The 553309-nt window shown below is 49.2% G+C and overlaps 37 protein-coding genes and 2 long non-coding RNA genes across 83 annotated transcripts in view; 14 read left to right on the top strand and 25 right to left on the bottom strand.

The window, feature by feature from the left end:
• The window catches only part of LOC310828969 (mucin-3A-like), an 8907-nt gene extending 290 nt beyond the window's left edge, over nucleotides 1–8617 (bottom strand). The window contains exons 1-11 of the mRNA XM_083707090.1: nucleotides 8465–8617; nucleotides 7799–7924; nucleotides 5326–5444; nucleotides 4760–4818; nucleotides 4419–4549; nucleotides 3485–3541; nucleotides 2985–3162; nucleotides 2450–2623; nucleotides 2167–2288; nucleotides 1393–1490; nucleotides 1–771 (exon numbers count right to left, since the gene is read on the bottom strand). The exon at nucleotides 1–771 is cut by the window's left edge and continues 290 nt beyond it. Coding sequence (XP_083563216.1) covers nucleotides 736–771; nucleotides 1393–1490; nucleotides 2167–2288; nucleotides 2450–2623; nucleotides 2985–3162; nucleotides 3485–3541; nucleotides 4419–4549; nucleotides 4760–4818; nucleotides 5326–5382 — 912 coding nt within the window. The 5' untranslated portion in view covers nucleotides 5383–5444; nucleotides 7799–7924; nucleotides 8465–8617 and the 3' untranslated portion in view covers nucleotides 1–735. The remainder of the gene's footprint in view (nucleotides 772–1392; nucleotides 1491–2166; nucleotides 2289–2449; nucleotides 2624–2984; nucleotides 3163–3484; nucleotides 3542–4418; nucleotides 4550–4759; nucleotides 4819–5325; nucleotides 5445–7798; nucleotides 7925–8464) is intronic.
• Nucleotides 8618–30714: 22097 nt separating this feature from the next.
• On the bottom strand, nucleotides 30715–37050 carry LOC310830876 (uncharacterized protein; the record flags this gene model as incomplete). The annotated part of the gene is made up of 10 exons (XM_083710709.1): nucleotides 36681–37050; nucleotides 35846–35971; nucleotides 34575–34693; nucleotides 33639–33697; nucleotides 33292–33422; nucleotides 32453–32512; nucleotides 32102–32279; nucleotides 31896–31952; nucleotides 30988–31799; nucleotides 30715–30722 (listed from the first exon to the last, which is right to left on the bottom strand). Exons 1-10 carry the CDS (start codon nucleotides 36826–36828, stop codon nucleotides 30715–30717), a joined length of 1698 nt encoding a protein of 565 aa, XP_083566835.1. The 5' UTR covers nucleotides 36829–37050.
• Nucleotides 37051–71445: 34395 nt separating this feature from the next.
• On the bottom strand, nucleotides 71446–81140 carry LOC310828873 (mucin-12-like). 2 transcript variants are annotated; one of them, XM_083706837.1, is made up of 11 exons: nucleotides 80429–81140; nucleotides 79688–79813; nucleotides 77994–78112; nucleotides 77148–77206; nucleotides 76821–76951; nucleotides 75688–75747; nucleotides 74982–75159; nucleotides 74108–74281; nucleotides 73561–73667; nucleotides 72239–72309; nucleotides 71446–71512 (listed from the first exon to the last, which is right to left on the bottom strand). In XM_083706837.1, the coding sequence occupies exons 1-11, from the start codon at nucleotides 80772–80774 to the stop codon at nucleotides 71477–71479; spliced, it is 1407 nt and encodes a 468-aa protein (XP_083562963.1). In that variant the 5' UTR covers nucleotides 80775–81140; the 3' UTR covers nucleotides 71446–71476. The 2 variants fall into 2 exon arrangements, with proteins under 2 accessions (XP_083562963.1, XP_083562962.1); XM_083706836.1 differs by having other exon boundaries at nucleotides 71452–72309.
• A 22442-nt stretch (nucleotides 81141–103582) lies between these two features.
• Nucleotides 103583–130776, top strand: ACHE (acetylcholinesterase (Yt blood group)). 5 transcript variants are annotated; one of them, XM_083706712.1, is made up of 5 exons: nucleotides 103583–103700; nucleotides 121680–123202; nucleotides 124783–124949; nucleotides 125426–125571; nucleotides 129524–130776. In XM_083706712.1, exons 2-4 carry the CDS (start codon nucleotides 121704–121706, stop codon nucleotides 125536–125538), a joined length of 1779 nt encoding a protein of 592 aa, XP_083562838.1. In that variant the 5' UTR covers nucleotides 103583–103700; nucleotides 121680–121703; the 3' UTR covers nucleotides 125539–125571; nucleotides 129524–130776. The 5 variants fall into 5 exon arrangements, with proteins under 5 accessions (XP_083562838.1, XP_083562837.1, XP_083562835.1 ...); XM_083706713.1 differs by lacking the exon at nucleotides 103583–103700 and adding an exon at nucleotides 111975–112053 and having other exon boundaries at nucleotides 129524–129647; XM_083706711.1 differs by lacking the exon at nucleotides 125426–125571 and having other exon boundaries at nucleotides 103585–103700.
• Nucleotides 130777–145021: 14245 nt separating this feature from the next.
• Nucleotides 145022–146899, top strand: LOC310829064 (uncharacterized protein). The gene is made up of 7 exons (XM_083707235.1): nucleotides 145022–145253; nucleotides 145332–145410; nucleotides 145519–145571; nucleotides 145659–145713; nucleotides 145802–145851; nucleotides 145966–146024; nucleotides 146209–146899. Exons 1-7 carry the CDS (start codon nucleotides 145168–145170, stop codon nucleotides 146280–146282), a joined length of 456 nt encoding a protein of 151 aa, XP_083563361.1. The 5' UTR covers nucleotides 145022–145167; the 3' UTR covers nucleotides 146283–146899.
• Nucleotides 146900–151698: 4799 nt separating this feature from the next.
• BACC1 (BPTF associated chromatin complex component 1) lies at nucleotides 151699–155667 on the bottom strand. Of its 3 annotated transcripts, none has more exons than XM_083710381.1 (6): nucleotides 155537–155667; nucleotides 154381–154475; nucleotides 153137–153238; nucleotides 152711–152889; nucleotides 152485–152589; nucleotides 151699–152217 (listed from the first exon to the last, which is right to left on the bottom strand). In XM_083710381.1, exons 1-6 carry the CDS (start codon nucleotides 155555–155557, stop codon nucleotides 152150–152152), a joined length of 570 nt encoding a protein of 189 aa, XP_083566507.1. In that variant the 5' UTR covers nucleotides 155558–155667; the 3' UTR covers nucleotides 151699–152149. The 3 variants fall into 3 exon arrangements, with proteins under 3 accessions (XP_083566507.1, XP_083566505.1, XP_083566506.1); XM_083710379.1 differs by having other exon boundaries at nucleotides 151699–152213; nucleotides 155537–155651; XM_083710380.1 differs by lacking the exon at nucleotides 153137–153238 and having other exon boundaries at nucleotides 155537–155651.
• Nucleotides 155668–157188: 1521 nt separating this feature from the next.
• On the bottom strand, nucleotides 157189–160234 carry RNASEK (ribonuclease K). The gene is made up of 3 exons (XM_083710367.1): nucleotides 160055–160234; nucleotides 158657–158733; nucleotides 157189–158383 (listed from the first exon to the last, which is right to left on the bottom strand). The coding sequence occupies exons 1-3, from the start codon at nucleotides 160130–160132 to the stop codon at nucleotides 158242–158244; spliced, it is 297 nt and encodes a 98-aa protein (XP_083566493.1). The 5' UTR covers nucleotides 160133–160234; the 3' UTR covers nucleotides 157189–158241.
• Nucleotides 160235–168114: 7880 nt separating this feature from the next.
• Nucleotides 168115–220365, bottom strand: LOC310828788 (uncharacterized protein). Of its 2 annotated transcripts, XM_083706633.1 has the most exons (7): nucleotides 178606–178805; nucleotides 173698–174199; nucleotides 173446–173527; nucleotides 172762–172844; nucleotides 172035–172161; nucleotides 168608–170339; nucleotides 168115–168444 (listed from the first exon to the last, which is right to left on the bottom strand). In XM_083706633.1, the coding sequence occupies exons 2-7, from the start codon at nucleotides 174106–174108 to the stop codon at nucleotides 168333–168335; spliced, it is 2547 nt and encodes an 848-aa protein (XP_083562759.1). In that variant the 5' UTR covers nucleotides 174109–174199; nucleotides 178606–178805; the 3' UTR covers nucleotides 168115–168332. The 2 variants fall into 2 exon arrangements, with proteins under 2 accessions (XP_083562759.1, XP_083562760.1); XM_083706634.1 differs by lacking the exons at nucleotides 172762–172844; nucleotides 173446–173527; nucleotides 173698–174199; nucleotides 178606–178805 and adding exons at nucleotides 216019–216101; nucleotides 216322–216403; nucleotides 216578–217075; nucleotides 219785–220365 and having other exon boundaries at nucleotides 168115–170339.
• LOC310830718 (uncharacterized protein) lies at nucleotides 179630–185448 on the bottom strand (the record flags this gene model as incomplete). The annotated part of the gene is made up of 4 exons (XM_083710547.1): nucleotides 179630–182864; nucleotides 183539–183656; nucleotides 184216–184292; nucleotides 185304–185448. 4 exons carry the CDS (start codon nucleotides 185446–185448, stop codon nucleotides 181705–181707), a joined length of 1500 nt encoding a protein of 499 aa, XP_083566673.1. The 3' UTR covers nucleotides 179630–181704.
• Nucleotides 187025–191077, bottom strand: LOC310830717 (uncharacterized protein; the record flags this gene model as incomplete). Its single annotated transcript, XM_083710546.1, has 4 exons — nucleotides 187025–188523; nucleotides 189118–189235; nucleotides 189816–189892; nucleotides 190990–191077. 4 exons carry the CDS (start codon nucleotides 191075–191077, stop codon nucleotides 187691–187693), a joined length of 1116 nt encoding a protein of 371 aa, XP_083566672.1. The 3' UTR covers nucleotides 187025–187690.
• LOC310828883 (uncharacterized protein) lies at nucleotides 194337–209704 on the bottom strand. Of its 2 annotated transcripts, XM_083706885.1 has the most exons (3): nucleotides 209416–209704; nucleotides 199861–200000; nucleotides 194337–195965 (listed from the first exon to the last, which is right to left on the bottom strand). In XM_083706885.1, the coding sequence occupies exons 2-3, from the start codon at nucleotides 199871–199873 to the stop codon at nucleotides 194632–194634; spliced, it is 1347 nt and encodes a 448-aa protein (XP_083563011.1). In that variant the 5' UTR covers nucleotides 199874–200000; nucleotides 209416–209704; the 3' UTR covers nucleotides 194337–194631. The 2 variants fall into 2 exon arrangements, with proteins under 2 accessions (XP_083563011.1, XP_083563012.1); XM_083706886.1 differs by lacking the exons at nucleotides 199861–200000; nucleotides 209416–209704 and adding an exon at nucleotides 196088–197166.
• Nucleotides 203612–245896, bottom strand: LOC310828916 (uncharacterized protein). Of its 10 annotated transcripts, none has more exons than XM_083706971.1 (5): nucleotides 227376–227398; nucleotides 226178–226254; nucleotides 207763–207889; nucleotides 205230–206366; nucleotides 203612–205181 (listed from the first exon to the last, which is right to left on the bottom strand). In XM_083706971.1, the coding sequence occupies exons 3-4, from the start codon at nucleotides 207773–207775 to the stop codon at nucleotides 205279–205281; spliced, it is 1101 nt and encodes a 366-aa protein (XP_083563097.1). In that variant the 5' UTR covers nucleotides 207776–207889; nucleotides 226178–226254; nucleotides 227376–227398; the 3' UTR covers nucleotides 203612–205181; nucleotides 205230–205278. The 10 variants fall into 10 exon arrangements, with proteins under 10 accessions (XP_083563097.1, XP_083563099.1, XP_083563100.1 ...); XM_083706973.1 differs by lacking the exon at nucleotides 227376–227398 and adding an exon at nucleotides 227216–227227; XM_083706974.1 differs by lacking the exons at nucleotides 226178–226254; nucleotides 227376–227398 and adding exons at nucleotides 208747–208802; nucleotides 209389–209457.
• LOC310828991 (uncharacterized protein) lies at nucleotides 210134–214590 on the bottom strand. The gene is made up of 2 exons (XM_083707125.1): nucleotides 214129–214590; nucleotides 210134–212672 (listed from the first exon to the last, which is right to left on the bottom strand). The coding sequence occupies exon 2, from the start codon at nucleotides 212653–212655 to the stop codon at nucleotides 211849–211851; it is 807 nt and encodes a 268-aa protein (XP_083563251.1). The 5' UTR covers nucleotides 212656–212672; nucleotides 214129–214590; the 3' UTR covers nucleotides 210134–211848.
• LOC310829114 lies at nucleotides 220546–244188 on the top strand. The gene is made up of 3 exons (XR_014557154.1): nucleotides 220546–221887; nucleotides 241104–241645; nucleotides 244048–244188. It is a non-coding gene; the product is annotated as an uncharacterized lncRNA (long non-coding RNA).
• Nucleotides 229689–251740, bottom strand: LOC310828849 (uncharacterized protein). Of its 4 annotated transcripts, XM_083706801.1 has the most exons (6): nucleotides 239737–240228; nucleotides 237959–238453; nucleotides 237695–237776; nucleotides 237357–237439; nucleotides 236091–236217; nucleotides 229689–232295 (listed from the first exon to the last, which is right to left on the bottom strand). In XM_083706801.1, exons 2-6 carry the CDS (start codon nucleotides 238370–238372, stop codon nucleotides 231310–231312), a joined length of 1692 nt encoding a protein of 563 aa, XP_083562927.1. In that variant the 5' UTR covers nucleotides 238373–238453; nucleotides 239737–240228; the 3' UTR covers nucleotides 229689–231309. The 4 variants fall into 4 exon arrangements, with proteins under 4 accessions (XP_083562927.1, XP_083562925.1, XP_083562926.1 ...); XM_083706799.1 differs by lacking the exons at nucleotides 237959–238453; nucleotides 239737–240228 and adding an exon at nucleotides 251023–251740; XM_083706800.1 differs by lacking the exons at nucleotides 237959–238453; nucleotides 239737–240228 and adding an exon at nucleotides 251035–251740.
• Nucleotides 246807–249873, bottom strand: LOC310830716 (uncharacterized protein; the record flags this gene model as incomplete). The annotated part of the gene is made up of 3 exons (XM_083710545.1): nucleotides 246807–248958; nucleotides 249079–249202; nucleotides 249861–249873. 3 exons carry the CDS (start codon nucleotides 249871–249873, stop codon nucleotides 247620–247622), a joined length of 1476 nt encoding a protein of 491 aa, XP_083566671.1. The 3' UTR covers nucleotides 246807–247619.
• A 5855-nt stretch (nucleotides 251741–257595) lies between the features above and the next one.
• Nucleotides 257596–277673, bottom strand: LOC310828872 (zinc finger protein with KRAB and SCAN domains 3-like). The gene is made up of 6 exons (XM_083706835.1): nucleotides 277634–277673; nucleotides 275530–276011; nucleotides 275281–275362; nucleotides 274835–274917; nucleotides 260705–260831; nucleotides 257596–259247 (listed from the first exon to the last, which is right to left on the bottom strand). Exons 2-6 carry the CDS (start codon nucleotides 275941–275943, stop codon nucleotides 258520–258522), a joined length of 1434 nt encoding a protein of 477 aa, XP_083562961.1. The 5' UTR covers nucleotides 275944–276011; nucleotides 277634–277673; the 3' UTR covers nucleotides 257596–258519.
• On the top strand, nucleotides 263974–379090 carry LOC310828804 (uncharacterized protein). 3 transcript variants are annotated; one of them, XM_083706687.1, is made up of 6 exons: nucleotides 263974–264236; nucleotides 372236–372698; nucleotides 372868–372949; nucleotides 373231–373313; nucleotides 373883–374009; nucleotides 377420–379090. In XM_083706687.1, the coding sequence occupies exons 2-6, from the start codon at nucleotides 372327–372329 to the stop codon at nucleotides 379081–379083; spliced, it is 2328 nt and encodes a 775-aa protein (XP_083562813.1). In that variant the 5' UTR covers nucleotides 263974–264236; nucleotides 372236–372326; the 3' UTR covers nucleotides 379084–379090. The 3 variants fall into 3 exon arrangements, with proteins under 3 accessions (XP_083562813.1, XP_083562812.1, XP_083562811.1); XM_083706686.1 differs by lacking the exon at nucleotides 263974–264236 and adding an exon at nucleotides 370259–370515; XM_083706685.1 differs by lacking the exon at nucleotides 263974–264236 and adding an exon at nucleotides 370975–371018.
• On the bottom strand, nucleotides 265676–268479 carry LOC310828981 (uncharacterized protein). 2 transcript variants are annotated; one of them, XM_083707107.1, is made up of 3 exons: nucleotides 267979–268479; nucleotides 267540–267655; nucleotides 265676–267115 (listed from the first exon to the last, which is right to left on the bottom strand). In XM_083707107.1, the coding sequence occupies exons 2-3, from the start codon at nucleotides 267550–267552 to the stop codon at nucleotides 266280–266282; spliced, it is 849 nt and encodes a 282-aa protein (XP_083563233.1). In that variant the 5' UTR covers nucleotides 267553–267655; nucleotides 267979–268479; the 3' UTR covers nucleotides 265676–266279. The 2 variants fall into 2 exon arrangements, with proteins under 2 accessions (XP_083563233.1, XP_083563232.1); XM_083707106.1 differs by lacking the exon at nucleotides 267979–268479 and adding an exon at nucleotides 267236–267340 and having other exon boundaries at nucleotides 267540–267654.
• Nucleotides 278642–285470, bottom strand: LOC310828858 (uncharacterized protein). The gene is made up of 6 exons (XM_083706812.1): nucleotides 285211–285470; nucleotides 282496–282994; nucleotides 282240–282321; nucleotides 281921–282003; nucleotides 281460–281586; nucleotides 278642–280548 (listed from the first exon to the last, which is right to left on the bottom strand). The coding sequence occupies exons 2-6, from the start codon at nucleotides 282901–282903 to the stop codon at nucleotides 279644–279646; spliced, it is 1605 nt and encodes a 534-aa protein (XP_083562938.1). The 5' UTR covers nucleotides 282904–282994; nucleotides 285211–285470; the 3' UTR covers nucleotides 278642–279643.
• LOC310830875 (uncharacterized protein) lies at nucleotides 284573–293827 on the bottom strand (the record flags this gene model as incomplete). Its single annotated transcript, XM_083710708.1, has 7 exons — nucleotides 293751–293827; nucleotides 291702–292186; nucleotides 291442–291523; nucleotides 291135–291217; nucleotides 290712–290838; nucleotides 288955–290056; nucleotides 284573–284723 (listed from the first exon to the last, which is right to left on the bottom strand). Exons 2-7 carry the CDS (start codon nucleotides 292116–292118, stop codon nucleotides 284573–284575), a joined length of 1962 nt encoding a protein of 653 aa, XP_083566834.1. The 5' UTR covers nucleotides 292119–292186; nucleotides 293751–293827.
• Nucleotides 295997–304547, bottom strand: LOC310828847 (uncharacterized protein). Its single transcript, XM_083706796.1, has 6 exons — nucleotides 304444–304547; nucleotides 301832–302324; nucleotides 301550–301631; nucleotides 301257–301339; nucleotides 300285–300411; nucleotides 295997–297533 (listed from the first exon to the last, which is right to left on the bottom strand). Exons 2-6 carry the CDS (start codon nucleotides 302231–302233, stop codon nucleotides 296494–296496), a joined length of 1734 nt encoding a protein of 577 aa, XP_083562922.1. The 5' UTR covers nucleotides 302234–302324; nucleotides 304444–304547; the 3' UTR covers nucleotides 295997–296493.
• On the bottom strand, nucleotides 307152–320790 carry LOC310828805 (uncharacterized protein). The gene is made up of 6 exons (XM_083706688.1): nucleotides 320680–320790; nucleotides 316199–316668; nucleotides 315976–316057; nucleotides 315641–315732; nucleotides 314991–315117; nucleotides 307152–310105 (listed from the first exon to the last, which is right to left on the bottom strand). Exons 2-6 carry the CDS (start codon nucleotides 316598–316600, stop codon nucleotides 308523–308525), a joined length of 2286 nt encoding a protein of 761 aa, XP_083562814.1. The 5' UTR covers nucleotides 316601–316668; nucleotides 320680–320790; the 3' UTR covers nucleotides 307152–308522.
• On the bottom strand, nucleotides 322389–340215 carry PELP1 (proline, glutamate and leucine rich protein 1). The gene is made up of 18 exons (XM_083706619.1): nucleotides 340083–340215; nucleotides 339752–339816; nucleotides 339196–339301; nucleotides 338841–338990; nucleotides 338006–338077; nucleotides 337847–337906; nucleotides 337146–337296; nucleotides 334251–334380; nucleotides 334069–334156; nucleotides 331886–331974; nucleotides 331673–331789; nucleotides 330981–331131; nucleotides 330258–330399; nucleotides 330077–330132; nucleotides 329140–329346; nucleotides 326361–327161; nucleotides 324738–325448; nucleotides 322389–322714 (listed from the first exon to the last, which is right to left on the bottom strand). The coding sequence occupies exons 4-18, from the start codon at nucleotides 338967–338969 to the stop codon at nucleotides 322622–322624; spliced, it is 2997 nt and encodes a 998-aa protein (XP_083562745.1). The 5' UTR covers nucleotides 338970–338990; nucleotides 339196–339301; nucleotides 339752–339816; nucleotides 340083–340215; the 3' UTR covers nucleotides 322389–322621.
• On the top strand, nucleotides 340581–359085 carry ARRB2 (arrestin beta 2). 2 transcript variants are annotated; one of them, XM_083706910.1, is made up of 15 exons: nucleotides 340581–340726; nucleotides 343261–343291; nucleotides 345629–345689; nucleotides 346498–346542; nucleotides 350399–350595; nucleotides 351010–351069; nucleotides 351261–351328; nucleotides 351995–352130; nucleotides 353592–353676; nucleotides 353863–353935; nucleotides 354629–354766; nucleotides 355969–356052; nucleotides 356786–356868; nucleotides 356982–357036; nucleotides 358083–359085. In XM_083706910.1, the coding sequence occupies exons 1-15, from the start codon at nucleotides 340704–340706 to the stop codon at nucleotides 358177–358179; spliced, it is 1236 nt and encodes a 411-aa protein (XP_083563036.1). In that variant the 5' UTR covers nucleotides 340581–340703; the 3' UTR covers nucleotides 358180–359085. The 2 variants fall into 2 exon arrangements, with proteins under 2 accessions (XP_083563036.1, XP_083563037.1); XM_083706911.1 differs by lacking the exon at nucleotides 340581–340726 and adding an exon at nucleotides 343039–343115.
• On the bottom strand, nucleotides 359078–366215 carry LOC310828906 (uncharacterized protein). 7 transcript variants are annotated; one of them, XM_083706934.1, is made up of 9 exons: nucleotides 366030–366215; nucleotides 364499–364578; nucleotides 363594–363669; nucleotides 363285–363358; nucleotides 362789–363019; nucleotides 362200–362262; nucleotides 360721–360817; nucleotides 359676–359748; nucleotides 359078–359589 (listed from the first exon to the last, which is right to left on the bottom strand). In XM_083706934.1, exons 1-9 carry the CDS (start codon nucleotides 366177–366179, stop codon nucleotides 359558–359560), a joined length of 876 nt encoding a protein of 291 aa, XP_083563060.1. In that variant the 5' UTR covers nucleotides 366180–366215; the 3' UTR covers nucleotides 359078–359557. The 7 variants fall into 7 exon arrangements, with proteins under 7 accessions (XP_083563060.1, XP_083563055.1, XP_083563056.1 ...); XM_083706929.1 differs by having other exon boundaries at nucleotides 360721–360876; nucleotides 364485–364578; nucleotides 366030–366122; XM_083706930.1 differs by lacking the exon at nucleotides 366030–366215 and adding an exon at nucleotides 365496–365600 and having other exon boundaries at nucleotides 360721–360876; nucleotides 363594–363733; nucleotides 364485–364578.
• MED11 (mediator complex subunit 11) lies at nucleotides 366301–369073 on the top strand. The gene is made up of 3 exons (XM_083707249.1): nucleotides 366301–366461; nucleotides 366637–366767; nucleotides 368607–369073. The coding sequence occupies exons 1-3, from the start codon at nucleotides 366323–366325 to the stop codon at nucleotides 368742–368744; spliced, it is 408 nt and encodes a 135-aa protein (XP_083563375.1). The 5' UTR covers nucleotides 366301–366322; the 3' UTR covers nucleotides 368745–369073.
• A 3947-nt stretch (nucleotides 379091–383037) lies between the features above and the next one.
• On the top strand, nucleotides 383038–389278 carry LOC310830874 (uncharacterized protein; the record flags this gene model as incomplete). The annotated part of the gene is made up of 6 exons (XM_083710707.1): nucleotides 383038–383104; nucleotides 384324–384786; nucleotides 384956–385037; nucleotides 385320–385402; nucleotides 385972–386098; nucleotides 387615–389278. The coding sequence occupies exons 2-6, from the start codon at nucleotides 384415–384417 to the stop codon at nucleotides 389276–389278; spliced, it is 2328 nt and encodes a 775-aa protein (XP_083566833.1). The 5' UTR covers nucleotides 383038–383104; nucleotides 384324–384414.
• A 4460-nt stretch (nucleotides 389279–393738) lies between these two features.
• LOC310828851 (uncharacterized protein) lies at nucleotides 393739–401243 on the top strand. 2 transcript variants are annotated; one of them, XM_083706804.1, is made up of 6 exons: nucleotides 393739–393853; nucleotides 395418–395903; nucleotides 396103–396184; nucleotides 396395–396477; nucleotides 396702–396828; nucleotides 398309–401243. In XM_083706804.1, the coding sequence occupies exons 2-6, from the start codon at nucleotides 395502–395504 to the stop codon at nucleotides 399262–399264; spliced, it is 1650 nt and encodes a 549-aa protein (XP_083562930.1). In that variant the 5' UTR covers nucleotides 393739–393853; nucleotides 395418–395501; the 3' UTR covers nucleotides 399265–401243. The 2 variants fall into 2 exon arrangements, with proteins under 2 accessions (XP_083562930.1, XP_083562929.1); XM_083706803.1 differs by having other exon boundaries at nucleotides 395418–395915.
• An 8167-nt stretch (nucleotides 401244–409410) lies between these two features.
• Nucleotides 409411–416359, bottom strand: LOC310829116. The gene is made up of 3 exons (XR_014557156.1): nucleotides 415977–416359; nucleotides 411158–411251; nucleotides 409411–409521 (listed from the first exon to the last, which is right to left on the bottom strand). It is a non-coding gene; the product is annotated as an uncharacterized lncRNA (long non-coding RNA).
• Nucleotides 411677–435021, top strand: LOC310828809 (uncharacterized protein). 10 transcript variants are annotated; one of them, XM_083706694.1, is made up of 6 exons: nucleotides 411677–411715; nucleotides 430351–430836; nucleotides 431007–431088; nucleotides 431309–431391; nucleotides 431881–432007; nucleotides 433198–435021. In XM_083706694.1, the coding sequence occupies exons 2-6, from the start codon at nucleotides 430402–430404 to the stop codon at nucleotides 434610–434612; spliced, it is 2142 nt and encodes a 713-aa protein (XP_083562820.1). In that variant the 5' UTR covers nucleotides 411677–411715; nucleotides 430351–430401; the 3' UTR covers nucleotides 434613–435021. The 10 variants fall into 10 exon arrangements, with proteins under 10 accessions (XP_083562820.1, XP_083562823.1, XP_083562822.1 ...); XM_083706701.1 differs by lacking the exons at nucleotides 411677–411715; nucleotides 430351–430836; nucleotides 431007–431088; nucleotides 431309–431391; nucleotides 431881–432007 and adding exons at nucleotides 417036–418171; nucleotides 418355–418436; nucleotides 418662–418744; nucleotides 419208–419334; nucleotides 420317–421459 and having other exon boundaries at nucleotides 433838–434065; XM_083706699.1 differs by lacking the exons at nucleotides 411677–411715; nucleotides 430351–430836; nucleotides 431007–431088; nucleotides 431309–431391; nucleotides 431881–432007 and adding exons at nucleotides 417036–418186; nucleotides 418355–418436; nucleotides 418662–418744; nucleotides 419208–419334; nucleotides 420317–421459 and having other exon boundaries at nucleotides 433838–434065.
• LOC310828825 (uncharacterized protein) lies at nucleotides 418907–445094 on the top strand. Of its 2 annotated transcripts, XM_083706734.1 has the most exons (4): nucleotides 440781–440856; nucleotides 441079–441161; nucleotides 441459–441585; nucleotides 442913–445094. In XM_083706734.1, the coding sequence occupies exons 1-4, from the start codon at nucleotides 440796–440798 to the stop codon at nucleotides 444661–444663; spliced, it is 2022 nt and encodes a 673-aa protein (XP_083562860.1). In that variant the 5' UTR covers nucleotides 440781–440795; the 3' UTR covers nucleotides 444664–445094. The 2 variants fall into 2 exon arrangements, with proteins under 2 accessions (XP_083562861.1, XP_083562860.1); XM_083706735.1 differs by lacking the exons at nucleotides 440781–440856; nucleotides 441079–441161 and adding an exon at nucleotides 418907–419068 and having other exon boundaries at nucleotides 441339–441585.
• Nucleotides 438331–440699, top strand: LOC310830619 (zinc finger and SCAN domain-containing protein 31-like; the record flags this gene model as incomplete). The annotated part of the gene is made up of 2 exons (XM_083710416.1): nucleotides 438331–438423; nucleotides 440158–440699. The coding sequence occupies exon 2, from the start codon at nucleotides 440226–440228 to the stop codon at nucleotides 440697–440699; it is 474 nt and encodes a 157-aa protein (XP_083566542.1). The 5' UTR covers nucleotides 438331–438423; nucleotides 440158–440225.
• Nucleotides 445095–448903: 3809 nt separating the features above from the next.
• On the top strand, nucleotides 448904–456368 carry LOC310830910 (uncharacterized protein). Its single transcript, XM_083710740.1, has 6 exons — nucleotides 448904–449347; nucleotides 453834–453960; nucleotides 454111–454196; nucleotides 454961–455206; nucleotides 455309–455488; nucleotides 455628–456368. The coding sequence occupies exons 1-6, from the start codon at nucleotides 449299–449301 to the stop codon at nucleotides 455666–455668; spliced, it is 729 nt and encodes a 242-aa protein (XP_083566866.1). The 5' UTR covers nucleotides 448904–449298; the 3' UTR covers nucleotides 455669–456368.
• A 22390-nt stretch (nucleotides 456369–478758) lies between these two features.
• On the bottom strand, nucleotides 478759–483230 carry LOC310828949 (uncharacterized protein). 2 transcript variants are annotated; one of them, XM_083707063.1, is made up of 4 exons: nucleotides 482917–483230; nucleotides 479881–480374; nucleotides 479663–479735; nucleotides 478760–479162 (listed from the first exon to the last, which is right to left on the bottom strand). In XM_083707063.1, the coding sequence occupies exons 1-4, from the start codon at nucleotides 483113–483115 to the stop codon at nucleotides 478975–478977; spliced, it is 954 nt and encodes a 317-aa protein (XP_083563189.1). In that variant the 5' UTR covers nucleotides 483116–483230; the 3' UTR covers nucleotides 478760–478974. The 2 variants fall into 2 exon arrangements, with proteins under 2 accessions (XP_083563188.1, XP_083563189.1); XM_083707062.1 differs by lacking the exon at nucleotides 479663–479735 and having other exon boundaries at nucleotides 478759–479162.
• A 3605-nt stretch (nucleotides 483231–486835) lies between these two features.
• On the top strand, nucleotides 486836–497167 carry LOC310830621 (serine protease 55-like). Its single transcript, XM_083710418.1, has 5 exons — nucleotides 486836–486958; nucleotides 494206–494404; nucleotides 495112–495365; nucleotides 496440–496579; nucleotides 496760–497167. The coding sequence occupies exons 1-5, from the start codon at nucleotides 486895–486897 to the stop codon at nucleotides 497144–497146; spliced, it is 1044 nt and encodes a 347-aa protein (XP_083566544.1). The 5' UTR covers nucleotides 486836–486894; the 3' UTR covers nucleotides 497147–497167.
• Nucleotides 497168–503443: 6276 nt separating this feature from the next.
• Nucleotides 503444–529603, top strand: ZMYND15 (zinc finger MYND-type containing 15). Its single transcript, XM_083706752.1, has 14 exons — nucleotides 503444–503495; nucleotides 504679–505017; nucleotides 515753–515981; nucleotides 516508–516663; nucleotides 517476–517636; nucleotides 517779–517934; nucleotides 518729–518815; nucleotides 519623–519739; nucleotides 523986–524074; nucleotides 524662–524763; nucleotides 526375–526504; nucleotides 526693–526751; nucleotides 527860–528020; nucleotides 529356–529603. The coding sequence occupies exons 2-14, from the start codon at nucleotides 504681–504683 to the stop codon at nucleotides 529537–529539; spliced, it is 1968 nt and encodes a 655-aa protein (XP_083562878.1). The 5' UTR covers nucleotides 503444–503495; nucleotides 504679–504680; the 3' UTR covers nucleotides 529540–529603.
• LOC310828844 (uncharacterized protein) lies at nucleotides 528661–535703 on the bottom strand (the record flags this gene model as incomplete). The annotated part of the gene is made up of 6 exons (XM_083706784.1): nucleotides 528661–531519; nucleotides 532170–532296; nucleotides 533085–533167; nucleotides 533511–533592; nucleotides 533798–534285; nucleotides 535646–535703. The coding sequence occupies 6 exons, from the start codon at nucleotides 535701–535703 to the stop codon at nucleotides 530600–530602; spliced, it is 1758 nt and encodes a 585-aa protein (XP_083562910.1). The 3' UTR covers nucleotides 528661–530599.
• A 4904-nt stretch (nucleotides 535704–540607) lies between these two features.
• LOC310828840 (uncharacterized protein) overlaps nucleotides 540608–553309 on the bottom strand; it is a 57705-nt gene continuing 45003 nt past the window's right edge. The window contains exons 1-6 of one of the 2 annotated variants that reach the window (XM_083706775.1): nucleotides 550985–551060; nucleotides 548882–549392; nucleotides 548635–548716; nucleotides 547860–547942; nucleotides 547017–547143; nucleotides 540608–543397 (exon numbers count right to left, since the gene is read on the bottom strand). In XM_083706775.1, the coding sequence (XP_083562901.1) occupies nucleotides 542319–543397; nucleotides 547017–547143; nucleotides 547860–547942; nucleotides 548635–548716; nucleotides 548882–549298 (1788 nt within the window). In that variant the 5' untranslated portion in view covers nucleotides 549299–549392; nucleotides 550985–551060 and the 3' untranslated portion in view covers nucleotides 540608–542318. Of the gene's footprint in view, nucleotides 543398–547016; nucleotides 547144–547859; nucleotides 547943–548634; nucleotides 548717–548881; nucleotides 549393–550984; nucleotides 551061–553309 lie in introns of those variants that run through there. The other variant, XM_083706776.1, reaches the window with a different exon arrangement.

Below are 553309 nucleotides of genomic sequence, written 5' to 3'. Positions count from 1 at the left end.
TGCGCCCAGGGTGCATTGCTGTGGGCACAGATGCATGGCGTCATGGGGAATCAGTGTTGCTACAGGTGTATCTGGGACTGACCTGGGGGGTGGGGAGCACAGCCAGTCTGTAGAGAGGGGCAAACAGAACCACAGAGTTGGATGGGACCATGAGGGTCATCTAGTCGAACCCTCTGCAATGCAGGAATCTTTTGCCCAACGTGGGGCTCAAACCCCTGGCCCCGAGATTAAGAGTCTCATGCTCTACCGACTGAGCTGGAGATTAGATTGTGGGCTGGTGCAGAAAGGGAGAAAGCGATTTCTCCGAAAGTGCCAGCCGTGGTCCCCGACCTGCAGAGACGACGCAAGACCCTTGCAAGGCGGCCTCCTCTTGCACCAGATGGCCTTGGCATCCAGGCAGTGGTCAAAGGCTCCCCGCTGAGGGATGTGCTCCTGCAAGTTCAGCCTCGGTGGGCAACGCGAGTCCTCAGGGGCAGAAGCCCAAATACCCCCCCATGGGGCCCTGTTCCTCCTCCACGTCCTCCTATCAATGTCACCAAGGAGAGGCGCTGGTGTTCAAGGGGACAGCAGCACCCCAGTCCTAAAGTGCAAGAGTAAGGAAGAAGAAGGCAGCACTGTAGCCCCCCTGCAAGTCACTGCAGCTCCACTGCCTCTTCCTGGATCTGGGCCCCTGGGGACACATCCAGCGTGCGGCCAAACCCAGCGTCCTTCCTGTGGCCCCGTTTCCAGGCTTCTTCATGGCCGCTTCAACTGGGGCCGAGCGATCCGTCTCTGCAGCCGCAGTACGCAGGGAGAGAAGGAGAAAGCAGAAGAGTGAGGCAGGGTCAGTGGAAAAGACAAGCACATTTTGGAAAGAGCCCTGCCTGCTCTGGGTCAGAGCTAAGTCCACCTGCAGCAGCATCCGGATTCCAGCCAGGTGCCCAGAAGAAAAGCCCTGAGCAGCTGGCATCCAACGGTAGACTGCTTCTGACCCTGGAGGCCACATTTCACTACCCAAAGTAGTGAGAGATATTTGCAGTGCCAGGAATTTGGCCAACCCACCTGTGCCTCTAAGCCAGCGGCCTCCACCGCCTCTTGTGGCAGGGAGTTCCATACATTGATTTTGCCACCAAGGTGAAGACAGACTTCCTGTCTTCTATTCTGAACCTCCTGCCTTTTCATTTTGTGGAATGACCCTATATCACGAGATGCATACCTCTCGCACTCCATTTCCCCACGCCACCTAGAAACCTATCCTGTGCCCGCCGGAACCCCCTGCCTGTTGCTTCTCCCCCTAATCTGAAAGGCACGCAATCTTGTTATGTGTCCTTGCTTGGAACAGGCCTTGCAGCCCCCAGATTGTTCTGGCTGTGCTTTCTTGCACCCCACCCCAAGCACCCTCTTTCCTTGTACCGGCAGGGACGTGTCCACTTTGTCCAGGCGGGGTTGGAAGGAGCCCTGGTCTGCGGTGGAGCTGTCTTGCTCGCTGCTCATGCTGCTGTAAGGGTCGTCTTCTGTGCAAAGGGCGAAGGAGGGGGAGGGAGCATGTCAGTCATTTTTAAAGATTTGGTGCCCTCTTTCAAAAGGGCTTCCTCTTGTCCTTGTCCAGCCTCTCCACTTGCCCACCCAAACCTCTTCCGAGAAGGGAGGGACCTACAGAGCCAGCTAGAACCTGCTTTATTTTTACAAACCGCATCTTCAAAGCTCTGGCAAGCAAAGTGGTCGTCCCTGGTGTGATAATGCAGCCCGTAATCAGGGCTGACGCTCATCCTCTCCCTCAGGTGCCTGGCGCTCCCTCCCAGAGCACAGAGAACACGAGAACCCCCACATCTCATTCATTTATTTCTATTTCCTTCTCCTGGATCAGGGCGGGGTGGGGTGGCAGGGCATGGAAAGCCCTTCCGTCTGGTTGCAGTTTGGGGACGTGGCTGTGTTTGACCTCCCCTCTTGCTCTCCCCTTCCCTTTCTTATTTCCTTATTTCTGCATGTGGGGTGGAATGTTTCTGTGCAACTTGAACCCCTTCTGCAACCCCAGACCACCTGTAATCCAATTAACATGGTGCTTCCTTCCAGGGCAAGGTGAGGAGCATCCTCTGGGATGGAGTCTGGCAGCTGCCATGGAAACCCGGGCTTAACGCCACCACCTCCAAGACCTCCCCTTCCCGACCTAGGCCTTCTGCCACATACCACCTGCTGCAGCGCTGCTGCTTTCCATTGCTGGGGCACTCGGATCAAGGCCTTCAGGACGGGCCACCCACTCGGGCTCATTTTCGTACCACCTCTCTTCATCGGGAGGCAAGTGCGTCAGCCTGGAAGTGGGAGACCAAGAGAGGCCGTCAGGGCAAAGGCCTCTCCTTCAGCCCATTTCAAGGACAGCTTCCAGAGTCAGCGCCAGTTAAAACAGCAGAGACTGACCGGGACGCGGAGCTGACCGAGCTGACCGGACTCTGAGTGCCCAGCCTCCTCCTACCTGTGTCCTTTCTCCCTCGGGCAACAGCGCCTCCAGCAGAGAAGCACAACCAAGACCAGGATGATCAGCAGCAGCACCGCCAGGCCCAGGGCCACCCCCACGGCCACCCCCACCTTGCTGATGCCCTGCTCACAGCGCCGGCCCACGAACCAGTAGGAGTCCGACTGCTCACAGCTGTGGGAGGAAAGGCAGCGTCAAAAACCGGCAAGGAGGCAGGTAATAGGGGCCCAGGATGCCTGGGTTCTTTACAGGGTGGGGAGCAGGGGGTGTTTCTGATGCTGCAATTCGGGGGGGCTGGGGCTGGGTGGCATCCAGGGCCCTAATCCAAGGCAGGAGCAGTGGTGACTGGTGCCCACGGGGAATTGCAGCAAAAGACAACATGCACATGAATGACACTGTTTTCTTAAAAATGACATTTAAATGGTTCCTACTAGCACAGCTGGTAGGAACAGCCTACGGGCATGATTCCGCCCCCCTGTTCCACAGGCCCAGATCCTTTGCCACCACCCGCTTCACCCCCTGGCATGCTACTCACTAGCAACTGGGCCCCTCAGGGGTGACATAGCAGTTTCCGTTCACACAGCTGAAGGGGTCGGGGTGCCAAACGCTGCAGTTAGAGACACACTGAAGGTTGCCACTGACGTTTCGTGCCACATAAAATTGCTGGATGTTTTTTGCCACCACAGAGGTGTTCTTGCATTCCATTGACAGATCTGGAAAGGGAAAGGAAGGACTCAATACCTGAATACCTCCGTTGTTCTTCCTTATCCCACTTTCTTCCCCACCAACTATGACGACGACTGACGGCCCTAGGATTAGCCTCTGTGCATCTCGTATGTGACTGCACATGCATAATCCTGGCAACATCTGTACCATCCCATGGTGCCACAAGGTGTACGGGGGTTCATTGCATTTGTTTGCATGTGGTGGCCATGCTTTCTTCCTCATACAGCTCCACCGCCTCCATCCAGACAGCCCACTGCAACTCTTCAACATTAGGAGTGTGTTCAGCCTCTCTCACACCCCAGTCCTCACCTTCAGGGCTCAGGGGCACTTCTGTCACATAACGCTCTCCAGTAAACCAAAGTGAATCTGAAGGAGAGGGGGAAAGTATAGGTGAGGCTTATGTAAGGGAGAAATCATGGGGAGGGGGAGCATCCAAGGGGAGGGACCTGTTCCCCCACCCACCAGCCATGTCTCCCTGCCACCAGAGTGCTCAGCCATATGTCCAGCCAGCAACCTGACACTCATCTCTGTGTGGGCAAGGGTGAAGCAGTTGGGGCTGGTTGATGTTACAGGGGCAGCTGCTGGTAACAGAGATATGGGTCTGAACCCTCACCCCACAGCATGGATGGATAACACCAGGTTGCCTCAGATTAGGCATAAAAAGACGAAACTTGTTCTGTTCCATATGGCAGTGAAACGGGAAGACTAGGGAGACGTTGATTGGCTCCCTTTTGGAAAAGGTTCCTCTGTTCCTCACCATACAGGACAAACCCAGTAGGTAGCCTCAGATATGGCGCAGATGAAGTACATTCTATTCTTGATGACTCTGGGTGATTTCAAAGGGGTAGCTCTGTCCCTAGTATAACAGCGTACGGTACTTTTTTGGTTCAGGAGAGTGGGGGTGAGCTTGGACTCAGTGGAGCCGCTCAACACCGGCCATCTCACAGACGGTTTTTGGGTTACCACCTCGGGAGCCCAATCCGATGCATGTTGACTCAGGAGTACATGCAGTTGTGATGCTGGTGCAATTTACTCCCAAATAAGGAGGGACAGGATCACAACCCTTGGATGACTTCTGCTTCCTCATGACAGCCAATTTGAAGACATTTAATAAGAAGCCTTTCCTCCTACTCCATTAGACAGATGGGAATGTAGCATAAAAGTTTGCAACATTCATGCCATCTTTTGGCTCCTTCAGCTGCCAGCCAGACCTTCCCACAAGAAGTGGCAGGTGCCTCCTCACCGTTGCCATTGGAAGTGGAATTTTTTGTCAGGGTCTGTTTGAGGTCCTTCATGGATTCATCGTAGGAAGCATTGAAGTCTGAGAAGTGAAGCTGCAGGAGCACCTCGTGGTCCACGATAACACTACCATTGCTGAGAAGAGGCAGCAGGAAGGAAGAGAGAGAAATCACTTAGCCACAACCCCAAAGGTGCCCTCAGCCAGCCTGATGTGAGGTCAATGATGGTAGTGGGGGCTGTCGCTTAAAGGGGCGTGGCCACTCACAGCAGGGGGGCCAGGCATGGCACCAAGCAGCACCCTCCCTCCCATACTTGGTCCCCAGCTGTATCACTTCTGTGACTCACCTCAGCCGAATCACCTTTACACCATTGTACCCAGGAATGTCCGCATAGAAGATGTTCATCTGCAAAGAGAGAGAGGTCTCATCTCAGCTGCATAGACAGCAACAGTCGGAAGCACCAATCAACAGCAGGGCCGGCACATTGGCAGCAGAGCAGCTGTTGTCTGCAAGCATCACCAGCCCTCTGTATCTACCCAGACAGAGCTTGGCTTTGAGGTGTGTGTGAGCAGTCATAGAATCATAGAATTGTAGAGTTGGAAGGGACCTGAGGGTCATTTGATCCAATCCCTGTCATACAGGCATTTCCACGGCAGACCATCAGATCTCAGCTACATATTGCATATACTCATCTGATAGCTACATTTCCACATCTATATATCTAGGTGTTCCAAAGGAAGGAAATCTGACTGTGTTTCCAGATGTGCTAAGCGGACAAATCTCTGTTAATGAAGTTTACCACAAAGGAATGGCACGTTAACGGGACCCAGACTCAAAAGTAACAATAGGTCTGCCTGGAAGAGATCATTTTCCTGAGTGGGCGTCCTCTATGCACTCCCAGCCACTCCTCACCTGTTCCTCAAAGATCTTCACGAATGAATTGAAGGCAGACGAGTTGTAAATCGCCATCTCTGGGCTGAACTTCCAATTCTTCACTGTTACAGAGACATTGATTGTGGCCACAACAGTCACTGTGATCAGAAAGCACAGGAGTCATTAAACATGAAGGTACAGCCACAGTTTCAGATGTGAGGAGAAGCACTTCAGGTTTTCATTGAGTCACAGTGATCATGGAAACACCATGAATTACCTATGGATCCACACCAAAGTGTGCAGAGAAAGGGCGTTGGTACAGGTTATGAAATACACTGGAATGTGTGCATATCAGCTCAGTGTACTCTACTCTTGCTGACAGGAACTCTCCAGGTCCTGAGGCAGGTGACATTCTTGTCCAACTGCTGCTGCTCCCGCTGGTATCAGAAGTTTTTTAAACTGCAGGTGTCAGGGTGATGCCGCAGAAGCAACACACCACTTTGAATCAAGCAAGTTGGCCATCTTTCCTTGCGAACCAGTTGAGGGCTCATCCACACTTCCATTTGCCTCTGCACTTTCCTTTGGAAAGCAGTTTTGTGCTGAACAGGAACAAATGGCAATTGGTTTTTCCACAAAGAGCAGGTTTCCCAGGGGAAAACAGTGTGGCGAAGGCAGAACTGCTCAGACCCTTGTCTACTAAGCACAGGACAAGTGGAAAACCCCACAGACCCAGACTTCTTAGGCATGCGCATAAGCCTGAGTAGATTGTATATACACCTCCTAAAGATACAACCAGTTTTATACACGGTTGGTATGGAAATCATCTGCATCCCGAAAAGGTAACGTTCTATATCAAACCATGTCCATGCGTGGCTGGAATTTTCAAATCAGGCATTTTTCACAACCACAACTACACAACAGCCCAGTTGCATGGTGAAGGGAGCACAATGCTGCCATCCCCTTTATGTCTCTCCTGCCCCCCATCAAAAGGGGTTGCAGCACTTGGGTAGCCCATCAAGAAACCCATCCACAAGAGCATTGTTTTCTTCTCCCCAGTCCTGCAAGCTGGATACTTCTCCCAGTTAAGTTTGTACCTCAGGCAGCACTTGGGAAGTGTCTTCCCATTGACACCTCCTGTCTCTTTGGGGGTGAAAAGATACCTTGTGAGGATGAACCTGTCAGATGTCCAGGCAGTTGCAGTATAATTTGCAACATGGATTGCCTTTGGATCCACATCAAAGAGTTCAGAGAAAGGGTGCTAATACAGGTGTGAAATGCACTGGAACCTGCACCTCTCAACTCAGTGTAGTCTACTCTGAGTGGCAGTTACTCTCCAGGGCCTGAGGCAGACGAGGCTCTTGCTTGTTGGCATCTGTTTGTCTCCAGAGACAATGGCAAGCACCTCTGGGGTGAAGTCTAACTGTGCATTAGCAGCACCAAAGCAAGCCTGGGCAGTATGTATGGAGGCTCTGGGTTGGCCAGGCGACAAGATGCCCCGCCTCCCTCAGCCTCACTGATGTAGTCCAAAGGAAAGCAGGGCAGGACACTTGACAATAGCTTGGCTGCAGGAGTTGCCAGAAGGAGGCGTAAGACGCACCGTCCAACCCTCTTAAGGACTCCACTCTGTGTTTGCCTACGGTTTACTCCTCAGCCTTTTCTTCTTCCAAAGATCTCCCACAAGACAGCAGCATCCAGAAAAGCTGCCATTCTATCTCACCCCACATCCATGGGGGCTGCAAACCTTTCCCTTCTTTCTCAGTATTGAAATAAACTTTAAATCTCACCATGGACAGAATTCCCTTTGCAAAGTGAGAGTGCAGGTAGGGGGAGGTCAGAGTGGTCCCCCAACCTGTGTCCTCCAGATGTTGGGCCACAACTACTCATCCTCACCTGCCATTGGCCATGTTTGCTGGGGGAGCTGGGAGCCCAAGAGAACAACATCTGGAGGGCACCAGGCTACGGAAGGCTATCCTGGCCCTAGGCTTCCATGGAAAAATGGTCAGCATAACAGAGAAGCAAGATCACTCCCAAGAGTGGCAGGTGGTCATTGGACTAAGGGGGCTAGCCTAGTCCCCTAAATGGTCCCCTGGAGCCTCCTTTGCAAAGCCTGGGAAGCGTCTGCCCAGCTTAGGGAGGGAGGTGCAAGGCTCTGATGGGTCCAAGATCTGTTCTGTCATCTTCCCAATGCCCATCTCGCTTTTGGAAGGAGGCAAGTGGCTCCAGCGTCCTGGACCTCCTTAGGAAGATTCTACCTGGCTTAGGGAGGGAGGCGTGAAGCCCACGTCTGCAGTGTAGGATGCCACATGCGTTACATAGACCCCCCAGGCCCACCCCTCACAAGCTAGGGCCTCTGGCCCTAACTGTTCCCCTATGAAAAATTTCACTGCATGATACTGAGTCGTCCAACAACACAAAACAAAGTCTAGAGCCTCAGAGCCATAGATACTGCCCACTCTTTTCAAAGGAAAAACCAGCGAGCAGGAGGTTTTGTACTAATAATGCTCAGACTTACCCACTTGGACTTCATTCTCTGCCTCTTCGCAACGTCGCCCAGTATAGGGAGATGGGCAGTGACAACGACCCCCGACAAGCACTCCTCCATTAAGGCACTTAAGAGGGACAGCTGTGGTGGAAGGAGCTGAGCAAGAGGAAGACAACAGAGCATAACCAAAATTTAAGAACAAGTTTACAAAGGAGCCCTCATATATGACGATGATGTTGACGATCAAACCATTAATATGCTGTGTCGCTTAATGGTATTATTTCCAAGAAGTGTCCAGTGAGGGTTCAAGAGCGATACAAATGATTAATTAGGTTTCATCAGAAAATCAAAAAGTGTTGCTTAAACTGCTTGCTGAAAACAACAAAGCCTTCATGGGTGCCTGAAGTTCAGTCAAGAAGAGGTGTCAGCCAAGAGGGAGTTCCACAGAATTGGGCCACAATTCTGAACACGCAGCTCCTGGGGGAGGGGTGAGCTGTGTGCCTGAGTCATGGGGGACCACTTAGAGCCACTCCTACAAAGACGGGAGTGATCTAACAACGCATCAAACGGTATTGAAGAAATCCTGGACTTGTGTTAAGGCACCGAAACGTATGCACAGCACATGTAAACTGTTAAGCCCTGGAATACTGTGCTGGGAGAGAAACATCATTTCCATTTGAATATATAGATACCTACCAGAGGAGCTTGTAATCTGTGAATGAGTCGATGTTTCTCCACGAGTAGTGGTGGAAGGGGAAGATGTCTTTGTGGTGGTTATTTTCGTACTAGTATAAGCAGAAGGTGTTGTAGTTGCATTAGCAGAAGGTGTTGTAGTTGCATTAGCAGAAGGTGTTGAAGTTGCATTAGCAGAAGGTGTTGTAGTTGCATTAGCAGAAGGTGCTGAAGTTGCATTAGCAGAAGGTGTTGTAGTTGCATTAGCAGAAGGTGTTGTAGTTGCATTAGCAGAAGGTGTTGTAGTTGCATTAGCAGAAGGTGTTGAAGTTGCATTAGCAGAAGGTGTTGAAGTTGCATTAGCAGAAGGTGTTGTAGTTGCATTAGCAGAAGGTGTTGAAGTTGCATTAGCAGAAGGTGTTGAAGTTGCATTAGCAGAACGTGTTGTAGTTGCATTAGCAGAAGGTGTTGAAGTTGCATTAGCAGAAGGTGTTGAAGTTGCATTAGCAGAAGGTGTTGTAGTTGCATTAGCAGAAGGTGTTGTAGTTGCATTAGCAGAAGGTGTTGAAGTTGCATTAGCAGAAGGTGTTGTAGTTGCATTAGCAGAAGGTGTTGTAGTTGCATTAGCAGAAGGTGTTGAAGTTGCATTAGCAGAACGTGTTGTAGTTGCATTAGCAGAAGGTGTTGAAGTTGCATAAGTAGATGGTGTTGTTTTCAAATTTGTAGAAATGGATGTTTCACTTGTTGTGCTTGGCGTCTCCCTAGAAGGGATAGGAAATAAATTGTATTGGACTATTTTATAAAAATGCATATAACTATTCACCACTAGTAGTGCTTATTGGACCGCCTATGGGGAGGTGTTGACCCCACGTCTCCACTCCCTCCTTCACCTCCTGGCATGCTACTCACTGGCATTTGGGTCCCTCAGAGGTGATGTGGCACTTTCCATTCACACAGTGGAATGGGTGGGGGTTCCAAGCACTGCAATTAGAGACACAATGAAGTGTGTTGTTGATGACCCGCGCCACATAATATGGCTGGAGGTTTTGGGCCACCACTGAGGCATTCTTGCATTCGTCCGACAGATCTGGAAACGGAAAAGGAGAGAGTAGGGTCAGCAAAGGAAGAATGCAAATGTCTCACAACACTACATGCATGGGACTAGGAGAACAAAAGAGGAGCTGGGCTGCTGGATCATCATCATCAATAGGTAAAGGTAAAGGGACCCCTGACCATTAGGTCCAGTCATGACCGACTCTGGGGTTGCAGCGCTCATCTCGCTTTATTGGCTGAGGGAGCCAGTGTACAGCTTCCGGGTCATGTGGCCACCATGACTAAGACACTTCTGGCAAACCAGAGCAGCACATGGAAACACCGTTTACCTTCCCGCCGGAGCGGTACCTATTTATCTACTTGCACTTTGACGTGCTTTTGAACTGCTATGTTGGCAGGAGCAGGGACCGAGCAACAGGAGTTCACCCTGTCACGGGGATTCGAACAGCAAACCTTCTGATCGGCAAGTCCTAGGCTCTGTGGTTTAACCCACAGCGCCACCTGCGTCCCATCATCATATTATATATATATATATATATATGCTTTCGTAGATTTTCACGGGTACAGGAATGCAGGTTTTGGTGTCCTCGGGTGTCTTCCCGTGTAAAAGTTGGGGTGTCTAGGCGACGTTTCGACGAGGTCTCACTCGTCATCTTCAGGCTGGTGCTTTCGGCTTCTTGTTACTGGAACAGAGCGGGATCTCAATGTTTGAGTTCCTATAAATACTGTAGAGGGGGTGTGGTGTCTAGCCTCCAATGTTCTGGGCAGAGAGGAAGTTCCCAGGCTAGTGTGCCTTTTCTTCTTTTGTTCCTTAATTACTTGAGAGATACCTTGAGTGATTTCTTGAGTGATATCCTGAGTACCACTTAGGTGGGTCATTAGGTGTGGATTAGTTGCTAAAGTCTTTGTGTCTTGACCTCTTGAACTTTGTGAAGAGTTTTCCTGAGAAGATGGCTGTATTGCACTTAGTTGTGCTTTGGCTTGGCTTCGTGTATAGGGGCGAGCTGTGGTTTTGTGGCTTGTGTCAGCCAGATCTGTGTAGGGATTGCAGGGGGGTGCAGCATCCGGAGGTGCCACCATGGATTGGCTACTGGATGGTGTCAGTAATTCATCTGTGGAGAGGGTCTGGGTTTGGGTCTGGTGTGGTTGATTGGTGTTGGCGTTCTGTGTGCCTCTGGATCTGGTGTCAGTTTTTGTGGGGAGGGCTAATTTCCAGATGTCTGGCAAGCGGGATGTGTCGTCACGCTTGTTCATGTTGTGAGGGTGTTTCTCTATCTCGATGGCTTCCATGATTATTCTCTTGTGGTGATGTTCCGTGTTAAAGAAATTAATTTTGCAGATTCCAAATTGCTCTTTAACACGGAACATCACCACAAGAGAATAATCATGGAAGCCATCGAGATAGAGAAACACCCTCACAACATGAACAAGCGTGACGACACATCCCGCTTGCCAGACATCTGGAAATTAGCCCTCCCCACAAAAACTGACACCAGATCCAGAGGCACACAGAACGCCAACACCAATCAACCACACCAGACCCAAACCCAGACCCTCTCCACAGATGAATTACTGACACCATCCAGTAGCCAATCCATGGTGGCACCTCCGGATGCTGCACCCCCCTGCAATCCCTACACAGATCTGGCTGACACAAGCCACAAAACCACAGCTCGCCCTATACACGAAGCCAAGCCAAAGCACAACTAAGTGCAATACAGCCATCTTCTCAGGAAAACTCTTCACAAAGTTCAAGAGGTCAAGACACAAAGACTTTAGCAACTAATCCACACCTAATGACCCACCTAAGTGGTACTCAGGATATCACTCAAGAAATCACTCAAGGTATCTCTCAAGTAATTAAGGAACAAAAGAAGAAAAGGCACACTAGCCTGGGAACTTCCTCTCTGCCCAGAACATTGGAGGCTAGACACCACACCCCCTCTACAGTATTTATAGGAACTCAAACATTGAGATCCCGCTCTGTTCCAGTAACAAGAAGCCGAAAGCACCAGCCTGAAGATGACGAGTGAGACCTCGTCGAAACGTCGCCTAGACACCCCAACTTTTACACGGGAAGACACCCGAGGACACCAAAACCTGCATATATATATATATATATATTTGCTTTCGTGGGATATATATATCCCACCAATCCCCTCTCACACGCCAGTCCTCACCTTTAGGACTCAGGGGCACTGCAGTCACACGAGAGGCTCCTTCAGTAAAGCACAGCTTATCTAAAGGAGAGGGAGAAAGCAAAGGTGAAGCTTCTGAAAGGAAGAAATCGGGGGTGGGGGGGTGGAGCATCCGTCATGACTCCCTGCCACCAAGGCTGAAGGAAGCACACTTCTTCTGACAGGAAGCAACCTGATATTCATCTCCATGTGGGCCTGGGAAAATCAGCAGGGGTCGGTTGATGTTGCAGCACAGCTGCTGGGGTAACAGAGAAGGGTTTGCACCCTCACTCCTCAGCATGGATAGATAACACTAGGTGGCCTCAGATACGGCCTAACTGAGGCGCATTCTATTCTTGATTCCTGTTTTTCTCTGGAGTGAAATTGGCAGGCTGGGAAGACCTTGATTTCATACCATTTTGGACAATAAGCTTTCGTACAGTTTCGTGTTGCACAATTTCAGATGCCTCTGAAACAATGTAATTTTCTGGACCAGGAGAGTCAGGGCGGACTTGGACTCAGTGGAGCTGCTCAGGTTCTGCAGAGAGGTGGATCACCGGCCACCACACAGCCTGTCTTTGGGCTCCCAGTGTGGCTGGCAACCCCAGGCTTAACTCCTGGCTACCACCTTGGGATCCCCATGCTATGCATGTTGACTCAGAAGTACGTGCACTTGTGATGCTGGTGCAATTTGCTCCCAAATAAGGAGGGATAGGATCACAACCCTTGGATGACTTCTGCTTCCTCATGATTGCCAGACCTTCCCATGAGAAGTGGCAGGCGCCCCCTCACCTTTGTCATTGGAAGTGCAATTATTTTGCAAGGTCTTTGTGAGGTTCTTCATGGAAGCATCGTAGGAAGCATTGAAGTCTGAGAAGTGAAGCTGCAGGAGCACCTCGTGGTCCACGATAACACTACCATTGCTGAGAAGAGGCAGCAGGAAGGAAGAGAGAGAAATCACTCAGCCAAAACCCCAAAGGTGCCCTCAGCCAGCCTGATGTGAGGTCAATGATGGTAGTGGGGGCTGTCGCTTAAAGGGGTGTGGCCACTCACAGCAGGGGGGCCAGGCGTGGCACCAAGCAGACCCTCCCTCCCATACTTGGTCCCCAGCTGTATCACTTCTGTGACTCACCTCAGCCGAATCACCTTTACACCTGTGTACCCAGGAATGTCCGCATAGAAGATGTCCATCTGCAAGGAGAGAGAGGTCTCATCTCAGCTGCATAGACAGCAACAGTCAGAAGCACCAATCAACAGCAGGGTCTGCATAGAGGCAGCAGAGCAGCTGTTGTCTGCAAGCATCACCAGCCCCCCCCCAAAAAAAAAAATCAGACGGGGTGTGTCTTTGAGGTACAGGTCAGCAGTCCTAGAATCATAGAACTATAGAGTTGTAAGGGACCTGAGGGTTATTGGGTCCAATCCCTGCCATGCAGGAATTTCCACGGCAGCAGAAACAAAAACAAAAAACTCCACATGTAAACTAGTTTGTTGATCTGAGAAATACTAAACCCCCCATCCCAGCAGATTCTGGGTCCCTCCTGTGTGCTGAGTAGGGCCTCTCTATCCTGCTGTGCTCCTTTACCTCCTCCACCCTTCCGACACACCTTTGGGGTATCTCCTGTGCTGGGCATGGCTAGTCGGTGGCCCTCCCCCAGCTGTTCTTGGACTCCAGTTCCCAGCAGGCAGCCTGGCCAAAGGTATGGGATGATTATAAAGGCTGGAAGATGACCTTTGTCACTTTAAGATTGGTCTTTCAAAAGTGACAATTAGGAAGTCGGTTCCTCATGTGTGTATTAGGGTATGAACCATCAGTTCTGAGCTACAAGTTACAGAAACAGCTTTCTATATTCATCTGATAGCTTTCTATATTCATTTCTGAAGCTGGATATCCAGGTATTCCAAATGAGGGAAACCTGACTGTGTTTCCAGACTTGCTGTGAATGAGCTTCACTGCTGAGGTATGGAGTATGAATGGGGCCTGGACTGAGAAGTCGCCATAGGGTTTGGGTTTGGGTGTGAGTATTTTGCGGGGTGTCATCTCTCTGTGCACAACCAACCACCCCTCACCTGTTCCTCAAAGATCTTCACGAATGTCTGGAAGTCAGAAGAGCTGGAATTCGCCATCTCTGGGCTGAACTTCCAATTCTTCACTGTTACAGAGACATTGATTGTGGCCACAACAGTCACTGTGATCAGAAAGCACAGGAGTCATAAAACATGAAGGTACGGCCACAGTTTCAGATGTGAGGAGAAGCACTTCAGGTTTTCATTGAGTTGCAAGAGAATTGCAGTGACCATGGAAACAATATGAATCACTTCTGGATCCACACCAAGTGTGCAGAGAAAGGGTGCTGGTACAGGTTATGAAATACACGGTAATGTGCGCGTATCAGCTCAGTGTAGTCTACTCTTGCTGACATGAACTCTCCAGGCCCTGAGGCAGGTGACATGCTTGAGGTCAGATGGGTCCCCCAGCTTGGTGCCCTCAGATGTAGTTGGGCTGCAATTACAAGTTCTCCCTGGCCATTGGCCACACTCACTGAGACAGATGGGAGGACAGCCATGTCTGGAGAGCACAATGTTAGGGAAGGCTGGCTCGGGCACTCTAGTCTCAAGACTTCAACAGAGAAACACACAGGTCATCAAAGAAGCAAGATCACTCCCAACAATGCGAAACACAAAGTTTGAAGCCGCAGGACCAAAAATGTTGCCCGCCTAGGACTTCCGGGTTAAGCGCCATCGGTAATGGCGGTTTCCCTCTGATTTGGAGGGACTAGCTCCGCGGAAATTAAAAATCACAGGCAGGGGAAGCCTGTGAACGTGGGACAAGGCGGGCACCTTTAGCGCCCCCCCCAATTCGCAAGGGAACCCGATTACGGGCTCCGGGGTGAGTGGCGCGGTGCTGAGTGTTAACTGCTTCTTCCTCGGAGCGAAGCCGCACAGCCGTTACCGGAGAGCGCTGACTTTTTCCTGTGACAATTCGACTTCAAAACAACTACCCGTGAGTAGGATAAATTGAAAAAAGGGAAGAAAAAAAAGGTCTGTGTCAGGGGCTCAGGAGCAGAGGCAAAGGGAAGAGAGGAAATGGAGAGCGAAGGGGAAGAATCCGAGGGGAGCGTAGGAGAAGAGGACAGTGGCCCGAGGGATTCCATGAGCCTTTCCAGCGAATCGGAAGATTCACAGAAGGGGGCGCCAGGGGTAGGGGGTTCCCAAGGGGAACGCCCCAGGAGCAAGGGGGCAGCAGGGACTCCCAGAGCAGTAGTTGGAAATCAGGACCAGCTTCCCCACCAGAGCAGAGTGGGGGGGAAGAGTCCCAAGTATCGGGGCCAGTGCATTCCCCACCAGGGAGAGAAGACGAGGCAGGGCTGACCACGCCTCCATCGGAGAGTCGGACAACAGAGGGGAGGTCAGATCCGGCCAGTATCCCGGAAGAGGGAAGCAGTGACAGAAGTAGTGTAACGGTTAGGAGAAAGGTCACTGGGTTGGTGCGAGAGGCAAGTTCAAATGTACAGGAGCGCGGGACAGCAGAGAATGAGGATTGGGAACCGGGTCCTAAAGCCCGCCGGAGGCAGGGGGAGGAGCTAAGCGACTCAGCGTCGGAAGAGTCCAGAAAGGGCAATGCCCCAGCAGGCAGGAGGACCCAGAGGAGGAGAGAGCAGCGGAAAAGGTGGAGCAGGGCTAGGATCTTAAACTGGTGCCAGAGGGGAGGAGACTCAGACGGGACTTCGCCGATCTAGGGTTTAAGACGTAGGGCTGCACGCTGTGGCTTTGAAATGGAAACTGAACTTCAATAAAGACTTTTGTACATTACGACAGCCTAGCGTTGGTCCTCTGTGAGCTGGGACCTAGAGGCAGCTCTGACAGTGATTTGGCACCGAAGCGGGAAGGTATAAACAGGAAGTCCGCCTCCCGTTCTTTTTTGTAACTGGATTAAAGCAAAGAAGTCGCAAGTTAAAGCTTTGAAAGTCGATCAGAAAGGACTAAAAAAAAGAGGGAAGTAACTGAAGTATATGAAAAGTAACTGAAATTGAGGCTGTTTCTTTGTTACTTGGTGAAGTGGGGACTTAAAAAGGTAAAGGTAAAGGTACCCCTGCCCGTACGGGCCAGTCTTGCCAGACTCTGGGGTTGTGCGCCCATCTCACTCAAGAGGCCAGGGGCCAGCGCTGTCCGGAGACACTTCCTGGTCACGTGGCCAGCGTGACATCGCTGCTCTGGTGAGCCAGAGCCGCACACGGAAACGCCGTTTACCTTCCCGCTGGTAAGCGGTCCCTATTTATCTACTTGCACCCGGAGGTGCTTTTGAACTGCTAGGTTGGCAGGCGCTGGGACCGAGCAGCGGGAGCGCACCCCGCCACAGGGATTCGAACCGCCGACCTTTCGATCGGCAAGTCCTAGGCGCTGAGGCTTTAACCCACAGCGCCACCTGCGTCCCACTTAAAAGGTGTCATTTTTTAACAACAAGTATAGACGGTTACTGTGTCCCTCTAGAGAAAGTTTCTGAATTGGTTGTAACAATCAGGCCAGGGGAATTTTCCACTTCAAAACAATTGTGGCCGTGGGACTGACCTTGGGCTGAAGTGTTATGGCAGATGGGAAAGAAAAAACAGATCCACTCCAAGAGAAAACAACGAGGTCTGGGAAAACCTGGCAGCAGCGAAGACCATCAACGTCTGGTCCTTCTGCCTCATCTGCGGTTGCTTCTACACAACCTAAGTCAAAAGTTATGTCATCTGAAGAAGCTTTAGCACTGGCATTAGGTAAGATAAATGAATTATTGGAAAAGTTAAGTAAACAAGTGCTGGAAGCATCAGCTAAAATTATTCCAAAACACTACAAGCATTAATAATTTGGGACAGAAGGTGAACACTAACACAGAAACTATTGATAAATTGCTACAGGAATCTACTCTGACTCGACAGACTGCTGAAGAAGCTAAGGGAAAAGCAGCAGCAGAAGAGGAGAAGATACCAGGCATACAGAGGCAATTGGAGGATCACAAGTTGACTTTTTCTATGATTGAACTTAAGGAGAAACAAGTAAACTTGAGGATTAGAGCTGTGCCGGAACTAGAGAAGGACAGTTTGGCAGACTTCCTTACGCAGGAATTTGCAGACTTTTGGGACTTGGATTTGAAGAAAGAAGAATTTAAGATTGTGAGTGCCTTTAGGCTTGGAAGAGGAGGGAAGAAGAACAGAGTAAGAGATTGCCTGATTACCCTCCGATCTAAAGAAGAGAGAGATAAAATTTTGGGTTGGCACTATCAGAAGACCTTGGTAATATTGCAGTCAAGAGTGGAAATATTCAAAGATATCCCGAAACATCTCTTGGACCTTAGGTCCAACTATGGTGACCTGGTTGCCCTGCTGAGAAGGAACAGAATTATCTTTAGGTGGGAATTCCCTCAAGGCCTATCTCTTAGCTTTAAAGGAAGGAAAATAAAAATAAGATCAATTGAGGATAAAGAAAGGTTTTTGAGTAACTACAAAGAGGACCTACAGAAAGAACTTGGAAAAGAGCCAGGAGCATCGGATAGAAAATCACCAGATAGAGGACTAGAGCAAAGAGTATTGGATAAAAGATCACCAATTGTGGACATAGCAACGCTATCTTTTGGACTGGACTGCCCAGTGAAGGCGATACTAACACCACCGACAGAACAAGAGCAAGCTTTGGGAGCAGTTGGAGGAAAATCAGTGTAACCTCATCATGGCTTTGCAACTATTAAGTTGGAACATTAACTCCCCTCGAAAGAGGAAAAGGGTTTTTCACTTATTAAAAAAGGAACAACTGGATTTGATTTGCCTAGAGGAAACACATGTGATAAGGTTACATAGGAAAGTATTGATTAATAAAAGATTGGGCCAAGAGTTTATCTCATCGGATAAAGTTAAAAAAAGAGGAGTAGTAATCTACGCAAAGGAGAGCCTATCACCGAAATTCATATTTAAAGATGAGCAAGGAAGAATTGTGGCAATTGAAATTCAACTACAAGGAGAGAAATTTTTGATAGTAGGCGTTTATGCTCCGAATGAGGGAAAATCAGAATTTTTTAAAAAGTTGCATGAGACCTTGTTGGACTATCTCGACTACAATATAATTATGATGGGAGATATGAATGGAGTGGTATCTACAAATATGGACAAGGCACAGAGACAGGCAGTTACCAAGGATGGCAGACTACCAAAAACTTTTTTTGAGATGACTGACAATATGGATTTAGTTGATATTTGGAGAACAAAGAATCCCTTGGGTAGAGAGGGAACTTTCTTCTCTGAAGCCAAAATGACATGGACAAGAATTGACCAAATTTGGATAACTAGAGAACTGGCTCCAAAGACTAGGAAAATGGAAATTTGTCCTAAAACTTGCTCCGACCACAATGCTGTGAAAATGGAGATGAAACTAACACCAATTGGCTCCTTCACATGGAGGATGAATGACACCTTGTTTAGAGATGAAGAAGTGACCAAGAAGGCCCAAAAAACTTTGAGAGACTATTTTGAGATAAATATGAATACTACTGTTGAAAAAGGAGTAATCTGGGACGCAAGCAAAGCAGTTATGAGAGGGTTTCTGATTCAACAGAATGCAATAAAGAAGAGAACTCCAAATGAGAAAAAAGATAAAACTTTGGAGAAAATAAACGAAGGCGAGAAGAAACTGAGAGCGAAACCAAAGTTGCAAGAGATTCTGAGAGAAATAAAGTTATATCAAGTACAATATATGAAAATGATGAATCAGGAAATAGAGTGGAAAATTAAACAGATGAGACAAAAGACATTTGAATCGGCTAATAAATGTGGGAAATTGCTAGCTTGGCAAATGAAAAAAAACAAAAAACTTAACACTATTACAAATTTGGAAGTGGATGGAAAGAATATACAGAATCCAGTGGAGATTCGAAAATGTTTCCAGAGATACTTTAAACAATTATATACACAAGGGCCACAGAAAGAGACTGATATAGATCAATTTTTGAAAACAAATGGACTACAAAAAATCTCTCACATATTTGTGGTATGATAAGGTTAAAGCACATAAAGCATTTAAAAACTATATTGTCAGGAAAGCATTGTTCAATGTCTGGATAAGATATAAAGACTTACTTGAAAATAAAACTCCAAGGTGGTTATCACCGATGGAAGCGAAGGCCCAGAAAAAGCTCAATATGGAGGCCAAATGGTCTAAATATTGGGAGATTTTGGAACAAGAAGGAGACAAATTGAAATTGCAGAGCTTTGAGAAACTAAAAAACAGGGCCACCAGGTGGCGCGTTGGAAGATGGCTGACAATAACATCTCTCTGACCCACACGAGGTAATTTAGGGGCTGCTATGGGAAGTAGGCAGCCTTCCCTTTCCCCCAGGATGTGGTGGGTTCCTGTCTTGCCAGCGGTGTTCACAAGGCACCCCCTGATCCGAGAGATGGGGGTGCTGAACACTTGGCACGAGCCCTCGGTGAAGTCAGCTTTTCCTGATGCCAATTCCAATTAGCTTGTGCTGGTTGCTTCAGCTCGGAATTATAATTGGAAACAGATGATTGGAAATGAGGCTGAAGCACATATATCAAGCAAAGCTCGATGATAAGGCTGCTGAGTAATGGATCTCTGCGATCGGGAGCGACGGACGGATAAGTAAATCTTTTGATGTGTCACCACCAAGAGACTGTGTGTTGGAACGAGGGGGGGGGGTGGAGGAAAAAAACCTTTTTTCTTCTTTATATGATGTGACAAAATAATCCTCCACCCCAGAAAGAAACAAGATCGTTGCGTTTTTTAAGAATCATAAGCAGGATTTTTAAAAAACTGTGTGGGAACGTGGAATACAAAAGGTGAGAAGATTGGTGAACGGTGAGGAATTTTTATGACGCAGTTAAAAAATGGCGTCTCGCCAACACAGGCTGCTGGAGAAAGACTGCCAGAGAAAGACGGGGGAGGAGAATCAGGAATGTTGGAAGAGGAGGAGTGACGGAATTGAAAGTTTGACCTGACAGAGCCCCCTGATCTACTTGATTTATTTGGCTAGCCTGGAAAAATAAAGGACAAACCGAAGATTAATTTTATTTACGGAAGTGTCAAACAGAGGCTGTTCTGGGCTGATACAGCTTCCGAAGAGAACCCACACAGAGATGCCAGCTTTCAGCCTGCTTGTGAGAATCATCAGAGATCGCAAAGAAAGGAATGTACGACTACAACAAGATGAGGGGGGGAAAGTAATAAAGGACTATCCGGATTGAACTGGATAGAACTGATTAACTAATGCAGTAAAATAAGTGATGTCTGGACTTATCCAGAATTTTGGACTCGTACGGAGCTTGATATATGGGTACCTCTAAAAATTTAAAATTTGGCTGTATAATTTGGAACCAATGTGATTTGAATAATGTGATGTGATGTGATTGGCCTGTTAATAAAAATTATTTTTTTAAAAAAAAGAGAAAGAAACTAAAAAACAAAGTGCGAGATTGGCTTCATTATTTTCAAATAAGGGAGGCTTACAATATGGATAAGAAAATTGGCTTCCAGGTGGAAAAATCAAAATTGGAAACAGAACTGTTAGATCCCAAAACGAAGATTTTATCAAGAATGTATAACTTGCTGTTGAAATGGAACACTCAGGATGAAACAGTGAAATCTGCTATGATAAAATGGGCACAAGATGTTGGACATAACTTTATGTTGGCTGACTGGGAACAGTTATGGACCACAGGTATGAAATTTACGGCATGTAATGCCTTGAGAGAGAATATTATGAAAATGGTATACAGGTGGTACATGACACCAGTCAAGCTTGCAAAAATATATCATCTGCCCGATAATAAAAGTTGGAAATGTAAAGAAAATGAAGGTACATTCTTTCACCTTTGGTGGACGTGCCCAAGGATTAAGGGTTTCTGGAAGATGATTTATAATGAAATGAAAAAGGTATTTAAATATACCTTCCTGAAGAAACCAGAGGCTTTTCTCCTGGGCATGGTCGACCAATTGGTGCCAAAGAAGGATAGAACTTTCTTTATGTATGCAACAACAGCAGCAAGAATACTTATCGCGAAGTATTGGAAGACACAAGATCTACCCACCCGGGAGGAATGGCAGATGAAGCTGATGGACTACATGGAATTGGTGGAAATGACTGGCAGAATCCGAGATCAGGGAGAAGAGTCGGTAGAAGAAGATTGGAAGAAATTTAAAGACCATCTACAGAAATATTGTAAAATTAAGGAATGTTAGAGGGATGTTGGAATGAAGCTATGTGGTTTTAGCAGTAATCTTATAAAGGGATATGTAAAAATGGATTGTTAACAGGTGAGAATGTAAAGTTACAATATATTAAGATAAACTATTAAGATAAAGGAAAAAATGGTAAGGATTTCCTGAAACAACTACTGAACTAGAATACAAAAAAGGGAGGTGTGAGAAGGTCAGGGAAACAAGCAAACAAAAGATAAGATATTAAAGGATTGATTTGTTTTTAATTGACTTTATTTCTTTGTATTCTGTATTTTTTATTACTTTTTGTTTTGTTATTTTTTTCTTTTTTTTCTTTTTCATTTTTGTGATTTGTTTGAAACTCTAATAAATATTATTTTTTTAAAAAAAATGTTGCCCACCTAGAAAATTACTACACATACCCGGACATTCTTGAGGTTTTGTTTTCAAAGGAAGAACCACAGTGCAGAAGCCTTGTACTAATAATGCTCAGACTTACCCACTTGGATTTCATTCTTTGCCTCTTCACATCGCTGCCCAGTATAGGGAGATGGGCAGTGACAAAAACCATCAACAAGCTCTCCTCCATTAAGGCACCCGAGAGGGACAACTGTGGTGGAAGAAGCTGAGGAAGAGGAAGAGAACAGAACATTAACAATATTCAAGAACAAGCCGAAAAAGAGCCCTCCTATCAGGATCCAACAATATATATGCTGTAAAGCGATGATTTCTAAGAAGTGTCCAATGAGGGTTCAAGAGAAATACAAATGATAGAATCAATTAGATTGCATCAGAAAACCAAAAAGTGTTGCCTAAACTGCTTGCTGAAAACAACAAAGCCTTCATGGGTGCCTGAAGTTCAGTCAAGAAGAGGTCTCAGCCAAGAGGGAGTTCCACAGAATTGGGCCACAATTCTGAACACACAGTTCATTGGTGGCTGACGTCTGTGCCTGAGTCATGGGGAACCACTTAGAGCCACTCCCACAAAGACGGAAATGATCTAACAGGGATATAACGCATCAAACAGTATTGAAGATATCCTAGACTCAAGTTGTTAAAGTCCTTTTAAATTAATACAATAACTTTGTAGTTGGCCCAGTATGGACAGCATGTGTAAAGTGTTAAGCACTGGAATACTGTACTGTGAGATAAACATCATTTCCATATGATTACACAGATACTTACCAGATGAACTTGTAAGCTGTGAATTAATCGATGTGTGTCCATGAATAGTGGTGAAAGGTGAAGATGCCTCGGCGGTCGCTATATTTGTAGTAGTATAAGCAAAAGGCGTTAATGTAGTGGGCAACAGTGTTGGGGGTATTGTTGATATGCTAGTAGTAGGATGTGTGGTTATGGCCTCTGTGATAGACGTAGATGATAATGGTGTATTGGAAGTGCTTTGAGCTACAATAGTGGTGAAAGTCTCTCCACTTGTTTCAAGGGATGTCGATGAATGAGATGTTCCACTAGTGGAAATTTCTGTGCTAGCAGATCCATGATAGGCTGTGGAAGTTGTAAGCAGTGGTGTACGGGTGGTGTTGGTGCTAGCAGATAGGATGCCTGCAGTTGTCTCAGAATGCTCAGAACTGGAAGTAAAAGGGAAGATGGATGAAGTAGATGTTGTGGTCTCACTAGTTGTGGCTGTAATTTCAGAAGTCACCTCAATGGAGGTGAGGGACAATGTAGACTGAGAAGACAGCTGTTTTGTGAATGGTTGCTCAGTGGTGGAAGAACTAGACATCACTGTGTACTCAGATGAGGTCCCTTCTGAGGTAGTCTGCTTCACGTGCTCAGTGGGTGGGTGGGTGTTTGAAGACAGGGTAGGTGCAGTTGTCTCAGAAGGCTCAGAACTAGAAGTTAAAGTTGTCATGGAATGAGTAGGCGTTGTACTCTCACTTGTAGTGCTAGTAGTTTCAGAGGCCAACTCACTGGAGGAGACAGACAATGTTGTCTGAGAAGACAGCTGTTTTGTGGATGGTTGCTCAGTGGTGGAAGAACTAGACATCACTGTGTACTCAGATGAGGTTCCTTGGGGTGTAGTCTGCTCAACATGCTCAGTTGGTGTGTTTGTGCTTGAAGACAGGGTAGGTGCAGTTGTCTCAGAAGCCTCCGAACGAGAGGTAAAAGTTGTCATGGAAGGAGTAGGTGTTGTACTCTCACTTGTAGTGCTAGTAGTTTCAGAGGTCAACACACTGGAGGAGACAGACAATGTTGACTGAGAAGTCAGCTGTTTTGTGGATGGTTGCTCAGAGCTGGAAGAACTAGACATCACTGTGTACTCAGATGAGGTTCCTTGTGGAGTAGTCTGCTCCACATGCTCAGTTGGTGTGTTTGTCCTTGAAGACAGGGTAGGTGCAGTTGTCTCAGAAGCCTCAGAACGAGAAGTAAAAGTTGTCATGGATGGAGTAAGTGTTGTACTCTCACTAGTAGTGCTTGTAATTTCAGAGGTCAACTCACTGGAGGAGACAGACAATGTTGACTGAGAAACCAGCTGTTTTGTGGATGGTTGCTCAGAGGTAGAAGAACTAGACATCACTGTGTACTCAGATGAGGTTCCTTGGGGTGTAGTCTGCTCCACATGCTCAGTTGGTGTGTTTGTGCTTGAAGACAGGGTAGGTGCAGTTGTCTCAGAAGGCTCAGAACCAGAAGTTAAAGGAGTCATGGAAGAAGTAGGCATTGTACTCTCACTTGTAGTGCTAGTAGTTTCAGAGGTCAACACACTGGAGGAGACAGAGAGTGTTGACTGAGAAACCAGCTGTTTTGTGGATGGTTGCTCAGAGCTGGAAGAACTAGACATCACTGTGTACTCAGATGAGGTTCCTTGTGGAGTAGTCTGCTCCATATGCTCAGTGGGTGTGTTTGTGCTTGAAGACAAGGTAGGTGCAGTTGTCTCAGAAGCCTCAGAACGAGAGGTAAAAGTTGTCATGGATTGAGTAGGCGTTGTACTCTCACTAGTAGTGCTTGTAATTTCAGAGGTCAACTCACTGGAGGAGACAGACAATGTTGACTGAGAAACCAGCTGTTTTGTGGATGGTTGCTCAGAGGTGGAAGAACTAGACATCACTGTGTACTCAGATGAGGTTCCTTGGGGTGTAGTCTGCTTCAGGTGCTCAGTAGGTGGGTGGGTGTTTGAAGATAAGAAGGGTGAAGTTGTTTCAGAAAGCTCAGGACTGGATGTAAAAGGTGTCTTGGAAGGAGTAGGTGTTGCAGTCTCACTAGTTGTGGTTGTAGTTTCAGAAGTGAGCTCACCAGATGGGACTGACAATGTTGACTGATAGGAAAGCTGTTTTGTGGATGGTTGCTCAGTGGTGGAAGAACTAGACATCACTGTGTACTCAGATGAGGTCCCTTCTGAGGTAGTCTGCTTCACGTGCTCAGTGGGTGGGTGGGTGTTTGAAGACAGGGTAGGTGCAGTTGTCTCAGAAGGCTCAGAACTAGAAGTTACAGTTGTCATGGAATGAGTAGGCGTTTTACTCTCACTTGTAGTGCTAGTAGTTTCAGAGGTCAACTCACTGGAGGAGACAGACAATGTTGTCTGAGAAGACAGCTGTTTTGTGGATGGTTGCTCAGTGGTGGAAGAACTAGACATCACTGTGTACTCAGATGAGGTTCCTTGGGGTGTAGTCTGCTCAACATGCTCAGTTGGTGTGTTTGTGCTTGAAGACAGGGTAGGTGCAGTTGTCTCAGAAGCCTCCGAACGAGAGGTAAAAGTTGTCATGGAATGAGGAGGCGTTGTACTCTCACTTGTAGTGCTAGTAGTTTCAGAGGTCAACTCACTGGAGGAGACAGACAATGTTGACTGAGAAGTCAGCTGTTTTGTGGATGGTTGCTCAGAGCTGGAAGAACTAGACATCACTGTGTACTCAGATGAGGTTCCTTGTGGAGTAGTCTGCTCCACATGCTCAGTTGGTGTGTTTGTCCTTGAAGACAGGGTAGGTGCAGTTGTCTCAGAAGCCTCAGAACGAGAAGTAAAAGTTGTCATGGATGGAGTAAGTGTTGTACTCTCACTAGTAGTGCTTGTAATTTCAGAGGTCAACTCACTGGAGGAGACAGACAATGTTGACTGAGAAACCAGCTGTTTTGTGGATGGTTGCTCAGAGGTAGAAGAACTAGACATCACTGTGTACTCAGATGAGGTTCCTTGGGGTGTAGTCTGCTCCACATGCTCAGTTGGTGTGTTTGTGCTTGAAGACAGGGTAGGTGCAGTTGTCTCAGAAGGCTCAGAACCAGAAGTTAAAGGAGTCATGGAAGAAGTAGGCATTGTACTCTCACTTGTAGTGCTAGTAGTTTCAGAGGTCAACACACTGGAGGAGACAGAGAGTGTTGACTGAGAAACCAGCTGTTTTGTGGATGGTTGCTCATAGGTGGAAGAATTAGACATCACTGTGTACTCAGATGAGGTTCCTTGTGGAGTAGTCTGCTCCATATGCTCAGTGGGTGTGTTTGTGCTTGAAGACAAGGTAGGTGCAGTTGTCTCAGAAGCCTCAGAACGAGAGGTAAAAGTTGTCATGGATTGAGTAGGCGTTGTACTCTCACTAGTAGTGCTTGTAATTTCAGAGGTCAACTCACTGGAGGAGACAGACAATGTTGACTGAGAAACCAGCTGTTTTGTGGATGGTTGCTCAGAGGTGGAAGAACTAGACATCACTGTGTACTCAGATGAGGTTCCTTGGGGTGTAGTCTGCTTCAGGTGCTCAGTAGGTGGGTGGGTGTTTGAAGATAAGAAGGGTGAAGTTGTTTCAGAAAGCTCAGGACTGGATGTAAAAGGTGTCTTGGAAGGAGTAGGTGTTGCAGTCTCACTAGTTGTGGTTGTAGTTTCAGAAGTGAGCTCACCAGATGGGACTGACAATGTTGACTGATAGGAAAGCTGTTTTGTGGATGGTTGCTCAGTGGTGGAAGAACTAGACATCACTGTGTACTCAGATGAGGTCCCTTCTGAGGTAGTCTGCTTCACGTGCTCAGTGGGTGGGTGGGTGTTTGAAGACAGGGTAGGTGCAGTTGTCTCAGAAGGCTCAGAACTAGAAGTTACAGTTGTCATGGAATGAGTAGGCGTTTTACTCTCACTTGTAGTGCTAGTAGTTTCAGAGGTCAACTCACTGGAGGAGACAGACAATGTTGTCTGAGAAGACAGCTGTTTTGTGGATGGTTGCTCAGTGGTGGAAGAACTAGATATCTCTGTGTACTCAGATGAGGTTCCTTGGGGTGTAGTCTGCTCATCATGTTCAGTGTGTGTATGTATGCTTGAAGACAGGGTAGGTGCAGTTGTCTCAGAAGCCTCAGAACGAGAGGTAAAAGTTGTCATGGATGGAGTAGGCGTTGTAGTCTCACTAGTAACTGTAGTTTCCAAGGTCAACTCACTGGAGGAGACAGAGAGTGTTGACTGAGAAACCAGCTGTTTTGTGGATGCTTGCTCAGTGGTGGAAGAACTAGACATCTCTGTGTACTCAGATGAGGTTCCTTGGGGTGTAGTCTGCTCAACATGTTCAGTGTGTGTGTGTATGCTTGAAGACAGGGTAGGTGCAGTTGTCTCAGAAGCCTCAGAACCAGAGGTAAAAGTTGTCATGGATGGAGTAGGCGTTGTAGTCTCACTAGTAACTGTAGTTTCCGAGGTCAACTCACTGGAGGAGACAGAGAGTGTTGACTGAGAAACCAGCTGTTTTGTGGATGCTTGCTCAGTGGTGGAAAAACTAGACATCACTGTGTACTCAGATGAGGTTCCTTGTGGAGTAGTCTGCTCCACATGCTCAGTTGGTGTGTTTGTGCTTGATGACAGGGTAGGTGCAGTTGTCTCAGAAGCCTCAGAACGAGAGGTAAAAGTTGTCATGGATGGAGCAGGTGTTGTACTCTCACTAGTAGTGCTTGTAATTTCAGAGGTCAACTCACTGGAGGAGACAGACAATGTTGACTGAGAAACAAGCTGTTTTGTGGATGGTTGCTCAGAGGTGGTAGAACTAGACATCACTGTGTACTCAGATGAGGCCCCTTCTGAGGTAGTCTGCTTCACGTGCTCAGTGGGTGGGTGGGTGTTTGAAGACAGGGTAGGTGCAGTTGTCTCAGAAGGCTCTGAACTAGAAGTTAAAGTTGTCATGGAATGAGGAGGCGTTGTATTCTCACTTGTAGTGCTCGTAGTTTCAGAGGTCAACTCACTGGAGGAGACAGACAATGTTGACTGAGAAACCAGCTGTTTTGTGGATGGTTGCTCAGAGGTGGAAGAACTAGACATCACTGTGTACTCAGATGAGGTTCCTTGGGGTGTAGTCTGCTCAACATGTTCAGTGTGTGTGTGTATGCTTGAAGACAGGGTAGGTGCAGTTGTCTCAGAAGACTCAGAACTAGAAGTAAAAGTTGTCATGGAATGAGGAGGCGTTGTACTCTCACTTGTAGTGCTAGTAGTTTCAGAGGTCAACTCACTGGAGGAGACAGACAATGTTGACTGAGAAACTAGCTGTTTTGTGGATGGTTGCTCAGTGGTGGAAGAACTAGTCATCACTGTGTACTCAGATGAGGTTCCTTGGGGTGTAGTCTGCTCCACATGCTCAGTTGGTGTGTTTGTGCTTGAAGACAGGGTAGGTGCAGTTGTCTGAGAAGCCTCCGAACGAGAGGTAAAAGTTGTCATGGAATGAGGAGGCATTGTACTCTCACTTGTAGTGCTAGTAGTTTCAGAGGTCGACTCACTGGAGGAGACAGACAATGTTGACTGAGAAGACAGCTGTTTTGTGGATGGTTGCTCAGTGGTGGAAGAACTAGACATCACTGTGTACTCAGATGAGGTTCCTTGCGGTGTAGTCTCCTTCAAGTGCTCAGTAGGTGGGTGGGTGTTTGAAGATAAGAAGGGTGAAGTTGTTTCAGAAAGCTCAGGACTGGATGTAAAAGGTGTCATGGAAGGAGTAGGTGTTGCAGTCTCACTAGTAGTGGTTGTAGTTTCAGAAGTGACCTCACCAGATGGGACTGACAATGTTGACTGATAGGAAAGCTGTTTTGTGGATGGTTGCTCAGTGGTGGAAGAACTAGACATCACCGTGTACTCAGATGAGGTCCCTTCTGAGGTAGTCTGCTTCACGTGCTCAGTGGGTGGGTGGGTGTTTGAAGACAGGGTAGGTGCAGTTGTCTCAGAAGGCTCAGAACTAGAAGTAAAAGTTGTCATGGAATGAGGAGGCGTTGTATTCTCACTTGTAGTGCTCGTAGTTTCAGAGGTCAACTCACTGGAGGAGACAGACAATGTTGACTGAGAAACCAGCTGTTTTGTGGATGGTTGCTCAGTGGTGGAAGAACTAGTCATCACTGTGTACTCAGATGAGGTTCCTTGTGGAGTAGTCTGCTCCACATGCTCAGTTGGTGTGTTTGTGCTAGAAGACAGGGTAGGTGCAGTTGTCTCAGAAGCCTCAGAACGAGAGGTAAAAGTTGTCATGGATGGAGTAGGTGTTGTACTCTCACTAGTAGTGCTTGTAATTTCAGAGGTCACCTCACTGGAGGAGACAGACAATGTTGACTGAGAAACAAGCTGTTTTGTGGATGGTTGCTCAGAGGTGGAAGAACTAGACATCACTGTGTACTCAGATGAGGTTCCTTGGGGTGTAGTCTGCTTCAGGTGCTCAGTAGGTGGGTGTGTGTTTGAAGATAAGAAGGGTGAAGTTGTTTCAGAAAGCTCAGGACTGGATGTAAAAGGTGTCATGGAAGGAGTAGGTGTTGCAGTCTCACTAGTTGTGGTTGTAGTTTCAGAAGTGAGCTCACCAGATGGGACTGACAATGTTGACTGATAGGAAAGCTGTTTTGTGGATGGTTGCTCAGTGGTGGAAGAACTAGACATCACCGTGTACTCAGATGAGGTCCCTTCTGAGGTAGTCTGCTTCACGTGCTCAGTGGGTGGGTGGGTGTTTGAAGACAGGGTAGGTGCAGTTGTCTCAGAAGGCTCAGAACTAGAAGTAAAAGTTGTCATGGAATGAGGAGGCGTTGTATTCTCACTTGTAGTGCTCGTAGTTTCAGAGGTCAACTCACTGGAGGAGACAGACAATGTTGACTGAGAAGACAGCTGTTTTGTGGATGGTTGCTCAGTGGTGGAAGAACTAGTCATCACTGTGTACTCAGATGAGGTTCCTTGGGGTGTAGTCTGCTCCACATGCTCAGTTGGTGTGTTTGTGCTTGAAGACAGGGTAGGTGCAGTTGTCTCAGAAGCCTCAGAACGAGAGGTAAATGTTGTCATGGAAGGAGTAGGTGTTGTTCTCTCACTTGTAGTGCTAGTAGTTTCAGAGGTCAACTCACTGGAGGTGACAGACAATGTTGACTGAGAAGTCAGCTGTTTTGTGGATGGTTGCTCAGTGGTGGAAGAACTAGACATCACTGTGTACTCAGATGAGGTTCCTTGGGTTGTAGTCTGCTCCACATGCTCAGTTGGTGTGTTTGTGCTTGAAGACAGGGTAGGTGCAGTTGTCTTAGAAGCCTCCGAACGAGAGGTAAAAGTTGTCATGGAATGAGGAGGCGTTGTACTCTCACTTGTAGTGCTAGTAGTTTCAGAGGTCAACTCACTGGAGGTGACAGACAATGTTGACTGAGAAGTCAGCTGTTTTGTGGATGGTTGCTCAGTGCTGGAAGAACTAGACATCACTGTGTACTCAGATGAGGTTCCTTTTGGAGTAGTCGGCTCCACATGCTCAGTGGGTGTGTTTGTGCTTGAAGACAAGGTAGGTGCAGTTGTCTCAGAAGCCTCAGAACGAGAGGTAAAAGTTGTCATGGAAGGAGTAGGTGTTGTTCTCTCACTTGTAGTGCTAGTAGTTTCAGAGGTCAACTCACTGGAGGAGACAGACAATGTTGACTGAGAAGTCAGCTGTTTTGTGGATGGTTGCTCAGTGGTGGAAGAACTAGACATCACTGTGTACTCAGATGAGGTTCCTTGGGTTGTAGTCTGCTCCACATGCTCAGTTGGTGTGTTTGTGCTTGAAGACAGGGTAGGTGCAGTTGTCTCAGAAGCCTCAGAACGAGATGTAAAAGTTGTCATGGCTGGAGTAGGTGTTGTAGTCTCACTTGTAGTGCTAGTATTTTCAGAGGTCAACTCACTGGAGGAGACAGAGAGTGTTGACTGAGAAACCAGCTGTTTTGTGGATGGTTGCTCAGTGGTGGAAGAACTAGACATCACTGTGTATTCAGATGAGGTTCCTTGGGGTGTAGTCTGCTTCAAGTGCTCAGTAGGTGGGTGGGTGTTTGAAGATAAGAAGGGTGACGTTGTTTCAGAAAGCTCAGGACTGGATGTAAAAGGTGTCATGGAATGAGTAGGTGTTGCAGTCTCACCAGTTGTAGTTGTAGATTCAGAAGTGACCTCACCAGATGGGACTGACAATGTTGACTGATAGGAAAGCTGTTTTGTGGATGGTTGCTCAGTGGTGGAAGAACTAGACATCACTGTGTACTCAGATGAGGTCCCTTCTGAGGTAGTCTGCTTCACGTGCTCAGTGGGTGGGAGGGTGTTTGAAGACAGGGTAGGTGCAGTTGTCTCAGAAGGCTCAGAACTGGAAGTTAAAGTTGTCATGGAATGAGTAGGCGTTGTACTCTCACTTGTAGTGCTAGTAGTTTCAGAGGCCAACTCACTGGAGGAGACAGACAATGTTGTCTGAGAAGACAGCTGTTTTGTGGATGGTTGCTCAGTGGTGGAAGAACTAGACATCACTGTGTACTCAGATGAGGTTCCTTGGGGTGTAGTCTCCTTCAAGTGCTCAGTAGGTGTGTGTGTGTTTGAAGATAGGGTAGGTGCAGTTGTCTCAGAAGCCTCAGAACCAGAAGTTAACGGAGTCATGGAAGAAGTAGGCATTGTACTCTCACTTGTAGTGCTAGTAGTTTCAGAGGTCAACTCACTGGAGGAGACAGACAATGTTGATTGAGAAACCAGCTGTTTTGTGGATGGTTGCTCAGTGGTGGTAGAAGTAGACATCACTGTGTACTCAGATGAGGTTCCTTGGGGTGTAGTCTGCTCCACATGCTCAGTGGGTTTGTTTGTGCTTGAAGACAGGGTAGGTGCAGTTGTCTCAGAAGCCTCAGAACGAGAGGTAAAAGTTTTCATGGAAGGAGTAGGTGTTGTAGTCTCACTTGTAGTGCTAGTAGTTTCAGAGGTCAACTCACTGGATGAGACAGACAATGTTGACTGAGAAGTCAGCTGTTTTGCGGATGGTTGCTCAGTGGTGGAAGAACTAGACATCACTGTGTACTCAGATGAGGTTCCTTGTGGAGTAGTCTGCTCCACATTCTCAGTGGGTGTGTTTGTGCTTGAAGACATGGTAGGTGCAGTTGTCTCAGAAGCCTCAGAACGAGAAGTAAAAGTTGTCATGGATGGAGTAGGTGTTGTAGTCTCACTAGTAACTGCAGTTTCAGTACTATGCTCACTGGAGGAGACAGACAATGTTGACTGAGAAACCAGCTGTTTTGTGGATGGTTGATCAGAGGTGGAAGAACTAGACATCACTGTGTACTCAGATGAGGTTCCTTGGGGTGTAGTCTCCTTCAAGTGCTCAGTAGGTGGGTGGGTGTTTGAAGATAAGAAGGGTGAAGTTGTTTCAGAAAGCTCAGGACTGGATGTAAAAGGTGTCATGGAAGGAGTGGGTGTTGCAGTCTCACTAGTTGTGGTTGTAGTTTCAGAAGTGACCTCACCAGATGGGACTGACAATGTTGACTGAGAAGAAAGCTGTTTTGTGGATGGTTGCTCAGTGGTGGAAGAACTAGACATCACTGTGTACTCAGATGAGGTTCCTTGTGGAGTAGTCTGCTCCACGTGCTCAGTGGGTGTGTTTGTGCTTGAAGACAGGGTAGGTGCAGTTGTCTCAGAAGGCTCAGGACTGGATGTAGAAGGGGGCAGGGAAGGAGTAGGTGTTGTAGTCTCACTAGTTGTGGTTGTAGTTTCAGAAGTGATGGATATTTTCGTAGTAGTATAAGCAGAACGTGTTGTAGTTGCATTAGCAGAAGGTGTTGAAGTTGCATTAGCAGAACGTGTTGTAGTTGCATTAGCAGAAGGTGTTGAAGGTGCATAAGTAGATGGTGTTGTTTTCAAATTTGTAGAAATGGATGTTTCACTTGTTGTGCTTGGCGTCTCCCTAGAAGGGATAGGAAATAAATTGTTTTGGACTATTTTATAAAAATGCATATAACTATTCACCACTAGTAGTGCTTATTCAACCCGCCTATGGGGAGGTGTTGACCCCACGTCTCCACTCCCTCCTTCACCTCCTGGCATGCTACTCACTGGCATTTGGGTCCCTCAGAGGTGATGTGGCACTTTCCATTCACACAGTGGAATGGGTGGGGGTTCCAAGCACTGCAATTAGAGACACAATGAAGTGTGTTGTTGATGACCCGCGCCACATAATATGGCTGGAGGTTTTGGGCCACCACTGAGGCATTCTTGCATTCGTCCAACAGATCTGGGAACGGAAAAGGAGAGAGTAGGGTCAGCAAAGGAAGAATGCAAATGTCTCACAACACTACATGCATGGGACTAGGAGAACAAAAGAGGAGCTGGGCTGCTGGATCATCATCATCATCATTATATATTTATATCCCACACACCAATCCCCTCTCACACGCCAGTCCTCACCTTTAGGACTCAGGGGCACTGCAGTCACACGAGATGCTCCTTCAGTAAAGCACAGCTTATCTAAAGGAGAGGGGGAAAGAAAAGGTGAGGCTTCTGAAAGGAAGATGGGGGCGAGCATCAATGGGGAGGGACCTCTTCTTTTCCACACACACCCCACCCCCACTTGTCATAATCCCTGCCACCAAGGTTGAAGGTAGCACACCTCTTCTGACAGGAAGCAACCTGATATTCATCTCCATGTGGGTATGGGAAAATCAGCAGGGGTCAGTTGATGTTACAGCACTGCTGCTGGGGTAACAGAGAAGGGTTTGCACCCTCACTCCTCAGCATGGGTAAATAACACTAGGTGGCCTCAGATACGGCCTAACTGAGGCGCATTCTATTCTTGATTCCTGTTTTTCTCTAGAGTGAAATTGGCAGGCTGGGAAGACCTTGATTTCATTCCATTTTGGACAATAAGCTTTCGTACAGTTTCGTGTTGCACAATTTCAAAGGGATGCCTCTGTTCCTAGTGAAACAACATAATTGTTTGGACCAGGGGAGTCGGGGTGACCTTGGACGGTGGAGCTGCTCAGGTTCTGCACAGAGGTGGATCACCAGCCGCCTCACAACCTCCCTTTGGGCTCCCAGTCTGGCAGGAAACCCTGGACATAACTCCTGGCTACCACCTTGGGATCCCCATGCTACGCATGTTGACTCAGAGGTACATGCAGTTGTGATGCTGGTGCAATTTGCTCCCAAATAAGGAGGGACAGAATCAGAATCTGGATGACTTGGATGACTTCTGCTTCCTCATGATTGCCAGACCTTCCCATGAGAAATGGCAGGCGCCCCCTCACCTTTGTCATTGGAAGTGCAATTATTTTGCAAGGTCTTTGTGAGGTTCTTCATGGAAGCATCGTAGGAAGCATTGAAGTCTGAGAAGTGAAGCTGCAGGAGCACCTCATGGTCCACGATAACACTACCATTGCTGAGAAGAGACAGCAGGAAGGAAGAGAGAGAAATCACTTAGCCACAACCCCAAAGGTGCCCTCAGCCAGCCTGATGTGAGGTCAATGATGGTAGTGGGGGCTGTCGCTTAAAGGGGCGTGGCCACTCACAACAGGGGGCCCAGGAAATTGCGTGGCACCAAGCAGCACCCTCCCTCCCATACTTGGTCCCCAGCTGTATCACTTCTGTGACTCACCTCAGCCGAATCACCTTTACACCTGTGTACCCAGGAATGTCCGCATAGAAGATGTCCATCTGCAAGGAGAGAGAGGTCTCATCTCAGCTGCATAGACAGCAACAGTCAGAAGCACCAATCAACAGCAGGGTCTGCATAGAGGCAGCAGAGCAGCTGTTGTCTGCAAGCATCACCAGCCCCCCCCCCCAAAAAAAATATCAGACGGGGTGTGTCTTTGAGGTACAGGTCAGCAGTCCTAGAATCATAGAACTATAGAGTTGTAGGGGACCTGAGGGTTATTGGGTCCAATCCCTGCCATGCAGGAATTTCCACGGCAGCAGAAATAAAAACAAAAAACTCCACATGTAAACTAGTTTGTTGATCTGAGAAATACTAAACCCCCCATCCCAGCAGATTCTGGGTCCCTCCTGTGTGCTGAGTAGGGCCTCTCTATCCTGCTGTGCTCCTTTACCTCCTCCACCCTTCCGACACACCTTTGGGGTATCTCCTGTACTGGGCATGGCTAGTCGGTGGCCCTCCCCCAGCTGTTCTTGGACTCCAGTTCCCAGCAGGCAGCCTGGCCAAAGGTATGGGATGATTATAAAGGCTGGAAGATGACCTTTGTCACTTTAAGATTGGTCTTTCAAAAGTGGCAATTAGGAAGTCGGTTCCTCGTGTGTGTATTAGGGTATGAACCATCAGTTCTGAGCTACAAGTTACAGAAACAGCTTTCTATATTCATCTGATAGCTTTCTATATTCATTTCTGAAGCTGGATATCCAGGTATTCCAAATGAGGGAAACCTGACTGTGTTTCCAGACTTGCTGTGAATGAGCTTCACTGCTGAGGTATGGAGTATGAATGGGGCCTGGACTCAGAAGTCGCCATAGGGTTTGGGTTTGGGTGTGTGTATTTTGTGGGGTGTCATCTCTCTGTGCACAACCAACCACCCCTCACCTGTTCCTCAAAGATCTTCACGAATGTCTGGAAGTCAGAAGAGCTGGAATTCACCATCTCTGGGCTGAACTTCCAATTCTTCACTGTTACAGAGACATTGATTGTGGCCACAACAGTCACTGTGATCAGAAAGCACAGGAGTCATAAAACATGAAGGTACAGCCACAGTTTCAGATCTGAGGATAAGCACTTCAGGTGTCCATTGAATCACAGGAGAATTGCAGAGATCATGGTAATAACATGAATCACCTATGGATCCACACCAAGTGTGCAGAGAAAGGGCGCTGGTACAGGGTGTGAAATACACTGGAATGTGAGCGTATCAGCTCAGTGTAGTCTACTCTTTCTGACAGGAACTCTCCAGGTCCTGAGGCAGGTGACATTCTTGTCCAGCTGCTGCTGCTGGTATCAGAAGCTTTTTAAACTGCAGGTGTCAGGGTGATGCCGCAGAACTAACACACCACTTTGAATCAAGCAAGTTGGCCATCTTTCCTTGCAAACCATTTGCCTCTGCACTTTCCTGGGGAAATTGTTTTATGCTGAACAGGAAGAAATGGCAATTGGTTTTTCCACAAATTGATGTTTGTTCTGATGTAGTGCTAAAGAGCAGGTTTCCCAGGGGAAAACAGTGTAGCAAAGGCAGAACTGCTCAGACCTAGTAAGCATGCCTAGTAAGCACAGGACAAGCAGAAAACCCCACAGACCCAGACTTCCTAGGCATGCGCACAAGCCTGAGCAGATTGTATATACACCTCCTAAAGATACAACCAGTTTTACACACGGTTGGTATCCAGAAAAAGTAACGTTCTATATCAAACCATGTCCATGGGTGGCTGGAATTTTTCACTTCTTTCAGAGACACTTTCAGTCTCTTCATGGGCCAACTACCCTTCACAAGAGTGACAGTGCAAGCAAGTTGAGGTCAGAGGGGTCCCCCAACTTGGTGCCCTTCAGGTCTTGATGGGCCACAACTTCAAATCCTCCCTGGCCACGCTAACTGAGGCAGATGGGAGGACAGCCATGTCTGGAGAGCACAATGTTAGGGAAGGCTGGCGTGGGCACTCGTGTCTCAACACTTCAACGGAGAAACACACAGGTCATCAAAGAAGCAAGATTACTCCCAGCAATGTGAAACACACACTTTGAAGCTGCAGGACCAAAAATATTGCCCACCTAGAAAATTGCTACACATATCCAGACATTCTTGAGCTTTTGTTTTCAAAGGAAGAACCAGAGAGCAGGAGCCTTGTACTAATAATGCTCAGACTTACCCACTTGGATTTCATTCTTTGCCTCTTCGCAACGTCGCCCAGTATAGGGAGACGGGCAGTGACAAAGACCCTCACCAAGCACTCCACCATTAAGGCACCCGAGAGGGACAACTGTGGTGGAAGGAGCTGAGGAAGAGGACAAGAACAGAACAGAATATTAACAATATTTAAGAACAAGCCAACAAAAGAGCTCTCATTTTAGTGTATTTTTCATCTCTGTTGGAAGCCGCCCAGAGTGGCTGGGGAAACCCAGCCAGATGGGCGGGGTACAAATAATAAATTATTATTATTATTATTATTATTATTATTATTATTATTATTATTATTATTATTTCAGGATCCAAAAATATATATGCTGTACCGCTTAAAGCGATGATTTCTAAGAAAAGTCCAGTGAGGGTTCAAGAGAAATACAAATGATAGAATCAATTAGATTTCATCAGAAAACAAAAAAGAGTTGCCTAAATTTCTTCCTGAAAACAACAAAGCTTTCGTGGGTGAATGAACCTCAGTAAAGAAGAGGTCTCAGCCAAAAGGGAGTTCCACAGAATTGGGCCACAGTTCTGAACACACAGCTCATTGGGGGGGTGCCCTGTATCCCGGAGTCATGGGGCACCAGAAAGAGCCACTGCCACAAAGAAGGGAATGATCTAACAGGAATATAACACATCAAACAGTACTGAAGAAATCCTAGACTCAAGTTGTTAAAGGCCTTGTAAATTAATACAATAACTTTGTAGTTGGTCCAGTATGGGCAGCATATGTAAACTGTTAAACACTGGAATACTGTACTGTGAGATAAACATCATTTCCATATGAATACACAGATACCTACCAGACAAACTTGTAAGCTGTGAATTAGTCGATGTGTGTACACGGGTAGTGGAGGAAGGGGAAGATGCCTTGCTGGTGGAAAATGACAGTGTTGACTGAGAAGATGGGTGCTTTGTGGATGGTTGTTCAGTTGTGGAAGAACTAGACATCACTGTGTACTCAGATGAGGTTACTTGTGGTGAAGTCTGCTTCAGGTGCTCAGTGGGTGTGACAGTGCTTGTGGATAGACTGGGTGCAGTTGTCTCAGTAGGCTCAGGACTTGGTGTATAAGGGGTCTTGGAGGGAGTAGGTGTTGTAGCCTCACTAGGTGTGCTTGGAGATTCAGAAAACACTTCACTGGAGGAGGGAAAGAATGTTATCTGAGAAGACACCTCTTTTGTGGATGGTTGTTGAGTGCTGAAAGAACTAGACATCACTGTGTACTCAGATGAGGTCCCGTGTGGTGTAGTCTGCTTCAGGTGTTCAGCGGGTGTGTTTGTTGCTGTGGATAGGCTGGGTGCAGTTGTCTCAGTAGGCTCAGGACTGGGTGTAGAAGGGGTCTTGGAGGGAGTAGGTGTTGTAATCTCACTTGTTGTAAGTGTAGTTTCAGTATTATGCTCCCTGGAGGAGGTAGTGAATGTGGACTGAGAAGACACCTCTGTTGTGGATGGTTGTTGAGTGCTGAAAGAACTAGACATCACTGTGTACTCAGATGAGGTCCCGTGTGGTGTAGTCTGCTTCAGGTGTTCAGCGGGTGTGTTTGTTGCTGTGGATAGGCTGCGTGCAGTTGTCTCAGTAGGCTCAGGACTGGGTGTAGAAGGGGTCTTGGAGGGAGTAGGTGTTGTAATCTCACTTGTTGTAAGTGTAGTTTCAGGATTATGCTCCCTTGAGGAGGTAGTGAATGTGGACTGAGAAGACACCTCTGTTGTGGATGGTTGTTGAGTGCTGAAAGAACTAGACATCACTGTGTACTCAGATGAGGTCCCGTGTGGTGTAGTCTGCTTCAGGTGTTCAGCGGGTGTGTTTGTTGCTGTGGATAGGCTGGGTGCAGTTGTCTCAGTAGGCTCAGGACTGGGTGTAGAAGGGGTCTTGGAGGGAGTAGGTGTTGTAATCTCACTTGTTGTAAGTGTAGTTTCAGTATTATGCTCCCTTGAGGAGGTAGTGAATGTGGACTGAGAAGACACCTCTGTTGTGGATGGTTGTTGAGTGCTGAAAGAACTAGACATCACTGTGTACTCAGATGAGGTCCCGTGTGGTGTAGTCTGCTTCAGGTGTTCAGCGGGTGTGTTTGTTGCTGTGGATAGGCTGGGTGCAGTTGTCTCAGTAGGCTCAGGACTGGGTGTAGAAGGGGTCTTGGAGGGAGTAGGTGTTGTAATCTCATTTGTTGTAAGTGTAGTTTCAGTATTATGCTCCCTGGAGGAGGTAGTGAATGTGGACTGAGAAGACACCTCTGTTGTGGATGGTTGTTGAGTGCTGAAAGAACTAGACATCACTGTGTACTCAGATGAGGTCCCGTGTGGTGTAGTCTGCTTCAGGTGTTCAGCGGGTGTGTTTGTTGCTGTGGATAGGCTGGATGCAGGTGTCTCAGTAGGCTCAGGACTGGGTGTAGAAGGGGTCTTGGAGGGAGTAGGTGTTGTAATCTCACTTTTAGCAACTGTAGTTTCAGTATTATGCTCCCTGGAGGAGGTAGTGAATGTGGACTGAGAAGACACCTCTGTTGTGGATGGTTGTTGAGTGCTGAAAGAACTAGACATCACTGTGTACTCAGATGAGGTCCCGTGTGGTGTAGTCTGCTTCAGGTGTTCAGCGGGTGTGTTTGTTGCTGTGGATAGGCTGGGTGCAGTTGTCTCAGTAGGCTCAGGACTGGGTGTAGAAGGGGTCTTGGATGGGGTTGGTGTTGTAATCTCACTTGTTGTAAGTGTAGTTTCAGTATTATGCTCCCTGGAGGAGGTAGTGAATGTGGACTGAGAAGACACCTCTGTTGTGGATGGTTGTTGAGTGCTGAAAGAACTAGACATCACTGTGTACTCAGATGAGGTCCCGTGTGGTGTAGTCTGCTTCAGGTGTTCAGCGGGTGTGTTTGTTCCTCTGGATAGGCTGGGTGCAGTTGTCTCAGTAGGCTCAGGACTGGGTGTAGAAGGGGTCTTGGAGGGAGTAGGTGTTGTAATCTCACTTGTTGTAAGTGTAGTTTCAGTATTATGCTCCCTTGAGGAGGTAGTGAATGTGGACTGAGAAGACACCTCTGTTGTGGATGGTTGTTGAGTGCTGAAAGAACTAGACATCACTGTGTACTCAGATGAGGTCCCGTGTGGTGTAGTCTGCTTCAGGTGTTCAGCGGGTGTGTTTGTTGCTGTGGATAGGCTGGGTGCAGTTGTCTCAGTAGGCTCAGGACTGGGTGTAGAAGGGGTCTTGGAGGGAGTAGGTGTTGTAATCTCACTTGTTGTAAGTGTAGTTTCAGTATTATGCTCCCTTGAGGAGGTAGTGAATGTGGACTGAGAAGACACCTCTGTTGTGGATGGTTGTTGAGTGCTGAAAGAACTAGACATCACTGTGTACTCAGATGAGGTCCCATGTGGTGTAGTCTGCTTCAGGTGTTCAGCGGGTGTGTTTGTTGCTGTGGATAGGCTGGGTGCAGTTGTCTCAGTAGGCTCAGGACTGGGTGTAGAAGGGGTCTTGGAGGGAGTAGGTGTTGTAATCTCACTTGTTGTAAGTGTAGTTTCAGTATTATGCTCCCTTGAGGAGGTAGTGAATGTGGACTGAGAAGACACCTCTATTGTGGATGGTTGTTGAGTGCTGAAAGAACTAGACATCACTGTGTACTCAGATGAGGTCCCGTGTGGTGTAGTCTGCTTCAGGTGTTCAGCGGGTGTGTTTGTTGCTGTGGATAGGCTGGGTGCAGTTGTCTCAGTAGGCTCAGGACTGGGTGTAGAAGGGGTCTTGGAGGGAGTAGGTGTTGTAATCTCACTTGTTGTAAGTGTAGTTTCAGTATTATGCTCCCTGGAGGAGGTAGTGAATGTGGACTGAGAAGACACCTCTGTTGTGGATGGTTGTTGAGTGCTGAAAGAACTAGACATCACTGTGTACTCAGATGAGGTCCCGTGTGGTGTAGTCTGCTTCAGGTGTTCAGCGGGTGTGTTTGTTGCTGTGGATAGGCTGGGTGCAGTTGTCTCAGTAGGCTCAGGACTGGGTGTAGAAGGGGTCTTGGAGGGAGTAGGTGTTGTAATCTCACTTGTTGTAAGTGTAGTTTCAGGATTATGCTCCCTTGAGGAGGTAGTGAATGTGGACTGAGAAGACACCTCTGTTGTGGATGGTTGTTGAGTGCTGAAAGAACTAGACATCACTGTGTACTCAGATGAGGTCTCGTGTGGTGTAGTCTGCTTCAGGTGTTCAGCGGGTGTGTTTGTTGCTGTGGATAGGCTGGATGCAGGTGTCTCAGTAGGCTCAGGACTGGGTGTAGAAGGGGTCTTGGAGGGAGTAGGTGTTGTAATCTCACTTTTAGCAACTGTAGTTTCAGTACTATGCTCCCTGGAGGAGGTAGTGAATGTGGACTGAGAAGACACCTCTGTTGTGGATGGTTGTTGAGTGCTGAAAGAACTAGACATCACTGTGTACTCAGATGAGGTCCCGTGTGGTGTAGTCTGCTTCAGGTGTTCAGCGGGTGTGTTTGTTGCTGTGGATAGGCTGGGTGCAGTTGTCTCAGTAGGCTCAGGACTGGGTGTAGAAGGGGTCTTGGAGGGAGTAGGTGTTGTAATCTCACTTTTAGCAACTGTAGTTTCAGTATTATGCTCCCTGGAGGAGGTAGTGAATGTGGACTGAGAAGACACCTCTGTTGTGGATGGTTGTTGAGTGCTGAAAGAACTAGACATCACTGTGTACTCAGATGAGGTCTCGTGTGGTGTAGTCTGCTTCAGGTGTTCAGCGGGTGTGTTTGTTGCTGTGGATAGGCTGGGTGCAGTTGTCTCAGTAGGCTCAGGACTGGGTGTAGAAGGGGTCTTGGAGGGAGTAGGTGTTGTAATCTCACTTGTTGTAAGTGTAGTTTCAGTATTATGCTCCCTGGAGGAGGTAGTGAATGTGGACTGAGAAGACACCTCTGTTGTGGATGGTTGTTGAGTGCTGAAAGAACTAGACATCACTGTGTACTCAGATGAGGTCCCGTGTGGTGTAGTCTGCTTCAGGTGTTCAGCGGGTGTGTTTGTTGCTGTGGATAGGCTGGATGCAGGTGTCTCAGTAGGCTCAGGACTGGGTGTAGAAGGGGTCTTGGAGGGAGTAGGTGTTGTAATCTCACTTTTAGCAACTGTAGTTTCAGTATTATGCTCCCTGGAGGAGGTAGTGAATGTGGACTGAGAAGACACCTCTGTTGTGGATGGTTGTTGAGTGCTGAAAGAACTAGACATCACTGTGTACTCAGATGAGGTCCCGTGTGGTGTAGTCTGCTTCAGGTGTTCAGCGGGTGTGTTTGTTGCTGTGGATAGGCTGGGTGCAGTTGTCTCAGTAGGCTCAGGACTGGGTGTAGAAGGGGTCTTGGAGGGAGTAGGTGTTGTAATCTCACTTGTTGTAAGTGTAGTTTCAGTATTATGCTCCCTTGAGGAGGTAGTGAATGTGGACTGAGAAGACACCTCTGTTGTGGATGGTTGTTGAGTGCTGAAAGAACTAGACATCACTGTGTACTCAGATGAGGTCCCATGTGGTGTAGTCTGCTTCAGGTGTTCAGCGGGTGTGTTTGTTGCTGTGGATAGGCTGGGTGCAGTTGTCTCAGTAGGCTCAGGACTGGGTGTAGAAGGGGTCTTGGAGGGAGTAGGTGTTGTAATCTCACTTGTTGTAAGTGTAGTTTCAGTATTATGCTCCCTTGAGGAGGTAGTGAATGTGGACTGAGAAGACACCTCTGTTGTGGATGGTTGTTGAGTGCTGAAAGAACTAGACATCACTGTGTACTCAGATGAGGTCCCATGTGGTGTAGTCTGCTTCAGGTGTTCAGCGGGTGTGTTTGTTGCTGTGGATAGGCTGGGTGCAGTTGTCTCAGTAGGCTCAGGACTGGGTGTAGAAGGGGTCTTGGAGGGAGTAGGTGTTGTAATCTCACTTGTTGTAAGTGTAGTTTCAGTATTATGCTCCCTGGAGGAGGTAGTGAATGTGGACTGAGAAGACACCTCTGTTGTGGATGGTTGTTGAGTGCTGAAAGAACTAGACATCACTGTGTACTCAGATGAGGTCCCGTGTGGTGTAGTCTGCTTCAGGTGTTCAGCGGGTGTGTTTGTTGCTGTGGATAGGCTGGATGCAGGTGTCTCAGTAGGCTCAGGACTGGGTGTAGAAGGGGTCTTGGATGGGGTTGGTGTTGTAATCTCACTTGTTGTAAGTGTAGTTTCAGTATTATGCTCCCTGGAGGAGGTAGTGAATGTGGACTGAGAAGACACCTCTGTTGTGGATGGTTGTTGAGTGCTGAAAGAACTAGACATCACTGTGTACTCAGATGAGGTCCCGTGTGGTGTAGTCTGCTTCAGGTGTTCAGCGGGTGTGTTTGTTGCTGTGGATAGGCTGGGTGCAGTTGTCTCAGTAGGCTCAGGACTGGGTGTAGAAGGGGTCTTGGAGGGAGTAGGTGTTGTAATCTCACTTGTTGTAAGTGTAGTTTCAGTATTATGCTCCCTTGAGGAGGTAGTGAATGTGGACTGAGAAGACACCTCTGTTGTGGATGGTTGTTGAGTGCTGAAAGAACTAGACATCACTGTGTACTCAGATGAGGTCCCATGTGGTGTAGTCTGCTTCAGGTGTTCAGCGGGTGTGTTTGTTGCTGTGGATAGGCTGGGTGCAGTTGTCTCAGTAGGCTCAGGACTGGGTGTAGAAGGGGTCTTGGAGGGAGTAGGTGTTGTAATCTCACTTGTTGTAAGTGTAGTTTCAGTATTATGCTCCCTTGAGGAGGTAGTGAATGTGGACTGAGAAGACACCTCTATTGTGGATGGTTGTTGAGTGCTGAAAGAACTAGACATCACTGTGTACTCAGATGAGGTCCCGTGTGGTGTAGTCTGCTTCAGGTGTTCAGCGGGTGTGTTTGTTGCTGTGGATAGGCTGGGTGCAGTTGTCTCAGTAGGCTCAGGACTGGGTGTAGAAGGGGTCTTGGAGGGAGTAGGTGTTGTAATCTCACTTGTTGTAAGTGTAGTTTCAGTATTATGCTCCCTGGAGGAGGTAGTGAATGTGGACTGAGAAGACACCTCTGTTGTGGATGGTTGTTGAGTGCTGAAAGAACTAGACATCACTGTGTACTCAGATGAGGTCCCGTGTGGTGTAGTCTGCTTCAGGTGTTCAGCGGGTGTGTTTGTTGCTGTGGATAGGCTGGATGCAGGTGTCTCAGTAGGCTCAGGACTGGGTGTAGAAGGGGTCTTGGATGGGGTTGGTGTTGTAATCTCACTTGTTGTAAGTGTAGTTTCAGTATTATGCTCCCTGGAGGAGGTAGTGAATGTGGACTGAGAAGACACCTCTGTTGTGGATGGTTGTTGAGTGCTGAAAGAACTAGACATCACTGTGTACTCAGATGAGGTCCCGTGTGGTGTAGTCTGCTTCAGGTGTTCAGCGGGTGTGTTTGTTGCTGTGGATAGGCTGGGTGCAGTTGTCTCAGTAGGCTCAGGACTGGGTGTAGAAGGGGTCTTGGAGGGAGTAGGTGTTGTAATCTCACTTGTTGTAAGTGTAGTTTCAGGATTATGCTCCCTTGAGGAGGTAGTGAATGTGGACTGAGAAGACACCTCTGTTGTGGATGGTTGTTGAGTGCTGAAAGAACTAGACATCACTGTGTACTCAGATGAGGTCCCGTGTGGTGTAGTCTGCTTCAGGTGTTCAGCGGGTGTGTTTGTTGCTGTGGATAGGCTGGGTGCAGTTGTCTCAGTAGGCTCAGGACTGGGTGTAGAAGGGGTCTTGGAGGGAGTAGGTGTTGTAATCTCACTTGTTGTAAGTGTAGTTTCAGTATTATGCTCCCTTGAGGAGGTAGTGAATGTGGACTGAGAAGACACCTCTATTGTGGATGGTTGTTGAGTGCTGAAAGAACTAGACATCACTGTGTACTCAGATGAGGTCCCGTGTTGTGTAGTCTGCTTCAGGTGTTCAGCGGGTGTGTTTGTTGCTGTGGATAGGCTGGGTGCAGGTGTCTCAGTAGGCTCAGGACTGGGTGTAGAAGGGGTCTTGGAGGGAGTAGGTGTTGTAATCTCACTTGTTGTAAGTGTAGTTTCAGTATTATGCTCCCTGGAGGAGGTAGTGAATGTGGACTGAGAAGACACCTCTGTTGTGGATAGTTGTTCAGTGGTGGAAGAACTGGACTTCACTGTGTACTCAGATGAGGTCCCGTGTGGTGTAGTCTGCTTCAGGTGTTCAGCGGGTGTGTTTGTTGCTGTGGATAGGCTGGGTGCAGTTGTCTCAGTAGGCTCAGGACTGGGTGTAGAAGGGGTCTTGGAGGGAGTAGGTGTTGTAATCTCACTTGTTGTAAGTGTAGTTTCAGTATTATGCTCCCTGGAGGAGGTAGTGAATGTGGACTGAGAAGACACCTCTGTTGTGGATGGTTGTGGAGTGCTGAAAGAACTAGACATCACTGTGTACTCAGATGAGGTCCCGTGTGGTGTAGTCTGCTTCAGGTGTTCAGCGGGTGTGTTTGTTGCTGTGGATAGGCTGGGTGCAGGTGTCTCAGTATGCTCAGGACTGGGTGTAGAAGGGGTCTTGGATGGGGTCGGTGTTGTAATCTCACTTGTTGTAAGTGTAGTTTCAGTATTATGCTCCCTGGAGGAGGTAGTGAATGTGGACTGAGAAGACACCTCTGTTGTGGATAGTTGTTCAGTGGTGGAAGAACTAGACTTCACTGTGTACTCAGATGAGGTCCCGTGTGGTGTAGTCTGCTTCAGGTGTTCAGCGGGTGTGTTTGTTGCTGTGGATAGGCTGGATGCAGGTGTCTCAGTAGGCTCAGGACTGGGTGTAGAAGGGGTCTTGGAGGGGGTCGGTGTTGTAATCTCACTTGTCCTAACTCTAGTTTCAGTACTATGCTCCCTTGAGGAGGTAGTGAATGTGGACTGAGAAGACACCTCTGTTGTGGATGGTTGTTGAGTGCTGAAAGAACTAGACATCACTGTGTACTCAGATGAGGTCCCGTGTGGTGTAGTCTGCTTCAGGTGTTCAGCGGGTGTGTTTGTTGCTGTGGATAGGCTGGATGCAGGTGTCTCAGTAGGCTCAGGACTGGGTGTAGAAGGGGTCTTGGAGGGAGTAGGTGTTGTAATCTCACTTTTAGCAACTGTAGTTTCAGTATTATGCTCCCTGGAGGAGGTAGTGAATGTGGACTGAGAAGACACCTCTGTTGTGGATGGTTGTTGAGTGCTGAAAGAACTAGACATCACTGTGTACTCAGATGAGGTCCCGTGTGGTGTAGTCTGCTTCAGGTGTTCAGCGGGTGTGTTTGTTGCTGTGGATAGGCTGGGTGCAGGTGTCTCAGTAGGCTCAGGACTGGGTGTAGAAGGGGTCTTGGAGGGAGTAGGTGTTGTAATCTCACTTGTTGTAAGTGTAGTTTCAGTATTATGCTCCCTTGAGGAGGTAGTGAATGTGGACTGAGAAGACACCTCTGTTGTGGATGGTTGTTCAGTGGTGGAAGAACTAGACATCACTGTGTACTCAGATGAGGTCCCGTGTGGTGTAGTCTGCTTCAGGTGTTCAGCGGGTGTGTTTGTTGCTGTGGATAGGCTGGATGCAGGTGTCTCAGTAGGCTCAGGACTGGGTGTAGAAGGGGTCTTGGATGGGGTCGGTGTTGTAATCTCACTTTTAGCAACTGTAGTTTCAGTACTATGCTCCCTGGAGGAGGTAGTGAATGTGGACTGAGAAGACACCTCTGTTGTGGATGGTTGTTGAGTGCTGAAAGAACTAGACATCACTGTGTACTCAGATGAGGTCCCGTGTGGTGTAGTCTGCTTCAGGTGTTCAGCGGGTGTGTTTGTTGCTGTGGATAGGCTGGGTGCAGTTGTCTCAGTAGGCTCAGGACTGGGTGTAGAAGGGGTCTTGGAGGGAGTAGGTGTTGTAATCTCACTTGTTGTAAGTGTAGTTTCAGTATTATGCTCCCTGGAGGAGGTAGTGAATGTGGACTGAGAAGACACCTCTGTTGTGGATGGTTGTTGAGTGCTGAAAGAACTAGACATCACTGTGTACTCAGATGAGGTCCCGTGTGGTGTAGTCTGCTTCAGGTGTTCAGCGGGTGTGTTTGTTGCTGTGGATAGGCTGGATGCAGGTGTCTCAGTAGGCTCAGGACTGGGTGTAGAAGGGGTCTTGGAGGGAGTAGGTGTTGTAATCTCACTTTTAGCAACTGTAGTTTCAGTACTATGCTCTCTGGAGGTTGTAGTGAATGTGGACTGAGAAGACACCTCTGTTGTGGATGGTTGTTCAGTGGTCGAAGAACTAGACTTCACGGTGTACTCAGATGAGTTCCCATGTGGTGTAGTCTGCTTCAGGTGTTCAGCAGGTGTTTTTGTTGCTGTGGATAGGCTGGGTGCAATTGTCTCAGTAGGCTCAGGACTGGGTGTAGAAGGGGTCTTGGAGGGAGTAGGTATTGTAATCTCACTTGTAGCAACTGTAGTTTCAGTACTATGCTCCCTGGAGGAGGTAGTGAATGTGGACTGAGAAGACACCTCTGTTGTGGATGGTTGTTCAGTGGTGGAAGAACTAGACTTCACTGTGTACTCAGATGGGGTCCCGTGTTGTGTAGTCTGCTTCAGGTGTTCAGCGGGTGTGTTTGTTCCTCTGGATAGGCTGGGTGCAGTTGTCTCAGTAGGCTCAGGACTGGGTGTAGAAGGGGTCTTGGAGGGAGTAGGTGTTGTAATCTCACTTGTTGTAAGTGTAGTTTCAGTATTATGCTCCCTTGAGGAGGTAGTGAATGTGGACTGAGAAGACACCTCTGTTGTGGATGGTTGTTGAGTGCTGAAAGAACTAGACATCACTGTGTACTCAGATGAGGTCCCGTGTGGTGTAGTCTGCTTCAGGTGTTCAGCGGATGTGTTTGTTCCTATGGATAGGCTGGGTGCAGTTGTCTCAGTAGGCTCAGGACTGGGTGTAGAAGGGGTCTTGGAGGGAGTAGGTGTTGTAATCTCACTTGTTGTAAGTGTAGTTTCAGTATTATGCTCCCTTGAGGAGGTAGTGAATGTGGACTGAGAAGACACCTCTGTTGTGGATGGTTGTTGAGTGGTGGAAGAACTAGACATCACTGTGTACTCAGATGAGGTCCCGTGTGGTGTAGTCTGCTTCAGGTGTTCAGCGGGTGTGTTTGTTCCTCTGTATAGGCTGGGTGCAGTTGTCTCAGTAGGCTCAGGACTGGGTGTAGAAGGGGTCTTGGAGGGAGTAGGTGTTGTAATCTCACTTTTAGCAACTGTAGTTTCAGTACTATGCTCCCTGGAGGAGGTAGTGAATGTGGACTGAGAAGACACCTCTGTTGTGGATGGTTGTTGAGTGCTGAAAGAACTAGACATCACTGTGTACTCAGATGAGGTCCCGTGTGGTGTAGTCTGCTTCAGGTGTTCAGCGGGTGTGTTTGTTGCTGTGGATAGGCTGGATGCAGGTGTCTCAGTAGGCTCAGGACTGGGTGTAGAAGCGGTCTTGGAGGGAGTAGGTGTTGTAATCTCACTTGTAGCAACTGTAGTTTCAGTACTATGCTCTCTGGAGGTTGTAGTGAATGTGGACTGAGAAGACATCTCTGTTGCGGATGGTTGTTCAGTGGTGGAAGAACTAGACATCACTGTGTACTCAGATGAGGTCCCGTGTGGTGTAGTCTGCTTCAGATGTTCAGCGGGTGTGTTTGTTGCTGTGGATAGGCTGGGTGCAGTTGCTTCAGTAGGCTCAGGACTGGGTGTAGAAGGGGTCTTGGAGGGAGTAGGTGTTGTAATCTCACTTGTTGTAAGTGTAGTTTCAGTATTATGCTCCCTTGAGGAGGTAGTGAATGTGGACTGAGAAGACACCTCTGTTGTGGATGGTTGTTCAGTGGTCGAAGAACTAGACTTCACGGTGTACTCAGATGAGTTCCCATGTGGTGTAGTCAGCTTCAGGTGTTCAGCAGGTGTTTTTGTTGCTGTGGATAGGCTGGGTGCAATTGTCTCAGTAGGCTCAGGACTGGGTGTAGAAGGGGTCTTGGAGGGAGTAGGTGTTGTAATCTCACTTGTTGTAAGTGTAGTTTCAGTATTATGCTCCCTTGAGGAGGTAGTGAATGTGGACTGAGAAGACACCTCTGTTGTGGATGGTTGTTCAGTGGTGGAAGAACTAGACATCACTGTGTACTCAGATGAGGTCCCGTGTGGTGTAGTCTGCTTCAGGTGTTCAGCGGGTGTGTTTGTTCCTCTGGATAGGCTGGGTGCAGTTGTCTCAGTAGGCTCAGGACTGGGTGTAGAAGGGGTCTTGGAGGGAGTAGGTGTTGTAATCTCACTTTTAGCAACTTTAGTTTCAGTACTATGCTCCCTGGAGGAGGTAGTGAATGTGGACTGAGAAGACACCTCTGTTGTGGATGGTTGTTGAGTGCTGAAAGAACTAGACATCACTGTGTACTCAGATGAGGTCCCGTGTGGTGTAGTCTGCTTCAGGTGTTCAGCGGGTGTGTTTGTTGCTGTGGATAGGCTGGATGCAGGTGTCTCAGTAGGCTCAGGACTGGGTGTAGAAGGGGTCTTGGATGGGGTCGGTGTTGTAATCTCACTTGTTGTAAGTGTAGTTTCAGTATTATGCTCCCTGGAGGAGGTAGTGAATGTGGACTGAGAAGACACCTCTGTTGTGGATAGTTGTTCAGTGGTGGAAGAACTAGACTTCACTGTGTACTCAGATGAGGTCCCGTGTGGTGTAGTCTGCTTCAGGTGTTCAGCGGGTGTGTTTGTTGCTGTGGATAGGCTGGGTGCAGTTGTCTCAGTAGGCTCAGGACTGGGTGTAGAAGGGGTCTTGGAGGGAGTAGGTGTTGTAATCTCACTTGTAGCAACTGTAGTTTCAGTACTATGCTCTCTGGAGGTTGTAGTGAATGTGGACTGAGAAGACACCTCTGTTGTGGATGGTTGTTCAGTGGTCGAAGAACTAGACTTCACGGTGTACTCAGATGAGTTCCCATGTGGTGTAGTCTGCTTCAGGTGTTCAGCAGGTGTTTTTGTTGCTGTGGATAGGCTGGGTGCAATTGTCTCAGTAGGCTCAGGACTGGGTGTAGAAGGGGTCTTGGAGGGATTAGGTATTGTAATCTCACTTGTAGCAACTGTAGTTTCAGTACTATGCTCCCTGGAGGAGGTAGTGAATGTGGACTGAGAAGACACCTCTGTTGTGGATGGTTGTTCAGTGGTGGAAGAACTAGACTTCACTGTGTACTCAGATGGGGTCCCGTGTTGTGTAGTCTGCTTCAGGTGTTCAGCGGATGTGTTTGTTCCTGTGGATAGACTGGGTGCAGTTGTCTCAGTAGGCTCAGGACTGGGTGTAGAAGCGATGTTGGAGGGAGTAGGTGTTGTGATCTCACTTGTCCTAACTCTAGTTTCAGTACTATGCTCCCTGGAGGAGGTAGTGAATGTGGACTGAGAAGACACCTCTGTTGTGGATGGTTGTTCAGTGGTGGAAGAACTAGACTTCACGGTGTACTCAGATGAGTTCCCATGTGGTGTAGTCTGCTTCAGGTGTTCAGCGGGTGTGTTTGTTGCTGTGGATAGGCTGGGTGCAATTGACTCAGTAGGCTCAGGACTGGGTGTAGAAGCGATGTTGGAGGGAGTAGGTGTTGTGATCTCACTTGTCCTAACTCTAGTTTCAGTACTATGCTCCCTGGAGGAGGTAGTGAATGTGGACTGAGAAGACACCTCTTTTGTGGATGGTTGTTCAGTGGTGGAATAACTTGACTTCAAGCTGAACTCAGATGAGGTCCCATGTGGTGTAGTCTGCTTCAGGTGTTCAGCGGGTGTGTTTGTTGCTGTGGATAGGCTGGATGCAGGTGTCTCAGTAGGTTCAGGACTGGTTGTAGAAGGGGTCTTGGAGGGAGTAGGTGTTGTCATCTCTCTTGTAGCAACTGTAGTTTCAGTACTATGCTCCCTGGAGGCGGTAGTGAATGTGGACTGAGAAGACACCTCTGTTGTGGATGGTTGTTCAGTGGTGGAAGAACTAGACATCACTGTTGGCTCAATTGAATTCTCAATTGGTTTAGTATGCGACAAATGTTCAGTGTGTATGTTGTTACTTGAGGATAGGGTGGGTGTAGTTGTTAGAGAAGGCTGATGAATGGATGTAAAAGGAGTCGTACGTGAAGAACTCGTTGTCGTATTATTTGTTGTTTTTGGAGTTTCTGTAGTCAAGTCACTGGAGGAGACTGACATGCTTGACTGTGAAAACTCCTTTGTGGATGGTTGCTCAATGGTGGAAGAACTAGGCATCTGTGTGGACTCAGTTGAAGTATATTTTGGTGTAGCATGCGAGAAATGGTCAGTGGGTGTGTTGGTAATTGAGGATAGAGTCGGTGTAGTTGTTTCAGAAGGCTGATGACTGGATATAAAAGGAGTCGCAGATGGAGAGCTTGTTGGTGTATTACTTGTTGTGATTGAAGTCAAGTCACTGGAGACTGAATATACTGTCTCTGTGGATGTAAAATATTTCCATCAATTACTTCTCTTTGTGGATTAATTAATAAATGAATTGCCTAAATCAGTATATCCAACGCGCAGACTTGAACACACTCCCCAGTAGGAGATAGCCCCCAGCATAGTTTAAAACATAGAATCATGCAGCAGAATACAGGCTTCTATATCACTTCAGTATCTCATTTAGTTTGCTTATAGCACTGCACCATTCTACCCCTTTTGTAATAAATAGACCACAGTAAGTTTAAAATAGCTTTCCTAGAAATACTTCAAAAGGTCATCTTCACGCCTTCAGCCAAGGAGGAACAAGTAAACACAGGTAGAACATCTGGAGTTACACTATGTAGGAAAATGTTTATAAGGATGCCGTGTGAGCATGGAGCACCAGGTCAGACCTCCATTTGTTCATGAGCTCACATAGTAGACCGAGTGAAGAAAGAAGTTTCATATCCTCCTTCTCCGGAGGTAATGGGGCATGACCCAAACAAGTCTAAGGATACAATTCCGTGGCCGTATTAAATATTAGGTAGCCCAGACGTGCTTGTTATATTTAACTGCAATTTCCCACAGTCTCAACAGTTGTGTTTGGAGTCTCTGTAGTTAGCTTACGGGAAGGGACAGACAATGTTGACTGAGAAGACATCTTATTTGTGGATGGCTGCTCACTGGTGGAATAACTAGATATCTCTGTGGGCTCATTTGAGGTCTCTTCTTGTGTACTATGCCTCGAGGGAGGGAGGCTGAGGTAGGAGTTAGCGACCAGCAGCAGTCAAAGTTAGCCCAGTGCAGATCCTAGGAGCTTGGGACCAGAGCTTGCAACTAGACCTCTCAAACAGGGGTTTTTGCAAGGGCATTTAGCAGGGGAGTTTAAGGGGGAGGCCCAGAGTTCTGTCTCTTGAGGTACAGAGGACCAGAGACATGGAGGGTGAGGGAGCTGCTGCAGTGACCTGTTACACCTGTGCCACGTTTGCCATTCTGCCAGAGAACAAGCAACAGTACACTTGTAGCAAGTGCAAGCTGGTTGTCTTGCTGGAAGAGAAGTTGCAGCAACTTGAGGCCCTCCCAGCCACACCTCAAGCGACAACATGCAGAGTTACTTGATAGATCTGAGTTGGCTGAGATTGAGCACCAAGAGGGATGCAGTGTCCCCAAGGGGGAAAAGATTGTCCATTGCAAGAGTCAAACCCCTGCAGGAATGTGACGCACAGAAGTAGGACAGTCACAAACCACACTTGGTCTTAGAGTTGCAAAATCGCTTCCATGCTCTCACCTTGGACACTGATTCTGGGCCAGAGGAGCTAGGACAGCAGTTGCCAACCTCAGAAGACACGAAGGTAGCTGTGAAAGCTACAGCGCACAGAACGGTTATTGTCATCCCCCAGAGGAGAAAGAGACAGGAGGAGATGGATTTGTAGCAGTCTTTTTCCATTCTTAATCTAACCCCATCAGATCCAAGGCTACTGACCGTGGATGAGTATGCTAATGCCCTTGCTACCTTCCGTGGAGATGACAGTAGAGAAAGGGATTTGCAGCCTAGAGATGACAAGCTGGGAGGAAGGAGTAGGAAGTACTCAAACCATAAGATTCTGGCCTTGGTAACTCATCCCAGCAATTTCAAAATAAGCTCCAATAAACAAGAGGGGAAGACCCAAGAACAACAGAAGCAGACCCCAGAAGACTCCAAGCAGCCTTTGGAAGGCACAGCCCATATAACGATTCCTGCTACTTCCTACAGAAGGAGGAGACGAGTTGTGTATGTTTAGTCTGGAAAAGAGGAGATTGGGAGCAGATATGGTAGCCATCTTCAAATACCTAAAGCTCGTTTTCTGCTGCAGAGGGGAGGACCCAAATCCATGGATTAAAGTTACAAAAAAGGAGATTCCAATCAAACATTAGGAACAACTATTTGTTGGTAAGAGCTTGTCAGCTGTGGAATGGGCTCCCTTTCTTCAGAGGCTTTTAAGCAGAGGTTGGATGGCCATCTGTCATGGATGCTTTCATTGTGATTCCTGCCTTGCAGATGGTTGGACTAAACGAGTCCTAGGGTCCCATCCAATTATTTTATTATTTAACCCCTTTTGGACTACTGTGTACAGTTCTTATCACCTCAAATATGTAAATTTCATGCCACCGGCATGAAATTTACGGCATGTAACGCCTTGAGAGAAAATATTATGAAAATGATATATAGGTGGTACATGACCCCAGTCAAGCTTGCAAAAATTTACCACTTGTCAGATAACAAATGTTGGAAGTGTAAAGAAAATGAAGGCTCATTCTTTCACCTCTGGTGGACATGCCCAAGGATTAAGGCTTTCTGGGAAATGATATATAATGAAATGAAAAAGATGTTTAAATACACTTTCCTGAAGAAACCAGAGGCCTTTCTCCTGGGTATGGTCAGCCATGTGGTGCTAAAGAAGGATAGAACTTTGTTTTTGTATGCCACAACAGCAGCAAGGATCCTTATCGCAAAGTATTGGAAGACATCAGATCTACCCACTCTGGAAGAATGGCAGATGAAGATGACAGACTACATGGGACTTGCAGAGATGACGGGCAGAATCCGAGACCAGGAGAAAGAGACAGTGGAAGAAGATTGGAAGAAATTTAAGGACTATCTTAACAAATATTATAAGATTAAAGAATGCTAGATTGACATGGACTTAAAAATATTGGTTTTCAGAGACATTAGAGTAAGAAAAGGAATGGAATTAGTAAGAAACTTTTGGGAAATAAGGGAATGGAGTTGCTGATGGGATAATGAAACTAGAATACAAAACGGTGAGGTATGAGGAAGTCGGGGAAATAAGGTTGAGAAAATAAGTTTTGAAATTATACTTGTTGTTTTTTGTTTGTGTTTGTTTTTATTGTAGTTGTTTTGTATTTGTATGTTTTTATTGGAAAATTTAATAAATATTATTTTTTAAAAAATATATCACCTCAAATATGATATGGTAGATTTGGAAAAGGTTCAGACAAAGACAACTGAAACAATCAAAGGAATTTAGTGAAAAGTCCCTATGAAGAAAGGGACTTTTTAGTTTAGAAAAGGTGAGTAAGAGGCAACATAATAGAAGTTTGCACAAATCATGCGAAGCATGGAGAAATTGGATAGAGGAAAGTTTTTCTCCACCTCTCTTAATACTTGGACCCGTGGACATCCAAAGAAGCTGAATGTTGGAAGATTTAGGACAGATAAATTTTTTTATTATTATTATTTACACAGCACAGAGTTAAACTGTGGAACTCCCTCCCACAGGAGGCTGGGATGGCCACCAACTTGGATGGCTTTCAAAGAGGACAGGGCAAATTCATGAAGGAGAGGGTTATCAATGGCTACTAGCCAAGATGGCTTGGCTCTGCCTCCACGCTTCTGAATCAAGGACACAAGTATGGGATGGAGGGTGGACCTGGCTTGGCGGCAGAACAGGGGAAAGGGATCTAGGTGTCTCATTGGTTTCTCAGAAGCTAACTCTAAGCCAGCAATGTGAAGCAGCTGCGTAAAAAGCTAACACAATCAAAGGTGACATAAGCAGGCACACACAATATCAGAACAAGTCCAGACCGCAAGAAGCAATAGACCCACTCTATTCTATGCTTGTCAGGCTGTGTCTGGTTCTGGGCGCCACCTTTTAAGAAGGACAAAGTTGAGGGTGACCAGGATGGAAACAAAGACCGTAGAGCATGAGACTCTTCATCTCATGGTTATGGGTTCAAGCCCCATGTTGGGCAAAAGATTCCTGCATCGCAGGGGGTGGACTGGATGACTCTTGGGATCCCTTCCAACCCTATGAATTTATGATTCTACAGGGATGGACTGAAAGAACTGGTTAGGTTGGCCCCTGGCAAAGGGAAGGTGAAAGGGACTCATGGTGACAGCAGTCTCGTAATGCTTACAGGGGTACCATGGAAAAGATGGCGCAGACTCGTGTTTTCTGCCATTCCAGAAGGGCAGGGCTAGTACCAGTGGGTGGAATCAGCAGGGAAATGGCAGGTTCTGACTGAGCAAGAGCAGGAGCTTCCCAGTGGCATGAGCTGCTTGGCAGGGGAATATCGAGTGCCTCAGGCGGTGATGGTGGGCTCCCAGTCACTGGAGGGATGTCAGGCAAAGAATGGGCTGCCCACTTGTCAGGGACAAGAGACAGCTGCAGGACTCATGAATGGCAGGTCGCCCACTGTAGGGTTTCACTAGATGACCTCCTAGATCTCTTCCAATCCTAAAATTCAGTTATTCCGATTGCCAAGCTAAAAGAAACTATGGACACTTTACAGCTACTGTTTAAAGTGTGTCAGGGGAAAACTGAACACTCTGGTGTTCTGGTATCCTGTGGAGACCAAATGTGGAAATCGATGGCCTTGTCTGCCTGTTTCTGAGAACGTGCCTCCAGACCCAAGCGGCTCCTGGAGCTCTCGCTCTGCTTGATCTCTGTCTCTTGCCACCCTGGTCTCTTTCCAGAGGAAGTGCCAGAAACAAATCCAATAATTAAAGACCTCTTTAAGAACAAGCACAGGCCCCACTCCTTTCCCAGAGAAAACCCACTCTTTAGATCTAAATCGGAACAGACAGCAATCCATGGAAAACCCAAATTCATACCGTGCAACTGTCCCATGTTAAGCGGGGCATCCCAGGCTGACAGGAGCCTCACTGGCTTCCAATTCCAATCCTGGATGTCTTGTTTTGGCTCCCGCGTTCTGGCCACACCAGAGAACGGGACCAAAAAACAGAAGGAAAACTTACTTGACCCGCACGTCGCCACTCATGGCATATTTGTGGCACTGGTGGAGGAGGCTGTGCAGGCGGGCACAGCTTCTTCCAAGACGGAGGAGGAGGAGGAGGCCCCAGACGAAGGTACAAGGGGGACAGGGAGGAGGGGGAGCCGGTGGGCAGCAGCAAACGAGCAAGCAGGCGAGGGAGGGGTGGGCAGCAGCAAATTTCCATGTTATTATTGTCTTTACATCCCGTCTTTTCTCTAAATATAACGATATCTTTATTGTCATTGTCCCATGCGGAACAATGAAATTGGAGCTCAAGGTGATGACTCCACACCTCCCTCCTCTCCTTTTGGCCTTACAGACACACTCTGACGTAGGTTAGGCTGTGAGGGAATGTGGCTGGCCCAAGATCGCCCAGTGGACTACAAGGCTGAGCGAGGATTTGAATTCTGGTCTCTCCCAGGCCCTAGCCCGGCTTCCTGACCGCCTCCGCCACCACCGGCTGAGAGGTCCTGAGCCTTCAGCCTCCTGCAGCCATTCTTTCTGCCACAATGTCAGATATGTGGAGGATAAAACTAGGTGTGACTTGTGACAACACCCAGTCTGGGTCCTGCCAGTTGCCTATAAAGGCGGGGGGGAGGGGGCATGGACGGTGCAATGTGAGTCCCCCATGTCTTTTATCACCTGAAACCACCTTTAAATAAACAAATAAAGTTCTTGTTCTTTCCTGTGGTTACCGTACTCCAAGACTTGAAGGCCCACCAGGTGGAAACTGGCATTTGTAGAACAGAAGGACAGTGGCTGTGGCTGGATGGACTCAGGTAGGGTGAGCCTTAGTTTCCACCCACCCACCCTCATTGCACTGTCAGCCACCCCCACAAATTTGGCCCACAGGGACCTCCCCCCACCACACACACATTCAGGCAGAATGCAGGGCTTGCCCACACTTGCCCCATGCCTACAAAGCACGGGTCCGAGAGGTTTTCTGCTTGTTTCATGTTTTCTAGGAACGAGTCTGAGCAGTTTTCCATTTCATTGTCCTTACTGCTGAATCGGCACAAACCTCAATCTGAGGAAAACTCGATGGATGTTTGTTCCAACTGAGCAGTAAAGAGCAAGTTTTCCCGGGGGGGGGTGTGTGGGAGTGGTGGGGAAAGCAGAAGTGCGGACGATCCCTCAGCCGATCCCTCAGCCGTGCACCAGCAAGTCAAGTTTGCCTATTTACAGTTCATTGACAGCTCCTGTGCAGAAAACCCTCTTGCCCAGCAGATGGAAATGTTTGCAAGAAGGAAAGTGGCAGGGAACAAATGTGACAAAACATTCTTTGAGGATTGGAAAGCTTTTGTAGAATATCTAAAGAACTATTATAAATTGCATGGAAACATGGGCAGGATTTGAAATATGAGCAACAGCGGAAATACATTAAGGCTAATAATTTGGGATGTATAAATGGAGTGGTTATAAGTTAATATATGCAGCATTAAAGGATAAAGATTGAACATCATGGAGGGTGGGTGGGACGTCAACTGATACACATATTGTTGATGGTAAACTTTTGAAAACTAAATAAACAATTATTTGTTTTTTAGAAAAAGGAAAAAGAAAGTGGCAGGGAAATGCCCTGGAAAGTCTGGGGTGATAACGCTTGTTTTATAATCCTTAGAAAGCCAACACCTTCTAATCTCCCTGCAAACAAATCAGGGGAAATGCTCCATAAACCCATTGGCAGAAAGCTGCCTGGAACCCAGACGGGGCCATCAAATGAAGCTGAGGAGCAAGAGAAAGAAAAGCAAGTCCTTCTTCACACAGCACATGGTTAAACCATGGGACTCCTTCCCACAAGATATAGTGACAGCAATGAAGGTGGGTGGCTTTGGAAGAGGGTTGGACAAAATCATGGCTTTCCATATCTAATAGTCCTAATGGTCGTGTATGAGGATGAGAGGCGGTCTGCCGCAGGACACTCATCATCAGTGGGGATAAAATCATCGGGGGAGGGCAGCCGCCTTGTCTTGTGGGCTTCACACTGGGGCATCTAGTCAGCCATTGTGGGGAATGGGATGCTGGACTAGAGAGAACTTTGGTCCAATCGAAGTCTCTTTAAAAAAAATTAATTTAGGTATTTCGTGGGTGAGCGACAGCTTCTGGGCTTGGGCTGCCAGGAGCCTTGGCGTGCGTTGAGCCCTGGCAAGAGGGCTGGCGACTCTCCTGTGACTCCACCCCTTCCCCAAATGCACCCACCACGCAGCTGGTTGCCCAAGCGGCAGAGCTCCCACCCCGCCACACCCCCGCATCCAGAAGGCTCCCGTGCTCCCAAATACTTACCCTCTGTGGAGGAGGCCATGACCAGGCCCGTCCAGAGGCAGAGAGCAAAGAGGCTCACCCCCATTCTCCAGTCATTGGGTCTCATGGGTTGAGGCACCGGGGCCGCTGGCAAAGGGGAGGGCAGGTGCCAGAGGGTTTTCCAGGCAGAGGTCAAGCAGCGCACCTTCCTCCGATCAGCACCAAAGCTGGATTGAAGCTCCAAGCTCCAGAGAGAGATTTCTAGCGGGGAGGGGAGGAGGAGGAGGAGGAGGAGGAGGAGGAGGAAGAGGAGGAGGTGGCTGGCCACACCATCCCTCAAAATTCTTCTGATAAGGGCAGGGATGTGTCACCTTCAGGGAGAGGCGTCCAGCAGGAGGTGTCTCCTGGAGGAAACACCCTGGGAAGTGGTGGGTCAGTTGGGCATGGGGGGGATTTGACCCGCTGGCACGGAAAGGGCACTGGTAAGGAGAGAGGGCAGTCATTCTTGGCAGGTATGTTCCAAGTGTGTTGCTCAGCCCGCCCAGTGTAAATAGCGACTTTGACAAAGGACCTTGGGCAAATATTTGCAGGGGGGAAGCTGTGAGCCAGGCCGGCTCCTCCCTAGAGCAGGTAAGGGAGGGATTGAATGAGGGAAAGGCAAAAGGGGCAATGGCGAGACGGCAGAGGAGAGAAAGTGGGAGAGAGAGGGGAGCTGATTTGGAAGGGACCCCGAGGATCATCTCAGCTGAAGCATCCCTGGCGAATGGCCAGCCAACCTCTGCTTAAACACCTCCAGGGAAGGAGAGTCCAGACCATTCCAGGGGAGTCCATTCCGCTGTCCAACAGCATGGAATCATAGATTGGAAGGAATCCCAAGGAAGGAGGCTTGACAACCATATGTCAGGAGTGCTCTGATGGGGTTTCCTGCTTGGCAGGGGGTTGGACTCGATGGCCCTTGGGGTCTCTTCCAACTCTAGGATTCTAGGATTCTATGTAGGCAACCCCTCTGTGACGCAGGAATCACAGCTAAACATCCAGAGTGGTATTACCACCCCACACCCCAATATGGTGTAATGTGGAATGCATGAAATCCTTCATAATGGCTCCCCAGTATTTTTTTATACTTTTGATCAATTTTGACAACTCTCGGTGGTTTTTTTTCAGCGGGTCCTCAAGGGTATGCAGCGCTGGCACCTCCTCTTCTTGTTGTTGTTAAAAAGTGTGGCACTTACTGGAACAATTTCACGCTGAGTACCAGCACCCATTTTTCCAGAAAAAAAGCACTGATAACCTTGATAATCTTTTTAACAAGTCTGTTGAATTTTGAGAACTTTTAAACATCCTTTAACGTACTAAGGCTGTACCAGGGCCAAAGGGGGAGGAGTAGTTTGGTGGGAGAGTTTTGAGATGACATTTAGATTTATGATAACCCTAACAACTGTAAATTTTACTTATAAAACAATAAAAATCATCATCATCATTATTTTGTAACACACGGCTCGGGAAAAGCGCTCCCCCCTCCACCCCATGCAAGTTTCCTTTGCAAGAAATATCTAGCAAAAGGGTTGCTAAGGGTTTAAAATTCAAACTGTCCAAGGTGGCAAATATTACAGAAAAAGGACATATTCTAGAAGCTAAATGAAAATGACAGAGGAAAGGCGTGCAATGGACAGAAAAATCCAGCAATGAATTTTGGGTGACCCACTTTGGCCTCCCTGGCTTCAGGAGGTTGAGGATATCTGGCCTTCCATCTCAGACCAGTCTGGTCCTCGCTGCATCTCATGCTCCTCTGGTCTGCAAGACCTCCTGTGGCCTCCGTGTTCGCCTTCCACAATCACCGTGCAAGTGATGCTTCAGCATCGGCACACAACTGGACTTGTGAGCATGAGCCAGTTCCAGGGAGAGACTTTGCTGCTGAGTGCAGATCCAGTTTTACTGCGCTTTGTCATCCTGCGAGGCGCCTAGGAAAGTCTCCCTAGGAAAGCTTGAAGAGAACAATCTGAGCCCCAGAACCCACCGCTTGGCCCTTGAGGTGTGTGTGTCTGCATGAGAGAGAGGCTGAAAGAGAGACAGAGAGACTGCCTATCTCTGTACATGTTCTGTGAGAATGTTGTGGGTGGGTGAAACGTGGTTCCATGGGCTTACGTCTCTCTCCCTCTCTCTCCCCTCCTGAGGTTGTTCAATGGTGTGAATGTAGTTGGGTGAAGCATGAAAATAATGGTGCCTGTTGCCTGCATCTCAGCAGCGTCACAATCCTATCTGATTACATTTCTGTAGTCCTGGGAAAAGAGAACGAAAGAAGGCTGTGTATGAGTCCAGACGTTGTTGTTGCAAATATGTGCCCTGTTAACGATGGAGGGAAAACAAGACTTGTGTGTGGTACAAAGCTCTGGGGCACGACCCCGGGTGTCGGCTTGCCTTTGCGCCAGGAGCAAGCATGTGTTTATCTCGGCTGTATCGCTTTCTGATAAATCCAGATTGACGTCAGGCAGTGCCCATTTGGGCTCATTTGCCTGCCTTGAAGTGGGACGTGCTACCTGCCCAGGTGAAAGGGCTCTGAGCACCAACCATACCCAAGAAGCTGTTTATCTAATAGGAGCAGCCACAGAACAAGGGCTATAAATAGCATTCCTTGGGTTTCTGCCTTGTCACTTAATTGCCTCTTAGTAATGCCCCAAATAGACACCTCCTGGCCAAGACTCCACCTAGGCCACCTCTCCTCCTCCTCCTCCTCCTCCATCAGAGCAGCTCCACAACCTTTGCCCAACTTGGAGTTGCGGGGGGGGGGGCTCCAAAGCTGTAGTCTTGAAAGTACAGAAACTGAAAGGTGGGGGGCTGACCAGTGGTGCTGGCAGGATGCCAGGACTTGGGGGCTTCCGCAGTCCCCACTCCCTAGGAGTGTGGTGGCATTTGGGGGACAAGGACCCCCTTCCTCTTCAAGTGCAATGGATCCTGTTGAATATTGTGGTAGTATTGTGATTTCACTAAGGCATCTTTGTGTCACTTACGATTTTTGTAATCGTTATTGTAACTTACACCAAAAAGTCTGCCCTGAGTCTCCTTTGCCATTCAGCTTCATAAGATGATCCCAGATGGGTTCTTGCGTTCTGAGAGAGGAAAGCTTCTCTCTGTCCCCTTTCTCGATGCCTTGCCTAATTTTGCATACCTCTGTCACATCTCCCCTTACTCATCTCTTCTTCCCCCAAAGCAAAAAGGGGGAAAGAGAGGACCCAAATAATTACCGCCCAGTCAGTCTGACATCAATACCAGGGAAGATTCTGGAGCAGATCATTAAGCAAACAGTCTGTGAGCACCTAGAAAGGAATGCTGTGATCACCAATAGTCAGCATGGATTTCTGAAAAATAAGTCATGGCAGACGAACCTGATCTCGTTTTTTGACAGAATTACAAGCCTGGTAGATGAAGGGAATGCAGTGGATGTAGCCTACCTTGATTTCAGCAAGGCATTTGACAAGGTGCCCCATGATATTCTTGTAAAGAAGCTGGTAAAATGCGGTCTTGACTATGCTACCACTCAGTGGATTTGTAACTGGCTGACTGACCGAACCCAAAGGGTGCTCATCAATGGTTCCTCTTCATCCTGGAGAAGAGTGACTAGTGGGGTGCCACAGGGTTCTGTCTTGGGCCCGGTCTTATTCAGTATCTTTATCAACGACTTGGATGATGGACTCAAGGGCATCCTGATCAAATTTGCAGATGACACCAAACTGGGAGGGGTGGCTAACACCCCAGAGGACAGGATCACACTTCAAAACGACCTTGACAGATTAGAGAACTGGGCCCATACAAACAAGATGAATTTTAACAGGGAGAAATGTAAAGTATTGCACTTGGGCAAAAAATTGAGAGGCACAAATACAAGATGGGTGACACCTGGCTTGAGAGCAGTACATGTGAAAAGGATCTAGGAGTCACCAGTTAATAATTAAAGAAGATGGGAAATGGATTGTACGACCATACGACCAGGTTAAAGAATATGTCCATGACTGGTTACACCATCTCCAGGTGAACCAAATGTTCAGGAAGGATCTTAAAGAAAGAGGCTATGCAGAGAAGGAATCTAAGTTTCAGACGGAGATTATAAACAAAGAAGAAAAAATTGTTTCGAAAATGTATAGGATACTGTTGGATTGGAGTTTAGGGGATGAGGAGGTTAAGTGTGTAATGATTCGCTGGGCAAAGGATGTAGGACATAATATACTATTTGAAGATTGGGAAAAACTCTGGAAGGAAGGACTAAATTTCACGGCATGTGTAACGGTAAAGGAAAACATAATGAAGATGTTTTACAGATGGTATTTAACACCTATGAAATTATCGAAAATGTATAAGGTGGATAACAAGTGCTGGAAATGTAGGGTTAGTGAGGGTTCCTTCTATCACATGTGGTGGGAGTGTGGAAAAGTTAAACAGTTCTGGGAAAAAATCTATATAGAACTGAAGAAGATTTTAAAATATACGTTTCCAAAGAAAGCAGAATTTTTCCTACTAGGTATATTGGGTTATGAGATAAGAAAAGAAGATCATAGATTAGTATATTATGCAGTTACAGCAGCAAGAGTAATGCTGGCCCAGATGTGGAAAAAGCAGGAGACACCAACGGTGGAGGAATGGAGATTTAAGCTGTTGGATTATATGGAATTGGACAGACTTACAGGCAAAGTAAGATACATAAGAGACCAAAAGTTCACTGAGGATTGGGGAAAATATGTAGATTACTTGGAACTTATTAGTCAAGGGAAAATAACGCTAAAGGGATTTAGAGACGCACTGTGAAAGATTGTGAGTTATTGTTTAAAGAGAATAGGAGACTAAATAATATGTAAGGTCAATATACACTAAGAAACGTATATAAAAAGGTACAATGACAATATATACTAAGAAATGTGTAATTTAAAGTGTTACTTCGAATGATTTTCGGGAAAGCTAAAGGAAGTTTTGAAAATGAAGATTAAGAAATGTGACCAAAGTGAAAATTAAGTTTTTATATATTTCTCTTACTATTATCTCTTTCTTTATCTTTATTTGTCTGTGTAATACTTTTACTTTTGTATGTTTATATGTGTGTGTGTGTACATATTCTTTACTTCCATGAAATAAAAATTTAATGAGGAAAAAAAAAGAAAAGGATCTAGGAGTCTTGGTTGACCACAAACTTGACATGAGCCAACAGTGTGACGCGGCAGCTAAAAAAGCCGATGCAATTCTGGGCTGCATCAATAGGAGTATTGCATCTAGATCAAGGGAAGTAATAGTGCCACTGTATTCTGCTCTGGTCAGACCTCACCTGGAGTACTGTGTCCAGTTCTGGGCACCACAGTTCAAGAAGGACACTGACAAACTGGAACGTGTCCAGAGGAGGGCAACCCAAATGGTCAAAGGCCTGGAAACGATGCCTTATGAGGAACGGCTAAGGGAGCTGGGCATGTTTAGCCTGGAAAAGAGGAGGTTAAGGGGTGATATGATAGCCATGTTCAAATATATAAAAGGATGTCACACAGAGGAGGGAGAAAGGTTGTTTTCTGCTGCTCTGGAGACGTGGACATGGAGCAATGGTTCCAAACTACAAGAAAGAAGATTCCACCTAAACATTAGGAAGAACTTCCTGACAGTAAGAGCTGTTCGACAGTGGAATTTGCTGCCAAGGAGTGTGGTGGAGTCTCCTTCTTTGGAGGTCTTTAAGCAGAGGCTTGACAACCATATGTCAGGAGTGCTCTGATGGGGTTTCCTGCTTGGCAGGGGGTTGGACTCCATGGCCCTTGGGGTCTCTTCCAACTCTTCTATGATTCTATGATTCTATGAAAAGAAAGCCCCCTGTGGTGCATTCTGTCTTCTTAGGAGTGTTGCTCAAGCCCCTTCATCCTTCCGGATGCCTTTTCTGAACCTCTCCAAGCTCCAAAACACTCCTTTCGGAGGCCTGGCAACCAGAACTGCACACAGTACTTCAAGTGCGGTTACACAATAGATTTGCATAAAGGCCTTATAATATTGACACTTTCCCTTCCCTAGTGATCCCTAGTGATCTTCACGGCCATCCTCCACACACTGGTCTCATTTGCATGTAATGCTCAGGCAAACGATGAATTAGCAAGAATGAGCAGGTGTGCTTGGGGGCACAGTGAGAAATATGCGGCTGCTTTATTATCAATTGATGAATCAGTTTATATCCTGCCTTTTCCCCTTACGGGACTCAAGGCGATTTTGCTCTGCCCCAGCTCTTGCTGTGCAACCGGGAGTTAAGACACCGTTTGGCTTAGCGTCACATCCGAACACCCAGCGCATTGCGTCGCAGAGCAGATCCACGGGTTACTCCTGATTTATGGGCTGGTTCTTCCGTGGAGCTTACCCCTTAAACTTTGATTCACCATTGAGGCCTCAAGTTCATGCCACACAGTCTCTCTCTGTAGACTCTGTAGAGTCAAAGCAGGCTGCAGACGGATGACTTGTTTATTTCTCCACCAAATACACAGAAAGGTTGAGATCCCTTTTTTACTACAACTGCCACTTAGGAGGATGCAGAGGGCAGTTGGAAATCTGAACACAGCACTATTGCGCAGTTCCTTCCTCCCCAAAGATAAGACTCTGAACAGGTTTTACTGGACTCCAAATTGTTTATTTAAGGCTATCTTGAGCAGTTATGGTCAGTTGCATGGAGTATGGGGGGGGCTCTTTGCAAGGCCCGACCGTGGAAACACCAGCCTTGTGGAGGGCACAATGGACGCCTGAAATGGCTTTGCACCAGTCCAATCAGAGGGCCTTTTGTGCCAAGTAGGAATGCCAGAATATCTGAGATTACAGGGAGACGGGAAAGCCCCTCCTCCCCACCTCCACCGCCCTCTGTGCATAGGCAGAGACCCCTCGCCCTGCCATGCTCACACTCTTCTGCTGGAGCCACTCCCCCCCCCCCCAGAGGAAAACCCAGCTGCGCCTCCTGTTCTTGTTATTATTACTGACAAGAGTTTAGCATCGGAATTTAGAAAGAGAGTTAATGTTTACAACAATCCCATATGATAGGCTGGTGGAATTATCCCCACTCTGCAGAAAAGGGCAACTGAGGTTGGGAGGGGGCGTGGGGTGTCTCAGAACCCCTACTAAGTTTCTGGTGGGAGTTGGATTTGACCTGAAGGCTTGCAGACTCACCATGGCTCATGACCCACTAAGGACCCAGGGGCTCCGTCACAGGCTGGCAACAGGCTGGTGAGTGCCTGGAGGTGGTTGGAGGATGGATGGCAGCTAATGGACTGAGTTTGATTCCTGACAATATGGAAGTTCTGTTCTTGGGGGACAGGGGGTAGGCTGATGTAGAGGATTCCCTGGTCCTGAATGGGGCAACTGTGCCCCTGAAGGACCAGGTGCGCAGCCTGGGAGTCATTTTGGACTCACTGCTGTCCATGGAGGCACAGGTTAATTCTGTGTCCAGGGCAGCTGTCTACCAGCTCCATCTGGTGCGCAGGATGAGACCCTCCCTGCCCACAGTCTGTCTTGCCAGAGTGGTGCATGCTACCGCTTGAACTACTGCAATGCACTCTACATGGGGTTACCTTTGAAGATGACTCGGAAACTGCAATTAACCCAGAATGTGGCAGCTAGACTGGTGACTGGGAGTGGCCACCAGGACCACATAACACTGGTCCTGAGAAATCTTCATTGGCTCCCAGTACATTTCCAAGCTCAATTCAAAGTGTTGGTGCTGACCTTGAAAGCCCTAAACAGCCTCGGTCCAGTACCCCTGAAGGAGCGTCTCCACCTCCATCATTCTGCCCGGACACTGAGGTCCAGCTCCGAGGGCCTTCTGGGGGTTCCCTCCTTGCGAGAAGTGATGTTACAGGGAACCAGGCAGAGGGCCTTCTCGGTAGTGGCACCCACCCTGTGGGACGCCTTCCCATCAGATGTCAAGGCAATAAACAACTATTTTACTTTTAAAAGACACCTGTTTAGGGAAGTTTTTAATGTCTGACGCTGTATTGTTTTTGATATTTGGTTGGATGCTGCCCAGAGTGGCTAGGGAGACCCAGTCAGATGGGCGAGGTATAAATAATTTATTATTCTTATTCTTGTTGTTGTTGTTGTCACACAGACCCCTCCCCCGAGACTCTCCCACCCAGCAGAAGTTGCAGTCGCAACATGCACCCCCTCCCCCGGCTTGCAAAACAGAACCCACCTGAAGCTTCTGCCCAGGGGGATCTCACACCCCAAGAAGGGTTGTTGTGGGACAGACAGTGGGACAGACATGTTGTGGGACAGACAGTGCCAAGCACTGCAGAGGAGATAGCTGGCATTTATTACTTCCCATCCTCGAGGTTGCGGGACCATAAACAATAAGCAATTGCGCTGAATAAATAAAGGAGGGTTGGGTGCCACAGCTGGGCAGGGAAAGGGTGGGGGCCACAAACTATCTGATCCTCACTCCAAATGCTTCCTCCCATGGTGTCCAAAAAGGGATCTCAAGCTTCCTGTGATTGGTCTGGACAGAAGCCTTCCCCTCTCTCGCCTCCTTTGTTATTAATAACCCCACCACACTGGGTCTTTTATCAAATATTGGCCAAATTTGCCCCATGGCATCCAAGCAATTTCCCTGCACGTAGCCTCCTGCTATGCACTGAGCCTTTGTTCTTGCCACACCCTGAGCTGTGCTCAGCTCAAAAGGAGACAGGTTCAGAAAACAGCAAGCAGCATCCTACCGTGTCCAGTTCTGGGGACCCCAGTTTAAGAAGGATGCTGGCAAGCCTGAAATGGTCTGACAAATGTGGCGAAGAGGACCAAAGTTCTGGAAACCAAGCCTTAGGGAGTTTGGGATGCTTAGCCTGGAGAAGAAAAGATTGAGAGCACAAGAAAGCCATCTTCAGATATCTGAAGTGCCATCACAGGGAAGATGGGGTGAGCTTGCTTTCTGCCTCTCTGGAGGGGAGGACTCGGAGCAACGGATGACTCAAATGGCAAGAAAGGAGATTCTGACTAAACATTAGGAAGAACTTTCTGAGGAGCTGTTCAGTCGTGGAACTGACAGCCTCGGGTGGTAGACTCTCTTTCATTTTCGTTGTTGTGTTGTTGTTTAGTCGTTGAGTTGTGTCCGCCTCTTTGTGACCCCCTGGACCAGAGCACGCCAGGCCCTCCTGTCTTCCACTGCCTCCCGCAGTTTGGTCAAACTCATGCTGGTAGCTTTGAGAACACTGTCCCACCATCTCGTCCTCTCTCGTCCCCTTCTCCTTGTGCCCTCCATCCTTCCCAACATCAGGGTCTTTTCCAGGGAGTCTTCTCTTCTCCTGAGGAGGCCAAAGTCTTGGAGCCTCAGCTTCCATCTGTGTTCCATCAGCTGAAAGTCCTTACGTTGAAAGGACAACTTAGGGCTTGGCTTTTACGAGCTGCGTCAGGAAACAAGTTCACCTGATGTTTGAAGGCTACATTCCTAGTGGATGAAATGCTCCATGCATTGCTCACCCTTCTCCCTGCTGCTGTGCTGTGTACTTGGAGGCGTCCTCAGCAGGTGTTGTTTGCATTGGAACAGCAGTTGTGGATTGTGTTTGATTCCCGACTGATCATTTCATTTCACTCATTTCATTTGTATGCTGCTTTTCCACACACACAAAACCAAGCTCAAAGTGGCTTACAGCAAAGAAACAGGGGTGCAATTCAAACAAACGCTACAAAAGCCATTTCATAATAACATAGGAAAACAATAGCAAATATAACAACGTACCAAAAAACCCCAACCATTCCAGTATTAGAAGTATAACAAGATTGCCTGAACGCTATGTAGCATCCAAGATGCTGCAAGAGAGCATCACCGTTTCACCTTATTCCTGGAAACACCCCTGCCAGGATGTTGCTCACAGTCCCTCTCCTGCAACCACTTGCAAGGCTTCCAAGGGCAAAGGGTGGGGTAGCTGGAAACACCCCTTCCATGACAATATTCACTGATTGTGGACGTACCGCCTTTGCTGCTTGTAGTCTTGCTTGTTCACTGAACAGGCACATCATAAAGCGTACCTTAAGTCTTCAGTGTGCGTTCCTCGTCAGCTTTCCTTGTTGCAGTTGGAGGACCCGTGGTGTTTTCCATCCACACGTGACAAAGAAATGTAAGAGCCTTGCATCGCCGTACTTGCCAAGCTGCACTGAGGCAGCGCCTTGGGTCTGGCTCTTTCCCCCTGACCACATCTCTGGTACAATGTGGGCAGGGGGGACGGGTAGAGCAGGGATTCTGCTGCAAGCTCCATGTCCTCCTCGACACCTGGAGGCGATTCTTGTGGTGAGGTCAGTTGCCATCAGTTTGCCATACAGGAACGCCAACATCTTTATGGCAGTTTTCCTAAAGGAAACATGCTTAAGCATCCACGGCACTTGTGTTTGTTAAGGGAGTCCTGGATCTCATAAGAAGCATACTGCAAGTTTCCTCCTCAATGTACGCGCAAGGATTGCAGAACATCACGCCCAACAAACAAATGGATTTATGCTGCAGGCATGTCAATCCCCACCAAGGATAGGAAATGGATGCAATGCATGAAGCTGTTGTTCAGATCTAAAACTGAGTTTGAGAAGAGCAAGATTAGGAGTCTGGTACCAAAAAGCACTTCCCTAACACTTCAAAGCTCAATATGGTGGCTTGTCTGGACTCCCCATGGCTGGGATTACACTTCCAACCAAAAGGCAGCAAATACATAGGACCCTGATGGCAATGGCACAATGAGTGGCAAACATCACACAGACCCTGGTACCCAGTGGGGGACTTTGGGCTTTCAAATTTCACAGACCCAAATGCCAAAATTTAATCACACACCCCACCACCTGCCTCCCACCTTCCATTCTGCATTACTGTTGTGCAACCCCCTTGGATTGGTGCCCAGTGCAGGTGAACCGGTTGTGCTCCTCTAAATCTGCCTTTACTAGTAACCATATTATGGTACTGAGTTACCATCTGGTGGATCAGTTCCAACTAGAAAGCGAAATCCACACCATTTGTGATTCTCTGGTGTTGCAAGGTGTTGTCTGAACCCACCTGCACACACACCAGCCATGAGTGTCCCTCTGTGCGCTCTCCAGAGTTTCAGGTTCTTCTACTGGAGTTCAAAGCTGCATCTGTCATGGCTGTGTGTACCTTCCCTTGGCTTTGTGCCCACAATAAGTTCCCAGACAAGAGCAATAAAGGAAGATTGGTTTACAACTTGAAATAAAAGTGATGGCGTACATGGCTGCTGGCTCAAACCACAAAATTGCAATATAAGCTGGCAGCAAATCACAAAGTACATACACGTCTGAGCAGGATCCCTACATAACCGCCTCCAAAGCCAGAAGAGCAGGCACAGACCCACTCCAAGGCATGCCTTGCGCGGTTTCTGGTTGAAAGGGCATGACCTCAGTGGGAAATGTTGTTGTTGGCATCCGTCTGTCTCAAGAGACAATGGAGTGTGCCTCTGGGGGTGAAGTCAAACCGCTGCATTAGCAGCACCCAAGTTACCTCCCCGGGGGCCAGATGAGACCCTGGTCAGGGCCATTCGTCCACCATTTTGCTTTGCTGACCAGCAGCTCCACACACACAGCGCAGCATCCTTGAAGACACAGAAGTTTTTGCTTTTTCCTCCAATGTCCTTTTCCTGATCCAAATCCCCCCCTCCCAAATTCTACAAGGGGGCCAAACATTTAAAATGTCTTTTTTTTCCTTTGGGGAAAGAGGGATTAAGGTTGAGGAAAGTCCTTGCAAATGGGAACTTAAGTGCCCTTCCTCAGCCTTCCTCCAGATTGGTGCTGCTAATTAGCAAAACAATCTCCTTGGGGGCAGCTCGTTGCAGAACCTCTCTGGCCTCCCCCTTAGCCAAGGCTTCATTTCCAGAAAAAAGAGCAGCTGGGACCCAATTCTGCTCACGCAAAGCTATCTCATCTGTAAGCTCTGCCCCAGCTCCAGTTCTTGCTGTGGCTTCTCAGGGGTGCTGAGAGAAGTGCACTCTGCACTTGCTCAGGGGCCCTTGAATCTTATCACTGCATTTTAAAAAGTAAATAAATTGGAAGTGTGGGGGGTGAGGAACCATGAAGAAAGACCACAGTACAAAACAGGGAAAGTCAACAGGCATCTAAACAAACAGCACAAATCATTTTTATTTGATTTTACAAATATGAATTTATAACCATGCCAAATAGACATCCATGTTGAGAGATCACTCTGAATCTCAGGTCTCCCCCCCCCCCCCCATGTGTCCTCTTGTCAACATTTTCAACTGCATATTATTTCGTAATCTCTATTTTATATCTATCCATATTGTCCATAGTATTTGTTACATTACAAGTGAGATTATAATCCTGCTAATGTTTTCATCTTCTTACAGTGGTCTCCTAAATAAATTATAAACTTTCCCCATTCTTTCTTGAATTTCTTTTCTTCTTGGTGTCTGGGTTTTCAGGTCAATTTTGCCATTCCGGCGTAGTCTAACAGCTTGGTTTGCCATTCCTCTCTGGGACTCTTTCTTCTTTCCATCTCTGAGCTAGTAGCATCCATGATGCTATTGTCGCGTACATAAAGAGTCTTTTCTGTTCCTTTGAAATGTCGGTACCTCTAATTCCTAATAGAAATGCCTCTTGGTTGTTTTTTTTACAAAAGTTATTTTAAACATTTTTTTCAGTGCATTATATATCATTTCCCAGAAAGCCTTTATTACCTTACATGACCACCACAGGCATCTAAACAAAACAGCACCTCTAATTCTACAAATGGACAAAACAAAATAAAAAAATTCCTTCCAGTAGCACCTTAAAGACCAACTAAGTTGTTCTAGGTATGAGCTTTCGTGTGCATGCACACTTCTTCAGATGTGTGCATGCACACGAAAGCTCATACCTAGAACAACTTAGTTGGTCTTTAAGGTGCTACTGGAAGGAATTTTTTTATTTTGTTTTGACTATGGCAGACCAACATGGCTACCTATCTGTAACTGGATCTACAAATGGACACACACTCTGCAAGTGTCCCAATTTTCCAGGGACCGTCCAGAATTACGAAACCTATCCCAGCTTCTGATGTGATTCCAGAATGTCCCTATTTCCCTGCAATAGTCTCGCAAACAGAGACAGTAATCTAAACTTCAGTTAAATACCCCTCCAAGAAGACAGGACACTTTATTCTGATAGTTTTGGTTTCTCACTTGGTGAACTGAGAATAAATTTCATGACTTCCGGTTTGCTGCGGACCACATTGTAGCACGGATATAGTCCTCCAGGAAAGACCCAATCTTCTGAAGGGTATGGGCCGGGGAAACGCAAGGGCGCGGAGGAGAGGTGGGATCGAGTTGCGAGCGCTGGGATCAATTTGCTTCCCTCGGAAGAGAAACCTCAAGTTTCGAGTGGATTTTCCACAAAATATGTAAAAAAAGCTGAAGGAACTATTGGAAATTTGGATTACAATTTGGACTAAAATTGGCGTTGAAGGCGGGATGAATAAAGGAAGTCCATCCCGGCTGTGGTGAGCTTTATATTGCATGGGGAATTCTACAAGTGCTAAAGGTTCTTTTTTCCCCCTTTTGACTTTGCCTGCGCTGCCAAATAACTTATCCTATGCAAATTACATGGTGAGTTAAGGGGTGTGAACCCCTCACCTGTGCATTGGGGGGGAATCCCTTTGGAAATCAACCCACCAATTGCACTGTGCATCCAACCTGTGATCCATCTCAGGATCAGCCATGCTGTGGGTGCAGGTGTGTGTGGGGCATCGTGGGGCATCAGTGATGTTACAGGTGTATCTGGGGCTGGGGTGGAAGGGGGTGGGGGGGGGAGCAGTAAGTTTGTACCAAGAGAAGGAAAAGCTAAGTGGGAGCAGGTTGGGGCTGGAGGGAGGAATCCAGAGCCAAATTGGAGAGAGGCAAAGGGGAAATAAATAGGTTGGGATGGAAAGGGAGAAAGCGATTTCTCCAAAAGTGCCAGCCGTGGTCCCCGACCTGCAGAGACGACGCGAGACCCTTGCAAGGCGGCCTCCTCTTGCACCAGATGGCCTTGGCATCCAGGCAGTGGTCAAAGGCTCCCCGCTGAGGGATGTGCTCCTGCAAGTTGAGCCTCGGTGGGCAACGCGAGTCCTCGGGGGCAGGAGCCCAAATACCCCCCATGGGGCCCTGTTCCTCCCCCACGTCCTCCTTCCAGCATCACCACGAAGAGGCGCCGATATTCAAGGGGGCAGTAGCACCCCACTCCTGAAGTGCGAGAGGAAGCAGGAAGGCATCACCGGCGTGCTTCCCGTGGCCCCGGGGCTTCTTCACAGCCGGGCCAAGTGGGGCCGAGCGATCCGTGTCTGCAGGGCGCAGGGAGAGAAGGAGAAAGCAGGAGGGTGAGGCAGGGTCAGCGGAAATGACCAGCACCTTTCAGAAAGTGCCACACTACTCAGAGCTAAGGTCCACCTGCAGCAGCACCCGGATTCTGGCCAGATGCCCAGAAGAAAAGCCAACAAACAGGAAATGGAGCCAACAGCCCTTCCTTGCTGCTGACGCGGATCTCCTGCCTCTCCCTGAGCAACTGGCACCCAGTGGTAGACTGCTGCTGATCCTGGAGGCTCCATTTCACTATTCTAACTGGTAGCTTTTAACTGATGGACTTCAGGTCTGCCAGGAATTTGGTCTCATGCCACACACACACACAACCACACACCTTTAAAGCTCTCCAAGAGGTAGCAGCCTCTGCCACATCTTGTGGCAGGGCGTTCCCTATGTCAATTATGGCACCAGTGTGAAGAAAGACTTTCCCCCCATTCTGAACCTCCTGCCCTTTGGCTTTGTGGAGTGACCTCATATCATGAGAGATAACCCTCCTCTTGTCCACTGACTGCCTACAACCCATAATATTATAAACAGATCATATTCTTTTTTTCGTAATTCGAAAAGACCCTGTCCTTTTTGGGAAAGGGCTTGGCTCTGCCCCCGAATTGCTCTGGCTGTGCTTTTCTGCACCACTTCTAATCCCTGCCTGCTGCCTCTCAGCTGTGACACACACACCAAACCCCAAATGCCCTCGTTTCTTGTACCGGCAAGGTTGTATCCACCGTGTCCAGCCGTGGTCGGAAGGAGCTGTCTCTGTCACCAGCGAAAGGGTCTTCTGTGCAAAGGGCGAAGTAGGAGGGGGGCATGTCAGTCATTTTTTAGATTTGGGCTTCCCTTCTCCCCAGTCCAGCCTCTCCACTTGCCCACCCAAGAAGAAGAAGAAGAGTTTGGATTTGATATCCCGCCTTTCACTCCCTTTAAGGAGTCTCAAAGCGGCTAACAATCTCCTTTCCCTTCCTCCCCCACAACAAACACTCTGTGAGGTGAGTGGGGCTGAGAGACTTCAGAGAAGTGTGACTGGCCCAAGGTCACCCAGCAGCTGCAGGTGGAGGAGCAGGGAAGCGAACCCGGTTCACCAGATTACGAGTCCACAGCTCTTAACCACTACACCACACTGGCTCCCAAACCTCTTCCAAGAAGGGAGGGACCTATAGAGCCAGCTAGAACCTGCTTTATTTTTACAAACCGCATCTTCAAAGCTCTGGCAAGCAAAGTGGTCTTCCCTGGTGTGATAATGCAGCCCGTAATCAGGGCTGACGCTCATCCTCTCCCTCAGGTGCCTGGCGCTCCCTCCCAGAGCACAGAGAACATGAGAACCCCCACATCTCATTTATTTATTTCTATTTCCTTCCCCTGGATCAGGGCAGGGTGGGGTGGCAGGGCATGGAAAGCCCTTCCGTCTGGTTGCAGTTTGGGGACGTGGCTGTGTTTGACCTCCCCTCTTGCTCTCCCCTTCCCTTTCTTATTTCCTTATTTCTGCATGTGGGGTGGAATGTTTCTGTGCAACTTGAACCCCTTCTGCAACCCTAAAGGTAAAGGTAAAGGGGTCCCTGACCATTAGGTCCAGTCGTGACCATCTCTGGGGTTGCGGCGCTCATCTCGCTTTACTGGCCGAGGGAGCCGGCGTACAGGTCATGTGGCCAGCAGGACTAAGCTGCTTCTGGCGAACCAGAGCAGCGCATGGAAACGCCGTTTACCTTCCCGCCGGAGCGGTACCTATTTATCTACTTGCACTTTGACGTGCTTTCGAACTGCTAGGTTGGCAGGAGCAGGGACCGTCGCGGGGATTCAAACTGCCAACCTTCTGATCTGCAAGTCCTAGGCTCTGTGGTTTAACCCACAGCGCCACCCACATTTCTCTGCAACCCTAGACCATCTATAATTCCATTGACGTATTTTCTTTCATGCATTAACCCGCTGGCCAAGGGAAGAAGCATACTCTGGGGGCCATCAGTTGACATGGAGACCAAGGCATGCCACCCCCGCCATGGCCTCCCCTTCCTGGCCTAGACCTTGCCCCACATACCTCCTGTGGCAGTTGCTGGGGTACTCGGAGCAGGGCGTTCGGGATGGAACACCCAGTAGGGCTCATTTTCATAACGCTTCTCTTCATCGGGAGGCAAATGTGTCAGCCTGGGAGAGGGAGACCAAGAGAGGCCGTCAGGGCAAAGATCTGTCCTTCAGCCCATTTCTAGGGCAGCTTCCAGAGTCAGCGCCAGTTGAAAACAGCAGAGACTGGCCTATGGCGGGTGAGGGGGGTGCGCGAAACGTGTACCTGCAGCACCAGCAGCTGGAAATAGGGCAGAGAATGAGACAGGAAGGAGCCGGGCCTCTGAGGTGCTCCATCCAGACACAAGCAGCTTCGATATCCTTTCTGCATTGTGGTTATTATTTGTAGTAGTAGTATAATGCCCTTCATCCGTAGTTCCCAGGGCAATTCACAGGGAATGCCTTTCCAGTCCCAGTGCACTCCCCCCCCAAAGTGGTCATTGAGAGAAGATGCAAAGCAGAGACTGACCGGGACGCGGAGCTGACCGAGCTGACCGGACTCTGAGTGCCCAGCCTCCTCCTACCTGTGTCCTTTCTCCCTCGGGCAACAGCGCCTCCAGCAGAGAAGCACAACCAAGACCAGGATGATCAGCAGCAGCACCGCCAGGCCCAGGGCCACCCCCACGGCCACCCCCACCTTGCTGATGCCCTGCTCACAGCGCCGGCCCACGAACCAGTAGGAGTCCGACTGCTCACAGCTGTGGGAGGAAAGGCAGCGTCAAAAACCGGCAAGGAGGCAGGTAATAGGGGCCCAGGATGCCTGGGTTCTTTACAGGGTGGGGAGCAGGGGGTGTTTCTGATGCTGCAATTTGGGGGGGCTGGGGCTGGGTGGCATCCAGGGCCCTAATCCAAGGCAGGAGCAGTGGTGACTGGTGCCCACGGGGAATTGCAGCAAAAGACAACATGCACATGAATGACACTGTTTTCTTCAAAATGACATTTAAATGGTTCCTACTAGCACAGCTGCTTTTGAATTCTGGTGCTGGAGGAGACTCTTGAGAGTCCCATGGACTGCAAGAAGATCAAATGTATCCATTCTGAAGGAAATCAGCCCTGAGTGCTCCCTGGAAGGACAGATCCTGAAGCTGAGGCTCCAAGACTTTGGCCACCTCAGGAGAAGAGAAGACTCCCTGGAAAAGACCCTGATGTTGGGAAAGATGGAGGGCACAAGGAGAAGGGGACGACGGAGGACGAGATGGTGGGACAGTGTTCTGGAAGAGACCAGCATGAGTCTGACCAAACTGCGGGAAGCAGTGGAAGACAGGAGGGCCTGGCGTGCTCTGGTCCAGGGGTCACGAAAAGGCGGACATGACTAAACGACGAAACAACAACAACTAGCACAGCTGGTATGAACAGCCTACGGGCACCACCCACTTCACCCCCTGGCATGCTACTCACTAGCAACTGGGTCCCTCAGGGGTGATATAGCAGTTTCCGTTCACACATCTGTAGGGGTCGGGGTGCCAAATGCTGCAGTTAGAGACACACTGAAGGTTGCCACTGATGTTTCGTGCCACGTAAAATTGCTGGATATTTTGTGCCACCACAGAGGTGTTCTTGCATTCTTTTGACAGATCTGGAAAGGGAGAACACAAGTGCCTCTTAGAAAACCACCGCATGCTTGAGACCAGGAGATCAGAAGAGGAGCCTGCTGCAGGATTGGGTCCAAGGCCCCAAGAGTTCAGCATCCCAGAATGCTCAGCCACTTGTCTCTGGGAAAGGCACCAGCAGAAACACTGACTCTGCTTCTCCCAGCAACTTATACTCAGAGTTAGACTGACCCTGAATATGAAGCCGCAATACCATAAAACCCTTTTCTCTCATCCTCCTTTGAAGCCATCCAGGCTTGTGGCAGAGAATCCCACAGGTTAATTGCACTTGATGGGACAAGGATTAGCCTCTGTGCATCTCAGTTGTGACTGCACTTGCAGAATCCTGGCAACATCTGCAGTGTCCACACCAGCAATGCATTCGTTTGCACGTGGTGGCCATGTTCTCTTCCTCATACGGCTCCACCACCTCCATCCAGACAGCCCACTGTGACTCTTCAACATCAGGAGTGTGTTAAGCACACACCGACCCCCTCTCACACCCCAGTCCTCACCTTCAGGGCTCAGGGGCACTCGAGTCACACGAGATGCTCCTACAGTAAAGCAGAGCTGATCTAAAGGAGAGGAGGAAAGCAAAGGTGAGGCTTCTGAAAGGAAGAAATCGGGGGGGGGAGCATCCAAGGGGAGGGACATCTTCCCCCACCCACCCACCATGTCTCCCTGCCACCAGTTGAAGGAAACACACTTCCTCTGCCATCCCTCCTATGTGCAGCCAGCACCCTGACATCCGTCTCTGCTGGGGCTGGTTGATGTGAAAGGGGTCTGTCACTGGGCATCCCCTCAGCTTGCATGGATAACACTAGCTGGCCTCAGATCTGGCATAGATGAAGCTTGCTGCCTGTGAAATGGGCACACTAGGAAGACAACATTTTCCCCCAATAAGCTTCCGTACTTCTGTTCCTAGAGAAAGAGCATGATTGTTTGGATCAGGGGAGCGGGGGGTGGGCTTGGGCTCAGTGAAGCTGCTCAGATTCTGTAGAGAGTGGATCACTGGCTGTCTCACTGCTCCGACTGACAAGCAGAGAAATGGACAAGCTCTTAAGTGCCACTGATGCCGGCAGGATTTACCGTATTTTTCGCTCTATAAGACGCACCTAGTTTTTGGAGGAAGAAAACAAGGGGGAAAATATTCTGAATCCTAGAAGCCAGAACAGCAAGAGGGATTGCTTCAGCGAAAGCAACGCAAAGCCTCTTCAGGGCAGCAGGAGGAAGGCTCCCCCTGCCCTGAAGAGGCTTCGCGTGGCTATCCCAGAAGCCAGAACAGCAAGAGGGATTGCTGCGCAGCGACCCCTCTTGCTCTTCTGGCTTCTGGGATAGCTGTGTGGCCTACATTCACTCCATAAGACGCACACACATTTCCCTTTACTTTCTAGGAGGGAAAAAGTGTGTCTTATAGAGTGAAAAATACGGCACTCCCAAATAAAAAGGGGCAGGATTGCTGCCCTTGAATGGCATCTGCTTCCTCGTGGCTTCTGATCTGGAGACGACTTATAAGGAACCTTTTACTCGCACTCCACAAGCCAGATATGGGGCAGGAATGTAGTGGCAAGTACCCCGTGGCATGCAAGCAAATGAAGCCTTTTCGCTCATGAAGCCGCCAGCCAGCCAGTGGCAGCTGCCGCCTCACCTGTTTGGTTGAAAGTGCAATTATTTTGCAGGACCTGGATGACGTCCTTGATGGATGCCTCATAAGAACCACTGAAGTTCGAGAACGGCTCACGCAGACGCACCTCGTGCTCCACGATGACACTGCCTTGCCTGGAAGCAGGAAGCAAGAAGGATAAATCATTTAGCCCCCAGTTGGCCTGTTGTGAGGGAGGTTGACATGGCCTGTTCAGGCTTCTGTGTTCAAGGGAGGGTGGTGTTTTACATCAGGCGCCAAGGAATTTGGTGGAACCCAAAACCACACTCCCTCCAATGCCTGGTCACCAAGCTTATCTGTTCTGTGCCTCACCTCAGACGAATCACATGTACGCCCTGGTACCCCAAAACGCCCGCATAGAAGATGTTCATCTGCACAGAGAGAGAAAGAAAACCTTAGCTCCGCTGCAGTGACCACGGAATGTGAGGAGCAGCAATCAAGAGCCAGGAGCAGAGGAGTCACTGCCACTTGGCAGCATCAACAGCTTAGAAGGTGGGCATGTCAGCAGTCCTGCTGATGTTTACAACGTACCAAAGAGGCAATACCAAAAATCAGAAACAACAAAATACTCTACATGTACAAGATACTAGTTTGTTGATCTGAGAAATACTAAACCCCCCATCCCAGCAGATTCTGGGTCCCTCCTGTGTGCTGAGTAGGGCCTCTCTCTCCTGCTGTGCTCCTTGAACTCCTCCACCCTTCCGACACACCTTTGGGGTATCTCCTGTACTGGGCATGGCTAGTCGGTGGCCCTCCCCCAGCTGTTCTTGGACTCCAGTTCCCAGCAGGCAGCCTGGCCAAAGGGATGGGATGATTATAAAGGCTGGAAGATGACCTTTGTCACTTTAAGATTGGTCTTTCAATTAGGAAGACAGTTCCTGAGGGTATGAACCATCAGTTCTGAGCTACATATTACAGAAACAGCTTTCTATACTCATCTGATAGCTACATTTCCACATCTGGATATCTAGGTGTTCCAAAGGATGGAAATCGGCCTGTGTTTCCAGATGTGCTAAGCGGACAAATCTCTGTTAATGAAGTTTACCACAAAGGAATGGCACGTTAACAGGACCCAGACTCAAAAGTAACAATAGGTCTGCCTGGAAGTAATCATTTTCCTGAGTGGGCGTCCTCTATGCACTCCCAACCACCCCTCACCTGTTCCTCAAAGACATTCACGAATCTCTTGAAGTCACGTGAGCCGTAAATCGCCATCTCTGGTCTAAAGTCCCGATTCTTCACTGTTACAGAGACCTGGATTATGGCCACAACAGTCACTGTGATCAGAAAGCACAGGAGTCATTAAATATGAAGGTACAGCCACAGTTTCAGATGTGAGGATAAGCACTTCAGGTGTCCATTGAGTCACAGTGATCATGGAAACAACATGAATCACCTATGGAGCCACACATAGAATCATAGAATCATAGAGTTGGAAGAGACCACAAGGGCCATCGAGTCCAACCCCCTGCCAAGCAGGAAAGACCATCAGAGCACTCCTGACATATGGTTGTCAAGCCTCTGCTTAAAGACCTCCAAAGAAGGAGACTCCACCACACTCCTTGGCAGCAAATTCCACTGTCAAACAGCTCTTACTGTCAGGAAGTTCTTCCTAATGTTCAGGTGGAATCTTCTTTCTTGCAGTTTGGAACCATTGCTCCGTGTCCGCTTCTCTGGAGCAGCAGAAAACAACCTTTCTCCCGCCTCTATGTGACATCCTTTTATATATTTGAACATGGCTATCATATCACCCCTTAACCTCCTCTTCTCCAGGCTAAACATGCCCAGCTCCCTTAGCTGTTCCTCATAAGGCATCGCTTCCAGGCCTTTGACCATTTTGGTTGCCCTCCTCTGGACACGTTCCAGTTTGTCAGTGTCCTTCTTGAACTGTGGTGCCCAGAACTGGACACAGTACTCCAGGTGAGGTCTGACCAGAGCAGAATACAGTGGCACTATTACTTCCCTTGATCTAGATGCTATACTCCTATTGATGCAGCCCAGAATTGCATTGGCTTTTTTAGCTGCCGCGTCACACTCTTGGCTCATGTCAAGTTTGTGGTCAACCAAGACTCCTAGATCCTTTTCACATGTACTGCTCTCAAGCCAGGTGTCACCCATCTTGTATTTGTGCCTCTCATTTTTTTTGCCCGAGTGCAATACTTTACATTTCTCCCTGTTAAAATTCATCTTGTTTGTTTGGGCCCAGTTCTCTAATCTGTCAAGGTCGTTTTGAAGTGTGATCCTGTCCTCTGGGGTGTTAGCCACCCCTCCCAGTTTGGTGTCATCTGCAAATTTGATCAGGATGCCCTTGAGTCCATCATCCAAGTCGTTGATAAAGATGTTGAATAAGATGTTGAATAAGACAGAACCCTGTGGCAGCCCACAAGTCACTCTTCTCCAGGATGAAGAGGAACCATTGATGAGCACCCTTTGGGTTCGGTCAGTCAGCCAGTTACAAATCCACTGAGTGGTAGCATAGTCAAGACCGCATTTTACCAGGACACCAAAGTGTGCAGAGATAGGGCGCGTGTACAGGGTGTGAAATACATGGTAATGTGCGCGTATCAGCTCAGTGTAGTCTACTCTTGCTGACAGGAACTTTCCAGGTCCTGAGGCAGGTGACATTCTTGTCCAGCTGCTGCTGCTGGTATCAGAAGCTTTTTAAACTGCAGGTGTCAGGGTGATGCCACAGAACTAACACACCACTTTGAATCAAGCATGTTGGCTGCAAGACCATAAACATTGCCCACCTAGAAAATTACTACACATACCCGGACATTCCTGAGCTTTTCTTTACAAAGGAAGAGCCAGAGGGTGGGAGGATTGTACAAATAATTTGTACTAAGACTTACCCACTTGGATTTCATTCTTTGCCTCTTCGCAACGTCGCCCAGTATAGGGAGATGGGCAGTGACAACGACCCCCGACAAGCACTCCTCCATTAAGGCACCCGAGAGGGACAACTGTGGTGGAAGGAGCTGAGGAAGAGGAAGAGAACAGAACATTAACGATATTTAAGAACAAGCCGACAAAAGAGCCCTCATATATGATGATGATGATGACAATAATAATTTATATATTGTACAGCCTAATGCTATTATTTCTAAGTGTATAGTGAGGCTGAAAGAGCAATACATAAAATCAATTAGAATTAATCAGAACTTTAGCTGCTTGCTGAAATCAAGAAAGCCAAGGGCCTGGAGTTCAATAAAGAATGGTTCTCAGGCAGGAAGGAGTTACATGGTGGCTATAAGTCGTGTGCCTTGACTCATGAGGGACCACGTAGAAAACTCCCACAAAGACAGTACTGATCAAACAAGGATATAACACATTAATAGGTATTGAAGATATTCTGGACTCAAGTATATTAAGGGCCATGTAAACTGATGCAAGAACTTTGTAATTCGCCAAGAAGCATGATTGCAACAAGTGCAAACCATTAAGCACTGCAGTCATGTGCTAGGAGATAAACATCATTTCCAAATGAAAATATAGACCCCTAACAAATGAACTTTTAAGTTCAGAAGGAGTCAATGTGTGTGAACGGGCAATGGTGGAAGGGAAAGAGGCCCCAATGGTGGATATTTTCATACCGGTAGATGTAGATGCCGTTGACGTGCTTGTTTCAGGACGCTCTTCTGTGGAACTGGAGGAGGTGGTAGAGGGACTCAGCTTATCAGTCACACTACTTGTTCTTTGGATCGCTGTAGTACCCTCAATGGAAGGGGCAGGCAATGTTGACAGAGAAGATGTTCCTGCAGTGGATGGTTCCTCCAAGGTGGAAGAAGCAGAGGTCACTGCCAGCGTAGTAGTAGTGTCCCCTGCTGTACTCTGAGTTGAGGGTTCATCTGCAGTGGTGGTGCTTGGGGATAAGATAGATGTAATTGTTTCAGAACGCTGTTCGGTGGAACCGGAAGAGGTGGTAGGTGAACTGAGCATTTCAGTCACACTAGTTGTGCTTAGGATCGCTGTAGTACCATCACTGGAAGAGGCCGGAAACGTTGACAGAGGAGTTGTCTGTGGAGTGGATGGTTCCTCAGAGGTGGAAGAAATGGAGGTCACTTCCTGCGGAGTAGTAGTATCTCCTGCTGTACTCAGAGTTGAGGGTTCAGTTGCAGTGGTCACACTGGGAGCGGCAGGCAATGTTGACAGAGAAGATGTCCCTGTGGTGGACGGTTGCTCAGAGGTGGGAGAAGAGGAGGTCACTGCCTGTGTAGTACCAGTGTCTCCTGCTGTGCTCTGAATTGAGGGTTCAGTTGCAGTGGTCACACTGGAAGAGGTCGCCAACGTTGACAGAGAAGATGTCCCTGTGGTGGACGGTTGCTCAGAGGTGGGAGAAGAGGAGGTCACTGCCTGTGTAGTACCAGTGTCTCCTGCTGTGCCCTGAATTGAGGATTCAGTTGCAGTGGTCACACTGGAAGAGGTCCCCAACGTTGACAGAGAAGATGTCCCTGTGGTGGACGGTTGCTCAGAGGTGGGAGAAGAGGAGGTCACTGCCTGTTTTGTACCAGTGTCTCCTGCTGTACTCTGAATTGAGGGTTCAGTTGCAGTGGTCACGCTGGAAGAGGTCCCCAACGTTGACAGAGAAGATGTCCCTGTGGTGGACGGTTGCTCAGAGGTGGGAGAAGAGGAGGTCACTGCCTGTGTAGTACCAGTGTCTCCTGCTGTGCTCTGAATTGAGGCTTCAGTTGCAGTGGTCACACTGGAAGAGGTCCCCAACGTTGACAGAGAAGATGTCCCTGTGGTGGACGGTTGCTCAGAGGTGGGAGAAGAGGAGGTCACTGCCTGAGTAGTACCAGTGTCTCCTGCTGTGCTCTGAATTGAGGCTTCAGTTGCAGTGGTCACACTGGAAGAGGTCCCCAACTTTGACAGAGAAGATGTCCCTGTGGTGGACGGTTGCTCAGAGGTGGGAGAAGAGGAGGAAACTGCCTGTGTAGTACCAGTGTCTCCTGCTGTACTCTGAATTGAGGGTTCAGTTGCAGTGGTCACACTGGAAAAGGTCCCCAACGTTGACAGAGAAGATGTCCCTGTGGTGGACGGTTGCTCAGAGGTGGGAGAAGAGGAGGTCACTGCCTGTTTAGTACCAGTGTCTCCTGCTGTGCTCTGAATTGAGGCTTCAGTTGCAGTGGTCACACTGGAAGAGGTCACCAACGTTGACAGAGAAGATGTCCCTGTGGTGGATGGTTGCTCAGAGGTGGGAGAAGAGGAGGTCACTGCCTGTTTTGTACCAGTGTCTCCTGCTGTGCTCTGAATTGAGGGTTCAGTTGCAGTGTTCATACTGGAAGAGGTCCCCAACGTTGACAGAGAAGATGTCCCTGTGGTGGACGGTTGCTCAGAGGTGGGAGAAGAGGAGGTCACTGCCTGTGTAGTACCAGTGTCTCCTGCTGTGCTCTGAATTGAGGCTTCAGTTGCAGTGGTCACACTGGAAGAGGTCCCCAACGTTGACGGAGAAGATGTCCCTGTGGTGGACGGTTGCTCAGAGGTGGGAGAAGAGGAGGTCACTGCCTGTTTAGTACCAGTGTCTCCTGCTGTGCTCTGAATTGAGGGTTCAGTTGCAGTGGTCACACTGGAAGAGGTCGCCAACGTTGACAGAGAAGATGTCCCTGTGGTGGACGGTTGCTCAGAGGTGGGAGAAGAGGAGGTCACTGCCTGTGTAGTACCAGTGTCTCCTGCTGTGCTCTGAATTGAGGATTCAGTTGCAGTGGTCACACTGGAAGAGGTCCCCAACGTTGAGAGAGAAGATGTCCCTGTGGTGGACGGTTGCTCAGAGGTGGGAGAAGAGGAGGTCACTGCCTGTGTAGTACCAGTGTCTCCTGCTGTGCTCTGAATTGAGGCTTCAGTTGCAGTGGTCACACTGGAAAAGGTCCCCAACGTTGAGAGAGAAGATGTCCCTGTGGTGGATGGTTGCTCAGAGGTGGGAGAAGAGGAGGTCACTGCCTGTGTAGTACCAGTGTCTCCTGCTGTGCTCTGAATTGAGGCTTCAGTTGCAGTGGTCACACTGGAAGAGGTCCCCAACGTTGACAGAGAAGATGTCCCTGTGGTGGACGGTTGCTCAGAGGTGGGAGAAGAGGAGGAAACTGCCTGTGTAGTACCAGTGTCTCCTGCTGTGCTCTGAATTGAGGATTCAGTTGCAGTGGTCACACTGGAAGAGGTCCCCAACGTTGACAGAGAAGATGTCCCTGTGGTGGACGGTTGCTCAGAGGTGGGAGAAGAGGAGGTCACTGCCTGTTTAGTACCAGTGTCTCCTGCTGTGCTCTGAATTGAGGCTTCAGTTGCAGTGGTCACACTGGAAGAGGTCGCCAACGTTGACAGAGAAGATGTCCCTGTGGTGGACGGTTGCTCAGAGGTGGGAGAAGAGGAGGTCACTGCCTGTGTAGTACCAGTGTCTCCTGCTGTGCTCTGAATTGAGGATTCAGTTGCAGTGGTCACACTGGAAAAGGTCCCCAACGTTGAGAGAGAAGATGTCCCTGTGGTGGATGGTTGCTCAGAGGTGGGAGAAGAGGAGGTCACTGCCTGTGTAGTACCAGTGTCTCCTGCTGTGCTCTGAATTGAGGGTTCAGTTGCAGTGGTCATACTGGAAGAGGTTCCCAAGTTTGACAGAGAAGATGTCCCTGTGGTGGACGGTTGCTCAGAAGTGGGAGAAGAGGAGGTCACTGCCTGTTTTGTACCAGTGTCTCCTGCTGTACTCTGAATTGAGGCTTCAGTTGCAGTGGTCACATTGGAAGAGGTCCTCAACGTTGACAGAGTAGATGTCCCTGTGGTGGACAGTTGCTCAGAGGTGGGAGAAGAGGAGGTCACTGCCTGTTTAGTACCAGTGTCTCCTGCTGTGCTCTGAATTGAGGCTTCAGTTGCAGTGGTCACACTGGAAGAGGTCCCCAACGTTGACAGAGAAGATGTCCCTGTGGTGGACGGTTGCTCAGAGGTGGGAGAAGAGGAGGTCACTTCCTGTTTTGTACCAGTGTCTCCTGCTGTGCTCTGAATTGAGGGTTCAGTTGCAGTGGTCATACTGGAAGAGGTTCCCAAGTTTGACAGAGAAGATGTCCCTGTGGTGGACGGTTGCTCAGAGGTGGGAGAAGAGGAGGTCACTGCCTGTGTAGTACCAGTGTCTCCTGCTGTGCTCTGAATTGAGGCTTCAGTTGCAGTGGTCACACTGGAAGAGGTCCCCAACGTTGACGGAGAAGATGTCCCTGTGGTGGACGGTTGCTCAGAGGTGGGAGAAGAGGAGGTCACTGCCTGTTTAGTACCAGTGTCTCCTGCTGTGCTCTGAATTGAGGCTTCAGTTGCAGTGGTCACACTGGAAGAGGTCGCCAACGTTGACAGAGAAGATGTCCCTGTGGTGGACGGTTGCTCAGAGGTGGGAGAAGAGGAGGTCACTGCCTGTGTAGTACCAGTGTCTTCTGCTGTGCTCTGAATTGAGGCTTCAGTTGCAGTGGTCACACTGGAAGAGGTCCCCAACGTTGACAGAGAAGATGTCCCTGTGGTGGACGGTTGCTCAGAGGTGGGAGAAGAGGAGGTCACTGCCTGTGTAGTACCAGTGTCTCCTGCTGTGCTCTGAATTGAGGATTCAGTTGCAGTGGTCACACTGGAAGAGGTCGCCAACGTTGACAGAGAAGATGTCCCTGTGGTGGACGGTTGCTCAGAGGTGGGAGAAGAGGAGGTCACTGCCTGTGTAGTACCAGTGTCTCCTGCTGTGCTCTGAATTGAGGATTCAGTTGCAGTGGTCACACTGGAAGAGGTCCCCAACGTTGACAGAGAAGATGTCCCTGTGGTGGACGGTTGCTCAGAGGTGGGAGAAGAGGAGGTCACTGCCTGTGTAGTACCAGTGTCTCCTGCTGTGCTCTGAATTGAGGCTTCAGTTGCAGTGGTCACACTGGAAGAGGTCCCCAACGTTGAGAGAGAAGATGTCCCTGTGGTGGACGGTTGCTCAGAGGTGGGAGAAGAGGAGGAAACTGCCTGTGTAGTACCAGTGTCTCCTGCTGTACTCTGAATTGAGGGTTCAGTTGCAGTGGTCACACTGGAAGAGGTCCCCAACTTTGACAGGGAAGATGTCCCTATGGTGGATGGTTGCTCAGAGGTGGGAGAAGAGGAGGAAACTGCCTGTGTAGTACCAGTGTCTCCTGCTGTACTCTGAATTGAGGGTTCAGTTGCAGTGGTCACACTGGAAGAGGTCCCCAACGTTGACGGAGAAGATGTCCCTGTGGTGGACGGTTGCTCAGATGTGGGAGAAGAGGAGGAAACTGCCTGTGTAGTACCAGTGTCTCCTGCTGTGCTCTGAATTGAGGATTCAGTTGCAGTGGTCACACTGGAAGAGGTCCCCAACGTTGACAGAGAAGATGTCCCTGTGGTGGACGGTTGCTCAGAGGTGGGAGAAGAGGAGGTCACTGCCTGTTTTGTACCAGTGTCTCCTGCTGTGCTCTGAATTGAGGCTTCAGTTGCAGTGGTCACACTGGAAGAGGTCACCAACGTTGACAGAGAAGATGTCCCTGTGGTGGACGGTTGCTCAGAGGTGGGAGAAGAGGAGGTCACTGCCTGTGTAGTACCAGTGTCTCCTGCTGTGCTCTGAATTGAGGGTTCATTTGCAGTGGTCACACTGGAAAAGGTCCGCAACATTGAAAGAGAAGATGTCCCTGTGGTGGATGGTTGCTCAGAGGTGGGAGAAGAGGAGGTCACTGCCTGTGTAGTACCAGTGTCTCCTGCTGTGCTCTGAATTGAGGCTTCAGTTGCAGTGTTCATACTGGAAGAGGTCCCCAACGTTGACAGAGAAGATGTCCCTGTGGTGGACGGTTGCTCAGAGGTGGGAGAAGAGGAGGTCACTGCCTGTGTAGTACCAGTGTCTCCTGCTGTGCTCTGAATTGAGGCTTCAGTTGCAGTGGTCACACTGGAAAAGGTCCCCAACGTTGACAGAGAATATGTCCCTGTGGTGGATGGTTGCTCAGAGGTGGGAGAAGAGGAGGTCACTGCCTGTGTAGTACCAGTGTCTCCTGCTGTGCTCTGAATTGAGGCTTCAGTTGCAGTGGTCACACTGGAAGAGGTCGCCAACGTTGACAGAGAAGATGTCCCTGTGGTGGATGGTTGCTCAGAGGTGGGAGAAGAGGAGGTCACTGCCTGTTTTGTACCAGTGTCTCCTGCTGTGCTCTGAATTGAGGGTTCAGTTGCAGTGTTCATACTGGAAGAGGTCCCCAACGTTGACAGAGAAGATGTCCCTGTGGTGGACGGTTGCTCAGAGGTGGGAGAAGAGGAGGTCACTGCCTGTGTAGTACCAGTGTCTCCTGCTGTGCTCTGAATTGAGGCTTCAGTTGCAGTGGTCACACTGGAAAAGGTCCCCAACGTTGACAGAGAAGATGTCCCTGTGGTGGATGGTTGCTCAGAGGTGGGAGAAGAGGAGGTCACTGCCTGTGTAGTACCAGTGTCTCCTGCTGTGCTCTGAATTGAGGCTTCAGTTGCAGTGGTCACACTGGAAAAGGTCCCCAACGTTGACAGAGAAGATGTCCGTGTGGTGGATGGTTGCTCAGAGGTGGGAGAAGAGGAGGTCACTGCCTGTGTAGTACCAGTGTCTCCTGCTGTGCTCTGAATTGAGGCTTCAGTTGCAGTGGTCACACTGGAAGAGGTCCCCAACGTTGACAGAGAAGATGTCCCTGTTGTGGATGGTTGCTCAGAGGTGGGAGAAGAGGAGGTCACTGCCTGTTTTGTACCAGTGTCTCCTGCTGTACTCTGAATTGAGGGTTCAGTTGCAGTGGTCACACTGGAAAAGGTCCCCAACGTTGACAGAGAAGATGTCCCTGTGGTGGATGGTTGCTCAGAGGTGGGAGAAGAGGAGGTCACTGCCTGTTTTGTACCAGTGTCTCCTGCTGTGCTCTGAATTGAGGCTTCAGTTGCAGTGGTCACACTGGAAAAGGTCCCCAACGTTGACAGAGAAGATGTCCCTGTGGTGGATGGTTGCTCAGAGGTGGGAGAAGAGGAGGTCACTGCCTGTGTAGTACCAGTCTCTCCTGCTGTGCTCTGAATTGAGGCTTCAGTTGCAGTGGTCACACTGGAAAAGGTCCCCAACGTTGACAGAGAATATGTCGCTGTGGTGGATGGTTGCTCAGAGGTGGGAGAAGAGGAGGTCACTGCCTGTTTTGTACCAGTGTCTCCTGCTGTGCTCTGAATTGAGGCTTCAGTTGCAGTGGTCACACTGGAAAAGGTCCCCAACGTTGACAGAGAAGATGTCCCTGTGGTGGATGGTTGCTCAGAGGTGGGAGAAGAGGAGGTCACTGCCTGTGTAGTACCAGTGTCTCCTGCTGTGCTCTGAATTGAGGCTTCAGTTGCAGTGGTCACACTGGAAAAGGTCCCCAACGTTGACAGAGAAGATGTCCCTGTGGTGGACGGTTGCTCAGAGGTGGGAGAAGAGGAGGTCACTGCCTGTTTTGTACCAGTGTCTCCTGCTGTACTCTGAATTGAGGCTTCAGTTGCAGTGGAAGAACTAGTTATACTAGTTGGGCTTGCTTCTGTTGATTTGACTGCAATTTCAAAGCATTCAAATCGGTTACAGAAAGAACAAGCATTGAATCTATAAACAATATATTTTTTCATAAACACAATATCATCATAAGTATTTATTTTTCAGAACATGCAGTTTTGTGTTCTTTTATTCCAGTTAGGGGTTTAGAAACAGCAAGCATTTTATAAGTGCTTTAAGGAAAATATATATATAAAACACCCATGACCCATTTTTACTTTGCCAGCTTTCTCTTGCTGGCCCTCTTTAACCTTTCTAGATCCAGGTGATTCTCAGCAGGGCAGATCCTCTTTGGGTCTCATACATCTTCAGATTCAGTTCTAAAGCTTGAGCTGGTGCTGCATCAACAACGCAAACTTTAAAGGGAAGCATTTCAATCATTCAGCACATCACCTTTAGCATTTAAACAGGCCGCCTATTTTTCTTTGGCTTGTTCTTAATGTTCTGGCCTTAAAACAGTTGAGAGCACCTCAAGGAGTGACTATAGTCAAATGGACCTGAAGCTACAGAGCCTAGGGATTGCCGATCAGAAGGTCAGCCGATCGAATCCTTGCACTGGGCTGAGCTCCCGTTGCTCAGTCCCTGCTCCTACCAACCTAGCAGTTCGAAAGCACGTCAAAGTACAAGTAGAGAAATAGGTACCGCTCCGGCGGGAAGGTAAACGGCATTTCCGTGCGCTGCTCTGGTTCGCCAGAAGCGGCTTAGTCATGCTGGCCACATGACCCAGAAGCTGTACGCCAGCTCCCTGGGCCAGTAAAGTGAGACGAGCGCCGCAACCCCAGAGTCGGCCACGACTGGACCTAATGCTCAGGGGTCCCTTTATCTTTACACCAGTGAAAGTGTTTGGGAAGGTGAGTCTCTCTTCTATTATTATTTTCTCTTGTATCCATATACCACTGTATTCTCCAAGGAGCTCAAGGTGATATACATGCTTCTCTCCCCCTTTCCTCCTCACAACAACCCTGCAAGGTTGGTTTGTCTGAGAGGCAGCGAATGGTCACCCGGTGAGGTTCATCGCTGAGGGTGGAATGGAACTCTTGTGTCCCAGCTCCTTGCCCAAAAGTCTGACCACTACACTGGCATGGATGAGAAGTGAAAGTCATAATAATATTATAATATAATAATTTATTATTTCTACCCCGCCCATCTGGCTGGGCGGCTTCCAACAAAAGATTAAAAACACATTAAAACATCAGTCAGTAAAAACTTCCCTGAACAGGGCTGCTTTCAGATGTCTTCTAAATGCATTGTAAACCTGGCCTTCTTTAAGGCCTTCTTTGTTTGGAGTTTCTCTCTGAAAAGAGTCACAATGTATAGATGGATATTCTTTCAGATGCATCAGTATCAGTATCATCAGAATCAGTATCATCCCTAACTGCGTTCTGGTTTCATTGACAAGTGTGCATATTATGTATTTACTCTGCATTGGTAAAAATCCAGCACATTACATAGGGCAAGGATATCAGCACAGCCTGTGCCAGCACTGAAACAGTTACAGTGGTACCTTGGGTTAAGTACTTAATTCGTTCCGGAGGTCTGTTCTTAACCTGAAACTGTTCTTAACCTGAAGCACCACTTTAGCTAATGGGGCCTCCCGCTGCTTCCATGCCGCCGGAGCACGATTTCTGTTCTCTTCCTGAAGCAAAGTTCTTAACCTGAAGCACTATTTCTGGGTTAGCGGAGTCTGTAACCTGAAGAGTATGCAACCTGAAGCGTCTGTAACCTGAAGCGTCTGTACCCCAAGGTACCGCTGTATATTAATTTCTCCTTTAATGCTCTTCAACATGCATGCGTTCTTGGATTTTACAGGTTAACTTTTTTTTTTTTTGTAATTAGGATTGTGGCATATGTTGAGTAATTTCCCCCCAGAAGTAAGAATTCCAGGTGTCTTTAATGCAAACATGCGCTTTTTCACCCCTGTCTCTCTGAAGATGTTTAAAAGGGGATGGAGTCCCCTTTTATGCAGAATCCAAGAACACCCCAGAAATAGTAGAACATAAATATTTTACGCACACAAGTCTCTGGCTATATATGTACAGTGGGACCTCAGGTTACATACGCTTCAAGTTACAGACTCCGCTAACCCAGAAATATTACCTCGGGTTAAGAACTTTGCTTCAGGATGAGAACATTAATCGTGCTCCGGCAGCGCGGCAGCAGCTGGAGGCCCCATTAGCTAAAGTAGTGCTTCAGGTTAAGAAAAGTTTCAGGTTAAGAACGGACCTCCGGAACGAATTACTGTATTTTTCACTCCATAAGATGCACCTGACCATAAGACTCACCTAGTTTTTAGAGGAGGAAAGCAAGAAAAAAAAATATTCTGAATGAAACAGTGGATATATGATTTTTGTGGTTCATGCTGTGGCCACAGACATGATATGTGATTTGACGGTGAGTTTGGGGTTCAAAAATCTTGAGAATCCATGTGGATCCGTGCTTTGTAACCACATTTTTGCGCCATTTGCGGCCCCATGAAACAGTGGATGCGTGAATTTTTTGGTAGAGGCTGTAGCCATGGACATGCTATGTGATCTGATGGTGAATTTGGGGTGACCCAAAGCAAAAATCCTGAAGATCCATGTGCTTTTACCTCCTCGCTCCCAGGCAGCCTCCTTTATCTCTGGAGTCCCTTATCTCCCTCCCGATCGCTTGCCGATCAGCTGCTCAGGGGCTTTGTTTCAATACCCACTTCCTTCTTTCAAAAAAAAAAAAAGCACCACCTGTTTTTTGCCCCTGGCCAATTCAGCTCCAGGGAACACACATTCGCTGCATAAAACGCACAGACATTTCCCCTTACTTTTTAGGAGGAAAAAAGTGCATCTTATGGAGCGAAAAATACGGTAAGTTCTTAACCCGACGTACCACTTTACTAGTTCACAAATACAAGCTTAAAATACAAAAATTCCTTGGGAAATTATGAAAAAAGAGGCTTAATTGTATAAATTCCCAATACAGCCCTGTATTGGGAAGTCTGGAGAGCCACTACTGGTCAGTGTAGAGGACGCAGAGGCTATTGGACCAGCGGCCTGACTCAGTAGAAAGCAGCCTGGGATTCTAAACAAAGGTCTTCCTGGCCCAATGCAGCTAACAGCCCTTCACAAAGCCAAGGAGGCGGCAAACTATCTGAGCTGATCAAAACCCAGAGCAAGCAGCAAAAACAACATGGAAATGGGAATCTCCACTCCACAAAACATAAGAAGCAGAATCCGTTTTGAAAGTTGCAAGTTCATTCCCCAAACTTGGCAATAGGAGGAGGATAGAAAGCGCAGGGGAAAGAGAACAGAGGAAATGATGAGATGTGGGAATTACGAGATGTGCCTGAAAGGGGAGCCCAGCCAGAGGAGTGCAGCACCACCAAAGCAACTTGCCATGGCAGCTTGTGGATGGTACAGGAGTGATCCCAGCAGTGAATGGCTTTCCGGCTGATCCAGCTGCTAGACGCACATTAAGGAGGAACATGGCAGAGTTTTGTAGGTGGGAAAAGACCCTCCTAAAGAGTTCAGCCTTTCATTCTGACTGCAAGCTGCCCAGAACCCAAACGGGGCCGTCAAATCAGCTGAAGAGTGAGACACTCAGAACAGAGAAACAATCAGAATCATAGAGTTGGAAGGAAACCTGAGAATTGTCTAGTCTTCAGGAATATTCAGCTGTCCCTTACGGGGGATCGAACCTGCAACCTTGGCGTTATCAGCACCACACTCTAGCCAACTGAGCTTCATGCAGTGCTTGTGGAACTCACTCCCACAGGAGGCAGTGATGGCCTCCAATGTAGACGGCTTTTAAGGAAAATTAAATAGTTTCACGAGGGAGGATACTAATCACGATGGCCATGTATGAGGATGAGAGGCGGTCTGCCGCTAGGACACTCATCACTGGGGCGTCTAGTCAGCCACTGGGGCGAACGGAAAGCTGGACTAGAGAGAACTTTGGTCTGATCCAAGAGCAATCTGGCTCCCCTGACGTTGCTCATCTGACGGAGGTTTAAGTTTCTCTGTGAGGAGGGAATGGGACTCTGCACATGCTCCAGGGAAGTCTCTTTTAAAAAAAATAATTTAGGTATTTCGTGGATGAGCGACAGCTTCTGGGCTTGGGCTGCCGGGAGCCTTGGCGTGCGATGAGCCCTGGCAAGGGGGCTGGCAACTCTCCTGTGACTCCACCCCTTCCCCAAATGCACCCACCACACAGCTGGTTGCCCAAGCGGCAGAGCTCCCACCCCGCCACACCCACCGCATCCAGAAGGCTCCCGTGCTCCCAAATACTTACCCTCTGTAGAGGAGGCCATGACCAGCCCCATCAAGAGGCAGAGAGCAAAGAGGCTCACCCCCATTCTCCAGTCATTGGGTCTCATGGGTTGAGGCACCGGGGGCCGCTGGCAAAGGGGAGGGCAGGTGCCAGAGGGTTTTCCAGGCAGAGGTCAAGGAGCGCACCTTCCTCCGATCAGCACCAAAGCTGGATTGAAGCGCAAAGCTCCAGAGAGAGAGCTTTTAGAGGGAGGAGGAGGAAGGGGTGTCTAGCCACACCACCCTTCAAGATGCTTCTGATAAGGGCAGGGACAAGTCACATTTAGGGAGAGGCGTCCAGGCAGAAAGAGAGAATGAGGAAAAGGAAAGAAGGCCTGGGGAGTCTGAGGAGAAATAAAAGGTTTAGGGTGTGGGGAGATTAGAGGCAGAGAACAGCAGCAGTGATGCAGAGGCCACAAAAATCCAGCAATGAATTTTGGGTGACCCACTTTGGCCTCCCTGGCTTCAGGAGGTTGAGGACACCTGGCCTTCCATCTCAGACCAGTCTGGTCCTCGCTGCAGCTCTGATGCTCCTCTGGTCTGCAAGACCCCCTGGAGGCCTTTCTTCACTGTGGCCTCTATGTTCACCTTCCACAATCACCGTGCAAGTGATGCTTCAGTATCGGCACACAACTGGACTTGTGAGCATGAGCAGCTTCCAGGGAGAGACTTTGCTGCTGAGTGCAGATCCAATGTTACTGCGCTTTGTCATCCTGCAAGGCACCTAGAAAAGTTTCCCTAGGAAAGCTTGAGGAGAACAATCTGAGCCCCAGAACCCACCGCTTGGCCCTTGAGGTGTGTGTCTCTGCATGAGAGAGAGGCTGAAAGAGAGAGACTTCTGAAGGCAGCACTCTTTAGGGAAGTTATTAATGATTGATGTTTTAATGTATTTTTACTCTTGTTGGAAGCCGCCCAGAATGGCTGGGGAAACCTGTGGGTGAGTGGGTGAAACGTGGTTCCAACCGTGGGCTCACGCCTCTCTCCCTCTGTCTTCTTTAATTACCGTGTATGAGTAGCAGGAAACAGCCTAGTGAGGTGGTTGGACCCGTCAGTGACAAGGTGTGCTCCAGGAGGTCAAGGAGATGTGGCAGAGAAGCTGAATGAATTATTGGCCGTGGAAGATCTAGAGCAGAGCTCAGTACCTGAACTAACTTTTGCATGAGGAAGTGGGCCAGATAGTGGTGTTGAGAGCTGAGTTTCTAGGCCTGATAGGCAAAACAAAAACTGACAAATCACCGGATTGGGATGCCTGATCCAGATGGCCTTCTGTGCCAACGTTTAAGCGTCCGCTGAAAACCTTTATATTCCACAAGGCCCAAGTAGGCAATTAAGGATACATCCCCCACAACGCCCTATAAATGTTTGTTTTTAATTTATGTTTTTCAAACGTTTTTAACATTTTATGATTTTTTAAGATTGGTTTTATGTTCTTATATTGTTGTAAACCACTGTGGTATATTTTTTTATGACACACTGGTATAGAAATGTTTTTATAAACAAACAAACAAAAAAATATGTCACTTGTTCCTCAGCTCTGCCTCCACACCTGAGGACGGGAAAGTATCCTGTGTAACACCAATTTTTGAAAAGGTGTTTCCAAGGGCAATCCTGGTGGGAAGTATGGTTGAAGATAAAATAACCAGGCAGGTAGAAGAACAAGACTTAGGGCTCATCCACCCTTCATTTCGTGCCCTGCTTTCTAGGCACAGCCCCAGGATTTCCAGGTCCGTGTGTGTGTGTGTGTGTGTGTGTGTGTGTGTGTGTGTGTGTGATTTTATTATTACTTTTGCTCTCACGCTTTCCCTGGGAACACCTGCATTTTACTGCTGGATCAGAGCAAACAGCAATCTTTGGGAATCACAATTGACATTTCCTCCAATTCAGTGGTAAAAAGAACTGGCTCAGATACAGACCTGGAAATCCCAGACCTGTGCCTAGAAATGTGGCACAAAATAAGGGTTTGTCCACACTTCCCTTTACTCTGGGCTTTCTAGGTACTGTCCGTGCTTTAAAGCTCTGTGTCCCAGCTGAATCAGGGCAAACTGCAATCTGCAGGAAACCTGAATTGTCATTTGTTGCACTTTGCTTTAAGTGCGGAGAAAGCTCAGGCGCAGATAAACGGGCACTTGGAAGCGTTGACCTGTGCTCAAAAAGCAGGGGACAAAAGGTAAGTGTGGATAAGCCCATCTGAAGTAAAGCCAGCCTGGCTTCTGCAAGGACAAGTCCTGTCTCCGGAACCTATTTGGGTTCTATGAGAGTGTCAACAAGCATCTTGACGGAGCTGATCCAGTTGACATAGTACACCTGGGCTTCCCAAAAAGCTTTTGATAAGGTAGCGCACCAAATACTGTTGAGTAAACTTAGCTGACATGGAGTAAGATAATAACAGTAATAAACATAATTTATTTCTTATACCCTGCCCATCTGGCTGGGTTTCCCCAGCCACTTTGGGTGGCTTCCAACAGGTGATTAAAAATACATTAAAACATGAGTCATTAAAAAACTTCCCTAAAGAGGGCTGCCTTCAGATGTCTTCTAAAAGTCAGATAGTTATTCATTTCCTTGTCATCTGATGGGAGGGCGTTCCACAGGGTGGGTGCCACTACTGAGAAGGCCCTCTGCCTGTTCCCTGTAACTTTGCTTCTCGCAGTGAGGGAACCGCCAGAAGGCCCTCGGCGCTGGACCTCAGTGTCCGGGCTGAACGATGGGGGTGGAGACACTTCTTCTGGTATACAGGGCCAAGGATGTTTAGGGGACCTCTTGCGGATCAGGAATTGGTTAAGTAGTAGGAAGCGGAGAGCAGAAATAAGCGGACAGCTCTGTAGAAAGTCGAGTCCCCCAAGGATCCGTATTGGGAGCTGTGAGGTGGCCACATAATTGTTCAGTAGCGCTAAAACAAAAAGAGATTGCCAAGAGCCTCCAAAGGACCTTTCCAAACTGGATGAGTGGGCAGCAAAATGGCAAATGCAATTCAATGCAAACAAATGCATTGCAGGGGGTTGGACCAGATGATCCTCGGGGTCCCTTCCATCTCTATGACTCTATGATTCCAAGTATAAAGTGATGTCTGGTGATGCAAGAAATCTTCCTTTCACATATACGCTCCCGGGGTCTGAACTGGAGGTGATAGACCAGGAGTCATAACAGATTGCTTGATGAAGATGTCAACCCAGCGTGAAAGGGGCAATTTCCACTTGGGATCACTGGGAAAGGAACTGAAAATAAAACTGCTCCTATAATAAAGCCATTCTACACATCTATGATGTGATTGCATTTGGAATACTGTGTACAAGTCTGGTTGCTTCACCTTAAAATCTAGCCATAATAATAATAATAATAATTTTCATTTATACCCCGAAGTCGGGCTCAGAGCGACTAACAACAGTAAAAGTAACACAGTTTACATAAAATCACAATCAATTAATTGAAATACATTCTAAAATCAATTCATTCTAAAATCAATTCAGAGTCACATTAATGGCAACCATTGGGCTAAAGTTCTGTGAAGATTGCCAAAGGAGGGGGTCAGACTGTGCCTTGGCCAAAGGCCTGGTGGAAGAGCTGTGACTTGCAGGCCCTGTGGAAAGATGTCAAGTCCCGCAGGGCCCTAGTCTCTTGTGGCAGAGCGTTCCACCAGATTGGGGCCACGGCCGAAAAAGCCCTGCTTCTGGTTGAGGCCAGCCTAACCTCCCTGTGGCCCGAGACCTCCAAGATGTTTTTGTTTGAAGACCGAAAGGTCCTCCATGGGACGTACCAGGAGAGGCGGTCCCGCAGGTACGTGGGCTTTAAAGGTTAAAACCAGCACCTTGAACCTGACTCTGTGCTCCACCAGGAGCCAGTGCAGCTGACATAGCACCGGGTGAATGTGATGGCTCTGCTCTGCCTTCAACGGTTGGAGGCATCAATTCTTCTGAATACCAGTTGCTGGAAACCACAGGAGGGGAAAGTGCCAGTGGCGTAGCGTGGGGGGTGCAGGGGGGGCCGGCTGCACCGGGCGCAACATCTGGGGGTTAGGATTAGGGGGCGCAAATCCATGGGTTAGGGGGCGCAAATCCATGGGTTAGGGGGCGCAAATCCACGGGTTAGGGGGCGCAAATTACTTGCCTTGCCCCGGGTGCTGACAACCCACGCTACGCCACTGGAAAGTGCTGGTGCTCAAATCTTGCTTGCAGGGTTCCCACTGAGGCATCTGGAGGCCCACGGTGTGAACAGGATGCTGGACCAGATAGGCCGCTGGCCTGATCCAGCAGGCTCTTACGCTCCCACAATCCTATCTGATTATGTTTCTGGAGCCCCAGGAAAAGAAAGCAATCTCTGTTTGAGTCCAGGTGTTCTTGCAAATATCTCTCTAGTGCCCTGTTTGCACTGGAACGAAAGCAAAACTCGCCTGTGGGGTTTGGAGCTGTGGGGCACGACCCCAGGTGTTGGTTCCCCTTGTACCAGGAGCAAGCGTGTCTTTGTCTCCGCTGTATCGCTTCCTGATAAATTCAGGTTGTCGTCAGGCAGTGCCCATTTTGGCCGCTTGCCTACTCTGAGGTGGGGTGTGTTACCTGCCCAGGTGAAAGGGCTCTGAGCACCAACCTCCCCAAGGAGCTGTTTATCTAAGAGGAGCAGCCACAAAACAAGGGCTATAAATAGCATTCCTTGTTTAGGTCAACACAGCCCAAGGGGTGCCAAGTGCAAGGACCCAGCGCATGGCAGAAGGTTACCTGCAGGGCAAATTTGCCACGGGGCAAATTCAGCCAAAACTTGATTCAGCCATGGGGCAAATTCAACCCAAACCAGACGTGTTGGTGGTGGGGTTAATACCAGAGGAGAGAAAGTGCAGGTCTTCCTTCACGGGAAGTCTGAGATCCCCTTTTGGGGTGGCAGGAGGACTGCTGGGTATATGAGCACAGCGCTGTTCTGCAGTTCCCTCCCCAATCCCTAGATAAGACTCTAAGCAGGTTTTCTTCAACTCCAAATTGTTTATTTAAGATTACATTGATGTGCCATGATCGGTTGCACAGGGCGTGGCAAGGGGGACTCCTTGCTAGGCCGGATCGTGGCCACAGCGGTCTCAGCAGACATGAAACTGCTTGCTTTCCACCAAACCAATATGGGGGCCTTTTGTGCCAAGCAGGAATGCCATTTTCATCTGAGATTGCAGAGAGGGAGGTGGGGGGGGGACCCACCACCCCTGCACTCACCTCTGTGCATGAGCAGAAACGCAGAGGCCTCATCCTCCCATGTTCACACTCTTCCTCTGAGGCCACTTTCCCCCCAGAGGAAGAACCAGCTGGCCACGCAGCATAACCCTCAACCATCCCGATTTGAGTGGGACAGAATTGCAGAAGCCATCCCAGCTTTCGATTGGATGCTAGAATGTCCCATTTTTTGGTTTGCTGCTCTGGTGCAAGAAAGCTGACTCACGCCAGAGTGTCGACCAAAGGAGGCTCGTTTATTGATGCCGTGCTTTCATGCAAATCAGCTGGTTACCAAGAGAGCTCAGGACCAAAAAAACAAGCAACCCAATTTTGATCAGTGGGATTTTGGAGGGTATGTATTGGCCTGGAGAAGGTGGGGGGTCACAAAGATGGGGAGGGGGCAGCCTGAGTCCTCCAGGAAGAGTGGAGGGGACATGCAGCAGGCCGATCCACCACCCCCCCCAAGGGCACGACATTTGGGGTGAACAGCAGCCAGAGTCAGGAAGGGACCTGCCCTTAAATTGATCCAGGTTGTGAGTTAGAGTGCAAAGGAGACTCTTTCTCCATTGTTAAAGTAAGGGAGGGGTGGCATTCAGGAGTTTGGAAAGGGGACAGGACTCCTGGGTCCCTGAGAGCCACAATGGAGTGACTGAGCTGAGAGGGGGGCAGTCAGGGAAGAGGTGGAGGGCAGGGCAGGCTTGGCAGTGGGCCTCAGGCCTCACAGGGCAGGGTGCCAGCCAGGACTCCTGGGTTCTCAAGGAATTTGATGGCAGGGAGTGGCACTGAGTGAGTGAGGTCAGCACTTTGGCTTCCTAACGGTGCCGCTGAGTCATCCTGTGACCTCCGGGTCTGGCCCTTTCCCTCTGAGCCAGTAGCAACTGGCACGCACGGGGGGGGGGGAGGGGAGTGTGGGCATATGTGTTTGCCTTCTCTCCTTCCTGCTGCTGACATGGCATGACTGGCAGAAAGAACTGGATGGCCCTCACCTGGGCTCTTGTGGGGCTTGGAAGCTGGCAAGGGGCAGTGGAGGGCAGGGAGCAGCTTTTGCCCACCTGGTGCCTAAATTTGTTATTAGATTGGGAAACAAAAGACGAGCTTGTCAAAGCCTCTATGACACACTGGGCAATAGATAGAGGACATACCGTATAAGACTAGATTTCCCCCCTAAAAAATAAAGTCAAAAATTAGGGGGCGTCTTATACACTGATACATCTCCCGCTCCCATTTTTTAAAATCTGAGTCCCCCAAAATAGGGGACGTCTTATACATGGGGGCGTCTTAGAAAAATGCAACGATATAGATTTTAACCTCTAGGGAAAACTCTGGAGGAGCGATCTAAAGTTTACAGCATGTTATTTCCTGAAGGAGAAGTACTTGAAAATGATTTATAGGTGGTATTTAAGTGTGAGGAGACATGCTAAGATGCATAAGACTGAATCATTTAACTGCTGGAGATGCAAAGAGGTCAAGGGCACGTTCTTTCATGGGTGGTGGACCTGAAAAAGGGTAAAAGAGTATTGGGAAATAATTTATAATGAATTGAAAAAAATGTTTAAAAGTACTTTTCTTTAAAAACCAGATGGGGATAATTCAGATGGAAAGGTGTTAAAAAAAGATTATTTATGTATGCCACTATGGCAGCCCGTGTTTCATTCGCCCAAAAATAGAAAACAAGCGAGGTCCCAACCAAAGAAGAATGGCAACTTAAACTGATGGAATATGCGCAGCTTGTGGACCTAACATATAGAATAAGAGAACCAGTACATACATTTAAAGAAGATTGGAAAATGTTTATTGAATATATGGGGGGGGGGGATTGATACGGCAGCATTAAGATAAATTCAACATTGGAAATAAGTTCTGATGGAAGTAATAATGGGATGGTTTACACAACAGAACAGTGGCATAGCGTTGTGGGGGTGATGGGTGGTTGGCTGAGGCGCAAAATTGTTAGGGGCACAAAATTTCAGCACTGGGTGCTGCCTCAATGCAGCTGTGTGCTTCCATCACTGGGCTCCGTTGAAAACTGCTTCTCCATGCGAACCAGGGCGTGACCTTTCCAGACAACCGTTGAATGGGTGCCCCTGTGTGCTTCAGGGCTCGAGGCCTTGGGGTCTTGTGTTGCTCCTTGAATTGGTGGAGAAATTGGCAGAATGGGCACCGCTGCAGGTGCCACAGAATGCCTGTTTTCTGCATTTGTAAGAACTCGAACTTTTAGCCTGGAAGCGCCTGCACCTTTGGAACTCCCTGCCTCATGGCACCAGGCAGACACCTTCCCTGCACTCTTTATGGCACCTGCTAAAAACATTACTGTTTAGACAAGCCTGTCCGGAGGTTTAGAAATCTGGTGTGAATCTTAATCTGTGTTTAGTCTCTTGCCATTTCAACTTTTGGAACCGTCAGTTTGATTGCTTTATCTTTTGTGTAAACCACTTTGAGGGTTTTTTAAACTATCCCTAGTGGTGTACAAATTTTAAATTAAGCCCACTGGGGGCTGTTGCAAACCTAACAGCAGACAATTTTAGTGCACTCTCATGCAAAGCTTCAACCCTCCAGGTTTGCCATCTCCCTCCTTGCGGCAGCCACTCCTCATTCCCAACTAATCCTGGCTTGGCCTGGGTCTCTTTGTCTCGGCCCCGCTTCACTTCTTCTTGGCTCTCAGCGAGGCCCTCTCCTCCCACGTCACAAATATTTCCCACCGAAATTCAGATTTAAAAACTTCCCGCTTCCTCTTTCTGGTGAAACCTATCGCACAATGCTGCACTGTGTCGAGCAGAATTGGCTTGCGCTAGCCAGAGAGGGGCTACATTTGAGCTGAGGTTTAACTTGCGGGCCGTGCCTCAGCGCCAAAATATGTCAGGTAAACACTGAGAATTGCATCTGAGAGGAGGGCTGCTCCCTCACGGCTTCACACACAGCCAAGGCAAATAGGAAGAAGTGCTTTACTTTCTTCTCAAGACAAGAAAGGAAGGAGGTGAGAATAATTCCCCGTGGCCACCTGGGGAAACTGAGGCACACAACCCCTGCTTCACTTCCAGGTGGGTGCTGGGGCTCAGCAGCCTCCCTGCCCCCCAATCTCAGCGGGAGAGACTCTTCCTGACGACTTGTGTTGGTGCACTCTGCGCATGGTCTCAGGAACAGTGTGTGAACACCATGCTTTTCTTAAAGCACATTTCTCTCCCCCGTCAGAGAGTTCTGGGTGCTGTAGTTTGTTAGGGGCTGCTGTGGGAATTGTCATGGGGGAAAGCACAGGGCCCCGAATTATTTGAGGAGAGAAAGAATACGCCTTAAATGCACTGTGAGTGCACAGCCTTGGGGCTGTGTCCAAGCACCAAGAGGGTTGGGCTAGATGACCCTCTGGCTCCCGTCCGACTCTGCAATTCTATGATTCTGTAAGTAAGGAAGCAACTGTAGCAGGAACCCCCCCACCCCAATCATTCTGTTTGTATAAACTTCACACTCACACACTACATACGCCACATTTCTGTTATAAATTCATAACACCACATTTCTGTTATAAATTCATAGAAAGTCAACCATACATTGGATTTGCACTGTTCCATTTTTATTTTTACTCCATGTGACAAGAACTAACAAAGGGGGGTGACTTAGTCCTTGTCAGCCATAATCCCTTCACCGTCTCAGCACATCCACAGGAGCCCTGCCCATGCCAACCCTGATGATCCCAGACAGAAGACAATCAAGATCACAAAGAACTTGCATATGGGAGTGGATTCAGCATGGACTGAAACAAAGGACAATGATCAGATCTTCCCTCAGGGGGCAGGAAACTGCAAACTCCCCTCTGTCACCTGGAAAGTACTCATGGGGAGGGGGAAAGGAGGAACCAGCCAGGTGACAAGACACTCAGGTTACCACCAACTCCTCCCTCAGCCCCTCCTTTCTGTAATGTATGCATGATGTTTCTGGGGGTGGGCTAGACCTAGAGGAGGGGAATTTCAAAAGTTTTTATAAGGCCTTGCACACTATTCTTCTGGGTCTTTCCTCTCTCCTGCACGTGAGGGGAATACCCTGTTGCAACAGTTCAATAAAGGCCAAGCCTACAGGCTGCTGTTTTGCTCCAAGTTATCCTGGTTGGTGTCTTTGTTTTATCCAAGGGAGCCCTCGGATTTTTCCTGTAACACAACAAAGGCTTCTCTTCTATAACAAGCCTGAACAAGTGTTTTCGCAGCCTAGAAATTCCTCATTGCCACTTCCGACCTTTGTGCATGGGCTGAATCCTTCCGGCTGCCTTAAGACTTCCAGAGATACTCTGCATTAAATCCCTACATTCAGCTGCTCCTGAGCTTCACCCAGTGCTGCCCAGTCAGGAAACGGGCCCCCTCCCTGGCTCTGAAAGGGGGGGGGCACAAACAGCCTTTGCCTCTTCCTTATTTCCCCTGAGCTCTCAAAGCAAGACAAAGCCACATTCCCCTCCCTGCCCCAAAGGCCTTTGCAAAGATGCTCAGACAAACCTGCAAGAGGGACTTGGGGGCGCCAAAGACACCCACAAACAATTGGCGGTGCTGTGATGACTTTGTACGTTTTTATTTCCCTGACTCTTGAGTGAGCTGGGAGTGGCGGTGCTGTGATGACTTTGTACGTTTTTATTTCCCTGACTCTTGAGTGAGCTGGGAGTGGGAGTGTCCCAGCTGAAGACCAAGAGGTCTCCCTCTGCTCTTGGCCAAGGGGATGTGCAAAGTGGTGCAGCCCACTCAAGACCCCCTCCTCATTTTTTACAATGGGTGCTGATCCGGCCTCCTCCTCTCCCTCTTCTTGGTGGGATCCAGACAGGCCAGTTTCACACCTCAAAGGGGACATTGACTGCCTGCGCTAGGGAGTCCCCAGTGGACCAGCACCCCCAGATCTGGCCAGAGAGTTCACCCAGAAATGGAGCTGCAGAACTCTGCTTATTACACGCCTCAGCTGTGAATGCGGCCGGAGTGACAGCGCCACACGGAGGCAAAGTCTTCAGGCGCATTGCAGGGGGCTGGACTGGATGACCCTCCGAGCCCCTTCCAACTCTACAATTCCGATTCTATAATAATGGGAGGAGGAGGAGGCAGCCTTGGATGTGGTACTTTTAAAGCACATGCAATGCGTGGGCACACCAAAGAATTCTGGGCACGGTAGTTTGCCAACAGTGCGCAGCTGGTTGGACTAGATGACCCTACTGGGTCCCCCTTCAATTCAGTGATTTGAAGAGTTGCTGGGGATTGTAACCCTGTGAGGGGAAACCCCAGTGCCCATAATTCCTTGGGCGGGAGGGGGGTATGTGCTTCAAAGGCATTGTGTGAACTCAGCCTTAGAGTCACCTCCTTCTCTGCTCCGCCCCAAAAGAGGGTCTGCTCGTGTGGACGCTGCTGGCGCCCCGGGGGAACCGACGCGCTGCTGCCACCTGCTGGCCGTCGGGGGTACTGTTTGCAGATTCAGTCCCCTGGGACGTGTGAACTGGCCGGATGGTGGGGGTCGGGGAGAGAGACGTGGTTGTCGTTTGCGCGCGTGCACGTGCCGGCCGCGCGAGCCCGCTCTGCAAGCCCCGCGCCTCCCGTAACCGGATCTTGCTTCCTCCCTCCTGGCGGATTCCAGGCATCGCCGGCCAAAAATACCCTGGGGGTCCATCTCTGCCGCCTCCCGGCCCTTGGCGGGGCCCCGCTCGGCTCCCACGGCCAGCCGCGCTCCCCTCCGGGCGTCGCCGCCAAGGGGATCCCGGCCTTGCCAGGGGAGGGGGAGTGACGTCAGCGCAGCGCTGTCCAGCCGGCGGAGGTGCTGGAGAGAGAGAGCCGGAACTCCTGGGTTCTTTCCTGAGTAGATGGGGCGGGGGGGGGCGGAGATGTCTGGATGCGGGGACTCCAGGCAGGTGGCCTGAAGGCGCTTTGCACGCGCTCAGGGGCACGCTCTTCCTCCTCCCTGGAGCTGGCGCGAAGAAGGCCTTGCCGAGGGAGGGGGCCGAGGGGGTGTATGAGGTCGTGAGGAGGAGGATTGGGGTGCGTGGCTGGGCGGAATTTCGAGTGCCCGGACTGTCGCAGATAAAAATCGGGCCCCATCCCTGCGAGGAACTGTCAGCCCCCTCCCCTCTGGACCGGACCTTCGGGGCTTGTGGCGCACTTGGCGGGCGGCTGCCGAGCCCTCCTGGAATTCGCTTCCCAAAGAGGCCACGAGTCCCGGATTCTCGGGGTTCGCCGTCGGGGTCCCGGGGGTTCGCACGTGCTGTCTTTGTAAAACAAAACAAAACCATCGCGAGGCATCCTTTGCAATACGCCCCGGGAACTTTTACCGGGGTGGGAGAAGGTCGGTGATTCCCCTTCAAGGAACCCAAGGCTAAACGGGTGGTCCCAATTCTGAGACCTACAGAAGAGGAGGGTTTTGGGGGCCTCGGGCGAAGCTCCAGAAGGCTGGCGTTGCGCACAAGTTCTTCAGCCAGACGCACCTTTCGGGCGCTGGCCGGCCGGGGGTCTCCCGTCGGAAGCGGCGCCTGAGGGTCCCCGCACTCCGATCCCCGACGGGGAGGACCCGCAACTTGCCGACACGTGCCAGGCTGGGGCGGGCCTGAAGCCCCGCCCAGGCCCGCCTGCTTGGCTGGAGGGGCGGGAGGAAAATTGACGGGGCGTCTCCGAGGGGCCCCTGGACTTCTGCCCCTTCCCCAGCGTGGGGGCGCCCGGCTTAGCCGCTGCCCCTCCTCCTCCACGGGGAGCCCTGGGCTGGCGGGGGGGGGGTGAGGCTCGCGAGATCTGCTGCCTGTGGCCGCCGCCCGGCGGGGTGGGGAGGCTGGGCCAGCCGGGCGGGGCTGGGGGGGCGCCTCTGCTGCTGCTGCTGCTCCTCTCGCCCCCGCCAGCCCGGAGTCGGCAGAGGCAGCGGAGCCAGAACAGCGGCGCCCTCGTCCTCCTCCTCTTTGGCCCAGGTAAGGGGCAGCTGCTCCCCCCGCCCGGAGGGAGGGGGGTCAGTGGAGCGAAGGACACCCCCCCCCAAAGGGCTCCCTCCTCGGCCTCTGACGCAGCCGCCCCGGCATCCCTTCTCCACCCCCCACAAATCCTGTTTCCCCAAATCTGGTCATCTCTCTCTTCCGCAAAAAAAGGCTGGGGCTGGAAAATGGGAGGGGGCAGGCCTGGGAAATTACAGCACCCCTCTCCCCCCATGTGGAGGTCGGGGTGCCCGTGACAGGCTGGCGCGTGCCGGGGAGGGGGGCCCAGGTTCTGACTCTCCCTCCCGGGCCGCTGTTTTCCTAAATCCACCCCCCCTCCCACCCCGCAGGCTGTCCTCGAACGCGCAGCTCCCTCCGGCTCCAGCCCCATCTTTCCCGAGTCATCTCCTACCCCTACCCCGCCACCAGTTTCCTATTCCTTGTCCGCCCCCCCCCCCAGCGCCGCCCCCCAGTCCTCTATCCCTCTTTCTCCATCGCCCCTTCCCTGCTCCGGTTTCTCGGCACCTGGCCTATGTTTGTGGGGGCGATCGAGGACGTCCTGCCTGGGGGTTTTCCCAACCGGGGAGGCGGGGGGCTGAGCAAGGCCAGAATGTTTCGTTCGTGGGGGGGGGGGGCTCGTGCTTGGAGGAAACACCTCTGAGAGTGTGAAGAGTGCGCACCCCTACAAAGATGTAGAGCGCGGAGCTGGACATGCAGGGGAGGGGCATCTTCGGATGGAAAATCATTAGCTGGGGGGGCGGAATCCTGGCTTCTCCCAGGTGGGGTGAGGCTGTCGGGAGATCCGGCGGGGGTGGGGGCCTGGGAACCTCCGTTGGTGCAAAGAGAGAGAGCAAAGGAAGTCCTCTGCCTGTGCGCCTGCGCACCCACGCGGTGGGGGGGGGCGCTGTGAGGAGCAGCGGGTGGGTAGCAATCCAGCCAGGCGCTCATCTGGAGCCAGATGCGGCCCTTAATGCGCTCAGCTGCACTTGGCTGCTGCAGGAGGTGAGGGGGTCCGCCGGGCGCATCCCCCCCCAGGTCAAATCAAGGCTGTCTCTATGGCCACCTCCCCCTTGTTTGCAAACAGAGCAGCTGCAGGAATCAAAGGGAGGGAGGGGGAGGGGAGAGCTATTAAAAGCCTGGCCAGGCTGGGGGGGGGGCGCTGGGTGTCCCAGAAGCATCCAGGCTAAATCTGCCCCTCTCCCAAATGCTTGGAAGGAGCCACAGTGGTGGGGAGGGGGGCATGTGCTCCCCCACCCAGGAGCATCTAAACACTCACCAGACTTGCCACCCCCAGCCAGACATGCAGACTCGGTCTCCCACCCCCTCCCACCCCCCAGCGGTGGCCTGATCCCACCCCCTCCAACATTTCCCGGACGTCCTATTCCACACCCGGAAGCTTCTCCTGCGTTTGATCTCATTGCACACATAGATGTCATGTGCACACAGACCTCGGTCACCTTGAGCCAAGTGCAACCTCTCCACCTCACCTACCTCACAGGATCGTTGTAAGGAAAAATGTGTGAGGGGAAGGGATTGTGTGCAACACTTTCCACAGATAAATGGAAAGAAATAAAATGTTGGCGGTAAGCTTCCTTGAGTTCCTGTCAGGGAAAAAGGTGAAATAATATTAGTAGTAGAAATAAAATAGACTTGAAAGAGAAGTTGCTGAATTACAACATATTACTAAACTGAAAACCATGGAGAGGCCTGGTCGGAATAGAGATATTGGATTCTTCTCTCATTACATATGCTAAAGCTATTTTTGGTCATCTGCATACCATCCCTTGCTTTTTCCTGTAGGACTAATTACAGTCTTTAACATTCATCAACAGGTTTACAATACCCATTGAGTCAATCACCCATCTCCCTTCTGAGGAAAACCCTACCCGGCACCACCCTCCCACTATATAGAAGGGTCTGGTGACTTCTGTTTCACTGTATCTGAAGAAGTGTGCATGCACACAAAAGCTTATACCCAGAACAAACTTAGTCGGTCTCTAAGGTGCTACTGGACCTTTCTTTAGTAATAGCAATAAACATTGTTGTTTAGTCGTGTCCGTCTCTTCATGACCCCCTGGACCAGAGCATGGCAGGCCCTCCTGTCTTCCACTGCCTCCCACAGTTTGGTCAAACTCATGCTGGTAGCTTCGAGAACACTGTCCCACCATCTTGTCCTCCGTCGTCCCCTTCTCCTTGCGCCCTCCATCTTTCCCAACATCAGGGTCTTTTCCAGGGAGTCTTCTCATCTCATGAGGTGGCCAAAGTCTTGGAGCCTCAGCTTCAGGATCTGTCCTTCCAGTGAGCACTCAGGGCTGATTTCCTTAAGAATGGATAGGTTGGATCTTCTTGCACTCCATGGGACTCTCCAGAGTCTCCTCCAGCACCAGAATTCAAAAGCATCAATTCTTTGGCGATCAGCCTTCTTGATGGTCCAGCTCTCCCTTCCATACATCACTACTGGGAAAACCATGGCTTTAACTATACGGACCTTTGTCGGCAAGGTGATGTCTCTGCTTTTTAATATGCTGTCTAGGTTTGTCATCACTTTTCTCCCAGTAATAAACATACGAGAGAGTAAATCCTAATGAACTCAATGGGACTTACTTCTAAGTAAAAATGCTGAGGATTGCAGCATCAGGCTCAGTTTACAATAACGGAATAAACACTCCCTGTGTTTCCTAAGAAGTGGCTGGTTGCTTTTTTCTTTTTTTTAAGTAACATTTTAAGATCATGTGCAAGTTTTTAAAACCATATTCTTTTTAGCTGACTTCCCTCCCCTCCACTTCTTGGTTCCATTACATTAAGCTTATATTCTTAAGAATCCAATTTTAAAACCTTCTTCATCTTATTACAAGTTACTTTTAAAAGTTATACTAATGTAAATGTCTAAACACATGCTGAATAGATATTCTTTGAACATTTACCCCTTTTTAAAACTCAAAGTCCTTCTTTCTTTGGCTTCATATTAACTAAGTTGTCCTGCACTGTTCAATAGTTTATTCAATAGTACATCTTTATCTTCTTTGGCGTGGGTTCTTCCTTAGGTAGGAACTGGCTGGTCTTGGCCTGGAATTCTCAAGTACAGGAACAAAATCTTTCACTCATTGAGTCCTGTACATCTCAATATCATCACTTCGATTTTTTTTTAACATTAATCATTTCCCACATACTCTTCAAATCTTTATGCATCTTTTCCCAGGCCTTTTAAATAAATTACACATTGCCACCACAAATAGTAACCTCTTACGCATTTTGCCCTCCCTTCCTACTTCTTCTCTATCACAGTCAAAGCCTCTCAGATCTTTTCACATATAATACCATTTTTGTCTTGTACTATTCTTACTTTCCCTTGTATTTTCCTCGAACCTCCTCTCTCTACCATTTCCACCTTGGTGGTTTGTGTATTCGCCTCTCACAGCCTCTGCAAGTAAGTTATTATTTTTACAAATTTGAGAAGCTGCCTTATGGACATCTTCTTTTACCTGATCAAACAATTCTCTTTTCATGTCTGAAAGAAAACCATGCAATTCATCTCTTCTAAAAGAACATAAGAAGTGGCTGTCTGCCGAAGCATCACAATTAAAGAATTTATGGCAGGCTGGCAACATTTCCCTTCAAAATTATAGGAAAGGCTTCATACGCCAGCGTCACTATTTTTTAATCTGGTGCAGGAATTTTATTTTCAGTTCAAACAGGACTTTGCATCTACACACCACTTCTAATTGTCCTCTGAGACGAGGAGGGGAGGGGGAAAGGGACATTCCAGGACCAAATCCGTAACCGGGATGACTTCTGTCATTCTGGGACTGTTCCTGGAAAGTCAGGAAACTTGGAGGGTATGTGATCCTGTGCCTTGCGTAGGAAGTAAACACCTCCCATCCTTGAGCTTGACCCCTCTTGCAGCAGCACAACGTCCTCACCCCAGGGGCAGGCAGAGTCTCTTTCCTGTTTGCCCCCACCCCCGGAGAGAGAGGATTTCCCCGTTGTGTTTACAGAAAGCCCTTCCTCTTCCCCTCTTAGCCTGAGCTGAGATGGAGACGCTCCAGGGATGCTGTCCAGAATCTCAATGTCTGGAATATGTACAGCAGTGCCAGGCTGCCTCTGGGCATGTGCAGAGCGCTTTGCCCTCAAGGAACAGGAGCCAGCCCCCACTCCACACTCTTCTAGGCTGTGGGCAGGTTTCCAAAGCTAAACTCTGTAGGAGTTCATTGGCTGGAGTGAGCTAATTTAAGGGTTAGGCTGTTCTCTGGCAGACAAGTGGGTGGGTGGCTTTCTGTCAATCTCAAAGTAACTGAAACACTGCCTTGGTTGTAAGAAAGACCGTAAGCAGAGCTGGATCAGGCCAAAGGAGGCCCACCTAGTCCTGTTCTCACAGTGGGAATCTAGACAAACCACCTCTGGACCTGGAGCTTCCGCAGGAAGAGCTTGTTGGATCAGACCAAAAGGGACCCATCGTGTCCAGCATTCTGTCCTCACAGTGGCTGAAGGAGATGCCCCAAGACAACGCAGGACTTTGGCTGGGGCCCCATAGCAAATTTGGGTCATGGTGCCCCCAATAGGAGAGGCAGTACATAGCCCTTCCCTCCATGAATTTCCCCCATCCGCTCTGAAATTGGCAGACAACACTATATTAGGAAGAACTTTCTGACAGCAAGAGCAATTTGATGGCGGAACAGACTCCTTGGGAAGGAGCTGGACTTTCTCCTTCATCAGAAGTTCTTAAGCAAAGGTCAGGTGGTCGTTGATCGGAAATTGTTTAGCTGGGATTCCTGCATTGCAGGGGGTTGGGCTAGATGACCCTCGGGGTCCCTTCCAACCCTGCAGTCCTCTGATCTTCTGGAATTCCATCATTTTCATGACATGCTTCAGAGAGAAGGCCCTTCCTTTGATCTCTCCTCCATCTCCCAGATTCCGTGCAACCCACACATGAAAGGGCCTCTTTCACGCACCCGATTCTAAAAATTCCAGCCTCGTCAAGAATGCCAGCAAACACTTATGAAACTAAAGGAATGAGGGGAAGGCAAGCCTTGAGCATTCACATCCCAGCTCCCTTACCACATTTCACAAACACACATCCATGCTCCAAAGTCGGATCATTTTTCCCCTGTTGCCTTTTGATGCTGGGGCTTTGGTGAGGTCCCAGCGAGGGAGGAGCTGCAAACGAGTGAGACAGCGCCCAAGAAGGCCTCATCCTGAACACCAGGTGTCCTTAATGTGACCAAAATGGAACCCATCAGAGAACAGGCACGAGGAACAAGGAGGCGTTTGCTCGGCAATTCCAGTGTACAGTTACAGATATGGAGACATGGAGAGACCTGGTCTGAACAAAGACATTGGATTCTTATCTCATTATACATGACAAAGCCATTTTTCACCTTCTCACCCCTTGCTTTTTCCTGTAAGACCTATTGCAGTCGTTAAGAGTCATCAACAGGCTCATCACAGCTATCTGCCAATCACCCATTCCCACCACCCTTCTGAGTAATACCCCTCCCCACCTTCTCACTATATAGAAGGGTCTGGAAACTTCTGTTTCAGTGTATCTGAAGAAGTGTGCATGCACACGAAAGCTCATACCAAGAACTAACTTAGTTGGTCTTTAAGGTGCTACTGGAAGGAATTTTTTTTGAATTCCAGTGTAATGCTTGTGTTTTCCTGCTGTGCGAATCAAATGAAAGCAACACACTCTGGAACCTGCCTTGGGGCCAGGCGGCTTGGAAGAGCCTGTCTCCCTTTATGAACCTGTCCTGGGTGCTCAGACCCTCAGGGAACACCTTCTGTTGGTCCCACCAACATCAGAGTCACGGCTGGTGGTGGAAGGAGACAGGGAGAGGCTTTTCTGTCTGCTCCCAGATTGTGGCATTTCCTCCCAAGAAAGACCAGACTGGCTCCCTCCTTCATTTTCTTTGGAAACTAAGGTGCACTGCACTGTTAGTTGCTGGTTCTAAATGTACTTTGGTCTATTTTAAATCCAATTTTTAATTCCTATTGCTTTAGTCTTCCAGTCTCCTCTCCTTGCAACTTCGCTGTCTTTACCTCCCCCTCCCTCCCAGGCAGCCTCCTTTATCTCTACCGTCCCTTATTGCCGATTAGCAGCTTTGTTTCAACAAAGCTTTTTTCTTTCAAAAAAAAAAAAAGCATGGTCTGCTTTTTGCCCCTGGGCTATTCGGCTCCAGGGACCACACATTTGTTCCATAAGACACACAGACATTTCCCCTCACTTTTTAGGAAGAAAAAAATGTGTCTTGTTTTCACAACTTTGATCCCCCATTTGGAAAATAAAAAAAACTTTGGCAATACAGTCAAACCTTGGCTCCTGAACACCTCTGTTTTGGAACGTTTCAGCTTCCGAACACTGAAAACCCAGAAGTAAATGCTCCTGCTTTTGAAAGCCAAATGCCTTCTGGGGAGTTCTCCCCCCCCCCTTCCTCTATTGACTTTGCTGATCGTCCTTTGATCCTTGGTTGTTGAATGTTTTGGAAGTCGAACGGTCTTCCAGAATGGATTATATTCGACAACTAAGGTTTGACTGTATCAGGATCACAGTCCCAGTTTCTTTCAAACTAGGAGAGGATACACAAACACACACACACCCCTTTGTGGTCCTTTAGCTCCATACAGACCACAAACCAATTATCAAGAGTCTCTCGAAAACCCTCCAAAACTACTTTAAAGACAATGAGGTAGACAACATAACAACCCTCCTCCTTTGGGACGCCATGAAAGCAGTCACCAAAGGAGCTTGTATAAAAGGAAAGGCATCCCTTAAAAAACAAAACTCAAAAAGTAATGATGTCAGCCGCCTTGAATCCCACCTTGTAAGAAAAGCTGGATACAAATGCATGAAATCATTATCATTGACTCATAGAAATGCTGATGGTCAACAGTTGACTCTCTTTCCACTGGAGGCTCCCAACATGCGACCACGTCTCACAGTGGAAGGAGCGCATCAGCGAGGGCCATGTGCCCGGAACTGTGCCAAGACCAGCTTCTGGCCCTTATTTCTGAAGGTGCCATGAGCACCTTGCCTTCCCCTGCTGCTCCTGATCTCATCCTGTCCTCCCCGGAGTTTGCAGTCCCTCCTGTTTTTGTATCATCTGCAGTAATGTGTAAGAAGCAGACTTGCAGGCGAGAAGGCAGGCTACAAATTCTGAACCACGAAAAACCAGATTCCGTAATCACGTGCTTGCTGAGCTTTTGCTAGCCAGGGAAGTCGAGAGGGGCTCCTTTGCAAAGACCCGGAGAGCTCTGCATGCAGGAAAATGCTCTTCTTGAGCCCAGCCAAGGATAAGCCTCTAGTAAAGGCTTCCAAGAGCAAACCACAAATATCACCTCTTTGGCTCACTTCCTTTTGGTGGGCAGAGCTGAATAAGGTACAGAAAGGGAGTTGTGGAGAATCGAGAGGGAGCAGTGATCCTAAAACAGGGGTCAGCAAACCTTTTCAGCAGGGGGCCGGTCTACTGCCCCTCGGACCTTGTGGGGGGCCGGACTATATTTTGGGGGGTGGGGAAATGAACGAATCCCTATGCCCCATAAATAACCCAGAGATGCATTTTAAATAAAAGGGCACATTCTACACATGTAAAAACATGCTGATTCCCAGGGCTGGATTGAGGCGGCGATTGGGCCAGATCCGGCCCCCGGGCATTAGTTTGCCTACCCATGCCCTAAAACCTGACATTTTTAAGCCATGACTATTGGGAGGTGAGAACGACACGTTTCAGAAGCAGCGCCTCTAGTCCCCGGGAGCATTTTATTATATTCTTAGCAAAGGCTCTGGGGAAGCCAGCTGAGACCCCTGCAAGTGGCAGCTGGTGGATCTTGCAGAGTTGCCCAGTGCCTGCTCTAAGCACCACTCTCCTGTCTGTCTCTCTGCAGGCTACACGTGGCATTGGGCTGAAGGGTGCATGGAGGCCACAAGACGCAGGTTCCCCAGCCCAGGATTACTATGAAAATGCACCCATCTCTGCATGCCCCACATCCTTGGCCTGCAGCCTCCAAGTGCAGGTTCCTGGGAGGCAGTGGGCCTCCCACCCCCTGGCCCAGCCAGCTCCAGGGGTTGCACCAGAGACCTTCAGCCTGCAAGGCAAGTGCTGTTGCCACTCAGTGAGACGGCCCTTCTTCTCTTTTTGGCAAGGGGCCAAAGACCTGGGTGGTAATCTTGGGTGCCCCCTCCCCCACTTCTGCTGTTTATTTACTTATCAAGTCTGCAGATGACACAAAACAGGGAGGGGCTGCATGCACTTCTGGAGGACGGGATTAGAAGGAGAGCAACAAAGGAGAGCAGGACAGGGAGGTGTGACAATGAGGTTCGGGGAAGACAAACAGAAGTAGCAGAGCCAAGACAGGGCAGGTGAGAGGGGCAGGAGCGACTTCTGCCAAATTCCTTTGGGGTGCCTCATCAACAGGTGGCACCCTCCCGATGCTGCTGGGGGGCTGCAACTCCCACTATCCCTGGCCAGCCTGGGGACACCTGGGGTGTGTGTGTGTGTGTGTGGCATAACCCATAGCACCTGGAAGGCTTGAGGATGGCAGAGGTCAAGGCTGCAGTCCTCAAGAAAGTGTTACGGGCAGGGGGCAAGGAGCAGCACCCCCCTACCCAAAAGAGGCAGGGAAATGGGGAGGAGGGGAGGAAGAGAAAGACGGAAGCAGCGGGTTAGGCTAGATGACCCTTGGGGTCCCTTTCAATGCTGCCGTTCAATTATTCAATGTCTGACTGGCAGCCGAGATAGGAGGCACCTTTCTCCGGAAAGCAGGCGGGGAGCTCTCTCTGGGGCACAGGCAGGGTGAGGGGCCTCCAACTGCCCCTCATTCCAGCTCCTATTTCGACTTTGGGGTGGGAGTCACAGGAGGGGAGGGGGGGAAGTGTCTCCTTCCCTGCTGAACTGCAGGAGTGATTGGGGGGGGGGGTGCTGGCAGCATGAGCCCTGGCACTCGGATGGCGGGGTTTCAGTTTCCACTTGCTAATCCTTGGGCAGGGGACGCATTAGTTCCGGCCGGAGGGTTTCCTGACAGGCGCATGACGAGTGATGCAGATGGCACTGTCAGGGAGACTGACCCCCCCCCTTCAAAAGCCACGGCAGAGACATTCTGCTGCAGCAGATCAACACCCAAATGCAAAAACGGCTGTCATTGCAAACATGGTTTCATCCTGGCAGGAATACAGGGGTATTTTGCTCTGTGTCCCCCCCCCTCGTGCCCCTGCTGGGAGAAGGGGGAACAAGTGTCCATTTTATGTGCAATGCCCCCCCAAAAAACTCTAGGAACCAGACCAGCATTGTCTCCCCAGCAGCTACAGGAGGGCTGATTCTGCCCTCCGCCAAAGGGGGCACACATATGCCCTCGCCCCACCTGCCAGCGCATCAGGATACCTAATGGGTCAGAGCAAATGATTCCACCCCCCACCCCACCCCCATGTACACACTCCCCCCCCCCCGTCTCCCCATATCACACACAGCCAGCTGGTTTATTTTTGACCCGGGTTCTTTTAATAGCCGAGCAGCTGCTGGGAGGACATCCCAGAATAGAAACTGGACATCCGAATCCCACCCCACATAATGCACACTTGGGGTCTCCATTACACTCCTTCCCTGGCCCCACACGGAACAGTGACCCCACCTCTAAGGTCCACAGGGGAGAATTTGGGTGGTAATTATTTTTTTGAAAACCCTCTTCTGATCCCCAAGGAAGCACAGGGACTTCCAGTGAGTTCACAGAACTGCAGAGCCGGAAGGGGACCCTGAGGGTCATCCAGCCCAACCCCTGCAATGAAAGCTCTGCTTGAAGACCTCCAAGGAAGGAGAGTCTGCCACCTCCTGAGGGAGCCCATTTCACTCTCAAGCAGCTCTTGCCGCCAGAAAGATCTTCCTGAAGTTGAGTCGGAATCTCTTGTAACTTGAAGCTGTGGGTTCGAGTCCTCACACAGATTTGCATTAACATTGCGATATCAGCAGTTTTATTTCCAGCTCATTTCCTAATGATCCCTAGCATGGAATTCGCCTTTTTCTCCACACACAAAGTCAACATCTTCGTTGAGGGGAAAGGGGCTTGGCTCCGTGGTTAGGCCTGGGAGAGACCCACTGCCGCAGGGATCCATGGTCTGACTCTGTACAATGCAGCTGCCTATGAGAAATCCCCTCACATTATCTTCTTCTTCTTTGGCAATCACTCATTTCTCCCTTTCGTCCTGAGTTCGAGTGTCTTCCAAGCCCGGGACACCTTTGGTCAAGGCTATTCTCCAACTGAAGCGCTCGCAGGCCAGTGTTTCTCAATTGTCGGTGTTTATACTGCATTTTTTTACATTTGCCTTGAGAGAATCTTTAATCCTCTTTTGCTGACTACCAAAGGGAAAAGCGGGCTATACAATGAATATAGAATAATAATCAAAATTGTAATACTAATATGCTGAGGGGCTTGAGGCGTCTGGGGAAGAGGAACCTAAGGAGCGCCAGGACTGAAAGCTGAGGAAATCTTAATCTATTTTAGCATTTCAACTTTTGTATGTTTTGAAGTACACTTGTGAATCTCTCTCTGGTGTTTTTTTAAATATTTTTTATTAACCAACCAATCAAATCACATCACATCACATAAATTCCGAATTACAAAGCCGAATTTTAATATTTTTGTTGGGGGGGCCCATATTTGAAGTTCCGAAGGGGATTCCAATCATCTTCTTGCTGCTGCGTTAATATCCACAAATCTGTCCAAATAATGTTCATAATTCTATCCAGTCTTATCTTGCTGTTTCCACATCTCATCTTATTCGTATATTTTCTTCTTCTTTTCTTTATGATCTCTTCTGATAATCTCCTTAAGCAGACAAACACCAGTTATAATCCTGTGTGAATTTTTCCGTTCGTCCAATCATCATATCGAGATGGTTTCCATATATCATCACTTCCATAAATAAAAGCACTCTTTCCATCATTAATCTTCGCAAATCTGTCGCCTTCTTTAGTCCCTCTGAGGAGGCTCGCCCACAATATGAAAACAGATCCATTCCTCCTCCCAGACATAAGTCTTTCGACAGAACTTGCCAAAATGGCGACGCTATTTTTTACTGCGTCATCCCAAAGCTCTTAAACTTTCCACGATCTCCTTAAAACATGCTTTTGGTTAGAAAATTATCTCCACACAGTCTTAAATCATCAGCTTAGGTAATTTAAATGGCATTTATGACTTGTGACTTGGGGGGGGGGATTCTTGGTTAATCACATAGAGAAAAGAAAGGAAAGTTTTTCCCCCTCCCCCATCCAGTCCCGTTGCCGGACATACCGAGCCTTGGTGTGTCTTCTCATGATTTATTCCTGTTCCTCCGACCCGTCTTGTTTCTCAGAGATCTCTTCAGTTAGCAGTCTTTACTCCCCATTCTTCCTTGAAATATGTGCATTTGCTTCCTCCTAATTGTTTCTTTTGAAGTTGCTGCAGCTAGAGGCAACGTCCAGGAGCACCGAGATCCGCACAAGGGCTTTCTGCCTAGTGCCCCCACCCCCTCGAGTTCGGGGGTGGTATAGGGCACAGCAGGCAAGGGCAGTCCCCCCCACTCGCTTGGGGGGGCCGGGAGGCTGCTTACTCCCATCACAGCCTCTTAATTACCTCGTGTGGGTCGGAGAGATGTTATTGTCGGCCATCTTCCAATGCGCCCCTAGTGCCCCCCGAATCTCTCTCAGTTTTACTGCTTTCTCCTTTGTAAACTGCTTCGAGGGGTCTTGGTTTTTTTGTAATCAAAAGGTGTGTAGGTATAAATAAATAAAATAAATGGGTTGTTCCTGAGGAGATGCTTTTCCTCCTCAGAAAGGGGACCCTTTTTCTCCTCAGAAGAGGCCGGGATATGAAGAGAGTGAGCAGAGGCCAAGGAGGAGCCGGCCTCCCCCCTCCCTCCGCCTGAGGCCTTTTCCCGCCTTTTTCTTCCCCTCAGAAAGTGCTAGAAGATCTGCCCCTCCCCCTCTCTCCTCAGGCAACGGAGGCGACATTCGCTTGCTCCCTCAGGAGGATTTTCTTTCCTTCATGGGGATTCAAAAGGTTGTTTCTTGTCCTCAGGGGCAACTTATTTATTTCCTAACATTTATGTGCTCTTGATGGAGATGTGTGTGTGTGTGTGTGTGGCAGTTTGGGAAAAAGGAGGCCAGGCCCTCATAGCCGGAGGCCTCCCAAACAGCCACCATTTTATATCCATTAATTCATGTACTGTATTTTTCAGTGTACTGTATTTTTCCGCCCCCATGTATAAGACGCCCCCTACTTTTGGGGACCCCAAATTTAGAAAATGGGCATATGCACTATCCGTGTATAAGACACCCCCAGATTTTTAACCTTATTTTAAAGTAAAAAAACCTAGTCTCATACACGGAAAAGTACGGTAATTCCCTCAGGTACCCATGAGGAGTTTTAGGGGGTCGCTGGCCAGAGGATGCCTTGGGGTTCCCCTCTGGATTTGGCAAGCATGGCTTCCTCTCAGCACGTTTCTCCCTTGCGTCCTGAGTTCGAGCGCCTTCAAAGCCCAGGACCCCTTTGGTCAAGGCTGTTCTCCAACTGGAGCTCTCGCAGACCAGTGTTTCCCAGTTGTCAGTGTTTATACTCCATTTTTAAAGATTTGCCTTGAGAGAGTCTTTAAACCTCTTTTCTTGACCACCAGTATTATGCTTTCCATTTTTAAGTTCGGAACAGAGTAGTTGCTTTGGAAGACGATCATCAGGCATCCACACAACATGACCAGTCCAACAAAGTTGATGTTGAAGAATCATTGCTTTGACACTGTGCTTCTTCCAGTACACTGGAATTAGTTCGCCTTTTTTCCCAAGTGATGTGTAAAAAAATTTGGAGACAACGTTGATGGAATCTTTTGAGAAGCTGGAGATGGCATTTATAAGTGGTCCATGTTTCACAAGCAGACAGTAATGTTGGTAGTGCAATAGCTTTGTAAACAAGCATTTTGGTTTCCCTGCGAATGTTCTGGTACTCAATCGGAAGAAAGCTGCACTCGCAGAGCTCAAGCAATGCTGGATTTCGGCATCAATGTTGGCCCTTGTGGAAAGATAACTGCCCAGGTAGAAGTGATTGACATTTTCCAACGCTGCACCACTGAGTTGGATTTGTGGCGCTGCAGAGGGGTTCTTTTGTTCTTGTTGGTGCAGCACTTTGGGTTTTTTGGATGTTGAGTGACAGGCCAAGCTTTTTGTAAGCTTCTGCGAAAATATTTAGGATGCTTTGGAGGTCATCCTCTGAGCGCGCGCACACTACGTTGTCAGCGCATAGTGAAGCTCTGTGACGGAAGTTACGGTAACCTTACTCTTTGCTTTCAGCCTGCTTTCATCTGTTCAATATATAATTTCTACCCTGTTGTGGAGTTTCCCTTCAACGAAGTGTAGGATCATGGCAATGAAAATAATGAATAGAGTTGAGGTGATAACACATCCCTGTTTAATACCCAATCCCACTGTGAATTTTCACTCTGAGAGCCATATGTTATGGATTGTTTCTGTCATATTATCATGGAGGAGCCAAATGATATTCACAAATTTATCTGGGCAGCCAATTTTTAAAAGGACAGTTCACAGGGCAGTATGATTGACAGTGTCAAAGGCCTTAGTCAGATCAATAAATGCCATATACAGGGGCTGGTTTTGCTCTCTGCATTTTTCTTGAAGCTGTTTGAGCAGTGAAAATCATATCCACTGTCCCCCTAGAAGGTTGAAAGCCATTTTGGGATTCAGGAAAGGTGTCCTCAGATATAATTTGGAGACAGTTTGCTAAGATCCTTGCAAGAATTTTGCCATCCGTAGAGAATAAAGAGATGCCTCCACAATCCGTTCTGTCACCTTTTCTAAAGATTTTGATAATTTTGGCATCCCTAAATCTGCTGGGATCTCCTCCCAGATTTTTCCGATGAGCTTGTGAAGTTGCTGTGTAAGTTCAATTCCACCCACTTTGAAGACTTTGGCAGGAATCCCATCAGGCCCCCTGGTTTTGTTGTTTTTCATTTGGTTAATAGCTGTACACAACTCTCCCAGATTTGAGGATACCGGAGGGGCCACTAGGGGCACATCAGAAGATGGCTGACAATAACATCTCACGAGGTAATTTGGAGGCTGTGATGGGAGTAAATAGCCTCCCTTACCCCCCCCCCCAGGATTGTGGGGAGGCTGCCCTTGCCTGCTGTGCCCTATACCACCCCCAAATTTTGGGGGATGGGGGCACTAGGCAGAATGCCCTCCTGTGGGATCTCGGCGTTCCTCGACGCTGTCTCTGATCCGCGCCACTAGCTGCAAGAACTTCAAAAGAAACAATTAGGAGGAAGCAAATGCACATATTTCAAGGAAGGAGGGGGAGTAAAGACTGCTAACAGAAGAGATCTCTGATAAACAAGACGAGTCGGAGGAACAAGAATTAACCAGATGAAGACACACCAAGACTCGGTATGGCAAAAGGACTGGATGGGGGAGGGGGAAAAAACTTTCCTTTCTTTCCTCTATGTGATTAAACAAGAAACCCCCCCCCCCTTACAAGTCAGAAATGTCGTTTGAAGGACTTAAGCTGTGGATTTATGTCTGTGTGGAGATAAACTTTCTAACCAAAGCATGCTTTAAGAAGAGCGTGGAATGTATAAGGGCTTTGGAATGACGCAGTTAAAAATACCGTCGCCATATTGGGAAGTTCTGTCGGAGGACTTAAGTCTGGGAGGAGAAATAGAGAAACAGAGCTATTTTTATATTGTGGGTGAAACTCCTCAGAGGGACTTAAGAACAACAGCTCTGTGATTAATGATGGAAAGAGCGATGTTATCTATGAATGCGATGATATATGGAAACCATCTCGATTTAAGGATTGGACGAACAGAAAAATTCACACAGGATTATTATTGGTGTTTATCGGCTTAAGGAGATTATCAGAAGAGATCATAAAGAAAAAAGAGAAAATATACGAACAAGATGAGATGTGGAAACAGCAAGGTAAGACTGGATAGAATTATGAACTTTGTTTGGACTGATTTGGACATTAACGCAGTAGCAAGAAGATGATCAGAATCCCCCTTCGGATCTTGAAATATGGGTCCCCTCAACAAAATTTTAAAATTCAGCTTTGTAATTTGGAATTTATGTGATGTGATTTGATTTGATTTGATTGGTCGGTTAATAAAAATTATTTTTAAAAAAAAAAACAGATTTGAGGATACTGCAAGCTCATCTCTAATTTGTTAAAGCACTTGCTCTCCAGGTAGGCCAGGGTGGATCCCACTGCCTGATGGATCCGTGGTCTGACTCTGTACGATGCAGCTGCCTACGAGCAATCCCTTCTCATTCCTGACCACAGGAGCATATATATGGAATATATTTTTGCCGTGATCTGCATCAACTCATGCTTGCTTGCCGTATTTTTTGCTCCATAAGACACACTTTTTTCTTCCTAAAAAGTAAGGGGAAATGTCTGTGCGTCTTATGGAGCAAATGGGTTGAATTGCCCAGGGGCAAAAAGTAGATCATGCTCTCTTTTTTTGAAAGAGGGAAGTGGGTGTTGAAACAAAGCTGCTGATCCTTTGCCTGATCGGGAAGAGAGATAAGGGAGGCTAGAGATAAAGGAGGCTGCCTGGGAGGGGGGAGGGAAAGACAGCAAACTTGCAAAGGGGGGAAAACAGGAAGACCAAAGCAATAAGGAGAGAAATTAGAAGAAAAGGACGAGCAAAAAACTCATCCAGCTAAGGAAAAGACACTAAGGCAAATAAGAGGGAAGGGAGTGTTGAAAGGAAACAGCTGATCTGTGCTATCGGGAGAGAGATAAGGGAAGCTAGCGGAGGCTGCCTGGGAGGGGGGAGGTAAAAGCCCATGGATCCTCAGGATTTTTACATTGGGTCACCCCAAATTCACCATCAGGTCACATAGCATGTCAATGGCTACAGCCTGCACCAAAAGAAACACGCATCCACTGTTTCGTGGGGCCGCAATGGCACAAAAACATGGTTACAAAGCACAGATCCACTTGGATCCTCAGGATCCTTTTTGCATTGGGTCACCCCAAAGTCACCATCAAATTACATGTCTGTGGACACAGCATGAACCACAAAAATTATACATCCACTGTTTCATTCAGAATATTTTTTTCTTGTTTTCCTCCTCTAAAAACAAGGTGCGTCTTATGGTCAGGTGCATCTTATGGAGCGAAAAATACGGGTGCATTGAATTGCATTTGCCATCTTGCCCCCCATGATTTGAGAGGTCCTTAAGCAATTTGGTATCACCAGTAAGCTTGGCGGCTTCACTCTCTGTGTGGCTTATGAGCAAACCCCCAGCGGAGGAATTTAAGCAGAGAGTTGTTTGGCCATCTGTTGAGGTTAGCTAAGATTCCTGCCTTATAGGGGACTGGACTAGATGACCGCTGGGGGTCTCTTCCAACCCTACAATTCTGCAATTCTATGTTTCATCCCGATATCAATTCCTGGGGGCCTCCACGCTCTGTGGAGAAATGCCCTATTTATTCCTATTTTCTGCTTCCTGTTTCTTAGCTAGTCACTGATCCGTAGCAGGCCTCTCCTCTCCTCCCACAACTGCTAACCTTTCTCAGCAGCCTTTGGAGAGGCACTTAAGGAAAGAAAGCTTTCTGAATGTCTAAATACACAAAGGCTTGAGGGTGTCAACAGAGGACTCTGAAAGGCTAGCGAGAAAGGGGGGGGAACTCCCCAGGCCAGAAACCTATTACGTTCACAAGAGCAGGGTGGGACCACAAAAGCAAAAGTCTTGGGTGTCAGAGGCCACACACCCAGGCATGTGCCACCCCCTCCTCCGTGGCTTCAGCACCCTCACCCACCCTGGGTGGCACTGAGGGTCTGGATTCCTTCCTCCACCCCCTGGAAAGACCTTGAGTCAAACACCCACCCTCCCAGGAGACTGGTGGGGGCTGAAGAAGGGGAAGGGGGCCTCTCAGATGGGGGCACTGAGGCACCTGAGAGGGGGGGGCTTCTGGCTTCTTTTAGGGCAAAAGCGAGTCTTTTGACTCCCACGTTGGCATAACCTCCAAGTGTCCTGGTTTCTGATTTGATCCCAGAATGTCCCACTTTTCCTGCTTGTTTTTGTTTTTCTTGCTTGTGTTGGTCCAAAAGTCCAGTTTGAGTCCTGTTTGAACTGACAATAAAATCCCTGCATCAAATGAAGGAAATAGTGACGCTGGCATGCAAAACCCTTCCTATGGTTTTGAAGGAGAAGGTCACCAATCTGCTTTAAATTCTTTAATTGCAAGGCTTCCACAGCCAGCCATTTCTTAGGAAACATGTGGAGTGTTCGTTCCTTTTTTGTAAATGGAGCCTTACACTGTCTACTCAGAAGTAAGTCCCACTGTATTCAGTGGAGCTTACTCCCAGGTAACTGGGTCCAGATTGGGCAGCCTTCCAATGCAATCCTAGACATTTTTACTCAGTAATAAGTCCCACTGAGTTAAATAGGATTTATTCTCTGGTATGTTATGGATCATTCTCATGTTGTTGTTGTTACATCCTGTCTCTTTCCCTGACACGGACTCAAGGCAGCTTACTGCTAAAATTTCATTTCATTCCATTTATCTGTGGAAGGTGTTGCATTTGATTCCTTCCTTCACACATTTGTTCTTTACAACAATCCTGTGAGGTAGGAAACATGCAGCTGTCCCTTGTGAGGATTGAACCTGCAATCTTGGCATTCTCAACGCCACGCTCTAACCAACTGAGCTATCTGCACAGCTGAGTGTCAGGCTCCCTGCCTGAGCTGGAGGCTCTGGGCCCGCTCCTCCACTTGAACCCAGGGCCTCGCCCTTCTCCTCCGGCCCCTGAATCGGAGGCAGAGAAGGAACCTGCTCCTCTCCCCTCTTCCTCCCCCTGTTGCCTGGCCTGCGCTGATATCAGCCTGCGCTCCCTTTATCAGACAGCAGAAGGCGGGCTGGGCAGGCCGGGCCCTGACTGTGGCAACTGCAGGCGGCTAGGCAGAGGCCTCTTCTAACCCTCTCCCCTTTCTCCCACAGGTGCCCCCCAGGCAGGCTGGCACGATGCCCGCCTCGCGGCTGCAGCCCCTCTTCCCCCTCCTCCTGGCCTTCCTCGTCGGCTTGGCCCAGGCGGATGAGCTGCTGGTGGCCACCCAGACCGGGCGGGTGCGTGGTATCCGTGTGAGGGTGCTGGATGGCCAGGTCTCGGCCTTCCTGGGCATCCCCTTTGCAGAGCCCCCCGTGGGCCCACGCCGCTTCCTGCGCCCCGAGCCGGTCAAGCCCTGGAGCCACGAGCTGGACGCCTCGTCCTACCGGCACGCCTGCTACCAGTCGGTGGACAACACTTACCCTGGCTTCCACGGGACGGAGATGTGGAACCCCAACCACAACATGAGCGAGGACTGCCTCTACCTCAACGTCTGGGTGCCCTCTCCCCGCCCCAAAAACGCCACCGTCCTGGTCTGGATCTACGGAGGCGGCTTCTACAGCGGCTCGTCCTCGCTGGATGTCTACGACGGGCGCTTCCTCACCTACACTCAGAACGTGGTCCTGGTCTCCATCACTTACCGGGTGGGGGCCTTCGGCTTCCTGGCCCTGCTGGGCAGCCAGGAGGCCCCGGGCAACATGGGCTTGCTGGACCAGCGCCTGGCGCTGCAGTGGGTCCAGAGCAACATCCAGTTCTTCGGGGGCAACCCCAAGGCTGTCACCATCTTTGGGGAGAGCGCCGGCGGTGCCTCGGTCAGCATGCACCTCCTCTCGGCCCAGAGCCGGCCCCTCTTCCAACGGGCCATCCTGCAAAGCGGGACGGCCAACGCTCCGTGGGCCACCATCACCCCGGCAGAGAGCCGCCGCCGTGCCACGCTGCTGGGCAAGCGGGTGGGCTGCCACTTCACCAACGACTCTGAGCTGGTGAGCTGCCTGCGCACGAAGCACCCGCAAGAGCTGGTGGACGAGGAGTGGTCGGTGCTGCCCTACAAGAGCATCTTCCGCTTCTCCTTCGTGCCCGTCATCGACGGGGACTTCTTCCCGGACACCCCCGAGGCCATGCTCAGCACAGGCAACTTCAAGGAGACGCAGGTGCTGCTGGGCGTGGTGAAGGACGAGGGCACCTACTTCCTCATCTACGGGGCGCCCGGCTTCAGCAAGGACAACGAGAGCCTCATCAGCCGAGAGGACTTCCTGGACGGCGTGCGCATCGGGGTGCCGCACGCCAACGACATCGCCGCCGAGGCCGTGGTGCTGCAGTACACCGACTGGGAGGACGAGGACAACCGTGAGAAGAACCGGGAGGCCATGGACGACATCGTGGGCGACCACAACGTCATCTGCCCCGCCATGCACTTTGCCCGCCGCTACGCCGAGCACGGCAACAAGGTCTACGCCTACTTCTTTGACCACCGTGCCTCCAACCTCATGTGGCCGGTCTGGATGGGCGTCCCGCACGGCTACGAGATCGAGTTCGTCTTCGGGCTGCCGCTCAACGACAGCCTCAACTACACCCCCGAGGAGAAGGAGCTCAGCCGCAGGATGATGCGCTACTGGGCCAACTTTGCCCGTACAGGGTAACGAGGCTGGGGGAGGGGGCAGGTGGGGGCAGAGAAGGGAGGGAGGAAAGGGGGCAAAGCTCCCTTCCCACGCGGGGGTGGCGGGATGCAGGGGAGGGCCTTCTCTGTGGCGGCCCCTGAGCTGCAGGACTCACTCCCCACAGAGGCACACGTGGCCCCTTCATTGCACAGCTTCCGGAGAATGCTGGAGATGCACCTCTTTGCCCTGCCCTTTGGCACTTGAGGTGCATGTTTTTAGGCCCCACCTTATTTTACAGTTGCTTTCTTGAACTGTTTTTAATCTTGTGTTTCAATGCTGTAATCTGCCCTGCAACCAGGGCAGGTATTTCATTAATTAAATGCTTGAAGAAGCTGCCAGTGGGGTCACAAACAGGGCCCTGGGCATAGGTCAATTGGGGGAAGATTCTCAGGATTCAGGTTTATTTGCAGGACTTGGTTAGATTTATTTATATCCCCCGCGCACACAACTAGAAAGATGAAAAATGTTCCTAGTTATGGATGGTGTTTGATTGTCTGGCCGGTTTTAAGTGAGAATTACTGATTGGGGCAATCAGGAATCAGCAATATTTCCTTAGTTTTGATTTATATGTAGCAACCAGGCTATTCTGTCCCTCAATATAGATATTCAAATTTCAAAATGTTGACCCTTGACCATGATGAGAAAAACCTGGGTTTGAAATTTAGAATATACAGACCCACCACTTTTGATTTCTGCTCAGGTGTGTCTTGAGTCTGTGTGAGTTTGTCTGGGCAAACAGCAGGAAGAGAAGGGATTAATACAAATCAGTCTCTGAGCGGCAAGGGACTCCAGACGCTTCCCCAGGGCTCAGTTTCCTTGGAATGAAGGACAGCAGACATGGGTTTAGAATACGATGGAGGGGATCACAGTACTAAGTACTAAGACCTCAACGGACCTTGCTTCTCGGTTAGTCGCAGCTCTGCATTCTGCACCAAGCAAGCAGGTCTCTGTGTCTCCAGCTCCTGGGCTGCTTCCAGCTCGGCTCACACACCTTCTCTGGCTCCTCCTAGGTGAGGGGACTAGAGGAAAGGCCCACCCACCAGCCTGGAGGGCCCCCGCACTTAGTTGCAGCTCTTGCAACCTGGCCGGTTCTTTTGGGATGTTGAGGAGGACACTTAAGCGGCCAGCTGAGGTCGTTGTCCTACAAAGAAACTTGTCTGATCAGTTCAGCAACAGAATCTGCCATGAAATTCTAACCCTCCCTGGGTCCTGGACCCCAAGGCTTGGAAGGGACTTGAGGCATCATCCAGACTGACCCCACCCCATATCCTCAAACCCACAGCAAGGGAAAGGAGGAGAGCCAGTACTTTAAAGAACAATGAAGCACTGAGCCAGAAAACTGGACTAGTCCTGGCCCTGTACTACTGTTGTTGTTGTTTTGTATACCGCCCTCCAGCCATGGATCTCAGGGCAGTTAACTGCATAAAAATACAAGATAAAAACACCCAAAATGCAGCATCTCCTGCTAGGTTGACCCAAGCACAGAGGCCAGTGCAAGAATTCCGGGGGGGGGGGGACTGGTCCAGAAACTGACCTCTCACTCTCTCTCCCCACGCAGGAACCCCACGGACCCCTTGGACAAGGAGGAGTCCTGGCCCGTCTACAACCTGTCTGATCAGCAGTACGTCAAGCTCAACACGCAGCCGCTCAGCACCGACCGCAGCCTCCGGGCACAGATCTGCGCCTTCTGGAACCACTTCCTCCCCAAGCTCCTCAACGTGACCGGTGGGTCAGGGCCCCTGGCGGGGGGGGTGGCTGCTGAGAGTGGGTAGGGACATGGGGGGGGGGAGAGAAACAGGAAAAACACAACCCAGCCCAGGAATTGGGCCGCTCCTTCGAAACAGATGCAGAAAATCCAGCCCCCTCCCCAGGTCTTCTTCAGCCGGCCCCTTGACTGCCCCCAGCCGCCAAGTCTCCCCAAATCCGATCTTTTGCTTCCCACCCCTTTCCACCAAGAACGACCTGCTTCTCCAGCCTCATCTCCCTCTCTCTCTCTGTCTTGACCAAACTGACCTCTCACTACCACAGCAAAAGGTGATGCGTTTGTGGGCAGCCCGTGGCTGCCTCCTCCCTCCCTGCTGCCATTGCAATCTGGGGGAATGGCAACTTTTCCAATGAGTGTTGAGCCGGGCCTTGCACCCCCACACTCCTCTCTCCTCTTTGCCCAAGGGTTTAACTCCTCATTCTCTTCTCCCTTGTAGAGTCTTCCAGGCATTGTGCTGAGTCCAGCTGGGGGCCCGGGGGGCCCTCCGCCCCACTGGTGGTCCTCTTCCTCCTCCTCCTCCTCTACCCCCCATGGCACCTCCTGTCCTGAGCGCCCCACGGATCACACTGAGAAAAGGAGCAGGTGGAAGCCGCTGCTGCCTGCCGCAGACTGGCGGAGGGCTGGGCCTTGGGGGAGGGGGCTCAGCCTAGCTGCTGCCGCTGCTGCTATACATGGACTGGGAGGTCAAGAGGGGCCTATGCCCAGGGGCGCCGTGGGAGCAAGAAGGGCAGAGGGGTGGGCAGGAGGCAGGGACTCACTGGGCATGCAGCCCCACAGGAGCCCACAGGCAGCAAAGGCAGGCTGCCCTTTTGGCACTGCAGCGGATTGACTTTGGGAGACCCGTGAGCATGGATTTTGTGGCGTGCTGCAAACCAGAATGAGCCGTCTAGGCAACTGAGCCCCGCAGTTCTTCCGTGACAATCCTGCTTGTCCCAGAACCAGCATCTGGACCCCTGAGAGCCCAGCAGTGCTTCCCCTTTGGGCTTGGGGAGAACAGTTGGATTTCGGGAACGCAAATTCAGATTTTGGCAACTGAGTGGAGGGTTTCCACCCAGTTGCAGCGGGATGGAGTGGAGGGTGTCTCTGGTTTTAAGGGCAAAGCAGATAGAGGGGGAGACACTGAGCCCCTTCTCACCTTTTCCCAGTCCACCCCCCCCCCCACTCTTAGCACCACTGCCTGCCTTTGGCAGGGAGGTGAGCCATTGTGTGAGGGAGCTCAGCACCCCGTGCCCAGGCGCCCCAAAGCAGACCTCCCACCCACCTTGCAGCAAATGTCTGGTTCAGGCACAGTGTCAGGATGAGTCAGGGTCTCTCTCTCTGTATGTATAGCTTGTTTTCAATGGTTTTATGGTTCTGATACTGTCTGGTGTTTGGTTGTTCTCGTTTCATGTTCACATGCTTGAAACTTTGTGGGTTGTGTGTTCCTGAGGTCCTTTGTTTGGGGGAATTGCAATAAGAATTTCAAGCACAAAAAGTCTTTGACGCTTTGCAATTTGGGGGGAGGCGAGGCATGCAGCAAGTGGGAGAATCCTCTCTTTCCATCTGCTCTGCAACTGCATGACCAGAGGGGGAAACAGAGGTGGGGGAATTTGGGGCTGGGGGTGAAGAGGCGGGTGCATGGGGGGTGCATAATGTGTCTGCAAAGGGGGTTCAGGGAAGGCCTTTTGGGGTGAAGGGAGGGGCTGCAGGAGGAAGCATGCTCCATGTTCTGTTGGACTTAAAGGCACACAGATATTGGGGGGGGGCTTCATTCCATGGTGGGTGATCCCTTTCTCAGCCTGGATGTGGCCCCAGACCCCTTTTCACAGGGGCTTCTTGGGGGCCACCAAAATGCCAATTGCAGAGATGGCTGCAGCTTTGGTTGTGGGGAGTGTGTTAGATGTGAAGTTTGGGGTCACCCTTTGTTTAGTCAAGGAGTCAGGGCTGTAAGATGGGGTTTGGAGGCAAGGCACATAGATAGAAAGATAGATAGATAGATAGATAGATAGATAGATAGATAGATAGATGATAGATAGATAGATAGAGAGAGAGAGAGAGAGAGATGATAGAGATAGATAGATAGATAGATAGATAGATAGATAGATAGATAGATATAGATAGATAGATAGATAATGATGATAGAGAGAGAGAGAGAGAGATGATAGATAGAGATAGATAGATAGATGATAGATAGATAGATAGATAGATAGATAGATAGATAGATGATAGATAGATGATAGATAGATGATAGATAGATAGATAGATAGATAGATGATAGATAGATAGATAGATAGATAGATAGATAGATAGATAATGATGATAGAGAGAGAGAGAGAGATGATAGATAGAGATAGATAGATAGATAGATAGATAGATAGATAGATAGATAGATGATAGATAGATAGATAGATAGATAGATAGATAGATAGATAGATACCGTACGTTCTGGCGTATAAGACAACTTTTTAACCCAGGAAAAACTTCTCCAAAGTTGGGGGTCGTCTTATACGGCGGGTATGGTTGTGGGGACGCAGAGCCACCTGTTGGGAAGGAGGAGAGGGAGCCGGTGAGCGCCCCAATCGGGGCTTGCTCACCTCGCCTCGGGCTGCTGCTGCTGCTGCTGCGACGGCAGAGGCAGCGGAAGCGGAGGGGTGCGTGCTCTGCCCCTGGCGGCGCTTGGCGGGCTTTAGGTTGGGGGGCTCCGGCCTGTGCCTGCTCCTCGCCTTGCCGAGGGTCTGGCAGCTCTGGGCCCATCTCCCTCGCTCCAAGGAGAGGCAAGCAAAATGGCGTCCGGAGCCAGAGCTCGGGGCCCGTGCTGTCTGTGGTCTGCGGCGGGGCTCGAGGGCGGACGGCGTTTCTTGGTGCACGGACTCGCCACCTCGTCCCAAACCACAAACATGACAAGAGGGACACGGAGTGCGCGGGGAAGTCCCCGCCCCTTCCTCTCCGCCCCCCCCCCACGAGGAAGACCAGAAACAGGTGGGGGTAGTCTTATACGGCGAGTATATCCCTAACTCTATATTTTAACTGGAAAAGTTGGGGGTCATCTTATACGCCCAGTCGTCTTATATGCCGGAAAATATGGTAGGTAGGTAGGTAGACCCTCCAGCCCAGAAAATAAATGGAGCTGAGTGATGAACCTCCGAGCTCCTGGCCCGCAGATCATGCTCTTAACCGCCCTGCTGCTGCCGCAGCTGTCTTTAGCTTGCTAATGCTAACCACTCTTTCTTACACCTGGGTGTCCTCAGTGCATCGGCCCCACTCTCAATAAATCTTCTGCTTGGCCCACCCAAAGACTCCCCTCCCGGCCCCAGAGCTCTGAATCCAAATCAAACTGCCCTCCTTTCAGATCCTTCTAGGAAGCCATCCCAAAAGGGTTCCCACCTTCATGCACCTCCCAGGCTAGCAGCAGGTGCATGAGGGAAGGGAAGCTGCCTCCTGCCAGTGAGAGAGGTGCAGTGGTTAGAGCGCTAGATGATTATTATTTATTTTATTTCTTAAATTTGTATACCGCCTCTTCATAGACTCTCCTTCGTTGGAGGCTTTTGAGCAGCGGTTGGGTAGCCTTCTCTCAGGGATTCTTCCGCTGGGATTCCTGCCTTGAAGGGGGGGCTGGATGACCCTCGAGGGGTTCCTTCCAACTCTATAATTCCAGGATTCATTGGAGGTTTTTAGGCAGAGCTTGGCTGGCCGTCTGTCAGGGATTCTTGAGTGGGGGGTCCTGCATTGCATTCCTAGCCATGAAGCCCACCAGGGTGACTTTGGGGCAGTTACTATGTCTCAGGCCAACTTCGTTTTTGTGAGGATAGAATTGGGGGCGGACAGAGTCAGGCAGGCTGCTTTGGAGAAAAGTTAAAAAAGGTGAACTTCACAGTGAAATCTCTGCTGGAGGAACCCACTTTCCCCTGTCCAATTTGTACACCAAGACTCTGGGTTTCAAGGAATTGTAGAGCTGGAAGGGACCCAAAGGGTCATCTAGCCCAACCCCCTGAAAAAGCTACATTCATCACGGGAAATCCGCGTTTGAGGGAAAAGGGTCCCTGAGGCAGAGGTGCTGTGAGCCAGGCCACCTCTTCTATCGCAGCAGGAGAGACACAAATGTGCCCTCCTCTACAAGGTAGAGGACGGAGGAAGGAGGAGACAGAAGCCAGCATCCCTAAGAGGTATCAGCCTAGTATTGGAGGGAAAGGGATGGCGAGAGGATGATGCGGTCAGGAGAGAAGCTGGGGGGCTCCATCTCCCCCTGGCCACGCAGGACCCACCCCCCACACCAGTGAAAGCCAAATTGCATTCTCAAAACTCCCCACAGACAGAGGGAGAAGAGAGATGGAGGAACATGTCCCCGTCTGACCCCAGGTGTGGAGTCCGGGGTTCTGCAGTGGGGAGGGGGCTTTGGAGCCTGGTGAGTCTGCATCCCCCCCCCCCCCCGCAAATGCGCTTTGGCCTCTTGGCAGCTCTTCCTGCCGCTTAACTCTATTTCCTTTCTCCTCCTTTCTCTCTCCTTCCCTTCCGCCCTTCTTGCTTTTCCTCCGCGCCTGCCCCCCCCCCACCCCAGACAACATCGAGGAGGCCGAGCGCCAGTGGAAGCTGGAGTTCCACCTCTGGAGCGCCTACATGATGCACTGGAAGAGCCAGTTCGACCACTACAGCAAACAGGACCGGTGCTCAGAGCTGTGATGCAGAGGGGGGAGACGAGGGAACAGCCCCTCGGCCCCAACTCAGTCAAGCAGCTCGAGGAAAACCCCCATCAGCCCCTCTGGTGACACTCACCCCAACTCTCCCCCCACCCCAACCCAAACACCTTCCAGTGCAGCTGGATCCCAGCTGATCTGAGTGTCCCTAATGGACCCCCCCCAACTTCCCTCTCCCCTGCCCACCCCTCCAGCCACCCAAAGCCAAGAGTTGTGCCCATCATCACAAGCCACCCGTCCAAGCCTCCGGGCGCCCCCATCAATCTAGCTGGCCCAGCCTGCCAACACCCCCACCCCAAATCTCCACCACACCCAGAAACAGGAACCGGGCAGCAAGTTGATCTACTGCTTCCGTACTGGGGTGGGGGACACAGCACCCGGCCTTCCCAAAGATCCCCCATGGTCCCGCGGTCACCAGTTCCCAGACCCCCCCACCAACTGGCCCCCCATCGTAGCACCCCAAACTCGTTGAACCCGCCCCCCTGTGGTTCCTCCCCTTTGCTGTTTGGGACCCCCCCCCCCCAACTCCTGACTCTTTGCTGTGATTTGTATATAATGTTTATTTAAAGTGGGGGAATGTGATAGATAAATAAATAAATACACACACATATATATATAAATATAAATATATATCTATATTTGGACTGTATAGCAACCGGAGCTACAGGCAACACTCCCCGCCCTCCACATGCATCGCCACCCCCATCATTCACTCTGATTTCCCCACACTCCAAGGGAATCCATCCCCCAAGCCATCCTTAGAGCCCACCCCCAAATACTTATTACCGTAGAGCCTTGGCCAGCTCCAGGGCCTGGCCCCCACCCCTCAAAGCAACTGCTCTCCCAAATCCAGACACCCCAAAAGCCCATCTGACCTGCTGTCCCTATTATCAGCCCCGACCTCCGGACAAGCCCCGTGACTTAAGGGCCCCTTCGGAAACAGAGAGAGAGAAAGACCCCCTCGCGGACCCCTGGAGAGCTGGGTCCCCCGCCAAGTCAGTCTGCCCCCCCTCCCCTGCCCCCAGCCTCCCACCTCTTCCGCCTGCATGGCCAGCACCTGTGGAACTCCAACCTGTGTGTGAACTCCTGCAAAACCCAATAAAAAGACTTAACCTGGTGCGGCGTCTGTGTGTGTCTGTGATGGGCGGGGAGGGCAAAGTGGGCCGGAACCGGGGAGGGGGCGCTGGGTGGGCAGGCAATATGAGGCAGCAAGGCTCAGCCAGTGGGAAACCAGCCAACCTCTGTTCGACTTTGAGAAAGTACTGTTGCGTTTCTGAAGGCAAAGGAAGGACTGGACCCTGATTAATACAATGGACCCGAGGCTTGACCAGCAAGACTCTGGGAGGAAGGTGCACATCCCACTCCCTGGCCCAGGTCGTTTAACACAGCGTTTGTAAGAACGAATCAGATTTCCTCTGAGCATTTCAAAAAATCCCCATGTGGAGACAAAGTCACATCAGAGGAAACCTCTTAACTACAAAGAACTACCGTATTTTTCGCTCTATAAGACTCAGTAAAGGTAAAAGGTAAAGGTACCCCTGCCCGTACGGGCCAGTCTTGCCAGACACTGGGGTTGTGCGCCCATCTCACTCAAGAGGCCAGGGGCCAGCGCTGTCCGGAGACACTTCCGGGTCACGTGGCCAGCGTGACATCGCTGCTCTGGCGAGCCAGAGCCGCACACGGAAACGCCGTTTACCTTCCCGCTGGTAAGCGGTCCCTATTTATCTACTTGCACCCGGAGGTGCTTTCGAACTGCTAGGTTGGCAGGCGCTGGGACCGAGCAGCGGGAGCGCACCCCGCCGCGGGGATTCGAACCGCCGACCTTTCGATCGGCAAGTCCTAGGCGTTGAAGCTTTAACCCACAGCGCCACCTGCGTCCCCTATAAGACTCACCAGACCATAAAACGCACCTAGTTTTTGGAGGATGAAAACAAGAAAAAATATTCTGAATCCCAGAAGCCAGAACAGCAAGAGGGATCGCTGCGCAGCGAAAGCAGCGATCCCTCTTGCTGTTCTGGCTTCAGGGATAGCTGCGCAGCCTGCATTCGCTCCATAAGATGCACACACATTTCCCCTTACTTTTTAGGAGGGAAAAAGTGAGTCTTATAGAGCAAAAAATACGGTATTTGCCATTTCAGCATGCATACATGTTCAGGCTAACTAAACAAGAACCAAGGAGGAATGCATTTAGTAAACCCCGGAAGGAAAGGAAGGACGGGCATTTTATCACCTCCATGTGAACTCTGTTCCTGGCCCTAAGATCTACCTAAAGATTAACAAAAGCTACATCAAAGCTACCTCCTTATCTTTATGTACCCAGGATGCCTGGTAAGCAACTGGTCTGTGTTAGAATGCTTTACACGTGACCGTCAGGCATAGAGAAAATGGGGCAGAGACGCAGAGGCTTGTGGGATTGATCAGAAATCAAGTCAATGACCCAAACCCAGTCAAAGGGATGCTTTCACCGCTGCCACAATGGCTTGCTCTATTTTTCATAATTCCTCATAGCAATCCTGCATGACCACTACAAAGCACTAGATCATTCTGAGAGATGATGCAGAAAGAGTCGATGGGCAGCAGGACGGCCTTTCTGGGGAGGCGGGGGTCTCTCCTTCCTTGGAAGCTTTTAAGCAGAGGTTGGGTGGCCGTCTGTCCCAGGTTCTTGAGCAGGGATTCCTGCATTGCAGGGGGCTGGGCTGGATGACCTTTGGGGGCTCCCTTCCAACTCTACAAATCTATGATTCTATGGGAATGTGAAGAGGCACCCAGCGGATTCAGACTAGGGCTGGGCGATATCTTATTTTCAGCATCTCAATATATCGCCAGCTAAACATTGTGCTATCTAGTACCAATATATTGTGATGCCTGAAATAAGGATGGAGCTATGTAGAGGCTCAGCACCCTCTTTCTCAGAGTGGCTGAGCAGACAGCTTGCAGTATTCCATGGGGTTCATACCTTGCCTTTCAATATACCTTTCGCCTCTGGGAAGCCCACAAGAAGAACTCCACTCTCTCCAAAAAAGTCCTCTCCTGTGGCTCCTACACAGAAGTAAGTTGCTGCCTTGTAGGAACATAAGAAGAGCCTGCTGGATCAGGCCAAGAGCCCACCAAGTCCAGCATCCTGTTCTCACAAGCAGGATCCGAGTTCAAGAGTAACCCTCTTCCCTCCTGTGGTCTCCAGCAGCTGGGATCCAGAGGCTCACAAATTCTGGCCAGCTTTTCATGGGTAGTACCCATCGATCGCTCTCTCCTCCCCCTCGAGCTTGCCTGATCCTCTTCTAAAGCCAAGTTGCTGGCCTTCCCTGCCTCCTGCGGCGGCAGGGAGTTCCACAGTTTCTGCTCTGCCTCTGCACTTGGAAGGCCCTCAGAGCAGCCTATTCCCAACCTGGCGCCCTCCACTTTCAGACTACAACTCCCATCAGCCCCAGCCAGTAGGGGTCACGTGATGGGAGTGATGTAAGAAAAATGAAATAAGTGCACTAGAAATGAAATAAGTGCACCCTAACCCAGAAAACAAACCCATAGGAGCTTGCAAAACCCACACCTTAAAACAGGGTCTCTAGTTTTACTTTGACCGATGAGCAAACATTGAAGGTGTGTAAGTCGTTTGATTGGGTTTGAGCTGAAACGGTGATCCCTGTTTTTTTATAACTGCTTTGGCGACCACGAAGGGACTTTCGTGTTGGTTTCTGCTTCCTTCACTGAGCAGCGAAGTGCTTGTCACAAGACAATGCTTACATTCCACAGTCAAGTGCTGTTGGGTTTTCTCACGGGAAAGGAGACTGGATGTGACGTACACTGGTTTCCTGTTTTTCACTGTTCTTTGCAGTTCAGTGTGATTCTCTCCGTGCTTTAGAGGAGAGAGGATGCCTTTCTCTGCTCCGGCAGAGGGAAAATGTTTTTCTGTAAATTACCAGCTTTGAAGTGTAAATAAAGTAATATAGAGCATGTTGGCACGTACTTTTCATCATTCCGCTGTGCACTGGACACTGCTTATCTCCAACATTTGGTTCCGGGCCCAGAAAAACGCAGTGTTTTGAGAATGGACTCCAGAAGTCGGGCTCCTGGCAAAGGAACAAAGGAGCAAAGAATTGGAGTGCCGGCAAAGGATCGGAATGCAGAGGGCCGGATCGGACGATATCTCTGCGCGTCAAGATGATTTGATGAGGTATGTGCTACAGCTCCGGGCAGCCTGCCAGCTTCTAATTAATGGCTTTATGGCTGGACTTTGAACTTTTATAGCCGGTTTTGCCGTGGCACAGGCAAAAGGCTAGAAGGATAAATTTTTCCTATGCTGGGGGAAATCGAAAGTAAAGCAGCTGCAGCAGTGTCGCAGCATGAATTTAAGACAGCAGAGAGAACTTTCACTTTTGAACTTGCCTTTGGAATGCGGTTTGAAGCAGCTGCAGATAAGCAAAGCAGTTAAGCAGAAAGGCACAGGTTCACAAAGCAGAGGCTGTTTTTGAATTTGCTTTTGGATTGATGCAGCTGTACACAGACGCAGCATGTATAAAGCAGCCTGATTTAAAGCAGCAAAGATGACGCTAAAGGCTAATGCCAAAGTCATGATGGCCCTTCAGGATGCTTGTGGGATTCCTAAGCTCAATAGGAAGAACTATGCGGACTGGGTTCTCTATGCAGAGGCTATTCTGCGGAAAGAGGGTCTGTTTAAAGTTATTACAGAGACCCCCCCAGCTCCAGTTACAGATGAATGGAAAGCTATGGATTCCAAGGCAAGGGGAACTCTTACGTTGATAGTATCCCCAGAAGAGCTCTGTCTGTTGCGTGATAAGACCTCAGCCAGAGAAATTTGGGACGCTTTGAGAGAGGCTCACTTGAGGACAGAAGCTGGGTCCACAATGTTTTACTTTAACAAGCTGCATAATATGGCTCTTGCTGAAGGTGGAGATGTGCGTATACATCTGATGGAGATGCAGAATCTGAGACATGAGCTGCAACAGAGAGGACTCAACTTTCCAGAGGAAGTGTATTCCTTTATGATTCTACAATCTTTGGGTTCAGGTTGGGAGTCTGTTGCGACTCAGATTGCTGTACAGCCAACTGCTCAGCTAACAGTGGACTATGTTACTGCCGTGATATTGAATGAAGCGGATCGCCGGGGTGCTAGCTGCATCAACAAGGGGGAGACTTCACAGACGTCATCCCATAGTGCAGTGGAACCACCAGATGGCGCCAAAGCTTTGAAGGCAGTGAAATGCTACACGTGTGGACGTCTAGGCCATATGAAGAGGGAATGCAGATATCCCAGGGCCAAGACAGAGCAGCGCAGCGAAAGCTCATCGCGTGGAAAAGGCCGAGGCAAAGGCAAAGGTCCGGTGTCCAGGACAACGCAGCACAAGGCAATGGTCTCACGCTTCACTCCAAAGGTTGCAGAGGTCCAGAAGACATCTAGATCTTTCTTCGTTGTTGATTCAGCGGCGACCCACCACATGTGCAACGATAAGCGACTGTTCGTGTCTTTTACACCGCAGGAAGGTGCGATTCACCAGGCGGATGACCACACAATCCCCAGTAAAGGCTACGGAACTGTTGTTCTTCACAGTTTGGACTTATCGATACAGGATGTGCTTTATGTGCCAGATGCCAAGCATAATCTGCTCAGCATTGGACAGCTGAATGAGCGGAAAATTGACGTTTCCTTTAAGAACAAAAGGTGCATCATCACAAAGAAAAATGATTATGTATTGCATGCTGAATATGTTGATCGTTTGTATGTTTTGTATTTTGATGATGTTGTGCAGGATGACACTTGTTGCATTGCAGGTTCTAACAAAAGTTTGCATGCAGAATGTATTCACGATTTTCATCGAAAATTTGGTCATTTGCATTTTGAGGCAGTATCTAAAATGCCTGCCTTGGTTGAAGGTATGACTATTAAACCCTGCAGGTACCACATGAAGTGCAAGGCATGCGCAGCAAACAAAGTGAAAATGGCTGTGAAAGGTAAGGTGTCTAGTAGGCAAGCTACAGAACCATACCAGGTTGTTCATGCTGATTTGGTTGGACCACTAGCGCCCTCTTTGGGTGGAAACAGGTACTTCATGGTTCTCATTGATGCATTTTCCAGGTATATTTATGTGTACAATCTCAAGCAGAAATCAGAGGCTTTTCCAAGGTTCAAGGAATTCTGTGCTTGGTTGGGAAATGTGCATGGTAAGAAGGTAAAGACTCTTTTCAGTGATCGCGGGGGAGAATTCACTTCTCAGCAGTTTGAAGCTTTTCTGACTGAGAAAGGAATTCAACACGATTTGTCTAGTCCTCGCTCGCCATGGCAGAATGGACTTGCGGAACGAGCAAATCAGACATTGCTTCAAGGGTTAAAAACCTTGCTGCATGATGCCAATCTTCCAGAGAGTTATTGGGCCGAAGCTCTCTCATGTTTCACTTACAGTTATAATCGCAGGTTATCTTCAGCGATTGGTTGTACCCCCTATGAGAAGATGTTTGGCAAGAAGCCATACATCAAACACATGAAAATTTTTGGTTCTGACATGTGGGTTCACTCACCACAAAACTCCAAGTTAGACAAGCGTGGATTGCATGGTATCTTTCTAGGTTATCAGAAAGGGTCTTACAGAATAATGATGACTGACTCTAAGGCAATTAAGCTCACAAGAAGTGTTGAGTACAATGCCAAGTGGGGGGAGAATGTGGGAATTTTCCAATGTTATCCTGATGACAGTGATGAAACTGAGGATAGTCAAAAGCAACCGCAACAACCCACACCCACTGATGAAGGTTCTGATTCTGAGTCTGAAACTGAATCGGGTGATTCAGAGGATTTCAAGAGTGCGAAAGCCTCTATGCGACCCTCTGAAAGCTCTGATCAAGAATTGGAGGAACCATTGTTCACAATAGGTCACTTTTCTCCTAAGAAGGAAGAGGAGAGTGTTGAAGACTTAAGGCTAATTCGCAGGTCACAGAGAGCAACAAAAGGCAGACCTCCAAAGAGATTTGCTGATGAGTTTGCTAAGATAGCAGTAACAGCTGTTAAAAGCTCCAAGAAGGTGTTTGAACCTTCAAGTTTCCAAGAAATCCAGGATTTGGATTCAAAGGAAGCTGAGCCATGGTTAAATGCCATGAAGGCTGAGCTTGATTCCTTGGAAAGGAACAAAACATGGGATCTTGTTCCAGTAGTTCCAGGAATGAAACTGCTTGGAAGCAAATGGGTCTTCAAAGCGAAGACAGATCAAAATGGCAAGATAGTCAGACACAAAGCCAGATTGGTAGCCAGAGGTTTTGCACAGGTACCAGGTGAAGACTATCACGAGACCTACTCACCCACCGTGAGGTATGAGAGCATTAGGCTTATGCTCAAGCTAGCTGCAGAGGAGAATCTACACATTAGTCACCATGATGTGAATACAGCTTTTCTGTACGGATCTCTAGATGAATCACTTTATATGCTTCCACCTGATGGCGTACAGGTAAAACAGGGATTTGTTTGTGCTCTGAAGAAGTCCCTTTATGGTCTCAAACAAAGTGCACGGTGTTGGCACACAAAACTCACTGAAGTATTGTTTTCTCTAGGTTTTAAGCAAGGGAAAGCTGATCCATGCGTATTTGTCAAAGAGGAGGGGCAAAAGAAACTGTATTGTTTGTTTTATGTTGATGATCTTTTATTCTTTTGGAAGGATATCACAATGTACAATAATGCCCTAGCTCAATTGAAAGAGCACTTTGACATGAAAGATCTTGGTGAGGTAAACAACTACCTATCTCTGGAAATAGAGAGAGATCAAGATGGTAACATTCTAATACACCAGTCACGTAAAATTGCTGATGTGTTAAGCAAACTAAACCTGATGGATGCTAACCCTGTAGACACACCGATGACAACAGGTTATCAGGTAGATGACACTGGAGAAGCATTTTCTGATACTACACTGTACAGAAGTGTGCTAGGCAAGCTAAACTTCATTGCCAGATGTTCAAGACCTGACATTGCTGTTAGCTGTAATTTGCTAAGCAGACAAGTCAACAATCCTACTGTTAAGGATTGGAAAGCTCTGAAACGCATAGCGCGGTATTTGAAAGGCACTATGCATTACAGACTGAGATTTAACAATCAGAAGTCTGGTGGTCTTGAGATATTTGCAGATGCAAGTTTTGGAAGTGACACTACAGACAGGAAAAGTACGTCTGGAGTTTGCTATAAGTACAATCAGGGTCTATTTGATTGGTCATGCAAGAAGCAAACAACAGTTAGCTTAAGTACTTGTGAAGCTGAACTGAATGCACTGTCTTATTCACTCAAGGATTGTGAATGGTTGTTACAATTGTGCAAAGACATGAAAATTCCTGTCAAATGTCCAATCCAGGTTTACCAGGACAACAAAGCATGTTTGGCTTTGCTGAATTCTGAAGGTTGTAAGCAAAGCACGAAGCACTTGCAATTGAAGTTGCAACATGCTAGGGAACGTATTCAGAAGGGACTCGTAACTGTGTCCTATATGCCAGGTAATGAAATTCCTGCTGATGTATTGTCCAAGATTGTATCAAGGGATCAACACTGTACCTATGTGCAGAAGTTGGGTTTGTACTGATATTGTACGAACACGCTGCCCAGTGATGTTCACAGAAAGGGGGAGGATGTTGGTTTCTGCTTCCTTCACTGAGCAGCGAAGTGCTTGTCACAAGACAATGCTTACATTCCACAGTCAAGTGCTGTTGGGTTTTCTCACGGGAAAGGAGACTGGATGTGACGTACACTGGTTTCCTGTTTTTCACTGTTCTTTGCAGTTCAGTGTGATTCTCTCCGTGCTTTAGAGGAGAGAGGATGCCTTTCTCTGCTCCGGCAGAGGGAAAATGTTTTTCTGTAAATTACCAGCTTTGAAGTGTAAATAAAGTAATATAGAGCATGTTGGCACGTACTTTTCATCATTCCGCTGTGCACTGGACACTGCTTATCTCCAACATTTCGGTCCATCTGTTTTGGGGGTGCCAGAGATCCTGACAACCCAGCATGCGCCTTTTGAGAGGCTGCCCCTCTCTCCCAGCTGACGCGGGAGGAACGCGGATAAAATGCCATCCCTGCATGACGACCAAGACAGGTGCCTCAGACAAATATGTACCCCACCTTCCCCACCTGTGGTGGGCACATGTACGGATGCTCCTCAGTGCCCGACTTAACAAAGCAGAAAGAGGCAAAATTCTGACTGCAGCAGGAGAGGCTCAAAGGCAGCCAAAATGCCCACCAGAAAAATATCAGGGCGAACCACAGTGGAATCACAACACCCTTGTTGCAGGAATTTATGTAAAAGGGGGGGGGGTTGCCCTTCCAGCAGATTTCACACACACACACACACACACACACACACACACACAACTACCAAATTCAACACTCCTGCAAATGTCCCCACAAAACACTTCACCAGTTTATTTCCTATCTCTATTCAAAAGGGCCTGAGCTGCACATTACCAAATGTAACAATGCACTGATAAATGTATTTACGTCCTGATTTTTAGAAAGTCATATAAAATCGCTCCAGTATCGGATTTGCATCTTTCCAACTTTGTTCTGTTCAGGAAAGGAATGGCTACTAAGGGGGGAGCCTGGGATGTGGGCAGCCATAATCCTGAAACCTGAGATCAGGTACACAGCAGCCTCTTGCACAAGCGATAATCACTGGCATCCTGGCAAACGGGTAGCCATCCTGTGGACAATAGCAAACCATCCAGGAATGGGCTAGGTTCTTGGTGGGGACAAAGAGGTGTGATTAACTGGGGGGGGGACACCAGGAACTTGTAAATATTTCTTTTGTATTCCTTGATGGGTTTGAGGTGGAGGTCAAGAGGAGGCCCTCCCTATTTGTGGTGTATTTGTGATGTATGCATGATGCATTTTTAGGGGTGTTGTGGGTATCTTTGTAAAACTGATAAAAGTGGGAGCTGCCCTTTGTTCTGGGCTCCTTCCTGCTTCTCCCATGCGGTGGGTGGAAGCCCTGTTGCAACAGTCCCTCAAGATAAAGACCAGGCCTACTGGCTGCTGCTTTGCTCCTCTATTCCTGGCTGGTGTCTTTGGTAATCCAAGTGAGCCCAAGGATTTTCCTATAACACCCTTGAAGGTGCTGGAGTTTTAAGAAAGCATAGAATCATAGAGTTGGAAGAGACCACGAAGGCCATCGAGTCCAACCCCCTGCCAAGCAGGAAACCCCATCAGAGCACTCCTGACATATGGTTGTCAAGCCTCTGCTTAAAGACCTCCAAGGAAGGAGACTCCACCACACTCCTTGGCAGCAAATTCCACTGTCAAACAGCTCTTACTGTCAGGAAGTTCTTCCTAATGTTTAGGTGGAATCTTCTTTCTTGTAGTTTGGATCCATTGCTCCGTGTCCGCTTCTCTGGAGCAGCAGAAAACAACCTTTCTCCCTCCTCTATGTGACATCCTTTTATATATTTGAACATGGCTATCATATCATCTCTTAACCTCCTCTTCTCCAGGCTAAACATGCCCAGCTCCCTTAGCTGTTCCTCATAAGGCATCGTTTCCAGGCCTTTGACCATTTTGGTTGCCCTCCTCTGGACACGTTCCAGTTTGTCAGTGTCCTTCTTGAACTGTGGTGCCCAGAACTGGACACAGTACTCCAGGTGAGGTCTGACCAGAGCAGAATACAGTGGCACTATTACTTCCCTTGATCTAGATGCTATACTCCTATTGATGCAGCCCAGAATTGCGTTGGCTTTTTTAGCTGCCGCGTCACACTGTTGGCTCATGTCAAGTTTGTGGTCAACCCAGACTCCTAGATCCTTTTCACATGTACTGCTCTCAAGCCAGGTGTCACCCATCTTGTATTTGTGCCATCTTGTATTTTTTTTGCCCAAGTGCAATACTTTACATTTCTCCCTGTTAAAATTCATCTTGTTTGTTTTGGCCCAGTTCTCTAATCTGTCAAGGTCGTTTTGAAGTGTGATCCTGTCCTCTGGGGTGTTAGCCACCCCTCCCAGTTTGGTGTCATCTGCAAATTTGATCAGGATGCCCTTGAGTCCATCATCCAAGTCGTTGATAAAGATGTTGAATAAGACCGGGCCCAAGACAGAACCCTGTGGCACCCCACTAGTCACTCTTCTCCAGGATGAAGAGGAACCATTGATGAGCACCCTTCGGGTTCAGTCAGTCAGCCAGTTACAAATCCACTGAGTGGTAGCATAGTCAAGACCGCATTTTACCAGCTTCTTTACAAGAATATCATGGGGCACCTTGTCAAATGCCTTGCTGAAATCAAGGTAGGCTACATCCACTGCGTTCCCTTCATCTACCAGGCTTGTAATTCTGTCAAAAAACGAGATCAGGTTAGTCTGCCATGACTTATTTTTCAGAAATCCATGCTGACTATTGGTGATCACAGCATTCCTTTCTAGGTGCTCACAGACTGTTTGTTTAATGATCTGCTCCAGAATCTTCCCTGGTATTGATGTCAGACTGACTGGGCAGTAATTATTTGGGTCCTCTCTTTTCCCCTTTTTGAAAATAGGGACAACATTTGCCCTCCTCCAGTCTGCCGGGACTTCGCCTGTTCTCCAGGAATTCTCAAAGATGACTGCCAGTGGTTCTGAGATCACATCTGCCAGTTCTTTTAATACTCTTGGATGCAGTTCATCTGGCCCTGGAGACTTGAATACATCTAAACTAGCCAAGTATTCTTGTACTATCTCCTTAGTTATTCTGGGCTGTGTTTCCTCTGCTGAATCATTTGCTCCAAATTCTTCAGGTCGGGCATTGTTTTCTTTATCGGAGAAGACTGAGGCAAAGAAGGCATTGAGGAGTTCAGCCCTTTCTGTGTCCCCTGTTTGCATTTCACCATCTTCTCCTCTGAGTGACCCCACTGTTTCTTTGTTCTTCCTTTTGCTACAAACATACCCATAAAAGCCTTTTTTGTTGCTTTTAACCTCTCTAGCAAGCCTGAGTTCATTCTGTGCTTTAGCTTTTCTGACTTTGTGTCTACACGTGCTGGCTATTTGTTTGAATTCCTCTTTGGTGGTTTCCCCCCTTTTCCATTTTTTGTACACATCCTTTTTAAATCTTAACTCAGTTAAAAGTTCTTTAGATAGCCACCCTGGCTTCTTTAGGCACCTTCCATGTTTCCGTCTCATTGGTATTGCCTCAAGTTGTGCTTTTACTATCTCCCTCTTAACAAACTCCCAGCCATCATGAACTCCCTTTCCTTTTAGTATTACTGTCCATGGGATCTCACCCAGCACTTCCCTAAGTTTTATGAAGTCGGCTTTCTTAAAGTCAAGAAATTGAGTCCTAGTATGCTTGGCTGCTCCTTTCCGCTGTATAGTAAACTTCAGAAGAGCATGATCACTCGCGCCTAATGATCCTTCCACTTCTACCCCACTAACCAGGTCATCAACATTGGTTAGGACCAGATCTGAAATGGCTGTTCCTCTTGTTGCTTCTCCCACTTTCTGGACAACGAAATTGTCTGCAAGGCCAGTGAGGAATCTGTTTGACCTTATGCTCTTGGCTGAGTTTGACATTCAACAAATATCCGGGTAATTGAAGTCCCCCATTACTACTATCTCCCTTCCTTTTGCATGCTTGGCCATCTGTTCCAGGAAGGCATCATCTATGTCCTCCGTTTGGCTTGGGGATCTATAGTAAACTCCTACAATGAGGTCACTGTTATTCTTCTCTCCCTTAAATTTGACCCAAATGCTCTCACTTTGGCTTTGAGGTTCTAAATCTTGGATCTCTTCACAGGTATACACATCCCTGACATATAACGCCACTCCTCCTCCTTTCTTGTCTGATCTGTTTCTCTGAAATAGATTGTATCCCTCCATTATTACATTCCAGTCGTGGGACTTATCCCACCAGGTAAGCAGTATGAGACAGAATTAAAGCTGCAGGCAGCGGTGGAGGAACCCTCTATGGAACCCGGGGTGGGATGCCGAGGGGCGGGCAAACCGCCCGGTGATGGACGCATGATGTCCGTACAGGCTGCACATGTGCGGCATCCCGTACGGTCGCCATGCGAGAGGCAGCCTGTACGGATGCCCGTATGGACGGCACACGAGAGCGGCAGCGTGGCATCCGTACAGACTGCACGCACCCTCGGCCGCTCTACAGCTGGGGGGGAGGGAGGGGCCATCTTGTCACCCCCTCCACCCCCCACTTCGTACGCCCCTGCCTGCAGGGCAGCTATCCATCAATCAGACTAACATTCAAGCAGTCATACGAAAACCCAACAAGCGTCCGTCCGAATATTATACCCGTTTGTGCTCAGCGATAAAGATTTGGGGAGGGCAAGACCCTGAGAAGGCAGACAGTCAGCTCACCCACAAAATTTTCTTTCAAGATCAATCATCCCCTGACACCGAAAAGGTCAGGAGTATCCAGCTAGGCTATGACAGGAAGCTGATCTTTCCAAAGCAATGTCCATCTTTAACAGCGGAGATATAAGGGGAAAGGAGGAGATGAAGGAGGACGGAGAGGAGGAGGAGGCAGCGGCCGCAGTTCTCACAACAGGAGGAGGAATGGCAGCAGCAGCCTCCGCTGGCCATGGACTTGTTGAAACCAGGAACGGGGGGTGGGCAGTTAAACGACTCCCCCAAAATCCCAAGTCCCCACCACAGCCTCTAACTAAGGCCAGGACAAGGACCGTGGACACAGGCACCAGACACACATAACGGGGGGAAAAGCTCAGAAAAGAAAACTGTAGCAATAAGTGAATACCATGTATTGTACTGTTCCCCCTGACTATCCAATATAGAATCAAATAATTCGCCAAAACTCAATGGTTTGCGCCTTCCTTTTCAACACTGCGATGTACCATCCTTTCAGAATATTTAGCTGCTGACACATTGCGACGTTGAAAAGCTGGTCGCACTCGGCCCTACTCATGAGATAAAGGTAAAGGGACCCCTGGCCGTTAGGTCCAGTCGTGGCCGACTCTGGGGTTGCGGCGCTCATCTCACTTTATTGGCCGAGGGAGCCAGCATACAGCTTCCGGGTCATGTGGCCAGCATGACTAAGCCACTTCTGGCGAACCAGAGCAGCGCACGGAAACGCCGTTTACCTTCCCGCCGGAGTGGTACCTATTTATCTACTTGCACTTTGACGTGCTTTCAAACTGCTAGGTTGGCAGGAGCAGGGACTGAGCAACGAGAGCTCACCCTGTTGCAGGGATTCGAACCGCTGACCTTCTGATCGGCAAGTCCTAGGCTCTGTGGTTTAACCCGCAGCGCCACCCGCGTCATGAGATAACTGGGGCCAATTCCATTGGATGTGTCGTTTCTCTCCACATTGGTAACACCCCAATGAAGTCTGTTACGGAAAAATTATGGGTGCAGGTTTACTCCACTGCTCAGTTCGTTGGGTTGCCACTCCCCACAGGTCTTGTCAGCAAAAGAAGGAGTTTCCAGCAAAGTACAGTGGCACCTTGGTTCTCAAACGCTTTGGTTCTCAAACTCCGAAGTAAGTGTTCCGGTTTTTGAACATTTTTCGGAAGCCAAACATCTGATGCGGCTGTCAGCTATTGTTTCCAGGGCACCTGCACCAATCAGAAGCTGCGCCTTGGTTTCTGAACCTTTCAGAAGTCAAATGGAATTCCAGAACAGATTAAGTTTGGCGCTTTTGTTTTTGCTATTTATTTTGCTGCTTTTTTTTTTAAAGCCTTTTTAGTTTAATTTGTTTTTGTGACTGTGTGGAACCCAAATTTTGCAACCTTCCCTCCTAGCGGGATTGCTCCATTCCCTCCATATCCTTTGCCATCTGTTTCTGAAGCTTTCCCAACTCTACAGTACCCATTTTAATTTTTTTTAAGTTGTATGCTGCTGTGCCATTATATGGCATTATATGGGGTGCTGCTGTTTATAATAATAAATGCAAACAATAAAAAACATATAAAATTTAAAATCAGAAATCTGCTAAGCTTTGTGGAGCAACCTCCTGCCTGCCTAGGCTTGTCGCACAGAAACCTTACCAGCAGGTGTTTGGAAGTGGATACCATCTCCCGTGGCAGGGAGTTCCGCAGGGGTGGGCAGATGGCACGAGAGGCTCGCTTTGTGCTCTGCTTGCAAGGGACTCCAGGGGCACCTAGCCCAACCCGCGGCCTTCAGAGGCTGCCTCCCGAGGGGGTCTCGCAGGGTTGGGGGTCCCACGCGGGGGGGACCTTTCCCCCGCGCGCCAGCAGGGGGCGCCCGAACCCCGCCCTGCCCGCTCCGTGGGGAAGGGGCTCCTTTTCACGTGCAGGTGTGTATGCATGCGCGCGTGTATTCTGGGGGTGCACGTGCACTTCCTTCCCGCGACCACTGGGGGAGGGAGGAGGGGGCGGAGTCTTCTCGGGGGCGGGGCTCCCATAGGGGCGGCTCCCCCTCCCGGCCTGCTCCCCCCCCGCGAGGAAGTATTTGCACTGAAAGGAAAAGGGGGGGCGAAAGAAGAGGCGGAGCCGCCAGAAGAGCCCCCCCACTTCGCGGCTGGCTCGCCGCCTCTTCCTCCGGGGGGGGCTGGGATGCGACGCGTCGGGCTGGGGGGCCCCCCATGGAGCGCATGGAAGTGGAGCCCAGCGGGGCGGGGGGGGCCCTGCGGAGGTCCAACAGCGCCCCCCTCCTGCCGGGGTCCTGCGGGTAGGAGAGGGGGGTCCGCGGGGGGGGTCCCGGCGCAGCCCGTGACGCAACTCACCCCCCGCCTTTCCTTCCTTGCAGGACCCCCCCGCGGAAGGAGGAGCCGGCCGGGCCCCCCCGGAGCCGCCGCAGCAGCGTCTGCCTGGACAGCGGGCTGGGGGTGAGCGCCCCCCATAGCCGCATTGCAAGAGGGGGGCTCTGCATGTGCCCCCCCCTGAAAGCCCCCGCTTGCAAACGCTCATTGCCCTTCCCCTTTTTCTCTTGCAAGGTTGAGGCCATGAGCGAGACGCTCCCCAGAGTTTGGGGGCCCCCCAGCAGCAGGTGAGGCTTTTCTTTTAGGGGGTGCAAAATGGGGGGGGGGGACACCTGGCCCCGCAGCTCCAGCTTCAGCTTGTCCTGCTTTTGCAGGGCGCCCCCCAGCGGCCTCCACGGCAGCAGCCCCGGCCCGGGGACCAGCTATGGGGTGAGTGTGGGGCGCAGAGGAGACCCGGGGAGGGAGGGGATTCGCAGGGGCAGCCCCCCCTAATTGTTTCCCTGTCTCTCTCTCCCAGTTTCCCAGCCCCCCCAGCGCTGCGACCCCCCACTCCTGGCATCTCCAGAGGTGGGTCGGAGGGGGTTGGGATGGATGACCCTGGGGGGCCCTCCTCTGCCACTGCAGGCTTCTCTAGGTGAAGTGACATGACCTTTGCCCCCCCCATCTGCTCCCCTCTTCCAGGCTCCCCTCCTCCCCAAGCACAAGGACCCCCCCAAGGCTGGAAACCCTGAAGAGGAAAGGTAGAAAAAGAAAAGGGGGAAACATGGAAGAACAACATTAGCATTGCCGGTGGGAGGGGCCATTCTCATTTGTGGGGGGCTCCTAGAGCGTGAGCAAAATGGGGGGGTACCTGGGAGGGGGCAGTTACGGGGGGCACGATACTGATTCTCTACCCCTCACCCCCATCTCTGCTTCTCGTTGCAGGAGGACTGGACATTGACTCCCCCCCGAAAAAGCTCTTTGTTGCGGGGGTCCCCCTCACGCCCCCAGCCCCATAGCTGACCCCCCCCCAGGCGACGGCAAAGGGCACTCCAGCTCCATTCCTTGTGTTGGGGGGTTCGCATCAGGCTGTGCTCGGAGCTGGTCTTCGTTGGGGGGGGGGGAGATACCCTCCAGCAGGAAATAAGGGAGTCTTCTTCTTTAAACTTCCCCCAACATCCCCATACAAAGTGGGGGGCACCCTTGGAGTTTCTCAGGTGGGGGAGCCCAGGAGTGACTTTGCATTGGGGGGCCCAGAAGTGTTATTCCCTGACTTCACTGGGACAAGGATGCCCCCTCCCCCAGGAAGAACTGTGTACCAAGATGGACTGAAAGGGGTCTTTTATCCCACCCGCCCCTGGCCTTCCGCTACCCAATCATGTACTGTATAAACCATGGCTGGGGGGCGCAGCATTTGCAGGATTATTTTTCTATTCTATGTATATATATATAATTTGTACATATCTTCTATAAATATATAATATATATTTTTCTGTTAGGGAATTGGGGAGGGGGGTTGCCCTGGGGGTCGGGGGGGCATTGCTAGAAACAGGGAATTCCCCCCCCCCCCTTGCCACTGCTGGTGGATCTGCTGTGCATTTTGCAATTCTGTAATAAAAGGACCTTGAAGCAAGGACCCCACTGGCTCCTTATTGACTTTGCGTTTTTGGGAGGGGGGGGCGAGTTTAAAAATGTCTGCAGGCAAGAAGAATGTGCCCCACAAGGTGGTTTGGAGGGGGGGCCGAATTACAGGAAATGAAACCCCAGCGGAAGAGGAGGAAGAGGCCCTGCCAGCTGGGGGGGGGGGTGTCATCTCGCAAAACCAACCAAGGCCTGGAAAGGAACACATACAGCTGCCCCCCTCAAAATAAAATAAATGCCACTGCTGCCCTAACCAACCAACCAACCAGCTGTCCCCCCCCCAAAAAAAACATATGCAATTGGTGGGCCAAGATCCACAAGCAAAAGGGGGCTGGACTAGATGTCCCTTGGGGTCCCCACGCTACAATTCCATGAAACGCGGGACCCCCAGCTCCCCTCCAGTGATGACTACTGGGGCTCCCTGCCATGGAGGAAACGCTCTGCGCTGCACAGAAGCCCCCCGCTGCCCTTTGACCTCTGCCGCCTGCAGGTTGATTGACACTTCTTCCCGGGAACCTGCTGCCCCTCCCCCGCCCTGGGGAGGTCAAACGGAGGCCGTTGCCCTTTGACCTCTCCTGCTAGGGGCAGGCGAGCAGCTCTTTTGGGGGGGGGCCGCTCTGAGAGGAAGGTGGGGAGGGGGCTGCTTGCAGATGGGGAGGGGGCCTGCAGGGGGAGGGGGGTCAGGGTGCCCCCCAGCCCCTGCCTGGGAGGGGGCGCATGCCCTGTGCCAGGGAGGCCTGCCTGCCTTGCCAAGGCCCCGTTTTGGGCGGGGGGGGGGGGCTTTGGCGCTGCCTGGTAAAGCCAGCTGGCGTTTTGCATCGGCAGATTCAACAGCCTCTGTGGCAGGAAAGCGAGAGGCGCAGAAACGCACACACACTCACACACCCCAACACACCGGTCTGGCTTGTGGAGAAAAGCACACTCACATGGGGGGGGACCTGGGGGGGCTGCAAGGCCGAAGCCTGGCCCCGTGCCGTGGGGCGCCCTCCGTCCAGGGAGGGGGGGGAAGGGAGCCAGAGTGGCCGTTTGAAAAGCTGAGCCGCTGCCAAGCCAGCCTTGCAAGTTGGCACCGTGTCAAAGTCAGCTGGGGACGTTGAAGCTGGCGGGAGACGGAGCCACTCAAAAGCTATTTTTTCCCCGGGGAGCGCCTGCCCGGATCCACCCCAAACTCCGCACGCCGCCAGTGGGGCACCAAGGCTCCCCCCTGAATTTTTTGCAGATTTTTCCAAGCGCCCCAAAGGGGCTTTTTCAAGTGTAGAAACTTGCGTAGGGGGAAAAAGGACCAGGCTTTTCTCCGTTCACCCCTGCTCTTTTTTTCTCTCTCTCCCTCTCTCGTTGCCTCCACAATCGCACGGAAAAGGGCTGGCAGCTCCTGGGGGGGCCTGCTTGGGGAGGGGGCCCCTCTTATTTTCTTTTATTTCCTTTTGCCCCCCACACCCTCCGAATCTGGACTCCCTGGAAAAATCTAAGAGTGGGGCGAGCTGGAAGGGGGTCCCCCGATTCTGGGACCTGAACAAAAAGCGGGGGGCCAATTTTTCCTCCCTTTTGCAGGAGGGGGGGCCACACGCACACAAACCCCACGCGGATCCAGAGCGGGCAGCGTGCCAGGACTGGGTGGCAAAGGCACCAGGGCCCCCTCTTGCTATCTCTCCGTGGGTGTAAAAGTGCTTTTTAAGGGCTTCTGGAAAACCCGCCCCCCCAGCGCCCGGATGGGGGCAATGGGGCAGCAGAGGAGGTAAGTTGGAGGTGCCCAGGGAGGTGGCGTGGGGATCGGGGCCGGCTCAGGACTGTCCTTGCCCCGGGAGGAGCTGGGTGTGTTCCTTTCCACAGTTGCTGCAAGCAGGGCAGTGTGTGGTGCAGGCAGCTGAGAGGCCTGGCAGGCCCCAGACAGGATCCAGAAAATCCGGGGGGGGGCAACCCCCAGAGGACACCCCGAAACTGGCTTCGTAGGCCAAAAAAGGGGGTGGGGGTCCGATCCTGAAACAGAGAAGGGTGAAACCTCACCTCACCAAAATAGCCTAAAAGCACACCCTGTGTGGTTGGAAAACAGCAAAAAGAGGCTCCCAGGACAACAAAGGCTCGGATCTTGCGGGGGTGAAGCCCCCGGGAACCCCAGAATTAGACCGCAAGACACCCCACAATTAAGAGAGAGGAGCCCGGCCCCCCATGCGGACCCCCTCCTTTCAGAAGAAACCCGTCATTTACAGAATACACCACACCCTGCCCTCAAAGGCGTCAGCCTCTTCCTCCCAAAGGAAGGATCGGGCCCGGACGCCTCTTGGGTGTCTCACTGCAAAACAAAGGGGTGGGGTTGGTGTTTTTCAGTGGTGGGGGGGTCACGCCACCCCCCACCCGAGAATCCTGAAATTTAAGGGCACCCACCACACACAAAAACAGCAGCTGGATACACCTCTGAAGCAAAACAGGTTCCTTTTTACTCTCCCTCCACAAGAAAAAAATTAATCAAGCCCCCCCAAAAAAATATTTCGATCCCCCACCCCACAAAATATGTATATAAGCTTTCAGAGCCCCCAACCCTGAAAAGAGGGAAATAGGGAGAGCAAGGCTTGGGGCCATCGATGATTTGACTGCCATCTGCCCCACTGCCAGTCCCTGTACCCCCAAGACAGCATTTTGTGGGTGTCCTTTCAACTCATTGTCCACAAATGAGCACCCCCTGCTCCGAAAAAGACCCACGAATCCCCACACCCCCAGCCCTCCGGGGACACCCCCTCCAAGTCCTCTACTTCCCCCCGTTTTCCTTTGGAGCAAATCACACCTTGTGGCTCCTGAGGAGGCCGGCCAGGCAAAGGCTCCAGGCGCCTCAGAACTGCTCTTCGGCCATTTGCAACGTTGGAGAAAATAGGTGGGGAGGGTGGAGAGACGGAAAATGGAGGCGGCGAATTCTTAGGAAAGAGTTTGGGGGTCACTTTTTTGAGGGGGTGGGAGAATGAGATACCCCTGCAAAAAAACAAAAAAACAAAAATGGAATCGAAGTGAACACTTCCTTTCCAGTTAAAATGGAACATGGCGAAATGGGGGGGGGGAGCAGTTAGTTGTTTATTATTATTATTATTATTATTATTATTATTATTATTATTATTAATTATTATTTATAATTTATTACTTATACCCCACCCATCTGACCAGGCCTCCCCAGGCACTCTGGGCAGTTCCCAGCAGAATATTAAAAAAACGATAAATACACCAAACATTAAAAACTTCCCTAAACAGGGCTGCCCAGCATGTTGGGGGGGGGATGGAGCTAGTTTTACAGGACAAAAATGCTATTTTCTTTGTAACTGAAATACGGTCTGCAAAAGAGATTTCGGGAATAATGGGGAAGGCAGGGCTTTGTCCCAACTGCACACAGACCCATCGGCTCCCCACAAAGGGGCGGGGGGTCCCATGTTCTTAGGCGTCGGCCTGTCCTATCTATCAAATATATTCCCCCCCCCCATAGGGAGAGACAGGCTCTTTTGGGGAGGACAAATGCCCCCCCCGGACCCATGGCCTTTTGAGGATGCAGCCGGATGTGTGCACAATTGCATGACCCCCCCCACCCCCCCTTGGCATGAATTGCTTGTGTGCAAATTGTGGCGGGGGTGGGGGGGGTGCTGCCCCTTGAGCAGCCAGGAAGGGGGTGCTGGCCTTGCCCTCCCCCCGGTCCGGTCCATTTTCTCCTGCTGCCCTTGGGGGGCCTGCAAAGCCTCCCCCTTGGTGGGGGGCACCCTGGCCGCCCCGTGTTCTTCGTGGGGTGGGGTGGGGAGCACCCCAGCTACTTCGGGAAGGAGTTTGGGGTGGGGACACACAGGGACGCGTTTCCCAAAATGCAGACGTTGCACAGAACTGCAGGCACGGGTTCAAGAGTGGCCAGAGGGGAGGGGTATAAATAATAAAATTTTATGATGATGATGATGATAAGAGGGTCCCCCTGCCAGTGATTTTATCCCAGTTTAGCAAGCTCCTTCCTGACACACACTCCCTCAAAAAAAGTATACAGGCCCCCTTCTTCTCTCCACCCCCCAGGAGTGGGAAATGGCACAAGAGAAACCAAAGGTGCTGAGGTCGGCAGCTCTGAACTTGCAAGGTGAGCGTGTTTTGGGGGGTGGGGGGCAGAACCAGCACTGACCCCCCCCAACAGTTCTGGACTGGATCCTGCTTCCGCCCAAGCAGCACAACATGGTTTGTTTGGTGGTCTGGGAATCCACAAACCGTCTTGTGGTGTTGACGCGAGGGCAGGCAGGACTTCGAGGGGGGAAGAGAGCGGGGGGGGGGCCTCTCCCCACCCTCCCCACATGATGGAAAGCAGATGCCCCCTCTGGACACACCCCCAGCGGACCGCGCCCCCCCTCCACACTGAGGCTCCTCCCGCCGTAGCAGCACAGAAATATTGGCACTGCATTGTCCAGCCAGTATTGCTCGCGCTGCTCCCGTGGGCCTGGCACGCACGCCGGGGGGGGGCAGGAAATGGGGGGCGGGGAGATGGGGGGCACGTAAAAAAGAGGCTGGGGAGAGGAAATGGCGAGGGGGGGGGGGACAGAGATGTCCTGCTCTGCTCACTTTCTCAATACAATACGATATCTTTATTGTCATTGTCCCATACAGAACAATGAAATTCTCCCACCAAAGGACTCTCCCTCCAGACCTGCCAGGCCGCCCCCCCTCAGCCCCTGGGTCCCAAATTGCTGGGGGGTCTGTGTGTCACCAGTGCCCCCCCCCAATCCCTGGTGCTGCTGTCTCCAGAGGCCTCGGGCGCAAGATGGGATGCTCAAAGAGACAGGAGATCCAGGAGGGAGGGAGGAGGCTTTTATTGCTACCATCATCATCATACAAAAGGACAAAACCACACTGGGGGGGGTGAAGCTAAGGAGGCCCCCCCATTTGAAGGAGTCCTGCCCCATGGGGCGCAGCGAGGGAGTCAAGGGGGCCGCCCTGGGTGAGCAGGGACTGAGGGCAGCTGCATCCATCATTGCAGGACAGGTGAGGAGTGGAGCGTGAGAACACCCAGGTGGGGAAGGAGGGGGCAGCCCCCCAACTCCTCAACCTCTCCTCTCCCCACTGGGGGGGGGGGGGCAAAGATCCAGGAGGAGGGTGAGGAGTTGAGATAGATGAACTCCCCTTCCCGGAGGCAGGAGGACCAGATGAGGAGGACCAGTCCTTGGCCTGGAGTGGCAGTGCTTGCATGGGGGGCCACAAGATCGGTGGGGGAGCCCCCCACAGGAGGGCAGGGGCAAGCGGTCCGTCAGCGGGAGAGGAGGGGCAGGTCTGTGCCAGGGGTCATGAGGAGTCCAGAGTCCAGATTCAGGCTGTCTAGAAAGAGAGAGAGAAAGGACCAGGGAGCTGGAGGGAGGGGGAACGGGGGGCCCACAGTCCAGTCCACCCATAAGGCCCCTGCCCCACCCAGCGGGGGGAGCCCAGCCCCCTAACCCGGGGACATTTCGCACCCGGCACCTCTCACCCAGCCCACCAACCAAACCCCACAAAGTAGGTGTGAGGAGCCAATTCCCCATGGGGGGGGGGAGAAAGAGAGGGAGGGAGGGGCCCCCCAGCACCCACTCGGTACCCCCGAGTCTTTACCCTGGTCGAAGTTCAGCTTCTTGGCAGGGGGGGCGTCTCCCAAGCCTTCAATGTCCACCAGGTCGCTGTGGGCGTCAGAGTCGTTCAAAGCACTGAGGGTCACGTCTGTCGGAAGGGGGAGAGACCCTGGTTTAATGGGGGTGAGCACGCAGACCCCTGCTCCTAGGACAGAGAGACCCCCAAAACAGAGAGAGAGAGAAAGCCCCCCCCCCCCGGTCCCACTCACCAGACGCCTTCTGCTTCTTCGCAGGGGGAGCCGAAGGGTCGGGGTGGCCCCCTGCCCCCTGGGTGGAGGGGGCGCCTTGTGGCTGCCCCTTGCGGGCCCCCTTCTTGGGGGACTCCGAGGGGAGGGGCAGCCCGCTGTCCTCGTAGACCTTCCGCTTGGCCGCCCCTTTCAGCTGGGCCCTGGGGGTCGGGGGGAGAGGAGAGGTCAGATTCCCTCAACAGGAGCGCCGTGCAGTGGTTAGAGAGCCGGTCACCCCAGTGCAAAAGCCTGGCTGCTGTGAGGAGAGCAGGAGCAGGACGCAAAACGGAAATAAACAAGCTTGATTACGTCCAGCACCTGTTTCCTACGCTGCCCTGTGGAACGGCCTCTCTAGGGCTGTGCAAGGACCCCCCACCCGCCCCCCAGCTGCCCCCCAACAGCCCTTACACAGTCCGGTCTTTGATGAGAGCACTGATGCGGTTTAGGTCGTCTCCAAAGCGCTGGACAGAGGCCCGGAGCAGGGAGATCTCTGCATCGGTCCATTTGGCCCTGGGGGGGACAGTGGGGAGTGGGGGGTCAGGATTCTTGCACCGCTGCTACCTGCTCCTCCTCCTCCTCCTCCCGCCCCTTCTGCTGCCAGGGATGCCCTTCCAGCAACATTCCCACCCCCAAAATGCAAAAAAGGGCATGCAACCTCTTGACCCCCCTGCACAGGGAGAGCCTATGGGTGGGAGGGCGTGGGTGCTGGGTGGGGTCCGCAGTGGGGCCCAACCTTGTTCCCATGGCACTTGGACCTCAGAACTGGTGCTGGGCCATGCAGTTATCTGCATGTTCTTAATAGAATATATAACATATATTTAACACTGTTCTATACTACACACACCTAGATCTATATGGCGACTTGCAACTTATACATATAGTATAGATAGAATCACAGGCCCGTGCGGAGGCACGTCAGTTGGACGCATGGGAAAAGGTCGTCCCAGGCTATGTGAAGATTTTAGTGCTGGGGGGGCACACTTAGGGGTTGGTGCAAAAACTAGGGCAAGGGCCTTTTCAGTACTGGCCCCGACTTGGTGGAATGTTCTGTCCCAAGAGACTAGGGCCCTGCGGGACTTGACATCTTTCCGCAGGGCCTGCAAGACAGAGCTGTTCCGCCTGGCTTTTGGTTTGGACTCACTCTGACCCTTATGTTTCCCTCCCCTTATGGTTTTGATCTATGGGCTACTTTTAAAATGAGGCTGCATCTTAAATTGCATTTTACCTGTATTTTAAATTGCTTTTTTACTGTCATTTTACTGGTGTTAACTGCCCTGAGCCCGGCTCTGGCCCGGGAGGGCGGGGTATAAATAAAATTTATTATGATTATTAATTGTTATTAAAAACCACTGCTCTCCGCTGTGGCTTAGAGTGGCTAGGAACCCAGCAGCTCATTTGCCCCCCATGAGGACCGTAGTTCACCAGCAGAGCACAAAAGTTGACAAAATGCAGCCTTTTTGAGTTTCCGGTCCATGGTGAGGGCGCATTTCCTTGCCAAGGTGCAAGGGAGCCCAGGGACAGCTCTGGGTTCAGCCTGTGGAGCATGCATCCCATATTGCCCCCAACCCTTGGAAGAGATGGGCAGCCCCCTGACTGAGATCACAGAAGCATAGTTGGGGGGGGCCTCCCTCCCTCCCTCCTGTGGGGCTCACCCGGCTGGCGAGGAGTCGGCCACGGGGTGCAGCTGCATGGTCAGCTCGCCCAGTTTGGTGAAAGCGGCGCCAGCGGCAGAGAAGATCTCGCCCACCTGTGGAGGGGAGAGAAGTTTGTTGAAGAAGGCAGGGGGGAGAAAGGGTGCGCGGGGGGGGGGCAGCTGCAAAGCCCCCTGGCTGAGAGCCCTCTTGCCCTCCACCAAAGGTATTTTTGCTTGTGGAAATAAGGGGGGGGAGGCATGCAAAACACACACACACCTGCCAGGAGGAGTGCTTCTTTGGGTGCCTCTGAGCATGCACAGAGTATGTTATTTATTTATCCGTTCGTTCATTTATTGAATTTGTATACTGCTCTTTGCCTGTAGATCGCAGCGCGGTTTACAACATCAAAACACAAAATAAATAGCTTAAGGGAAAACAAAGCAATAACCAAGGGCTTTTTCCCGGCTGGATCTCAGCTCAGGCCCCTCTCAGGCGGCGCCATTGTCATGCTAAGAGAAGAAGGGAGAAGCTTGCGGTGAGCTCTGGTGCCTCTTTTTTCTAGAAAACCTGCAGATAAGCCCAAAGACCTTTAGGAGGCCAAAGGCCTGCAAGAAGAGGAATGCTTTCTGCCTGGTGCTGAAAGCAGGCGGCAGGCGAGTCTTCCTCCGAGGGGGAGCCACTGCAGAAAAGGCCCCGCTCTGGCGATGCCAAGGGGGGAGGAACGTGAAGAAGGGCCTCAGGCCAGGAGGAGGATCTCAGGGTCCGGGCAGGGAGAGAGGTGGCCCTGGAGGGTCCCGACCTGCCTCAGGCTTTCTAGCTCAAAACCAGCACTTTGAATGGGGAGCCCGGGCAGAAGGGCCAGGGTGGGGTCCCGGGCTCAGACCCTCTTGCCACCTGAACTGTGCCCCAGCTGAAGCTCCCCAACCGCGCTGAGCGGCGTGGGATCCCCAGGGGTCATCCAGCCCAACCCGCCGCAGTGGCCCCCCGTCGCCTCCCCCCCCCGCTCTCCCTCGGGGTCTCGGGCGGGACGCAGGGGGCGGCGGAAGAGGCCCCAAGCCGAAGAAGGGCGACCCAGCCCCGGAGGGAGCGAGCTCTGCCCATGCTCAGAGGCCCCCTCCCCTCCTCCCAGAATCCCTGGCGGCGGCGCTGCCCGCCCCTCCGCCTCCCCGGGTACCTTGGTGGAGGCGGACGTCATGGCGACCCCGCCGCCGCCGCCGCCGCTCCGGGAAGGAGACCCGGCCGCTCTGCTGCCTCCCCTCGCCGACACTCTATGGTCCCGCCCTCGCCCGTCTCCATGGCGACCGCGCTTCCTCTCCGCCCTTCTAGCCCTCGCGCTCCTCTATGCCGCGGACGCTCCTCCCCCCCCCCTCCTGGCGCTGCCAATGGGGAGCAAGGCCTCGGAGGAAGGGGCGGGACTTCGGCATCGTCCTGGCGGGAAAAATGGGCCCCTCTAGCCCGAGGAGGACCCGAGGCTCTATGGGCGCCGCTTCATTGGGGCACGTGACACCCGCCCCGAGAAAGGAAGGAAACCTGAAGAAAAGCCCTTGTGACTCCCGTTCTCCCCCGCCGCCTGCGGAACTCCCTGCCCCAAGACATGCCTTCAGCCGGGGATGGCGTCGCCTGGGCTCCGCCGAGCCTCCAGGCCCAGAGGCAGTCTAGCTGCGAGGTCCAGCCCCGGCGGGAGCGAGAGGCGCAGCGTGGGGGGGGGGGGGGAGCCCCGAGGGTCTTGCAATGAAGGCGTCTTCTCTGCAGTTTCTTCTTTCTCTCTTTTTTTCTTTTTCTCCCTCTATGTTGTGTTTATATTAGATTGGTTTTTATTCCATCGTACGTTGAAGTTTCAATAAAAAATTATGTCGATATACAAATGAGTCTCATGCTCTACTGCCGGAGCGATCCCATATTGTGATAGGAAGGGAAGCTACAGGCTGCAGAACTGTGCCTTCACTGCACCGCCCCAGAGGCACACTCCTCCATCGCCTCCCACGACAGAAGGATGCCAGCAACCTTTACAGGTGGGCAGCAACACTGGAGATTGGAGACTGTGAGGTGTGTGGTGGGCACAAACTCCCCTCCCCCCCATGACTCAGCTGGGTCCAAAGAGCTCCCTGCCCTTTCTGCATTTGAGTCTTGGCATCCTCCTGTCTTGCTTGGACCTAGAGAGGGCCCCACGTGAATGGTTTAAACTGGGATGGATGGGTTATTGTATTTTTGACAGATTCCTCCTATTAACTGGAGCCTCCTGTGAGCCGTTCCTGCCCCAGCGTTTCGTTAGATTCGCAACAAAGCACAAACTTGCTTCTACCTCTACCGGCAGCTTCAAACAAACCGAGGGAGAAGGCGGCAATACATGGCGAACAGCATATGATAGCCATGTCCTGCCTCCACTGTCTGGGCAGTGTATGCCTCTGAGCACAAGTTCCCGGGGAAGGTGTGGGGTGAGTTGCTGCTGCACTCAGATGGGCTTATTCCCTCTGGGGCACCCGGCTGTCCACTGTGAGGACAAGATGCTGGACCAGACGGGGCCCCTTCGGCCTTATCCGAGAGCCAGGATCTTCTGGTGTCCTTATGGAACCTCCAGGTCCAGAGGCAGTCTATCCCGATTCCTAAGACCTTTGGGGTATTTGGCCACTGTGAGGTCAATAGGTCCCCGCTGGCCTGACCCAGCAGTCAGGACCTTCTGGTGTTTTTATAGAATCACAGGCTTCCCTCTCTCCCTGAAAGCCAAGTACAGAGAATGGCAGGACTAGCAGTCTTGGCCAATGCCCCCCCTTCCCCAAAATTGGGGGGTGGCACCGAGGAAGAGGAACAGAACAACAAAACAGCCCACACAGATCAAACACTGTTTATTGCACAGGTGACCAAATGGAGAGGAGGACAACTTTCAACGCGTTAGTCCCCTGGGTGCACAACCAGACCCCCCCACTGCACCCCCAACTCAGAGCCCCTCTTTCCCAACACCACATCCTGATCGAGGGCCCAAAAGGTTGCTGAGGGGACACCCCATTGTACAGCATACAAGCATTCCACTCTCAAATCCGCAGCTCTGAGCAGCCACTTCCAGGCCAAGTCTGCAAGTCAAGCGTGAAGGGCCAACTGAGCTTGCAGCCCCATGTGCCAGCTTGGGGGGGGGGGCTGTTGGCAACAGGGGCAGAGACTAGGGCAAGTTGCCTGGCCACCCCTTGGTCCTACAACAAGAAGAGAGTCAACGTCTGCACAACGAACACTGGGGAAGAAACACCCAAGTTCTAGGATCAAGACACAAAAAGGACTGGGACTGGAATGGACTGGCTCTTTCAAGCACGGTTAAAGAGACAACAGAGACTTGGAAAAGAAGAGGTGGGGGCTGTTTTCACTGTACACATACTGCGGGGGGGGGCACACCTTGTGCTATTTACACAACAACCCTGGCACAGAGATCCTGCCAGCAAAAACCAGCTCTTGCTGGTCTTTGATGGCGAGGAGAGGCCGTCGCAGGGAGGGCGTTGGCAGGCAGAAGTGGGTCAGGTGATGCACGGGGGGGGGGCGGGGGGAGAGAAGGTGCAGCAGCCAAGAGCAGCCCTGGATATGTTCCTTTTGTAAACTGTGCTCTGGACCAAGTTGGGAAACTGCACTTTACCCGCACAAACACAAACGGATATATATATGTATATATGATTTAAAAGGAAATATTCCGCCCTCTCTCCCCACCCACCAGCCCCCTTTCCCAGCCGCCAGACCCTGGACCTGGGGCGGCCAGAGGATCCGTTGCGTGGAGAACGACGGCTGAGGAACCCCAAAGCAGAGCCCCAATGTCCAAAGAGGGAATAAATATCAGAATCAGAAGGAGAGGGTCGGCCCCACCGGCAGGAGGCGAGAGCCTGGGGCTGGGCGTGGGCGCCATTAGCGGACCATGTACTCCTTCCGTTTGTTGAGGCGCACTTGGCAGAAGGAGAAGCCCCCCAGGAGGACGTAGAGGCCGGCTGCGATGAAGCAGTTGTAGCTGACTTGCTCATACAGGGCGTAAATCTTGTCTGGACCACCTCTGGGGGGGAGGAGAGAGAGAGAGAGAGAAAGAGGGTGGTCAGGTTCCCAGCTCCCACACTGCCCCACAGTTCCTCCAGAATCCCACTTCACGACCCCCTTTCCCGCCAGGAGCAGCAGCTAACCCAAGGCAGTGGGGGGGGGGGGTTGTGTGTGTTTGGCACCCATCAGTTCTCCTTCCAGGCTGATCCTCCCCCCTCGCCAGCCCCAAGGCTGCTGCTGCCACTGCCCACCACCCCACAGGAAAAGAAGGACCCCACCCTGCCCCACTCACGTGAAGTCTTCTTCGGTGGTGGGGACGTCCTCGATGAGGACCGCTGAGTGGACGTTGAAGAAGATGCCCAGCAGCACCTAAAGGAGCAGAGGAGAAAGAGGGGTAGTCTCTCCGGAGAGTGGGGGGCAGGGGGAGCCATGATGGCCACCCCCTATAGTAGTTGTAGTACTAGTAATTCTTATTACATGTATTCATTGATTGATGCCCCACTCATCTGGCAGGGTTTCCCCAGCCACTCTGGGCAGCTCCCAACAGAATATTAAAAACACGGTAAATCATCAAACATTAAAAACTTCCCTAAACAGGGCTGCTTTCAGATGTCTCCTAAAAGGCAGGTAGTTCTTTATTTCCTTGACATCTGTTGGTAGGGCGTTCCACAGGGTGGGCGCCACCACCAAGAAGGCCCACTGCCTGGTTCCCTGCTTTGCTTCTCACAATGAGGGAACCGCCAGAAGGCCCTTGGCTCTGGACCTGTGTCCAGGCAGAACGATGGGGTGGAGACGCTCCTTCAGGTCTACTGGGCCTTTGAGGCCGTTTAGGGCTTTCAAGGTCAGCCCCAACACTTCGAATTGTGCTTGGAAATGGACTGGGAGCTAATGCAGGTCTTTCAAGACCGGTCTTATGTGGTCTTGGCGGCCATTCCCAGTCACATTCTGGATTAGTTGTAGTTTCTGGGTCACCATCAAAGGTAGCCCCACGAAGAGCGCATTGCAGTAGCCCAAGCAAGAGATAACTAGAGCATGCACCACTCTGGCCAGACAGTCAGGGGGCAGGGAGGGTCTCATCCTGCGTCCCAGATGGAGCTGGTAAACAGCAGCCCCGGACACAGAATTGACCTGCGCCTCCATGGACAGCTGTGAGTCCAAAATGACTCCCAGGCAGGGGCACAGTTGCCCCATTCAGGACCAGGGAGCCCCCCAGACCCACCTGGTGGCCCCCCCTCGCCCAGTGACTGACACCCGCCTGAGCCACAGTCACCCTTTCCAAGCCTCTAATGGGGAAGCTGGAGGAGGAAGTGGAGGGGAAAGGCTGCCAGTGGCCAAGGGAGACACCCCCGCCCGAAAATAAGCTTAATTACTAAATTCGTGGGAGAGGGCACCTCTCCCCATCACCTCCCCCCCATTCTGCCCTTGCTCCCAAATATTTCCCCCCATGCCCCCCAAATTCATCTTCCCTTCATTGCACCCTCCCCGCAAAAAAAGGGCTCCTTGCAGTTCCGGTTGCTGCTCCTGTTGCACGTCTGAATCAGCCGCTCTGGGTGCAGCAGCCCCGGATCAAGGGGCGGGGGCCAAACTCGGATGGGTTAATGGAGGGGAAGAGAAGAAGCACCAAGGGCTGTCAGCCCCCGCCGCCCCGACACGCATCTGGGCGTTCGCACACACACGCTTCCCTCCTCACCAGCATGATGACGCCCCAGGCGCTGAGCACGATCCCGCAAGCGGCCATCTTCGGCCCGCAGCAGAGGAGGGAGACCATGGCGTCCGTGAAAAGCCCGGCGGAGGGAGGGACGGAGGGAGGGAGAGCAAGCAGGGACCCCTGCTTCGAGCTGCTGCCTGGCCGAGCCGACGCAGCAGACTGAGCCCGCCCTCCCGACGCCCTTGGCGGGTCAGCTGCCGGGCGCCACCAATCGCGCCAGAGGAGGAGGGGTTTGCTGCCGTCTCCCCCTCCCGCTGAACGGAGCAGTGGAAGAGGCCGGGGGCGGGGCCGGCGCTCGGCGCAGGCGCGCCTTGGGCTGGGCTTGGCGCGTCCCATTGCAAGAGAGCGGGGGGGGTTCTGGACGCAGCCAAGAAGAGGAGGACCCTTCCGACCAAGCAAAAGCTTTCTATAATGAAATAAAAATGAAAGCAGCTCTTTTGGACGGAGGCAGGTTGCCTGCCTGAGCTGCTTGGAGGCTGCAGGTTCCTGCATTGAGGGGACTGGGCTAGATGACCCTTGGGAACCCCTTCCAAGTCTACAATTCTGTCTAGGGAGAGAATGGGAGAGTGCGCATTTGGGGGGTGAAGTCAAACCCTTGGAGAGTTGCAGCGCCTGCTGTGGCGGCAGAGACCGATGCAGGAGAGACATGTTTTGTTGCAGTCGGGGCAGAGGAAGGCGTTCGGTTGGGCTGCTGCAGATGCACCAGGGCGTTTCTTCAATTGGAGAGCCAGTGTGGTGTAGTGGTTAAGAGCGGTAGTCTCGTAATCTGGTGAACCGGGTTCGCTTCCCCGCTCCTCCACCTGCAGCTGCTGGGTGACCTTGGGCCAGTCACACTTCTTTGAAGTCTCTCGGCCCCACTCACCTCACAGAGTGTTTGTTGTGGGGGAGGAAGGGAAAGGAGATTGTTAGCCGCTTTGAGACTCCTGAAGGGGAGTGATAAAGCGGAATACAGTGGTGCCTCGCAAGACGAAATTAATTCGCTGCGCACCTTCCCCTCTGTTCCCGGACCTGTCCTGAAGGCTTGCGGTGGGAGGAGGGCTTTCCTCCCCACCGCCAACATTCAGAATGCTGTTCTGAATGTTGGCGGTGGGGAGGAAAAACCCTCCTCCCACCGCAAGCCCCGGGAACAGAGGAGAAGCCCTTTGCGCCTTGTCCTCTGTTCCCGGACCTCCCACCGCAAGCCTTAGGACAGGTCCGGGAACAGAGGAGAAGGCGCGCTGCGCTTCCCGCTGTCCCCGGAAATTTCCCTATGGGCTTTCGTCTTGCGAAGCAAGCCCATAGGGAAATTCGTCTTGCGAAGCTGCTAAAAATCGGAAAACCCTTTCGTCTTGCGGGTTTTTCGTTTAGCGAGGCATTCGTCTTGCGGGGCACCACTGTATCAAATCCAATCTGCGCTCCTCCCAGCGGTCTCAGCGGTGAACATGCTGGGAATGTGAGCTTGGGAGAGCACACCTTTGAGACTCCATCCTGCCATGTGAGACCCAAAATCCTCCTGACGCAGCACATATTGAGGTGTGCGGAGACGTCACTCCTGGCAGGTATAAGTTGCCCACAACTCACTTCCATAAATGCTCAACACGCAAGCCTGGTAGACCTTCATCTTGGTGTTGGACTTTAGCATCACATTCTCCCATACCCTTTGGGAGAGGTGAGTCGTTGCTGTGGCTGCCTTGCCAATGCGCTTTTCCAGCTCAGCATTGATGGGAGAGGCTGCTGGTTATGGTGGAAGCAGCGTGTGGTCACCAATGCTGATGGCGATGTTCTGATCAGAGATGTTAGTCTTCTTCAAACTCCCTGTAGGCTTGGGCAAGACGGTTGAGGAGTCGCTGTAGGCGGGCTTCCTCTGTGGAGTGCAATTCCACAATTCTATTATTGTTTCTCTGTTTGCGGGTGTGGCTGTGTGTTGTGCTACAGCACATGATCTGAGGAAGAGGAGCTACTGCCAAGAGGAAGCCAGGCTGAAGGAGGAAGTTGGTAGCCAGCAGCAGTCCTGCTTGGCTGACTGCAGCCTCTGGGAGCTTGTGACCAGGAGCTCATGACCAGGGGAGTTTGAGGGAGAGGCTGTGTGCTGTAACAGTGCTTAGGACCAAGAGACATCGATGGCAAGGGAACTGCAACACCTGTGCCATGTTTGTCTTCCTCCCGAGAATGTTCAAAACATTCCTCTTCGCTGGAAGAGGAGGCACAGGAACTTGAGGCCTTCCTATCCACATTTCGAGCTACCTGGCAAGATGAGGCATTTCTCAACGGAGCAGAGTGGACTGTGCTGGAACAGCACCACAGGTGGGGTGCCCCTAGGGAGGAGGAAGATCGCAGGTTGCAAATAGACAAACCCCTGGAGAAATCTGACACACCGAAGTAGAACTGTCAGGAGCCATGCTCCGTCACTAAAGCTGCAAAATCGATTCCACGCCCTCACCTCAGACACCGATTCTGGGCCGGAGAAGCTAGGACAGCAGCTGCCAACTTCGGAACACACCAAGGTGGCTGTGAAAGAGACAGCATACAGAACGATTCCTGTCACTCCCCAGAGGAGGAAGAGCCATGTGGTGGTGATAGGCAACTCCCCACTGAGGGGGACAGAGGCCACAGGGTGCAGAGGTAACAGGAGGTCCTGGGAGGTGTGCTGTCTTCCAGGAGCAAAAAATCACAAAGTGACAGAGAAATTGCCAAGTCTTATAAAGGCCACGGACCACAACCCCTTCCTTCCGAAACCTGGTGGGATGAGACTCATGACTGGAATGTATCAACTGCGGGGGGGGGGGGGGGATAATAACCTGTGCAAAAGGAATAGACGAAATGGGGAGGGAGGAGTAGCAGTATTATACGTAAAGGATGTGCATACAGTCACACCTCATGTTACGTTCTTTCAGGTTACGTTCCACAGCAACCCGAAAGTACCGGAAAGGGTTACTTCTGGGTTTTGCCGCTCATGCATGCGCAGAAGCACAAAATGACATCATGCACATGCGCAGAAGCAGTGAATCACAACTTGTCCATGCACAGACACGCCACTGCAGGTTGCGTTCTTTTCATGTTGTGAACGGGCCTCCGGAACAGATCCCGTTCGCAACCAGAGGTACCACTGTACTTGTGACGAGATCTGTGACATGGAGCATGGAAGGCAGTCTGACAGTATCTGGGTAAAAATTGTAGGAGAGGGAAACAACAGTGGCCTTACTGTGGGTGTATCCTTATCCACTGGCCCAAAGGAGGGTTCATGGGAGTGGTTTGGTGCAGGTATGCCAAAGGAGGATGTCAAAAACACCAGAGTGTTCGGTTCTACTTTATTTTAAGAAAGGGTAAGCTTACAGTAAATCAGCCTGCTAGATCTCACTGCCATTACAGACGCAGAACGGACACCACATCAGCGAGAGGTCGCCATAACTTGTCTGCTCTCAATCAAATGTTTAACACGCTTTATGCACCAAGCAGCATAGGTCAGTTTGCCCAGAACCTCCTGTCACACCTGGCTGGTGAGGCCACAGGTGGCAGCTGTCTCAAGGATTTCCCCTCTCCGGGCTGAGAGCCCAGCACCCCAAGGCCTATGAATGAAGACAGCACCAAAGCAAGCCAATTAGCATATATACAAGCAAGAAAACAAACATACGAGCTCATTCTCACAATCACCAAATAGTTTTAGGGTTATCTTGACTACCAAGATGGTGCTTTGCAGGCCCTTCTGGGACATTTCACTTGGGTTCAACACAGGGATCTCCAAGCCTTACTGAAGACTTGGGTGATGCCTTCCTAGAGCAGACTATCAGAGATTCAAACAGAAGAGAGTCATGGGTGACTTCGACTACCACAATATCTGTTGGGACTCCCAACTCTGCTAAGAATATACGGTCCAAAAATTCCCCAGTTGCTCGCTGACCATTTCATTTCTCAGAAGGGGGAAGAAGCAACAAGGAGGCCATCTATCTTGGACCTGGGCCACACCAACTGATTGATAAAGTGGATGTGCCAGGAAACTTGGGAGGAAGTGATCATGAGAACCAGTGTGGTGTAGCGGATAAGAGTGGTAGACTCGTAATCTGGTGAACCGGGTTTGATTCCCCACTCCTCCACCTGCAGCTGTTGGGTGACCTTGGGCTAGTCACACTTCTCTGAAGTCTCTCAGCCCCACTTACCTTACAGAGAGGGAGGAAGGGAAAGGAGAATGTTAGCCGCTTTGAGACTCCTTAGGGTAGTGATACAGCGGGATATCAAATCCAAACTCTTCTTCTTCCTTCTGGGTTTCACAATATAGAGGCAAGGGAAAGTTGAGTGTAGTTGGACATGCACTCTGGACTTTAAGGCGGCCAATTTCAAAAAACTGAAGGAGCTACTGGGTGAGATCTCATGGGCTTGTTGTTGTTCAATGTCTTTATAAATGACTTGCATGAAGAAATTGAGGGGGTGCTCATCCAATGTGCAGATGATACCAAAGTGGGAGGGCAGCTAATGCCGCAGAAAACAAAATCAGGATTCAAGTTGACCTTAACAGATTGGAGAACTGGGTCAAAACTTACAAGAAGAATTTCAAAAAGGACAAATGAAAGGCATGTCAGGGGTTTCCTGACATTCATAAGACATGAATAACCAAATAAAAGATGCACAAATATTAGATGAAGAGTACCTGGCTTGTCAGTAGTACACGGGAAAAGGATCTTAGTAGACCACAAGTTTAATATGAGTCAACAGTGTGATGCTATTCTAGGCTGCATCAACAGAAATATAATTTCCAGATTAAAGGAAGTAAGTTCTTTCTATTTTGCCTTTGTCGGATCACACACTTGGAAACCAAGCCTGATGAGGAACGGTTGAAGGAGAAGGGTATGTTTAGCCTGGGAAAGAGGGGACTGAGAGGAGATAGGATAGCCATCTTCAAATATCTCAAGGGCTGTCCCATGTAAACTTGTTTTCTTCTGCCCCAGAGGCTGGGACCCAAACTCATGGCTTCAAGTTACAACAAGGGTGATTCCTCAAACCAAAATATCATGAGTTCGTTTTCTTTTTCATGCAAGAAGTCTGCAGTTTCCAATATTTAGTAAATGTTGACAATGACTTTTCTCTGATTAAACATGTCAACTTTGACATCTCAGCTAAATCCAGTAATTTTAACAACCATTCCTCCATTGTAGGTAATGAGTCTTCCCATCTTTTTACATTTAAAAGTCTCACAGCTGTAATCATATAGTGAAATAAAGTCCCATAGTATTTTCCTAATTGTATATCCCTAACTTCCAACGGGAACAATTCTGGTTTCAGTTGAAAATATCTTCAAAATTCTCTGAATCAGTGTATCCAATATTTTAAAGCTTTTTATACATGTCCACCAAGCATGATGAAATGTACCTTCATGTTCTTTATACCTGCAACTAGTATTTGGAACATTTTTATACATTTTAAATTACCTTAAAGGAGTTAAGTGCCAAGGATACATCATTTTGTACACATTCTCTTTTGAATCATAACACAATGTATATTGTAATTCTTTGGTCCACATATGTTCCCACTGTGCCCTCTGCATATAACCCAATTTCCCCCACAAATGTAATCATGTATTCTTTAAGATTCAGGTAGGTAGCCGTGTTGGTCTGACGCAGTCGAAATAAATAAATAAAATTGTCCAGTAGCACCTTAGAGACCAACTAAGTTTGTTCTGGGTGTAAGCTTTCGTCTGCATGTGTAGCAGGAACCCCCCCCCCCCCCCATATTCCATATGACAAGGGCTATCAAAAGGGGGTGGCTTGGTTCTGGTCAGCCATAATCCCTTCACCATCTCAGCACATCCACAGGAGCCCTGCCCAGTTGTTATGCCAACCCTGATGGTCCCAGACAGAAGACAATCAAGATCACAAAGAACTTGCATATGGGAGTGGATTCAGCATGGACTGAAACAAAGGACAATGATCAGATCTTCCCTCTGGGGGCAGGAAACTGCAAACTCCCCTTTGTCTCCTGGAAGTGACTCATGGGGGGGGGGGGCAAAGGAGGAACCAGCCAGGTGACAAGACACTCAGGTTACCACCAACTCCTCCCTCAACCCCTCCTTTCTGTAATGTATGCATGATGTTACCACCACAACTCCTCCCTCAACCCCTCCTTTCTGTAATGTATGCATGATGTGTCTGGGGGTGGGCTTGATCTAGAGGAGGGGAATTTCAAAAGTTTTTATAAGACCTTGCACACTATTCTTCTGGGTCTTTCCTCTCTCCTGCAAGTGAGGAGAACACCCTGTTGCAACAGTTCAATAAAGGCCAAGCCTACAGGCTGCGGTTTTGCTCCAAGTTATCCTGGTTGGTGTCTTTGTTTTGTCCAAGGAAGCCCTCGGATTTTTCCGGTAACACATGCACACTTCTTCAGATACACTGAAACAGAAGTCACCAGACTCTTATATATATAGTGGGAGGGTGGGGTGGGGTATTTCTCAAAAAGGTATTGGGAAATGGGTGATTGACTCAATGGGTATGGTGACCTGCAATTAGTCCTACAGGAAAAAGCACGGGATAGTATGCAGATGACCAAAAACAGCTTTAGCATGTGTAATGAGACAAGAATCCAATATATCTATTCAGACCAGGTCTCTCCATAGTTTTCAGTTTAGTAAAAGGTAAAGGATAAAGGGACCCCTGTCCATTAGGTCCAGTCGTAGACAACTCTAGGGTTGCAGTGCTCATCTTGCTTTACTGGCCAAGGGAGCTGGCATACAGCTTCCAGATCATGTGCCCAGCATGATTAAGCCGCTTCTGGCAAACCAGAGCAGCGCACGGGAAACACCATTTACCTTCCTGCCAGAGCGGTACCTATTTATCTACTTGCACTTTGACATGGTTTCGAACTGCTAGGTTGGCAGGAGCAGGGACCGAGCAACAGGCGCTCACCCCGTCGCGGGGATTCAAACCGCCGACCGTCTGATCGGCAAGTTCTAGGCTCTATGGTTTAACCCACAGCGCCACCCGCGTCCCTTCAGTTTAGTAATAAGTGGTAATTCAGCCACTTCTCTTCCAGGTCTATTTCTGAAATTCTTCTGCTGTAGGACTAATTGCAGTCGTCAACAGGTTTACCATACGCATTGAGTCAATCACCCATCTCCCACTACCCTTCTGAGAAAAACCTCACCCCACCCTCCCACTATATATAAGGGTCTGGTGACTTCTGTTTCAGTGTATCTGAAGAAGTGTGCATGCACACAAAAGCTCATACCCAGAACAAACTTTTTTTTATTTATTTCAAATATATTCTTTAATTTGTTCTTCTTGCATTTCAAATTTCAATAAAAGCTTATGGTGCTGGAGAAGACTCTTGAGAGTACCATGGATTGCAAGAAGATCCAACCTCTCCATTCTGAAGGAAATCAGCCCTGAGTGCTCACTGCAAGGACAGATCCTGAAACTGAGGCTCCAAGACTTTGGCCTCCTCATCAGAAGAGAAGACTCCCTGGAAAAGACCCTGATGTTGGGAAAGATAGAGGGCACAAGGAGAAGGGGACGACAGAGGACGAGATTGTGGGACAGTGTTCTCGAAGCTACCAGCATGAGTTTGACCAAACTGCAGGAGGCAGTGGAAGACAGGAGGGCCTGGCGTGCTCTGGTCCAGGGGGTCACGAAGAGGCGGACACGACTAAACGACTAAACAACAACAAATGTTTTCACAATAACATATTTGTCTGTACACAACAATATTTCAAAACCTGTCTTTTTTCTGTACCCAAAGTCTTTTTATCCAACTTAAATCTTTGTTAGTTGTAATAAGAAAACCACTAGAATCTATAAACTTCCGTTGTTTGTTGTTCCCTTGTTTTAATTTTACAGTCTCCTTGACTCATTAGAGTGGAGTTTTTCAACTCTTGATAAGTTAACCATTTCTCTTTGCCTATTGCCTCTTTTCTATTAACACTTCTTGCACTGAAATCCATAAAGGTATCTTCACGTATAACTTAGGTTTATATCTATTGCAAATTCTCAATATGGTATGTCTCAATAAATAGTTTTTGAAATCCACATTAACTTTGACCTTATCATACCACAAATATCCATGCTTTTAAATCATGACCCTCTAATTCCAGAAGTCTCTTATTTATCAATGTCACTCTCTTCTTCATCCACACTAAACCAATGGGCTGCAAAGGCCAATTTCATATCAGCTAAACCCAATCCTCCCCTTTCATTCTCATCTTGCAATATTTTCATTTTGACTCGTGGTTTTTCCCCTTGACATAAAAACTTTGATGAATCTCTTTGTCATAGTAATACCTAAGTATTTAACTTTTCATTCAATTTGAAACCCTGTTTTCTCCATCAAAACTTTCTATATGAATTCTTTGATAGGAAGTGAAACTTTTCTTCCAGGTAATTTCTTTCCACTTTGAAGCACTGATATGGTTTCTTTCCTGTATGAATCATCTGATGGGAAGCGAGATGACAGCTACCGCTGAATTTCTTTCCACATTTGATGCACAGATATGGTTTCTACCCTGTGTGAATTCTTTGATGGGAAGTGAAACTTTTCTTCCAAGTGAAGCTTTTTCCACATTTGATGCACTGATACGGTTTCTTCCCTGTATGAATTATTTGATGGGAGGTGAGACTTTCCTGCTGAGTGAAGCTCTTTCCACATTCGATGCACTGATACGGTTTCGTCCCTGTATGAATTATTTGATGGGAGGTGAGACTTTCCTTGTGGGTAAAGCTCTTTCCGCAGTCCAAGCACTGATACGGTTTCTCTCTTGTATGAATTCTTTGATGGGAAGTGAGATTACTCTTCCAAGTGAAGCTCTTCCCACATTCCAAGCACTGATAAGGTTTCTCCCCCGTATGAATTCTTTGATGGGAACTGAGGTGGCCCCTCGTATTGAAGTTCTTTCCACATTCAAAGCACTGATATGGTTTCTTCCCCGTATGAATTCTTTGATGGGAATTGAGAGAGGAGATTTGACTGAAGCTCTTTCTACATTCCAAACACTGATATGGTTTCTTCCCTGTGTGAATTCTTTGATGGGAAGTAAGACTTTCCTTGTAAGTGAAGCCCTCTCCACATTCCAAGCACTGATATGGTTTCTCCCCTGTATGAATTCTTTGGTGGGAAGTAAGACCTCCCTTCTGAGTGAAACTCTTCCCACATTCCAAGCATTTATATGGTTTCTCCCCTGTATGAATTCTTTCATGTAAAGTGAGACTTCCCTTCTGAGTGAACCTCTTTCCACATTCTAAGCATTGATATGGTTTCTCACCAATATGAATTCTTAGGTGTAAGGTGAGACTTTGCTTCTCAGTGAAGCTCTTTCCACATTCCAAGCACTGATTTACTTTCTCACCTGTATGAATTCTTTGATGGGAAGTGAAACTTTTCTTCTGAGTGAAGCTCTTTCCACATTCCAAGCACTGATATGGATTCTTCCCTGTATGAATTATTTGATGGGAAGTGAGACTTTCCTTCCGACTGAACTTCTTTCCACATTCCAAGCACTGATATGGGTTCTCTCCTGTATGAATTCTTTGATGGGCCATGAGATTAGTCCTTGCACTGAACCTCTTTCCACATTCTAAGCACTGATATGGTTTCTCTCCTGTATGAATTCTTTGATGGGCTATGAGATTGGCCCCCACACTGAAGCTCTTTCCACATTCAGAGCACTGATGTGGTTTCTCTCCTGTATGAATTCTCTGGTGATAAGTGAAATTTTTCTTCCAGATGAAGCTCTTTCCACATTCCAAGCAGTGATATGGTTTCTCTCCTGTATGAATTCTTTGATGAGCAACAAAATTGGTCCTCCCACTGAAGCTTTTTCCACATTCTGAGCACTGATATGGTTTCTCCCCTGTATGAATTATTTGATGGGCTGTGAGATTTACCTTCCAGGTGAAGCTCTTTCCACATTCCAGACACTGATAGGGTTTCTCCCCTGTATGAATTCTTTGATGGGCGGTGAGGTGGGCTCTCTGACTGAAGCTCTTTCCACATTCCAAGCACTGATACGGTTCTTCCCCTGTATGAATTCTTTGATGGGAAGTGAGACTATCCTTCCGGCTGAACCTCTTTCCACATTCCAAGCACTGATAGGGTTTCTCCCCTGTGTGAATTCTTTGATGGGAAGTGAGCTTGGCCTTCTGACTGAAACTCTTTGCACATTCCAAGCACTGATATGGTTTCTTCCCCACTGGGTTTCTTTTACGGGAAGTGGAATGGGAGCTCTCAGGCAACTCCAAATATGTATGTGGCATTTCCACTTTCTGGATTTTGGCGTTGTCCCCTTTGTTCTTAATCTCCAAATTATCACCACCTGCAAGAAAGATAGAAACAGATTAGATCCTCAGGAAGAGATAGAATCCCAAATTACAGAACAATGCTAATCAACACTTGTGGTAGCGGGAGAACTGAAGAGAGTTAGAAGTGAGGCCTTGCTACAGGGTTCAGTGCCTTTTTTGTCTGCCAACGTATATTTGTGCCTTTGGTTAGGCAGGAATAACATCTGCAGAAACAAGATGGGGAACACCTGGCTCGCAAGTAGTATGTGTGAAAAGGCGCTAGGGCTCTTAGCAGACCACAAGCTTACCACGTGGCATAAGTGTGATGCAGTAGCAAAAAATGCTAATGCTATTCTAGGCTGCATCAAGTGTCCAGATCAAGGGAAGGAATGGACCCACTCTATTTTGCCTTGGTCAGACCACATCAGTTCTTGGCACCACAACTTAAGAAGGATGTTGACAAGCTGGAACGTGTATAGAAGGTGATCAGTCTGGAAACCAAGCCTTGTGAGGAACAGTTATGGGGATTAGGTATGTTTAGCCTGGGAAAAGAGAAAACTGAAAGAAGATATGATAGGTAAAGTTAAAGGTACCCCTGACCGTTAGGTCCAGTCGTGACCGACTCTGGGGTTGCGGCGCTCATCTCGCTCTATGGGCCGAGGGAGCCGGCGTTTGTCTGCAGACAGCTTCCGGGTCATGTGGCCAGCATGACTAAGCCACTTCTGGTGATCCAGAGCAGCGCACGGAAACGCCGTTTACCTTCCCGCTGGAGCAGTACCTATTTATCTACTTGCACTTTGACGTGTTTTCGAACTGCTAGGTTGGCAGGAGCTGGGACCGATCAACAGGAGCTCACCCCATTGCGGGGATTCGAACCGCTGACCTTCTGATCAGCAAGTCCTAGGCTCTGTGGTTTAACCCACAGCGCCACCCGCGTCCTGGAAAGAGAAAACTGAAAGAAGATATGATAGCCATCTTCAAATATCTAAGGGGTTGTCATATGAAAGATGAAGCAAGCTTGTTTTCTCCTGCTCCAGAGAGTAGAATCCAAGCCAATGAATTCAAGAAAGGAGACTCCGACTGAACATTAGGAAGAACTTTCTGACAGAGCTTTTCGACTGTAGAACGTCTCCAGTGAGAAGTGGTAGACTCTCCTTCATGGGTGGTTTTCAAGCAGAGGTAGGATGGCCACCTGTCATGGATGCTTTAATTGGGATTGTTGTGCTGTAGGTGGTTTTCCATGGACTGGTTGGACACAGTGGTGATACAGGAAGAGAGTTAGATTCACAGACATATTTATGGGAAGCTGAGATTTGAAAAGCCTGGCTGTTTTCTGGGACAAACTTTGTTTGGCCCAATCATGGAATCCACTCCATCTCCAATGTCAGTCATCTGTTTGGTCAACCAAAAATGGACAGAAGCAAACTTACAATTCTATGATTCTGTGAAATAAAAATATCTGACAGAAGCTACTTCAGTTTCCCTAACCACCCTGAAGCCTACGTTTAAAGGGCCTGGCCAGTTCAGACCAGCCTGATGCATGCTTAAAAAGGCAGAAGTGGAGGAAGACTATTCACAGACAAAACACTTGATAGCCCTCCATTCAAGGTGTGCTGTAGGGCTGTTAGAATCCCAGATGTGGTAGGTAGCACTCGTGAACATCAAAATATTGGAGGTTCATCACACAGAGAATTTCAAAACAGAAATTATGATCCAACAGGGAGCCTTACCAAGAGAGTCTATAATCCCACGATTCTCCCTCATGACTTCCTTATACAGAGCTCTCTGGTCAGGATCCAGCAACGCCCACTCCTCTTCCGTGAAACGAACAGCTACATCTTCAAAGCACAATGAAACCTAAAAGAAAAAGAAAAAGTTCCTCTGCTTAGGCAGCATAAAGATCATCTACTTCACATTGAGCTTTTGTTTCCTGCCTATTAATTGCTCTGTTGTTTTCATGGGATCGTTTCCCCACATATTTTAAGAATAGATGCTCCTTTTAATATCTTAATGGAATTGTTTTATTGTGTATTTTATTGTGTGCATTGTTCAGGAGGGGGCCCTCCCAATACCCTAAGGCCAACTTCAAGGGGTGCATAGGGGCACAAGGAGGAGAGGATGGGGAAAGCCCTATTTTGCAACAATTGGGGCTGGTAAAGGTTAATCCTGGTTCCTGTTCTTTACGGTCTGTAAACTGGTGAGAAGTGTATTTTAGTATTTCACAAAAAATAGACAAATAAAACTGCAACAACTGATAAATTAGCAACATTCAGAAGGAAAGTTAAAGTGAGTTGTCCGTTCATTAGTTTCAGCAGATAAACCTCAAATGGCATTTTCGGACTTTTTAAGGGCAGTTGTGACAGAAGCAAAGAGGAGGAGAGAGATTTGTTTGGGTCCAGAGGCACCCTGGCTGCCCCACCCCTCAGCCTCTTTGCCCACAAGACCATTTCCCCCTACCTGATCTGGCTCCACAGCCGCTACTTGCACTTTGCCACCATGGAAAGACGGATGAGGAGGTCTTGCTGGCACCCTTCTGTCACCTGCAAGAGACAAAGGTAAGTGGGCAGCCAGGAGTGCATGATGTTTCTCTCAGAGGTGAAGCAGTGCATCTCTAAGTACAGGTGGGCCTTAGAAAAGTCTCCCCTGCTGAGTGCATTTTAGCGTTTCTATCGAATTCATATTTTAGTAGTGCAAGAATACATGTCCCCTCCTCTGGGGTCTTGGCCTGAGATATCTTTCTGGCAAAGATGAAAAGAACCCACAGATTAGTTTCAAAATCCACAGAATGTGAAAAAACCGAGAAAAAACTCATTTATTGCTTGGACTCTCCTTTCTCGGAGGTTTTCAACAAAGGGTTTTAATTGGTTGTGGATACTTTAGTTGAGAACGATAGCACCGCAGATGGTTGGACAAGATGTCCCTTGGGGTCACTCTTCCAACTCTACAATTTTAGGGTTCTATGAATGTCTCGCCAGCTGAGTCCACTTCAATGTCCCAACCTATTTCATATTCTAGTTGTGTAAAAAATACATCTCCCTTTCTCTGGGCGCCAAGTGCCTTCCACTAAAAGTTGAAAAGAATCCGCAGCTTAGATTGAAAATCCATAGAATGCAGCAAACAGAATCAAAGCTCCTTCCTTACCCAGCGGCCACTTCCTGGCGACCAATGGAATCCTCTCTGCCTCAGATGAATCAGGACCCATTTCTGCAAACAGAACCTTTCCCTGAAAGAGCAACAAAGATTTCAGATAGAGAGTTTTGCAGAGACAAAAACTTTAGGGGTATCCGATCTTATTCCTTGGATGCTTTCCGAAGAAGGATGCCCCATTTTTTTAGCATTTGGGTTTGTTCTCCCTCCTGTCTGGAGCCCCTTTGGGAGTATCCGGAGGAAAGCTTCTCTCACCTGCTTCCTCTCCTCTGCCTGACTCAGGAGGAAACCTTCGGCCAGGGCCACTGCCTGGGAACTGGTCTCTGCTCCGCATTCCCTCACCCAGCTCTCCATCTCCGCTGGAAGGACAGCCAGAAACTGCTCCAAGATCACCAGGTCCAGCATCTCAGCTTTCGTGTGCCTTTCTGGCTTCAGCCATTGATGGTCAAAGCGGTAGAGTTGGCTGCAAACCTTTCGTGGTCCTTCAGCCTCCTGGTGACAGGACTGCCGGAACTGCTGGCTCTGCACCTCTGAGCGAAGGGTGTCCTCCTCACCCAGGATCTTCTGCATGGAGCTTTCCCAGAATCCTCCACTGCTCCCAGTGTCAGTGCCATGGACTCTTTCTGCTTCAGGGGCAGCTGCGTCTTGCTCATTCATCTGTGCTCTCAGAAAGTCTCCAAAAGATCAGAAGGAATCGCTTGGTCCTCTGTTAAGTTCTGTCCATCCAAACGAGAGGCGCTGGCAAATCCTACAAAGCAAATACATTATTCTGTTGTAAAATTTAAACAACTGTCAGAAGAATTAAATTTCTTAATGGCATTTCTATCCTGCTTTTTTCTCCAAGGAGATCCAGGTGGCATCCATGGGTCTACCCCTCCCCACCAAATCCCCACAACACCTCTTGAGAACACATTTAATTCCTATTTCAAAACAGCTGCCTTGTTGGTCAGTTCACTTCTGGGCCCAAATCAAGATGTTCACATGAGGAGTTTACTTAGGCCTCCAAATATCTGAAGAACCGCTTCCTTCCCTACAGGCCCTCCTGGGTCTCAGGTTAATGGTGGCAGAGGGAGCCCTCTTGGTAGTTTCACCACCCTCCATGTTTTGGGTGAAAAATGGCTCAAGAGGGGGCATCCTGGGGGCAGTTCCCTGGTTGGGGAATTCCCTCCCCACAGAGGCACCATTCAAAACTTGTTTTCAGGACCCACCCTCTTCTTGTGACTGTCATTAGTTCTAATGGTTAAAATGGTTGTAGCCCGCCATAGGTAGTATATGTATTCTTCTTCTTCTTCTTCTTCTTCTTCTTCTTCTTATTATTATTATTATCATCATCTTATTTTTTGTTTTTGTTTACCGCCCTTCATCTGAAGGCCATAGGGCAGTTCACAACATAAAAATACATAATGAAAATGCAAAATACATAATAAAGGCCAAGCAAAAGCAAAGCAAACCAATAACCACCACCCTTTCCACTGACACATTTTAACCACCATATAATGTTGATCAGCCAAATGCCTGGTGGAAAAGGTTTCCCCTGTTGCCTAAAGATTTGCAATGAAGGCGCCAGGCGAATCTCCTTGGGGAGAACATTCCATAAACGGGCAGCAGCAGTAAGAGCAATAAGACTAACCACCAGAACAAGAGTAACGTAAAGCCTCAAGTCTGGAGGTGGAAAATTAAGCTTCAACATACATATGGAACCTCAAGAAAGGGGAGGGAGCATCTTCAAAGCAGGATCAGTCCACTTTAAAGAGCCATGGTTCCTCCAAAGAATCCTGGGACGTGTAGTTTGCTAAAGATGCTATTTTGGGCTGAAGGGGCTGGTGGGAGAGGGGCTCCCAAGCACTCTCAGGACTTGAGGGGCGGCCTATTTCACCCCTCCACACACCACAGTTGGATGGGACCCCAAGGATCATCTAGCCCAACCCCCTGCAATGCAGAAATCACAACTCAAGCACTCTTGACAGGTGGCCAGCCAAGTTCTGTTTAAAAACCTCCAAGGCAGGAGAGTCCACCTCTTTCTGAGGGAGTCCTTTCTTCTTTCCACAGGGACCTTTCCAGCCTTGGATGGTGAGACCTCCTGTACCTCTCAGCAGGTGTAGCAGACCCCACCGCCAGCCCCCAATTAAAATGTGGTGGACTCACCCCCCAAGTAACCCCAATTAAATATAGTGGACCCACCACACGGTACACCAATTACAGAAATTCCTACAATTTACCACAAGCTATCTTTTGTGTGGGAAAACTTAGTCTTAGGCAGAAGCGGAACAAACAAGTTTTATTTACAAAAAAGAGGTTTGAGAAACAAAATTGGGTTGGGAGTTGCATTGTTTCAGGTAGAAGTTAGGTTATTAAACTAAATATGGGAATGTCACAGGCTTAAACACAGCAGGATATGCACACCTTTCCTTAAACTTCAGCTGCTAAAATGAGCTGAAACACTTCAGGTAAACAGATTTTCCTGTTTCTAGAAGAGGTGGGAAAATGCTCATTTCGGTTTCTGTTACTTTTCTCTCGCTCCTTTCATTGGTGATTTAGGTGTGGCAGTTAAACTGACTGAGTCAGAAATTGATTGACTGAGAGTCAGAAAGGGGGAGGGGCTGAGTTACTACAGTATAATAACCAGGGCTTTATTTACTTAAACCATCTATGTCCTTTCAAATGTGTTTGTGGGAAGGTGGTTATTCTTTTGCTTTGATTCATGTTTTTATTATGTCTTTTGTGTTTTTATTTTGTAATTTTATGCTGTGAAGCACTCTGATATCTTCAGGTGCAAGTCATCATACAAATGGGAAAAATTCAATAAATAAATAAATAGCTAGCTAGCTAGCAAACAATAAATAGAACGTTAAAATACACAACCACACTGAAAAATAGCAACATAAATAACGAGAAGATCTAAAATACAGATAGAAAAACCCGTAGCAACAACAAACCTGCTAAGCCCAAGAGATTGTTCAGCGGCCCCAGCTTTTGTAGCTGGAGTCAGTCTGGACTCTCCCAGGCCACATGGGAAAAGGCCTGCAAGGCAGGAGAAGGTCTTAGGACTCACAGCCAGGATGGTCTCTGTCCTCATCCGCGATCTCAGCTTTGTAGCTGGAGTCCATCTGCTCATCACCTTGGACCCGGCCCCCTCAGGCTGGTGGAGAAAGCCTGCAAGGAAACAGTTGGAGGTTGAACTCAGAAGTATAGGAACATCCTTGTAATACCTATTGTTACAATAGTATAAAGTAATGAAGAATGAACAGAAAAAACTGGAAGATTTGAAAACATACACAATGTTAAGGTTGCTTTATTTCAAATAGTAAAAAACCATGGCCTTCCTGAAAGCTGTTGGGCATTTTTTTTAGGAAGACCCCAACACTATTGTGCTTTTTAAAGGACCCCCCCCCAATTTTATGACAATGCCAAAATAAGATGATTTTTTTATTGATTTACCTAAGATCCAGGAAAATCTGGACCTACGGCAGCCCTAACTTATCTACACCAAGTTACCTTGAAATTAGTGTTTGTTTTTAATAAATCAGTTGTACTCCACCTCACACCTCATTCTTTGCTACATTGGGGGTGAAGTGTTCAGGTCAGAGTTCTGGGGTGGCAGTGGGACTAAGAGGGGGGGTTGGTGAAAGGCCCATCTGTGCCCCTTGAATGCAGAGGGAAGAGGGAGCAGGAGGGGGTGGGCGCAACATGGGAGAGAAATAACCTCTGCATGGTACATTCTGAAGCGTTTTTCAAAGTGCTCCATAAAAAGAAACTTCTATAACATTCCTATAAGGTTGACCAGTAGCAAATGCACACCTTTCCTTAAACTTCAGCTGCTAAAATGAGCTGTTACACTTCAGGTAAACAGATGTTCCTGTTTCTAGAAGAGGAGGGAAAAGGCTCAAATCGGTTTCTGTTACTTTTCTCTCGCTCCTTTCCTTAGTGATTTAGGTGTAGCAGTTCAATCCTTTTCACCCTGACCAGGTTCCTTTCCCTCAGCCTCCCTCCCTCTCAGCAATGCCCCTCCTGAGGCGTTTTCTTTTGTGCGCCAGACCCAGGGGATCCCTGGGCCCTCTTCTTTCTCTCCGACCCCCGGAGCCTGTCTCCCCCCCCCCCGACTCAGCCCCTCTTCCTCTCTCCTTCTTCTCCTCAGGCCAGAGCCACTTCTCCCTCAGACCAGCCTCTCCTCCTCCTCCCTTCCTCCCGTCTCAGCTCCAGCCTCAAAACTCCCTCAGAAAAGGCGCCTCTCATCTTCCCGCCAAAAGGGCTGGCTCCGCCCCCTGTGGTCTGTCCGGGTAGCCAATCAGAGAGAGGCTCCAGCCCCCTGGTGGTGTTTCTGAGGGACTGCAGCCCAGACTATGCCCAGGCTCAGCTGTCCATCACAGCAGGGATTTCTGTTCAGTCTCCTCTGGACATCGAAGTGGTGGCATGTCTGAATGGGGACACGAGTGTCAGCCTAGATTCCGGATAACACCCCGGTCTGATATATGGGCTGTGTTGGGGAGCTTTACTTCCAGGACAACTGAGGAGCCCTGCAGGATGAGGCCTTTGGGCCCCTCTGGATTCCCCCCTCCTGTTCCCAATGGGGCCTCAATGGGAAGCCCCCCAGCCGGACTGGGGCGCAAGAGCCCCTCTCTCCCCCTGCGCTTCCTTCCAACAACTGGGATTCAGCAGCATCGCTGGGGAGACAAGAGCTCAGCCCTCCTGCATGAAGCCACCAGAAGCCTCTCCTCCTCCTCCTCCCCGCCCTGGTCCCAGCCTCGCCTCCTGGGGCAGGGAGTTCCGCAGGCTTGACTCTGCACCGCAGGAAGAAGCGCTTTCTCTTCTCTGCCCTTCATCTTCCCACAGACTTTATTCACTTATTGCATAGGTCAGGTTTTCCTTTTTATTTTTTGCTTATATTTTACGTAAAAAGATTTCCGTCCGGCTACAACCTCGGCCTGATTGTCCCCAAAGAGGAAAGCAGCGCGTGGATCCAAAGGAAGACTCGAGTTGCCAGCCTGTGACCTCGCCCCCAGCTCGGTCTTCGCGAAGAGGAGGGTGGCAGGAACCTTGGATGTGATTTGGGGGTCTCTCCAGGCAGGAGCTCAGCAGCCCCCCCTCCCCGCTCTTCGTCCCTGGGTCCCCCCTTCTCCCCATTGCACCCTTTGCAAGAAGAGAGAAGGGACTCACCCGAGCCCAGAAGGGGCGGAGAGACAGCTGCCCCCTCTTGCAGAAGGAGCCCCCCAGGCTGCGCTTGCAGAGGAGACAAAAGCCTTGCAGGAAGGACCGGGCAGCGAGGGAGGGGCTCTGGCTCTGGAGGACCCGGCTCCCCCCTCCATCTCTCCTTCCCTCTCCAGGAATGCAACTCAGTTCCTTTAACCCTTGGCAAGCCGTGCAGAGAGATGGACAGCTGAGCCCGGGCCGGGTCTGGAGCTGCAGTCCCTCAGAAACGCCACCAGGGGGCTGGAACTTCTGTCTCTGATTGGCCAGCCGGAGGCAGGGGCGGAGCCAGCCCTTTTGGCGGGAAGATGAGAGGCGCCTTTTCTGAGGGAGTTTTGAGGCTGGAGCTGAGATGGGAGGAAGAGGAGAGGCTGCTCTGAGGGAGAAGTGGCTCTGGCCTGAGGAGAAGAAGGAGAGAGGAAGAGGGGCTGAGTCGGGGGGGGGGGGGGAGACAGGCTCCAGGGGTCGGAGAGAAAGAAGAGGGCCCAGGGATCCCCTGGGTCTGGCGCACAAAAGAAAACGCCTCAGGAGGGGCATTGCTGAGAGGGAGGGAGGCTGAGGGAAAGGAACCTGGTCAGGGTGAAAAGGATTGAACTGCTACACCTAAATCACTAAGGAAAGGAGCGAGAGAAAAGTAACAGAAACCGATTTGAGCCTTTTCCCACTTTGTCTAGAAACAGGAACATCAATTTACCCGTAACAGCTCATTTTAGCAACTGAAGTTTAAGAAAAGCTGTGCATGTGCTACTGGTCCAACTTATTGGAATTTTAAAAAAGTTTGTTTTTATGGAGCACTTTGAAAAACGCTTCGGAATCTACCACACGAATGTTGTTTCTCTCCCCATGTTGCTCCCACCCCCTCCTGCTCCACCTTCCCTTTGCATTCAAGGGGCACAGCTGGGCTTTTCAGCAAACACCCCCTTCTTCCCACTGCCACCCCAGAACTCTGACCTGAACACTTCGCCCCCAACGTAGCAAAGAATGAAGTGTGAGGTGGAGTACAACTGATTTATTTAAAAATAAACGAGAAGTTCAAGGTAACAGTGTACAATAGGGAGCCAGTGTGGTGTAGTGGTGAAGAGCGGTGGACTCGTAATCTGGTGAACCGGGTTCGCTTCCCTGTTCCTCCACCTGCAGCTGCTGGGTGACCTTGGGCCAGTCACACTTCTCTGAAGTCTCTCAGCCCCACTCACCCCACAGAGTGTTTGTTGTGGGGGAGGAAGGGAAAGGAGAATGTGAGCCGCTTTGAGACTCCTTCGGGTAGTGATAAGGTGGGATATTAAATCCAAACTCTTTTTCATAGCTGTATGGTTTCAAATCTTCAGTTTTCTTTTCTTTTGTCACTTTATTTGTACTGTAACAATGGGTATTGGAAGGCTGTTCCTATAGTACTGAGTTCACCTTCTGACTTTTACTGAAGAGCCAGAAGCCATCTTGGCTGTGAGTCCTGGAAGACCTTCTCCTGCTTTGCAAGGCCTTTTCCCATGTGGCCTAGGAGAGTCCAGACTGACTCCAGCTACAAAAGCTGAGGCTGCTGAAGAGTACAGGGAATATAATGACTAGAAAACCAGGAAGTCCAGAAGGTACTAACTTTGAATATGACTATTTTAATTGTATTTGCTTGTTTTTTTGTTAATTATATTTTATACCACATTTCATCCAAAGATCTCAGGGCGATTCATGGCATAAAAACACAAAACAGAAATACAAAATGCATAATAAAAATTGGAACAAGAACAAAGCAAACCAATAACTCCCCCTTGCCAAAACTATTTACAATCACATATATTGTTGAATTACTCCAACCCGTTTCCAACTCTCAGCCAATCAACACTCACCTCTCTCCCGCTCCCTAGCTAACATTACCTTAAATCTACGATTATACTATCCTCACCACAATTATTTTGGTACATGTGCATAAAACTTTGAATATAAAGACCAGAATATTGCACTTAATGTTAAGCAGAGGCACATGCATGCACACTTTCTGAGTTTCAAAACGGAGCTAGTGTGATATAGTGGTTATGTGCCAGACTATGACCTGAGAGACCTGGGTTCAAATCACCACTCGGCCATGAAGTTAATTGGGAGACCTTTGAGGCCAGGTGCTGCTTCAGAGCCTAGTTTACTTCATAGGGTTATTGTCAGCCTTAAATGAAAATGTGGAGAACCATGTAGCACCACCTTGGAGGAAATCGTGGTATAATTATTGTCAGCATTAGATGAGTAGGGAAAGAACCGTGTAACAGCACCTTCAAGGAAAGGGTGTTATAGGAATGCAATTCATGAATTTCAATATGTCAGGATGTGCATTTAGGCAGGCACAACCAGCTGCACAAATACAAGATGAGGGACAACTAGCTAGCCAGTAGCACACATAAAAAGAAGCACCAACAAAGAAAGGCTAAGGCTATTCTAAGCTGCATCAAGAGAGGATAATAGAACCATAGCATTGTAGAGTTGGAAGGAGCACGGTGGGTCCTTTAGTCAACCCCCTTGAAATGCAGGAAAAGAGATGTTGCATACGGGGCGGGAAAGGAGGTTTCAGCTTCCTCTCAGTAACGCAGCTTATGCACTTCACTACGGATGATGCATTTTGGGTTACCTCCATCCCTTTTGCAAGCTGCTTCCTTTGTATCTCCACAATGGCTTTGATGTCTCTGGGACCAAACCTTTTGTGCCAGATTCTGAATGAGCTTCATCTCTGATGAGCTGGAATGGGTGCAGAGGAGGGAGACCAAGGCGATTGAGGGTCTGGAAACCAAGTCTACTGAGGAACAGTTGAGGGAGATGGGGATGTGAAAGCCGTCTTCCAATATCTAAAGAGCTGGGCCGTGGAAAAAGGAGCAAGCTTGTTTTCTCCTGCTCCGGTGGAAGGACCCAATCCAAGAAAACTTGCTTTTTCGTGGGAAGGACCCACATCAATGCTTTCAAGATACAAGTAAGGAGAATCTGATTAAACATCAGGCAGAATTTTCTGACAGTAAGAACCGTTTGACTTTGGAACAAACTAGTTCACGTGGTGGACTCTTCTTGAAGGATTTTAAGCAAAGGTTGGACGGCCATCTGTCATGAATGCTTTTGTTGAATATCAGGGGGGTGGAGAAGATGACTCTCACCATCCAATCCAATGCAACAGTTCAATGATTCTGGGACACTGTGATTCTCCCCACTATGAGTTCTTTGATGGGAAGTGAGGTAGGAATACTGACTAAAATTCTTTCCACATTCCAAGCATTTATATGGTCTCTCCATTGTATGAATTATTTGATGGGAAATGAGATAGGAGTCCTGACTAAAACTCCTTCCACATTCCAAGCATTTATATGGGCTCTCCCAGGAATGAGTTCTTTCATGGGAAGTGAGACATTCCTTACGAGCAAAGCACTTGCCACATTCCTCACACTGAAATGGTTTCTCTCCCGTATGAATTCTTTGATGGGAAGTGAGATCACCCTTCTTACCGAAGCTTTTCCCACATTCCTCACACTGAAATGGTTTCTCCCCTGTATGAATTCTTTGATGGGAAGTGAGAGAGTTGCTCCATGTGAATCTCTTTCCACAATCTAAGCACTGATATGGTTTCTCCCCTGTATGAATTCTTTCATGGGAAGTGAGACATTTTTTCTGAGTGAATCTCTTTCCACATTCAACACACTGATAAGGTTTCTCCCCTGTATGATTTCTTTGATGGAAAGTGAGACTGGCTCTTACATTGAAACTCTTTCCACACTCCAAGCACTGAAATGATTTTTCTTTTGAATGAATTCTTTGATGGGAAATGAGATTGGACTTCTCACTGAAGCTCTTTCCACATTCCAAGCACCGAAAAGGCTTTTCCCCTGTATGAATTCTTTGATGGGAAATGAAAGAGTCGCTCCGAGTGAAGCTCTTTCCACATTCGAAGCACGGAAAAGGTTTCTCCCCTGTGTGAATTCGTTGATGGGAAGTAAGGCTGGACCTGTGACTGAAGCTTTTTCCACATTCTACACACTGATATGGTTTCTCCCCTGTATGGATTCTTTCATGGATAATGAGATGACCCCTCCGACTGAAGCTCTTTCCACATTTCCAGCACTGATAGGTTTTCTTCCCAGTTGGATTTCTTTGATGGGAAGCTGAATGGGAGATTTGACTAAAGTTCTTCCCACATTCCAAATATTCGTTTGGTTTCTCCCCTATGGGAATATCATCATGCTCTCCCTTGATCTTCATTTCCAATTCATCACCTGCAGAGAAAAGATAAATGGATTACAGCCTCAGCAAGAAATGGAGAACCCTAATTATTGAACAATGTTCATTAATGCTTGTGAGAGAGGAAGAACAGAAAGGAGATAGAAGAGAGATCTTCAGGGTTCGCTGGCTTTGTTTACTGGCATTCAGGGATATGGGAACCTGAGATCCCAAAAGCCTAGCTCTTTTCTGGAATGGATTTTGTCTGGGCAATCAGCAAATCCGTTCCATCTCTAATGTCAGACATCTCTTTGGTCAAGCGAAATGGACAGAAGCACTGACTTCCAGGGTGGGGGAGGCTGGCTAGTTCTTGGCTGTTGCCACTCTGCCAGCAAAGATTCTTATGTGATGATTTATGATAGCCAGGGCAAAGATACCAGAATCATTCTCTCCCTCTGAAGATGGGAGATGAATTGGGGGTGAACCTCACATGCTCTTAAGGAGCTGCTTTTCATACTGAGATAAGAAGTTTGTTTTCAGGGGTTTCAATATTTTTTTTACTAATATATTCTTACTAAAAGTTTTCCATTTAGGATATAATGGAAGCCAAACTAAATAAAAACGAAACACAGAGGATAAATAGAAAAAGAAAGTAAATTGGATAAATAAAAGATGATGAAGAAGAAGAAGCAAAAGAAAAGGAGAATATAAAGCCCTGTGTCAAGGTTACCAAGAGAGGCCATGATCCCACAATTCTCCTCTATGACTTCTGTTCTCTGGTCAGGATCCAGCAATACCCACTGCTCACCCGTGAAACGAACAACGATGTCTTCAGAGGACAGTGAACTCTTTAAAAGAGAGAGAGAGAGAAAGGTCCTCCTCTTAGCCAGTATAACAATTATTTACTACAAATTGTTTGTTGTTTTCTGCATTGTCTTCATGGGATTGTTTTGCTGCACTATTTTAAGTATGGATGCTTCTTTTAACATCTTAATGGAATATTTTTATGTCTTTTGTTTGTGCATTAAGAAAGCTCCAAGGGCACATGGGGGCACAAGGTAGGGGGGGGTGGGGAAAGTCCCATTCTGCAACAGATGGGGCTGGTTAGGTGAATCATGGCTACTGCTCTTTATGGTTTGTAAACTGGTGAGAAGTGTATTTTAGTATTTAACAATAATTAGACAAATAAAACTGCAACTACTGATAGGGACATTCAGAAGGAGAATTAAGGTGAGGTGGATGTTCCTCATTCTCAGCACATTAACTTTCTTCAGTGATGTTGTCAGTCTTTGTTAAGGGCTGTTTTGACAGAAGCCAAAAGACAGAGGCAAGAGATACGTTCTACTCCAAAGTACCCCTGGCTGCCCCACCCCTCTGCCTCTTTCCCCACAAGGCTGCTTTCCCTACCTGAGCTGCTTCCACAGTCGCTGCTCCGCCACCAAGAAAAGATGGATGAGGAGGTCTTGCTGGCAACTTTCTGTCACCTGCGAGAGACAAAGGTAAGTGGGAAGTCAGGAGTGCATGATGCTTCTCTCAAGAGGTGATGCACTGCCTTTCCAACTACAGATAGACCTTAGAGAAAGTACAGGTGTCACTCAGGAATTCCCAGAGGGACAAATGTAAGATTCTTCACTTAGGCAGGGAGAACCAGCCACAAAAATGTAAGATGGAGAACATAGGGGTTTTGTAAACCAAAAGCTGGACATGAGTCAACAGTCTGATTCAGCAGCAAAAAAGGCTAATGTGATTGTAGGCTGCATCCACAGAGGTCTAGAGTCCAGATCAAGGGAAGTAACAGCACCACTCTATTCTGCCCTGGGCAGACCCCCCCCCCCTGGAGTTAGGGGCAGCAGAATTTAGGAAGGATATTGGGAAGCTGGGAGGTGGGCAGTGGAGGGCGACTGGGTGATCAAGGGTCTGGAAGCCAAGCCCTATGAGGAATGGTTGAGGGAGATGAGAAAAGAGGAAGCTGAGAGGACGGGAACTGACCCAATGGATTCAAGGGTAAGTATCTGAGGATAAGGGATGTTCAACATTCTTGCATTTCAAGGGGTTGGACTAGATGACCGTAAGGATCCCTTCCAACTCTAGGATTCTAGGAGTCTCCTGTGCTAAGTGCATTTCCCTCTAAATGGAGCTGCCTTTGAAGAGGAATCGGAAACCGGTGCCAAATGCAGCGCCAGGTTATGGACTGAGCTCCCTCCCTTTATTTATGACTTTTCTACGCCCCCCCCCCTGCATTGGAGATTCCTGCATTGCACAGGGGAGGTTCCACAGCTGCAAAGCTCCTGCCATCTCGCCCCTTCCTGGGTTTGCAGAGGGGAAGGGGGGCAGGGGCGTAGCAAAGGGGGGCAGGAGGGAGCAGCTGCAGGGGAGGACCCTCTGCTTCCCCACTTTGCGGGTTGTGGGGGGAGCCCCCCATGCACCCTGCCCGGCAGCCCTGGGACCCCCCTTCTCCCCACGGCACCCTCTGGGGGAAGAGAGAGGAGACTCACCCCGCGGAGAAGCTCTGCAAAGGCGACCAGAGCCCCCTCTTCCGGGGAGGGTGGGGCTTCGCCTCCGGAGGTCCCGCCCTCCCTCGATTTCATTTCCGCTCCTCTCTGGGAATCCAGCTCCGCTCCTCCGGCCCCGCGCACCCATAGCGCCCTTCCCTCCCTCCCTCCCTCCCTCTCCGGAGCAGGAGGCGCGTGCTTTGCGCACCCCAGAGAGGGTGTTGGGGGGACCCTCTTGGCTGGCGAGAGAAGCAGGAGGAGCAGCGGGCTGGGGAAGGGGCTGGGCCAGAAGCCTGGCGAATCTCAGCAGAAGCAGCCACGCCAGGGGGCTCTCCAAGCTGGGAAACCTCAGCTTCCGAAGGAGCCAAGCGGGGCAGACGCTCAGCTGGCTATGCATTTATATGGATTGTTACTGATTTGGGGGACAGCAACCCTCCCTGCCCCCTCTTTACTACGCCCATTTCCTTGCAATCTCCTTTCTTCTCCTCTTGGTGCTGACCTTGAAAGCCCTAAACGGCCTCAAAGGCCCAGTATCCCTGAAGGAGCGTCTCCACCCCCATCGTCCAGCCCGGACACTGAGGTCCAGCTCCGAGGGCCTTCTGGCGGTTCCCTCCCTGCGAGAAGTGAGGCTACAGGGAACCAGGCAGAGGGCCTTCTCGGTGGTGGCGCCCGCCCTGTGGAACGCCCTCCCACCAGATGTCAAAGAGAAAAACAACTACCTGACATTTAGAAGACATCTGAAGGCAGCCCTGTTCAGGGAAGCTTTCAATGTTTAATAGGTTATTGTATTTTAATATTGTGTTGGAAGTCGCCCAGAGTGACTGGGGAAACCCAGCCAGATGGGCAGGGTATAAATATTACATTATTATTGTTATTGTTATTATTATTATTCTCTATCCATTATTTTGGATCATCAAGAGAGCCCCAGATGAAACCTCAATCCCTTCTATTTTTGAGACTTCGTCTATAGTTTTGCATGATAATAAGCTCTTGGGGAAAAGTTAAATTAATGGAGAAGGGAACAACAGGAAAAGCTCCTTCTGAAAGAACAAGATGAAATTTCATTGGAGCAAATCTCATTGCAGCAATTTAAAAGCCATCTCCTCCATGGGTTGCTTTCTCTCTTCTTCTGACTACCCATCCCTCACAGCAACTCCCTTCCTTCTGCCCCAGAAATGAGGGCAAAGTCACAGGCACCATTCCAGCTTAAGGAGGCAGACATAGCTCAGTGCCCCCTCCAGAACAGCCCCACTTTAAAGTCAGTTTAAGAAGGCAACAATGATCAAAGGCTAAAAAATCAGTACCTAACACAGTTCAGCACCAAACAGGTGTCAATAGACAGAAAAAATCAGACTCTTGGGGGGGGGGGCAAGGAAGAGTGTCCCAGTTCATACCCCTCTCCTGTTCTCCATCCATTTTCTTTAGCATACTGCAGTACTGGAGAAATGATACTGGTCCACCAGTTGTCAAAGTTTCTTTTTATGAAGCGCTTTGAACACTTTGGAATGTCCCATGGAGAATTCTAGTTTATCTCCCCATGTTATGCCCCCTTTGCCATCACTCAGAGGTGCTCTGGCAGTGCCCACACCTCCCTGCACCATCTTCCCACTTTTATTCACGGAGCCTTTCACCAAACACCCCCTTGATTCCCAGTGCCACCCCAGAGAACTCTTATCTGAACACTTCCCCCTCCCCCCAACATAGCAAGGAATGACGTTTCTGGTGCAGTATAACCATTTTATTAAAAAATAAAAATGGAAGTTCAAGGTAACTTCGTGTACATAAGCATGTGCTTTCAGATATGCCTGTTACTTTTATTTTATTAAAACTGTAAAAGGTGGATTTATTATGCTGTTCCTATTCTACTGATCTAACCAACCCTCCTTCACAACTCCTACCACTCTCCCACCCCACTCTGACCTCCAACTGTCTCTCCTGAAGAGGCCAGAAACCATCTTGGCTGCGAGTCCTGGAAGACCATCTCTCTGCCATGCAAGCCTATTTCCACATGGCTAGGAGAGAAGGGCCAAGTAAGATGGATAGAGAGATTCCAGCTACAAAAGTTAAGGCTGCAGAGGAGGGAGACCAAGGTGCTCAAGGATACTGAAACCAAGCCTTATGAGGAATGGTTGATTGGATTGGGGGATGTTTATTATGGAGAAAAGGAGATGGAGAAGGAGATGTGATAGACATCTTCCAATATCTAAAGAGCTGTGCCATGGAAGAGGGAGCAAGCTTGCTTTCTCCTGCACTGGTGTATTGAAGAAAGGAGATTCTGAGTAAACATTGGGAATAATTTCCGACAGCAAGAACTGGAAACAATAAGTTCAGGTGGTGGTGGACTCTTCTTGAATTGGAAGGGTTTTAAGCAAAGGTTGGATGGCCATCTGTCATGAATTCTTTTGTTGAATATCCTTCATTGCAGGGGGTTGGAGAAGATGACTCTCACCATCCAATCCAATGCAACAATCCAATGATTCCTGGGGAATCTGATTCTCCCTGCTGTGAGTTCTTTGATGGGAAGTGAGAAAGGACTCCTGACTAAAACACTCTCCACATTCCAAGCATTTATACGGTCTCTCCATAGTATGAATTATTTGATGGGAAATGAGATGGGAGTCCTGACTAAAAGTCCTTCCACATTCCAAGCATTTATGTGGGCTCACCCAGCTATGAGTTCTTTCATGGGAATTGAGACTTCCCTTCTGACTGAATCTCCTTCCACACTCCAAGCACTGATAGGGTTTCTCCCCTGTATGAATTCTTTGATGGAAAGTGAAAGAGTCACTCCGAGAGAAGCTCTTTCCACATTCCAAGCAATGATAAGGATTGTCTCCTGTATGAATTATTTGGTGGGAAGTGAGCTTGGCCTTTTCATTGAAGCTCTTTCCACATTCCAAGCACTGATAAGGTTTCTCCCCTGTATGAAGTCTTTGATGCGTAGTGAGATTGGCCCGCTGACTGAAGCTCTTTCCACATTGCACACACTTGTACGGTTTCTCCCCTGTATGAATTCTTTCATGGACAGTGAGGTGAGCCCTCCAACCAAAGCTCTTTCCACATTCCAAGCACTGGTAGGGTTTCTTCCCATTGGGATTTCTTTGATGGGAAGTTGAATGGGAACTCTGACTGCTCTTTCCACATTCCAAATTTTTATATAGTTTCTCCTCTGTGTGAATTTCATCATGGTCTCCCTTGTTCTTCATTTCCAATTCATCACCACCTGCAGAGAAAAGAGAAATGGATTACAGCCAAAGCAGATAGCAGGAGATAGATGGGAGGACTTACTTGAGGTTTCATTGCATTAATTGACTGGCATTCAGGGACATCTTTATGGGAACCTGAGATTCCAAAAACCTAGCTCTTTTCTGGAATGGATTTTGTCTGGCTCAATCACCAAATCCGTTCCATCTCTAATGTAAGTCATCTCTTTGGGCAAGCAAAATGGACTTTGGGTGGGGGAGGCTGGCTAGTTCTTGGCCATTACTGCACTGCCAGCAGAGATTCTTATGAGATGATTTATAATAGCCAGGGCAAAGATACCAGAATCATTCTCTCCCTCTGAAGATGGGAGATGAATTGAGGGTGAACCTCACATGTTCTGAAGGAGCCGCTTTTCATACTGAGATAAGAAGTTTATTTTCTGGGGTTTCAATATCAATTTTTACTAAAGGTTTTCCACTTAGGATACAATGAAAGGCAAACTAAATAAAAATGAAACACAGAGGATAAATAGAAAAATAAAGTAAACTGGATAAATAAAACATGAAGAAGAAGCAAAAGAAAAGAAGAATATAAAGCCCTGTGTCAAGGTTACCAAGAGAGGCCATGATCCCACAATTCTCCTCTCTGACTTCTGTTCTCTGGTCAGGATCCAGCAATGTCCACTGCTCACCCGTGAAACGAACAGTGATGTCTTCAGAGGACAGTGAACTCTTTAAAAGAGAGAGAGAGAGAGAGAGAGAGAGAGAGAGGGAGAAATGTCCTCCTCTTAGCCAGTATAACAATTATTTACTACAAATTGTTTTGTTGTTTTCTGCATTGTCTTCATGGGATTGTTTTGCTGCACTATTTAAGTATGGATGCTTCTTTTAACATCTTAATGGAATTATTTTTATGTCTTTTGTTTGTGCATTAAGAAAGCTCCAAGGGCACATGGGGGCACAAGGTAGGGGGGTGGGGAAAGTCCCATTCTGCAACAGATGGGGCTGGTTAGGTGAATCATGGCTACTGCTCTTTATGGTTTGTAAACTGGTGAGAAGTGTATTTTAGTATTTAACAATAATTAGACAAATAAAACTGCAACTACTGATAGGGACATTCAGAAGGAGAATTAAGGTGAGGTGGATGTTCCTCATTCTCAGCACATTAACTTTCTTCAGTGATGTTGTCAGTCTTTGTTAAGGGCTGTTTTGACAGAAGCCAAAAGACAGAGGCAAGAGATACGTTCTACTCCAAAGTACCCCTGGCTGCCCCACCCCTCTGCCTCTTTCCCCACAAGGCTGCTTTCCCTACCTGAGCTGCTTCCACAGTCGCTGCTCCGCCACCAAGAAAAGATGGATGAGGAGGTCTTGCTGGCAACTTTCTGTCACCTGCGAGAGACAAAGGTAAGTGGGAAGTCAGGAGTGCATGATGCTTCTCTCAAGAGGTGATGCACTGCCTTTCCAACTACAGATAGACCTTAGAGAAAGTACAGGTGTCACTCAGGAATTCCCAGAGGGACAAATGTAAGATTCTTCACTTAGGCAGGGAGAACCAGCCACAAAAATGTAAGATGGAGAACATAGGGGTTTTTGTAGACCAAAAGCTGGACATGAGTCAACAGTCTGATTCAGCAGCAAAAAAGGCTAATATGATTGTAGGCTGCATCCACAGAGGTCTAGAGTCCAGATCAAGGGAAGTAACAGCACCACTCTATTCTGCCCTGGGCAGACCCCCCCCCCCCTGGAGTTAGGGGCAGCAGAATTTAGGAAGGATATTGGGAAGCTGGGAGGTGGGCAGTGGAGGGCGACTGGGTGATCAAGGGTCTGGAAGCCAAGCCCTATGAGGAATGGTTGAGGGAGATGAGAAAAGAGGAAGCTGAGAGGACGGGAATTGACCCAATGGACTCAAGGACCTTCTGTCTAAGTATCTGAGGGTAAGGGATGTTCAGCAATGGAACAGCCTCCCTGTGAAGGCTGGTGGACTCTCCCTCCATGAAGGTTTTAAAACTGTCATGAATGCTTTATTCTTGCATTTCAAGGGGTTGGACTAGGAGTCTCCTGTGCTGAGTGCACTGCCCTCTAAATGGAGCTGCCTTTGAAGAGGACTTGGAAACCGGTGCCAAATGCAGCTCCAGATTATGGGCTGAGCTCCCTCCCTTTATTTATGCCATTTCCACGCCCCCCCTGCATTGGAGATTCCTGCATTGCACAGGGTTGGGTTGGACCCTCGTGGTTCCCGTCCAAATCTCTGATTCTGAGATTCCACAGCTGCAAACCTCCCGGGATCTCGCCCCTTCCTGGGTTTGCAGAGGGGGAGGGGGGCAGGGGCGTAGCAAGGGGGGGCAGGGGGGAGCAGCTGCAGGGGAGGACCCTCTGCTTCCCCACTTTGCGGGTTGTGGGGGGAGCCCCCCATGCACCCTGCCCGGCAGCCCTGGGACCCCCCTTCTCCCCACGGCACCCTCTGGGGGAAGAGAGAGGAGACTCACCCAGCTGAGAAGCTCTGCAAAGGCGACCAGAGCCCTCTCTTCCGGGGAAGGAGGGGCTTCGCCTCCGGAGGACCTTCCCGCCTTCCATCCTATTTCCGGTCCTCTCTTAACTCTTGGCCGGCCGAGCGCACCCTGATTTGGGGGGGCAGTAGCCCTTCCCTGCCTCCTCTTTGCTGCGCCCATGGAGGGACCCCCAGTATTTCCTTGCAATCTCCTTTCTTCTCCTTTTAACTCTTGACTTTGGATCCATTATTTTGGATTCAAGATGAAACCTAAATCTATTCTACTCTTGAAATATGGATCATAGTTTTGCATTATAATACGTTCCCGTGAAAAAGTTTTATTAAAGGGGAAGGGGGTTTTCTAGCATGTATTGTTTTACACAGAACTATACAAATTTTCGTTGGAACACATTTCATTGCATTCATTCGTAAGGCATTTCCTCCATGGGTTGTTTTCACTTTTTCTGTTCTATGCTTGAGATGGATAATAATAGTTTTTATAAGATAATAAGCTCCTGATAAAAAATTTTGAAACATGAAAAGTTCCTGCTGAAAGAACCCGACAAAATCTCGTTGAAGCAAATCTCACGGCAACATTTTCGAAGCCATTTCCTCCCTGGGTTCTTTTCTCTCTTCTTCTCTGCCTGCCCCTCCTTCTCCCCCAGCAATGAGTCCCAGGCGCCTTTCCATCTCCGGGGAGACAGAGCTCAGCCCCCCTCCGAGCAGCCCCACTTTCAAGGCCCAGTGTCAGACAGTGTGAGAGAGAAAGAGAGGAGGTGGAGAGAAAAACAGCTGAGCCCGGGCAGAGTCTGGGCTGCAGTCCCTCAGAAACACCACCAGGGGGCTGGAGCCTCTCTCTGATTGGCTACCCGGACAGATCACCAGGGGGCGGAGCCAGCCTTTTTGGCGGGAAGATGAGAGGCGCCTTTTCTGAGGGAGTTTTGAGGCTGGAGCTGAGACGGGAGGAAGGGAGGAGGAGGAGAGGCTGCTCTGAGGGAGAAGTGGCTCTGGCCTGAGGAGAAGAAGGAGAGAGGAAGAGGGGCTGAGTCGGGGGGGGGGGGGAGAAAGAAGAGGGCCCAGGGATCCCCGGGGTCTGGCGCACAAAAGAAAACGCCTCAGGAGGGGCATTGCTGAGAGGGAGGGAGGCTGAGGGAAAGGAACCTGGTCAGGGTGAAAAGGATTGAACTGCTACACCTAAATCACTAAGGAAAGGAGCGAGAGGGAAGTAACAGAAACCGATTTGAGCTTTCCCCCACCCAGTCTAGAAACAGGAACATCAATTTACCTGAAGTGTAACAGCTCATTTTAGCAGCTGAAGTTTAAGGAAAGGTGTGCGTATGCTACTGGTCTACCTTATAGGAATGTTATAGAAGTTTCTTTTTATGGAGCACTTTGAAAAACGCTTCAGAATGTACCACACGGATGTTGTTTCTCTCCCCGTGTTGCTCCCACCCACTTCTGCTCCCTCTTCCCTCTGCATTCAAGGGGCACAGATGGGCCTTTCAGCAAACACCCCCTTATTCCCACTGCCACCCCAGAACTCTGACCTGAACACTTCACCCCCAATGTAGCAAAGAATGAGGTGTGAGGTGGAGTACAACTGATTTATTAAAAATAAACACTAATTTCATGATAACTTGTAGATAAGTTAGGGCTGCCGTAGGTCCAGATTTTCCCAGACATTACCAGGATTTAAAAGTGGAACTGACGTCAGGGGGGAATTAGTGGAATGTGGTTCTTTGTCCTAGATCTTAGGCCAACCAATTGGAAAATTATGTTTTTCTGGCATTTTCATAAAACTGTTTTTGAGGGGGGGTCCTGGTTTTTACTTTTTGAAATAAGGCAACCCTAACATTAAGTGTATGCTTTCAAATCTTCCATTTTTTTCTGCTCATTCTTCATTACTTTATTACTACTGTAACAATAGGTATTACAAGGATGTTCCTATACTTCTGAGTTCAACCTCCAACTGTTTCCTTGCAGGCTTTCTCCACCAGATGAGGGGGCCGGGTCCAAGGTGATGAGCAGATGGACTCCAGCTACAAAAGCTGGGGCCGCTGAACAAACTCTTGGCCTTAGCAGGTTTGTTGTTGCTATAGGTTTTTCTATCTGTATTTTAGATCTTCTTGTGATTTATGTGGCTATTTTTCAGTGTGGTTGTGTATTTTAATGTTCTATTTATTGCTTATGACTACTTTGCATTTATTTATTTATTTATTTATTTATTTATTTATTTATTTATTTATTTATTACATTTGTATGATGACTTTCTCCTGAAGATATCAGAGTGCTTCACAGCATATAAATACAAAATAAAAACACAAAAGACATAATAAAAACATGAATCAAAACAAAAGAATAACCACAACCCCACAAACACATTTGAAAGGACATAGATGGTTTAATTAAACAAAGCCCTGGTTATTATGCTGTAGTAACTCAGCCCCCCCTTTCTGACTTTCCGTCAATCAACATTCACACGCAGCAGCCCAAACTTTCCCTTTCTGCCTCTCTAGCTAACCGTACCTTAAATGCACCAGTGTTTTTTTTCTTAAAAAAGGTTTAGGTGTGCTCTCATTTTGACTCAAGAAAATCACCATTTTATAGTTCAAATCAGGAAAAATAAATACAGTAAATGGACAAAAGTACAAGGATTCACAAAATGTTTAGGGGTATGTGTACCCTGCGTACCCCCCCAAAAGCACTGAAATGCAGTATTATATTATTCTTTTTATACAGGTATACACAACTTTAAAAACAAGGACCAGAACACTGCGCCTAAACGTGAAGCAGAAGCGCACAAAGGCACAACTTCTGACAGTCTCATGACAGAGCTAGCGTGGTATAGTGGTTAGAGTGTCAGAGTATGACTTGGCAGACCTGGGTTCAAATTCCTACTCGGCCATGAGGCTCACCAGGTGTCCTTGGGGGCCTGGCACTGCTTCACATTCTGACCAACCTCACAGGGTTATTGCCAGGATTAAAAGAGGATGGGATTCCATTCTTCCAAATATTGCAATAGGTTAAGATCTGGCGAAATACAGTAACAACAGAAAATAGAAACAGAAATAAAGGATTAAAAGAGGAGGGGGAGAACCATGTAGCAGCACCTTGGAGGAAAAGGTGGTATTTGAATGCAATAAATGAATTTCAGTAGGGACAAATAACAGGTTCTGCAAGTAGGCAGGATTAATCAGCAACACATATATGTGAAAAGGATTAAGTCCTCTTAGTAGACCACAAGCTTGTAGTGAGTCAACAGTGAGATGCAGCAAAGAAAAAACCCAACTAATGCTATTATAGGCTTCATCAACATAGAATCCAACCAAGACTTTGGAGAAACGGTTGAGGGAGCCGGGATGTTTATTATGGAGAAAAGGAGATGGAGGAGGAGATCTGAAACACATCTTACAATATCTAAAGGGTTGTGCCATGGAAGATTGAGCAAACTTGATTTTTCCTGTTCTGGTGAAAGGACCCAAACCAATGCATTCAAGATACAAGTAAGGAAAATCTGATGAAACATCAGGAAGAACTTTCTGACAGCAAGAACTGTTTGACTGTGGAACAAACAAGTACAGGTGGGGGTGGACTCTTCTTGAATTGGAAGGGTTTTAAGCAAAAGTTGGATGGTCATCTGTCATGAATGCTTTTCTTGAAAATCCTGCATTGCAGGGGGTTCGAGCAGATGAGACTCACCATCCAACCCAATGCAACAATTCAATGAATCAAGGGGAATCTGATTCTCCCCACTATGAGTTCTTTGATGGGAAGTGAGAAAGGACTCCTGACTAAAACATTCTCCACATTCCAAACATTTATATGGTCTCTCCATTGTATGAATTATTTGATGGGAAATGAGATGGGAGTCCTGACTAAAACTCCTTCCACATTCCAAGCATTTATATGGGCTCTCCCAGGAGTGAGTTCTTTGATGGGAAGTGAGACCTGCCTTCTGTGTGAATCTCTTTCCACATTCCAAGCACTGAAATGGTCTCTCCCCTCTATGAATAATCTGATGGGAAGTGAGTTTAGTGCTCTCATTGAAGCTCTTTCCACATTCTGAGCACTGATATGGTTTTTTATGAATTCTTTGATGGGCAGCAAGGGTGGCACTCTGATTGAAACGCTTTCCACATTCCGAGCACTGAAAAGGTTTTTCCCCTGTATGAATTCTTTGATGGACTGTGAGTAGATCACTCCGACTGAAACTCTTTCCACATTCCAAGCACCGATAAGGTTTTTCCCCTGTATGAATTCTTTGATGTGAAATGAAGCTGCACCTGTGACTGAAGCACTTTTGACATTCCTCACACTGATATGGTTTCTCCCCTGTATGAATTCTTTCATGGATAATGAGATGACCGCTCCGAGTGAAGCTCTTTCCACATTCCAAGCACTGATACGGTTTCTTCCCAATGGGATTTCTTTGATGGGAAGTTGAATGGGAGCTTTGATTGAAGCTCTTTCCACAATCCAAGTATGGAAAAGGTTTTTCCCCTGTATGAATTCTTTGATGGAAAATGAGGCTGGACCTGTGACTGAAGCTCTTTCCACATTCCAGGCATTGAAAAGGTTTCTCCCGTGTATGAATTCGTTGATGGGAAATGAGCTGGAACTTTTGACTGAAGCTCTTTCCACATTCCAAGCACTCATAAGGCTTCTCCCCTGTATGAAGTCTTTGATGGGTAGTGAGGCTGGACCTGTGACTGAAGCACTTTTGACATTCCTCACACTGATATGGTTTCTCCCCAGTATGAATTCTTTCATGAATAATGAGATGACCCCTCCGACAGAAGCTCTTCCCACACTCCAAGCACTGGTAGGGTTTCTTCCCAATGGGATTTCTTCGAGGGGAAGTTGAATGGGAGCTTTGATTGAAGCTCTTTCCACATTCCAAATATTTACTTGGTTTCTCCTCTGTGTGGATTTCGTCATGGTCTCCCTTGTCCTCCATTTCCAATTCATCATCCCCTGCAACAAAGAGAGAGATGAATTAGAGGCTCAGCAAGAAATGGAGCCCGCAATTATTGAACATTGCTCATTAATGCTTGTGAGAGAGGAAGAACTGAAGGGAGTAAGATGGGAGGACTTACTTTAGGGTTCACTGCCTTTGTTGACTGGCATTCAGAGACATCTTTATGGGAACCTGAGATCCCAAAACCCTGGCTCTTTTCTGGGATGGATTTTGGGATGGATTTTGTTTGGCCCAATCATGGAATCTGTTCCATCGCTAATATCAGTTGTCTTTGACAGAAGCGGTGACTCCAGGGTGGGGGAGGCCGGCTAGTTCTGGGCTGTCAACACCCTGCCAGTAGAGATTATGTGATGATTTATGACAGCCAGGGCAAAGATACCAGTACCACGCTCTCCCTTTGAAGATTGGGAGATGAATTGGGATGAACCTAACATGCTCTGAAGGAGCCACTTTTCACACTGAGATAAGAAGTTTCTTTTCAGGGATTTTCAACATTAAATACAATGAAAGCCAAACTAAATAATAATAAAGCAGAGAGAATAAATGGAAAAAGAAACAAACAAATAACAGAAGAAGAAGAGAAAAAGAAAGAAGCCCTCTATCAAGGTTGTATCTTAACCGTTATTCTGGAGCAAAGGAATGGAGCTATGGACAGAAACACTAAGAAACATTCTTGATGGCAGAGAAAGAGCTGGGAGAGAAATGATCTTTTGTTCAAAGTGAAGTAAACTCAGGCGGGAAAGCCACCAAGCAGCTGGTAACTTGTCTGGAGAGAGAAAAATGAAAGAAGTGGAATGGAAGGACTTTTAGGCTTCTGGTCAACACCCAGACTCAAGGGTGGCAGTTCTTTAGAACCCCTCTGGGGATTTTGAATAAGTTCAGGCAGAGGGAGGGAAAGAATGAGGCATGACCTCTCCTGGACGTCTCTGGGAAGAATCAGAAAGACTAAGGTGCATGTAGATGTTGGTTGACCCCATGACTGCCTCCATGAAAGAAGAAATGAAGGGGACGCTGGGAGTGAGTTCTCTGCCAAAGAACCAGCCTCCAGAGCCTTTTAATGAAGCATGGAAAGATTCCTCCTTCAATTTGGCTAATTGGATGAAACTAAGAGCATTCTCTGGACAAAATATGCAACGCAGGCTGCGGCTTAACCAGCTGTCGTGTAAGAACTGGAATTTCTGAAGATATTTAAATGGAATTTTAACATGGGAAAACCCCTGCAGCAGACTTGAATAGAGAAGGAGGGGGGCAGACTGTTTTCTGTTAGACTATTTCCCCCTGTGCTTTCCCTTGCCCTCTCCTGATTAATGAAAAGAAGAAGCAAGTGTCGGGAATGTGGGACTTTTGGCTGAGGAAAGAGGAGGGCAGATGTTTTTGTGTTTTACTGGGAATTTGAAAAAGTCTTACTATGCCTGCCCTCCTCTGACTAAGGACTGACTGATTGGTCACTCGATTTGTGTTTACAATCATCTCTGTGCATTGTTTGGTGTTTCTGGAGGGAGAAACGCAGGAATTGCATTTTACGACTCTTCAGACTAGCAAGAATACAGTCTACTCTGTTACTATGGAAGGAACTCAGGCCACGAAGAGGTTGAGAGGAGCGTGACGCAGCTTGGCATAGAGGCGAAACAGGTGACCTGGAGGTACTGGACCAGATGTGCCTGCTGTGTGTTGGAGAGGGACAGAGATTCTAATGGCCGAGCTGTTTGATAAATTATCCTGTTTGAGAGCCAGATTTATCTGAGGTTGTAATCTCTGTGGAGGAATATCTGAAGTGACCTTGGGCAGCATGAGCAGGAACATAAGAGCTGCAGTTAAGCAGCAAAAAAATGGATCTGAACAAGGAAAATGCAGAGGTACTAGTTGGAAGACAACAATGAACTCTGAAAAATGGAACTTACTAAAATTCAAGCAAATGTTTAAAGGGAAGATGGAGTAATAACCACACCAGCTGTCACTGAATATATATACAGGGTGAGTCTTATTAAGATTCACTTTTTCCGTAGGCAGGGATGTAAAGGAGCAGCTGATGTATAATGATTTTGGTTAATACTAGGGATCCGGGTGGCGCTGTGGGTTAAACCACTGAGCCTAGGACTTGCCGATCAGAAGGTCGGCGGTTCGAATCCCCATGGCGGGGTGAGATCCCGTTGCTCGGTCCCTGCTCCTGCCAACCTAGCAGTTCGAAAGCACGTCCAAGTGCAAGTAGATAAATAGGTATCGCTCCAGCGGGAAGGTAAACAGCATTTCCGTGCACTGCTCTGGTTCGCCAGAAGTGGCTTAGTCATGCTGGCTACATGACCCGGAAGCTGTACGCCGGCTCCCTCGGCCAATAAAGCGAGATGAGCGCTGCAACCCCAGAGTCGTCTGCAACTGGACCTAACGGTCAGGGGTCCCTTTACCTGATGTTATCTAGAGATTAACTGAGAACAATAAACAGCAATAGAGGTTCATCTTGGACATATCTTATACGTGGAATGGAAAAGCCGGTTTGGGGAAATTATATGAAACTGAATTAATTGGTTTGCAATTGATTTGCAACAATTTGGAAGAACCAGAAAAATAAAGAAGTGGAAATGGAAGGATTTTTCTTCCTAAATCAAGATGGGGCATCATGGCCAACAGGAGATGGGATTGGGTACAAATTAATGAACATATAATAAGTAAAGAATTATTCATTATTATCCAGATAAGAAACATTTGTTATACTGGACTGGAGGAAGAATTTTCTTGATAGCTAGTGATAATAACAACTGGATTTTTTGCATGGAAAGCAAAAGGAACGAATTTGAGGTGTCTGGGATTGATGATTGAGAAAAAACCGCCTAGCAGATTGAGGAACAGCTGGGCATTGTCTTGCAATGCAGCTGAATATTATCCTGGAGTGAATGCTTTGAATACAGTGGTACCTTGGGTTACATACGCTTCAGGTTACAGACTCCACTAACCCAGAAATAGTGCTTCAGGTTAAGAACATTGCTTCAAGATGAGAACAGAAATCGTGCTCCGGCGGCCCGGCGGCAGCAGGAGGCCCCATTAGCTTCAGTGGTGCTTCAGGTTAAGAACGGACCTCCGGAACGAATTAAGTACTTCACCCGAGGGACCACTGTACTTTGAACCATCTGAATATACAGTACATAATGGGCAGAGGGAGAATGGGAAGTCTTCTCTATTTATTTCCTTTATTTCTTTTTTCCTTTTTCAATGATACTTACTGTAGCTTTACTCATTTTTTTTGTTAGTTCTACTTTTGTCCTTGTTTTATTTCGTATTTTGAAGTCCTCTACACTGGTCTGATGAGGATATTCACAGAAAGCTGCTGTATTACTGATGAAGGACCCTGCGGGAGAGGCAGGGAAGGGATCATCTCCCAGGGAAGGAGGTTGGGAAAAGTAAGGGAAGTTCCCTGGTGAGAGCTGGGAGCGTTGATACCATTTTTTGTGAGATAAGGGTTAAGATCTACCCCTGGTAGAGGGCACTGTGTTTTATTTTTTCTTCTCTCTCACTCTCTTTTCCCTGTTTTCTGTTTTTTCTTTCTCTCTTTGTTACTGTTCTTCTCTATGTTTATATAGATTAGTTGGTTTTTAATTCTATTGAAAACTTTCAACAACAACAAATAAAAGCTACTTCAATTTCCCTAACAACTCTGAAACCTACATTTAAAAAGGACTGGGCAGTTCAGACCAGCCTGATCCTTGTTTAAAAAGGCATAAATGGAGGAAGAATATTCGCAGACAAAACAGTCAATAGCCTCCATTCAAGGTAAATTGTGTAGGTGCGAGAATCCCAGATGCTGTAGGTGGCGCTGTCAAAATCCATCAAAATCTAGGATGTTCATCACATATATATGTAAGGCATTTCAAAACATATTGATCCAGCGGGGAACCTTACCAAGAGAGGCCATGATCCCACAATTATCCCCTATTATTCTCCTCTATGACTTCTGTATGCAGAGCTTTCTGGTCAGGGTCCAGCAACGCCCACTCCTCACCCAGGAAACGAACAATGACGCCTTCAAAGCCCAGTGAACTCTAAGAAGAAAAAGAGAGATGATCTACTATGAACTGATTTGTTGTTTCCCGCCTGTGCTGTTTTAATGGGATTGTCTTGCTGCAGATTGTACGTATGGATGCTTCTTTTAACATCTTACTGGAATTGTTTTATTTTGTGTTTTGTTGTGTGCATTAGGCCAACCTCAAGATGCATATGGGAGCACAAGGAGAAGAGGGTAGGGAAAGCCCAGTTTTGCAACAGATGGAGCTGGTTAGGCAGAGGTCAGCAAACTTTTTCAGCAGGGGGACGGTCCACTGTCCCTCAGACCTTGTGGGGGGCCAGACTATATTTTGGAAAAAAATATGAACAAATTCCTAAGCCCACACATAACCCAGAGATGCATTTTAAATAAAAGCACACATTACACTCATGTAAAAACATGCTGATTCCCGGACCATCCGTGGGCTGGATTGAAAAGGCGATTGGGCCGGATCCAGGCCTTAGTTTGCCTACCCTTGTGGTTAGGTGTATCCTGGCCATGGTTTTTTATGGACTGGAAACTGGTGGGAAGCATATTTTAGTATTTCTACTATTTAGAAAAATAAAACAGAAACTACTGTTAAATAATGCTAGCGACGTTCAGAAGGAAAAATAAGGGGAGGGGGCTGTTCCTTATTCTCAGCAATGGAACACCCTCCCTCAGAAGGTGGTGGACTCTCCTACCATGGAGGTTTTTAAAGCGTCAGTGATGCTATAATAGAAATGGCTATATTACCGTGGTTTTGACGAGATGCCCCTCAGGGTCCCTTCCAACTCCACAATTCTATTAAAGTCTCCTTTGCTGAGTGCGTTGCCTCTACGTTAATGTTACAGCCCCCAGATTTACAACTCAGTCCCCATACAAAATCCATTGAAGTTGAAAAGTGTCCCCAGAGTAATTGAAAAAAATCTGGTAACCTTAACTCTACGTGGAGCTGCCTTTGAAGAGGACTCGGAGACTGGTCCAAAATGCATCAGCCAGATTATGGGCTGAGCTCCCGCACTTTTGTTATGGCATCTCTACCCCCCCCCCTTTTCTCCAAGGAGATCCAGGTGGCATCCAGGGGTCTATCCAGGGACGTCTTTTCTATGGGGCGTAGTGGTGTGGCGAGCCAGGGCGCCAAGCAGTGCAGGGTGCCAGGCGGAGAGTCCGGGGAGGGGAGAGCGGGGAGGTATGCGAGGCAGAGCAGGGGCTTGGTGCCTCCAGCCCCTGTCGGAAGCAGGAAGGCTCCGCATGCTTTCCCGCAGTCTGGAGCGCTCTCTGCTGGCTCCGCGACACACCACCTTGGCTGCTGGCTGCGTGGCGTGTGCTTGCATCCCGAGCTCTGCACATAATAAACCTGACTCTACCACCGCTCCCCCCATCCACTCTACCTTGTGCTCCAGGCTACACACTGCAACTGCTGCCCCCAGTGCCCCTCCCTCCTCCCGCTGCCCCCACCACCTCGGCACTCCTTCACACGAACCATGTCATGCTCCCCCCCCCCGCCTTCCTCCCCAAGCAAGGATGCAGCTGAGCGAGTGTGCTTCTCTGCTGCAGCGACGCAGATGGCCTGGCTTGCTTCGCCTGTCCCTGCCCAAACGAGACCCCTGCCTGCCCCCCTGCCTCCCCCATTGTGCCCGGCTGCCCAGCCCCACACCACGATCCCACCGCGGCAGCTGATGTCCGGCTGCGCGCGAGGGTGGGAGCAGCCTTTCCTATAAAAGCTCAACAACTTTGGGGTCCCCCCCTTCAAAAAGGTCAAAATGGGGGGGCGCCGGATATGCTTAAGACGGGCCTGAGTCTACCCCCTACCCATTTCGCCCAACATTTTAGTGGAAATTTCTGCATTGCACAGGGTTGGACTAGACTAGGACCCTTGTGGTCTAAACCACTGAGCCCCTTCTGGTTGCTGATCGTGAGGTCGGTGGTTGGACACAGCAGAAGGGAGTGAGCTTCCCGCTCCTGCCAAGCTAGCAGTTCGAAAGCATGCAAGTGCAACAGATCAATAGGTACCGCTCCTGCGGGAAGGTCAACACCGTGCGCTCTGGCCCTCAGCCCGGTGTCCCTGCTGGTCACCTGACCAAGGCCGGCTCCCTCAAATCAGCGATGGGAGCCGCACCCCAGAACCCCCTTGGACCCCTCAGCTGTCCAGGGGTCCTTCCCCTTTTACCGTGCATGGGGGAGGGGGGGTCCCACGCTGCATGGATTGGGAAGACCCCCAGCGCACCCTCTGGCGAAGGGAGAGGAGGCTCACCAGATCCCAGAAGAGGCGGAGCAGAGAGCGGGAAGGAAGGGCTCGGGAGGACCTTTCCTGTCTGCTCTAGGAATGCAGCTCCGCTCCTCTTAACCCTTGGCCAGCCGAGCGCCGCTTCTCTCCCTCGCCAGCCCCGCCGGGGGCCCCTCTTGGCTGGCGAGCTGAGCTGCTCCCTCCCTTGGAAACAGCAGCAGGAGGGGCAGCTGGAAGGGGGAAACCCCGAGGGGGAATCGGAGGGTTGGGGGGACCCCCCTTCCTCCCTGGGTTCTTTTCTCCTTCTCTTTTGCCTGCCCCAGCAATGAGGGCCAAGTCCCAGGCGCCTTTCCATCTCCGGGGAGACAGAGCTCAGCCCCCCTCCGAGCAGCCCCACTTTCCAGGCGCACTTGCAGAAAGCAGCAAGGATCCAATATTAAGGGGGGGCGGTGAGAGAGAGATGGACAGCTGAGCCTCGGCCGAGTCTGGGGGCGCAGTGCCTCAGCAAGGCCACCAGGGGGCAGGAGCCTCTCTCTGATTGGCCAGCCGGAGGCAGGGGCGGAGCCAGCCTTTTTGGCGGGAAGATGAGAGGCGCCTTTTCTGAGGGAGTTTTGAGGCTGGAGCTGAGATGGGAGGAAGGGAGGAGGAGGAGAGGCTGCTCTGAGGGAGAAGTGGCTCTGGCCTGAGGAGAAGAAGGAGAGGAAGAGGGGCTGAGTCGGGGGGGGGGGGGAGACAGGCTCCGGGGGTCGGAGAGAAAGAAGAGGGCCCAGGGATCCCCTGGGTCTGGCGCACAAAAGAAAACGCCTCAGGAGGGGCATTGCTGAGAGGGAGGGAGGCTGAGGGAAAGTGAGCCAAAGTATTAGGCTGCGAGGGAACCTGGAGCAGCACACAAGCTGTGCACCTGGGGGCAGGGCTAGCCACCCACAGGGGCGCTAGCTGCAGCAAGTGTCCAAGGGGGCAATGTCACCCCCCCATGACACTCGGGGCAGCCCATCCTCACCGCACCCCCCTTCCTCTAAGAGTGGGGCTGTTTCAAAAGTATTTAACTGCAACACCGGTCATAACTAGGAGAAAGGCAGTGAAGCCACAGTAGCATTATTGGGGTAATGCTACCGGTTCACCTCACAGGTATGTTGTAAGAGTTTCTTTTTATGAAGCATTTTGAACACTTCAGAATGTACCATGCAGAGGCTGCGTTTATCTCCCCATGTTGTGTCGCCACCACCTTCGCTCTGGCAGTGCCCACACCCTCCTGCGCCACCTTCCCACTGTATTCAAGGGGCCCAGCTGTGAGCTCAGTCTTTACTGGGTCATTCATCAAACCCCCCTTTCTTCCTGCTGCCACCCCAATGACTCTTATCTGAACACTTCACAACCAACATACCAAGGAATGATGCGTCTGGAGTATAACTGATTTATTAAATAATAAGCAAGAAGTTCAAGGTAACTTTGTGTACATAAGCATGTGCTTTCAGATGTTCCTGTTCCTTTTTTTTACTTTATTAAAACTGAAACAAGGGGCATTATTATGCTGTTCCTATTCTACTGCTCTAACCAACCCTGCTACTACCCCCTCACTCCCCACTCCAACTGTCTCTATTGAAAAGGCCAGATACCATCTTGGCCGTGAGTCCTGGAAGACCTGCTCCCTGCCTTGTAGGCCTTTTCACAAGTGGCCTGGAAGAGTAGGCCCTAGAATGACTTGGTGGACGGACTGACTCCAGCTACGAAAGCTGAGGCTGCTGAATAAACCCTTGGACTTAGGAGGTATGGTTGGGCGTTCTGAGGTTGGTATTTGTTTCTTTATTTTACATCTTCTTGTGGTTTATGTGGCTATTCTTCAGTTTGGCTGTGTATTTTTTATAAATTATTTCTAACTACTTTAGTTTTATCTATTTGGGTGTTTGTAAAATATTATACCACCCTTCATTCAAAGATCTCAGGGCAATTCATGGTGTAAAAACACAATATAAAAATAAAAAATGCATGCACACTTTCTGTGAGTTTCATTATAGAGCTGTGTGATATAGTGGTTAGAGTGCTGAACTATGACCTGGCAGACCTGGGTTCAAATCCCCACTCAGCCATGAAGCTCACTGTGTGAACTTGGAGGCCAGGAACTGCTTTACAGCCAAACTTATCTCACAGGATTATATAGTCAGCATTAAATGAGATAGGGAAGAACTGTGTAACAGCACCTTCAAGGAAAGGGTGTTATAGGAATGCAATTCATGAATTTCAATATGTCAGGATGTGCATTTAGGCAGGCACAACCAGCTGCACAAATACAAGATGAGGGACAACTAGCTAGCCAGTAGCACACATAAAAAGCATCTAGGGCTCTTATGTCAACAGAGTGAAGCACCAACAAAGAAAGGCTAAGGCTATTCTAAGCTGCATCAATAGAACCATAGCATTGTAGAGTTGGAAGGAGCACGGTGGGTCCTTTAGTCAAACCCCTTGAAATGCAGGAAAGAGATGTTGCATACGGGGCGGGAAAGGAGGTTTCAGCTTCCTCTCAGTAACGCAGCTTATGCACTTCACTACGGATGATGCATTTTGGGTTACCTCCATCCCTTTTGCAAGCTGCTTCCTTTGTATCTCCACAATGGCTTTGATGTCTCTGGGACCAAACCTTTGGTGCCAGATTCTGAATGAGCTTCATCTCTGATGAGCTGGAATGGGTGCAGAGGAGGGAGACCAAGGCGATCGAGGGTCTGGAAACCAAGTCTATTGAGGAACAGCTGAGGGAGATGGGGATGTTTATCATGGAGAAGAGAAAACTGAGGAGGAGTTGTGATAGACATCTTCCAATATCTAAAGAGCTGGGCCGTGGAAGAGGGAGCAAGCTTGCTTTCTCCTGCTCCGGTGGAAGGACCCAATCCAAGCAAACTTGCTTTTTCGTGGCAAGGACCCACATCAGTGCATTCAAGATACAAGTAAGGAGAATCTGATTAAACATCAGGCAGAATTTTCTCACAGTAAGAACTGTTTGACTTTGGAACAAACTAGTTCACGTGGTGGACTCTTCTTGAAGGATTTTAAGCAAAGGTTGGATGGCCATCTGTCATGAATTCTTTTGTTGAAAATCCTGCATTGCAGGGGGTTGGAGAAGACGGCCCTCACCATCCAATCCAATGCAACAGCTCAAAGATTCTGGGAGACTGTGATTCTCCCCACTATGAGTTCTTTTATGGGAAGTAAGATAGGACTCCTGACTAAAACTCTTTCCACATTCCAAACATTTATATGGTCTTGCCCCTGTATGAATTATTTGATGGGAAATGAGATAGGAGTCCTGGCTGAAACTTCTTCCACATTCCAAGCATTTATATGGGCTCTCCCAGGTATGAGTTCTTTCATGGGAAGTGAGATTGCCACTATGAGTGAATCTCCTCCCACATTCCCTGCACTGAAATGGTTTCTCCCCTGTATGAATTATTTGATGGGAAGTTAGACCTCCCTTCTGTTTAAAGCTCTTTCCACATTCCAGGCACTGATAGGGTTTCTCCCCTGTATGAATTCTTTGATGGGAAGTGAGCTTGGCGCTTTCCCTGAAACTCTGTCCACATTCTAAGCACTGATAAGGTTTTTCTCTTCTATGAATTCTTTGATGGGAAGTGAGATTATATTTCCAGTTGAAGCTCTGCCCACATTCCAAACACTGATAAGGTTTTTCTCTTGTATGAATTCTTTGATGGGAAGTGAGAGTGGCACTTTGACTAAAGCTCTTTCCACATTCCAAGCACTGAAAAGGTTTCTCCCCTGTATGAATTCTTTGGTGGACCATGAGTTGTTCCCCCCGAATAAACCTCTTTCCACATTCCACGCACTGATAAGGTTTCTCCCCTGTGTGAATTCTTTGATGGGAACTGAGGCTGCACCTGTAACTAAAGCTCTTCCCACATTCCAAGCACTTATATGGTTTCTCCCCTGTATGAATTCTTTCATGGATAGTGAGATGACCCCTCTGATTGAAGCTCTTCCCACAGTCCAAGCACTGGTACGGTTTCTTCCCAATGGAATTCCTTTTTTGGGAAGCTGAATGGGAGCTTTGACTAAAGCTCTTTCCACATTCCAAATATTTACTTGGTTTCTCCTCTGTGGGGATTTCATCATAGTCTCCCTTGTTCTTCATTTCTGATTTATCACCATCTGCAGCAAAGAGAGAAACGGATTAGAGCCAGAGCAAAAAATAGAGCCCCCAATTATTGAAAGTGTTTTCTTTTCTTTTTTGTATTTTTCCCCATACCCTAAATTAAGTATTTTCTAATAACATGGTTGGTGAAGGTTTTTCGCCTTCCCACTTTGCCATACCAGACTCAAGTATGCCAGCTGTGTTTGACATCTAGTCTTTTATCCAACACAGGCAGGCAGCTTCAAAATACAATTCCAAATATGGGAGTGCAGACCCTCCTCTGTCTTTTCTATCAATGAGAATCTTATGTTTTATCCTACATTTATTCCCCCTCTGAATAAACTTAAACAGGTCTTTTTTGTCAATCTTTTAGGCATCGTGTGTCATTAAGTATTGGGATTGTTTGGAATAAAAATAGAATTCTGGGGAAAATATTATTGCCCATTGCATTCTCCCCATTGCATTCTGTCTCACGTATCTAAATCTTTTTAATTCCCCCCCCAAAAGTTTTCGCATTGATATCATTATAGACGATATGATCCTTTGTTGATACCCACATTCCTAAACACTTCACTTTTTTCTCTATTTCCCAGCCGGTAATTTCCCCTAATTTCATTTTAGCTTGGTTATCCATGTTTTTAACTAACATTTTGGTTTTATCTTTATTTATTTTAAAACCCGCCAATTTTCCAAATTCAATTACCTCCTTTAATAACTCTAATATACCTTCTAGAGGTTCTTCCAGGGTTAAGACAATATCATCTTTTGTTTTATAATTTTGTTTGCCAACTTTTATTCCCTTATTTTTGTCACTATTCCTAACATTTTGCAGTAACATTTCTAAGGTAAGGATAAATAATAACAGAGAGAGTAGGCACCATTGTCTTTTTCCTTTCCTAATGTTACATTTCTCTGAGACAACATTGTTTATTATAATCTTTGTCCATTGTTCCTTATATAAAACATTAATGCCTCTTAAGAAGGCATTACCTGGTTCCATCTTCTCCTTCTCCGTTTTTATGATACTTAACTTTTCTCTCTTTTTCATTTCTGTTGTTTTCTTCTCTATATTTACATTAGTTTGGTTTTTGTTGCATTGTATGTTGAAAGCTTTCAATAATAATAATAAAAAAGGACAGAAGCTACGTCCACTTCCATAACCACTCTGAAGCCTGCTTTAAAAAAAGGCCTGGGCAGTTCAGACCAGCCTGATCCTTGTTTAAAAAGACATAAGTGGTGGAAGAATATTGGCAGGCAAAACATTCAGTAGCCTCCATTCAAGGTAAATTGTGTGGGTGTGAGAATCCCAGATGCTGTAGGTGGCGCTGTCAAAATCCATCAAAATCTGGGAGGTTTACCACATATATGTATGGAATTTCAAAACAGATATTAAGCTTCATCAGACAGCCTTACCCAGAGAGGCCATGATCCCACAATTCTCGACTAGAACTTCCCTTTGCAGAGCTCTCTAATCAGGATCCAGCAATGCCCACTGCTCACACAGGAAACAAACAGCGACGTCTTCAAAGGACAGTGAACTCTTTAAAGAGAGAGAGAGAAAGGTCCTCCTCTTAACCAGTATGAAGAGTATCCTCTATGAATTGTGGGGAGTTTTTTCGTTTCCTGCCTGTTAAGTACCGCCCTGTTTTAATGGGATTGTTTTGCTGCACATTTTAAGTATGGGTGCTTCTTTTAACATCGTAATGGAATTATTTTATTGTTTGTTTTGTTGTGTGCATGGTTATCCCAATGCCCCAAGGTGAAGATCAAGGGACACAGGGGGGACAATGTGCAGATGCTGGGGAAACAGATGGGGCTGCTTAGGCGAATCCTGGTTAGGCCTGGACGTGCACCAGTGGGACATGGGGCTTGCTCAGCTGGGGAGCGAGAAGACCCAAAGAAGCCCTCCTGCCCCCCAGCTGAGCCTCACCAGTCCCCCTTGCCTGTCTCAAGGCAGTTCCTCCACCCTGCCCCCAGCACTGCTGCTTTGACATGGGCTGCTTTCCAATATTGTGATATACCGCCCTAGTGTGGTGTTTAGCTGGCAGTACCTTAGATGTTGAAAAGCAGTTATGGCCCAGCCTTAGTCCTGGTTACTGTGGGGTTTTTTAATGGTTGGTAAACTGTTGAGAAGCGTATTTTAGGATTTCACAATAAATAGACAAATAAGGCTGTAACGATCGATAAATAACGGTAATGACATTCAGAAGGAGAATTAAGGTGAGGTGGAGGTTGCTTATTCTTAGCACGTAAACCTTCTTCCATAACATTGTCAGTCTTTGTTAAGGGCTGTTTGACAGAAGCCAAGAGGAAGAGGCGAGAGATTCCTGGGACTCCAGAGGCCCCCTGGCTGCCCCACCCCTCCGCCTCTTTCCCCACAAGACCGCTTTCCCCTACCTGAGCTGGTTCCAGAAAAGATGGATGAGGAGGTCTTGCCGGCTATCTCCCGTCACCTGCGAGAGACAAAGGTAAGTGGGAAGCCAGGAGTGCATGACGCTTCTCTCAAGACGTGATACATTGCCTTTCTAACTAAAGATGGACCTTAGAGAAAGTACAGATGTCACTGAGGAATTTCCAGAGGGACAAATGTAAGATTCTTCACTTAGGCAGGGAGAACCAGCTACCCAAGTGTAAGATGGAGAACGTAGGGTGTAGGCTGCAGCTACAGAGGTCTGGAGTCCAGATCAAGGGAATTAACAGCACCACTCTATTCTGCCCTGGGCAGACCCCCCCCCCCCGGAGTTAGGGGCAGCAGAATTTAGGAAGGATATTGGCAAACTGGGAGGTGGGCAGAGGAGGACAACCAGGGTGATCTGGCTGCCCCACCCCTCCGCCTCTTCCCCCACAAGGCTCCTGCCCCCAACCTGAGCTGCTTCCACAGCTGCTGCTGCTGCTGCTTCTCCTCCGCCCCCAAGATGGATGAGGAACCCTCCCCCTCCCTGAACGGTTCCACCTTTTACCGTGGATGGGGGAGGGGGGGTCCCACGCTGCATGGATAGGGAAGACCCCCAATGCACCCTCCCCTTCTCCCCAATTCACCCTCTGGGGAAGGGAGAGGAGGATCACCAGATCCCAGAGGAGAGCGGGCAGATCCCTTCCTCTCCAGCAAGGAAGGCGCTGCGGAGGGAGGGGCTTGGGCTCAGGAGGACCAGCCTGCTTCCCCTTTTCCTGTCTGCTCTAGGAATGCAGCTCCGCTCCTCTTAACCCTTGGCCAGCCGAGCGCCGCTTCTCTCCCTCTCCAAAGCAGGAGGATTTGGGGGCCCCTCTTGGCTGGCGGGCTGAGCTGCTCCCTCCCTTGGAAACGGCAGCAGGAGGGGCAGCTGGAAGGGGGAAACCCCGAGGGGGAATCGGAGGGTTGGGGGGACTCCCAGGGTCATCTAGTCGCGCCTCCTCCTGCAATGCCGGAATCGCAGCTGAAGCATCCACGACGGATGGCCATCTGTTTACAGGCCTCCAAGGAAGGAGAGTCCCAGTAATTCGTGGAATCTCCTTTTCTGTCCTTTTAATCCTTTGGTCCAGGGGGATGGGGGTACAAATGGACTCCAGCCACAGCAGCTGAGATCGCGGATGAGGACAGAGCCCATCCTGGCTGTGAGTCCTCTAAGGCCTTCTCCTGCCTTGCAGGCCTTTCCCCATGTGGCCTAGCAGAGTCCAGACTGACTCCAGCTACAAAAGCTGAGGCTGCTGAACAGAGACTTGGGTTTAGCAGGTTTGGGGGTGGGGTTGTAGCTGTAGGTTTTTGTATATTTTATAACTTCTCATGATTTATGTGGGTATTCTTCAGTCTGGTTGTGTGTTCTAAAGTTTTATTTATTGTTTATGACTACTTTGCCATTTAATTTATTACATTCGTATAATGACTTTCACCAGAAGATCTCAGAGTGCTTCACAGCATAAAAATACAAAATAAAAACACAAAATACATAATAAAAGCAAGAATCAATACAAAAGAATAACCACCTTCCCACAAACACATTTGAAAAGACATACAGTGGTACCTTGGTTCTCTTGAGTGTTATGCTGAGGTCTGTCCTGTTTTTGCTATTTATTTTTGCGGCTTTTGTGTTTGTGTTTTAGGGGTTGTTATTAAAAGTCTGAAATGGATTAATCCATTTTGCATTACTTTCTATGGAAAAGCGCATCTTGGTTTTGGAATGCTTTGGTTTGGGAATGGACTTCCAGAGCGGATAAAGTTTGAGAACCAAGGTACCACTGTAGATGGTTACTCACCCTTTCTGCCCCCCTAGCTAACAGTACCTTAAATGCACTATTATATTATTGTTTTGATACATGTGTACAGAACTTTTAAGTACAAGGACTGGAACACTGTGCCTAAACATGAAGCCGAAGCGCATGAATGCACAATTTCTGAGAGTCTCATGACAGAGCTAGTGTGGTATAGTGGTTAGAGTGTCAGAGTATGACTTGGCAGACCTGGGTTCAAATTCCTACTTGGCCCTGATGCTCACCAGGTGTCCTTGGGGGCCTGGCACTGCTTCACATCCTGACCAACCTCACAGGGTTATTGTGAGAACCTTGGGGGGAAGGGGGGAAGAACCTTGGGGGGGGAGGTGTATTTGAATGCAATAAATGAATTTCAGTAGGGATAAATATCAGGTTCTGCACGTAGGCAGGAATAACATGCATATACAGTGGTAACTTGAGTTACAGACGCTTCAGGTTACAGACTCCGCTTACCCAGAAATATTACCTCTGGTTAAGAACTTTGCTTCAGGATGAGAACAAAAATCGTGCAGCGGCAGCAGCGGGAGGCCCCATTAGCTAAAGTGGTACCTCAGGTTAAGAACAGTTTCAGGTTAAGAACAGACCTCTGGAATGAATTAAGTTCTTAACCTGAGGTACCACCGTACTGGAAAAGGATCAAGGGCTTGTGTAGGCCACAAGTTTGTAGTGAGTCAACAGTGAGATGCAGCAGCAAAATAAAAATCTGATGCCATTCTAGGCTGCATCATCACAGAATCATACAGTTGGCAGGAACCCCAAGAGTCTTCCAGCCCAACCCCCTGCAATGCAGGAATGTTATGCTGCACACATTCTGTCTCCACAATGGCTTTGATGCTTCTGGGGCCAAACCGTATGAACCAGAGTTCTGGATCTGCTTCATCCCTGACAAGCTGGAATGGGTGCAGAGGAGGGAGACCAAGGCGATCAAGGCTCTGGAAACAAAGACTTTGGAGAAACGGTTGAGGGAGCCGGGATGTTTATTATGGAGAAAAGGAGATGGAGAAGGAGATGTGATAGACATCTTCCAACATCGAAAGGGCTGTGCCATGGAAGGGTGCGCAAACCTGCTTTTTAAGCAAGTGGAAGGTGGAAGGACACACCAATGCATTCAAGATACAAGTAGGGGAATCTGATGAAACATCAGGAAGAACTTTCTGACAGCAAGAACTGTTTGACTGTGGAACAAACAAGTACAGGTGAGGCTGGTATCTTCTTGAATTGAAGGATTTTAAGCAAAGATTTGATGGCCATCTGTCATGAATTTTTTTGTTGAATATCCTTCATTGCAGGGGGTTGGAGAAGATGACTCTCACCGTCCAATCCAATGCAACAATCCAATGATTCAAGGGGATTCTGATTCTCCCTGCTGTGAGTTCTTTGATGGGAAGTGAGAAGTGACTCCTGACTAAAACTCTCTCCACATTCCAAGCATTTATGTGGACTCTCTCCCAGGTATGAGTTCTTTGATGGGAAGTGAGACTTCCTTTCTGAGTGAATCTTTCCACAATGCAAGCACTGATAGGGTTTCTCCCTTGTATGGATTTTTTGATGGGAAGTGACATAGGCCTTTGAACTGAAGCCCTTCCCACATTCCAAGCACTGATAAGGTTTCTCCCCTGTATGAATTATTTGATGGGTAGTGAGATGGGACCTCTGACTGAAGCGCTTTCCACATTCCAAGCACTGATATGGTTTCTCCCTTGTATGAATTCTCTCATGGATAGTGAGATGGGACCTCTGATTGAAGCTCTTCCCACAGTGCAAGCACTGGTAGGGTTTCTCCCTTGTATGAATTCTTTGATGGGAAGTGACATAGGCCTTCTTACTGAAGCTCTTCCCACATTCCAAGCACTGATAAGGTTTCTCTCCTTTATGACTCATTTGATGGGCTGTGAGATGGGCCCTCTGACGGAAGCTCTTCCCACATTCCAAGCACTGATGCTTTTTCTTCCCAGTAGGACTTCTTGGATGGGATGAGGAATGAGAGCTCTCTCCACACTCCACATATTGATAGGGGTTCTCCACTGCGTGGATTTTGTCATGGATTCGCTGGTTCTTCATTTCTAATTCATCACCACCTGCAACAAAGAGATATGGATTTTCAACATCTACATGCAGCCGATGGGAGAGATCATCAGGGGGTTTGGGCTGGGTGTTCATCAGTATGCGGATGATACCCAGCTCTACCTCTCTTTTAAATCAGAACCAGTGAGGGCAGTGAAGGTCCTGTGTGAGTGTCTGGAGGCGGTTGGAGGATGGATGGTGGTTAACTGATTGAGGTTGAATCCTGACAAGACAGAAGTACTGTTCTTGGAGGACAGGGGGTGAGTGGGTATGGAGGACTCCCTGGTCCTGAATGGGGTAACTGTGCCCCTGAAGGACCAGGTGTGCGGCCTGGGAATCATTCTGGACTCACAGCTGTCCATGGAGGTGCAGGTCAGTTCTGTGTCCATGGCAGCTGTCTACCAGCTCCACCTGGTACGCAGGCTGAGGCCCTCCCTGCCCATTGATAGTCTCACCAAAGCGGTGCATGCTCTAGTTATCTCTCGCTTAGACTACTGCAATGCACTCTATGTGGGGCTACCTTTGAAGGTGACCTGGAAAGACAAATTGCTGATCATACACTGAGCAATGGATATATGATACAACATTGAAATGGCAGCTCGGGAAAGACTGTGGAATGGAGATTTGAAGTTTACAGCATGTTATGAGTTAAAAGAACACTATAGGAAAATGATGTATAGATGGCATTTGACTCCTAGTAACTTAGCTAAAATGTACAAGACCAAATCAAATGCTGGGAATGTCAAGGGAAGGAAGGACCTTTTTCACATGTTGTGTTTCAGTTACAGATAGGTAGCCGTGTTGGTCTGCCATAGTCAAAACAAAAAAAAATTCCTTCCAGAAGCACCTTAAAGACCAACTAAGTTAGTTCTTGGTATGAGCTTTTGTGTGTGTATCTGAAGAAGTGTGCATGCACACGAAAGCTCATACCAAGAACTAACTTAGTTGGTCTTTAAGGTGCTACTGGAAGGATTTTTTTTTTGTTTTGACATGTTGTGTTTGTGTAAGATAGTAAAAGTCTTCGGGGAAATGATTTATAACGAGTTGAACAAAAATGCTGAAAATAATCTTTGTTAAAAAACTGGAAGCTTCCCTTTCAGGTATAATGGGGGGAAAGGTACCCAAAGATGAGGGGGGAAACCTGTATATGTATGCTACAACAGCTGCCTGAAAGGTATAGGCCCAAGATGGAAAGAAAAAGCAGTACCAACAAAAGCCGATTTGCAATTTAAAAAGGCTCCCTTTACCTTTATAAGAATGAAGCCTCCTTTTAAAAGGTTTGGGCAGTTCAGACCAGCCTGATCTCTGTTTAAGGAAGTACATTCCCAGACCAAACAGTCCTCCATTCAAGGTGACTTGTGGAGGTGTTGGAAGCCCAGCTGCTGAAGGCAGCGCTATTGAGCTCCCTCACAATAGAGATATATGTATGGAATTGCAAAACAGATCTCATGATGCAACTAGGAGTCTTACTGAGAGAGGCCAGGATACCACGATTCTCCTCTGTAACCTCCTTATGCAGAGCTCTCTGGGCAGGATCCAGCAACGCCCACTCCTCCGCCGTGAAACAAACAGCGACATCTTCAAAGCACACTAGACCCTAAAAGGAAATAAAAAGGTCCATATTTGCAATGTATTTCATGTTCAGGCAATGGTCATTCTTGCCGTGGTTACCAGATGAGTTATAAATTATTTGTTTCCTGACTGTACAGGTTAAGCAGAGCCATTCCTGGGGTCACAGGTTCTGTCTGTCTTGTGATCAAAGAGATCTTTGCAAAAACCCTTCCCCAGAACTAATCTACTTTTGGACACACCCACCACATGTGTCGGCAGTGCTATTTTTCAGGAAAGGAGGTATCAGAACTTAACAGGAACATTTCCTTTGTTCTCTTATAAAGGTAAAAAAAGGCAAATGACCCCTGGACGTTTAAGTCCAGTCAAAGGCGATTGTGGGGTTGTGGCACTCATCTCACTTTTCAGGCCGAGGGAGCTGGTGGTTCTCCACAGACTGCTTTCCGGGACATGTGGCCAGCATGAGTAAACCGCTTCTGGTGCAACGGAACATCGTGAGGAGTGCCAGAGCCCACTCTTATAATGCCAGTGGTGCCCACCTGAAAGGTTACATTACTCAGTTCCAGCAAGCTGCCACTCAAGAAAGGGTGTCGGTGTGTCATACTGGTACACCCTCTCCAACACATGGGAGAACTTTTTGAGTTTATATAGGCTAGGCATCTAGGTGTTAAGTACCAACCGTGCCTAATTTTAAGGGCTCTTTCGCTGGTTGTTGCTGATCTAGATTTATATGGCACTTTTGTCCAATTTTTCAATTATTTATTCTTCTTTTTTGTTCTGTAATTGCCCCTTCCATGAATTTTGCCTCCGTTTCTTATACAGTTGGTATTCTGGCTGTGCTTAATTTTTTATTCTTATTTCTGAAGGGGAGGATTATATACAAACAAGAGAAAAATTATTTGATTTGTTTATTGGGGGTACAACTTTCTCCTGCTTTGCTTTTAATACCAGTTATAATTGCTATATTTCTGTTCTCGCTTAATCTCGTGGCTAAGAGCCTACATAGCCCTACAGATAGAGCTCCCGTAAGGAGCTAAATAGAGACACATCCATCACAACTTGGGTCCCGTTGTAAAACCAGGGCACAATCACACTGCTTGAAGTGTATGTTATTAGAGTCCCTCAAGGTCAGAGCAAGCATTTGGCCAATTGTGCATGATGAACTTTGAATTTTGAGGCCTCAAAAATGATTTCTGCGTCAACCCATGGGCGTTGAGATCCATTCCCCCGCTGCCACAGCAGCACCTCTCCTTGTTGGAGGGAGGGAGTCATGTTCTGTCTGGCCACCCAAGTTCACAGCTAGGCTCCCCTCACTCGTCCGCTGACTTCAGCCCAGGGTTGGAGGGGATCCAATGCAAAACATCGGATAAGTCTGAGTTCTTCGATGCGTTATCCCTCGCCTTGTTGTTGTTGTTCCCAAGGGTCCTGACTTGCCTCAGGTCCTTGGTTCCCTGCTGCCCTGCATTCAGAACAGAGGCAATCAGGCCTTTAAGCAGTGAGTCGGTGCCACCGTATTAGATGGCTTGCTAACTGCTGAGAAGCCGATTTTAGTGCCCAGTGATAAATATAAAAATGAAACTGCAAGGACTGAGAAATAACACTAGTGTCATTCAGAAGGTTAGCCAAGGTGAGGTGACTGTTCCTTATTCTCAGCAGATAAACATTATGGGATGGCATTTTCTGAAGAGCTGCTGTGACAGAAGCAAAGAGATGCAGAGAAACTTGTTCTGTCTCAGAAACGCCCTGTCTCTCAACCCCCACCTCTTTCCCCCCATAGCTCCTTCCCCCTACCTGATCTGGTTCCTCAGCCGCTGCTTCCCCTCCACCAGGATGAAGAGATGGAGGAGGAGGTCTTGCCGGCATCCTCCTTTCACCTGCGAGAGACAAAGGGAAGTGGGGAGACAGGAGTGCAGGATGCTTCTCTCAGGGGTGCATTCAGGCGTTTGACCCCATTTCATATTATGTTAAAATACATCTCCTCTTATTTTGATTCTTGGACCCATGTGTCTTCCCCAAAACACTGAAAGAACCTACAGATTAGTTTGAGAATTGCCAGAATGTGACCACACAGAGGAAAAACTCCTTCCTCCTTACCCAGCGGCCCCCCTCTGGTGTCTAACGAAGTCCTCTCTGCCTCAGAGGAATCTGGTCCCTTTTCTGCCAACAGATCCCTTTCCTGAAAGAGCAACAAGAAATTGTAATAGAGAATATGGAGATGGGTTTGAGAAGGAATGGCTGGGGCAAAAACTTGAGGGGTATCCAATGTCATTCCAAAAAAAGGATGGGATTTAGGGATATCTTCTCCCTCCTTGGAGCCCCTTGGGAGCATCCAGAGGAAAGTCTCTCTCACCTGCTTCTTCTCCACCTGCTTCCTCTCCTCTGCCTGACTCAGGAGGAAACCTTCGGCCAGAGCCACTGCCTGGGAACTGGTCTCTGCTCCGCATTCCCTCACCCAGCTCTCCATCTCCGCTGGAAGGACAGCCAGGAACTGCTCCAAGATCACCAGGTCCAGCATCTCAGCTTTCGTGTGCCTTTCTGGCTTCAGCCACTGGTGGCAAAGGTGGTAGAGTCGGCTGCAAACCTCACGGGGTCCTTTGACTTGCAGATAGCAGAACCAGCTGAACTGCCGGCTCTGTGCCTCTGAGCGAAGGGTGTCCTCCTCTCCCAGGATCTTCTGCACAGAGCTTTCCCAGAATCCCATACTGCTCCCCTTTTCCATGGCCTGGCCTCTTCCTGCTCCAGGGCCAGCTGAGTCCTGCTCATCCATCTGTGCTCTCAGGAAGCCTCCAAGAGACAGGAAGGATCCCCTTGGTCCTATTCCAAGTTCTGTTCGTCCAAATTAGAGGCGCTAGAAAATCCAACAAAGAAAAAAGTAATGCTCCTGCCCTCCTAGAAGGAAAGTGACCATCCCAGGTGTGCAGGAAAGTGAAATGAATCAGCCTGGTTGATCCTGCCTGCAAGTGTTTGCAGTCAAGGAATAAAGTCAGAACGGTGAGTGACAAGTGAGTCATTTGTACCAAATGTAACGTGGAAACCAGGCTATAGTGAGGAGTTCCCACCTCCTCAAGACAAACTACTGAGATGGGGTCCTTTTTCCCTTGTTCTGAGGGCCAGATCCTCATCTGGGAAACGCCCTGAGGGCCAAGTGGGTCAGGCCAAAGGACAGAACTCAAAAGCAGGTAAAGTAGTACCTACCTTCTTTCTGTGATTGTAAGTTGTTTTAAACGCTTTTCAATGTTGTGTTTTAATCCTGAAATATGCCCTGGGAATTCAGGATGGTGGCTGTGTCATTAATAATGTGACACAGCAGAATCCCCACATCTGCGTGGGGTACTTCTGGATCCAACAAAGTCCCTTGAGTGGGTGAGGCCAAAGGACAGAATTCAGAAACAGGTAAAGTAGGACCTACCTTCTTTATTTAAAATTTTAAAAGATGATGCTGTTAAGGTGCTACACTCAATATGCCAGCAAGTTTGGAAAACTCAGCAGTGGCCAGAGGATTGCAGAAGATCAGTCTACATCCCAATCCCAAAGAAGGGCAGTGCCAAAGAATGCTCCAACTACCACACAATTGCACTCATTTCACACGCTAGCAAGGTTATGCTTAAAATTCTACAAGGAAGGCTCAAGCAGCATGTGGACCGAGAACTCCCAGAAGTGCAAGCTGGATTTAGAAGAGGCAGAGGAACCAGAGACCAAATTGCAAACATGCGCTGGATTATGGAGAAAGCTGGAGAGTTCCAGAAAGACATCTACTGCTTCATTGACTATGCAAAAGCCTTTGACTGTGTCGACCACAGCAAACTATGGCAAGTTCTTAAAGAAATGGGAGTGCCTGATCACCTCATCTGTCTCCTGAGAAATCTCTATGTGGGATAAGAAGCTACAGTTAGAACTGGGTATGGAACAACTGATTGGTTCAAAATTGGGAAAGGAGTACGGCAAGGCTGTATATTGTCTCCTTGCTTATTTAACTTATTGTTGTTGTTTAGTCGTTTAGTCGTTTCCGACTCTTCGTGACCCCATGGACCAGAGCACACCAGGCACCCCTGTCTTCCACTGTTTCCCGCAGTTTGGTCAGACTCATGTTTGTAGCTTCGAGAACACTGTCCAACCATCTTGTCCTCTGTCGTCTCCTTCTTCTTGTGCCCTCAATCTTTCCGAATTCATCATGTGAAAGGCTGGGCTGGATGAATCCCAAGCCGGAATTAAGATCGCCGGAAGAAATATCAACAACCTCAGATATGCAGATGACACAACCTTGATGGCAGAAAGTGAGGAGGAATTAAAGAACCTTTTATTGAGGGTGAAAGAGGAGAGCGCAAAATATGGTCTGAAGCTCAACATCAAAAAAATGAAGATCATGGCCACTGGTCCCATCACCTCCTGGCAAATAGAAGGGGAAGAAATGGAGGCAGTGAGAGATTTTACTTTCTTGTGCTCCATGATCACTGCAGATGGTGACAGCAGCCACACAATTAAAAGACGCCTGCTTCTTGGGAGAAAAGCAATGACAAAGCTAGACAGCATCTAAAAAAGTAGAGACATCACCTTGCCAACAAAGGTCCGTATAGTAAAAGCTATGGTTTTCCCAGTAGTGATGTATGGAAGTGAGAGCTGATCGCCGAAGAATTGATGCCTTTGAATTATGGTGCTGGAGGAGACTCTTGAGAGTCCCATGGAATGCAAGAGGATCAAACCTCTCCATTCTTAAGGAAACCAGCCCTGAGTGCTCACTGGAAGGACAGATCCTGAAGCTGAGGCTCCAGTACTTTGGCCACCTCATGAGAAGAGAAGACTCCCTGGAAAAGACCCTGATGTTGGGAAAGATGGAGGGCACAAGAAGGGGACGACGGAGGACAAGATGGTGGGAGAGTGTTCTCGAAGCTACCAGTATGAGTTTGACCAAACTGCGGGAGGCAGTGGAAGACAGGAGTGCCTGGCGTGCTCTGGTCCAGTGGGCCACGAAGAGTCGGACACGACTAAACGATTAAATAACAACCTTCTTTCTGTGATTGCAAAGGTTGTGTTTTAATTCTGAAATTTGCCCTGGGAATTCAGGAGGGTGGCTGTGTAATTAATAATGTGACACAGCAGAACCCCCACATCTGCGTGGGGTACTTCTGGATCCAACATAGTCCCTTGAGTGTCCGCTTCAACATCCCACTAGTGGCCAGGGGACTCCATGCTCTGCTTCTGGTGGGATATTTGCAATGCCCTCCATGCGGAGCTGCGCTTGAAGATGACTTGGAAAGCTGGGACCAAATTATGGGCTGGCTTCCCTCTCTGTATTCACGGCATTTCTATCCACCTTTCCCCCCATGGGCTCCAAAAGGCAGCCATGGGTCCAGCTCATCCGTATCCTGACCAGCCTTTGAGTGGAGATTCCTGCACTGCTCATGTTTGGTCCAGATGACTCTCGTGGTTCCCTCCTCACCCTAGAATTCTGAAATTCAGTTCGACCACCCCCTTGATCCTTTGCAGAGAGGACCCTCTGCTCCCTTATTTGGGGGGTCCCCCTCCCCCCAAAGCTCCCCAGGCAAGAAGAGAGACTCACTCGATGCAGAAGGCGCCTCCGAAGAGACAACAGCTGCCTCCTCTGACAGGAAGGGGCTGGGGAGGGCGGGGTTTGGACTCTGGAGGACCCGCCCCCGCCTTCATTTCTAGTCCTCTCTAGGAATCCAGCTCAGTTCCTCTTAACCCGGCTGAAAGAATCCGATGAAATCTCGTTGGAACAAATCTCACGTCAACATTTCACGAGCCATTTCCTCCCTGGGTTGTTTTCTCTCTTCTTCTCTTTGCCTGCCCCTCCCTTCTCCCCCAGCAATGAGGGCCAAGTCCCAGGCGCCTTTCCATCTCCGGGGAGACAGAGCTCAGCCCCCCTCAGAGCCACAGTTCCAGAAAGCGGCAGGGATGCAATACTAAGCAGTGGGTCGGGGGCCGAGTCTGGTGCTGCAGTCCCTCAGAAACGCCACCAGGGGGCTGGAGCCTCTCTCTGATTGGCTACCGAGACTGCCAGCCAGAGGCGGGGGCGGAACCAGCCCTTTTGGCGGGGAAATGAGAGGCGCCTTTTCTGAGGAAGTTTTGAGGCTGGAGCTGAGATGGGAGAAAGGAATAATAATAATAATAATAATAATAATAATAATAATAATAGGAAGAAGAAGAGGAGGAGGAGGAGGAGGAAGAAGAAGAAGACGTCAGAGAGGCTGTGTCTGAGGGAGCAGTGGAGAAGTGGCTCTGGTCTGGGTGGAAGATCCGCCCTGAGGAGAATCTCTATGGCCAGAAGAAGGAGCCTGGCAGCTGAGCGAGGAAGAGGGGCTAGGGGGGAAAGGGAGGCTGAGTCTGGGGGTAGACAGGCTCTGGGGGTCTCCTTCCAGGCCGGAGGGGAGAGAAAGAAGAGGGACGAGGGATCCCCTGGGTCTGGCGCACAAAATAAAACGCCTCAGGAGGGACATTGCTGAGAGGGAGGGAGACTGAGGAAAAGGAACATGGTCTGGGTCAAAAGGATTTAACAGCCACACCTCCATAACTAAGGAAAGGAGCGAGAGAGAAGTACCAGAAACTGATCTGAGTATTTTCCCACCTCATCTAGAAACAGGAACATCTATTTACCTGAAGTGTAACAGCTCATTTTAGCAGCTGAAGTTTAAGGAAAGGTGTGCATATGCTACTGGTCTACCTTATAGGAATGTTATAAAAGTTTGTTTTTATGGAGCACTTTGAAAAACGCTTCAGAATGTACCATGCAGAGGTGATTTCTCTCCCATGTTGTGCCCACCCCCTCCTGCTCCCTCTTCCCTCTGCATTCAAGGGGCACAGATGGACCTTTCACCAACCCCCCTCTTAGTCCCACTGCCACCCCAGAACTCTGACCTGAACACTTCACCCCCAACGTAGCGAAGAATGAGGTGTGAGGTGGAGTACAACTGATTTATTAAAAATAAACACTAATTTAAAGATAACTTGGTGTAGATGTTAGGGCTGCCATAAGTCCAGAATTTCCTGGATCTTAGATAAATCAATAAAAAAAATCATGCTATTTTGGCATTGTCATAAAATGGGGGGAGGGTCCTTTAAAAAGCACAACAATGTTAGGGTCTTCCTAAAAAATGCTCAACAGCTTTCAGGGTGTCCTGGTTTTTACTTTTTGAAATATGGCAACCCTAACGTAAGTGTATGGTTTCAAATCTTCCAGTCTTTTCTTTTCTTATTTTATTACTATTGTAAAAATGGAATTTACAAGGGTATTCCTATAGTACTGATTTCAACCTCCAACTGTTAGGGCTGCCATAAGTCCAGATTTTCCTGGATCTTGGCATTGTCATAAAATGGGGGGGTGGTCCTAAAAAAAGCACAACAATGTTGAGGTCTTCCTAAAAAATGCTCAACAGCTTTCGGGGTATCCTGGTTTTTACATTTTGAAAATAATAATAATAATAATAATAATAATAATAATAATAATAATTTATTTGTACCCCGCACATCTGGCTGGGTTTCCTCAGCCACTCTGGGCGGCTTCCAACAAAGACCAAAAATACACTAATAAGTGTATGGTTTCAAATCTTCCAGTTTTTTCTTTTCTTTCTTTTCTTACTTTATTACTATTGTAAAAATGGATATTACAAGGGTATTCCTATAGTACTGATTTCAACCTCCAACTGTTTCCTTGCAGGCTTTCTCCACCGGCCTGAGGCCCGGGCCCCTCATCCTGGCTGTGAGTCCTAAGACCTTCTCCTGCCTTGCAGGCCTTTTCCCATGTAGGAAAGTCCAGACTGACTCCAGCTACAAAAGCTGGGGCCGCTGAACAAACTCTTGGGCTTAGCAGGTTTGTTGTTGCTACAGGTTTTTCTATCTTTATTTTAGATCTTCTCATGATTCATGTGGCTATTCTCCAGTGTGACTGTGTATTTTAATGTTTTATTTATTGCTTATGACCATTTTGCTATTTATTTATTTAATCTATTACATTTGTATGACGTCTTTCATCCGAAGATCTCAGAGTATTTCACAACATAAAGATGCAAAATAAAAACACAAAATATGCAATAAAAGAAACAATAACCCCTTCCCACAAACACATTTGAAAGAACATAGATTTCATTAGAAAGGACATAGGTTTAATTAAGCAAAGCTTTGGTTTGATGTTGTTACACAAGCGTGATTCCCAATTCTCAGCTGCAACACCCCGAAACTCACTTTTTCTGCCTCCTTAGCTAACAGTAATTTAAATGCACTATTATTATTTTGATCCCATGTGTACACAACTTTAAATACAAGCACCAGAACACTGTGCCTAAACTTAAAGAGACGCATATGCCTGCACACTTTCCAAGAGACTCATGACAGAGCTAGTGTGGTATAGTGGTTAGAGTGTCAGAATACGACTTGGCAGACCTGGGTTCAAGTCCCTACTTAGCCATGATGCTCACTGGGGGACCAGGCACTCCTTCACATCTTTCAATATGCAAAGGGCCGTGCCATGGAAGATGGAGCAAACTTGGTTTCTCCTACTCTGGTGGAAGGAGGACCCAAACCAATGGATTTAAGGTAGAAGGAAGGAGATTCTGACTAAACATCAGGAAGAACTTTCTAGCAGCAGGAACTGTTCGACTGTGAAAGAAAGTAGTTCAGGTGGTGTGGGACACTCCTGAATTGGAAGGTTTTTAAGCAAAGGTTTGATGGCCATCTGTCATGAACTCTTTTGTTGAAAATCCTTCATTGCAGGGGGTTGGAGAAGATGACTCTCACCATCCAATCCAATGCAACAATTCAATGATTCTTGGGGAATCTGATTCTCCCCGCTGTGAGTTCTTTGATGGGAAGTGAGAAAGGACTCCTGACTAAAACACTCTCCACATTCCAAGCATTTATATGGTCTCTCCATTGTATGAATTATTTGATGGGAAATGAGATGGGAGTCCTGACAAAAAGTCCTTCCACATTCCAAGCATTTATGTGGACTCTCCCAGCTATGAGTTCTTTCATGGGAAGTGAGACTTCCCTTGTGACTGAATCTCATTCCACACTCCAAGCACTGAAACGGTTTCTCCCCTGTATGGGTTCTTTGATGGGAAATGAGATTATATTTCCAGTTGAAGCTCTTTCCACATTCCAAGCAATGATAAGGATTCTCCCCTGTGTGAATTATTTGATGGGAAGTGAGCTTGGCCCTTTCCTTGAAGCTCTTTCCACATTCCAAGCACTGGTAAGGTTTCTCCCCTGTATGAATTCTCTGATGGGTAGTGAGATTGGCCTGCTGATTGAAGCTCTTTCCACATTGCACACACTTGTATGGTTTCTCCCCTGTATGAATTCTCTCATGGACAGTGAGGTGAGCCCTCCAACCAAAGCTCTTTCCACATTCCAAGCACTGGTAGGGTTTCTTCCCAATGGGATTCTTCTGATGGGAAGTTGAATGGGAGCTTTGGCTGAAGCTCTTTGCACACTCCAAATTTTTATATGGTTTCTCCTCTGTGTGGATTTCGTCATGGTCTCCCTTGTCCTCCATTTCCAGTTCATCACCCCCTGCAACAAAGAGAGAGATGAATTAGAGGCTTAGCAAGAAATGGAGCCCCCCCCCAATTATTGAACAATGGTCCTTAACGCTTGTGAGAGAGGAAGAACAGAAGGGAGATAGATGGGAGGTCTTACTTCAGGGTTCATTGAATTGTTTGACTGGCATTCAGGGGCATCTTTATGGGAACCTGAGATTCTAAAAGCCTGGCTCTTTTCTGGCATGGATTTTGGGATGGATTTTGTTTGGTCCAATCATGGAATCTGCTCCATCTCTAATGTCAGTCATCTCTTTGGTGAACCAAAAGGGACAGAAGTGGTGACTTCCAAGGTGGGGGAGGCTGGCTAGTTCTTGGCTGTTGCCACTCTGCCAGCAGAGATTCTTATGTGATGATTTATGACAGCCAGGGTAAATATACCAGTATCACACTCTCCCTTTGAAGACAGAGTTTGGATTTGATATCCCACTTTATCATTACCCAAAGGAGTCTCAAAGCAGCTCACAAATCTCCTTTTCCTTCCTCCCCCACAACAAACACTCTGTGAGGTGAGTGGGGCTGAGAAGAAGAGTTTGAAGAAGAGTTTGAATTTGATATCCCGCTTTATCACTACCCTAAGGAGTCTCATTTTGAATTATGGTGCTGGAGGAGACTCTTGAGAGTCCCATGGACTGCAAGAAGATCAAACGTATCCATTCTTAAGGAAATCAGCCCTGAGTGCTCACTGGAAGGACAGATCCTGAAGCTGAGGCTCCAAGACTTTGGCCACCTCAGGAGAAGAGAAGACTCCCTGGAAAAGACCCTGATGTTGGGAAAGATGGAGGGCACAAGGAGAAGGGGACGACGGAGGACGAGATGGTGGGACAGTGTTCTGGAAGAGACCAGCATGAGTCTGACCAAACTGCGGGAGGCAGTGGAAGACAGGAGGGCCTGGTGTACTCTGGTCCAGTGGGTCACGAAGAGGCAGACACGACTAAACAACTAAACAACAAGGAGTCTCAAAGCGGCCAACATTCTCCTTTCCCTTCCTCCCCCACAACAAACACTCTGTGAGGTGAGTGGGGCTGAGAGACTTCAGAGAAGTGTGACTGGCCCAAGGTCACCCAGCAGCTGCATGTGGAGGAGTGGAGACGCGAACCCGGTTCCCCAGATTACGAGTCTATCGCTCTTAACCACTACACCACACTGGCTCTCTAGGGAGATGAATCGGGAGATAAATTGGGGGTGAACCTCGCATGCTTTGTTTTCTGGGGATTTCAGCATAGAATATAATGAAAATCAAACTAAATAAAAATAAAACAGAGTGGATAAGTAGGAAAAGAAAGTAAATTGGATAAATAGAAGATGAAGAAAAAGGAAAAGAAAAGAAAAACACAAAGCCCTCTAACAAGGGTGTATCTTCACTATTATTCTGGAGCAGAGGAATGGAGGAGCCATGGGCTGAAACAGTAAGAAACATTCTGTGATGGCAGAGAGAGAGCTGGGAGAAAAAGGATCTTTCGTTCAAGCTGAAGTAAACTCAGGGGGGAAACCACCAAGCAGCTGGTGACTCCTCTGGGGGGGGGGGGGAGGAGAGTAATTGGAAGGACTTTTCTTCCTAGATTAAGGTGAGGCATCATGGCCAACAAGAGATGGGATTGGGTACAAATTAATGAACATATAATAAAGGATTATAGATTATTATCCTAATAAGGAACACGCATTCTACAGGACTGGAGGAAGAATTTTCCTGATAGCTAGTGAGAATAAGAATCGGAGTGTTTGCATGCAAAGGAAAATGAACGAACCTGAGTTGTCTGGGCAAACACCACCTAGCAGAATGAGGAATAGCTGGGTATTGTCTTGCAATACAGCTGGATAGCCCTCCATTCAAGGTGAGCTGTGGGGTGTGAGAATCCCAGGTGCTGTAGGTGGCGCTGTTCACCCCCATCAAAATCTGGGATGTTCCTCACATGGATAGATTAGTAAGGAATTTCAAAAAAGATATTAAGATCCAACAGGGAGCCTTACCAAGAGCGGCCATGATCCCACAATTCTCCTTTATGCAGAGCTCTCTGGTTAGGACCCAGCAACACCTGGGAAAGGAACAGCGACGTCTTCAAAGGACAGTGAACTCTTTAAAAGAGAGAGAAAAAGGTCCTCCTCTTAGCCAGTATAATGATTATATTACCACAAATTATTTTGCTCTTTTCTTCCTGTTCCTGCTGTGCTGTTTTAATGGATGCTTCTTTTAACATCTTAATGGAATTATTTTATTTTGTGTTTTGTTCTGTGCATTGTTCTGTGTAGGTGGAGAACTCACCCAATGCCCTAAAACAACGTCAAGGGGCAGTTTTGACAGAAGCCAAGAGGAAGAGGCGAGAAATTCCTGGGACTCCAGAGGAACCCTGGCTGCCCCACCCCTCCGCCTCTTTCCCCACAAGGCTGCTTTCCCCTACCTGAGCTGCTTCCACAGTCACTGGTCCACCACCAAGGAAAGATGGATGAGGAGGTCTTGCCAGCAACCTTATATCACCTGCAAGAGACAAAGGTAAGTGGGAAGCCAGTGTAGTGTCTGGATAAAGGGAAGTAATAGCAGCATTCTATACTGCTTGGTCAGACCACACACGGAATACTTTAGACACACATGGACAACAATTTCGGAAGGATGTGGACAAGCTGGAACATGTGCAGAGGAGGATAGCCAAGATGATCAAAGGTCTGGAAGCCAAGCCATATGAGGAATGGTTGAGATGGGGAAAGAGGAACCTGAGAGGAGGGGAATTGGCTCGTGGCTTCAAGGAGCTTCTGTCTAAGTATCTGAGGGTAAGGGGTGTTCAAGAATGGAACAGCCTCCCTGCGAAGGCTGGTGGACTCTCCTTCCATGGAGATTTCTAAAGCGTCATGGATGCTTTAGTGGTGATTCTTGCAATGCAGGGAGGTGGACTAGATGACTGCCAGGGTCCCTTCCCACTCTACAATTCTGTGATTCTATGACAGTCTCATTTGCTGAGTGCCCTCTGATTTGGGGGGTGTTGGGCTGTCGTGGATGGGGTGGCGCTGTAGTCTAAACCACAGAGCCTCTTGAGCTTGCCGATTGTAAGGTCGGAGGTTCGAATCTGCGTGCCAGGCTGAGCTCCCATTGCTCTGTCCCAGCTCCTGCCAACCTAGCAGGGTTGAAAGCAAGTAGATAAATAGGTACCACTGCAGCAGGAAGGGAAATGGCGTTTCCATGCGCTCTGGCACTCATCACGGTGTCCTGTGGCGCCAGAAGCGGTCTAGTCCTGCTGGCCACCTGACCCTGAATCCTGACTGGACCAACGCCGGCTCCCTCAGGCTGAAATCAGCGCTGAGAGCCACACCTCAAAGTTGAATTCGACTGGACTGAACCGTCCAGGGGTCCTTGACCCACCTGTACCTCAGCTTGTCTGGCTCCTTCATGCAGAATTTTGTGGGTACCCCAGGAAGTTGGCACAACAAGGAACATCTTTTCATACCTGCGGCGAACTCGCCTCCCGCTCTGGTTTTCAGAAAAGAAGGGGCCAGGACCCTCTGCTCCCTCACTTGGGGGTCCCACGCTGCATGGATAGGGAAGACCCCCAATGCACCCTCCCCTTCTCCCCAATTCACCCTCTGGGGAAGGGAGAGGAGGCTCACCAGATCCCAGAAGAGAGCGGGCAGATCCCTTCCTCTCCAGCAAGGAAGGCACTGCGGAGGGAGGGGCTTTGGCTTGGGAGGACCAGCCTGCTTCCCCTTCTTTTCCTGTCTGCTCTAGGAATGCAGCTCAGCTCCTCTTAACCCTTGGCCAGCCAATCTCCTTTTTTTGTTCTTTTAATCCTTTGGTCCAGGGTGATGGATGTACAGATGGATCCAGCTACAAAGGTTGAGACTTCTGATCAGTCTCTTGGACTTAGCAGTTTGTGCCTGTCCATTCTTCATAGCAATTCCCTTCCTTCTACCCCAGTAATAGGGTGTTGCAGGAATTTATATATAGGTTTCGGAGGTGTTTGCCCCTCCAGCAGATATCATGCACATGCAGCCCACTACCAAAATCAGCACAATCACTTTTGTGACTTGTCCCCACAAAACACTTCATCACAGTTTCTTCCTATCTATTCAAAGAGCCTTTGCTGCACGATACCAAATGTAAGAATTCACTGATCAATGTATCTATGTACTGGCTCACTGGGGAAACTTCAGAAATTCATCTAGACCTGTGAGCTCAGCTCCTCAGCAGCCCCTCTGCCTGAGGGATAATCCCTGGCCTCCTGATACCTGAGGGCCAGACAGGAAACCATTCCAGAAAGAAAAAACCCAGATGAAGACAAAAGGGTGGGATTGACTCGGCTGGGAAACAGGGAAATGTAAAGATCTCTTTAGTTCCACTTGATGGGTGTTTGGTGGAGGGCAAGGGGAACCATGGGGCAGGGTCCAGGATGCTCAGATTATGGTCACCAGACCTCCCCTTTCATGATGTCACCATGATGTATTAGTGATGTACAGTGGTGCCCCGCAAGACGAAGGCCTCGCAAGACGAAAAACCCGCTAGACGAAAGGGTTTTCCGTTTTGGAGGCGCTTCGCAAAACGAATTTCCCTATGGGCTTGCTTCGCAAGAAGAAATCTCCGGGGACCTCTTTTAAATGCTAGCGGTGGGGAGCAAAGCCTTTCCCCCCCCCCTCCGGCCTTCAGAAGAGGTCCAGGAAGGCCGGCGGGGGCTGAAACGCTTTGCTCCCCACCGCCAGCATTTTAAAAGCAGTCCGGGATAGCAGGGAAGCGCTTCCCGCTATCCTGGACGGCTTTTGAAGGCAGGCGGGGGGAGCAAAGACTTTTGCTCCCCCCGCCGGCCTTCAGAAGAGGTCCAGGACCTCTTCTGAAGGTGGGCGGGGGGTGAAAGTCTTTGCTCCCCCCTGCCTGCCTTCCCGGGAGAGCGGAGAAACGCAGCGTGTTTCTCCGCTTTCCCGGACGGCTTTTGAAGGCAGGCGGCGGGGGGGGGGAGTAAAGACTTTCGCCCCCCACCGGCCTTCAGAAGAGGTCGGGGGACAGACTGTCCCCGGACCTGGTCTGAAGGCGGTTTCCATAGGAACGCATTAATTGATTTTTAATGCATTCCTATGGGAAACCGTGCTTCGCAAGACGAAAAACTCGCAAGACGAAAAGACTTGCGGAACGAATTAATTTCGTCTTGCGAGGCACCACTGTAGTTTTTTGAGGAGTGTAACATAGGGATTAGCAGCTAAAAAAAGTTTGGGTTCTCTTTTGTTCGGGTGCTCTGGCAGTGCCCACACCTCCCTGCACCATCTTCCCACTTTTATTCACGGAGCCTTTCACCAAACACCCCCTTGATTCCCAGTGCCACCCCAGAGAACTCCTATCTGAACACTTCTCCCCCAACATACCAAGGAATGACGTGTCTGGTGCAGTATAACCGTTTTATTAAAAAATAAAAATGGAAGTTCAAGGTAACTTTGTGTACATAAGCATGTGCTTTCAGATATGCCTGTTACTTTTATTTTATTAAAACTGTAAAAGGTGGATTTATTATGCTGTTCCTATTCTACTGATCTAGCCAACCCTCCTTCACAACTCCCACCACTCTCCCACCCCACTCTGACCTCCAACTGTCTCTCCTGAAGAGGCCAGAAACCACCTTGGCTGTGAGTCCTGGAAGACCATCTCTTTGCCATGCAGGTCTTTTTCCACATGGTCTGGGACAGAAGGACCCAGTGCTACAAAGGTTGAGGCTGCTGAAGATGACAGAGCCCATCCTGGCTATGAGTCCTCTAAGGCCTTCTCCTGCCTTGCAGGCCTTTCCCCATGTGGCCTAGCAGAGTCCAGACTGACTCCAGCTACAAAAGCTGAGGCTGCTGAACAGAGACTTGGGTTTAGCAGGTTTGGGAGTGGGGTTGTAGCTGTAGGTTTTTGTATATTTTATAACTTCGCATGATTTATGTGGGTATTCTTCAGTCTGGTTGTGTATTCTAAAGTTTTATTTATTGTTTATGACTACTTTGCCATTTAATTTATTACATTTGTATAATGACTTTCACCAGAAGATCTCAGAGTGCTTCACAGCATAAAAATACAAAATAAAAACACAAAATACATAATAAAAGCAAGAATCAATACAAAAGAATAACCACCTTCCCACAAACACATTTGAAAAGACATACAGTGGTACCTTGGTTCTCAAACGCCTTGGTCCTCAAAAAACTTGGAACCCACAAGGAAGGAAGGGTTCCGGGTTGTGAACATTTTTTGGAAGCCAAACATGCTCTGTTTCGAGCGTTACGCTTCTGATTTGAGTGCCCCATTTCCATTTTGAGTTCCCCAGTTTCATTTTGAGTGCTGAGGTCTGTCCTGTTTTTGCTATTTATTTTTGCGGCTTTTGTGTTTTGTGTTTTAGGGGTTGTTATTAAAAGTCTGAAATGGACTAATCCATTTTGCATTACTTTCTATGGGAAAGCGCATCTTGGTTTTGGAATGCTTTGGTTTGGGAATGGACTTCCAGAGCGGATAAAGTTTGAGAACCAAGGTACCACTGTAGATGGTTACTCACCCTTTCTGCCCCCCTAGCTAACAGTACCTTAAATGCACTATTATATTATTGTTTTGATACATGTGTACAGAACTTTTAAGTACAAGGACTGGAACACTGTGCCTAAACATGAAGCCGAAGCGCATGAATGCACAATTTCTGAGAGTCTCATGACAGAGCTAGGGTGGTATAGTGGTTAGATTGTCAGAGTATGACTTGGCAGACCTGGGTTCAAATTCCTACTCGGCCATGAGGCTCACCAGGTGTCCTTGGGGGCCTGGCACTGCTGACCAACCTCACAGGGTTGTTGTCAGTATTACAAGAAGAGGGGGAGAACCTTGCGGGGAAAGGGGGTATTTGAATGCAATAAATGAATTTCAGTAGGGACAAATATCAGGTTCCGCGCGTAGGCAGGAATAACATGCATATATTGGAAAAGGATCAAGGGCTTGTGTAGGCCACAAGTTTGTAGTGAGTCAACAGTGAGATGCAGCAGCAAAATAAAAATCTGATGCCATTCTAGGCTGCATCATCACAGAATCATACAGTTGGCAGGAACCCCAAGAGTCTTCCAGCCCAACCCCCTGCAATGCAGGAATGTTGTGTTGCACACATTCTGTCTCCACAATGGCTTTGATGCTTCTGGGGCCAAACCGTATGAACCAGAGTTCTGGATCTGCTTCATCCCTGACAAGCTGGAATGCGTGCAGAGGAGGGAGACCAAGGTGATCATGGCTCTGGAAACAAAGACTTTGGAGAAACGGTTGACGGAGCCGGGATGTTTATTATGGAGAAAAGGAGATGGAGAAGGAGATGTGATAGACATCTTCCAACATCGAAAGGGCTGTGCCATGGAAGAGTGAGCAAACTTGCTTTTTTCTGTTCTGGTGGAAGGACACACCAATGAATTCAAGCTGCAAGTAGGGGAATCTGATGAAACATCAGGAAGAAGTTTCTGACAGCAAGAACTGTTTGACTGTAGAACAAACAAGTACAGGTGGTGGTGGACTCTTCTTGAATTGAAGGATTTTAAGCAAAGGTTTGATGGCCATCTGTCATGAACTCTTTTGTTGAATATCCTTCATTGCAGGGGATTGGAGAAGATGACTCTCACCATCCAATCCAATACAACAATCCAATGATTCTTGGGGAATCTGATTCTCCATGCTGTGAGTTCTTTGATGGGAGGTGAGAAAGGACTCCTGACTAAAACACTCTCCACATTCCAAGCATTTATACGGTCTCTCCATTGTATGAATTATTTGATGGGAAATGAGATAAGAGTCCTGACTAAAAGTCCTTCCACATTCCAAGCATTTGTGTGGGCTCACCCAGGTATGAGTTCTTTGATGGGAAGTGAGACTTCCTTTCTGAGTGAATCTCATTCCGCATTCCAAGCACTGATAGGGTTTCTCCCCCGTATGAGTTCTTTGATGGAAAGTGAAAGAGTCGCTCCGAGAGAAGCTCTTTCCACATTCCAAGCACTGAAATGGTTTCTCCCCTGTATGAATTATTTGATGGGCAGTGAGTTTGATGCTTTCACTGAAGCTCTTTCCACATTCCAAGCACTGAAAAGGTTTTGTATGAATTCTTTGATGGGAAGTGAGATTATATTTCCAGTCAAAGCTCTTTCCACATTCCCAGCACTTATATGGTTTCTCCCTTGTATGGATTTTTTGATGGGAAGTGACATAGGCCTTTGTACTGAAGCTCTTCCCGCATTCCAAGCACTGATAAGGTTTCTCTCCTTTATGAATTCTTTGATGGGTAGTGAGATTTTGTTTCATATTGAAGCTCTTTCCACATTCCAAGCACTGATAGGGTTTCTCCCCTGTGTGAATTCTTTGATGGGCCGTGAGATGGGACCTCTGATGGAAGCTCTTCCCACATTCCAAGCACTGATATGGTTTCTTTCCAATGGGATTTCTTGGATGGGATGAGGAATGAGAGCTCTCTCCACACTCCACATATTGATATGGGTTCTCCACTGCGTGGATTTTGTCATGGATTCGCTGGTTCTTAATTTCTAATTCATCACCACCTGCAACAAAGAGAGGAACAGATCAGAGCCTAAGAAAGAAATGGAGTTCCCAGTGTTCGAAAACCAAGGTTCAGCTTCCGATTGGCTGCAGGCGCTTTCTGCACTCAAGCAGAAGCCACGTCGGACGTTTGGCTTCTGAAAAATGTTCACAAACTGGAACACTTCCGGGTTTGCAGCGTTCGGTAGCTGGTTTGTTTGGCGACTAAGCCATTTGAGAACCAAGTTACCACTGTTTATTATGCCTTTAGTGGTTAAAGGAGTGGTTAACACTGAGAACTGTTCAGATTTTGTAGTTAGAAGGGCATGATCATAAATTGGGTTGGTACACATATTTGTGGCATGGAAAGCTGAAAGGCATAAAGCTTTCATGAATCATGTTATTAGGAAAAACATATATATAGTTTGGGATAAATGTAAAAACTTGCTGGGAAATAGAAACTATAATGGCAAAATATTATTAGAATGGTAGACAAAACACGAACAGGTCAAATCGCTGGTGATACATTGAACAGTGGATATAATAATAATAATAATAATAATAATAATAATAATTTATTATTTATACCCCGCCCATCTGGCTGGGCCTCCCCAGCCACTCTGGGCGGCTTCCATAAAAACCAAAAATACAGTAAAATATCACATGTTAAAAACTTCCCTGAACAGGGCTGCCTTAAGATGTCTTCTGAATGTCAGGTAGTTGTTTATCGCTTTGACATCTGCTGGAAGGACGTTCCACAGGGTGGGCGCCACTACCGAGAAGGCCCTCTGCCTGGTTCCCTGTAGCTTTGCTTCTCGCAATGAGGAAACCGCCAGAAGGCCCTCGGCGCTGGACCTCAACGTCCGGGCAGAATGATGGGGGTGGAGACGCTCCTTCAGGTATACTGGACCGAGGCTGTTTAGGGCTTTAAAGGTCAGCACCAACACTTTGAATTGTGCTCGGAAACATACTGGGAGCCAATGTAGGTCTTTCAAGACCGGTGTTATATGGTCTCGGCGGCCGCTCCCAGTCACCAGTCTAGCTGCCGCATTCTGGATTAGTTGTAGTTTCCGAGTCATCTTCAAAGGTAGCCCCACGTAGAGTGCATTGCAGTAGTCCAAGCGGGAGATAACCAGAGCATGCACCACTCTGGCCAGACAGTCCGCAGGCAGATAGGGTCTCAGCCTACGTACCAGATGGAGCTGGTAAACAGCTGCCCTGGACACAGATTTGACCTGTGCCTCCATGGACAGCTGTGAGTCCAAAATGACTCCCAGGCTGCGTACCTGGTCCTTCAGGGGCACAGTTACCCCATTCAGGACCAGGGAATCCTCCACACCTGCCCGCCTCCTGTCCCCCAGAAACAGTACTTCTGTCTTGTGAGGATTCAACCTCAATCTGTTAGCCGCCATCCATCCTCCAACCGCCTCCAGACACTCACACAGGACCTTCACTGCCCTCACTGGTTCTGATTTAAAAGAGAGGTAGAGCTGGGTATCATCCGCATACTGATGAACACCCAGCCCAAACCTCCTGATGATCTCTCCCAGCGGCTGCATGTAAATGTTGAAAAGCATGGGGGAGAGGACGGAACCCTGAGGCACCCCACAAGTGAGAGCCCAGGGGTCTGAACACTCATCCCCCACCACCACTTTCTGAACACGGCCCAGGAGGAAGGAGTGGAACCACTGTAGGACAGTGCCCCCAGCTCCCAGCCCCTCAAGATGGTCCAGAAGGATGTTATGGTTGATGGTATCAAACGCCGCTGAGAGATCCAGCAGAACTAGGAAACAGCTCTCACCTTTGTCCCTAGCCCACCGGAGATCATCAACCAGTGCGACCAAGGCAGTTTCAGTCCCATGATGAGGCCTGAATCCCGACTGGAAGGGATCCAAATGGTCCGCTTCTTCCAGGCGTGCCTGGAGTTGTTCGGCAACCGCTCGCTCAATCACCTTGCCCAAGAATGGAAGATTTGAGACTGGGCGATAATTGGCCATCGTGGCCGCATCTAAAGATGGTTTTTTAAGAAGCGGTTTAATAACCGCCGCTTTCAGTGGGTCTGGGAAGGCTCCCTCACGGAGGGAAGCATTCACCACCCCACGAAGCCCATCACCCAGTCCTTCCCGGCTAGCTTTTATAAGCCAGGATGGGCAAGGATCCAGGAGACAGGTGGTTGGTTTCACTCGTCCAAGCAGCCTGTCCACATCCTCGGAGGTAACAGATTGGAATTGATCCCACTCAACTTGACTAGACAGAACTCTAGCACTCTCCCGCCCCGGCCCTGCTCCCACGGTGGAGTCTACTTCTTCCCGAATCTGAGCGATTTTATCTGCAAAAAACTTTGCAAAATCATTGCAGGAGAACATGTGGCCCGTATATATGATATAACATTGAAATGGCAGCATGGGAAAGATTGTGGAATGGAGATTTGAAATTTACAGCATGTTATGAGTTAAAAGAAAATGATGTATAGATGGCATTTGACTCCTAGTAACTTAGCTAAAATGTACAAGACCAAATCAAATGCCTGCTGGGAATGTCAAGGGAAGGAAGGACCTTTTTCACATGTTGTGTTCGTGTAAGATAGTAAAAGTCTTCGGGGAAATGATTTATAACGAGTTGAAAAAAAGGCTGAAAATAATCTTTGTTAAAAACCTGGAAGCTTCCCTTTCAGGTATAATGGGGGGAAAGGTACCCAAAGATGAGGGGGAAAACCTGTTTATGTATGCTACCACAGCTGCCTGAATGGTATAAGCCCAAAGATGGAAAGAAAAAGCAGTACCAACAAAAGACGACTGGCAAAAGACGACTGGCAAGTAAAACTGACGTAACATGCTGAGATTGCGAAACTTGCCAGAAGAATAAGAGATCAACGTGAGATACTTATTTTTAACAGAATGGGGAAATTTTGCTGAATATATAGAGATAAATTGAAAACAATTGAAAACATTAGCAGGATTGAAATAAATATGAGCAATTAGAAATAAGTTAAAGGAAGTATAAGGATACATTTGCAAATAGATTTGAATTGATTATGCAGTAAGAATAGAATATCAAATAAGGAACCCCAGAGTTGGAGGTGGGAGGGAAGTGGCAGAAAATGTAGGCTGAATTTGTTTAGATTTAAATGTTGTTGTTGAAACATTGTAGAATGTAAAAATGAATGAATGAATATATATATATTTGAATGAAGGGTGGTGCTGTGGTCTAAACCACTGAGCCCAGGGCTTGCCGATCAGAAGGTTGGCGGTTCTAATCCCCGCAACAGGGTGAGCTCCTGTTGCTCAGTCCCAGCTTCTGCCAACCTAGCAGTTTGAAAGCACGTCAAAGTGCAAGTAGATAAATAGGTATTGCTCTGGCGGGGAGGTGAACGGCATTTCCGTGCGCTGCTCTGGTTTCGCCAGAATCAGCTTAGTCATGCTGGCCACATGACCCGGAAGCTGTCTGCGGACAAACACCAGCTCCCTTGGCCTGTAAAGCAAGATGAGCGCTGCAACCACAAAGTCATCCGCGACTGGACTTAAGGGTCAGGGGTCCTTTACCTTTTATAAGAATGAAGCCTCCTTTTAAAAGGTTTGGGCAGTTCAGACCAGCCTGATCTCTGTTTAAGGTAAAGGCACCCCTGACAATTAAGATCTCTGTTTAGAAAGGCATAATTGGAGGAAGTACATTCCCAGACCAAACAGTCCTCCATTCAAGGTGACTTGTGGAGGTGTTGGAAGCCCAGCTGCTGAAGGCAGCGCTATTGAGCTCCCTCACAATAGAGATATATGTATGGAATTGCAAAACAGATCTCATGATGCAACTAGGAGCCTTACTGAGAGAGGCCAGGATACCACGATTCTCCTCTGTAACCTCCTTATGCAGAGCTCTCTGGGCAGGATCCAGCAACGCCCACTCCTCCTCCGTGAAACAAACAGTGATGTCTTCAAAGCACACTAGACCCTAAAAGGAAATAAAAAGGTCCATATTTGCAATGTATTCCATGTTCAGGCAATGGTCATTCTTGCCGTGGTTACCAGATGAGTTATAAATTCTTTGTTTCCTGACTGTACAGGTTAAGCAGAGCCATTCCTGGTGTCATAGGTTCTGTCTGTCTTGTGCTCAAAGAAATCTTTGCAAAACCCTTTTGCCAGAACTCATGTATTTCTGGACACACCCACCATGTGTGTCAGCAGTGCTATTTTTCAGGAAAGGAGGTGTCAGAACTTACCGGGAACATCTCCTTTGTTCTCTTATAAAGGTAAAAAAGGTAAATGACCAGTTATAATTGCTATATTTTGTTTTCACTTAATCTGGTGGCTAAGAGCCTACATAGCCCTACAGATAGAGCTCCCGTAAGGAGCTAAATGGAGACACATCCATCACAACTTGGGTCCCGTTGTAAAACCAGGGCACAATCACACTGCTTGAAGTGTATGTTATTAGAGTCACTCAAGGTCAGAGCAAGCATTTGGCCAATTGTGCATGATGAACTTTGAATTTTGAGGCCTCAAAAATGATTTCTGCGTCAACCCGTGGGCGTTGAGATCCATTCCCCCGCTGCCACAGCAGCACCTCTCCTTGTTGGAGGGAGGGAGTCATGTTCTGTCTGGCCACCCAAGTTCACAGCTGGGCTCCCCTCACTCGTCCGCTGACTTCAGCCCAGGGTTGGAGGGGATCCAATGCAAAACATTGGATAAGTCCGAGTTCTTCGATGCGTTATCCCTCGCCTTGTTGTTGTTGTTCCCAAGGGTCCTGACTTGCCTCAGGTCCTTGGTTCCTTGCTGCCCTGCATTCAGAACAGAGGCAATCAGGCCTTTAAGCAGTGGGTCGGCGCCACCGTATTAGATGGCTTGCTAACTGCTGAGAAGCCGATTTTAGTGCCCAGTGATAAATATAAAAATGAAACTGCAAGGACTGAGAAATAACACTAGTGTCATTCAGAAGGTTAGCCAAGGTGAGGTGACTGTTCCTTATTCTCAGCAGATAAACATTATGGGATGGCATTTTCTGAAGAGCTGCTGTGACAGAAGCAAAGAGGAGAAGAGAAACTTGTTCTGTCTCAGAAACCCCCAGCCCCCCCCATTGCTCCTTCCCCGCACCTGATCCGGATCCTCAGCCGCTGCTTCCCCTCCACCAGGATGAAGAGATGGAGGAGGAGGTCTTGCCGGCATCCTCCTTTCACCTGCGAGAGACAAAGGGAAGTGGGGAGACAGGAGTGCAGGATGCTTCTCTCAGAGGTGAAGCAGTGCATCTCTAACTACAGATTAAGAAATACCCCCCTATACCTATTTCAGATTTAATTGTGCAAAATTATATATCAGGCTCCTCTGGGCTCTGGGCCTCAAGTGTCTTCCCCAAAAAGATCAAAAGAACCACTAGGTTACTTTCAACACCAACAGAATGGGACCAAACTGAGAAAATACTCCTTCCTTCTTACCCAGTGGCTTATCTCTGGTGTCCAACAGAGACTTCTCTACTTCAGAGGAATCAGGACCCATTTCAGCAAACGGATCCTTTCCCTGAAACAGCAACAAGGATTCAAAACAGAGACGGGGAAAAGAATCAGGATAGGAATGGCAGAGGCATCAACTTTAGCAGCATCTGATCTCCTTCCTTGGATGTTTCCAAAAAAGGATGGGATTTAGGGATCTTCTCCCTCCTTGGAGCCCCTTGGGAGCATCCAGAGGAAAGTCTCTCTCACCTGCTTCTCTGCCTGCTTTCTCTCCTCTGCCTGACTCAGGAGGAAACCTTCGGCCAGAGCCACTGCCTGGGAACTGGTCTCTGCTCCGCATTCCCTCACCCAGCTCTCCATCTCCGCTGGAAGGACAGCCAGGAACTGCTCCAAGATCACCAGGTCCAGCATCTCAGCTTTCGTGTGCCTTTCTGGCTTCAGCCACTGGTGGCAAAGGTGGTAGAGTTGGCTGCAAACCTCACGGGGTCCTTCAGCATCCTGGTAACAGAACCAGCTGAATTGCTGGCTCTGCACCTCTGAGCGAAGGGAGTCCTCCTCTCGCAGGATCTTCTGCCCAGAGCCTTCCCAGAATCCTGCACTGCTTCCCGTTTCCATGGCCGTGCCTCTTCCTGCTTCAGGGCCAGCTGAGTCTTGCTCATCCATCTGTGCTCTCAGGAAGCCTCCAAGAGACAGGAAGGATCCCCTTGGTCCTATTCCAAGTTCTGTTTGTCCAAATTAGAGGCGCTAGAAAATCCAACAAATGAAAAGCATTGTTCTGTTATAAAATCACAACACGGACAAGAGGAGAAAAATGTTCCCTGAGCAAGCGAGGATGAGTCTCGCTAGGAACCAAGGCTGGACTGCACCACTGGGCGGACTTTGAGCTTTGCTTACGAAAGAAAAGGAGAAGTAATGCTCCTGCCCTCCTAGAAGGAAAGTGACCATCCCAGATGTGCAGGAAAGTGAAATGAATCAGCCTGGTTGATCCTGCCTGCAAGTGTTTGCAGTCAAGGAATAAAGTCAGAACGGTGAGTGACAAGTGAGTCATTTGTACCAAGTGTAACGTGGAAACCAGGCTATAGTGAGGAGTTCCCACCTCCTCAAGACAAACTACTGAGATGGGGTCCTTTTTCCCTTGTTCTGAGGGCCAGATCCTCATCTGGGAAACGCCCTGAGGGCCAAGTGGGTCAGGCCAAAGGATAGTACAGTGGTACCTCAGGTTACATATGCTTCAGGTTACACACTCCGCTAACCCAGAAATATTACCTCGGGTTAAGTACTTTGCTTCAGGATGAGAACAGAAATAGTGCTCCAGCGGTGCAGCAGCAGCAAGAGGCCCCATTAGCTAAAGTGGTGCTTCAGGTTAAGAGCAGTTTCAGGTTAAGAACAGACCTCCAGAATGAATTAAGTATATAACCTGAGGTACCACTGTACTCAAGAGGAGGTAAAGTAGGACCTACCTGCTTTCTGTGATTGCAAGTTGTTTTAAACTCTTTTCAATGTTGTGTTTTAATCCTGAAATATGCCCTGGGAATTCAGGATGGTGGCTGTGTCATTAATAATGTGACACAGCACAACCCCCACATCTGTGTGGGGTACTTCTGGATGAGTCCCTTTGTGGCCAGGGGACTCCATGCTCTGCTTCTGGTGGGATATTTGCAATGCCCTCCATGCGGAGCTGCGCATGAAGATGACTCGGAAATCGATGGAAAGCAGGGACCAAATGACGGGCTGGCTTCCCTCTCTGTATTCACGGCATTTCTATCCACCTTTCCCCCCCATGAGCTCCAAAAGGCAGCCATGGGTCCAGCTCATCCGTATCCTGACCAGCCTTTGAGTGGAGATTCCTGCACTGCTCATGTTTGGCCTAGATGCTCTCGTGGTTCCCTCCCCACCCTAGAATTCTGAAATTCAATTCAACCACCCCCTTGATCCTTTGCAGAGAGGACCCTCTGCTCCCTGATTGGGGGGGGTCCCCCTTCCCCCTCCCCCCAAAGCTCCCCAGGCAAGAAGAGCGAGAGACTCACTCGATGCAGGAGGCGCCTCCGAGGAGACAACAGCTGCCTCCTCTGACAGGAAGGGGCTGGGGAGGGCGGGGCTTGGACTCTGGAGGACCCGCCCCCGCCTTCATTTCTGGTCCTCTCTAGGAATCCAGCTCAGTTGCTCTTAACCCTTGGCCAGCCGAGCTCACCCAGCTGCGGCCCCTGTCCCTCCCCATCGCCACTCCTTTTATGCGGGAGGGGGGATAATCAGAAAACAAGTTCTCTAAAAGGATAAGGGAGTTTTGTAACAGAAAAAGAACATTTTATACGCCATTTCCTCCGTGGGTTCTTTTCTCTCTTCTTCTCTGCCTGCCCCTCCCTTCTCCCCCAGCAATGAGTCCCAGGCGCCTTTCCATCTCCGGGGAGACAGAGCTCAGCCCCCCTCCGAGCAGCCCCACTTTCCAGGCGCACTTGCAGAAAGCAGCAAGGAGGCAATTTTAAGGGGGGGCGGTGAGAGAGAGATGGACAGCTGAGCCTCGGCCGAGTCTGGGGGCGCAGTGCCTCAGCAAGGCCACCAAGGGGCAGGAGCCTCTCTCTGATTGGCCAGCCGGAGGCAGGGGCGGAGCCAGCCCTTTTGGCGGGAAGTTGAGAGGCGCCTTTTCTGAGGGAGTCTTGAGGCTGGAGCTGAGACGGGAGGAAGGGAGGAGGAGGAGAGGCTGCTCTGAGGGAGAAGTGGCTCTGGCCTGAGGAGAAGAAGGAGAGAGGAAGAGGGGCTGAGTCGGGGGGGGGGGGGAGACAGGCTCCGGGGGTCGGAGAGAAAGAAGAGGGCCCAGGGATCCCCTGGGTCTGGCGCACAAAAGAAAACGCCTCAGGAGGGGCATTGCTGAGAGGGAGGGAGGCTGAGGGAAAGTATCAGGCTGTGAAGGAACCTGGGCTGGTCAAAAGGATTTAGCTGCCACACCTCCATAACTAAGGAAAGGAATGAGAGAGAAGTAACAGAAACCGAAATGAGCATTTTCCCTCCTCTTCTAGAAACAGGAACATCTGTTTACCTGAAGTGTTTCAGCTCATTTTAGCAAGTTTAAGAAAAGGTGTGCATTTGCTACTGGTCTACCTTATAGGAATGTTATAAATGTTTGTTTTTACGGAGCACTTTGAAAAACGCTTCAGAATGTACCATGCAGAGGTTGTTTCTCTCCCCATGTTGCTCCCACCCCCTCCTGCTCCCTCTTCCCTTTGTATTCAAGGGGCAAAGCTGGGCCTTTCAGCAAACACCCCCTTATTCTCACTGCCACCCCAGAACTCTGACCTGAACACTTCACCCCCAATGTAGCAAAGAATGAGGTGTGAGGTTAAGTACAACTGATTTATTAAAAAGAAATACTAATTTCAAGATAACTTGGTGTAGATAGGTTAGGGCTGCCGTAAGTCCAGATTTTCCTGGATCTTGGCATTGTCATAAAATGGGGGGTGGTCCTAAAAAAAGCACAACAATGTTGAGGTCTTCCTAAAAAATGCTCAACAGCTTTCAGGGTATCCTGGTTTTTACTTTTTGAAATATAATAATTATTATTATTATTATTATTATTATTATTATTATTATTTATTTGTACCCCGCACATCTGGCTGGGTTTCCCCAGCCACTCTGGGCGGCTTCCAACAAAGACCAAAAATACACTAATAAGTGTATGGTTTCAAATCTTCCAGTTTTTTCTTTTCTTACTTTATTACTATTGTAAAAATGGATATTACAAGGGTATTCCTATAGTACTGATTTCAACCTCCAACTGTTTCCTTGCAGGCTTTCTCCACCGGCCTGAGGCCCGGCCCCCTCATCCTGGCTGTGAGTCCTAAGACCTTCTCCTGCCTTGCAGGCCTTTTCCCATGTAGGAAAGTCCAGACTGACTCCAGCTACAAAAGCTGGGGCCGCTGAACAAACTCTTGGGCTTAGCAGGTTTGTTGTTGCTACAGGTTTTTCTATCTTTATTTTAGATCTTCTCATGATTTATGTGGCTATTCTCCAATGTGGTTGTGTATTTTAATGTTTTATTTATTGCTTATGACTATGTTGCTATTTATTTATTTTATCTATTACATTTGTATGACGTCTTTCATCCAAAGATCTCAGAGTATTTCACAACATAAAGATGCAAAATAAAAACACAAAATATGCAATAAAAGAAACAATAACCCCTTCCCACAAACACATTTGAAAGGACATAGATTTCATTAGAAAGGACATAGGTTTAATTAAGCAAAGCTCTGGTTTGATGTTGTTGTTACACAAGCGTGATTCCCAATTCTCAGCTGCAACACCCCGAAACTCACTTTTTCTGCCTCCTTAGCTAACAGTAATTTAAATGCACTATTATTATTTTGATCCCATGTGTACACAACTTTAAATACAAGCACCAGAACACTGTGCCTAAACTTAAAGAGACGCACATGCCTGCACACTTTCCAAGAGACTCATGACGGAGCTAGTGTGTTATAGTGTCAGAATACGACTTGGCAGACCTGGGTTCAAGTCCCTACTTAGCCATGATGCTCACTGGGGGACCAGGCACTCCTTCACATCTTTCAATATGCAAAGGGCCGTCCCATGGAAGATGGAGCAAACTTGGTTTCTCCTACTCTGGTGGAAGGAGGACCCAAACCAATGGATTTAAGGTAGAAGGAAGGAGATTCTGACTAAACATCAGGAAGAACTTTCTAGCAGCAGGAACTGTTCGACTGTGAAAGAAAGTAGTTCAGGTGGTGTGGGACACTCCTGAATTGGAAGGTTTTTAAGCAAAGGTTTGATGGCCATCTGTCATGAACTCTTTTGTTGAAAATCCTTCATTGCAGGGGGTTGGAGAAGATGACTCTCACCATCCAATCCAATGCAACAATTCAATGATTCTTGGGGAATCTGATTCTCCCCGCTGTGAGTTCTTTGATGGGAAGTGAGAAAGGACTCCTGACTAAAACACTCTCCACATTCCAAGCATTTATATGGTCTCTCCATTGTATGAATTATTTGATGGGAAATGAGATGGGAGTCCTGACTAAAAGTCCTTCCACATTCCAAGCATTTATGTGGACTCTCCCAGCTATGAGTTCTTTCATGGGAAGTGAGACTTCCCTTGTGACTGAATCTCATTCCACACTCCAAGCACTGAAACGGTTTCTCCCCTGTATGGGTTCTTTGATGGGAAATGAGATTATATTTCCAGTTGAAGCTCTTTCCACATTCCAAGCAATGATAAGGATTCTCCCCTGTGTGAATTATTTGATGGGAAGTGAGCTTGGCCCTTTCCTTGAAGCTCTTTCCACATTCCAAGCACTGGTAAGGTTTCTCCCCTGTATGAATTCTCTGATGGGTAGTGAGATTGGCCTGCTGATTGAAGCTCTTTCCACATTGCACACACTTGTATGGTTTCTCCCCTGTATGAATTCTCTCATGGACAGTGAGGTGAGCCCTCCAACCAAAGCTCTTTCCACATTCCAAGCACTGGTAGGGTTTCTTCCCAATGGGATTCTTCTGATGGGAAGTTGAATGGGAGCTTTGGCTGAAGCTCTTTGCACACTCCAAATTTTTATATGGTTTCTCCCCTGTTTGAATTTCATCATGGTCTCCCTTATTCTTCATTTCCAATTCATCACCACCTGCAGAGAAAAGAGAAATGGATTAGAGCCTCAGCAAGAAATGGAGCCCCCAATTATTGAACAATGCTCATTAATGCTTGTGAGAGAGGAAGAACAGAAAGGAGATAGATGAGATCTTACTCCAGGGTTCACTGGCTTTGTTTACTGGCATTCAGGGATATGGGAACCTGAGATTCCAAAAGCCTAGCTCTTTTCTGGAATGGATTTTGTCTGGGCAAACACCACCTAGCAGAATGAGGAATAGCTGGGTATTGTCTTGCTATACAGCTGGATAGCCCTCCATTCAAGGTGAGCTGTGGGGTGTGAGAATCCCAGGTGCTGTAGGTGGCGCTGTTCACCCCCATCAAAATCTGGGATGTTCCTCACATAGATAGATTAGTACGGAATTTCAAAAAAGATATTAAGATCCAACAGGGAGCCTTACCAAGAGCGGCCATGATCCCACAATTCTCCTTTATGACTTCCGTATGCAGATCTCACCCGGGAAAGGAACAGCGATGTCTTTAAAAGAGAGAGAAAAAGATCCTCCTCTTAGCCAGTATAATGATCATATTACCACAAATTGTTTTGCTGTTTCCTGCCTGTTCCTGCTGTGCTGTTTTAATGGGATTGTTTTGTTTCCCATACAGTCTAAGTATGGATGCTTCTTTTAATGTCTTAATGGAATTATTTTATTTTGTGTTTTGTTCTGTGCATTGTTCTGTGTAGGTGGAGGACCCGCCCAATGCCCTAAAAACAACTTCAAGGGGCAGTTTTGACAGAAGCCAAGAGGAAGAAGCGAGAAATTCCTGGGACTCCAGAGGAACCCTGCCTGCCCCACCCCTCCGCCTCTTCCCCCACAAGGCTGCTTTCCCCTACCTGAGCTGCTTCCACAGTCACTGCTCCACCACCAAGAAAAGATGGATGAGGAGGTCTTGCCAGCAACCTTATATCACCTGCAAGAGACAAAGGTAAGTGGGAAGCCAGTCGAATGTCCAGATTCAGGGAAGCAATAGTAGCATTCTATACTGCTTGGGATTCGGGTGGCGCTGTGGGTTAAACCACTGAGCCTAGGGCTTGCTGATCAGAAGGTCAGTGGTTCGAATCCCCACGACGGGGTGAGCTCCCGTTGCTTGGTCCCTGCTCCTGCCAACCTAGGTGTTCAAAAGGACGTCAAAGTGCAAGTAGATGAATAGGTACCGATCCGGCGGGAAGATAAAAGGCGTTTCCATGCACTGTTCTGGTTTGCCAGAAGTGGCTTAGTCATGCTGGCCACATGACCCAGAAGCTGTACATCAGCTCCCTCAGCCAATAAAGCGAGATGAGCGCCACAACCCCAGAGTCGGCCACGACTGGACCTAATGGCCAGGGGTCCCTTTACCTTTATACTGCTTGGTCAGACCACACATGGAATACTTTAGCCATACATGAACAACAATTTAGGAAGGATGTTGACAAGGTGGAACATGTGCAGAGGAGGATAGCCAAGATGATCAAGGGTCTGGAAGCCAAGCCATATGAGGAATGGTTGAGATGGGGAAAGAGGAACCTGAGAGGAGGGGAATTGGCTCGTGGCTTCAAGGAGCTTCTGTCTAAGTATCTGAGGGTAAGGGGTGTTCAAGAATGGAACAGCCTCCCTGCGAAGGCTGGTGGACTCTCCTTCCATGGAGAGTTTTAAAGCGTCATGGATGCTTTAGTGGTGATTCTTGCAATGCAGGGAGGTGGACTAGATGACTGCCAGGGTCCCTTCCCACTCTACAATTCTGTGATTCTATGACAGTCTCATTTGCTGAGTGCCCTCTGATTTGGGGGGTGTTGGGCTGTCGTGGATGGGGTGGCGCTGTAGTCTAAACCACAGAGCCTCTTGAGCTTGCCGATTGTAAGGTCGGAGGTTCGAATCTGCGTGCCAGGCTGAGCTCCCATTGCTCTGTCCCAGCTCCTGCCAACCTAGCAGGGTTGAAAGCAAGTAGATAAATAGGTACCACTGCAGCAGGAAGGGAAATGGCGTTTCCATGCGCTCTGGCACTCATCACGGTGTCCTGTGGCGCCAGAAGCGGTCTAGTCCTGCTGGCCACCTGACCCTGAATCCTGACTGGACCAACGCCGGCTCCCTCAGGCTGAAATCAGCGCTGAGAGCCACACCTCAAAGTTGAATTCGACTGGACTGAACCGTCCAGGGGTCCTTGACCCACCTGTACCTCAGCTTGTCTGGCTCCTTCATGCAGAATCTTGTGGGTACCCCAGGAAGTGGGCACAACAAGGAACATCTTTTCATACCTGTGGTGAACTCGCCTCCCGCTCTGGTTTTCAGAAAAGAAGGGGCCAGGACCCTCTGCTCCCTCACTTGGGGGTCCCACGCTGCATGGATAGGGAAGACCCCCAATGCACCCTCCCCTTCTCCCCAATTCACCCTCTGGGGAAGGGAGAGGAGGCTCACCAGATCCCAGAAGAGAGCGGGCAGATCCCTTCCTCTCAAGGAAGGCACTGCGGAGGGAGGGGCTTGGGTTTGGGAGGACCAGCCTGCTTCCCCTTCTTTTCCTGTCCGCTCTAGGAAGGCAGCTCCCCTAGAGCTCCGCTCCTCTTAACCCTTGGCCATCCGAGTGCCCTTTCTCTCCCTCTCCAAAGCAGGGGAGGATTTGGGGGCCCCTCTTGGCTGGCAAGCTGAGCTGCTCCCTCCCTTGGAAACAGCAGCAGGAGGGGCAGTTGGAAGGGGGAAAGGCTCTGGCAGAAGGAGGAAACCCCAAAGAGTTGGGGGGACTCCCAGGGTCATCCCGTCAGCCTCCCCCACCCTGGAGATGGGGGCAAAGAGGGTGGGGCTGGGAGACACCAGGGGCTCCAACTCCTCTCCCAGCCCTGCCCTCTCCTCTGAGGAGTCGCCCCAGCAGGGCAGGAGGGCCAAACAGGCAGAGATGGCACCAGACTTAGGCCCTGCGCCTCTTAGGGGCCCCGCGACAACGGATCAACAGAATATTGATTGGGTTTATTGCAATTGCTGGTTGGTAAAATCAGAAAGGGATTCGGAGGTCATTTGCAAGGGGACCCAGAGATTTCAACGGCCAGGGGGCCTCCACAGGGTTTAATGGGGTCATAGTCCCCAGGCGACAGGGGCCCCCTCTGCATGCCCACCCCCAGCAGGGCAAAGGGCCCCAGCTCCCTCAGAAGGGGGACAGGAAGAAGCTGGTGTCTCCTTCCAGGAAAGACCCTGGGGGTCCCTCCAGCTGCTCCAGGTTTCCAGCCCTGACTGGCAGCTGTGACCCTCCAGGGTTCAAGACGGGGAATGTTCCCAGCCTGACCTTGAGATGCTCGCAGGGGAGATGGAGCCTGGGCCCTTCTGCATGCCAAGCAGGTGTCCTGCTCCTGAGCTATGGTGGCCCTTCCCAGAGTACTCAAGGGGCAGAGGTGTGAGCCGCATCTTGACTGGGTCTTTCACCAAACAGCCCCTTCATTCCAGCTGCCACCCCAGAGTATTTTTATATTTTCCTTTATGATTTAGGACCTTGTTTTTCATTTATTTAAATTCATATACTGCCTTCCTTTGAAGATATCAGGGCATTACGCAGCATTAACATTCAAAATAAAAACACCAATTACATAATAAAAACAAAAATGAAAAACACCAATATTTCCGTCTCCCACAAAGACACTTAAAATGATAAAGTTTAATTAGCCAAAGGCCTGATGGTTATGTTGTACTTACTTAAATACCCTTCCAAACCCTCAGCCAATCAACAGCCCCTCCCCCAGATAACATTGCCTTAAATCTATTATAATACGAAACATGACTTACTATTATTACATAAATTACTTTACTAGAGGAATACACAGCTTTAAATACAAACACCAGAATATGGCACCCAAATTTTAGGCAGACACAAATGCATGAACAATTTCTAAGAGTCTCATAGGAGAGCCAGTGTAGTATATTCCATAGAGGATTTGACTACACCCTGGGAGACCTGGGTTCAAATCCCTCCTTGGCCATGAAGCTTACTAGGTGGCCTTGGGGAGCCTAACCTACCTCACACTTATTCTCATGATTGAAAAGGAAGTGAAGAACCATGTGACCCCACAACAGAACAAGAAAGGAGATTCTGACTAAACATCAAGAAGATGCATTGCAGTTCGTTAGACTAGATGACCCTCAAGATTCCTCCCAAAGCTACTATTCTATAACTCCAGGATTTCCCCCGCTGTGAGTTATTTCATGGGAAGTGAGATTTCCTTCCAGCTCTTTCCACATTCCAAACACTGTTTGGGTTTCTCAGTCACTGGAATTCTTTAGTAGGAAGTGAGAGTTTGCTTCAAGGTGAGTCTCTTTCCGCACTCTTGGCATTGAAATGGTTTCTACCTGTGTGAATTCTTTGATGGCAAGTGAGATGGGCCTTTCTACTGAAGCTCCTCCCACACTCCACACACTGATATGGTTTTTCCCCTGTATGAATTCTTCGATGGAAAGTGACACTATCCTTCCTAGAGAAGTTCTTTCCACATCCCAAGCACTGATACGGTTTCTCCCTCCTGTGAATCTTCTGATGTCGACAGAAGTCTCTTCCTGTAGTAAAGCACTTCTCACATTCCAGGCACTGATATAGTTCCTCACCAGTATGAATTATTTGATGGGAAGTGAGATGGCCCCTCTTACGAAAGCTCTTCCCACATTCCAAGCACTGAAATGGTTTCTCCCCTGTGTGAATTCTTTGATGGGAAGTGAGATTCTGCTTAAAGGTGAATCTCTTTCCACACTCTTGGCATTGAAATGGTTTCTCCCCAGTGTGAATTCTCTTATGTTGCCATAACTTTTTTGTTGAAGCAAAACATTTTGTGCATTCCAAGCACTGATATGGCTTCTCCTCTGTATGAATTCTTTGATGGGAAGTAAGACTATTATTCCAAGTGAAGCTCTTTCCACACTCAAAGCAGTGATAGGGCTTCTCCCCCGTATGAATTCTTTGATGGGCTTTGAGATGTGAGATGTCACTGAAGCTATTCCCACACTCCAAGCACTGATATGGTTTCTCCCCACTGTGAATTCTCTTGTGTCGATGTAAATCTTTTCCTGTAGTAAAGAACTTCTCACATTCCAAGCACTGGTATGGTTTCTCCCCTGTATGATATCTTTGATGGGAAGTGAGATGGTCCTTCCTGGAGAAGCTCTTTCCGCACTCCAAACATTGATATGGTTTCTCCCCTGTATGAATTCTTAGATGGCAAGTAAGACTAATCTTCCAACTGAAGCTATTCCCACACTCCAAGCACTGATATGGTTTCTCCCCACTGTGAAATCTCTTATGTTGATCAAAGTCTATTCTTGTAGTAAAGCACTTCTCACATTCCACACACTGGTATGTTTTCTCCCCTGTATGAACTCTCTGATGGGAAGTGAGATTGTCCTTCCTGGAGAAGCTCTTTCCACATTCCACGCACTGGTATGGTTTCTCTACACTATGAATACTCCAATGTCGAAGGAAGTTTCTGCTTGTAGTAAAGAACTTCCCACATTCCAAACACTGATATGGTTTCTCCCCGGAATGAATTCTTTGATGGGCTTTGAGGTGTGAGCTGTGATTGAAGCTCTTTCCACATTCCAAGCACTGATATGGTTTCTCCCCACTGCGAATCCTCTGATGTCGACGTAAGTATCTGCTTGTAGTAAAGAACTTTCCACATTCCAGACACTGATATGGTTTCTCCTCTGAATGAATTCTTTGATGGGAAGGGAGACTATCCTTCTGACAGAAGCTCTTTCCACATTCCAAACACTGAAAGGGTTTCTTCCCAATAAGATTTATTTGACTGGAAGTGGCATGGGAGTTCTGACTGAAGTTCTCCCCATACTCCAAATCTTGATATGGCTTCTCCACTGTGAGTTCTAATTCATCACCACCTGCAACATAGAGAGGAACAGGTCAGAGCCTAAGAAAGAAATGGAGTTCCCAGTTTTTGAATAATGCTAATGAACACTTGTGATAAAGGAAGATCTGAAGGGCGTTAGATGGGAAGTCTTACTGCAGAATTCACTGCCTTTGCTGACTAACATTCACTGTCATATTTATGGGAAATTCATATTCAAAAAGTCTGTTCTTTTCAGGGGTGAAATTTCTTTGACTCAATCATTGAACCAACTCCATCTGCAAGGTCAGAAGTCTATTTGAATGTGAATTGGATTCTCTGTCTACCAATTACCTAGCGTCCAGGGAAGAATTAAATTGCTGTGTAATGACAGAATTCTAAATGGGTTTGGAAAATAGATAAAAAAAGCTCTAAACTAACTATTGGTGATATCAAAAGATTAAGCGACGTCCACTTCCCCAGACACTCAGCCTATCCACACCCTGATCCCTGTGCAAAAAGGCAGAAGGGGAGGAACAATATTCACAGACAAAACAGTCCATAGCCCTCCATGCAAGGTGAGCTGTGGGGGTGTGAGAATCCCAGGTGCTCTAGGTGGCAACGTTGGGATCCATCCAAATATGGGAGGTTTGTCCCAGAGAAATATCTATTGAATTCCAAAACAGAGATGATGACCCAAGAGGGAACTTTACCCAGAGAGATCATGGTCCTCCAAGTCTCTTCCATGACTTCCTTATGCAGAGCTCTCTGGGCAGGATCCAGCAACGCCCACTCCTCAGCCGTGAAACAAACAGCGACATCTTCAAAAGAAACTGAGCTCTGAAATAAAATATCCTTCTCTTAGGCAGCATAAAGATTATTTCCTGCACGTTGCTCTTTTGCTTCCTGCCTGGGTTGTTTTAATTGGATTGGTCTGGTGCACATTTGGATTACTGGTGCTTATTTTAATGAACTCCATGTTGTTTTATTCAGATCAATTTGTCTGTGCAAGTGTTCCAGTTTACCAAATGGACGAATCCTTCTCTCCTCTCCCTGTGTGTTGTTCTGGAATAGAAAGACTCTCCAGATGTCCCAAAGACAATTTATAATGAATAATTCTACCGACACATTCAGAGTTAAGGTGAAGTGGCTGATCGTTGTCCTCAGCACATAAACCTTCATTAATGGCATTTTCAGTCTTTGTTAAGGGCAGCTTTGACAGAAGTCAAGAGGGGGTTCATTTGCCCCCAGAAATGCCCTCTGTTCCTCTCCCTCAGCCCCTTTCCCCCCAAGGCTCCTTCCCCGCACCTGATCCGGTTCCTCAGCCGCTGCTTCCCCTCCACCAGGATGAAGAGATGGAGGAGGAGGTCTTGCCGGCATCCTTCTTTCACCTGCGAGAGACAAAGGGAAGTGGGGAGACAGGAGTGCAGGATGCTTCTCTCAGAGGTGCATTTGGGAGTTTGTCCCCATTTCATATTTTAGTTATGCCAAAGTACATCTCTCCTTTGGGTTCTTGGCCCCAAGTGTCTTCCCAAAATATTGAATGAACCCGCAGATTAGTTTGAGAATTGCCAGAATGTGACCACACAGAGGAAAAACTCCTTCCTCCTTACCCAGCAGCCCCCCTCTGGTGTCTAACGAAGTCCTCTCTGCCTCAAAGGAATCAGGACCCATTTCTGCAGACAGATCCTTTCCCTAAAAGAGACACAAGGATTCAAAACAAATAATGAGAACTATTAGAAAAGGAATGGCAGGGGCAAAATCTTTAGGGATGTCCAATATAGCACCTTGGATACTTTCCAAAAATGTTGGGATTTAGGGGTCTTCTCCCTCCTTGGAGCCCCTTGGGAGCATCCAGAGGAAAGTCTCTCTCACCTGCTTCTCTGCCTGCTTCCTCTCCTCTGCCTGACTCAGGAGGAAACCTTCGGCCAGGGCCACCGCCTGGGAACTGGTCTCTGCTCCGCATTCCCTCACCCAGCTCTCCATCTCCGCTGGAAGGACAGCCAGGAACTGCTCCAAGATCACCAGGTCCAGCATCTCAGCTTTCGTGTGCCTTTCCGGCTTCAGCCACTGGTGGCAAAAGTGGTAGAGTCGGCTGCAAACCTCTCGGGGTCCTTTGGCCTCCTGATAGCAGAACTGCCTCAACTGCTGGCTCTGCACCTCTGAGTGAAGGGTGTCCTCCTCTCCCAGGATCTTCTGCCCAGAGCTTTCCCAGAATCCCCCACTTCCTCCCGTTTCCATAGCATGGTCTCTTCCTGCTCCAGGGCCAGCTGAGTCTTGCTCATCCATCTTTAGGAAGGAATCCAATTTTTCCTTGGCCAAGTTCTGCCTGTCTGATTTAGAGGTGCTGGCAAAGACTGCAAAGGAAATATATTGTTCTGTTATGAAATTGGTACACGGTCAGCAGAAGAAGAAGAAGGTCCCCTGAGCAAGTGTGGATGAGTCTTGCTAGGAACCAGGGCTGGACTGCACCACAGGCCAGACTCTGAGCTTTCTCTAAGAAAAAAGGGAAGAATGAAGAAGAAGAAACCCTCTCGCCCTCCTAGGGGGGAAGTGACCAGGCCAAAAGTGGAGGAAACGGAAGCGGTTTCTGTGAGATGAATCAGCCTGATGAGCACCAGGAGCCTCTCCTGCTCCCTGCACTGGACTAGATGACCCTCGGGCTCCCTTCCAATTCTACGATTCCATGTTCCTATGATTCTCACAGGGGCCACCCAGGGGCCTGAATGGGAAGCCCCCCAGCAGGACTGGGGCGCAAGAGCCCCTCTTCCTTCCAGCAACTGGGATTCAGCAGCATCGCTGGGGAGACAAGAGCTCAGCCCTCCTGCATGCAGCCAAGCAGAGCCCCTCCTCCTCCCTGCCCTGGTCCCAGCCTGGCCTCCTGGGGCAGGGAGTTCCGCAGGCTTGACACTGCACGGCACCAAGAAGCGCTTTCTCTTCTCTGCCCCCTGCCCTCTTCCAGCAGTCTCAATTGATTGCATGGCTCCCCTATTATTATTTGCATCTATTTTCCGTACAAATCTTTCTTTCCCACGACGACGTCTTGATTCCTGGGTCTGAAGGGGCTTCTTCGCAGGCCCTTTTCTTCCCTCCCCGAAGGGATCCAAAGGGATCTTGTGCCCTCGCCCCCACCTGGGCTTTGCAGAGAGGGGGGCAGGAGCCTCTGTCCCTTGACTTGTGGGTCCCCCTGCTCCCCCCTGCATCCCGGGGACCCCCCTCTTCTCCTCAATGCAGAGACTCACCGGCTTCCCGGAGGCACCATGGATGCAGCACGTGCAGGAGAGACAAAGGCCCCTCCCCCTTTGGAGGCAGGCGGGAGAGGGAGGGGCTTGGGAGAGGGAGTTTCTCCCCCCGACCCCCCTGCCTTGACTTCCTCTCCCCTCTAGGAATCCCGCTCAATCCCTTTTAACCCTTGGCAAGCCAGCGCCCCCAGCTTGCCCCTCCTTCTCTCTCTGGTGTCCTGTGCCGGGGAGTTCCACAGGTGAACTCTGCCTTGTGTTTAATGTTATCTGCCCTGAATCTTCCAACATCCTGACTCCTTGGATGTCTTTGAGTTCCTCTGCCAGGAGATGCAACTCTCCATCCACTTTCTCTAGGCCAGGATTGGATTTTGAAAATGGGGGGGGGGGGCTCAGTAATTAGCTAATTGGGAACCACTGCTCTGAAGTCTAAAGAGCCCCAAAGGCTGCAACCTTTCTTCATAGCAAAGTCTGCCTGGATCATTTTGGCAGCCCTTTTCTGACCCTTTTCCAACTCCTCAAACTTCCTTCATGAGGAGAGGCGACTGTACCCCCCATGAGGTTACGCCATAGATGGGTGACCAGGGGGGGCTGCAGGGCCCGGCCCGAGGCCTGTTGTTGCTCCATCTGTCGATAAACGTCTTGGATGGAGGAATTGAGGGGATGCTCATCCAGTTTGCAGATGACACCAAACTGGGAGGGAAGGCACAAAGGACAGAATCGGGATTCAAGATTGTTAGGGTTTTCAGAACTCATAGGGTTAAGGAGTTCTGTGTGACGTCTGTCCATTCTGACGTGTGATTTGGAAGGTGGGAGGAGTTTTCCTCACTGTCTCTTTGTCTCTGAAAGAGAAGGCAGCCATGAATGCTAACAGCCCAGGAGAATCTGAGAAATGTTGATTTGTTATTTTCTGCTGTAATAAAAGACTAATAAAGAAACACACAAATGCCTGGTGTGTTTGCATGGATCTAAATCACCGAGAAGCAACAGTTTTCCGCTGTGTGTACTCTGCATGTCGTGACGGAGCGAAGGATCGGCGCACCTTGAGGGAAACGTGCCGGACCCGAAGATCGCTGTAAGCAGGGGCTAATTGGGATCGTAAAGCAATTAGCCACGTCACGCCAATTATTCAACAGGTTATGGGACTAATTACTGCTATAAAACTGTTGCGAAGTCTGCCGGTGTGCTTTGAAGTCAGCTGGGAAGACGCTACCGAAAGCGGAGGTCTGCGTTCTGAGGCAGAGCAGCTGGCTGGGAACAGGAGCTGAGAGCGGAGAGCGGCTGAAAACCGGGTGCTGGAAGAGCTGACTGGTTACGTGAGTACAGCTTGTGGCACCGGGGAAGAAAAATGACGCAGTCCCAAAAGCATGGCTTTGAGCTTAAGCTGCCATGTGAGAAGCTGACGTGTGAAGGCTGGTGGGAATGGAGCTTTCACGTAGAACTGTTCCTGGTCGGAGAAAACCTTTGGGAAACAGTCCAGCCGCCACAGATAGCGGCTGGGGCAGCTGTTAAGGCTGCAGAGCTAAGTGAAGCTGAAAAGTGTGTGCTTGCTTTTCTGGCAGAAAATGTGAGTGATGCTCTGATGCATATTGTCCTGGATGCTGAGAGGCCTGAGGCTGCTTGGCTGGCACTCCGTGAGGCTTGTGAAGCAGGAGTGGAACGCAAGAGCCAAGATATGGCTGCATCCAAAGGGGAGAGGCAAGATGGCGCTGAGCACATTCTTGAAAGCCGACACACAGCTGAGGGGAGCTGTGAGCCCCCAGAGGGGGCAGAAGGGACTGTTGCTGGCAGCTGTTTGAGTGCTGCACCGTACCTGTGTGAGGAGCCAGGACAGAGGCCAAGCGTTGGGAGCCCTTTACCCACCAGAGGGGGTGCAGGAAAACGTCCTGGGAGGCCTGAGAGCAGTGGGGGGGCAGTGAGCAGTGAAAGCTCAGAAACGGCTTGTTTTCCAAAGGCAGCCAAGAGTTGTTTTCGTCGTCAGCTGGGTTCTTTGAAGCTGCGGAGAGCTAGACGCTTCAAGGCCAGCCACCTGCAGATAAGCCCTACAGAGTTGCGTGGGAAGGCAGAGGCCAGTCTGGTCTCCAAGGCAACCAAGGAAGTTGCTTCTACGGAAGTTGCTAAGGTCCTGAACAAGGGGGAGTTGGTTGCCATGACAACCAGAGAGAACAGCTGCAGAAGCCCAAAGGGAGGAGGCAGCGAGACGTTTGTTGCTATGGCAATGTTTGAGGACAGCTCTGAGAGAGATAATGAACTCACCTTATTATCGACTCAGGAGCTAATCGCAACCTGATTCCTGAGACCCCTGCTGTCGAGATGTGGAATTGCAAGGCAATTCCGGCTGGAAAAACTGTTCAGTTTGCAAATGGGGAACAGAAAAATGTAACTAATGTTGCAAATGTCTTTCTTTCTGTTTTGCAGGAGCAGGTGGAGGTTTGCACTGTACCTGGGATGCGTCACTGTCTTTTATCTGTACCTTATTTGTTGCAGAAGGGATTTAAGGTTTGCTTTGAACATGATGCTTGTACAATCTCCAGAGCAGGGAAGCAGCTAGTCAAAGTTGAAAAGGGGCAGAATGATCTCTTTGTTCTTAAAATGCCTCTGAAGGGTGAGGGGACACAAGCTATGCGTGCTACAGTTCCCACTCATGTTTCATGTGCATGTGTTTGGCACAAGAAGACAGCTCATAGTTCTCTTGAAGAACTCCAGGTGTTACAGGAGTGTACCAAAGGCTGTAAAATTCAGGAATGTGGAAGAGCCATAAATTGTAAGGCTTGCAGAAGGGCAAAGATAAAAGGGTGCAGTTACCCCAGGGTAGACAGGGTAACCACAAAACCTTTTGAACTTGTTCACATAGATCTGTTGGGTCCCATGAAAGAGCCCAGTCTGGGAGGAGCCAGGTATCTGCTAAAGATGCAGGATGATTTTAGCCAGAATTCCTGGACTCATGCTCTGAAATCCAAGGGAGATGCAGCACAACTGATTAAAAGTTGGGTTGAGGAGGTGGAACTAAGGTTCTCCACCAAGGTGCAAGCAGTCACTAGTGACCGAGGTGCAGAGTTTACTGGGTCTGTTCTGCAGAAGTTCTTTCACCCGAAAGGGATACGTCACAAGGTGACTTCTCCTCAACAGAGGGGGGTGGCAGAGCTCAGGAGTGAGGCTCTGGTTAAGGCTACACTGGTGATGCTGTCAGACTCTGGGTTACCTCCAAGTTTTTGGATGGAGGCAATTAAGAATGTGAATTTCACCTGGAATAGGTCCTACAATTCAGTGGTAGGGGACACTCCGTTCTTCATGCTTCACGAAAGGAAACCTCAGATTCATTTTCTCCGTTCGTTCGTTCGGGTCAGCCGCATCTGTGCCGGTGCCAAAGGCTTTGCAAAGCCCAGGTGGACCCAAGTTCCAGAAAATGATCTTCTGTGGGTATGAACCGTCTTCTAAAGCATGGCGGTTTGCATATCCAGAAGGTGATCAGAGCAAGCTTCTGATCAGCAAGCATGCTGAGTTCTATGAGCAGGATGGTTGGTCAAAGACTCCTGCAAGGCGTGACGTTCTCTCAGAATGTCTGTCTGATTCAGAGGAGGATTCAGAGCAGGAAGATTCTGATGAGGAAGGAGAGCCAGGTGCTGTACCTGTTGATGAAGACCAGGTCACTGACCAAGGTCAAGAACAGGATGGGGCGTCTCCACAGGTTGTTAAAAGAGAGCCCAAGAGTGAGCCTAGGTCTCCTGTTAGCGTAATGCAAAGGATTCGAAGATGCTTTAAGTCAGAGGGGGAATCCCGTGATGCACAGGACACACCTGCTGATCGCTGTGAGTCAGAGGAAATACCTGAGTTTGTGCCCAGGCGGTCCAGTCGCACAACGAAGGGCATTCCACCTGAGAGGTATCAGGCCACAGGTGTGTGGGTTGGTTTCGCAAAGTGTGAACCTGAGAGTTGTGAGGAGGTTTCACAGGTGCCTGACAAGAATGCCAGGAAGGGGCACAAAAGGTCTGTAAAGGTAAACACCCAAGTCACCTCAGGAATGGACAGAAGAGGGGGTGTTAGGGTTTTCAGAACTCATAGGGTTAAGGAGTTCTGTGTGACGTCTGTCCATTCTGACGTGTGATTTGGAAGGTGGGAGGAGTTTTCCTCACTGTCTCTTTGTCTCTGAAAGAGAAGGCAGCCATGAATGCTAACAGCCCAGGAGAATCTGAGAAATGTTGATTTGTTATTTTCTGCTGTAATAAAAGACTAATAAAGAAACACACAAATGCCTGGTGTGTTTGCATGGATCAAAATCACTGAGAAGCAACAGTTTTCCGCTGTGTGTACTCTGCATGTCGTGACGGAGTGAAGGATCAGCGCACCTTGAGGGAAACGTGCCGGACCCGAAGATCGCTGTAAGCAGGGGCTAATTGGGATCGTAAAGCAATTAGCCACGTCACGCCAATTATTCAACACAGATTACCATTTACAGATTGGAGAACTGGGAGCAAGCTAACATAATGAATTTCCATAGGGAAAAAGGTCAGGTCCTGAACTTAGGCAGGAAGAACCAGATGCACAAATATAGGATGGGGGACACCTGCCTTACTAGTAGTGCATGTGAAAAAGATCAAGGGGTCTTGGTGGACCAGGAGCTCAACATGAGTTCACAGTGTGATGCAGCTGAGAAAAAGCAAATGCTATTCTAGGCAGCGTCCACAGAAGTCCAGTGTCCAGATCAAGGGAAGACATAGTACTTCACCATTATAACTGCGTTGCTGGACTTTAGTTTGCTCTTACAACAGTTCACTGCTCCCAGTATGCAATGAGGAGAAACACACGCAGTGGAAATGGAAATTGTATTAACTATGGACTAAGGCAGAGCCCATAAATCTCCATGTAGTCACAATTGGACCCGTGCCAGCAGCAAAATGCGCCTGGCACCTGGCTAATTTCTAACACTATTTTTTTAAGTAACGGACCCCTGGACGGTTATGTCCAAAGGGAACTTTGGGGAGCGGCGCTCATCTCGCTTTCAGGCCAGGGGAGCTGGTGTTTGTCCAGAGAATAGTCAGCTTAGCCTAGCAGTTACTTTGCAGATTCACCAATTGCTTAACAGAACTTTGTTTTTTAAAAAAGAAAAAAAAAGTAGCAAAGAATGAGGACTTTGGTGGAATACAATCAATTTATTAGAAAATATGCAAGGCTAAGTTTGTGTACATATCATTTCAAGTGTTCCTGTTCCTTTTTCCATTCCTTTATTACTAGTGTAACAATGGGCATTCTGAGGCTGTTCCTCTCCTCCTGATCTAACCAACCCTGGCTGACAATTCCCTCTCGCTCTCGCACCTGAAGAGGCCAGAGACCACCTTGGCTGCTTTGAGTCCCGGAAGACCTGCTCCCTGCCTTGCAGGCCTTTTCCCATCTGACCACAGGGATGTGCAGCTGGGGTTGTTTGCATCTGTTTTAAGTCGTTGCTGTGATTTGTGTGGAAATTGCTGGGTTTGGTTGTGTATTTTTTGATGTTTGACCACGTTCTTATATACAATCTATTAAACTGATATATCGCCCTCAACCAAAAATCTCAGGAGGGTTTCCAGCATTAAAATACAAAATAAAATACAGAATAAAGAATAGAAACCAGAAAAAATGAAGCAAACCAATAATTCCCCTCCCATAATTGCATTTAAAAGGACAATGAATATTAAATCTGTCTAAGGCCATCCTTTCGAATTCCCCGCCAATCACCTCTCACCCCCAGCATTCCAAACTGGCCCCTCCCCCTCCCTAGCAGATGATCCTCAGCATCCCTTCCAACACTACAATCTTATAATTCTATTACATTCCCTGCTGCAAGTTATTTGATGGGAAGTGAAACTTTCAATCAAGATGAAGCTTTTTCCACATTTCAAGCACTATTAGAGTTTCTCTGTCGTATGAATTCTTTAATGGAAAGTGAGTGTTTGCTTCAAGGTGAAGCTCTTTCCGCACTCTTGGCATTGAAATGGTTTTCCCCCATTGTGAATTCTCTGATGTCACAGAAGCGCTCTTCTTGCAGTAAAGCCCATCGTGCATTCTAAGGACTGATGTAGTTTCTGCCCTGTATTAATTATTGGTGGGAAGTGAGACTTTTCTTGTGGGTGAAGATCTTTCCACATTCCAAGCATTATTAGGGTTTCTTCCCTCTATGAATTCTTTGATGGTAAGACAAATATATCTTCCAACTGAAGCTCTCTCCACATTCCAAACACTGATATGGTTTCTCCCCTGTATGAATTCTTTGATGAGAAGTGAGATCAATATTCCGATTGAAGCCCTTTCCACATTCCAAACACTGATAGGGTTTCTGCCTTGTATGGATTTTTTGATGGGAAGTGACATAGGCCTTCGAACTGAAGCTCTTCCCGCATTCCAAGCACTGAAACGGTTTCTCCCCTGTATGAATTATTTGATGGGTAGTGAGATGGGACCTCTGACTGAAGCGCTTTCCACATTCCAAGCACTGATATGGTTTCTCCCTTGTATGAATTCTCTCATGGATAGTGAGATGGGTGCTCCCACTGAAGCTCTTCCCACAGTGCAAGCACTCGTAGGGTTTCTCCCTTGTATGAATTCTTTGATGGGAAGTGACATTGGCCTTTGTACTGAAGCTCTTCCCACATTCCAAGCACTGATAAGGTTTCTCTCCTTTATGAAATCTTTGATGGACCGTGAGATAAGAGCTGCGACTGAAGCTCTTCCCACATTCCAAGCACTGATGCTTTTTCTTCCCAGTGGGAATTCTTGGATGGGATAAGGAATGAGAGCTCTCTCCACACTCTACATATTGATAAGGGTTCTCCACTTTGTGGATTTTGTCATGGATTCGCTGGTTCTTAATTTGTAATTCATCACCACCTGCAACAAAAAGAGATATGGATTTTCAACATCTACATGCAGCCGATGGGAGAGATCATCAGGGGGGTGGGGCTGGGTGTTCAGCAGTATGCTACCTCTCTTTCAAATCAGAACCAGTGAAGGCAGTGAAGGTCCTGTGTGAGTGTCTGGAGGCAGTTGGAGGATGGGTGGCAGCTAACAGACTGAGGTTGAATCCTGACAAGACAGAAGTACTCTTTTGGGGGGAAAGGAAGCAGGCGGGTGTGGAGGACTCTCTGGTCCTGAATGGGCTAACTGTGCCCCTGAAGGACCAGGTGTGCAGGAGTCATTTTGGACTCTCAGCTTTCCATGGAGGGGCAGATTAATTCTGTGTCCAGGGCAGCTGTCTACCAGCTCCACCTGGTACGCAGGATGAGACCCTCCCTGCCCATTGATAGTCTCAGCAAAGCAGTGCATGCTCTAGTTATCTCTCGCTTAGACTACTGCAATGCACTCTATGTGGGGCTACCTTTGAAGGAGACCTGGAAAGACAAATTGCTGATGATACACTGAGCAATGGATATATGATACAACATTGAAATGGCAGCTTGGGAAAGATTCTGGAATGGAGATTAGAAGTTTACAGCATGTTATGAGTTAAAAGAACACTATAGGAAAATGATGTATAGATGGCATTTGACTCCTAGTAACTTAGCTAAAATGTACAAGACCAAATCAAATGCCTGCTGGGAATGTCAAGGGAAGGAAGGACCTTTTTCACATGTTGTGTTTCAGTTACAGATAGGTAGCCGTGTTGGTCTGCCATAGTCAAAACAAAAAAAATTCCTTCCAGTAGCACCTTAAAGACCAACTAAGTTAGTTCTTGGTATGAGCTTTTGTGTGTGTATCTGAAGAAGTGTGTGTATCTGAAGAAGTGTGCATGCACACGAAAGCTCATACCAAGAACTAACTTAGTTGGTCTTTAAGGTGCTACTGGAAGGAATTTTTTTTGTTTTGACATGTTGTGTTTGTGTAAGATAGTAAAAGTCTTCGGGGAAATGATTTATAACGAGTTGAACAAAAATGCTGAAAATAATCTTTGTTAAAAAAACGGAAGCTTCCCTTTCAGGTATAATGGAGGGAAAGGTACCCAAAGATGAGGGGGGAAACCTGTATATGTATGCTACAACAGCTGCCTGAAAGGTATAGGCCCAAGATGGAAAGAAAAAGCAGTACCAAGAAAAGCCGATTTGCAATTTAAAAAGGCTCCCTTTACCTTTATAAGAATGAAGCCTCCTTTTAAAAGGTTTGGGCAGTTCAGACCAGCCTGATCTCTGTTTAAGGAAGTACATTCCCAGACCAAACAGTCCTCCATTCAAGGTGACTTGTGGAGGTGTTGGAAGCCCAGCTGCTGAAGGCAGCGCTATTGAGCTCCCTCACAATAGAGATATATGTATGGAATTGCAAAACAGATCTCATGATGCAACTAGGAGTCTTACTGAGAGAGGCCAGGATACCACGATTCTCCTCTGTAACCTCCTTATGCAGAGCTCTCTGGGCAGGATCCAGCAACGCCCACTCCTCAGCCGTGAAACAAACAGTGACATCTTCAAAAGAAACTGAGTTCTGAAAGAATAATATCCTTCTCTTAGGCAGCATAAAGATTATTTCCTGCATGTTGCTCTTTTGCTTCCTGCCTGGGTTGTTCTAATCAGATTGGTCTGCTGCACATTTGGATTACTTATTTTAATGCTTTAATGGAGTTCTTTCATAGTGTACTTTAATGATGGGTAAGAATCTTAGTGAAAATGGGTGGAACTCCACGTTGTTTTATTCCGATCATTCTCTCTGTGCAAGCTTTTCAATTTGCCAAATGGAAGAATCCCTCTCTCCTCTCCCTGTGTGTTGCTCTGGGATGGAAAGACTATCCAGATGTCCTAAAGACAATTTATAATGAATAATTCTAGTGACAAGAGGAGGGGAGAGATTTGTTTGGTCTCAGAAATGCCCTGTCTCTCCCCCCCCCCCCCCATTGCTCCTTCCCCGTACCTGATCCGGATCCTCAGCCACTGCTTCCCCTCCATCAGGATGAAGAGATGGAGGAGGAGGTCTTGCCGGCATCCTTCTTTCACCTGCGAGAGACAAAGGGAAGTGGGGAGACAAGAGTGCAGGATGCTTCTCTCAGAGGTGAAGCAGTGCATCTCTAACTACAGATTAAGAAATACCCCCCTATACCTATTTCAGATTTAATTGTGCAAAATTATATATCAGGCTCCTCTGGGCTCTGGGCCTCAAGTGTCTTCCCCAAAAAGATCAAAAGAACCACTAGGTTACTTTCAACACCAACAGAATGGGACCAAACTGAGAAAATACTCCTTCCTTCTTACCCAGTGGCTTATCTCTGGTGTCCAACAGAGACTTCTCTACTTCAGAGGAATCAGGACCCATTTCAGCAAACAGATCCTTTCCCTGAAACAGCAAAAAGGATTCAAAACAGAGACAGGGAAAAGAATCAGAATGGCAGAGGCAAAAAATTTAGCAGCATCTGGTAGTCTTCCGAAAAAGGATGGGATTTAGGGATCTTCTCCCTCCTTGGAGCCCCTTGGGAGCATCCAGAGGAAAGTCTCTCTCACCTGCTTCTCTGCCTGCTTTCTCTCCTCTGCCTGACTCAGGAGGAAACCTTCGGCCAGAGCCACTGCCTGGGAACTGGTCTCTGCTCCGCATTCCCTCACCCAGCTCTCCATCTCCGCTGGAAGGACAGCCAGGAACTGCTCCAAGATCACCAGGTCCAGCATCTCAGCTTTCGTGTGCCTTTCTGGCTTCAGCCACTGGTGGCAAAGGTGGTAGAGTTGGCTGCAAACCTCACGGGGTCCTTCAGCATCCTGGTAACAGAACCAGCTGAATTGCTGGCTCTGCACCTCTGAGCGAAGGGAGTCCTCCTCTCGCAGGATCTTCTGCCCAGAGCCTTCCCAGAATCCTGCACTGCTTCCCGTTTCCATGGCCGTGCCTCTTCCTGCTTCAGGGCCAGCTGAGTCTTGCTCATCCATCTGTGCTCTCAGGAAGCCTCCAAGAGACAGGAAGGATCCCCTTGGTCCTATTCCAAGTTCTGTTTGTCCAAATTAGAGGCGCTAGAAAATCCAACAAATGAAAAGCATTGTTCTGTTATAAAATCACAACACGGACAAGAGGAGAAAAATGTTCCCTGAGCAAGCGAGGATGAGTCTCGCTAGGAACCAAGGCTGGACTGCACCACTGGGCGGACTTTGAGCTTTGCTTACGAAAGAAAAGGAGAAGTAATGCTCCTGCCCTCCTAGAAGGAAAGTGACCATCCCAGATGTGCAGGAAAGTGAAATGAATCAGCCTGGTTGATCCTGCCTGCAAGTGTTTGCAGTCAAGGAATAAAGTCAGAACGGTGAGTGACAAGTGAGTCATTTGTACCAAGTGTAACGTGGAAACCAGGCTATAGTGAGGAGTTCCCACCTCCTCAAGACAAACTACTGAGATGGGGTCCTTTTTTCCTTGTTCTGAGGGCCAGATCCTCATCTGGGAAACGCCCTGAGGGCCAAGTGGGTCAGGCCAAAGGACAGAACTCAAAAGCAGGTAAAGTAGGACCTACCGTCTTTCTGTGATTGCAACTCTTTTCAATGTTGTGTTTTAATCCTGAAATTTGCCCTGGGAATTCAGGATGGTGGCTGTGTAATTAATAATGTGACACAGCACAACCCCAACATCTGTGTGGGGTACTTCTGGATCCAACATAGTCCCTTGAGTGTCCACTTCAACATCCCACTAGTGTGCCAGCTGCAGTCCCTGTGTGGCGAGGGGACTCCCAAGTTACGGAATGGCTTCCCTCTCTGTATTCACGGCATTTCTATCCACCTTTCCCCCCATGGGCTCCAAAAGGCAGCCATGGGTCCAGCTCATCCGTATCCTGACCAGCCTTTGAGTGGAGATTCCTGCACTGCTTATGTTTGGTCCAGATGACTCTCGTGGTTCCCTCCTCACCCTAGAATTCTGAAATTCAGTTCGACCACCCCCTTGATCCTTTGCAGAGAGGACCCTCTGCTCCCTTATTTGGGGGGGGTCCCCCTCCCCCCAAAGCTCCCCAGGCAAGAAGAGAGACTCACTCGATGCAGAAGGCGCCTCCGAGGAGACAACAGCTGCCTCCTCTGACAGGAAGGGGCTGGGGAGGGCGGGGCCTGGACACCTTCATTTCTGGTCCTCTCTAGGAATCCAGCTCAGTTCCTCTTAACCCGGCTGAAAGAACCCGATAAAATCTCGTTGAAGCAAATCTCACGGCAACATTTTCGAAGCCATTTCCTCCGTGGGTTCTTTTCTCTCTTCTTCTCTGCCTGCCCCTCCCTTCTCCCCCAGCAATGAGTCCCAGGCGCCTTTCCATCTCCGGGGAGACAGAGCTCAGCCCCCCTCCGAGCAGCCCCACTTTCAAGGCCCAGTGTCAGACAGTGTGTGTGAGAGAGAGGAGGTGGAGAGAAAAACAGCTGAGCCCGGGCAGAGTCTGGGCTGCAGTCCCTCAGAAACACCACCAGGGGGCTGGAGCCTCTCTCTGATTGGCTACCCGGACAGACCACCAGGGGGCGGAGCCAGCCTTTTTGGCGGGAAGATGAGAGGCGCCTTTTCTGAGGGAGTTTTGAGGCTGGAGCTGAGACGGGAGGAAGGGAGGAGGAGGAGAGGCTGCTCTGAGGGAGAAGTGGCTCTGGCCTGAGGAGAAGAAGGAGAGAGGAAGAGGGGCTGAGTCGGGGGAGAGAAAGAAGAGGGCCGAGGGATCCCCGGGGTCTGGCGCACAAAAGAAAACGCCTCAGGAGGGGCATTGCTGAGAGGGAGGGAGGCTGAGGGAAAGGAACCTGGTCAGGGTGAAAAGGATTGAACTGCTACACCTGCCATAATTAAGTAAAGGAGCGAGAGGGAAGTAACAGAAACCGATTTGAGCTTTCCCCCACCCAGTCTAGAAACAGGAACATCAATTTACCTGAAGTGTAACAGCTCATTTTAGCAGCTGAAGTTTAAGGAAAGGTGTGCGTATGCTACTGGTCTACCTTATAGGAATGTTATAGAAGTTTCTTTTTATGGAGCACTTTGAAAAACGCTTCAGAATGTACCACACGGATGTTGTTTCTCTCCCCATGTTGCTCCCACCCACTTCTGCTCCCTCTTCCCTCTGCATTCAAGGGGCATAGATGGGCCTTTCAGCAAACACCCCCTTATTCCCACTGCCACCCCAGAACTCTGACCTGAACACTTCACCCCCAATGTAGCAAAGAATGAGGTGTGAGGTGGAGTACAACTGATTTATTAAAAACAAACACTGATTTCAAGATAATTTGGTGTAGATAAGTTAGGACTGCCATAAGTCCAGATTTTCTTGGATCTTAGGTAAATCAATAAAAAAGCAGGTTATTTTGGCATTGTCATAAAATTGGGGGGGGGGTCCTTAAAAAAGCACAACAATGTTGGGGTCTTCCTAAAAATGCTTAACAGCTTTCAGGGTGTCCTGGTTTTTACTTTTTGAAATATGGCAACCCTAACATAAGTGTATGCTTTCAAATCTTCCACTTTTTTCTGCTCATTCTTCATTACTTTATTACTACTGTAACAACGGGTATTACAAGGTTATTCCTCTAGTACTGAGTTCAACCTCAAACTGTTTCCTTGCAGGCATTCTCCACCAGCCTGAGGGGGCCGGGTCCAAGGTGATGAGCAGATAGACTCCAGCTACAAAGCTGAGACCGCGGATGAGGACAGAGACCATCCTGGCTGTGAGTCCTAAGACCTTCTCCTGCCTTGCAGGCCTTTTCCCATGTGGCCTGGGAGAGTCCAGACTGACTCCAGCTACAAAAGCTGGGGCCACTGAACAAACTCTGGGGCTTAGCAGGTTTGGTGTTGCTACAGGTTTTCCAACAAAGACCAAAAATACACTAATAAGTGTATGGTTTCAAATCTTCCAGTTTTTTCTTTTCTTTCTTTTCTTACTTTATTACTATTGTAAAAATGGATATTACAAGGGTATTCCTATAGTACTGATTTCAACCTCCAACTGTTTCCTTGCAGGCTTTCTCCACCGGCCTGAGGCCCGGCCCCCTCATCCTGGCTGTGTCCTAAGACCTTCTCCTGCCTTGCAGGCCTTTTCCCATGTAGGAAAGTCCAGACTGACTCCAGCTACAAAAGCTGGGGCCGCTGAACAAATTCTTGGGCTTAGCAGGTTTGTTGTTGCTACAGGTTTTTCTATCTTTATTTTAGATTTTCTCATGATTCATGTGGCTATTCTCCAGTGTGACTGTGTATTTTAATGTTTTATTTATTGCTTATGACCATTTTGCTATTTATTTATTTATCTATTACATTTGTATGACGTCTTTCATCCAAAGATCTCAGAGTATTTCACAACATAAAGATGCAAAATAAAAACACAAAATATGCAATAAAAGAAACAATAACCCCTTCCCACAAACACATTTGAAAGGACATAGATTTCATTAGAAAGGACATAGGTTTAATTAAGCAAAGCTCTGGTTTGATGTTGTTGTTACACAAGCGTGATTCCCAATTCTCAGCTGCAACACCCCGAAACTCACTTTTTCTGCCTCCTTAGCTAACAGTAATTTAAATGCACTATTATTATTTTGATCCCATGTGTACACAACTTTAAATACAAGCACCAGAACACTGTGCCTAAACTTAAAGAGACGCACATGCCTGCACACTTTCCAAGAGACTCATGACGGAGCTAGTGTGTTATAGTGTCAGAATACGACTTGGCAGACCTGGGTTCAAGTCCCTACTTAGCCATGATGCTCACTGGGGGACCAGGCACTCCTTCACATCTTTCAATATGCAAAGGGCCGTCCCATGGAAGATGGAGCAAACTTGGTTTCTCCTACTCTGGTGGAAGGAGGACCCAAACCAATGGATTTAAGGTAGAAGGAAGGAGATTCTGACTAAACATCAGGAAGAACTTTCTAGCAGCAGGAACTGTTCGACTGTGAAAGAAAGTAGTTCAGGTGGTGTGGGACACTCCTGAATTGGAAGGGTTTTAAGCAAAGGTTGGATGGCCATCTGTCATGAACTCTTTTGTTGAAAATCCTTCATTGCAGGGGATTGGAGAAGATGACTCTCACCATCCAATCCAATGCAACAATTCAATGATTCTTGGGGAATCTGATTCTCCCCGCTGTGAGTTCTTTGATGGGAAGTGAGAAAGGACTCCTGACTAAAACACTCTCCACATTCCAAGCATTTATATGGTCTCTCCATTGTATGAATTATTTGATGGGAAATGAGATGGGAGTCCTGACTAAAAGTCCTTCCACATTCCAAGCATTTATGTGGACTCTCCCAGCTATGAGTTCTTTCATGGGAAGTGAGACTTCCCTTGTGACTGAATCTCATTCCACACTCCAAGCACTGAAACGGTTTCTCCCCTGTATGGGTTCTTTGATGGGAAATGAGATTATATTTCCAGTTGAAGCTCTTTCCACATTCCAAGCAATGATAAGGATTCTCCCCTGTGTGAATTATTTGATGGGAAGTGAGCTTGGCCCTTTCCTTGAAGCTCTTTCCACATTCCAAGCACTGGTAAGGTTTCTCCCCTGTATGAATTCTCTGATGGGTAGTGAGATTGGCCTGCTGATTGAAGCTCTTTCCACATTGCACACACTTGTATGGTTTCTCCCCTGTATGAATTCTCTCATGGACAGTGAGGTGAGCCCTCCAACCAAAGCTCTTTCCACATTCCAAGCACTGGTAGGGTTTCTTCCCAATGGGATTCTTCTGATGGGAAGTTGAATGGGAGCTTTGGCTGAAGCTCTTTGCACACTCCAAATTTTTATATGGTTTCTCCCCTGTGTGAATTTCATCATGGTCTCCCTTATTCTTCATTTCCAATTCATCACCACCTGCAGAGAAAAGAGAAATGGATTAGAGCCTCAGCAAGAAATGGAGCCCCCAATTATTGAACAATGCTCATTAATGCTTGTGAGAGAGGAAGAACAGAAAGTAGATAGATGAGATCTTACTCCAGGGTTCACTGGCTTTGTTTACTGGCATTCAGGGATATGGGAACCTGAGATTCCAAAAGCCTAGCTCTTTTCTGGAATGGATTTTGTCTGGGCAAACACCACCTAGCAGAATGAGGAATAGCTGGGTATTGTCTTGCTATACAGCTGGATAGCCCTCCATTCAAGGTGAGCTGTGGGGTGTGAGAATCCCAGGTGCTGTAGGTGGCGCTGTTCACCCCCATCAAAATCTGGGATGTTCCTCACATGGATAGATTAGTAAGGAATTTCAAAAAAGATATTAAGATCCAACAGGGAGCCTTACCAAGAGCGGCCATGATCCCACAATTCTCCTTTATGCAGAGCTCTCTGGTCAGGACCCAGCAACACCCACTCTTCACCTGGGAAAGGAACAGCGACGTCTTCAAAGGACAGTGAACTCTTTAAAAGAGAGAGAAAAAGGTCCTCCTCTTAGCCAGTATAATGATTATATTACCACAAATTATTTTGCTCTTTTCTTCCTGTTCCTGCTGTGCTGTTTTAATGGATGCTTCTTTTAACATCTTAATGGAATTATTTTATTTTGTGTTTTGTTCTGTGCATTGTTCTGTGTAGGTGGAGAACTCACCCAATGCCCTAAAACAACTTCAAGGGGCAGTTTTGACAGAAGCCAAGAGGAAGAGGCGAGAAATTCCTGGGACTCCAGAGGAACCCTGGCTGCCCCACCCCTCCGCCTCTTTCCCCACAAGGCTGCTTTCCCCTACCTGAGCTGCTTCCACAGTCACTGCTCCACCACCAAGAAAAGATGGATGAGGAGGTCTTGCCAGCAACCTTATATCACCTGCAAGAGACAAAGGTAAGTGGGAAGCCAGTCGAATGTCCAGATTCAGGGAAGCAATAGTAGCATTCTATACTGCTTGGTCAGACCACACACGGAATACTTTAGACACACATGGACAACAATTTTGGAAGGATGTTGACAAGCTGGAACATGTGCAGAGGAGGATAGCCAAGATGATCAAGGGTCTGGAAGCCAAGCCATATGAGGAATGGTTGAGATGGGGAAAGAGGAACCTGAGAGGAGGGGAATTGGCTCGTGGCTTCAAGGAGCTTCCGTCTAAGTATCTGAGGGTAAGGGGTGTTCAAGAATGGAACAGCCTCCCTGCGAAGGCTGGTGGACTCTCCTTCCATGGAGATTTCTAAAGCGTCATGGATGCTTTAGTGGTGATTCTTGCAATGCAGGGAGGTGGACTAGATGACTGCTAGGGTCCCTTCCCACTCTACAATTCTGTGATTCTATGACAGTCTCATTTGCTGAGTGCCCTCTGATTTGGGGGGTGTTGGGCTGTCGTGGATGGAGTGGCGCTGTAGTCTAACCACAGAGCCTCTTGAGCTTGCCGATTGTAAAGTCGGAGGTTCGAATCTGCGTGCCAGGCTGAGCTCCCATTGCTCTGTCCCAGCTCCTGCCAACCTAGCAGGGTTGAAAGCAAGTAGATAAATAGGTACCACTGCAGCAGGAAGGGAAATGGCGTTTCCATGCGCTCTGGCACTCATCACGGTGTCCTGTGGCGCCAGAAGCGGTCTAGTCCTGCTGGCCACCTGACCCTGAATCCTGACTGGACCAACGCCGGCTCCCTCAGGCTGAAATCAGCGCTGAGAGCCACACCTCAAAGTTGAATTCGACTGGACTGAATTTCAGAAATAGACTGGAAAGAGAAGCTGCTGAATTACAACTTATCACCAAACTTAAAACCATGGAGAAACCTGGCCTGAACAAAGACATTGGATTCTTATCTCATTATACACGACAAAGCCATTTTTCACCTTTTCACCCCTTGCTTCTCCCTGTAAGACCTATTGCAGTCGTTAAGAGTCGTCAACAGGCTCATCACAGCTATCTGCCAACCACCCATTCCCACCAGCCTTCTGAGTAATACCCCTCCCCACCTTCTCACTATATAGAAGGGTCTGGCAACTTCTGTTTCAGTGTATCTGAAGAAGTGTGCATGCACACGAAAGCTCATACCAAGAACTGACTTGGTTGGTCTTTAAGGTGCTACTGGAATTTTTTTTTGTTTTGACTATGGCAGACCAACACGGCTACCTATCTGTAACTATTATTACATAAATTACTTTGCTAGCGGAGTACACAGCTTTAAATACAAACACCAGAATATGGCACCCAAATTTTAGGCAGACACAAATGCATGAACAATTTCTAAGAGTCTCATAGGAGAGCCAGTGTAGTATATTCCATAGAGGATTTGACAACACCCTGGGAGACCTGGGTTCAAATCCCTCCTTGGCCATGAAGCTTACTAGGTGGCCTTGGGGAGCCTAACCTACCTCACACTTATTCTCATGATTGAAAAGGAAGTGAAGAACCATGTGACCCCACAAGAACAGAACAAGAAAGGAGATTCTGACTAAACATCAAGAAGATGCATTGCAGTTCGTTAGACTAGATGACCCTCAAGATTCCTCCCAAAGCTACTATTCTATAATTCCAGGATTTCCCCCGCTGTGAGTTATTTCATGGGAAGTGAGATTTCCTTACAGCTCTTCCCACATTCCAAGCACTGATATGGTTTCTCTCCTGTATGAATTATTTGATGGGAAGTGAGATTTTCCTTGAAGGTGAATCTCTTTCCATACTCTTGGCATTGAAATTGTTTCTCTCCAGTGTGAATTCTCCTATGTCACCATAAGTTTTTTGTTGAAGCAAAACACTTCTCACATTCCAAGCACTGATATGGCTTCTCCCCTGTATGAATTCTTAGATGGGAAGTGAAACTATCCTTCCTGGAGAAGCTCTTCCCACATTCCACACACTGATATGGCTTCTCCTTTGTATGAATTCTTTGATGGGAAGTAAGACTAGTCTTCCCACTGAAGCTCTTTCCACACTCAAAGCAGTGATAGGGCTTCTCCCCCGTATGAATTCTTTGATGGGCTTTGAGATGTGAGATGTCACTGAAGCTATTCCCACACTCCAAGCACTGATATGGTTTCTCCCCACTGTGAATTCTCTTGTGTCGATGTAAATCTTTTCCTGTAATAAAGAACTTCTCACATTCCAAGCACTGGTATGGTTTCTCCCCTGTATGATATCTTTGATGGGAAGTGAGATGGTCCTTCCTGGAAAAGCTCTTTCCGCACTCCAAACATTGATATGGTTTCTCCCCTGTATGAATTCTTAGATGGCAAGTAAGACTAATCTTCTGACTGAAGATATTCCCACACTCCAAGCACTGGTATGGTTTCTCCCCTGTATGAACTCTCTGATGGGAAGTGAGATTCTCCTTCCTGGAGAAGCTCTTTCCACATTCCACGCACTGGTATGCTTTCTCTACGCTATGAATACTCCAATGTCGACGGAAGTATCTGCTTGTAGTAAATAACTTTCCACATTCCAAACACTGATATGGTTTCTCCCCGGAATGAATTCTTTGATGGGCTTTGAGGTGTGAGCTGTGATTGAAGCTCTTTCCACATTCCAAGCACTGAAAGGGTTTCTTCCCAATAGGATTTCTTTGATGGGAAGTGGCATGGGAGCTCTGACTGAAGTTCTCCCCACACTCCAAATCTTGATATGGCTTCTCCACTGTGTGGATTTTGTCCTGTTGTCCCTTATTCTTAATTTTTAATTCATCACTGTCAGCGGCTCAGGAGCAGAAGCACAGGAAATGGAGAGCGAAGGGGAAGAATCTGAGGGCAGCATAGGAGAAGACGACAGTGGCCCGAGAGATTCCATGAGCCTCTCCAGCGAATCGGAAGATTCACAGAAGGGGGCGCCGATGGCCAGGGCAAGGGGGGTCCCAGGGGGGACGCGCCAGGAGCAAGGGGCCAGCGGTGACTCCCAGAGCAGCGGCTGGAGATCAGGACCAGCTTCCCCACCAGAGCGTAGTGGGGGGGGGGGAGAATCCCAGGTATCAGGGCCAGCGTCTCCTCCAGGAGGGAGAGATGAGTTAGGGCTGACCACGCCTCCATCAGGGAGCGAGGGAACGGTCAAAAGGAAGGTTGCCGACTGGGCGCGCGCGCCTATCCACACCCTGATCCCTGTGCAAAAAGGCAGAAGGGGAGGAACCATATTCACAGACAAAACAGTCCATAGCCCTCCATGCAAGGTGAGCTGTTGGGATGTGAGAATCCCTGGCACTCTGGACTTCCGGGTTGGCGCCATTGATTAATGGCGGATTCCCTCCGAGCTCCGGAGGGAATCGGCTCTGCAGAGACTGGGTCTTGCTGCGATGGCGACGCGGTGACTCTTAAAATCACAGGCGCAGAAGCCTGTGAGCATAGTGACTCGGCAGGCACCATTTGCGCCCCCCCCCAATCCATGAAGGAGCCTTTTTAAAGGCTTCGGAACGGGGACGGGGTGCGGCGCGGTGCTGAGAGTACTCCTTCATCTGCAGAGTGAAGCCGCAAGCCATTATCGGAGAGCGCTGACTTTCTCTTGGAACATTCAGACTCTAAAACATCAATCCGTGAGTAATACGGAAACTGGAATTTTAAATAAAAATTTGGTGGATCAGGAACGAGCGGGAAATGGTTAAAAAGGAAGTCCACCCCCCCCTTTGTAAACAATTTAAAGCAAAGGACCTGCTAGCTAAGGTCGATAGAATCTTTTCTTTCTTTTTAGTAAAAAACTTTAATTTCACAGTTTTGACATCATAAGAATTTTTGCTGAAGGATAATAAGATTAATTTTGGGAGCTGAAGTTTCACACACACACCCCGGACCCAGGAGTGTCCCGCGAGAGAGCCTGTTGATGAAAGACTGAAAAGTTTGACAGCTGTCAAGTTAGCTGTCAAGACGGAAAAAGAGAACCTTGTTTCTGTTCCTTAATTTGTAATAATCTGTTGAAAATAAGGAAGGGCTGATACAAAATAACCTGACTTTTGGACTTGAGCTGAAAGGAATATTAAGGAACTAAAATCCCCCTAGAGGGGTTTAGTGATATTACAGGAATGGCTGGAGGAAGGAAAATCCAGGCTGAATTGGACAGAGCATTTGTTCTCTTGGGAAAGTTACAAGGCCAAACCGATGTTTTGGCTACAAATGTTACAACTCTGGACTTAGCAGTAAAGAACATTGTTGAATCTGATAAGGACTTGAAACAAGGAGCCTATCTGTCAGGACTGCCTCTAGGTCCCAGCTCACAGAGGACCAACGCCCGGTGGATGTAATGTACAAAAGTCTTTATTGAAGTTTAGTTTCCATTTCAAAGCTCTGGGCGTGCTGCCCCACGTCTTGACTCTAGACCGGCTAAGTCCCCTCTGACTCACTGCTCCTCCCACACCAGTTTAAGATCCTAGCCCGGCTCCACCTCCTGCGCTGTTCTTTCCTTCGCTGGGTCCTTCTGCCCTCTGGGGTTTCCTCCTTCCTGGACTCCTCTGACGCTGAGCCCCCTGAGTCCTGCCCTTCCTTCCGGCGGGCTTTAGGACCTGGCTCCCTTCCCGGGCTCCCTGCTGTGCCGCTCGCCTGTACATTTGAACTTGGCGCGCGCGCCCAGCCGGTAACCTTCCTCCTGACCGTTTCCCCGCTTCCCGATGTGGGCGTGGCCAAACCTGACTCCTCTCCTCCCGCTGGTGGTGAGGACACTGGTCCCGATTCCTGGGACTCCCCCTCCCCACTGCGCTCTGGTGGGAAGCTGGTCCTGACTTCCAACTGCTGCTCAGGGACTCCCCGCTAGCCCCTTCCTCCTGGGGCTTCCCCCCCTGGAACCCCCCTCGCTCTGGCCATTGGCGCTCCCTTCTGTGAGTCCTCCGATTCGCTGGAGAGGCTTGTGGAGTAACTCTTTCCACTGTCACTGCCTCCACCCCCCTCGGACTCCTCCTCCTCACTCTCCATTTGCTCCCCCTCCTGTGTCTCTCCTTCTGAACCCCTGACACTATCCAACTGAACAAATAGAGAAAGCGGAGAGCTTTGACAATATGGAGCAGGTGACATATGTTGCTCCTGAAGAAAAGGAAGAGGAGCTGAAACTTTGCAGAAGTTAAATGAGAGTTGCATTTTGAGGCCTGACATGATGACAAAAAAGGAAAATAAAATTCTGAGGTGGAGAGCCTGGCCTGAATTGGGGGTGGAAGTTGGAGCTCTGGGGACATTTGGACCTGAAAGGAGTATAAAACAAGATTTGAAGTACCCCCTAGGCTTTACTTTTAAATATGGAGGTCTGGCTGGTAGAAACATGGATCCTGTTGGGCCGGAGCTTCTTCAAGATTTGGAGTTTAACATTAAGGACTATCAAAAAGACCGGCAGAGAGGAACTGAGAGAGAATTGAGAGCCTCGGACGTGAGATCTCCAGGCTAAACAGTATATTGAGACTGATGGATTTTTGTTGAGGACTGAAACTGGGAAAAGCGTGGGTGGAGTTTGGGAATCCAAAGGGTATATAAATATAATTTGTTTTGTTTTTACTTTGCTTTGCTATTAGTATGGAAATTGGGAAAGTCGTGGAAGGGAAATTTTGGTCGACTTTAGGAAAAATGTTTAAGAAAAAATAATGAGGTATAAATATTGATGTGTAAATTTGGAGAAGTTAAAATTGGTTTGTAAAATGGTCTAAATTAAATGAAATTAAGGTTTGTAAATATAAATTGAGGAAATGGAAGAAAGAAGAAAAGTAAAATAATAACATGTTAGAATAAATTAAATTAAGTTAAAATGGAGAAGTAAGTCAAGGATTTGCTGAGCTAATAATTTAAATTGGAATACAAGAAGGGGAGGTGTGAGGAGGTCTGAGAAACAAGTTAAAAGAAAATAAGTATTTGAACTTTCAGGTGTTTTTAATTGTTTTTAAGTTTTGGTTTTTTGTATTTTTTGTTTATTTTTGTTTTTGTTTTTGTATGTTTTTTCCTTTTTTTTTTGAAAATGCTAATAAATATTCATTTTAAAAAAAGAGAGAGAATCCCTGGCACTCTAAGTGGCAATATTGCGAGCCATCAAAATATTGGAAGTTTGTCCCAGAGAAATATCTGTTGAATTCCAATAAAGAGATGATGACCCAAGAGGGAACTTTACCCAGAGAGATCATGGTCCTCCAAGTCTCCTCCATGACTTCCTTATGCAGAGCTCTCTGGGCAGGATCCAGCAACGCCCACTCCTCAGCCGTGAAACAAACAGCGACATTTTCAAAAGAAACTGAGCTCTGAAATAAAATATCCTTCTCTTAGGCAGCATAAAGATTATTACCTGCACGTTGCTTTTTTGCTTCCTGCCTGGGTTGTTCTGATTGGATTGGTCTGTTGCACATTTGGATTACTGGTGCTTATTTTAATAAACTCCACGTTGTTTTATTCAGATCAATTTGTCTGTGCAAGTGTTCCAGTTTGCCAAATGGAAGAATCCCTCTCCCCTCTCCCTGTGTGTTGTTCTGGGATGGAAAGACTCCCCAGATGTCCCAAAGACAATTTATAATGAATAATACTAGCGACATTCAGAGTTAAGGTGAAGGGGTTACTCTTTATCCTCAGTGCCTAAACCTTCATTAATGGCATTTTCAGCCTTTGTTAAGGGCAGCTTTGATAGAAGGCAAGAGGGGGTTCATTTGCCCCCAGAAATGCCCTCTGTCCCTCACCCTCAGCCCCTTTCCCCCCCTAGCTCCTTCCCCGCACCTGATCTGGTTCTTCAGCCACTGCTTCCCCTCCACCAGGATGAAGAGATGGAGGAGGAGGTCTTGCCGGCATCCTTCTTTCACCTGCGAGAGACAAAGGGAAGTGGGGAGACAGCGTGTATCTGAAGAAGTGTGTATGCACACGAAAGCTCATACCAAGAACTGACTTAGTTGGTCTTTAAGGTGCTACTGGAAGGAATTTTTTTTTGTTTTGGGGAGACAGGAGTGCAGGATGCTTCTCTCAGAGGTGAAGCAGTGCATCTCTAACTACAGATTAAGAAATACCCCCCTATACCTATTTCAGATTTAATTGTGCAAAATTATATATCAGGCTCCTCTGGGCTCTGGGCCTCAAGTGTCTTCCCCAAAAAGATCAAAAGAACCACTAGGTTACTTTCAACACCAACAGAATGGGACCAAACTGAGAAAATACTCCTTCCTTCTTACCCAGTGGCTTATCTCTGGTGTCCAACAGAGACTTCTCTACTTCAGAGGAATCAGGACACAATTCAGCAAATGGATCCTTTCCCTGAAACAGCAACAAGGATTCAAAACAGAGACGGGGAAAAGAATCAGAATAGGAATGGCAGAGGCAAAAATTTTAGTATCTGGTAGCCTTCCGAAAAAGGATGGGATTTAGGGATCTTCTCCCTCCTTGGAGCCCCTTGGGAGCATCCAGAGGAAAGTCTCTCTCACCTGCTGCTCTGCCTGCTTCCTCTCCTCTGCCTGACTCAGGAGGAAACCTTCGGCCAGGGCCACGGCCTGGGAACTGGTCTCTGCTCCGCATTCCCTCACCCAGCTCTCCATCTCCGCTGGAAGGACAGCCAGGAACTGCTCCAAGATCACCAGGTCCAGCATCTCAGCTTTCGTGTGCCTTTCTGGCTTCAGCCACTGGTGGCAAAGGTGGTAGAGTCGGCTGCAAACATCTCGGGGTCCTTTGGCCTCCTGATAGCAGAACTGCCTCAACTGCTGGCTCTGCACCTCTGAGCAAAGGGTGTGCTCCTCTCCCAGGATCTTCTGCCCAGAGCTTTCCCAGAATCCCCCACTGCCTCCAGTTTCCATAGCATGACCTCTTCCTGCTCCAGGGCCAGCTGAGTCTTGCTCATCCATCTTTAGGAAGGAATCCAGTTTTTCCTTGGCCAAGTTCTGCCTGCCTGATTTAGAGGTGCTGGCAAAGACTGCAAAGGAAATATACCGTATTTTTCGCTCTATAGGACGCACTTTTTCCCCTTCAAAAATGAAGGGGAAATGTGTGTGCGTCCCATGAAGCGAAGACACCATAGCCCCGCGACCCTTTCCCGGCTGGAGAGGTGACGCGCGGCTCTGGCAGGAGCCTCCATAGCCGCGCATCACCTCTCCAGTCAGGAGAGCACACACGGGGCTAAAGAAGCCCCCGCAACCCTCTCCCGGCTGGAGAGGTGACGCGCGGCTCTGGCAGGAGCCTCAATAGCCGTGCGTCACCTCTCCAGCCGGGAGAGCGCGGACGGGGCTAAAGAAGCCATAGCCCCGCGACCCTCTCCCAGCTGGAGAAGTGACGCGTGACTATGGCAGCAGCCTCTCCGCTGCTCCCTGACCTGCTCTTTGGGGCTGGTGGTGGGCTTCCCCCTGCCAGCCCCAAAGAGCAGGTCGAAAGGAACCTGAAGGCTGGAGAGTGAGAGGGGTCGGTGCGCACTGACCCCTCTAGCTCTCCAGGCTTCCAAGGAAGCCACCTGAACGCACCTTAAATGGCATCTTGTTTTAGAGCGGGAAAACAAGAGGGGGAAAATTTTCCCACTCTCTGCGCAGCGCTTCCTGCCGCTTCGCTGAAGGGGCGCTGGTCAGAGAGCGGAAGAATTTTTTCCCCTTGTTCTCCCCCCTCTAAAACAAGGTGCGTCCTATTGTCCGGTGCGTCCTATGGTGCAAAAAATACGGTATTGTTCTGTTATGAAATTGGCACACGGTCAGCAGAAGAAGAAGAAGGTCCCCTGAGCAAGTGTGGATGAGTCTTGCTAGGAACCAGGGCTGGACTGCACCACAGGCCAGACTCTGAGCTTTCTCTAAGAAAAAGGGAAGAATGAATTAGAAGAAACCCTCTCGCCCTCCTAGGGGGGAAGTGACCAGGCCAAAAGTGGAGGAAACGGAAGCGGTTTCTGTGAGATGAATCAGCCTGATGGGCACCAGGAGCCTCTCCTGCTCCCTGCACTGGACTAGATGACCCTCGGGCTCCCTTCCAATTCTACGATTCCATGTTCATATGATTCTCACAGGGGCCACCCAGGGGCCTGAATGGGAAGCCCCCCAGCAGGACTGGGGCGCAAGAGCCCCTCTCTCCCCTTGCGCTTCTTTCCTGCAACTGGGATTCTGCAGCATCGCTGGGGAGACAAGAGCTCAGCTCTGGAGGATGAAGCCAAGCAGAGCCCCTCCTCCTCCCTGCCCTGGTCCCAGCCTGGCCTCCTGGAGCAGGGAGTTCCACAGGCTTGACTCTGCACGGCACCAAGAAGCGCTTTCTCTTCTCTGCCCCCTGCCCTCTTCCAGCAGTCTCAATTGATTGCATGGCTCACGCTCCCCTATTATTATTTGCATCTATTTTCCGTACAAATCTTTCTTTCCCACGACGACGTCTGGATTCCTGGGTCTGAAGGGGCTTCTTCGCAGGCCCTTTTCTTCCCTCCCCGAAGGGATCCAAAGGGATCTTGTGCCCTCGCCCCCACCTGGGCTTTGCAGAGAGGGGGGCAGGAGCCTCTGCCGCTTGACTTGGGGGTCCCCCTGCTCACCCCTGCATCCCAGGGACCCCCCTCTTCTCCCCAATGCAGAGACTCACCGGCTTCCCGGAGGCGCCATGGATGCAGCACGTGCAGAAGAGAGAGACAAAGGCCCCTCCTCCTCAGGTGGAGTTCCCGGTCCCCCCCCCCCCGCTTGACTTCCTCTCCTCTCTAGGAATCCAGCTCAATCCCTTTTATCCCTTGGCAAGCCAGTTCCCCCTCTCTCCCTCTCCCTCTGGTGTCCTGTGCCGGGGAGTTCCACAGGTGAACTCTGCCTTGCATTTAATTTTATCTGTCCTGAATCTTCCAACATTCCGATTCCTTGGCTTGGCTTTTGAAAATGAGGGGCGTGACCCTTCTGGGGGCCAGACGGGGAATGTTCCTAGTCTGACCCTGAGGTGCTGCCGGGGTGTGTGTGTGAAGCCTGGACCCTTCCACATGCCAAGCAGGTGGCCTTCCAGTGATCTTTGTAGCCTTGTTCATATTATGGGGTGTTGAGGACAGCAGGGTTAGTTTCCATGAAGCTCTTTTAATGCTTCAGGATGCGCCATACAGAGCAGCGTAAGAAACTCAGCTATATCAGCTGGGTGCCAAGGGGCACTTTCAGCCTAAGTTGGTCACCATAACGGGGTCCCTTCCAATGCTTCAATTCTACGATTCTATTATCTCAGCTGCGTTGCTGGACTTTATTTTGCTCTTACAACAGTTCACTGCTCCCAGTATGCAAGAAGGAGAAACACACGCAGTGGAAATGGAAATTGTATTAACTATGGACTAAGGCAGAGCCCATAAATCTCCATGTAGTCACAATTGGACCCGTGCCAGCAGCAAAATGCGCCTGGCACCTGGCTAATTTCTAACACTATTTTTTTAAGTAACGGACCCCTGGACGGTTATGTCCAAAGGGAACTTTGGGGAGCGGCGCTCATCTCGCTTTCAGGCCAGGGGAGCTGGTGTTTGTCCAGAGAATAGTCAGCTTAGCCTAGCAGTTACTTTGCAGATTCACCAATTGCTTAACAGAACTTTGTTTTTTAAAAAAGAAAAAAAAAGTAGCAAAGAATGAGGCGTTTGGTGGAATACAATCAATTTATTAGAAAATATACAAGGCTAAGTTTGTGTACATATCATTTCAAGTGTTCCTGTTCCTTTTTCCATTCCTTTATTACTAGTGTAACAATGGGCATTCTGAGGCTGTTCCTCTCCTCCTGATCTAACCAACCCTGGCTGACAATTCCCTCTCGCTCTCGCACCTGAAGAGGCCAGAGACCACCTTGGCTGCTTTGAGTCCCGGAAGACCTGCTCCCTGCCTTGCAGGCCTTTTCCCATCTGACCACAGGGATGTGCAGCTGGGGTTGTTTGCATCTGTTTTAAGTCGTTGCTGTGATTTGTGTGGAAATTGCTGGGTTTGGTTGTGTATTTTTTGATGTTTGACCACGTTCTTATATGCAATCTATTAAACTGATATATCGCCCTCAACCAAAAATCTCAGAAGGGTTTCCAGCATTAAAATACAAAATAAAATACAGAATAAAGAATAGAAACCAGAAAAAATGAAGTAAACCAATAATTCACCTCCCATAATTGCATTTAAAAGGACACTGAATATTAAATCTGTCTAAGGCCATCCTTTCGAATTCCCCGCCAATCACCTCTCACCCCCAGCATTCCAAACTGCCCCTCCCCCTCCCTAGCAGATGATCCTCAGCATCCCTTCCAACACTACAATCTTATAATTCTATTACATTCCCTGCTGCAAGTTATTTGATGGGAAGTGAAACTTTCAATCAAGATGAAGCTTTTTCCACATTTCAAGCACTATTAGAGTTTCTCTGTCGTATGAATTCTTTAATGGAAAGTGAGTGTTTGCTTCAAGGTGAAGCTCTTTCCACACTCTTGGCATTGAAATGGTTTTTCCCCATTGTGAATTCTCTGATGTCACAGAAGCGCTCTTCTTGCAGTAAAGCCCATCGTGCATTCTAAGGACTGATGTAGTTTCTGCCCTGTAGGAATTATTGGTGGGAAGTGAGACTTTTCTTGTGGGTGAAGATCTTTCCACATTCCAAGCATTATTAGGGTTTCTCCCCTGTATGAATTCTTTGATGGTAAGACAAATATATCTTCCAACTGAAGCTCTCTCCACATTCCAAACACTGATATGGTTTCTCCCCTGTATGAATTCTTTGATGGGAAGTGAGATCAATATTCCGATCGAAGCTCTTTCCACATTCCAAACACTGATAGGGTTTCTGCCTTGTATGGATTATTAGATGGGAAGTGAGACTGGAGCTGCAACTAAAACTCTTTCCACATTCTAAGCACTGATAGGGTTTCTCTCCTGTATGAATTCTTTGATGGGAAGTAAGACGATCCTTCCTGTCAAAGCTCTTTCCACAATGCAAGCACTGATAGGGTTTCTCCCCTGTATGAATTGTTTGATGGGAAGTGAGATAGGAACTGCAACTGAAACTCTTTCCACATTCCATGCACTGATAGGGTTTCTCTCCTGTATGAATTCTCTGATGGGAAGTAAGACGATCCTTCCTGTCAAAGCTCTTTCCACAATGCAAGCACTGATAGGGTTTCTCCCCTGTATGAATTGTTTGATGGGAAGTGAGAGAGGAGCCCTGACTGAAGCTCTTTCCACAATCTAAGCACTGATACGGTTTCTGCCCTGTATGGATTCTTTGATGACAAGTGAGATTGTCCTTTCTCCTGAAGCTCTTTCCACAATCCAAGCACTGATATGGTTTTTGCCCTGTATGAATTTTTTGATGGCAAGTGAGATTGTCCTTTCTACTGAAGCTCTTTCCACAAGCCAAGCACTGATATGGTTTCTTTCCAATAGAATTTTGATGAGATATGGAATCAGAGCTGTTAGTGAAGTTATCTCCACATTCCAAAGACTGATATGGCTTCTGCACTGTGTGGATTTTCTCATGGTTTCCCTTGTTCTTCATTTCTAATTCCTCAACACCTAAAATGAAGAGAGAGATGAATTAGAGCGTCAGGATGATATGAAGCCCCCAATTATTGAATTGGGGCTTCATTAGTGCTTGTGAGAGAGGAAGAACTGAAAGGATTTAGATGACGAGCGTAAGCAGTGCTCCCTTCCCTCCCTCTCTGAGTTTTCTTTCTCTAGAGCAGGAGCCCAGGACCAGCTGCGTGTGTCAGGCACCCCCAGAGGTGATTTCTTTGGGAAACCCTCTTGGCTGACATGCTGAGCTGCTTCTTCCCTTAGATACAGAAGCAGGAGGAACAGCTTCGAGTGAAAAACCCTCTCCCCTCTGCAGCCTCTGAACTATGACCGTCTGCAAACCACGATTCTAAATCTGTACTGTCTTCTTGCCCATGGGAAGGTTCAGGAGAAGGGGGGCAGGCCTCACCATTCCTCCTCAGTCCAGCCCCTGACAATAGGAGAGGGGGCAGTGATTCCTACAATTTGCATAATTGGATCTTCCTGCCTCTTTCTCACCTTGCCCATCTTTGGTCATCCTGTTTCCGTTTAACCAAAAGGCTTGTGATCTGAACCTAGACATCTCTGTCTCTATCCTGCCTTTACACCCCCTTGCCATGGGGTGGGTGGATCCCACTGGGGAGCTGAGAATCCTGCAATGAGCAACCCTAGATTTGCATGTCTTGATAATGCCTTATGTGTGTGAACTCAGGATGTTCCTGAATGCCTTTCAGGATGCAGGAATAAGGCTTTGACTTTATGTCGTATTAGAGTTATGTCAATCTTATACAGAGATAAGCCATATCATTAATTTAGATTAACACACATCTCCTGACACTCTAGGTTGAGATCTGTCAAAATCTGGGACGTTTGTGATATGAAAATATTGACTGAACTTCAAACAAGTATTATGCTCCAACAGGGAACTTTACCCAGAGAGATCATGGTCCTCCAAGTCTCTTCCATGACTTCCTTATGCAGAGCTCTCTGGGCAGGATCCAGCAACGCCCACTCCTCAGCCGTGAAACAAACAGCGACATCTTCAAAAGAAACTGGACCCTAAAAGAAAAGAGGTCCTTTTCTTACGCAACACAAAGATTATTTACTGCACATTCCTCTTTCTGCCTGCATTGGATTAATCAGATTTGTTTGCTGCACATTTTGACCATGAATGCATAATTTAATGTTTTGGGAATCTTTCATACTGTTTTTAATGATGGGTATGAATCTTAGTGAAAACGGGTGGACCTCCAGGTTGATACCTTCAAATCATTCTGTCTGTGCAAGAATGACAGTTTTCCATATTTGACAGATGAAAAAAGACCATGAGAGAGATTCATTTGCCCCCAGAAACATCCTGGCTGCCCCACCCCTCATCCTTCCTTCCCCGCACCTGATCCGGTTCCTCAGCCGCTGCTTCCCCTCCACCAGGAAGAAGAGATGGAGAAGGAGGTCTTGCCAGCATCCTTCTTTCACCTGCGAGAGATAAAGGGAAGTGGGGAGACAGGAGTGCAGGATGCTTCTCTCAGAGGTGCATTCAGGGGTTTCGGAGTCTGTCCCCATTTCATATTTTAGTTATGTTCAAATATATCTCATCTCCTTTGGCCTCTTGGCCCCAAGTGTCATACCGAAAAATACTGACAGAACCCACAGATTGGTTTGAGAATGGCCAGAATGTGACCCCAACTGAGAAGAAACTCCTTCCTCCTTACCCAGCGGCCCCTCTCTGGTGTCCAACGAAGTCCTCTCTGCCTCAGAGGAATCTGGTCCCTTTTCTGCAGACAGATCCCTTTCCTGAAAGAGCAACAATAATCTGTAATAGAGAATGTGGAGATGGGTCAGAAAAGGAATGGCTGGGGCAAAAACTTGAGGGGTATCCAATGACTTTCCCCCCAAAAAGGATGGGATTTAGGGATCTTCTCCCTCCTTGGAGCCCCTTGGGAGCATCCAGAGGAAAGTCTCTCTCACCTGCTTCTTCTCCGCCTGCTTCCTCTCCTCTGCCTGACTCAGGAGGAAACCTTCGGCCAGGGCCACTGCCTGGGAACTGGTCTCCGCTCCGCATTCCCTCACCCAGCTCTCCATCTCCGCTGGAAGGACAGCCAGGAACTGCTCCAAGATCACCAGGTCCAGCATCTCAGCTTTCGTGTGCCTTTCTGGCTTCAGCCACTGGTGGCAGAAGTAGTAGAGTCGGCGGCAAACCCCTCGGGGTCCTTTGGCTTCCTGATAGCAGAACTGCCGGCTCTGTGCCTCTGAGCAAAGGGTGTCCTCCTCTTCCAGGATCTCCTGCCCAGAGATTTCCCAGAATCCTCCACTGCTCCCCGTTTCCATAGCATGGCCTCTTCCTGCTCCAGGGCCAGCTGAGTCTTGCTTATGCATCTTCACTCTCAGGAAGTCCCCAAAAGATCAGAAGGAACCCCTTGGTCCTCTGCCAAGTTCTGTCCGTCCGAACGAGAGGTGCTGGCAAATTCTACAAAGAAAGACATTGTTCTGTTATAAAACTGATAGATAGGAAGGAGAAGAAGGTGGTTCCCTGAGTAAGCGTAGATGAGATGAACCAGGACCCAGACTCTGAGCTTTCTTTAAGAAAAAAAAGGAAGAGAGAAGAAGGAGAAATATTCGGGTTCTAGTTTTAAACAATTTTTTTAATGGTGTTTTAACGGTGAAATCTGCCCTGGGAACTTAGGGTGAAGTACATGTAAATAATAGAATGGGTAATTAATAATTATAATACAGTGGTACCTCGGGTTACATACGCTTCAGGTTACAGACTCCGCTAACCCAGAAATAGTGCTTCAGGTTAAGAACTTTGCTTCAGTATAAGAACAGAAATCGTGCTCCAGCGGCACGGCAGCAGCAGGAGGCCCCATTAGCTAAAGTGGTGCTTCAGGTTAAGAACAGTTTCAGGTTAAGTATGGAACTCCGGAACGAATTAAGTACTTAACCCAAGGTACCACTGTAATTAAAATAACAATAATGTAGCATAGCATAACCCCACAACCACCACCACCACATCTGCTTAGAGGTTCCCAGGTGGCCTCAGTGACTGGCATTGCCCCCTTCCAGCTCTGGCTAGTTTGCCAGCCCCAGCCTCTTTGGGACGAGAGGAGGAGGCCGTGGTATTCCATGCTCTGGTTCCAATGGGATCATTGCAATGCCCCCCATGTGCAGCTGCCCTTGAAGACAACTCAGAAACGGATGCAAAATGCAGTTGAGAGATTATGGGCTGGGCTCCTTGTGGCGTTGGTCACCTAGGAGGGCAAACGCCACACTCCTTCTCTTTATTAATTTCATTTCTATCCCACCTTTTACTCCAAGGAACCCCACCTCACTGAATCCCCAAAACAACTCTTGAGAACACATTCAATTCCTATTTTGAAACAGCTGCGTTGCTGGTCCATTCACTTCTGGGCCCAGTTCAAGGGACTCACAGGAGCCGTTCCTTTTGGCCCCCAAGTATCTAAAGAAAGGCCTCCTTCGCTACACCCCCCCTTGGGGGCTCAGAGGGGCCCTCTTGGAGGTTTCCCCACACTCAAGAGCTTTGGGTGGCCAAAGAGAGGGCAGCCAGCTGGCGGTTCCTCTTTCGGGGAATTTCCTGCCCCCTTCCCCTCTTGACTGAGCTCTCGGATGCCTGCCCCACACCACAAGCTTCTTTCACTGAACCCCAGAACTGCAGAGCTGGAAGGGGAGCTGGGGGTCATGTAACCCTGCAATGTAGGAAAGATTCCTGCTTTGCAGGGGGTTGGACTAGATGACCCTCGGGCTCCCTTCCAACTCTACGATTCCATGTTCCTATGATTCTCACAGGGGCCTGAATGGGAAGCCCACAGTAGGGCTGGGGCGCAAGAGCCCCTCTCTCCCCCTGCGCTTCCTTCCAGCAACTGGGATTCAGCAGCATCTCTGGGGAGACAAGAAGCCAAGCAGAGCCCCTCCTCCTCCCTGTCCTGGTCCCGGGCTCGCCTCCTGGGGCAGGGAGTTCCGCAGGCTTGTCTCTGCACTGCACCAAGAAGCGCTTTCTCTTCTCTCCCCCTCCCCTTTTGCAACAGTCTCAATTGATTGCATGGGTCTCGCTTTCCTTTTTCTCTTTATTGTATTTTACGTACAAATCTTTCTGTCCGACTACGACGTAGATGGCCCGGATTCCTCGGTATGGAGAGGGTTTATTTTCAGGCCCTTTCTTTCCCTCCCCAAAGCTAAGGCTGCAAAGGAAGGAAAGAGTTGCAGATGTCCTGTGCCCTGGTCCCCCTTCCATGCAGGGGGCAGGAGCCTCTGTCTCCCTGGACTTGGGGGTCCCTCCATGCATGAGCTGAGCACACACACCAGGGTCGTAGCTTGGGGGTGGTGGGGAAGGCCCCCACCAGGGGCCCAGGTGGGGGGCTGTATGTCCATAATATGTCCCCGAGGGCTGCGCTTGGGCGGTCAGTGAGGTACAGGGTGGCAAGGGAGGAGTTGAGAAGTGGGGCCACAAGGGAACGGGGCAAGGTGGGTGGGTGTTGAACGTATGAATAAATATTTATGTGCATCAGCCACCAGCCATAGCAATAACATAAAATGCAGCTTACAGAGGATAAAGGTAAAAAGTTGATTATTGTACATAAAATACATTTTGGGGGAGAGGATCAAAAGTCAAATGATGGTTCTTATTTTAACTGACCCGGTTAAAAACCTTGCACCTTTTGCTGTCACCTGTTTATCTTGATCTGCCAAGAGAATGGAGACTGCAACAACGCTTGGGCGACCCGGAATAGACAACAATAGAGGGGTAAGAAACTCCCTCCTCAAACCTTGTAAAGAGGGACATGAGCCACCGATTGGATACTGCCATCTCCACAGGGACATAACCGTGTTTCCAGTGGGATTTTTTGAGAATCGCCCCTAGAGGGCAGACAATAATAATAATTTATTATTTATACCCCGTCCATCTGGCTGGGCTTCCCCAGCCACTCTGGGCGGCTTCCAAAACAAATAGTAAAATACTGCAATACATCAAACACTAAAAGCTTCCCTGAACAGGGCTGCCTTCAGATGTCTTCTGCCAAAGGCTGTATATTCGACCTTGCAGAGTAAAAGTGTGCCTCTATTTGGGGATTTTTAAGTTAGACAAATGGGACGCGGGTGGCGCTGCGGGTTAAAGCCTCAGCGCCTAGGGCTTGCCGATCGAAAGGTCGGTGGTTCGAATCCCCGCTGCGGGGTGCGCTCCCGTTGCTCGGTCCCAGCGCCTGCCAACCTAGGAGTTTGAAAGCACCCCCGGGTGCAAGTAGATAAATAGGGACCGCTTACCAGCGGGAAGGTAAACGGCGTTTCCGTGTGCGGCTCTGGCTCGCCAGAGCAGCGATGTCACGCTGGCCACGTGACCCGGAAGTGTCTCCGGACAGCGCTGGCCCCTGGCCTCTTGAGTGAGATGGGCGCACAACCCCAGAGTCTGTCAAGACTGGCCCCTACGGGCAGGGGTACCTTTACCTTTACCTTTAAGTTAGACAAATAGAGTGGCAAGGAGTCAGAATGACGAGGTACAAGGCGGGCGGGGGGGAGAGAAAGGCCCCCTCACCAGCGACCCAAGGCACTCTTTGGGGAGCGATCCTGCTTTTCCTAGCAGCGGGGGGGGGGGCTCCTCCTTCGCCCCCTCCCTAAGAGTAAGAGTTTCTGGGGGTCTCGGCTGGGGGCGGGGTTTCCTTCCCCCGCTGGATCTCCTGCCAAAGGGGGGGGGGGGGAGAGAGACAAAGGTGTCCCCTTTCCCCTCCCCAAGAATAAGGAGCTGCTCTGAGGCCTCCGTGTCTCCAGATGGGGGCAGCCTGCACCTTCCTTCTCCCCCATTCCTCGCCTCCGGACCCTCAGGAAACCTTTATCTATCCCCCCCCCCCCCGCGGAAGTTTCTTGGGGGCGAGAGACTTTCCCTCCACCCCCTGCAGGGATGCTGAGAGATGAGGAGGGAAGGGAGGGGCTTCCAGAGCCGGGGGGGGGAGCCCTGCCTGGGGGGGCGCCACTGGACGGCTCTGCCCCCCCTCGCCCTCTGGGGGAAGAGAGAGGAGACTCACCCGGCGAGGCCGCCTCGGCAAGGGCCACCAGAGCCCCACTTCCGGGGGAGGATCTGCCCTCTCCCCACTATTTCCTGTCCCCTCTAGGAACCCAGTTCCGCTCCTCCTAACCCTTCGAATGCCGAGCGCCCCATCTCTCTCCTTGCTCGGGAGGACTCCCCGCCCCCTCCAGGAAGGCGGATCAGCTGCTTTTAACCGGGGGGGGGGGGGGGGAGAGACTGCTCCTGGCTGCCTTTCCCCGCCAGGTTTGGCCAGGCTCCCTAGCAGATGGAGATGCTGCCAGGGCAGACGGGGACCAGGCCCTTCTGCATGCCAAGCAGGTGCCCCCAGGCCCTGAGCTATGGTGGCAGAGCTGTGAGCTGCGTCTTGACTGGGTCTTTCACCAAACAGCCCCTTCATTCCAGCTGACACCCCAGAGTATTTTTATATTTTCCTTTATGATTTAGGACCTTGTTTTTCATTTATTAAATTCATATACTGTCTTCATTTGAAGATATCAGGGCATTACACAGCATTAACATTCAAAATAAAAACACCAATTACATAAGAAACACAAAAATGAAACTTAGTTAAACTCCCTCCCAAATTCTCAGCCAAGCCCCACTCACCCCCAGAATTGAAAACTTCCCCCTCCCCCAGCTAACATTGCCTTAAATCTATTATAATATTGAACTTGACCAGTGGCATAGCGTGGGGGGTGCAGGGGGGGGCCGGCCGCATCGGGCGCAACATCTGGGGGTTAGGGTTAGGGGGCGCAAATCCACAGGTTAGGGGGCGCAAATTACTTGCCTTGCCCCGGGTGCTGACAACCCACGCTACGCCACTGAACTTGACTTAATATTATGGCATTAACTACTCTGCTAGAGAAGTATACAGCTTTAAATACAAAACAAGAATATGGCACCCAAATTTTAAGCAGACACAAATGCATGAACAATTTCTAAGAGTTTCATAGGAGAGCCAGTGTAGTATATTCCCTAAAGTATTCAACAACACCCTGGGAGACCTGGGTTCAAATCCCTCCTTGACCAGGAAGCTTACTAGGTGGCCTTGGGGAGCCTAACCTACCTCACAGTTATTCTCATGATTGAAAAGGAGGTGAAGAACCATGTAACCCCACAAGAACAGAACAAGAAAGGAGATTCTGACTAAACATCAAGAGGATTCATTGTAGTTGGTCAGACCCTCAAGATTCCTCCCAAAGCTACTACAGTGGTACCTTGGTTTGGGAACAGTCTGCTTTGCATATGTTTTGGATCCTAAAGATTCCTCCCAAAGCTACTATTCTATAACTCCGGGATTTCCCCCACTGTGAGTTCTTTCATGGGAAGTGAGATTTCCTTCCAGCTGAAGCTCTTTCCACATTTCAAGCACTACAGTTGTACCTCAGGCTACAAACACTTCAGGTTACAGATTCCACTAACCCAGAAGTAGTAGCTCGAGTTAAGAACTTTGCTTCCAGATGAGAACAGAAATCGTGCTGCGGCAGCGGGAGGCCGCATTAGCTAAAGTGGTACCTCAGGTTAAGAACAGTTTCCGGTTAAGAACGGACCTACAGAGCAAATTAAGTTCTTAACCAGAGGTACCACTGTATTCAGGTTTCTCCGTTGTATGGTGTCAGGGGCTCAGGAGCAGAGGCACAGGGGAGAGAGGAAATGGAGAGCGAAGGGGAAGAATCTGAGGGCAGCGTAGGGGAGTATGACAGTGGCACGAGGGACTCCATGAGCTTCTCCAGCGAATCAGAAGATTCCCAGAGGGGGGCGCCGAGGGCCAGGGCAAGGGGGGGGTCCCAGGGGGGATGCACCAGAAGCAAGGGGCCAGCGGGGACTCCCAAAGCAGCAGCGGGAGATCAGGACCAGTTCCCCCACCAGAGCGTAGTGGGGGGGAAGAGTCCCATGTATCAGGGCCAGCGTCTCCTCCAGCAGGGAGAGATGAGTCAGGGCTGACCACGCCCCTGTTGGAGAGTGAGGGAACGGAGGGGAGGTCAGGCCCAGCTAGCCCCCCCGAAGGGGGAAGCAGTGACAGGAGCAGTGTAACGGTCAGGAGAAAGGTTGCCGGCTGGGCGCGCGCGCCAAGTTCGAATGTACAGGCACGCGGGACAGCAGAAAACCCGGATTGGGAACCAGGTCCTAAAGCCCGCCGGAGGTGGGGGGAAGACTCAGGGGACTCAGCGTCAGAAGAGTCTAGAAAGGGCAAGACCCCAGCGGACAGGCGGACCCAGAGGAGGAAAGAGCAAAGGAAGAGGTGGAGCAAGGCTAGAGTCTTAAACTGGTGTCTGGGGGGAGGAGATTCAGACAGAGCTTCAGCGGTCTAGAGTTTGAGACGTAGAGCTGCGCACCGCGGTTTTGAAATCGAAACTGAACTTCAATAAAGACTTTTGTATATAACAACGAACTGGCGTTGGTCCTTGTGAGCTGGGACCTCGGGCAGCTCTGACATATGGATTCTTTGATGACAAGTGAGATTGTCCTTTCTCCTGAAGCTCTTTCCACACTCCAAGCACTTATATGGTTTCTCCCCTGTATGAATTCTATGATGGGAAGTGAGATGTGAGCTGTGATTGAAGCTCTTCCCACACTCCAAGCACTGATATGGTTTCTCCCCACTGTGAATTCTTTTATGTCGATGGAAATCTCTTCTTATAGTAAAAAACTTATCACATTCTAAGCAGTGATATAGTTTCTCCCTTGTATGAATTCTTTGATGGAAAGTGAGACTATCCTTCCGACTGAAGCTCTTCCCACACTCTAAGCACTGATATGGTTTCTCCCCACTGTGAATTCTCTTGTGTTGATGCAAGTCTCTTCTTGTAGTAAAGCACTTCTCACATTCCAGGGACTGAAATGGTTCTCCACCTATATGAATTATTTGATGGTAAGTAAGACTATTATTCCAATTGAAACTCTTTCCACACTCCAAGCATTGACGTGGTTTTTCCCGTGTATGAATTCTTTGATGAGAAGTGAGACCGGAGCTCTGACTGAAGCTCTTTCCACACTCCAAGCAGTGATAGGGCTTCTCCCCAGTATGAATTCTTTGATGGGTTTTGAGATGTGAGCTGTGATTGAAGCTCTTCCCACATTCCAAGCACTGAAAGGGTTTCTCCCCTGTATGAATTCTCTTATGTCGATGGAAGTCTCTTCTTGTAGTAAAGAACTTCCCACATTCCAAGCACTGATACAGTTTCTCCCCTGTATGAATTCTTTGATGGGAAGTAAGACTATCCTTCCGACTGAAGCTCTTTCCACACTCCAAGCAGTGATAGGGCTTCTGCCCAGGATGAATTCTTTGATGGGCTTTGAGATGTGAGCTGTTATTGAAGTTCTTTCCACATTCCAAACACGGATAGGGTTTCTTCCCAGTATGATTTCTTAGATGGGAAGTGGCATGGGAGCTCTGACTGAAGTTTTCTCCATGTTCCAAATCTTGATATGGCTTCTCCACCGTGAGGATTTTGTCGTGTTGTCCCTTGTTCTTAATTTCCAATTCATCACCATCTGCAATGAAGAGAGGAACAGGTCAGAGCCCAAGAAAGAAACGAGTTCCCAGTTTTTGAATAATGCTAATGAACACTTGTGATAAAGGAAGATCTGAAGGGCATTAGATGGGAAGTCTTACTGCAGAATTCACTGCCTTTGCTGACTAACATTCACTGTCATATTTATGGGAAATTCATATTTAAAAGCCTGTTCTTTTCAGGGGTGAAATTTCTTTGGCTCAATCATTGAACCAACTCCATCTGCAAGGTCAGAAGTCTATTTGAATGTGAATTGGATTCTCTGTCTACCAATTACCTAGCGTCCAGGGAAGAATTAAATTGCTGTGTAATGACAGAATTCTAAATGGGTTTGGAAAATAGATCAAAAAGCTCTAAACTAACTATTGGTGATATCAAAAGATTAAGCGACATCCACTTCCCCAGACACTCAGCCTATCCACACCCTGATCCCTGTGCAAAAAGGCAGAAGGGGAGGAACAATATTCACAGACAAAACAGTCCATAGCCCTCCATGCAAGGTGAGCTGTGGGGGTGTGAGAATCCCAGGTGCTCTAGGTGGCAACGTTGGGATCCATCAAAATATTGGAAGTTTGTCCCAGAGAAATATCTATTGAATTCCAAAACAGAGATGATGACCCAAGAGGGAACTTTACCCAGAGAGATCATGGTCCTCCAAGTCTCCTCCATGACTTCCTTATGCAGAGCTCTCTGGGCAGGATCCAGCAACGCCCACTCCTCAGCCGTGAAACAAACAGCGACATCTTCAAAAGAAACTGAGCTCTGAAATAAAATATCCTTCTCTTAGGCAGCATAAAGATTATTTCCTGCATGTTGCTCTTTTGCTTCCTGCCTGGGTTGTTCTAATCAGATTGGTCTGCTGCACATTTGGATTACTGGTGCTTATTTTAATGCTTTAATGGAGTTCTTTCATAGTGCATTTTAATGATGGGTATGAATATTAGTGAAAATGGGTGGAACTCCACCTTGTTTTATTCAGATCAATTTGTCTGTGCAAGTCTCAGAATCCCCTGTCTACCCCCCCATCCTCCCCCCCCCCCATGGCTCCATCCCCGCACCTGATCCAGATCCTCAGCCGCTGCTTCCCCTCCATCAGGATGAAGAGATGGAGGAGGAGGTCTTGCCGGCATCCTTCTTTCACCTGCGAGAGACAAAGGGAAGTGGGGAGACAGGAGTGCAGGATGCTTCTCTCAGGGGTGCATTTGGGAGTTTGCCCCCATTTCATAATTTAGTTATGCTAAAATATATCTGATCTTCTTTGGCCTCTTGGCCCCAAGTGTCATCCCAAAACACTGAAAGAACCCGCAGATTAGTTTGAGAATTGCCAGAATGTGATACACAGAGGAAAAACTCCTTCCTCCTTACCCAGTGCCCTCTTTCTGGTGTCCAACGAACTCCTCTCTGTCTCAGAGGAATCAGGACCCATTTCTGCAGACAGATCCCTTTCCTGAAACAGCAAAAAAAAAATAATTGTAATAGAGAATGTGGCGAAGGGTTTGAGAAGGAATGGCTGGGACAAAAACTTGAGGGGTATCCAATGACATTGCCCCAAAAAAGGATGGGATTTAGGAATCTTCTCCCTCCTTGGATCCCCCTGGGAGCATCCAGAGGAAAGTCTCTCTCACCTGCTTCTTCTCCACCTGCTTCCTCTCCTCTGCCTGACTCAGGAGGAAACCTTCGGCCAGGGCCACTGCCTGGGAACTGGTCTCTGCTCCGCATTCCCTCACCCAGCTCTCCATCTCCGCTGGAAGGACAGCCAGGAACTGCTCCAAGATCACCAGGTCCAGCATCTCAGCTTTCGTGTGCCTTTCTGGCTTCAGCCACTGGTGGCAAAGGTGGTAGAGTCGGCTGCAAACGTCTCGGGGTCCTTTGACTTGCAGATAGCAGAACCAGCTGAACTGCCGGCTCTGTGCCTCTGAGCAAAGGGTGTCCTCCTCTCCCAGGACCTTCTGCCCAGAGCTTTCCCAGAATCTCCCATTGCTCCCAGTTTCCATAGCATGGCCTCTTCCTGCTCCAGGGCCAGCTGAGCCTTGTTCATCCATCTTTAGGAAGGAATCCAGTTTTTATTTGACCAAGTTCTGCCTGTCTGATTTAGAGGTGCTGGCAAATACTGCAAAGGAAATATATTGACCCGCTGTCAGGAGAATAGAAAGGTTCTCTGAGCAAGTGTGGATGAGTCTTGCTAGGAACCAGGGCTGGACTGCACCACAGGCCAGACTCTGAGCTTTCTCTAAGAAAAAAGGGAAGGAGAAGAAGAAACTATCTCGCCCTCCTAGGGGGAAAGTGACCAGGCCAAAAGTGGAGGCAAATGAAGGGGTTTCTGTGAGATGAATCAACCTGGTGGCTCCTGCCTCTCAGTGTTTTCAGCCCAGGAATGAAGTCAGAACAATGCTTCATTTGTTCCGAGTGTAATGTGGGCACTAGGCCAGAGTGGGGCTCCTCAAGAGTTGCTCTCCCTCCCACCCCCATTTCAGGGCACTCTCCTTTTCTGCTTCTGTCTTGTTTTCTAGCACTCTGCATCTCCAACGTCCTCCAGACAGACTCCTGGGGTGGGATCCCTTTTCCTCTGTTCTGAGGGTCAGATCCTGATCTGGCCAAGCCCTTGAGGGCCAAATGGGTGAGGCCAAAGTTCATGTGGGCCGGACCAAAGGACAGCACTAAGAAGCAAGTGCAATATTGAGTTTTATTACTGAATTTTAATTAGCATTTTAATGTTGTCAACTGCTGTGGGGGCTTACGGTGAAGGGCGGGTAATGAATAATGATAATGATAATCATAACCATAATAATAATCCTGTGACGTAGCTTGACCTCCACACAGCCAGCTTTGTCTGGGGCTTCTCCTGGATCCAACCTACTCCCCGGGGGCTCCGGTGGCCTCAGTGACTAGCAGGATCCCTTTCCAGCTCAGACAGAGAGGACCAGGCCAGGGTCCTCCCCGCTCTGGACCCCAGGAGGCCATGGCAGTGCCCTCTAGGCGGAGCTGCCCAAAAGCTCTCTGCATTCGTTGTCTTTCTATCTCCCCCTTTTCTCCAAGGAGCTCCAGGGGGCATCCATGGGGGGGGCCCTCCTCACTGAAGCCCCACCACCTTGAGAACACATCTAATTCCCCTCTCAAACAGCTGCTTGGATGGCCGGTTTTCCTGGCCCAATTCAAGGGGCTCACATTTGGTACCCGAAATATCAGAACATCTGCAGGACTGGGGCGCAAGAGCCCCTCTCTCCCCCTGCGCTCCCTTCCAGCAACTGGGATTCAGAAGCATCTCTGGGGAGACAAGAAGCCAAGCAGAGCCCCTCCTCCTCCTCCCTGGTCCCGGGCTCGCCTCCTGGGGCAGGGAGTTCCGCAGGCTTGACTCTGCATCGCACCAAGAAGCGCTTTCTCTTCTCTCCCCCTCCCCTCTCCCAACAGTCAGCCTTTCCTTTTTATTTCTTCGAGATGCTTTGTGTCCAAATATTTCCGTCCCCCTAAACCCTGAACTAATAAATGGGACTGGTTCCTCAGGCTGGGGGGGGGGTTATTTTCAGGCCCTTTTCTTCCCTCCCCAAACGGCTTTGCAGAGAAGGGGGGCAGGAGCCTCTGCCGCTTGACTTGGGGGTCCCCCTGCTTCCCCCCTGCATCCCAGGGACCCCCCTCTTCTCCCCATTGCACCCTTTGCAAGATGAGAAGAGACTCACCGGCTTCCCGGAGGCGCCATGGATGCAGCACGTGCAGAAGAGAGAGACAAAGGCCCCTCCTCCTCAGGTGGAGTTCCGGTCCCCCCCCCTTGACTTCCTCTCCTCTCTAGGAATCCAGCTCAATCCCTTTTAACCCTTGGCAAGCCAGCGCCCCCAGCTTGCCCCTCCTTCTCTCTCTGGTGTCCTGTGCCGGGGAGTTCCACAGGTGAACTCTGCCTTGTGTTTAATGTTATCTGCCCTGAATCTTCCAACATCTCGACTCCTCGGATGTCTTTGAGTTCCTCTGCCAGGAGATGCAACTCTCCATCCACTTTCTCTAGGCCAGGCTTGGCTTTTGAAAATGGGGGGGGGGGCGCTCAGTAATTAGCTAATTGGGAACCACTGCTCTGAAGTCTAAAGAGCCCCAGAGGCTGCAACCTTTCTTCATAGCCAAGTCTGCCTGGATCATTTTGGCAGCCCTTTTCTGACCCTTTTCCAACTCCTCAAACTCCCTTCATGAGGAGAGGCGGCTGTACCCCCCATGAGGTTACGCCATAGATGGGTGACCAGGGGGGGCTGCAGGGCTCTGTCCGGGGCCTGGTGTGGCTCCATCTGTCCATAAACATCTTGGATGGAGGAATTGAGGGGATGCTCATCCAGTTTGCAGATGACACCAAACTGGGAGGGAAGGCACAAAGGACAGAATCGGGATTCAGGATGACCATTACAGATTGGAGAACTGGGGGCAAGCTGACAAAATGAATTTCCATAGGGAAAAAGGTCAGATTCTGCACTTAGGCAGGAAGAACCAGATGCACAAATATAGGATGGGGGACGCCTGCCTTACTAGTAGTGCATGTGAAAAAGATCAAGGGGTCTTGGTGGACCAGGAGCTCAACATGAGTTCACAGTGTGATGCAGCTGAGAAAAAGCAAATGCTATTCTAGGCAGCGTCCACAGAAGTCCAGTGTCCAGATCAAGGGAAGACATAGTACGGCACCATTATAACTTGGTCAGACCACACCTGGAATACTGTGAATGCTACTCTAGGCTGCATCCAAAGAAGTCCAGTGTAATACAGTGTAAATAAATATGTAGTTTAGATCTACGGATGGTTCATTCTTCTTGCTGTGCAATGACAGAAGTTTAGTGTGCATAACTCAAGCTGCTTTAGGGCACACTGGAATGAGGGGCCGTGCCATTCCAGAGTTGTGCTTACTGGGAGGACGCCCGGAAAGGTCAGAGAGACTGAGGGGTCGACCCCAGAGCGTCATAAATCCCAACAGTTCCGCTCCTTCCTCCTGGGCCCTGTCAGGAAAGTGGTGTTGGGGGATGAGTGTTCAGACCCCTGGGCTCTCACTTGTGGGGTGCCTCAGGGCTCTGTCCTCCCCCCATGCTTTTTAACATCTACATGAAGCCACTGGGAGACATCATCCAGGGGTTGGGCTGGGTGTTCATTAGTATGCGGATGATACCCAGCTCTACCTCTGTTTTAAATCGGAACCAGTGAAGGCAGTGAAGGTCCTGTGTGAGTAGAGGCAGTTGGAGGGCGGATGGCGGCTAACGGATTGAGGTTAAATCCTGACAAGACAGAAGTACTGTTTTTTTGGGGGGGGACAGGGGGCAGGTGGGTGTGGGGGACTCCCTGGTCCTAAATGGGATGGGTGCACAGCCTAGGAGTGAATTTGGACTCACAGCTGTCCATGGAGGTGCAGGTCAACTCTGTGTCCAGGGCAGCTGTCTACCAGCTCCATCTGGTACGCAGGATGAGACCCTCCCTGCCCGTGGACTGTCTTGCCAGAGTGGTGCATGCTTTGATTATCTCCCGCTTGGACTATTGCAATGTGCTCTATGTGGGGCTGCATTTGAAGGTGACCCGGAAACTACAACTAATCCAGAATGCGGCAGCTAGACTGAGGACTGGGAGCAGCTGCCGAGACCACATAACACCAGACCTGAATGACCTACATTGGCTCCTAGTACATTTCTGAGCACAATTCAAAGTGTTGGTGCTGACCTTGAAAGCCCTAAATGGCCTCGGTCAAGTAGACCTGATGGAGCATCTTCACCCCCATCGTCCAGTCTGGACACTGAGGCCCAGCTCCGAGGGCTTTCTGGAAGTTCCCTCCCTGAGAGAAGCGAAGTTACAGGGAACCAGGCAGAGGGCCTTCTTGGTAGTGGCGCCCACCCTGTGGAACGCCCTTCCAGCAGATGTCAAGGAGATAAAGAACAACACAACTTTTAGAATAAATATGAAGGCAGCCCTGTTTAGGGAGGTTTTTAATGTTTGATTTATTATTATTTATATAGATATATTTGTTGGAAGCCGCCCATAGTGGCTCAGGAAAACCAGCCAGATGGGTGGGGTATAAATATAACAACTACAACACAACAATTACTACTACTACTACTACTACTACTACTACTACTACTACTACTAAAATCCCTTCTCAGCCATGAAGATCACTGGCTGACCTTGAGGACCAGGCACTACTTCACAACATTGCCAGGGGGTTAGACTAGATGACCCTCAGTGTCCCTTCCAACACTACAATCTTATAATTCTATTACATTCCCCGCTGCAAGTTATTTGATGGGAAGTGAAACTTTAATTCCAGGTGAAGCTTTTTCCACATTTCAAGCACTATTAGGGTGTCTCCATCATATGAATTCTCTGATGGGAAGTGAGTGTTTGCTTTAAGGTGAAGCTCTTTCCGCACTCTTGGCACTGAAATGGTTTCCCCCCACTGTGAATTCTCTGATGTCACAGAAGCGCTCTTCTTGCAGGAAGGCCCAATGTGCATTCTAAGGACTGATATAGTTTCTGCGCTGCATGAATTATTTCGTGGGAAGTGAGATGGTCTTTCCTGCTGAAGCTCTTTCCACATTCTAAGCACTGATAGGGTTTCTCCCCTGTATGAGTTCTTTCATGAGAACTGAGAGTGGAGCGGTGATTGAAGCTCTTTCCACATGCCACACACTGATATGGTTTCTCCCCTGTATGAACCCTTTGATGGGAAGTGAGATAGGTCTTCATACTGAAGCTCTTCCCACATTCCAAGCATTGATATGGTTTCTCCCCTATATGAATTCTTTGATGGGACGTGAGATAGGTCTTCATACTGAAGCTCTTCCCACATTCCAAGCACTTATAGGGTTTCTCCCCTGTATGGATTCTTTGATGAGAAGTGAGGCTGACCTTGTGAATGAAGCTCTTTCCACATTCCAAGCACTGATAGGGTTTCTCCCCTGTATGAGTTCTTTGATGGAAAGTGAAAGAGTCACGTCGACTAAAGTTCTTTCCACATTCCAAGCACTGAAATGGTTTCTCCCCTTTATGAGTTATTTGATGGGCAGTGAGTTTGATGCTTTCACTGAAGCTCTTTCCACATTCCAAGCACTGATAGGGTTTCTCCCCTATATGAATTCTTTGATGGGAACCAAGGGAGCGGCTATTATTGAAACTCTTTCCACATTCCAAGCACTGATAGGGTTTCTCCCCTGTATGAATTCCTTGATGGGACCCAAGGGAGCGGCTATTATTGAAGCTCTTTCCACATTCCACGCACTGATATGGCTTCTCCCCACTATGAGTTCTTTGATGGTCAGTGAGATGTTGCTTTGTTCTGAAGTTCCTTCCACAGTTTGAGCACTGATACGGTTTATTCCAAATGGGATTTTGATGAGACATGGAATCGGAGCTGTTAGTGAAGTTATCTCCACATTCCAAAGACTGACACGGCTTCTGCACTGTGTGGATTTTCTCATGGTTTCCCTTGTTCTTCATTTCTAATTCCTCAACACCTGAAATGAAGAGAGAGATGAATTAGAGCATCAGGATTGAATAATGCTCATTAGCGCTTGTGAGAGAGGAAGGACTGAAAGGATTTAGATGACGAGCGTAAGCAGTGCTCCCTTCCCTCCCTCTCTGAGTTTTCTTTCTCTAGAGCAGGAGCCCAGGACCAGCTGCGTGTGTCAGGCACCCCCAGAGGTGATTTCTTTGGGAAACCCTCTTGGCTGACATGCTGAGCTGCTTCTTCCCTTAGATACAGAAGCTGGAGGAACAGCTTCATGTGAAAAAGGCTCTGGAAGCAGGAAACCCTTTCTGAGAAGGAGAGAGTTGCAAGGGAACCCCCCGGGGCGATCTTGTCCTGTACCCTGAAATGCAGGAATCTCAACTTACACACCCAACCTCTGCTTGCAAAACTCCATTGATTCCTTCTGCAGAGGCAGAAGAGTCATCCAAGCTCTGCTGGAAGTCCTCCAATGAAGGAGAGTCCGCCATGGATTGAGCCAGAATCTCCTTTCTTGTAACATGAAGCCACTGGGCTTGGCTCCTCCCCTCCAGAGCAGCAGCAGAAAACAAGGTTGCTCCAACTTCCATGGGAGAGCCCCTTCGATACTGGGAAATCTCCCGATGTTACCTCCCATTCTGCCACATCCCAGATAAGTGATGTCTAATGTCAAGAAGGTGACAGATTCAAGATGGGAGGCGGTAAACATTTTTAACTGCATTTGGCTTCTGTTTCTGGTCTGCGCCAGGAATGGATGACTCCTTCGACATCGCAGGGAAATCCAGATAAAGAGGATGGCGGGGTTAAAGCATTCTCTGGATTCCCCTCCGGGCAGGGGAGGAAAGGGCCCTGTGGTCTGGCATTCGTTCCCCATGGAAGGCAGGCCCTGGGGGCAGGAGCACTTTGTCTGCTGCAACCCCCCCCCACCCCACCCTGACTCTGTTTCTGGAAGCAGAGGTCATCCTACGAATTGGATGTTAATTGGCAATTAAAGTAAAGGCATGGGCTGGAGGAGATGCAACTACAATCTGTGGTACATTCAGCTGCATGGGTTTAAGGTTTGAACTGAGATAAGATATCATTCTGTGCGAGAGATGGTTGGGGGAGAGAATCCCATGGTTGTTTATTTTGAGTTTTTCGCTTTACTTTTATGATATGGCAACCCTCTCCAGAATGCAGGTTTAAGAAATATATACAAGTGAGGATGGAATAAGTTGGAGTAAGATTAAGATTAACAAACAACAACAGAGACTACGTGTGATTTGAAAGGAAGAAAGGAAGGGGAAAGCGGGAAAGCTCTAGTGTTCGAATGGACTATGCTGGCAATATAGAGCCAACCTGCCACCCGCCACTTTTTATAAAATAACAAGGAAAGGAAATAAAGACTGAGAGGATTCAGAATGTAATCTAAATTGAAGGATAATTGGCCATAAATATCAGTTGTAAGGATGAAAGGAAACTGAGCTGTGGAAAGAAGGCAACACAGTGCTCCCTTTGTGTTGAAATGGAGCATTAAAAATATATTAAATATATTTGATATTTATTTGTTATGGATGGTTTTGATTTTGTGTTATGTCTTTTTTAAGTTCAATAAAGCAATAAAAAAGGAGCATTAAATCACTCTCAGACCACAATTCCAAGAAGAAAAATTAACACATAGATGATGCAGACTAAGTTAAGACATAGAGAAAGGCAAGAAAATTACTAATGATTACTTTGAACTTAATTGCAACCAAGGTGTTAATTCAAAGGTTGTTTGGGACGCAAGCAAGGCAGTTTTAAGAGGCTATTTTATTCAGCAAAGTGTGCATCATGGGAAAGTAAGGGAAGGGAAGAAACTGGATACATCTAACAAGCTAATAAAGAAAGAGAAAGATTTCTTTACAAAAGTGGGAAATAAAGACATACTACAAGAGATAAAGACCTTACAGATACAATACTCAATGCTTGCAAACCAATGCTTGTTCTCCTGCCCTCACTCAGTGCTCGCCTGGTCCTGGGAGAAGGGGGCCAAGAATGCTTTCCAAAGACACAGAGTCTGTCAGCTGTCCCTCCCTAGTGTTTCTTCTTCCTGCTGTTCCTCTTCCAATATTTCCCCGCTTCTCCCCTCTGCAGCCACTGAACTATGACCATCTGCAAACCACGGTTCTAAATCTATACTGTCCTCTTGCCCACAGGAAGGTTCAGAAGAAGGGGGCCAGCCCTCACTATTCCTCCTCAGTCCAGCCCCTGACAAAAGGAAGAGGGGACAGTGATTCCTACAATTTGCATAATTCCGTCAGGATCTTCCTGCCTCTTTCTCACCTTGCCCATCTTTGGTCATCCTGTTACCATTTAACCAAAAGGCGAAAGGCTTGTGATCGTGAGCAATGATCTGAACGTAGAAACCTCTGTCTCCAACCTGCCTTTACACCCCCTTGCCATGGGGTGGGTGGATCCCACTGCGGAGCTGAGAATCCTGCAATGAGCAACCCTAGATTTGCATGTCTTGATAATGCCTGATGTGTGTGAACTCAGGATGTTCCTGAATGCCTTTCAGGATGCGGGAATAAGGCTTCCACCAGAACCCCATGGAGGCTTTTGTGTTGTATTAGAGTTATGTCAATCTCATACCATTTCATGATAAACCATATCATGAATTCAGATTAACACACATCTCCTGACACTCTAGGTTGAGATCCGTCAAAATATGGGAGGTTTGTGATATGAAAATATTGACTGAATTTCAAAACAAGTATTATGCTCCAACAAGGAACCTTACCGGGAGAATTCATGATCATACAAGTCTCCTCCATGACTTCCTTATGCAGAGCTCTCTGGGCAGGATCCAGCAACACCCACTCCTCAGCCGTGAAACAAACAGCGACATCTTCAAAACAAACTGGACCCTAAAAGAAAAAAGGTCCTTCTCTTACACAACATAAAGATTACCGTATTTTTCGCTCTATTGGACGCACCGGACCATAGGAGGGGGAGAACAGGGAAATTTCCCCCCCCTTGTTCTCCCCCTCTAAAACAAGGTGCATTCAAGGTGCATTCACCCGAGCGTGTGGGGCTGCTTCCCCCCACCGCCAGCCTCAAAGATCCCTGAAGCCTTTGGAGCGCAGCGCCCCGCTGCCCTGCAGAGGCTTTGTGCGCAGCCATCCCCAAGCTAGAAGAGCGAGACGGAGCCCTCCGTCTCACTGTTCTGGCTTGGGAGCAGCCTTGCTAGCCTCTGCAGGAGAGCAGGGTGAAGGCACCCCACTGCCCTGGAGAGGCTTTGCATGCAGCGGTCCCCAAGCTAGAACAGCGAGACAGAGCGCTCCACAGCGCTCCGTCTCCCTGTTCTGCCTTTGGGCTTAGCGGCGCAGCCTGCATTCGCTCTATAGGACGCACATACATTTCCCCTTAATTTTTGGAGGGGGAAAAGTGCGTCCTATAGAGCGAAAAATACGGTATTTACTGCACGTTGCTCTTTCTGCCTGCATTGGATTAATCAGATTTGTTTGATGCACATTTTGACTGTGGGTGCATAATTTAATGTTTTGGGAATCTTTCATACTGTTTTTAATGATGGGTATGAATCTTAGTGAAAATGGATGGAACTGTATGTTTATTTCTTCAAATCATTCTGTCTGTGCAAGCACGCCAGTTTCCCAGATTTGAAAAAAGAGCAGGAGAGATTCATTTGCCCCCAGAAACGCCCTGTCTCCCCACCCCTCAGCATCCTCCCCCCCCTGCTCCTTCCCCCTACCTGATCCTGTTCCTCAGCCGCTGCTTCCCCTCCACCAGGATGAAGAGATGGAGGAGGAGGTCTTGCCGGCATCCTCCTTTCACCTGCGAGAGACAAAGGGAAGTGGGGAGACAGGAGTGCAGGATGCTTCTCTCAGAGGTGCATTTGGGAGTTTGTCCCCATTTCATATTTTAGATATGTTCAAATATATCTCATCTCCTTTCGGTTCTTGGCCCCAAGTGGCTTCTCCCAAAATATTAGTTTCAGAATCAACAGAATGGAATCAAAAGAAGAAAAACTTCCTTCCTCCTTACCCAGCAGCCTCTCTCTGGTGTCCAACAAAGTCCTCTCTGCCTCAAAGAAATCTGGACCCATTTCTGCCAACAGATCCCTTTCCTGAAAGAGCAACAAGAATTTGTAATAGAGAATGTGGAGATGGGTTAGAAAGGAATGGCAGAGGAAAAAAACTTCAGATATATCACATCTCATTCCTTGGATGCTTTCCAAAAAAGGATGGCCCTTTTTTTTAGCATTTGGGTTTGTTCTTCCTCCTGTCTGGAGCCCCTTGGGAGCATCCAGAGGAAAGTCTCTCTCACCTGCTTCCTCTCCTCCGCCTGACTCAGGAGGAAACCTTCGGCCAGGGCCACTGCCTGGGAACTGGTCTCTGCTCCGCATTCCCTCACCCAGCTCTCCATCTCCGCTGGAAGGACAGCCAGGAACTGCTCCAAGATCACCAGGTCCAGCATCTCAGCTTTCGTGTGCCTTTCTGGCTTCAGCCACTGGTGGCAGAAGTGGTAGAGTTGGCTGCAAACCTCACGGGGTCCTTTGACTTGCAGATAGCAGAACCAGCTGAACTGCCGGCTCTGCGCCTCTGAGCGAAGGATGTGCTCCTCACCCAAGATCTTCTGCACAGAGCTTTCCCAGAATCCCCCACTGCCTCCAGTTTCCATAGCATGGTCTCTTCCTGCTCCAGGGCCAGCTGAGTCTTGCTCATCCATCTTAGCTCTCAGGAAGTCCCCAAAAGATCAGAAGGAACCCCTTGGTCCTCTGCCAAGTTCTGTCCGTCCGAAAATTAGGTGCTGGCAAATTCTACAAACAAAGACATTGTTCTGTTATAAAACTGATACATGGGAAGTAGAAGAAGGTGGTTCCCTGAGTAAGCGTAGATGAGTCTTGGAAGGAACCAGGGCCCAGACTCTGAGCTTTCTTTAAGAAAAAAGGAAGAAGGTAGAAGAAGAAATCATCTAGTCCCCCTACAAGGAATGTGATTTATCTGGCAACACCTTGATGGTCAAGTGGGTGAGTCTAAACTTCATGTGGGCAGGACCAAAGGACAGCACTAAAAGAAAGTACAGTAGGATTCACCTTATTTCTGTGATTGTAAGTGGTTTTAAACTGTTTTTGCTATAGTGTTGTAATGTTGCAATCATAAGGTGAAGCGCATGTAAATAATAGGATGAGTAATTAATAATTATAATAATTAAATTAATAACAACGTGGCATAGCATAACCCCATCACTACCACTACCATATCTGCTTAGAGGTTCTCAGTGACTGGCATTGCCCCCTTCCAGCTCTGGCGAGTTTGCCAGCCCCAGTCTCTTTGGGACGAGAGGAGGAGGCCATGGTATTCCATGCTCTGGATCCAATGGGATCATTGCAATGCCCCCCATGTGCAGCTGCCCTTGAAGACAACTCAGAAACGGATGCAAAATGCAGTTGAGAGATTATGGGCTGGGCTCCTTCTCTTTATTAATTTCATTCACTTCTGTGTCCAGTTCAAGGGACTCACAGGAGCCGTTCCTTTTGGCCCCCAAGTATCTGAAGAAAGGCCTCCTTCTCTAACCCCCCCTTGGGGGCTCAGGGGGGGGCAGAGGGGCCCTCTTGGTGGTTTCCCCACACTCAAGAGCTTTGGGTGGCCAGAGAGAGGGCAGCCTGGTGGCGGTTCCTCTCTCGGGGAATTTCCTGCCCCCTTCCCCTCTTGACTGAGCTCTCGGATGCCTGCCCCACACCACAAGCTTCTTTCACAGAACCCCAGAACTGTAGAGCTGGAAGGGGCGCTGGGGGTCAAAAAAAAAGAGAGGCACAAATACAAGATGGGTGACAGCTGGCTTGAGAGCAGTACATGTGAAAAGGATCTAGGAGTCTTGGTTGACCACAAACTTAACATGAGCCAAGAGTGTGACGCGGCAGCTAAAAAAGCCAATGCAATTCTGGGCTGCATCAATAGGAGTATAGCATCTAGATCAAGGGAAGTAATAGTGCCACTGTAGTCTGCTCTGGTCAGACCTCACCTGGAGTACTGTGTCCAGTTCTGGGCACCACAGTTCAAGAAGGACACTGACAAACTGGAACGTGTCCAGAGGAGGGCAACCAAAATGGTCAAAGGCCTGGAAACGATGCCTTAGGAGGAACGGCTAAGGGAGCTGGGCATGTTTAGCCTGGAGAAGAGGAGGTTCAGGGGTGATATGATAGCCATGTTCAAATATATAAAAGGATGTCACATAGAGGAGGGAGAAAGGTTGTTTACTGCTGCTCCAGAGAAGCGGACACGGAGCAATGGATCCAAACTACAAGAAAGAAGATTCCACCTAAACATTAGGAAGAACTTCCTGACAGTAAGAGCTGTTCAACAGTGGAATTTGCTGCCCAGGAGTGTGGTGGAGTCTCCTTCTTTGGAGGTCTTTAAGCAGAGGCTTGACAACCATATGTCAGGAGTGCTCTGATGGTGTTTCCTGCTTGGCAGGGGGTTGGACTCAATGGCCCTTGGGGTCTCTTCCAACTCTAGGATTCTATGACCCCTGCAATGTAGGAATCTCAGCTCACACATCCTTGAGAGCTGGACATCCAAACTCTGCTTAGAATCCTTCAGGGAAGCAGAGATTCCTGCTTTGCAGGGGGTTGGGCTAGATGACCCTCGGGCTCCCTTCCAACTCTACGATTCCATGTTCCTATGATTCTCACAGGGGCCCCCAGGGGCCTCAATGGGAAGCCCCCCAGTAGGGCTGGGGCGCAAGAGCCCCTCTCTCCCTCTGCGCTTCCTTCCAGCAACTGGGATTCAGAAGCATCTCTGGGGAGACAAGAGCTCAGCCCTCCTGCATGAAGCCACCTGGAGCCTCTCCTCCTCCCTGGACTTGGGGTCCCCCCTGCCCCCCCCTCTGCCCCCTTCCCCCCACTGTGCCCTCTGGGGGGGAGAGAGGAGACTTACCTCAGGCAGAAGCTGCACAGGCGACCAGAGCCCCCTCCTTGGCTCCGGAGGACCTGCCTCCTCGCCCAGTTTCCTGTCCCCTCTAGGAACCCAGCTCAGTTCCTCTTAACCCTTGGAGCGCCTGATCTCCCCAGTTCTCCCTCTGCGCTTTCTCTCTCCTTGCTCTGGAGGACCTACCCCCTCCCGCAGGATTTTCCGTCCGCTCTAGGAAGGCAGGTCAGTTGCTTTTAACCCTTGGGACGGGGAAGATTTTCTTTTATGGATTGTTGCTGTTTAGCCGTGTCCGCCTCTTGGTGCCCCCTGGACCAGAGCACGCCAGGCCCTCCTGTCTTCCACTGCCTCTCTCATGCTGGGAGCTTCGAGAACATTTTATGGTTTCGGAATACCCATTGCCAGAAGCCCATTGCTCACCCAGAGTAGTTTAATTCTGTAGAAGAGAGGAATGGAAGCCAGACTGAGAGAGAGAGAGGAATTAAATAGTGGGTGGATATAGCAGACGACACAGAGATTTCTCCAAGTACAGTGGTACCTCGGGTTACATACGCTTCAGGTTACAGACTCCACTAACCCAGAAATAGTGCTTCAGGTTAAGAACAGAAATCACACAGCAGCGGCACAGCAGCAGCAGCAGGAGGCCCCATTAGCTAAAGTGGTCTCCAGGTTAAGAACAGTTTCAGGTTAAGTACAGACCTCCAGAACGAATTAAGTATTTAACCCGAGGTACGGTGGCGCTGTGGGTTAAAACCTCAGCGCCTAGGACTTGCCGATCGAAAGGTCGGCGGTTCGAATCCCTGCGGCGGGGTGCGCTCCCGCTGCTCGGTCCCAGCGCCTGCCAACCTAGCAGTTCGAAAGCACCCCCGGGTGCAAGTAGATAAATAGGGACCGCTTACCAGGGGGAAGGTAAACGGCGTTTCCGTGTGCGGCTCTGGCTCGCCAGATGCAGCTTCGTCACGCTGGCCACGTGACCCGGAAGTGTCTCCGGACAGCGCTGGCCCCTGGCCTCTTAAGTGAGATGGGCGCACAACCCTAGAGTCTGTCAAGACTGGCCCGTACGGGCAGGGGTACCTTTACCTTTACCTTACCACTGTAGTTCTTTGTAAGTAAGCTGGAACTGAACTAAACTGAAAACAGTTTTATAGGCAGCCAGCTGTCAACATTGTAACAACAACCCAGGGTCTCCCACCTAAATTAACTGAGGTGGACCTGAGTGAAAACTATATACACACACACACACACACACAAAATACCCCTGGTGGCCAGGGTCAGAATTTCAATACATAACACCAGGAATTCTATCTGGGAAGAAAAAGGAGGTGCAGCTTCAATAAGGAGATGGGAACAGCAGAATGACCTAGCAGTGTCTATTATTCTGGATAGAATTTCAGATGTCATTGGCCATCTGAGAAAAGTGTGTGGAGAAAAGAGCAATCACTCCAGCCAAGAATGGAAATTCCAGTGATTCAAAATACGTGTCACAGTCTCACAAGAGAGCCAAGGCTCCATCCCAAAGAGTCGTTTGCTTCAGATATAACAAAGAGGGACACATATCTCGATTTTGTGAAGCTCCAAACTGGCAAAATCCCCTTCATTTTAGCAACCAAATCCAAATCAGAGAAGCAGAGATCAAGAGAGCAATCTTCTTTTGCAACAGAAGCATCTAGCTGCGAACAGATGCGATACAAAAAGAAAAAAAGAACTGAAACCAATGGTTGCTCGATTATGGATGTTCTTCATATATGTGTTAGGATGAAGATTTACTTGGCGGCCTGGACAATCTTAAACTGTGAGTGGGGATGGCCATATTCCAATTGCAAATGGAGAAGCCATAAAGAGATACAGTAGAGGTTCAGGGACCCCAAACTGAAAGCCAAACAGTCAATGAAGAGATAACCATGTGGAGAGTGTCATATGTATGTCTCACACTTTGAATAAAACTCACCAGAAACCAACAGGCTACTAGTCTAAGCGCTTATCCACCAACACTGGATGCTGATGAAGACATTCAAGAAGATTTATACTCCCAGCTGGATACCGTCCTATCAGACACCTAAGGAGGATCAAATTATCCTCCTGGGTGATTTTAATGGAAGAGTTGGGCGAGATTTCAATCTGGGGCCTGGGACTATTGGGAAAGGAGGAATTGGCAACAGCAACCAGAACGCAATCTTACTTTTGACGATATTTGCAGCGCACTAACTTGTTATTACCAACACACTCTTTCGACAAAATAATAAATTTAAAACATCTTGGAGGCACCCTCAGTGAAACCACTGGCACCTCTTAGACTATGTACTAATTGTCCGAGCTGAAGATTGAATTGCAACCTGGCCAGTGACCAAAGATGGCCATGTGTGTGCAGAAGCGCATTTAAAGAAGAGGGCCTATGAGACTAATCTCTCAGAAATCCAGACTGCAGACATGGCACACCAAAGCCAGAAGGACGAAGCGGACCCAGAACTCTGCGCTTGGGGACAACCAAGTGTGTAAGTTGCATTACTGAGTAAACCTTCTTTCCCGCCACACACTGAAAAGAGAAGTGCCAGGGTGCTAGATTTAATCTCCGGGGATGTGTGTGGTCCACCATGGGGTGAATGTGCCATAGGGGATCGTAGCTGTCAGGTTTTTTGCATCTCTGTTTTTAGCTCCTTGGGATTTATGTGGAAATGGTTCACCGTGGTTAGTCTTTTTTATGTTTTATTGCTTATGACTACTTTTTAGTATTTATTTTTAAAAATTGTATATGACCCTTCATCTGAAGATATCGGGCAGTTCACAGCACAAAAATACAAAATACAGAATAAAAACAAGAACAAAATCAAAACAAAAATCCCCCCTTCCCACAAGCACATTTAAAAGGACACAGAATGTTTAATTACCCAAAGTCATGATTGTTATGTTGTCGTCATTCAAACCCCTTTCAAACTCCCAGCCAATCACCTCTCACCCCCAGCATTCCAAACTCCCCCTCCCTAGCCAACTTTACCATAAATCTTCTAGTATACTGTACTTACTTCTGTTACGTTAATTATTTTGCTATAGGTGTATATAACTTTAAATTCAAACACCAGAACATCACAACTGAGCTTTAAGGAAACACACATGCACATGAAGTTTCTGAGAGTCTCACTAGAGAACAAGTGTGGCCTAGTGGTTAAAGGCTCAGATCTGGGAGACCTGGATTCATATCCCTACTTAGCTGGGTGACCCTGGGGACCAGGATTATTGTCCGTGTTAAATCAGGAGGGCAAGAGCCATGTGACACCCCCGGGAGCTCCCTGGAGAAAAAGGTGGCCTTTAAACGCCATAAAGGAATTTCAGTAAGGACAAATGTCAGGTTCTGCATATAGGCAGGTATAATCAGCAAATATATAAGAGGGGGGACATCTGGATTCCCAGTAGTACATGTGAAAACGATCCAGGAGTGTTAGCAGAACTAAAGCTAAACATGAGTCAAAAGTGTGACGCAGCAGCAAAGAAAGCTAATGCTATCCAAGGGCGCATCAACAGAAGCCGAGTGCCCAGATAAAGGGAAGTCACAGTACTGTTATCTTCTTTTGGGTGTCACAATTTGAATAGGATCCTGACAAGCTGGAAGCATGACCAAGGGCCTGGAAGTAAAGCCTTAAGTGGAACAGTTGAGGGAATGGATATGTTTAGCCTGGAAAAGAGGAAACTGGGAGAAAACAGAATAGCAGTCTTCAAATATCTAAAGGACTGTCCCAGGCAAGATGCAGCTAGCTTGTTTTCTCCTGTTCTGGAGGGTAAGACCTGAACCAATGCATTCAAGTTACAAAAAATGAGATTCCGACTCAATATCAGGAGGAAGCTTCTGGTGGTATAAGCTGCTCAGCAGTGGAACAGATTCCTATGAGAGGTGTCATCTCCTTCCTTGGAGGTTTTTAATAAGAGATTAGATGGTTATATGTCATGAATGCTTTAGCTGAGATTCCTGAACTAGATGACTAACACAGCCCCTTCCAACACTACAATGCTATTATTCTGCTATTTTCCCTGCTGTGTGATCTTTGATGGGAAATAAGACTTTCCTTACAGGTGAAGCTCTTTCCACATTCCAAGCACTAATGTGCTTTCTCCCCTGTATGAATTCTTTGATGGGAAAGAAGACTGATTCTCTGCCTGAAGCTCTTTCCACATTCTAAGCACTGATGTGGTTTCTCCCCTGTATGAATTCTTCGATGGGAAGTGAGACTGGTCTTTTGTATGAAGCTCTTTCCACATTCCAAGCACTGATGTGGTTTCTCCCCTGTATGAATTCTTCGATGGGAAGTGAGAGTATCCCCCCGAGGGAAGCTCTTTCCACATTCCACGCACTGATATGGCTTCTCCCCACTATGAGTTCTTTGATGGGAAGTGAGATGTTGCTTTGTTCTGAAGTTCCTTCCACAGTCTAAGCACTGATATGGTTTGTCCCCACTGTGAGTTATTCGATGGTAAGAGAGAGCTGCCTTTGAGGTGAAGTTCCTTGCACAGTCCAAGCACTGATGTGGTTTCTCCCCTGTATGAATTCTTTGATGGAAAGTAAGACCTGCCTTTGAGGTGAAACTCCTTGCACATTCCAAGCACTGATGTGGTTTCTCCCCTGCATGAATTCTTTGATGGGAAGTGAGACGGTACTTCCGAATGAAGCTCTTTCCACATTCCGTGCACTGATATGGCTTCTCCCCACTATGAGTTATTTGATGGTAAGTGAGTTGTTGCTTTGTTCTGAAGTTCCTTCCACAGTCTGAGCACTGATATGGCTTCTCCCCTGTATGAATATTTAGATGAGTGGTGAGACTCACCTTCTGACTGAAGCTCCTTCCACACTCCAAGCACTGATGTGGTTTCTCCCCTGTATGAATTCTTTGATGGATAGTGAGATGAGATCTGTGACTGAAGCTCTTTCCACACTCCAAGCACTGATGTGGTTTCTCCCCTGTATGAATTCTTTGATGGGAAGTGAGATGAGATCTGTGACTGAAGCTCTTTCCACATTCCACGCATTGATATGGCTTCTCCCCTGCATGAATTCTTTCATGAGAAGTGAGACTATCTTTCCAAATGAAGCTCTTTCCGCATTCCAGGCACTGATATGGTTTCTCCCCTGTATGAATTCTTTCATGAGAACTGAGACTGGAGTGCTGACTGAAGCTCTTTCCACATTCCACACACTGATATGGTTTATCCCCACTATGAGTTCTTTGATGGTAAGTGAGATGTTGCTTTGTTTTGAAGTTCCTTCCACAGTCTAAGCACTGATATGGTTTCTCACCTGTATGAATTCTTTGATGGGAAGTAAGACTCTTTTTCCAACTGAAGCTCTTTCCACATTCCAAGCATTGATATGGTTTCTGGCCCATATGAATTCTTAGATGGGAAGTGAGATATTCCTTTCTACTGAAGCTCTTTCCACACTCCAAGCACTGATATGATTTCTCCCCTGTATGAATTTTTAGATGGGTGGTGAGAATCACCTGCTTACTAAAGCTCTTTCCACACTCCAAGCACTGATGTGGTCTCTCCCCTGTATGAGTTCTTTGATGGGAAGTGGAATAGGAACTCTGACTGAAGCTCTTGCCAGACTCCAGGTATGTATAGGGTTTCTCCACTGTGTGAACTTTGTCTTGGTCTCCCTTGTTCTGAATTTCTAATTCATCACCACCTGCAATGAACAGAGAAATGGATTAGAGCCTCAGGAAGAATTGTACTTCCAGGTCAGCCATGATCACAAGAGCAGCTTCTCCAAGCTTGGGGAAGTCTCAGGTGCAGAAATTGGGGTAGCGAAGGCAAACATTCCTTAAGACCCTGAGTGTAGCAGGGTGACAAGCCCGTTTCTCTGCCGCTCCCTGCTTGGAGGAAGTTGGAGGCCCCTGTTCCAGGCTGGTTGAGAGGCAAGGCACTGGCAGAAATATTTCTGACTCAATTACTGAGAAGACTCAGAGGCAATCGTGTAAGGGGCTGACTTCCTTATAAATTGGACTTGACTTAAATTTAAAGACACTTTACCATAAAGGGTGGGCAGCAGCTGCAGGGGAAAATTCTGGCTGCTGGTGTGTGAAGAAAAGCGTGAAAGAAGAAAAGAAAAAATCACTGCCACAAAGGAGAAGGGAAAGGAGAGGGAAGGGAGAATGTTGATACAAAGCTATAAATTCCTTGGGAGAATACTACCCAATCCTCGTGGCTAATGGAATAAAGAGCACTAGAATCCAAAAGGGGACTGTCTGGGTACAATTTGACTTTGCCATATAAAGAGAGAGCTAAGAGAGAGAGCGCTTGGAATATTGCCAGCAGAGTGGAGGTGCACGGTGGGACGGAGCAGGCTGAAATGTTATGTCTGAATGAGAGAGATCTGCAGAACAAAACGTGTCCCAGAAGGACTGTTGTTTAAGCATGGATTATAGAAGTGAATTACAGTACTAAGATGACCAGAATCAAAGAATAAAACCTGAACCAGCCAGCCTCACAGAGGGCAACATCTGTAACAGCAGAATTGACAAGGCAGCAATGGATTTAAATGAAACATGGATAGCAATCAAGTTGGCACTGGAGGCAAATTCCAAGGCAATATCCCAACTTTCTTGTAACATCCAGGATTTAACTAAAAGAACTGCTTCAGTGGGAAAGACTGTTAATAAGCTTTCTTATGGGAATCGTGAAACCAAGAAGCAAGCAGAGACAATGCAGGGGGAAGTGACAGAAATAAAGCACAAGGAGAGCTGCTGTCAGATCAAATGGAAGTTTTGGAAATGCGACAAAAGGAGTCCTTTTCGATATTTCATGGGATCCTGGAACTAGGCGATTAAATCCAAGAGAAACTGGTGAAGCAGTTGGTGGAATTCCTTCAGATGGAAGCGGAGGAGATAATCTAAGTTTTCTGTATAAAGTCGGCCTTTGAAAGCACAAAGAAATTACCAGGAGTTTGTTTGGTTCAGTTCTGCTCAAGAAAAATCAAGGATAGAATTCTTCAAACCCACTTCCGAAGCCACCTTCCAATAGATGGACAAAGGATTATATGGTGGAACCTCAGGTTACAGATGCTTCAGGTTACAGACTCTGCTAACCCAGAAATAGTACCTCGGGTTAAGAACTTGGCTTCGGGATGAGAACAGAAATCGCACAGCGGCAGTGGGAGGCCCCATTAGCTAAAGTGGTCTTCAGGTTAAGAACAGTTTCAGGTTAAGAACGGACCTCTGGAACGAATTAAGTTCTTAACCCGAGGTACCACTGTAATGATATATCATGAAATGAAGAAGATGTAAGAATTGGTAATTTTCAAAAACCTGAAGCTTTTCTTTTAGGGATATTGGGGACAAATGTCCTGAAGAATATGAATAAACTATTTGTGTACGCAGCAACACTTTATATGCACAGAACTGGAAAGAAGAAACAAAGAGGAATGGCTTGTAAAAAAATTGGAGTATGCAAAATTGGCAAAGTTGAGAGCAAGAGTGAGAGACCAAACTTTTTACTGAAGAGTAGAAACCCTTTTTGGGATATCTGAGAAAGAATTTTAGTCAATTGAAATCATGGGCAGGATTGGAATTATGAGCGTGGATTGGAAATGATAATAAATGTAATGAATGAAATATGTATTAGCTATAGTTTGATATATATCAGCAGCAGGAAAAGATGGGAATGAAAGCACCACGGAAATGAGGGAAGATGTCACCTCACTGTTGTTGTTTTTTGGTAAAAGAAGCATATATTGAATTTGAAGTTAATTTGTTAAACTTTTCTAAACTAAATAAAAATTATGATGCAAAGAAGAGGAAAAAATGGAGTTGCCAATTATTGAATAACGCTAATGAACACCTGTGATAAAGGAAAAACTAAAGTTAGATTTCTTACTGCAGAATTCACTGCCTTTGTTGACTGACACACCGTATTTTTCGCTCTATAACACACACCTGACCATAACACGCACATAGTTTTTAGAGGAGGAAAACAAGAAAAAAAATTTTCTGAATCAAATGTTGTACTAAACTATTTAATAAACAACCGGTATATCAGAATCATATTACAACCCTGTAAAGTGAACAGCAGTCAACAGTGGCATTAAGAACCATCATCACTGTCATTAACAAATGAAGAGAGAATTTTAGGTTCAAGAACTCTTCTAGTCTTCTGTGAACCCCAAGAACTCATCATTGCTAGAGTCAGAATTTAGGAAGCTCAGTTGCTCATAACCACTGACATCACTTTCTTCACTATCTTCATATAAAATGTCATCTTCTTTTGCATCCAAACCATTGCTAATGCCACATTTTTTGAATGACTGTGCAACGATTTCCTCCTTCACCGAGTGCCATGATGTTTTCACCCATTCACAAACCTGAGTGATAGTGGGCCTCTTCATTCGTCCAGTAGGTGTCAGATCATGATTACCAGCAGCCATCCATTTGTTCCACTCTTCTCGCATAAAGACCTTAAATGGCTTGTTGACGGAAACGTTGAGAGGTTGCAACTGGCTGGTAAGACCTCCTGGAATTACAGCTAGATGAGTCTTCACTTCTTCAAAGCACTTTTTTGTAGTTTCGCTAATATGTGCTCTAAACTGGTCCAGGTTTTTTCAAAAGCCCTCCAGGATGTTAGGACCACACTTTTTCAACCCATACTCTCATTCCATTTTCGTCCATCCATCCTTTCTCATGAACATGTACAGCAATTCCTCTTGGAATCACTTCTTTGGGAAATGTTTTCTTTTTGAAAATTAACATGGGTGGCAATTTGGTGCCGTCTGCACAGCAAGACAACACAACCGTGTAATGGGTTTTCTCATGTCCGGAGGTTTTCACAGCAATAGTTTTGGCACCTTTCAGATCAACAGTCCTATTAGATGGCACGTCAAAGGTTAGCGGGACTTCATCCATATTCCCAATCTGGCCAATTTCAAATCCATTTCTCTTCCTAGCATCAATCACAAATTTATGAAAAGGCAGAATCTTAGATTCATATTCTTCTGGCATTTTTTATGCAATTCTAGTTTTGGTGCGCATAGCAAGGCCACATCGCTTCATAAATCTGTGGCACCATGATGGTGAGCCAGTAAAAGCGTGAATGCCTTTCTCTAAAGCAATGCGTTTGGCTTCATGTATTATCATTTTTGTAGAGACTGTAAAGCCATTATTCCGCTGCTTTGTGATCCATTCTTTCATGGCAATGTCCATCTGTGGCCACTTTGCAGCAGGTCCACGAAAAGTGTGCTTGCTTTTATCTGCTTTTTGCAGCTGATCCTCCTGTTTCCTCCAACCTCTTATCATTTTTTCAGTTGGAGGTGGTCCAAAATGTCTCTCTGCTGCTCTGTTTCCATGCTCCTTAGCATATTTTACTACCTCTAGTTTAAAAGGAATCTTATATGCTAGTCTTCTCTGCTTTTTCGTCCTTATCAGAACGGGGGAGGTTTTCTGCAAGAAAATACAGTTTTCTGCAAGAAAATGATGAAGGAACTGTCAGTAATGTATGGTATCTCCAATACGGTGATGAAGGAAGAGAGGGGGGGAGCTCACATTTGTCCTAGGCAAAGCAGCCAACTCCTATGGGCCTAGGTGCCTTCACCCCCCATTAAATATTTGAGGGAGTCATCCCCCACCCCCCATTGTGGTATGTGAGGTGGGGCTTACCTGGCTGCCCCCCCATATTTTTTGAAGTTGGAAGAGGGAGGGAAGGAAGAGAGAGGGGGAGCTCACATTTGTGCAGCTGCCTTGCCTCGAACCGGAGCAAAAAGAGGAGGAGGAGACGCAGGGACACGAGCCTTGTAAGCCGCTTTGTTTGAATTTACCGGTGAGGTGCTGGGGGAGGGACGGAAGGGGATGCCCTCTTTGTCCCTCCTTCCGGCTCATTGTAAAGAAAGCAGAGTAAGAGCCACTTACATGTGTGTAAGCGGCTCTCCCTTTGCTTGAATTACAGTCAGCCCATCAGACTATAAAGTCACCTCGCCAAAAAACAATAGAGCAGGCAGACACGGAGAAAGAGAGGCTGCCTCCTTCTCCCACCTCGACGAAAAGCCAGCAAGAGCATCTCTTCCCGCCTGCATTCGCTCCATAACGTGCACACACATTTCCTTTTACCTTTTTTGGGGGGGGGGGGGACTGAGTGTTATGGTGCGAAAAGTACGGTACTTATGGGAAACTGAACTTCAAAAAGCCTGTTACTTTCTGCAATGAATTTCCTTTGGCTCAATCATGGAATCTGCTCCATCTCCAGCGTCAGAAGAATTTTTGCAAAACCAAGAACTGACAGAACCAAAAAGAAAAACACAAAACCTGTCAGAAGCTACTTCCACTTTCCTAAATATTCAGGAAGCCTACAATTTTAAAAGGCCTGGGCAGCTCAGACCAGCCTGATCCTTGTTTTAAAAGGCTTAAGTGGTGGAAGAATATTCACAGGCAAAACAGACAATAGCCTCCATTCAAGGTAAATTATGAGGGTGCGAGAATCCCAGATGCTGTAGGTGGCGCTGTCAAAATCCATCAAAATCTAGGAGATTCATCACACAGAGATATATGCATGGAATTTTGAAACAGATGTTGTAATAATATGAGCTATACCAAGAGAATCTATGGTCCCACGATTCTCCTCCATGACTTCCTTATGCAGAGCTCTCTGGTCAGGATCCAGCAATGCCCACTCCTCCTCTTTGAAACAAACAGAGACATCTTCAAAGCACACTGGACCCTAAAAGCAAAAGGGAAAGTTCCTCCTCTTAGAATGCATAAAGATTTAACGACTACACATTTGCTCTGTTGATTTCATGGGAATATTTTGCTGCAGATTTTAAGTAGAGATGCTCTTTTTAATGTCTCAATGGAATTGTTTTATTGGTATTTCATTGTGATTGATGCCAACTTCAAGGGGCGCATGGGGGCCACAGGGAGGACAAAGCCCCTTTCTGCAGTGGATGGGGCTCATTAGGTGAATCCTGGCTGCAGTTTTTTATTGTTTCTTGATTCCATAGAAGCCTATTTTAGCATTTCACAATAAATTGACAAATAAAATAGCAACTACTGATAAATACTAGTGACATTCAGAAGGCGAGTTAAGGTGAGCTGGTTGTTCATTATACTCGGCAGATAAACGTTCTCTTTCTTAAGGGCAGCTACGGCAGAAGCAAAGAAGAGGACAGATTTGTTTGGCCCCCAGAGACACCCTGGTTGCCCCACCCCTCAGCCCCTTTCCCCCAAAGGCTCCTTCCCCCCACCTGATCCGGTTCCACAGCCGCTGCTTCCCCTCCATCACCCAGAAAAGATGGAAGAGGAGGTCTTGCCAGTTCTGCCAGTATAATTCCGTCACCTGTGAGAGACAAAGGTAAGTGGGAACCATGAGAGCATGCTTCTCTTGGAGAGAAAGCCTCACCTGCTGAGTGCATTTCAGTGTTTGTACCCATTTCATAGTTTAGTTGTGCAAAATTACACCTCCCCTCCTCTGGGCTCCTGGACCTAAGTGTCTTCTCCCAAAATGATGAAAAGAACCCATGGAATCACTTCGAAACCCACAGAATGTGACCCAACTGAGAAGAAACTACTTCCTCCTTACCTAGTGACCTCTCTCTGGTTTCCAACGGGGTCCTCTCTGCCTCAGAGGAATCAGGACCCATTTCCACAAACAGATCATTTTCCTGAAAGAGAAACAAGGATTCCAAACAGACAATGGGGACAAGGGTTAAAAAAGGAAAAAGGATGAGCAACTAGGAGAGTTTTTTAGGATCTTCTCCCTCCTTGGAGCCCCTTGGGAGGATCCAGAGGAAAGTCTCTCTCACCTGCTTTCTCTCCTCTGCCTGACTCAGGAGGAAACCTTCAGCCAGGGCCACTGCCTGGGAACTGGTCTCTGCTCCGCATTCCCTCACCCAGCTCTCCATCTCCGCTGGAAGGACAGCCAGGAACTGCTCCAAGATCACCAGGTCCAGCATCTCAGCTTTCGTGTGCCTTTCTGGCTTCAGCCATTGATGGTCAAAGCGGTAGAGTTGGCTGCAAACCTTTCGTGGTCCTTCAGCCTCCTGGTGACAGGGCTGCCTGAAATGCTGGCTCTGCACCTCTGAGCGAAGGGTGTCCTCCTCCCCCAGGATCTTCTGCATGGAGCTTTCCCAGAATCCCCCACTTCCTCCCGTTTCCATAGCATGGTCTCTTCCTGCTCCAGGGCCAGCTGAGTCTTGTTCATCCATCTTTAGGAAGGAATCCAGTTTTTATTTGACCAAGTTCTGCCTGTCTGATTTAGAGGTGCTGGCAAATACTGCAAAGGAAATATATTGACCCGTTGTCAGGAGAATAGAAAGGTTCTCTGAGCAAGTGTGGATGAGTCTTGCTAGGAACCAGGACTGGACTGCACCACATGCCAGACTCTGAGCTTTCCTGAAGAAGGAAAGGAGGAATGAAGGATAAGAAGAAACTATCTCGACCTCCTAGGGGGAAAGTGACCAGGCCAAAAGTGGAGACAAATGAAGGGGTTTCTGTGAGATGAATGAGCCTGGTGGCTCCTGCCTCTCAGTGTTTTCAGCCCAAGGATAGAAGCAGAACGGTGATGGAGAAGTGAATCATTTGTTCCAAGTGTGGAATATTTGATGAATTATTGTATTTTAATATTTTGCTGGAAGCCGCCCAGAGTGGCTGGGGATACCCAGCCAGATGGGTGGGGTATAAATAATATATGGACACTAGTCTCTATTGAGGGTCCTAATCCTGGGCTCCTCAAGGGTTGCTCTCCTTCCCAACCCCTCTCGAGGGCACATTTCTTTTCTGCTTCTGTCTTGTTTTCTACCCCTTTGCATCTCCAACGTCCCTTTTTCTTCTTCTGAGGGCCAGATCCTGATCTGGCCAAGCCCCTGAGGGCCAAGTGGGTGAGGCCAAAGTTCCTGTGGGTAGGAAAGTGCTAAAAAGCCAGGAAAAGAACAACTCTGTTTCTTTCTGTCATTGTAACTTGTTTTAAATGGTTTTTAAAATTGTGTTTTAATTGTGTCCTCTTCCCCGGGGAACTTAATGGGAAAGCTTGGGTTATAAATTAATAATATTATTAATAAGAAGAAGTGTTACACAGCTTATCCCCCACAGAGCCGTATATGCGTTGCTATTTGGAAACCCCTGAGGAGTGGGATTGCCAAGAGAGGGGGGAAGTGAGGGAAAGTGAGAGAAGGAAGCTGTGCTGCGTCCAAAGGATGAAACTCAGAACTGAGTAAAGGAATGAGAAACCGAGTGAAGCATTCCACCTCCTCTTCTAGAAAGTTGAACATCTACCTTTGATTTTTAGCAAGGGAAGTTTAAGAAAAGCTGTGCAGTTACTAATTTGTTTTAAGGCCTGAAAGCTCTTTAGGTTAAGTGTCATTAATAAGTTCACTGTTTCCTGAAAGGACACAACTCCTGACCCTTCTTTGTTTTACCAACTTGGTTTTGTAAATAAAACCTTTCTTATCCGTTCAACGTCTCCCTGAGTCTCCAAGCATCTAAGGTTTCCCTCACACAAAATCCAAGAGAGAACCTGTGGTGGTTAATATATATATATATAGGCGTCATAGAGAGTTGGAGGGTTTGCCTCAAATGGTGGAAGAGTCATGACAGGAAATAAAACCCACAAGAATACAGTGGTACCTCAGGTTAGAAACACCTTGGGTTACAGACTCCGCCAACCCAGAAGTATTATGTCTGGTTAAGAAAAGGTTTCTGTGGGGAGAAGGACTCCTGAAGGGAAGAGAGAGTCAGGCAGAAGCAGAAACGGAGGGAAAAACCTCTGAGGGAATTTCAGTCAGGAGACAAAATGGAGGAAGCCAAAACCTGACAGAGAAGCTCAGGCTTTGAAGGAAACAGATTCAGTTGGCGGGAAAAGGGGGGACAAGGAAAAAGAGGCTGCGCTGAAGAGAAAACGTCAAATATTGTGAGCCAAAACTCAGGCGGAAGATGCAGAAAGTGAGACCTAGAAAAGAGGCCCCCAAAGAAATGTCCCTCAGGCACAGGAGATGCAGCTGAGGGCAGAGAAGGGAGAAAGAAATTCCCTCAGGGAAGAGGGGGAAATGAATCCCAAATGCCAGGGGGAAAACGAGAGAAGAAGAAGCCTTTCTGTTTGGTCTTGAAAGGACTCTGTTGTCCCAAAGGGGAGAAAACGGAAATAATCAGTTCAGCCCAGAGACTCTGGTCAAGCGGAGCAGAGCCGGCCGAGAGAGAGTTATGGGGAGGTCTACAAATTCCATTAATAATAAAAATAAGAATAATGGCAGCCCAGGAGGAGGAGCTGAGGGGATTGAGGGATCTGAGGGGACTTGAATCCAGGCCAAGATGGTGCAGAGAGGCCAGAATCTGGCAGGGAAATGGTGGCCTGGAGGCTGAGGCAAAGGAGGCAGGAACTATTATTCTTATTTTATTCATTTAATTGATTTTCATTTTATGAAATGACAGGAACTATTCCCACTTTTGTCAGCCGGAACCCCCATTCACAGACATGAATAGAGACGCCTTTAATCTGATAATTCTTGCATTTGGAAGCTGCTGAGAGCAGCTCAGAAACTCTGGTGCGGTTTTTTAAAATGTTGGCGGAGTAATTAAGAGAGATTTCCCTTCAAAGGAGACAGTTCTGCCAAGGATGCGAAGCCTGGAGTCCCAATAACTCCCATGTCTGATTCACGGGTTTAGGTGGGGAAGCTTCATTCCACCTGAGGAGCTCAGCATGTTACCGGAAAAATCCGAGGGCTCCCTTGGACAAAAACAAAGACACCAACCAGGATAACTTGGAGCAAAACAGCAGCCTGTAGGCTTGGCCTTTATTGAACTGTTGCAACAGGGTGCTCCCCTCACTTGCCACCCTGTAGATCAAGCCCACCCCCAGAAACATCATACATGCATCACAAAAGGAGGGGTTGAGGGAGGAGTTGTGGTGGTAACCTGAGGGTCCTGTCACCTGGCTGGACCCCCTTCCCCCCCTCCCCATGAAGACAAAAGGTAGTTGCAGTTTCCTGCCCCCAGAGGGAAGATCTGATCAGTGTCCTTTGTTCCAGTCCATGCTGAATCCACTCCCATATGCAAGTTCTTTGTGATCTTGATGGTCTTCTGTCTAGGACCCTCAGGGTTGGCATAGCAACTGGGCAGGGCTCCTGTGGATGTGCTGGGATGGTGAAGGGATTATGGCTGGCCTGTATCAAACCTTCCCCATTTTGTAGTCCTTCCTTCATGGAGTAAAATAAAAGTGGAACGGTGCAAATCCGATGTAGGGTTGATTTTCTATGAATTTATAAACGAAGTGCAGCGTATGTAATGTGTGAGTGTGAGTGTGTGTGAAGTTTGTACAAACTGAATGATGGGGGGGGGAGGTTTCCTGCAACAGCAGGAATTATTATTATTATTATTATTATTATTATTATTATTATTATTATATTCATTTAATTGATTTTCATTTTATAAAATGACAGGAACTATTCCCACTTGTGTCAGCCGGAACCCACATTCACAGACATGAATAGAGACGCCTTTAATCTGACAATTCTTGCATTTGGAAGCTGCCGAGAGGAGCTCAGAAACTCTGGTGCGGTTTCTTAAAATCTTGGCGCAGTAATTAAGAGAGATTTCCCTTCAAAGGAGACAGTTCTGCCAAGGATGCGAAGCCTGGAGTCCAGATAACACCCAGGTCTGATTCATGGGTTGTGTTGGGGAAAGCTTTACTTCCAGGACAACTGAGGAGCTCAGCATCGGAGCAGGAGGGGAGCCCTGCAGGATGAGGCCAGTGGGGCCCGTCTGGAGTCCCCCCTCCTGCTCCCACTGGGGCCTGAATGGGAAGCCCCCCAGCCGGACTGGGGCGCAAGAGCCCCTCTCTCCCCCTGCGCTCCCTTCCAGCAACTGGGATTCAGCAGCATCACTGGGCAGACAAGAAGCCCAGCAGAGCCCCTCCTCCTCCTCCCTGGTCCCGGGCTCGCCTCCTGGGGCAGGGAGTTCCGCAGGCTTGACTCTGCATCGCACCAAGAAGCGCTTTCTCTTCTCTCCCCCTCCCCTCTCCCAACAGTCAGCCTTTCCTTTCCATTTCTTCGAGATGCTTTGTGTCCAAATATTTCCGTCCCCCTAAACCCTCAACTAATAAATGGGACTGATTCCTCAGGCTGGGGGGGGGGGTTATTTTCAGGCCCTTTTCTTCCCTCCCCAAACGGCTTTGCAGAGAAGGGGGGCAGGAGCCTCTGCCGCTTGACTTGGGGGTCCCCCTGCTTCCCCCCTGCATCCCAGGGACCCCCCTCTTCTCCCCATTGCACCCTTTGCAAGATGAGAAGAGACTCACCGGCTTCCCGGAGGCGCCATGGATGCAGCACGTGCAGAAGAGAGAGACAAAGGCCCCTCCTCCCTTTTAGGCAGGCGGGAGAGGGAGGGGCTTGGGAGAGGGAGCTTCTCCCCCCCCCCGACCCCCAACCCCCTCTTGACTTCCTCTCCTCTCTAGGAATCCCACTCAATCCCCTTTAACCCTTGGCAAGCCAGCGCCCCCAGCTTGCCCCTCCTTCTCTCTCTGGTGTCCTGTGCCGGGGAGTTCCACAGGTGAACTCTGCCTTGCGTGAAGAAGAGCTTAATGTTATCTGTCCTGAATCTTCCGATTCCTTGGATGTCTCTGAGTTCCTCTGCCAGGAGATGCAACTCTCCATCCACTTTCTCTAGGCCAGGCTTGGCTTTTGAAAATTGGGGGGGGGGGGCTCTCAGTAATTAGCTAATTGGGAAGCACTGCTCTAAAGAGCCCCAGAGGCTGCAACCTTTCTTCATAGCAAAGTCTGCCTGGATCATTTTGGCTCATCCAGTTTGCAGATGACACCAAACTGGGAGGGAAGGCACAAAGGACAGAATCGGGATTCAGGATGACCATTACAGATTGGAGAACTGGGGGCAAGCTAACAAAATTAATCTCAATAGGGACACTTGTCGTTATTTTTTTTGACGGGGAATGTGTGTAGAATTGCCTAAAGAATGTGTAAGTACAAATAAAAATGATTGCTAAGTATTCAGTTATATATATTCTTAGGTATGACCTATACATATTTTCGGGACGCGGGTGGCACTGTGGGTAAAACCTCAGCGCCTAGGACTTGCCGATCGCGGTTCGAATCCCCGCGGCGGGGTGCACTCCCGTCGTTCGGCCCCAGCGCCTGCCAACCTAGTAGTTCGAAAGCACCCCCGGGTGCAAGTAGATAAATAGGGACCGCTTACCAGCGAGTGCTGCGCTGGCTCGCCAGATGCAGCTTGTCACGCTGGCCCCGTGACCCGGAAGTGTCTGCGGACAGCGCTGGCTCCCGGCCTCTAGAGTGAGATGAGCGCACAACCCTAGAGTCTGGCAAGACTGGCCCGCACGGGCAGGGGTACCTTTACCTTTTTATACATATTTTATATTAAATTTTGTATTACAATCACACACACACACACATTGACAAGCACCTCTAGGCCACTGGAGGTGATTCTACTGCTGTCATGGATGTGTGTGCCATGCTGCTCTGGTTGGTTTGTGCCCTTCACACTGATGAGCGACCCACATGCAGCATTCAAGGGGAGGTTGTCTGGCAGGCGGCTAGAGACGGCTGGCTGCAGAACCTGAAACTGATCCTTCACTCACCAAGCTCAACTGCGGAGCCTCTTACTCCGCAGAGCGACAATATCAAAAAGGCTCAGCCTACTGATCAAGTGTGCAGGTGTTGGATCACACAGGAAAACCTGACTCCCAAAGGTCATCTGGTCCAATTCCCTGCAAAGCAGAAATCTCAACGAAAGCATCCATGACAGACAGCCATCCAACCTCTGCTTAAAAACCTCCATTGAAGGAGAGTCCATCACCTTCCAAGAGAGTCTCTTACTGTCAAGAAAGTTCTTCCTGATGTTCAGTCGGAATCTCCTTTCTCGTTTGTTCAGATGCTGCCCTCTGGAGCAGCATAAATCTTCCACCTTGACCCCCCCCCAGGGGTCCAACTCGCCCTGCTGCCTTTGCCCCAGCTGCACCACAAACCAAAGTGAACATGCAGTATAAAGAAATTTTATTGAATGTCTTTTGTATTAAAAAAAACCAAAACCCCAAACCTTCCTCCCCTCAAAACACAAACACATAAAAAAAAAAATAGACTATGGAGGCTCCTCAGTCCAGAAGGCAGTGATGCGCAGAGCGGGGAACGTCTGTTTCCGGGATCACAGCGCCCCCCTTCTCAGCCCCCAATTCACCCACCACCGTTGACCAGGGCGGATCCAGCGCCCCCTCAGGAACTGGGTTCGGATGGCACCTTCTCCTCGTCTGGGGGACAGTCCACAAAGTCCGCCAACATGGCTTCTGTTTCATCCACTTCTGTGCCCTGCAGGGGAAGAGAATTAGGGGGGGTCACTTCATTGCAGCTGGCTTGCCAACTCACCCCACGACCCACTGGAGGTAACCCTCCACAAGGCGTCTAGTAAATATATTAGGGCGCTCAGCTGAACAAAGTTTTGAAGACTGGCGGAAAAGACAGCATTTCAGCACTCAATCTAAAAAAAGACGTACACACACAGAGCAAACCCAGAATGCAGGCCTTAGAGAATCACAGAATTGTGGGCCTCCCAGGGCTCATCTAGTCCAACCCCCGAAATGCAGGAATCACAGCTGAAGCATCGCTGACAGGCGGCCATCCAACCTATTAAAAAACCTTCTGAGGGAGTCGCTCTGCCACTGATGGGCTCTTACCCTCAGGAAAGCCTAAACGTTGAGTAGCCCCTTTCTTGGAATTTGAAACCATGGGTTCGGATCCTGCCCTCCAGAGCTTGCTCCTTGTGACAACCCTTCAGATACTGGAAATCGGCTCTCACGTCTCTTTTCCAGGCTAAACATCTCCATCTCCCCCCAGCTGTTCCGCATAAACAAGGCTTGGTTTCCAGACCCTTCAAAATCCTGCTCACCCTCTTCTGCGCACCTTCCAGCTTCTCACCCATATCCTTCTGGAACTGGGGTGCCCAAAACTGGGCCCAGGTGGGGTCTGACCATTGTTCCCAGCTGCCACTGCAAGACCCCTCGCTGCTCCCCCCAAAGTTGGAGAGACTGCAGAACACACAACACCTCCCACCCCACCACCTGCACAATAAACCATCCCAGCTCCAGACTTGGGAACCTGCCCTAGACACACCCTCCCTCCAGGCTCTCCGCCGCCCCAGAGAGGACTTTTTCTGCCACTCAAAGTGTAGCCAGGATTGTCTGGATTGTTCTCTTGCTGGCTTCCCAAACCAGAATGGTTTTAGCAGTTGCTGATAAAGAGTACAGCAAAGAAGCCTGCTTGATCTCAAGAGGCGGGGAGTTCCAAAGGGCGGGGGCTGCCAGAGTTCTTACTAAAGCAGAACGGCGCCTGCAGCAGGGCCAGATCCGCCGGCTGAACTGGCCAAGTGGGAGCACGTGGGGCAAAGCGATCTCACAGGTAAACTGCTTTCAGACAACAACCCACATTACGAAGAGCATGCGAGTTCCTGTTCTGTTTTCGGTTTTTTGCTGTGTTAACTGTTCAGAAGCCTAAATGTTGTTGCTGCAAACTTTTCTGATTGACAATTTATCATCATCATCATCCTCCTTTTGCAAACCACTTTGAGGTTTACTTATTTGCTTCATAAAATCTTTATGTGGTTTCACTGAGAAAACCTTTCCGGCTTTGAGGCTTTCCCCTCTACAATCAATCAGCGAAGAGATTTTGTGAAGCAAAACAAATGAATAAATAGAAAGCAGCACTGTGTAGAAGTCAAACAAACAGCTTAATTTGGAAAGAAAGAAGAGCCAACTCTAAACTGATATAATTTCACTCCCACTTTTGCCCTTTCTTGGAGGTGGGAGGGGGGAGAAGATCAGACCTGGGACAGAACCAGAGAACTGTGAGAATCTGGAAGGGGGTCCCAAGGGATCATTGTTCTGATTTTTATTATGCATTTTGCGCTTATTAGATTGTAATTTTAGACTGCGAAAGCCCTGAGATCTATGGGTCTACAAATTTACCAAACAAAACAAAACCCTCCACCTGTAATGCCTTCATACTTGGAATGATGGAGTCATAGAACTGAGAAGTTGGAAGGACCCCCCGGAGGGGGGGGGGCACCTAGTCCCACCCCCTGCAGTGCAGGAATCTTTTGCCCAGCGTGGGACTTGAACCCAGGACCCTGAGATGAAGGGTCTCCTGATCTACCGACTGAGCCGTCCCAGGCTCCTTTCCCCCTGGAACTTCAACGCCACACCCTGAGCTCCACTAGCGCCCCAGAGTGGAAGATGCACTATACAGAGTTCAGTTAACGAAGGAATATTCTTCCCCACATGTGCGGGGGGGGGGGGGCAGCCGTGCCCTCTCTTCCCGCCCTGCCCCTCATGCCCACCTCCTCGCCCGGCGGCGGCGGCTCCTGCTTCTCCGACTCCGCCCGCAGCACTGCAGCCTCGGGGGCCGCCCCTCCTGGCTCTCTCCGGCCCCCTTCGTGCACCACCACTTCCTCCTCCTCTTCTTCCTCCTGCCCCTGTGGAGGCGTGGTCCGGGGGGCAGCTGCAGCCGCGGGACCCTCCTGCTCCTCCTGGGGGGGCTGCTTCTCGCCCTGCTCCTCCTCCAGCTTCACGGAGGGCAGGGGGGCCGCGCTGGGGAGGGGGGGCTGCCCTTCGGCCGTCCGCAGAGGAGACGCCTGGCCTTCTGCCTTCCCCGGGTCCCGCTCCAGCCGGCCTCCTTCCTCTTCCTCCTCTGCCATTTCCTCTGGGGGGTGGAAGGCTTCCTCGTCCACCTCCATCAGGAGTCCGGCGGCCGCCTCTTCGTCTTCGTTTTCTTCCTCTTCCTCCTCCTCCAACTTGGGGGGCTCGTCCTTGATGGGCAAGAGCTCAGGCGGCTCCTCGTCGCTCCGGTGGGGCGGCAGTGGGGGCGGCAGTGAGGGCAGCACCCTCCGCTCCTCCTCCTCCCCTTCTTCCTCCTCCTCCTCCTCTTCTGTCAGGCCTTCCTCCTCATCCTCTTCCTCCTCCGTCAGGCCTTCCTCCTCGTCAAACTCCTCGTCCTCTTCCTCCTCCAGATCCTCCCCAAACTCCTCATCCTCCTCGTCGTACTCTTCCTCCTGGCCAGCAAAAAAAAAAAGGGGGGTGGGAGAGAATCAGGACTGTAGTGTTGGGAGAGGGCCACCCAAAGGCCATCCAGCCCAACCCCGGTGCGCAGGAACCACAGCCTGATGGGCAGCCTGCTACCTTGTGAGGGACATGGCTGAGGGTCATGCAGCCCAACCCCTTGCCATCCAGGGCAGAAAGAAACATGGCTGCCAAGGGGCCCCTTGCCCTCATCCCGCAACCCCTAATCGGGGCCCAGAGCAAGCCCCGTCTTCACCTGTCAGGTGTGGGGCTGGCAGCTGTGGCTTGGGGGTGATGTCAACATTAGAGACCAAAGTGTCTGTTTTTGATTTTAAAAACAATATTTCAATATGAACGGCATTTAACCTCAAGATGAAATCCATCAGGGAATGACTTCTGTGAGGCTCCTGTGTACTGACATTTTACAACCCTTGTGCTCTCTAGGCCATAAACTAAAACTGCTATCTAACCCCCAAAGTGGCAGAAATAGCCAATGGTGATGTTTTCCCAAGTCTGCTTCACAAGCTGGCAATCCAGCATCTTCTTGAAGCTTCCCCAGATGTCCCAGGGACGAGGGAAGTGAGAGTGGGGCTGCCCAAGGCCTGCCAAGGGCGACAACTGAGACCCAAACGGCCTGAGCACTTGGGGGTGTAAAGACTGGTACGGAGCCATGCGCGTTTTACATCCCATGACCTGTAACCCTTCTCAATGTACACTGAAAAATGTTTGATGTTTTATGGCTCTCTGCGTGCGATTTCCCCTGGGGGAAAGCAGGGATGAATTTGACCCACAGGGTCACAGCACCTCCCGCCCCACAAGCCCTGCCTCTTCGCTGCCTGGCCATCATAATAAAAAATAAGAATTAACATGCCGCCGGTCTGACCGGCCCCTGCCTCCCAGGGCACCTCTTCCTCGTCCTCTTCAAAGTATTCCTCGTCCTCCGGGTAGTCGTCTTCATCGTCCTCTTCCTCCTCGCTGCTGTTGATGTTGATGACGGTGGGGTCTTCCTCCACCAAGGCGGGGAACGGGGGGTCCATGGCTGCAGGGGAAGGGGAGGCGGGCAGCGCCAGGACAGCGGCGGGGGCAGGGGGCAGAGGGACACCCAGGGAGAGGGGCGGGGCAGGGGGCTCTGGAGGGGTCTCCTCGGAGGCTGGCGGGGGGGAAGGGGGGGCTGGCGGAGGAGCGGGCGGGGTGGGGACCTGGGCTGCGGTGGCTGGCACTACCATGGCGCTCCCGGGGCCCTGGCCAAGCTGGCCCTTGGGCACGATGACCACGGAGTCGTCTGAGTCGCTCTCCAGGGAGATCTCCACGTCGTCCTCCTCCTCCTTGTCGTAGTGGACAAAGACCGAGCGGCGCAGCTTGGCGCCCAGAGCCGCCTCGGCCGCCCTGGGGGACGTGGGCAGGGAGGGCTCCTCGGGGGCCAGGCGGGGGGGCAGCTGGGCGGGGGAGGCCAGGCCTGGGGGGGGCAGCCCCAGGGGGTTGGCTGCCGAGGAGGCGGGGGGAGGGAGGAGGAGGCGGGGGGCCGAGAAGGGGGCCGGGGGCGCCGGGCGGAAGGGGGAGGCCAGGGCGGGGGAGAGCTCCGAGGGGCCCGGAGGGGGGGCCTGCGGACCTCCCGGGGGGGCGACTAGAGGGAGCTGCAGGGAGGGCACCCGGGGGTGCAGGAGGGCGTTGCAGACAGCCAGGGCCTCTGTGCAGAAGGAAGAGACCTGCGGAGGGAGGAGGAAAAGAAATGCCATAATTGTTTTTATTATTTGCATTCTTGCATTTTTCTTATTACTGTTATAATTTTTAATTTGCAAACCGCCTTTCATCCGCTGATCTCCGGGCCGTTCACAAGATAAAAATACAAGACGAAAGCAGAAAACACAGATAACGTTATATCCTTATTCACACGTGATAACGGGACTCAATTTCATTTAGCAGATAAAAATAAGAGCAGTCTGAAAACTTAAGGGGGTGGGGGAGAAACAACAATTTAAAAAATGATTAAACATCCACAGAATTAAAGCTATACACCCACCCACTAAAACTATGCAAATAATTACAGCACGATTAGAGGTGCGATCTCCTTTCTGATGCACAGATACGGGGAAATGGAGGGAGAGGACAAACGGGAAATGTATCTCCCATCTGCATAAAAGGAAGGGTTTTGGGTTGAGCCTAGATCAGAACCAGGTCACATAGAGGAGAAAATGGGGTGGGGGGAGATTCAGGTCAGAGAACAGCCAGGAAATCCAGGGAGCTGGGACTAAAGGAGAACTATTTCAAAACTGCCTATGAATGGTATTTGAGCACCGTATAGACTGAACTCAATATGCCAGTCAAGAACAGACAAATGCTGGAGACCCGGATTAAATAAAGCAGAGGACGTGCACGTCTTTCAGAATTGTTCCCAAAAAGAAATATTCCAGAAATTGGTGCAGGCCAATATATCTGACATGCCGGGATATCTTACACCCTCAGGACCTGATGTATTACGCTATTTTAGTATTTTTTTGGAAGCCACCCAGAGTGGCTGGGGAAGCCCAGCCAGATGGGTGGGGTATAAATAAATTATTATAAATTATTATAATTATTCCAGAAACTGAAAGAGAAATAACGCTCAACCTCATTGCTGCGGCTAACCTATAAATGGTTTCGAATGGGAGAAAAGGCCATTTCCTACTCTTGCTGAATGGAGGGAAGAAACTGGGTTTGTGGCAGCTACAACTCACCCCCACCTTCTTGCAAAAGAAAACCTACTAAAGCAGCAGCCCCACAGGCTTATGGGGGGGGGGGGAGTGGGCCTTTTCTGTGCTGCTCTGGAGCAACAAGCTCAAGGATCGAGCCCAACCTTAAGCTGCTTCCAACCAACTGTAGCAGTTACTGTCTTACCTTGGTTTACTTTTTAATAATAATATTATTACAGGTGAAACTTGAAAAATTAGAATACCGTGGAAAAGTTCCTTGATTTCCGTAATCCAACTTGAAAGGTGAAACTAATGAATGAGATAGACGCGTGACATACAAAGCGAGATCTGTCAAGCCTTGATTTGTTATCATTGCGATGATCATGGTGTACAGCTGATGAAAACCCCCAATTAACAATCTCAGAAAATGAGAATATTCAAGGAAATCAGGAAAATAAGGATTGCAAATAGAACAAGACTGGACCCCTGAGAAGTAGAAGCACATCTCGCTTTGCATATTGTAAGTCGATCTCATATATTAGTTTCGCCTTTTAAGTTGAATTACTGAACTAAAGGAACTTTTCCACGATATTCTAGTTTTTTGAGTTTCACCTGTATTATGTATATGCTGCCCATTTGACCGCATTGCCCAAGCCACTCCTGGGCGGCTTTCAACAAAATATTAAAACATTTAAAACTCAAAACATTAAAAACCACCCCGTATTATTTATGAATAAAGTAAAGCAATTCTTTTAGGAAACATTTAACAGGGCCCAGCCAGGGGGCTGACTTCCTGCCTCCAGGACTGGCGAAGGGGGAGAGGAGGATGGACGGATGGGCCGGCGAAGGAGGAACCTCCAGGCTGCGAGGCAGTCTACCTGCTATGCAGAGACTAGGCCCTCCAGGTGGGGGGGAGGCTTTTCCCTTCCTGCCCTGCTCCCCGCCTTCCCTTTGGGCCAAACCCCAAGTGAGTGTTGGGGGAAAAAGAGAGAGACAGACAGACAGACAGACTCACCTGGAGGTTGGGGTCGGCGCGCCCCTGGCTGAACAAGCGGAGGGCGCAGTGGAAAGGGGGCGGCCAGGAGGGCGGGGGGGCCAGGACCAGCGCCAGCAGGAGGCGGTGCAGCTCCCTGCGGCAGGGGGCGCTGGCGTAGGGGGACCCTGGGGGGGTCTCGGCCTGAGCCAGGCGGATGAGCAGAGGGACCACCAGCTCCTGCAGCCTCTGTGGGGAGGAAGAAGATCAAGAGAAGTTGCTTTTTTGGGTGGGGGGGGACATGCAAGATGGTCTGGGGGATCCTCCTGGCCCTCGTGGCGGAAGGGGGGTTCCCTAGCCCCCACCCTGAGGAAAAGGAGGCAGACGGTCAACCAACAGACTCCCTGCCCTGCTCGGACTATCAGTCTATCCTGTATCTTGTGTTTTATGCTGGAAGCTGCCCTCTCGCCTCTCCAACAAAGGCAGGGATATAAATTTAACAATTAAAAATGTCACTTCAGGTTGTTCTGACCAACGCCCCCCCCCCCCACAACAAAGCGGCTGGTCAGCTTATTTATTTCATTTCATAAAATTTATACACTACCTGACTGTAAACAAGTCAACCTTGAAGCAGCTTCACAAAGAGAATAAAATAGCCACTGATTTAAGGAACCATTTACAACATTCAACAGGACTGAAATCAACAAACAGATTTGACATGAGTAATAATGACCACAGATCTCTGAAATTCTCCTTCTCCTTCCCCTCGTCTTCCTCAAACTTCTCTGTATCATTTTCCCGCACTGAAAGCTCCTTGGGGCAGAGACACCACCGGCCAACCCCCACAGCGCTGCGAGGGGAAGGCTCTCTCCGGAAACCAAGAGCTGGGCTCGGCCCCCAGGACTGGCACTCCACCCCACCCCCTTGCCTGGCAGCCCAGACCCCCAAGTCCCCCAGGGCTGCCCCACAGCCCCCTCACCTTGTGGACCTGCTCCTTCATCAGGCTTCCGGTCAGGAGGACGGCACGGCTCAGGCCTGGGGGGGGGGGAGAGAAGAGTCGAGTCGGGGGGGGGTGAATTTGGGGGGAGTGGGACTGGAAGAAGCAGAGCCCCAGGCCCGGCCCCCTCTCCACCCTGCTGCTCAGCTACAGGTCTCCTTACCTCGCAAGGCGGCCAGGCAGGTGCTGCTGTTGGCCTGGGAGTCCTGCTTGGGGTGCAGGGACCCCAAAGGCCCCAGGTCAGACAGCTTGGGCTTCTTGGGGGCGCTGGGCTTCAGGTCCGAGGCCGGCCGGCTGTCCTGCATCTGGACAGGGCAGAGAGAGAAGGGGATGAGGAAGTTCTGGATGTTTTATTCTGCTTTTATAGTTGCTGGAGGCCACAGAGAGCGGCTGGGGCAGCCCGGTCAGATGGGTGGGATACGAATGACAAAATAGTAATTATTGTTGTTATTATTTTAAAAAGAGGCAGAGAGGCCTTGAACCGGAGGCCAGGAGGGAGGGGTGGGGGAGAGAATTCATCAGCGCAGCTCAAACACTTCATTTGTATCAAATTTCAATTTGAGATTTTCCCCTAATACAACCAGATTGCAGCTACTTAAGATGCAAAACAAGGAAAAGAAGCAGAAGAAAATAAGAGATAAAGGGAGAGGAAAAGAGAGGGAAAAGAAAGAAAGAAAGAAAGAAAGAAAGAAAGAAATATTAGCAAAAGAGGGAATATTTTCCATGCACTAGATGAAAATATAATTATTTAAAAACACCAGTCAAGTCAGATCAACAAACTATCAGCTCCACTCTGTTCAACAAGATTTCCTGCAGCATCTCGTGGTCCTTCGTTTCCTTTTCCCTTTCCAATACTTCTTTCTTCATGGGGGGGGGGGGGCCTCACCTTGAGGGTGTCGGCCGGGGGGCTGATGTCACTGATCAGGTGACCCAGCAGGGCCTCGCTCTGGGTCCTGGGTCCCTGCAGGATGCCACAGGCCGCCCCAGCCGTCTGGACCCACAGATCCAGGACTTCGTAGAGCCGAGTCCGCACCGCACTGAGGAGGAAGGAAGAAGAGCTGGAAGACAGGGCAGCCTGGCAGGCCCCACACCTCACCCATGGCAATGCAGAATTGGAAGGGGCCCCCAAAGGTCATCCAGCCCAACCCCCTGGAACACGGGAATCACAGCTAGAGAACCCCGGACAGGGGGGCACTCGAACTCTGCTTAAAAACCTCCAAGGAAGGAGGAGAGACCCAGAGAGAGAGAGAGGAAGGCCTCACCCAGGCAACTCTGCAGGGGCGTCGCTAATGCTGGACTAAGCAGGGAGGCAGCAGCTGGTGCTGTTGGGGGGGGGGAGGCAGCTTTCTGGAGAGACAGTGTGGCATCGCCGTGAGGACTGTCGGGGTCCAGATCCCCCATCTTGGCTGTGATGCGCACTGGGAGACCTTCTCAGCCGAAACTCCCTCGCAGGGCTGTTGTGGGGAGAACCACAAACACGCCCCCTCGCTCCCTCCTTCTCTAGCCCCCCCCCCAGGGTGGTGGTACACATTGGCCAGAGCAGCAAGGGCCCCCCCTCTTCCTCGGCTCCCCACACACCTGTAGGGGCGCTCCTGCCCGGGGGGGAAGAGGTCTCGCCCGCTGCTCCAGGTGGTCAGGACCTGGGGGAAGAGGCGGCATAAGGTGGTCCCAAAGCGCACCAGGCGGGGGCCGCACCTGCAAAGGTAAAGCGAGGGGGGGCGTCAGAGAAGGGACAGTTGGGGGAGGGTGGAGCCCGGTGGGGGTGCCCAACGCCCTCTCCCCTCGACTTACGCCAAGATGAGCGCCGAAAGGAGGTCCAGGGCCTCCAGGTGGACGGAGGGCAAGAGGAGCATCCGCAGGGGGCCGTCGCCAAACCAGCTCTGGAAGGGAGGAGGGGGGGTCAGGGGCGGAAGGGAGCAGCAGCACCCCCCCACAATCGGCCGTGCAAGCAAAGCAAAGCCCCCAATTCCCACCCCCCATTATAAAGTGACCAAGGTCACTGGATGTATCTGCCTACTAGGCTGCTTTCCTATTTCTAGTATTATTGTAAGCAGTAATAATAATATCCATAGCCATAGCAGTAAACCTCACTTCTACTAAGCTTCATTATCCCTGAAGGCAGTGCTGGCCAAACTTTGCCCTCCAGCTGTTTTTGGTCTACAACTCCCATCATCCCTAGCTATCAGGACCAGGGGTCAGGGATGATGGGAATTGTAGTCCCAAAACAGCTGGAAGGCCAAGTTTGGCCAGGACTGCCTTTAGGGATAAGTTTTCAAGTGAGATATATATATTGCAAAAAATAAAACCATTACAAAAGAAGTAACAATTCTGATAGTAATAATTTTGACAATGTAACAAGTATATATGTAGGTTTTAGGTTCACATATGCATTATGACATTAACGTATTACAGCAACATATAATTCTGCTATACTTTGTTATTTCTTAAATGTAAGCTTGTAAGTCATGATACGGAAAGGGGGGGCATGTCTTCTTTACCTTCTTCTTCGCTACAATATATCCATTTATTCCAATTGTCAATGTCAAAAGGGACTAAAATCTATAAAATTCATAGAAAATCAGCATGCCAGTTTGCTCAATTACTCTAGGACTCCATCACACCTCCCCTGTCCAGCATAATCCCTCAAGCAAGGTGTCAAGACCCTAATCCTTTCAAATTGCTCTGATCAGCCTTTCCTCCAGACAATGTCAGGTGGCAGACTATGCATATTTGGGACTATTGTTTTCTCATCCCCAGGAAGTGTTTATCTGTGCATATCTCCAGCTCTGCATATTCCCCCCTCCCTCCTCCATATGTTAATCTGTGTAACCCAACCTCCCTTTAATATATTCATGATGTAATCTGTGTAACCAAACCTCTCTTTAATGTATTCATGACGTGTTTTGCACTGTATTCTGGGACATGGAGGGAGTTTCAAAAACTCATGTCACCCCTTTCTCACTGTTCAATCTCGCCTTGAACCTGTTGCGCAATAAACTCGGATCTCCGCATCTTGCTCCTGTCTCCGGCTGAGCTCATTTTCCTCCGCAGGGACACACGGACTTAGTCCGATGAGCTGGGTGGCAGAGCAGCCTCGCACCCAGATTTTTGCCGTAACAGTCATTTACATTTTTTTGGCATAAATAACCAAAGGATGCATCCATGTACAAAACGGCAATTTAAGGAGCACACCAGTTTGCTACTGCACTGGCCGCAGGGGGTCAAATTAGGGGTTCACCTTGCCCTGGAATTCTACCTTCCAATAACAAACATGCCCCATTTCCCATTCAGTCTTTCCGATGCCCCCTCCTCCAGCCCCTCTTTGGTCCGGGTTGCAAGGAAGGAGGTCCCTACTAGGCACTTCCTGACGGAAGCAGCTGTTTGATAGGGGAGGGGGCTTCCTTGGAGGGAGGGGGGCTCCCTTTCCTTGGCAGCTTTCCAGAAGAAGCGGGAGGCCCATTGTCTTGGATGCTTTAGTTGAGGTTCCTGCACTGCAGGGGGTTGAGCTAGATGAGCCCTGGGGGGCCCTCCCAGCTCCAAAACTCTTCCGAGCACAATTCAAAGGGTTGGTGCTGACCCTGAAAGCCCTCAACGGCCTCAAAGGCCCAGTATCCCTGAAGGAGTGTCTCCACCCCCATCGTTCTGCCCGGACACTGAGGTCCAGCTCCGAGGGCCTTCTGGTGGTTCCCTCCCTGCGAGAAGCCAAGTTACAGGGAACCAGGCAGAGGACCTTCTGGGTGGTGGCGCCCGCCTGTGGAACGCCCTCCCACCAGATGTCAAAGAGATAAACAACTACCCAACATTTAGAAGACATCTGAAAGGAGCCTCCTTTAGGGAAGCTTTTAATGTTTAATAGGTTATTGTATTTTAATATTCCTTTGGAGGCCGCCAAGAGTGGCTGGGGAGGCTGTGTGGCCCCTCGGCTCGGGGACCTGCCCCACCCTGACCCCAACGCTGCCCCCATGGCTACTCACGATGTTCTTCGTGGAAATGTTGAGGGCGCGGCAAACGAGGTCTAGGATGTCTTGAACCGGGACGGAGACGGGAGCCACAAAGTCATTACTGGAACGGCAAACGAAGCGCTGGGTTTAAGGGGGGGGGTCTCAAGTACAGCAGCAAGGCTGGAAAGGCGGGGGGGGGGAGAGGGGCTCCCGACCTGAGCATCTGGCAGAGGCATTTGGCCAATCCGGAGAAGCGGTGCTTCAGGTGGAGGATGAAGTTCACCTCTCCATCTTCGGGGGTCGGGAGCAGGATCTCCACGCCAGGCCCTTCGTAGTGCAGGGGATCTGGAGGAGAAGGAGGGGGAACGGGGGGGGGGGAGAGAACCCATCAGAACCCCCAAAGGTCATCTATCCCAACCTGCAGAAGGACAGCCAGCTCTAAAGTGGCTTGCAAAGTGGTCCAATGTGCAGCACTTGGCAACATTCAAGAAGAAACATCTTACAGCACTTAAACATTTGTTTTTCGTGCATTTTTACTTATTAAAGCTCTATTCCGACCTATACCCAAATACACCTGTGTATTAGTTCAGTTTAATAATTAAATATGTTAAATCTACAAACTCTATTTATTGATATATATTTAATTAAGTATATGAATCGCGTATGTTAAATATATGGCAGGCCTTTCCACTCCCAGTACGGAAATTTAATTCAGCGTGTGGCTCTGCGGGTTCTGCGACCTGAGAGGTTGGACTGCCCTGGTCTAAGATGCTCATTTAAAGTGCCGATAAGGAACAAAAATTAAGAACATGTTGCACAAAGAATCTTTGATCTCAAGTAAGAGCTTGAGGGCTGGGAGATATCTGGTTTTCAACATCGCGGTACATCACCAGCTAAACATTGCGATATACTGATGCATCACAATCTCTGAGACTTAGATGGCGCTGTGGAGAGGTACTGACCGGCTTCATGGATTCTCCTTCGTTGTGATTTTTGCATAACACCCACCCACCACGATTTGTGATATATTACCAGGTCAAATATTACGAAACCTATATCACGATATGGGCTTCAAACAAAGTTTTGGATGATATATGGATATATTGCTTGGCCCTATTAAACTGAGGTAAGAGGGTGCTTCTTGCAATTAAAAGATGCCCCCCATCAAAAGACGGTAGGAGAGCCACTGCAAGCTCTTTTAAAATACTGGACCACAAGGACAGTATTTTAATTTTTTAATTTTATTAATACAAGCTCATAGGCAATACAGTAAAAGTCATAAGTGCAGCAGACAAAAAAAGAATATAGAAATAAATTAAATAAAATTGAGACACAATGGGGAGGAAGACACAGAAATCAACTGAGAATACAATACTGTACTTGACTCTCAAAAATGAAAAGAAAAGGGGGAAAAAGGGGGGGAGTCAATTCAGTTCTCAATAAAATCTGTCCACATATTTATCTGTGGAGCAGCAGGTTTAGTGGGCTGTTCATGGGAGAAAAACTTATACCACGCTGAGTAGTAACGTAAGGACTCTTGCTTATACAGAATCATAGAATGGAGGACTTGGAAGGGATGCCAGGGGTCATCTAGTCCAACCCCCGCAATGCAGGAAGGCAGGCCAACGGCCCAGACTTTTGCTCGCTCTTCCTCTGGGGAAGGAGTTCCTTTGGGCTTCCAGCTGCAGCCAGACGGCCAGGAAAGGGGAATTTGGGCCGAGCAGCGGGGCTGAAACGCAATGATCACAACAGAGAGCGGTCTGGGATTTTGCCCGTCTCCTCCGCCGTCAACATCCATCACTGGTCCTGTTTCCGTCATGTGGGTTCCGCACAACACGTCAAATTGGCTCGTCAACAAAGCACTTATCTTAATTGCTCCCTCACAGGCAGGAGAGGCCCCGGCCTCAAATTAGCCGAAGGGGGGCATGACGTGAGCAGGTCTGCTGGGAATATGGCCACTGCAAAACAAGAGCCCTCCTGGCTGGGGCTGGGGCTGAGTTTGCACCCCCCCCCCATGTGGGGCTTCCCTCGCACTTGATCCGGAAGCTGCCGTTGGTGCAGGATGCTGCAGCACAACTGCTGACAGGAGGGAGGAGGTCTTATCGGCAGAGAACACCTGCACTGCCTGCAAATTTGCAACTGAATCGAGTTCAAGGTGTTGCTCTTGGTACAGGAAAGCCTTAGGAAATCTGGGACCAATTTACCTGCAATTTTTTGTGTGCTTTATTAATAACTAAGTAAATTCAGGGAAGTTTTAAATGTGTGACATTTTAATGTATTTTTAATCTTTGTTGGAAGCTGCCCAGAGTGGCTGGGGAAGCCCAGCCAGATGGACGGGGTACAAATAATAATAATAATTATTAATTTTTATGCGCCAGGCGAAAACATTCCTCTTAAGCCAGGCCTTTAGCAGATTAATATTCTACAGCTATTTAAATGAGTCTGTGGAAAGGGGGAGGTTACTGTTTTGCTGTTCGATTTTACTTATTGACTTGTTTTGATCCTGCATTTTCTGCAAACTGCCCTGAGATCTTACGATGAAGAGTGGTACATAAATGGAATAAGATAATAATAATATTTATATCCCACCTTCCTCCCTTATTTTACAGATAAAAATAAAGGTAAAGGTACTCCTGCCCGCATGGGCCAGTCGTGTCCGACTCTAGGGTTGCGCGCCCATCTTGCTTAAGAGGCCAGGGGCCAGCGCTGTCCGGAGACACTTCCGGGTCATGTGGCCAGCGTGACGAAGCTGCATCTGGCGAGCCAGCGCAGCACATGGAAACGCTGTTTACCTTCCCACTATAAAGCGGTACCTATTTATCGACTTGCACTTTGAGGTGCTTTCGAACTGCTAGGTGGGCAGGAGCTGGGGCCGAGCAACGGGAGCTCACCCCGTCGCGGGGATTCGAACCGCCGACCATACAATCGGTGCCACAGTGTGAGAAAACAGCCCGGCTCCAAGGATCCCCCGAGGGTGGAGATGCCAAGGCGCCATTGTCGCAAGTAGCCGACAGCCAGGTGCAAAATGTGCCTGGCGAATTCCCAGCCCTGCTAACCCCCCCCCCCCAAAGTAAGAGCAATATCAACATGAAAAGCATGAGGAGACGCACCTGTTTCTGCACCCTCGTAGAGCGTCCCCAGCAGGCTGTGGAGCGTGGCCAGGAGGCAGTGGGCCTGCTGCCCCCAGCACTCGGTGTACTTGAGCCCCTGCGTGAAGCCGGCGCCCAGAGAGGGCAGGAGGGCGTAGCAGTCGCAGGCCAGCTGGGGGGAGGAGGAGGAGGCAGAGCATCAGTGGGGCAGCCCACAAGGGGAAAGAGGGAAGGGATCCCAAAGAGTCCTGGGTTCAAATCCCCACCTCACAGAGTTCTCGCGGGGATTCAATGAGGTCGAGGGCCTGGGAGACCTGGGTTCAACCCCCCACCCTGCTGCTATGAAGCTCGGTGGGGCGGACTTTGGGGACCAGTCACAGGCTTCTCTCAGCCTGGCCTATCTCACAGGATAAAGTGGGGGAGCTGCGTATGCCAGCTTGGGGAACGAAGGCGGACCGTAGAAATGGGATTTATAAAATATCCACGAAGCTTCTGACGGGGTCATTCAGGCCCTGCTGGTGGGATTCTTCCCCTTGGGGGCACCTGGTCGGCCAGGTGTGGGGAGGACGGGATGCTGGGCCCCTCTGGCCTGAGCCACCTGCTCTGGGGCTCTTCCCAGCTCCCACAAACACCCCCCTGCCCCCAGGGGAGTTTCCCAGTTTAAACCACAAGGTGGGGGTCCCTGCACAGCTGAAGGGAAGGCCAGAGAGGTTCGTTTTTACCTGTTGCAGGTGGGGCGTCTCTGCATCCACGCGGGCCAGGAAGTAGGCCGCCAGTTTGCCCTGGGGGGCAGGAAAAAAAGGATGGGGGGGGAGAGGTCAGTGGAGATTCTGCAACCTAGTGCTGCTCCTCTGCCCCCCCCCCCGAAACAGAAGACTTACCCGCAAAGAGCCACATGCCCTGGGGTAAAACATCATGCAGGCCTTGCTTCCTTCCAGGGTGGAAATCTGGCACTAGGAAGAGTCCCGGGGGAGGCGAGGGGGGGGTCAGAAAAGAGGAAAGGGTTAGATAAAAGTTTGCTCTCTTGTAACAGTCAGAGAAGCCAGATGTGGGGAGATCCAGGAGGGATCAATGAAAGCCCTTCTTCGTTGAACTGCGGAACTCCCTGCCACAAGAGGCAGAGATGGGATGGCCCCCACAATAGAAGAGGACTGGTCAAATTTGTGGAGGAGAAGAGCGCTGCTGGTGGCTGTGCTCTGCCTCCACGGCCAATAAATGCTTCTAAACATCAGATACTGGAAGACGCAGGAGGGGCAGCTGCTCTCGCACTTGAATCCTGAGTCTGGGTTTCCCATAATGGGCACTTGGTTGGCCACTGTGGCCTTTGCCTGACCCAGCAGCTGGCCTCTTCTGTCCTTATGGAGCCTCCAGCTGCAGAGGCAGTCTACTTCAACCCCTTGGTGCAAAGAGGTCTTTGGCCATTGGAACCTCACCCAGCCAGGCTCTGAGCTTCCTACGTAAGGGGCGGGGGAGTCACATTACGGGGGGTGCAGCTATTTAATTAGCACATTGATTGTTAAATTCCATTTAGACTGTTTCAATATTTATGTAAAAATTATGCTGAATTTCTGGTTTTACCAAGCTGGCTGTTTTGCCATACTAAACAATATTCATTCATTCAATTTGTGGGTTTTGTTTTATGCCTTCAGACATGCACATGGGGGGGGGATGCAGGCCACCCCCAGCTCCCCAACTAGGGTGGGTTGGGGGTCTCACCTCGGGTTTGAGAGCCAGCAAGGAGGTGAGCAGTCCCGGGATGTGGTTGGTGCCGATGTCTCGTGCCAGCTCAGGGATCTGGCAGGAATACTCCAGCAGGTCACGGAGGATGAGGACGGCCAGCTCCATCGTGGGGGGCGGATCCTGAGACTTGGGGGGGGGGGGAGAGGAGAAGAAATGAGGTTAGTTGGGGGGCAGTCTTCCTCAGTCAAGGAACATTAAGGCACCCAAAACATCTGACCCACCCAGCCTTCCTGGGCACCGAAAGGGCAGCTTCTACTGGTGGGTGCAGCTGTGGAGCTCTTGGGCCTGGGGGGAGGCAAAGCGGGTGGGGGGCACTGGCGCCCCCCCTCACCTGAATGAGGTGCTGCAGGCTGCGCAGCCAGCCCAGGCAGTTCTGGCTGAAGGCTTCTGTGGAGCTCTCAGTCACCAGCAGGGAGAGGAGGCAGAGGCCCTCAAACCTTTGCAGGGGGAAGAAAAAGCAGGGCAGAATCAGAGGGCTGAAAGGGGCCCCCAAGGGTCATCCAAACCAACCCTGGCCAGATGATGATGTGTCAAGAGAAAAAGGTCCCAGTAGCCTGCAGGTGGTGGGGTTCGGCTAGATGCCCCTTTGGGTCCCAATCCTGAGACACCTGGCCTCCAAGCCCCCACCCACAGCCAGCATGGCCCATGGGCGACTGTGCTGCACCAATTTTAGAGAGGTGCCGCAAGACCCCGGCCACCCTGTTTCCCAGAAACTGTGAAAGGGGGGGCTGGGAAATTGGTACAGTGCGAAGAGACCCCCAGGGTCATCTATCCCAACCCCTTGCCAGGCAGGAATGGCAGCTCCAGAACCCAGGACCAAGGACTGCAAGTGATGCTGGGAGTTGTAGTCCAGAGGGCCTGGGTGAGGGAGGGAGGGAGCTACTCACCGGGTTTTGATGGAGCCCAGGCGGGTGTTGCTGAGGCTCACCAGCCCCCCCAGGGTGGGCGACGCCTGCAGGGAGACAAAGGGACACTCTGCTCATGCTCAGGAGAAGGAGGGGCGCCCTGGGGACCCCCACCCTGAGGAGGAGGCGCAAGGGGGATGCGCAGGACCCCCCCCCCAGGGGAAAAGGCCATTCCGACGGTGGGACCCATCATGTGGGGGGGGGGCTTCCTGGGTCCGGGGGGGCCAAGTGGGGGAGTGGCCCCCAATGGTGTCCTTGCTGCTCCCCTCCCCCTCCCGCGGGGGGTCCCTCTCTCTCTCTCTCTCTCTCTCACCTGGGCGCCCCCTCCCCCGCCGGCCTCCCTGGCGCAGCGCAGCAGCCCGGCCAGGCCGCGGGGCGTCTCCGGGGGGGTCCCCGCCTGCGCGCCCCCCCGCAGCAGCCCCGCCAGGGTCTCCAGCACCAGCCGCCCCGGCGGCGCCGCCCCCCCGGGACCCCCCGACGAGGAGCAGGAGGAGGACCCCGCCGACAACCCCAACGCCGCCGCCATCGCGCGCTCCCCACCCCCCGCCAAGGGCGCATGCGCGGGGAGAGACAGAGCGAGGCATGCCGGGAAGCGCCGGGGGGGGCCTGGAAACGCCCGCCGGGGAGGGGCTCCGCGAAACCGCCGCCGGAGTCTCGGGGCGCGTGCAGAGGGCGGCGGCGGGGGGGGGGCGGGCGGGCGGCGCTCTGCACATGCTCGGGGTCGCGCTCCCGCCCCGCCTCCCCCTCCCGCGGCGCCCGCTGACGTCGCCCCTCCCGCCCCGCCTCCCGGGCCGGCCCTGGGATTGGCTGCCGAGGCGCCCACGTGACCGCGGCCCGGAGGCCAGCCATGGCTTCACTGTGGTCCGCTCCGCCCTGCAGCCCGGACTCGGGGCCGGAGCACTAGAGGAGGAGGAGGAGGAGGAGGAAGGCGAGCATGGGGGAGAAGGCGGGAACCAGGTAGGAAGGGACCCAGGCGTCCGGGCGCCCCCCGGCCCCCCCCACACCCAGCGGCTGCTAGGAGGGGAACCCAGGAGTCCGGGCTGGCCAGCAGCCCCCCGCGGCGCGCTCAGGGGCAGCCCAGGCGCCCCCTCCCCGCCAAGGGACCCAGGAGTCCGAGACCCCCCGAGGAGGGGCCAGTGGTCCCGGACTCCCCCCTCCCCGGGACTCGCGCTCCCCTCTCCGTCCCCTGACCAAGGGACCCAGGCGTCCGAGCGCCTCTTCAAGACTTCTCCCCCCACCCCACCCATCTGGAGAACCCAGGCGTCCTGGCTTCGTGCTGGAGCCCCTTCTCCCACCGCGGACCCAGGCGTCCGGGTCCCAGATTGCGCAGAAGGGCTGGGGGTTCTTGGGGGGGGCGGGTGGACTTGGCTGCAGAGAGGGGGGCCCCTGTCCTCCTGGGGGGCTGCCGTGTCTGAGCGAGGGGGCATGAGGGGGCCAGGCGGGGGGGGGCTGGCAGCTGCCCCAGCACCCAAAGGCTTTCCTGCCATTTCCCCTGGGGGGGAAACCCCCTTCCCCGCCCAGACTCCTGCCAGCTGGCATGTCTCTTCCCAATGCTTCTTGAGGGGGTGTCCTTTCTCCCGCCCCCCTTTGCCTTGGGTGGGGCAGAAAAGAGAAGTTCCTTCTCCCTCTCTCTCCCCTCTCCGTTATTTACTTTTATTAGTTGGCTATTAACCTCTTCCCGGAGCCAGGCGGCAGTTGGCACCAGAGCCCCAGATGTTGTGGGGGGAGAGGGAGGGCCGGCCACGTCCGCCTGTGTACACACAACACACACACACACACACACACACACGCTCTGGCCTCTGGACCCGGAGCTGAGAGGGGGCTGGACCCAGCCAGGGCGGTTATTCCCGTTCATTAGTTGCATTCATACCCTGCGCTGGGAGGACTGGAACCCTGCTCCCTCCAAGGCCCTCACCCCCATTCCACCCCCACGACAGCCCTGCAAGGCGGGCGCAGCACCCCAGGCTCCTTGGGTGGGGGGCGGTAATCAAACCCAGGTCTGAACTCTAACTACTATGCCTGCTTTCCTCACCTCGCTTCCAGACACAAAGCCCCCCAGGGGATGATTTTCCAGCGCTGCGCTGAGGGAGAGGGCGCTTTGCGGGGGGGGGAAGAACGAAAACAGCCCATTTACAAGGAAGCGGTTTCTCGCCTCCCCATCTCTGCACAAAAACAGGAAGTCATCTGCAGGGTGACATTTGGAAGAGGGTGTAAATAACTTTTTCTGCTCCGCACCCGCCGTCCCTCTGGACAGCTCTTCTTCCGCTCTGCCAGCCCCCCCCCCCCTTGAGACAGCCCAGGACGGAGGTTTCTGCACCAAGATGCAATAGGATGCAAGGCCGCTCCCTGCGGTGATGGCCAGCCCCCCTTGAACCTCTGAGAAAGGAGGGGCAGATGGCTGGTCACTCTGTCTCCCCGCTTTTCCTGCCCTGATGAATCCTCCATTGGACTTCTATAGGGCAGGGAGGGAGGTGTGTTTATAAGGGGGAGCCCTGTAGCTGCAGAGCTGGAAGGGACCCCCCAACGCCTTGCAATGCAGGGATCCGCGGCAGGCGGCTGCCCCACCTCTGCTTACAAACTTCCAGTGAAGGAGAGCCCAGGCAGTAGAGCTCTTCGTCTCAGGGTTGTGAGTTCGAGTCCCGTGTTAGGCAAGGCATTGCACGGGGTGAGGCTGGATGACCCCATAGGGTCCCTTCCAAGTCTAGATTCCGAGGTAGAAACATTGGCCTTTTCTGAGGAGATGGTTCTGGGGAGGGGCCTGAGAGCCTGTCCCCCCCCCTTTCCCTCCCCCAGGAGAACAGGATATTTGGAAGAAGTGCAGCGTGTTCTGAAATTCTCCTGCATCCCCATCCAGTTCCTTTTAAGGTCTCAGAGCACTTGTGCCAAAAGTTTGGATTGGGGGGCAAGGAAAGAGACGGCTGGTTTATTATTATTACTCTTTCAGATGGGGCTCATGGGGGCTGCGATTTGTGAGATCAGTGGCTCCAGGTTCAAATCCTGCAGATGGCATTTCCAGGCTGGGGGAGACTCCTGGCCTCAGCAGCTGCCAGCCCGTGTGGGCAGAACAGAGCTGGCGGGACCCCCAGCGACAGCCTCTGTCTCTGCTGGGCTGGACCCCGCCCCCCCCGCCATGCCCAGGCTGGAAAAGAGGTTCCCCAGCGGAGTTTGCCCTCCCCACCCAACCCCTTGACAACAGGGTGACAGCTGCTCCCGTTGCTGCAGCAACCCTCAGGCACCTGGTCCTGATGCGGTTCCCACGGCAACACATTGTACTAAGCCCTGCTGGTGGTGGATTTCTGTTCCTGGGGGAAAGAGGGAGCCGGCCTGAGCATTGGATAATTTAACGGTGGGGAGAGGAGAAGGGGGTGGGGGAGGGACGGTGTTTCTTTTTTGGGGGGGGTGTCCCACTTGTAGGGTGGGGGGGAGGTGTTGCACAGGCCCCACTTATCCTAACTGCCTTGTCCTCTTTCTCCCTCTTCTGTTGAAAACAGGGTTTTCAAGAAGTCCAGCCCCAATTGCAAAGTAAGTGACCCCCTTTCACCCGGCTTCTCCTCCAAACACCCCCTTCCCAGTCCGATGGGTGCTGTACAAATAATAATAATAATAATAATAATAATAACAACAATAATAATATTAGCAGTAGTATTTTCTGCAAAATCCAGCCAAGCCCAAATCCTCCGCTCTGAGCTTGGTGCCTGGGCCAAAAAGGCACGTTTAACGGTTTATTCATGTGGCCTCCTCTCCCCCCCCCATTGTCATCTCTCTCTTTGTGGGTTTCCTGTCAGCCGCCCTCCCCCTCCCAGCTTCCTTCCTCCGCAACAGGCAAGAGCGACTCTCGAACCAGGAACTGAGTCCCGCCTGCCGCTGCCTCTCCCTTTCTCCCTTCTGAATTGCACTCTGCTTTTCCCCACCTGTCAGTCGCCCAATAAACACCCCCTCCCCTCGTTCTTTGCGGGTGGCCCCTCTCCCCACCACGTCCAGCAAAAGGGATCTCTTGCATTAGGGTCTGGCTGGTGGATCAGGCCCACCCAGCCCAGCATCCTCTTCTTGCATTGGCCAAACAGATGCAAAACACACGCATCCAGGATTTGAATCTGGGAGCAGCTTCTCCCCTCTTGAGGTTTCCAGTTTGCTGCCTCCGAAAGCAGAGCTTTTGCATATTCCATCGTGTTTGAGGTCCATCCACTAGCCGCCACCATGATTTTTTAAAATTCATCCAGGTTGGTGGGCTATTGCTGCCTCCTGTGGCAAGGAGTTCCGCAATTCAACTCTGAATGAAGAAGGACTTTTCTCTCTCCTGCGTCTTCCAACATTCAGCTTCCGTGCATGTCATAGGGGGGACTTTTCTCTGCCCGGTTTCTTCATGCCATGCATAATTTTGCATTCTTTATAAATTGATTTTATAAACTTAGTTGCACAAGAACATCCCCCCACCTCACCCCCACCAAAAGAGATCTCATTTCTTGCTGATGGGGTGAGGGGGGAGGAGTGCAGCTGGGGGGGGGTTTGGCTTTACAGGGGGGCTGAAGGAGGAGAGTTGGGCTCCTGCGCTTTGCAGGGAGGGCGCAGAGGTGATGAAAATTCAATTTTTGAGCTGGTTGTGGGGGGTGGTCTTGAGGGGTTGAGAAAACACTGTTGGTGCAGCGGGGGGGGGGCTTTTGTTTGGGGTGGGGGCAGCGAGGAACCTGGTGCGTGGGGCTGCCAGCCCTGCTTTCAAAGCACCTGCCTGGAATCCTGAATCTTGGGCAAGGCAGCTGAGAGGCCAGGATGGAGGCAGGCAAACATATATTTCCTTCCTTCCTTTCTCTCTCTCTCTCTCTCTCTCTCTCTCTCTCTCTCTCTCTCTCTCTCTCCCCCCCCCCCCTTATTGCCCCCTTTCTCTCTCCCGGTTTATTAGGGGGTTGGGCTAGATGACCACTGGGGGATCCCTTCTTCGGAGGTGCTTAAGCAGAGGCCCGGCTGCCCCTCTGCCAGGGATCCTCTGGCTGTTCTTGCAGCGTTTCAGGGGGTTGGGCTAGATGTCCCCTGGGGTCCCTCCCAAGCCTCCAACGCGCTTTGTTGACTCCTGGCGTCTCCACGGTGATGCTGCCCCCCTCCCTCCCTCCCTGGGGGGCAACCCACAACGCAGACTCCTGGCAGGGTAGGGCAGCCAGAAAGCGCTGCAGGCCAAACAGCGTTTGGGGCTGGGGGGGGGGGAGTGAAGGGGGAGCACGTAGGACCAACAAAGGACGTGGGGAGGGCAGGATGGAGCCCCTGGAGCTGGACAGGATCTGGTGCGAGGTGCCTCCTCGGGGGGTGCAGGTTTATCGGAAGCAGCTCAGCAGCCAGGTGGGGCTCTTTGGCGGATGGCGATGGGGGGGGGTCCTTCCTTGCAGCTTCCTCCCCCCAAAAGCCCCTTGCAGGTTATGGATTTTGGTCTGGGAGGAGGATGGTGGGGCTGGAAGTGAGCTTAAGGGGGGCCAGTTCCAGGTCTGGGGGGTGAGGAGAAGATGGGGGGCCTTGGCTGTGTGAGGGGGGGCAGACACTTGATTTCACAAGATTTGGGGTATTTCCAGTGTCCTATGACCCTTATCTGTGCCACCGATACAGAATCGGAGAGCCCTAGGTTAGGAAGGGCCCCCCAGGTGTGACGCAGCCCGACCCCCTGGCATGCAGGAGCCGCAACCAAGGATCCCAGACAGATGCCCCCCCCGACCTCTGCTGAAAAATCCCCAGGGAATCCGGGAATTGTAGAGTCAGGCGGCGCTCCCGAGGGCCATGTTGGATTGGGGGAGGGGTTGTTTCCCTAGAGATGCCCCCCCTGGAGGGGGTGTCCCCTCTCGTCTCCACCTAATGGGGGTCTGCCTCTCCTCCCTCCAGCTCACCGTCTACCTGGGCAAGAGGGACTTTGTCGACCACCTGGACAGAGTGGACCCCGTAGGTGAGTAGGGGGCAGGGGGGGGAGAGCCCCTGGGGCAGTCGGGGGTGCAAGGGGGGAGAAGAGGAAAGTGAGTTATGGGGTGGGCCCTTCCAATTTATTTGGGGTCCATCAAAGTCCCCCCCACCCCCGGCTCCATTCAGGGGACATTGCCTTTTTAAAAACTGCACTTTTAGACCACTTTATTTTCCTGCAAGGAGCTCAAGACTGCAGGAAGGCAGCCCCTGGTCCCTGAGGTCCCCCCCCGGGGGGGTCACAGCTTCCAAGTCGGAGCATTTGAACCCAGGTCTTTTTTAAAGCAAAGGGCTTTAATAGTGCTGTGCTGCTGCTGTTTTTAATTACACGTAACCATATTTTAATAGGCATGACTTTCAAATATTCTTGCAGTTCTGTTAGAGTTTGATTACATTTTTCGACAGTGATAGTCGATCATAGACAGAGGTGTACCTTAATAAATTCAGATACTGCCCTTCACCTGTAGATCTTAGCACAGTTCACAGCACAAAATCACAAGACCAAAACCCCAAATGTGCTTTGAAACAAATACAGAAACAAAACAATACCTGCCCCACAAACACATTGAAAATTGCATAGGGTATGAATCAGCTTTTAGCTTTTTGTATCTTACCTTTATTGGTTTCATTTTGTTTATTCCATTAAATTTATACACTGCTTTATTTTTAAAACACCCCCCCAATATAAACAATAAAGTTATCAATAAGGAAGAAGAATAACAGGAACGACTTAATACTCTGCGCATGGAGGTTTGCATTCCCCCCTCACCCCCCCTGTTTCTTTTCTGCCCCCTTAGATGGTGTCGTTCTGGTGGACCCCGAATACCTCAAGGACCGGAAGGGTAAGTCGGGGGGCAAGGAGAGGGGCAGGTGCTTGAATTTTGGGGACACTGATTTCTGCTTGTTTGCCTTTATTTATTTATTGTGCATTTTGTAGAATCATAGAATTGGAAGGGCCCCCAGGGGTCATCCACTCCAGCCCCCTTCAAGGCAGGAATCTCACCTTTTCCTCCAAGGAGCTCAAGGTGACTTGCGTAGTTCTGTCTCTCCCCCCACCATCCAGTCCTCACAACAATCTTGAAAGGTAGGCTAGGTCTCCACTGGCTCCCGGTGGAGTACAGGATCAGGTTCAAGGTGCTGGTTTTAACCTTCAAAGCCCTATACGGGCTAGGACCCTCTTACCTACGGGACCGCCTCTCCTGGTATGCCCCACAGAGGAACTTACCATCCTCAAATAAAAACATCTTGAAGGTCCCGGGCCACAGAGAGGTTAGGCTGGCCTCAACCAGAGCCAGGGCTTTTTCGGCTGTGGCTCCGATCTGGTGGAACACTCTGTCACAAGAGACCAGGGCCCTGCAGGACTTGACATCTTTCCGCAGGGCCTGCAAGACGGAGCTGTTCCGCCAGGCCTTTGGCCAAGGCACAGCCTTTGGTAATCCTCACAGAACTCTAGCCCAATGGTTGCCATTAATTTGATTCTGAACTGATTTTAGAATGTATTTTAATTAATTTACTGTGTGATTTTATGTACACTGTGCTATTTTTACTTGTTTCTTTTAAAAAAAATATATTTAAATATTTTATTTTTTACCAACCACCAAAACACAAACAGTGAAACCTCCCAGGCAGCTGATACATTGGGTATACAATATTCAATAATATACATATTCAATAATATTCAATAACATGTTCAAATCAGCCATATGTACACTTCTGAATACCCTAACACTCCTCCCTCCACAAGGTTTATTTAACGTTTAACATTTTAATTGCCCCAAATTGTTCAGACCTACCCAAATAATTCAGTATCCTCTCAAACCAATCCTCATTTTTACTTGTTGTTAGCCGCTTTGAGCCCAGCTTTGGCTGGGGAGGGTGGGATACAAATAACAATTTATGATTGCTATTTATTGAAGTCACAGCCAGCAAGCCGAGTGGGGATTTGAACCCTGGTTCCTCCCAGGTCCTAGTCCTCAGGGAATCCCCACGACAGCTCTGTGAGGGAGGCCGGGCTCAGAGGCAGCCCCTGCCGCCTCTCCCGGATCACGCCCACGGAGCTTCATTCGTGACCAGGTGGGAAGATTTGAACCCACGTCTCTCCCAGGTCCCAGTCCCAACGCCCCAACTGCTGCACCACAACAGTACTCTGGGAGCTGCTTGTGTGTAGAAAAAGAAACTCAAAGCGGTTTACAAAAATAAAAATGGAAAATAACTTGTTATTATTTATTTCAGGGTGCGGTATATCACTATATCAGTTAACAATTACATATAAACTTACCTAATAGAGATGTTATCCAAACAGTTATTTCTAATACACTTTTTAACCTACTGTATTTTTACAAAAGAGTACCAAATCTCATCTCTAAGCAATCTGCTCATTGACGGCAGGGATGGTCAGATCTTCAATCTATTGATTAATTGGAGCCATACATTAATGATAATGATAATAATTTTATTATTCATACCTTGCCCATCTGGCCGGCTTACATCTTCGCAATGCATCAAGATCTGTCACTCGGCCCTAGTAAGGGCACAGAAAATCTAATCACGTTGCCAAATCTCATATAGTAGGTATGTCGTTCCAGAGAATATTATCCTCTGAAAATAAATTATTAACAGCAATAATTTAAAACATTTGAAATGTCGAAATGGCAAAAGTCTGGAAGCAGGTTAAAACTTGCGTCGACTTTCTAAACGAAACTGCTTTTATTGGGGGCCAGAAAGAGTTCAGCTGAAGGCCAATCTCAATAGGCAGGCAGTTCCAGAGTTCTGCCACATTAATTTCTACAGAGAGATAGTTGCAGGAGACCCGTCTGTGCCATTTTAAGTCGTTTTTGCAAGCAAGGCCCTTTGAATTCCCAAAATCCCAATTGTGCCGTCTGAAGATGGTATTCAAGTGGGTGAAGATTTGTCTAATTTCCGCGCTCCCCGCCAAGCTCAGGGAAGCCTTTTCAGAGAGAAAAGGTTAAAACCGGCAGCCTAGAGAACAGAAGTATTGTTCTTCTGCTCTCAGAGAAGAGATTTTTCCTGTTCCTGGCGCCAGGGAAGTTGGCAGCTGTTTGGGGCTTGAGGGAAGCCCAGCAGGGCTAATCCAGGAAGTAAAAGCAGGTGTAAACTTTACATTTATGCCTGGAAATGAGTCTCTCTCTCTCTTTTTATAATAATAATATATAATAATAATTTATTATTTATACCCGCCCATCTGGCTGGGTTTCCCCAGCCACTCTGGGTGGCTCCCAACAGAATTAGTGATAATAATAATAATGCGATAAAACATCAGACATTAAAAACTTCCCTCAACAGGGCTGCCTTCAGATGTCTTCTAAAAGTCAGATAGTTGTTTATTTCCTTGACATTTGAAGGGTGCCACTACCGAGAAGGCCCTGTGCCTGGTTTTTCTGTCTCCTTAAGATGCTCCAAATTGCTCAGTGTCTGATCATTTGAGGAGGGCGGGGGCAGCAGAGGAAACTTATCTGGCTAATTCTGTGGGGAAACGGTCAACCTACAAACCCATTTTTCCTGTTCACAAGTGGTCTCTATAATATCCTGAAGATAATTCAGTTCACAGTTTGATTATCAGTCATTCTGCGCAAGATTAGAGCAGCTGGGAGTGTGAAAGGAAGATGACTCAGAATTTCTCTAATTCTCTAAGAAGAAGTGTGCATGCACACGAAAGCTCATACCAAGAACTGACTTAGTTGGTCTTTAAGGTGCTACTGGAAGGAATTTTTGTTTTGTTTTCTCTAATTTCCGTCCAAGACCTCGCCAGAGAAAACAGACAGTAGGTTAAGGACCCTGAATTGTACTGATAGTTTTGCTTCCTCCTTTGGGGAACTGATAAGAAGTGCCATGCTAGGGGCAGAAATCAGATGCCTGGAGGGCCAGGAAAATTGCGTTGCTTGAGCATGTTACGTTGGTCACGCACACCTCCCCCTCCCCATAGCAAAGGAAAAGGAAAAGGTATGGTTTTCCCCTCTTCTTTGAGGTTCTTAGCATTAAGGTAACAGGGTGAGATGTTACCTGAAAGGTTTCGTACATTCAGCATTTCTTGTGACCAGCGTAACATCACGGCAGACAACTTAGAAGAGGGTGTGTCATTTGAAACCTCCTTTTAGGACTGTCATAATTCCTTCCCTGAGAATTTAATAAGCATTAGGCCTGCAGTTTGGACCATACTATCAGCGTCGGGCATCTGATAGCTCTTAGGAAGTTTGAAATAATAATAATAATAAAACTTTTAGAGAAAACCATTATCCAAGTTGCAGGTCAATTCTTGAGGTTGCAGAACCTTTGTCACAGTCACATCTTGTCAAACACACCTTTTAATTGCATGAAAAGCAGTTAAATGACAGCTTTTTAGTCATTTTTGCAGAGAGGTCTGTCTGCACGCAAAGAGGTCCCCTGGAGTTCAAAAAAACACGAGCTTGGAAGAAACCAAAACATTACGTGCCGGGGAGCTTGCAGATGTTACGTTGGTCACGGCGGAATCGCCCCCTGACTTCCGTCACCAAACAGAAGTGGCGAAGCCCTTGTTTCTGCAAAACCGCAAAATCCTAAATGCCTGGGTTGCATCTTTGGGGGGGGGGGAAGAGAACAGTTTCCTGTTTCCCGTTCCCCTTTTCTGAGCTTGTCCTCCCCTTTGGCTCCTGCGCTGTGGGACTTGGGGGGCCTGACCCTCTCCCCCTTCTTCCCCCGCAGTCTTTGTGACGCTGACCTGCGCCTTCCGCTACGGCCGCGAGGACCTGGACGTTCTGGGCCTCTCCTTCCGCAAGGACCTCTTCCTGGCCTCCTGGCAGGCCTTCCCGCCCCCCGAGGAGACCGCCGAGCCCCTCACCCGCCTGCAGGAGCGGCTGCTGCGGAAACTGGGGGCCAACGCCCACCCCTTCAGCTTCATAGTAAGAGAGGGACCAAGCCTTTGCACCCCCAAAACTCCTGCATTGCAGGGGGTTGGGCTAGATGCCCTTTGGGGGTCCCCCCTTCCAACTCTGCAGTTCCATGGCTCTGTGGTTTCCTTTCCATCCCCTGTCACAGAATCAAAGGGCTGTCAGGTTGGAGGGGAACCCAAGGGACATCTAGGCCAACCCCCAGCTTTGAAAGTTGGCGCGGAAGGCGCCTGCTGCATTTCCAGTGGCAGGGAGTTCCGCAGGGCTGTTACCATGGGGTGGAAAAGTGGCAAGGGAGGAAAGCGGGGGGGGGGGGTCAGGGACTCGGAGGAGAAGTCCTTGGGGTGGGGGCCATGTTGGTGACCCCAAAGTTGGAGTTGAGGGGGAAAACTTTTGCACTGCTCTATTTCTTTCTGCCCCCCACAGATCCCACAGAACCTGCCCTGCTCTGTGACGCTGCAGCCGGGTCCAGAGGACACAGGAAAGGTAGGGGGTTTCTGAAGGGATGGGGGCAGATTTTGGGGGTTCAGGGGAAAGAAAAGGATGGGACTGTGTGGCTTCTGCCCTGGAAGCAGCATATGGGGCAGAGCTCCTTATGGGGCAGCTTGGGGGGGGACACGGGACAGGACCACCAGTGTCACTAAGGGCCCCGATCCCCCTCTTTCCCCCTCCTCCAGGCTTGCGGCGTCGATTTTGAGATCCGGGCTTTTTGTGCCAAAATTCAAGATGAGAAGATTCACAAAAGGTGAGCCAGCTTCGCAGGGCTGTTCTTCAAGGGCAGACAAATCCTTTGGCTGAGAAATTGCAAAAAACAAAACAGATTTGTTGTTATTTTGGGTGTTAGGCGGCCCAGTCTTCCCTGCCAAACCTCTGGGAGTTTCCTAGAATGGAAGAGTTACAAGGGGACCCCCAGGGGTCATCCATCCCAACCCCCTTCAATGCGGGAACTGCGGTTGATCAGGGAAGGCTGTGGGGCAGGTGGACAAGGCTGTGTCATTTCCTGTGAAGCCCCTTGCCCCCTTTTCCGCCTGCTTTGCCCATGGCGGGCTCCGGGTTCGGATCCCTGGCAGCACATCCAGTTCAGGCCAGAAAATACCATTGTCGTAGAAGGGAGAAGCATTTGGCCCAACTCCATATTTAATTCTTTGCTATTTATTTCTTTGCTCGATTTATATACTGCCCATTATCCTGACCCCCTTCTCTCAGACTTGCCCACCTCGCAGGGTTGTTGTGGGGTTGCAATGGGGAAGAGAGCCACCTTGAGATTCCTAAAGGGGGGCTTCTGTTTGTGCAACGGATTAATCGGGCTTTGAACTGCCCCCTCCTCACTTGCCTTGGGGAGAACCCAGGTGTCCTGGGCCGCAGCCCCCTCCTCTTTCAACCCCTCTCCCTCCCCCCCCCTGACCCACAGGAATTCCGTCCGCCTGGTCATCCGGAAAGTGCAATATGCCCCGGAGAAGCCCGGCCCCCAGCCCATGGCCGAGACCACCCGCCACTTTCTGATGTCCGACCGGTCCCTGCACCTCGAGGCTTCGCTCGACAAGGAGGTATTATGGGGGGGGGGGCCCTTTGCAATGCACATAGGTGCATTTGCGGGGGGTGTGTGAAACATGCTTCTGATGGGGACCCTGTGGATCCCCACCACCAGTCAGGAATCTGCGAGTCGTAGCTCAACGCCCTGCAAGGTGCGAACCGCAGCTTGAGAATCCCTTGGCGCCCGGCCTTCTTAAAAGCAGACCCCATCTAGTCCCAATCTCCCCCACCCCCGAGCAATAGCTGCCCCTTCCCCCCAATGCCCCACCTGCAAGTTGCTGCAATGAGGGGAAAGGCCCTGAAAGCAGATTCAAACACACACCAGTATCCTCAGGCTGGTCTGAGCAAATCAGTGCCTTTTAAAATTCTTGATTATTTTGATTATTTAAATTTGCTGGAAGCCACCCAGAGTGGTATAAAAATACAGTGGTACCTCGGGTTACATACGCTTCAGGTTACAGACTCCGCTAACCCAGAAATAGTACCTCAGGTTAAGAACTTTGCTTCAGGATGAGAACAGAAGTCGTGCTCCAGCAGCAGCAGGAGGCCCCATTAGCTAAAGTGGTGCTTCAGGTTAAGAACAGTTTCAGGTTAAAAACGGACCTCCGGAACAAATTAAGTACATAACCAGAGGGACCACTGTAATGTGTTATTATTACTATTATTTTAGAGCAATTTTATTTATAAAAGAAAAGAGAAAAAGGAAATACGTGAGAAAGAGGATGCAGAAATAAAATCAGTACGTTTCCATACATTGAAAGAAATGATGTTGTATCCCTGATACGGTGAGGGGGGGAAGTATTTGATCCCCTGCTAAATTTGCCCGTTTGCCCTCCGACGAAGAAATGACACATCCATAATTTTAATGGTAGGTTAATTGTAGCTGTGAGAGACAGAGTAACAACAGGAAAAACCCCGGAAACCCAGAAGACAAAAGTCAGAGATTGATGAACACCCTACCATTAAAATTATGGGCTGGTCATTTCTTCATCAGAGCGCAAACAGGCAAATTTAGAAGGGGATCAAATACTTCCCCCCTCCCTGTACAAGTGCAGTTATTCAAAACCTGATACATTCTTTGCAAACTCATTCCAAATATCACTATACGTATCCAAACAAAGTATCTGTTGTCCGACTGTCAAGTTCCGTACAATAGGCATCTAGTAGTTCCAAGAGAATATTTTCCCCTGAGGATTTTAGCTTTTAGGAGGCTCTGAAAAAAGGCGTCAAGAGGCAGTGAGTTCCAAAGACAGATCTCTTGCGAATGTGGGACTCTTGGCAGCAATGGTTGCAGGTTCCCTCTCCTCCTGGGGTCACCGGCTTCATGGTGGATGCTCTCCGCTATGAATTGGGGGGACGGTGCCGCTTGGGGGGGCGTTGCAAGAGAGAGGCGCCAGGTCCCAGGGGGTCTTGGGAGGGTGGGCCGTGTCTTCCTTGGCCAGGTATCCTGACCCCCCCTTCTCTCCCCCCTCCAGCTTTATTATCACGGGGAGCCCATCAGCGTCAACGTTCACGTCACAAACAACTCCAGCAAAAGTGTCAAGAAAGTCAAGGTGTCCGGTAGGAAAGGGGGGGTCCCTGTGGAGCCGGGGGAGCATGGGGGGGTTCTGCTGGTTTGGAAAAAGGGGGTGCGTGGGGGATGATCAGCCAGCTGAGGACCCCCTCAGCACACCCCATTTGGCACTCCCTGGACCTGGCTTCCTCTGGAACGTCTCCTGACGCTTTTCCTCCCTCCTGACTCCGCAGTGCGGCAATACGCGGACATCTGCCTCTTCAGCACAGCCCAGTACAAGTGCCCCGTGGCCCAAATCGAACAGGAGTAAGTCTCCGGCCTGGGAACTGGGGTGGGGGCGAGGGGATGCTGGGTGGGTGATTTCGGAAAACTCAGCCTTGAATTCGTCGTCTCCCCAAGCATGGAAATGTCCTGGGACTCCCTTCTCTGCTTAAAACCTCCAATGAAGGAGACTCCTGCAGATCAGATCCCAGAACTGGGTGGGACACCTGAGGGTCATCCAGCCCAACCCTCTGCAATGCAGGACTCTCAACCAGCAGAGGGCCTTCTCGGTGGTGGCACCTGCCCTGTGGAACGCCCTCCCACCAGATGTCAAGGAAATAAGCAGCTATCTTATTTTTCAAAGACATCTGAAGGCAGCCCTGTTTAGGGAAGTTTTTATTATTGAATCCTGTATTGTTTTTAACTCTTGATTGGAGTCGCTGGGGGGCTCAGCCAGATGGGCAGGGTATAAATAATAAATTATTATTATTATTTTGGCCCTGGCCTGACGTTGTCCCCTGCAGCCCTGCTTGCAATGGGGGTTCGTGGAAGGGCAATGGGGGCTCAGTGGTTAGAGCAGCTGCCTTGCAGGCCCTTCCCAGGTTCGAGCCGCAAGAGGGTCCTGCCTGACAGTGCAGATAATCCTGTATTGTGTGGGCTGACAAGCAGCCGGACTCAGGCGGGCCGCGCTGGGCCGGCAGGGACCTTGACGCCTCTCTCTCTGGCTTCCGCCGCCAGCGACCAAGTGGCGCCCAGCTCCACCTTCTGCAAGGTCTACACCCTGACGCCGCTGCTGAGCAACAACCGGGAGAAGCGGGGCCTGGCGCTGGACGGGAAGCTCAAGCACGAAGACACCAACCTGGCCTCCTCCACCATGTGAGTCCTGCAATTCAATGCTGGGACCCCCAGGGCTCATCCAGTCCAACCCCCCCCCCCCCCCCGCTGTGCAGGAATCGCAGCTGAAGGATCTTAGGATTGCAGAGGGACCAAACACGGGTTGCAGACCCCTGGTGGGGGGGGAGGGGGCAGGAGGGTCCTGGGGGGCGTGTTAAGAGGCCAGGGGGCGGGAAATATCAGACATTGCAGAGCTTTCCCCCTGGATTGCTGGATTTATTGCTCTCAATACTGCAAGGGGCTCTCCGTGGGGCTGCCCTGGGTGCAGGATGCTGCAGCACACTTGCTGACAGGAGGGGAGACCCAGTCAGCATACGACATCTGTGCTTCTTGGAGATTTGCGCTGGCTGCCCATTTGCCCCCGGGCCAAGTTCCAGGTGTTACTCTTAGTCTATAAAGCCCTTAAAAGGGGGTTGGACTACATGACCGCTGGGGTCCCTGCCAATTTGACGAGGCTGTGATTCTAACAACTTGGGACCAGCTTCTCTGCAAGGTCACTTGACCGCCCTTAAGTCCTTTCAGGGGGAAAAGGTGGGGCATAAATAAATAAACAATATTAATCATTTTTGTTAATAATAAATAGTGCCAGCACCAGCACTTTGGAACTCCCTGCCTCTTGACATCCTCCCGCGCAGTTGCCTTCACTGTCGTCTTTTTGGCGCCTGCTGAACTCAATCCTCTTGAGACGAGTTTGCACAAGTTTCAGTCTATTCCACTGCGGTTTTAAACGGTGCTTGTGGTGTGGTTTTGCAATTTTAGCGACAATTTTGTTTTATCCTTTTTGTAAAACCCTCTCTGAGGCTTTCCCCCTTACAATCAAGCGGTATATAAATTTTTTGAAGTAAAACAGAGTTAGTTTCAGTTGGATTTTGAACAATTTGGCCATTAGCTGCTGCTGCTGCTCTGAATCTTCTTCAGGGGGTCCTGCAAAAAAACGTTCTGAACAATGCTTTTTGGAGGGGAGGGGCCACTGGGGGTGAGTTCATGGCACCGAGGGGGCGGAAGGGACCCCAAAAAGTTTGGGGAACACTGGTTTGTTATGTGGCACAGGAGGAATTCATGCAGGGTGAGAAGGGGTAAGAAATGTGAGCGTGGGAAAAAGGGGAGGCCTTGTTCCTTGCGGGGTCCGTGAGGTGTTTCCAGGTCAGAGTGACCCCCCTATTTCTTTTTCCCTGGCATTGCAGTGTGAAGGAGGGTGCCAACAAGGAGGTCCTGGGCATCCTGGTCTCCTACCGGGTCAAGGTCAAGCTGGTGGTGTCCCGGGGAGGGTAAGTATGAACATCGGGTGGGTTGCTCTTCTCTCGTTGTCCCATGTCCCCCCAAAATCCCAACCCATCTGTTGCAAAGATATGTTTGGAAGAGAGATTCCTGCTCTCTAGTAGCAGAGTTAAGCACAAGGGCGATCGCTCCAAGTGCATTTAAATTCGGTTAGATTTTGCATCGGCTCTTGCCCACTTTCAAACAAATACCGAGGCTAGAATAAATCACAGGAACTTGGCATTGCAGATAAGTGGAGATTCTGGGGTTTTTTCAGAAGTTACAGTCGACAAGTCGAAACAGTAAAAAGAAAAAGAAAAGAAAAAAAGGGTGGGTGTGTTTCCAACCGACCTAAAAAGAAGAGAACGAAAAGGATCGTGCAGTGTTTGGGGTTCACAAAGGCTGCAAAATCTCCCCAAGGAATTGTAGCAAACCAAGGATTTGAAGAAGGATGCCAAAGGAAGATAAGTCGGAAAGTCTGTGTAAGAGTAAAATAAGAGTTGTATAGATGCAATGAGCAAAATGCAAAATGATTAAATAACTAAATATGAATACCTATATATATATATATATGGCACCTGTTCAGCCACGAGACTGGACCAGCCTCAGGTCCAGAGGCAGTCTACCTCCATTCTGGGTCCTGGGGGGCATTTGGCCCTTTGAGGCCAGGCTGCCGGGCCAGACGGACCCCCTTGGGCCTGATCCAGCCGCAGACTCTTCTCACGATCTTCTCCTGCCCCCCAGGGATGTTTCCGTGGAGCTGCCTTTTGTCCTCATGCACCCCAAGCCGCCCGACCAGGCCTCGCCCACATTGCAGCCTCAGCTGGGTAAGTCTCTGAATCGGGGGGGCCTGCCTTCTCCTGCCACCCCAGAGGTGGGGGCGGGGGCGAAGTTTCACGGGGTGGAAAGAGGAACCTCATGCCTCCCGTTTCCCTTCCAGCCGCCCCCGAGACGGACGCCCCCGTCGACACCAACCTCATCGAGTTCGAAACCAAGTAAGACAAGTCGGACCCTTTCCCTGGGGGGCTCAGAAGCCAGCACCCACAAGGCCCCGCTCTCGGGGGGCGGGGGGAGCCAGGCTGGGCCTGGAGCGTCTCTCTCTCTTTGTGCCTAGTTATTTCCCATATATTGGCCCAATTATTTAGTAGTATTACTTATTTTCTTGCTGCCCTTCAACCGTAGAACTCAGGGCAGTTCCCAGGGTAAGAATGCAAGATGGAAACCCAAAACACGCAATAAAAACAAAGCAAATAATATGATTGATTATTGCATTTATACCCCGCCTTTCCTCCCAAGTTGCTCAAGGAGATGTGCCTTGTTCTCCCCCTCCCCTTTATATCCCCCCCCGACAACCCTGCAAGGGAGGTTTGGGGGCCCTAGTCACCCAATGGGCTCCCCAGTCCTAGTCTAGAACTTACAACACCCTGAAATTTCTATTTTCTATTCCGCAAGTTGGAATGGTTGTTTTTTGGGTTTGTTTTTTAATATAGGGCAGGGATAATATGGGCGGAGCCCACAAACCCCCTTTGAGGACTTCTCTAGGGTGACTGCATTGCCCACCTAACACATGGGGTGGGAGGGAGTGTGTTCAATTGGGGTGGGGGGTTTAAAAGTGGAGAATCTTGGTCAGCGGTTGGGGCATGGAAAGGAGAACCCACAAGGAGGGGGGACACACCTGCAAGGGCCCCCCCTCCAGCCCCAGGCCCCCAGGAAAGGAGCTGGACCTTTGGGTCTTGCGCAGAGAGCTGCCGGTGGCAGTGTGGTACAGTGGTCAGAGCCCCCAGGTTTGATTCTCTGCTTGGCTGGGGGTCTGGAGGGGGCCGGTTTCTCCCTTTCAGCCCCAGCCCACCTGGCAGGGTTGTTGCTGCAGAAAAGCGGAGCGAAGAAATTATGGGATGTAGGAATGCGGGGAAACAAGCAGATCTTTTACGGGTGCAAAGGGGAAAGAAAAGCCACCGTTTTTGTGCATATCCAAAGCAGCCTGACTCTGCCCCCATTTTCTCCTTTCCTTTTTCTCCCCCCCCAATCCCCCTCCCCCCAGCTACGGGCAGGACGACGACATTGTGTTTGAAGACTTTGCCCGCCTGCGCCTGAAGGGGTTGAAGGACGACAAGGAAGACGATGACCATTTTTGCTAGGGAGGGAGGAACACCCCCCCTCGCCACCACAGGTCCAGCCAGGTTGGGGGGGGGAGAGGAAAGAGCTGAGAAATGGCCCCCCACCACGTACGAATGTCGCCTCATCCTCTACTCCCCCCTCCTTCCTTATAGGAGCCATCACCCCACCCACCCCCCGCCTTGTGACTTCATGCTGTATTTGGGAGGGAGGCTTTTAATGTGACTAAAAATGGAGGGGCGAGGGCCACCACCTCCACCCCCCCAGCTTTTAATCTTTATCTGCTGCTGCGTATCTTCTCCACAGATGGATTTTAACGCCACCGTCCTCGTCCGTCCCCCTCTCCCAAATTTTTGTCTAACGCACTGGAACATTTATTGGGCATTATCGTCTGACTGTCGTATCCCCCCCCAAAAAAGCACCACGTTGTGTGTGTCTAATCTCTCTGGGCAACCCCCCCTCTCCCCACCTGCTCTCCCTTTATATAAATGTCTTATTTTTAAATGCTGTTTTAACTGGTTAGGGAAAACAATTGGTCAGTTGAACTCTCTCCTCTTTCCCTTTAAAAAAAATTAATGGGGGCTGGGAGGCCTCTTCTGTCTGTCCCCCCCCATCTCTTTTTCAAAAAAGCCCCCCCCCCCAAGAGATGTGCCTCTGCTGGCCAAGGGGGTGTGAGCTGAGCCCGTCTGCCTGGGATTGGGGACCCCTCCCCATGCCCCCAAATGCCGAAGGGGGCAGGTGTGTGCCAACGTCTCTGTGCTTTGTGCCCAGTCGCCCCCCCCCAAAAAAACCCTTGCAGGGCTGCCCCCCTGTACAAACAGGTGCAGGGCAGGCAATGCGTGTAAAAAGAAATTTTAAAAAGACCATTATTGTTTCCTACATTGTCTGAGCAGAGAGCAACAAATGAAAATTAAAAAACGGTTAACAGATGTCTGGAAGTTTTTATTAAGTGGTTTGAGCATTAAAAATGGGGAGGGGGTGTGGGAGAAGTGGAAAGGGGGCTCCTGTGAAAATAGCAGCCCCCCTGCCAGAGATTCTCAGATCTGCAGCAAGGACTCTCCACTTTTGCTGCACCGCTGTGGGGCCAGAGGGTCCCTGACCCCCAAGTTTTGCAAGAAGGAAGACCCTCACCCGCAGAAGAGCTATGTGGGGCTTTTGGTAGCCGCCCAACCCGGGGGGGGGGCCTTGAGTCCATGCTACCCCTGACCCCCAAAAACTTGTAGACTCCAGGGTTGTGGGGTATGGCTTAGCCCCCTTTTCCTGAGCAATTCACACAACCAGCACGCTCTCCGTGACGTGAGGACCAGGTAAAGAATCAAGGTGCCATTGCAAGCGTGCTGTGACCACTGAGCAAGCTGACCGACGGCCGTGCAGACGTTCTCAGAAAGGGCCAGGCTGCATTCACGGGGCGGGGGCTGCCTCGGGAATTGGACCTGCGGCAAGAAAGAGGGGGCCAAGTTAAGGACCTGGAGGAAGTTTGCTGCCCCACGGACTCCCCGGGAAGGAGGGACAAGGCTACCTGCAGCTGCGCGCTGACCCAGAGGGGATGAGGCCCGAGGGGGGCTGGACCCTGCTGGTCCTGCTTCTGAAACCTAGAAGGAGGGGAAGGAGTGCTAAGAACCGCAGGATTGAGAGGGAACCCCAGGAATCGCAGTTCAGGCATTCCTGACAGGCGGCCACCCAAACTGAAGACCCCCAACAAAAGAAAAAGGTTCTTCCTGACGTTAGCTGGAATCTCCTTGTAAATTGAAGCCATTGCCTCAAGTCCTCTCCTCTGGTGGTCCTCCTCCGAGGGCCTTCTGGCGGTTCCCTCCATGCGAGAAGTGAGGTTATAGGGAACCAGGCAGAGGGCCTTCTCGGTGGTGGTGCCCGCCCTGTGGAACGCTCTCCCATCAGATGTCAAAGAGAAAAATAACTACCCGATTTTTAGAAGACATCTGAAGGCAGCCCTGTTTAGGGAAGCTTTTAATGTTTGACACACTATTGTATTTTAATATTTTGTTGGGAGCCGCCCAGAGTGGCTGGGGTATAAATAATAAATTATTATTCTTATTTTAAGGGAGCAGGAGAAAACCAGCTTGCTCCATCTTCCCTGGGACAGCCCTTCAGGTATTTGATGGTTCTCATCTCTCCTCTTTCCCAAGCTAAACTTCCCCAGCTCCTTCAACCATTCCTCATCAGGCCTGCTTTCCATCCTGCTTGCCCTCTTCTTCCAGCTTGTCAACATCCTTCTTAAACTGTGATGCCCAGAACTGGACACAGGGCTCCAGGTGGGGCCTGGCCAAGGCAGAATAAAGCGGTATTATTCCTTCCCTTGATCTGGACACTCCTGTTGCTGCAGCCAGGATAGTATTCACCTTTTTTTGCTGCTGCGTCACATCACTGGCTCACGGTCTACCAAGCCACTTGGTCGTTTCCAAGATCGCAATAAACCGAGATCAAATGGTATGAAAATGCAGCTTGATGCTTTCCTAGAAACCTTCCGCCCTGGAAGAATCTCTCGCCTGAAAGGTGGGGCGCACATTTCTTGACTAACTTGCCCCCCCCCCCGCCGCCACACCCACCTTTGGGCTGCTCCCACCTTCTGCGCTGGTTTCCTCGCAAGACGTGCTGAAGGTGCTGTCGCTGGGGGACGATTCTGCAGCTGCCAGCCTGGGAATCCTGCATCGAGAGAGAGGGGCAGACCGTGTTGGGGGCAGGCAGTTGGGTGCCCCCCTTTCCTAAGGAAAAGTGGGGGGCTTTCAGAGCAAAGGCAGCTGCTGCTCAGAAGGCACGGCCAGCCTCTGCAAACTGAATCTTCTTAGAAAACGGCACCCTGCTTTCCCCGCAGAGGGAAATTGAAAACATTTAAAAGTGAAAAACAAAACGCTCAATCTAGGACTCTCCTCCCTTGGAGGTTTTTAAGCGAAGTCGAGTGATTTCAATACCGCTTTACATTTTAAAAACATCTCTAAGCGGTCTACAAAAAACAGGAAACTTAAAGTGTTGCAAAAACACACAAGTTTAATTTTTTAACAATAATTCAAAGGTTTGGTAGCCGTCTGCCATGAATATTTCAGTTGCAATACCTGCATTGTAGGGGCTGCACCGGAGAGCCCTTGCCGTCCTTCCAGCCTTTCAATTCTGTCATTTATTAATTGCATTTTTATCCTGCTGCTCTCTTTTATTTTCTAAGACATAAGGACCAGACCCGGGATCAATGCACACAGAGCGGTCAGCCAAGACGCAGGATCCCAGCGTGACTGACACAGGATAATTCTATTATTATTATTATTATTACTACCACTACTAATCTTAAGGGCCTGGTCCATAGAAAAGGGATGCGAAGCTTCAGGGGCTGCCATTGGTTTCCCCACTGAAAATCAGAGGTGCTCAAGGCCCAGAGATGGTTGGGGAAAAGCCAGGTGCCCTCCAGGACTCCTCGGATTGGCACCATGATGAAGGGCGAGGTGCAGAATGCCCACCTCCCTTCTCAAAGCAGCCCAACCCCAAGGCTTCCTGGAGCTGGAATGGCTCCCCCCCTCTCCCTCTAAGGAAGGATTGGAGCAGCTGTCCTCTCTATCACAAAACGGGGAGAACAAGGCACCTCAAAACCTTCTGCCAGGACTGATAACTCCCACTGAAGGCCCCAAGGCCAAATGCCCCCAAGAACTGAGGAATGGAGGTAGACTGCCTCTGGAGCTGGAGGTTCCCCAAGGACACCATGGCTGCCTCGGGGCGCCACCTAGTCCCGCCTCCTGGCCTCCCAGTGGGCAGGCAGGATCCGGGTGAAAGAGCAACTCTTCCTGCCTGTGGCTTTGGCAACTGGGATTGAGAAGCACGGCCACCTCCAGCTGCGGAGATGGAGCAGACCCACCGATGGCCCATGAATCTGCCCCGTCTCCCCCTTTCACCGCTGCCTCCTGTGGGAGGGAGTTCCGCAGTTCAACTCCGCGCTGCATGCCAGAGTGGCCCAGGGAGCTTCAAGGCCGAGCGGGGATGGCAGCCCCACTGGAGAGGGACACCCCCTTGCCCCCTCCCTCAGGAAAAGGAGGCGGACTCACATGCCGGCCGCTTGCCTCGCCTCCTGCAGCTTCTCTTGGAGGCGCCGGACTCTCCGCTGATACCTGGGGGGGGGGGGAAGAGAGACGGAGTCGGGGCTGCAGTGGATTCCAGGGAAGAAAAGCCTTGTGCAAAAGGGCAGCAGATGAGCTCTAACCCAAATGCCTTGGCACTCCAATGTTTTGGCTCCTGAACGCCGCAATCCCGGAAGTGAGTGTTTTGGTTTGCAAATGTTGGTTGGAACCCGGACATCCGACAGGCAGGGCTCCAAACGCCTTGTAAGGAGTCTCTATGGGAGTATATTGTATTTAAAAATGGGGTGTCAGTTTTTAGGGAGCTAACCAGGTTGGGATAGCAGGCTTGTTGGGTTTTGAATGTCTTATGTAGATTTTTCAATTTCGTTGTTCTGTATGGGAAAACGACAATAAAGACTATCGTATTGTATCGAGCTTCCTGCAGCCAATCAGAAGCCGGGCCTTGGTTCCCGAATGTTTTGGAAGTCAAATGGACTTCCGTTCGGCTTCCGTGGTGCAACTGCACCTCCCCAGCCCCCGGCCTGAGCATCTTTCCGGACAGAGCCCCTCTGCTCACCGGTTGTGCTGCTCGTTGGCCTGGTTCAGGCGGCCAGCCTCCAGCGCCTTCTCGCGCACCCAGCGCACCTCCAGCTCCTCCCTTTTCCGCCGCGCCTCCTGCATGAGTCCATGGGCCTCGGCCAGCTCCTGGCGCAGCCCCTCGGCCTCCTGGGAAAGCGCCCAGGCCTGGCACTGTGCCTCCTCGTGCCGGCGGGTCAGGGCAGCCAGATCCTGGGCCAGGCGCCTCGTCCTGCGGAGGGGCAGAAAGCACCGGATCCTAGAGAAAGCCAGGAGGGACACCCAGGGGTCATCCAGCCCAACCCCCGCCAATGAAAGATTTCATTTTCTAACGTTTTGTGGGCTTCCCAGTGAATTTTGCAGCAAAGACAGGGGGACCGGAGGAAGGAAAGCTGCTGGGATGCCACGCCTGCGAACCAGCTGCACCCAGCTTCTTTGAAAGGCCGAGCCCCCCTCCCCTCCCACACCTGGGGGGCCAGAGAGACCCAGACTCCTACTTTGCCCGCTGCTCCTTGTTCTCTGCCTCCGCCTCCCTCAGGATGTCCGTCAGGAGGGCGACCCGCTGGTGCAACTGCAAAGCAAGCGCAGCACTTACTCCTTTCTCTCCCGCATTTGCACCCCGACGTTTTTTGTCCCGGGAGCAGAGATTGGGTGGCTGGCTGTGGGAGATGTCAGCCTTGAGATTCCAGCACTGCAGGGGTTGGACTAGATGACCCCTGGGGAGCTCCTCCCGCCCCACAATTCCATAATCCGACGGAGCCACAGGAGCTGGCCCCGATCCAGGCCCTCGCGGAGCCTCCACTCACCTCCTCTCTCTCTTTCCGGAGTTCGATCAGCTCCATCTCCTGCTGCACCCGGACGGAGGCCACTTCCTGGGGGGGCCTGGGAAAAGCCAGAAGAGGGGGACCAGGCAGAATTAGATAAACTAACAGGTAGGATTCGAAACCTGCGGGATCAGAGATTCTCAGAGGACTGGAGTAAACATATGAACTATTTGAAAAGTAATTGTGATGAACAGTTTTGCAAGGTGGATTATTTGAAATATTAGAAGACTACGAAAAGAATTATTAGTTAAGGATAATTAAACGCAATATAAAAAGGTAAAGGTACCCCTGCCCGTACGGGCCAGTCTTGCCAGACTCTGGGGTTGGTGCGCCCATCTCACTCAAGAGGCCAGGGGCCAGCGCTGTCCGGAGACACTTCCGGGTCACGTGGCCAGCGTGACATCGCTGCTCTGGCGAGCCAGAGCCGCACACGGAAACGCCGTTTACCTTCCTGCCAGTAAGCGGTCCCTATTTATCTACTTGCACCCGGAGGTGCTTTCGAACTGCTAGGTTGGCAGGCGCTGGGACCGAACGACGGGAGCGCACCCCGCCGCAGGGATTCGAACCGCCGACCTTTCGATCGGCAAGCCCTAGGCGCTGAGGTTTTACCCACAGCTCCACCTGCGTCCCAAGAAACGCAATATAGAAACTATGAAATGCAGAATAAGTGATAAAGAATGGAAAATCTTCAGAGGTGCTGACAGAAGTCTAAAACATGTTATGAGAAAATATGTTGTATGACTGTTGGAACTGATATGTTAAAAAATCAATAAAAATGTATAAAAAAAGAAGGAAAAAGCCAGATGAGGACCCCCCCCAGTTCAGCAAACGCCCGTCCTCCCCCCATGCCAGCACCCCACCCCGCACACTCACCGGCAGGACCCCACAGCCGCCGGCCACTGCCCCCCCTCCTCTGCTGCTGCCAGCAGGGTCTGCAGAGCATCCAGGCGGCCATACAGCATTTCATCTGGAAGAGCAAGAAGGAGCGTCTCAGGAGGGGGCTGGGAAGGAAGGGGGTCTCTGGGCAAAGGGGCTTTTAGAAAGGGCAGCCCCACCCTAGGCCTCCACTGCCCCGCTTGCCTCTCCAAAGGCTGAGGAGAGAAAGCAGCTTCTTCATGCAGCATGCCGTTAACCTGTGGAACTCCCTCCCACAGGAGGTAGCAAAATGGCCACCGACCTGGGCGGCTTTAGAAGAGAATCGGGGAATTTTGCAGCGGAGGACAGGCCTGTCAGTGGCTACTAGCGAGAATGAAGGCCCTTTGCTTGAAATCATGGGGAGAGCTGCTCTTGTGTTCGAATCCTGCCAGGTGGCTTCCCATCAGAGGCGTCTGTCTGGCTGCTGTGAGATCAGGACGCTGGGCTCGGGGGCCCCACTTTGGCCCCTCCAGCAGGTGGCTCTGATGTTCAAGGCAATGGTTGCCAGCAGAAGGGGCCCTAGGGTCATCCAGCCCAACCCGCTGCAGTGCAGAAATCACAGCAAAGGAAACACGCAAGCCAGTGGGTGCTGTGGTTCAGCCTGCACCCACTTGGTGGCTGCTGGGAGTTGTAGTCCCGCAACCTCTGGAAGGCGCCAGGAAGGCGAGGGCTGCTGTAGCAGTTGCAGGATTCTGCACCAGGCAGAGAGCCAAGAAGATCCTATTCTGACTCTATGGCAGCGAAGCGGCCCTCCAGCCCTTTCTGCCCGGCCCTTGAAACTCCTGCCAGGCTTCATGCTTCTCTGCCCTGCTTTATAGCCTCCCAGGGTTTCTGTCTAACCAGAAAACATCTTCAGACTCCGAAAAGGCCAATCCCCACACCAGGGATCCTTGGCATAATTATGGACGTTATGCAAATCAATGGTGTGACTGTATTTGGAATAACTCTGTGCGGTTCTGGTTATCTCACCTGAAAAAGGATATTGCCAAGTTGGAAAAGGTTCAGAAAAGGGCCGCCAAAGTTACTGTTATTATCTATTAATGTTCTATGCTGCCCTTCATCTGGGGGTCACGGACGGGGAGGTTGAAAGTGATCGGGGGGCGGAGCAAGTCCCTTGAGAGAAGGTTGCAGCCTTTGGGGCTTTTTAGTCAAGAGAAAAGGTGAGGAAGGGGCAGCATGATGGAAGTTGATAAAATTATTAGTGTCTTGGAGAAAGTGGAGAGAGGAAAGCTTTTCTCCCCCCTTCGGTCCCAGCAGAACTTGGGCGCAGCCCATGAGGCTGAAGGGAGGGAGAGGCGTTCTCCTGCAGCGTCTAAAGCGGCGGAACTCCCTGCCACAAGAGGCAGCAGGATGAAGGGAGGAGCTCCCAGCTGGCCCCGGAAGGCTGCCCTGCCCCCGCCCCGCTGACCAGGGTGACCCCCAACCGAACCGCCCCCCCCCCCGGGAAGAAGCCCAGCGCAGCCAGTCCGGTGGCGGGGAGTTCCCCGGGCCCTCTCATCTCACGTCGCTCCAGCAGCAGCCGCAGGCCCCGCGCGCGCCGCTCCCGCCGCTGCAGCTCCGCGCGCACGTGCTGCCGCCAGCCCGCGCCAGGCATGGCCCCGCCCACCGGGTGACGAAGTGCACGACGGGAGACGGAGTGCGGCAGCGGGGCATTTAAAGGCTCGCCTGAGAGAGGCGCATGCGCACGCCTCCCGACGGAAGAGAGCGCGGGGCGCGCCGGGAGACGTAGTTCTGGATTGCTCGGCGCATGCGCAGGCGTCCCGGCGCGGAGAGGGCGGGAGGCGGGCAGGAGCGCGATGGCGGCGGGCTCCTCGGCGGCGGCGGCGGCGGCCTCCGTGTCGGGCTCGGGCGCCTACGGGCTGGGCTTGGCCAACGAGCGGCTGCGGCTGCTGGAGGAGCTAGAGCGAGAGATCGGCGCGGCCATGCAGAGCGCGGGTGGGCGGGGCCTGGGAAAGGGGCTCTGCGAGGGAGGAGGCCTCTGGGGGCGGGGCCTTGGGGGGCAGGCGGGGCCAGCGGGCCCGTGGGCGGGGCTGGGGGAAACCCCCCTGCGCCTGAGGATGCCCCTGCTTGCCCCGCCCACCACTGACCTCCCCTCTCCCCCCCCCCGCAGGCACGGTGATCCTGGAGCTGTCCAAGGAGAAGCCCAACTGGAGCCTGCTGGAGCGCCAGACCTCCCAGTTCATGGGCTCCGTCCAGAAGGTGGAGTCGGAGCTCTCCGCCCAGATCCGCTACCTCACGCAGGTGGGTGGGCGGGGCCGGCGCCTGGGGGGGGGGGCTCCTGTCGGGGAGCGCAGCCCCATCCAGCCCCCCAGAAGCCGCAGTAAGAAGAAGAGGAGACGGAGGCGATGTGTCTAAATGGACGCTCCTGCTGTCCGCCAACCCAGCTGGCGAAAAGTCTCCCGTTCTTTCTGGAGAGTGCAGATCATGGCCGCCTGCCTATCTGGAGAGGGATGCTCAGAGCTCTGGGGACTTGCTTGGGGCTCCTGGGCTGGGGGCTGCCGGGGCCACCAAGTGGGGTGGCTCTAAAAGCTGAGGAAGCCAATTCATGGCGGGTGAGAAAGGCTGTCTGTGGCTGCCAGCCATGCTCTGCTTCCACAGCCAGAGGCAGCAACCGTGCTCCTGGGTACCAGTGGCTGGAAACTCACCGCAGGAGGGCCCATTGCTGCTCTTGGGCTCGGATCCTGCCGCCAGATTCCCCACCTTGTGGGCCAGTGTGAGAACTTGAGGCTGGGCTGGAAGGTCCCCCTCTGCTCTCCTCCAGGGGCGGCGGCGGCGGCTGCAAGACTATTCTGATGACCAAAAACTGACTTGCAAAGCTAAGCCAGACCCCGTGTGGTTTCAGATGGGATGATGGGGGACAGCATGGTGAGATTCCTGCCTTTCAGGGGGCTGGACTAGATGGCCCTCGAGATCCCTTCTAGCTCTACGATTCTTTGAAAAGGAGACATGTGCACAGTTTGAGGGAAGGGGAGGGAAACAGGTTGCAGGGGACCAAGCAGAACTTTATATATCGACATTATTTCCTTGTTGCATTGCTATTCCACCTTTTCCTCCAAGGAGTTCAAAGTGGCTTACATGCTTTCCCTGTTCTGCATTTAAGCGCTATGAGGTCGGAGAGGCTGAAAGAGGCAGGGACAGCCCCCCCCCCATGTCGCATCCAGTGTGTTTTATCGTGGCCGAGTGGGGAATTCAAACCCTGGCTTCTCCCAGGTCCTAGTTCTCATTTAATCCCACACCAACCCTGCAAGGTAGGCCAGGCTGAGAGGGACAGGAATGGACCCAGGGTCACCCAGTGAACTTCACAGCTGAGGAGTTGGCATCCGTCTGTCTCGGGAGCCCCTGGAGAAGGGCACCTTTGGGGGGTGAAGTCAGCACAGAGCGTTACATCGCCTGCTGGGGCTGTGGAGACCGATGTGCAAGAAGAGACAGGTGTTGTGGCAGCCAGCATTAGAAACTAAGGTATATAATAAGCAAGGCGCCAAAGGCTACTTTAAACCTGAGTTTGGTCACCACCACGGAATGTCTGTTTGATTCTTTTATTCTATTATCTCAATTGTGTTGTCTGACCTCTGCTTGCTCTTCCAACACGCACAGTGGAAACGGAAACAGTGTTCACTATGGACTAAGGCGGAGGCTTCTAAACTGGGCTTGCCCAGAAATCTCCATGCAGTCTGGACAGTAGCATAATGTGCCTGGCTAATTTTGAGTCCCGGTTGCAGCCGGGGCAAGGAAGGCGCCTGGTTGTGCTGCTGCAGCTGCACCCTGGCGTTCCTTCTCTCTGCGCTCCCCATTCCTCCCCTGGTCACTGCTAGAGAGGCGCAACCTGCCTGTCTCCAGGCACGGCCGTCGTCTGCAAGGGATTCCCACATGGCTGATGTTGCCAGCTGTCATGCCACGTTTGCAGACGTCTTTGTACTGCAGAGTTGGTCTGTGATGGGCCTGGTGCCTGGAGCCAGTTCCCCATGGGGGGATTTGAACCCTAGCCTCCCACTTCCTAGTCCGACACTCTGCCCATTACGCCGCACTGGCAAGGGGTCAGGTCCAGGCTTCTCACCTGGCCTGCTTTCCTCTTTCCTCCAGGTGGCCACAGGGCAGCCCCACGAAGGCTCCAGCTACTCGGCCCGCAAGGACTGCCAGATGGCCCTCAAGAGGATCGACTACGCCCGGGTCAAGCTGGGAGAAGTCTCCCGGACCTGCGAGCAGATGCTGGAGCAGTGAGGCCGAGGCGCCGAGGGGAGGCCTCTCCCGGGTGGCCCCTCCTGGCCGCCAGCACTCGCCAGGCTGCTCTTTGTGGACAAAGGACTCTGAGCAGCCCGCCTGGCAGGGACGGCGGTGGAAACTGCCTGCGGGGCAGAAGAAGAACAGCAACGTCTCTGTCACCTTTTGCAGTTTCATAGCTTTGCTTCCTCCTCTTTGGCTTCTTTCCTGGAACAAACTTGTGATATTTATGAAGCGTTTCCACAATTTTTCCCCACAAAACATTTGTTAGATTTTCAACAGATTCGCGGTATGCACATTTTCATTAAATGAGATCTGCCAGAAGGGCATCCAGTGTGGGCTCAGTTCAGTGTTGGCATACCGCATGCAGCCTCTGGACTCTCCTTCCTTGGAGGTTTTTAAGCAGAGGTTGGGTGGCCGTCTGCCTGGGTTTCTTTCGTTGTGATTCCTGCGTTGCAGAGGGTTGGTTTCGATGATCCTTGGGGTCCCTCCCATTCTCTGATTCTCCACTCCCGTCTTTCAGCCCAGACACTGATCCAACTCCAAAGGCCTTCTGGTAGTTCTCCCACTGTAATGAAGACTTGGGGAGAGCTTAGATATTGGAAGACCTGTAGAAAAAATGGGGGGAAACCAGGTTTTTTTTCTGTTTTCCCCCAAAGCCATTCTTTTCCAGAAAAATGTGGGCGGGGAGGGAGTGGGTGGAATATTCAAACTATATCTCTAGGAGGGCTAGACCCCAAGAATAATGGAATCATAGGTGTGTAGAGTTGGAAGGGACCCCAAGGATCAACTAGACCAGCCCCACGCAATGCAGGAACTTCCCCTGTTTTTTCCAGGCCATCAGCACAACCTCAACGGATGGGTTTGATGGGAGACTTGAGGCAGAAATTGATCTGCTGTCAGGAGAATAGAAAGGTTCACTGAGCAAGCGTAGATAAGTCTAGCTAGGAGTCAGGGCTGGACTTCATCGTATTCCAGACTCTGAGCTTTCCTTCAGGAAAGGAGAAGGAGGCCTCTAGCCCTCCGAGAAGGAAAGTGACCATACAAAATGTGCCATGTATCAGCCTGGTTGCTCCTGCCTTTCAGTGTTTGCAGTCCAGGAAGGAAGTCAGAACGGTGATTGACAAGTGAGTCGTTTCTTCCAGGTGTAATTCAGACAAGAGGCTGTAGGGAAGACATGCCACCACTTCGATGTCCAGAGGAGACTGAACAGAAAGCCCTGCTGTGATGGACAGCTGAGCCTGGGCATAGTCTGGGCTGCAGTCCCTCAGAAACACCACCAGGGGGCTGGAGCCTCTCTCTGATTGGCTACCCGGACAGACCACAGGGGGCGGAGCCAGCCCTTTTGGCGGGAAGATGAGAGGCGCCTTTTCTGAGGGAGTTTTGAGGCTGGAGCTGAGACGGGAGGAAGGGAGGAGGAGGAGAGGCTGGTCTGAGGGAGAAGTGGCTCTGGCCTGAGGAGAAGAAGGAGAGAGGAAGAGGGGCTGAGTCGGGGGGGGGGGAGAGAAAGAAGAGGGCCCAGGGATCCCCTGGGTCTGGCGCACAAAAGAAAACGCCTCAGGAGGGGCATTGCTGAGAGGGAGGGAGGCTGAGGGAAAGGAACCTGGTCAGGGTGAAAAGGATTGAACTGCTACACCTAAATCACTAAGGAAAGGAGCGAGAGAGAAGTAACAGAAACCGATTTGAGCCTTTTCCCTCCTCTTCTAGAAACAGGAACATCTGTTTACCTGAAGTGTTTCAGCTCATTTTAGCAGCTGAAGTTTAAGGAAAGGTGTGCATATCCTGCTGTGTTTAAGCCTGTGACATTCCCATCTTTAGTTTAAGAAGCTAACTTCTGCCTGAAAGAACGCATCTCCCGACCCAAGGTCTGTTTCACAAGCCTCTTCTTTTTGAAAATATAACTTTTCTCATTTGATGAACTCTTGCCCGAGAGAAAGAAGAGGGTCGAGGGATCCCCTGGGTCTGGCGCACAACTCCTGGGGCGGCCAAGGGGGCTCCAGCGCCCCCAATAAAAGACTTGAGGGGGCCGAGACCCCCATTGGTGAGCATTGCCATCCCGATAGTGCGCCTGCATCCCTCATGGGGGGCGGGACTCACCCGACCCCCATATTCTCTCCAAATTGGCGCCCCTGCAGCTGAGCCCCCCTCCCCCGAGCGCATGCGCGAAGCGGGATCCGGCGCTGACCCACAGCGCAGGCGCGAACTGCAGGCTCGCCCCATAAGAGAGACCCCCCTTCTCCTGCGCAACCGACCTGCCCCACAGGGGAAATCAAGGTAGGAAGCGAAGCAAAGGGAAAGGGGGCGGGAGAAGCCCCCCCCCGGTCAACTGTCAAGTCAGGCTGGCTTTCCATGAAGTCCTGAGATTCCTGCTGCCTTGCGGGGGGTTGGACTAGATGACCCCGGGGGGGGAACCCTTCCAGGGCTACGATTCTGTGATCAGGTTCAGGGGAGTAATGAGGGATACCAACAAAGAATTCTCCTGAGCGCGGCTTGCGAAGGGTTAAAATGAACTTGGGCGGATTCCTAGAGAGGACCGGAAGAAAGGTGCGGGGGGGGGAGGGAGTTCCTCCAAAGTCCCAGCCCCGCCCTGCACGTCCTTTCCTGCCAAGGGGCGGGGCTTTGGTCTCTGGGGTCTCTCCCTTGGGATCTGGTGAGACTCCTCTTTCTTCTTGCATGGTGGGGGGTGCTCAGCTCAGGAATGGGGGACCCCCAAGTCAGGGAGCAGAGGGGCCTCCCTCTTCCTCTCTGCAAAGTGAGAGGCACCTTGGCAGAATTTCAGCCTGGCAGAATTATGCCTGGAAAAGAAAAGGGTTTCTAGAGAAGGAGAGAGAGAAAAAATCAAGGCGGTTGAGATGTGCTCCTGAGCAAAAGCCCCTCCCTCTCAAGGACCCTTCTGCAAGGGGAGGGGGCTCTGTCTCTCTTCTGCAGGCGCTGGGATGTGGGGAGTCGGGGGGGGGGATGCAGGGGTGGGTCTTCTCAGCTCATGCAGCAGGGGACCCCCAAGTCAGGGAGCAGAGGATCCTCCAGCCCGGGAGGCGTCACAGGAAGGCTGCAAATGCATTTTTTCATTTGGACCCACACACTGCTTGCCACTTTCCAGAGGGGGAAAAACTGGTCAGGTGAAAAAGTGATGGATATCATCATCATTATCATCATCATCATCATCATCAGTGCCATGCCCATCTGGCTGGGCCTCCCCAGGCACTCTGGGCAGCCTACAGCTTATATAAAAACACCAAGCTTTAAAAATCTCCCCAGGCTGCCTTCAGATGTCTTTTAAAAGTTGTGAATTTCTTTATCTCATTGACCCCTGAAGGGAGGAGTGATGGATTGTTGAATTTCTATACCTCTTAATATAAAGCTCAGAGTCTGGCCTGTGGTGCAGTCCAGTCCTGCTTCCTAGCAAGACTCATCCACACTTGCCCAGGGAACATATTTCTCCTTCTGCTGGTGTTCCAATCTAATAATGGAACAATGTATTTGCTTTGCAGGATTTGCCACCATCTCTCATTCGGACAGACAGCTCTTGGCAGAAGACCAAGGGATTCCTTCTGATCTCGGGGAAGCTTCCTAAGAGCACAGATGGATCAGCAAGACTCAGCTGGCAATGAGAGCAGTGGGGGATTCTGGGCCAACTCTGTGCAGAGGATCCTGGGGGAGGAGGACAGCCTTCGCTCAGATGTGCAGAGCCAGAGGTTCGGGCAGTTCTGCTCCCAGGAGGCCAAAGGACCCCGAGAAGTTTGCCACCGGTTCCTCCACCTTGACTGTCAGTGGCTGAAGCCAGAAAGGCACACGAAAGCTGAGATGCTGGACCTGGTGATCTTGGAGCAGTTCCTGGCTGTCCTTCCAGCGGAGATGGAGAGCTGGGTGAGGGAATGCGGAGCAGAGACCAGTTCCCAGGCAGTGGCCCTGGCCGAAGGTTTCCTCCTGAGTCAGGCAGAGGAGAGGAAGCAGGTGAGAGAAGCTTTCCTCCGGATACTCCCAAGGGGCTCCAGACAGGAGGGAGAAGATCTCTAAATCTCATCCTTCTTTGAAAGTATCCAAGGCACTATATTGGACATCCCTAAAGATTTTGCCCCTAATAGTTCTCTTTCTATGTTTTGAATCCTTGATTCTCTTTTAGGGAAAGGATCTGTTGACAGAAACTGGTCCCGATTCCTCTGAGGCAGAGAGGACTTCATTGGACACCAGAGAGAGGCCGCTGGGTAAGGAGGAGGAATTTCTTCTCATTTGGGTCACATTCTCTGGACTTGGACATTAATCCATGGGGTTGTTTCACCTTTGGGGGGAAGACAGTTGTGGCCAAGAGCCCAAAGGGGATGAGATGTATTTTTGCACAACAAAATATGAAATGGGTAAAAATGCAAAAATGCACTCGGCAGGGGAGACTTCTTCTAAGGCCCACCTGCAGTTAGAGAGGCACTGCTTCACCTCTGAGAGAAGCATCCTGCACTCCTGGCTCCCCCCTTGCCCTTGTCTCTTGCAGGTGACAGAAGGATGCCGGCAAGACCTCCTCACCTGTCTTTGAATGGGAGTGGAGAGGAAGCAGTGGCTGTGGAACCAGATCAGGTAATGGGAGGCAGCCTTGTGAAGAAAGAGGCTGAGGGGTGGGGCAGCTAGGGGTCCTCTGGAGTCAGAAGGAATCTCTCCTCTTGCTCTCTGTCAAAACTGCCTTTAACAAAGACTGACAGTTTCTGTGCTGAGAATAAGGAACAGACACCCCACCTTTACTAGCCCTCTGAATGTCGCTAGTATCTATGAGTAGTTGCTTTTTTATTTGTCTGTTTATTGTGAAATGCTGAAATAGGCTTCAAGGGAATTAACAAACCATAAAAAATTGTAGCCAGGATTCATCTAACCAGTCCCATCTGTAGCCCAGGGCTTTCCCCACTCTTCTCCTTGTGCCCCCAGTCCATAGGGCAGTGGGAGGGTTCCCTCCCTACACAGAACAATGCATACAATAAAAGACGCAATAAAAAATTCAATTAAGACGCTAAAGGAGCATCTGTGCTTAAAATATGTGGCAAGACTATCCCATGAAAGCAACACAGCAATTAACAGGCAGGAAACAAAAGAGCAGTGTGTAGTGGATAATATTCATACTGTCTAAGAGGAGGAAGTGTTCCTTTTCCTTTTAGGGTCCAGTGTGCTTTGAAGATGTAGCTGTTTGTTTCACGGAGGAGGAGTGGGCGTTGATGGATCCTGACCAGAGAGCTCTGCATAAGGAAGTCATGGAGGAGAACCGTGGGATCATAGACTCTCTTGGTAAGGCTCCCTGTTGGATCACAATATCTGTTTTGAAATTCCATACGTGTATATATATCTAACAATTTGACACACAGCTGTGAGGCATTTGCGAGCTTTTTTGCGGAGAAGGTCCTGTTGCTCCGCCATGACCTCCCTGCCAGTTTGGATACAATAAAGGAACTGGAGGCCCCTCGACTGTCCTCGGCTCCAGTATTGGACCACTTTGACCGGATATCCCCAGCCAATGTGGACAGACTCCTCCGAGCTGGAAAGCCCACCACCTGTCCTCTTGACCCGTGCCCGTCTTGGCTGATTAGAGCGTGTCCAGACGAGGTGCGGGCCCCCCTGGGGGATATCATCAATCTGTCCCTTGGCACCGGGACATTCCCAGGGGAACTGAAGGAGGCAGTGGTGTGCCCGCTCTTAAAGAAAACATCATTAGATCCCTTAGATCTGTCCAATTACTGCCCGGTTTCGAATCTTCCATTCCTGGGTAAGGTGATTGAGAGAGCAGTTGCTGAACAGCTTGGTAGGTTTATCGATGAATCATTGGCTCTGGATCCATTCCAGTCCGGCTTCCGCGCTGGTCATGGGACTGAGATGGCTCTGGTCGCCCTAACAGATTATCTCCGCAGGCAGCTAGATCGAGGCGGGTTGGGGCTGCTGATTCTTCTAGACCTGTCAGCAGCCTTCAACATGGTCGATCACGAACTCCTGGACCACCACCTTGCCAACATGGGGATCCAGGGCACAGTCCTTCAATGGCTGTGCTCGTTTCTCTCTGGTCGGGGACAGAGGGTGGCGCTTGGGGGGGGAATTGTCATCGCACCACTCCCTGGTGTGTGGAGTGCCCCAGGGTGTGATACTCTCCCCGATGCTTTTTAACATCTTTATGCGCCCCCTCGCCCAGCTTGTCCGGAGTTTTGGGCTGGGATGCCATCAGTATGCTGATGACACCCAACTCTATCTGTTGATGGATGGCCATCCTGACTCGGCCCCAGACACACTGACCAGATGTTTGGAAGCTGTGGCTGGATGGTTACGTGGGAGCCGGTTGAAGTTAAATCCTTCGAAGACAGAGGTCCTCTGGCTGGGACGGGACAATATGGGATTGAGGGGGCAATTCCCATCTCTTGTGGGGGTGCAATTAGTGCCAGCACCGTCCGTTAAGAGTTTGGGTGTAATCTTCGACACCTCCCTCTCCATGGAGGCGCAGATTGCAGCTATAACAAAGGCGGCATTTTTTCATCTCCACCAAGCTAAGTAGTTGGCTCCTTACCTCTCTTGCCCTGACCTAGCCACTGTGATCCACGCAACGGTCACCTCCAGATTGGATTATTGTAACTCGCTCTACGTGGGGCTGCCCTTGAGACTGACCCAGAAACTCCAGCGGGTGCAGAATGCCGCACCGAGACTCCTTATGGGGTCTTCGCTGCGAGATCACATTCACCCAGTGCTATACCAGCTGCACTGGCTCCCGGTGGAGTACAGGATCAGGTTTAAGGTGCTGGTTTTAACCTTCAAAGCCCTATACGGACTAGGACCCTCGTACCCACGGGACCGCCTCTCCTGGTATGCCCCACAGAGGAACTTACGGTCTTCAAATAAAAACATTTTGAAGGTCCCAGGCCACAGAGAGGTTAGGCTGGCCTCAACCAGAGCCAGGGCTTTTTCGGCTGTGGCTCTGATCTGGTGGAACGCTCTGACACAAGAGACAAGGGACTTGACATCTTTCCGCAGGGCCTGCAAGACAGAGTTGTTCCACCAGGCCTTTGGTCAGGGCGCAGACTGACTCCCTCCTTTGGCAATCTTTACAGAACTTTAGTATGGTTGCCATCAATTTTGATCTTAATTAATTTTTATAATGTTTTTAGAATGTTGCACTATTTTAGTGTTGTTAGCCGCCCTGAGCCCGGCTTCGGCTGGGGAGGGCGGGATATAAATAAAATTTATTATTATTATTATTATGTGACGAATCTCCCAGGTTTTGATTAGCTCAGCAATGCCACCTACAGCACCTGGGATTCTAACCCACAGCTCACCTTGAATGGACTGTTTTGTCTGTGAACATTTTTCCTCTAGCTATTTTTTTTAAAACAAGGATCAGGCTGATGTGAACTCTTCAGACATTTCTGAATGTATGCTTCAGGGTGTTGCAGGAAGTTGAAGAAGCCTCTGTCAGGTTTTTTGTTTTTGCTTCTGTCCGGTTTTGGCTGACCAAAGAGACGACTGACCTTGGAGATGGAGCAGATTTCATGACTGAGTCAAATAACATCCAGCCCAGAAAAAAGCCAGGCTTTTCGAATCTTAGGTTCCCATAAAGATGTCTGTGATTGCAAATCCCCAAAGGCAGTGAATGCTGTATTAAGATTTCCCATGTAACTGCCTTCAGTTCTTCCTCTATCAGAAGTATTCATGAACATTGTTCAATAAGGGGTACTCTTTGGGCCGGGGTGGTTCCTTGGGTCTCAGTGAATGGAGAGCAGACAGACTATTGGGTGTCAGACGCAAGCTTTATTTAACTGATGGATGATCCAATGAAGCAAGCAAAATAACATCCATATCCCACACTCACTACAAAACAATAACTGCTGTACAATCTAAAGCGAATAGCATATTTGCAGTTCTTTATTTTACATATGTACAAGCAGCACAGTACAACTTATGCATCCGAATCGTCCGGTTCAGATTTGGGGAGTGGTCTTCACCCGCTTCTCCTCCAACAGAAGGGGCAGGGAGGTTTCATGGGACGTCTCTGGTCCTTGCGCTTTAACCCTCTCCTTTCTCGTGCCGAAGGCACAGCCATAGGCTCTCCGCCTGCCCCTGAGCTCTCTGTGCAGTGCTGGGGCTCTGCTTCAGCATAGCAGAGCCTTGACACCTCCTGGCTCCCTCCTGCTAAGTGAAGTCTCTCAATAGTTTTTCAAAAGTTCCAACGGAAGACGTCTCAAAAGGACAGTGTCTCCGGAATGATACTACTTTTTTGTAATAGTCTTCATCAGCCAATATTTTCCAACAGAATATGTAAGTACGATTCATGCTAAGGATCAGCAGAGCACTATCGAGAGACTTTACTTTTGAAACTTTTGAGACGTCTTCTGTTGATACTTTTGAAAGACTATTGTGAGACTGTCCTTAGACATCTGTTTTGAACACATGGCTTGACAGTCCTCGCTACCACTCTGTTATATTGTATATATGAACTTTGATTGGCTTACTCCTATAATTTGAATGATATCATTATTCTATTATATATTTCCTACTATTAGCCTACGTGTTGTGTTTGTATTGTGTTGATTCTTCAGTCAGAGCCAAATCTAATGCTGCAGCAGATATATCTATTAGAAGCTACATAAAAAGCAGTAGCACTACGTAGTCCCCATTTCTTCCTGAAATTAAAGGGACATAATCCATTTCTCTATTTCCTGCAGATGGTGTTAAATTGGAAATGAAGAACAAGGGAAAGCTTGACAAATTCTGCACAGTGGAGAAGCCATCTCAATATTTGGAATGTGGAGAGAACTTAAACCAGACCTCCCATTCCACTTCCCATCAACGAAATCCCTTTGGGATGAAACCCTATCAGTGCCTGGAATGCGGGAAGAGCTTCAGTCACAGGTCCCTTCTCACTTACCATCAAAGAATTCATACAGGGGAGAAACCATATCGGTGCTTGGAATGTGGAAAGCGCTTCAGCCAGAGCTCCAGTCTCAGTTCTCATGAAAGAATTCATACAGGGGAGAAACCATATCAGTGCTTGGAATGTGGAAAGCGCTTCAGCCAAAGCTCCGGTCTCAGTTCTCATCAAAAAATTCATACAGGGGAGAAACATTATCAGTGCTTAGAATGTGGAAAGAGCTTCAGTCAGAATTCCACACTCATCTCACATCAAAGAATTCATACGGGGGAGAAACCATATCAGTGCTTAGAATGTGGAAAGAGCTTCCGCAGGAAGGGCCATCTCTCATCCCACCAGGCAATTCATACGGACGAGAAACCATATCCGTGCGTGGAATGTGGGAAGAACTTCAGTCAAAGAGACAAGCTCATGGCTCATCAAAGAATTCATACAGGGCATAGACCATATCGGTGCTTGGAATGTGGGGAGAGCTTCTTTAAGAGTTCTGCTCTCACTTCCCATCAAAGTATTCACACAGGTGAGAAACCTTTTCAGTGCTTGGAATGTGGAAAGAGTTTCACTCAGAAGGGAGGTCTCACTTCCCATCAAATAATTCATACAGGGGAGAAGAAATATTTGTGCTTGGAATGTGGGAAGAGATTCAGTCAGAGGGGCAAGCTCATAGCCCATCAAAGAATTCATACGGGGGAGAAACCGTATCAGTGTGAGGAATGTGGAAAGAGCTTTGCCTTGAAGGACATATTCACTTCCCATCAAAGAACTCATACAGGGGAGAAACCGTATCAGTGCATGGAATGTGGGAAGAGGTTCAGTAATAGGGCCTACCTCACTTCTCACCACAGAATTCATACAGGGGAGAAACCACATCAGTGCTTAGACTGTGGGAAGAGCTTCACCTGGAAGGAAAGTCTCACTTCCCATAGAATAATTCATAGAGAAGAGAAACCATATCAGTGTGTGGAATGTGGAGAGAGCTTCACTCGTAAGAAAAGTCTCTCCTGCCATCAAAGAATTCATACAGGGGAGAAACCATATCAGTGCTTGCAATGCGGAAAGAGATTCAGTGACAGTTCCCATCTCTCTTCCCATCGAAGAACTCATACAGGGGAGAAACCACATCAGTGTGTGGAATGTGGAAAGAGATTCAGTGAGAGGGCCACGCTCACTACCCATCAAAGACTTCATACGGGGGAGAAACCCTATCAGTGCTTGGAATGTGGAAAGAGATTCAATCAGAGGGCCCATGTCACTTCCCACCAAAGAATTCATACAGGGGATAAACCATATAAGTGCTTGGAATGTGGAAAGAGCTTCAGTCAGAGTTCTGCTCTCACTTCCCACCAAAGAATTCATACAGGGGAGAAACCGTATCAGTGCTTGGAATGTGGAAAGAGCTTCAGTCAGAGTTCTCCTCTCACCACCCATCAAAGAGTACATTTAGGGAAGAAACTATAGAAGAAGAAGAAGAAGAAGAAGAAGAAGAAGAAGAAGAAGAAGAAGAAGAGGAGGAGTTTGGATTTGATATCCCGCCTTTCACTCCCTTTAAGGAGTCTCAAAGCGGCTAACATTCTCTTTTCCCTTCCTCCCCTACAACAAACACTCTGTGAGGTGAGTGGGGCTGAGAGACTTCAGAGAAGTGTGGAATCAAATATATATATATACACACATACATGCAGGGTGATTGAGCGGGTGGTCGCTAAACAGCTCCAGGCACATCTGGAGGAAGCAGACCATCTGGATCCCTTCCAGTCGTCATTAAGGCCCCATCATGGAACTGAAACCGCTCTGGTTGCACTGCTCAATGATCTCCGGCGGGCTAGGGACAAAGGTGAAAGCTCTTTTCTGGTTCTGCTGGATCTCTCAGTGGCTTTTGTAACCATTGACCATGGTATCATTCTGGACCGTCTAGCGGGGTTGGGAGCTGGGGGCACTGTTATGTAGTGGTTCTGTTCCTCCTGGGTCATGTCTAGAAAGGGATGAGTGTTTGGACCCCTGAAGGCAGCCCTGTACCAAAAGGTTTCTAATGGTCAGTGTTTTATTGTGCTTTTAATATTTACCCGTCTTATATATTTGCTGCTGATTATTCCTGCCTGTATGCAGAACCTGGCATTTGTCCTTGCTGAAATTCCTTGATGGCATTAATATGCCATCTTTCTCTCCAGGAAGCTCCCGGTGGAGTCACATGGGTCTTGCCCTTCGGATTTAATCCTGACAATAGCCCTGTGAGGTAGGTTAGGCTGTGAAGCTACGCCTGGCTCCCAAAGTCACCCAGTGGGCTTCATGACCAAGTGATTCACTTGGCTGGGAAACTGGGAAATGTAAATATCTCTTGTTCCACTTGGTGGGTGTTTGGTGGAGGGCAAGGGGAACCATGGGGCAGGGTCCAGGATGCTCAGATTCCTGCCACCAGACCTCCCCTTTCACGATGTAACCATGATGAATTAGTGATGTAGTTTGGGGGGGTGTAACATGGGGATTAGCAGCTAATAAAAGTTTGGGGGCTCTTTTGTTTGGGGCTTCCATCTTGTTCCACCTGGAGGCAGGTGGGAGTCCTGTGGCAACAGTCTTCAATAAAGACCAAGCCTACTGGCTCCTGTTTTGCTCTGGTATTCCTGGCTGGTGTCCTTGTTTTTTGTCCAAGGGAGCCCTCGGATTTCTCCATTAACATGGTTTATACTGTATTTTTTGCTCTGTAAGGCACACTTTTTTCTTCCTAAAAAGTAAGGGGAAATGTCTGTGCGTCTTATGGAGTGAATGCGTGGTCCCTGGAGCCGAATTGCCCAGGGGCAAAAAGCAGATTTTTTTGGGGGGGGGGAGAGGTAAGTGGGTGTTGAAACAAAGCAGCTGATCCTTTGCTATCAGGGAGAGTGATAAGAGGCGCTAGAGATAAAGGAGGCTCCCTGGGAGGGGGGAGGGTAAAGACAGCAAACTTGCAAAGGGGGGAAACAGGAAGACTAAAGCAATAAGGAGAGAAATTAGAAGAAAAGGAGGAGGAAAAAACTTTTCCAGCTAAGGAAAAGACATTAAGGCAAACAAGAGGGAAGGGAGTGTTGAAAGGAAACAGCTGATTGGTGGGATCGCGAGAGAGATAAAGGAGGCTGCCTGGCAGGGGGGAGGTAAAAGCCCATGGATCCTCAGGATTTTTGCATTGGGTCACCACAACAGCCACAACCCCCGGAAAATCTGTTAAAACCTATAGTTTGTTCAGCAGCCTCAGCCTTTCTTGCTGGAGTCCGTGGACCAATCAGTCAATCACTGGGGGGGGGGGGGGGAATCTTGCAAGGCATGGAGCTGGTCTTCCTGGACTCCCAGCTGTGGTAAGAGTTTGCTGCTAGACCACTGGTCCTTGCCCAGTGAAGAAATGAACCTTGGAATGAAAAGGCAGCTCAGCACATTGGCCAAGAAAGTCTCCAAATAAACAGGGGTGGGGTGGGGCAGGGGGGTTGACGCATGAGGCTCCTGCTGGGCTTCTGCTTTGGAGAGGAAAGAAGGGTTACATGGTGTGCAGGGAAGGAAGGGTTACATGGGAAGCGCAAAAGGTGCCTGCCGAATCCCATGCTCACAGGCTTCTCCCGCCTGTGATTTTTTGCGGGTCTCCACCTTCGCCATGGCGGCCAGACCCAAATTCCCACGGGGCAAATTCCTCCCGATCAGAGGAATTCTGCCATTACCGGAGGCACCAACCCGTTTCTTCCAGGTGTAATTCAGACAAGAGGCTGTAGGGAAGACATGCCACCACTTCGATGTCCAGAGGAGACTGAACAGAAAGCCCTGCTGTGATGGACAGCTGAGCCCGGGCAGAGTCTGAAGCTGCAGTCCCTCAGAAACACCATTAGGGGGCAGGAGCCTCTCTCTGATTGGCTGCCCAGACAGACCACAGGGGGCGGAGCCAGCCCTTTTGGCGGGAAGATGAGAGGCGCCTTTTCTGAGGGAGTTTTGAGGCTGGAGCTGAGACGGGAGGAAGGGAGGAGGAGGAGAGGCTGCTCTGAGGGAGAAGTGGCTCTGGCCTGAGGAGAAGAAGGAGAGAGGAAGAGGGGCTGAGTCGGGGGAGAGAAAGAAGAGGGCCGAGGGATCCCCGGGGTCTGGCGCACAAAAGAAAACGCCTCAGGAGGGGCATTGCTGAGAGGGAGGGAGACTGAGGGAAAGGAACCTGGTCAGGGTGAAAAGGATTGAACTGCTACACCTAAATCACTAAGGAAAGGAGCGAGAGAGAAGTAACAGAAACCGATTTGAGCCTTTTCCCTCCTCTTCTAGAAACAGGAACATCTGTTTACCTGAAGTGTTTCAGCTCATTTTAGCAGCTGAAGTTTAAGGAAAGGTGTGCATATCCTGCTGTGTTTAAGCCTGTGACATTCCCATCTTTAGTTTAAGAAGCTAACTTCTGCCTGAAAGAACGCATCTCCCGACCCAAGGTCTGTTTCACAAGCCTCTTCTTTTTGAAAATATAACTTTTCTCATTTGATGAACTCTTGCCCGAGACTCCCTGAATGGACGTTTCCCTCCCACAAGACAGCCTGGGGCAAATGGCAGAGATTCATTTACTTGGCATCATGTTCACTGGTGGTGCCATATTTCACTGGGGGCAGTTAGTGGGATGAGTCCACTCCAAATTACGGTAATTGGTTAGTGGTGGGATCTGCTACATCATTCATTGCTGGTTGTGTCACGATCCAAAATAAAACGCGCAAGGAGAATACATTACCACAGAAATGTCTATATTTTGTGAGGAGGAAATTGATGAGCGGAGAAGGCCTCCCGGAGTGAGAGGAAGCACAAACTGAGCTTTTTCTTTTTAAAAAATATTTTTTTTTCTTTTCAGTTTAACAATAACCACACATCAAACCCCCATTCTGACCTCCCTCCCCCCTTCCAGGGTTTCTTACACCTTTTCCTTAAATTGCTCTCTTAATTTTCTTGCAAGGTAGCCTTGCTTGCTTTTCAATTAATCCTGCTGTTGTATTTCGTAGTTTTGAAGGGAAGCCCCTTAGTGTCCCCATTCTGTATGGAAATCTTTCTTCTTCTGGATTCCTTCTTCCCGTTTGGCCATTGCCTTTATCTGGGACCGAACTGAGGGGAGTTTCACTCGGGAGGTGGAAGGGAGGATGAAACGAAGACGGGAACTTCTGGAAAGATGGCAGCTCGGGGGGTCCTGCCCCCCCCCAGTCATAGGGGCAACTCCTGGGGCGGCCAAGGGGGCTCCAGCGCCCCCAATAAAAGACTTGAGGGGGCCGAGACCCCATTGGTGAGCATTGCCATCCCGATAGTGCGCCTGCATCCCTCATGGGGGGCGGGACTCACCCGACCCCCATATTCTCTTCAAATTGGCGCCCCTGCAGCTGAGCCCCCCTCCCCCGAGCGCATGCGCGAAGCGGGATCCGGCGCTGACCCACAGCGCAGGCGCGAACTGCAGGCTCGCCCCATAAGAGAGACCCCCCCTTCTCCTGCGCAACCGACCTGCCCCACAGGGGAAATCAAGGTAGGAAGCGAAGCAAAGGGAAAGGGGGCGGGAGAAGCCCCCCCCCGGTCGACTGTCAAGTCAGGCTGGCTTTCCATGAAGTCCTGAGATTCCTGCCGCCTTGCGGGGGGTTGGACTAGATGACCCCGGGGGGGGGGAACCCTTCCAGGGCTACGATTCTGTGATCAGGTTCAGGGGAGTAATGAGGGATACCAACAAAGAATTCTCCTGAGCGCGGCTTGCGAAGGGTTAAAATGAACTTGGGCGGATTCCTAGAGAGGACCGGAAGAAAGGTGCGGGGGGGGGAGGGAGTTCCTCCAAAGTCCCAGCCCCGCCCTGCACGTCCTTTCCTGCCAAGGGGCGGGGCTTTGGTCTCTGGGGTCTCTCCCTTGGGATCTGGTGAGTCTCCTCTTTCTTCTTGCATGGTGGGGGGTGCTCAGCTCAGGAATGGGGGACCCCCAAGTCAGGGAGCAGAGGGGCCTCCCTCTTCCTCTCTGCAAAGTGAGAGGCACCTTGGCAGAATTTCAGCCTGGCAGAATTATGCCTGGAAAAGAAAAGGGTTTCTAGAGAAGGAGAGAGAGGAAAAATCAAGGCGGTTGAGATGTGCTCCTGAGCAAAAGCCCCTCCCTCTCAAGGACCCTTCTGCAAGGGGAGGGGGCTCTGTCTCTCTCTTCTGCAGGCGCTGGGATGTGGGGAGTCGGGGGGGGGGGATGCAGGGGTGGGTCTTCTCAGCTCATGCAGCAGGGGACCTCCAAGTCAGGGAGCAGAGGATCCTCCAGCCCGGGAGGCGTCACAGGAAGGCTGCAAATGCATTTTTTCATTTGGACCCACACACTGCTTGCCACTTTCCAGAGGGGGAAAAACTGGTCAGGTGAAAAAGTGATGGATATCATCATCATCATCATCATCATCATCATCAGTGCCATGCCCATCTGGCTGGGCCTCCCCAGGCACTCTGGGCAGCCTACAGCTTATATAAAAACACCAAGCTTTAAAAATCTCCCCAGGCTGCCTTCAGATGTCTTTTAAAAGTTGTGAATTTCTTTATCTCATTGACCCCTGAAGGGAGGAGTGATGGATTGTTGAATTTCTATACCTCTTAATATAAAGCTCAGAGTCTGGCCTGTGGTGCAGTCCAGTCCTGCTTCCTAGCAAGGCTCATCCACACTTGCGCAGGGAACATATTTCTCCTTCTGCTTGTGTTCCAGTCTAATAATGGAACAATGTATTTGCTTTGCAGGGTTTGCCACCATCTCTCATTCGGACAGACAGCTCTTGGCAGAAGACCAAGAGATTCCTTCTGATCTCGTGGAAGCTTCCTAAGAGCACAGATGGATCAGCAAGACTCAGCTGGCAATGAGAGCAGTGGGGGATTCTGGGCCAACTCTGTGCAGAGGATCCTGGGGGAGGAGGACAGCCTTCGCTCAGATGTGCAGAGCCAGAGGTTCGGGCAGTTCTGCTCCCAGGAGGCCAAAGGACCCCGAGAAGTTTGCCACCGGTTCCTCCACCTTGACTGTCAGTGGCTGAAGCCAGAAAGGCACACGAAAGCTGAGATGCTGGACCTGATGATCTTGGAGCAGTTCCTGGCTGTCCTTCCAGCGGAGATGGAGAGCTGGGTGAGGGAATGCGGAGCAGAGACCAGTTCCCAGGCAGTGGCCCTGGCCGAAGGTTTCCTCCTGAGTCAGGCGGAGGAGAGGAAGCAGGTGAGAGAAGCTTTCCTCCGGATACTCCCAAGGGGCTCCAGACAGGAGGGAGAAGATCTCTAAATCTCATCCTTCTTTGAAAGTATCCAAGGCACTATATTGGACATCCCTAAAGATTTTGCCCCTAATAGTTCTCTTTCTATGTTTTGAATCCTTGATTCTCTTTTAGGGAAAGGATCTGTTGACAGAAACTGGTCCCGATTCCTCTGAGGCAGAGAGGACTTCATTGGACACCAGAGAGAGGCCGCTGGGTAAGGAGGAAGGAATTTCTTCTCATTTGGGTCACATTCTCTGGACTTGGACATTAATCCATGGGGTTGTTTCACCTTTGGGGGGAAGACAGTTGTGGCCAAGAGCCCAAAGGAGATGAGATGTATTTTTGCACAACAAAATATGAAATGGGTAAAAATGCAAAAATGCACTCGGCAGGGGAGACTTCTTCTAAGGCCCACCTGCAGTTAGAGAGGCACTGCTTCACCTCTGAGAGAAGCATCCTGCACTCCTGGCTCCCCCCTTGCCCTTGTCTCTTGCAGGTGACAGAAGGATGCCGGCAAGACCTCCTCACCTGTCTTTGAATGGGAGTGGAGAGGAAGCAGTGGCTGTGGAACCAGATCAGGTAATGGGAGGCAGCCTTGTGAAGAAAGAGGCTGAGGGGTGGGGCAGCTAGGGGTCCTCTGGAGTCAGAAGGAATCTCTCCTCTTGCTCTCTGTCAAAACTGCCTTTAACAAAGACTGACAGTTTCTGTGCTGAGAATAAGGAACAGACACCCCACCTTTACTAGCCCTCTGAATGTCGCTAGTATCTATGAGTAGTTGCTTTTTTATTTGTCTGTTTATTGTGAAATGCTGAAATAGGCTTCTAGGGAATTAACAAACCATAAAAAACTGTAGCCAGGATTCATCTAACCAGTCCCATCTGTAGCCCAGGGCTTTCCCCACTCTCCTCCTTGTGCCCCCAGTCCATAGGGCAGTGGGAGGGTTCCCTCCCTACACAGAACAATGCATACAATAAAAGACACAATAAAAAATTCAATTAAGACGCTAAAGGAGCATCTGTGCTTAAAATATGTGGCAAGACTATCCCATGAAAGCAACACAGCAATTAACAGGCAGGAAACAAAAGAGCAGTGTGTGGTGGATAATATTCATACTGTCTAAGAGGAGGAAGTGTTCCTTTTCCTTTTAGGGTCCAGTGTGCTTTGAAGATGTAGCTGTTCGTTTCACGGAGGAGGAGTGGGCGTTGCTGGATCCTGACCAGAGAGCTCTGCATAAGGAAGTCATGGAGGAGAACCGTGGGATCATAGACTCTCTTGGTAAGGCTCCCTGTTGGATCACAATATCTGTTTTGAAATTCCATATGTATATATATCTATGTGACGAATCTCCCAGGTTTTGATTAGCTCAGCAATGCCACCTACAGCACCTGGGATTCTAACCCACAGCTCACCTTGAATGGACTGTTTTGTCTGTGAACATTTTTCCTCTAGCTATTTCTTTTAAAACAAGGATCAGGCTGATGTGAACTCTTCACACATTTCTGAATGTATGCTTCAGGGTGTTGCAGGAAGTTGAAGAAGCCTCTCTCAGGTTTTTTGTTTTTGCTTCTGTCCGGTTTTGGCTGACCAAAGAGACGACTGACCTTGGAGATGGAGCAGATTTCATGACTGAGTCAAATAACATCCAGCCCAGAAAAAAGCCAGGCTTTTCGAATCTTAGGTTCCCATAAAGATGTCTGTGATTGCAAATCCCCAAAGGCAGTGAATGCTGTATTAAGATTTCCCATGTAACTGCCTTCAGTTCTTCCTCTATCAGAAGTATTCATGAACATTGTTCAATAAGGGGTACTCTTTGGGCCGGGGTGGTTCCTTGGGTCTCAGTGAATGGAGAGCAGACAGACTATTGGGTGTCAGACGCAAGCTTTATTTAACTGATGGATGATCCAATGAAGCAAGCAAAATAACATCCATATCCATTACTACAAAACAATAACTGCTGTACAATCTAAAGCGAATAGCATATTTGCAGTTCTTTATTTTACATATGTACAAGCAGCACAGTACAACTTATGCATCCGAATCGTCCGGTTCAGATTTGGGGAGTGGTCTTCACCCGCTTCTCCTCCAACAGAAGGGGCAGGGAGGTTTCATGGGACGTCTCTGGTCCTTGCGCTTTAACCCTCTCCTTTCTCGTGCCGAAGGCACAGCCATAGGCTCTCCGCCTGCCCCTGAGCTCTCTGTGCAGTGCTGGGGCTCTGCTTCAGCATAGCAGAGCCTTGACACCTCCTGGCTCCCTCCTGCTAAGTGAAGTCTCTCAATAGTTTTTCAAAAGTTCCAACGGAAGACGTCTCAAAAGGACAGTGTCTCCGGAATGATACTACTTTTTTGTAATAGTCTTCATCAGCCAATATTTTCCAACAGAATATGTAAGTACGATTCATGCTAAGGATCAGCAGAGCACTATCGAGAGACTTTACTTTTGAAACTTTTGAGACATCTTCTGTTGATACTTTTGAAAGACTATTGTGAGACTGTCCTTAGACATCTGTTTTGAACACATGGCTTGACAGTCCTCGCTACCACTCTGTTATATTGTATATATGAACTTTGATTGGCTTACTCCTATAATTTGAATGATATCATTATTCTATTATATATTTCCTACTATTAGCCTACGTGTTGTGTTTGTATTGTGTTGATTCTTCAGTCAGAGCCAAATCTAATGCTGCAGCAGATATATCTATTAGAAGCTACATAAAAAGCAGTAGCACTACGTAGTCCCCATTTCTTCCTGAAATTAAAGGGACATAATCCATTTCTCTATTTCCTGCAGATGGTGTTAAATTGGAAATGAAGAACAAGGGAAAGCTTGACAAATTCTGCACAGTGGAGAAGCCATCTCAATATTTGGAATGTGGAGAGAACTTAAACCAGACCTCCCATTCCACTTCCCATCAACGAAATCCCTTTGGGATGAAACCCTATCAGTGCCTGGAATGCGGGAAGAGCTTCAGTCACAGGTCCCTTCTCACTTACCATCAAAGAATTCATACAGGGGAGAAACCATATCGGTGCTTGGAATGTGGAAAGCGCTTCAGCCAGAGCTCCAGTCTCAGTTCTCATGAAAGAATTCATACAGGGGAGAAACCATATCAGTGCTTGGAATGTGGAAAGCGCTTCAGCCAAAGCTCCGGTCTCAGTTCTCATCAAAAAATTCATACAGGGGAGAAACTTTATCAGTGCTTAGAATGTGGAAAGAGCTTCAGTCAGAATTCCACACTCATCTCACATCAAAGAATTCATACAGGGGAGAAACCATATCAGTGCTTAGAATGTGGAAAGAGCTTCCGTAAGAAGGGCCATCTCTCATCCCACCAGGCAATTCATATGGACGAGAAACCATATCCGTGCGTGGAATGTGGGAAGAACTTCAGTCAAAGAGACAAGCTCTTGGCTCATCAAAGAATTCATACAGGACATAGACCATATCGGTGCTTGGAATGTGGGGAGAGCTTCTTTAAGAGTTCTGCTCTCACTTCCCATCAAAGTATTCACACAGGTGAGAAACCTTTTCAGTGCTTGGAATGTGGAAAGAGTTTCACTCAGAAGGGAGGTCTCACTTCCCATCAAATAATTCATACAGGGGAGAAGAAATATTTGTGCTTGGAATGTGGGAAAAGATTCAGTCAGAGGGGCAAGCTCATAGCCCATCAAAGAATTCATACGGGGGAGAAACCATACCAGTGCTTGGAATGTGGAAAGAGCTTTGCCTGGAAAGACATATTCACTTCCCATCAAAGAACTCATACAGGGGAGAAACCGTATCAGTGCATGGAATGTGGGAAGAGGTTCAGTAATAGGGCGTACCTCACTTCTCACCACAGAATTCATACAGGGGAGAAACCACATCAGTGCTTAGACTGTGGGAAGAGCTTCACCTGGAAGGAAAGTCTCATTTCCCATAGAATAATTCATGGAGAAGAGAAACCATATCAGTGTGTGGAATGTGGAGAGAGCTTCACTCGTAAGAAAAGTCTCTCCTGCCATCAAAGAATTCATACAGGGGAGAAACCATATCAGTGCTTGCAATGCGGAAAGAGATTCAGTGACAGTTCCCGTCTCTCTTCCCATCAAAGAACTCATACAGGGGAGAAACCACATCAGTGTGTGGAATGTGGAAAGAGATTCAGTGAGAGGGGCAAGCTCACTACCCATCAAAGACTTCATACGGGGGAGAAACCCTATCAGTGCTTGGAATGTGGAAAGAGATTCAATCAGAGGGCCCATGTCACTTCCCACCAAAGAATTCATACAGGGGAGAAACCATATAAGTGCTTGGAATGTGGAAAGAGCTTCAGTCAGAGTTCTGCTCTAAATTCCCACCAAAGAATTCATACAGGGGAGAAACCGTACCAGTGCTTGGAATGTGGAAAGAGCTTCAGTCAGAGTTCTCCTCTCACCACCCATCAAAGAGTACATTTAGGGAAGAAACTATAGAAGAAGAAGAAGAAGAAGAAGAAGAAGAAGAAGAAGAAGAAGAGGAGGAGTTTGGATTTGATATCCCGCCTTCCTCCCCCACAACAAAAACTCTGTGAGGTGAGTGGGGCTGAGAGACTTCAAGGAAGTGTGACTGGCCAAAGGTCACCCAGCAGCTGCAGGTGGAGGAGCGGAGACGCGAACCCGGTTCCCCAGATTACGAGACTACTGGCTCTGCTTGGAGTGTGGAAATAACTTAGGAGGGCCAAGCTAACTTCCAATCAGATGGATGACAACACATTGGCTATCAAACAGACGGCATCTTATTCCCTGCAGGAATAGGTTTGGAAGATGTCTTCTCTTTTCCTCACTATTCCATGGACAAGAAAATCAACCCACAAGGCATTGGAGTCCTGTCACTGTTTTATATGGACAGATCAGATTGCTACATTAAAGGAAGGGAAGTGTGATCGACTACATCATAGTGTCACCATCTCTTTTCCACTTAGTGAATTCTTTTGAGTGCTCAAGAGAGCAGAAAGCAACCATTTCCCATTATTAGTTACAATCTACCCCCTGTTAGAATCTCTCCCCCCCCCCCCCGAGCCAACAGACACTTCCAGAGAGCTTGTGGGTGCAAAAAAGCTGAAATGGTCATTGAGACTAAGTGACAACATCCTAAAGACCCTGGTCTCTGAATATCGGATGTGTCTATGCAAATTCCTTGAAAGAAACTCGTCCAACCCGGTGGAGATTTACCAACAAATAACAGCAGAAATCAAACCCTTCTTGATCAACACCAAAGAACCTAAAAATTATCTTGTAGAACAGTGATACTGGTTTGACACAAGAGTGCAGAAATGCAAGGAAAAGGCTGGCTGGATCTATTAGAGCACCGGGGTTCTTTCAAAGTACTCTTAACTTTTGGGACACTCAATAAAGACAGGATAGCATATAAGAACATTTTTAAAAAGCAAAAGATAGGCTTGGGAAGACAGCTGTGGCAAGACTTGGCTCAAGAAGCAGCTGACTGGAGGGAGGACAAATTTTGGGAATTGGTGTCCTGTGGAATGAAATATGTGAAATTAACACATGATGCCATAATCCCAGCCTGGAAAGGGTTGAATACTACAGCAAGCTTTTTAGCGATCATTCAAGGCTCCCAAATAAGGCCGGTATGAACACCAACCCGTCAAATTTGCTTAAATGGTGAGAGGTGTCCCCAAATGAAATGAAACATCTCACTGAAGGCTTAAAACCAAACAAAGCCCCAGGAAGACATGATGCCTCCAGAGCTCATCAAGACTCACTTGGAATGGTTGGTGGCTCCCTATTTTGGCCAGGCTATTTACACAGATACAGTGGTGCCCCGCAAGACGAATGCCTCGCAAAACGAAAAACGCGCAAGACGAAAGGGTTTTCGGTTTTTGCGTCGCTTGGCTAGACGAATTTCCCTATGGGCTTGCTTCGCAAGACAAAACGTCTTGCGAGTTCTTGCGAGTTTTTTTCCTTTTTCTTAAAGCCGCTAAGCCGTTAATAGCTGCTAAGCCATTAATAGCCGCTAAGCCGCTAATAGCCGTGCTTCGCAAGACGAAAAAAGAGACTCGGATTAAATTCGTCTTGCGAGGCACCACTGTACACAACACAGCCCAAATTCCTCCCAGCTAGAAGTTCCATTTTTCAAGAAAGGAGACAGATCTTTGCCACATAATTACCGCCCCATCAGCCTGTCCCCATCCCATGGGGCAGCCCTTTAGATAATGGAAGGTGGCTATCATATCTCCTCTCAGTCTCCTCTTCTCCATGATAAACATTCCCAGCTCCCTCAACTGTTCCTCATAAGCTTGGTTTCCAAACCCTTGGTCGCCCTCCTCTGCCCCATTCCAGCTTGAAAAGGATGGAGCAGATCCTGAACTTTGGCAGCTAGCAAAAGGGATGAAGGAAATCCAAAATACACCACCCAAAGCAAAGTGCATAGCCTGCATTTTTGAGAATAGGGTTAAACCTCCTTTCCCTTCCTGCACACAACATAACTTTCCTGCATTGCAAGGGAAAAGAAGACAAGAAGACCCTCAGGGTTCCTTCCAACTCTCTGATTCCATCATTCCATGATTCTATGGTGATGCAGTCTAGAATAGCTTTGTTGGTGCCATAATAAATAACAAGATGGAAGATGAAAAAATCTTTTTTAATAATTCCAGTGGCACCTTTGTTAGTGCAACACTGTTGACTCATAATAAGCTTGTGATCTACTAAGAGCCCTAGATCCTTTTTACATGTACTACTGGCAAAGCAGGTGTTCCCCATCTCATTCATATATATATATATATATACACACATACATGCAGGGTGATTGAGCGGGTGGTCGCTAAACAGCTCCAGGCACATCTGGAGGAAGCAGACCATCTGGATCCCTTCCAGTCGTCATTAAGGCCCCATCATGGAACTGAAACCGCTCTGGTTGCACTGCTCAATGATCTCCGGCGGGCTAGGGACAAAGGTGAAAGCTCTTTTCTGGTTCTGCTGGATCTCTCAGTGGCTTTTGTAACCATTGACCATGGTATCATTCTGGACCGTCTAGCGGGGTTGGGAGCTGGGGGCACTGTTATGTTCCTCCTGGGTCATGTCTAGAAAGGGATGAGTGTTTGGACCCCTGAAGGCAGCCCTGTACCAAAAGGTTTCTAATGGTCAGTGTTTTATTGTGCTTTTAATATTTACCCGTCTTATATATTTGCTGCTGATTATTCCTGCCTGTATGCAGAACCTGGCATTTGTCCTTGCTGAAATTCCTTGATGGCATTAATATGCCATCTTTCTCTCCAGGAAGCTCCCGGTGGAGTCACATGGGTCTTGCCCTTCGGATTTAATCCTGACAATAGCCCTGTGAGGTAGGTTAGGCTGTGAAGCTACGCCTGGCTCCCAAAGTCACCCAGTGGGCTTCATGACCAAGTGATTCACTTGGCTGGGAAACTGGGAAATGTAAATATCTCTTGTTCCACTTGGTGGGTGTTTGGTGGAGGGCAAGGGGAACCATGGGGCAGGGTCCAGGATGCTCAGATTCCTGCCACCAGACCTCCCCTTTCACGATGTAACCACGATGTATTAGTGATGTAGTTTGGGGGGGTGTAACATGGGGATTAGCAGCTAATAAAAGTTTGGGGGCTCTTTTGTTTGGGGCTTCCATCTTGTTCCACCTGGAGGCAGGTGGGAGTCCTGTGGCAACAGTCTTCAATAAAGACCAAGCCTACTGGCTCCTGTTTTGCTCTGGTATTCCTGGCTGGTGTCCTTGTTTTTTGTCCAAGGGAGCCCTCGGATTTCTCCATTAACATGGTTTATACTGTATTTTTTGCTCTGTAAGGCACACTTTTTTCTTCCTAAAAAGTAAGGGGAATTTTTTTGGGGGGTGCGGGGAGCCTGTTGGCATTTGTAGCGGTTAGAACATATTCAAAGCTGGATCAAAGCCAGGAGTTTCTGCCAAGGAATCAGAGGGGAAAAGAGTAGTCTAATGATCTGTCCTGGCCAGGGAGTTCTGTGGAAGGCGCTGGTGGGGGAGGGTCTCCCAGCAACTCTAACCACTTGGGGAGGGGTTGTCTCTTTCACCTCCACCCTAGGTTTGTTTCCTTTCCTATAATCCTTGAACTGTAGATTTGGAAGGCCCTCGAGGATCATCTAGTCCAGCCCACTGCAATGCAAGAGTCTCATCTGCAGCATCCCTGGCAGGTGGCTGCCCAACCTCTTCTCAGACCTTCCAAGGAAGGAGAGTCCCTTCCTCTTTCCAGCAGGGCTTCTCCTGCCTCGGATTCCTTGGGTGGGGAGACCTCCAGGGCTTTCTGTTCAGTCTCTAAAGATCCCCTGAACACCTGAGTGGCCTCATGTCTGAATGGGCAATCCTGTGTCGATCGGGAGTCTGATGGGTGGGGGGTGGGGAGAGCTTTACTGCCAACGGAAGGACAATAGAGGACTTGCTTGCATCTTGATCTCAGCGTCTGAGGAGCCCTGCAGGATCAGGCCAGTGGGGTCCCCGTACTGAGTCCAGCCTCCTGTTCTTCTGGAAAGCCCACCAGCAGGACTGGGGGGGGGGGGGGAAAGCCCCTCTCTCCACCTGCGCTTCCTCCTCCCCCAAAACTGGGATTCAGAAGCAAGGCTGCCTTCGACTGGAGACAAAACATGAGCCACCCCTGGACCTCTCTTCCTCCAGGCGTTGCCCTCATCCTCCTTGCTCTCCATCTTCCAACAATCTGTGTCTCTTTATAGCATAGGTCAGGTTTTCACTTCTATTCCTTGTTCATATTTTATGTCCAAATGCTTTCATCTGCTCAATAAATGGGAATTTATGGGCTTTATGTTTTTGTGGTTTTCATTATTCCTGTTATTAGGATAGTGCCATTAGAATGCTGTTATAATAGAATCCAGTTCTCCAGAGCAAGGGTACCTCCTTCCAAGGGTTAAATGAAGTGAGTGTTGCATTCCTAGAGAGGACCGGAGCAGGTCCTCCCAAGCAGAAGCTTCCCTGTCCTTTCCTGCAAGGGGGTGGCTTTGGTCTCCTCTGCAAGGAGAACGGGGTTGTTGCCTCTGCTCTGCCTCTTCTGGGATCTGGTGAGTCTCTTCTCTCTTCTTGCATGGGCTGCATTGGGGCCAGAGCTGCAGGCCGAACCCCTCCTTTCTGTAATGTATGCATGATGTTTCTGGGGGTGGGCTTGACTTACAGGATGGGAATTCCAAAAGTTTTTATAAGACCTTGCACACCATTTTTCTGTGTCTTTACTCTCACCTGCAAGTGAGTGCATGGGGGGCTGTTGGGCTCATGCAGGGGGAGATCCCCAAGTCAGGGAGCAGAGGGTCCTTCTCTCGCTAAGAGGTAAAGGGACCCCTGACCCTTAAGTCCGGTCAAAGGCAACTCTGGGGTGCAGCGCTCATCTCGCTTTTCAGGCCAAGGGAGCAGGCGTTTGCCCACAGAGTTTCTGGGTCATGTGGCCAGCAGGACTAAATAATAATAATCAGTGCTTTGTTCTGGGGGGACGCAGGGGGACGAATACCCCTAGACATTTTCTGAATCTACATTTGGCCTCATTGAGGGGCAGTATTTCAATATGAGTAGGAAAATGAGAGTACCCCTAAACATTTTTAAAGGAAAAAAGGCATTGATAATAATACTAATTTATTACTTAGACCCCGCCCATCTGGCTGGGCCTCCCCAGACACTCTGGGCGATTCCCAACAGAATATTGAAAACACAATAAAACATCAAACAGTAAAAACTTCCCTAAACAGGCTTCTCAAAAGTCAGATAGTTCTGTATCTCATTGACATCTGGTGGGAGCGTGTTCCACAGGGCAGGTGCCACCACCGAAAAGGCCCTCTACCTGGTTCTCTGTAACCTCACTTCTCACAGGGAGGGAACCGCCAAGAGGCCCTCGGAGGAGGACCACAGTGTCCTGGCTGGACGATGGGGGTGGAGACGCTTCTTCTGGCGCAATGGGACACCAAGAGGGAAACCATAGTGCCCAGAAACACTGTTTACCTTCCCGCTGGAGCAGTACCTATTTATCTACTTGCACTGCGTGCTTTCGAACTGCTAGGTTGGCAGGAGCAGGGACCGAGCAACAGGAGCTCACTCCATTATGGAGATTTGAACTGCCAACCTTATGATCAGCAAGCTTAAGAGGCTCAGTAAAGCCAGAGCGGGAGGCAAGTTCTCAGGAGGTCTGCAACTGTATTATTTACCTGGACCCATACACTTATTGCCACTCTAGGGAGGGGTCTCTGGATCAGGGGGGAAAGTGATGAGTTTATGGATTCTTTGATTTCTATACCTCTTCATATATTAGAAAAATCTCTAAGCAGTGCACAGGAAACGAAAGCAAGCACAGACTACGTAAACAAAAATATTGCAAAAATACACAGTTGCATATAAAAATCTTACATTGATACAAAGTTACTCATATAGATAAATAATGTAAATCAGTGAAATTAATAAGCCCCATTTATTAACCAGATGGAAACATTGGGACATAAAATATACACACACCCAAAAAATGAAAACCTGACCTATGCAAAAAATGAATAAACACTCTTAGAATACACATCCTCACTTAATAGAGAACTTTTTTCTTCTGACAGTGTGCAAATTTTATAGCAGAACAATGTATTTGCTTTGTAGAATTTGCCAGCACCTCTCATTCAGAATTTGACAGGTGAAAAAGGGGATCCCTAACATTCTCTTGGAGGCTTCCTGAGAGCACAGATGCATGAGCAAGACTCAGCTGGCCCTGGAACAGGAAGAGACCATGCTATGGAAACTGGGAGAAGTGGGGGATTCTGGGAAAGCTCTGGGCAGAAGATCCCGGGAGAGGAGCACACCCTTCGCTCAGAGGCGCAGAGCCAGCAGTTGAGGCAGTTCTGCTCCCAGGAGGCGAAAGGACCCCGAGACGTTTGCAGCCGACTCTACCACCTTTGCCACCAGTGGCTGAAGCCAGAAAGGCACACGAAAGCTGAGATGCTGGACCTGGTGATCTTGGAGCAGTTCCTGGCTGTCCTTCCAGCGGAGATGGAGAGCTGGGTGAGGGAATGCGGAGCAGAGACCAGTTCCCAGGCAGTGGCCCTGGCCGAAGGTTTCCTCCTGAGTCAGGCAGAGGAGAGGAAGCAGGCGGAGAAGCAGGTGAGAGAGACTTTGCTCTGGATGCTCCCAAGGGGCTCAATAGATAAGGGAGAGTATCCCAAATGCTCTACTAATGGCCCATCCTTTTTTTTGGAAAGCATCCAAGAAGGAATATCAGAAACCTCTAAAGTTTTTGCCTCTTTCATTCTTATTCTGACCCTCTTCCCTGTTTGGAATCCTATTTCAGGGAAAGGTTCTGTTTGCAGAAACGGGTCCTGATTCCTCTGAGGCAGAGAGGACTTCATTGGACACCAGAGAGAAGCCGCTGGGTAAGGAGGAAGGAAGTTTTTCTTCTTTTGATTCCATACTGTTGATTTTGAAAGTAATCTTTTGGGAGAAGCCACTTGGGGCCAAGAACCCAAAGGAGATGAGATATATTTTAGCATAACTAAAATATGAAGTGGGGACAAACTCCCAAATGCACCTCTGAGAGAAGCATCCTGCACTCCTGTCTCCCCACTTCCCTTTGTCTCTCGCAGGTGAAAGAAGGATGCCGGCAAGACCTCCTCCTCCGTCTCTTCATCCTGGTGGAGGGGAAGCAGCGGCTGAGGAACCGGATCAGGTGTGGGGAAGGAGCCTTGGGGGGAAAGAGGCTGAGGGGTGGGGCATTGGAATGCACAATTTAAAAAATTCCATTTAGACATTAAAATAAGCATCCATAGTCAAAATGTGTAGTGAAAAAAAGCCATTAAAACAGCACAACAACAAACAGGCAGAAAACAACAGAACAATGTGTAGTCGATAATATTCATGCTGTCTAAGGGGACGACCTTTTTCTTCTTTCAGGGACCAGTGTGTTTTGAAGATGTTGCTGTTTGTTTCATGGCTGAGGAGTGGGCGTTGCTGGATCCTGCCCAGAGAGCTCTGCATAAGGAAGTCATGGAGGAGAATCATGGGATCTTGGCTTCTCTAGGTAAGGTTCCCTCTTGAATCATAATATTTGTTTGGAAATTCCATAAATATATCTATGTGTGAAGCCTCCCAGATTTTGATTGAGCTCAACAGCACCACCTAGAGCACCTGTGATTATAACACCCTCACAGCTCACCTTGAATGGGGGGCTATGGATTCTTTTGTCTGTGGTTATTATTTTGCCATTGATGCCTTTTTAAACCATGATCTGGCTGTTTGAACTACCATGGACTTTTAAAATATAGACTTCAGAGTGGTTAGGGAATCATAGAATCATCTAGTCCCACCCCCTGCAATGCAGGAATCTCATCTAAAGCATTCATGACAGATGGTCTCCCAACCTCTTCTTAAAAACCTCCAAGGAAGTAAAGTCCACAACATTCCAATGGAGACAGTTCCACTGCTCAACAGCTCTTACCCTCAGAAAGTTATTTCTGATAATTAGTCAGACTCTACTTTCTTGTAACTTCAAGCCATTGGTTTGGATCCTACCCTTCAGAGCAGGAGAAAACAAGCTTGTTCCTTCTTCCAGGTGGCAGCCCTTGAGATATCTGAAGATGGCTCTCAGTCTCCTGTTTTGCAGGCTAAACATACCCAGCTCCTTCAACCGTTCCCCATAAGGCTTGGTTTCCAGACCCTTGATCATCTTGGCTGCCCTCCTCTGCACACCTTCCAGCTGGTCAGCATCCTTCTAAAATTGTGGTGCCCAGAACTGGAAACACTCTTACAGACGTGGTCTGACCAAGCCGGAATAGAGTGGGACTATTACTACCCTTGATCTGGACACTAGACTTCTGTTGATGCTGCCTAGAAGATCATTCGCCTTTTTGCTGCTGCATCACACTATTGTCTTATATTAAGCCTGTGGTCAACTAAGACCTCTAGATACTTTCCACATGTACTACCACAAGGTCAGGTGTCCCCCATCCTATATTTGTGCATCTTGTTCTTCCTGCCTAAGTGAAGAACCTGACATTTGTCTCTGTTGAAATTCATTTTGTTAGCTGGGGCCTAGTTCTTCAATCTGTTAAGGTCATTTTGATTTCTGGTTCTTTCTTCTGTGACATTAACTACCCTTCCCAGTTTGGTGTCATCTGCAAATTTGATTTGCATCCCCTAAATTCCTCTATCCATGTCATTTATAAAGCCATTGTACAACAACAGATTCTGACAATTTTTTTGCTTTTGCTTTTGCTCTGGTCTGTTTTTTGTTGACCAAAGAGATGACAGACTAGAGATGGCCCAGATTCCATGATTGAGTCAAACAAAATCTGTCCCAGAAAAGAGCCAGTCTTGTCAAATCTTAAGTTTCCATAAATATGTCCCTGAATGCCAGTCAACAAAGGCAGTTAACCCTGAAGTACGTCCTCCCATCTAACTCCCTTCAGTTCCTCCTCTCTCAAAAGCGTTAATGAGCTTTGTTCAATAACAGGGGGCTCCATTTTTTCTGAGGCTTTAATCCATTTCTCTCTTCATTGCAGGTCGAGATGGATTGGAAATTAAGAACAAGGGAGACCACGACAAAATCCACACGGAGAAGCCATATCAATATTCGGAGTCTGGAAAGAACTTTAGCCAGAGCTCCCATTCAGTTTCCCATGAAAGAAATCCCCTTGGGAACAAACCCTGTCAGTGCTTGGAGTCTGTTAAGGGCTCTCATATAAGCACAAGTGTCTGTCGACATCAGAGAATTCACAGTGGGGAGAAACCATATCAGTGCTTGGAATGTGGGAAGGGCTTCATCTGGAAGATAAGTTTGACTTCCCATCAAAGAATTCATAGAGGGGAGAAACCATATCCATGCTTGGAATGTGGGAAGAGGTTCAACCAGAGAGCCCATCTCACTTCCCATCAAAAAATTCATACGGGGGAGAAACCGTATGAGTGCCTAGAATGTGGGAAGAGGTTCAGCCAGAGGACCCACCTCAGTTCCCATCGAAGAATTCATACAGGAGAGAAACCATACCAGTGCTTGGAATGTGGAAAGGGCTTCAGTCAAAGGGCCCACCTCACTATCCATGAAAGAATTCATACAGGGGAGAAACCATATCAGTGTACGGAATGTGGGAAGAGCTTCCGTAAGAGTTCCATTCTCACTAACCATCAAAGACTCCATACGGGGGAGAAACCATATCATTGTTTGGAATGTGGGAAGAGGTTCAATGAGAAAACGAATCTAATTTCCCATGAAAGAATCCATACAGGGGAGAAACCGTATCAGTGTGTGGAATGTGGGAAGAGCTTCCGTAAGAGTACTTTTCTCACTTCCCATCAAAGAATCCATACGGGGGAGAAACCATATCAGTGTTTGGAATGCGGGAAGAAGTTCAGTCAGAAGGCCCACCTCACTTCACATCGGAGAACTCATGCAGTTGAGAAACCATATCACAACGTCTCTCTCACTTCCCACAAAGAATTCACAAGGGAGAAACTCTAACTGTCCTTGGAATGTGGAAATACCTTTGAAGGATCAAGCTCACTCCCCATCTAAGAAGTCACAGCGGGGAGTATCATAGGATCATGGAGTCATAGGGTTGGAAGGGATTCTGATGGTTATCTAGCTGAACCCTGTGCAAAGCAGGAATCTCAACTAAAGCATCCATGACAGAGGACCATCCAACCTCTGCTTAAAAACTTTCCACTTTCCACCACCTTCTGATGGAATCTGTTCCTCAGTCAGATAGATCTTACCTTCAGAATTTCTGCCTGATGCTTAGTCAGAATCTCCTTTCTTGTAACTTGGAGCCATTGGTTGGAGTTCTATCCTGTGGAGCAGGAGAAATCACATCTTTCATGTGACACCCCTTTAGATATTTGAAGATGCCCATCATATCTCCATGCACTCTTCTCTGTGATAATCACCCCCAGCTCCCTCAAGCATTCCTCATAAGTCTCAGTATTCAAGACCTCCCTTTTTGTGATATTATTTTCCATATAGAAAGTTACATTTTCCATATAGAAAGTTACATTTTTTAATCAATAATTATATTCCAATTTAATAAAACTAGTAGCTTTCCGCTTAATAATAATAATAATAATAATAATAATAATAATAATAATAATTTATTTATACCCTGCCCATCTCGCTGGGTTTCCCCAGCCACTTTGGGTGGCTTCCAACAAAATATTAAAATACAGTAATTGGTCAAACATTAAAAGCTTCCCTAAACAGAGCTGCCTTCATATATCTTCTAAAAGTCTGGTGGTTGTTTTTCTCTTTGACATCTGCTGGGAGGACATTCCACAGGGCAGGTGCCACTACCGAGAAGGCCTTCTGCCTGGTTCCCTGTATCTTGGCTTCTCACAGCGAGGGAACCGCCAGAAGGCCCTTGGTGCTGGACCTCAGTGTCTGAGCTGGACAATGGGGGTGGAGACACTCCTTCAGGTCTACTGGACTGAGGCCGTTTAGGGCTTTCAAGGTCAGCACCAACACTTTGAATTGTGCTGGGAAACGTACTGGGAGCCAGTGTAGGTCTTTCAGACCGGTGTTATGTGGTCTTGGCGGCTGCTCCCAGTCACCAGTCTAGCTGCCGCATTCTGGATTAGTTGTAGTTTCCGGGTCACCTTCTAAGGTAGCCTTGCTGAAGGGAAGTGTTCATGCTGCTTCCCTTGTGATTCAGGCTTCTTAATTCTGTGCGACAGCCCTTGAGATCTCTCAGGTATCATATCTCCTCTTAGGCTTCTGTTTTCCAGGCTAAACATACCCAGAACACACCCAAGGCAGAACTGAGTGGTGCTATGACTTCCATTGCGCTGCACACCAGACTTCTGTTGATTCAGCCTAGAACAGCATTAGCTTTCCCCCCCTGCAGCATCACATTGTTGATTCCTATTCAGCTTTTGTTCCATTAAGACCCCTAGATCCTTTTCACATGTCCTAATGGCAAGCCAGGCGTCCCCCATCCTATATTTGTGCAGCTGATTCTTCCTGCCTAAGCGCAGAACCTGACATTTGCCCTTATTGAAATTCTTTTATTGTCTTCATATATCACCTTCTCCAAGGAGCTCCAGGTGGTGCCACATAGTTCTCCCCCTCCTTCTGTAATCCTGACAATAACCCTGTGAGGTAGGTTAGGCTATGAAGCAGTATCTGGCCCCCCAGTGTGGGAATTTGAACCCAGGTCTCCCAGGTCATCGTCCAGCCCTCCTTCCAGTATACTACACTGACTCTCTAATGAGACTCTTAGAAATCCTGCATGCATGGGTGTCTGCTTAAAGTTCAGTTGTGGTGTTCTGGTGTTTGTACGCACATGTAACAAAGTAATATAACAAGCACAGTATAGTAGTAGATTTAAGGTAATGTTAGCTAGTGAGGGGTAAAGTGTGAGTTTGGGATGTTGGGGGTGAGAGGTGATTGGCTGAGAGTTTGAAAAGGATTTTGAATAAAACATACAATCAGGCCTGTGGCTTATTAAACTTTGCATATCGTCTAAAATGTGTTTGTGGGAGGGCGGTGACTGGTTTGTTTCGTTTTATGCTGTGAAACACCCTGAGGTCTCTGGTTGAAGGCAGTTGTCAGAGTTGCCTCTAGGTCCCAGCTCACAGAGGACCAACGCTAGTCAGTAATAACGTATAAAAGTCTTTATTGAAGATTAGTTTCCATTTCCAAACTGCAGCGTGCAACTCTACGTCTTAGAACCTAGACCGGCGAAGCTCCATCTGAGTCTCCGCCTCCTAGACACCAGTTTAAGACTCTAGCCTTACTCCACCTCTTCCGTTGTTCTTTCCTCCTCTGGGTCCTTCTGCCCCCTGGGGTTTCCTCCTTTCTGGACTCTTCTGACGCTGACCCCCCTGAGTCTTGCCCCTCCTTCCGGCGGGCTTTAGGACCTGGCTCCCTATCCGGGCTACCTGCTGTGCCGCTCGCCTGTACATTTGAACTTGGCGCGCGCGCCCAGCCGGTAACTTTCCTCTTGACCGTTTCCCCGCTCTCCGATGGAGGCGTGGTCAATCCTGACTCATCTCCTCTCGCTGGTGGTGAGAACACTGGTCCCGATGCCTGGGACTCCTCCCCCCCACTGCGCTCTGGTGGGGAAGCTGGTCCTGATTTCCAACTGCTGCTCTGGGAGTCCCCGCTGGCCCCTTCCTTCTGGGGTTTTCCCCTTGGCACCCCCCTTGCCCTGGCCATCGGCGCTCCCTTCTGTGAATCTTCCGATTCGCTGGAGAGGCTCATGGAATCCCTCTGACCACTGTCACCGCCTACACTCCCCTCGGATTCCTCCCCCTCGCTCTCCATTTCCTCCCTCTCCTGTGCCTCTGCTCCTGAGCCCCTGACATCCATCCCCCCCTCGAAGCCCCCCCTTCCCCCTCTTCAGGTGCGGGTTCTGGGTGCTCCAGTGTTGTGGGGGTGAGTGCAGGATACAGTTTGTCCCCCGTGGCATGCAGCCAGCCGGATAAGTCCGGGAAGTCCTCCATGGTCTCGTCGACAGCGGTCTCCTCTGCTTCCATCTCCTGGGCGGTGTGTTCGAACCCGGGATCTTCCCCCAACTCGCCCATGACCCCCTCTCCCCCTGTCGCCTGGGTGATGCTGCGTGCAATGGCCCTCTCGGCAGTTCTCTGCGCCACCCCACCTCAGGTTGATCCTCCCACCAATAGGAGCCCCCTGTGCCAAACCCCGAGAGCGATCCCTCTGGAGAGCTAGTCTCTAGCGTCGTGTCCTCAGCTGAAGAGAACCCCTGAAACGTGCTGGCTGAGAGTGTGGGTGTGAAAAGATATTTGTCGAAATAATCTGCCGGCATGGGCCTGTGTGGGAAAATTGCATGGAATTCGTCTTTGAGCCATTGCTCCTCCACGGCATAGTCCGGTACCCACCTGTTGGCGCTGACCGGGGTGTCTTCCCTGGCAAGGAGATATTCAATCCCTTCCTCCCCCCATCTCGAGTCTAAAATCTCTGTGGCCTCGTTGAGTGGCTCCCCTCTCGGTGACCCCCCCTTTGTGGGCGCTCCCCTGAGCGGGTCTGGTGCTGTCCCTGGCGCCTGAAACCTGTGAGGTGCCTTGTAGGGCGTGAGCACCGATCTATGAAAGACCGGGTGCATTCTGGATCCCTCCGGGAGTGTCAACCGGAAGGCCACTGGGTTGATCTGCGCCTCGACTTGGTAAGGGCCTATCTGCTTGTGTCCGAGCTTCTTCTTAGCTAACGATCTGGCCGGCACTGCCTGGGCTGCCAACCAGACCCAGTCCCCCACCCGGATGTCCTCCCCAACTCTCCTGTGTCTGTCCGCTTGCATTTTGTACGCGTTTAGCTAGCTCTAACTGCCTTCGGAGTTGCTCGTGGACCTCCTGTAACTCTGCTGCCAAGGCCTCTGCTCCCTGCGGCTCCCCCTCCCTCACTTTCTCTAAACCCGGGAAGGTTCTGGGATGCCGCCCATTGTTGGCGAAAAACGGTGTCACCCCCGTAGACACGTGTTTCGTGTTGTTGTAGGCAAACTCGGCCAGCGGTACGTAGTCCACCCAGGTCGAGGGCTGCTGGTTCGCGTAGCATCTCAGGTACTGCTGCATGATGGCGTTGACCCTCTCCGCTTGTCCGTTGGTCTGCGGGTGTCTTGCTGACGCTAGGCTGACCTTGACGTTCAGGATGCCCATCAGCTTCTGCCAGAAGTTCGAGATGAACTGGCGCCCCCGGTCGGACAGGATAGACCGTGGTAGGCCGTGCACCTTGAACACGTGGTCTATGAACAGCTTGGCGGTCTGCTCCACTGTGGCCACCTTCGCGCAAGGAATGAAGTGGGCCATCTTGGTGAACAAGTCTACTACCACGAGTACTGCTGTTTTGCCCCTCGAGCTGGGCAGATCAGTGACAAAGTCCAGGGCCACCCTCTCCCACGGTTCGGGCGGGGTCTGTAGCGGTTCCAACAGTCCCGCCGGCGGCCTATGTACTGGCTTGGCCCTTTGGCAGGTGTCGCACCTATTGACGTAATCCGCGACTTCTCCCCGCATCTTGGGCCACCAAAAGTCTCTGGCTACTAATTCCACAGTCTTCTCTTTGCCGAAGTGCCCAGCGCTGGGCGCGTCGTGTAACTGTTGCAGTACTCTCGCGCGGAGGTCGTCTCCCGGCACGTAGAAGGTCCCTTTGCGGATGAGCAGTCCGTCGCGTATCTGGAACTCATCGTCCTTCGCTGTGCCGCTGCGCACCTCCTCCATCTTGGCTCGTGCGAAGGAGTCCGTCTGCAGCGCGCGACGTACTGCGTCCAGGTCCACCGTGGCTGAGGCGCATGCCCACGCTTTCCGTGCGAAAATGTGCTTGGCCGCCGCCGGTGCCTCTTCCTCGAGATACTGCGGTTTCCTGGATAGCGCATCTGCCATGATGTTGTTGTCTCCCGGGATGTATTCTATCCTGAAGTCGAAATCCGCAAAGAACTCCGCCCAGCGGATGTGTCTCTGGTTCAGGAACCTCGCCGTGCGCCAGTACTCCAAGTTCTTATGGTCCATGCGGACCTGTACTGTGTGCTTGGCTCCGATGAGGAAGTGCCGCCACGCCTTGAATGCTGCATGAATGGCCAGCAACTCTCTATCCCAGATGGTGTAGTTCTGCTCCGACTTGCTGAGTTTCCTGGAGTCGAAAGCGCACGGCCTCCAGTCCCCCTGCGGATCTCGCTGCAACAGGACTGCCCCCACGGCTCTGTCTGAGGCATCCGTCTCAACCCTCATGGGTTTGCTGGGGTTCACATGTAGCAGGTGTTCTTCGGACGCGAAGAGACGCTTGAGCTTCTGAAAGGACTGCTCCGCCTGCTCCGTCCAGATGAACCTCTTCTTCTTGGAGCTGAGGGTGTCGCTGATGGCCGCCGTCTGCATAGCGAAACCCTTGATAAACTTGCGATAAAAGTTGGCAAAGCCGACAAACTTCTGGACCTCCTTCCGATTGCGCGGGCTTTTCCAGTCCAGCACCGAGCGGACCTTGGCGCTGTCCATGGCGAGCCCCTTGTCGGACAGCTTGTAGCCCAGGAAATCCACCTCCGTCATGTCGAACTGGCACTTCTCCAGCTTGGCATAAAGCCTGTGCTCCCTCAGCCTTTGCAGGACTTCCTTGACATCTCTCTCGTGGGCCTCCAGCGACTCCGAGAAGATCAGGATGTCGTCCAGGAAGCAGACGCACTTCTTGTAGAGGAGACCCGCTAAGACGTGGTGCATGAAGGCTTGAAAACAGTGGGAACCATTTTGTAATCCAAAAGGCATAACTCTATATTCATAGGTGCCTAGCGGCGTAAACATGGCCGTCTTCCACTCGTCGCCCTCCCGCACGCGTATGAGATTGTACGCTCCGCGTAGATCCAACTTGGTAAAGATGCGACCCTTCCTCACCGTCGCCAGCAGGTCATTGATTTTGGGCATGGGGAAGGCTGTGGGCTTGGTTTTCGAATTCAAAATTCTGTAATCAACTACAAGCCTCTTTTGGGGCGTGTCCCGCTTCCTCACAAAAAACACGGGACTGCCCCCCACTGCCTTGGATTCTCGGATGAATCCCCGCTTCAAGTTGTGATCTATGAACTCCCTGAGTTCCTGCATTTCATCCTCAGACATGGAATACAGTTTCCCCGTCGGCAGCGTCGCCCCCGGCAGGAGGTCAATCTTGCAGTCGTAGGGCCTGTGGGGAGGCAGCTTGTCCGCTTCCTTCTCGCAGAAGACCTCCAAAAACGCCTTGTACTTGTCGGGTACTGCTTGCAGCATGCCTAGTCGCAGTTGTGGAGCATCCTCTTGCTCCTCATTCTCCTGGTTAGTCAGGATGCAGCGTTCTGCACAGTAGGAGGAGCCGAAAGTCAATTGGCGCTGGTACCATGCTAATGCCGGACTGGGCCGGTCCAGCCAGCTCATGCCCAACACTATGTGAGTGTCTGACAGTTGGGTGACGTTGAAGCTGATGATTTCGCGGTGATTCCCAATTTGCATCACCATTGGCGGCGTTTGCTGTACCACTTGTCCCCCTAGCAGCTCCCTGCCGTCGACTGTTACCACTTTCAGAGGCATCGTGGCAGGCAGGAGCGCTATGCCATGTTGAGTGACGAAATCCACTCCTATAAAGTCTGCATTGCTGCCAGAGTCAATGGTAATAGAGACTTCCATGGTGAGTCCAGTGGGCAGCTGAAGCGATGCCGTGAGTTGCACCACTGGTTTGGGTGGGAGGGGGTCTGTGGGCTGTAAGATCCCTGGGGACTGCTTCACTGACTCGTCTGGCTGGGCCCCAGTGCCTCTGATTCCAGCCAGACTCCGTCGTTTCCCTGCTGTGGTGCACTCTGCTGAACTACTTCTGTAACTGTCGCTCAGGCTGCAGTGTGCTTGTGAATCCTCTGGGGACACTCTTTCGCCATGTGCTGAGCACTGTCGCAGATGTAACACTTCCTTTTCCCTCTAGGAGGCTTCGGTTTGACTGCTCCCGGCGTTAGGGCTCTGGCTGCTGACTGAGCCTTGGCACCACCTAACTCCATCGGCTCCTCTCCCCCTCCCAATGGGGGCGTGGATTGAGCGCGCGCTGTCTCCCTGGGAAAGAAAGGAGGTGCTCTTGCTGGTGTGTGTCCCCAACGTCCTTCGTCCTTGCTCCAGGAACGTTCCTCCAGCCTCACCCCAATCGTCAGCGCTCTCTGGATCACGTCTTTAGTGGTCTGGGGTCGCTCCCCCCTCGCAATTTCGTCTTTCACAGCCCCGTTCAACCCCTCCCAGAACAGGTCCCTGACGGCAGCTGACTCTTTTTCCCACCCCAGCGCGTTGACCAATGCAAAAAAGCGGGAGTGATATTGCCTTACAGTGGCTCTGCCTTGCTTCAATCCATGTATCTCTTTCCTGGCGATATCTACATCAATCTCTGATAAAAAGCACGCATCCATCGCCTTAAGGAAGGCTTTCGCATTTTGGAGGGCTGGGTCTTTATCTCGGTACAGATTCCGCAGCCACGCTTTAGCGTCTCCGTGGAGATGTGTTAGTATGAAGCCTACTTTCTCCTGCTCATCTCTAAAGCCCTTCTCCAGCAACTCTAGGGCGAAAACCACGTCTGCTCTGAAGTTAGGATACTGCTGCAGATTCCCATCGAAATGCGACACAAGGCTGCCTCCTCTCTTTCCCAGCCCAATCCCCTCTGGTCTGGTTCCCGGCGCCCCCTGTTTAGCCAATATTTCCAACCTGATTTGCAGATCCTTGCAGACAGCAGCGGATTCTTCTTCCCTTTTCCTGGATGCCAGTACTTCCGAGTTAAGTTGTGCCACCGCGTTTTGCAGGGCTGTTATTTGTTGCTTGGTATTCATCTTGTCCTGCCTTCGTGAGCTTGCGAAGCACCAGTCTTCGCCCCTCGCGGCGTCCACTCACGTTGCGAGGTTTGTTTTGTTTTTTTTTTGGAGATGGAGTTTACTGTCAGAGTTGCCTCCAGGTCCCAGCTCACAGAGGACCAACGCTAGTCAGTAATAACGTATAAAAGTCTTTATTGAAGATTAGTTTCCATTTCCAAACTGCAGCGTGCAACTCTACGTCTTAGAACCTAGACCGGCGAAGCTCCATCTGAGTCTCCGCCTCCTAGACACCAGTTTAAGACTCTAGCCTTACTCCACCTCTTCTGTTGTTCTTTCCTCCTCTGGGTCCTTCTGCCCCCTGGGGTTTCCTCCTTTCTGGACTCTTCTGATGCTGACCCCCCTGAGTCTTGCCCCTCCTTCTGGCGGGCTTTAGGACCTGGCTCCCTATCCGGGCTACCTGCTGTGCCGCTTGCCTGTACATTTGAACTTGGCGCGCGCGCCCAGCCGGTAACTTTCCTCTTGACCGTTTCCCCGCTCTCCGATGGAGGCGTGGTCAATCCTGACTCATCTCCTCTCGCTGGTGGTGAGAACACTGGTCCCGATGCCTGGGACTCCTCCCCCCCACTGCGCTCTGGTGGGGAAGCTGGTCCTGATTTCCAACTGCTGCTCTGGGAGTCCCCGCTGGCCCCTTCCTTCTGGGGTTTCCCCCTTGGCACCCCCCTTGCCCTGGCCATCGGCGCTCCCTTCTGTGAATCTTCCGATTCGCTGGAGAGGCTCATGGAATCCCTCTGACCACTGTCACCGCCTACGCTCCCCTCGGATTCCTCCCCCTCGCTCTCCATTTCCTCCCTCTCCTGCGCCTCTGCTCCTGAGCCCCTGACAGCAGTATACAAATTTAATGAATTAAATAAATACAAAAAGTAGTCATAAGCAATAAATAAAACATGTAAAAATGCAAAACCAAACTGAACAATTTCCACATAAATCACAAGAGCTAAAAAAAAAAGCAGCAAAATAGCCACACAGGTACAACTCCCTATGAAACATTTGAAACCATGCGCTTATGTATACAATGTTATCTTGAAACCAAATTTTTAAACAAATCTGTTGTGTTCCAACACACACTTCATTCTTCACTCCTTTAGGGGTGAAGTGTTCAGGGAAGAGTTCCCTGGGGGGCAGCGGGAATAAAGGGGGTGTTTGGCGGAAGACCCAGTCAAAACCCAGCTCCTAGCTGTGCCCCTTGAATGCAGTGGGGAGGGGGTGGGGCTGCCAGAGCCCCTCTGAGCGAAGGTGGAGGCAGCACAACACAGGGAGATGAACTAGACCTCTGCATGAACAGAGCTCATCTAGAGCTCTTCATAAAAGCAAACCTAGCTATACAGCAATGTCTGAGCGTCTCGCCAGACACAGGAGGGCAATTAAAGGCATAACGAATAGAGACACCTTCCAAGACGCATGGACCTCTTTCTTTAACTTTGTTAATGACCAAAATCAAGACCTTCTTGTATCAACCGCTCAATATTCTCCGTGGAGAGGTTACGCTAAGCCAGAGGTTTCCAGCCTTTTGGAGTCCACGGCTCCCTTGACCAACTCGCTTCTTTCTGTGGCACCCCTGTGGGGCTCAGGAGCCCTTGCCTGCAAAGCGGGCAGCCTCTCACCCTTTGTTGAACCCCCTCTCTTGTGCAGTGTTCCCTCAGCCTCCTCTCCTCTCCATTCTCCTTGGGAGTCCTCTGGGCAGCCGTTGCTGCTGCTGCTGCCCTGGTCTCTGAGCTGCCCCCAAGAGAGGTGTCTCCTCACACTGCCCCACAGGGGCCTGGGACTTGTCTGTCCATTCCTATCAGCAAGGGCTGGCGGACGGGCTGGCTGGGCTCCCTCGCCCGCTTGCTTGCTTCCTCGAGACCTGCTTCAGCTCCTGCTAACCAGCACCCCATGGCCAGCCCCAGAGGCACCGTTCGCCAGGGGAGCTGGTGACCAAGGCTGCTGCAACAAACAGCCGTGCCAGCCTTTGGGAGGCAGAGACATGAAAGGGCATCAGAGGAGGGAGGGGAGGAAAGAGGGACAGAGGCCAGAGATGCCCACGGCCCCCCTGACCATCACTCAAGGCACCCCAAGGTGCCACGGCACACTGGTTGAAAACCACTGCGTTAATATATTTGAATGTTGAAGGTGTGTGTTTGGAGAGAATGGATAAGACAAACACCGTTCGATGTCCTGCTGGACAAGTGTCAGAGTCCAGAGCCCTCAGCATGCACCTAGTCATCTCCATAAGAGACTGAAACTTTCCCTCCCTGATTGAGTTTTGTTGCATGGTGTGGCTCTCACACCTCCCCTTCCTCTTCCAGGAGGGTTCTCATGTGGCTCGAGGTAAACTCACCTCCATTGTCGCTGACCAGAGTTGTGAGTTTCCTCTGAAACTTGCTGCTCACCATGGCAAGGTATTTTCTGAACATCTCCACTGCTTCACTTTTCTCTTTTAGAAGTACCTTGAGAAAACATCCAGAAAAATTAGAATATACTTATTCTTCCCTAAGTGTGCCACACACATCTGCGTACACTACCGTCTGGTGCTTTCCTGTTATACAGTGGTACCTTGGGTTACAGACGCTTCAGGTTACAGACTCTGCTAACCCAGAAATAGTACCTCGGGTTAAGAACTTTGCTTCAGGATGAGAACAGAAATTGTACTCCTGAGGTGCGGTGGCTGCGGGAGGCCCCATTAGCTAAAGTTGTGCTTCAGGTTAAGAAGAGACCTCCAGAACGAATTAAGTTCGTAACCAGAGGTACCACTGTACATGAAGGAAAAGAAGCTTTAGCACTCTTCTCAGTGATGCAGCTGACACACTTGGTTGTGGCTGGTGCCTTTTGGCTTGCTTTCGTCCCTGTAGCAAGCTGCTTGCATTGCAATTCCACATTGACTTTGATGTCTCTGTGGCCAAACCTTCTGTTCTGGATCTGCTTCGTCCTTGATAAGCTGAAACCTTTGCAGAGCAGGGCAACCAAGATGATGAAGGGTTTGTGCGCTCGTGTGTGCCACATTCGCAGTCTGGGGTTCTGAAAGATTTGCCTCGTAGACTGTGAATCAAATGTGCTGCTGCATACACCTGGCCCTCTTTGGTCGCCTCGCTTGCCATTTCCCCATTCAGAATTGTATAAGGAAACCTTTTCTATCCAAGGTGGACACACTGGGAATGTTGCAATTCAATTGTGGGGCGTACAGGGCAAGATTCTCTCTTAAGTGGGACTTACAGGGGAGGAACACGGCAAACGGAATGCCTTTCTGTCAGCAAGTGGCTTTCGGAAATAATGTGAGTTACCTTAAAGACCAACTAAGTCAGTTCTTGGTATGAGCTTTCGTGTGCATGCACACTTCTTCAGATACCATTAATGTGGTCATTGACGATTGCCAAGACCTTGGCTGTTGCATTCACTCTGGATCTAAGAGTGAATCAGTACTGGAGAGTCGGAAGGGACCTAAGGGGCCATCTAGTCCAACCCCCTGCAATGCAGGAATCTCAACGAAAGAATCCCAGGTAGATGGCCATCCAAGCTTTGTTTAAAAACCTCCAGTGAAAGAGAGTCCACAACCTCCTGCGGGAGACTGTCCCTCCTGGACACCCCTTGAGATATTTGAAGAGGGCTCCTCTTTTCCAGAAGCCTTTATTTCCAGACCCTTGGTCATCTTGGTTGCCCTCCTCTGCACATGTTCCAGCTTGTCAACATCCTTCCCTCCTCTTCAGCTTGTGGTTCACTAAGACCCGTAAATCCTTTTCACACGTAAAGCCAGGTGGCCTCCATCCTATATTTGTGCCACAGGTTCTTCCTGCTTAAGTGAAGAACCGTCCACTTGTCCCTATTGAGATTCATTTTGTTTGGGCCCAGTTCTCCAGTCTGCTCTGCTCGGTTTGAATTCTGATTCTGTTTTCTATGGCATGAGCTGTCCCTCCCAGTTTGGTGTCACCTGCAAATTTGTTGAGCATCCCCTAAATTTCTTCATCCACGTCATTTCTAAACACTTTGAACAACATTGGGCCCAGGACAGAACCCTGCAGCACCCCACTGGTCACTTTTTCTAGGATGACAAGGACCCATTATGCAAAACTCTTAACTTCACATACTCACTCCTGGAATCTGGACTGGTGGAGATGGACCAGGAGTGAGACCTTGGGGGTTGTAGCAGGCAGCTCAGTGAAGCCGTAGACCCAGTGTGTGGTGGCTGTGAAAAAAGACAAACTTCACACCAGGGATCGTTAGGACAGGAGTGGAAAATAAAACTGCAAATGGAAATCTATGGTGTGACTGCATTTGGGGCACAGTCTCCAGTCCTGGTCGCCTCTCCTCAAAAAGGATATTTGTAGAGTTGGAAAAAGTTTCAGCAAAGGGCCGCCGAAATGACCAAGGGGGGTGGCCGGCTTTCCTATGTGGCGTTTGGGGATGTCTGGTTTAGAGGAAGGCGAGTGAGAGGCAACTTGATGGAGTTGGACAGAATTCTGCCCGGCCTGGAGGAAGCGCAGCTTTTCTCCCTGTCGCATAGCGGGGCTGCGCTGGCTTGCAAAGGGTTAAAAGGAACCAAGCTGGATTCCTAGAGAGGAGAGAGGAGATCCAGGCGGGGGGAGGGGGAGCCCTTCCCGGCCAAGCGCCTCTTCTCCGCACCTGCATCGGTGATCTCTTGGGAATCCGGTGGGTCTCTGCTCTTCTTGCAAAGGGTGCAATGGGGCGAGGGGGGGCGGGTCCCAGGGCTGCAGGGGGGGGCAGGGAGGGCCTTCTTCCTGCAGCTCTTCTTCCTTGGCCCTTTGGGGGGGGGGGCTGCAAAGAAACCCAGTTCAAGGCATTGATCACCAGCAGGAGTTGCAGCCCAGCAGAAACATTCGGACTTAAAATATACGCAAAAAATAAAAGGGAAAACCTGACCTATGCAAGAAAGAAAGAAAGTCTTTGGGAAGATGGAGGGCAGAGAAGAGAAAGCGCTTCTTGGTGCGATGCAGAGTCAAGCCTGCGGAACTCCCTGCCCCAGGAGGCGAGCCCGGGACCAGGGAGGGGAGGAGGAGGAGGGGCTCTGCTGGGCTTCTTGTCTGCCCAGTGATGCTGCTGAATCCCAGTTGCTGGAAGGGAGCGCAGGGGGAGAGAGGGGCTCTTGCGCCCCAGTCCGGCTGGGGGGCTTCCCATTCAGGCCCCAGTGGGAGCAGGAGGGGGGACTCCGGGGGGGCCCCACTGGCCTCATCCTGCAGGGCTCCCCTCCTGCTCCGATGCTGAGCTTCTCAGGTGGAGTGAAGCTCCGCCCCCCCCCCAATGAATCAGACAAGGGAGATATCCGGACTCCAGGCTGACACTCGTGTGCCCATTCAGACATGCAGCCGCTCAGGTGTTCAGGGGATCTTTAGGACTGAACAGAAAGCCCCGCTGAGAAGCACCGAAAGAGGAGCAGGATCCCTTGGGAAGACTCTCTCAGGGATGCTTGAGTTGAGATTCCTGCATCGCAGCGGGTTGGGCTGGATGACCCTCAGGAGCCCCTTCCAAACCTGCAGTTCTCTGACCCCAGAGCCATTGGAGGATGGAAGTTTTTAAATGTTTATTTATATGTTGGAAGCCTCCCAGAGTGGCTGGGGGAACCCAGTCAGATGGGTGGGGTATAAATAGTAGAATGATGATGATAATAATAATAATAATAATAATAATAATAATAATAATAATAATAGAATAGGAGGGTCCTATATTCATTAGAGAAATGTTGGAGGGTATGTAGTCAATCTTCTTTTGAAAGATTTGGACTTTCAACAATCTTTCCGCCTGCCTCGCTTAATTAAAAGTAATCCTGCCTTTGCTCTGCTAAGTACTTTGCAGCATGGAAACGGTGATGGTGATGACAATTCTTCAATAATAATAATTCCTCAGCATTGTTTTCTTTTCTTTTTAAAGATTTTCTTTTAAAGATTTTTTGTTTACATTTTGCATTCATACTGTAGCCCTATGAGGCTTTGCCCTCGGGTGGGGAAAATATTGCGCCTGGGAAAGGGAAGTGGGAGTCAACAGACACTCAAGGAATAGTTTCGGAGAAAAGGCTTTTATTTCAACTGTAGCAGGAACCCCCCACCCCCACCCCAATCATTCTGTTTGTATAAACTTCACACACACACACACCACATTTCTGTTATAAATTCATAGAAAATCAACCATACATTGGATTTGCACTGTTCCATTTTTTATTTTACTCCATATGACAAGAACTAACAAAGGGGGGTGGCTTAGTCCTGGTCAGCCATAATCCCTTCACTGTCTCAGCACATCCACAGGAGCCCTGCCCATGCCAACCCTGATGATCCCAGACAGAAGACAATCAAGATCACAAAGAACTTGCATATGGGAGTGGATTCAACATGGACTGAAACAAAGGACACTGATCAGATCTTCCCTCAGGGGGCAGGAAACTGCAAACTCCCCTTTGTCTCCTGGAAGTGACTCATGGGGGGGGGGGGAAAGGAGGAACTAGCCAGGTGACAAGACACTCAGGTTACCACCAACTCCTCCCTCAGCCCCTCCTTTCTGTAATGTATGCATGATGTTTCTGGGGGTGGGCTTGATCTAGAGGAGGGGAATTTCAAAAGTCTTTATAAGGCCTTGCACACCATTTTTCTGGGTCCTTCCTCTCTCCTGCAAGTGAGGGGAGCACCCTGTTGCAACAGTTCAATAAAGGCCAAGCCCACAGGCTGCTGTTTTGCTCCAAGTTATCCTGGTTGGTGTCTTTGTTTTGTCCAAGGGAGCCCTCGGATTTTTCCTGTAACACTACCATCCATGAACTGGTAGAAGGAGCAAGTGTGATAAGTCACAAAAAGCCTGCACGAAGTTCACAGTCATGTGCACAAGCATATATACTCCAGTTCCCTCCTCCTTTCTCCTCCCTCAGGAGTCTTGCCCCATGAGTTCCTCTGAGCATGAACAGAAAGCTGTCTTGGGACTATTGGACTCTTCCCAGGAAAGGGGGAATGAGAAGCCGAGGAGCCCTGGTGGGTCAGCATGTCCAAGATGTTGCAAGCGAATGAGATAAGATTCGTTTCTCAGGCCTGAGTATTCTTGGCAATGACAGAGCCTATACATTAGCCTTTCTTTAAAAGTCACATTTTGCCTTTTGCCACAGCATCCTGTGGGAAGAGCAGAGAAGAGCAGAGAAAAGCTCTTTTGGATTTTTAGAAGACAAAAGGCGTTTTGGACCGTTTTGAGGCCTGGTTGATTGTTGAAGCCTGGGGTGATTTCCCAGACAGGATCGGGATATCCTGTCCCCACATTCCCCCCTGTTTGTTTTGGACAAGGCCTGTCCCAAATGGACCACTGTCCTTTCTGGAGGCCGCTGATGCTTGCCCCCCAGGTTTGGGAGCTGGGAGCGGCATCCTGCCGTTGTTGCTGGGTCAGCTGAAGGTCTCCTTTGACCCAGGTCTGTGAGCAGAGACCCTGCCTTCCCCTTCTGAAGGCCACACCAAGCCAGAAGTGCAGCCTTGGGTGACTTCTCACTCTTGCTCCTTCTACCAGGTCATGGATGGTAGAAATAAAAGCCTTTTCTCCGAAACTATTCCTTGAGTGCCTGTTGACTCCCACTTCCCTTTCCCAGGCGCAATATTTTCCCCACCCGAGGGCAAAGCCTCATGGGGCTACAATACCAATGTAACAAAACAATATATTTTGGAGGTTCTTGACCCCTGGACTTCCCCCCAGCCCCTCCGCATTATTTTCTCTGTGGCTCAGCTATTCATGCCAGTTGCTTGGGAATTTTAGGCCTACTCCTGGTTCCTACATTTAATAATAATAATATAATAATAATAATAATAATATTTATACCCCACCCATCTGAGTAGGTTTCCCCAGCCACTCTGGGCAACGTATTCTGCCGGGCTAAGTCCTTGCCTAAAAGTACCGGTATTTGCACATTTCTCTCTTCCCAGACTCCTCTTGGGGAGGGGGTTATTGGCTTATGTTGTTTTTATTATATATTTTGTGTTTTTAATATTGTGATTTTATGTTGTGAGCACCCTGAGACCTGTGGGTATAGGATGGTATACAAATTAAACTAATTTGATAAATTTGATCAGCAAAGTGTTGAATTGAGCCTCATCATAATCCTACATATTTTTATTTATGTGTTTGTAAGTTGTCCCTGCAGCTATGAATGAAAACAAATAAAGGCACTAGAGGACTAATCTGCATAGTATTATTATTATTTTAAAATCTGAAGTTCACAGGCTAAGAAACTGGTTTCTCTGGTGGCAGATAGAAAAATTAAGTATAACTCGTCTTTGCATCCTTGATGGAACTGTCTTAAACAAAATCTGCACCAACATTTTAAAAAACCGCACCAGAGTTTCTGAGCTGCTCTCAGCAGCTTCCAAATGCAAGAATTATCAGATTAAAGGCGTCTCTATTCATGTCTGTGAATGTGGGTTCAGGCTGACACAAGTGGGAATAGTTCCTGTCATTTCATAAAATGAAAATCAATTATATGAATATAATAATAATAATAGTTCCTGCCTCCTTTGCCTCAGCCTCCAGGCCACCATTTCCCTGCCAGATTCTGGCCTCTCTGCACCATCTTGGCCTGGATTCAAGTCTCCTCAGATCCCTCAATCCCCTCAGCTCCTCCTCCTGGGCTGCCATTATTCTTATTTTTATTATGAATTGAATTTGTAGACCTCCCCATAACTCTCTCTCGGCCGGCTCTGCTCCGCTTGACCAGAGTCTCTGGGCTGAACTGATTATTTCCGTTTTCGCCCCTTTGGGACAACAGAGTCCTTTCAAGACCAAACAGAAAGGCTTCTTCTTCTCTCGTTTTCCCCCTGGCATTTGGGATTCATTTCCCCCTCTTCCCTGAGGGAATTTCTTTCTCCCTTCTCTGCCCTCAGCTGCATCTCCTGTGCCTGAGGGATATTTCTTTGGGGGCCTCTTTTCTAGGTCTCACTTTCTGCATCTTCCGCCTGAGTTTTGGCTCACAATATTTGACGTTTTCTCTTCAGCGCAGCCTCTTTTTCCTTGTCCCCCCTTTTCCCGCCAACTGAATCTGTTTCCTTCAAAGCCTGAGCTTCTCTGTCAGGTTTTGGCTTCCTCCATTTTGTCTCCTGACTGAAATTCCCTCAGAGGTTTTCCCCTCCGTTTCTGCTTCCTCCTGACTCTCTCTTCCCTTCAGGAGTCCTGGCTCACGGTGGGGCCTTCTCCCCACAGAACTCTCTTTCCCTCACAAAATAGACAACCTTCTGTAGCAATTCATTCTCCTCCTGAGTTATACTTCCTGTCATGACTCTTCCACCATTTGAGGCAAACCCTCCAACTCTCTATGACGCCTATAGATATGTGTGTGTGTGTATATATATATATATATATATATATGCTTTCGTAGATTTTCACGGGTACAGGAATGCAGGTTTTGGTGTCCTCGGGTGTCTTTTACACGGGAAGACACCCGAGGACACCAAAACCTGCATATATATATATATATATATATATATATTAACCACCACAGGTTCTCTCTTGGATTTTGTGTGAGGGAAACCTTGGATGCTTGGAGACTCAGGGAGACGTTGAACGGATAAGAAAGGTTTTATTTACAAAACCAAGTTGGTAAAACAAAGAAGGGTCAGGAGTTGTGTCCTTTCAGGAAACAGTGAACTTATTAATGGCACTTAACCTAAAGAGCTTTCAGGCCTTAAAACAAATTAGTAACTGCACAGCTTTTCTTAAACTTCCCTTGCTAAAAATCAAAGGTAGATGTTCAACTTTCTAGAAGAGGAGGTGGAATGCTTCACTCGGTTTCTCATTCCTTTACTCAGTTCTGAGTTTCATCCTTTGGACGCAGCACAGCTTCCTTCTCTCACTTTCCCTCACTTCCCCCCTCTCTTGGCAATCCCACTCCTCAGGGGTTTCCAAATATGCAACGCATATACGGCTCTGTGGGGGATAAGCTGTGTAACACTTCTTCTTATTAATAATATTATTAATTTATAACCCAAGCTTTCCCATTAAGTTCCCCGGGGAAGAGGACACCATTAAAACACAATTTTAAAAACCATTTAAAACAAGTTACAATGACAGAAAGAAACAGAGTTGTTCTTTTCCTGGCTTTTTAGCACTTTCCTACCCACAGGAACTTTGGCCTCACCTACTTGGCCCTCAGGGGCTTGGCCAGATCAGGATCTGGCCCTCAGAAGAAGAAAAAGGGATCCCACCCCAGGAGTCTGTCTGGAGATGTTGGAGATGCAAAGTGCTAGAAGCAGAAATGTGCCCTGAAGTGGGGCTGGGAGGGAGAGCAACTCTTGAGGAGCCCAGGATGAGGACCCTCAATAGGGACTAGTGTCCACACTTGGAACAAATGATTCACTTCTCCATCACTGTTGTGCTTCTATCCCTGGTCTGAAAACACTGAGAGGCAGGAGCCACCAGGCTCATTCGTCTGCCAAAAATCTCTTCCGTTGCCTCCACCTTGGGCCTGGTCAGTTTCCTTCCAGGAGAGCAAGAGGATTTCTTCTTCTTCTTCATTCTTCTTCCTTTCCTTCTTAAATAAAGCTCAGAGTCCGGCCTGTGATGTAGTCATACTCTGGTTCCCAGCAAGACTCATCCACACTTGCTCAGAGAACCTTTCTATTCTCCTGACAACGGGTCAATTTTATAACAGAACAATATATTTCCTTTGCAGTATTTGCCAGCACCTCTAAATGAGACAAGCAGAACTTGGTCAAAGAAAAAATGGATTTCTTCCTAAAGATGGATGAGCAAGACTCAGCTGGTCCTGGAGCTGGGAGAGGTCATGGCATTGTCAATGGGAGCAGTGGGAGATTCTGGGAAAGCTGTGGGCAGAGGATCCTGGGTGAGGAGGACACCCTTCGCTCAGAGGTGCAGAGCCAGCAGTTCCGGCAGTCCTGTCACCAGGAGGCTGAAGGACCACGAAAGGTTTGCCAACTCTACCGCTTTGACCGTCAATGGCTGAAGCCAGAAAGGCACACGAAAGCTGAGATGCTGGACCTGGTGATCTTGGAGCAGTTCCTGGCTGTCCTTCCAGCGGAGATGGAGAGCTGGGTGAGGGAATGCGGAGCAGAGACCAGTTCCCAGGCGGTGGCCCTGGCCGAAGGTTTCCTCCTGAGTCAGGTGGAGGAGAGGAAGCAGGTGGAGAAGAAGCAGGTGAGAGAGACTTTCCTCCGGATACTCCCAAGGGGCTCCAGACAGGAGGGAGAACAAACCCAAATCCCATCTTTTTTTTTTGGAATGACAGCTCAGGTTTTTGTCCCAGCCATTCCTTCTCAAACCCACCTCCACATTCTCTATTACAAATTCTTGTTCCTGTTTCAGGGAAAGGATCTGTTGGCAGAAACGGAACCAGATTCCTCTGAGGCAGAGAGGACTTTGTTGGACACCAGAGAGAAGCCGCTGGGTAAGGAGAAAGGAGGTTTTCTTCTTTTGATTCCATTTGATTGATTCTGAAACTAATCTGTGGGTTCTGTCAGTGTTTTGGGGATGACACTTGGGGCCAAGAGGCCAAAGAAGATCAGATATATTTTAGCATAACTAAATTATGAAATGGGGGCAAACTCCCAAATGCACCCCTGAGAGAAGCATCCTGCACTCCTGTCTCCCCACTTCCCTTTGTCTCTCGCAGGTGAAAGGAGGATGCCGGCAAGACCTCCTCCTCCATCTCTTCATCCTGGTGGAGGGGAAGCAGCGGCTGAGGATCCGGATCAGGTGCGGGGAAGGAGCTATGGGGGGAAAGAGGTGGGGGGGTGAGAGACAGGGCGTTTCTGAGACGGAACAAATCTCTCCCCTCCTCATTGCTTCTGTCAAAGCTGCCCTTAACAAAGGCTGAAAATGCCATTAATGAAGGTTTATGCTCTGAGTAGCCCCTTCACCTTAACTCTGAATGTCGCTAGTATTATTCGTTATAAATGTCTTTGGGACATCTGGATAGTCCTTCCATTCCAGAACAAAACTTAAGTGAGAGGAGAGAAGGCTTCGTCCATTTGGCAAACTGGAACACTTGCACAGACATATTGATCTGAATAAAATAACGTGGTGTTCATTAAAATAAGCACCAGTAATCCAAATGTGCAACGGACCAATCCAATCAGAACAACCCAGGCAGGAAGCAAAAAAGCAACGTGCAGGAAATAATCTTTATGCTGCCTAAGAGAAGGATATTTTATTTCAGAGCTCAGTTTCTTTTGAAGATGTCGCTGTTTGTTTCACGGCTGAGGAGTGGGCGTTGCTGGATCCTGCCCAGAGAGCTCTGCATAAGGAAGTCATGGAGGAGACTTGGAGGACCATGATCTCTCTGGGTAAAGTTCCCTCTTGGGTCATCATCTCTGTTTTGGAATTCAATAGATATTTCTCTGGGACAAACCTCCCATATTTGGATGGATCCCAACGTTGCCACCTAGAGCACCTGGGATTCTCACATCCCCACAGCTCACCTTGCATGGAGGGCTATGGACTGTTTTTTCTGTGAATATTGTTCCTCCCCTTCTGCCTTTTTGCACAGGGATCAGGGTGTGGAAGGGCTTTCTGCATGTTTTGAACCAATCAGTTGTTCCATATCCAGTTCTAACTGTAGCTTCTGGCTTAGGAACAGCTTTCTTTCTTTCTTTCTTTCTTTCTTCCCTTCATACATTTGTAAATCTGTGGACTTTTCTTCATCTACTGCTGTCTCAGGTTTTTCCCCCAACAGATAGTGTCCATTCTCTCACCTGCAGTCTCTCTCAAACCTCTCCAGCCATTCTGCACATTTTGTCCATTAGCTGCTGGTTATGACATATCAAAAATCTAAAGGCTTCATTGTTATCTTTGCTATGATTTACTAATTATGATCTATTAGTTCTGCTCCCTTGACTGTCTCTGCTTCTCTGCACTTATAAATAGTTACCGTCGGTTTTCAGTCCGTTTCACATAGAAAAAAGAAACAGAGAATGGAGATTTATGAACAGTGTAGCTTTGAAGCTAAAGGCAAAATTTCAGAACTTTATATTCATTTTAATCTTTTGAAATCACCAGTACTTAGTTTTGAGCTTTTTTTTTGAGATATTTTCCAGACCCATTTAGAATTCTGTCATTACCCAGCAGTTTAATTCTCCCCTGCATGCTAGGTAATTGGTAGACAGAGAATCCAATTCATATTCAAATAGACTTCTGACCTTGCAGATGGAGTTGGTTTGATGATTGAGCCAAAGAAATTTCATCCCAAACAAGAACAGGCTTTTTGAATCTGAATTTCCCATAAATATTTCTTTCTTAGGCTCTGATTTGTTCCTCTCTTCATTGCAGTTGATGATGAATCAGAAATTAAGAACAAGGGGCAACACAACAAAATCCACACAGTGGAGAAGCCATATCAAGATTTGGAGTGTGGGGAGAACTTCAGTCAGAGCTCCCATACCACTTCCCATCAAAGAAATCCTATTGGGAAGAAAACCTTTCAGTGCTTACAATGTGGAAAGAGCTTCAGTGACAGCAGCAATCTCGCCTCCCATCAAAGAATTCATACAGGGGAGAAACCATTTCAGTGCTTGGAATGTGGAAAGAGCTTCAATCACAGTTCACATCTCAAAGCCCATAAAAGAATTCATACTGGGGAGAAGCCCTATCACTGCTTGGAGTGTGGAAAGAGCTTCAGTCAGAGCAGCCCTCTCACTTCTCATTTAAGAATTCATACAGGGGAGAAACCATATCAATGTTTGGATTGTGGAAAGAGTTTCAGTCGGAAGAATAGTCTTACTTCCCATCAAAGAATTCATACAGGAGAGAAACCATATCAGTGCCTGGAATGTGAGAAGTGCTTTACTACGAGAGGTGACTTTCAGCAGCATAAGAGAATTCATAGTGGGGAGAAACCATATCAGTGCTTGGAGTGTGGGAAGAGCTTCAGTCAGAGGGCCAATCTTACGTCCCATCAAAGAATTCATACAGGGGAGAAACCATATCATTGTTTGGAATGTGGGAAGAGCTTCAGTCGCAGCTCTTATCTCACTTCCCATCGAATAATTCATACATGGGAGAAACCATATCAGTGCTTGGAATGTGGAAAATTCTTCACTACAAGCAGATACTTCCGTCTACATCAGAGGATCCACAGTGGTGAAAAACCATATCAGTGCTTGGAATGTGGGAAGTTCTTCACTACAAGCAGATACCTCCGTCGACATCGGAGTATTCACAGCGGAGAGAAAGCATACCAGTGTGTGGAATGTGGAAAGAGCTTCTCCAGGAAGGACAGTCTCACTTCTCATCAAATAATCCATACAGGGGAGAAGCCGTATCAGTGCTTGGAATGCACAAAGTGCTTTGCTGCAAGAAAAGAGTTATGGCGACATAGGAGAATTCACACTGGAGAGAAACCATTTCAATGCCAAGAGTGCGGAAAGAGATTCACCTTCAAGCAAACTCTCATTTCCCATGAAAGAACTCACAGTGGGGGAATCCCGGAGTTACAGAATAGTAGCTTTGGGAGGAATCTTGAGGGTCATTTAGTCTATCCAACTGCAATGCATCTTCTTGATGTTTAGTCAGAATCTCCTTTCTTGTTCTGTTCTTGTGGGGTCACATGGTTCTTCACCTCCTTTTCAATCATGAGAATAACTGAGATGGTTAGGCTCCCCAAGGCTGTCCAGTGAGCTTCATGGCCAAGGAGGGATTTGCACCCAGGTCTCCCAGGGTGTAGTCGAATCCTGTAGCCAGGGGTGGCCAACTTCCAAGAGACTGTGATCTACTCACAGATTTAAAAACTGGCAGTGATCTACCCCCATTTTTAGGGGTTCAGGTCAAAGCCCCATTTTTAGGGGGTTTGGGAGGCATAAGTTGGTTGGTTTTGGGGGGGGCGCAACATTTTTACATTATTTTGGGGTCAAAAAGAAACAGTAGCTCACTGAAGGATGACAGTGGGGCAGGGTAAGGTAGCGATCAACAACGATCTACCAAAACCTCATGATCGACCTGTTGGACGATCATGGCAATATACTGCACTGGCTCTCCCATGAGACTCTTAGAAATTGTTTGTGCATGTCTGGTGTTTGTATTTAAAGCTGTATACTCCTCTAGCAAAGTAATTTATGTAATAATAATAAATCAACTAATATATTATAATAGATTTAAGGTAATATTAGCTGGGGGGAGGGGCTGTTGATGGGCTGAGAGTTTGGAAGTGTGTTTAAGTAAGTACAACGTAACAATCGGGCCTTTGGCCAATTAAACGTTATCCTTTTAAGTCTCTTTGTGGGAGAAGAATATTGGTGTGTTTCATTTTTTTTATTATTATGTACCGTATTTTTCGCTCCATAAGGCGCACCTAGTTTTTAGAGGAGGAAAACACACACACAAAAAATATTTTGAATCAAATGTTGTACTAAGCTATTTAAAGCAGCAAAGCGGGCGACTCCTGTCCGCTTTGCTGCTTTAAAGCGAGCCTCAGAGGAGGGTAGGAAGGGGAACCATGGCTTATCTAAGTCCAGTTAATAATGCTGAGCCTGACTTTATATGCAACTCAAAGCCCTTGACATATATACATTATAATGACAAGCTGAGATAGGCCTCCTGCAGAGGGGCAGGGGAGGAGAAGGGAGGGAGCCATCATAGCTCAATGGGGAGAGCATGGAGAAGATCCCAAGTTCACTCCGAAAGGGTGTGTCTCCTGAAACCCCGGCGAGCCTCTGCCCATCTACGAAGACAAAACTGAGCTCACCGGGCTCAGGGGTCCTGACTGGTACAGGGAAGGTCCCTCTGTTCCTGTTTAAATTAGCCCTTTCTTCATAACCATGAGGACTACAATCTTAGTTTGTTTTTAAAGGGAACAGCTGTAAACTCAGTGGCTTTGCATGCAGAACACCACACGTTCAATCCCCGGCTTCTCCAGGCCTGAAACTCTGGCAGACTGCTGCCAGTCAGTGTTGCCATTACTAAGCTAGATGGAGTAGTGGATCTGACGCCTTATAAGGCAGCTTCCTAGGTTCCCATTTATGCTACGGATCTGGGTGTGAGGCTTGCTGTCCCATTTAGTGGGGCGAGGGGGGTTCTTTGCACATCTGGAAGACGACTGTGTCACCTCCCATCGCCCTCTTGAAGGTGCTTTTTACAGCTCAGGCCAAAGGGCAGGCAGACACAGCATCTGTAGACTGTAGCATCCTGAATAAAGGGAGGGGGAATTCCCCTTGCAGCCAAAGGGTTGTTTGAGGCCACCACGAAAGAGCTGATCTTCAGCTTGAAACCAGGACTTGCTCTTTAACCATGCTGCTCCTCCAGTTGCCAATGCCATCCATGTGTGAATATCAAGCGTGGGTTGTGTCCAGGAACCTGGGAGGATTTCTTTCACGTGTGTGCATGTTTTCGTCTTTAAATAAACAGCCCATGCAGGTTTCCAGCTCTTATGGCCATCGAGATTAGCCTGGCCGTCTCAGTGGAAATCTGGGGAGGCTGAGGTGGACTTTCAGTGGTCAAAGTGTGGTTTTGTCTTCCTGCCCGGTATCTATTTCCTGCCCTCTTTCCCCCCTGCACCCTGGAGGAGGGAAGGAAGCGGAGCCATGGATCCTCTGCTCGCAACTGCAGCAGATTCCCTCCGCTTTGAAGCAGGAAAGTGGGAGAGGAGCTGCTCCCCTCCCACTTTCCTGCTTCAAAGAGAGCCCGGGAGGAGAGAATCTGCTGCCGTCACTAGCAGAGGATCCATGGTCCCCTTCCTTCCCTCCTGCATAGTTGCTTTGAAGCAGGAAAGTGGGAGAGGAGCTGCTTACAACCGCTTACATGCTTACGGGTGTAAGCGGCTCCCCTTCCACTTTGCCAGAAAATGGGGAATTGTGGTTACATCCTCAACAGAAGCTGAGTACTGTGCATTAGCAGAACTATGTAACAAAATGAAATATTATGTACAGATCCACAATGACTTAGGTGTGAAATGTAATTATCCAGTACAAGAGGGGGAGGATAATCAAACAGTAATCTCATTGGTGGGTTCTGAGCAGTCTAAAGGCAAACCAAAACATATTGAAATTAAATATCAGAATGTAAAAGAAAATGTGAAAGAAAACCTGATAACGTTGAAGTATTGTGCAAGTAAGCAAAACACTACAGACATTTTTTACAAAAGCTGTCACGTTTGAAAAACATGCAGAACTGGTCACAATGCTGGGAATTGTATTACATGATATGTGAATATGTTTCTATATGTTTCATAATCCTGTATCTGTTTCTGTTCAAATGAGAAGGGGTGTTGGGAATACATTCTTTAAAGAAGCAGATAAGGTTCATTTAAGTTAAAAAGCATTCCAGAAGTTTCTTCAATGCGTGGGAGTGCCAGCTTAACTGGAGTCAGCTGGAGATGCAGTTGAAAGGAGAAGACAGGAGTGCCTGGCGTGCTCTGGTCCAGGGGGTCGCGAAGAGTCAGACACGACTAAACGACTAAACAACAACAAATGAGTTTGCAATTTGAGGCAGGAGGAGAGCACACATACGTTGATACTATGAGTTTGCAGTATCAGGACTGTTTATCGTAAGATTAAAAGTATACCATGCCAATGAAGGAGAAGAACTGTAAATAGTTTTGTAAATAGTAGCAACTAACATGTTTGTAGTAGCTGAAAATGTTTGCATAAAGTAATTCTTCACTGTGCATTTGAGTGTGTCTGCAGTTCTGCCGCCTGCCGCCTGCCGCCAGGGAAACTCTGCTAGAGCTTTGGGAAGCAGTTATAGTCAGGAACCTCTAATACCCTGTTCAATCATAATATACATTTTGTAATTCCATACATAAATCTCTATGTGATGAAGCTCCCAGATTTTGATAAGAGCTCAACAGCACACCTTCGGCCCCAGGGATTCAAATCCCCCCCACAGCACACTTTGCATGAATGTTTGTAAAGGCTGTTTACTAAACACAATAAACCAAACGGACTCACTTTGCATGGAGGGCCATCTACTGATTTGTTGTGAATATTCTTCCTCCAGTTATGCCTTTTTAAACAAGGATCAGGCTGGTCCGAACTGCCCAGTCCTTTTTAAAATGTGGGCTTCAGAGTGGTTAGGGAAATGGAAGTAGCTTCTGGCAGATTTTTTTATTTTGGCTGTGTGTTTCTGGTTGACCCAAAAAGATGGCTGGCATAAGAGGTGGAGCATATTTCATAGCTGGGCCAAACAAAATCCATCCCAGAAATTAGGCTTTCCAAATCTCAGGTTGCCATAAAGATGTCCCTGAATGCCTGTCAACAAAGGCAATGAACCCTGAAGTAACACCCTCTGATCTAACTCCTCTCAGTTCTTCCTCTCACAAACGTTAATGAGCATTTTTCAATAATTGGCAGCTTCATATCTTCCTGATGCTCTGATTTATCTCTCGTTTCATTGCAGCTGGTGATAAATTGGAAATTGAGAGCAAAGGAAACCATGAAAAAATCTACATGAGGAAGCCATATGAATATTCAGAGAGTGGAGCGAACTTCACTCAGAGCTCCCATTCTACTTCTGATAAAAGAAATCCCTTTGGAATGAAACCATTTAAGTGCCTGGAATGTGGAAAGAGCTTCACCCACAAGGAAAGTCTCACTTCCCACCAAATAATTAATAAAGGGCAGAAACTATCCTTAGAATGCACGATGGGCTTTACTGCAAGAAGAGCGCTTCTGTGACATCAGAGAATTCACAATGGGGGAAAACCATTTCAATGCCAAGAGTGCAGAAAGAGCTTCACCTTGAAGCAAACACTCACTTCCCATCAAAGAATTCATATGACGGAGACACCCTAATAGTGCTTGAAATGTGGAAAAAGCTTCACCTGGAATGAAAGCTTCACTTCCCATCAAATAACTTGCAGCAGGGAATGTAATAGAGTTATAAGATTGTATTGGAAGGGATGCTGAGGATCATCTAATCCAATCCCTGGCAATGTTGTGATGTAGTGCCTGGTCCTCAAGGTCAGCCAGTGATCTTCATGGCTGAGAAGAGAAGCCAGATTTAAAATTATATTATGAGGCGTCCTATCTCTACTGGCTAAAGGAATGGATAACATTGAAAAGTACAGATATTTTAGACCTGGAAGGTCACGATAATAGATTTGGAATAGATTTGGATTGCATGCATATTTATGATATGAGAAGACCAAAGACATTTTATTTGTAAAATCTAATAAAAAATACTTATAAAAAAGAGAATGGATTTTAATACTACTACTAAGGTAAAGGTAAAGGACCCCATGGCAGTTAAGTCAGTTGACTATGGGGTTGCGGCGCTCATCTTGCTTTCAGGCTGAGGGAGCTGGCGTTTGTCCACAGATAGCCAGGATGACTAAACTGCTTCTGGCGCAATGGAACACCGTGGCGGAAACCAGAGCAGTGCACGGAAATGCCATTTACCTTCCCGCCACAGCGGTACCTGTTTATCTACTTGCACTGGCATGCTTTCAAACTGCTAGGTTGGCAGGAGCTGGGACAGAGTGAAGGGAGCTCACCCCATTGCAGGGATTTGAACCACTGACCTTCTGATCAGGAAGTGCAAGATGCTCAGTGGTTTAGACCACAGCGCCATCCGCCACCTACTACTAATAATAATTGTGTTGTTGTTGTTAAATTTATACCCCACCCATCTGGCTGGGTTTCCTGAGCCACTCTGGGAGCCTTACAGTACATATAAAAAATTATAAAACATCAAAAACTAAAAACTTCCTGATACAGGGCTGCCTTCAGATTTCTTCTAAAAGTTGTGTAGTTCTTTATCTCCTTGACACCTGAAGGGAGGGTGTTCCACAGGGCAGGTGCCACTGCTGAGAAGGCCCTCTGCCTGGTTCCCTATAACCTCACTTCTCGCAGTGAGGGAAGCAGCAGAAGACCTTTGGAGCTGGACCTCAGTGTCTGGGCTGGACGTTGGGGGTGGAGACGCTCCTTCAGATATACTGGGCCAAGATAGTTTAGGGCTTTAAAGGCCAGCACCAACATTTTGAATTGTGCTCAGGAACATACTGGGAGCCAATGAAGATCCTTTAGGACCAGAGTTATATGATCCCGATGCCCACGCCCAGTCCTCAGTCTAGCTGTAGAGCACATGGCAGTAGTCCAAGCAGGAGATAACTAGAGCATGCACCTCTCTGGTGAGACAGTCTGCGGACAGGGAGGCTCTCAGCCTGTGTACCAGATGGAGCTGGTAGACAGCTGCCTTGGACACGGTGTTGACCAGCATCATCCAGGTCTTGCCCTCAACAAGACTCTGGGAAGTTGTGCCTGCATTTGTGTCTGCTTAAAATTTGACCAACTTCCAGCTGGTCAACATCTTTCTTAAATTGTTTTGCCCAGAACTGGGCACAGTATTCCAGGTGTGGCTTGACCAAGGTGGAACAGAGTGGGACTATGACTTCCCTTGATCTGGACACTGGACTTCTGTGGACGCTGCCTAGAATAGCATTTGCTTTTTCTCAGCTGCATCACACTGTGAACTCATGTTGAGCTCCTGGTCCACCAAGACCCCTTGATCTTTTTCACATGCACTACTAGTAAGGCAGGTGTCCCCCATCCTATATTTGTGCATCTGGTTCTTCCTGCCTAAGTGCAGAATCTGACCTTTGTCCCTATGGAAATTCATTTTGTCAGCTTGCCCCCAGTTCTCCAATCTGTAATGGTCATCCTGAATCCCGATTCTGTCCTTTGTGCCTTCCCTCCCAGTTTGGTGTCATCTGCAAACTGGATGAGCATCCCCTCAATTCCTCCATCCAAGACGTTTATCGACAGATGGAGCCACACCAGGCCCCGGACAGAGCCCTGCAGCCCCCCCTGGTCACCCATCTATGGCGTAACCTCATGGGGGGTACAGTCGCCTCTCCTCATGAAGGGAGTTTGAGGAGTTGGAAAAGGGTCAGAAAAGGGCTGCCAAAATGATCCAGGCGGACTTTGCTATGAAGAAAGGTTGCAGCCTTTGGGGCTCTTTAGTTTAGACTTCAGAGCAGTGGTTCCCAATTAGCTAATTACTGAGCCCCCCCCCCCCCAATTTTCAAAAGCCAATCCTGGCCTAGAGAAAGTGGATGGAGAGCTGCATCTCCTGGCAGTGGAACTCAAAGACATCCAAGGATTCCGGATGTTGGAAGATTCAGGACAGAAAAAAATTAAACGCAAGGCAGAGTTCACCTGTGGAACTCCCCGGCACAGGACACCAGAGAGAGAAGGAGGGGCAAGCTGGGGGCGCTGGCTTGCCAAGGGTTAAAGGGGATTGAGCTGGATTCCTAGAGAGGAGAGGAAGTCAAGGGGGGGGACCGGGAACTCCACCTGAGGAGGAGGGGCCTTTGTCTCTCTCTTCTGCACGTGCTGCATCCATGGCGCCTCCGGGAAGCCGGTGAGTCTCTTCTCATCTTGCAAAGGGTGCATTGGGGAGAAGAGGGGGGTCCCTGGGCTGCAGGGGGGAGCAGGGGGACCCCCAAGTCAAGCGGCAGAGGCTCCTGCCCCCCTTCTCTGCAAAGCCGTTTGGGGAGGGAAGAAAAGGGCCTGAAAATAACCCCCCCCCCAGCCTGAGGAACCAGTCCCATTTATTAGTTCAGGGTTTAGGGGGACGGAAATATTTGGACACAAAGCATCTCGAAGAAATAAAAAGGAAAGGCTGACTGTTGGGAGAGGGGAGGGGGAGAGAAGAGAAAGCGCTTCTTGGTGCGATGCAGAGTCAAGCCTGCGGAACTCCCTGCCCCAGGAGGCGAGCCCGGGACCAGGGAGGAGGAGGAGGGGCTCTGTTTGGCTTCTTGTCTCCCCAGAGATGCTTCTGAATCCCAGTTGCTGGAAGGAAGCGCAGGGGGAGAGAGGGGCTCTTGCGCCCCAGTCCTGCAGATGTTCTGATATTTCGGGTACCAAATGTGAGCCCCTTGAATTGGGCCAGGAAAACCGGCCATCCAAGCAGCTGTTTGAGAGGGGAATTAGATGTGTTCTCAAGGTGGTGGGGCTTCAGTGAGGAGGGCCCCCCCCATGGATGCCCCCTGGAGCTCCTTGGAGAAAAGGGGGAGATAGAAAGACAACGAATGCAGAGAGCATTTGGGCAGCTCCGCCTAGAGGGCACTGCCATGGCCTCCTGGGGTCCAGAGCGGGGAGGACCCTGGCCTGGTCCTCTCTGTCTGAGCTGGAAAGGGATCCTGCTAGTCACTGAGGCCACCGGAGCCCCCGGGGAGTAGGTTGGATCCAGGAGAAGCCCCAGACAAAGCTGGCTGTGTGGAGGTCAAGCTACGTCACAGGATTATTATTATGGTTATGATTATCATTATCATTATTCATTACCCGCCCTTCACCGTAAGCCCCCACAGCAGTTGACAACATTAAAATGCTAATTAAAATTCAGTAATAAAACTCAATATTGCACTTGCTTCTTAGTGCTGTCCTTTGGTCCGGCCCACATGAACTTTGGCCTCACCCATTTGGCCCTCAAGGGCTTGACCAGATCAGGATCTGACCCTCAGAACAGAGGAAAAGGGATAAGAATAAGAATAAGAATAATTTATTATTTATACCCCGCCCATCTGGCTGGGCCTCCCCAGCCACTCTGGACGGCTTCCATAAAAACCAAAAATACAGTAAAATATCACACGTTAAAAATTTCCCTGAACAGGGCTGCCTTAAGATGTCTTCTGAATGTCAGGTAGTTGTTTATCGCTTTGACATCTGCTGGAAGGGCGTTCCACAGGGCGGGCGCCACTACCAAAAAGGCCCTCTGCCTGGTTCCCTGTAGCTTTGCTTCTCGCAATGAGGGAACCGCCAGAAGGCCCTCGGCGCTGGACCTCAGCGTCCGGGCAGAATGATGGGGGTGGAGACGCTCCTTCAGGTATATTGGACCGCGGCCGTTTAGGGCTTTCAAGGTCAGCACCAACACTTTGAATTGTGCTCGGAAACATACTGGGAGCCAATGTAGGTCTTTCAAGACCGGTGTTATATGGTCTCGGCGGCCGCTCCCAGTCACCAGTCTAGCTGCCACATTCTGGATTAGTTGTAGTTTCCGAGTCACCTTCAAAGGTAGCCCCACGTAGAGTGCATTGCAGTAGTCCAAGCGGGAGATAACCACCCCTGGAGTCTGTCTGGAGATGTGGAGATGCAGAGTGCTGATTTCATTCCTGGGCTGAAAACACTGAGAGGCAGGAGCCACCAGGCTCATTCATCTCACAGAAACCCCTTCATTTGCCTCCACTTTTGACCTGGTCACTTTCCCCCTAGGAGGGCGAGATAGTTTCTTCTTCTCCTTCCTTTTTTTCTTAGAGAAAGCTCAGAGTCTGGCCTGTGGTGCAGTCCAGCCCTGGTTCCTAGCAAGACTCGTCCACACTTGCTCAGAGAACCTTTCTATTCTCCTGACAGCGGGTCAATATATTTCCTTTGCAGTATTTGCCAGCACCTCTAATTCAGACAGGCAGAACTTGGTCAAAGAAAAAAATGGATTCCTTCCTAAAGATGGATGAACAAGGCTCAGCTGGCCCTGGAGCAGGAAGAGGCCATGCTATGGAAACTGGGAGCAGTGGGAGATTCTGGGAAAGCTCTGGGCAGAAGATCCTGGGAGAGGAGGACTCCCTTCGCTCAGAGGCGCAGAGCCAGCATTTCAGGCAGCCCTGTCACCAGGAGGCTGAAGGACCACGAGAGGTTTGCAGCCAACTCTACCGCTTTGACCATCAATGGCTGAAGCCAGAAAGGCACACGAAAGCTGAGATGCTGGACCTGGTGATCTTGGAGCAGTTCCTGGCTGTCCTTCCAGCGGAGATGGAGAGCTGGGTGAGGGAATGCAGAGCAGAGACCAGTTCCCAGGCAGTGGCCCTGGCCGAAGGTTTCCTCCTGAGTCAGGCGGAGGAGAGGAAGCAGGAAGAGAAAAAGCAGGTGAGAGAGACTTTCCTCTGGATGCTCCCAAGGGGCTCCAGACAGGAGGGAGAACAAACCCAAATCCCATCTTTTTTTTTTTTGGAATGACAGCTCAGATTATTGCCCCAGCCATTCCTTCTCAAACCCATCTCCACATTCTCTATTACAAATTCTTGTTGCTCTTTCAGGAAAAGGATCTGTCTGCAGAAATGAGTCCTGATTCCTCTGAGGCAGAGAGGACTTCGTTAGACACCAGAGAGAGGCTGCTGGGTAAGGAAGAAAGGGTTTTTCCTCTGTGTGGTCACATTCTGCCGATTCTCAAACTAATCTGTAGGTTCTTTCAGTGTTTTGGGGAAGACACATGGGTCCAAGAATCCAAATAAGAGGAGATGTATTTTAACATAATATGAAGTGGGTACAAAGGCCAGAAAGCACCTCTGAGAGAAGCATCCTGCACTCCTGTCTCCCCACTTCCCTTTGTCTCTCGCAGGTGAAAGAAGGATGCCGGCAAGACCTCCTCCTCCATCTCTTCATCCTGGTGGAGGGGAAGCAGCGGCTGAGGAACCGGATCAGGTGCGGGGAAGGAGCAATGGGGGGGGGGGAGGCTGGGGGTGAGGGACAGAGGGCATTTCTGAGACGGAACAAATCTCTCCCTTCCTCATTGCTTCTGGGGGCAAATGAACCCCCTGTTGACTTCTGTCAAAGCTGCCCTTAACAAAGTCTGAAAATGCCATTAATGAAGGTTTAGGCACTGAGGATAAAGAGTAACCCCTTCACCTTAACTCTGAATGTCGCTTGTATTATTCATTATAAATTGTCTTTGGGACATCTGGAGAGTCTTTCCATCCCAGAACAACACACAGGGAGAGGAGAGAGGGATTCTTCCATTTGGTAAACAGACAAATTGATCTGAATAAAACAACGTGGTGTTCATTAAAATAAGCACCAATAATCCAAATGTGCAACAGACCAACACGATTAGAACAACCCAGGCAGGAAGCAAAAGAGCAACATGCAGGAAATAATCTTTATGCTGCCTAAGAGAAGGATATTTTATTTCAGAGCTCAGTTTCTTTTGAAGATGTCGCTGTTTGTTTCACGGCTGAGGAGTGGGCGTTGCTGGATCCTGCCCAGAGAGCTCTGCATAAGGAAGTCATGGAGGAGACTTGGAGGACCATGATCTCTCTGGGTAAAGTTCCCTCTTGGGTCATCATCTCTGTTTTGGAATTCAATAGATATTTCTCTGGGACAAACCTCCCATATTTGGATGGATCCCAACGTTGCCACCTAGAGCACCTGGGATTCTCACACCCCCACAGCTCACCTTGCATGGAGGGCTGGGGACTATTTTTTCTCCGCTTCTCTCTTTTTGCACAGGGATCAGGATGTGGAAGGGCTTTCTGCATGTTTTGAACCAATCAGTTGTTCCATATCCAGTTCTAACTGTAGCTTCTGGCTTAGGAACAGCTTTCTTTCTTTCTTTCTTTCTTTCTTTCTTTCTTTCTTTCTTTCTTTCTTCCTTCCTTCCTTCCTTCCTTCCTTCCTTCCTTCCTTCCTTCCTTCCTCCCTCCCTCCCTCCCTCCCTCCCTCCCTCCCTTCCTTCCTTCCTTCCTTCCTTTTTACATTTCTAAATCTGTGGACTTTTCTTCATCTACTGCTGTCTCAGGTTTTTCCCCCAACAGATTGTGTCCATTCTCTCACCTGCAGTCTCTCTCAAACCTCTCCAGCCATTCTGCACATTTTGTCCATTAGCTGCTGGTTATGACATATCAAAAATCTAAAGGCTTCATTGTTATCTTTGCTATGATTTACTAATTATGATCTATTAGTTCTGCTCCCTTGACCATCTCCGCTTCTCTGCACTTATAAAAAGTTACTGTCGGTTTTCAGTCCATTCTGCATAGGAAAAACAAACAGAGAAAGGGTATTTATCAACAGTGTAGTTTTGAAGTTAAAGGCAAAGTCTCAGAACTATATATTCATTTTAATCTTTTGAAATCACCAGTAATTAGTTTTGAGCTTTTTTGAGATGTTTTCCAGACCCATTTAGAATTCTGTCATTACCCAGCAGTTTAATTCTCTCCTGCACGCTAGGTAATTGGTAGACAGAGAATCCAATTCATATTCATATATACCTCTTGCCTTGCAGATGAAGTTGGTTCGATGACTGAGCCAAATAATTTCATCCCTGAAAAGAATAGGCTTTGTGAATCTGAATTTCCCATAAATATGTCAGTGAATGTCAGTCAGCAAAGGCAGTGAACTCTGCAGTAAGACTTCCTTCAGATCTTCCCTTATCACAAAAGTTCATTTGCATTATTCAAAAACTGGGAACTCCTTTCTTTCTTAGGCTCTGATGTGTTCCTTTCTTTGTTGCAGGTGGTGATGAATTAGAAATTAAGAACAAGGGACAACACAACAAAATCCACACAGTGGAGAAGCCATATCAAGATTTGGAGTGTGGGGAGAACTTCAGTCAGGGCTCAAATGCCACGTCCCATCAAAGAAATCCTATTGGGAAGAAACCCTTTCAGTGTTCGCAATGTGGAAAGAGCTTCAATCACAGCTCACATTTCAAAGACCATCAAAGAATTCATTCAGGGGAGAAACCATATAAGTGCTTGAAGTGTGGGAAGTCTTTTCCTACAAGCAAAAGCTTCCGTCGACATCAGAGGATTCACAGCAGAGAGAAACCGTACCAGTGCGTGGAATGTGGAAAGAGCTTCTCCAGGAAGGAGAGTCTCACTTCCCATCAAAGAATTCATACAGGAGAGAAACCATTTCAGTGCTTGGAATGCACAAAGTGCTTTACTACACAAAAATTATTTCATCAACATCAGAGAATTCACACTGGGGAGAAACCATTTCAATGCAAAGAGTGTGGAAAGAGCTTCAGATGGAGAGCCCATTTCACTTCCCACCAAAGAATCCATACAGGGGAGAAACTATTTCAGTGCCTGGAATGTGAGAAGTTCTTTACTACAAGAAGAGACTTGCAACAACATAAGAGAATTCACAGTGGGGAGAAACCATATCAGTGCTTGGAGTGTGGGAAGAGCTTCAGGCGGAACGACCATCTCACTTCCCACCAAAGAATTCACACAGGGGAGAAACCATTTCAGTGCTTAGAGTGTGGGAAGAACTTCAATCGGAGGTCATGTCTCACATCCCATCAAAGAATTCATACAGGGGAGAAACCATATAAGTGCTTGGAATGTGGGGAGTCTTTTCCTACAAGCAAACGCTTCCGTCGACATCAGAGTATTCACAGCGGAGAGAAACCGTACCAGTGCCTGGAATGTGGGAAGAGCTTCTCCAGGAAGGAGAGTCTCACTTCTCACCTCAGAATTCATACAGGGGAGAAGCCGTATCAGTGCCTGGAATGTGAGAAGTTCTTTACAACAAGAAGAGACTTGCATCAACACAAGAGAATTCACACTGGGGAGAAACCATATCAGTGCCTGGAATGTGGGAAGAGCTTCAGTCAGAGGGCCAATCTTCGTTCCCATCAAAGGGTTCATACGGGGGAGAAACCATATCAGTGCGTGGAATGTGGGAAGAGCTTCAGTCGGAGCTCAAGTCTCACTTCCCATACTAGAATTCACAGTGGGGAGAAACCATATCAGTGCTTGGAATGCAAGAAGAGGTTTATTACACGCACACACTTCCATCGACATCAGAAAATTCACACTGGGGAGAAACCATTTCAATGCCAAGAGTGTGAAAAGAGCTTCAGCCGCAGGTCTCATCTCACTTTCCACCAAAGGATTCATGCAACTGAGAATCCCGAATAGTGCTTGGAATGTGGAAAGAGCTTCACCTGGAATAAATATTTCACGTCCCATGAAGCATCTGGTGGGGGCTGGGGCCATTTCATCCATCTCAAGGCCTCCACCTGCACTCTCAAAGCATCCCCACCCATCCAGTTTGCATGTGACTAGAGGTGGGCGTGACCTCACCTGCCCAGGTAACAAAGAGTAGGACTGGTCAGCCACCTCTCTCTCTCTGACTACTTTCACCAAAGAAGCAACATCTGCTCAGCCTAAGATGCCCTCTTGGCTTGCAGCCAAGATAGGACAAAGGGACTGTCTCCTTATGGGATAGTTTCCAGGTGTACATTACTTTTCTAAGCTAAGTCTGCCTTCTGGGTTCCAATTGTGAACAGAATGTGAGTGAGTAAACTCTTTTTATACTTTTACAGAAGACTGTGTCGTGGTTTATCTTCTATGAGGGACTAAAGGGGACATTACAAATGAAACTTATGATAGAGGCTTTAGCGAGCCTGAGGAAATGCATCCACTGTTAGCTTAAAAAGGGGAATTTTACTCAGCTAAATTGTGGAATTTGTTAACACAAGTTGGAAAGGATGTAATCAAACAATATATCCTCTCCTGCACCCCTGAACATTCCCACACTAACTACCAGCTGGTTGCTCACCTCCCTTTCCTGGGCAAGGTTTTGGAGCGGGTGGTTGCGGACCAGATCCAGGGGCTCTTGGAGGAAACTGATTTTCTACATCCATTTCAGTCAGGGTTTAGGTCCAGTTTTGGCCCAGAAACTGTTTTGGTGGCCCTGGATGATGACTTCTCTCAAGAGAGAGAGACAGGGGAACATGTCCCTGTTAATTCCCCTCAACCTCTCAGCAGCTTTCGATACCTTCTGGAGCGGCTGTCCAAATTAGGGGTGGGTCATTCCCAGAGGGGGATGCTGGCAAATGCTTTTCAGACCTTGGCCCCTAGGAGTTGGCTGCTCTGCAGGAGACCGCGATAGCCATTGTCAGGACTGCCTCTAGGTCCCAGCTCACAGAGGACCAATGCCCGGTTGATGTAATGTACAAAAGTCTTTATTGAAGTTTAGTTTCCATTTCAAACCCCAGAGCGCGCAGCCCTACGTCTAGAATCTAGATCGGCGAAGTCCCCTCTGAGTCACTATCCCTTCCGCACCAGTTCAAGATCCTAGCCCGGCTCCACCTCCTGCGCTGTTCCTTCCTCCTCTGGGTCCTTCTGCCCCCTGGGGTTTCCTCCTTCCTGGACTCTTCTGATGCTGACCCCCCTGAATCTTGTCCTTCCTTCCGGCGGGCTTTAGGACCTGGCTCCCTATCCGGGGTCCCTGCTGTGCCGCTCGCCTGTACATTTGAACTTGGCGCGCGCGCCCAGCCAGTAACCTTCCTCCTGACCGTTTCCCCGCTCTCCGATGTGGGCATGGTCAAACCTGACTCATCTCCTCTCTCTGGTGGTGAGAACACTGGTCCCGATTCCTGGGACTCCCCCTCCCTACTGCGCTCTGGTGGGGAAGCTGGTCCTGATTTCCAACTGCTGCTCAGGGAGTCCCCGCTGGCCCCTTCCTCCTGGGGTTTTCCCCCTGGAGCCCCCCTTGCCCTGGCCATCAGCGCTCCCTTCTGTGAATCTTCCGATTCGCTGGAGAGGCTCATGGAATGACTCTGGCCCCTGTCACTGCCTCCACCCCACTCGGATTCCTCCTCCTCACTCTCCATTTGCTCCCCCTCCTGTGTCTCTGCTCCTGAACCCCTGACAGCCATCAACTAGGATGGCTTTAAAAGAGGATGAGAGACCTTCATGGAGTGGAGGGATGTGGCTGCCCCCTTCTAGCCAGGCTGGTTCTGCTCTGCCTTCCCGGCTGGAGGCAGCCATGCTTCTGAACCTCAGTTGCTGGAAACCCCAGGAGGGGAGAAGAGGGCTCTTGTCTGAGGACCTCTCTTGTGGGTTTGCCATAATGGGCATCTGGTTGGCCACTGTGAGGGCAGGAGGCGGGGCCTGTGGGGTGGATCCAGCGGCTGCTGGACTCTTCCGATTTCTCCACATTGGAGTTTAGTGTGGATTTGAAGCTCCTCCTCTCTTGCCTCAAGATAAATATAAAGGAAGGAGGGGCGGTGTGTGTGAATGGAGAGAACGTCTCCCCGCTTCTCTCCTCATCCTAGACTGTGCGGGGAGGGTCATAAATCGAAGGGCACTCAAAGGGACCCCAAGATGTGGGAGATGACCCCCGAGGGCTGAAGCCCAGGGCTGGGCTGGCTCCCTCCGCCACCCATCCACTTGGCACACACATGCGCGCCCACTCCCTCCCACGCAAACACGTGCGCCGGTGGGCTTCTGCTCAACCAGAGGCGCTTCTTTTCTGGCCAAGCCTCCCTCTCCACACAAACACATTTCCCGCGTGTCCGGGGGCGCGCGCTCTCCCCGCATCCTCCTCCAGTTCCCTTTCCGTCCGGCCATCTCTATTGATGCTGCTGCTGCCGCGCCCACCTCGAAGCTGGACCAGCTGCTCCGGCAATAATGGATACTTTTGTTTATAGAGATATTTGTGGGTATATTTCTAGCCGATTTTGCGCCCCCCAACGTGGCAGCGGCCCACCTCGCCACCCCCTGGCTCCGGCCCTGCCTGCTGCTCCGGGCGCGCGCCTGGCTGCGGCTGAAGCCCGCGCTGCGCAGGCACCTTGCTCGCCATCCCGCCTCGCCTTGCCCTCCGCCGGCGCGCCTTCGCCCGGGCAGGAGCCGGTGCAGCCGCCCGGGAGGCGAATGGAGGCAGGGAGGGAAGGTGGGGTCCCGGTCAGGGGGGAAGAAGGGGAAAGGACGGAGGGCGCGAGGGCGAGATAAAGGCAGGAAGCCCCGCGGGAGAGGGCGGCGGAGCCCCAGGGGGACGCTGCGCCTGAGTCCCCGCAGCGCGGAACTGGACGCCCCAGAAGCCGCCAGCTGCATCACACTGTGAACTCAGGTTGAGCTCCTGGTCCACCAAGACACCTCGATCTTTTTCACATGCACTGCTATGTCCCCCATCCTATATTTGTGCATCTGGTTCTTCCTGCCTAAGTGCAGAATCTGACCTTTTTCCTTATGGAAATTCATTTTGTCAGCTTGCCCCCAGTTCTCCAATCTGTAATGGTCATCCTGAATCCCGATTCTGTCCTTTGTGCCTTCCCTCCCAGTTTGGTGTCATCTGCAAACTGGATGAGCATCCCCTCAATTCCTCCATCCAAGATGTTTATGGACAGATGGAGCCACACCAGGCCCCGGACAGAGCCCTGCAGCCCCCCCTGGTCACCCATCTATGGCGTAACCTCATGGGGGGTACAGTCGCCTCTCCTCATGAAGGGAGTTTGAGGAGTTGGAAAAGGGTCAGAAAAGGGCTGCCAAAATGATCCAGGCAGACTTGGCTATGAAGAAAGGTTGCAGCCTCTGGGGCTCTTTAGACTTCAGAGCAGTGGTTCCCAATTAGCTAATTACTGAGCCCCCCCCCCCCCCATTTTCAAAAGCCAAGCCTGGCCTAGAGAAAGTGGATGGAGAGTTGCATCTCCTGACAGCGGAACTCAAAGACATCCGAGGAGTCGGGATGTTGGAAGATTCAGGCAAGGCAGAGTTCACTTGCGGAACTCCCGGCACAGGACACCGGAGGGAGAGTGGAGCTGGGGGCGCTGGCTTGCCAAGGGTTAAATGGGATTGAGCTGGATTCCTAGAGAGGAGAAGGGGTGGGTGGGGGGGAGAAGCTCTCTCTCCCAAGCCCCTCCCTCTCCCGCCTGCCTAAAAGGGAGGAGGGGCCTTTGTCTCTCTCTTCTGCACGTGCTGCATCCTGGGCGCCTCCGGGAAGCCGGTGAGTCTCTGCAGTGGGGAGAAGAGGGGGGTCCCCGGGATGCAGGGGGGAGCAGGGGGACCCCCAAGTCAAGGGACAGAGGCTCCTGCCCCCCTCTCTGCAAAGCCCGGGTGGGGGCGAGGGCACAAGATCCCTTTGGATCCCTTCCCGGAGGGAAGAAAAGGGCCTGCGAAGAAGCCCCTTCAGACCCAGGAATCAAGACGTCGTCGTGGGAAAGAAAGATTTGTACGGAAAATAGATGCAAATAATAATAGGGGAGCGTGCGCCATGCAATCAATTGAGACTGCTGGAAGAGGGCAGGGGCAGAGAAGAGAAGGCGCTTCTTGGTGCCCTGCAGAGTCAAGCCTGCGGAACTCCCTGCCCCAGGAGACGAGGCTGGGACCAGGGCAGGGAGGAGGAGGAGGAGAGGCTCTGTTTGGCTTCTTGTCTCCCCAGAGATGCTTCTGAATCCCAGTTGCTGGAAGGGAGCGCAGGGGGAGAGAGGGGCTCTTGCGCCCCAGTCCTGCTGGTGTTCCGATATTTGGGGTACCAAATGTGAGCCCCTTGAATTGGGCCAGGAAAATTGGAGAGTTTGAGAGGGGAATTAGATGTGTTCTCTAGGTTGTGGGGCTTCAGTGAGGAGGGCCCCCCCCATGGATGCCCCCTGGAGCTCCTTGGAGAAAAGGGGGAGATAGAAAGACAACGAATCCAGAGAGCATTTGGGCAGCTCCGCCTAGAGGGCACTGCCATGGCCTCATGGGGTCCTGAGCGTGGAGGACCCTGGCCTGGTCCTCTCTCTCAAAGCTGGAAAGGGATCCTGCTAGTCACTGAGGTGACCTGAGTGCCCCCCGGGGAGTAGGTTGGATCTAGGAGAAGCCCCAGACAGAGCTGGCTGTGTGGAGGTCAAGCTACGTCACAGTATTTTTATTATTATTATTTTCATTACCCACTCTTCGCCGTAAGATCCCAGAGCAGCGGATGACTTTAAAACACAATAATAAAACTCAATACAGTGGTGCCCCGCAAGACGAATGCCTCGCAAAGAGTTTTCCGTCATTTGAGGTGCTACGCAAGATGAATTTCCCTATGGGCTTGCTTCGCAAGACGAAAACGTCTTGCGAGTTCTTGCAAGTTTTTTTCCTCCCCCCCCCTTTTCTAAGCCATTTAGCCGCTAAGCCGCTAATAGCACTAATTCGCTAAGTCGCTAATAGGGGTGCTTCGCAAGACGAAAAAACCGCTAGACGAAGAGACTCGCGGAACGAATTAATTTCGTCTTGTGAGGCACCACTGTATTGCACTTGCTTCTTAGTGCTGTCCTTTAGTCTGTCCCACATGAACTTTGGCCTCACCCATTTGGCCCTCAAGGGCTTGGCCAGATCAGGATCTGACCCTCAGAACAGAGAAAAACGGATCCCACCCCAAGAGTCTGTCTGGAGGACATTGGAGATGCAGAGTGCTGATTTCATTCCTGGGCTGAAAACACTGAAAAGTGGGAGCCACCAGGCTGATTCATCTCACAGAAATCTCTTCCATTGCCTCCACTTTTGGCCTGGTCAGTTTCCCCCTAGGAGGGCGAGAGGATTTCTTCTTCTTCTCCTTCCTTCTTCCTTCCTTCTTCAATAAAGCTCAGAGTCTGACATGTGGTGCAGTCCAGTCCTGGTTCCTAGCAAGACTCATCCACACTTGCTCAGAGAACCTTTCTATTCTCCTGACAGCGGGTCAGTTTTATAACAGAACAATATATTTCCTTTGCAGTATTTGCCAGCACCTCTAAATCAGACAGGCAGAACCTGGCCAAAGAAAAACTGGATTCCTTCCTAAAGATGGATGAGGAAGACTCAGCTGGCCCTGGAGCAGGAAGAGGCCATGCTATGGAAACTGGGAGCAGTGGGGGATTCTGGGAAAGCTCCATGCAGGAGATCCTGGGTGAGGAGGACACCGTTCGCTCAGATGTGCAGAGCCAGCAGTTCAGGCAGTTCTGCTCCCAGGAGGCCAAAGGACCACGAGAGGTTTGCAGCCAACTCTACCGCTTTGACCATCAATGGATGAAGCCAGAAAAGCACACGAAAGCTGAGATGCTGGACCTGGTGATCTTGGAGCAGTTCCTGGCTGTCCTTCCAGCGGAGATGGAGAGCTGGGTGAGGGAATGCGGAGCAGAGACCAGTTCCCAGGCGGTGGCCCTGGCCGAAGGTTTCCTCCTGAGTCAGGCAGAGGAGAGGAAGCAGGTGAGAGAGACTTTCCTCTGGATCCTCCCAAGGGGCTCCAAGGAGGGAGAAGATCCTAATAAACTCTCCTAGTTGCTCATCCTTTCCCCTTCTCTAACCCTTCTCCCCATTCTCTGTTTTGAATCCTTGTTTCTCTTTCAGGAAAATTCTGCAGATCTGTCTGCAGAAATGGGTCCTGATTCCTTTGGGGCAGAGAGGACTTCGTTGGACACCAGAGAGAGGCTGCTGGGTAAGGAGAAAGGAGTTTTTCCTCTGTGTGGTCACATTCTGGCAATTCTCAAACTAATCTGCGGGTTCATTCAATATTTTGGGAAGACACTTGGGGCCAAGAACCCAAAGGAGAGATATATTTTAGCATAACTAAAATATGAAATGGGGACAAACTCCCAAATGCACCCCTGAGAGAAGCATCCTGCACTCCTGTCTCCCCACTTCCCTTTGTCTCTCGCAGGTGAAAGAAGGATGCCGGCAAGACCTCCTCCTCCATCTCTTCATCCTGGTGGAGGGGAAGCAGCCGCTGAGGAACCGGATCAGGTGTGGGGAAGGAGCCTTGGGGGGAGGAAGGATGGTTGGGGGAGACAGGGGATTCTGAGACTTGCATAGACATATTTATCCGAATAAAACAATGTGGAGTTTCACCCATTTTCACTAAGATTCATACTCATCATTAAAATACACTATGAAAGAACTCCATTAAAGCATTAAAATAAGAAACAATAATCTAAATGTGCAGCAGACCAATCCAATTAAGACAACCCAGGCAGGAAGCAAAAGAGCAACATGCAGGAAATAATCTTTATGCTGCCTAAGAGAAGGATATTTTTCTTTCAGAGCTCAGTTTCTTTTGAAGATGTCGCTGTTTGTTTCACGGCTGAGGAGTGGGCGTTGCTGGATCCTGCCCAGAGAGCTCTGCATAAGGAAGTCATGGAGGAGACTTGGAGGACCATGATCTCTCTGGGTAAAGTTCCCTCTTGGGTCATCATCTCTGTTTTGGAATTCAATAGATATTTCTCTGGGACAAACCTCCCATATTTGGATGGATCCCAACGTTGCCACCTAGAGCGCCAGGGATTCTCACACCCCCACAGCTCACCTTGCATGGAGGGCTGGGGACTATTTTTTCTGTGAATATTTGTCCTCCACTTCTGCCTTTTTCCACAGGGATCAGGATGTGGATGGGCTTTCTGAGTGTTCAGGGAAGTCGGTTCTGCCAGGTTTTTGTTTGTGGGGATTTTTTGGTGGAGCAAAAAGTCTTTCTCCAAATTGATTTCCAATAGATGGGAGGTTTTTTCTGCCTATGTATTAATTTCCAGATCAGTCTTTGCCACCTCCAACCGTCCATAAATCTCTTCTGGCTTCGGAACAGCTTCCTTCCTTCCTCCCTTCCTCCCTTCCTTCCTCCCTTCCTCCCTTCCTCCCTCCCTTCCTCCCTTCCTCCCTTCCTCCCTTCCTTCCTCCCTTCCTTCCTCCCTTCCTCCCTTCCTCCCTCCCTCCCTTCCTTCCTTCCTTCCTTTTTACATTTCTAAATCTGTGGACTTTTCTTCATCTACTGCTGTCTCAGGTTTTTCCCCAATGGATTGTGTCCATTCTCTCACCTGCAGTCTCTCTCAAACTTCTCCAGCCATTCTGCACATTTTGTCCATTAGCTGCTGGTTATGGCATATCAAAAATCAAAAGGCTTCATTGTTATCTTTGCTATGATTTACTAATTATGATTTATTAGTTCTCCTTCTTTGATCTTCTCTGCTTCTCTGCACTTATAAAAATTTACCATCTGTTTTCGGTTCGTTCCACACAGGTAAAACAAAGAAAGGAGATTTACGAACAGTGTAGCTTATAAGTTAATAAAGGCAAACTTTCAGAATAATATATTTGTTTTAATCTTTTGAAATGACCAGTAATTAGTTTTGAGCTTTTTGATACAATTTCAAGACCCATTTAGAATTCTGTCATTACCCAGCAGTTTAATTCTCCCCTGGACGCTAGGTAATTGGTAGACAGAGAATCCAATTCATATTCAAATAGACTTCTGACCTTGCAGGTGGAGTTGGTTTGATGATTGAGCCAAAGAAATTTCATCCCAAACAAGAACAGGCTTTTGGAATCTGAATTTCCCATAAATATGTCAGTTTATCTCAGTCAGCAAAGGCAGTGAACTCTGCTGTAAGACTTCCCATCTAACTCCCTTCAGATCTTCATCGATCACAAGTGTTCATTAACATTATTCAAAAACTGGGAACTCCATTTCTTTCTTAGGCTCTGACCTGTTCCTCTTTTCATTGCAGTTGGTGATGAATTAGAAATTAAGAACAAGGGACAACACGACAAAATCCACACAGTGGAGAAGCCATATCAAGATTTGGAACATGGAGAGAACTTCAGTCAGAGCTCCCATGCCACTTCCCATCAAAGAAATCCTATTGGGAAGAAACCCTTTCAGTGCTTGGAATGTGGAAAGAGCTTCAATCACAGTTCACATCTCAAAGCCCATCAAAGAATACATACGGGGGAGAAGCCATATCAGTGCTTGGAATGTGGGAAGAGCTTCAGTCGGAAGAATAGTCTTACTTCCCATCTAAATATTCATACTGGGGAGAAACCATATCAGTGCTTAGAATGCACAAAGTGCTTTGCTGCAAGAAAAAAATTATGGCGACATAAGAGAATTCACACTGGGGAGAAACCATATCAGTGCTTGGAGTGTGGGAAGAGCTTCAGTTGGAAGCATAGGCTTACTTCCCATCAAATAATTCATACAGGGGAGAAACCATTTCAGTGCATGGAATGTGGGAAGAGCTTCAGGAAGAGGACCTATCTCACTTCCCATCAAAGAATTCACACAGGGGAGAAACCATTTCAGTGTCTTGAATGTGAGAAGTTCTTTAGTACAAGAAGAGACTTGCATCAACACAAGAGTATTCACAGTGGGGAGAAACCATTTCTGTGCTTGGAATGCGGGAAGAGCTTCAGTCAGAGGGCCAATCTCCGTTCCCATCAAAGAATACATACAGGGGAGAAACCATTTCAGTGCCCGGAATGTGAAAAGTTCTTTAGTACAAGAAGAAACTTACATCAACATAAGAGAATTCACACTGGGGAGAAACCATATCAGTGCTTGGAGTGTCTGAAGAGCTTTAGGAAGTGGACCTATCTCACTTCCCATCGAATAATTCATACAGGGGAGAAACCATTTCAGTGTGTGGAATGCAATAAGTTCTTTACTACAAGAAGAGACTTAAATCAACACAAGAGAATTCACACTGGAGAGAAACCATATCAGTGCTTGGAGTGTGGGAAGAGCTTCAGGCGGAGCTCATGTCTCACTTCACATCAAAGAATTCATACAGGGGAGAAACCATATAAGTGCTTGGACTGTGGGGAGTCTTTTCCCACAAGCAAATACTTCCGTCAACATCAGAGTATTCACAGTGGAGAGAAACCGTACCAGTGTGTGGAATGTGGGAAGACTTTCTTCAGGAAGGAGAGTCTCACTTCTCACCTCAGAATTCATACAGGGGAGAAACCATTTCAGTGCCTGGAATGTGAGAAGTGCTTTACTACACAAAAAGCCTTCCATCGACATCAGAGAATTCATAAGGGAGAGAAACCATTTGAATGCCAAGAGTGTGGAAAGAGCTTTAGTGACAGGTCCCATCTCACTTCCCACCAAAGAATTCATACAGGGGAGAAACCATACCAGTGTGTGGAATGTGGGAAGAACTTCTCCAGGACGGACAGTCTTACTTCCCACCAAAAAATTCATACGGGGGAGAAACTATATCACTGCTTGGACTGCACAAAGTGCTTTACTACACGATATGGGTTCCATCGACATCAGAGAATTCACACTGGGGAGAAACCATTTCAATGCCAAGAGTGTGGAAAGAGCTTCAGATGGAGCACCCATTTCACTTCCCACCAAAGAATTCATACAGGGGAGAAGCCACATGAGTGCTTGGAATGTGGGAAGAGCTTCGGTCGGAGAGACCACCTTACTTCCCACCAAAGAATTCATATGACGGATAAACCTGAATAGTGCTTGGAATGCGGAAAGAGCTTCAGCTGGAAGGAAATCTCACTTCCCATGAAAAACTCACAGTGGGGAAAATCCTGGAGTTATAGAATAGTAGCTTTGGGAGGGATTCTTAGGGTCATCTAGTCTGACCAATGCAATGCATCTTGATGATTAGTCAGAATCTTCTTTCTTGTTATGTTCTTGTGGGGTTACATGGTTCTTCACCTCCTTTACAATCGTGAGAATAACCCTGTACAGAATAATCAGGTTCCTTGTCTGTTTAGATGTTTAGCTTGAATGAGACATAGTGCACCCCAGAGAAAGAACACAAATAAGCAATGAGACAACCAATGCATATTGGAATTTCTATATAACATTGCTTTATTGATTAAGAAACTTAACACATAACAAGACAAGGGAACATGCACTCAGACACACGCGCAATCACACACACACACACACACACACACACACACACACACACACACCTTCTCTAGGTTGGCTGGCAGACAGCCGGATCTCAACTGCGTCTGACTCATACCTCAATCCGAAAGAGACTAATCTTATACGCTCTTCTCATTGTGCATCTAAGTCTCGTGTTCCTGAGTGACATGTTCCTGGCAGTTCTTAGCAGGTTCTTGGAAGTCCTCCATCTTTAGCATCTTCTAGGCATATCACAACCCTTACTGTTTGTACCCGGTCTTCTGGCACGGCACAACACTCATTGTTTGGGGCTTGCATTGCATGGCTTAGTCTTTATGCTTCATTGTAGATACAGGACTTTTTGCCAGAATGTGAACATTCCATTCACTTCTTTTGATCAGCACAGTTCATTAATAACACACTTCATTCATAATAGCATCCATTTTGTGAGGTGGTCTTCAGCCTAAAATGTGTGGTGGTCTTCAGCCATCTTGCGGCTCATTCAAAACATGCCATTCATAACAACTGTGAGTTAGGTTTGGCTCCCCAAGGTTTCCCAGTGAGCTTCATGGCCAAGTCGGGATTTAACCCAGGTCACCCAGGGTGTAGTCGAATACTCTGGCAATCTACTACACTGGCTCTCCCATGAGACTCTTAGAAATTGTTTGTGCATGTTTGCTTAAAATTTGGGTGCCATATTCTGGTGTTTGTGTCTAAAGTTGTGTACTCCTCTAGCAAAGTAATTAATGTAATAATAGTAAGTACAGTATTATAATAGATTTAAGGCAATGTTAGCTGGGGGAGGGGGAAGTTTCAAATTCTGGGGGTGAGTGGTGATTGGCTGAGAATTTGGAAGGGTCTTTGAGTAAGTACAACATAACAATCCGGCCTCTGGCTTACTAAACTTTCTCTAACCCTTTAAATGTGTGTGAGGCAGATGATTGTTTTGTTTCATTTTTTCTTGTTTTTATTATCGATGTTGTGTTTTTATTTTGCATTTTAATGGTGGGAACCGTCCTGAGGTTTTTGGATGAAAGCAGTATATAAATTTCATAAACTAAATGTCGGACGGTAGTCATAACCGATAAATGAAAATACTTAAGCTACTCATTTAAATACTCATTTAAAAGTACTCAAGCAAACAAAAAAATTTCCACATAAATCACAACAACAACTTTAAAAAACCAGCAACAGCAGCTACACCCCCCCCCCAGGAGTCAGTCTGGGCCCTGCCCTCCCAGAGCTGGCGGGGAAAGTCCTGCAAGGCAGGGAGCAGGTCTTCCAGGTCTCCTGGTCCAGGTGGTCTGCAGGTTCTTGAGTAGAGACAGTTGTGGAGAGGGGTGGAGAGGAGTTGTGAAGGAGCGTGGGTTAGATCCGTAGTGGAGAAACAACCTTACCATGTCTACAGCTACAGTTGTAGTAAAGTTACAAAAAAGAAGACAAAAGAGCATTCGAAACATTTTATTTAACTAAAACATTAACATTATAGCATATGTATCCATGTTTGGTAACTGATGTGGTTAAACATTTTTTTTAAAAAAAATCTTAGACTGAGTGTTAGCACATATGAAAAACTTAAATCCTTACTTCCTGATGAATAGCCTTTGGACTATAAAAGGTAAAGGTAAAGGTACCCCTGCCCGTACGGGCCAGTCTTGCCAGACTCTGGGGTTGTGCGCCCATCTCACTCAAGAGGCCAGGGGCCAGCGCTGTCCGGAGACACTTCCGGGTCACGTGGCCAGTGTGACATCGCTGCTCTGGCGAGCCAGAGCCGCACACGGAAACGCCGTTTACCTTCCCGCTAGAAAGCGGTCCCTATTTATCTACTTGACCCGAGGGTGCTTTCGAACTGCTAGGTTGGCAGGCGCTGGGACCGAGCAACGGGAGCGCACCCCGCCGCGGGGATTCGAACCGCCGACCTTTCTATCGGCAAGCCCTATAATGTAACTTAAATAGAAAACTATATTTAGAAAGATCCAGAAGCATTTTATTTTTAAAATTGACTTTAAATTTAAAAAACAACCATTGATTCTTATCTACCCTGCCCACAACCCAGCTCTTTCCTTCCTGGACAGCCTTTCCCAGCCAGGCTTAGCATTTCCCTGGTGGGGCACTTCATCCATCTCAAGGCCCCCACCTGCACTCTCAATGCATCCCCACCCACCCAGTCTGGCACCCGCAGCCCAGAAGAAAGATGGCAGCCAACGGGGGGGGCGTGTCTCTGGAAGAAGCAGCTCCCCACCCACAAACCCCCTTGTCTCCTGCTTCCTTTCTGGGGGGCCCCTGCCTCAGCACCACCCTCTCTTGCTGAAGGCTGCATGCCCCCCACCCCTCTAACACATAGCTCATCAGTCATCGCATGTGTGAAAGATTCCTGCATTGCAGGGGGTGGACTAGATGACTCCGTTGGTCCCTTCCCTCTCTCTAGCTCTATGGCAAGCTTGCTTTGTCCTGCTCTGGAAGGGAAGACTCAAGATACAGTCATACCTTGGGTTGAAGGAGCTTCAAGTTAAGCATTTTCGGGTTGCGCTCCATGGCGACCCAGAAGTAACGGAGCGCGTTACTTCCGGGTTTCGCCGCTCATGCATGCACAGACACTCAAAATGACGTCATGCGCATGTGCGGAATCGGTGAATCACAACACGTGCAGATGCGGGTTGCGTTCGCTTCAGGATGCGAATGGGCTCCGGAACGGCTCACCCTCGCATCCCGAGGCACCACTGTAAAAGGCTTCAAGTTTCAGGAAAGGCCCTTCCGAATAAACATCAGGAAGAACTTTCTGACAATAGGAGCTGTCAGGACAGTGGAACAAACTCCATTGGGAGATGGGGGTCTCTCCTTCCTTGGAGGTTTGTAAGCAGAGGGTGGGTGGGGGGCCGCCTGTCAGAAGTGCTTTATCTGTGATTCCTGCGTTGCAGGTTGCCCCTGACTCTTGGAAGGCGGCAGTGGTAAAACCACTCTTCATTCAACTTCCCTGGACTTGGAAAATCTAACGACCGGCCAGTTGCTAATCTTCCTTTCCTGGGCAAGGTTCTGGAGCGAGTGGTCCCGGAGCAGATCCAGACGCTCTTGGAGGAAACTGATTTTCTAGATCCATTTCAGTCAGGGCTTGGCGCAGTTTTGGCACAGAAGCTGCTTTGGTGGTCCTGAATGATGACTTCTCTCGAAAGAGAGAGAGAGAGAGGGAAACGCGGCCCTGTTCATTCTCCTCCTCCTCTCAGTGGCTTTCAATACCACCAACCATTGTCTGAACTAGGGGTGGGTGGCACCGCTTTGCAGTGGATCTGGTCCTACTCGGATGGTCATTCCCAGGGGGGGGGATGCTTGGCAAACGCTTTTCAGCCCCACGGAGCCTTCAATGTGGGGTTCCACAGGGCTCCATCCTGTCCCCCATGTTGTTTAACATCTACGTGAAACCAAGGGTGGGGACATCTGGAGGTTTGGAGTACACTGTCAGCTCTGTTTCTCCTTCCCATCTGCAGGCGAGGCACTGGAAGTGCTGGACCAGAGTCTTGCCTCAGTAATGGACTGGATGAGAGCCAACAAAGTGAAGCTCAATCCAGCCTGGCCCCCTCCAATATTTTCTTGGTGGCGCAAAGGGACCGTGGCCCCTGGGAGTTGGCTGCCGTGCAGGAGGCCGTGGTAGCCATCAACTAGGATGGCTTGAAAGAGGATGTGAGACATTCATGGAGGAGGGGAGAGTTATGGATGACCCCTGTGGGGCCCGATCCAGCGGCTGCAGGACTCTTCCGACGAGGTCAGCCAGTCGATGGCAGCGCTGAAGCATCTTCCGAGAGGCGAGAGGACTGGATTTGAAGCTCCTCGAGTCTCTCGCTTCAAGGTGAATAGAAAGGAAGGAAGGGCAGCGGGGGGGGGGGCACATGACAGAGACGGGCTTTCCATCAGATGGACGTCTATCCATGTTCGCCCGGTGTGGATGGAGAGAACCTCTCCCCGCTTCTCTCCTCACCCTAGACGGGGAGGGGGGCACTCAAAGGGATCCCAAATGTGGGAGATGAACCCCCACCCCGGGGAATAGCGAGGCTAGTGAAGCTGGGCCAAGGGCCCCCCAGGATCACGCGTCCGGCTCCCTCTTCCTGGGGAGCTCCCCGCTGCCCCTCGCGGGCTCGGGGGAGAGGCTTCCGGGCTGGGGCTGCGCTCCGCCTCCGCCTCCCAGTGCGCCGCCCGCCCCACCGCCGGGTCCCTTTCGTTTTCGGAGGCAGAAGCAGAAGCATGGGGTGGCGGCTGCCCGTCTTGCTGGCGTTGCTCCTGGCGGGGCCAGGTAAGGCGCCCGCGGGCCGGTGGGGCGGGCGGGGGCCGCCTCCGGGACGTCCGAGGGCTGCGCGGGCTCCGGGAGGGGGCTGGAGGCGGGGAAAGGAGGACGGGGCGGGGAGGGCGCAGGACTCCTGGGACCGGGAAGAGAACCCCTGATCCAGGCAGCGCAGAGCTGCTCTGCGGAACTCCCTCCGCCAGGAGGCAGGGGGGCTTCCAGAAGGGGTGGGCCAATTCAGGGAGGAGGGCGGGTGGCTACTGAATGCCAGTCTCTGGGAACCGGAGCTGGGGGGGGGAAGTGGCCCTTGCGCTCCTTGGCCACTGGGAGAACAGCGTGCTGGACTGCATGAACCGTTGGCCTGATCCAGCCGGCTCTTCTGACGGAGCCTTCATGGCCAGTGGCAGTCTATCTGGATTCCTTGGTTCTAAGGCAGGGGTGGGCAAACTAAGGCCCGGGGGCCGGATGTGGCCCAATCGCCTTCTCAATCCGGCCCGTCGACAGTCCGGGAATCAGCATGTTTTTACATGAGTAGTATGTGTGCTTTTATTTAAAATGCATCTCTTGGTGATTTGTGGGGCATAGGAATTCGTTCATTCCCCCCCCCCCCAAAAAAAATATAGTCTGGCCCTCCACATGGTCTGAGGGAAGGTGGACTGGCCCATAGGCGCCGACTCCATGGGGCCTGAGGGGGCCGAGCCCCCTCAAAAATTCGCTCCGCCCCCCCAATAATTTAAGAAAATTATTACCGTATTTTTCCGGCCTTCTGCCTCAGGGTCTTACTGCCCACCCTGCTCTGTTTCCTTGCTGTGTTTGCTCAAACGGAACAAAGAGCAGGGAAAGCCCCTCCCCTCCAGGCAGAGGGAAAGCAGCGTGTGTCTCTGTGCTCCGTGCAGGAGGGAGAGAGAGAGAGAGAGAGAGAGAGAGAGCGCGAGGTGGCTGACTTGGGTGGGTAGGTGAGGGAAAACTTTGGCCTTCCTTTCCTCCCTCCCGTTATACCCCTCTCCTGCATTCTTAGCCAGCTGCTTCTCTGCACACCCCTCTCCTGCTCCGTGTCCCTTCTGTGTTTTTCCTTCCCTCCCCACTTAAAATGTGGTTAAAAAGCATGGATCCACATGGATCCTCAGGATCTTTGCATTGGGTCAGCCCAAATTCACCATCAGATCACATAGCATGTCCATGGCTACAGCCTGCCCCCCAAAAATCACGCACCCACTGTTGCCTGGGGCTGCAGTGGTGCAAAAATGTGGTTAAAAAGCATGGATCCACATGGATCCTCAGAATCTTTGCATTGGGTCAGCCCAAATTCACCATCAGAGCACATAGCATGTCCATGGCTACAGCCTGCCCCCCAAAAATCACGCACCCACTGTTCCCTGGGGCTGCAATGGTGCAAAAACGTGGTTACAAAACATGGATCCACATGGATCCTCAGGATTTTTGCATTGGGTCACCCCAAATTCACCATCAGATCACATGTCTGTGGCCACAGCATGAAGCACAAAAATGATACATCCACTGTTTCATTCAGAATGTTTTTTTCCCTTGTTTTCCTCCTCTAAAAACGATGTGCGTGTTATGGTCAGGTGCGTGTTATAGAGCGAAAAATACGGTAGTTATATTATGCTTTATAAAATCTTTGCTGTTACTGATAGTCAAAAGGACTCGCTTTGTGTTGTGTCTTTGTGTTAGACTTTGCTGTGATTTATGTGGAAGTTGCTCAGTTTGGTTTTGCATTTTTTAAGCTTTTGATTTCTCATTCATGGCTACATTTGTGACGGTTTCTTTCATGTTGGAAGGCCACCTTCAGCATGGATTGAACTGTGGAAAGGAGACATAGCACTGAAATTATTTATGTATGGTTGGTTGGTTGGCCACTGGAGGAAGAGGAGGCTGAGCTGGACCCAGCGGTCAGGCTCTCCTCGTGTGCTTAAGGAACCTCCAGGCCCAGAAGCAGTCTGTCTAGATTCCTAAGTTTTGGGGGGGGGCAATTGGATACTCAGGGGACAGGATGCTAGGTGAGATGGGTCCCCTTGGGGGCCATGAATTTGTCTAATCCTCTTTCAAAGTCATCTGGGTTGGTGGTCATTGCTGCCTCTTGTGGAAGGGAGTTCCACCGGTTAACTAGGCAACACACCATCAATGCCATCTCAGTGTATTGGTGGTGGGTTCACACGAGTCATTTCACTTTGTGGGCCATTGTGTGCCTCTCCCTCAATGTTCCTGCTTTAGTGCCATCTTGGGGGGGGGGGGCCTCCCTTGTGCTCCTGCACAAAAACATTTTTGGAATGACAAATTACAGTCTTTCGAAAGTGGAAATGGAGCAATCTATCCAGTGTTGTTTTTGTAGGAAAAGAGGTGCCAGAACTCACCATTAACACCTCCCTTGTCCTCTTATAATGGATAATGGCGCCCATCTGAGAGGGCCTGAAACTGAGTTCCAGAGAGTTCTGGGTGGAAAAAAGCCCTGCATCTATTTGCCCTGAAGCTTTTGCAGGGACAACGGATACTGAACACAGGATTGTGCAGCAGCATTATTATTATTATTATTATTATTATTATTATTATTATTATTTCATACAATGTATGAAATGATTATGGAAAACCTCAAAGTGGTTAACAAAAAAGGGGGGAAATCACAACCCTCCTTTAAAACATGTTGCTGTTTAGTCGTGTCTGCCTCTTCGTGACCCCCTGGACCAGAGCACGCCAGGCCCTCCTGTCTTCCACTGCCTCCCGCAGTTTGGTCAGACTCATGTTTGTGACACTATCCAACCATCTCGTCCTCTGTCGTCCCCTTCTCCTTGTGCCCCCCATCTTTCCCAACATCAAGCTCTTTTCCAGGGAGTCTTCTCTTCTCATGAGGTGGCCAAAGTCTTGGAGCCTCAGCTTCAGGATCTGTCCTTCCAGTGAGCACTCAGGGCTAATTTCCTTAAGAATGGATGCGTTTGATCTTCTTGCAGTCCATGGGACTCTCCAGAGTCTCCTCCAGCACCAGAATTCAAAAGCATCCATTCTTTGGCGATCAGCCTTCTTGATGGTCCAGCTCTCACTTCCATACATCACTACTGGGAAAACCAGAGCTTGAACTATACGGACCTTTGTCGGCAAGGTGATGTCTCTGCTTTTTAAGATGCTGTCTAGGTTTGTCATCACCTTTAAAACATACAAAAGTTAAAATACTAAAACAGATTAGAATTACCTCAACTTTCTTCTTTTAATAATATTTATTATTATTATTTTTCAAATTTTACCAATTCCTTTACAGTACAATCCGAACAAATCTCTCATATCCTTTGACTGGTCACCCATGGGATCCTTTTGTTAACTTATACAGCTGCTGTATTACTTATATTTTATCCATTATATGCATTAATTCTAAATCATTAAACTACAATTTCTCCTCTGTTGCTGCACTTCAAATCCTGCATACGTTTTAACATAACCATAGTCAAAATCACATCAGCTTTCTGTGCATCTGAGTTAAAGGTAAAGGTAAAGGTACTCCTGCCTGTATGGGCCAGTCTTGCCAGACTCTAGGGTTGTGCGCTCATCTCACTCTATAGGCCGGGAGCCAGCGCTGTCCACAGACACTTCCGGGTCACGTGACCAGCATGACAAGCTGCATCTGGCGAGCCAGCGCAGCACACGGAAACGCCGTTTACCTTCCCGCTAGAAAGCGGTCCCTATTTATCTACTTGCACCCGGAGGTGCTTTCGAACTGCTAGGTTGGCAGGCGCTGGGACCGAATGACGGGAGCGCACCCCGCCGCGGGGATTCGAACCGCCGACCATGCGATCGGCAAGTCCTAGGCGCTGACGTTTTACTCGCAGCACCACCTGCGTCCCCCGCATCTGAGTAAGGCTTGCATAAACAATAATACTTTCAGCAGGTGCCAAAAAGAACACAGGGAAGGCGCCTGTTTCATATCAAGTGGCAGGGAGTTCCAAAGGGCAGGCCGTACTAAAAGATCAGGTTCTTGTAAATGTGGAGCAGGCCTTGTGTGGCATCTGCAGCAGTGCCAGTTCCACCAATTGAAGGGGCAAAGTGTTCTCATGGGTAAACTGGTCCCAAACTTTTAAGGGTGTTTCTGTGCGCTGCTCTGGTTCGCCAGAAGCAGCTTAGTCCTGCTGGCCACATGACCCGGAAGCTGTATGCCGGCTCCCTCGGCCAATAAAGCGAGATGAGCGCCACAACCCCAGAGTTGGCCACGACTGGACCTAATGGTCAGGGGTCCCTTTACCTTTATGCTAACAGCAGCACCTTGAATGGCCCGGAAGCAACTAGGCAGCCACTGCAAAGGTGTTCTAGGCTGACCAGCCCTCGTTCCCTTTAGGAATTAAGCATAACCCCACCCCGAAAGCAAGCCCCCTTTGCTGGGCCCAGGGCAAAAAGAACTCGGCCCTTGCCTGCTTCTCCTCCTCCTCTTCCTCCTTCATTGTGGGCCAAAACGGCCCTCTCCGCTCTTTCCTGAAGCTCTGCTCTTCTCTTTCCGCAGCTCTAGGGAACGAGGGAGCAGCTGCTGGGACTTGTGGCTCCTGCCAGAAACACTCCAAAAAGGAGGGGAAATTAAGCAAATACCCTGGGCGGATGAAAAACTGGGAAACCTGCATGGACTTAGTCAAGTAAGTAGGCCACCCTCCCCCCACCCTCCCCAGCCTCAAACAAGGGACTTTTCCCTGCCTGCCATCCTTCAGCGGCTCCGTTACGTCTCTGCCAGCCACCTGGCTCTCCACCTCCATCCCTCTGCTCCATTCCGTCCTTTTCCTTGGCAGGTTCACGTTCCCCCAAGGAGACTGTTACCTCGGCTTAAAGAGCAGCGACTGGGTCCAAGCGCTGATGAAAGAATTCCCTGAAAAAGGTGAGTGAAAAAGAGAGAAAAAAGGTTTGGGGGTGCTCTGGCTGGCGAGAAGTGAAGGGGCATAGTGGACAGGCGGGGACCTGGGAGAGACCCGAGTTCGAATCCCCCCTTGGCAGCCACAAAACTCGCAGGGTGGTGCCCAGTCCCTGCCTCTCTCAGCCCAGCCTCCCTCACAGGGATTCTGGCTGGACTTTCTGAGGGCATCTGCCAACTGGACTCTGGAAAGGGCTCCTTGGGCAGGTGGAGGCTTTCAGACAGAATTTGCACAGCCCCCCCCCCCATCAGGGAACCTTCAGCCACGATCCCTCCACTAGAAGACACCTGGAAGCATTAAAAACCTGTTCTTCTAATGGGAGCCGCCCAGAATGGCTGGGGCAACCTGCTCAGATGAGCAACATATAAATAATAAAATAACGATTACAGTTGTGCCTTGGTTTTGGAACAGATTAGTTCTCGAACGTTTTGGCTCCCGAACGCCGCACACTCAGAAGTGACACACCCGGTTTTTGAACATACTTTTGGAAGCCAAACGTCTGACGGGACTTCCGATTGGCTGCAGGAGCTTCCTGCAGCCAATCAGAAGCCGTGCTTTGGTTTTGGAACGTTTTGGGAGTCAAATGGACTTCCGGAATGGATTCCATTCAAATTCCAGGGTACAATTGTATTATTATTGCAGGGCTAGAGGACCCTCAATCCTATGAGCCTGTGAATGGCCTGTTTTCCTGCCCCCCAGCAGTCTCAGTGTGCATTTCTCTCTCCCACAGAAAAGGGTGTTGTGATGCTGAGTCCAAGTCCTGCGCCTCCCAAGCCGGCCCTCACCTCTGCACCCAAGCCCCCCACCTCCCAAGCCCCCCTCTCAGCTCAGTCCCCCACGGTCTCGCTGAGGGTCCTTGATGAGACCTCAATGGGGGTCCTCGACGAGACCCCTGCCATGCATCCAGCTCCAGAGGTCCCCAAGGACGCAACACAGCCCCCCATGTCAACCAGAAGTGCTGTGCCACTCGGCCACGGTGAGTATGTGGTGCTGGGAGGACTGGGGCACTTGGGAAGGGACTTCCCACCCTCTTTAAAGTCCCTTGACTGTGCTTCGAAATTCTTTGTTTGCCTTGCAGATCCCTGGGCAGCCGGGCCCGCTAGCCAGGCCCCCCAGATGGCAGAAAGGGGGGTCTCACCAACAGTCGTGCTTTCACTGCTGGCTGTCACCCTGGTTGCCGTGGCCATTGCCACCATCGTGGTGTGCCGGAGGAGACACCGGCAGCGCCAGGCAACCCACGCTCCTCTCAGAGACCCAGGTGGGCAAGGAGGGGGGCGGGGGGAAGTCTCCTCTGCTCCCCCCCCCCACAGAACAGCCTTTGGCAACCTGGAGCCCTCCAGAGGTTGTGGACTGCAACTCAAATCGTCCTAACGAATACCTCTTTCCCCTTTCAACAGAGGAGCAAATACAGCTGCCGCATCATCGCGAGGAGACCTGAAGGCAGCCTGGCGGCCGCTGGAGTAACCAAAAAATGGATTTTGCCAGAGTTTCCAGCAAGTCTGCTGCATCACTTTGTTCCAAGAGTTGCGGGGGGCCATGAAAGGACTTTGAGTCAAGGGGGGAGAGTGGGAAATGTAGATACTGGAATCCCGTTGTGTGCAAAAGGTGTCCCTTGAAAATCTCTCTCTTGTTCTTAAAAGGCTTTTTGGGGTGTGTGCCTGGCAGCCAAACCCCCAAAGCTGCCCCCCATTTGCACTTTACCCTGTGTGTCTTTCCCTCTGCCCCTTATTTTTGTACAGAAGCATAGAAACTGTAGAGTTGGGAGGGACCCTGGGGGTCATCTAGTCCAACCCCCTGCAATTCAAGAACCTTCACTACAGTATCCATGACAGATGTCCACCTAACCTCTGGCTAAAGGCCTCCAAGGAGAGAGTGTCCACCATCTCTCGAGGGAGACGGTTCCTCTGTTGAACAGCTCTTGCTGTCAGAAAGTTCTTCCTGAGGTTTAGTGGGACTCTCCTTTCTTGCAGCTTGAAGCCATGAGTTCGAGTCCTACCCTCCAGAGCAGGAGAAAACCAGCTTGCTCCATCTTCCATGTCTCCTCTCAGCCTCGACCTTCCGACGGCCAGAAGACCAAATGATATGTCATAAGAATATATAAATAAAAATGGTTTAAAAATTAAATAATTTTGCACAAAGGAGGATTCTGCCCTCATGATCTTCGCTTGCTCTCTGCGTGCTCACTTTGAAGTCGAAAGCAGAACCCGAAAGGCCACCGTCTGCTTTCACTTCTCGGTTTGCAAAGCTTCCTCATGAGTCAGGTCTGGGGAATCCAGCATGCCCCCCCCCCACTCCTCCTCCTCCTCTCGCTTCCTCCTCCATGACCTCATGGGGTTTCCCGCCCACTGTTTTCTCAAGAAGGAAATTTTCAAGGATGGGCGAAGGGGTCGTGTTGCCCACAAGTGCTGCACTGCCTTGCCTGGGGGGGGGGGCAGGATGGCGCCCCCCAGGCCACCCCCACATTTCCCAGCAGCTATATCTATCCCCAAAGACACCACAATGCCTTTTGAAGGCATTGAAATTTCTGCCCAGGGAAAGAAAGGGCTGCTGGGCGGAAGACAAACTCTCTGTGCAGAGATAAGGGGGAAAGTAAATAAATAGGAACCGGGTTTGGCATTTCAGGCGACTGGCCTGTGCAATCTGGGCTGGGACTGCGGTTCTGTGGGGGCTGTGCCGGTTGCGACATGACTCAGGACCTGCCACAGACGGACCTTGAGGAAATTTAGGACCTTTAGACTTGTAGAGGTGGGGAAAGGACCCCGCGGGGTGTCCAGCCCCCCCCCCCGCCCCGCAGTGCAGGAATCTCCACTCAGTTTGACAGATGGACACCCGGGCACTGCTTAAGAATCCCCAATGACTCATAGAGCAGCAGAGTTAGGAGGGACCCTGAGGGTCATCTAGTCCAACCCCCAGCAATGTAGAAATCACAGCTGGAGAATCTATGACAAACCTATTTAAAAACCTCCAGCGAAGGTGAGGCCACCACCTTCCAACGTCACAGAATCCAAGAAATGTAGAGATATGGAAAGGGCACTCCAGGGGTCATCCAGTCCAGCTCCCAGCAAGGAAGGAATCACCAGCTGTTTAATTGTGGGGTCCCCCCCCAGACCTTTCAATAAAGGTCTCTGTGAGGTGAAACAGAGGAGCAACTTTTTAAGGCAAGAGTTGCAGTCCCATTTCCCCCTCCCCGCGTGCCCCCCACCCCCGCAGGCCCCTAAGCAGCAGCAGCAGCAGCAGCAGCAGAAGTGGACGTCGTTGAGGGCCGTGTCCTCCTTCAGGCCGGCCGGGGGCTGCTGCGCTCTCGTCTGGAGGCCGCAGGTGGGGCAGGGGCTGCTCCAGAGCCCCTCCCAGGGCACCTGCAGCCCCGCGCCAGACTCCCTCTGCACCCGGAGCTTGGCGGCCGTGGCGTCCAGCCTCACTCGCGGTGGCGCCGCCTACTGAGAGGGCGAAGCAGAAAGCGCAGGGTTAAACTGCGGGACTCCCTCCCAGGAGAGGCAGCCGGGGCCACCAGCCTGGGGGGCTTTAAAAGAGGGTTGGGCATATTCGGGGGGGGGCTATGGGGGGCTCAGCTCTGTCCTCCGCAGTCTGAGGCAGGAAACGTTTCTGAATGCCGGTTTCTGGAAGCCTCGAGAAGGGAGAGACCCCGTAAAATGTATGTCACCGGCCAACGCTGAAAAAGCAAAACAAAACAATCCCCAAACGAGGATGAGAAAAGTATAAGGTGGATTTTAGACAGTGCAGAAGTTTAAGCAAGCAAGAGGCTAAATATGGATTACACCTTGCGTCACCTTTGGACAGGCTTCGCCTAAACGGAAATGGATTTAGCAGGCGCCGGAAAGCAAGCGGCGAGGCAGGCGCAGGCAGTTCCAAAGATCGCCTGTGCAGCCGGCCGGCCGGCCAGTCCCATCTCCCGCAGCCCCGACCTGGAGCCAGAGGCAGAGAAAGCTGCTCCGGTCCTCGGCGAGCATCCGGGGTGGCACGGCGATGTCACCCCTGTCAGGATGGCACCCGGAGCGTGCCGTCCCCGCCTCCGTCCGCCACTGATGGGCCGGATCCAGCTGCCTCTGTCACTGTTCACCTGATGCCCACCTCACTGGGGTGGGGTCTCTTTTCCCTTTTTCTTGCTTTGCACCCCTTTATAAGGCAGGTGGAGCTCCTCCGCCTTTTCCCTTTGCGGCTTTGACTGCGATCCTTTGCCCAGATACGAGGGAGGAAGGGCTGCGACCGAGTAGAGTTTGGGCTGGGCCTGGAAGCCCACGGGATTTCCCCTTGGTATAGGAATTGCGTAAAGTAGGAAGCATCATATCTCCCTGGAGGGTCCCCTCGCACAATGGACAAAGGGAGATTTTGGTTCAGAGCAGGTCCTGAGTGAAGGGTTGGCCCCAGCAGCTCAGGAGGCCTCCTCACTCGCCTGAAGCCGCTAATATGGCCTTGACCATCCTCTGCTTTGCAAACCCAGCAGGGTTGTGGCAGTAGCAAAAGGGAGGAAGGAATGCAAGGAAGGAAGGCACCTTGAGATGGGTCAGGGGATGAGGGTGATGAGGGTGATGGTTGCCAGAGGGGAGATGAAATATACTCAGAGTCGCAAAGTGATTTCATGCTCTTTATTCAGCTCATAGTGGTGAGGAGGAATGAATGAATGTCCCCTCAAAGTATCTGCTTTATATACATTATTTACACAATGGGCTGCACATGATTGGCTAATTCTGGAATTCTACTGTAAGCCAATCAGGTTGTGGATTCACTTCTATCTGGAGCATAATTGGGTGGTTCCTGCCAACCAATCATACTGCTGCATTGTTCTAGGACCAATCAGACTGCTGCATTCTGAATCCTATTGTTCTAGGACCAATCAGACTGCTGCAATTTGGATCCTATTGTTCTAGGACCAATCAGACTGCTGCAGTTTGGATCCTATTCAACTCAGTACATAACACCCCTCCCCTCTAAGTTCCAGTCCTGCCCGGGAGGTCGCATTCATAGTCCTCAAGGTACGCCGGCGGCCTACGTGTGCGTTGTGGCCTGGGGTGTTCCCTGGTCCAGGGTTCAGGTTCTGGCTCGTGTTCCAAGGATGCTGGCTGTGATGGGGCTGTTTGGTCTGGCGCAACCGGCTCACTCAGTCGTGGTTCTGGCTCCGGTGTCCTTTCGGCCTCGCAGGTCCTCTCTGTATTTACTGATTCTGCCTCTCCTGCTGCCCCCTCCTGCTCTATGGGCCTCACTGCCCCGCTGTTCCCTTGGGACTCCTCTGACCTTTCCTCCTCCTGGTTTTCTCCCGGGAATCGTAGCCGTATCTGGTCGCAGTGGCGGCGCCAGCATTGCCCCCCATCCGTTAGCACTGCGTACGACATGGGGCCAGTGACCCTGGTGACTGTGGCGGGTACCCATGCTGGGCCTGCCCCAAAATTCTTTGCGTACACTGGGTCCTGGGCCTCGAAGGTCCGGGGGTTCCTGCCTTCCCCCACCACTACCTCATCCTGAGCTCTATCGGGGTGAAGGCGGTCCAATCTGATTGCAAGGCGCCGACCCATTAGTAGTTCAGCGGGGCTCCGGCCAGTTGTTGAGCTGGGGGTGCTGTGCTGTGCTAGGAGGAATGTGGCAAGGCGGTACTCCCAATCCCCTTGCGTCATGCGGCGAAGGGTGTCCTTGGTGGTCCGCACCATGCGTTCTGCTTGGCCATTGGTGGCAGGGTGGAATGGCGCCGAACGGATGTGGCGGATGGCGTTCTGCGCTGTGAAGGTTTGGAATTCTCCTGACGTAAATGCAGTCCCATTGTCTGAGACGAGAGTGTCAGGGAGCCCGTGGGTTGCAAAGAGCCTGCGTAGTACCTGGATGGCTGCGGATGTAGAAGTGGATGGTACCAGTGCGACTTCCAGCCATTTGGTGTAGGAGTCCACCACTATGAAGAATGTTTTCCCCTGAAAGGGGCCAGCGAAGTCCACATGCAGGCGTGACCATGGTGCTCGGGCGGACTCCCAGGACTGGACTGGGGCCCTTGGGGGATCTGGGCGGGATTCTTGGCAGGCCTGGCAGTGTTTGACCCAGGCCTCTATCTCTCCGTCGATCCCTGGCCACCACACGTAACTCCTGGCAAGGGCCTTCATTCTTACTACCCCTGGGTGTGTCTCGTGTAGGGCTGTGAGGACCCTTTTGCGGAGGGGCTGGGGAACAACGACCCTGCTTCCCCATAACAGGCACCCCTTGTGGGCCGACAGTTCATGTTTGCGGGTTGTGTAGCCAGCGAATTCTGGCCCAGGACTGCTGCTGGGCCATCCCCTCCACACCCAGTCCAGGACCCGGGAGATGACCCTATCTTTCTTGGAATGGTGTGCAACTTCTTGTGCCTGAATGGGGCAGTCGGGAAGCAGCTCCAGGCTCATAACCTGCTGGTGCTGGGTCGGGGCCTGTTTCTGGTAGTAGTAGCCTGCTGAGGGCGTCCGCATGGCCCATCGCCTTCCCCGGGCGGTGAATCAGTGCCTACTGGTAGCTGGCAAGGAAAATTGACCACCTGAGGACACGAGGAGACAGCACTTGGGGGGTCTGCTTTTCGGGAGCAAACAAGCCAAGCAACGACTTGTGGTCAGTCACCACGGTGAAGGGCCGCCCGTACAAGAAATTTTTTTACTCCCTTCACGATTGCGAGCCCCTCCTTGTCTATTTGCGAGTAGTTCCGCTCGGTTGCGTTGAGTGTCTGGGAAAAGTATGCTACCGGTACCTCTCTCCCATCCGGGAGTTGGTGTCCCAGGACAGCGCCAATGCCATAGGGCAGGGGTCTGCAACCTTTAAGACAAAAAGAGCCACTTGGACCCGTTTCCGAATAAAAACAACAACTGGGAGCCGCAAAAACATTGCAACATTTAAAACAAATATAACACTGTATATATGCCACCTAACCCCCACAAGGAGAATGCTGCGCATGTGACCAAATAGCGAGGACTTACTTTGCTAGAGACAAGCCCCCGACGCTACCACAAGCCTCCCTCTCTTCCCGCCACCCAGCCTCCCAAGAAAAAACCCCCACTTCAAACGGTCACAAAGCACAAATTCCACGCGACCGCGACTTGCTATGCCCAATAATCAATGCCCAAAATGCCATAGAAAATTAATCAGGGCCCCAGTGTACCATAAATCATAATCAGTGCCTGATGTAAATAATAATTAATAATGAGGGTCCAATGTCATCCTCATCATTATAAAAATACCTTTTTTGACACTTTTTATTATTTCTGTGTTTGACCCCTCAGAATTACTCCTCCTCATAGAAATAAACATTACATTAACAAGTTACCTTTTTTTGAGTGTGTGTTCTTCACTCCCCTTCAAAACAGTGACCAGTGTATATGCCTCCTTTCAATGCAGCCTGCTTGCAAAGGCGGGACGACAAAGTTTTTTTTATTATTTATTATTTATTTATTTTATCTTATTTTGAATATTATTATTATTATTATATATATATATAATGCGTTCAACTGTTTTTTAAACAGAAGGGGTGGGCACTGTAGGCAGGGGGCAGTAACTGCCCTTGCTCCTGATCAAGCAAATAAATTTAAAGTAACCACTAAATAAAATGAGTTGGCCTAATGAACCAACTTCCAATTAATTTAAACGGAATTAAGTAATTAAATTGGCCTGCAATAATAAATACTGTTTCTTAATTAACTAACCAAAGGACTTAAATCAACCAAATGAATCTAATCAATTAAATTAAATTGATATACAATCAGAATCCAGCAGCAATTGATCTGCCCTTTCTCTTAGTCAACCAAAATGAATTTAAAGTTCCAACCAAATGAATTAAATTACCAAAATGAATCCACACTCGATAAGTTTAAATACAATTGGAATCAAGCAATAAGTTGACTACTGCAAGCACTTATTAAAGCAATCAAATTAATTATATTTCAGGGTTGCATATATATCCTTGGAGCGCTAAAGCCCTAATTAAAGCGCTTTAATATAATAACACTCAGAGTCAAACCTCTATGAGCTCTTAAAATGCTTAACTTAAATAACTTGTTCTCTTCCAATCCACCAATTGAGCTATATTGTCACTTATAAAGCCTGAGTATCCAATTCCCGGGACGCAGGTGGCGCTGTGGGTTAAAGCCTCAGCGCCTAGGACTTGCCGATCGAAAGGTCGGCGGTTCGAATCCCTGCGGCGGGGTGCGCTCCCGCTGCTTGGTCCCAGTGCCTGCCAACCTAGCAGTTCGAAAGCACCTCCGGGTGCAAGTAGATAAATAGGGACCGCTTACCAGCGGGAAGGTAAACGGCGTTTCCGTGTGCGGCTCTGGCTCGCCAGAGCAGCAATGTCACGCTGGCCACGTGACCCGGAAGTGTCTCCGGACAGCGCTGGCCCCTGGCCTCTTGAGTGAGATGGGCGCACAACCCCAGAGTCTGTCAAGACTGGCCCGTACGGGCAGGGGTACCTTTACCTTTACCTTTATCCAATTCCCACAACAGAGTGCCTCACCTAAAATGGCCGCCGGGCCAAACCACGTGGTTAGCTCAAAATGGCGACCGCAACTTCCTGGTTACCAAGCAACACAGCTATCAACTTCCTGTCCCTGGCTGCCAGCGGCGCTCTGCTGGAGGGGCGCCCAAGATTATTGGAGGGCGCCCTGCTGGGCGCTCTGCTGGAGGGGTGCCCGAGGGACTGATCCAATCATAAGCGGCTTTTTGCGTGTTTCCGCCCAGAAAATGCGCCTCCTCCCCTCGCCTCCGCCCCGGAGCCGCAGCAAAGGAGTTAAAGAGCCGCATGCGGCTCTGGAGCCGCAGGTTGCCGACCCCCGCCATAGGGCGAGGCGTCGCATGCTAGCACCACCGGCAGCCTCTCGTCGAAGTGTGCCAAGACCGAGTTTGAGACAAGCAGGTCCTTGACTGCCTGGAATGCAGCCTCCTGGCGCTGGCCCCACACCCAAGGGGCCCGCTTGTCCAGGAGTCTGTGTAGGGGCTCCGCTACCGCCGCCTTGTGGGGAAGGAAGGAATGGTAGAAGTTCAATAGTCCCAAGAAGGCCTGAAGTTCAGTCTTGTTCTTGGGCACTGGGGCATCACAAATGGCCCGTACCTTGTCCCCAGTTGGGTGGACCCCTTCTGCGTCCACCATAAATCCCAGAAAGTCCACCTGAGGCACTCCTAGTAGACATTTTTCCCGCTTCACCTTGAGACCCGCCATCTGGAAACGGTGCAGAACGGTGCGGAGGCGGTCCTCAAACTCCTCTGGTGTGGGCCCGGCAATCAACACATCATCGAAGAAGGGGGTGACGCCAGGAATCCCTTTAAGGAGCGAGTCCATTAGATTCTGGAATATGCCTGGTGCCACACTGACACCGAATTGCAGCCGCTTTACCCTGAACGCTCCTCTGTGCGTCACAATTGTCTGTGCCTCTGCTGTGGCCTCATCTACTGGAAGCTGTTGATATGCTTGGGCCAAGTCCAGCTTGCCGAAAATTTTCGACCCAGCCAGGGTGGCAAGGACATGGCTGACCACTGGCACTGGGTATGCATGGGCCGTGAGGGCCTTGTTTATGGTACATTTGTAGTCTGCGCAGATGCGGACTGAACCATTAGGCTTGACGGGTGTGACGATTGGGGTTTCCCAGGGGGCATTAGGCACCGGCTCCAGCACTCCTTGCTCCACAAGCCGGTCCAATTCCTCGTCTATACGGGGTTTCAGGGCGAACGGGACCCGGCGGGCCTTTAGCCTGACCGGTCGTACTGTGGGGTCAAGCTGTAGAGCAATGGGGGGGCCCGTATACTGTCCCAATTTCCCATCGAAAACCTCTGGAAATTCCTATGAAAAATGTTGGTCTGAAATTAAGAGAGACTTGAACAGTTGGTCAAAATTGAAGCTTTCTTTGTTAGGCCGAATTGCTGCTATTAAGATGAATGTATTGCCTAAGATGTTGTTTTTATTTCAAACATTGCAAATTGTGGATAAGACGGAGTGCTTCAGGAAGTGGCAGAGAGATATTTCTAAATTTGTCTGGCAGGGCAAAAAGCCCAGAATTAAGTTTAAGATATTAACTGATGCGAAAGAAAGAGGGGGCTTTGCCCTGCCAGACTTAAGGTTGTACTACGAAGCCGCAGCTTTCTGCTGGCTAAAAGACTGGCTACTTCTAGAGGACACTGATGTGTTAGATTTAGAAGGTTTTAACAATGCATTTGGCTGGCATGCATACTTATGGTATGACAAAGTTAAGATCAATAAGGCCTTTAAGAACCATATTGTCAGGAAAGCAGTGTTTAATGTCTGGACAAAATACAAAGACCTATTGGAAAATAAAACTCCAAGATGGCTATCACCTCTGGAGGCTAAGGCCCGAAAAAGACCCAATATGGAGGCCAAATGGCCGAAATATTGGGAAATAATAGAGAAAGAGGGTAACAATTGGAAATTGCAGAGTTTGGAAAAAATGAAAGATAAAGTGCGAGACTGGTTACATTACGCTCAGATTCAAGAAATTTTTAAAAAGGATAAAAAGTTAGGATTCCAGGTGGAGAAATCGAAGTTGGAAACAGAATTGTTAGAACCTAAGACTAAAGTACTTTCAAGAATGTATAACTTGCTGTTGAAATGGAATACACAAGATGAAATGGTTAAGTCGGCCATGATAAAGTGGGCACAGGATATTGGGCATAATATTATGTTTGAGGATTGGGAAAGGTTGTGGACCACGGGGATGAACTTCACGGCATGTAATGCTCTGAAGGAAAATGTAATGAAAATGATTTATAGGTGGTACATGACCCCAGTTAAACTAGCCAAAATATGCCATGTGCCAGACAACAAATGCTGGAAATGTAAGGAAAATGAAGGAACATTCTTTCACCTCTGGTGGACTTGTCCCAGGGTGAAGGTCTTCTGGGAAATGATATATAATGAGCTGAAAAAGGTATTTAAGTATACCTTCCTTAAGAAACCAGAGGCCTTCCTCCTGGGCATTGTCGGCCAGATGGTGCCAAAGAAGGACCGAACATTCTTTTTGTACGCAACAGCAGCAGCAAGGATACTTATCGCCAAGAAGTGGAAAACTCAAGATCTACCCACTCTGGAAGAATGGCAGATGCAGCTGATGGACTATATGCAACTGGCCGAGATGACTGGCAGAATTCGAGACCTGGGAGAAGAGAGGGTTGAAGAAGATTGGAGGAAATTTAAGATTTATTTACAAAAATATTGTGATTTGGCGGAAAGTTAAGTAGGATGTTTGATCATAAATAATTGGCCACCACAAAATCGGATCGAAATGGGATGTAAAGTGAGATTAAGAGAAATTAATTTACAGAGGATTATATTTAAATGAGTGGTTATAAAATTTGCAAATTAGATGATAAATTGCTGGGAAAAATTTATGATGATGAAAATGGCAGCGGGAGATGTGAGGAAGTCCAAAGAAGTTATGAAACTTTGTTGAGATAAAAGAAAGGTTGTTTATTTCTGTACTTTATTTTGTAAAAACCCTTAATAAAAATTTATTAAAAAAAAAAAAAAAGAAAACCTCTGGAAATTCCTTGCATATGGCGTCCACATCCACTTGTAAGGTAGTGTGGTTCACCCCGGTGATGGCTAGCCCCAGTGGTCCAAACCATGCCAATCCCAGTAAGCTAATGTAGGGGCCCTTGACGACAAGCAAGTCCAGTTGCCGCGTCCGCCCTCGGTATTGCACCCTGAAGGTCCCCACCCCCATTGTGGGGACCTTACGTTTCTGGAAGTCCCGGAGGGTGAATGGGGCCGGCCTGAGTTTGGGACCCCCAGTAGGACACAGTTTCCTTAAGGTCCTTGCCGAGATTATGGATAGATTTGAACCCGTGTCAAGCTCCATGAGGCATGGGGCCCCCTCTATCCGTACCTCTACATAAATTTTCTCTATGTTGGGGTAGGGCAACTGGTATACCTGGAAGTCCGTGAGCTCCGTCGAGTTGCCTTGGTGCGTTGGGCCCCGGGACCTGGGGCTCTTGGATTGGTCATCTGATGCCTGGCGTCGGGTGGGCTGAGCCCAACACACCCGGGCGATGTGTCCCAATTTTCTGCACTGCCTGCACTCTACGTTGCGGAAACGGCAGGTCCTCCTCTCGTGACTTTCCCCGCAGCTTGCGCAGTTCCCTCCTTCTCGTCGAGGCAGCTGTGGTATGTGGGCTGCTTGAGTGTGCTGCTGTACTCGGTGCACTTCCTCCCTGTCAGATCCTGAGTCGTCGGTGAGGTCTTCGTGGTGAACCCTCGGTTGGGATGGCAGGCTTGGCCGTGCCTCTTGTGTCGACCTCTTGGCAGCTTCCGTTGCCAGGGCCTCCTCCAGAGCGACCTGGAACGTTAGGTCCTTCTTAGCGTAGAGGCGTCGTTGCAGTTTCTCATCCCTCAGGCCACCGACAAGGCGGCCACGAAGCATGTTCTCTAGCTCTGAGAAGTTGCAGAACCGGGCAGCTTGGCGGAGAGAGGTCACAAACCCAGTTATGGTTTCCCCAGGGGCTTGCCGCTTTGCGTAGAAGGCATTTCGACGAGCCACCACTGAGGGCTGTGGCGAAAAGTGCCCCTTAAGCTGTTCCATTATTGTTTTGTATGGAACAGTAGCGACGTCTTCAGGCGCAAGGAGAGCCCAGGCGATTTCAAATGTCTCCTCTCCGCAGACGCTGAAGAATATCGCCCTCTTCTTGGCGTCTTCTTCATCGGTGACCCCTTTGGCTTCTAGGAGGAAGGTAAAACGGGAGGCGTACGCTTCCCAGTCTCCTGTTGCTGGGTTGAACGGCGAGAAGCTGCTGTCGGTTGCCATTCTGAGTTCCTTGTGTCCCGGAGCTGAAGCCTGGATACACGGTGCAAGGCAGCGGTGCGGCAGGTGGCGGTGCTGCGGTGCTGTGTGTGGCAGTCAGCTCAGCGGGATCCCACCTTCGTCGCCAGTGAAATATACTCAGAGTCGCAAAGTGATTTCATGCTCTTTATTCAGCTCATAGTGGTGAGGAGGAATGAATGGAAGTCCCCTCAAAGTATCTGCTTTATATACATTATTTACACAATGGGCTGCACATGATTGGCTAATTCTGGAATTCTACTGTAAGCCAATCAGGTTGTGGATTCACTTATATCTGGAGCATGATTGGGTGGTTCCTGCCAACCAATCATATTGCTGCATTGTTCTAGGACCAATCAGACTGCTGCAATTTGGATCCTATTGTTCTAGGACCAATCAGACTGCTGCAGCTTGGATCCTATTCAACTCAGTACATAACAGGAGACTTCTCAACTATAGAGCAGGTAAGGTGAAGGTAAAGGGACCCCTGACCATTAGGTCCAGTTGTGGCCGACTCTGGGGTTACGGCGCTCATCTCGCTTTACTGGCTGAGGGAGCCGGCGTACAGCTTCTGGGTCATGTGGCCAGCATGACTAAGCCGCTTCTAGCGAACCAGAGCAGCGCACGGAAACGCTGTTTACCCTCCTGCCGGAGTGGTACGTATTTATCTACTTGCACTTTGACGTGCTTTCGAACTGCTAGGTTGGCAGGAGCAGGGACTGAACAACGGGAGCTCACCCCGTTGCGGAGATTCGAACTGCCAACCTTCTGATCGGCAAGCCCTAGGCTCTGTGGTTTAACCCACAGCACCACCCGCGTCCCACTATAGAGCAGACTCTCTCCCAAAATAGATTAATTTCTCCCCTTCTTTCCCAGCACTCAAAACTCCTTCCAATAATAACCCAGGACTCCTTTTTTCCATTAGTCTTCAGGTGACAGGATGCTCAAGCAATAATCTTCACCACTTTTTTTCTATCTCTGCTGTTTTCTTTTTCCTGTGTTTTTATATCATTTGTGTATGTCTTGTACTCTGCCATGAGCACATCTTTATAAGGAAACATGAAAGAATGAAGGGGAGACTAGCTAATAGACCCACAGAGGAGGTTTCTCTGCCAAAGCGGACAGGGTCAGTGGGGCTAGAGACCCCCCTGTTGGGTCATTTACAACTCTATGAGTGAAGTCCATAGTCAACAATACTCCTAACATTCCCCCCTCTGTGCACATTTCCCCTGTATGCTTAGCCGTCCCTCATTCCAGGTGTGATGAAAGATGTCGACCTGGATATGTCAAGAAGGTGATACCAGGAAAACCCGCTTGCTGCTGTGCTTGTGTTCGGTGTGTGGAAGGGACCATCTTCACCCAGAAAGGTGGGTGACTCCAAGGAAGAGGGAATTTCTGGGGGGAATAGAAATAAGGTACGGACTCCCCCAGATACACTCTTTGAGATGGGTATAAAGACATTTTGAATGTGGGTCCTTTATTCACTTCTCTGTTTTTCATCACATTGTTACTTGCAGGGAGCTAGAAGACCTCGCAAAGTTGGTGTGGGAACAAAAGGGGAAACCACACACACACACACACACACACACACACACACACACACACACAAGCCTGAGCCTCCTTGGTGATGAGGGCTGTGCAAATTCAGCCAATAAATAATAATAGAAGAATAAAGGAATTGGCACAGGTCAAAGGAAATATTAATTAGGCAAAAAGTTTACAGATGTGGAGCTGTGATTTCCTCTGACTGAATCCTAGATCACAAGGCTGCTTGGATGAGTAAACTTTTTTTGGGGGGTGGGGGTGGACTCCTCTAACTCCACAATGGAAAAATGTGGTGCCTTCCATAGTTCCAGTTACAGATAGGTAGCCGTGTTGGTCTGCCATAGTCAAAACAAAAAAAATTCCTTCCAGTAGCACCTTAAAGACCAGCTAAGTTAGTTCTTGGTATGAGCTTTCGTGTGTATCTGAAGAAGTGTGCATGCACACGAAAGCTCATACCAAGAACTAACTTAGTTGGTCTTTAAGGTGCTACTGGAAGGAATTTTTTTTTGTTTCCACAATGGAAAGTGTGTGCTACAAGTGTGCACATTTTTTTAAAAAAACAAATACACCATTTTTTGCCTCTCGTGACCTATTTACACATTCTTCTTTCCTAACCTCCCCCACAACAGCTGAGATTTTCAAAATGGCGCAGAGCACAGAAGGTCATGGATGTAGGTGATGCTGAAGCCACACTTTTCTCTTCCTCAGATGCCAAGAATTTCACCAAATGCCCGGACAATGAGCATGCAAATGAGGTCAGAGATCAATGTGTCTCCAAGATTATCACCTTCCTGGCTTATGAAGAACATCTGGGGATCACCTTAGCTTCCATTGTCCTCTCCTTATCTTCTACAGCAGGAATTGTGTTGGGAATCTTCATTAAATACAAAGACACCCAACTAGTCAAAGCCAACAACCGGGACCTCTCCAACATCCTCCTCGCCTCCCTTGTGCTCTCTTTCTTGTCCTCCGTCCTCTTCATTGGGCGGCCAAGAATAGCAACCTGCTACTCTGACAAATGGCCATCAGCATCATCTTCTCAGTGGCCATTTCTTCTCTCTTGGCAAAGACCATTGTTGGGGTGCTGGCCTTCCTGGCCACAAAGCCAGGGAACAGGGCGAGGAGATGGCTGGGGAAGAGTCTGGCCAACTCCATTGTGGTCTCCTGTTCCAGGGCCCAGGTTGTCATCTGCACTACCTGGCTGGGGATTTCTCTCCATTCCCAGAGTCCCACTCCAAGGTGGTAGAGGTCATTCTGCAATGCAACGAAGGCTCTGTGGCCATGTTTTATGGTGCCCTTGGCTACATGGGCTTCTTGGCTGCCATCTACTTCACGGTGGCTTTCCTAGCCAGGAAGCTGCCCGGCTCTTTCAACGAAGCCAAGCTGATCACCTGCTGATCAGCATGCTCGTCTTCTGTAGGGTTTGGGTGTCTTTTGTGCCCACCTACCTGAGCACCAAGGGGAAATACATGGTGGCTGTGCAGATCTTCTCTATGTTGGCCTCCAGTGCTGGGCTCCTGGGCTGCATCGTCCTCCCCAAGTGCTACATTATTGTGTGAGGCCTGATCTGAATACAAAGGAGCACCTGGGAACAAAAGCTTAAGATTTTGGCCATCAGGTGGAAATTCCCAGGTGTCAAAAAGGGTTATTTATGTATGCCACTACTGCAGCTCGTGTTTTGTTAGCCCCAAAATGGAAAATGAGCGAGGTCCCAACCAAATAAGAGTGGCAGCTGAAGCAGATGGAATATATATACAGCTTGCAGATTTAACATATGTGTCAGGACTGCCACTAGGTCCCAGCTCACAGAGGACCAACGCCCAGTGGATGTTATATACAAAAGTCTTTATTAAAGTTTAGTTTCCATTTCCAAGCTCTGGGCACGCAGACCCACGTCTTGACGCTAGACCGGCTAAGTCCCCTCTGACTCACTGCTCCACCCACACCAGTTTAAGATTCTAGCCCGGCTCCACCTCTTGCGCTGCTCTTTCCTGCGCTGGGTCCTTCTGCCCTCTGGGGTTCCCTCCTTCCTGGACTCCTCTGACGCTGAGCCTCCTGAGTCTTGCCCCTCCCTCCGGCGGGCTTTAGGACCTGGCTCCCTTCCCGGGCTCCCCACTGTGCCGCGCTCCTGTACATTTGAACTTGGCGCGCGCGCCCAGCCGGTGACTTTCCTTCTGACCGTTTCCCCGCTTCCTGATGTGGGCGTTGCCAAACCTGACTCCTCTCCTCCCTCTGGTGGTGAGGACACTGGTCCCGACTCCTGGGACTCCCCCTCCCCACTGCGCTCTGGTGGAGAAGCTGGTCCTGATCTCCAACTGCTGCTCAGGGACTCCCCGCTGGTCCCTTCCTCCTGGGGCTTCCCCCCTGGAGCCCCCCTCGCTCTGGCCACCGGCGCTCCCTTCTGTGAGTCCTCCGATTCGCTAGAGAGGCTTGTGGAATAACTCTGGCCACTGTCACTGCCTGCGCCCCCCTCGTACTCCTCCTCCTCACTCTCCATTTGCTCCCCCTCCTGTGTCTCTCCTTCTGAACCCCTGACAATATTGAATAAGAGAACAAGAAGAACACACGTTTAAAGAAGATTGGAAAATGTTTATTGAATACTGTATATGGGTGAAAATTGTGTACATTTGAAAACGCTGGTAGCCTTAAGATAAATTCAACCATGTAAATAACTCTGTGTTAAATATGTATTCTGTAGCTGTAATGTTTTATTTTGAAATCTTTAAGATAATATTTTAGTTTCCTGTTAGAGTGGTACCTCGGGTTACAGACGCTTCAGGTTACAGACTCTGCTAACCCAGAAATAGTACCTTGGGTTAAGAACTTTGCTTCAGGATGAGAACAGAAATTGTGCGGCAGCAGCAGGAGGCCCCGTTAGCTAAAGTGGTGCTTCAGGTTAAGAACGAATTAATTCCTTAACCCGAGGTACCACTGAATTTTCCCTACTCCCAGTGTTTCCATTGTTCTTTCCCCTAAAACACAATGTCATCTCTTGTTGGTGCATTTCTAGCCCACAAATTCTCAATGGGATTTACATCCGAGGAATTCCCTGACCAATCAAGTATGTGTATTGGCTGCTCTGTCATGAATTTCTTCACCACTTTCGGTGTGTGAGAGGGGGCTAGGTCCTGCTGCAATATCCCAGTACTGTCAGGATACTTCTTTTCCAACCCTTAAATAACTCTCTTTCATAGAACCTCAATATATTGTGGCGAGCGCATCATTGCTTCTATTGGCTGCAGGCTTCCAACACCATAACAACTGAAGCACCCCCAAAACATCTTCTTCTTCTTTTTTTTAAATATATTTATTAAAGATTTTAGACATTATAATCACCAAACACTTAAAGAACCATCACCAAAATACAGTTAACAAAAAAAAGAAGAAAGAACAAAAATTAGGAAAAGACAAAATTAACACATTATACAAAAAACATACCACAACAGAATAACCATATTTTCTTCGCTTTTTGGACTTCCTCACATCTCTCGTTCCTGCATTCCTAATTTTTAAAACTTTAAACAGCAATTTATCATCTTGTTTCGATGCTTATTTTTGTAATTTTCCAATATTATGTCTCTAACTTTAGATACTTTTATCTAGAGCTTAAATACTTAATTTAAACATAATATTTATCCAGAGTTTATCTTTTTCTCAAGTTTCACTTATTCTCATATTCCTTTCAACTAGCTTGATGGTGCCGTGTTGTTTTCAGTCCTGCATCCTTCTTAACACTCATACAATTTACAGTATTTTTGTAAATAGTCCTTAAATTTCTTCCAATCCTCTTCTGCTGCTTCCTCTCCCAGGTCTCAGATTCTGCCAGTCATTTCTGCTAATTCCATATAGTCTATCAGTTGCGTCTGCCATTCTTCCAGCGTGGGCAAATCTTGGGTTTTCCAATGCTTAGCGATAAATATCCTTGCTGCTGTTGTTGCATACATAAAGAATGTTCGGTCCTTCTTTAACACCCTCTGGCCAACAATGCCCAAATGAAAGGCCTCTGGTTTCTTAGGGAAGGTATACTTAAATACCTTTTTCAACTCATTATATATCATTTCCCAGAAAGCCTTAACCCCAGGGCAAGTCCACCAGAGGTGAAAGAACGTTCCTTCAGTTTCCTTACATTTCCAATATTTATTGTCAGGCAAATGATATATTTTTGCAAGCTTGACTGGGGTCATGTACCACCTATATATCATTTTCATAATATTTTCTTTCAAGGCATTACATGCAGTGAAGTTCAACCCAGTGGTCCATAACCTTTCCCAGTCAGCAAACATGATATTATACCCAATGTCCTGTGCCCATTTTATCATAGCTGATTTAACTGTTTCATCTTGTGTGTTCCATTTTAACAGCAAGTTGTACATTTTTGAAAGTACTTTAGTCTTAGGTTCTAACAGTTCTGTTTCTAACTTCGATTTTTCCACCTGGAATCCTATCTTTTTATCCAAGTTAAAGACCTCTTTAATCTGAGCATAATGTAACCAATCTCGCACTTTATCTTTTAATTTCTCCAAACTCTGCAACCTCCAAGTATCTCCATCCTTTTCTAGTATTTCCCAATATTTCGGCCATTTGGCCTCCATATTGAGTCTTTTCCGGGCCTTGGCTTCCATTGGTGACAACCACCTTGGGGTTTTGTTTTCTAGTAAGTCTTTGTATTTTGTCCAGACGTTAAACACTGCTTTCCTAACAATATGGTTCTTGAAAGCCTTATGGCTTTTAACCTTGTCGTACCACAAATATGCATGCCATCCATAAGCATTGTTAAATCCTTCCAGATCTAAAACATCAGTGTTTTCAAGAAGCAGCCAATCTTTCAACCAGCAGAAAGCTGCTGATTCATAATACAACCTTAAGTCTGGCAGGGCAAACCCCCCTCTTTCCTTAGCATCAGTTAATATTTTAAACTTAATTCTGGGCTTTTTGCCCTGCCAGACAAATTTGGAGATATCTCTTTGCCACCTCCCGAAACACTCCACTTTGTCCACAATCTGTAGAGTCTGAACCAAAAACAGCATTTTTGGCAATACATTCATCTTTATAGCAGCAATTCGGCCCAACAAGGAAAGTTTCAATCTTGACCAACATTCTAAATCCCTTTTAATTTCTGACCAGCACTTTTCATAGTTATCCTTAAATAGACTCAGATTCTTGGCTGTTATGTTTACCCCTAGGTATCTCACTTTTCCCCAAAACATCTTCTTTTCTGGGTGCTTGACAGACTGATCGATGTGGCATAGAAAACATGCTTTGTTTCAATTAAATTGCACAAGGGTGTATATGAAGGGCTGTCCAAATATCCCAAGGGCTGCCATATGCAAGATGAAGAAAACTTGTTTTCTCCTGCTCTGGAGGGAAGGACCCAAACCAATGGATTCAAGTTACAAGAAAGGAGATTCTGCTTAAACATCCGGAATAACTTGCTAATGGAAAGGGCTGTTTGACAGTGTAATGGACTCCCTTGGTATGTTGTGGACTCTTCTTCATTGGAGGTTTTTAAGGAAAGGTTGTGTGGATATGTATAATAGAAGCTTTAGGAGAGATTCCTATATTGCAGGGCATGGCATTAGGTGACCCTCAAGATTCCTTCCTGATCTCTGATTCCATTATTCTTCCTGCTATGGATTTTTTTTATGGGAAGTGAGACTCCCCTTTTGACTGAAGCTCTATGTGTACTATTTCTTCTCTATGTGTACTATTTCATGGGCTCGGAGATAAGCCCTGTGACTGAAGCTCTTTCCACATTCAGAGCACTGATATGGTTTCTCCCCTGTATGAATTATTTGATGAGCTGTGAGAGTGGTGCTCCGAGTAAACATCTTTCCACATTCCAAGCAATGATATGGTTTCTCTTCGCTGTGAGTTCTTTGATGGGAAGTGAGAGTGGCGCTCTGACTGAACCTCTTTCCACATTCCAAGCACTGATATGGTTTCTCCCCACTGTGAATTCTCTGATGTCGACGGAAGCTTATGCTTATATTAAAGCTCTTCCCACATTCTAAGCACTGATATGGTTTCTCCCCTGTATGAATTCTTTGATGTGAAATGAGATTGGAGTTCCAACTGAAGCTCTTTCCACACTCCAAGCACTGATACTGCTTTCCCCCATGGAATTTCTTTTATAGGAACTGGAATGGGAGTTCTGACCAAAAGTCTCTCCAAACTCCAAATGTTTAAATGGTTTCTCAACTGTGTGTATTTTGTCATCATCTCCACTGTTCTTAAACTCCAATTTATCACCAGCTGCAATGAAGAAGTAAATAAATTAGAGCTTCAGAAAGAAATGGAGCCCCCAATTACTGAATGGTTCTAATGAATGCTTCTAAAAAACTGAAGAAAGTTAGATGTGAGTTCTTACTACAGGGCTTACTGCCTTTGCTGACTTCTGTTTACTGACACATTCATGAGAAACTTATATTCAAAAAGCCTGGCTTTTTTCTGGGATGTATTTTGTTTAGTTCAGTCATAGACTCCACTCCATCTCAAAGTTCAGTAGTGTCTTTGAGCAACCTAAAACAGACAGAAGCAAAAGCAAAACATCTCACAGAAGCTACTTCAACTTTCCTGTGGAACGTGGCAAACTGGAAAGAATCCGTTGCTAACTTATCTGCCACCATGGATAATTATTCTGTGATAAGAGGCGGCCAGAATACCTGACTGCCAAGAATTTCTCTCCCAGGGTCAAGGAGAGATCAGTGAGCAAGTTCTGAAGAGACACTTGTCCATCATTATCAGGAAGAAGATAAAACCTCTGGAAATGTGGAGCATTCAGGACGAGATGTTACAGCAGCTCATACACCAAATATGGGCTTCAAGTCTGCATCTCCATTCTGTTATTTATTTTTTTAACAAGATTTGCAAGAAAAGCAAACTGGACTCTCTATTTGTCCATTAAAGAGCACCCAGTGGCAAAGCTTGCTAAGGGCTACAAAACATTATAAAATATTGTAAAAGGCTGGAAACATCCTCAAAAAGCTTTAAATATCTGATAACTTTGAAAGATATACCGGACTGTGACTCTTTCAGCTTTTTATGATGTATAATTTATGTACCTGATAACTCGCCCTTTCTTTGTACTGAGCCATAAAAGATGGACATTGATTGCTTTGTCACAGATTTGAAGAAGGAATCTCATAATCATGAAGGCTCGTTATGCCTCACCGATTCTGGGCCTCTTCCAAAAAATGCTTAAGGAGCAGTTAAAGCAGTAGAAATGAGAATTTCATAGTATGACTAAAGGTAAAGGTAAAGGTACCCCTGCCCGTACGGGCCAGTCTTGACAGACTCTGGGGTTGTGCGCCCATCTCACTCAAGAGGCCAGGGGCCAGCACTGTCCGGAGACACTTCCGGGTCACGTGGCCAGCGTGACATCGCTGCTCTGGCGAGCCAGAGCCGCACACGGAAACGCCGTTTACCTTCCCGCTGGTAAGCGGTCCCTATTTATCTACTTGCACCCGGAGGTGCTTTCGAACTGCTAGGTTGGCAGGCGCTGGGACCGAGCAGCGGGAGCGCACCCCGCCGCAGGGATTCGAACCGCCGACCTTTCGATCGGCAAGTCCTAGGCGCTGAGGCTTTAACCCACAGCGCCACCTGCGTCCCATAGTATGACTAGAGACATGTAAATACAGATGAGAAGAATGTGAGTGAGGATGAAAATCAAGAAGAGCCATTTTTAACGAATTATGAAGATTCAGAAAAAAGAGACAAATTCAACTCTGCAGATGGTGCTGTGAAGGCAAAGATACAGATGTCCAAAAGAATGTTGCTTTATTTTTATTTAAGTCAACCAAATCTACCACTAATCTAATGTTACCTGCAGCCTGTCTTGTTTTTATAAAGCCGGTCTGATCCCTCTCAATTGCCTCCGCAATTATCTGTTGGATTCTATTTGCTAGTGTCAAAATGTTAGAAACTTTGTATCAACATTAATCAAGGATCTAGCGCGATAATTCACACATTTTGTGTATCCTTATCTGGTTTGGGAATAACTGTGGTTTGGCTTGATTAAATAGTGTTGATAAGACACCTTTATCAAGTATCTCAACATACATTTGATGAAGTTTTGGTACCAATAAATCTATATATGTTTGTCAGGTCTGCCTCTAGATCCCAGCTCACAGAGGACCAACGCCCGGTGGATATAATGTACAAAAGTCTTTATTGAAGTTTAGTTTCCATTTCAAAGCTCTGGGCGCGCAGACCCACGTCTTGACGCTAGACCGGCTAAGTCCCCTCTGACTCACTGCTCCACCCACACCAGTTTAAGATTCTAGCCCGGCTCCACCTCCTACGCTGTTCTTTCCTTCGCTGGGTCCTTCTGCCCTCTGGGGTTTCCTCCTTCCTGGACTCCTCTGACGCTGAGCCTCCTAAGTCTTGCCCCTCCCTCCGGCGGGCTTTAGGACCTGGCTCCCTTCCCGGGCTCCCCGCTGTGCCGCGCTCCTGTACATTTGAACTTGGCGCGCGCGCCCAGCCGGTGACTTTCCTTCTGACCGTTTCCCCGCTTCCTGATGTGGGCATTGCCAAACCTGACTCCTCTCCTCCCTCTGGTGGTGAGGACACTGGTCCCGACTCCTGGGACTCCCCCTCCCCACTGCGCTCTGGTGGAGAAGCTGGTCCTGATCTCCAACTGCTGCTCAGGGACTCCCCGCTGGTCCCTTCCTCCTGGGGCTTCCCCCCTGGAGCCCCCCTCGCTCTGGCCACCGGCGCTCCCTTCTGTGAGTCCTCCGATTCGCTAGAGAGGCTTGTGGAATAACTCTGGCCACTGTCACTGCCTGCGCCCCCCTCGTACTCCTCCTCCTCACTCTCCATTTGCTCCCCCTCCTGTGTCTCTCCTTCTGAACCCCTGACAATGTTTTACACCAGGCATGTCCAACTTGAAGTAAGCCGTGATCTACGATCCAATTATATCATTCAATAGGGAATCCATCCAAGCCTGATGTTTTGCCAGTTGTCATTTTAAGGATGGATTGTTTAATTTCTGCCTCTGATATTGGTGCTAACAGTATTTGTTTTTGTAAATCATCTAGGTGAGAAAGTCTGCATATCTAGGTAAGAAAGTCTGCATATCCTTGTGGGTGACATATTTTGGTTCAATGTATAATTGCAAATAAAATTTAAAATATTGGTTATTCATATCCTTTGAGTTTTTATTGACTTCACCTTTAATACTTGAGATAAATGAATTTTCCTACGTTTGTTTTAAGCGATTTGCTAGAATTTCCCCTGGTCTTTCACCATTCAAGATTCAGATAGAAGGTTGGTAGAATATAAAACTTTGTGTTTGTGTGGGTATGTTTATATTTTCTTCTTTGTCACCCCCCATTTCTTTCTTTTTTATTCTGTTCTCTTTAGATATTAGTTTTATTGGGTTTTTATTGTATCGTATGTTGAAAACCTTAAATAAAATTGTGGTTTCATTAAAAAAAGAAACTACTTCAACTTTCCTAACCACTCTGAAACCTGCATTTGAAAAGGTTCAGGCAGATCAGACCAGCCTGAAAGTTGTTAAAAAAAGCGAGCTGGGGAAGGAATTCTCACAGACAAAACAGTTGATAGCCTTCCATTCAAGGTGAGCTGTGGGGGCGTTGGAATCCCAGGTGCTGTAGGTGGCGCTGTTGAGCACCATCAAAATATGGGAGGCTTCTCACATAGATGAATGTAAAGAATTTCAGAACAGATATTATGATCCAACAGGGAGCCTTACCGAGAGAGGCCATGATCCCATGATTCTCCTCCATGACTTCCTGATGCAGAGCTCTCTGGTCAGGATCCAGCAATGCCCACTCCTCCGCCGTGAAATGCACAGCAACATCTTCAAAGCACAGAGACAAGGGTCCTCCTCTAAGGCAGGATAAACATACAATGCACATTCTCTGTTGCTTTCTGCCTGTTAAATGTTGTGTTGTTTTAATGGGATTGTTTTGCTGCACATTTTAACAATGGATACTTATTTTACTGTCTTTATGGAATTGTTTTAATGTGTAGTTAATCTTTGTGTAAATGAGTGGAACTCTTTAAATGCTGCTGTCTATGCAAGCATTTCCAGTTGCCAGATGAAATCTTTCCTATCCCCATTAATAATAGGGGAAACAACAACAACAACAACAACAACAATTTATACCCCGCCCATCTGGCTGGGTTTCCCCAGCCACTCTGAGCGGCTCCCAACAGAATATTAAAAACACGCTAAAACATCAAACATAAAAAACTTCCCTAAACAGGGGGATCCTGGCCACTGTTTTTTATGATTTACTAACTGCTTAGAAGCCTATTTTGGCAACCAACAATAAATGTATAAACGAGACTGCAATGAATGATAAATAATACTAGCAACATTCAGAAGGCTAGTAAAGGAGAGTGGCTGTTCCTTATTCTCAGCACATGAACCTCTTTGAATGGCCTTTTCATGCTTTCTTCAGTGCAGATTTGACAGAAGGGGCAGAGAGATTCGTTGGAGCCTGGAGGCACCGGGGCTGCCCCACTCCTCAGCCCCTTTCCCCCCAAGGCTCCTTCCCCCCACCTGATCCGGATCCTCAGCCGCTGCTTCCCCTCCACCAGGATGAAGAGATGGAGGAGGAGGTCTTGCCGGCATCCTTCTTTCACCTGCGAGAGACAAAGGGAAGTGGGGAGACAGGAGTGCAGGATGCTTCTCTCAGAGGTGAAGCAGTGCATCTCTAATCATAGATGGGCCTTGGGGGGGGGGACCCTCCTGCTGAGTGCGTTTTTGTGTTTCTACCCATTTCATTTACAGATAGGTAGCCGTGTTGGTCTGCCATAGTCAAAACAAAAAAAATTCCTTCCAGTAGCACCTTAAAGACCAACTAAGTCAGTTCTTGGTATGAGCTTTCGTGTGCATGCACACTTCTTCAGATACACTGGATGTATCTGTGTATCTGAAGAAGTATGCATGCACACAAAAGCTCATACCAAGAACTGACTTAGTTGGTCTTTAAGGTGCTACTGGAAGGAATTTTTTTTGTTTTACCCATTTCATATTTTAGTTGACCCCAAGTGTCTTCCTCAAAAAGGTAAAATGAATACATGGAATAATTTCAAAAGAAACAGAACGTGACCAAATGGATAAAGAACTCCTTCTTCCTTACCCAGTGGCCTCTCTCTGGCAACCAATGGAGTCCTCTCTGCCTCAGGACCCATTTCTGCAAAAGTATCATTTCCCTGGAAGAGAAACAAAAATTCAAAACAGAGAATAGGAAGAACTATTAGAAAAGAAATGCCAGACCCACAATTAATAGAGCATTTGGGGATCTTCTCCCTCCTGTTTGGAGCCCCTTGGGAGCATCCAGAGGAAAGTCTCTCTCACCTGCTTCCTCTCCTCTGCCTGACTCAGGAGGAAACCTTCGGCCAGGGCCACTGCCTGGGAACTGGTCTCTGCTCCGCATTCCCTCACCCAGCTCTCCATCTCCGCTGGAAGGACAGCCAGGAACTGCTCCAAGATCACCAGGTCCAGCATCTCAGCTTTCGTGTGCCTTTCTGGCTTCAGCCACTGGTGGCAAAGGTGGCAGAGTCGGCTGCAAACGTCTCGGGGTCCTTTCGCCTCCTGGGAGCAGAACTGCCTCAACTGCTGGCTCTGCACCTCTGAGCGAAGGGTGTCCTCCTCTCCCAGGATCTTCTGCCCAGAGCCTTCCCAGAATCTCCCACTGCTCCCATTGATAATGCCATGGCCTCTTCCTGCTCCAAGACCAGCTGAGTCTTCCTCATCCATCTTCGCTCTCAGGAAACCTTCAAAAGACCAGAAGGAAACTTTTTCTTCTTCTGTCATTTTCTGTCTGTCCAAATTATAGGTGCTAGTAAATCCTACAATGCAAATAAAAATGTTCTGTTATACAATTGCCACAAGGGCAGGATAAGAAATATGTTCCCTGAAGAAGCATGGGTGAGCCTTGCTAGGAGCCAGGGCTGGACTGCACCGCTGGCCAATCTTTGAGCTTTGTTTAAGGCAAAAAGGAAGGAGAAGGAAGCCTCTAGATTAGATTAGATAAATTTATTGTCATTGTCCTTATATACACAGTATACACTCTAGCCCTCCTAGAAGGAGAGTGACCAGGCAGGCAAATGTGCAGGCAAGTGCAGGGATTTCTGTGAAATGTATCAGGCTTGCTGCTCCTGCCTTTCAGTGCTTAAAACTGTCTCCCTCCCTTCCGCGGTCAGGGTGCTGGACCCGGCTGGCGAAAGAGGCGGGCAGGAATGCCAGGCAGGGGCCGCCTTGGAGAATCCCTCCTGGAGGAGGACGGGATCCGCGCAGCGGGCTGGAGGTCTGGAGCCCTTCCTTCCTCGGAAAGCCATGGCCACCCCCCACCCCCCCAGGGGAGGCAGCGGCAGGCAAGCGGCGATCTCTTCCAGGCGAGCGAGCTCCATCCCCTCGGCCTCCCTCCCTCCTGCTGCCCCCCATCCCCGGCCTCCAGCGCCAGCCCCTTCCCCGGATGCCCTCTGCTTGCAGTGTCCAGGGTGGGCGGCTGGACTGGTCCTCGGGTGGACCCCAGACAGACCTCTGCCTCGACCACCCCCGAGAGCGACAGCTGAGAGGCATAGGCGCCGACTCCATGGGGCCTGAGGGGGCCCGAGCCCCCTCAAAAATTCGTTTGGGGGGGCTCCGCCCCCCCAATAATTTAAGAAAATTATTACCGTATTTTTCCGGCCTTCTGCCTCAGGGTCTTACTGCCCACCCTGCTCTGTTTCCTTGCTGTGTTTGCTCAAACGGAACAAAGAGCAGGGAAAGCCCCTCCCCTCCAGACATGCAGAGGGAAAGCAGAGTGTGTCTCTGTGCTCCGTGCAGGAGGGAGAGCGAGAGAGAGCGCGCGAGCTGGCTGACTTGGGTGGGTAGGTGAGGGAAAACTTTGGCCTTCCTTTCCTCCCTCCCGTTATACCCCTCTCCTGCATTCTTAGCCAGCTGCTTCTCTGCACACCCCTCTCCTGCTCCGTGTCCCTTCTGTGTTTTTCCTTCCCTCCCCACTTAAAATGTGGTTAAAAAGCATGGATCCACATGGATCCTCAGGATCTTTGCATTGGGTCAGCCCAAATTCACCATCAGAGCACATAGCATGTCCATGGCTACAGCCTGCCCCCCAAAAATCACGCACCCACTGTTGCCTGGGGCTGCAATGGTGCAAAAACGTGGTTACAAAACATGGATCCACATGGATCCTCAGGATTTTTGCATTGGGTCACCCCAAATTCACCATCAGATCACATGTCTGTGGCCACAGCATGAAGCACAAAAATGATACATCCACTGTTTCATTCAGAATGTTTTTTTCCCTTGTTTTCCTCCTCTAAAAACGATGTGCGTGTTATGGTCAGGTGCGTGTTATAGAGCGAAAAATACGGTAGTTATATTATGCTTTGTAAAATCACAAAATTATGTTGGTATTTTTTATTTTCCTTGTTTGATGATAGTTACCTTTTAAAATACATTCAGTAATGAGTTAAAACAAATAATTATTACGGTAGTAAAAGAGGCGGCGCGAGTAGTTTTGCTCGGTGCGTGCGACTGGCCCAGCCCCTCTTTCCTTTTCCTCTCTTCTGCTCTCCCGCCGGGCGCCTGAGGGAGAGTTACTTAGCGGTTCTGAGGAGCCGCTGTTGTTTCGGCAGGGGAAAAACCGCCGCCCGCGAACCGCCGAGCTCCCTCTCTCTTTCCAGCCTCTCTCTCTCTCTCTCTCTCTCTCTCTCTCTCGCTATGGCCAAGGAGGAGGAGAAGCCCTTCAGCCAGTCTATGGCCGAGTGGCGGAGGTTCATCTACAACCCCAACAGCGGCGAGTTCCTGGGGCGAACGGCCAAGAGCTGGGGTGAGGAGGGCGAGCGAGCGAGTGCGGGCGGGGAAGGGAGGGGAGGGGGCGGCCGGCACGAGGGGCGGTGGGAGGCGAGGCGTGGCGGGCACTTGCCTTGCCCACCACGCATCTCTCTCCTTCTCGGTCTCTCTCCCTCCCTCAGCTGGCGAGGGGGCCACGAGGCGGGCGGCAGCAGCAGCAACGGGCCGGGAGCGGATCTTATAAAACTTCCCGGGGCAGGACCCCAGTATGGGCCCCCCCAATATTTTTTATAAGTCGGCGCCCCTGCTGAGAGGAGGGAGACCCAGGTGGGTGGAAGGCAATGCATGGAGCGGGAGCGGCGCTCTCCAAAAGCCCAGGCGCAACCTGCAGGCACCCCGGGAGCCCCGCCAGGAGGAGGGGCAGGGGGCAAATTGGGGGCTTCTTCCCCGTCACACAGTCCGACTGCAGGGGGGTCTCACAGCCCCCCCGGCAAGGACATCCTCCTCTTCCTCCTCCTCCTCCGGGGCGAGAGGATGACAGGGACGAGAAAGAGGGAGGCAGCCCATCCCACTCCGGCCCCCGCCACTCACTCGCCCGAAAAGCCTCTCGCGCCCCGCCAGCCCGACTTTTCCGGGTGCGAGGAAGCAGCGGCCGCTCCAAGCAAAAAACGCGCATGTGCGGTGGGCTCGGCGCGCTCCCGACTCCGCCGCGTCCATGACAGGACAGCCCCCGCCTCCGTAGGGGAACCCTGGGAGCCGCGCACAGGCGGGGGGAGAGACCGACAGACATCCCGCCGCATCCCGGAGGAGGAAGGGCAATGGCTCGGGCAGGATCCGTCCTTCTGCACTGGCGCAACTTTGCGCTCAGAACTGCCGGAGAGCCTGGATCCGGCCGGAGCTGTGCGCGCCCCACAGCTGGCACTGCGAGGCATCCTGGCCACTAGCCAGCGGCAGCTTCTGCCTCCGCCAGGAATTGGTCCCATCCTCTTTGAAAGTGTTACGGCAAAAATCTGGGTGCGAGGCTGCTCTGCCACCCAGCTCATCGGACTAAGTCCGTGGGTCGCTGCGGAGGAAAATGACCTCAGCCGGAGCAAACTGCAGAAGATCCAAGTTTATTGCGCAACAGGTTCAAGGCGAGATTGAACAGTGAGAAAGGGGTGACATGAGTTTTTGAAACTCCCTCCATGTCCCAGAATACAGTGCAAAACATGTCATGAATACATTAAAGAGAGGTTTGGTTACACAGATTACATCATGAATATATTAAAGGGAGGTTGGGTTACACAGATTAACATATGGAGGAGGGAGGGGGGAATATGCAGAGCTACACCGGATTAACATATGGAGGAGGGAGGGGGGAATATACAGAGCTGGAGATATGCACAGATAAACACTTCCTGGGGATGAGAAAACAATAGTCCCAAATATGCATAGTCTGCCACCTGACTATAGAGACATCACCTTGCCAATAGAGACATCACCTTGCCAATAGAGACATCACCTTGCCAACAAAGGTTCGTATAGTTAAAGCTATGGTTTTCCCAGTGGTGATGTATGGAAGTGAGAGCTGGACCATAAAGAAGGCTGATCACCGAAGAATTGATGCTTTTGAATTATGGTGCTGGAGGAGACTCTGGAGAGTCCCATGGACTGCAAGAAGATCAAACCTCTCCATGCTGAAGGAAATCAACCCGGAGTGCTCACTGGAAGGACAGATTGTGAAGCTGAGACTCCAGTACTTTGGCCACCTCATGAGAAGAGAAGACTCCCTGGAAAAGACCCTGATGTTGGGAAAGATGGAGGGCACAAGGAGAAGGGGACGACAGAGGACGAGATGGTTGGATAGTGTTTTTGAGGTTACCAGCATGAGTTTGACCAAACTGCGGGAGGCAGTGGAGGACAGAGGTGCCTGGCGTTCTCTGGTCCATGGGGTCACGAAGAGTCGGACACGACTAAACGACTAAACAACAACAACAACAACAACTGCCACCTGACATTGTCTGGAGGAAAGGCTGATCAGAGCAATTTGAAAGGATTAGGGTCTTGACACCTTGCTTGAGGGATTATGCTGGACAGGGGAGGTGTGATGGAGTCCTAGAGTAATTGAGCAAACTGGCACGCTGAATTTCTATGAATTTTATAGATTTTAGTCCCTTTTGACATTGACAATTGGAATAAATGGATATATTGTAGCGAAGAAGAAGGTAAAGAAGACATGCCCCCCCCCTTTCCGTATCAAAAGCCAGCCAAGTGGGAGGAGCCAGTGACGTTCCTGGACCTAAGAGCGTCGGGAGAACATCTTGTGCTCACAGTGGCGGACTGCAAAGAAACCCCAGTGTGTGTAGAATTTCAGAAGGTTTCAGAGACAGCAAAGCATTTGCGGACACTCAGAAGTGCGGGAGTGTGAGAGGGAGACTGGGATGGCCACAATCCAAGTTCCGTGGTATGTTAAACACATCATTGGGTGCTGCAGTGGTTTCTATTATCACTGTTCTTTAAATAACTCAGATAACTCCTGCAAAGCTTTGACCTTGCGTTCCTGTACTTTGTAACGCAAGAGTTTTTCTATGTGTTTTCTTCTTGCTGCTGCATGGAACAGCACATGAACCAGACATTTGGAATTTGTAAGTAAGCCGGACGTGGGGGTCTCCCTGGTCCTGTCAGGGTAACTGTGCCCCTGAAGGACCAGGAGCATAGCCAGGGAATCATTTTGGACTCACAGCTGTCCATGGAGGTGCAGGTCAATTCTGTGTCCAGGGCAGCTGTCTACCAGCTCCATCTGGTACGCAGGATGAGACCCTCCCTGCCCGCGGACTGTCTGGCCAGAGTGGTGCATGCTCTGGTTATCTCTTGCTTGGGCTACTGCAACGCGCTCTACGTGGGTCTACCTTTGAAGGTGACTCAGAAACTACAACTAATCCAGAATGTGGCAGCTGGACTAGTGACTGGGGGCGGCCGCCGAGACCACATAAGACCGGTCTTGAAAGACCTACATTGTCTCCCAGTACGTTTCCGAGCACAATTCGAAGTGTTGGTGCTGACATTGAAAGCCCTAAATAACCTCAGCCCAGTATACCTGAAGGAGCGTCTCCACCCCCATTGTCCAGCCCAGACATTTGAGGTCCAGCTCTGAGGGCCTTCTGGCGGTTCCCTCCCTACGAGAAGCTAAGCTACAGGGAACCAGGCAGAGGGCCTTCTCGGTGGTGGCACCCGCCCTGTGGAATGCCCTCCCTTCAGATGTCAAGGAGATAAAGAACTACACAACGTTTAGAAGCCAGCCCTCTATGGGGAAGTTTTTAATGTTTGATGTTTTAATTACCAGTAGGTAGCTGTGTTGGTCTGCTGTAGCTGAAACAAATTTTTTTTTTAATTCCTTCCATTAGCACCTTAGAGACCAACTAAGTTTGTTATTGGTATGAGCTTTCGTGTGCATGCACACTTCTTCAGATACCTGATGTTTTATTAAAGGTAAAGGTAAAGGTACCCCTGCCCGTAGGGGCCAGTCTTGCCAGACTGACTCTAGGGTTGTGCGCTCATCTCACTCTATAGGCCGGGGGCCAGCGCTGTCCGCAGACACTTCCGGGTCACGTGGCCAGCGTGACAAGCTGCATCTGGCGAGCCAGCGCAGCACACGGAACGCCATTTACCTTCCCGCTATAAAGCGGTACCTATTTATCTACTTGCACTTAATTGTGCTTTCGAACTGCTAGGTGGGCAGGAGCTGGGACCGAACGACGGGAGCTCACCCCGCCGCGGGGATTCGAACCGCCGACCATGCGATCGGCAAGTCCTAGGCGCTGAGGTTTTACCCACGGCGCCACCCGATGTTTTATTATGTTTTATATATGCTGTAAGCCACCCAAAGTGATGGAGGAAACCCAACCAAATGTGCAGAGTATAATAATAGTAACAATAACAATAAAAAAATTAAAAATCCTTCCTTTTTTATTTTGACTTGACTAAATAAATTTATTATTATGGCAGACTAACATGGCTACCTACCTGTAACAATAACAATAACAACAACAACAACAACAGAAGTTGGCTTTCCTCCCGTCTTCTGGCAATGAGGCGGCAAGGACGTCCCTCCCTCCCTCCCTCCCTCCCTCCCCTCTGTCTTCTTTCCTTCTGTGTTTATTGCTGCTTGAGCCCCGGCACCTCTCCTTGGGGACACAGGTCCAGGATTCCTGGAGAGCAGGACCACTTTGCAACCCTCCCCTGACGCATTGGCAGGGAGGGGGTTAAACTGAAGCAGAGCAGCAGGGATTGGCCTGGTCAGGCATGTTCGCACTCTTCTTCCTGCAGCTGAGGAAACTGAGCTTGCAGGATTTGAACTCAGCTCCTCTGCCTTCTTTCCCAGTGACCTCGGCGCCTCACAGAACGCTGGCAGCTCCAAGAGAGCCATGCGTGCTCCAGTCCAGCGCCAGGCTGGGGGAGGCGGAGCTAAGGACCAGGAGGAGGGGCCTGGGTTCTGCACCTGTGACATCATTAGCTGGCCTTCTATGACATCACAGCCTGAGACCCCCTCCCACACTCAAGATTGGAAGCCAGTGACTTCTGGGAGAACCTATGGACCATCTGTTGGCGTGTGGCTTGCTGTTGATGCTTCAGGGACGGGCCATTTGGGGACAAGGTACCGGGTGCAAGGAAAGGGGAGTGGGGCGCTGCCATGGGGTGAAGGCAGGGCTGGAGGCGCTATGGCTCCTTCCCTCGGAGGCCCTGGGCAGACTCAAAAAAACAACAACCCCACCTTCTGATGGCCAGTCTTCCAAGAACCCCTCCCCCCGGCTGCTCCGTTTCCTGTGACATCACAGTGTTACGGCAAAAATCTGGGTGCGAGGCTGCTCTGCCACCCAGCTCATCGGACTAAGTCCGTGGGTCCCTGCGGAGGAAAATGAGCTCAGCCGGAGACAGGAGCAAGATGCGGAGATCCGAGTTTATTGGCCAACAGGTTCAAGATGAGATTGAACCGTGAGAAAGGGGTGACATGAGTTTTTGAAACTCCCTCCATGTCCCAGAATACAGTGCAAAACACGTCATGATTACATTAAAGAGAGGTTTGGTTACCCAGATTACATCATGAATATATTAAAGGGAGGTTGGGTTACACAGATTAACATATGGAGGAGGGAGGGGGGAATATGCAGAGCTACACCGGATTAACATAAGGAGGAGGGAGGGGGGAATATGCAGAGCTGGAGATATGCACAGATAAACACTTCCTGGGGATGAGAAAACAATAGTCCCAAATATGCATAGTCTGCCACTGACATTGTCTGGAGGAAAGGCTGATCAGAGCAATTTGAAAGGATTTGGGTCTTGACACCTTGCTTGAGGGATTATGCTGGACAGGGGAGGTGTGAGGGAGTCCTAGAGTAATTGAGCAAACTGGCACGCTGATTTTCTATGAATTTTATAGATTTTAGTCCCTTTTGACATTGACAATTGGAATAAATGGATATATTGTAGCGAAGAAGAAGGTAAAGAAGACATGCCCCCCCTTTCCGTATCAGTCCCCCATTCGGAGATAGATTTGCATTAAAGTTCTGTAAGAACTTGCAAATCTTTTCTCCGCACCCTAAATCTCGGTGAAGGTAGGGGTGCCGTGTGAGTGGGAATAGGCCCTAATGGAAAAGGAGGTGGGTTGAGCAGGGCAACAAAGGAGGGAGCAACACGGACCAATACAATGTATGTTTATGTTATATAGATATGCACTAAATAATAACTTTGTATCTATCGTACTAGATGTGTGGGTTTGTGCAAACCTGAAGGGGACTTGCAAATCATGCCTCTTAAGGCCATTTGCAAGTATAGTAGTGCAGATAGCTGGATATAGGATATCGCATAAAAGGACACCTGTTGTATTTTGTTCAGTAGTGGTCTATGCTTTACATTTAGCAGGAAGGTCCACTATTGACTGGGGGAAAAAATGCAGTTTGCTTTCCCCCCCGCCATTTTGTGTTCTCAGGTGTCAAGGTAGCTCTTCTGTGGTCTCACGTGTCACAGTAGTGGCAATCCCTGGTGAATCCACTTAGGGCTTTCATATTAACCATGTTGCCTGGCACTCACCACAGCTGCCACAGGTTTGGACACGTCCTGAGGGAAATGTCCTTGCCTTGGCTTCCTATGGGGTTTTATTATTGGTCTTGCAGTCATGGGAAGTTGCGCACCTGCACTTTAAGGACCAAAAGCTAATTGCAGCCTGGATACACTTGCCCAATTCAAACTGAGTCCAATTTGAATTTATCTTTCCCCATGGTTCTCAACTCTTCAAACCAATCTGTTAAAAGAAAACCATTCTTAAAAGGGCACTTGTCCAAATAAGTCAATTTAACTCTATAAGGGATCATTCCTGCTAAATCAAGGCATATACACCTTCCTGAAGCTTCTCCTTGGTAAAGCGAGTTTTAACACATTTTAAAATGGGTAGGGAAGGTTGGCAGTGTGCCAGGTGGGACAGCAAAATGTGGTTATCTAAACATTGAACTACACAATAGCCTGATCCATTAGAAAGCATAAAATGTATGAAAATCCTCCATTGGGGTATAAGGAATAAGGCAGTATACATTAAACATAAGACAATTACACACACACACACAAAAATTCCTCCCTTTGTGGAAATAACACTGTCAAACACATTTCAACATCCCTACATAATAACACATAATACACAACAAACTAATTAAATATCAGTTGAATATAAAAGTCAAAAAAATCTCCTTGCAATCCAACTCCTCCCCTCTTTGTCAGCCCCACTTCCCTTTTGAAAGAAATTGCTGTGGCCACTTTGAAAACTGTGTCTGTTGTTGTTGCAGGTAATAAGTCTCGTGGTAGCGAAGCTTTTCATTGGATCTGTAGTAACACACTTGTAGAAGTGATATCCTGTAAGGACAGGGTGGACTTAAAAGACACAGTTAAATAATAATAAAACACACACACAAACACACACACACAATGACCTATGAGGAACCAAAATAAATAAATGCTAAGACACAGAATTTTAAGAAATCTGAAGTAACAGTGAAAATAAAAGAGTGTTTCTTGATGTGACAACATCGGCTAGAGTGTTAATAGCAAAATACTGGAAAATGACTTAATGGCAATGTAACTTTGTGCAAGTACCTTGAACTAGCCAAAATGACAGAATTAATAAGAAATGCTCAGGCAAAAGGTAAACAAATACCATTCCACAAACAATGTTTGGTTATGCTTCGATTAATTTCATAGACATCATGGAAAAACGGATTAAATAAATGGAAACAGATTATTTATAACTTTAAAAGTGTCAAAGACACAAAGGGATGGATGTCACTAATACAGCAGGGATTTCACAGAACAGAAAGAAAGTTGTTGTGGGAGGAAAAAGGGACAAACACTTTGTTATCGGGGTTCACATATCCTGTTAAAAGGGGAAATTATTTCATGTGAGAAGCCTGTCAGGAAATGCTGTTCCTAAAATGCACACAAACAAAGTCTGTGACTTAAATCCCATTGAGGGGTGGAATGCTTTGATATTTACCTGTGAAAAGAATTTGGCATGTTAAGATTTCAAACTTGAGACACATTAAGGGTGATTTCTCTCAATGGTTCCAAGTTTTACATAAACCTCCTCTCCCCCCCTACAGTTCCCCCTCCTTCCTCTCTCTCTCTCTCCATTTACTATCTTTTTTTTTTTTTTTTGGCTGATCTAGTCTCTGTCATGTGTGGAGTTCATGTCTCAGCAAACCTTTTATACTATTGAAATGTTGCATCTTTTGGCAAAATTAGAATTTGAATAAGGGAAGGGTAAGGAGTAGATTTTAAAAGAGGGTTAGATTTAAAACAAAAAAGAGAAACTCAGCAATTGAAGTATTTACCAACAAAAGCTAGCAATTTCAGCCCAAGCAAAGCGACTGCTTCCTTTATGTACAGGAAAGGGCTAATATCCCTCTGGCCGTTCGCGGAACAATGCCACGCCCTTATATATGGGAAAAAATGGCCAGAGAGTCAGAATTCATAAGATTTTTAACATTCTCAGTCATTTCAGCCTTACCATTTGCAGACAAAATTTTCCTGCCCTTTATTTACAGGATGGTTAAGGCTACTCAATTATATGTCAAGGCCCATTCTACTTGATTATATGAATTTGTATGTGCTTAAACTTTGTGTAGACTTTTAAGTCTGATTTTTGTAAATAATAGACAAAATGATAAGCACTGTAATCACTCAAATGCCTGATATCACCAGTTCTGCTTCAAAACATCACGGATTTTACCTCTCACCCTTTTTTTTAAAAAAACAAACAAACAACAAAGAGTAAAGTTGGGCTGAATCGCATGCTTGGGCTGAATCAACTGATCACATGCTTGCAGGCACATGGCCCTCCACACAGCCACAAATTGGGAGAGCTAAAAGGGGACCTTGGGTCATCTAGTCCAACCCTAAATATAGTGTTCATAGCAAGATTTCAAAGCAAGATTTGCACTACCAAAAGGACATATACATTTAAGTACAGATTTTCAACTGGGAAAGGAAACATCTATGCTCCTATCATGTACTAAGGAAGAGGAAAAGAAAAGTAGCCAACTTTACACAGAACCGTTTTAGCAGATCTTGAGATAGTTTGAGTGAGTTTGCTTCCTTCAAATTCCTAGAGAAATTATCTTTAAAGGAAGATTGAAGTGAACATTTTTCCTAAGAGGGAGAGGATCTCTTATAAAGCATAGTTAAAACAGCCATAGATTTGATTTAAAAGGAATACAAAAGTGACAGTTTTTCCTGAATTTGCAGAGGAATAGTAAGCCTAATCTATGCCCCCCTTGTAGTTTCCTTTAAAGGAAGCTTACTTGGGAGTAAATTTACCTGGCACAGAAGTAAGAAGGAGAAGGAAAAAACCTGAAAGAGGCAGAATGAAACCAGGAAGTCATTTTCTAAGGAAAGAGGCCAGGAAGAGACTGGTATCAGGACTGGACTCTATAGATAGACTATCAAAGCTGTTGTCTACCAAAGCTTCTACCTTTTATGTGCTTCATGAAATAAATACACTGCATTTTAGCTTGAGAGAGCAGTTGTGCTCAACTACGCTTTTGCAGCAGAAACATCTAGTTCACATTAGAAACATTCACATTCCAAAATAGACTGTAGACTCACAATCTGAAAAGTTGCGGCAAAGCAAGAGGTGGGGTAAACATTTGCACCCTTCATTCTCATTTGGTCTTATTTAAGACTGATAGGGTCCAGCATGGCTTCCTTAGATTTAAAATTTTGAAGCAAGCTTGCAGTTTAAACTATGCGCGCTTAAGAAAGGCAGTCTGTCAGAGACAGAAGGAACAGACAACACACATAACAGACAACATGTAAACACACATATCCTCATATATGTATTAACACACAACACACATAACAGACAACATGTAAACATATATACTCTCATCCTTTAGTTGGTTATTGCAAGGAGTTGGGCTGCTTCCTTTAGCTTCATTAAGTGAAATTAGTAGGAAGGTCCCACATGGTTTTAAGAGCCTCCTTGCCTCTTCAAACACCACCAGTTAACCAAACTGGCAGGGCTCACAATGCTTAGTTGACTGGGTACCCCTTTATATATGCATGCGTTGTTGTTGTTGCTTTTGTTGTTGTTTTCCTTTTGGGGGGATAGAGAAGGGAGAAAGAGAGGGGTTGATTAGGATTTGGGTAACTTGTACAGGGGGCTATAGTAAAGAGGGGTCTTTCGTCGCTTGGCGACTTCCTTAGTGGGTTTTTAAGGAGCTCTAGCTATCCGGTTCCTTATATTTCCTTCCTATTTCCTTAGTCAATAACCTGGGGTCCTTTTCCACTCTGCCGATCCTGCCCAATTCCTCATGGGCTATCCCTCCTGGCAACCTCCTACCTATCGCCACAATCTCAGGAAAAGGGGCCCTACTGAACGCCCGCACCGTGCGGTGCCAGATCGGGTGATCCCTGGATAGAGTTTTGAACCGAAAATCCCCCTTGCTTTTGGAAGCGGGCTCATGCACGATAAACGTGTTACGTGGCACCGACCAGTGCGGCTGGGATTGATACAGAAAGCCAGACCCCTTCCTGCCCCCTTGGTGAGGACGCTCGGGAAGTTCGGAAGAAGAATTCCAGCCCCTTGCTTTCAACTGAGATGCCCGTTGCGGAGAGTCGGCTGTTTTTCAAGTCGGGTCTCTCCGTCTTACTTTCGGACTCTCAGTTGGTGCGGCTGACTGGAGGGTTTGAGAGGAGAAAGAGATAGAGCTCAGAACCCCCCTTTTGGGCCGAGCAGCAGTCCACGGTCTCTCTCACCAATTGGACCAAGAGAAAGGCGAGAAGGAGCGATAGAGAGGAGGGCAGAGAATTCAGTTGCCAGGAGATTTCCACCCCTTTCCCACCAGTGCACTGGATTTTCCTTTTCCTCATACTCACGCGTCTTCTATGATGATCCCGGGATCGATGAATAAGCCGGCTGGATCCCTCTTTGCTCCCCGGCTGAACTCCTGGGGCTTTTGATTACCGCCCGGAAGATTGCCGGGGGTCCAAAGGATCTTCCCAGGCAAAATGGCCTGGTGCCGGCTGAAGATTTCGGGGCCCCCGGTCAGCAACGCGGGAGAACCGCAAGCCCCACGTTGGAGCGCCAACTGTTACGGCAAAAATCTGGGTGCGAGGCTGCTCTGCCACCCAGCTCATCGGACTAAGTCCGTGGGTCCCTGCGGAGGAAAATGAGCTCAGCCGGAGACAGGAGCAAGATGCGGAGATCCGAGTTTATTGGCCAACAGGTTCAAGATGAGATTGAACCGTGAGAAAGGGGTGACATGAGTTTTTGAAACTCCCTCCATGTCCCAGAATACAGTGCAAAACACGTCATGAATACATTAAAGAGAGGTTTGGTTACCCAGATTACATCATGAATATATTAAAGGGAGGTTGGGTTACACAGATTAACATATGGAGGAGGGAGGGGGGAATATGCAGAGCTACACCGGATTAACATAAGGAGGAGGGAGGGGGGAATATGCAGAGCTGGAGATATGCACAGATAAACACTTCCTGGGGATGAGAAAACAATAGTCCCAAATATGCATAGTCTGCCACTGACATTGTCTGGAGGAAAGGCTGATCAGAGCAGGATTAGGGTCTTGACACCTTGCTTGAGGGATTATGCTGGACAGGGGAGGTGTGATGGAGTCCTAGAGTAATTGAGCAAACTGGCACGCTGATTTTCTATTAATTTTATAGATTTTAGTCCCTTTTGACATTGACAATTGGAATAAATGGATATATTGTAGCGAAGAAGAAGGTAAAGAAGACATGCCCCCCCCTTTCCGTATCAACAGGAATGAAGTGACATCATCACCTCTTGGAGTGGGGAGGGTGGCGAGGCCGAGGTTGTTTGGGGCCTCCTCCTGGCGACCAGCCCCAATGCCCATGCTGTGTCTCCACGGCTGGAGGCAGCAGTTTCTGGAAACCACAGGAGGGCAGAGTGGCTCTTGTGCCCGGATCCTGCCCCCACGTTTCCCTTTGGGGCATCTGTTTGGCCACTGTGAGAAGAGGAGGCAGGACTGGGTGGGCAACGGGCCTGATCCAGCAGGGCTCTTATTACGAAAGGCTCTTGTGCCAGCAAAACTTCCATGGCTGGGGGCAGTCTACCCCTGAATATCAGAGGAATGGGGAAGGACAACCCGAGAGTGCTCTTGCAGTCTGGCCTTGATTGCAGGTTTCCCATAAAGGGCATCCAATGGGCCTGATCCTGCATCCAGACTCTTTTCATGTCCTAATGGAGCCTCCATGGCCAGGCTCCTGGGTTCTTCGGGGCATTTGGCCGCTGTGAGGTCGGGAGGGTGGAGTCTGGCAGGGGCCCGGGGCCCTTCTGACGTGCACTTGCCTCCGCCCGCCCCTCTCCTCCAGGCTGCGGCTTCCGGCCAGAGTTCGACGGGCCCCACGCCTCCCCCGTGGCCGGCGCGCGCATTGTGGGGGGCTCGAAATCCCTCCCCGGGAAGTGGCCCTGGGTGGTCAGCATACAGACCAGCACCTACCACTTCTGCGGGGGCTCCATCGTGCACCCCTGGTGGGTCCTCTCCGCCGCCCACTGCTTCGCAGAGAGAAGGTGAGGAAGGAGGAGGGAGGGCAGAGGGCCGGCTGCCGGGGGGGGGTCCCTGCCTGGCTGCCAGGCGCCCCTCTCCCGCCCGCCAAGCCCCGCCCTGCGGAGCCAAGGGGGAGGCTGGCTCTGGGTGCAGCCGCGTGTGTCTGAACCGGCATCCGGACACGGGTTAAGCGCCCATTTACAACCAGACTCTTCTCTTGCAAACAAAGATTGGCTTTTTAATCTCTGCTTCCCTTATTTTGATTCGGCTGCTTAATGAAGGCTGCCTCCTCCACGTGACCTTCTGGAGAACCAGCCTTCTCTGTGGTGGCTCCCCGTTTGTGGACTGCTCTCCCCGGGGCGTCTCGCCTGGCGCCTTCATTATGTCTGTTTAGGCACCAGGCGGAAACTTCCAATTAACAGCCTTTCAAATGTGTTTGTGGGAAGGGGGCTATTGTTTCGTATTTTGTGCTTTTATGCGGTATTTTTTATCTTGTGAACCGCCCTGAGAGCTTGTGGCGAAGGGCGAAATATAAACTCAAATAAGGAAATTAAATAAGGAAATAATCCGGCCCTGGATTCCTGCATCGCAGCGGGGTGGACTAGATGGCCCCTGGGGGACCCCTCCCAATTCTACAGTTCTATGACTTCAGGGAGACGCTGTTTGGAGGGGAAAGTGTGTGTGAATTCTGACTAAACCCAGAGTCCCCCCCCCTCTCTCTCTCCTTCAGCGACAAGGTCCGGGTGGCGGCGGGGAGCAACCTCCTGGGGAGGCACAACGTCACCCGCTGGGTGCGCAAGATCCACCTGCACCCCGAGTACAGCACCCGCACCTACGACAACGACCTGGCGCTCCTGCTCCTGGACAAGCCCATCCCCTACAGCTTCTACCACAGCCCCCTCTGCCTCCCCGACCACAGCATCGTCCCCGACGACAACATGTGGGAGAGCTGCACCGTGGCCGGCTGGGGGCTCACGAAGGCCGGTGAGCCCCGAAGGCGCCGCGGCCTCTTCCGCGCTTCCTTGCCTTGGCGAAGCCCCCCGTCTGCCCGCGGCTGGGAGGGCGCAGTCGGACCGGGAGGGCCGGCTTGGGCTCGCGACTATGGGTGCCCCGGGGTCGTGGGTGCCACGCAGCGTGCACGACCCTGGCACCGAAATCTGTGGGTGCCCGGACCCTTCAGGGGGATTTTGTGGGTGCTTGGGTACCCAGGGCCCCCGGGAGTTGGCACCCATGAGCCGGGCCATTGCACGTGTGGACCCCTGTTTGAACAGAGGGGGTTTACCGGGGTGGGCAAGAAAGATGGGGGGACACGCCCCATGCTGACTCAGGATTTGGTCCTGGGCAGCTGCCATCCTGCTCTACCTCCCTTCCTCAGTTCTTCCACCTGTAAAATCTCTCTTCTCTTTGGCGATCCCTCGTAGCCGAGGAAGATTGTCTTCCGTAAACACGGTCTTAGCAGTGAGTCCCTAAGTGATCCACCCATCCTTCCACAGCGGGGACATTGGTTTCCGGGCGGGAGTTGATCCCGGTGTGGATTTGCCAAGCGTGCCTTCCCCTTAGCACGATTCCCCCTTCCGTCCTGAGTTCGAGTGTCTTCACAGCCCAGGACACCTTTGGTCAAGGCTGTTCTCCAACTGTGTCTCCCTGTAAAACGGGAAGATGGTTACGGATGCCGGACTCAAACTTTGCCTGCGTAGTTGGCGGCGCAGCGGTGTGGGATGGATTGGGGGAGGGGGGAGGAAAGAAGCCCACGTCCTACAGGCAGGAGCCCCCCCTCTGCCTCCAGACATGGCTCCAGGGCAGAGAAATGGGACGGGGCAAATGCGTGGAGAAGAGGCGGCGCAGGAGGAGCCCCGCGTGCAGGCTCAGTCTACCTCTGCGGGGAAGAGGCAGCGGAACGGGATGGACCTGATCCAATTCCAGGGGGTCTTTGGGCACCTCGTGGGGTGCCCACGGGGAAATGGGGCTTGCGCGCCCGCACCCACGAAGGAGGTCACGGGCTGCGCCCGCCTCCAGCCAGCCCGCGCGGCTTGTCTCCCTTCCTCCTCTCTCCTCCAGGAAGCGGCCAGGGATCCTACAGTTTGCTGGACGTGCAGGTGGGCATGGTGGACTGGATGCTGTGCCTCCGCTGGCTGCGCTCCCTCACCAAAAACATGATCTGCGCCGGGTTTGAGGAGGGCGGCCGCGACGCCTGCCAGGTGGGAGACGCCCCCTCGCCTCCTGCCCCCAGTCTTCCTTTTGGGCCTGGAAGGGGGCGCAGGGCACTCCGGGTGGGCAAGGGGGGCGCAGGGCGGGGCGATGAAGAGGTGGAACGGAAGGCTTGCAGCTGGGGCTCCCGGGGGCTTCGGACTACAACTCCCACCCTCCTGCCTCTCCAGGGGGACAGCGGAGGACCCCTCATGTGCCGCCCCCCGGGCCGTGGAGGACCCCACCAGCGCTGGTACGCGGTCGGCGTGGTGAGCTGGGGGCGCAGCTGCGCGGCCCGCCACAGCCCCGGCGTCTACACCAGGGTGGCCAACTTCCACGCGTGGCTGGAGATGACCTCGGCCCACGAAAGCCACCCTTTCCACGTGCCGCAGACCGCGGAGGGCCACACCGCCTCCCCCGCCGCCGAGCCGGCGCATGTGACCAGGCAGGAGCTCGACATGTGGGCCGGAGTGGAGGCGGCCATCGCCGCCAGGGCCGCCCCCGGGCAGCGCCCGGCCCTCGCGTGGCTCCTGGGGGCCGCCTGCTGGGCCCTGCGCTGGGCAGAAGAGATGGAATAAATGCTAATTTATTTAACTGTATTTACTTATGAAATCTGTACGCCGCCCTTCTCCCGATGGTCGCAGGGCTCGCACGGGGAGGGCGCAAAATGCAAGATGAAAGAAAAGCGAACCCAAAGACCCAGCAAACATTTTCAAGGTCGTGGGATGCTAACCGGCCGAAGGCTTTAGGGGTCCGCAAACTTTTTCAGCAGGGGTCCACTGTCCCTCAGACCTGGTGGGGGGCCGGACTATATGTTTTATTGGGGGGGGGGATGAACAAATTCCTATGCCCCAGGACAGGGGCACCGACTTATAAAAAATATTGGGGGGGACCCATACCGGGGTCCTGCCCCGGGAAGTTTTCTAAATTTTAGATGAAAATTAGTGAGTTTTAAAGTTTTTTAAAAGTATTTTAGAGTCATATGATCAACATTAGAACCCCGAAAACTCGACTCTCTATAACTCCACACTCCGGGAAGCTCGACAAGCCTGGAACACTTTTTGGCTTTGAATAAAGAAACAAAACATAAACACGCACAGTATTTTCGTAAAAAGCTAATTTAATTTACAGTAACAATTATGCTTATAGACTATTACAGAGCAGTGAATATATAGCTCTGAAAAGACTGAAATGATATTTAAATAAATCCTAAACTATCATTAAAAGAATAAAACATAAAATATTGCTGTCGCACAGTAATAGCACTTTGATTAATAAGTGAAATAGCTAATTTAAGCTTACTTTGAATAAGTCTGAGGGTTCATTAAATAATATCTCAAAGTTAATGCTTTAATACAGTTAATAAAGTTAATACAGTATGCCTAATACTGTATGTAAATACTGTAATACTGTATGTAAATAACGGGCTTTAATTGGGTCTTACACCCTAAAAATATTTAAGTATTTGAAAATAACTAATACAGTACTATAGTAATATAGAAATACAGTACTAAACTAGTACTAATATTTCGAAACTGAAAATTTAACATTCTGTATGTATTTAATTCTCTATTTTATAAAGATTTTTAATATCTGACAGTGAGTTTGGAGTAGCCCAATGCAAAAATCCTGAGGATCCATGTGGATCCATGCTTTGTAACCACGTTTTTGCACCACTGTGACCCTAGGCAACAGTGGGTGCGTGATTTTTTTGGTGCAAGATGTAGCCATGGACATGCTATGTGCTCTGATGGTGAATTTGGGGTGACCCAATGCAAAAATCCTGAGGATCCATGTGGATCCGTGCTTTGTAACCACGTTTTTGCACCATTGTGGCCCCAGGCCACAGTGGGTGCGTGATTTTTTTGGTGCAGGCTGTAGCCATGGACATGCTATGTTATCTGATGGTGAATTTGGGGTGACCCAGTGCAAAGATCCTGTGGATCCATGCTTTGTAACCACGTTTTTGCACCATTGCAGCCCCAGGCAACAGTGGGTGCGTGATTTTTTTGGTACAGACTGTAGCCATGGACATGTAATGTGATCTGATGGTGAATTTGGGGTGACCCAATGCAAAAATCCTGAGGATCCATGTGGATCCGTGCTTTGTCACCACGTTTTAAATGGGGAGGGAAGGAAAAACACAGAAGGGACAAGAAGCACAAGAGGGGTGTGCGGAGAAGCAGCTGGCTAAGAATGCAGGGGAGTTTAACGGGGTGGGGGGAGGAAAGGAAGGCAAAAGTCCCCCCCCAAGCCAGCCCTCTCTCTCTCTCTCCCACCTGCGAGTCCCTAGAGCACGGAGAGGAGGAGGTGGTGGGCTGGAGCCTGCACACAGTGTGACTAGGAAAGAATTAGAAGGAAGGACTCGATCCTTTCCTTAACCCACGGCTTGCCAGGAGGGCAGGGGATTCCCTACTCTTTGTTGAGTTTGAGCAAACGCAGCAACAGAAGCGGGTGGGCAGTAAGACCCTGAGGCAGAATGCAGGAAAGCAGCAGCTTCCGCCTTCCCTCCGCCCGACCGCCCAATCTTATTTTTGCCTGATTTTTGCCCCTGCGCACAGACATTTCCCCTTACTTTTTAGGAGAAAAAATCTGTGTGTTATAGAGCGAAGTTTACGGTAATAATTTTCTTAAATTATTGGGGGGCTGAGCCCCCCCAAACGAATTTTTGAGGGGGCTCGGGCCCCCTCAGGCCCCATGGAGTCGGCGCCTATGCCCCAGGAATAACCCAGAGATGCATTTAAATAAAACACACATTCTAGTCATGTAAAAACACCAGGCAGGCCCCAGAAATAGCCCAGAGATGCATGTAAAAACACGCTGATTCAGGGACCGTCCGCGGGCCAGATTTAGAAGGCGATTGGGCCGGATGCGGCCCCGGGCCTTAGTTTGCCTACCCCTGCTTTAGAGGAAAGTTTTTCCCGGCGCCTGTGCGCATGGAGAAGGCTTGGCTTGCTTCCTCGCGATTTGGCCTCGGTCTTCTGCTGGCTTCCGACCGCGTGGAAATGCTTTTGGCTCGTGGAATCGGAGCACAGCATAGTTGGAAGAAGGGAACCTGAGGGACCTCTAGTCCAAGCCCCGGCAACAGAGGACTCCTGATCTTTTCCACACCCCCTGCCCATATTTTTATTTTTACGGTATTTTTTTTGCTGGTTCTCCTTTTTATCTGTAAGCTGCGTGGGAAAAAGGCAGGGGTGGAAACAAACAAAACAGTGTGTCTCTTTTATTGCCCTTTTAACTTTCCGTATGTTTGTGTTTTCTTTTTAGTGGTGCTAAAATTGTTATTTCATGTTCGTTTATATCCTGCCTTTTACCCGGACGGGGATTTGGGAAAAATTCCTTCCAGTAGCACCTTAAAGACCAACTAAGTTAGTTCTTGGTATGAGCTTTCGTGTGCATGCACACTTCTTCAGATACACCACCACCCCTGCCTCAACCCCTCCCTTCTGTGATCTGAAGAAGTGTGCATGCACACGAAAGCTCATACCAAGAACTGACTTAGTTGGTCTTTAAGGTGCTACTGGAAGGAATTTTTTTGTTTTGACTATGGCAGACCAACACGGCTACCTATCTGTAACGGGGATTTGGGACTTACGGATAAAAATGCAGATGGAGGGGGGGGAGCAGGAAACGTTGCCTGCCCCCCCAATCTCTGGGTGGTGTGACGTTCCAGGGGTCCCAAGCACTGAAGGCAGCATTCGTGTTTCCTTTTGAGGCCCAGGGGAGACAGGTGTCTTGGGGTGATATTTGCCCATATATACAACCTGAGCCGATAATGGAGGGGATGAAAGGCAGCAGCCACCACAAAAGAGATCCATTAAGTCATTTCCATTTTTCTTAGACTAGTTCAGCAGCTTCCTCTTAACAGATTCCATCCACATGCAGGATCACAGGCTAGGAAGGGGTCCCCAGGTGCCATCCAGACTGTCCCCACAACCTGGAACAATATCAGCTGAACCTGAAGGCCTGTCAGCACGGGCAGATCTCCTTATTTTCACTTTTTTAAAAATTTAAAAAAATATATTCTTTGCATATTAATGGAAAAAAGATGAATCAGATGCATAGGGGTGAAAAGCTGCAGCTGCTATAAATAGAAAACGTTAAATCATTTCCTTTTCTTAAGTTTCAATCGCAGCATTTAAACATTTTATCCTTGCTCCCCTCTGTGGGATCCTGGTCCCTCTAGTTGTCTCTGCCTGCCATGTGAGACCGTTGTGAATAGTAGGAGAGGATATCTTGATTAAATATGAAATGAAATGAAGTTTATTACGGTCCCAGACCAGATTAAATATTATCCTTCCTCACTCTCACTAGTGAGTCAAGTAGCAGAGCACATTCCCCTTAGACAGCAGAAAGCTATTTGCAGATTCGTGTGGATCTCTTTCGTTAAGGAATCCAGTCTGGCTTGCCCAGATTGGATTTATTCCTGGTAAGTCCCCTTTGATCCCTCTCAAAAGAATAAAGACACAGCAGTCTTTCCTTAAAAGTAACAAGAAATTTACTTACATTCAGTTCACAGTATGATCCCTGAAGGCAGGCTTTGGCTTGTAGTTACAGCTACAGAGAGAGGTGGGGATTCATTCCATCTCAGCCGCCCTGAGCCCAGCCTTGGCTGGGGAGGGCGGGGTATAAATAAATTATTATTATTATTATTTGCTGCTGGCCGAGAGCCAGCAGTGCAGTCCAAGAGAAGAAAAACAGAAGATGAGAAAGAGGGCTGTGTGACTGGACCTTTCGCTGGGTCTGCAAGCTTCACGCCCACCTGTCTGGTCACATGGAGGGAGAGGATGCTCCAGACCAGGTGGAAGAGGAAGGTATTGTGGGATGGGATCCAGGAGAGGCAGTCAAGGACAACATTCCTTGCAATGCTAGAGAAGACATGTGGGGGAATGTTTGGTCCAGCCAGTCAAAACTTCCTGTTCCTCCTGGCTGAATGTGACCAGAGGTGGGCGTGACCTCACCTGTCCAGGTAACAAAAGGACGAGTCACGCAGCACTCTCCCTCTTTTTGACTTCCTTCTTTGTTTGACCATCTTTTAGCTAGGACTGCTCTGCTAGCTAGCAGAAGCACTGGGTTATTCTCCAATATGGGGTAGAGCCACATGTACATATTTGTGACTAAGTCTGCCTTCAGGAATCCAACTGTGAACTGATGTGAGTAAAGTTCTTTTATTGACTTTGAATAAGATTGCTGCGTCTTTATTCTTTTAAGAGGGATTCAAGGGAACTTACCAGGAACATACAATTCAATCTGAGGCAGACTGAATTGTATAATAGTGAGAAGCTCACACGAGCCTGCAACCAGCTATCTGCTATGCATGTAAGAAAGGGGAATGGAACTTGCTAGCACAATTAGGAAGGATATTAATAAACAATATATCCTCTCCTGCCACCCTGAACATTCCCAAAGTTATACTGGTTGGAGTAACATCTCCCTGTCTGTGTCCACTCTAGGGAAACAAGGAATATTGTACTTGACTGCTCCAACGGATTACATCCCATATGGCAGCCAGGCCCTTCATGCAGGAGATGCGTTCTCCAGCGCTGGTGCCCCAGAATAATGGAGCTGAAGGGAGAGTCTCTCTCAGAACAGGGCCTTGAAAATAGGCCACCACTCCACTCAGAATGGGGGGGGGGCAAGATGGCTCCCCCTCCCCCTGACCCTCTCCGGAGGCTCCAGTTCTCTGTGGAGGTACAAAGCGGCTTCCCTCTGGCTCTCCTGTGGAGGCCTTTGCTTCTTTGCCACCACTTGCACCCCCCCCCCCGTGGCCCTTTGAAGACCCCTCTGCACCTGGGTGGCCTTGGGGGGTGGCAGGCAGAATGAGGTGCCCCCTCCATGCCAGCGCGTTGGGTTCTTGCCCCACATGCTCTAGTAGTGAAGGCTCGACAATATGGGGTTTATTTAGGATTTATTTTGTGCATTTCTCCCTAAGCTTTATCACATCTTTTTTGTTTTCGCAAACCACCCTGGATCCTTGTTGCTCCCCCCTTTTTTAAAGAGGAAAAAAAAAACGGAAATAAGAGAGACTGGAGGAGGGGCTAACCAGAGGGAGGGGATGTGACTAAAAAAGGCTGATTATTGGGGGGGGGGGACAAAGCGGTTTGCAGAGGAAGCGTGTAGCCCCCACCCCGGCCTGAGATTTCAAAAAGTGGGATTTGGCCCACTTGGAAAGGAATTTATTTATTTTCTGCATTTGCAGCCCAACTTTCCCTCCAGGAACCTCAAGGTGGGGCACCTGGTTCTCTTTCCTCCTCCTCATGGAATCCCCACAACAACCACCTTGTGAGGTAGGTCAGGCCAAGAGAAGGCAGTGACCCCCTCCCCCCCTCCCACAAGGTCATCTTCAGCAAGCTTTACAGCCACTGGGTGGGGGATTCGAACCCCCGTCTCTCCCAGATCCTAGTCCTCATTGAAGCCCCACAACAACCCTGCGAGGTCGGTTAGGCGGAGCGGCAGTGCCTGCCCCACAAAGTCACCCAGTGCCCTTTTTGTCCAAGTGGGGATTCGAACCCTGGTCTTGCTCCTAGTCCTCATGGAATCTCCACAACAGCCCTGTGAGGCAGGCCAGGCCAGCAGAAGGAGGCAGACATGGCCCTGAGCTCACACCCAGCAACCTTCATGGCTGGCTGGGGCATTCGAACCCTGGTCTCCCCTGGGTCCTAGCTGACACTCTAACCACTACACCGCCGCTGCCTCTTTTTACACCCCGACATCTTTTCCTGACCTTCAGGGTCCGTGGCCTTCTGCAGGGAGCTCCCTTTCCGCTGCCCACGGTGGCGATGGGACCCAGGTGTCCGGGGGGGCATCAGAGGAGGAGGCTGTCGGCCGCCCCTCCGTCTGTTGGCCTGGCCAGGATTCCAGATTCCTCTGATGTTGCAGCGGAACAGAGGGACCCCCCCATCCAACGACTGACCTCCAAGCGGTCAGGTAGGTGGGGAGGCCTAGGTGGGCCCTAGGTGGGGGGCAGGACCCCATGCCAGGGGGTGGGCAAGGCTGGTGGGGGCACAGCTGTCCTCTAGGGAGCCCCTCTCTATGACCGGGGGGGGGGGGACGACGACCTCACCTGACTGTTGGTGACAGTTGGGACTCACCTGAATGGAGGCCACTTTCCCCCCAAAGACGACCCCCTTTGTGGACGAGGGAAGCAGGGACAGAGGGAGACGGGGGGAGCACTTTCATTTCATTTCATTTCATTAATAATAATAATAATAATTTTAAACAGCGCTGAAAATTAATAATATAGAATAAAAATTAAAAGTGAGAAAACAGAAAGGAAGGTATAATATATCAATACAAGAATTAAGAATTACAATTCCATATAAAGTTATCTAATATATAGATATTATTATTATTATTATCAAAACACACAAACACAACACCCCCAGTATATTTTGTATAAATGGGTTCCAAATTTCATTACACTTTCATCTTATTTCGAGTATTCACAGGCCAACCTGTTGGATTTTCACCTTTCAAATTCCAAAAATGAGGGCAGCCCAAAAGATATTTTGGTTAGAATACTATAATAAAAATTATTTTTGCTTGGTAAATAAAATGTGTGTAAATTTGTGTAGAAATCATGGGAAATGACTGGCAGATACTTGCAAGTTATATACTATGTATTCATATTAATATATTATACATATCTTATATGACGTGTCAATTTCAAATTTTCTTTGGTTTTCTGATTTGCTTCTTTATCAAACCTACCAAACTAAATGTTGTCCTGTTCCAAAAATAGTAATTTAAATTCCTCACACCCAAAACCGTTTTTAAGGCCCCTCAGTGAAGAAAAGTGCAAAAATTAAGTTTCACCCCTAAAATGACACACCCTGCAGGAATTAACCTCTCCTTAGAAATCTCCAAGGAATCATAGTATTGAGAGTTGAAAGGGGCCTGTGGGTGATCTAGTCCAACCCCCGGCCATCCAGGAATCGCCTGTTTCATAGAAACTTAGAACTGTCAATTCGGGTGGGACTCCAAAAGGCATTCCATTCCAGGCAGGTAGATGCATGGGAGTTTGTCGGGGGTTGAGGGAGACGCACTCTGCACATGCTCAGAGGCTCCCTTGGTGGCTGACGGAGGCCTGGCCCCACCGCTCTCCCCGCAGGCATGGAGTTTGTCACTGGCTACCGGGCCGAGATCCTGGACTTTGCTGAGCTGCTCTTCAGCTGGTACCGGCGCTTCTTGTTGGAGTCGGCTTGCCGGCGAGGCAGCGAGCGCCGCAAGCGCCAGGAGGGCTCCATCCGGCGCCTGCCCCCGGATCCGGCCCTCTGGGTTCTGCACGCCTTGCCCAACCGGGCGCTGGCCTTCACCGTGGCCGACCCGGGGCAGCAGGTGGGGGGCCGCTTCTACAGCGAGGAGGCCCTGGCCCTGGGGGACCTGGAGCGCTTCATCACCTTCGTGGGTGCCGGTGAGGAGGACGACGAGGAGGCCACACCTGAGACAGGTGAGGGGCGTTGGAGGGGGCGGGGCTTGGGGCAGGTAGCCACAGCATCCTCGGAAGGGCGACCAGGGCTCTGCTCTGTGTGGGATGGGATACCTAAGTAGCAGTCAAGTACAACATTCCTTGTTTTCCTAGAGTGGACATGCAAGGGGATGTTTGGTTCAGCCAGTCAAAAACTTCCTGTTTCCTCCTGGCTGGGACACCCTTCCTTTGCATGTGACTAGAGGTGGGCGTGACCTTATCTGTCCAGGACAGGCAGCACTCTCTCTCTCTCTCTCTCTCTCTCTCTCTCTCTCTCTCTCTCTCTCTTCAACTTCCTCCATCGTTGGAGCAGCTTTTAGCTAAGATCATCTGGGATAGGTCCACATGTATATACTTTGTACCTAAGTCTGCCTTCAGGCATCCAACTGTAAACTGGTGATGTGAGTAAACTTCTTTTACTGACTTTAAAAAAGATTGTTGTGACAATACTGGATTGTATGATAGTGAGAGGCTTAAACAAGCCTGCAAGCAGCTCTCTGTTGTGCTCTGTAAAGGGGAATGCACTCTGCTAAGGAAAGGGACTTGCTAGCACAAGTTAGGAAGGATACTAACAAACAAGATATATATTTTTTTATAATAATTTTTATTAAATTTTTAAACAATAAACAACATAGATAAAAACATATTATTTTCCAATAACCACATTTCATTCTCATCTTTGGACTTCCTCTCATCTCTTGTTGCTGCACTCTGAACGCATAAATTTTTCTAGCAAATTATTTACTTAGTTCAATTTATATTATGTAATTGTCCAATATTAAATCTCAAATTTTAGAATTTAAATCCCACTTATTCTTTAAAATTTAATTCTGGCGTATTATTTATCCAAAATTTGTCTTTTCTTTCAGTTACCTTTAAATTTAATCCCTTATTACTAATTTGTTGGAGCCATATAATAACAAATCTTACATCTTTCTTAACATTCGTACAGTTTACAATGTTTTTGTAAATAGTCCTTAAATTTCTTCCAATCCTCCTCCACCAGTTCCTCTCCAAGGTCTCGGATTCTGCCAGTCATCTCTGCCAGTTCCATATAGTCTATCAGTTGCATCTGCCATTCTTCCAATGTGGGCAAATCTTGAGTTTTCCAGCCTTTAGCGATAAGTATCCTTGCTGCTGTTGTGGCATACATAAAAAAAGTTCGGTCCTTCTTTTGCACACTCTGGCCAACGATGCCCAAAAGGAAGGCCTCTGGTTTCTTAGGGAAGGTATACTTAAATACCTTTTTCAGCTCATTATATATCATTTCCCAGAAGGCCTTCACCCTAGGACAGGACCACCAGAGGTGAAAGAATGTTCCTTCAGCTTCTTTACACTTCCAACATTTGTTATCAGGCAAATGGTATATCTTTGCAAGCTTGACTGGGGTCATGTACCACCTGTATATCATTTTCATAATGTTTTCTTTCAGGGCATTACATGCCGTAAACTTCATACCGGTGGTCCATAACCTTTCCCAGTCAGGGAACATAATGTTATACCCTATGTCCTGTGCCCATTTTATCATAGCTGTTTTAACCGTTTCATCCTGTGTATTCCATTTTAGCAGCAAATTATACATTCTTGAAAGTATCTTAGAGCTGGGTTCTAACAGTTCTGTTTCTAACTTTGATTTCTCCACTTGGAATCCTATCTTTTTGTCTGACTTAAAAACTTCTTTAATCTGAGCGTAATGTAGCCAATCTCACACTTTATCTTTTATTTTCTCCATACTCTGCAACCTCCAGGTATCTCCATCTTTTTCTAGTATTTCCCAATATTTCGGCCATTTGGCCTCCATATTGAGTCTTTTCGGGGCCTTAGCCTCCATTGGTGATAGCCACCTTGGGGTCTTGTTTTCCAGTAAGTTTTTATATTTTATCCAGACATTAAACACTGCTTTTCTGACAACATGGTTCTTAAAGGCCTTGTGTATTTTAACCTTGTCATACCACAAGTATGCATGCCATCCAAAAGTATTGTTAAATCCTTCCAGATCTAAAACATCTGTGTTTTCAAGAAGCAGCCAGTCCTTCAACCAGCAGAAGGCTGCTGATTCATAGTACAGCTTTAAGTCTGGCAGGGCAAAGCCCCCTCTTTCTTTGGCATCAGTTAATATCTTAAACTTGATTCTGGGCTTTTTGCCCTGCCAGACAAATTTAGAGATATCTCTCTGCCACTTCTCAAAACACCCCATTTTGTCCACAATCTGTAGAGTTTGAGACAAAAACAACATTTTTGGCAATACATTCATCTTAATAGCAGCAATACGTCCTGACAAGGAAAGTTTCAATCTTGACCAAACTTCTAGATCCCTCTTAATTTCAGACCAACATTTTTCATAATTATCTTTGAATAAATTCATGTTCTTCGCTGTTATGTTTACCCCTAGGTATTTTACTTTTTTAACCACAATTAATTCTGTCTCTTTCTGAAACCTTTCTGATTCTGAAGAAGTCAAGTTTTTTCCCAAAACCTTGGTTTTTTGTTTGTTTAATTTAAATCCCGCCACCCGACCAAACTCTTGGATCAGTTGTAAAACCCTTTTGGTACTGGGCTCTGGCTCCTGTAAGGTCAATACTAGGTCATCTGCAAATGCTTTTAGCTTATACTGTTTCGCTCCGACCTGAATACCCTCCACCAACCGGTCTCCTCTAATCATATTTAAGAGCACTTCCAGGACCGATATAAATAACAAAGGGGAAATAGGACAACCTTGTCGTGTTCCTTTTTCAATATTAAACTCTTCCGTCACCACATTGTTCACTATCAATTTTGCCTTCTGTTCTGAATAAATTGCCTCTATCCCATTCTCAACCCCCCGCCCCACTCCCATTCCTTCCAAGTTTTTCTTCATAAACTTCCAAGAAATATTGTCGAAGGCCTTCTCCGCATCTATGAATATCAAGACTGCTTTTGTGTTGATATTTGTCTGCAGGAGTTCCAAAATGTCAATAATGTTTCTTGTGTTTGCAAACAAATGTCTACCTGGGAGGAAGCCGGCTTGGTCCTTGTGAATCACTTCATTTAACACTTTTTTGAGTCTACTTGCTAAAATGTCTGCAAATATTTTGTAATCCACATTCAGGAGGGAGATGGGGCGGTAAGTCTTAAGTTGTGTCTTTTCGGTTTCTAGTTTAGGAATCAATGTGATGAAAGCCTCTTTCCACGTCTCTGGTGCCTTCTTCCCTTCCATGATTTCATTACAAACCTCCATTAGTGGGTGTATCAAATAGTCTTTCAATGTCTTATAGTACTTGGAGGTCAAACCATCTGGCCCTGGAGATTTGCCCAGCTGCATGTTCTGAATGGCTTCTTCAATCTCTTGTTGTGTTATTTTATAGTTCAGGATAGTTCTATTTCGTTGAGACAACCTTGGTAAACCGTTCTTCTTTAAAAAATGTTCTATCTCCGATTCATCTTGCGGCCTTTGTGTATATAATTGCTTGAAATATCTCTGGAAGCACTTTCTAATCTCCACTGGGTTCTGAATGTTTCTTCCTTCAATTTCTAAATTTGTTACCGTATTCAGTTTTTGTCTCTTTTTCAGCTGCCATGCTAGCAGCTTTCCACATTTATTTGCTGATTCAAAGGATCTTTGTTTCATTAGCTTGACTTTCCATTCCACTTCCTGATTTATCAATTTTGAATATTGTGCTTGGTAAAGTTTAATTTCTCTTAAAATCTCATTTGATTTCGGTCTGGATCTTAACTTCTTCTCACCTTCCTTAATTTTCTCCAAAATCTTATTTTTTTTCTCATTCTGTGCTTTTTTCTTTATAGTGTTCTGTTGTATCAGAAACCCCCTCATAACCACCTTACTTGCATCCCAGACAGTTCTTTTTTCCACCGTAGTGTTCAGGTTTATCTCAAAATAGTCCTTCAAAGTTTTTTGGGCCTTCTTGATAATCTCCTGATCTCTAAACAAATTGTCATTCATCCTCCATCTAAAGGAGCCGGCTGGGGCTAATCTCATGTCCATCTTCATAGCGCTATGGTTGGAGCAGGTCTTTGGGCAGATTTCCACTTTTTTTATCTTAGATGCCAGGCCTCTAGTTGTCCACATTCGGTCGATTCTTGTCCATGTCAGTTGGGCTTCAGAAAAATATGTTCCTTCTCTTCCTAGAGGGTTCTTTGTTCTCCAGATGTCGATCAAGTCCATGTTGTCAGTAAGTTCAAAAAATGTTTTAGGTAGTCTGCCTTTTTTTGTTATATTTTGGCTGTGTGACTTATCCATGTTGGTTAATACCACCCCGTTCATATCTCTCATCAAAATGATGTCATAGTCCAGATAGTCCAGCATTGTCTAATGCAGCTTCTTATAGAATTCCGATTTTCCATCATTTGTTGCATAAACTCCTAATATCAAAAACTTTTCTCCTTGACTCTGAATTTCAATTGCCAGGATTCTTCCTTGTTCATCTTTGAATAAAAATTTTGGGGACAGGCTCTCTTTTGCATATATCACCACGCCTCTTTTCTTAACTCGATCCGAAGAAATAAATTATTGGCCTAATCTTTTATTTATTAACACTTTTCTATGGAGCCTAGTCACATGTGTTTCTTGTAAACAAATAATGTCCAATTGTTCTTTTTTCAAAATTTGAAATATCCTTCTCCTTTTTTCCGGAATATTGGCGCCATTTATGTTCCAACTCAGAAGTTGCAAAGACATCCTGGATATATCTGTTATTGCCCTGGTGGTGGTATCTTCTTGTCCTGGTCTTCAGACCCCAAGGGTGTAGGTATAGATGCAAGGGATGGTCCAGCCCCTGAAGGTTCTCCAATCCCTTTCTGAAGGTCCTCTCCGTAGATATTCAAAAATTTGTCTCTGTCTTCGGCTGTTTTAATTTTCACCTTCTTCCCTCTGAACGTGAAAGATAGTCCTTGTGGAAATTCCCACCTAAAGATAATTGAATTGCTCCTCAGCAACCTTGTTAATTCAAGATAGGTGGATCTAAGGTCCAAAAGTTGTCTAGGAATATCCTTGTAAATCTCTGCTCTTTTGTCCAAAATTTCAAGTGACTTTCCGTAGTGTAGACCTAGTATCTTGTCTCTTTCCTCCTTGGATCTCAAAGTGATCAAACAATCTCTGGGCTTATCCTTCCTTGTTAGTTTCCCAAGTCTAAAAGCAGTCACAATTTTTAAATCCTCTTCTTCCTTCAAAGGCCACCACTTGGAAAATTCCTTTGTCAAAAAATCAATTAGATTTCCTTGCTCAGGTTCAAGTTCTGGTACACACCTCAATCTTAAGTTGTTTTCCCGGGCCCGAAGTTCGATCATGGAGAGATAGGCCTGTTGTTCCCCAACCTGCTTATGGAGTGGTCTCACCTCCTGCTCCAGTGCCTCAGTTTTCTGGATAGCTTCCTCTGCCAATTTCCGGTTTTCTCCAGTGGATTCAGTTAATTTGCCAATTGCTTGTGCATTGGACGCAACTTGCTCAGTTAATCTATTGACAGAATCTCTAGTCTGGTCAATCTTAGCCGTTTGTTCGTCCACTTTTTTATCTAAGCCTTCCAGTTTTTCAAGTATTTTGTCTAATACTGAAGCAGAGCCCCCTGCTGCCATATCTTCTCCCAACGGCTGTTCAGCTCCCTCTAGTTCTAAAACATTAGGTGCAGATGATCTTCGTGGCTGTGAAACTAAAGTCAAGGTTGCTTGCTTTTTTCCTCTGGCCGCTCTTGTTTGTCTCCCCGTACCGCTCATTCCAAATCTATCTACAAGTCAAGGTCAAATTAATTGTGTTCCCATGAGAATCCACAAGCCCATAAAGTAAACTTTTAGGAGGAATAGAAACCAAAAGGAAAGTCAAGTGTAGTTGTAAATCCAAAGTCCTCTAGAGGGAGCCCACCTTTATTAACAGGGGATAAATCAAATTGTTAATCTCCCTTGTTTAAATCTTCAAAATTTTCCCCAGTTCCAAATTTGCACAGTCCAAACAACTTTGGTTCCAAAAGACCTTCAGTTTGGTTGTATTTAGCAGAGTTGGTTTCAAAATGTAACAAAGTCCCAATAAGTGCAGAATGTAGCAGTTCAATATAACAGTTACACTAAAGCTCAGTTAGTAGTACCTTCAGCAACAAAATATCAAAATCTTGCAATCTGACAGCTCTGTTTGTCCAGGCAGTCCTACTGCCAAGGATTCTTAAACAATTTGTAAATCCAACGGAGCAGGTATCAAACAGTTCATGTTCATGCTCCAAGATAACTCATGTTCATGCTCCAAGATAACTCTCATGCTCCAAGATAAGTCCTAAAGCAGCTTAAAAGGATGTGAGAGTTGCTTGCCTTTTAACGCCTCTTCAGAGGCTCCAAACTTCAAAGTCTTTGCTTGGATCTTTAAACAGTGACAAGAGACGGACTTCCTGGTTTTGTCTCTCGCTTTTAGCCGAATTCACCAAAATTTATTGTCCAAATCTTTCTTTCATTCTTACTCACGAGTTGTTGATTTCCAGCCGAATTGTTCCAGGAAAAGAGGACAGCGCTCACCGACAGCAGCTACGCGGCTTCACTTCGCAGAAAGAGCGATTGACTCACAGCACCGCGCCAACCCTTCCACGTTCCGGGACCTCTTACGAGGTCCCTTCTGCGTATCGGGGGGCGCTTCTGGTGCCCGCCGAGTCCCACGGCCACAGGCTTTCACTGCCTGTGGGTTTCCGATGAGGGTCTCCGCTGCGCCGTAGCGGACGACCCGTTTCTGCGGAGCTCCCTCTTCGCAGTTAGAAGAGGGCAGCCATTGCCGGACGTGCCGCCTCCGGAAGTCCACTAACAAACAAGATATCCTCTCCTGCCGCCCTGAACATTCCCACACTTGCCTCTGCAGAGGGAGGGGGAATCAGTGCTTCTCAATGCCCGTTGCTGGAAGCCAAAGGAGGGAAGAGCTGCTCTCGTGGCCAGATCCTGCTTGCCTGTTTCCTACAGGCAACGGGGAGAACAGGATGTTGGACCAGGTGGGCCACTGGCCTGATCCAGGCTCTTCTCACATTCCCATGGAGCCTCCAGGCCCAGGAACAGTCTATCCTGATTCCTTGGTCCTTAGGGGCATTTGGCTACTGGGATAGCAGGAGGCTGGACTTGGTGGGTCAAGCTGGAGCCTCTGAGCAGTGTGGCCATGGCATTATTAATGAAATGCAGATATTGCACACTTCTATTGATTAATATATATGCCCCTCCCCAAAGAGGCAAGCAGCTTATCAAAAATACCTGGCATAGGCTAGAATCATATGTCGATGAGCTAATGAATCAAATTCCTGCAGCGGCAGTGCTGCTGGCTGGGGATTTAAATGCCAGAATTGGCCAATCAGACGAAGCGTTATATGCTCATTTCCATGACATACCTCCCATTTCTGAAGAAGCCCATTCTATTCCCCCAAGGCTCTCAAAAGACAAGGGCTGCAACTACGCAGGCCTATGCCTTCTACGTTTTTCCAACAATCTGGATCTGACTGTATTAAATGGTCGTGTCGACAGAGAACCCAGTGGGGAATTTACATTTATATCCAACATGGGAGCCTCCACTATCGATTACGTCCTGGTGTCATCTAACCTTTTGAGCAGAGCACGGGAATGTAAAGTGGTGGAGAGGGTTGACAGCGACCATCTACCGCTCTGTTTAATACTGGATGTAAGAAAAGATTTATTTTGCTCTGATAAACTTGTAGCCCCATGTTTCGAAAACATGGAGCTAAGATACTCACGTATCAAATGGTCCAGCAAATTGAGTGATGAAATATCGGAAAGACTTCACTCAGATATTTTTCTTGCTAGAAAGGAGAACCTCGTTAATTCCCCAACTCCTGAGGCTAGATTAGACATGTTCCGGGAACTGATTTCGTCCCTACAACCTTATCTGACCAACAAAAAAACGCCACGGCAATCTCTACACTCTAATAAATCCAAACCTTGGTTTGACCAAGAATGCATGGCTATGAAACGCCTCCTGCTGGATAAGTACAGGAACTATAGAGCAGCGAACCTACCTTCGCTTCCATTAGACTGGTTTGAGTTAAAACGCAGTTATAAAGCTTTGATTAACAAGAAAAAGCTCCAGGCACAAAGGGAGGAATGGCAGTGCCTAGTGGAGGCCTCCCAAAGGAAAGAGTCTGCCACGTTTTGGAAAACAATTGCAAAAAGCTGGAGAGACTCCCCAATTGAAATCGAATACTCTATACCCGCTGGAGCATGGGAGGCCTACTTCCTCTCATTATATTCATCAAATCAACTGGTCCCAGCTCTGCTTCCTGCTTCAAGTGAATTTGGCAAGGAATGGCCCCCTGTGACCACAGAAGAAATTACTGGCCTTATTCAATCTCTTAAATCAGGGAAAGCCCCGGGTGCTGATAATATCCCACCAGAAATTCTTAAGGCAAATGTTGAATGGTGGGCCCCTGTGCTAGCCGCTTTGTTCACTAGTATAAATCAAGTGGCTATTATCCCCGAGGACTGGGGCTTAGCCATCATCATTCCAATATTCAAGAAAGGAAACAGAACTGAGCCAGCTAACTACAGACCAATCAGTCTATTAAGTATTATTAGTAAACTGTACGCTGCTCATTTATGTGATAAATTAGTGGAGTGGATGGAAAGAGAGCATATTCTATCAGAAGCTCAAGCTGGCTTTAGAGCAAAGCGTTCAACTGTAGACCAGGCCCTTATCCTTCAACACCTGGCAGATAAATACTCTAGAAAAGGGGGGTCTTTATATGCAGCTTTTGTCGATTTTAAATCGGCTTTTGATCTAATACCAAGGGATAGACTCCGGGAAAAGCTTGGCGCTACAAACATAGATAAACGCTTATTACGCCTTATTCGTGGTCTACACGAAAACACCAGGGTGAGGGTAAGATGCGATCGGTCAGGCCATCTAACTAAAGAAATTCAAACGCACTATGGGGTTAAACAAGGATGTGTCCTCGCGCCCACGCTATTTAATTTATACATCAACTCTCTAGCAGTAAAAATGGCGAAAGAAAATGCCCACCCTCCCAAACTGGCAGGTTTGCCCCTCCCGGTGCTTCTGTATGCGGACGCCGCAGTCCTACTCTCCTTTTCCTGCGTTGGCTTGAGGAAGCTTTTGAGATCACTTGCTGACTATTGTCAAGAGGAACAACTATCAATAAATTACAGCAAATCTAAAATTATGGTGTTTTCAAAAAAAAGAAGGAAACACAAATGGAGAATAAACGGTCAACCTATTGACCAGGTAGCAACTTTCAAATACCTGGGAATAACTTTTCAGGAAAGGGTCTCGTGGCACCAACAGATGAAAAACGCCATTGCCAACGCAGGAAGGGCCAATAAAGCCCTTACAAGATTTTTTCACGGGAAAGGGGGTAAATACGTTCCGGCAGCCTCCCAGGTTTTTGCTGCAAAAATACTCCCACAACTCACTTATGGATCCCAGGTTTGCAGTTTTAAAAATTTTGCGCCTATGGAGGCATTTCAAACAAAATTCTATCGGTGTCTATTGGGGATCCCCCCCTGTGTATCTAATATAGCTGTCCGCTTAGAAGTTGGACAACCACCCGTTAATGCGCGGTTGTGGATTCTAAAGATACACTACTGGTTAAAACTTATTATTTCCCCGGCCGGTTTGGCTCCTTTAACACTCTTAGACACCTTTCATTCTACCTGGAAAGCTTCCCTGTTTGAAAAGATAAGAAGCTTGGGATTCTCCCCCTCAGATCTTGATAGCGGCAGGATATGAGAGAGCCAAAAGCCAAGTGCTTCAACGCATTAGGGACATAGAGTTGCAATGTCATATGGGCAAAATGGATAAACATGCCACAATTAGAGACTTTGGGAGAGGGTTTTCACCCGTAAATTATCTGGCTGATTTACAAATACCTAAGTACAGACACTCCTTTACCCTGGCCAGATTCAACGTTCTGCCCTCTGCCCTGCTGCTAGGCAGATATGAGGGCAAACCATATGAGTCACGTGTTTGCCCATGTGGCTCATCGGAAGTGGAAACAAGTCTGCATGTATTGCTGCACGGTAGTTACTACGAGGATCTGCGCCTGACCTTTATTGCCCCAGTTCTACAAAAGCTTAAAAATGAACCAGAACTCCAACGTATGAGAGCCTTGGTAGAAGATAAGGTTCCTGAAATTACGATCAATGTTGCCAAATTCTGTGTAGTCGCTATTAGGCGTAGGAAACAAGAGCTTTCCAATGTCAATATGCAGGCGAAGGCAAATACTTAATTTTATTTATGCTGTCTAATTTTAAATTGCTGTTATGGCCTAATCTGTATTGAAATTGTCCTTTGTTTTTTCCGGTGTAATGCTCGCTGACTAGCTGTACGAGTTAATCTGGTCTGTGACCGTTTAATAAAATTTGATTTGACTTGGTGGGTCGTTGGCCGGATCCAGCCAATGGCTCTCCTCACATGGAGGTCCATCTCCGAGGGCCTTCTGGCAGTTCCCTCCCTGCAAGAAGTGAGGTTGCAGGGAAGCTGGCAGAGGGCCTTCTGGGTGGTGGCACCTGCCCTGTAGAACGCCCTCCCATCAGATGTCAAGGAAATACAGTAAGCAACTTCCTGACTTTTAGAAGACATCTGAAGGCAGCCCTCTTTAGGGAGTTTTTTCTAAAAATGCTTGATGTTTTATTCTTTTTTAAATATTCTGTTGGGAGCTGCCCAGAGGGGCTGGGGGCCCCCATCCAGATGGGGGGGGGTATAAATTATAATGATGGTAATCCTTTGGTTCTCTTGCAGGCCAGCCGCTCTGGCGCGTGGACCACCTCCTGCTGGTGACGGACGAGCACGGCAGCATCCTGGGCTTTGACTTCCAGCTGGGGGGGTCCTCTGTAGGGGCCACGGGGGTCGAGCAGCCCCTGGAGCCCCGTGCCGTCGCCCTCCTGTGCCACAGCATGATCTGCCCTCTGGGCGCAGGGGAGCCGCGCAGGCCCAAGCTGCTCACCGTGGGAGACGCGGCCTTGCACAAGTGAGAGGCTGCGGCACTTGGTTGCAGCGCATGACACAGCTTCCAAGGGGCTCCTCCTTTGGCGGCAGGGGGGGGCGCAAAGGGAAGAATAAGCATGTTGTAAAATAGGTTGTGCAATACATTTGCCCCCCACCCTTTTTTAAAGAAGTAGCAAGAGAGGAGCTGACAGCAGAGACAGGGGCAGTGTACCTCCAAGGCCCAAATAGCCTACAAACATGGGGCTGCCTGCGCTTCGCCCTGCCTTGGAACTTCCTTGAGGCACCTGGGCCAGCTAGAGTGGGCCAGATCCACCCCGGAGAGGGAAGGGCGTGACCCATAGCTGGGGGAAGGGCAGCCCGTTCTGCTGCTGTTGCCCACAGGTCCTCCTGCCCCCCAGGCTTCCAACGGGGGCAACTGGGAGAACAGGTGCTCTTGTGGAACCTCCAGGCCCAGAGGCCATCTATCTGGGTCCCGGGTCCCACGGGGCATTTGGTCACTGGGCGCTGGTCCCCCTTGGGCCTGATCCAGCCAGTGTCCTCCTCTCTAGGTCCCTGGAGCCGCTGCTCTCGAGGCTGGGGGTGAAGATGAGCAAGGGCCCGATGCGCGGCTGGGGCCCCAAACCGGCCTTCACGTTCCCCACCACCCGTGTGAGGGCCTGCCACGTCTGCAAGAGGTACAGCTTCGAGGGACAAGTCACGGCGTGGTGAGCAGCACCCCAGAGAGGTCTCCCTCCCCACCCCACCCCCACTTTCCATCCAGGCATGCCCGTCGGCACACAACACACCAAAGCCGCTTGTGCAAAACCGCAACTCTCGCTCTGCCACACCTTTGCAAAGCAGTGGGAGCCCGGCGGGTGCGTTGCAGAAGTTGTTACCGGGTTGCCCTTTGCTGGGATTCCTGCATGGCCGGGGTGTAGGATGTGAAACACAAGAGCAGTCAAGTACAACATTCCTAGAGTGAACATGTTTACACATGGGGAGGAATGTTTGTCCAGCCAGCAGGTAAACTTCCTGTTTCCTTCTGGGCTGGGACAGACTTCCTCTGCATGTGACTAGAGGTGGGCGTGGCCTCATCTGTGCAGGTAACGACAAAAGCACAGGGCAGGGCAGCCATCTCTCTCTCTTAGACTACATGCATCAAAGCAGCAACATCTGCTTAGCCAAAGAGGGACTGTCTCCTTATGAGATAGTTTATAGGTATATGTTACTTTTCTAAACTAAGTCTGCCTTCTGGGATCCTATTGTGAACAGAATGTTGTGTGAGTAAACCTTTTCATACTTTTATAGAAGACTGTGTTGTGTCTTATCTTTTATGAGAGAATAAGGGGGAAATACCAGAACAGTTATTATAGAAGTTGAAAAGGCTATAATCAGACAATATATCATCTCCTGCATCCCTGAACATTCCCACACGGGGGTTGGTCTGCATGACCCTCGGGGGTCCCTTCCGACTCTCTCTCTCTCTCTGCTCCCCCAGCCCCTTCCCGGCCTGAACAGCCCCTCTCTGTCCCCACAGCCAGCACTGCAGGGCCGTCCTGTACTGCTCTGAGCGCTGCCGCAAGCTGGACTGGAACCGCAGCCCCGAGGACATCGGGCACCAGTTTTGGTGCCAGCGCATGGCTGGGTACATGAGTCGCACCCGGGAGCTGGCCAACCTTCCCTTCACCTTCACAGCAGGTGGGCAGCCCGGGCGCCAGGGCGAGGGGCCCCTCATGACACAGCCTAGGGTCAGGGGGTCAGGCGCTGGGGGGGGAGGCAGAGTCTGGGGTCCTGAGAGGTTGAGCCCCCACCTCATCTTCCCTGCTTGTTTCACTTGCAGAGGTGACCAGCGAGAACTTCAACAAAGAGGGCTTCCTCTCTGCCAGGGGTCTGACCCGCGGCTACTGGGCCGGAGAGAGCATGCTTGTCAGGGCACCCGACTATGGTGTGGGGCTCCAGGGGGGTCCTGAGAAGCCCATCCCCTTCCTTCAAAGCGGTGAGGGGGCAGCGGGCCTGTTGGTCGGGCGTGTGTGCGATGCAGACCCACGGAGTCCAGGTGGGGTGGACAGAAGTGGGGCCAGGAGCCTCTACCCAGCCTCCTTCACAGCAGGACTGGTGGGCATCGAAGCAGCTGGGTGAAATCCTTGCTTGTGGAACTGTGGAACTCCCTCCCACCAGAGGCAGTCTTGCTGGAAACTGCAGGAAGGGAGAGCAGCTCTTGTGCTCAGATCCTGCTCGTGGTTTTCCCATTGCACTAGGTGGGCCATTGGCCTGATCCAGCAGGGTGCTTCTTTTGGCCCTGTGGAGCTTCCAGGCCTAGAAGCAGTCTATCTGTGTTCCTAGATTCATGGGGGTGTTTATCTACCGTGAGAACTGGAGGCTGAACTAGATGGGCCAATGGCTCTTCAGGACCAGTCCAAGACATCTGGGCCGTCTGGGGCAGAGGAGAAGATGGCGCCTCTCCTTGTCCTCCTCCCCCCCCCCCCAATTCCTTGCACAGAAGCTGCCTGGACTGACAGTCGAAACTCACTTCTGCGGGGGCAATGGGGCAGCAACTCCTGGCCCCCTGGAGTGGGGCTGAGGGGATTCCACTTGCTTGTGGGGTGCACAGCCAGCTGTATGGCACCCACAGTTCTCTCCAACGGAGGCAAATGATTGGGAGGTGCCACTCCTGCCCCTATCTCACCTCTGCCATCTCCCGGCTCCCTCTGCCTAAGGCTGGGGTGGCTCCTTTGCCCTACAACATTGACATTCCCCTCCCTGACCAGCCTTTTTCTCACCCCCCCCCAGGGAACCCCTTTGAGGCGCTACGGCCGGAAGGAGGGACGGCTCTTCCACCAGCCCCCCCAGAGCCTCCCATGCCCCGGACATTCTTTGGTGAGACAGGGGGTCGGGGGGGGGGGAGTCAGAGCTTGCATCTTGCAACTGATGTACAACAAGGCCTTTTTGATGGTGGCTCCCCACTTGCAGCAAGCTTTCTCCAGGGAGGCTTGCCAGGTGACATAATTACACATCTATAGGCACTGGGGTGCTGTGGGGGAATCCTTTCAGATCAGGCCTTCAGCTTTTAATCATCAATGGCCTTTTTGCCTGGGTGAAATGATTTGATCTAGGTTTTCTAAAAGAAGAAGATTGTCTTTTAGATTTATATGCCGGTCTTAACATCCATATGTGTCTTTTTGCTTAAAATAATGCAAGTTGCTTTGAATCGCCCTGACAAAAAAAGAGTGATGGCTAAATCTGATTAATAGCAATCCTACTATTGTGGGTGGGATGTGGGTGGGGGTTAAACCACAGAGCCTAGGACTTGCCGATCAGAAGGTCGGCGGTTCGAATCCCCATGACGGGGTGAGCTCCCGTTGCTCGGTCCCTGCTCCTGCCAACCTAGCAGTTCGAAAGCATGTTAAAGTGCAAGTAGATAAATAGGTACCGCTCCGGTGGGAAGGTAAACGGCGTTTCTGTGCGCTGCTCTGGTTCACCAGAAGCGGCTTAGTCCTGCTGGCCACATGACCCGGAAGCTGTATGCCGGCTCCCTCGGCCAGCAAAGCGAGATGAGCGCCGTAACCCCAGAGTTGGTCACGACTGGACCTAATGCTCAGGGGTCCCTTTACCCTTTACCTTACTATCTGGGGAAAGGGGATGGGCCCACTTCTCTGACTCGCTGCTGCCTCCCCCTCCCCACAGGGTCCTGGAAGGAGTATTACCAGTGGCGGGGGCTGCCCCTCGGAGCCCCTCTGGCCGTCCTCCTGAGCTACCCCCTCACTGCCTACTACATCATCACCCAACTGGCCCCTCAGCACTGTGAGTATGGGGGGGTAGCCCCCCAGCCTCCCTACAGGGTTTGTAACACATGAAACAGAGAGAGAACGAGTGTAAGACAAGGAGGGAATTAAAAGACGAAAAGTAAAGCTGTAAAATGGGCGCATGAAATAAGCACGTCCACACAGAAGTCAAAGGAACAAGTAAAGAGAATTATCAGCATTATCAGGTCTGGTTCCAGGTCTTCCAGGCTTGTCTTGAAAAGGGTAGTTCTGTCATATATGCTGTAAAGGGAATTCTAGGTCATACAAAAAGTGTCTGCCAGTTCTAGTCCTCATCGATATACCAAATTACGTTTGATTCTTTCCATAGTACCTCTGTTCCAGCGACTAAGCTCTTTTTGTTTTCTGTTGTTTTATTGGTTCTGTATAGTTTATATTTTGTTTTTAAGGGGCGGGATCAGGGCTGCCTGGGAGTGGGGCCCCAGCCAACACGATGGCTGGGACAAGTTCCACAGGGGCGGAAGCACTGGGACATCCGATCTCGGTGATCATGGGCAGGAGGCGGAGTTACGCTAAGACCAGACCATGTCATTACCGAGGAGGCAGGTTTAGTCGTTGTTTGAAGACTATCCCTGCCTCCGGGTCTGGCCTTGACGGGATGGATACTGGAATCAACAGGGGAAACCCACATGACCTGAAGGTGTTGCTGTGCAATGCCAGGTCAATGATGAATAAAACCACTGCCATCCACGACCTGATTGTGGATGGAGGATTTGACCTGGCATGTGTGACAGAGACCTGGTTGGAGGAAGCAGATGGGCCTGTCCTTGCCGCTGCTTGCCCACCAGGTTTCTCTTACGCACAGCAACCCAGGTCATGTGGGCGGGGAGGGGGCATTGCAGTGATTTTTAGGAAGTCATTAGTTTGCATCAGGCGTCCTACTGGGAAGACCCAGTTTTCTGAGTGCATGTTCTGGAAGTTGGGCAATAGGGGGCAGTACAGGATTCCTTTTGGTGTACCGACCTCCCCGCTGCACCAAGGATTCCCTGTCCGAGCTGCTTCAGGTCATGGCAGATGTTCTCCTGGAGACACCTAGCTTGGTTGTCCTAGGGGATTTTAACATCCATGCCGACCACGACCTTACAAGGGGCCGCTCGGGACTTCGTGGAAAGCATGGCCTCCATGGGGCTGTCCCTGAATAAGTTGGGCCCAACTCATAGTCATGGACATGCCTTAGACCTGGTATTCACCTCTAGTGACGTGAGTGATCTGACACTAAGTAAAAGTGAAACCAAAGAAGTGCCATGGTCAGATCACTTCCTGGTGCAACTGGACTTCTCCGTGACCCTTCCCCTCTGCAGGGAGGTGGGACCAATTCGGATGGTCCGCCCCCGCCACTTAATGGATCCAAATGGTTTCCAGAGAGTGGTAGGGGATGCTTTATCCCATGTTGATGGCCTTTCAGTGATTCCCTGGTGGCCCGTTGGAATGCGGAGTTAACCAGGGCTATTGACTGTCTGGCTCCGAAGCACCCTCTCCGATTGCATGGAGCCCGGACAGCCCCATGGTTTTCTTCGGAGCTGAGGGCGATGAAACAATTGCTGAGACGGCTAGAGCGTCGGTGGCAGAAAACTCACTCCGAATCTGACCGGACACAGGTTAGAGCTCAACGTCGAGCCTACCAAGTGGCGATAGCGACGGCGAAGAAGACTTTCTTCACCGCCTCTATTGCATCTGCAGAAAATAGTAGCAGGAGACTCTTTCATGTGGTCCGCAATTTAACGGAACCACCTTTACCACCGGGGCCTTGTAAAGACCCCAAGATCTCCTGCAACGATTTTGCAAAGTTTTTTGCAGATAAAATCGCTCATATTCGGAAGGAGCTAGACACCACCGTGGGAGCAGGGCTGGGGCGGGAGAGTGCTAGAGCCCTGTCTGGTCAAGTTGCATGGAATCAATTTCAATCCGTTACCCCCGAGGATGTGGACAGGCTGCTTGGACGCGTTAAACCAACCACCTGTCTCCTGGATCCTTGCCCATCCTGGCTAATAAAAGCAAGCCGGGAAGGGCTGGGCGATGGGCTCTGCGGGGTGGTGAATGCTTCCCTCCGTGAGGGAACATTCCCAGATCCGCTGAAAGAGGTGGTCATTAAACCGCTTCTTAAAAAACCATCTTTAGACCCGGCCAGTATGGCCAACTATCGCCCAGTCTCAAATCTTCCATTCTTGAGCAAGGTGATTGAGCGTGTGGTTGCTGAACAGCTCCAGGCACGCCTGGAGGATGCGGACCATTTGGATCCCTTCCAATCGGGATTCAGGCCTCATCATGGGACTGAAACTGCCTTGGTCGCACTGGTTGATGATCTCCGGCGGGCTAGGGACAAAGGTGAGAGCTGTTTCCTAGTTCTGCTGGATCTCTCAGCGGCCTTTGATACAATCGACCATAACACCCTTCTGGACCGTCTAGAGGGGTTGGGAGCTGGGGGCACTGTCCTACAGTGGTTCCGCTCCTTCCTCCTGGGCCGTGTTCAGAAAGTGGTGGTGGGGGATGAGTGTTCTGACCCCTGGGCCCTCATTTGTGGGGTGCCTCAGGGTTCCGTCCTCTCCCCCATGCTTTTTAACATCTATATGAAGCCGCTGGGAGAAATCATCAGGGGGTTTGGACTGGGTGTCCATCAATATGCAGCTGATACCCAGCTCTACCTCTCTTTCAAATCAGAACCAGTGAAGGCGGTGAAGGTCCTGTGTGAGTGCCTGGAGGCGGTTGGAGGATGGATGGCGGCTAATGGATTGAAGCTGAATCCTGACAAGACAGAAGTACTGTTTTTGGGGGACAGGGGGCGGGCTGGTGTGGAGGACTCCCTGGTCCTGAATAGGGTAACTGTGCCCCTGAAGGACCAGGTGCGTAGTCTGGGAGTCATTTTGGACTCACAGCTGTCCATGGAGGCGCAGGTCAATTCTGTATCCAGGGCAGCTGTCTACCAACTCCATCTGGTACGCAGGCTGAGACCCTACCTGCCCGCGGACTGTCTCGCCAGAGTGGTGCAGGCTCTAGTTATCTCTCGCTTGGACTACTGCAATGTGCTCTACGTGGGGCTACCTTTGAAGGTGACCCGGAAACTACAACTAATCCAGAATGCGGCAGCTAGACTGGTGACTGGGGGCGGCCGCCGAGACCACATAACACTGGTCTTGAAAAACCTACATTGGCTCCCAGTACGTTTCTGAGCACAATTCAAAGTGTTGGTGTTGACCTTTAAAGCCCTAAACGGCCTCGGCCCAGTATACCTGAAGGAGCGTCTCCACCCCCATCGTTCTGCCCGGACGCTGAGGTCCAGCGCCGAGGGCCTTCTGGCGGTTCCCTCATTGCGAGAAGCAAAGCTACAGGGAACCAGGCAGAGGGCCTTCTCGGTAGTGGCGCCCGCCCTGTGGAACGCCCTCCCATCAGATGTCAAAACGATAAACAACTACCTGACATTCAGAAGACATCTTAAGGCAGCTCTGTTCAGGGAAGTTTTTAATGTATGATATTTTAGTGTTTTCTGGTTTCTATGGAAGCCGCCCAGAGTGGCTGGGGAAACCCAGCCAGATGGGTGGGGTACAAATAATAAATTATTATTATTATTATTATTATTATTATTATTATTATTAGCTGTAAGATTTGGATGCTGTTCCCCACTAACTTGCAATTGCTGTTTGTTCTGCCAAGATCGTAGATAAGGCCAATTCTTTTGACTTTATACCAACATCGACATCATCAAAAATATTCAGTAGCATTAATTTGGGACAGCAAACCATAGTTTCTTTTGTAATACTTATCCTCCAGGTCAGAATCCTCACCTGGCCATGAAGCCCACTGGGTGACCTTGGGGGCCAGCCACTGCCTCTCTCAGCCCAACCTTCTTTGTGCGGCTCAGAGTTAACTTGTGGAACTCCCTCCCACAAGAGTCCGGGACAAATTCATGGAGGAAGAGAGGGCTGTCGGTGGCTCCTAGCCAGGATAGCTCTGCCCTGCCTACAAGGTCAGAGGCAGTGATGCTTCTGAATCCCAGTTGTAAGGGGGATCTGCTCTTGAGTTCAGATCCTCCTCGTGGTCTTCCCATAATGGGCCCTATTGAAAATCCTCTATTTCTCAGGGGTGTTTGGTCCCTGTGAGAGGAGGGTGATGGGCCAGATGGGCCACAGGCTTTATGGAGCGGGTTCTTCTGATGTTCTTCAAGTCAACAAATGCTTTTCAAAGGTCCTTGGTGACTCCTGGTCTCCCCCCTCCTTTTCTTCTCCCTCCAGTTCCCGAGCTGAACATCCTGAACAAGCAGTCTCTCAAGATCCACGTGGTAGAGGCAGGCAAAGAATTTGGGGTCCTGATGGTCTTCTGGGTACGTGAAGGGTCTCCCCAGCGGTGCCAAGGTGCAACTGGGTACGAGGGAGGGGGGTGTCGAGGGAGAGCTGGGCAAACTGGTACCGCTGGTTTTGAAGCCCAAGGGTTCTCTGAGCAGGAATTCCTTTTTATCTATTTCTTATTGAAACCTACGGATACACAATAGGAAAAAAGATCATGCATCTTTGTTCTAATATATGATTACGGCATCAAGACTTTTAATATGCACAAAAGTGGAAATACTCACCGTTGCCAAGACTGGAAGAACGGTTATTAAAATAATTGGACATAGCCGAGAGGGCAAAATTGACATGTTTAATTTGAGAAAAATCATTGCCAACATTTACTAAATATTGGAAACCTCTCATAGACTTTCTGCAAGTTTGGCCATCACTGGTTTAGAGTAAAGAACAATCAGCCAGCAAAAAGCTCAGAGATCTCTTCCTGCTTTTCTATAGCTTCATGGAAAATCCACAGACATTCCCATTTCAATGTGAATTAAACCAATTATATGTAACAGGAATTACAGGAAGGTTGCTAACATCCATCCATTTTCTCATTTCTGACCCCCCTTCCCCCCTGCAGGAGTTGTCGGTGCTGCTGCCCCATGTCTCTCTGGAGCTTCTGTTTGTGGGGGACGCCCTGCCCCCCCAATTGGACGGCCAGCAGTTTCTCCTTCAGAGGGATGTGAGTCTGCCTCTGGGGAGAGGGAGGGAGGGAGGGAGGGAGGGAGGGAGGGCCAACAGGGGCAGATCTACTATGCCACCAATGAGGCTTCAGCTTCAGGGACCCTGATCCCCTCCCAAAGTAACTTTAGACCACATTGCGTAAATTTTTTAGGTCTGGTAGTCCCAATTTGAGTCGCACAAATCAAAAACGGCAGGGCACAGGAATTTTTTATTCACACCAGGGACTTTGGACATGTGAGATAATCCATTACAGCAATTTTAATCCAAATCTTAGGTGTAGTAGTTTATTTTATGTGATGATCTGTCATGGAACAACCCCACAGTATTCCCCTGATCAATCAGGCTTGTAACTCAATCAATCAATCAATCAATCAATCAATCAATCAATCAATCAATCCTACTTTTTATTATTTATACCCTGCCCATCTGGCTGGGTTTCCCCAGCCACTCTGGGCAGCTTCCAACAAAATATTAAAATACAACAGTCCTTCAGATATTAAAAGCTTCCCTAAACAGGGCTGCCTTCAGACATCTTCTAAAAGTCTGGTAGTTGTTTCTTTCTTTGACATCTGGTGGGAGGGTGTTCCACATGGCGGGCGCCACTACCAAAAAGGCCCTCTACCTGGTTCCCTGTAACTTTGTTTCTCACAGTGAGGCCTGACTTGTTTTTGAGAAACCCATGCTGGGTCTTAGTAATCACAGCATTGTTTTCTAAGTGTTCACAGACTGTTGGATTATCTGTTCTATGTCAAGTTCAATGGTAGGGACTTATTCCCCCCCCTTTTGAAGATGGAGACAACATTTGCCCGCCTCAGGTCTGTAGGAAACCTCACCTGTTCTCCAAGAATTCTCAAAGATCATAGGCTCTGAAATTACACCCTCGAGCTCCTTTATTACCCTTAAATGCAGCTCATCAGGCCCTGGAGATTTGAATTCATTTAAAGTAGCTACTGTAGGCATCATATTTGCCATCCTGTATTAAAAGCTCCAATAAATAAGGTCCTTCTTTAATCTTCCCTAAATCTTCCCACATTCAGCTTCACTGGGTGTCCACAGAGAGGGCAGGAAACCTCTCTATTCACTTCCTCCTGGTTGTTCTTAGCAGCCATCTGTTGCCTCTGCTGGGTTTTCTTTCCCACTTTTTATGGGAAGCAGAGTTGGGGTTCACTAAAGAAGCTCAGAAAAACCTGGCCGCTGGATCAAGCCAGCGAGGGAGCCCAGCTAGTCCAACATCCTGTTCTCATAGCAGGTGACCAATTGCCTCCTGTAACAGCAACAATAACGGCTGGGTGGCCCATGGCAAACCCACAACCAGGATTTTAACGCAAGGCCAGGATTTCCCTTCCTGTGGTTTCCAGCATGTGGCATTCAGAAGCCTTGCTGCCTCTGACCGGGGAGGCAGAGCAGAGCCATTGTGGCCAGGAGCCCATTGATAGCCCTCTCCTCCTCCATGGATTTGCCGCATCCTCATGGAAAACCATCCCAGTTGGTGGCCACTGCTGCCTCCTGTGGAAGGGAGTTCCAGTGGCTAACTCTGCACTGAATTAGGGGCTCCCTCGATCTGACAGAAGCACTTTGTGAATCCCCTCCTTCTCTTCCCCCCTTCCAGGAGGAGCAAGGCGTCTCTGTCCGGCCTGGCCTGGCCCCCAGATGCAAAGGGGGGCGGCGGGAACTGCAGTTTGGGTTCAGCGCCCGCCCCTACCACCTCCTGCAGGCCCCCAAACCGGACCTGGTCATTGGTGAGAGTCAAGGGGGAAGGGGCCAGGAGAGGATGGGAAAGTGGGGAGGGGGTGCAGGGATGGGTTGGGCTGCTTGGCCAGAGAATGAAGCAATGGCGAGGGCGGGGTAAGAAAGAATCCAGCTGAAGAATGGGGTGAGGAGGCTGTCTCTATCTAATGCAGAGAGTTAACACACCCCTTTTGTCCAGGGTTCAACTCTGGGTTTGCCCTCAAGGAGACTTGGCGGAGTTCTCTGCCGCGACTTCAGGTAAGCCGAGCCCACTCATCACGCAGTACTTACAAAAGGGGTCTCCCCCTCAAAACTCCTCCCTCCATCCTGTGGAATGACATCGCTGTGACATCATGGCAACTGGATACAGTACTTTGGCTCAGCATACAGCGTTGTGACGTCAGACATGCCTTTGCTCTGCTTCTGAAGTGATGGCGTCTCCCGAGCCCAATTCTCCAGTTGTGATGTCATCAGGCCTTTGCTATGATGCTGTGACCAACTGACACCAAGTAACCACCTCAGAGCTGGTGAAATAACTGCCCCGGGGTTGGCGGCAATTCACAGGCATTTGTCTTCCAGGCTGAATTTTGATTCTAGAAATGTAGGCATTGAAAATCTCACAGAATTCCAAATTAGGAATGCAGTTGAATTTAGAAGATTCAGAGAAAATAGTAGTAAATGGTCAGCTCTGGGAAACGGAAGGCACACATACAAAAACACCCTATTCCTTTTCAAAACTGAAGTCTGAGAGCTCCTGGTCTCAGGATAGAACATTCATGGTTTCTGGGATATAACAGCTCTGTACAAAATATCTCCTGGGGCAGCAGAAGCCATGGCAGAGGCAGTAGGGTGTACTGGTTAGACTGCAGGCGGAAACCAGCGTTCAAATCCCCCCATGAAGCTCCCTGGGTGTGACCTCGAGGTGCCACCTGTTAGTCTAGCCAACCTCACAGGGCAGGAGAACCATGCCACCCTCAGCCCCTAGGAGGAAGAGCCAGGCTGTAAATGCAGCGAGTACATAAATGCACTAAGTGTAGGCCATTATATAGGCAAAGGAGACCCCCCTCTTGAGCGATGGAGCTGCCGGGTCCTCGTCCCCTCACTTCTCTCTTCCCCCCTCTCTCCAGTGGTTGTGTAGTGGTGAAGAGCAGTGGGTTCGCGTCTCCGCTCCTCCACCTGCAGCTGCTGGGTGACCTTGAGCCAGTCACACTTCTCTGAAGTCTCTCAGCCCCACTCACCTCACAGAGTGTTTGTTGTGGGGGAGGAAGGGAAAGGAGAATGTTAGCCGCTTTGAGACTCCTTCGGGTAGTGATAAAGCAGGATATCAAATCCAAACTCCTCTTCTTCTTCTTCTTCCACCTTGCAGTCCCTTCGGGTGCCGGCCTACTTCACCGAATGCAGCGAGTACAGCTGTGCTGTGGATGAGGCCGCTGTCTCCATGGCAACGGGGGGCAGCGCCAGCCCTGCCCAGATCAACCCTTTCCGCTCGCCTTTCCGCCAGGCCGGAATCGACAACGCCATGCCCTGGTGGGTACCCCAGCTGCAGTTCTGGCAAAGCCCATCACTTCTGACCTCCTCCCCTCTGCCCCAGAAGGTAATTTTGGATGCCCCTGACCCCAGTCCATAAAGCGATGGAAAGGGGCAACCTCTTAACCTCTGACCAATGTCCCGCTGACTCCTGGCCTGGTCAGTTTTTGTCCATCATGGGAAAAGCTTCCCAACCACCTTTGTCTTTCTGCCTCCATCTTTATGGCACTCCCCCCCCCCACCTCCAGCAATGCTGGGGGTTGGGCTAGATGCCCCTTCGGGGACCCTTCCAACTATGGTTCTCTCTCCTCCTTTCCAGGAACCGCACCCTCTGGTTCTGCAACTCCCCTAAATTTGCACCCTTTGCCGACATCCATCCATTCATCAAAAGTTCCCCGGACCCTCTAGGGTTGAGGACTAGAAATCCCCCGTCCAACAGCACCTTTTGAAATGAACAGCACGGATTCCTAGACTCACAGAATCATGGAACCGTAGAGTTGGAAGGGGCTGGGAGGGTCATCTAGTCCAACCCCCTGCATTGCAGGAATCTTTTCTCAGCGTGAGGCCCAAACCCAGGACCCTGAGATTGGTTTCTGACTGAGCTGTAACCCAAGAAAGACACGCAGTTCCTGATAAGGAAGCCTTTGAAGCTTTTTTATGCTTTGTGCTAATTCATATTAGTATTAACAAGTAATCATGCTGGCTCAAGCCACACAGATTTCAAGGGGGAGGAAGAACGTCAGGATCAGGCCCAAGGGGGCCCACCTGGGCAGACCAGCCTGTCCTTGCAGTGGCCAAATACCCTCAGGAACTGAGGAATCTGGATAGACTGCCTCTGCGCCTGGAGGTCCCATGGGGACCTTTGCCTCAGGCCCAGGGGACCCGCCCTGCCCAGCATTCTGTCCCTATAGCGGCCAAGAAGGCGCCCCAAAGGGAAGAAACCCACAAGTGGGATCTGAGCGCAACAGCTCTCTGCTTTCCTAACAGTTCCCAGCAAAACTGGATAGCTCATTCTTTTAAGAGCGTAGGGCTGATAATGCCAGGGGTTGCCCGTTCAATTCCCGCAAGGGACAGCTGCATATTCCTGCATTGGAGGGGGTTGGACTGGTTGATCTTCAGAGTCCCTTCCAACTCAGTGATAAATTCTATGATAACCTCTGGCAGAGGAGACCAGTGTGGCTCATAATGGTTGATAGCCTCTTCCTTCAGTCCATGAAATTGCCTAATCCTCTCCCAAAGCGGTGCAAGTCCTACCCCAAGATTCCAGAAATGTGTGGCCGCCACCGAGAGGGCCCTGCTCTCCCATTCACCCCCTCTGCCGCCTCTCGCTGCCAGGTACTCCAACGCCTTCATCTTCCACCTGATCTACAAGGCATCCTCAGCCAGCAACCACCGGCAGACCCCCGCCCCTCTGCCCCAAGCCCTGCCCCCCAGCGGGAACGCTGACCCCCCCGAGGCAGCTCGGAGCAGGCGCAAGGAGAAGAGGCAGATCCGGGCGGCAGGGCGGCGGCGCAAGTGACAGGGGTGTGGAGCACAGAAGGGAGAGGGCAAGGCAGGCAAAATAATAAACAGGAATGGGCAAACTGCGCTTCCGTTTCCTCTCTGGCACAACTGCCCTCTGGGTGAGGGGGCTGCACAAAGGGGGCCTTTGAGAGATCTGTGGGTCACCTCCCTCTGTGCTCCAAAAGCAGCACGGCTGCCATTTTGGGGGGAGGCCATGATCCCTGCACGTGCTGCGTCTTCCAAGGTTTCGGATCAGTTTTGCAAGAGCCCCCAAGCTCCTTCCGGTTCCTTTAATGTGGCTAAGAATAGGGGCAAATGCATCTCAAATGGGCGAATGAATTTCAGAAGGGAGAAATGAATTTCAATAGGAGCAGATGTGAAATTTTGCACTTAGGCAGGATGAACCATATGCACAAATGTAGGATGGGGACACCTGGCTTACTAGCAGTACATGTGAAAAGGATTTAGGGGTCTTGTGAACACAAGCTTAACATGAGTCCACAGTGTGATGCAGCAGCAGCAAAAAAAGATAGTTGCTGTTAGCTAGGCTGCATCAACAAAAGTATAGCATCCAAATAATAGTCCCACATGATTCTGCCTTGGCCAGACCTCACCTGGAGTCTTGTGTCTCATTCTGGGCACCGTCATTCGAGAAGGATGTTGACAAGGTGGAATGTGAGCAGAGGAGGGCGTCCAAGATGATCAAAGGTCTGGAAACCAAGCCTTAGGAGCAGCGGTGGGGGGAGCTGGGGATGTTTAGACTGCAAAATTCTTGCCTTATAGGAGATAGGATTGTGACCTTCAAGTATCTTCACATGGAGGATGGGGCAAGCTTCAAGGTAGAAGAAAGTTGATTCCAATTGAGCATCTGGAAGAACTTTCTAATGGTGGGAAGAGTTCAGCTGTGGAAAGGACTGCCCAGAAAGGTGGTGGGCTCTCCTTCCTTGGAAGATCTGAAGCAGCTGGTCATCTGTCACGGGTTTCAGTTGAGATGTTTGCAATGCAAGTGGCTGGACTAGATTCTACAATTCTCCTCGCCAGCTCTTTGAAAGGGAGTTTGGACGGAAGCCCTTTCCTCATTCCAGGCACTGATATGGTTTCTCCCCACTATGAGTTCTTTGATGGGAAATGAGACTGGACCTCTGCCTGTAGCTCTTTCCGCATTCCAGGCACTGATATGGTTTCTCCCCTGTATGAATTCTGAGATGGGACGTGAGATGGCAGCTGTCACGGAAGGCCTTTCCGCACACCAAGCAATTATATGGTTTCTCCCCACTATGAGTTCTTTGATGTGAAGTGAGACTGACTCTGTAGCTGAAACTCTTTCCACATTCCAAACACTGATATGGCTTCTCCCCTGTATGAATTCTTTGATGGGGAGTGAGACTTGTCCTGTGAATGAAGCTCTTTCCACACTCCAAGCACTGATACAGCTTCTCCCCTGTATGAGTTCTTTGATGGTGAATGAGACTTGCCCTGTAAATGAAGCTCTTTCCGCATTCCAAGCACTGATAGGGTTTCTCGCCTGTGTGAATTCTTTGATGGGAAGTGAGATAATCTTTCCGATTGAAACCCTTTCCGCATTCCAAGCACTGGTAGGGTTTCTCGCCTTTGTGAATTCTTTGATGGGAAATGAGATCGGAGTTATGACTGAAGTTCTTTCCACATTCCCAGCAATGGTGTGGTTTCTCCCTTTTATGAATTCTTTGATGGGAAGTGAGATGATCTTTCCGATTGAAGCTCTTTCCGCATTCCAAGCACTGGTAGGGTTTCGCCCCTGTATGAATTATTTGATGGTAAGTGAAATGAGCCTTCTTACTGAAACTTGTTCCACATTTCAGGCACTGATATGCTATCTTCCCAATGGAATTCCTTTGATGGTAAGTGGAATGGGAGCTCTGGCTCAGGTCCTCTCTGGACTCTGAATATCTATATGACTTCTCTAGTATGTGGATATTGTCATGGTCTCCCTTGTTCTTCATTTCAAATTCATCACCTACAATGGAGAGAGAATTGGATTAGAGCCTCAGGAAGAAATGGGAGACCCAAATGATTCAAATTAACACTGATAGTAACATTAATAGTGGAAGATTGGAAGGGAGTTAAGTGTGAAGTCTTCCTAGAGTGTACACTGCCTTTGTTGACTAGTGTTCACAAACATATTTATGAGAACCTGTGATTTCGTTTGGCCCAATCACAGAATCCGCTCCACCTCAAATGCCAGTCATATTTCTGCTCAATGAAATTGCAACAGAATCAAGAAGAAAAATGCTGACAGCCTGATCATAGTTTAAAAAGGTATAACCAGAGAAAAATGTCTGCAGACAAAAGAGTAGACAGCCCTCCATTCAAGGCTGGTGGGCCATCCATGTGGGGCCATGGTGGTAAAGACTTCCCCCAATTTTCAGTGAAGGGTCTGGGCCCCTCCAAACTTCTGCGGTGGCCCCATATGACACATCAGCACGCCCCGCAATGTGCAATCGCAGGCGCAAGGCAGAGCAGCTGATTCTATGTGAGCTGTGGGGGTGTTAGAATCCCAGATGCTGTAGGTGGTGTTGCTAAACTCCATCAGAATCTGGGAGATTCGGCACACAGATTAATGTAAAGAATTTCAAACAGATATTATGATCCAATAGGGAGCCTTACCGAGAGAGGCTATGATCTCACGATTCTCCTCCATGACTTCCTGATGCAGAGCTCTCTGGTCAGGATCCAGCAACGCCCACTCCTCCTCCGTGAAACACACAGCTATATCCTCAAAGCACACTAGGCTCTGAAAGAAAAGGTCTTCCTTTCAGAAAGCATAAAGATTATCTAGCACACCTTGTTCTGTTGCACGGGGGCTTGGGGAGGTGGAGAAGAGGGGGGAGCCCTCAACTGGAGGGGCCGGGCATGCGAATTCTCACTACTACTTTTTAAAGTTTCTTAGCTGATTTAAAGCCTATTTTAAAAGGTAAAGGTAAAGGGACCCCTGACCGTTAGGTCCAGTTGTGGCTGACTCTGGGGTTGCGGTGCTCATCTCGCTTTATTGGCCGAGGGAGCCGACATACAGCTTCCGGGTCATGTGGCCAGCATGACTAAGCCACTTCTGGTGAACCAGCGCAGCACACGGAACGCCGTTTACCTTCCCACTGGTAAGCGGTCCCTATTTATCTATTTGCACTTTGAGGTGCTTTCGAACTGCTAGGTTGGCAGGAGCAGGGACCAAGCAATTGGAGCTCACCCTGTTGCGGGGATTCGAATTGCTGACCTTCTGATCAGCAAGTCCTAGGCTCTGTGGTTTAACCCACAGCGCCACCCGCATCCCTAAAGCCAATTTTAGCACTGACATAGAAAAAGAACTGCAACAACTGATAAATAACGCTAGCAACATTCAGGAGGAGAGTTAAGGTGAGGTGGCTGTTCATTACTCTCAGCAGATAAGCCTTCTCCAATGGCATTTTCAGTGTTCATTAAGGGCAGATCTGACTGAAGCAAAGAGGAAGAGATTCATTTGTGCCCACAGATGCCCTGGCTGCCCCACTCCTGAGCCTCTTTCCCCACAAGGCTCCTTCTCCCTACCTGATCTGGTTCCACAGCCACTGTTTCCCCTCCACCACCAAGAAAAGATGGACTGGGAGGTTTTGCTGGCACCATTCTGTCCCCTGCAAGAGATAAAGGGAAGTGGGGAGACAGGAGGTCGAGCAGAATCAACAGGGGCATCTTTCCCCCATCTCTCTCTCGGCAAAGGTCATCAACCAAATCAGTTTCTGTGCCAAAACAGGGCCTAACCCCCGATTGAAATGAATCTACTTTTAACAAGCCTCACATGCTGAGTGCATTTTGGCATTTTTACCAAATGATTATTTTAATAGTGCAAAAAGACATCTCCCCTCCTTGGGGCTCTTGGTCCCAAATGTCTTCCACAAAAAGATGAAAAGAAACCATGGATTAATTTGAAAACCAACACAATGGGACCAAATGGACAAAGGACTCCTTCCTCCTTACCCAATGGCCTCTCTCTTGTGCTGAGCGGAGTCCTTTCTTCCTCAGGGTAATCTGAGCCCATTCCTGAAAGCAGATTCTTTCCCTTAAGGAACAAAAATGATTCCAAACAGAAAGGGGAGAAGTGTTAGAGTCATAGAAAAGGAATGACAGAGGCAAAAACTTTAGAAGTAGCCCATATCATTATCTGGATGCTTTCCAAAAAAGAGGGGGCATTAGTAGAGCATTTGGGGATCTTCTCCCTCCTGTTTGGAGCCCCTTGGGAGCATCCAGAGGAAAGTCTCTCTCACCTGCTTCTTCTCCGCCTGCTTCCTCTCCTCCGCCTGACTCAGGAGGAAACCTTCGGCCAGGGCCACTGCCTGGGAACTGGTCTCTGCTCCGCATTCCCTCACCCAGCTCTCCATCTCCGCTGGAAGGACAGCCAGGAACTGCTCCAAGATCACCAGGTCCAGCATCTCAGCTTTCGTGTGCCTTTCTGGCTTCAGCCACTGACGGTCAAAGCAGTAGAACTGGCTGCAAACCTCTCGGGTTCCTTTGGCCTCCTGGGAGCAGAACTGCCTCAGCTGCTGGCTCTGCACCTCTGAGTGAAGGGTGTCCTCCTCTCCCAGGATCTTATGCTCAGGGTATTCCCAGAATCCCCCACTGCTTGCAGTTTCCATGGCAGGGCCTCTTCCTGCTCCAGGGCCAGCTGAGTCTTGCTCATCCATCTGTGCTCTCAGGAAGCCTCCAAGAGATTGGAAGGGATCCCCTTTTTCTTCTTCTGCCATGTTCTGTGTGTCTGAAAAGAGGTACTAGGAAATCCTAAAGCAAATGCATTCCGCCCCCCCCCCCCATAAATCTGACACACTATCAGGAGAAGAAAAAGGTTTTCTGAGTAAACGTATTTGAGTCTTCGTAGGAACCAGGATTGGACTGCACCACAGAGCCTTCTCTCTCTAAAAAAAAGGAGAAGCAAGCCTCTTGCCCTCTTAGAAGGAAAGTGACCAGGCCAAAAGTGGAGGCAACTGAAGGGGTTTCTGTGAGATGAATCAGCCTGGTGGCTCCTGCCTTTCCGTCAAGGAATGAATTCAGAGCAGGGAATATAAGTGAGTCATTTGTACCAAGTTTAATATGGATGCTAGGCTGGAGTGATGCTCAGGGCTTGCTCTCCTTCCCACCCCTCCGCCAGGGAACATGACTTCCCTGCTTCTGTCCTGTTTTCTAGCAGTTAGAAGCTCTAATGTTCTCCAGGCAGATTACGGGGGTGAGGTCCCTTTTTCTTTGTTCTGAGGGCCAGATCCACTCCAGATTTTAGTAGGGTTTACTCCTTCGCCTTTTATTCTCCTGAAAATGTCCCTCAAGACAACAGAGGTTTGGGATCAGAGTTTTCCTTTGACAGGCTACCTTGCCAGGTGGATGAGCCCAATCTGCTGCTCCTCTACAGCACCTGAAGAAATTGCCTTCTTAACTGTTGGAGCCACGGTTGGGTCTCATTCACTCAGTGCACCAGAGGCAGTCTTCACATGCAACAGAAGTCCCAAACTCACCGAGGGCTATCATCACCTGGTGTAGCTGGCGAGAGAAAGCCATTCTCGGGGTGAAGCCACTGTCAAATCCTGACAGGTTTTAGGAACCACATGTGAGAACAAAGGTGGAGGAACTAGCCAGAAGGAGCCCGTCATTTCCCCACCACAGATACTGCCCCTTCTCTACCGCCCCATTTCCAGCTGGGCTAGGCTGCTAGTCCCTTTGAGAGAGAGAGGACGTGGACAGGGCACTCCATGCTCTGGGATTATTGCAATGCCCGCTACGTGTGTGGAGCTGACGTATGTGCAGCTCCTAAATCCCACAGCCAGATCCCTCTCTTCATTCATTGCACTTCCACCCACCCTTTTCTCCCAGGGGCTCAAGGGGGCATCCAGGGGTCTCCCTGCTGTCCTTTAATCCCCACAGCAGCCCTTGAGAACACCATTCATTCCTGTTTTAAAGCAGCTGCATTGCCTGTCAATTCCTTTGCAGGGCCAATTGGGTGGTTGTGTCTTGGGGTGTGGATGGGGCTGAGTGGGGGCTCCCCGCCTGCATGAGCTGAACAGGATCCCCTGATGCACCCCCCCGCTTTTCCCCAATGCACCCCATGGCGGAAGACAAGGGAGACTCACCAGGTTGCAGGAGGTGCAAAGCAGAAAGACAGCCGGCTCCCCTCCCGCTCCCCTGCATTGCCTTTCCTCTCTAGGAATCCAGCTCAGCTCCTTTTAACCCTGCAAAGCCAGGCACACTCAGCCCTCCCTCTGCAGAGCAGGAGACACGTGTGTTGAGCACCCAGAGCTGCTTCATTGGGGGGGGGGGGGAGCCATGGGAGGAACCATAAATATTCAGTGCCACATTATATATCTTTGGGTGACTTCTCATGCTCTGAAATCCTCTCTCTAGCTCTGTCTAGCAGATTCAAAATGAAATGTGACAGCAACAATTGTTTTAAATTCCTTTCGTCAAAATCCTCCTACAATTTCTACTTTTAGTTAAGCGCTTTTATCTACCTTCTTGATTTAGGGTGGGGTAGTTGCCCCCCTCCTGCCCCAGTCTGGCAGAAGGACTGTTTTTACTGAAACCAACCCTCTGCAGAACCTTGGGTGCTGGATAATAATAATAATAATAATAATAATAATAATAATAATATTTATACCCCACCCGTCATCTGGCTGGGTTCTCCCAGCCACTCTGGGTTGCTTCCAGCAAAATATTAAAAACACGATAAAACATCAAAGAGTAAAAACTTCCCTAAACAGGCCAGCATCCTCCTCACCTGGCAGATGCCCCTGATGCCCCACAGAAAGGGGCGAGGATGGGGTAGCATGGTACTCAAGGCCCCCTCCAGCCCTCCAGGGCGGTCCATGTGGGGCCCTTGGACACAGAAACTGCCCTTTAAGCTGAAGTAAACTGAAGTGTGGGCCGCAGTAGAGCTAAGACTATACAGTGCATATAATCAAACACGGAACAAGCGAGTATGAATTTCTTACAGAGAGAAAGCGCCAAACTCTCAAGCGACACCTCAGATTTAAAAGGAAGCCGAGAGCCTCTTCCATGACCGGCGAGGACAAGAGGCGCCTCGGAGCTTCGCCTTCAGCGGCCTCCACTTCCCACCTCCCTCGCCCTCTTTCTCTTTTCCCTTTCTTTCTCTTCCTCAGGCGCTTCTCTTTCCCTCAGACTCCGCCATTTCAGCCCTTTTCCCCTCAGACTCATCTCTGGGCTCCCTCCTCCCTCTTCTTCTTTCTCCCCCACCTCAGCCTTCGCCCTTCTTGATATGCCCCGTTTATAGTTATATTTCCCGCTCTCTTTCTCCTCAGCTTCTCCACTTTTTACCTCAGCTTATCCTTTCCTACCAAATCTCAGGCGTTTCTTTCTTTCTTTCTTTCTTTCTTTCTTTCTTTCTTTCTTTCTTTCTTTCTTTCTTTCTTTCTTTCTTCCTTCCTTCCTTCCTTCCTTCCTTCCTTCCTTCCTTCCTTCCTTCCTTCCTTCCTTCCTTCCTTCCTCTCTCCTCCACTTTTTACCTCAGCGTCTTCCTTCCTGCCAAATCTCAGGCGTCCGCCCTCCCTCTCCTTTGCTTGGCAACCGTGTTCATTTCAGTTAACTGGAAGGGACATTTTTAATTTGGGGGTTTTGCCCACGCCGAGCCCCGTCTCCCCCCCACTCTCTTCTGTTGTGGGAATAGGGCTCCGGAGGGCCGCCGGAAGGGGCCACGAGGGCCGGATGCTGAGTGCGTCTCTCTCTGTGTGTATAAAGGTGGAATATGAAGAGAACTGAAGAGAACCTGCAACACATATAAAAGGATGGATACATGGAATAAAGGTAAAGGTAAAAAAAATATAAAGGTAAAGGTAAAAAAATATGTGTGTGGAATAGATAAAGGGGAAGCTGATAAACAAAGAAGCAATGAACCCTAGGGGCATTTTTGTTACTATTACTTATTTGACTTATACACCACCCATTATCAAAAGGGCAGTGTGTCACATTAATAACATATTTTAGAGGGCATGACAATGAAAACATAAAACAAAGCATAGTGATTGACAGCATAAGAATAAAAACAATCCTAATAACAATTGTCGCCCCTCCCCCCCTTTAACACTGCAAAGATTATTTAATGGCCAAAGGGCTGCATATGAGGAATGTTTTTGCCTGGTGCCAGGGCTGCCATATTTCAAAAAGTGAAAATCAGAGTTGTTTAGTTGTTTATCTTTCTTTGTTGTCTTTGCCGTTGTTGACCTTTTTTTTTTTTTTGCACAATTGCCAAGAAATTTGATGTTTTTTAGCTTTTTTAAAAAAATTAAAAATCAGTACTTCTGGAATGGGTTGCCATGTTATCCTGGACATTTTCACGCTTGCCAAAAATTCCCCTCAGACACTATTATCATCGGATAAATCCCGGATATGTCCAGGAAACCCCGGATGCATGGCAGCCTTACCTGGTGCTTAATACCTGAAAGGAAATGAGTCCATGTTAATTAGCACCAGCCTGCCTTAATCAGCCCTGATCACGCTAATTTCAAAGGGTTTGGGAACGTCTTACTTGGTTCTATCATAGAGACTCATGACTCTGATGCCCCAAACCTTAACTAAATTCTAGCACCTATTGGTTCCAGGATTTCTGGGTTTCTGGCATGCTGAGAGTCGTAACATTACCCTCTGCCAAGAAATGAGCACCTGGCCACAGAAAAATTAGCAGAAAGACTTAATCATAGACCATGGGTAGGCAACCTAAGGCCCGGGGGCCAGATCTAGCCCAATCGCCTTCTCAATCCGGCCCGTGGACGGTCCGGGAATAAGCATGTTTTTACATGAGTAGAATGTATCCTTTCATTTAAAACGCATCTCTGGGTTATTTGTGGGGCATAGGAATTTGTTCATTGTCCCCCCCCCCAATACAGTCCAGCCTCCCACAAGGTCTGAGGGACAGTGGACCGGCCCCCTGCTGAAAATGTTTGCTACCCCTGTCATGGATCATTATAGGGTGACCTCCCCCACTCTCAGAAACCCTCCACCCTGCCCCAAACAGCTAACTTTGGATGCCCCCCACCAACAGAATATAGAGGGCTCTTATGGCAGTGATGGCCAAACTTGGCCCTCCAGCTGTTTTGGGACTACAATTCCCATCATCCCTGACCACTGGTCCTGTTAGCTAGGGATGATGGGAGTTGTATTCCCAAAACAGTTTGGCCATCGCTGTCTTATGACATCCCACAGGGGTCCAGTGTCCAGCTGACCCCCAGCCTGGTCAGTTTTTCTCCAACATGGGAAAGGCTTCCCAACCACCTTTGTCTTTCTGCCTCCATCTTTATGGCACACACACCCTTCCTGCATTGCCAGGCATTGGGCTAGATGACCCTTGGGGTCCCTTCCAACTATGGTTCCTCTTCCCCCTTTCCAAAGACTGCACCCCCTGTTTCTGCAACCCCCACCCCCCAAATCCACAGCCTCCCCCCCCCCCAGGAATCTTTTCATCAAAAGCTCCATGGACCCTCTTCTCAACAGGCAGCAATCATAGCAGCCTAGCCCTGATTCCTAGACTCAAAGGATCATGGAATTGTAGAGTTGGGAGGGACCATGAGGATCATCTAGTCCAACCCCCTGCAATGCAGGAATCTTCTCCCCAGCGTGGGGCTCAAACCCATGACTCCGAGATTGAGAGTTGTGTGCTCTCCGACTGAGCTATAACCAAAGAAAGACACGAAGGTACAGATAGGAAGCCTTTGAAGCTTTTTAATTTTATTTTTGCATTTGCCATTTTACAAACCATAACAACAAAAACGAAACAAAATTCAGACATCATACCCATTTAACCCCCCCTTTGTGGATCTTTATATTTTCATTTTCATTCGGCATCTTATCACCAACTCCAATTATTGTAAATCCTTAATCAATCCATGGTTCAGATTTTTACAAGTTTTCTGTCAAACCTACTAATGAATGTAATTGTTTACGATAATTTTTCAAATACATTATATACTTCCCCCATTCTTTATTAAAATTTGATTCTTTCTGCCTAGAGTGGTAGATTCATAATCTGGTGAACCGGGTTCGCTTCCCCGCTCCTCCACCTGCAGCTGCTGGGTGACCTTGGGCCAGTCACACTTCTCTGAAGTCTCTCAGCCCCACTCACCTCCCAGAGTGTTTGTTGGGGGGGAGGAAGGGAAAGGAGAATGTGAGCCCCTTTGAGATTCCTTAGGGGAGTGATAAAGCGGGATATCAAATCCAAACTCTTCTTCCTCTTCTTCTGATTCTTCCTGTAAATTTTGCCAATCCAGCATAGTTCATTAATTTTAACAGCTGCTCTTCCTTGTTTGGAACTGTATTTTCTTTCCATCCCTGGGCCAGCAACATTTGGGCAGCTGTGGTTGCATACATGAACAATTTATTCTGGTCCTTCAGGATCTCTACACCTAAAATTCCTATAAGAAAAGCTTCTGGTTGCTTACTAAACATTTTTTCCACCGCATTATACTGTATATCATTTTCCATGAAGCTTTTTTTACTACCACATATGATGCCCTCTTTCTCTTTACATTTCCAGCACGTTAGAATTTGATTTATACATTTTAGCTAATTAAGTACCAATGGGACATCATTTTCATGTAGTTTTCTTTCAAAGTATAACATGCTGTAAATTTCAGATCTGTAACCAATAATTTTTTCCCACACTGCTAACTCAATATTATAACCAAAATCCCTTGCCCAGTGTATCACCACTGCTTTGAACTGTTCCATCTTTTGTTTACCAATCCAATAAAAAATCATACATTTAGTTTTTATTTTCCAGCAACTCTTTCAAATTGGGAGGTTTTATGAGAAAAACCTTTCTTTTTATCCAACTTCATTAAGCTGGTGATATTGCAACCAATTGGTTATTAGTCCTCTTACTTCTTCATAACTCCTTAATTGTAAGTCTTGATCTACCTCTTTTAATAGTTCTTTGTAAGTTACCCAGTTGTTTCTCGTATTTATTTTTTCCACCGATTAAGTTTAAAGCCTGCTACCTCTCCAAATTATGAATCTGTTCCAGAGCCTTTGGAACCCTGACCAGAGGCTCCTCTACCAATATCACCACATCATCATCAGCAAATGCCTTATTTATATGTCCTGTGTCCCACTGTTATCCCTTCAATCTTGACATCCAATCTGATTCTGCTAGCCAAAACCTCTAATACTAGTATAAACAATAATTTTGACAAGGGGCAACCCTTTCTTGTCCCCTTTGTTATATTACATTTTTCTGTTAGCACATTATTTACAATCAGCATGGCGTGTTGATTGGAAGCCTTTGAAACTTTTTATTCTTAGTGCTAATATTAGTACAGTAGTACCTTGGTTCTCAAACCTAATCCGTTCTGGAAGTCCATTCCAAAACCAAAGCGTTCCAAAACCAAGGCGCCCTTTCCCATAGAAAGTAATGCAAAATGGATTATTCTGTTCTAGACATTAAAAAGACAACCCCTAAAACTGCAATTTAACATGAATTTTGCTATCTAACGAGACCATTGATCCATAAAATGAAAGCAATAAACAATGTACTGCAGTCACGCAATCAGTCAATCAGTAGCTGAACTGGGTTCCACACAGTTACAAAAACCAAACCAAAAAGCTGCAGAAACAAAAACGCAAAATAAATAGCAAAAACAGACAGACCTCAGCGTAACACTCAAAAAGGGAGTGTGGCACTCAAAACGGAGCACGTTCGGCTTACGAAAAAGGTTCGCAAACCAGAACACTTACTTCTGGGTTTGCAGTGTTTGGGTTCCAAGCTGTTTGAGTACCAAGGCGCTTGAGAGCCAAGGTACCACTGTATTAACAAGTAATCATGCTGGCTCAAGACACACAGATTTTAGGGGGAGGAGGAATGTTAGGAGGAGTTCTCCCACTGACCCACCTGCCCCCCTCCCCATCTGGAGCTCCCAACGCCTTCATCTTCCACCCCATCAACAAGGCGTCCTTGGCCAGAAACCACCAGCAGACCCCTCCCCTCAGCTTTAGCCCCTGCTGCTCACTAGGAACACTGACCCCCTGGAGGCAGTCTGGAACTGGTGCAAGGAGAAGAGGCAGATCCAGGCAGCAGGGCGGCGGTGCAAGTGAGGGGAGGTGGGAGCACAGGAGAGAGGGGGCAACGTGGAATAATTAACAGGAATGGGCAAAAGGTGCCTCAGTTTCCTCTCTGGCACAACTGAGTTGGGTGAAGGCCAAGCAAACTGAGGCTGTGAGTAGGGCAAAATGAATTTCAACACTGCAAAGTAATCTCAAAAGGGGCAAATGAATCTCCACACGGTCCAGATCAGGAGAAGTCATACCACTGCTCTATTCTTCCTTGGTCAGAGCACACCTGGAGTCTTGTGTCCAGTTCTTGGCACCCCAATTCAAGAAGGATATTGACAAGTTGGAACGTGTGCAGAGGCAGGTGAGTGACCAAAATGATCAAGGCTCTGGAAATCAAGACTTAGGAGGAACAGCTGAAGAAACTGGGGGTGTTTAGTCCGCAGAATTGTAGACTTAGAGGAGATAGGATAATGACCTCTAAATATCTAAAGGCTGTCCCATGGGGGATGGAGCAAGCTTGTTTCTTCCTGGTCTGTAGAGGAGGACCTGAACCAATAGCTTCAAGTTACAAGAAAGTTGATTCCAATTAAACATCAGGAAGACCTTTCTAATGCTCACAGCTGTACAACAGTGGAAGCAAGTCCCTTGGAAGGTGGTGGACTCTCCTTTCCTGGAAGATCTCAAGCATGGGCTTGGTGGCCATGTGTCATGCATGTTTCAGTTGAGATTTCTGCACTGCAGTGGGTTGGACTAGCCTCTCCCATTCTCCTCACTGTGGATTTTTTGATGGAAAGTGAGATTCCCCTTCTGACTGAAGCTCTTCCCACATTCCAAGCACTCAAATGGCTTCTCCCCTGTATGAATTCGTTGATGGGAAGTGAGAGCAGAACTCTGACTGAAGCTCTTTCCACATTCCAGACATTGAAATGGTTTCTCCCCTGTATGAATTCTTTGATGGGAAGTGAGATTGGACCTCTGACTGAAGCTCTTTCCACATTCCATGCACTCATATGGTTTCTCCCCTGTATGAATTCTAAGATGGGACTTGAGATGGCAGCTGTGACGGAAGCTCTTCCCACATGCCAAGCAATTATATGGTTTCTCCCCTGTATGAATTCTTTGGTGGAAAGTGAGACTGGCTCTGTAACTGAAATTCTCTCCACATTCCAAGCACTGATATGGCTTCTCCCCTGTATGAATTCGTTGATGGGAAGTAAGATTGTTCTTATAACTGAAGATCTTTCCACATTCCAAGCACTGATATGGTTTCTCCCCTGTATGAATTCTTTGATGGGAAGTGAGCACAGAACTCTTACTGAAGCTCTTTCCACATTCCATGCACTGATAGGGTTTCTCCCCTGTATGAATTCTGAGATGGGACTTGAGATGACAGCTATGACGGAAGGTCTTCCCACATGCCAAGCAATTGTATGGTTTCTCCCCTGTATGAATTCTTTGATGGGAAGTGAGACTGGCTCTGTAACTGAAACTCTTCCCACATTCCAAACACTGATATGGCTTCTCCCCTGTATGAATTCTTTGATGGGAAACGAGATTGTTCTTGTAACTGAAGATCTTTCCACATTCCAAGCACTGATATGGTTTCTTGCCTGTATGAATTCTTTGATGGAAATTGAGAGAGTCGTGCCAAGCGAAACTCTTTCCGCATTCAAAGCACTGATAGCGTTGCTTTCCAGTGGAATTTCTTTGATAGGAAGTGGAACTGGAGCTCTGGCTCAAGCTCTCTCTGCATTCCGAATGTTGATATGGCTTCTCCTCTGTTTTGACTTTGTCGTGGTCTCCCATTTTCTTCATTTCCAATTCATCACCTGCAATGAAGAGAGAAGCAAACATTGGTACTTAACGAGATAAATTCCTTCTCTGTAGGGAGAATTGGTCTCTGCCAATCTCACCATTGAAAATAAGTTAAGGTTTTGAGGAATCAGGGGCAGGACAACCCCCTGTCTCCAGTTCAACTCATGCTTAAGCAAGTAACTGTATAGTCACAACATAACAACTAAAGAATAGGAACAGAACAGTGATTTCAGTGGGGCATGCCGCTCTCTTCACTGAATGAAAATTCCTACTGGCACTTGTAACTAGCACAGGTGAAGGAGGGGGAACTCTGATATGTGCTGAAGAGCAAGAAGGCTGGGATGGAAAGACAGAAGAGGCCCCTGGACCTTGGGGGAAGGTGTCCCATGTCCCTCTAGGCAACCCTCTGAAATCCAGTGTTTGATAGCCTCCCCCATGCACACAGAGGTACCCGAGAGGGCCGGATCCCAATTCTCTGTACAGAGAAGGAACATATCACGGTAAGTATCAATGTTCACTTCTCCTGTAGGGGAAAACTGGCTTCCATGATGTAGGAAGTATTTCAGCAGTGTCCAGATCAGGTGGCAGCCACTGTGGGCCCTACCTCCTCATTGTTAACCACCTGTTGAAGCCCTCTTCTCTCAAAGGAGGCCTGTGCTTGTGGGATGTAAACACAGGAGCAGTCAAGGACAGACATCCCTCCCCATGTTCTAACATGTACACTCTAGGAATGTTGTCATTGACTGCTCCTGTGTTTACATCCCACATACCCCTTCTCAGGCAATACAACATACACAAAACATAAACAACTTTATTCAACCACCCAGAGTCCCAGCTTGACACGTAGATTCTGGAAACTCTCTCTTGGTAGGGGTTTCGTCAGGATGTCAGCAGTCATCTCTTGGGTGCTGCAGTAGGATAGTTCCACAAGTCCATCCTGGATCATCTGGCGTATGTAGTGGTATTTAACCCCAATGTGTTTTGTTCTGGCCAGGCAGCCATCTCTCTCTCTGCCATCTCTCTCTGCCATCTTCCTTTGATGAGGAAACATCTAAGGATGCTCTCTTGGCTCCCAGCCAAGAGAGGAGATAAGGACTATCTTGCTACAAGATAGATTCTAAATGTATTTTACCTTTTTAAGCCTGTCTGCCTTCTGGGATCATATTGTGAACAGAACGTGAGTAAACTCTTTTATACTTTTATAAAGACTGTGTTGTGTCTTGTATTTTAAGAGGGAACAAAGGGGAAATTACCAGAGTAATTATTATAGAGGTTCTAGCGAACCTGTGCACACGTTACCGTTGCGAACTTAAAGGGGAATGTCTATAAACTCTGCTGATATTTTGGGAATATCCTCTCCTGCACCCCTGAACATTCCCACAGTGCTGAGATATAGGTGTCTAACTTATGGAGTTTCATGAAGGTGGAGAGAGAGGACCCAGTGGCTGCCCTGTATATCACCCAGGGGAGCTCACGTCTCAAATGATGCCGAGGTGACTATGCTCCTGGTGGAATGGGCAGTGATTCCCAAGGGCACCCCACCCCACCCCCGGATCCAGCCTGCCAGTGATGCTGGGGGAACCTTGTGCCCCTTGGTTCTAGACTGGAAAGCAGCAAACGGAGCCCCTGCTATGCGGAACTCCTCTGTGTTCCTGAGGTAAACCCTGATGGCCCTGTGCATATCCATTCCTTCTGCCCCCCTCCCCTGGAGGGTTTGTTGCCTTAACGTCTCTAGCACTGAATGAGCCCCTGTGGAGACGAAAGGAAGAATCAGTTCCTTTCTGACTCTTTCTCTCTGTCTTCTTATGAGGCAGGGCCTTCTTCTTGTCCCTGGTCTCTACCAGGGCATCCTCCAGCCCCTCTGCAAATACCTGGCCCCCCCTGAAGGGGTCACTGGCCAGGCTGGTCTTGGCTTTGGTGTCCACCTGCCACTGTTTAAGCCAGAGCTGCCTGCGCACTGCCACGTTTGCTGCCCTGGCTCCTGCTGCAAATTGAACAAGCATCCAACGAGGCATCAGCCGCATGGGCAGAGGCCTAGCTTGCTTTGTTATTCCTTGCTGGATATGGATGAACCCTGGTCCAACCTCTGCCAGAAGGGCCTGGGCTCAGATGTAAGTCGCACTGGCCATGAAAGAAGCTGCAGCCGTGACCTCAATGGCTTGTGCACAAGCTTCATGTGATCTGAGCAACAAAACCTTTTGTCTTCAGGGTTCCTGGGGTGATTCTGCCCATCTCTGGAAACCATGGATCCATGAGCGAGGGAACTTATGGGGGCATCTGCGAGAGGAACACTAAGAAATCCCACTGCAGGCTTATCAAATGGATTTAGCTGCCTTATGGAGAAGCTTGCTGCCTTAGCAGCCCCAGGAATCCACCATTCCTGCAAGATGCTCTCCTTACACTCTTCTAGAAAACGGAAAACCCTCTTGCAGGCCTTGTGCTTGGGAAAGGCCATGGAGTTGCTCCTTGGCTTCCTGGACCTACTCAGGGACATGGACTGTCCTCACAGCCTTTCCCAGGAGCTGCTCGATGTCTAGGCTCATAAAGAGTCTAGGGGAATGCTCCCCTTCGTCCTCCCGCCCTTCCTCCTCACCTGGAGAAAGCTCACTATCCTCTCTGTCTGAGGAGGTGGGGGCGGGCCTGGATCTTGAGGAAAGGGGTGTGAGAGCCTGAGGCATCCTCTGAGCTGGCTACCCATGGGGAAAGGGAAGGCTCAGCTCTTCTGGAAGCCCTTCTGCCAGAGCCCCTTCCTCCCCTGCTCAGCAGAACCCAGCGCCTCCTGTGCTGGGTCCCCTGCCTCTGAGCCCTTCCCCTGTGAGGGGACAAGAGGCTGCTCCAAGATGAGGAATGCTCTGAGGGGGAAGGGGAGGGATCAGCTCTCCTTCTCATCCTCCCTGGCACCCTGGCCATCGTGCTGGTTCCTAGCTCTGCTTGAACTGGAACCATGGGTGTTTTTCTAAGGCCTCCTCTCCACTGCTGCCCCTGGCTGAACGGGGCTGTGGGGCGGCCCAGAGCCTGTCCTAGCCAGGTGACCTACTCAAGAGCAAATGGAGGCCTCTCAGAGGGTGGGGGGAGGCAAGGGTTGTCCCCCTACCCCACTTTCCTGGTTTTCCAGACCTTCCAGACGTGCTGGAGCTGCCGGATCAGGCCTTTGCAGGTCGACCAAAACCTTGGCCTGGGCTGCTGCTAAATTCAAGACGTCCCCTTGCCCAGTTGGCCTGGGTTCCCACAGAATTCTCTGAGGAGTCAGCCAAGAGATCTATTTCCCAGAAAAAGGACTCCTCCTGAGAAGGGGCCCCTCCTGCTGTGTTCCAGCCCTTTCTGCGGTTCTGTTTGGCCCAATCATAGAATCCGTTCCATCTCTAATGTCAGTCATCATTTTGGTCAACCAGAATCTGACAGAATCAAGAACAAAAAACTGACAGCCTAATCAAAAGGCATAACCAGAGAAAAAAATGTTCACAGACAACACAGTTGATAGCCCTCTATTCAAGGTAAGATGAGGGCGTGTGTGTTAGAATCCCAGATGCTGTAGGTGGCGCTGTTGAGATCCATCAAAATCTGAGAGGTTCGTCACAAAAATTAATGTAAAGAATTTCAGGACAGATATTATGATCCAATAGGGAGCCTTACCGAGAGAGGCCATGATCCCACGATTCTCCTCCATGACTTCCTGATGCAGAGCTCTCTGGTCAGGATCCAGCAATGCCCACTCCTCCTCCGTGAAATACACAGCTATATCCTCAAAGCACACTAGACTCTGAAAGAAAAGGTCTTCCTTTCAGAAAGCATAAAGATTATCTAGCACACATTGTTCTGTTGTTTCCTGTCTGTTAGTTGCTGTGTAGTTTTCAGGGGAATGTTTCACCGCACATTTTAATGATGGATGCATATCTAAGCATCTTAATGGAATGATTTTATTCTGTATTTTTAAAACTGGGTACTAATCTTTGTACAAAGGGGTGAAACTCCACATGGTGCTCTTCAGATCCGTATGTCTGCACAAGCATTTTAGCTTGTGAGATGGCAGGCTCCCCTCTCTCCTCTCCTTATGTGGTATTTTGGGAGGGTGCAGAGAGACACCTCTCCTCATTCCCTAAAGCCAACTTCAAGGGATGCATGGGGGCTTGGGGAGGTGGAGAAGAGGGGGAAGCCCTCAACTGGAGGGGCTGGGCAGGTGAATTCTCACCACTGTTTTTTTTTTAAGTTCCTTATGTTTTAGCATTGACCAGTAAACACAGAAACAGAATTGCAACAACTGATAAATAACGCTAGCAACATTCAGGAGGAGAGTTAAGGTGAGGTGGCTGTTCATTACTCTCAGCAGATAAGCCTTCTCCAATGGCATTTTCAGTGTTCATTAAGGGCAGCTTTGGCAGAAGCAAAGAGGAAAGGGAGAGAGATTCATTTGCGCCCAGAGATGCCCTGGCTGCCCCACCCCTCAGCCTCTTTCCCCACAAGGCTCCCTCTCCCTACCTGATCTGGTTCCACAGTCGCTGTTTCCCCTCCGCCACCAAGAAAAGATGGAGTGGGAGGTTTTGCTGGCATCATTCTATCACCTGCAAGAGACAAAGGTAAGTGGGGAGACAGGAGTGCCTGCCTCTCTCAGAGGTGAAGCCTCTACATCCGCTGCTTCACCTGCGGATGTAACAGAGAAGCAGAATTGTGTGTCATCAGTATATTGCTGGCAACGTCCTCCCAAACTCTGGATGTTCCTACTCAGCGGTTTCATGTAGATGTTAAGTAGCATGGGATAAAACAGAGCCCTGAGGAATTCCTCCCTTAAGGCTCCATGGGGCTAAAAAGCACTCCCCAAGCATCACCCTCTGGGAACCATCATCCAAGGAGGACCAGAACCACTGCAAAGCTGTGCCACCTCCTCCGGACTCAGCCAGCTGCTCCAGAAGGAGAGCGTGATCGATGGTATCAAAAGCCGCTGAGATGTCCAGCAGAATCAACAGGGGCATCTTTCCCCATCTCTCTCTCGGCAAAGGTCATTACATAGGGCAACCAAATCAGTTTCTGAGCCACAACCGGGCCTAAACCCTGATTGAAATGAATCTACTTATAACAAGCCTCACATGCTGAGTGCATTTTAGCATTTGTACCCATTGCCTATTTCAGCAGTGCAAAAATACATTTCCCCTCCTTGAGGCTCTTGGTCCCAAATGTCTTCCACAAAAAGATGAAAAGATTAGTTTCAAAACCAACAGAATGGGATCAAAGGGACAAAAGACTCCTTCCTCCTTACCCAGTGACCTCTCTTTTGTGTCCAGCGGAGTCCTCTCTTCCTCAGAGTAATCTGGGCCCATTGCTGCAAGCAGATCCTTTCCCTGAAAGAACGAAAAGAATTCATAGAATTATAGAAAAGGAATGAGAGGCAACAATTTTAGAATATCCGACAATGCTCCACTAATGGGCCATTAGCAGAGCATTTGGGTTTGTTCTTTCTCCTGTCTGGAGCCCCTTGGGAGCATCCAGAGGAAAGTCTCTCTCACCTGCTTCTTCTCCGCCTGCTTCCTCTCCTCCGCCTGACTCAGGAGGAAACCTTCGGCCAGAGCCACTGCCTGGGAACTGGTCTCTGCTCCGCATTCCCTCACCCAGCTCTCCATCTCCGCTGGAAGGACAGCCAGGAACTGCTCCAAGATCACCAGGTCCAGCATCTCAGCTTTCGTGTGCCTTTCTGGCTTCAGCCATTGACGGTCAAAGCGGTAGAGTTGGCTGCAAACCTCTCGAGGTCCTTTGGCCTCCTGGGAGCAGAACTGCCTGAACTGCTGGCTCTGCACATCTGAGCGAACGGTGTCCTCCTCACCCAGGATTTTCTGTATGGAGTTTTCCCAGAATCCCCCATGGCTCCCAGTGTCAATGCCATGGCCTCTTCCTGCTTCAGGGTCAGCTGAGTCTTGTTCATCCATCCGTGCTCTCAGGAAGCCTCTAAGAGATCGGAAGGAATCCTTTTCCCTTCCTCTTGCCAAGTTCTGTGTGTCCGAAAAGAGGTGCTAGCAAAATCTACAAAGGAAATGCATTGTTCCGTTATTAAACTGACATAGTCAATTTGTTTCCTGGGCAAGCGTGGATGAGTCCTGCTAGCAAGCAGGATTGGACTGCACCACAGGCCAGATTTTGAGCTTTCTTTAAGAAAAGGTAAGCCTCCAGCCCTCCTAGAAGGAAAGTGACCATGCCAAACTGTGAGATGAATCAGCCTGGTTGATCCTGTCTTTCAGTGTTTGCAGACAAGGAATGAAGTCAGACCTGTGACTGACAAGTGTGCCAGTTATACCAAATGTGATGTACACACTGGGCTAACAGTGGGGGTCCTAATTCCAGGGTTCTCAAGAGTTGCTCTCCCACCCCCACTTCAGGACACATTTCTTCCCTGCTTCTGTCCCGTTTTCTAGCACTTGGAAGCTCCAAGGTTCTCAAGGCAAATTACTGGGGTAGGGCACCTTTTTCTTTTTTCTGAGGGCCCAGATGGTTATCTGGCCAACCCCCCGAGGGTCAACTGGGCAAGACCAAAGTTCATTTGGGTGGGTTCAAAGGACAGCGCTAAAAAGCAAGTAAATTGTTCTATGCTTGTACTTGTTTTAAACATCTTTAATATTGTATTTTACTTCTGCCATCTACCATGGGAACTTAAGGGAAAGGGCAGGTAATTAACAGCAGTGGCAGCAGCAACAGCAGCAACAACTCCCACACGGATCAAAAATGTTGGGAATACTCCTGGATCCAACATGGTCACTGGAGTCTCAGATGATGCCAGCGACTCACAACTGCTGCCTCTCGCATAGATTTTACTGCATTTGCAGCCCCAAAGTGACTGCCCTGGGGCGCAAGCCTGGAAGTCCTGGATTGACCAGATGACAAGACCTGCAGAAATTCCCTTCTGAACTGTTGAACCCACTGTGGGTCTTGTCCGCTCAATCCACCAGAGCCTGTCTTCGCATGCAGAGGGAGTCCCTAACTCACTGAGGGTTTAAGACCCATTGGCTACCCTCATCTGGTTTAGCCAGCCATTCAAATCTGCTGCCAGGGGGCAGCCACTAACCCATACTGCCAGCTTTTAGGAACCACATGTGAGAACAAAGGTGGAGGAACTAGCCAGAAGGAGCCCGTCATTTCCCCACCACAGATACTGCCCCTTCTCTACCGCCCCATTTCCAGCTGGGCTAGGCTGCTAGTCCCTTTGAGAGAGAGAGGATGTGGACAGGGCACTCCATGCTCTGGGATTATTGCAATGCCCGCTACGTGTGTGGAGCTGACGTATGTGCAGCTCCAAAATCCCACAGCCAGATGATGGGCTGGGCTCCCTCTCTTCATTCATTGCACTTCCACCCACCCTTTTCTCCCAGGGGCTCAAGGCGGCATCCAGGGGTCTCCCTGCTGTCCTTTAATCCCCACAGCAGCCCTTGAGAACACCATTCATTCCTGTTTTAAAGCAGCTGCATTGCCTGTCAATTCCTTTGCAGGGCCAATTGGGTGGTTGTGTCTTGGGGTGTGGATGGGGCTGAGTGGGGGCTCCCCGCCTGCATGAGCTGAACAGGATCCCCTGATGCACCCCCCCCCCCGCTTCTCCCCAATGCACCCCATGGCGGAAGACTCACCAGCTTGCAGGAGGTGCAAAGCAGAAAGACAGCAACTTCCCTCCCCCTCTCTTGCAGGAAGGGACGTCAGTGGCAGGGAGGAGGGGCTTCTCATCTGGAGGACTGTCCCCCCCACCTTCATTGCCTTTCCTCTCTAGGAATCCAGCTCAGCTCCTTTTAACCCTGGCAAAGCCAGGCACACTCAGCCCTCCCTCTGCAGAGCAGGAGACACGTGTGTTGAGCACACCCAGAGCTCCTTTATTTGTGGGAAGGGGAACCATGGGAGTAACCAGGATTTATGTTTTTTTTTTGGGGGGGCAGGTCTCCCACCTGTCCCCATCCTCTGGCTCTGTCCAGCAGATTCGGAATGACATGGGTCAGCAACAGTTGCTTCAAATTACTTTCTTTTGACCCCAAGTGCTCAGAAAAATCTTTCTACGATTTGTAGTTTGGGGTTGTTGTTGTTGTTTAGTCGCTTAGTCGTGACCGACTCTTCGTGACCCCCTGGACCAGAGCACGCCAGGGTACTTTGGGGTAAGTATTATTATTATTATTTATTTGTGGGAGGGGCAGCTACCCCCCCTCCCTCCATCGGGGTGGCCTCTTGGCTGGCAGGTTTCTGAGCTGGAGGAGCAGCAAGCAGGAGAAAAGGCCCTGCAAGAATCAGGAAGCCCCATCCTGGAATCATAGAACTGTGGAGTTGGAAGGGACTCCTGAGGATCATCTAGTCCAACCCCCTGCAATGCAGGAATCTCAGCTCAAGCATCCACGAGGGACGGCCGTCCAACCTCGGCTTAAAAACCTCCAAGAAAGGGAAGTCCACCACATTCTTCCCATCCTAATGTTTTTTCCCTGATGTTTGCTTGGAATCTAATCCTTTGGTCCACATTCTCCCCTCCTGAGCAGGAGAAAGCAAACTCCCCCCATCAGAGACATTGGATCTCGGCTGAGGGATGAGCGAGGAGGCTCCCGGTTCCTGCCTTTTCTGGGACTGAAGAGAGGAGGCGGTAGACCCATCCCAGGAAATATTCCTAGTGATTTTTAATGGCATTTTAGTTCCTGCCCTTCTTTCCCCTACTATATTGCATTGCAGTTTGTATCCTGTGGAGTTTGATATAATATGAGGTGTAAGATATAAAACAAGCTATAAACATACAATTAGCAGAGAACACGGCAAAGGCGACAAGTTCTGAAAGACTCGTTTCTGGGTTCGGTCCTGGAAAAGAAGGAGTGCAAAACCGGAAAAAGAGTCAACGTCACAAGTAAATTAAAGGTGAAATACTTATTGGCATTACTGCCTACAAATGGTGGCAGCTGATAAACACAGAAAGAAGATGTGTGAGAATGGGGAAAACATAATACAAAAAAAGCACTTTCTCTCTCTCATATCTATCAATCTATCGATCTCTATCCAGTGCTTTTTTATATTAAAAATGTTTAGAGGTACTCTCATTTCGACTCAAGAAAACCACCATTTTATAGTTCAAATTGGGGAAAATAAGTACAGTAAGTGGACAAAAGTACAAAGATTCACAAAATGTTTAGGGGTAAGTGTACCCCTGCGTACCCCCTAGAAAAAAAGCACTGTATCCATCTATTTCCAGGTAGGTAGCCGTTTTGTATCCATCTATGTGTATCAGGGCACTCCAAGCTCTCAGTCCAACTGGGCCACAGGAGGTCATGCACTGAATTAAGTTTCCATATCATAAACTGAAGTGTGTGCAGCTCTTTGCCTTCAGCGACCCTCCACTTCAGGGACCCCCACTTTCCACCTCAATTGCCCTCTCGCTCCTGGGATTTCCTCCCCCCCTTCTTTTAGCATCTCCTTGCCCCCTGCCTCCACCTCTGCCATTTCAGCCCCTTTTAGCCTCGGGAGACCCTGGAGGAGCATCCCTTTGGGGGTGAGGCCAAGCAGTGGGGAGGTTGCAGCGCCTGCTGTAGCTGCAGAGAGCGATGCAGGAGAGACATGTTTTGTTGCAGTCGGGGCAAAGGAAGGCGTTTGGTTGGGCTGCTGCAGATGCACCAGGGCGTTTCTTCTCTCTGGGCTCCTGCCAGCAGTTTGGCGTTTGGCAGTGGAGGTTGTAGACTCCCTTCCTGGGAGGTTTTCAAGCAGAGGTTGGCTGGCCACTGCCAGGGATGCTCAAGCTGAGATTCCTGCATTGCAGGGGGTTGGACTAGATTACTCCCGGGGTCCCTTCCAACTCTGCAATTCCTTGGAAGGTGGTGGACTCTCCTTTGCCAAAGGTTTTCAAGCAGAGGTTGGTGGCCGTCTGCTGGGGATTTTTGAGCTGTGATTCCTTCACTGCAGTCTAGATTACTTTTGGGGGCTCCTTCCAACTACAGAAT

The sequence above is a fragment of the Podarcis gaigeae genome (assembly GCF_964106915.1).
Source record: "Podarcis gaigeae genome assembly, chromosome: 13".
In the NCBI taxonomy this organism is placed as follows: Eukaryota; Metazoa; Chordata; class Lepidosauria; order Squamata; family Lacertidae; genus Podarcis; species Podarcis gaigeae.
This window is presented reverse-complemented; position numbering and strand designations above follow the sequence as displayed.

Bases quoted from the DNA above. Each gene is read 5' to 3' on its own strand.
- PELP1 (XM_083706619.1), bottom strand. From the start codon at position 338,969: ATGGAGCTGGCCGTCCTCATCCTCCGTGACCTGCTGGAGTATTCCTGC. The intron at 338,078-338,840 runs GTGAGACCCCCA...GACTCTTCCTAG, and splicing joins TGCTGGCTCTCAAACCCGAG to TGCCAGATTTCCACCCTGGA. The intron at 337,297-337,846 runs GTAAAAACGAAC...TCCTCCCCCCAG, and splicing joins AGACGCCCCACCTGCAACAG to CTGGCCTGCGACTGCTACGC.
- LOC310828788 (XM_083706633.1), bottom strand. From the start codon at position 174,108: ATGAATGAGCAAGACGCAGCTGCCCCTGAAGCAGAAAGAGTCCATGGC. The intron at 172,162-172,761 runs GTAGGGGGAAAT...TTTTTCTTTTAG, and splicing joins CGGCTGTGGAGCCAGATCAG to GTTTCATTGTGCTTTGAAGA. The intron at 170,340-172,034 runs GTAAGGCTCCCT...TCTTTCTTGCAG, and splicing joins TGGGATTATAGACTCTCTTG to GTGGTGATAATTTGGAGATT.
- LOC310828949 (XM_083707062.1), bottom strand. From the start codon at position 483,115: ATGTCTGTCGGTCTCTCCCCCCGCCTGTGCGCGGCTCCCAGGGTTCCC. The intron at 480,375-482,916 runs GTGAGTGGCGGG...TTTGCATTGTAG, and splicing joins GCGAGAGGCTTTTCGGGCGA to GATTTACTAGCACCTATAAT. The intron at 479,163-479,880 runs GTGAGAGAGACT...TGTCTCTCGCAG, and splicing joins AGGCAGAGGAGAGGAAGCAG to GTGAAAGAAGGATGCCGGCA.
- LOC310828825 (XM_083706734.1), top strand. From the start codon at position 440,796: ATGGGTCCTGATTCCTTTGGGGCAGAGAGGACTTCGTTGGACACCAGA. The intron at 440,857-441,078 runs GTAAGGAGAAAG...TGTCTCTCGCAG, and splicing joins CACCAGAGAGAGGCTGCTGG to GTGAAAGAAGGATGCCGGCA. The intron at 441,162-441,458 runs GTGTGGGGAAGG...TTTTTCTTTCAG, and splicing joins CCGCTGAGGAACCGGATCAG to AGCTCAGTTTCTTTTGAAGA.
- LOC310828809 (XM_083706694.1), top strand. From the start codon at position 430,402: ATGGATTCCTTCCTAAAGATGGATGAACAAGGCTCAGCTGGCCCTGGA. The intron at 430,837-431,006 runs GTGAGAGAGACT...TTGCTCTTTCAG, and splicing joins AGCAGGAAGAGAAAAAGCAG to GAAAAGGATCTGTCTGCAGA. The intron at 431,392-431,880 runs GTGCGGGGAAGG...ATTTTATTTCAG, and splicing joins CGGCTGAGGAACCGGATCAG to AGCTCAGTTTCTTTTGAAGA.
- LOC310828847 (XM_083706796.1), bottom strand. From the start codon at position 302,233: ATGGATGAGCAAGACTCAGCTGGCCCTGGAGCAGGAAGAGACCATGCT. The intron at 301,340-301,549 runs GTAAGGAGGAAG...TGTCTCTCGCAG, and splicing joins CACCAGAGAGAGGCTGCTGG to GTGAAAGGAGGATGCCGGCA. The intron at 300,412-301,256 runs GTAGGGGGAAGG...TTTTTCTTTTAG, and splicing joins CGGCTGAGGAACAGGATCAG to GGTCCAGTTTGTTTTGAAGA.
- ACHE (XM_083706709.1), top strand. From the start codon at position 104,412: ATGCAGGGGAGGGGCATCTTCGGATGGAAAATCATTAGCTGGGGGGGC. The intron at 104,703-121,679 runs GTGAGGGGGTCC...TTTCTCCCACAG, and splicing joins GCACTTGGCTGCTGCAGGAG to GTGCCCCCCAGGCAGGCTGG. The intron at 124,950-129,523 runs GTGGGTCAGGGC...CCCCCACCCCAG, and splicing joins CAAGCTCCTCAACGTGACCG to ACAACATCGAGGAGGCCGAG.
- RNASEK (XM_083710367.1), bottom strand. From the start codon at position 160,132: ATGGTCTCCCTCCTCTGCTGCGGGCCGAAGATGGCCGCTTGCGGGATC. The intron at 158,734-160,054 runs GTGAGGAGGGAA...CTGCTCCTTTAG, and splicing joins CCTGGGGCGTCATCATGCTG to GTGCTGCTGGGCATCTTCTT. The intron at 158,384-158,656 runs GTGAGTGGGGCA...CCTCCCCCCCAG, and splicing joins ACCACCGAAGAAGACTTCAC to AGGTGGTCCAGACAAGATTT.
- LOC310830910 (XM_083710740.1), top strand. From the start codon at position 449,299: ATGGGGTGGCGGCTGCCCGTCTTGCTGGCGTTGCTCCTGGCGGGGCCA. The intron at 455,207-455,308 runs GTGAGTATGTGG...TTTGCCTTGCAG, and splicing joins TGCTGTGCCACTCGGCCACG to ATCCCTGGGCAGCCGGGCCC. The intron at 455,489-455,627 runs GTGGGCAAGGAG...CCCTTTCAACAG, and splicing joins CGCTCCTCTCAGAGACCCAG to AGGAGCAAATACAGCTGCCG.
- LOC310828873 (XM_083706836.1), bottom strand. From the start codon at position 80,774: ATGCTCAGTTCACCTACCACCTCTTCCGGTTCCACCGAACAGCGTTCT. The intron at 79,814-80,428 runs GTATGAAAATAT...CCTCTTCCTCAG, and splicing joins AACGGCATCTACATCTACCG to CTCCTTCCACCACAGTTGTC. The intron at 74,282-74,981 runs GTGAGTAGCATG...TTCCTCCCACAG, and splicing joins CCTGAGGGACCCAGTTGCTA to CTGTGAGCAGTCGGACTCCT.
- LOC310828858 (XM_083706812.1), bottom strand. From the start codon at position 282,903: ATGCATAAGCAAGACTCAGCTGGCCCTGGAGCAGGAAGAGGCCATGCT. The intron at 282,322-282,495 runs GTGAGAGAGACT...TTGCTCTTTCAG, and splicing joins AGCAGGCGGAGAAGAAGCAG to GAAAGGGATCTGTCTGCAGA. The intron at 282,004-282,239 runs GTAAGGAGGAAG...TATCTCTCGCAG, and splicing joins CACCAGAGAGGGGCCGCTGG to GTGAAAGAAGGATGCTGGCA.
- ARRB2 (XM_083706910.1), top strand. From the start codon at position 340,704: ATGGGGGAGAAGGCGGGAACCAG. The intron at 351,329-351,994 runs GTGAGCCAGCTT...CCTGACCCACAG, and splicing joins GATGAGAAGATTCACAAAAG to GAATTCCGTCCGCCTGGTCA. The intron at 354,767-355,968 runs GTGAGTCCTGCA...CTGGCATTGCAG, and splicing joins AACCTGGCCTCCTCCACCAT to TGTGAAGGAGGGTGCCAACA.
- LOC310828991 (XM_083707125.1), bottom strand. From the start codon at position 212,655: ATGAAGAACCAGCGAATCCATGACAAAATCCACGCAGTGGAGAACCCC.
- LOC310828849 (XM_083706799.1), bottom strand. From the start codon at position 251,436: ATGGATGAGCAAGACTCAGCTGGCCCTGGAGCAGGAAGAGACCATGCT. The intron at 237,440-237,694 runs GTAAGAAGGAAG...TGTCTCTCGCAG, and splicing joins CACCAGAGATAAGCCACTGG to GTGAAAGGAGGATGCCGGCA. The intron at 236,218-237,356 runs GTGCGGGGAAGG...ATTTCCTTTTAG, and splicing joins CGGCTGAGGATCCGGATCAG to GGTCTAGTGTGCTTTGAAGA.
- LOC310829064 (XM_083707235.1), top strand. From the start codon at position 145,168: ATGGAGCGCATGGAAGTGGAGCCCAGCGGGGCGGGGGGGGCCCTGCGG. The intron at 145,411-145,518 runs GTGAGCGCCCCC...TTCTCTTGCAAG, and splicing joins GCCTGGACAGCGGGCTGGGG to GTTGAGGCCATGAGCGAGAC. The intron at 145,572-145,658 runs GTGAGGCTTTTC...CTGCTTTTGCAG, and splicing joins TGGGGGCCCCCCAGCAGCAG to GGCGCCCCCCAGCGGCCTCC.
- LOC310828981 (XM_083707106.1), bottom strand. From the start codon at position 267,266: ATGCCAGTAAACAAAGCCAGTGAACCCTGGA. The intron at 267,116-267,235 runs GTAAGATCTCAT...TTTTCTCTGCAG, and splicing joins CAAAGCCAGTGAACCCTGGA to GTGGTGATGAATTGGAAATG.
- LOC310830621 (XM_083710418.1), top strand. From the start codon at position 486,895: ATGGACCATCTGTTGGCGTGTGGCTTGCTGTTGATGCTTCAGGGACGG. The intron at 486,959-494,205 runs GTACCGGGTGCA...CCTCTCCTCCAG, and splicing joins ACGGGCCATTTGGGGACAAG to GCTGCGGCTTCCGGCCAGAG. The intron at 495,366-496,439 runs GTGAGCCCCGAA...TCTCTCCTCCAG, and splicing joins CTGGGGGCTCACGAAGGCCG to GAAGCGGCCAGGGATCCTAC.
- LOC310828804 (XM_083706687.1), top strand. From the start codon at position 372,327: ATGGATCAGCAAGACTCAGCTGGCAATGAGAGCAGTGGGGGATTCTGG. The intron at 372,699-372,867 runs GTGAGAGAAGCT...ATTCTCTTTTAG, and splicing joins AGGCAGAGGAGAGGAAGCAG to GGAAAGGATCTGTTGACAGA. The intron at 374,010-377,419 runs GTAAGGCTCCCT...TATTTCCTGCAG, and splicing joins TGGGATCATAGACTCTCTTG to ATGGTGTTAAATTGGAAATG.
- MED11 (XM_083707249.1), top strand. From the start codon at position 366,323: ATGGCGGCGGGCTCCTCGGCGGCGGCGGCGGCGGCCTCCGTGTCGGGC. The intron at 366,462-366,636 runs GTGGGCGGGGCC...CCCCCCCCGCAG, and splicing joins CGCGGCCATGCAGAGCGCGG to GCACGGTGATCCTGGAGCTG. The intron at 366,768-368,606 runs GTGGGTGGGCGG...TCTTTCCTCCAG, and splicing joins AGATCCGCTACCTCACGCAG to GTGGCCACAGGGCAGCCCCA.
- LOC310828906 (XM_083706928.1), bottom strand. From the start codon at position 364,735: ATGCTGCATGAAGAAGCTGCTTTCTCTCCTCAGCCTTTGGAGAGGCAA. The intron at 362,263-362,788 runs GTGAGCAGAGGG...CCCCCCCCCCAG, and splicing joins GCCAACGAGCAGCACAACCG to GTATCAGCGGAGAGTCCGGC. The intron at 360,877-362,199 runs GTGAGTCCGCCT...ACTTTTCCTTAG, and splicing joins GCGAGGCAAGCGGCCGGCAT to GAAAGGGGGGCACCCAACTG.
- LOC310828805 (XM_083706688.1), bottom strand. From the start codon at position 316,600: ATGGATGAACAAGACTCAGCTGGCCCTGGAGCAGGAAGAGACCATGCT. The intron at 316,058-316,198 runs GTGAGAGAGACT...TTTCTCTTTCAG, and splicing joins AGGCAGAGGAGAGAAAGCAG to GAAAATGATCTGTTTGTGGA. The intron at 315,733-315,975 runs GTAAGGAGGAAG...TGTCTCTCACAG, and splicing joins AACCAGAGAGAGGTCACTAG to GTGACGGAATTATACTGGCA.
- LOC310828851 (XM_083706803.1), top strand. From the start codon at position 395,502: ATGCATGAGCAAGACTCAGCTGGCCCTGGAACAGGAAGAGACCATGCT. The intron at 396,185-396,394 runs GTAAGGAGGAAG...TGTCTCTCGCAG, and splicing joins CACCAGAGAGAAGCCGCTGG to GTGAAAGAAGGATGCCGGCA. The intron at 396,478-396,701 runs GTGTGGGGAAGG...TTCTTCTTTCAG, and splicing joins CGGCTGAGGAACCGGATCAG to GGACCAGTGTGTTTTGAAGA.
- BACC1 (XM_083710381.1), bottom strand. From the start codon at position 155,557: ATGACGTCCGCCTCCACCAAG. The intron at 154,476-155,536 runs GTACCCGGGGAG...TCCCCTCCACAG, and splicing joins TGACGTCCGCCTCCACCAAG to GTGGGCGAGATCTTCTCTGC. The intron at 152,590-152,710 runs GTGAGTGGGACC...CCCTTCCGACAG, and splicing joins GAAGAAGCAGAAGGCGTCTG to ACGTGACCCTCAGTGCTTTG.
- ZMYND15 (XM_083706752.1), top strand. From the start codon at position 504,681: ATGGAGTTTGTCACTGGCTACCGGGCCGAGATCCTGGACTTTGCTGAG. The intron at 515,982-516,507 runs GTGAGAGGCTGC...CCTCCTCTCTAG, and splicing joins GGAGACGCGGCCTTGCACAA to GTCCCTGGAGCCGCTGCTCT. The intron at 517,935-518,728 runs GTGAGGGGGCAG...ACCCCCCCCCAG, and splicing joins CATCCCCTTCCTTCAAAGCG to GGAACCCCTTTGAGGCGCTA.
- LOC310828872 (XM_083706835.1), bottom strand. From the start codon at position 275,943: ATGGATGAGCAAGACTCAGCTGGCCCTGGAGCAGGAAGAGGTCATGCT. The intron at 275,363-275,529 runs GTGAGAGAGACT...TTGCTGTTTCAG, and splicing joins GGAAGCAGGCAGAGCAGCAG to GGAAAGGATCCATTTGCTGA. The intron at 260,832-274,834 runs GTGCGGGGAAGG...TTATTCTTTCAG, and splicing joins TGGCTGAAGAACCAGATCAG to AACTCAGTTTCTTTTGAAGA.